At 38.7% G+C, this 576,716-nt stretch overlaps 2 protein-coding genes across 15 annotated transcripts; one reads left to right on the top strand and one right to left on the bottom strand.

Annotated features, from left to right (window-relative positions):
- The first annotated feature begins 267,362 nt into the window (after nucleotides 1–267,362).
- LOC149185855 (disease resistance protein RPV1-like) lies at nucleotides 267,363–271,724 on the top strand. Its single transcript, XM_089410821.1, has 4 exons — nucleotides 267,363–268,374; nucleotides 268,500–269,613; nucleotides 269,721–269,945; nucleotides 270,090–271,724. The coding sequence occupies exons 1-4, from the start codon at nucleotides 267,821–267,823 to the stop codon at nucleotides 271,512–271,514; spliced, it is 3,318 nt and encodes a 1,105-aa protein (XP_089266947.1). The 5' UTR covers nucleotides 267,363–267,820; the 3' UTR covers nucleotides 271,515–271,724.
- A 1,566-nt stretch (nucleotides 271,725–273,290) lies between these two features.
- On the bottom strand, nucleotides 273,291–279,129 carry LOC149185854 (E3 ubiquitin-protein ligase RZFP34-like). Of its 14 annotated transcripts, none has more exons than XR_016255673.1 (11): nucleotides 278,267–279,129; nucleotides 277,619–278,133; nucleotides 276,125–276,212; nucleotides 275,914–275,944; nucleotides 275,626–275,703; nucleotides 275,445–275,488; nucleotides 275,281–275,321; nucleotides 275,104–275,186; nucleotides 274,050–274,119; nucleotides 273,827–273,868; nucleotides 273,291–273,720 (listed from the first exon to the last, which is right to left on the bottom strand). XR_016255673.1 is itself a non-coding variant. In XM_089410818.1 (9 exons), the coding sequence occupies exons 1-8, from the start codon at nucleotides 278,275–278,277 to the stop codon at nucleotides 273,859–273,861; spliced, it is 402 nt and encodes a 133-aa protein (XP_089266944.1). In that variant the 5' UTR covers nucleotides 278,278–279,127; the 3' UTR covers nucleotides 273,291–273,720; nucleotides 273,827–273,858. The 14 variants fall into 14 exon arrangements, 3 of the variants coding, with proteins under 3 accessions (XP_089266944.1, XP_089266945.1, XP_089266943.1); XR_016255674.1 differs by having other exon boundaries at nucleotides 277,619–277,878; nucleotides 278,267–279,128; XR_016255668.1 differs by lacking the exon at nucleotides 277,619–278,133 and having other exon boundaries at nucleotides 274,003–274,119; nucleotides 275,914–275,973; nucleotides 278,267–279,127.
- Between the last annotated feature and the right edge of the window lie 297,587 nt (nucleotides 279,130–576,716).

The following is a 576,716-nucleotide window of genomic DNA, read 5'->3' as shown; positions in this document are numbered from 1 at the left end:
TATTTTCCTTGAGAAAGGAAAATCTCACTTGGCTTTTGCTAGAACTCTAGGCCTAGGAAGTAGTGCATCAATCCTAGGTCCTTCATCTCAAACTTGAAAGCCAACTCCCTCTTGCATTGATAGAGATGGTCTACACCTGTCAGAAAGAGATCATCTACATACAGGACAAAAATGAGAGGCATGTCCTTTTTAACTTTGAAGTATACGTTAGGATCAACATCGCTCCCTGTTAATACCAACTTCATATGATAGTTATCAATCCTCTCATACTATGCCCTAGGGGCTTGCTTCAACCCATAGAGGGCTTTCTTTAACCTACATTTGTGTGTCCTTCAATATTGTACTTTGGACCACTGAGATTGTTCCAAATAGACTTCCTTCTTAAGCGAGCCATGCAAGAAAGCAATTTTAACATCCATTTTATGTAGGCTCCATCCTTGAGTGGCAGCAAGAGCAATAATAGATCAAATAGTGGTAAATCAAGCAACTAGGGCAAATATCTCATCATAGTCCATTCCTTCCTTTTGAGAGAAGCCTCAAGCAACGAACCTAGTCTTGTATTTTTCAGCACTCCCATCAGCTCCATGCTTGATTTTGTAAATCCATTTAGAACTGACCATGAACTTGTCCTTGGTTCTAGGTACCACGTCTCAAACATCATTCTTCATGATATATTCATAATCCTCATTCATCACATCCTTCCAGAATTGGTGCTTTACGACTTCTTCGAATGAACATGGCTTAGTTTGAATAATAGTACTCATAACAGCTAAGTACCCTTTGATACCTTTTTGGCTTCTTACTTTCACGAAAAGTCCCTCTTGGAGTAGTGTATCTTTCATCATCTTCAAGATTATCTTTGAGCCACAAAGGTCTTTTCCTTGAGGTAGATGTATCATCGGGAGGTGGATCAATGGGATCCATCGGGCCTTCAACATTAGACATAAGCTCATCCATTGGAGGTTCATCCTGTTTTTATGTAGAATCATCATTATCCTTCCTTGGAATGAGGATATCTCTGGCTTTCCCAGGGGCAGTGTCTTCATCAAAGGTGACATCATGGCTTACTTCCACATCTCTTTGACTAGGCAAATAAATTCTATATTCCTTTGAATTTTCACTATAGCCAAAAATACCTTTCTTCCCAAATGCTTGTAACTTGTTTATTTTCTCTTTAGGAGCATGAAAATGTATGAGACAACAAAAAATTCTAAAATGAGGAACACAAGGTTCTTACCAATGAATATCTCCTCGAGATTCTTGAAATTCAGTGCTTGATGCAAGCTCCTATTTTGAACATACACAATAGTGTTGGCAACTTCTCCCCATAAGAACTTCGGTATACCTTGATCATGGAGCATGGCATGGGTGGATTCCATAATTGTTTGATTCCTCCTTCAACAACTCCATTTTTCTTAGGAGTGTATGGAACAATTGTCTCCCTCTTAATGCCAGCCTCTTTGCAAAATTCATTGAATTCATTTGATTCATATTCAGTTCCATTGTTGGTCCGCAATATTTTGATCTTCTTCCCGGTTTGATTTTCCACCAAGGATTTGAAAGAACAAAACCATTTGAACACTTCATCCTTCTTCTTCGAGAAATAGATCCATGTTTTGCGAGAGAAGTCATCCACAAAATTGCATAGTATAAGTATCCTCCCAATGATGTTACGGGAAACATACCAGATAGGTCAAAATGGACCAATTGAAGAATATCAGTAGTTTGGCTTTCACTTGAAGGGAATGGTCCCCTTGTAAGTTTCCAAACTGCATAACCCTCAGAAACTCCTTCATGATTCATGTTAAAATCAGGCATATTTGTGACCATCTTCCTTACCCCAGGTAAGGCTTTGTAATGTAAGTGAGCGAACCTTCGGTGCCATAGCTCAGATTGAAGAGAATCATCGCAAGTCAAGGATCCCAAAGGACTTCCTCCAACTTGATATAGACCATCAACCCTAAATCTAAGTTTGAATGCATCTCTAGGGTTCCTTTGCCAAATACATACCTTTCCATCAATGAATGCTACCTCGAAGCCTTTATCTTCCATCACAGAAATAGACACTAGGTTCTTCTTCAAATTAGGCACATACAATTCTTATTGTAGATGAATGGTTTGACCTTGATTCAAGTGAAGAGTAACAATACCTATCCTTTCATGGGGTAGGTGGCATTATCTCCAAGTATGATCTCCAAATAAGTCTTCTTTTCAATCAAATTTGAGAATGTTTCCTTGTACCTAGTGGAGTGTCTTGAGGCTCCATTATCAATCAACCAATGATCCAAGGTATTCGGAGGAGAGGAAATAGATAGAGAAAAAATATGATAAAAATCCTTTTGTTTTTCTACAACATTACATTGCTCATACCTGGAATTTCTCGTCCTTTTGGGAGGTCGACCATTTCCATATTGAGCAACAGGAGAATTTCTCATTCCTTTATTATTGAACCTGTTGTTACTTTGATTTCCATTACCTTTGAAATTGTTTTTATTGTTGTCATCCCTTGGAGAATTATTCTTGTGAGGACACTCTCTAGCATAGTGGTCGAACCTGTTGCCATTGTAGCACCTTCCCTTTCTTCCTTCTTTAAATCCTTTCTTGAATCCTTCACCTTGTCTTCTTCGACCAACACTATTTTTACTCTTAGCATAAGCAGAGAAAGAAGTCGGTTCATTTCCAGTTGAGGGATTGTCTCTCTCCACATCCTTGTCTCTAGCCAATTATTCATCGAAACTAGGAATCCTGTCATTGTTGAGAATGGTAGTGTTAAACACATCAGATGCTCTTGAAATACCTCCAAGTGCAATGAGAGTGAGCTCCCTGTCAGCAATAACTTCTCCAATAGATAGTAGATCATTCTTGATTTGTGTTATTCTCATAAAGTAGGATTGGATAGACTCCCCTTTATCCATCTTGATGTCCTTCAACTTGTTATTGAGAAAGAGTATTTGATTTTCATTGTTTAGTTTAAACATCCCAACCAGCTTATCCTACATCTCCATAGATGTTCCCAAATCAAAAGTATAAGAAACCAAATTCTTTTGAATGGAATCTATGATAATTCTCTTAGCTTTGACCTCACCTTTCTTGTACTTCATCTTTGCAGTAGCAGGTGCATTTGAAGGAGGCTTTACCAAAATTTTGTGCACATAGTCCATGGCATCATGCTTTTCCAAAGTCAATTCCAAAGTCATCTTCCAGGCATTATAGTAAAATTTGTCCTTGAACTCATCCTCAAAATTGAAGTAAGATGAAGAAGCCATTGAAACTTGTCCAATAAATCTCTCGGTGATTTATTTTCTCTCTCTTGCTTGGGGTTTGCCATCACCTAGGCTCTCATACCATGTTAAATTTTGTTAACAATAGCATGTTCTATGTTTAGCACAATTAATTCAATGTTCCTTTAGAATCTTGATGATAATTTCCAATTTAGTTTTCCAATAGCAATCACATTAACCATAAATCACATTGATGGTAACTATAGATAGATCATGAAATAAAATGCATAATACAAACCAAGACAAGAGGACACTAGATTTAGCGGATGCTAGGGAAAGACCCCAATGTGGGGAAAACCCTTTGATCAATTATTCTTGTTACTATATCAAATGTTCAACAGAGAGAGAGGAGACAAAAAGTGAAAGTTGACTTGCCAAATCAAATTCAAAACAGTCCTGTCAAATCTACAGTCATCTGCAGTCAAATTCAACCCTAACCAGAAAGTCAATGGTGGTCAAAAAAACAACAAAATGTCTCCTTTGAAGCTCGATCAAACTCATCTTGAACATGAAGTCAAAATCAGCCCAAAACAGTTTGAAAGTCAATAGTCAAAGTTAGTCAAACTTCTGCCCTGAAGTTTGCGGTCAACTTGCAATTTTTTGTTGCAGTCAAAGTGCCCAGAATGCCTTGGTTTCTATGCCAAGGTGTATGGCTTGCCCAAGCAAAAATTTGCGCAGAAAATTTGCCTGGAAAGTCAAAGTCAATGTTGGTCAAATTGCAGGAAAATTTGAAATTTTTGGCCCTGAAATTATGTTTGAAATTCATCCTCTTTTACCACATGTGTGAGTGAGAGAATATGCCTAATAGTTGCACGAACCAATGAGAGAAGGAGAGAGAAGAATGTGTGAGTGATGATGATGCCAAATGAGGGGAGAGGACACTTGTATTTATACAAGTCGTTGAGGGTGAAGAGCCATGTCTATTGGGCTTCATGAGCCTACATGATGATGTGGCCGCACTGAACAATTTTACACATGTGGGCATCAATTCAAAAACATTTTTTCTCCTTGTCGAAATTTGATGATCTTTAGGTCAATTTTGGTCCTCTCGAAAAGAGGAATTTAATGCAATAATAATCTCCATCAAATGAGTTGTCCAAAGTGGAATTTGGCCTTAGTTTCCAATTTTAACACATCTCCATCGAGAAGGCCATCAAGTGTCTTAAGGTATAAAGGATGCCATCATCAATGTCATAAAGGTTCTTATGTTAGGTGAGTTTTTGTTTTTCAAAACCCTAACTCTGCAAATTATGTGGGTATTGAATATCATTTTCCCCTAAGTCGCGATCTTGTGTGGGAAGGATTAATAATTTTAGAGGGCAATAGTTTGATTCCAAAAGAGGGTTTTGTAGAAATCAAACTTGCCTCAAGGTCTGGTGAAACAAAGGCAATATCTTTTGCTGCAGGGTTCTTCCTGCATCCACGATGAGGTTATTACCCCAAATATGGATAATTTTTCACTCTTTGTGAGACCTTTCTTAGGGGGTTCCTTCTTTATGTAGGTCAAAGCCACAAATCTTGTCTCCTTAGTTATAGCCATGATTCAGTTGAGGATGTGATTCCTTATAACAATATTTGACTCCTACATCGAGTAGGAAACTCCAAGATTTGAAATCCCTTTGCATGTATGACATAGGCAAGGATGCCTCGTTTTATCTAGTATCAAGATTAAGAGGTGGAGCAAAAGTTTGGGTTGTCTCCTCCTCTTAACCCAAATATTTTAAGGATGTTCTTATGCGAGGTATTTGTCCTCCATACTCTAAAAATCTCTTAGGACCTACATTCATTGTCGACCAGGTAGCAGAAACCCCATCTCTTGAAGTGTATAACATTATCTCCAGTTTCTTGGATGAACATTATGAATGGCAGGCAATCATATATTATTTTAATGGATTTTGGCCATTAGCATCTGCCAGTAGAAATGGGTCCACCAAAGCTAGTTTGAAAATATAGTTGTGTTTTTACTCAAAAGGGTCCTTTATTTTGCTTTTTAGAAATAAAGAGGACCAACAAAAGGTTTTCAATCAAGGACCCTAGTTTTGGGGTCGTTTTGGTCTCTTGTTTCAACCATAGTTCCCCGATTTTAATCCTCTTTCCATGAAGGATCTAACAACTCCAGTTTGGGTAAGGTTTCCTTAATTGCCCATTTATTTGACACATCCAAATATATTAGTCGTGGTGAGGAACTTATTAGGTCGCTTCATCAAAATAAAAGTTGAAAGGATTGTGAAAGGAACTTATTAGGTCACATTTGTTCACATGTGTCAAAGTGGACCTTAGTAAAAGGTTTCTTAATAACATATTTCTCAATCCAAAGGGTAAAGTTTATACAAATCTATTAGACTATGAAAACACTGCCTTATGATGTGGAATTTATCAACATTTCTTTTATCAACATCTCTACCATCTTCATAATGCTTTGTGTTTTTCCACACCGAGATGCTATGAAAAAGAGTTTTGGATAACAAGATCCAAAAGGTACACGATGATACAAAACTACTTTGAAGTTAAAAGTCAATGTGGATTTAGGAGGAATCGTACCGCTGTAGAATATGCCGTCAATCCTGAAAAATAAAATGACGTACACAACATTTTGTTGGAAAAGATTTCAAGCTTCCGATATGGGCGAATTAGGAGATCCATAATTGATTCGGCTGTGCTAATCTTATACCGAATGGTATATTTGCATTCATTCTATTACAAAGTAGTACACAAATAATACGACACTGTTCCAAGCAATTTACAAATAACACTCAACACAACAGAAACCCTAAATCTGCCACCGTTGTTGAAATCTGTTAAATCTAATCAATATTATTGTCAAAAATGAGGAAAGACAATAGGAAGGACCGTGAAGATATCCCTTTATTTCATAAATGGTTAAATAAATACATGCACCTCATACAAAAATGATATCTCTTCAAATTCCATACCATAATGTCGTATACATAAATGATATGATATTTATCAGAAGAAAATAATGGCCGCCTCCCTACGATTATAAAAAGCGAACCAAAACGCAGCCTAAAATCGGGAGGCGAAGAAGGGGATGAATGAGGCCATGAGAGCAGCGATTAAAGAGGGAAAGACGGCCATTGAAGCAGAGCCCGTCTGCATTGTCGGACTCGGCGATGGTGCAGATACATCTGCTGCTATTACTGCTCCCGCTCCTACCATTATCATCACAACAGCAAAGAGAGCTGCAGATGCGTAGTTACTGGTGCCTGCCATTCTTTCTCGAGGCACACAACACGCTTATTACTGCTAATTGATGCGGAAAAGCCGAAATTTTACGCAAAATCCCTGCGAATAAATCAAAATCTCAAACAGACGAACCCAAATGCGAAGCGGCAATCTTCTCTTTGAGATTCGAACACTCGACCAGGAGGAACCGAGGTGTGATATAACAGAACTTGCACAAAGTAAGGCTGGGGAGTCGCGTGTATTTATAATCGTCTGCGCCAGTTTTTTTAATAATATTATTCTTTAGGAACGTGGTATTTGTGGGTTGGCCGCAGCTAGGGAGACAGCATGGCAATACGTGGATGTGGACGAGATACGCGCTTTGTTTTGGCCATCTTTCGGTTGACCCTTTCACTCCACGTGGCAACAAATAATTTGGTAAAGGCATTGGTAAGGAAGAAAGTTCAGGCACGGCAGGTAAGGTATAGTCCATTCACATAAGGCCTTATGTCACATGGAAATTTTCAAACCCGTATTTTCAACGAAAATTTCATTTTAATATTTCGAACGTTCCTATTCTACATTCAAAGTTCGTTACATGGAATATTATAGTATTTAATTTAATTTGAATACTCGGAACATTCGTAGGAAAACTCAAGTTCCTGGATTTTAGTTCTAGAAAAATCTTGAATCTCCCCGAAAAGTATTGAAGAGTAACTAACAATTAAGCTACCATCAAATACCTTAATCTTGAAATCATTTTCGCGACTCATAAGCGAATATATAATTAAGTTCATTTATAAATAATATGTTTTAATAAATTTTAAAATTCATGTTTGGTATATTATTGCGAAAGTTACTGCCAATGCTATTTTGAATCAAATTTGTTGATTTAATGTGTATTCAATAATTAAGTCAACCAGGCCATTTTCAATCAAATTTGCTGATTTAATGTGTATTCAATAATTAAATCAACCAGTTAACTGTAATTAAATTTAAATGTTTTGATGTTATAATGTATTTTTTTTGTTCTATTAAATATTTTGAATTAGTTAAATTTCATAAATAAATAATAAAAAAAATTAATAAAAATTCTCTATTCTGATAAAATTTAATAAACAAAATTAAATTAAATAAAAAAATTAATAAAACATTTTGAGTTGGTATAACTATATAAAAATAAAATAATAATGAAAGAAAAAATAATAATATAAAAATAAAATAGAATAAAAAAATAAAATTATTTAATTAAAATAAAATAGTCAATTTATTCTTATGAAATATTTTGACTCACGGTTTTCACAATCAATGGTTTTTCTCATGGTATTCTTCTCTAATCTAACCTATAAAAAAAATTAATTAAGATAAATTAGTCAATTTACGTTTATGTAAACATTTTCACTGACAATTTTCAAAATCCATGGTTTTTTCTCATGGTATTCTTCTGTAATGTAGTCTATTTAAAGACATAAAATTTTAATAAATTTTCCACAAATAAAAATAACTAATTATCAATTCATTGTACCAAATTTGAATCTTTTTGTGTGAGCTATATATAAACACATAAAATTCACAAAGTGATTCAATGATTAGGACCTAAGTTGTCAATCTTACAAGTGGCTATTATTGTTAAACGTAATCCTTCCCATACACAACATGATACAAAGTTTTTAAAAAAAATCACGAAAATTTTGATAAAAGTTTTTCATTATAATTTCTTAATTTAAAAAACAAAATAAAAACAGAGTTAATTTCTGTTTTTTTTTAATTACATTTAAAATATTTTGTTAATAGAATGGTTTGTGTAAATAAAAGAAAATTCTCTTACCAAGAATAATTCTATTCTTGTATCAAAATGTGTTAGGCAAAGTTTCAAAAAAAAAAATTAGGAAATCTTGTTTCAATGATTTTGTTGATGTATCTATAATTTTTATGTTTGAAAATATTAGTTCAAAGCATACATAACACACAACAGAGTTATACTCAAAGACTTAGACGGCAATAGCAGAGAACAATTCACAGAGAAAGACAAATGGAGAAACAACAAGATTACTCAGTCAGAAACAGCGAAATAGATAAAACAATCACTGGAGAACAGAAATCACTTAGAATTACATAACAGGCTTGGGCCTTGGCTTGCTTTCCTTGGCCAGAGAAATTACAAATTTATAGAGGCAAAAGAAGGATCTAGAATCATGTATGTGATTCAGATGGAGATCTAGAAACTAATGGCGATGTAGAAGGATCTAGAATCCTGGAGATCTAGAAACTAATGGCGGTGTAGAAGGATCTAGAATCCTACATGAATTTGGCTTCACACTTAACATTCTCCCACTTGAAGCCAAATAAGAGTCATGAATCAAGTCACACCGAGTCCTACCATGCCTCTACATAACTCATGTTTATTTCGTGGTAGAATCTTAGTGAGCATATCAGCAAGGTTCCTATCTGTATGGATCTTTTCCAAGGATAATTGTTCTTCTTCCAACACATGTCGGATCCAATGGTACCTTAAGTCAATGTGCTTGGTTTTTGAATGAAATGTTGGGTTTTTCGCCTAGTGAATGGCACTCTTACTATCACAATATAACACATACTTGTCCTACTTTATTCCTATCTCTCCTAGGAATCGCGACATCCACAACCTCTCTTTACAAGCTTCTGTTGCAGTTATGTACTATGCTTCTGTTGTAGAGAGGGCTACTATTCTTTGTAACCTTGACACCCAGATACTGCTGCACCTGCAAATGTATACAAATAACCTATAGTGGACTTTCTGGTGTCCATATCTCCAGCCATATACACATCTGTAAATCCTTCAAGCACAATCTCATCATGACCAAAACATAAACAATAATGACTAGTACCCTTGAGATACCTCAAAATCCATTTTACTACTTGCCAATGTTGTTTGCCTGGATTGGCAAGAAACCTACTCACTACTCCCACTGAATATGCAATGTTTGGTCATGTGCATACCATGGCATACATCAAGCTGCCAACTGCTAAAGCATAAGGAATCTTACTCGTCTCTTCTTTCTCCTTGTCATCACTAGGACATAATTCAGTACTCAACTTGAAGTGGGCTACAAGCGGTGTACCAATTGGCTTGGCATCCTTCATATTAAACCTGTCAAGCACCTTCTTGATATATTTTTCTTGTGACAGCCACAACCTTTTGTTTTTCCTGTCACGCATAATCCGCATGCCCAATATCTGTTGTGCTGGTCCCAAATCCTTCATTGCAAATTTGATACCCAAATCTTTCTTTAACCTATTGATCGTATTCTTATCATGCCCAACAATCAACATGTCATCCACATATAACAATAATATGGTATACTTTCCTTGATCATACCTATTGATATAGACACAATGGTCAACTTCCAACCTTTGAAAACCATGTTGCAACATGAATGAATCAAATTTCTTGTACCATTGTCGAGGTGCCTGTTTCAACCCATAGAGACTCTTCTTCAACCTACAAACAAGGCCTTCTTTGCCTTTTTCTATGAAGCCTTCTCGCTGCTCCATATAAATTTCTTCCTCCAATTCACTATGAAGGAAACCAATTTTTACATCTAACTGTTCACATTCTAAGTCTAAAGCAGCAACTAGACCAAGAATGACTCTAATGGATGACATTTTAACAACAGGTGAGAAAATTTCAGTGAAGTCAATACCTTCTTTTTGGGCAAAACCTTTCACCACCAGCCTTGCTCTATACCTCTCCTTCTTTTCTTCACCTTCATGCTTAATCTTGTAAACCCATTTGTTTTGTAGAACCTTCCTACCTCTTGGCAGGTTTACCAACTCCCAAGTTTTATTTTCTAGCAAAGAATTCATTTCTTCTTCCATTGCTTTCTTCCATTCTTCATTGTGCTCAACTTTACAGACTTCTTGAAAACAATTAGGCTCACCTTCATCAGTCAAAAAAATATAGTTTGAAGGAGGATACCTTTTTGAAGGCTTATGAGGCCTAGAAGATCTGCGAACCAACTATGGTAGTGCATTATCAGGTTGAATCCCCTGTGAAGGTTCCTACAAGATTCCTTCTTCTTGTTGTTCATCATTTTCCACTTGTTGTTCTTCATGCTTCTGAATTTGCTGTTCATTTTCTTGTATTGGTGGTATGTTTTCCTACTGCTCTTCAAACCTGTCAATAACCTTCTTGACCTCCAACTCACCTGCAGTCCTCTTGAACATTTCTGACTCATTAAATATAACATCCCTGCTTCTAATAATGTTATGTTTGACTAGATCCCATAGACGATAACCAAAATCTTCATCCGCATATCCCAAAAAAATGCATTTCATAGATTTATCATCTAGCTTAGTTCTATTTTCTTTGGGAATATGTACAAATGCTTCACATCCAAGGATTTTCAAGTGAGAATAATTCCAATTCTTACCAGTCCAAACTTCTTTAGGAATACCGCCATCCAAGGCTATAGTTGGAGATCTATTTATGACGTAGCAAGCGGTCCTCACTGCTTCAGCCCAAAACTTCTTCTCCAAACCAGAATTGGACAATATACTTCGCACCTTTTCTATAATGGTGTGATTCATACTTTCTGTGACACCATTTTGTTGAGGAGTACCAAGCACAGCCTTCTCATGCTTTATGCCAAACCTGTTACAATATTCCTTAAATGCATTTGAGAAATATTCTCCACCATTATCTGTTCTTAAATACTTCAACAATTTGTTAGTCTCTCTTTCAACAACAACATGAAATTTTTGAAATATTCTGAACACTTCACTTTTACTTTTCATAGGATATACCTAAACCTTCCTCGATGCATCATCTATAAATGTTACAAAATATGATGCTCCTCCTAATGATTTGATGTTAACATGCCCAAACACATCTGAGTGTACCAATTCTAACACATTTTTCTTTTTGTCATGGCCACCTCTAAGGAATGAAACCCTTCTTTGTCTACCATATATACAATTCTCACAAAGATCAAGATTATAGGATTTCAAACCTGGCAATAAATTTTTACCAACAAGGATTTTTAATCCCTTCTCGCTCATGTGACCCAAGCGCTTATGCCACAGATCTGTTGAATTTCCTTCTTTTGTGACAGTAGCCAAATCTGATTTTCCTATCAGTGTCTTCAATGTGTATAATTTTCCTGTCTTGGGTCCTTTGGCCACGACCAATGCTCCTTTGCTAATTTTCCAGCCTCCTTTTCCAAAGCTTGTGGAATAGCCTTCATCATCCAGTCGTCCCATAGAGATTAAACTCATGTGCATTTCTCGTACATGCCTAACCTATTTCAACAATATATCTTGTCCATCTTTCATCTTGATCTGGACATCTCCCACTCCAACAATACTACAAAAATGATTATTCTCCAAATGCACTCTACCATAATCACCAGGATTATATGAAACAAAATTACCTTTGCATGGGGTTACATGGTAAGATGCCCCAGAGTCAAGGATCCAATCAAAGCTACTGCTAGCTGTATATACGCATGTATCCTCTACTAAAACAGTAAACAACACATCACCATCTATGGCTACAGCAGCAGTCTCACCTTCATTTGTGCTGGATGACTTGTGATTTGTATTAGATGGTCTCTGATCCTTTTGTCCTTTCTTCCAAAATCGACATTCTTTCTTCATGTGCCTGGGTTTGCCACAATGAAAGTATATGATCCTTCCTCTCCTTGATTTTTATCGGCCTCTCGACCTTGATCGCCCTTGCCGACCTCGATCCATTCTCCTACCATGATCAGCTAGAGCTAGAGCTTCTCCTCCCTCGTTTTCTGCAATTGACTTGCGTCGCAGTTCCTCATTCAATAAACTGCTGCTAAAATCATCAAACTTCAGGATCCCTGGAATTGTTGAAGTGATCATAGCTACAATTAAATTTTCCCAACTATCTGGCATAGAACACATTAGCAAAATAGCTCTAATTTCATCATCTAAAATGATTTTAACAGAGGCAAGCTGATTAGTAATAATATTAAATGCATTCAAGTGCTCAGCAACTGAAGCACCCTCCTTCATTTTGAGATTATAAATCTTCTTCATCAAGAACACTTTGTTTGATGTCGTGTTCTTCTCATATAGATCATGGAGCTTCTTCCATAATCCTTCTGCCGTCTTTTCTCCGGACACATTGAAATAAACATTCTTTGCTAAATATTGGCGGATTGTTGCAATCACCTTTCTATCTAGCTTATTCCACTCTTCATTTGTCATCGATGAGGGTTTCTTTTTTGTGCCCTCAATCGGAAAATACTAATCCTTTAAAATCAGTATATCCTCCATCTGTGATTTCCATAGGGAAAAATTAGCCCCGCTCAACTTCTCCATATTTGTAATTGTTGTCTCCATTTTCAATCAAATTCAGGCCCCAAAACACAAATAACTCCACTTAAAAATAAAACTTTAATTATTACTCTTTAAAATTTAGTAATAATGACCTTCCTCCTTTTAAAATACCCTTTTCAAAATTCCTGCTCCTTTTAAAATATACTTTTCAAAATTCCAACATATAATTATCTGTGTTTCATAATAAATATAAAAAACATATATAATGTCTTAACCTTTTCACATTTCACACATACCTATGTTGGTTTGAGAAAAAACTTGATGTATACTTGCAAGCTTGATGTTAAAAAAAACTTACGAACACCATGTTTCAACTCCAAACTCCACAGATCTCCACATTTCAAACTCCAGCAACACGTTTCAACATAGGTCCACGACCTTGTTTTTCTTGCAGCAACTGTCTTTTAGTTCCAACGTTCCTCAGCTATTTCCTGGATAGATCCCTTTCCTGGACTCTCTTCTTTGCAGGGATTTCCGATTTCCTAGACAAATCTGTAACATACCCCGGTAACCTCACATGTAAAAGTAGGGAGTTAGAATTTTTTATACAAATTACCCACAAGTAATTATCCAAATCACAACTCCACATTCCTCATTAACCATTAGATATAATGTTCATAAACGCATAAAGTAAAATGAAATAGAGGACAGTAAGTTTCATAACCATTGACAACCACTGTTGCAGTATATTAACATAAACTGTCTCATGAACCTTGCATCCATTTCATGATTTCCTTAACCATATTAATAATCACATACTTGGACATTATGATTATCACATCAAATAAAGAATCATCATCGTCAAGGATTCAACATCATCAAACTGACACAAAAGGCAATCACACCATTGAACACCGATATACCCTGGAAACCCCGTAGGATGAAAACCAGCAAACGTTTAATCTTATTATTAAACGCTGTTGAGGGTTTTCACCCCTCACTCAATGGATTATAAGAGATTCCATCCCTTATCCATTTCTATAAAATATTACAATGAACTATCATTAAAATGTCTCATAAATAGCTAAAAGCTATTACATTTTCCATGAAAATCTTTACCTACATATTGCCACATGCTACATCCTTGTGGCATGATTGTTCCATCTATGTACGATCCCGCAACTCATACTCATCTGCATGGACCATTAATTCTATACCTGCCACAATGTTAAATATAATCTTTTCCTGCCAACATTGATATCATGATTACAATTATAAATAATCATATTAACTAATATTTCCCTTCGCATAAGCACATATTCTTAGAGGGAAAAACACTAAGGCATTCCTTTGAAGGGACTAAATACAACATCAATTACAATCTCCTTACATGAAAATTTACATAAACTTTACCAAAAGAGCTAATCCTTTAGCTATTACTTTTGATGCCTGCAAACATGTAAAGCAAACTAACACAGCTTGATGTCTCTTCCTGCATGCATATGTATACCCTTTCTAATGAAAGCTAACACAAATCTCGTGTGCTTACACATCTCATTCAACAAGAAACTAAGATATTATTTACGTTAGCATAAAAGTAATCACATATCATTTTCCTAAAGAAATATGACTCAATAGTTCTTCTATCCATACAAAGAACATATCTCTATAACACAATGAATATTCTTTGTGCATCCAATAGCTTATCGTAATAGCCCTTCTATAATGTATGCAACACATATTCCCTTCTCTAGAATTCTACCATCATTTCATGTAAACAATTACATACTCTATGGGCTCCATTTTTGAACCTGTAACCTCTTACCAAGAAATACATGCTCTTAACCATTACGTCCTATCCTTGGGTTGTAAGAGTGCCCCACTTCTCTAGATACAAAAGTTATATGGCCTATACAACAAGTTTGGAAATGTATGGCCTAGGAAATGTTTTTATAAGTTCACCTTTGTACTGATGATAAAACTTGTTTTCATAAATGTAAGCAAGTCTTTTAAGAATTTGGAAAATATATTTGCTATCCAGCCTAATACATAAAATGGACTAGCGTGAATGTAATAGATTGTTTGGAGGCAATAGACTTTGTATTAGTTTCAAATTATGACAATAGTGAAAAACACGTGTATCATATTTGTCTGTGTCACCGAGGTAAAGATTTCCCCGGCTCAAGCAAACACAGGAACCCTTTTCCCAGATTCAAAAAATATCACTGTAACAAACGTATTGTGCTTTCCTAGTCTTAAGGTTCTGTAGCATTAGGTACAACACTGACTAATTTTCTCTTAAATGATGCAGAAGACAACCTACTATCACAGTCAACAAGGTTCCTACAGAACAACTACAAATCACCTGAGGATGGAACTTCAAAGCCTTTTCGCCCAATACAGAGCTAGGGCGAGTCCTAACGAGTGACAAACTCTAAATTCTGAGCCAATATTCCATTAGAGCAAACTGTGATTATATTATCCAGAAATCAATCAACACATCCATTAGCAGCGAAACCAATATCCAGGGTTAGGTGCAGCATTATTGTAAACGATGCGGGAGACAACCTTCTATTACTGTCAACAAGGTTACAACATAACAACACCACAATCAACTGCGGACGAACCAAAACGTCCTTTTGCCCATTACAGTGCTAGGGTGAGTACAAACGAGGGATAGACTCCAAATTTCGAGGTAATTCTCCATTAAATCAAAATCTCAGATTTGATTATTCCGAAATCAATTGGACTACTTAAAAACTAGTTAATCAACTTAACACATAACTCATTCATTAGCAGTATCATCAAAAACCAATGTCGGGTGAAACATTCAACCTAACCTGGTATTCTTAAATGATACAGAAGACAACCTCCTGTCACTGTCAACAGGGTTACGGCATAAATACCCTTTCGCCCAGTACAACATTAGAAAGAGACTTAAAAAGGACTAAAACTCCAAGTTTTTAAGCAGTGTTCCATTAAAGCAAAAGCCCAGATTCTATTATCTGGAATACCAACCAATCTGCTTAATAACCAGTTACTCAACTAACTAACCAACCCATTCGTTAGTAGTGAAATCAATAAATAAACTGGTGGAGAGAACAAAACAGAAAGAAGGATAATAGGCACCATTGCCACTGAAAAAAGACTGGTACTCGGCCCTCAACAAGAAAAAGCAAAGAGATCCTTCCAAAGCAGATCGTGTATAGATGATGATAGCCACCTGCTACAAAGAGCCCGAGACATGCGCTGAGTGCCACTACGCATGTAATCAAAGAAACCCTCATCTCCGGCACATCGCGATGCGATCTAGTAACCCTCCATTACTTGAGATTTTACACATATCAAGAATCAGTTTTGTAACTGATATGTAACTCTTAAAATTACTATACGTAACTGATTGATTTTACCTTGAGTTATTACGGTTGGGATATTACATACTCCCCCCCTTAACAAGAACATCATCCTCGGTGTTCATCTCTCGTTGGAACTTTAGATTTTACTCATGATATAACCATCTAAACCGCACAAAAGTGATCCTTCCTCTTTAAAATCAAAGATTTCATTCCAAGATATGACAATAAACAAAAATTGTAATGTCATAACATAAGAAAAATCAATAGTCATAAGCATTTATAACTGCAAACATATGCAAGTTCTAATTTCCATCATTTGGCCCTTATTCAAATTCATAATAAACAAAGACAAATCTCTAGATCAACTTGCCATTACTTACCAATTACTCTTGAAAATCATGAGCACTTTCACGTAAGCATTTTAATAGTGATTGAACAACCCATCAACCCTCCATGGTAATTAGTCCTGTAAGGTATGACTAGCAAATTTAGTCGCATTAGTCACAATATTCTAAGTCTAATGAAATACTTTTAACTATCAATCAATTGTGCAATGTTAGATGATTTTTAAATCACAATACTTTTACAAGTACATTAAAGAGCTCATCACTGCTCCACATGCACACTAAATTAATTCTCACTAAAGACATCCACAGAGTACTTATAAAAGTACCAAAAGAGAACCTAGCTCTCTAATCATCAAAACAGTCAATAACTGCACCAAGTAAAAATTGTCTTAGCCCCTACTAAGATGTTCACAAGATTAGTAAATCAAGAAAGGAATCAAATTTTCCAATAACTCCTTACTGAGAACTAAGCTCCTTTCGTGTTAAATGTGCATAACATATTTTACACAACTATATATAGAATTCATTTTTAACATAACATATAGCTGATTAGTTAATTTATTTAGCTATGAGAACCACAATAGGCTAAAGAATTCCCAACCCATGGGAACTGGTTTCCACAACCAAATCGAGTCATTTTCACATCCAGGCAATTTCTTTGATAGAGACCTTACCAAGTCTAACATGGAATTCCACTGGCCAACTAGCTCAAGAATTCTAATGACCACATAGGGTCCAATATAGGATTCATCTTGGCAGCGTCCTGCCTATTCCTCTGACAGTGTCCCATCTATGAGGAATTTTGGGCCTCCTCCAACAGGCTCCAAATCAACAGAGTTGCCTCAAGTTTTTTACCCTCTTCACCATCTTGGCCAACTCTTTTCCCTCATTGAGATAACTTATCTCTAGGGAGAGGAAATCCGAGCAGACAAGTACCATCAACCCCTCCGGGCAGGTAACTGCCATCAACCCAAGGCATTAAATCCGGGTAGAAAAGTACCATCAACCTCTCCGGGCAGGTAACTGCCATCAACCCAAGGCATTAAATCCAGGTAGACAAGTACCATCAACCCAAGGCATTCTAACATTTCCCAACTATCTGCAACTGTTTGGCATGTTAAATTTCTCTTTTATTACTCTTTCCCAAGGTAATATGCATAATGAACCATATGAACATTATCATTAACAAAATAAACATGCATGTACACCATGCATTTACATTTAACCCTCATCATGGGTCCACAACATCTAGATTGATGGGAAACATATCTATCATACATGTTGTATGCATTCAGATCTCCCAAATAACCCAATTCATGCATATCATATAACATTATTCTTTCTCATTTATGATTGCAATTCTCATTGCAACATTTTACGTGACAAGATTTTCTTGTTGCCATTAAGCTACCACTACTTAATCCCATCAGCAACGTTAGTTATACATATGCATCATTTAACAAGTATTCAATTTCCAAAAAATTTCATGCATACAATATTTTCATGTATAAAAGCATATGCAAATGTTCATTAATGTATAAATGTCAACAATAGTTGAGTTAACAATCTAAACATTTCCAATTTCCTATAGTCTATTGTCTTAATCCACACCGTCGTTAATGGAGTATTATCTTACGTTTACTATGGCCAGCATTAGCCATGCATCATTAATATAATTAAGCATAATCAAGGTGTTTTGACCAACCCTTGGTTCAACATGCATAACTAACTAATTAAACTACCCTTATCGGAAGCAATTCCTCTACTTATGCAATTAGAAGCATGATCCCCTAAGTGTCACACATGCACCAAAGTTACCACTTGATGTTAGATGCAACAACTATCTTAACACTACTATGTGACCATTTCAGAATAATGACTTCAAGGAGACATTACGAAAATCATTAACATCAACACACTTTAGTTATCATTTTCCAACTCCTTAAGCATGGTCAAAGGAATACTCACATGCACATCAAGCGCTATCTGGTCATCACCAGACTTAGCATCTTCTGCAAGATTCTGGCACTCAAAGCCTGCACTATCTGGTCATCACCAGACTTAGCGATTCTTTTTCCCTTCTCCGTCTGTCCCTACTGCACGGTTTTCTTCCTTCCCCTTGCTTCCTTTTCCTTTGGAAGCATCTACAGTTGGGGAAGGTAGTTAGGGTTTACTGGCAACTGCATTAACACAGGTAGTCTATTTATGAATAATTGTCACATGTAATTCTACCATGAATGGGTCCTAGAAATGTTACCCACTAAACATGCTTCTATAATTAACTTCACACTGGAATGCAACATGCATAAGAAATCTGTCATTCCCATAGTAGAGATAAATTCAACCATCATTAAATCGAGGCTCAAATGATTTTTATCTCACAACAAGTAATGATTAACATAAAACACATACCATGCTAGTGAATCTCAAAGAATTAGAGGGCAACATCATTAAATCTATTAAGACATAAGCATATACTATTCATCAAGCATTCTCATGGTGAATAAAATTAAGAACTCTTCTCATAAACAACTGGAACTATAGCACAGAGAGAGTAAGAGTCATCATACACACATTCCATGCATGTGACACCAATCAAACCATCACCTGTTTATGAATTGTAATAATCTTAAATCAATTAATGCATATAAGTTCTATTGGTTAGTCATACAACACTAACCAATCTCAACTACCAATCATCTTCATGCATCCATGACAAGACTTAATCAAAAATTAGTTATTATAGTCAAGTCTCATTACTCAACTCATTGTTTATTTTCAAGTCTAAAGGGGTTCTTAAAATGTCTTTTTAAAACACTATATCGTCAAATCCAAGGACATCCCCGTATTTTACATTCATGCATTGACTCATTAAATTTAGTTCATTGTAACTTCAATCATGTTCATTAAAGGCACCATTATTATTGTCATATTTGCAAAGCAAGAGTTGGTAGTTGATTGTCACTTTCCTTAATGAGTGTTCAATATTGTTCTTAAGTGTAATGAGTGTTCAATATTGTTCATAAGTGTGACACGAGTTTTATTGTCTTTTATCCTCATTAAGAATCCAATGTCATGAACATAGTTATGCAACAAACTTTATTACTTACTACGCAAAGCAGTTATAAACATGAATCACACATATCATGCCGAAAGTAGTGTACTACATAAATCAATATGTGAATGGTTAAACTCATACCTGAGTTAATGCCCACTAGTGGCGTACCTTAATTTCTTTTCCGCTTACCAATTCCCAAAGGTGCCAGTGCTACAACCTTTAGCTCTGATACCACTTGTAACATACCCCGGTAACCTCACATGTAAAAGCAGGGAGTTAGAATTTTTTATACAAATTACCCACAAGTAATTATCCAAATCACAACTCCACATTCCTCATTAACCATTAGATATAATGTTCATAAACGCATAAAGTAAAATGCAATAGAGGACAGTAAGTTTCATAACCATTGAGAACCACTGTTGCAGTATATTAACATAAACTGTCTCATGAACCTTGCATCCATTTCATGATTTCCTTAACCATATTAATAATCACATACTTGGACATTATGATTATCACATCAAATAAAGAATCATCATCATCAAGGATTCAACATCATCAAACTGACACATAAGGCAATCACACCATGGAACATCGATATACCCTGGAAACCCCGTAGGGTGAAAACCAGCAAATGTTTAATCTTATTATTAAACGCTCGTGAGGGTTTTCACCCCTCACTCAATGGATTATAAGGGATTCCATCCCTTATCCATTGTTATAAAATATTACAATGAAATATCATTAAAATGTCTCATAACTAGCTAAAGGCTATTACATTTTCCATGAAACCCTTTACCTACATATTGCCACATGCTACATCCTTGTGGCATGATTGTTCCATCTATGTATGATCCCGCAACTCGTACTCATCTGCATGGACCATTAATTCTATACCTGCCACAATGTTAAATATAATCTTTTCCTGCCAACATTGATATCATGATTACAATTATAAATAATCATATTAACTAATATTTCCCTTCGCATAAGCACATATTCTTAGAGGGCAAAACACTAAGGCATTCCTTTGAAGGGACTAACTACAACATCAGTTATAATCTCCTTACATGAAAATTTACATAAACTTTATCAAAAGAGCTAGTCCTTTAGCTATTACTTTTGATGCCTGCAAACATGTAAAGCAAACTAACACAACTTGTTGTCTCTTCCTGCATGCGTATGTATACCCTTTCTAATGAAAGCTAACACAAATCTCGTGTGCTTACACATCTCATTCAAAAAGAAACTAAGATAATAGTTACGTTAGCATAAAGTAATCACATATCATTTTCCTAAAGAAATATGACTCATTAGTTCTTCTATCCATACAAAGAACATATCTCTATAACACAATGAATATTCTTTGTGCCTCCAATAGCTTATCGTAATAGCCCTTCTTTAATGTATGCAACACATATTCCCTTCTCTAGAATTCGACCATCATTTCATGTAAACAATTACATACTCTACGGGCTCCATTTTTGAACCTGTAACCTCCTACCAGGAAATACATGCTCTTAACCATTACGCCCTATCCTTGGGTTGTAAAGTGCCCCACTTCTCTAGATACAAAAGTTATACGGCCTATACAACAAGTTTGCAAATGTATGACCTAGGAAATGTGTTTATAAGTTCACCTTTGTATTGATAATAAAACTTGTTTTCATAAATGTAAGCAAGTCTTTTAAGAATTTGGCAAATATATTTGCTGTCCAGCCTAATACATAAAAGGCACTAGCGTGAATGTAACAGATTGCTTAGAGGCAATAGACTTCGTATTAGTTTCAAATTATGAAAATAGTGAAAAACACATGTATCATATTTGTCTGTGTCACCGAGGTAAAGATTTCCCTGGCTCAAGCAAACACAGGAACCCTTTTCCTAGATTCAAAAATATCACTGTAACAAATGTATTGTGCTTTCCTAGTCTTAAGGTTCTGTAGCATTAGGTACAACACTGACTAATTTGCTCTTAAATGATGTAGAAGACAACCTACTATCGCAATCAAAAGGTTCCAACAGAACAACTACAAATCACCCGGGGATGGAACTTCAAAGCCTTTTCGCCCAATACAGAGCTAGGGCGAGTCCTAACGAGTGACAAACTCTAAATTCTGAGGCAATATTCCATTAAAGCAAACTGTGATTATATTATCCAGAAATCAACCAACACATCCATTAGCAGCAAAACCAATATCCAGGGCTAGGTGCAACACTATTGTAAATGATGCGGGAGACAACCTTCTATTAATGTCAACAAGGTTACAACATAACAACACCACAATCAACTGCGGACGAACCAAAACATCCTCTCACCCATTACAGTGCTAGGGCGAGTACAAACGAGGGATAGACTCCAAATTTTGAGGTAATTCTCCATTAAAGCAAAAGCTCAAATTTGATTATTCCGAAATCAATTGGACTACTTAAAAACTAGTTAATCAACTTAGCACATAACTCATTCATTAGCAGTATCCTCAAAAACCAGCGTCAAGTGCAACATTCAACCTAACCTGCTATTCTTAAACGATACAGAAGACAACCTCCTATCACTGTCAACAGGGATACAGCATAAATACCCTTTCACCTAGTATAGCATTAGAAAGAGACTTAAAAGGGACTAAAACTCCAAGTTTTTAAGCAGTGTTCCATTAAAGCAAAAGCCCAGATTCTATTATCTGGAATACCAACCGATCTGCTTAATAACCAGTTACTCAACTAACTAACCAACCCATTTGTTAGTAGTGAAATCAATAAATAAACTGGTGGAGAGAACAAAATAGAAATAAGGATAACAGGTACCATTTCCACTGAAAAAAGACTGGTACTCGGCCCTCAGCAAGAAAAAGCAAAGAGATCCTTCCAAAGTGGATCGTGTAGAGATGATGATAGCCACCTGCTACAAAGCGCCCGAGACATGCGCTGAGTGCCACTACGCATGTAATCGAAGAAACCCTCATCTCCGGCACATCGCGATGCGATTCAGTAACCCTCCATTACTTGAGTTTTTACACATATCAAGAATCAGTTTTGTAACTGATATGTAACTCTTAAAATTACTATACGTAACTGATTGATTTTACCTTGAGTTATTACGGTAGGGATATTACAAAATCCTTCAACAGCTCTAGAGGTAACAACCAACGTTTTAACGAATGCTACCAGAGTAAGGCGATGGCACTAAGCGGCTTGCATAGTGGATATTCGAACCTTTCTCAAAATACTAGTTGTTAGTTCAAAGCATACATAAAACACATCAGATTTATACTCAAAGACTTAGACGGCAATAGCAGAGAATAATTCACAGAGACGGACAAATGGAGAAACAACAAGATTACTCAGTCAGAAATAGCGGAATAGATAAAACAATCACTGGAGAACAGAAATCACTTAGCATTACATAACAGGCTTGGGCCTTGGCTTGCTTTCCTTGGCTAGAGAAATTACAAATTTATAGAGGCAGAAGAAGGATCTAGAATCCTGTATGTGATTCAGATGGAGATCTAGAAACTAATGGCAGTGTAGAAGGATCTAGAATCCTGCATGAATTTGGCTTCACACTTAACAGAAAAGACTTTACTTTTCTATAATTATTGTTGTCCTCCAGCATGACAATGTCTTATATGCAAATTTTTTAAAAAATTAGAGAAATTTTGATAAAAACATTTTCCATTATAATTTCTTAATTAAAAAATAAAAATAAAAAGAAGAGTTATTTTCTCCTTATCCCATTTCAATGATTTTGATTCATGTACCTATAGTCTTTATGTTGAAAAATCAAGCTTTAATTTTGTATCAAAGTGTATTCTAGGCAAAGTTAAAAAAAAATAGCAAATCTTATTTCAATGATTTTGATTTATATATCTACATTCCTTATGTTTGAAAATTTAGGCTTTAGTTTTGTATAATTATTGTTGTCCTCCAGATTTTTTTTATAGGCAACTAAGCATCAATTTGTTGTGCCAAATTTGAGATTTGAATCCTTTTGTGTGAGAGCTATATATAGACACAGAGGATTCACCAAGTGATTCAGGGATTAGGACCTTCAGTTGCGAATATCACTAGTGGCTATTATTGGTAAAGGTAAGTCTTCCCTTGCAAAGCACCAAATTAGGCTTTATTTCTATATCACATTGTCTTATAAGAAAAGTTTTTTAAAAAATTTAGGGATAATTTTGTTATTTTTTTCTTTATAATTTCTTAATTTAAAAATAAAAAACAAAAACAAGGGTTATTTTCTCTTGATTTTAATTTTCCTTTTTAAATTATATTTTAACTCTTTTGTGAATAGTTGGTGTAAATAAAGAAAAAAAATCTCTAACTAAAAATACTTCTACTTCTACGAAAGTGTATTAACTTCTTTATTTGAAGCTTTTGTGAATGGTTCTTATGTATGAAAAGTTTTCAAAAAAAAAATTACAGAATTCGAATTTAATGATTTTGATTTATTATGTATGAAAATTGATGCTTTATTTATGTATAATTATTTATTATGTAAACCCGCGTAGATCAAGCTTGAAGAGGTATCAAATCACTGGATGCAAACATTTTCTTAACTCTGAATCTATCAAGGTTGAAGAGGTATAAATCACTCGGTGCAAACATTTTCTCAAATTCAATCTTTAAACTTCGTTTTCGAATTAAAAAAAATAAAAATAAAAAATAAATAAAAAAATAAAAATAATAATAATAATAAATTATACCTTAAAATTTTTAATGCCTCTCTACATATATATATATATGATTTTAATATTTAATTATCAAGTAAACTTTAATTTTTAATTAAAAAAACAAAAAAATCAAACTATTAAAATAAAATTATAAATTTAAATATCTTCATATATGAAATTAAGTAAATTTCTTATTATTAAATAAAATTATAAATTTAAACATTTTCCTATGTGAAATTAAGTAAATTTCTTATTATTAAATAGAATTCATGTAATAGCCTAAAGACGGAAAAGCTAAATTGAATACTAGGTGAAATTAATCATATCTATGTGAATCTAAGGATTTGGCACTTGCCATTTCCTCATAAAGTCTCCGGTTGTTATTACTTGTTAACAATGAACTATGTTCTCTATAATTTACTTACTTTATTTTTTTTTTTATTTTTTTTTTAAGATTTAATTAATAAATATGTCTAACGATGTAAATTTTAAATATATTAAAGTTTTTTTTTTCTTTCATATATACATTATTTTTAATTTATGTGAAACATCTAAAAGAAAATCTTAAACACATGCAAAAGTTTATTAAGAATTGAGCTCTTGATATGATAGTGATTTGTGCATTGTTAAAGCCTATGCCATTATCAATGGCACCTATGTATGAGCCCTTTGTTCTTATATGTGGCACTGTCAAATAATTATGATTGGAAACTTTCCATGGTGAAAGAATGTAATTGCTCAAGATGAAAACCATAAATATTGGCAACTTTAGGGGTTTCAAGCTTGTTTTATAGAAAAACTAACAAGTTGTGCAAGAGCTTTGTTATCCAAGCCAATTATGACCCATAAATCCAATTTCAACATCACCTATTATATGTTTCATAGTAAAACTTTTGCATCTTTCTAATCCTGTTTTAAGTTAGTAGAAATTTGTCATTGGTTTGCTCTAGATTTCTTCATGCAACTAGCATGTTAGATCATTTTAACATATGTTTATTATTTGATGTGAATGCAGTGTGCATTGTGTATAAATGTAATGTATTTTGGAATTTGTGAATGGCAAGAAGGGATCAATATTGGACATGAGATGGTCTTAAATCTCTAACATATGCTCTATATTTTAATGCTTAAATGTTTTGAAATGTGACTTGAGAAGGGTTGTTACATTGTTGTTAGAGAATAGTATCTAGTGTGAAAATTATGTCAAAAAATTGCCAAAGTGTGTTGTTGCCATGTGATGTTCTTGCATATATTGGAATATCCTCAATATGTGGTAATTAACCAAGGTCAATAAGAAGGATATTGGAAAGGCTACCAAATGGGGTGCATTTATGGTGAAAATGCTTCACGAAAGTTTCCAGTGATTTCCTTTATAGATATCTCATCTCCTTTATTGGAAATCAAAGGGTTGCATGTATTTTTTATGTTTTTATGCTAAAGGTTGTGACATGAGTAAAATAATAAGGGATAGATTTTATTAGTTGTAGTTTCCAAGCATGCATGTTTAAAGAACCAACCAAATATATCCATCTCCCTTCGCCCCCCTGGGCCCTCTTGGTCTCTCGTTTCAACCACAGTTCCCCGATTTTAATCCTCTTTCCATGAAGGATCTAACAACTCCAGTTTGGGTAAGGTTTCCTTAATTGCCCATTTATTTGACACATCCAAATATATTAGTCGTGGTGAGGAACTTATTAGGTCGTTTCATCAAAATAAAAGTTGAAAGGATTGTGAAAGGAAGTCACATTTGTTCACATGTGTCAAAGTGGACCTTAGTAAAAAGTTTCCTAATAACATCTTTCTCAATTGAAAAAGTAAAGTTTATACAGAACCATTAGACTATGAAAACACTGCCTTATGATGTCGAATTTATTAACATCTCTTTTGTCAACATCTCCACCATCTTCCTAATGCTTTTTTTTACCCCTTTTATAAGGGGTTTTTGCACACGGAAATGCTATGAAAAAGAGTTTTGAATAACAAGATCCAAAAGCTACACGATGATACAAAACTACTCTGAATCCCAAGTAGAATAACTTTTAACTAACGTATAGCACCATTAGATTAGCCCTTTTAGCTAAGTTATTTGGTAAAATGATTTTCAAGCAAAAATTAGCATTGGGTTAGAAAGTTACTAAAGAAAGTTAAAAGTCAATGTGGATTTAGGACGAATCGTTCCACTGTAGAATATGCCGTCAATCCTGAAAAATAAAATGACGTACACAACATTTTGTTGGAAAAGATTTCAAGCTTCCGATGGGCGAATTAGGAGATCCATAAATTGATTCCGCTGTGCTAACCTTATGCCGAATGGTATATTTGCATTCATTCTATTACGAAGTAGTACACAAATAATACGATACTGTTCCAAGAAATTTACTCATAACACTCAACACAACAGAAACCCTAGATCTGCCAACGTGTTGAAATCTGTTAAATCTAATCAATATTATTGTCAAAAATGACGAAAGACAATAGGAAGGACCGTGAAGATATCCCTTTCTTTCATAAATGGTTAAATAAATACATGCACCTCATACAAAATGTTGTGGCTCGATTCCAGAAAAGAATAATGTCTATAAATTCCAGACCATAATGTTGTATACATAAAGAATATGATATTTATCAGAAGAAAATAATGGCCGCCTCCCTATGATTATAAATAGCGACCAAAACGCAGCCTAAAATCGGGAGGCGAAGAAGGGGATGAATGAGGCCATGAGAGCAGCGATTAAAGAGGGAACGACGGCCATTGAAGCAGAACCCGTCTCCATTGTCGGACTCGGCGATGGTGCAGATACATCTGCTGCTGTTACTGCTCCCGCTCCTACCATTATCATCACAACAGCAAAGAGAGCTGCAGATGCGTAGGTACTGGTGCCTGCCATTCTTTTTCGAGGCACACAACACGCCTATTACTTCTAATTGATGCAGAAAAGCCGGAATCTTAAGCAAAATCCCTGCGAATAAATCGAAATCTCAAACAGACGAACACAAATGCGAAGGGGCAATCTTCTCTCTTTGAGATTCGAACACTCGACCAGGAGGAACCGAGATGTGATATAACAGAACTTGCACAAAGTAAGGTTGGGGAGTCGCGTATATTTATAATCGTCTGCGCCAAATTTTTTTAATATTATTATGTTTTTAGGAACGCGTGATTTGTGGGTTGGCCACAGCTAGGGAGACAGCATGGCAATACGTGGGTGTGGACGGGATACGCGCTTTGTTTTGGCCATCTATCGGTTAACCCTTTCACTGCACGTGGCAACAAATAATTTGGTAAAGGCATTGGTAAAGAAGAAAGTTCGGGCACGGCATGCAAGGTATAGTCCATTCACATAACGCCTCATGTCAATACTTTTAAGTTGTGTAACACAAATACGTCGGTCCACGCTTTGATTGCTCTTCTTTCGGAAAATTGTGGCTTCATCACATGGAAACTTTCAAACCCGTATTTTCAACGAGAATTTCATTTTAATAATTCGAACGTTCCTACTCTGCATTCAAAGTTCCTGGAAATCTTCAAATTGCACATTCACAGAGAATATTATAGTATTTAATTTAATTTGAATACTCGGAACATTCGTAGAAAGACTCAAGTTCCTGGATTTTAATTCTAGAAAAATCTTGAATATCCCCGAAAAGTATTGAAGAGTAACTAACAATTAAGCTACCAGCAAATACCTCAATCTTGAAATCATTTTCGCGACTCATAAGCGAATATATAATTAAATTCATTTATAAATAATATGTTTTAATAAAAAAATTGGTATATTATTGCGAAAGTTACGGCCAATGCTATTTTCAATCAAATTTGTTGATTTGATGTGTATTCAATAATTAAACCAACCAGTTAACTGTAATTAAATTTAAATGTTTTGTTTTATAAAGCAATTAAAGTTTAAAATTAATAAAAACTCTTCATTCTCATAAAATTTAATAAACAAAATTAAATTAAATAAAAAAATTAATGATTATAATTATTAATAGAACATTTTGATTTGGTATAATTATATAAAAATAAAATAATAATAAAAAAAATAAAATTATTTAATCAAAATAAAATAAAATTCATTCTTACTAAATATTTTGACTTACAGTTTTCATAATCAATAGTTTTTCTTATACTATTTTTCTCTAATCTAACCTATAAAAGAAATATTTAATTAAGATAAATTAGTAATTTACGGTTATGTAAACATTTTGATTGACGGTTTTCAAAACCCATACTAAGTGAAATTAGTCATATCTATGTGAATCTAAGGATTTGGCACTTGCCATTTCCTCATAAAATTAAAGGAATTATCTGGTTGTTATTACTTGTTACCAATGAACTACATTCTTTATAATTTACTCTTCATAATATTATTATTTTATTTTATATTAAAGATTTAATTAATAATTATGTCTAAAGATGTAATAAAAATTTAAATTTTAAACATACCAAGGTTTTTTTTGGCTTTCTTTCACATATACATTATCCTTAATTCATGTGAACCATCTAAAAGAAAATCCTAAACACATGCAAAAGTTTATTAACATTATCCTTAATTCATGTGAACCATCCAAAAGAAAATCCTAAACACATGAAAAAGTTTATTAAAGATTGAGCTCTTGATATGATAGTGATTTGTGAATTGTGCATTGTTAAAGCCCATGCCATTATCAATGGCACCTATGTATGAGCCCTCTCTTCTTATATGTGGTACTGTCACATAATTATGATTAGAAACATTCCATGGTGAAAGAATGTAATTGCTCAAGATGAAAACCACAAATATTGACAACTTTAGGGGTTTCAAGCTTGTTTTATAGAAAAAGCTAATAAGTTGTGCAAGAGCTTTGTTATCCAAGCCAATTATGAACCATAAATCCAATTTCAACATCACCTATTATATGTTTCATAGCAAAACTTTTCCATCTTTCTAATCTTGTTTTAAGTTAGTAGATAATTGTCATTGGTTGCTCTAGATTTCTTCATGCAACTAGCATGGTAGATAACTTTAACATATGTTTATTATTTGATGTGACTGCACTGTGCATTATGTAAATGCAATGTATTTTGGAATTTGTGAATGACAAGAAGGGATCAATATTGGACATGAGATGGTCTTAAATCTCTAATATATGCTCTATATCTTAATGCTTAAATGTCTTGAAATGCGACTTGAGAAAGGTTGTTACATTATTGTTAGAGAATAGTATCTGGTGTGAAAATTATGTCAAAAATTTGCTAAAGTGTGTTTCCATGTGATGTTCTTGCATATATTGGAATATCCTCAACAAATGGTAATTAACCAAGGTCAATAAGAAGGATAATGGAAAGGCTACCAAATGGGGTGCATTTATGGTGAAAATGGTTCATGAAATTTTCCAGTGATTTCCTTTATAGATATCTCATCTCCTTTGATGGAAATTGAAGGGTTGCATGTATTTTTTATGTTTTTATGCTGTAGGTTGTGACATGAGTAAAAGGATAAGGGATAGGTTTTATTAGTTGTAGTTTCCAAGCATGCATGTTTAAAGCACCAATCAAATGTATCCATCTCCCTCTCTAACTCCATCTCTCTGCCCCTCCCCCCGTCCCTCTTATCCCTCTTCCTTCATCTCTGACCTTCTCTCTCTTTTCGCCCTCTAGCTCTATCACTATATCCCTCTCTATGCACTAATAATTGAAGGATAGGTGTGTCAATTTCGAAACAGGTTTCCAAAATTTTAATTTAATTATTAATAATAATTAGGTCGATGGTAGTGATTTAACCTTCATGGAATATTCTATATTATTCTTAGTAGTCGATCAAAGGTTGATATTTATTTAAAAAATAGTTATTCCGTTTCTACTATTTTAATTAAATTGATTAATTAAAAAGATGTCATATGAGAATGTTTCATATGAAGATGAGTTATGGTTTTTTGGCATGTGGTATTAGTAAGTCATAATATTGTAACAAAATCTATCTAGTAGTGTCGTCATATAATATTAAATGGTTGGTACATGTTGATACACATTAATCCATAATAAGCATCAAACCACTTACTTCATAATACATCTCATATTATAATGTACCATTCACTAATCCTTAAGTTGCAACCTTTGCTATTGTGAGCTTTTGCAACCCTAGTTGTAGCCATCCAAAATTTGTTCATCATGCTCCAAGTCTTTGTTAATGGTTGGATGGAAGATCATAATGCTTGCAAGTGTCTGCTCCCCACCTCGATGTTTTCGATTAAAGAATCGACCCTTCGATCCAATTAGAATTCCTATGTGGCTTCAAAGGATTGCCTCGGGCATCCGCCAGATCACCGAGGTTGCTCTTCCAGTAATCGCATATGATGGCTTGTCCTCACAAAATAATCTCCACTTGTAGCTTAGAGGGCGAAAAAGGGGTTTCGGCTCTCTTCTAAGGGTTTTTCCCACCGAGGTTGGCTAGAAGAAGACCAACAACATCGATCCTCACCACAACATGAGAGGACGCAAGATTCACCATGTGATTGTTGAGAAGAAACTGGAGGTGTGCAAGGTAGAGGCGCAAGAGAGGTACCCAATCAAATCCATGAGAGATTTATCACCGTAAATGGTGATATGAGAATCCCTCTTCAAGGTGTTTGAAATGCAGTGCTCTGCATGTGCCGTGTCCACCGAGAATGCCATCAAGTGGCTTGAGGTATAAAGAATGCCATCATCAATGTCGTGAAGGTTCTTAGGCTAGGCGAGTTTTCTGTTTTTCAAAACCATAACCCTACAAATCATGTGGGTATTGAATATCATTTTTACCTAAGTTGTGATCTTGTGTGGGAAGGATCAACAATTTTAGAGGGTGATAGTTTTCTTCCAAAAGAGGGTTTGTAGAAATAAGACATGTCTCAAGGTCTGGTAGAACAAAGGAAATATATTTTGTTGTAGGCTTCTTCCTGCATCCACGATGAGGTTATTACCCCAAATATGGATAATTTTCCTAACTTTGTGAGACCTTTCTCAGGGAGTTCCTTTTGTATGTAGATCAAAGACATAGATCTTGTCTCCTTAGTAGCATCTGCGCAGTAGAAATGGGTTCACCAAAGCTAGTTTGAAAATATAGTTGTGTTTTTGTTCAAAAGGGTCCTTTATTGTGCTTTTTAGAAATAAAGAGGACCAACAAAAGGTTTTCAATCAAGGACCCTAGTTTTGGGGTCGTTTGGGTCTCTCGTTTCAACCATAGTTCCCTGATTTTAATCCTCTTTCCATGAAGGATCTAACAACTCCCAGTTTGGGTAAAGTTTCCTTAATTGCCCATTTATTTGACACATCCAATATATTAGTCGTGGTGGGGAATTTATTAGGTCGCTTCATCAAAATAAAAGTTGAAAGGATTGTGAAAGGAAGTCACATTTGTTCACATGTGTCAAAGTGGACCTTAGTAAAAGGTTTCCTAATAACATCTTTCTCAATTGAAAGAGTAAAGTTTATACATAACCAAAACACTGCCTTATGATGAATAATTTATCAACATCTCTTTTGTCAACATCTCTACCATCTTCATAATGCTTTTTTTTTGGGTAAGGGGTTTTTCCACATCGAGATGCTATGAAAAAGAGTTTTGGAATACAAGATCCAAAAAGTACACGTTGATACAAGTAGGAATAACTTTTAACTAACTTATAGCACCATTAGATTAGCCCTTTTAGCTAAGTTATTTGGTAAAATGATTTTCAAGCAAAAATTAGCATTTGGTTAGGAAGTTAGAAAAGAAAGTTAAAAGTCGATGTGGATTTAGGAGGTATCGTTCCGCTGTAGAATATGTTGTCAATCCTGAGAAATAAAATGACGTACACAACATTTTGTTGGAAAAGATTTCAAGCTTCCAATGGGCGAATTAGGAGATCCATAAATTGATGCGGCTGTGCTAACCTTATACCGAATGGCATATTTGCATTCATTCTATTACAAAGTAGTACACAAATAATACGATACTGTTCAAAGAAATTTACAAATAACACTCTAACACAACAGATAAATCTGCCAACGTTGTGGAAATCTGTTAAATCTAATCAATATTATTGTCAAAAATGACGAAAGACAATAGGAAGGACCGTGAAGATGTCCCTTTATTTCATAAATGGTTAAATAAATACATGCACCTCATACAAAATGTTGTGGCTCGATTCCAGAAAAGAATAATCTCTTTAAATTCCAGACCATGATATTTATCAGAAGAAAATAATGGCCGCCTCCCTATGATTATAAAAAGCCACCAAAACGCAGCCTAAAATCGGGAGGCGAAGAAGGGGATGAATGAGGCCATGAGAGCAGCGATTAAAGAGGGAACGACGGCCATTGAAGCAGAGCCCGTCTCCATTGTCGGACTCGGCGATGGTGCAGATACATCTGCTGCTGCTGTTACTGCTCCCGCTCCTACCATTATCATCACAACAGCAAGCAGAACTGCAGATGTGTAGGTACTGGTGCCTGCCATTCTTTTTCGAGGCACACAACACGCCTATTACTTCTAATTGATGTGGAAAAGCCGAAATCTTAAGCAAAATCTCTGCGAATAAATCGAAATCTCAAACAGACGAACCCAAATGCGAAGCGGCGATCTTCTCTCTTTGAGATTCGAACACTCGACCAGGAGGAACCGAGATGTGATATAACAGAACTTGCACAAAGTAAGCCTGGGGAGTCGCGTATATTTATAGTCGTCTGCGCCAAATTTTTTTAATAATATTATTTTTTAGGAACGCGTGATTCGTGGGTTGGCCACAGCTAGGGAGACAGCATGGCAATACGTGGGTGTGGACGGGATACGCGCTTTGTTTTGGCCATCTATCGGTTAACCCTTTCACTGCACGTGGCAACAAATAATTTGGTAAAGGCATTGGTAAAGAAGAAAGTTCGGGCACGGCATGCAAGGTATAGTCCATTCACATAACGCCTCATGTCAATACTTTTAAGTTGTGTAACACAAATACGTCGGTCCACGCTTTGATTGCTCTTCTTTAGGAAAATTGTGGCCTCATCAAATGGAAATTTTCAAACCCTTGTTTTCAACGAAAATTTCATTTTAATATTTCGAACGTTCCTATTCTACATTCAAAGTTCGTTACATGGAAATTTTCAAATTGCACATTCACAAAGAATATTATAGTATTTAATTTAATTTGAATACTTGGAACATTCATAGAAAAACTCGAGTTGCTGGATTTTAGTTCTGGAAAAATCTTGAATCTCCCGAAAAGTATTGAAGAGTAACTAACAATTAAGCTACTATCAAATACCTCAATCTTGAAATCATTTTCGTGAATTATAAGGGAAAATGATTCGCAAAAATGTTTGGTCGGATAGATCAATGTTTGGTCTCAGCGAACATTAACCACCATCATCATCATAATTAAATTCATTTATAAATAATATGTTTTAATAAATTTTAAAATTTGTGTTTGGTATATTATTGCGAAAGTTACAGACAATGCTATTTTCAATCAAATTTGTTGATTTAATGTATATTCAATAATTAAATGAGTGATTAAATTTAAATAGTTTTGTTTTATAAAGTAATTAAAGTTTAAAATTAATATAAAAGATATGTTGTAATGTATTTTTTTTGTTCTATTAAACATTTTCACATAGTTAAATTTTATAAATAAATAAAAAAATAAATAATAAAAACTCTTCATTCTCATAAAATTTAATAAATTAAATAAAATAAAAAATCAATAGTTATAATTATTAATAAAACATTTTGACTAATTATATAAAAATAAAATAATAAAAGAAGAAATAATAATATAAAAATAAAATAGAATAAAAAAATAAAATTATTTAATTAAAATAAAATAGCCAATTTATTCTTATGGATTATTTTGACTCATAGTTTTCACAATTAATAGTTTTTCCTATGGTATTTTTCTCTAATCTAGCCTATAAAAAAATACTTAATTAAGATAAATTAGTCAATCTACCATTATGTAAACATAACTAATTATCAATTCATTGTACCAAATTTGAATCTTTTTGTGTGAGAGTTATATATAAACACATAAAATTCACAGAGTGATATAACGATTAGGACCTAGGTTGTCAATCTTACAGGTGGCTATTATTATTAAACGTAAACTTTCCCATACACAACATGATACAAAGTTTTAAAAAAAAATTAAGGAAAAATTTGATAAAAGTTTTTCATTATAATTTCTTAATTTAAAAAACAAAATTAAAAAAAAAAAAACAATTATTTTCTCTTTCTTTTATTTTAAATTACATTTAAAATCTTTTGCTAATAGAATGGTTTGTGTAAATAAAAGAAAATTTTCTTACTAAAAATACTTCTATTTTTATATATGTGTTATAGGAAAAGTTTTCAAAAAAATAAAATAAGAAATATTGTTGTTGAATTGAGGCTTCTGTGATCCATATAAGGTTTATGAGAGATTTTTCGGCGTAAATCACAAGATCTATCATTTGTCGATGCGTTTCGAACCAGCCAATGTGGTTCATCGTCAGGACAAGTTGAAGAACCAGATCCAACTTTGCATGTTAAATAGCATGAGTAGAGCCTCCAACGGCTACTTAGGCCAACCGCTAGAATGGACTAGGGTCCTAACCTCGAAAATAAATATATAAATACTATAAAAAAACATAACTTAATATGAAGTTAGTTGAAATATGGGACTAAATAAATATATAAATAATTTAATTTAAATGGTTGTTAAAAGGGATTAACAATTAAATAAATACATAGAAACTATAACTATAAGAATAGAATGTATAATTAACTATAAATAGAGTCATTAACAAAAATAAATAAGGAATAAAACCCATGAATAACTATTTAAAGAGTTTAAAATTGGCTTAAAAAAAATAAAAAATAAAAAATAATTAAAAATAAACATTAAAATAAAATAAAATACATTAGAATAAAAATATATAAATGCAAAAAAAAAATAAAAAATCAAAGAAACAAAAAAAATATATATAAATGCAAAATAAATAAATAAATAAATAAAAACCTAACTTATATACTTATATATATATATATATATATATATATCTATATATCTATATATATATATATATATATATATATATATATATATATATAAAACTCAATATTAGGTTAAAAAAATTTATTATAAACAGAAGAGACCAGAAACGAGGGGAGGGGAGGAGGAGGAGGGGCAGAAAAGAAGGAAACGACTAGGAAGAGAGAGCTGGGACCCAACATCTACTAATTTTCCAACCATCCTCTCTATTGAGATTGCTTGGCCTCTTTTCAATTTCCAGAGCTTCCCTAAATTTCCGATGATGGAACTGAGAAACCCTAGCAATGACACTAGCCTCTTCAATACAAACATGATGATTGGTTTTTTCCGCATGCTCAGCTAAAGCCGAAGACTTTGATCTCCTATGCTTAAGGTCAGCTGCGTGTTCACTAATCCTTTGATTGATGGAGCGGCCCGTCTCACCAATATAGGGGGTCCCACAGGAACAAGGGATAATATATACTCCTTTTTTCAATGATTTTGTTGATGTATCTATAACCTTTATGTTTGAAAAGACTTTACTTTTTTATTATGCCGTAAGGCGTTCCCATTTGAAAAGAACTCCCTTAGGTGCATCCGTGTCATAATTTATGCCATTGGATCTTTTTTTAGACGATTAGGTTGTAATTACCCATTGATTTAAATTGAATGGTGCGGCGGTTGCAACTCGGTAATTGGAGGGTGATGAATTGGTAACCGACTTCTTTATGAACCGTCAACCAACCTCAACAATTTATATCAGCGAGGCGCTATCTACGGAGCAGTTGTGGTTGATTGGGTTAAAGTTCTTGATTTCAAAACTGAGATATTAAGAGGCCACAACATGAATCTTGAATCTTGGTCTATTGGAGGATAAGATTTTGAGGTTATAAAAAATTGTATGGGTTTTGAGGGATTTGTTTGTTTTTTATACAAACAGATTCGGCTTTGTTTTCTTATACAAACAGATTTGGCAACTGATTAACCTATGGAATTTTATTTGTAGAGCGTCATATGAGTTTCTGAAGTAGAACACTAATTTTTAAATGGATTGTAAGTTATTTCTCACCAAAAACATCATCGCTTCAATCAACTTTAATTTTCTTGCTTGCATGCCATCTATTTAGTGAAATGTGAATCATTGATTGAGTAGGAGGTGCAAGCTTTACAGAGCAGTAGGTGTAATCTTTCCAGCTTGCGCATTTGTCAAGTTCTCGGGCCATTTCGCTGCCTAAATTTTCCACTCGTAATGGATTCTATGACGCCCTTCCCCGCTGAGAATTTGAGCACTATCACCACCAAAGAGGCGAAGCACCATGTGGTGATGCTCCCCTTCATGGCTCAAGGCCATATTATTCCCTTCCTATAGCTTGCCAAGCTCCGTTTCTTGGAAGCCTCAGCGCACCTAGAACCCCATTTGAGTGCCTCATTCACCACATCGCTCAAGAAGACAGCAGGCGCTTGCCACTATGCATCATCAATGACATGTTCTTGGGCTGGACGTTGGACGTAGGGAACACGTCGGTAATACCAAGAATCCAGTTCTACACTTCTGGGGCTTACATCACCTCTGTCTATTACTCTATCTACACTCATCTACCTTACACGAAGACCGACGCCAAGGAGTTTCTTCTGCTCGATATGCCGCATGTTACAATGGATCGATATTAGCTCCCTCTATATTTAAAAATGGCCATAGGATCTGATCCCTCGATCTTGTTCATGAATCACTAGATATCTCGCAATGTGCATAGTTGGGGGTCGATTTGTAATACGTTCGAAGAGCTTGAGCACAACAATCTCTGACACATGAGAAAAATCCACTGGCAGGCTGGTTTGGGCGGTCGGACCGATCCTACCCTCTTCATTTCTCTCTTCCTCTACTTCAAATACAACTGTTGATTCAGAATTTCTACTACGGGACAAGCAGGCAGAGGCAGAATAGGGAAGGGCATCTTTGTTATGGCTCAATTTCGAGACACCCTCCTCTGTGCTCTATGTTTCCTTTGGAACCCAAAATTTGATATTGTCGTCACACATGAAGGAGCTTGCTTTAGGGCAAGAGTCGAGTCAACAACCTTTCATTTGGGTCGTTGGGCCGCCGTTGGAGTTCCCATTTAATTCAGAGTTATTGGCTGAGTTTCTACCAGAGGGATTTGAAGAGCGAGTGAAGGAAAAGAAGCGAGGATTGCTTATCAAAAAGTGGGTGCCTCAGTTGCTGATCCTGTCACATCCTTCTACCAAAGGGTTCCTTAGTCACTGTGGCTGGAATATAAAAGCTATTGCTAGAAAAAATGTCAAGGAATGTGAAGGTTTGCAATTGGTTTTAAATGCATTTGGTGCAACGATGGCTTCCATGAACAATGAAGAGGACTAGCGTTGTGCTTTAACTTTTGTGAGAAATACATATCAAGATTTTGAAAGAAATATTGATACAAAACTAAGGTACAATTATAATGTTTTTTTCTAATGGATTGAAGACTTGTTTTCTCTACTATGCTACCTTTCTTGAGGATACAAAAATAAATGCAGAGACACTGGTGGGAATTTTGATGGCGGAAGGCGTGCTCACCAGTGGAGAGATGGAGAGACAACTTATTTAATGCATCTTGGGTACGAATAATTGGATCGACTCGTAAATAGGTGCTTGATCCAGTATGTTGTTGTATATGCATTAATGAATTGATTTAAATAGTTGAATTCAATAAAATTTTCATTGGCACAATGGCTAGAAATAATTGAAGTTACTAAAACAAAAACTAGAGAATTAAATATGACAATTGCTACCGATATAAGGGAATCAAATTTCCTTCACCTCATACATCCAATCAGAAGAGGAATGAACATTGTGTTGGCCAATTTGTTTCAGCTATCGAACAACCCAAAAATACTTCGGCTTTAAGAATTTTCCCTCTATGCTCTGTTCAGGATCTTCCTTTGTCATGGTCTCATATGTTTATCTCACACCGACACCAGACAAATAAATAATAGATTTTGCCTCCTACGATAACCAACTCAGATGAGGAAAAAAATTATGAAAAAAATGAATACTTACCCAAATGCCACATGTGAAATGAATTGATTCTTTGATGAATCAACATAATCTACTACAACGAATTTTCCCTTTGCTACAACTTCTATCTCTTTAATTGTTTCCCCTGTCGCTTAAACAACCACGATGTGCGCTTGGGCGTTTCTCATCCTGTTGCTCGAGGTTCTACCTAAAAAGGAAAGGCTTCTTTGCATCGCTTAATTTTATTATTCTCCAGCAACAGGATGAGAATCATTTCAACTAAGTCACGCCAGGGGAAAAAATTATGAAAAAAAATACTTACACCAATGGCACTTGGTGAAATGAGTTTTTTCTATTGCTTGAGGTTCTGAATAAAAAGGAAAGGCTCTTGCATCACTTAATTTTATTATTGTAAATTTATTATTAGTAAGTAATATATATTAAAAAAATAAATTAATTTTTTTAATATATAAGTATTTAATATTATAATTATAATTTTGTAATATAAATAATTTATATAAAATTTTATTTTAATTTTGTTATATAAAATAATTAAATATTTATTTTACACATTTAAAAAAATATTTTCTAAATATATAAAATTATATATATTAATTCTATATTTATAATTATTATTATTAATGAAAAAAGTATAGTAATTTTTTATGCATCAAATTTTATATATATATATGTGTGTGTGGGGGGGGGGAAACAATCCAAAAATTGTGATCGTTAATCTTTTTTGTTTAACAAATTTATTTAAGTTGCTAGTTTAGAGAAATAATAGTTGATTATATGTTAGGAAGACTACTAGTATCTTCATGTTCTATGATCTTGGATGAAAAATCTCAAAAAGTTTATGAAAGGTAAAAAGCTCAAAAGTTTATGAAAGGTAAAAATAGTTAATTTAGATGAAAATGGTGTGTCAAAAATAATGAGGTCAGAAACATATGTGTGCTTGAAAGAATGGTAGTCTAGTAAGAGATTGTGATAAGGTATAAAAGCAAGGACAATTATGATTATGATCCACAAAGAGACTTACAAGAAAAATCATAGAATATATTCCCCAGATTTCTAGAGCTAGAATGCTCATTAAAAAAATTGTTTTGGTAGTCTAGCAAGCGATCTTGATAAGGTATTTGGTAATAGGAAAGACAATTATGATCCACAAAGGAATTGTACACTTACAATAAAAAATATAGAATATATTCTCTAGATTTTCTAGAGCTTGAATGCTCATTCAAAAAATTGTTTGCCTCTTTCATTCAACTTGTCTAGGAAAATGATGATGCACTTCTAGATGTTCTCTTAGCATCTGTTGTTATTGCATTTATGTTATGTTTTGTTAGCATATGTTGCTCTTGAACTCATTCAAAAAATTGTTTGCCTCCTTCGATTCAAGTTGTCTAGGCAAATGATGATGCACTTCTAGATGTTTTGTTAGCATTTGTTGCTCTTGAATTTCTTGAATTTATGCCTTATGGCATTTCCATTGCAACATCTGGTGCAATTGCTAGTAATTATTGTTGTCCTCCGCATGACAGTGTCTTATATGCAATTTTTTTTTTTTTTTTTAATTAGAGAAATTTTGATAAAACATTTTCCATTATAATTCTTAATTTAAAAAAGTAAAAATAAAAAGAAGAGTTAATTTCTCCTTATCCAATTTCAATGATTTTGATTCATGTACCTATAGTCTTTATGTTTGAAAAATCAAGCTTTATTTTTGTATCAAAGTGTATTCTAGGCAAAGTTCAAAAAAAAAATAACAAATCTTATTTCAATGATTTTGATTTATATATCTACATTCCTTATGTTTGAAAATTTATGTTTTAGTTTTGTATAATTATTGTTGTCCTCCAGATTGTTTTATAGGCAACCAAGCATCAGTTTGTTGTGCCAAATTTGAGATTTCAATCCTTTTGTGTGAGAGCTATATATAGACATAGAAGATTCACGACGTGATCAGGGATTAGGACCTTCAGTTGCCAATGTCATTGGTGGCTATTATTGGTAAAGGTAAGTCTTCCATTGCAAAGCACCAAATTAGGCTTTATTTCTGTATCACACTGTCTTATAAGAAAAGTTTTTTAAAAAAATTAGGGATAATTTTGATTTTTTTTTCTTTATAATTTCTTAATTTAAAAATAGAAAACAAAAACAAGGGTTATTTTCTCTTTATTCTAATTTTTCTTTTTAAATTATATTTTAACTCTTTTGTGAATAGTTGGTGTAAATAAAAAAAAATTCTTAGACTAAAAGTACTTCTATTTCTATGAAAGTGTATTAACTTCTTTCTTTGAAGCTTTTGTGAATGGTTCTTATGTATGAAAAGTTTTCAAAAAAAGCACAGAATTCCATTTTAATGATTTTGATTTATTATGTATGAAAATTGATGCTTTATTTATGTATAATTATTTATTATGTAAACTAGCGTAGATCCATCTTAACTCTGACCTATTAAGCTTGGAGAGGTATCAAACATTTTCTCAAATTCAATCTTTAAACTTCTTTTTTGAATGCAAAACATTAAATAATAATAATAATAATAATGTACCTTAAAAAATTTATTGCCTCTCCGCAATCCTATATATATATATATATATATATGATTTTAATAATTTAATTATCAGTAAACTATAATTTTTAATTAAAAAAACAAAAAAAATCAAACTATTAAAATAAAATTATAAATTTAAACATTTTCATATATGAAATTAAGTAAATTTCTTATTATTAAATAAAATTCTTGTAATAGCCTAAAAACCTAAAAGCTAAATTGGATACTAAATTGGATACTAGGTGAAATTAATCATATCTATGTGAATCTAAGGATTTGGCACTTGCCATTTCCTCATAAATTCTTCTGTTGTTATTACTTGTTAACAATGAACTATGTTCTTTATAATTTACTTATTTACTTTTTTTCTTCTTTTATTTTTATTTTAAAGATTTAATTAATAATTATGTCTAAGGATGTAAATTTTAAATATACTAAAGTGATCCAGATTTAAACAGGAACACAATAAATTACAGAGATAACCATAAACACAGAGATGCAGTAGAAATAATACTTCATTTCATTAATGTAAAATACTGAAATATGCTTACAAACAACAATGGAAATAAACCAGCTAGGGCAATGGTAGCTTATAGAAGAGATGTGGCGGCTACATGCCTCTGAACTGTGTTACAATGAGGCTCGAAGGCCTATTTATTGTTGAGAAACAATGGAAAACCCTTAACATCCCAAAACCTAACCCTAGAAGATGAAACGCCAAATTGTGGGCCCCGTTTGGGTAAATTGGTACATCAATTTCCCGGGGTCATAACTTTGGCACCCGATCTCTGTTTGACGCGTACAATAGCTCGTTAGAAAGATCTATCTGAGAAATATAACTTTGGGAAGAGCAACATTAGTCCAAGGACCCATGTTGCTCCCAGATTTCCCAAAAAGCGTCGTTTAGGGCCTCAAAATGGCTCCGGAAGTTCAGGACCCGAAAAACTGCTAAAAATAGTAAATTGTGCTACAATTACGGAAACTGAAAAACTAAAAGAGACAGTTGTGGGGGTCCAAGTGGGATAGGTGGGTGGCCACCAACATCCACCTGGATCATTCCTGCCCCCTTAGGAAGCAATGGTCCCCATTGCGTTGAGTTCCTCCATCTGCTGAACTTGGTCCTTGGTGAGTTGTTTTGCAATCTCGGATGTGTCCAGTAATGGTGGGAAGCATGGTCGAGGGCAGTACACATTGAACACTTGGTGCAGGCGAAGGAATGGAGGAATGCTGTGCTCCAAAGCATTATTTCCCACAACCTTAGTAATGGTGTAAGGACCATGTCGGCGTGGTCGGAGCTTCTAATGGGCTCTTGTAAGGCGTTCTTTCTGCAGATGCAACCAGACTTTGTTGCCCACCTGAAGCTTGTGTGGTACCCCTGTGGGTGAGGAGAAGTTGTTCCTGTGTTCTATCATGACCGTATTCCTTTGCTGCTATTGCTGCATGGAGGAACCCTTTGCGGGGGTCATGGATGTGGTGACGATCTTCCCCTTACTTTGGGAGTGAATCAGACAGAAAATGAATTTCCTAGTCTGGGAGATGAGCTTGCTGCCTTTCTTGGCAGTGATCAAAGAGGTGGTGGTAGGTGGGGCTATCTCCGGTATCTTGTATAATGAATTATTCAAAGAAATAATGACAGTGCGAGGCCTTGACTCATACACGGCATGTCGCCTCCACAAGTATGGCTGGCCTAATAGTACATCACAAACATCCAGAGGTGTAACATCACACAATACCTCGTCTGTGAAGGGTTTGATGCTATAGGGAAGGCGGCATTGTTGGCGAACTTTGAGATCTCGTCCTTCATGAAGCCACCCGATACTGTACAACTGCGGGTGTGGTGTAGTTGGTAGGTCCAACCGCTTCACGACCTATGCTGAAATGAGGTTCTTTTGGCTGCCACTGTCGACAATGAATTCCAGCGGTGAACCCTTCACCCACATTTGTGAGTGGAAAAGACGCTCCCCTTCCTCTGGGTCTTCGGGTTCATTCTTCTAGATCTTGGCGGTGGAAATAGTGATGCTGGGCTCTGCATCAATGATCTACTTCCCTTTTCCATTCCCCTTGTCGGGTTCTGACTCAGGGTCGGAACATGCATCTGATTCGGAAGCCTTCAGTTCAGCCACGAGCGACTGCTTGGTCCGACACTCACTTGTGTTGTGAGTGGGGCTCTTATGGAACTCACACCACTTTCCTGTGTCCTTCTTCGGCTTTGTGGTGTTGTTATTTTCTTGTGGCTTTGACGGGTTGTCTTGGGTCACCCCGCCTTGGCTTTGTCCTTTGGTCTTCGGATTCACAAATCCAAAGTCTCTCTTCTTCTGTTTGAACTTTTGCTCGATTTTGACAGCGTATCGGTACGCTGTGCTGAGCGAGGAGATGTTCAGGAACTCCATCTCTTCCTGGATGTATCTGTGTAGGCAGCCACGGTATTTGAGTACCAGATGCAGCTCAGAATCTTTGATACCCAATTGTGTGCGAAGGGTATGAAAAATGTTTGTGAACTATAACACATCTTGGTCCCTTCCCTGCCATAGTGTGGTCCATTTGATGTATTTTTCCTCATAGCTTTTGACAGGGTAGTACTGCTCCTTGACGGCATCTCAGAATGAATCCCAAGTGGGTGCGGCTGAAAATAGTGAGCCCGTACTTTCATTCTTCTACTCGCAGTAGGTTTCCCACCAATCCTTGACGTGGGGGGTTGCTTTGAGAAGAGCGAAAACAATATTTTCCTGACTTGAAAATTCATGAAAAGAAAAATACCCATCTAGCAGATTTAACCATTTATCTATGGCATCTGCGTCTATTTGACCCTCGAAGATGGGGATTTCAAAACAACTTGTACCTTAAATGGTGTGGCGTTTCCAAAGTAGCTGTTGGAAGCCGATGCGTCGCCTCTGGGTAGCCACTGAAGGATTTGCGCAAAGTTGTCCATCATCACGTTCCTTTGTCGCTTGAGGGCTTCTTTGAGCAAGATTTTGATAGGATCTCCTACCCCCTCGTCTTTCTTCTCATCTGCCATGGGAGGTCGTCGGCATTTGCGAGGCTGGTCTTGCAAAGGTTCGACTAGTTCAAGCTCTAACTCCTGATATCTCGACCTCGTTGGGGACATGCAAAGAAAAACAGAGAAAAAGCAGATCGCTCTGATACCACTGATCTGGATTTAAACAGGAACGCAATAAATTACAGAGATAACCATAAACACAGAGATGCAGCGGAAATAATACTTCATTTCATTAATGTAAAATACTGAAATATGCTTACAAACAGCAATGGAAATAAACCAACTAGGGCGATGGTAGCTTATCTCTGAGAAGAGATGTGGTGGCTACATGCCTCTGAACTGTGTTACAATGAGGCTCAAAGGCCTATTTATTGTTGAGAAACAATGGAAAACCCTTAACATCCCAAAACCTAACCCTAGAAGATGAAACGCCAAATTGTGGGCCCCGTTTGGGTAAATTGGTACATCGATTTCCCGGGGTCGTAACTTTGGTACCCGATCTCCGTTTGACGCTTACAATAGCTCGTTAGAAAGATATATCTGAGAACTGTAACTTTGGGACCTATGTTGCTCCCAGATTTCCCAAAAAACGTCGTTTAGGGCCTCAAAACGGCTCCGAAAGTTTAGGACCCAAAAAACTGCTAAAAATAGTAAATTGTGCTACAATTACGGAAACTGAAAAACTGAAAGAGACAGTTGTGGGGGTCCAAGTGGGATAGGTGGGTGGCCACCAACATCCACATGGATCATAAAGTTTTTTTTTGCTTTCTTTCACATATACATTATTCTTAATTCATGTGAACCATCTAAAAGAAAATCTTAAACACATGCAAAAGTTTATTAAGGATTGAGCTCTTGATATGATAATGATTTGTGCATTGTTAAAGCCCATGCCATTATCAATGGCACCTATGTATGAGCCCTCTCTTCTTATATGTGGTACTATCACATAATTATGATTGGAAACTTTCCATGGTGAAAGAATGTAATTGCTCAAGATGAAAACCATAGTTATTGGCAACTTTAGGGGTTTCAAGCTTGTTTTATAGAAAAACTAACAAGTTGTGCAAGAGCTTTGTTATCCAAGCCAATTATGACCCATAAATCCAATTTCAACATCACCTATTATATGTTTCATAGCAAAACTTTTGCATTTTCTAATCCTGTTTTAAGTTAGTAGATAATTGTCATTGGTTTGATCTAGATTTCTTCATGCAACTAGCATGTTAGATAATTTTAACATATGTTTATTATTTGATGTGAATGTATTGTGCATTGTGTATAAATGTAATGTATTTTGGAATTTGTGAATGGCAAGAAGGGATCAATATTGGACATGAGAAGGTCTTAAATCTCTAACATATGCTCTATATTTTAATGCTTAAATGTTTTGAAATGTGACTTGAGAAGGGTTGTTACATTGTTGTTAGAGAATAGTATCTAATGTGAAAATTATGTCAAAAATTTGCCAAAGTGTGTTTCCATGTGATGTTCTTGCATATATTGGAATATCCTCAATAGGTGGTAATTAACCAAGGTCAATAAGAAGGATATTGGAAAGGCTACCAAATGGGGTGCATTTATGGTGAAAATGCTTCACGAAAGTTTCCAGTGATTTCCTTTATAGATATCTCATCTCCTTTATTGGAAATCGAAGGGTTGCATGTATTTTTTTATGTTTTTATGTTGAAGGTTGTGACATGAGTAAATGAATAAGGGATAGATTTTATTAGTTGTAGTTTCCAAGCATGCATGTTTAAAGAACCAATCAAATATATCCATCTCCCTCTCTAACTCCATCTCTCTCGCCCCCTCGGCCCTCTTATCCCTCTTCCTTCATCTCTCTCCTTCTCTCTCTCTCTTCACCCTCTAGCTCTGTCACTATATCCATCCCTATGCACTAATAATTGAAGGATAGGTATGTCTATTTTGAAATAAGGTTTCCAAAATTTTAATTTAATTATTAATAATAATTAGGTCGATGGTAGTGATTTAATCTTCATGGAATATTCTAGATTATTCTTAGTATTCGATCAAAGGTTGATATTTATTTCAAAAATAGCTATGCCCTTTCTACTATTTTAACTAAATTGATTAATTAAAAAGATGTCGTATGAGCATGTTTCATATGAAGATGAGTTATAGTTTTTTGGTATGTGGTATTAGTAAGTCATAATATTGTAACAAAGTCTATCTAGTAGTGTCGTCATATAATATTAAATGATTGGTAAATGTTGATACACATTAATCCATAATAAGCATCAAACCACTTACTTCATAATACATCTCACATTATAGTGTACCATTCACTAATCCTTAAGCTGCAACCCTTTCTATTGCGAGCTTTTGCAACCCTAGTTGTAGCCATCCAAAATTTGTTCATCATGCTCCAAGTCTTTGTCAAGGGTTGGATGGAAGATCATAATGCTTGCAAGTGTCTCCTCCCCACCTCGATGTTCTCGATTAAATAATCGACCCTTCGATTCAATTTGAATTCCTATGTGGCTTCAAAGGATTGCCTCAAGCATCTGCCAGATCATCAAGGTTTCTCTTCCAGTAACCGCATACGATGGTTTGTCCTCACAAATTAATATCCACCTGTAGCTTAGAGGGCGAAAAAGGGGTTTCATCTCTCTTCTAAGGGTTTTTTCCACTGACGCTGGCTAGAAGAAGACCAACAACCTCGATCCTCACCACAACATGAGAGGACGCAGGATTCACCATGTGTTTTTTGAGAAGAAACTGGAGGTGTGCAAGGTAGAGGCGAAAGAGAGGTACCCAATCAAACCCTGAGAGATTTATCAACGTAAATGGTTATATGAAAATCCCTCTTCAAGGTGTTTGGAATGCAGTGCTCTGCATGTGCTGCGTCCACCAAGAATTCCATCAAGTGGCTTGAGGTATAACGAATGCCAACATCTATGTCACAAAGGTTCTTGGGCTAGGTGAGTTTTCTGTTTTTCAAAACTCTAACCCTGCAAATCATGTCAGTATTGAATACCATTTTTACCTAAGTTGCGGTCTTGTGTGGGAAGGATCAATAATTTTAGAGGGTGATAGTTTGCTTCCAAATGAGGGTTTGCAGAAATAAGAAATGCCTCAAGGTATGGTAAAACAAAGGAAATATATTTTGCTGTAGGCTTCTTCCTGCATCCATGATGAGGTTATTACCCCAAATATGGATAATATTTCAAACTTTGTGAGACCTTTCTCAGGGAGTTCCTTTTGTATGTAGGTCAAAGCCATAGATCTTGTCTCCTCACTTATAGGCAGGATTCAATCGGGGATGGGATTCCTTATGACAATATTTAATTCCTACATCAAGATAAGAAACTCAAGGATTTGAAATTCCTTTTCATGTATGGCATAGCCAAGGATGCCTCGATTTATCTAATATCAAAATTAAGAGGTGGAGCAAAAGGTTGGGGTGTGTCCTCCTCCTCTCAAACCAAATCTTTTAAGGATGTTCTTATGCCAGGTGTTTCTCCTTCAAACTCTAAAAATCTGTCAAGACCTGCATTCATTGTGGATAAGGTAGCAAAAATCCCATCTCCTGAAGCATATAACATTATCTCCAACTTCTTGGATGAAAATTTTGAATGGTAGGAAATCATATATCATTTTAATGGATTTTGTCCATTAGCATATGCTTTTTAGGAATGGGTCCACCAAAACTGGTCTGAAAATATAGTTGTGTTTTTACTCAAAAGGATCCTTTATTGTGATTTTTAGAAATAAAGAGGACCAACAAAAGGTTTTCGATTAGGGACCCTGGTTTTGGGGTCGTTTTGGTCTCTCGTTTCAACCATGGTTCCCTGATTTTAATCCTCTTTCCATGAAGGATCTAAAAACTCCAATTTGGGTAAGGCTTCCTAACTTGCAAATTCATTTAACACGTCTAGGCATATTAGTTGTGGTGGGAAAGTTATTAGGTCGCTTCATCAAAATAGAAGTTGAAAGGATTGTGAAAGGAAGTCACATTTGTTCACATATGTGTCAAAGTGGACCTTAGTAAAGGGTATCCTAATAACATCATTCTCAATTGAAGGGGTAGGGTTATACACAACCATTAGTCTACTATGAAAACATTTCCTTCTAATGCAGGATTTGTCAACATCCCTACCATCTTCAAAATGCTTTCTTTTTTTCACAAGTGGCCTTTCCACACCCATATGCTAAGAATAAGAGTTGTGGATAGCAAGATCCAAAGGGTACAAAAGGATTCAAAACTACTTTGAATCCTAAGCAGGACAACACACAACAACATAAGACACCTACTTCCAATTCAACTCCTCCATATTAAGCTCAAGCACAGGTAGAGACATTGTCTCCCTCAACAAAGGAAGGCCATCCTTTGACAAAAAATGTAATAGACTCAGCCATACTTTTCTCTTTGTCAATGAGTGGACACAAGCACACCCACGAATCAGATCACTCAAATAATGAGAAGGAAACAACAAATATTGAAAATCTTTGTCAATGGAGTTGTCTCAAAGAAATGTCATCATTGTCTCATACACACCTATTCAGAATGGATTGATGTTTGCAAGGAAAAAAAGAAAAACCCATGATTAGTCTTGGGATGTAAGACCAAGAAAGTAATAAATGTATTGTCATACATTGAGATTTCTTGTGATGGTTAGAAGGTTGTAATTTTCTATTGAGGTAATACGAATAAATTTACAAAAGAAAAACACATCTCACATAGTTAAACTAGAAAAGAAAAAAAAAAACACAAAATTATCTAAATTACAACTTTATTTTAAATCATTATTATTGATTATGAAAAGAATTGGTACATAAGTTAAACATATATACATTTGAAAAAGCATGGAACAAGATTCTTATCCATGCATATTTACATTCACTTTATCATTAAAATTCTCAATCTATAAATAGGCTTTGTTAGAATACCATCAGCGAATACCATGGCTTATTAATCACACATGCCCAAAAAACTGTTACTCATTTCATATGACACTTTACATGGCATTTTTTTAATGAATCAAATAAATTAAAAAACAAAGAAAAAACAAAAAAGACAACTATTTTGGAGATCTCAACCTTTAATTTGTGTATATTACAAAAAAATATTGTAGAATATTTTATGGAGTTAAATCTCTACCATCTACCTGTCCGCATGGGGTAGCTCAAGTGGCAATGGCCGTGGAAATGAAGTCTCACCGAACCGGAGATCTTGGGTTTGATTCTTGTGCTACCCTCCCTGGAAATGGGGTGAATAACGGACATGTAAAAACTCGAAAATGAGAAGGTCCCACCTAAGCTTACAAAAAAAAAAATCTCTACCATCTACCTAATAATTATTGATAATTAAATAGAAATTCTGGAAACCTTATTCCAAAAATAAACTTACCTGATATTTCTATCTACCTAATAATTATTGATAATTAAGTCAAAATTCTAAAAACCCTATTTAAAATTAAACATAGATACCAACCTAACTTAACCTCTACCATGTCCGGTTAAATCAATTGATAACCTCAACTCATCATCATCTACCATATCCGGTTAAATCAATTGATAACCTCAACGCATTTAATCATCTATGTGAAGTCAAATAATTATTAAATTTAATTTCTGAAGTAAACCTGGTACACCAGTTACAAGCTCTCCCACACTCCACTCTGCTTCACTTGCTAAAAAAAACTTATTTTGGACAATGTGCAATCAATCCTGGAAAACCTTATGTTTGGAAAGATTTCAGTCTTCCAGTGAGGGAATTGAGAGATGCGTAAATTGATTCAGCCAATGCTTTGTTTAACTACGAAATATTAACTAAGTAATTAAAAAAACTTAACCAAACATTCATACAAGTTTGGAGGCAGGTCGTTGAGAGACAAGTTTGTTAACAAAACTTATGTTCAGTCCCATGTTTCAGGGAAAAGACACTATATTCAGACACTATATTCTATATGTCTATTGAGTTTTTAAAACTCTTATATTAAATAATAGATTGAGGGTCAGCTCTCTAATCCATACTTTAAAAAAAAAATACTATAAATTATTTATGTATTGAGTTTTTAAAACTAACTATTTATAGGAATTTTTTAGACCACATTTTAAATAATAATAATAATAGGTTAAAATATTAAATTATAATATTACACAAGAATTTTAGTAAAAAAATCAACTCTATGAATAATGTCATTGCCTCAGCAAAGGAATCTGTGAATCCATTTTCACAATCAAAAATATATTTTTTCTATATACATAATAAATGTTAATACAAACACACGCATAAACATATTATAAGCATAAATCCATTTTAATTATGGATCTATCAAGCCCCAAGAGGGATACAATCCCTCAAAGTGCAAACTTTTTTTTTGAGTCCAAAACTTGAGTAAAGGTTTGCACCTATAGCACTTTTTCTTGAGTGCAAAACTTGAGTAAAGGTTTGCACCTATAGAAATTTGAGCCCTCTCAGTCCTTGATTGATCCAGAATTAAGATGGATCTGCATTAATTCATATATTATTTCTTTTTATAATTAACAATAATAATAATAATAATTTAAAATAAAGTTATAGTTTAGTTAATTTTTACTATTTTTTTATTTTTATTTTAATAATTCCATATTTGTCATGAGATAAGTGTATTGATACTTATAAATATTTACCGATCATTTAACTTATATGATTTTTAATAGAAAATAAATTTGAAATTATTTAGATCTTAAATAAAAGTAAATATATAATATTTATATAATTTGATTAGCTATGATCATTTGATTTCACCATTTACATTTCCTAAAAATTTACTGTATCATTGTTTTACATAATTTGAAAAAAATTATCCTTAGCGTGTACTATTAAGTGGTTAACAATAAACTATTTCAAAATGCATGCCTATTTTAATTTACTTGTTACAATTTTTAAGTATATTTTTAATTTTTAAAATATATTCCCAATCTTTTATACCGGTAAGTTTTTTAAAATGTTAATCCATCTCAAAGATTTAATTAGTAATTATGTTTAAGATGAAACAACTTATTTAATTAGTAATTATGTTTTAAGATGCCATGGAAAAATCAAAATTTAAAGAAAGCAATGCTTTTTCTTTGCTTTCTAAATTTTACATATGAATTTTCCCTGTACTATTCATGTGAATATCCTTTGAAGATCTTTAGCTTTCTCAAGAATGGATTATAGTGATGGTTTAAGTCCTGAAAATGAATGTTTCAAAAACTTATGGTTAAAATCCACGCCATTCTGCGGGGCACTTACTTACAAAACCAAACTTAATTATATGTGGTATTGTCACATCAAGGATTGGTAACATTCCATGGTGGATCAATGTAGTTGCTCAATTAGGAAAGCATAAATGCAAACAATTGTAAGGGTTTTGAGTTTCTGTATAGAAAATGCTAATACTAATAAATTTCCCAAGAGCTTTGTTAGCCAATGATTGCAACTCATAAATATAATGTAAACGTCATACTTATTGTTTATTGAATAACATTTTTTTTGCATTTATCTAAACATCCGCTATGTTAATACATTGTTGTTTTGGGTTTGCACTATATTTCTTCATGTAATTTGAATGTTTCATCATTTTAACATGGGTTAATTATACGATGTGACCACGATATCATGTAGTTTGAAATTTATGTTTTTTTTACAACAAGAAGAGAACAATTTTAGACATGAGAAGGTCTTAAAGATGTAACTTACGCATTTTATTCTAATGTTTAATGTAACATTTTGAAATGTGATTTGTGAAGGGTTGTTATATTATTGTTAGAAAATAGGTACACTTAAGTGTGAAAATTGTGTCAAAACTTTTCCAAATTGTTTTACCATGTGATTTTCTTGCAGAATATCCTTTACACATGGTAATTTACCAAGATCAATAAAAAGCATAATAGAGATGCCACCAACTAGGGTTTATTTATGATAAGGAAATGTTTCATGAAAACACTTATCAATTTGAATAAATAGTTTTGTGTTAATGAAGTTCATCTCATTGATGAGATTGTTGCAATTGTGCTTCAATTCTTTTTGGAGAGTTGCCAATGACTGTCCTCTAAAGGTCTCAGTCCATTATAGGATTTTGAAGGTTTGTATGTATTATTGATACATATATGTTGAAGTTTGTGATGTTAGACTTACAAAAGTATGGTGAAGGATAGATTTTTTTCATAACTGTGGTTGCCAAGAGTGCATATTTAATGCACCAATAAGGTTTGGATTTCAGATTCTAGTGATACCCTTGATGGTTAGTTTTACTAGAAGAGTGTTTTATGTCTTGAAAAGTGAGAAGAACGTTAATAGTGATGCATTGCATTGGTGCAAGAGGAATATAGCAAAGGGGGAATTTGTTAGGATATTCTGACACATAGGAAATAGTTAAGCACAACTTGGTCTAGTATAGAGTTAGGTATAGAGTTAGGTAAAGTGTGTTTCTTTACTATGTACATTTTGTAACTTACAATCCGACGGTCACGATATGTAGTGATCCAATGGTTCATTCTCTCCTCGGTATTACCGACACTTGATCCGTGGCTTAACACCCGATTGGTCCATGATCTCTATTTAAAGAGCATGGAGGGTCATTTGTAGGTTAACCGTTGATGAGAGAAGCTTATGTAAATTTTCATTCTTTTATTAATAAATTGCCTGAAGTGGCCGCGTTGGCTCAGGCCGTGGACTGTTTCCCTCTTTGAGGGTTTTAACCACGTCAAAAGTACTGGTGTATTGATCTACGATTTGTTTGTGAGCGGTGAGCTTTGGTGTTCTGTCTGAGGAACTTACCCTGTAAATTCCTACATGGTATCAGAGCTATTTGAGGGTTGCGTCCTTTGGTGATCCAAATCTGAAGCCGATAGAGCTGCATCCGACTACCGTTTTCTAGATCCACTGTTTCTGACTGCTTTCGGGCCAAGAGGACTGCTCTGTTGTGTTGGGAGCATCTGTTCCAGTGAGGAACCCCTTTCGTTTCACGCAAAAAGGTTTCTGGTAGCCCTAGCTGCGTCATTTTTAAGATCTGGAGGTATACAATGTTTATTTGCAGTTTACAATTATTTTCTCTCTGTTTATTTCGGTTTTCAGTTTATTTAGCTTTTTCTATTACCAGATCTATACCTTTCATTTTTGCGTATGCTCTTTGCCCTGCGACTCTGTGCGATTTGGGCAAATCAGAAACAGAAAGGAAGGATTTTTCTCACGCGTATGCTCTTTTCCGCTGCGCCTTAGTGTGATCTCAGAAAATCAGAAACATTGAGGAAAATATTTAGTTTCAGGCTAAAGCTAACTTCGAGCTGCAAGGTTCGTTTTTGAAAATATTTAGTTTCTGGCTAAAGCTAACTTCGAGCCGCAAGGTTTGTTTTTTTGTATGTCTGTGTTGGGTTTTGTGTTTTTTTGTTTTGTAGGGAAAAAGGGCTTTCTCAAAGCAAGCACGCAACCCAAAGCATCAACCCCCCTATCTCTCTCTCTCAAAGCAAGCACGCAACCCAAAGCATCAACCCCCCCCTCTCTCTCTCCCTCTCTCCCTCTCTCTCTCTCTCTCTCTCAAACTTTTTGTATAGTTCACTTGGTACAAAGCTAATTTATGAGAGTAGAGGTCTTGGGTTCAAGTCTCCATTTTGTGGGGGTGGATTTTTCATTTCTGCACATTCCCGCACTTCATCGGCGACTTCATCAAATTTTCTTCAAAAAACCATAACTTCTTCATCCAGAAGTCGTTTTCAGAACCGTTTTTTTTTAAACAGCCCAATTTTTCGAGATCTTTCCATTGAAACACTTAGTTTCAGCATCTATAGCTTCAGTTTTTTTAAAAATGGAAAGTCCATGCCAAGTTATTCTTGACAGCACCAACTACTTCCAATGGTGGCCCTACATTGTGGATTTACTTAGAAGTAAAGGTCTTTACAGAATAGCCACAGGCCAAGAGACCAAACCGAAAGATGAAGACAAGGAAGCTAAATGGGAAAATAGGCAAGACCAAGCACGCGGGTTGATAGGGATTTCTATTTCTCCAGATCTTATATTCCATATTGCAGAACTTGATACTCTTGACGAAGCATTGAAACAGATTACTAAAGTTTTTGCAATTAAAAATGAACTTAAAGCCCATCAACTTGAAAATGAATTGCTTACATTGGACCCCAATAATTTTTCTTGCATTGAAGATTTTTTGTCCAAGTTCAAGACCCTTAGACTTCTCTTGGAAGGTGTTAAGGTTAAGAAAGAAGATAGTAGCCTTATCTACTCCATTCTTACTAAGTTGGGACCAGCCTATTCTGTGTTTGTTTCCACCTTCCATTCTACAAGAGAAGCCTTCATTTCTCAAGGACAAGCCTACAAGTCCCCTTCCTTTGATTCCTTTTGTGATTCTTTAATAAGAGAACAAGAAAAACTCTTACACCTTGGTCTTCTTCATCTTGGAAACTCTTCTAAGAAAGCGTTAGCTGCCCAGCAGCAACCAAATTCAGATAATCCTAAGAAGTCGTATCCTAAAAGGAATGGTCCTAAACCAAACAAGGGTCCTAAGCAATTTCCGCCTCAAAATGAAAAATCATTTCAACAAAATGATAAGACAAATAAAAACAAACGGAAGAAGACTGATAGACATTGCAGCTTTTATAATCGAGATGGCCACTGAGAATCCAAATGCTTTAAGAAGATGGAAGCCTTGGAAGCAGCAATGAAGAAGCATAACATCCATTTGGAGCAATCTTCAACTTCAACTTCATCTTCAGGAATGGCACTTTCTGCATGTGGTTGTCAAGCATCTCAGTCTGGCTATGCAATGAATGTAACTTCTTCTTCTCATTCTCATGAGTGGCTCATTGATTCTGGAGCTTCTTATCACGGCCAAAAAAAAAGCCATGTTTTCTTCTTTAAATGATTATAACACCAAAAATATATATGTTGATGATGATAGATCTCTTAGTGTTGTAGGGATTGGAACTGTTCATCTAGACAATGGTTAGTTTAATGATGTATTATGTGTTCCAACCTTATCCTGCAACCTTCTATCTGTATATTAGATAACCCATTCAGGTGAAGGTAAAATCGTTGAATTTTCACCTCACGATGTTGTAATTAAGGACCTAAGAGATCCTAGACAGATTTTAGCTACTGGCATTGCTGATGATTCTACAAGGTTGTATAAGTTTCACAACTTTGGGTCATCAAATCTTCCCTCAGTATTTGTTGCTCATAATGATGAAGTGAGCAAAATTTGGCATGAGCGATTTGGTCACTTAAACTATCGCTCTCTTCAGAATCTATGTAAAGAAAATATGGTGACAGGTCTTCCAATGGTATCTTGCAGAGATGGTGTTTGGCACGCCTCAGCCCCTTTACAGCTCGTGCATAGTGATTTATGTGGTCCACTTGCAGTTGCTTCATTCTCTGGCTACAAGTATTTCTTAACTTTCATTGATGATTTCTCCAGACACACTTGGGTATACTTCTTAAAACTCAAGAGTGAAGTATTTAACATGTTCTTGGCCTTTAAGGCCTTTGTTGAAAAACAATCTGGACATCAAATTCTTAAGCTAAGATCTGATAATGGCAGAGAATATGTTAAAAACACATTCATCAACTTTTGCACTGAGAATGGAATTCAAATCCAACATACTGTTCCATATACTCCACAACAAAATGGTGTAGCTGAAAGGAAGAATCGCACCTTAAAGGAAATGGCTAATTGTATGCTTCAATCTAAAGGACTTAGTCTTAATTATTAGGCAAAAGCAATTAATTGTGCAAATTACATAATGAATCGCACTCCTACTAAGGTTTTAAAGAATATCACTCCAGAAGAAGCATGGAGCTCAATCAAACCAGATGTAAGTCACTTTCGTGTTTTTGGAAGTGAAGCATGGGCCCATATTCCAGATGAGAAACATAAAGCTTTAGAACCTAAGAGTGCAAAATGTATTTTTGTTGGATATTCTAAAGATGTCAAAGGATATAGACTTATTCCACTTAAGTCCAAAAATGTTATCATTAGAAGAAATCTAAAGTTTGCTGAAAATATATCGGCCTGCGAGCCTAGTTCGGCGGATGTGCCACCTCTCCCTATCTCTTCTACTTTTGAAAATATTTCTTCTTCAGATGATGAAAGCGAGGATGAAAATCCTCCCCCACCTTCTTAGGATCCTCCTTCAACTCCTTAGCTTCCAAAATGGGTCCGTGCTACTCGAGATGCAGTAGGTGATCTTGCCGGTGATCCTACAGATCAGCGACGTACACGTTATCAGTTCGAGAGAGCCTCTTCTTTACTGGCTCAAGCTTCAGTGAATTATGATCCTGACACCTTTGCAGAATATTTAGGCCATCCAAATTGGGAAGCAGCTATGAATGAAGAATATCATTCATTATTGGCAAATGATACATGGGATCTTGTTCCTCTACCAAAGGGACGAAAACTTGTTAGATGCAAATGGGTCTACAGAACCAAGTATGGACCAGATGGGAAAGTTGATAAACATAAAGCTCGTCTTGTTGCTAAGGGTTTTTCACAAGTTGAAGGCAATGACTATACTGAAACCTTCTCCCCTGTTGCCAAAATGAACTCTATCCGCCTTGTTCTTTCCCTTGCTGCCTCTTTCAAATGGGAAGTCCATTAGATGGATGTTAAATCCGCCTTCTTGCATGGGGACTTGCATGAAGAAATATATATGGAACAACCTATTGTCTTTATACAAACAGAATCCAGCCTTGTATGTCAGCTTAAGAAATCCATTTATGGTCTCAAGCAAGCTCCTCGAGCTTGGTATTCCAAAATGGATAACTTTCTTTTAGAACATGGCTTTTCTAGGTGTCATTCTGACAATACTGTCTACACCAAGAAAGTGGGCAAGTCTCTTATAATTCTTGTCCTTTATGTTGATGATCTTATCCTGACTGGTAGTGATCCCAACCTTATAAACCATGTGAAGTCTAGCCTTAAAAGGAAGTTTGAAATGACAGACTTAGGACACTTACATTATTTTCTTGGTCTTCAAGTCTTGCAATCCAAGGAAGATATTTCCCTTTCCCAATCCAAGTATGCCTGTGATATTCTACGCCATTTTCACATGGAAGACTGTAAGCCAGCCCCTTCTCCCTTTCATTCTGGAGTCAAACTTTCAATCACTTGTACTTCTCCTGAAGTTGATGCTACCTTATACCGTCAACTTGTAGGAAAACTTTTGTATCTGACCCATACTCATCCTGAACTCTCCTTTGCTATTGGCCTTGTTGCTCGGTTTATGCAAAACCCATGTGAAAGTCATGGGAAAGTAGCTAAAAGAATACTTCGTTATGTTCGAGGTACAGTTCAGTTTGGGATTCATTACAGTGCCGAAGCATCTCCTCTATTGGTTGGTTTCACTGATTCCGATTGGGCTGGTGACCCTAATGATCGAAAGTCTACTGCAGGTTATGTGTTCACTCTTGGTTCAGGACCTGTTACATGGGCTTGCAAGAAACAAGGTGCCATTTCTCTTTCTTCAGCAGAAGCAGAGTATCGTGGTGTCGTAGAAGCTAGTAAGGAAGCCTTGTGGCTTCGTCAGATCCTGTCAGAGTTTGTCTTTCAGCAGCAACATCTGACTACACTTTGGTGTGATAATCAAAGTGCCATTCAACTATGCAAAGATCCAGTCCAACATCAGCTCAGCAAACACATTGAACTGCACATGCACTTCATCAGAAAGCTCATTCATGACCATGTTCTTGACGTGTGTTAACACTCAGGTTGTCCCTTGGCTCCTTAAGGGATACGGCCGAGGTAACCACAAACCAATCTTTGGACTGCAGGTCCTAGCCTACCTATAATCAGAGAGGGCTCTCTCTTTATGATTTAGCTTTGTTAATAATAATTTTAGGATATTTATATGATTCTTTGGGTTGTTTAAGTTTTGGTGGGATGATTGATGTTTTCAAGTAGGGAGGCATGCATAGTGTGAGAGGTTCAAACCATTGGGCATGGAGTCATGGAAATGGGCTGCTGGTGCGTTTTCTTGGTCACAAGAGGAATATAGAGCAAGATAGCTACACATGAAACAATCTTTTAAGTTAAAGGATGAAATGAAGGCTAAGGAATGAAAGGCAACTAAGAATCTCTCATTCAGCTTAACAGAGGGGAGGCGAGTGAACTATATCTAGGAGCAGTCAAGAATTCCTAAATAACAGTCACACATGAATGAAACAGAGCAAATACGAGCCATGAGGAATTCATATTTATGCCTGAATCAGAAGAAAACATATAGAAGTCACAGAAATTGAGCATAGAGTGCAGCCACGCAAATTCTAAACTAATCTTTCTTTCTGTAACTTAGATGGTGATATATGTATGATATATATATGAATCGAAAACAGAGGTAAGAAACACTTATTGGGCCATGTAGCAGCGCAAGAATTCTATATTTCACTCTTCAGCCATTAATAACACAACAGACAGTCCATCCTCCAAGCTTTTCAGCAGTCTTTGATTATAGAAATTCTCAAAACATACAGTGCGAGTCCAGCATGAGGATTATCAACCAACCAACCCTTTAAACAATGAATTAGGGTGGTTTATATAGGGAAAATATCTAAAATATCTATTACAATAGATCTTAAACAGATCTGAGGGAAATGAGTTCTTTAATCTAATCTTGTCGCGGAATTAATGCAGGAAGATATCTAAGTGCTGCGCTGGGGCAGCCGCCTCAAAAATGAGTCGAAATCTGTCCTTATGGCTCTGTGCTATTCATTTAGCCATAACTGTGCTTTGGGATTTGATCCCCTGCTCTTGAGTGGTTTTGATGTGCATTTAACTGTGATATGAGAGCCTTTAAATGGCTTCACCACTTCCTTTGACTTTGCTTGGGGGCCTTTAATGTTCACCTGCTTTGATCTGATACTCTTTGCCGCTTGCTGATACTCTTCAATTTAATCGAGGCTTCATCTTTCCTCTGATACTCTTTAACACTTGAATCGGGCTACTTTCTCTCGATCTGATATGCTTGAAACTGTCAAATCGCCCCTTTTCTGCCCTTTCAAGGCAAGAATGACTGCTGCAAATGATTTCCGTGGCCTCTGGAATGCTATCGGCGCTGGCCGATTTGAATAGGAATCATAAATGAAGAGTTTCTGCCAAACTGCGAGTTTTCAGGCCTGCTGGTAGCCGAGCGATATGAAGCTTTCCATTTTGGTCATTTTTTCTTAGCGATGTGCTATTAGTGCTAAGAGCTAATCGCGCATCGAAAACTGCCTCAGTTTTTCATTCCGGGCTCTCTTTACTGCGATTTGCGCCCTTCGCGCCTTCCTTTAGTGATGACGTCAGCATGATGTCAGTATGACATCAACATTGGGTCCCAGTACGGCAGTGACGTGGCAGGGTGATGTGGCAGTACGGCGGGGATTAAATCGACGATCGACAATCGGCGGGGACAGGGGGCAATTGCTTTTATATGTGCGGGGTGATGGGGGCGATTACCGATATCGGACAAACCGATAAGGCATGCGGCTGTGCGAAAATGGGAAATATTGTCGAAATGACAAGATCGCAATGCGATATGCTTTCGGGTGTGATAGCAATATCGCGTCGGCGGATGAGAGGGGGGATATATATACAGGTATAGAAACATTGCGACTGCTGATCGCGAAATCGCATCGGCGAAATGATATCGGGGAGTTGCAAAAGGGGGCCGATGAATGAATGCTGCGACCTCCGACAGTGATATTGCGTCGGAGGGGAGGAAAACTCATCGGAGGAGGGTTAATGCGATTGGGAAAGGCTTTTTTAAGGCTTTGGAAGGGTTCTTGAGGCCTCGGAAGGGGTCTGATAACCTAAAAGAGGGACTTCATGCCTTGGAAGGAGTCCAAAGACATTTTGAGGGAGTTTAAGAAGCAAAACTGAGGGTTCTTACTTAAGTTTCAGGCAAACTTAGTAATTCCCAAGCATATTTATGGTTATTGTTAGGATATTCCGACACATAGGAAATAGTTAAGTTCAACTTGGTCTAGTATAGAGTTAGGTATAGAGTTAGGTAAAGTGTGTTTCTTTACTGTTGTACATTTTGTAACTTACAATCCGACGGTCACGATATGTAGTGATCTGACGGTTCACTCTCTCCTCGGTATTACCGACACTTGATCCGTGGCTTGACACCCGATTGGTCCATGAGTTCTATTTAAAGCGCATGGAGGGTCATTGTTCGGGTAATCCGTGCATGAGAGAAGCTTATGTAAATTTTCATTCTTTGATTAATAAATTGCCTGTAGTAGCCACGTTGGCACAGGCCGTGGACTGTTTCCCTCTTTGAGGGTTTTAACCACGTCAAAAATACTGGTGTATTGATCTGTGATCTGGTTGTGAGCGGTGTCCTTTTGGTGTTCTTTCTGAGGAACTTACCCTGTAAATTCCCACATGGTATCGGAGCTATTTGAGGGCCGCGTCTGTTGGTGATCCAAATCTGAAGCCGGTAGAACTGCATTCGACTGCCGTTTCCTAGATCTGCTGTTTCTGACTGCTTTCGGGCCGAGAGGACTGCTCTGTTGTGTTCGGAGCATCTATTCCAGTGAGGAACCCCTTTCGTTTCATGCGAAAAGGTTTCTGGTAGCCCTAGCTGCGTCATTTTTAAGATCTGGAGGTATACACTCTTTATTTGCAGTTTACTGTTATTTTCTCTCTGCTTATTTCGGTTTCGGTTTATTTAGTTTTTTTTTAACCGGATCTATACCTTTCATTTCTGCGTATGCTCTTTGCCCTGCGACTCTGTGCGATCTGGGCAAATCAGAAACATAAAGGAAGGATTTTTCTCATGCGTATGCTCTTTTCCCTGCACCTTAGTGTGATCTAGTTGTGAGCGGTGTCCTTTTGGTGTTCTTTCTGAGGAACTTACCCTGTAAATTCTCACAGTTATATCTCAACCAGAGGAGGGGATATGTAAATAATGGGGTTTTTTACTATATATTTTTTTAGTATGGGAAGGGGAGATAAGGAGGGATTTACATAATAGAGTTAAGAGTTAATATAAATTTTGTGAAGAAAGCGCTAAGGATAGGAATCTTAGGCTTTAAAGGGGAAACCAGACCTGTATAAGAAATATAAGCATCCTTTAAGCAAAGCAGATCTTTACTTAGGCAATGCTATGACAAATGATGAAACTTAAGAGATTTCAAGCAGATCTTGACCTCTTTGGGGAGGTTAGTGAATGATTTGGGGAACAAGAAGAAGGGGGAGTTAGTCATGCCTCGCTTGAGCTACTCTAAGGGAAAATTGCCTTGCACTTGTGATTTGAAGTAAAATAACACTTTGAGATACCAGATTGATCACACTTATTCATTCTGCAACCTCAAAAACTACTTACCCAGCCTACTTACCTAATGTTTTTTCTTCTTTTTTGGTTTGGGTGCACTTAGACTTGCAGACCCTGATTATCTTCTTTTCTCTTGACTGTCCTCCTATCTACATCTACACTTATTTCATCCAGGGGCTCAGATTAAGCTGTTGAGCACCCCTGTTTCTCTACCTATCTACAAATCTGCCAAGATTAAGCTGTTTGGACTGATAATGATTCTCTATATTCTACAATAGGAAATTGAAACTTAGGGAGACCAAGATTAAGCTGTTTGGCCCTCCCTTAACTGAAAGCTCATAAAAAATGGATCAACTCATCAAAATGGAACACAACAATGGCATTTAGATTAGCACACTCTCATGGACACTTCTTTGGCCTCTGTAGCAAATATGGAACGTTGCAGCATGGAAAGTATGACATATTTGGTATGTAAAAATGTCGATCATGAAAGATGAATACCTGTTGCAACAGGAGGCTAACAACGTGCAATATTGTTCAACAGATGATCAAGTTGCAGACATCATTACAAAGGCTCTCATAGAGGTGAAGTTCACTAAACTTCGATTTATGGTTGGAGTTCAGGAAGTTGTCACTAAGGGGGGATAGGCTCTAATGCCTCCTTCCTTCTCCTATTGTGTCATATTTGTAAATCCTTCAATCCTATCCCAAGTTGTTCTTAAGGGGGGATGTTAGGATATTCTGACACATAGGAAATAGTTAAGTACAACTTGGTCTAGTATAGAGTTAGGTATAGAGTTAGGTAAAGTGTGTTTCTTTACTATGTACATTTTGTAACTTACAATCCGACTGTCACGATATGTAGTGATCCAACGGTTCATTCTCTCCTCGGTATTACCGACACTTGATCCATGGCTTAACACCCAATTGGTCCATGATCTCTATTTAAAGAGCATGGAGGGTCATTTGTAGGTTAACCGTTCATGAGAGAAGCTTATGTAAATTTTCATTCTTTTATTAATAAATTGCTTGAAGTGGCCGCGTTGGCTCAGGCCGTGGACTGTTTCCCTCTTTGAGGGTTTTAACCACGTCAAAAGTATTGGTGTATTGATCTGCGATCTGTTTGTGAGCAGTGTCCTTTGGTGTTCTGTCTGAGGAACTTACCCTGTAAATTCCTACAGAATTGAAACATGAACATGCACATTATCGTGGTTTAGTAGATCAAAGAATATAATTTGTATGGTTGTATCTTAGAAGTGCATAGAGAAAAAGTGTGGTTCCATTATGGTTGTTGTGAACATTCCCATAACCAAGCATGTTAAAGTCATATTTAAATGGTAATTTAACCCTCAACAACCACATAGGATTACAAAGGCCCCATTAACCCTCTCACCCTTGAAATGGAAAACATAATATTCTTGCAAGGATTGTTGGGATGTATTAGTTATGAACTTTTGCTAGCTTTGTTGTATGCATATGAGAGATATCAATTTCATATGAAATCTCAAGATAGTAGTATTTGTACTTTCATTATTTATCTCTACTAGAACTTTTTCAAATATAATATTTCCTAATTTTGGTTTAAAAAATATATATAGATTGTGTGTTAGAGATATTATCAAACAAATGTATTTGTGCACCAAAGTAATGATCAAGTAATTAAATTATGCATTGATGTGAGAGACACTCAAATCTCCATGGAAAAATAGTTAAGGGTACACAAATATATGAGTGCACTCAAATTGTTTCATGTATGGCCTATACATAGATCAAGCTAACATGCAAGGCTCAAAAATCGGTCCTCGATCCTTCCAAGCTTCATTAGTGCATCAACAACTAGAGGCACGCTCATGATTTTTTGTAAGTAAGAGAACTGTTCTATTATATGTAAATCATAAAAATACATAGTTATAGAGAAACAAGGAAGCTTCAAGTTATGGTTGTCTAAGGGAAACCAAAGAAAGTAGAAAAGATATTCAATTTTCCTACCCAATTATGTGTTTTACCAAAAAATAAAGAACCAAAATAGCTTGGCCATAGGGAAACTACGCCAAAATAGAGCTAAAGAATAGAGATGACTAGTTTGGAGATTGCAATACCACAGGTCTGTTAGTTTTTATAGCATGAGATGTGTTCTAGCCACAAGATTTGGTGGAGAGGCTAGAGCACATGTATTCTCCAATAACCAGAAATTGTTTCTGGAAATTCCACATAGAGACGACTTAATTAGATTTATTAATCAACTTTTAATATTTCCTAAATCTAAACTTAGGAAATATGATTAATTAATCATAATTAATTAGGTCATGGTGTGAATGCTTTAGAAATTCAGACGGATCGGTGGGGAAATAATATGGGCCATCGATTATGTTTTAATCTTGGCCACTGATGCTCCAACATAAGATTATAAGAAGAAGTCAATGCGTAGATGGAGAACACACCAATGCAACTGCCCAAGCAGATCTATTTTCTCAGTGGCTGCGATTCAATAGAGGAGATAGAGCCAAAGGGTGAGTAGCAAGTGAGAGAGAGGGTAGCAGCAGGAGTCCAGAAGGCATATTTATGAATTCAGGAAGAGGCAGCGTGAGGGAGAGCATATTCCACAAGAGAATTGCGTAGAGAGTGACGCAAAGGCACCAATGTATGGGCAGAGGATCCATCTCTTGGTCGAGAAGCTGTTGTGGAGAGTGAGAATTTTCTTTTATCTTAGTGTTTTTTCTTTCTCTACATTGTCAGAATCCTTGTACTCAGATTTGCTGCTGAAAATTAATAAGAAAACCCTCATCTACTGCACCGATTTTCCCACATTAGGTTTTTTCAAGGAAATTTGTCCAAAAATAACCATGTTAATATTTTCTATGTGTATGCTAGAATTTCTCTATTTCCAACATTTTATTTTCTATGGCAATTTATTGTGAAAATTGTAGTAGTAAACTTATTTGATATTTGTTATAGCAAATAAAGTGCATAATCTATTTGAAAGTTAGAAGAATATTTTTCAGTTATTGCAATAGATGAAATTTTCACATGGTATCAGAGTAGATATGATCATCCGTAGAGCTCAGTAGTAGAGAAAGGAAGGGTTTCACTTCTTAGCATGAGTAGCAATTCGAATCTCTAGAGGACATTGTAGTCTCTTAGCCAGGAAGCCGTAATTCTTGAGGAAGATCATCTTTTCTGAGAGAGAAAAAGAAAAAATTGATTTCTCTAGATCAAAAAATTCCAGACATAGAGGGAGCAACCTCATTTTTTTTGCAGAGCAGATCTCTAGCCAGACGCAATAATTTTTTCAACAATTTTCACAGCAGATTCGATGTCGGGAGGAAAGAGAAATAACACAAAAATTATGGACAAAATTAACAGTCAGGATGATTTAGATTTATCTTCCAGGTTGGAGGATGAATTTTCTTGTGTATCAAGATCAGCTTCACCTGGTGTCTGGTATATAGATAGTGGAGCTTCAACTCATATGACAGGAGTTAAAGAATATTTCTCTAACTATCAAGAAGAGCAGATGGACTTCCAGATCTCTATGGACAACATAACTAAATGTATTCCTGTAGGAAGAGACATCATAGAGTTTTAGAGGGAATCAAGAGCCAGCAACAGCGCTACTAATGTATTGCATGTGCCTAGATTTGGTAGGAACCTAATTTCGGTGTCCTAGTTGCAGGACAAGGGGTATGATGTACACTTCGTAGGGAAGAAAGTGTATGTCAAACACTCAAAATGGAAGAAGGTGAAACAAATTGTAGATCGAAGCAATAGGCTATACAGGTTGTAGTTTGATTCTCCAATGGCACTAATAAGCAATGACAGTAGCCGTGGAAATGAGTTGAACGAGTTGTGGCACAGGAGGATGGGACATTTACACCATGGAGCACTCAAAATGCTCAGAGAAATTGTAACAGGAGTTCCAGTTCTTAGTATGGAGCACGATGATGTATGTAGAGGATGCGTACTTGGATAGTACGTGAAGGAAACATTCCCGAGAAGTGACACAAGAGAAAATGGCATGTTAATATTGATACACTTAGATATTTGTGGTCCTATGTCCACTAGAGCTCTTAGTGGTTGCAAATACTTTGTCACCTTTATTGATGACCATTCTAGAAAGACCTTGATCTATTTCTTAAAGACCAAAGATTAGGTCTTTGATCAGTTTAAATAGTTTAAGGCACTCATAGAGAATGCGATAGGGAAGAAGCTCAAGGTGCTTCGCTCAGATAATGGTGGAGAATACATTGATAAAGATTTCATAGATTTTTGCATGAAGGAAGTCATCAAAAGATAATGGACAACTCCACATAACCATTAACATAATGGATTAGCAGAGAAAAAAAATAGAACAATAATTGGGGTTGCGAAGGCTATGTTGTATGATCAGGATATACTAATATTTATATGGGCAGATGCATGTAACACAACAATGTACATTCATAACATAACTTCTCATAGAGAATTGGGGAAGAAAACGTCTGAGGGAGTCTTCACAGGAAAGAAGCCTGAAGTGAGTCACTTAAGGATTTTTGGGAGTGTAACTTACTGCCACATGCCAGATGAAAAACACATTAAATTGGATCAGAATGCAGAGAAGGGGTTCCTAGCTGGGTATATTGAGACCTCTAAGGCATACAAGATTTACATTCCTAGCAGTAGGAAGATTGTAGTGAGATGAAATGTAAAGTTCATGGAGGAAAAAGTTTTTAGGAGAGCTTAAGAGATGCCTACAGGTAATCAGAATCAATCAGCAGAAGTTCCGTTAGTCTAGAAATAGGGACAACTAGTGGGACTAGTAGGAGCACAATCACAGGGATCAAGTAAAGTGACTAGTACCGGTATTTCCTGAGGGGTAGGAGATCTGGGGAGTTCTCAGAAAATGAAGTAGCAGGAACAGGAGGAGGAACTGATTGAACCTCCCACTACCAGTGGTAGAGTCAGCAGGGAAGTTCGTCAGACATTGAGAGATGCATAAGAGTTTATCGAAACTTCTAGGACGAATAAGAGATAGCGTAGGAAGCTTGATACATATCAAGCCTTGGTAGCGCAGGTTACATAACCCTCCAGCTTTCATGAAGCCTCACTACATCAGGTGTGGGTGGATGCAATGGCAGAAGAGTATATTTCTATCATTACAAATGATGTTTGGAAGGTAGTGTCGAGGTCATAAAATAGATCTGTTGTAGAATCCAGATGGATCTACAAGATCAAGTATGTTGCAGATGGTAGTGTAGAGAAGTATAAGGCTAGGCTTGTGGCAAAGGGGTATGCACAGAAAGAAGGAATAAACTATGAGGAGACCTTCGCCCCATTCGCCATATATAACTCTATAGGATCTGTTATATCCCTAGCATCTCAAATGGGATGGGAGATTCACGAGATAGACATCAATACAACATTCTTAAATGGGGTGATAGAAGAAGATGTGTATATAGAACAACTTGAAGGATTTGAAACTCATGAGAAGCGCACTCATGTGTACAGGTTGAAGAAAGACCTATACAAGCTCAAGCAGCCACCCATGGTGTGGTATGGTCGAATGGACAGTTACTTGCAGTAGTTATGATTTGTCAAGAGTGATACAGATCCCAACCTCTACTGTTTGATGGTAGAGGACAAGCCACTCATTTTGGTTTTGTGTGAGGATGATTTCTTTTCGACAGGAACATCAGGGCTCATAAAAGACTTCTAAAGGAACCTTGCAGTAGAATTCAACATGAAGGATAGGGGGTTGATGCATTATTTTTTAGGATTGGAAGTTTGGTAGAAGAATGGGGAGATCTTCCTTGGCCAAGGGAGATATGCTACAAATATTTTGAAGAGGTTCAGAATGCAAGATTGTCGGCCCATGACTATGCCCATGATCACCAATTGGAAGAATATAGATGCATCAAGGGGCAAGGAAGTCGACCCCACCTTGTATAGACAGCTCATTGGGTCTCTCATGTATCTGGTCAACACTAGGCTAGACATTTCTTTCACTGTCAATACCCTTAGCTAGTTCATGGTTGAGCCTTAAAGGGTACATTGGGTAGCAAAAAGACACATTATGAGGTATGTGCGCAGCACAGTTGGGTATGGGTTTAAATATACTCAAGAAGATGATGTCAAATGATGTCTATTCATAGATGTAGATTGGGCAAGTAGTTCAGTGGATAGAAAAAGTACCTTTGGGTATTGCTTCAGCGTTGGATCAGGGATGGTTTCTTGGTGTAGTAGGAAACATAAGTGTGTAGCACTGAACTCAAAATAAGCAGAATATATGGCAGCCAACACAACTACCTGTGAAGATATATGGCTTAGGAAGATACTCATGAGCATATCCAAGCAAACGATGCGAGAAACTAGTGTCTACTGTGATAATCAGAGTTGCATAAAACTCTATGAGAATCCAGTGTTTCATGACAGGTCAAAACACATAGATATCAAATGTCATTTCATTAGAGACAGTGTACAACATGGGGCGGTCCAGCTACAATATGTTCCCACAAGAGATCAGGTAGCAGACATACTCACAAAGGCTCTAGGGAGAGCTAAGTTCATCCAATTCAGGGAACAAATGGGTATTGTGGAGAACCCATTTCAGTAGCAAATACTGGGTACCTCAGATGGCTCTCAGTTGCAGCAACAACAACAAATGAGAGGGAGTTGTAGTGCAAAAGGAGTGTTGGCAGCAATTCAGTAGGGTCAAAATCAACACTGATGCATTATATATCAGAGTTGCACAATGGTTTGTGGGAAGTAGTAGCCAGACATTAGCAGCATGACAGGAGGTGGTGCAAAGATAGGGTGTTGCTTAAGTGGGTTGCAACGTTAGAACACATTCCTCGCTAAGAGAGAGTGTTAGTTTTTATAGAATCATATGTGTTCTAGCCACGAGATTTGGTGGAAAGGATAAAATACATGTATTATCCAATGCCCATAAATTGTTTCTGGAAATTCCACCTAGAGATGACTTAATTAGATTTATTAATCAGTTTTTAATATTTCCTAAGACTAAACTTAGGAAATATGACTAATTAATCATAATTAATTAAGTCAAGGTTTGAATGTTCTAGAAACTCACACAGATTGATAGGGAAATAATCCAGGCCATTGATTATGCTTTAATCTTGGTCATTGGTGCTCCAACAGAAGATTATAAGAAGAAGCTGATGGATAGATGGAGAACACACCAGTGCAGTTACTCAGTTGCCAAGAAGATTGATTTTCTCAATGGTTGTGATTCAATAGAGGATATCGAGCAAGAGGGTGAGTAGCAGGTGAGAGAGAGGGTAGCAACATGAGTCTGAAAGGAAGATTTCTGAATTCAAGAGGAGGCAACATGAGGGAGAGTGTATTCCACAAGAGCACTTCACATTCACTGCGCTGAGAGTAACGTAGAAGCACCAAATTATGGGCAAAGGGTCCATCTCTTGGTTGGGAAGCTGTTGTGGAGAGTCAAATTTCTTGTAAAATTTCTCTCAGTATTTTTTCTTTATCTAGATTGCCAAAATTCTTGTACTCAGATTTGCTGCTGAAAATTAATAAGAAAACCCTCATCTATTGCACTGGTTTTCCCACATTGGCTTTTTCCAGGGGCATTCGTACAAAATTAATTGTGTTAATATTTTCTATGTGTGTGCTAGAATTTCTCTATTTCTAGCATTTTATTTTTCGCAGTAATTCATTATGAAAATTGTAGTAGTAAACTTATTAGATATTTGTTGTAGAAAATAAACTGTATAATCTATTTGACAGTTAGAAGAATATTTTTTAGTTATTGCAATAGATGAAATTTTCAACTGTATAATCTATTTGACAGTTAGAAGAATATTTTTTAGTTATTGCAATAGATGAAATTTTCAACTGTATAATCTATTTGACAGTTAGAAGAATATTTTTTAGTTATTGCAATAGATGAAATTTTCACAAGGGTTAGTTCACTAGTCAAGAAATCAACCTCGCCTTAGGTAGAGGTTCTTTACTATGAAGTTTAAAAATATATTAATGACAAAACAAGCCATGACCAAAACAAAGATATATAAAACATAAGATGATGATGAAATTGGGTATTTTATTTTTTGGAGTTAAGACGATGTCCATAGGATTTTCCTAAGAGCATCCAGCTAAATCTAGAAGAACTCCACCATGCTTCTTTGATAACCAGGTATAGAGACTAACAAGTAGGTGATTTTTCTTCTCCAATTTGTCCATGTGCTTCTTGATCTCAAATATGTCTGTTTCTTAGGAGTGGAAATTGTGAGACATGAAGGTCTAGGTATGCTAATACAATTCTAGAGTCCTAGAAAATTTAGTGTCCAAGGTTTGATTGGTGCCAAGTTTAGGGACAAATTATTTAACTAAGAGATCAATTTCCACATCTTCTCAGTATTTCCTTTCCTATTTAATTTCCTCTTCTAATGATTGAAGCTATTTTTTTATAGTTAAATAGAAAGTGTGATGGAAGGAAATCACAATAGCCCTTGTTGTTGATTCTTCCCTAGCTTATTGAGCCAGAGCTTTACCATTGCGCACATAGTGAGGATCCATAACAATCAAAGACAACAAAGTATATAGAATAGGAAAAAAATAGAGGAAGCCACTGTAGAGACCAACACTGGTAAAATAGGGCATAAATATTTATAGTAGAGGTTCATAAATTGCCATCAAATTAGATAGGAGACAAAGAAAGATAAGCCACACATGTGTTGAATCAATGGTGCCACCTTCCATCGGATCGGAGGATGAGGGTTTCGCAGGCGAGAGTAACGCAAACGAGGGTTTCGTCAAAGGAAGGGAAGAAGGGTTGTTGAGTGCGGAAGCAGTGCACCAGGACAGATCTCGGGTGCGAGATTCAGAAGCATAAGAACTTGAGCAAGAAAAAGACGAAAACCTAAGGATTGGGGGATAAACAGAAACGCAGGATCTGAGGGAAAGAAATGGGAACGGAGCAGGGGAGGGGAGAGATCCCCTCCTTCAAAGCAGTGATAACGGGGGAAGCGAGAAAGGAACGACAAAAGGAAGGAGACAGAACAAATGAAGGAGAAACCTCAGCAGCGGGAGCGCAAAGGAGAACGGGAGCAACAAGCAATGTTCTGCAGAGGGTGACGAACAAACCCTGGTTTGTAATTCCACATAACAGATTAGAGAAATATAGAAGTTACATGAAGGATTATGCTTTGATCTATAAGTTTGTAGGATACTGGCTAGTAGAGAAAGACCTTCTTAGATGGATCCAGCAAAGGTGGAAACCAAAAGGACATGTGGAAGTAAAGTTGGGGGCGAAGGGATTTTTTACAGTTATATTTTCCAACTTAGAAGACAGGGAAAGGATCTTTGAGGAAGGACCCTACTTCATGAACAATGCTAGATTATTTATGAGGTAGTGGGTAGACTGTTACAACCCAGATAAGGAAAGAATGTTAGCATCCCCAGTATGGATCAGACTCTTTGGCCTACCAACAGAATTCTGGGAGCTAGAGATCCTTGAGGGTATAAGTAATGCAATAGGATTGTTTGTGAAAGTGGAAGAATCGACAAATAGGGGAAGATATACAACATATGCAAGAATATGCGCGTACATGAACATCACAGAGCCACTTCCAGATACAATAGAATTGGAATATCATGACGAGATCTGGCATCAAACAATTGACTACGAACACATTCCCTTTCGTTGCAGAAGATGCCATGAGTATGGCCATCTATACCGAGAATGCCCTATCACGCTAGCAGAAAAGGAAAAGGAAGCTGAAAATGAGAGGAGAAATGCAGCAAAGAAATCAGGAAAGGAGGAAGAGGACTTCAGAGAAGTGCAGAAGAAGAAAAAAAGAGGAATCAGCAAGACTCAGATGGGCAAACAAAAAGGAACACATAACATAGAATCCCAAAACAAGTTCCAAATACTGCAAGATGAAGAAGTAGAAACAGAGGAGAACGAGGAGGAGGAAATAGAAGGAATGGAAGTCATAAAGGAAAATGCAGACAAAGAGACAGATCAAATGGATAAAGATCAAGAGAGGACAGAGAGCCCAACAGAAAACCAAGAGGATCAACGAGGAATGGAAATAGATCCACAGAAAACAAAAGGAGAAGAAGAAGAACAAGTAATGACGAAGCTTCTGCAGGAGTGGAAGAGGCTCGATGAAAGATTTATTCCAGAGGATCAGAAACAGATGTACAAAGAAGCCTTTCAAAGATATAAAGAGAAAAAAGGAATAATGGAAGATAGAGAAGATGGGAAAATGGGGAAGCAGGAAACACAAAATCTAGGAATGAGCAGCATTGGCAAGGGAGGCAAAAAAAGAGGTAGAAGAACAATGAGTGAAACAATTCAAGAAGTTGGAGAGATGTTAGTAAATTCAGGAAGAGTGATACCTCTCTCAGAGGTATTCCAAACCCCCCCGAAACTTCTGCGATGATCATCACAAGCTGGAACATAAGAGGCCTCAATAGTAGAGGCAAACAGAGGTATTTAAATGAAAGACTGAAAAAAGAAAAACCCAGCATAATGATAGTACAAGAAACAAAAATAAGTACTGAGAAAATGAGAGACATTTTGAATAGAAACAAGAATAGATATGAAATGATGGGACAGGATGCGATTGGGAGCGCAGGAGGTCTGGTAATAATTTGGAACCCTGAAGAAATTCAATTAAGCAATTGGATAAGTTTTCCAAGAATTCTAACAGGGACAGCAAAGATAATAGGAACAATGGAGGAGATTATTATAACAGGGGTTTATGGACCCCATACCCAAGGAGAAAAGGAAAACTTTCTGCAAAATCTAAAAGCATTGAGAAGTCTAATCCCTGGAAGGCAGTGGATAGTAGGAGGGGATTTCAACCTGATTAAAAGCTCAGCGGAAAAAAGAGGAGGGCTAAGGAGAATGGATAAAGCAATGGAACAGTTTGGAGATTTGATAAGGGAGCAGAGACTGATTGATATTCAAACTATAAATGGAAACCATACTTGGAACAACCGGAGAGGGGGAGTTAATCAAATAGCATCTCAGCTTGATAGATTCTTAATTTCCGAACAAATAATGATGAAAGATGTTTTCATAGAAGCTACAATTCTTCCGGTAGCAGGATCGGATCATTGGCCGATAAAAATGGAAATAGATCTCAAGCAAAGACCAAACAACAAACCTTTTAGATTTGAAGCTTTTTGGTTAAGAAATGAGGGATTGTTAGAGAAACTTGAAGAATGGTGGAGGAAGAGTGAACAAAGAGGAAAAAACAAAATGCACACCTTTCAAGTCAAATTAAAGGAGATGAAAGATAAAATAAAGAAGTGGAATAAAGAAGAATTTGGAAATATACTGGAAGAGAAAAAGTGCCTGGAGCAGAGAATGGAAGAGCTGCAGCAGATGGATATCCTAGAAGGCACACAAGAAGATAGAATAAAGGAAGAAGGAATTATATTAAACTAGCTAGAAGAAAGAAGGAAACAAAAAGAGATCTTATGGAGACAGAAGTCAAGGGTTCAGTGGCTTAGAGAAGGGGAAAAGAATACTAAGTTCTTCCATAAAGCAATGATACAACATAGACAAAGAAACCGAATCTTCTCAATAAAAAATCAAGAAGGCCAGAGAGTCCTCCAGCATGAAGAAATCAAAAAAATTTTGGTCAATCACTTCAAAAACTTATTAAAGGAAACTCAGGATAATAGATTAGAAGCTATAACAAAGATAAGGAGGGAGATCCCTGAACTGGTAACCAGAGAACAGAATTTGGCTTTAATGAGGAAAGTTACAATGGAAGAAGTGGAGGATACAATCAGGAACATGAAAAGGAACAACGCCCCCGGGCCAGATGGGTATACGGTAGAATTTTACCAAGCAGGATGGCATTTCCTTGCTGAATAAGTTCTAGAAGTTGTGGAGGAAAATAGAATCAATCAAAGAATATGGCCAGGTATAAACTCAACCCTGCTGACTCTTATTCCTAAAACTACCCAAGCGGATCAAGCTGAAGGCTTTCGCCCCATAGCTTTATGTAACGTCATCTACAAGATAGTGGCATCAGTGGTGGCATAGAGGCTGAAATCAATTCTCCCAGGCATAATATCCCATAACAAACTGGGTTTGTAGAAGGAAGACAGATTCTGGATGGATTAGTGGTGGCCCAGGAAGTAATCCACACTTTGAAAATAAAGAAGGAAAAAGGAATGCTGATAAAATTAGACCTGTCAAAAACCTATGATAGGTTAAGTTGGAGATATCTAGAAACCATCCTTCAAGCATTTGGATTCTGCGACAGATGGGTGAAGTGGGTCTTAAGCATGATTTCCACACCGAATTTCTCCATCCTGCTAAATGGAGCCCCATCTGCTACTTTTAATGCTACAAGAGGACTCCGACAAGGGGACTCCCTATCCCCCTTTCTCTTCATAATAACAACAGAGGGATTAGGTAGATACTTCAAAAAAGAATTAAGAGAAAGGAAAATCCAAGGTCTGAGACTATGGGGCAATCAAACTACTGTCACCCACCAACAGTTCGTGGATGACATCATGATATACTGCAAAGCATCCTTGAATGAGGTGAGAAGGATAAAGATAATTTTAGAGGTATTCATGGAAGGTTCAGGTATGGAGGTAAATAATGAAAAATCAAGAACATTCTTTTTTAATACAGTGGAACCCATCAAAAATCATTTAACCAGGATCTTGGGTTATAGAAAAGGGGATCTCCCAACAAAGTACTTAGGAACTATGCTAGACTCCTCATCCCTCAAAATAGGAAACTGGAAATCCATCTTGGAAAAGATCATGAAAAGACTGGAAAATTGGTCCTTCCGTACTCTGAACCTGGCTGCAAGGGTCGTTTTGCTTAAATCTACCATTCAGGCGATCCCGATATATCCTTTATCAGTAATGGCAGCACCAAAAGGAATATACAATAAGCTGATAGAGATATACAAAAAATTCCTATGGGGAGGACCTAAGCAACAAAAGAAATGGGCTCTCTGTTCATGGGACAGCCTAACCAAACCAAAAGAAAAAGGAGGTCTAGGTCTAAGGGACCCATCGATCCTAAATCAAGTTCTAGCAGCCAAATTAAGATGGAGATGGATGCAAGGAGGGAAGGATTTGTGGAAAGAAATCTGGACAACAAAATATAATATGCCATCAACTCCTGAAGAAATATTAAGGAAACAAGAAACACCACGAGGATCAGATATATGGAACCTGACTAATCAAAGCAGAGAATTAGTTGATGGACATATTTTTTGGGAAATCAGAGGGGGTCAGAATGCGAGATTTTGGGAGGAAGCATGGCAACAAAGGGAGAAAATGTTGAACCTACAAGGAATGCAGGACATCTACAGAACAGGTATGGACAGAGATCTCACTAGGGTCAAAGATTATTGGATAGAAGAAAGAGGAAACAAAGAATGGAGGGAATGGAAATCAATGGAAGAATGGAACAGGAATGCAACGGAGGAACAAAAAACAATGTTCAGCAAGGAATTAGATTCCTGGAAAATAAAAAATAGAGGAGGCAGTGATATTCTACGATGGGGTAAAGAAACTAAAGGAACTTTTTGTGGAGCTGTAACAAGGGTCTTTTTCACCTCTAGTTATCTCACATTACAAGTCAATCCGGGAGCATTTTGTTATTGTAAAGGACATCTTAATTTGAGGCTATTTGTCAGGATAATGCTTCGTAGTATAGATCTAAAGAATACAAGAGTAAACAGATGCTAATGCTAAATTACTTTTGCATAAAGAAATCACACACGCAGCAACTTCGTCAGTCGAGGGTATGGAATTAGTAACCTATCCCCCTAGAAACTGATGAAGGAGTATGGATCATGATCTGGGAGCATTATAGCGTCTGCTGTATCTCACAACAGTCTCGAACCTCCTCTCATGCCACTTCAATAAACGCAAGCGAAAGTAACAACAATAAAACAGAATGAAATAGCAACTTCAGAAATGGAACAGCAATAAAAGGAACGGCAGTAAATGGAACGGCAGTAAATGGAACGGCAGTAAAGAAACTAAGTCTCGCGAGGTCAACACTTCCAATCCTTGGCACACACTTACATAAAAAGGAAAGCAATCATTTATACAGGTTTGCAGCTTAATCAAATGGAACAGAAAATTATTAAAGACAGGAAACGTCAATCATATATATATCAAATGGAACAGCAAATCATTAAAGACAGGAAACGTCAATCATATGTACACGATCTGCAATAGTCACCAACAAACCATTAACCCCAATCACCTGTAGCTGAAATATTCTACTTATGAATTCTGTAATTGATGCAAACAATTCGGATCAACAGTATGCGAAGAATCCTGAAAGTATGATATGAACTTGTTACAGAGATTTATAACAGGAAAGCTACAGATGAATAAATATGAAACAACATGCAACCATAACAGATTATGAGAAACAAACCACACAAAGCAGAATTGTAATGGTACAATCAGCCAGTGTCCGTTGGAGCCGGGCCCAAAGCTTCCAATGGCGCACTGCCGTAAACTACTTCAGACGCACGGAGAAATTAACGCCAAGATATTATATTAACGCATCAATGAGAGTACAAAACTAGGTCTCAGAGAGACTCAATAGTATGAGTTCAACTGACAATAAAATTCATGACAGAAAGTTAAAGATACCAAAAGTAATCCCCTAGTTTCCAATGCTACCCTCCTTTTATACAATTAACGGCGGAGTTCACCGGTCGACAAAACGATTGATCGTAGCGATCCCTCAGGATCGAAGATCCTGAGGGATTCGCTAAACTGTTAACGCTTTCCCTTACTCGGCCTGTATTTCCGAACTGGCAGTCCTTCATCTCGTTCCGGACTGATCTTCCTTGATTTACTCGACCTGGTCTGAACCTTATTTAGAATTGGAGGGACAGCCGTTATCTTCTCATCAAATCCTCGTTTTGCATTGCGCCTTCCTGCTTTTACCTTTTCCTGCGTAGAGAAGACAACTGTTAGTGATTGGATCATTTTAGACTCGTTCTCGTTGCATTTTCCCTACTTTATAATAAAGAAAAGATTACAACTATTGCTTAAAACATCACTAAATTATTTATTAAAACATACCTTCCCAATGCTCTACACACCCCCCGACTTACTCTGTTTCATGGCCTCATGAAAACGTTATAATTAACATGGAGAGCAGTAAGAGAATAGGCTGGAGAGGGTACTTCATGAGGGGGTCTGCAACCATGATAGGCAACCAGATTATCAAAGAAATAATGCAACTGATCTGCAGGCATATCATACAAGGCCTGGTACCCCGGTGCAGGGTGCCAGATAATTGGGCTACGGAACCGATATCCTAACCATGATGGTCCAGCTTGCAGAATGCACTGGCCATAAAAAGGCAATCGTTCAGCAGCCAGCTCAAAGTTCTCATATCTGAAGGGCTCCCTGAGCTGGATGCTTGGGGTGGAAATCCGATAACGGAATTTGGCAGCCTCCAAGGCGGAATCTTTAATAACCAGGAAGTATTCTAAGCTATTTCGGATCAACTCCTCATGCATGGGTCCTAGTAGTTTTATAACGCCAGGGTTTCTCATAAGGCTTTTATGTGATTGCCATAGGCGAACTGGATCTTGAGGCTCAGCCCTGACCCATAGATCTAGGCTGTGCTCCTGCCTCTGAAAGGCATTATAAGCCCTGAGCCATTTTAACTGGTTGACCCCGAATGAAACAAAGGCTTGCAGCTGTATATCCCCCACAAAGGGGCCAGGGTTTAGATCAGTTTCCTGCTCAAGCACCATATTGTGCAAATAAAATTCGCATAATAATCGTTGGACCTTAACCCCATAATGTTTGCAACAATCAATAAAATCATTAACAGTGTTAATCTGAATGGGGGCACCTGCCCTGACAGCTTTTATTTTCAATCTTAAGTATCTTTCAAGGAGGAATAAAGCATAATTCTTCGCGGGGGCCCTGCAAGTCAAAACATCATCATACAACGAACATACAGTGTCCAATTGTTTAATAACAGCATCTAGTCGACGTGTTACCTTAGCAACCTTTTCCTGTTCCTTCTGCCATCCTTCAAAAGCCTGACTCTCCGATTCACTCATGTTTCGCAGCTGCTGTTGCAGTTCTTCATGTTTTTCCAGAGGGATCCTTTGTTCCTCTAACTGCTCAGCCCTCTGCTGCAATTCTTCGTATTTTTCTCGAGGAATCCTCTGCTCAACTTCCTGCTGTAGCTCTTCATATTTTTCTCGAGGAATCCTCTGCTCAACCTCCTGTTGCAGCTCCTCATATTTCTCTCGAGGGATCATTTGTTCCCGTAGCTGTTCAGCCTCTTGTTGGGCCTGTCTTATCTCGCGGCGCAAGGCCTTGGTTTTTGGATCCCTTTCCCATAATTCCCTGGAGGCAGGAAGTTTCGCCTGGACCTTTACATTTCGTCGCTTAATTTTCCCTGAAGGTGGTGTCTCAGTGTGAACTGCTCTATTTTCCCCTTCCTTCTTGACATGTATAAAGGGGTACGGTGGTCCCTCTGTAACTGGGATGTCGCCTTGTGGCTCAGTTTTAATTGGAATGGCAGTTGGTTCTAATGGGCTGTTTGGAATATCAGCCTGCTCCTCTATGTCAATAGGAACGACATTCTGGTGCTCTGTTCCAGATGGAACAACATTTTGTTCCTCAGTATTAATTGGAACAGCTGCAGGTTTGCTAGCAGAGTATCGACCTACTAGATGTCTATAGGTGCTCTGTCTTCCTCTCTGAGATGACCCAGCTGTATTTGTCCTTCTTTTTCTTCTCACAGTCCTCTTTATTCTCAAACTGGCTTTCAGACTCCGAATTTTCTGCCGAAGCTGGGCTATAATATTCAGCAATTTCTGCTGTTTTCTTCTCAACTTCTTAATTTCTTTTGCCTCGGCTGTGGGCACATGGGCGGCCCTCAGTTCTGCTCCTCTTTCATCGAGGGTTTCTTCTATCATTCGGGGAACGTCCTGTTCCCGACAAACATTTTCATCCCCCCCGCCATCAGCGGGTGGATTTCCTTCTGGTGTTTTGGGAACAGCTTGTTCCTGATTGGTATTCAGATTTTCTTTGTCAATGACAGGGGGGTTTTCTTCCCCTGCCATCCCATCATGCAATTCGTCACGCGTCTCTTCCTCAGAAGGTCCTTCGGGAGGCTCTGCCGGACTGGAGGGTGAAGGATAACCTCTAAGGCTGGCCAAGATGGTGGCCAGCTCTTCTTCCTCCACAGGGTTTTGTGGATGGCTACCCCCCAATTGTTCCATCTCCTTCTCCCGAATTGGCTGCTCAGTAGCTGCCTCTGGATAGCTGGTCTCGGCCGCAGAGTCGTCATCCCTATCTCCTTCTTCAGCTCCTACTTCATTCTCTGTTTGTTCCAGGTTTTCCCCAGGTATTTGTTCTGGCGCTGGAGGGTCCTCTATTATTTCAATCGGCTGGCCTATGTTTGGCTGGATTTTTTCCAGCCTACCTCTTATCTTTGCCAACCGAACTGACTTTCTAGGCCTCCCGGGCTGTTCGGGTGTGCTGACCATCTGTTCCTCCACCTCCACCTTTCTGCGTTTTTCAACCTGTTCTTCTGTGCCAGAGGAATACCTTCGCTTTAAGGTAGCACGTCTTTCTGCGGCCAATTCCTTACGTTTTTCTGCATGTCTAGTTGCTTCAGGGGTGCATTTTTGTTTCCCTAGCTTTATGCGTTTCTTCGCTTGCTCGGTTGTGCCCGAGGGTTGCTTAGGTTTTGGCGATTCTCTGGGTTTTTTAGGTGTTTTGGAGGTGCTAGCGGGGTGCTTCGTCTTTGGGGATGGTGATGCTACTTCCCCTTCAATTGCTGTAATTAGTTCCCGCCAGCTAGTCTGCTGCCGAGCGAGACTGTATGTCACTATCAGGCGGATCAGCCCGTGGTGGCTAACCACTGCGTCTTCATGGTGTGCCTTTTTCAGGCTCCGAGAGGTATCATGCAACAATGAATTTAACAATGCAGGGAGATTCACAGCACATTTTCCTTTTAACACAGCTAAGAGCTTAAGGTGACGCGGCCTTACCACATCTTTTCGTCCTTCGCAGGTGATGTAGCTCTGTACTACCTTTGCCAGTTCGCTCCAAGGTTCTCCCAGTGTTGCCGGCAGCACTCCTTTTCCCTTCACTGTCAGCTCCTGCCCTTCATCTTGGAAGAGTTCTACGATCTTTTGCAGTCTTTCTTTCTTTGTCGTCCATATTGGACCTAAGTCTGGTAATCCGGTTACTTCCGCGATTATTTCCTTCGTGACTGCTATCTGCTTCCCACCTACCACTGAGTGTTCTTCCTGCAAATTCTGCAGGAATTCCATGGCCACTATTTCGTTTGATTTGCGCAGGCGGCCAAAATAAGTTAACCACCCTGCTTTTTCTAAGATCTTCCGAGCGGCTTCGGAGACTATGAGCTCGCTCGGCTCGCTTCTGATAGACTTTCCCCCCATGGTTCTGTTTCAGGGTCTAGATGGAACAGCAATGCAAAGAACGTAATTGCGGCAAAAAGAAAAGACACAGAGCATGCATGAATAATTGATCATAAATAACAACTTTTTCAAAAAATAGCATTGTCATGCCGTTAACGCATATCGTACCTCCGTATCATATCATTTCCGAATGATGTGTTAACACGTGGCCGGCGGAGTAATGAAGTCACCTCCCCCCCGCGCGAAATGATAGGCTGCCTCAGCCGTCAAATAGAAGAAGGCGGTCATCCCATCACCGAGTCATAATGGAACAGCTTATAAAGTTTTGCCATGTTTCAGATTAGACAAAGAAATACCGAGATCGATGCGACAGATAGATCGCGTTTAACATAAGCCTTCGTGATGTGATGCAGAACATAAGGATAGGACGTCTAGCACTCATGGAAAGTCTGAGATAGTCATAGTCAATACCTTTGCCATAATTGGTAATGATAAATGTTCATGTGACGTATCCATTAAGGTGTAAGATATAATTATTACGAGGATAGAAAGAAATATTTAATAAGATCCAAATTGGTGTATATGTTTTGACTCCGATACCATTAACAGAGCTCTGCTGCCGACCGGTGTTTATAACCGTGGCAGAGTTGTTTATTTCACCCCGGAACCATAGTCCTTTGTGTAGTTTTGAAGAGCAATTCTTGTCAACATGCAGGCCATCATGCTGGCTTGGTAACCAGATAACCATGACGCCATTCACCAGAGAGGCGCGAAACGTGGGCAGGCTGGCTCGTGATGAGACCCCCTGTTCCAAGGTTTGTTTATATAATGAACCTGTTGGACCATATCCCTGGTGTGGTGGCCATGATGGGAATGCCACTTCGCTTCCAATCTTATGATCATAGTAGGCTGGTTCTTTAATGAAACCCCCTATCCTGCATTTGACAAATAATTTCTTTTGGTTCTGCTGTTGCTTTTTTCTTTTTTGAGATGGACTTTTGCTCTTGTATAGTTACACATAAGGGTGGTTCAGCCCTCCTTAAGAGTGGGAATGGCGGAAGAAGTCTTGTTATCCCAATAGGAAAATATAAATTTTCTATTCTTATTTCCAAGTAATAATAAAGAAAATTGTAGGAACGTAACATGATGAAATTTTCCAACAGGGCAGAGGAGGTGAGACTTATGGCTGAAAGAATGATGAGTGTATGGTTCCCTCCTTTGTTGCATCAATACTAGGGCTGTTATAGATAGCGATCTATGATGTGCTGATCTTGATATATCATGCCTTTTATATTTGTTGCATAAATATATAGCTGCTACTTATGGCCTCGGGACAATGTTTTCTTCTTATAGAAAGGACGAGGGCATACTATTTCTTTCTTACAAGGGAGGGTGGGAGGGTTCTTTTGATGTAATGTCCTAAGATAACAAAAACACTTAAATGCTGCTTGCTAAAAAAAGAATTGAAAAAAAACACACAAATGTTGCTCCTTCTAAAAAGGGATAAAAAAATTCAAAAGTGTTGTTCCTTTTGAAAAGGAACAGCAAAAATTCAAAAGTGCTGTTCCTTTTTGGAAAGGAACAGCAAAAATTCAAAAAGTGTTGTTCCTTTTGGAAAGGAACAGCAAAACTCAAGGGTGCCGTTCCTTTTGAAAAGGAACAGCAAAAACACGCAAGTGCTGTTCCTTTTGAAAAGGAACAGCAAAACACGCAAGTGCTGTTCCTTTTGAAAAGGAACAGCAAAACACACAAGTGCTGTTCCTTTTGAAAAGGAACAGCAAAACACACAAGTGCTGTTCCTTTTGAAAATGAACAGCAAAACTCACAAGTGCTGTTCCTTTTGAAAAGGAACAGCAAAACACACAAGTGCTGTTCCTTTTGAAAAGGAACAACAAAACACACAAGTGTTGTTCCTTTTGAAAAGGAACAACAAAACTTACAAGTGCTGTTCCTTTTGAAAAGGAACAACAAAACACACACTCGCAACATATATACAAAATTTACAATCTTATATACAAAATGTGGTAATAAAGAATGAACTTCTTACCAATCTATAGGGGAGGAAGTTTTTGCTTCCTCTCCCATAATCTTGATGTTAGTATCTTGGCGTAACTGCTGGCAAAATGATTCCCGAGTGAGCGGTTTGCGATACAGACGAACTCGGTGGCCGTTTACCTTAAATGTATATCCAGATCCATCAATTGTAATCAAAGTAAGGGTCCCATTGTCATGGACTTTTTGAATCTCGTATGGTCCCAACCATCGAGTCTGAAGCTTCCCCGGGAAATCCTGAAATCTAGAATCATATAACAGAGCCCAGTCTCCTTCGTGAAATATCTTGTTTTTGATGAGCGCATCATGCCATTTGGCTCGCTGCTGCTGGATGAGTGCTGTATTCTGTAATGCAGCGAGCCTTGTTTTGTCCAACTCATTAATTTGCTGTAATCGATTTTTCTATGCTTCACTTAAATCCAATCCGACTTCTTGGGCAGTTCGTAGGGTTTGGATCTCAAATTCTATAGGAAAAATGGGTTGCTTTCCAAACACTAAGTGATATGGTGAATAGCTAGTGGTACTTCTCCATGTGGTTCGATAAGCCCACAGTGCCTCCGGTAGTCGGGCGGCCCAATCGCGGCGGTGTGAGGCAACAGTTTTTGTCAAAATTGACTCTATTATCTTATTACTGTTTTCGACTTGCCCATTTGCCTGCGGATGGTATGGGGTAGTAATTTTGTGATGGATGTGATGGTTATTGAGTGTTGCAGCTAATTTATGTCCCACAAATTGTGGTCCTCCATCTGTAACCACTTCCCTTGGAAGACCATAACGTACAAACAAATGGAACAAGAACTGAATTACCGACTCCTCTGTAGCTCTGGGTAATGCCTCCGCCTCAACCCATTTGGTAACATATTCAGTTGCCACCAAAATGTAGGTTTTTTGGTTTGATGGGGGGTTGATGGGTCCGACAAAGTCCAGAGCCCAGCGTTCGAAAGGTTCGATCACCAATTGAGGCCGCAAAGGCATTTCGTCTGCTGGGCCAGTTCGTCCTACACACTGACAACTATCACAGGCCTGGACAAATTTTTTGGCATCTTTGAAGATTGTAGGCCAGTAATATCCCGTTTGTAATACTTTGTGTGCTGTCCTTCGTTCAGCGAAATGTCCTCCACATGGCCCGTCATGGCAGGCTTTCAAGATATCAAAGATTTCGTCTTCTCGAATACATCTTCTGATTTCCATATCTGCGCCTGTGTGAAATAGATAGCCCCCAACCCACGAAAATCGATTGCTTTTCGCAACGATTTGTTTCCGTTCATTGGGAGTTAAATGTTTTGGAAGCTTACCTACTGCAAGATAATTAGCCACATCAGCGTACCAGGGAGTCTGAACAGCGACTGCAAATAAGTGTTCATCTGGGAATTGGTCCTCAACTGCTGCTGTTTCAACTGATTTTGGTATTCGTGAAAGAAAATCAGCTACAGGGTTCTCCTTCCCTGGTCGGTCTCTGATTGTAATGTTGAATTCCTGCAACAAGATCAACCACCTGGTTATTCTTCCATTTGTAACAGGCTTATTTGCTAAATACCTAATAGCAGAATGGTCTGTGTACAAAATAACGGGATAGCCTGTAATATAGTGTCTAAATTTATTAATAGCATGTATCACAGCTAAAAATTCTTTTTCGGTGACAGTGTAATTTAATTCAGCCGGAGCCAAATTTTTGCTGATGTAATAGATAGCGTATGGTCTTTTCTCTTCTTCTTGGCCCAACACTGCACCGATTACTGTGTCTGAGGCGTCGGTTGAAATTTGGAATGGTAAGTTCCAATTAGGTCCTCTGAGAACTGGAGCTGTAGATAGCAACTTCTTTAATTCTGTGAAGGCTCGATCACATTTTTCTGTCCACAAAAAATCAACATTTCCAGTTAATGCATGTAGAGGTGCGGCAATACGTGAGTAATGTTGTATAAATCGTCTATAATACCCAGAAAAACCAAGAAAACTGCGTACCTCTGTTTGATTAGTGGGGGTTGGGATAAGCATGAGTATTTGAATTTTAGCCGGGTCTACCTGAATGCCAGCTGCTGAGATGTAATGTCCCAGAATGAGTCCTTCTGTCATCATCATGTAACATTTTTCGTGACTCAAGCAAAGCCTGGTAGCGATGCAACGTTCTAGAACTTTTTCGAGAGTGTCCAAGGCTGGATCAAAGTCGTCTCCATATGGTGTAAAATCATCCATATAGACTTCCAATCCATCATTAATTAAATCTGCGAAGATGCTAAGAACAGCCCGTTGGAATGTGGCCGGAGCATTACATAATCCAAAGGGTAAGACTCGGTAGGCGAACGTTCCCCAGGGGCAAGTAAAGGTAGTCTTGTCCTGGTCTTCAGGGGCAATCTGAATCTGGTTATATCCGCTGAAGCCATCCAAGAAAGAAAAAAATTTCTTGCCTGCTAAGGTGTCCAATACCTGGTCTATGAAAGGGAGAGGGAAGTGATCTTTTTGTGTAGCTTTGTTTAATTCTCTGTAATCGACACAGATCCTCCATTTCCCGTTCTTTTTAGGTACGACCACAAGTGGGGAGACCCATTTGCTGTCAGAAATAGGATAAATAAAATTAACGTCTAATAATTTCTGCAGCTCATCTTTTACAACATCTTTTAAATGGGGATTGAGTCTTCTCTGTGGTTGGCGAACCGGTCTTGCATCTTTCTCGATATAGATACGATGTGTACATAGCTGGGGATCAATCCCCTTCATATCGGGATAGTCCCAAGCAAATGCCTCCTGATACTTTCGTAGGAGCTGGATGAGTTTGGTCTCTTGCTCAGGTGTCAGATTAGCGTTAATGTTTAAAGTTTTGCCCGGTTCAATTTGTATTACTTTGCTGTTAGCAACAGAGGTTACAGGTATATTTGGGTCATTGTCATCTTTTAAAGGATCTTCCTCTAATTCGTTATCAAATGCCGCTTTTATCATAAAGCATTGTGTATACGATGTGGATTCTGTTTGATTAATGAATTTATTGATGGCATCATCTTCCGTTTGATCTTTAAAATCTAGCGCTTCCTGAACTGTTAATGGTGGTCTAATATTATCAGTAATATATGAGGCAGGGCGCAGATTGGTCAGCGATATATGAGGTGTGATGCTTGGCTGGGCTGGCGGGTACAAGATTAAATTTTTGATATCCGGTCCTCTGGTTATGGTCATGTTTCCATGCCGGCATCCAATGTAGGCGTCAGCAGTAGCGAGCCATGGTCTACCTAGAATTAGCGGATGTCCATCTAGTCGGGTTTTTGGATTAATCACCAGAAAATCGGTCGGGTATTCCCAAGAGTCCACTGAAACCATGACATCATACAAGGTGCCTTCTGGCCTTATTACTGATCGGTCAGCTAGTTCTAGTAAAGTGGAAGTAGGCTCTACCGATGTGATTCCAAGCTTCTGGCAGGTTGATGTTGTCAGGATGTTAATCGCAGCCCCTAGATCTACTAAAACGTTGGTCAGGGTCTGCCCACAGACTTGAACAGTGACAATTGGGTTTCCAGGATCCTCATATTTAATTGGTGTTTCTTTCCTTGATAAGAGGTCGGATAAGGTGCCGACTACCTGGACTCTAGGGTTAGGGGTTATATTTCTTTTTGTTTTTCTGCTACACAGGTCTTTTATGGTTTTTGCATATATGGGGATATCCTATATAGCCTGAAGGAATGGAATTCTTATATACAAGTTTTGAAGTTCTCCCAGAATATCAAAATCTGGATATTGCATTTGTCTCGGAATGGCCAGTCGTTCTGGGAAAGGTGGAGAAAATGTAATTACTTGCTGATGAACCTGGTCTTTACTTACTTCTTCTTGTTGTGACGGCTGTTCTATCGGTAACTGGTTTTCAATATGAGCGGTTCTATGTCCCTCAGTTTCTATTATTCGCCCAGATCTCAACTGAAGATCATTGCACTCCTGCAGAGCAGATTCAATCTCGGAAGATTCTATAATTTGAAGAGATTGAACTGGTCGATTATTTGGGTTCGGGTTGGGTTGGGCTGGGAGCTGCGGTCTTAGGTTGGGCTGGGGATTTTGTTGCAAGGCTGGCAGAGTTGGTTGAAGGAGCAGAATTGATCCTGGTGTTTGATATGTCGATCTTGGCCAGTTGCTCTGCCAGGGTGAACTTTGCGAAGTGGAAGGGGTCCACTGCGGAGGATATGAATTATTTGGCCAATATGGCGGAGGATAAGGAAAGTTTGGCCAACCAGCTTGGTTCATCCAAGGGTTCGGAGTAGGAAACATTTGAGGCAGCCAATTTGAAAACGGGTGCTGAGACTGATTTTGCCACATATTCTGTTGCTGAGCATTAAATTGCGGAGATTGAAAAGAAGAGGAGGGATCTTGAAACATACCAGGTTGCCTAGGTTGCCATTGACGACGCTGGTTAATAAAGTATGCTGATTCTGGTTCCTCTTCTGCTTCTTTGTACACCGCCTTCAAACCAGGGAGCGAGGGACAGCTTTCAGTCGGATGGTCCTTGGTACAAATAGCACATATTTGAACTGTATCGAGCGGGCATTCTTTCTGGCTATGTTTCTTCCTGCACCGCGAGCAGAAAATTGCCAGATTCTGTTCCGCCTCCGCTTGCTTCTGTTTAGCCTGCACAATATCAAGCTGTGTAGTTAATGTCCCCATGATATCAGTTTTAAAATTCTCTAACAGATTTCCAAGTTCCACTCGTGATACTCCTTCTGTTGATGTTCGATTGTCTCTAGTGAAGCGATCATATTCTGCTGGTTTTATCCTTGTGCTGCCTCTTGAGCTCCTGATACACAGATCAATGATGTCAGCAAAATTTTCCTGATAAATGTCTCCTTTTCCCATAATATTCAGCGTTTCAATCCATTGCTCCTTCATACCTCTAATCAATGCAGTTTTCAACACGTTATCGGGCAGAGGTAACGATGCATATGGAGATCTCTGCAAGTTATATTGGAAACGTTCTACATATTCTTCTAAAGTTTCATTTGGTCTGGCTGACATTTGAAAGATTTCATCCTTTAGTTCTCTTGATCTACAGTAATCCTGATATTTTTTTAAGAAGGCCGCTTTCATTTCTTCCCAATTGTTTATGACTCCACCACCTAAACCCATGAACCATCTCAGAGCTGCTCCCTTCAAAGTAGAGGGAAACAGTTTTAGCTTCTGGGGATCAGTGGTGTAATCGTATCCCCTGCATAACACATCAAATTCGAATAGAAACGCATCAGGGTCTTCTGATGTGAGTCCATGAAACGTCGGGATATGTTGAAGCGGAATTGCCTTCATTGGTGCATTCGCAGCGGAATCTACTATGGGATATTGCAAAGTAGAGGTTTGGGTATTTGGCTGATTCTGCGCCATGGAATCAAATATATGCCAGTAATCTTCAGGAATTTCCAAGAGAGTATTCCTTGGTTGAGGAGGGGTAATCTTAGCAGGAACTGTTTTTACAGCACTCCCTTTATCAGGGATAATGATGGCCCCTACGGTCTGAGGTGAATGAATTCCCTCAACGAGGATTTTTGCAGCGCTTCCTTTATCTGGACTATTTAAAGGCTGGTTTGGTTCAATAGGAGATCTAGGTTCCTCGATTTCCCCTGTTTCTCCTTCTCCTTCGCAAAGGTTGCTAAAATTTCCTTCGTGCACTGGTCCAGGAGTCGAATTGTCAAATTCTTGAAAGTCCTGCTCCTCTGTCTGACTGTGCACCTCCGCAAAGGCTTCAGATGGTGATTCTGAGGCCTGAAGGGAACTAGCAGGTTGTTTAGAGTTTACTTTCCTATAACCTACTGATGGCGGAGATCCGACTTTCTTGTAAATTTCGTCTATAAAGGTCTTTCGTCCAAGGGTCGCCGACCCCTTGGCTTTTTCGGTTTTGGATGGAGGCTTTTGATTCTTTTCTGGCTTTTTCTGCTTAGTCATGCACTCCAATTAAATTACTAAATCAATTCTGCTAGGAAAGCGGACGGTGGAGCAGGGCTTTTACATGCTCCGCACGCAAGTTCTTACCTTCCATTTTTAAAATCCAGTTCTCCCCTAACAGATTCACACACTACCCTGTTAAAAAAACAAATGGCTATGCCCCTTCCCCGGCAACGGCGCCAAAATGTGGAGCTGTAACAAGGGTCTTTTTCACCTCTAGTTATCTCACATTACAAGTCAATCCGGGAGCGTTTTGTTATTGTAAAGGACATCTTAATTTGAGGCTATTTGTCAGGATAATGCTTCGTAGTATAGATCTAAAGAATACAAGAGTAAACGGATGCTAATGATAAATTACTTTTGCATAAAGAAATCACACACGCAGCAACTTCGTCGGTCGAGGGTATGGAATTAGTAACCTATCCCCCTAGAAACTGATGAAGGAGTATGGATCATGATCTGGGAGCATTATAGCGTCTGCTGTATCTCACAACAGTCTCGAATCTCCTCTCATGCCACTTCAATAAACGCAAGCGAAAGGAACAGCAATAAAACAGAATGAAATAGCAACTTCAGAAATGGAACAGCAATAAAAGGAACGACAGTAAATGGAACGGCAGTAAATGGAACGGCAGTAAAGAAACTAAGTCTCGCGAGGTCAACACTTCCAATCCTTGGCACACACTTACATAAAAAGGAAAGCAATCATTTATACAGGTTTGCAGCTTAATCAAATGGAACAGCAAATTATTAAAGACAGGAAACGTCAATCATATATATATCAAATGGAACAGCAAATCATTAAAGACAGGAAACGTCAATCATATGTACACGATCTGCAATAGTCACCAACAATCCATTAACCCCAATCACCTGTAGCTGAAATATTCTACTTATGAATTCTGTAATTGATGCAAACAATTCGGATCAACAGTATGCGAAGAATCCTGAAAGTATGATATGAACTTGTTACAGAGATTTATAACAGGAAAGCTACAGATGAATAAATATGAAACAACATGCAACCATAACAGATTATGAGAAACAAACCACACAAAGCAGAATTGTAATGGTACAATCAGCCAGTGTCCGTTGGAGCCGGGCCCAAAGCTTCCAATGGCGCACTGCCGTAAACTACTTCAGACGCACGGAGAAATTAACGCCAAGATATTATATTAACGCATCAATGAGAGTACAAAACTAGGTCTCAGAGAGACTCAATAGTCTGAGTTCAACTGACAATAAAATTCATGACAGAAAGTTAAAGATACCAAAAGTAATCCCCTAGTTTCCAATGCTACCCTCCTTTTATACAATTAACGGCGGAGTTCACCGGTCGACAAAACGATTGATCGTAGCGATCCCTCAGGATCTTCGATCCTGAGGGATCCGCTAAACTGTTAACGCTTTCCCTTACTCGGCCTGTATTTCCGAACTGGCAGTCCTTCATCTCGTTCCGGACTGATCTTCCTTGATTTACTCGACTTGGTCTGAACCTTATTTAGAATTGGAGGGACAGCCGTTATCTTCTCATCAAATCCTCGTTTTGCATTGCGCCTTCCTGCTTTTACCTTTTCCTGCATAGAGAAGACAACTGTTAGTGATTGGATCATTTTAGACTCGTTCTCGTTGCATTTTCCCTACTTTATAATAAAGAAAAGATTACAACTATTGCTTAAAACATCACTAAATTATTTATTAAAACATACCTTCCCAATGCTCTACACTTTTACCATTAAGGAAGCATATAATGTAAAAATCCAGCAAGAGCAGGGGGAAGATGAGCAGAAATGGAGGAAGCTATGGAAAAATAAATGGTGGCCGAAGATAAAGATGTTTGTATGGCTGGTAGGGAGGAAACGCATTCTAACTTGGGATCAAATACAAAAAAGAGGATTCTCAGGCCCATCAAGATGTTGCCTCTGTTATCAAGACGAAGAAGACCAGGAACACCTTCTCAATGGATGCAGCATGGCCCAGTTCCAATGGGATAAGACTAAAAATTTATTCTCGACAACTGAACGAAATCCACAGGATATAATACAAACTCTATGTAATTGGGGAGAAGGAAAGTTTAAAAGCCCGGTGGTAAGAAGAGTTTGGAACATGGCGGCAGGTTTCAATGTGTGGAATATTTGGAAAGAGAGAAATGGACGAATCTTCAAGGGGAAAATATCAAATCCGGAAGAAGTTTGGAAAAGAACCCTAAGACAAATCAGAGAATCAATCCTCGCAGAAAATTGGACAGAAGAAGATTGGAAGACCTCTGAGGAAGAAGCAGAAATCCTAAAAAGGCTGAACTTGGAACAAGGGATGATCTATCAACAAAAAGCAAAACAACACCAACCTATGCAAAGTCATGTAGTCTATCGCAAGCCACAGGAAGGGTTTATCAAGCTTAACTTTGACGGGGCAGCTAAGGGGAATCCAGGTCCAGCAGGATATGGAGGAATCTTTAGAAATAGACAAGGAGAGGTAGAATGGATCTATGCAGAACACAAAGGAACAATGAGTAATAACGAAGCAGAATTTATGGCAGCTTATCAGGGTCTCAAAATTGCTACAAGAAATGGATATAGGAAGATAGAGATCGAAGGTGATTCAGCCCTGGTCATAACCACCATAAGAAAATTAATACAAGGGAAACAATGGGAGCAGGTTGTTAAAAGCTAGAGAACAACGAGTATAGTCCAAGAAATTGAGGAAACATTGAAAGGTATCGAATACAAAATCACCTCGCATGTCAGGAGAGAAGGAAATAAGCCTGCGGATTGCCTGGCCAATTGGGGAAGTAAGGAATTATTGGCGAAAGTGGATGACAGCTGGACTAATCAAGCAGTGATGACAAGATGGGATGGCTTAAAACAGCTCATAGACAACGATAACCATGAAACAACATAGTGGTAATCAAAAAATCGTGAAGATCTGGAGAAGGAAAATAAGGCAGGTTTATTCGGCAGCGAAGACAGGACAGAAGGACGGTGGCCTCACCTCCCTGACATCAGCATTTAATGATAATTCAGAACAGCAGGTACGCAGCCCAAAACAAAAACCAGAAAACACCGAAGAAAGCATCATTCAAGGTGCAAGGGAGAAAGGAAGTGGAGGGCAAACCCATCATAATCGAAAAGGTGGCGAGAATTCTATAAGGTGGAACAGGAGAAGGATGACAGACAGCAAGAAGTCGAAGAAGGTGGCGAGGGAAGGAGAGACTTGGCAGAGGAACCAAAATCAACGCCTCAACCGAACCAAAATGGCTGAGAGCTGGGATAAGACAGTCCAGGCAGAGAGGGAGGCATTCGGCGATAGGCATTTCGAACGGGGTAGAGTAAAAATTGAAATTGAAAGCTCAGACGAAATGGAGAATAACCAGGGGGAAGGTTTCAGGAGCAGGACTTTTGAAACAGGTCAAAGCAGCAAAGGAACTAAGCGAGGCAGAAAGGATGGAAGAAGGAAAGCTCGCGAACAGAGAGGCAGAGGTAGACCCCGGCAACCAAACATCAGCGAGGAGGGGAATCAGCCGCAGGAAAGGCGAAAAAGGGGGAAGAAATCGATTCGCATGGCGGTGCATGAAGCAGAACAGGCATACAATCTGGAGACAAATATAGACATAAGGAAAATCATTGATGTTATGGAAGACAGAGTCTTGGAGGAACCGTCCGACCCGGAGATGGAAGAATGGACATCTCAGCTTCCTGACCCAGGGAACACCAGAGGCAGATTAACTCTTTACCGTCGAGCTCTTCACACATACTGGGTGTTGAAGCATCTCTTGGCAAAGGCCATGGAGCAAGTAGTGGCAGAGATGGTGGAAATGGCTCAGAAAGCGGCGGCAGTGAAGAAGGAGATGGCGAACGTTGAGGGGCTGCTGCGTTAACAGAACGAACAACTTAAGGAAATTCGAGAGATGCTGAAGGAGCTGGTGAAGACCAACGACAGCAATGATACCAGAAGGGGAAATGCGGAGAATTAAGAGGCTTGTTAACTGTCTTTTTTTGAATTTAGATGATATTGCTCTGGTTTTGGATATTAGTTTGCATGCCACAGTAGTAGTAGTAAAGTTAGGTCTTTTAGCAGATCTTGGAAAGGGTTTAATTTCCTGCAAAGTTTTTTTGACAGTATATAGAATGAAAAACAGTACTGAACATCTGATGAAGAGGAGCCAACAGATCCGGTTTCCCAGTTGGGTGGATTGAGGTTCCTAAGTTTGTATTTTTAAATTCGATGTAGATAATAGAAATGCAGTAGCTTACCAAAAAAAATGGTGCCACCTTCCATCACAAATATTGTGATTTCTAGATTTATCATGTTGAAATATCAACTCTATCCAAAACTAATTTCCTTGTCATCTCTAAATCAAGTTGTGAATGATAGCGTCCATATCTACATGAGGTGGGTTTTGTGTGCAATGACATGTGATCTTCATCAATGGGTTACATCTCACAGGAATGTTGAGCCTTCAATCACTCGATATGGGGAGGTATAATAATTTTTAGTGAACATCTAACAAATAGATCTAAAAGAGTAATCATGATGGGAAATCCAGTTAGGGTCAACTTCCATGCCTAAAGTTAGGACCCCTTCATTAGCCACATAATCTACCACTTTGTTGGGATATCATCGAATATTATTGGAATGTTTGGGAGGAGAGAGTGAATGGTTTCCATTATTTTATCCAACATGCAATGAATAGAAGCTTTACTAAGAAGGGATCCACTCTAAGGCTTTACGGGCATGTAGACGATGAGTTAGGAGTCCTCCTTGATAATGAGAATCGAGCAATTATGCTAAGAAACAACGCATAATCCAAAAGTTAGCATCCATATTTCTACAACATTATTTGGAGTGATTCCTAAGTTGCCAAAAAATATAAGTAGAATTTGATCATTAGAGTTTCTGAAGAACTCACCAAAGCATGTCAACCTATGGTTGCTTTCTGAGGCCCCATAAAATCTTAACTTGGGGAGGAGGGCTTAGGAAGGGGAAGGTGGGAGATGTTGATAGAAGAAGAGAGATGGAATTCCCAATTATAAAGGAGACAATTTTCTTGAGAAGTGAATTGAGGTCTTCCTCAAACCATTGGGAAATTTTAAGGGTTTCAGAAATACTTTTTCTAATTTTGTATGGAATCATGGTGACCATCCTTTCATAATCTTTAAATATTCCTTGATTCTATTCTTTTCAAATATTTTGGAGGGCAATACCGGGGAAAATAATCTATACTCTATTGAGAATAAGATTTTATAATGTTTTCTACGTACAAGAAGATATAGTAATCCAAATACTATCCCAATTTTTATACAATTGATGGAAAAGGCGGGCACCTTGGTCTCGTAAGGATGCACTAAAGGGAAACATGTCGAGAATATGTTCTAAAGTTCTTCTATCGATATGCACATAACAGAAAGAGTTTCATCAATGTATTGCCAATGTCATAAGGTGTCCCAAGTTAAAATCCTACCATGAGTTTTCAAACAAAGAAAAGTGGCTTCTTTGGGCTGAAATTGGCTTTCTAGATATTATACCAAATAGTGTTTGATGGGATTTTTTGATGCCCTGTTTCTTTAGCATAGACTTCGCCATATGGTGTTTGATGGGATTTTTCATGCCCTGTTGCTTTAGCATAGACTTCCTTGAGATTGAAAATGACTTTCGGTTTATATTCCTATTAACAAACATCTAAGTTAGAATTTGTTAAGCTCCTCATCAACATTGGTAAATCTTAAGCTCCTTAAGAGGGATTTGATATAGATACACAAACCAACTTTCCATTCACAGCTCATTTCGTGGGGGAACTCACTATTAATGGACAATGGTTCCATGCATTATTATAAGAGCATATTTTAAATACTAAAAGCACACAATGTCATAAATATGAGGTAGTTGCTACCAAGAATCTTGCGAGAAAAGATTAGTTTGACTATTATAGACTTCTCAAAAACTGTGATTCTAAATTAAAGATTTATTTTTGCCATACTATATTCCATATGATAAACCTGGTCCAATCTCTTTCTAGACAAATTAAATCTTGAGTGCTATATTTGCAATTCCACAAGTAAACTCCTAAAAATAAAATGCACAACATTATGTTGGCTAAGGTAGAATTCCCCGAAATACCCATTTGGACAATTTGCCGTCAATCTCTAAAAATAAAATAAAATAAAGAACACACCATTATGTTGAAAATATTTCAATCTTTTAGTAGAGGAAATGGAAGATCCATAAATTGATTCAGCCTATTCACGGCTTCTAAGCTACTAACATCGGAACCAAAAAACACGTTTGGATTAATTCTCATGCAAAATACTCTTCTCTCATCCACAAAATAATAACGTCCACAAAGTCCCTGCCATAATGTCATACACATAAAGGATATATATATATATCTATATATATATATATATATATATATATATATATATATATATATATATATATATATAGATATAGATATATAAAATAACACTGGCCGCCTCTCTTTGATCATTTAAAAAAAAATGGACCCAAGATTCATCAAAATCGAGAAGCCAAGAAGGGGATGAATGAGGCCATGAGGGCGGCAAATAAAGAGGGAGCGATGGCCATTGAAGCAGTGCTTCCATTAACGGGCTGGGAGATGGTGCAGTCACATCTGTTGCTGCTCTTCCCACCATTATGAACACAACGGCCAAAAGAGCTACAGATGCGTAGTTGCCTGTGCCTGCCATTCTCACTCACAATCACAACACGCCTGTTACTGTTGATTGATGCAAAAAAGATGAATCCTTATGCGCAGTTCCTGCTGAGCAAATCGTAATCTCAAATAGACCACCCCAAATTTGAAGAGTCAATCTTTCTTGTTTGAGATTCGAACACCCGACCAGAAAAGACAGAGAGATGTTGGATCACAAAAATTACACAATGTCAATGTTGAGAGTTGCGCCTATCAATAATCCTTTGTGCCCTTTTTGTTGAATAATATTAATTTGGTGGAACGTGTGATTTTTTTGTTGGCAACAGGTGGGGAGACAGCATGGCTATGCGTGGGTGTGGACGGGATACGCGCTTTGTTTTGGCTATCTTTCCGTAATTTTCGTTGACTCATCCCACCACATGTGGCAACAAATAATTTGATGGTGGCACTTTGCCGCATGTGAGGTAGGATCCATTCATCGACCACAGAGTTGAGGTTAACACAAATAGGGAAATGCTATTTCCAACCTTATAGCAAAGTTAATGCGGCCTGACATGGCCGCTCGATAGCCTGATATAACACGTCGTTTTTTTTCCCTAGTCATCACCGCGCGTGTGTTATATCTGGGTATCGAGCGGCCATGTCAGGCCACATTAACTTTGCTATAGGGTTGGATATAGGAGTTGCCAACACAAATAAGTGGGTGCACAAATTTGATTGCTTCGTCTCCGTCTCCGAGTTATGTCGGCGCTCAAAATCCCAGAAAAATATGTGTATACTAAAGAGGTTATTAGAAGGCAAATTGGAGCTCCGGAATGGGTCAATTTAGAGAGTCTGTGTATATGCATTAAAAGTGACATGCAACAGTGTTAGGTGGTAGTTTTTTTTCAATCTTAATGTGTATTGGTTTTGATGGACTAAGGAACTATTTGTGGGCAATACAAAGTCAAGGACGACATGTTGTATACTATAGACTGTTGTATTATTCAGATTTGATTTAATATAATGAAGATTAGGATTGTGCAATATTGTACAATTTTGTTAAAAAGTGTGTATATTTGTGAATATGTGATTTACTTCTTTATATTTGTGCAAAGTAGTTTATCGTTGAGATTCTTGGTTTGGTAGCGTCAGTGTTTTTAAGACTAACCTAGACCCAAGGTCATGGAAATTGACATGGTATTAGAGGGTTTTTGAGCTACATTAAAAGTAAGTAAATCAAAGCTATGAGAAGGGAAGTACAACGTGAGAGAGATTTGGTCACATTGTAAGTGAACAACAAGATTTGGTCACATTGTAAATGAACGATTCACTACAATGTAGATTTGGTCACATTGTAAGTGAACGGTTCACTACAATGTCGAGATTTGGTCACATTGTAAGTGAACGGTTCACTACAATGTCGAGATTTAGTCACATTGTAACTGAACAGTTCACTACAATGTCGAAGTTGGGTATGAAGACAGGTTGGAGAGTTTCTCCAACTATAGTCCTTAGGTAGGCAAGGATCAAGTTGGTCTTGCAGGTCAATAGGATCTCGGAGTTCGCCAAGAAAGAGATCAAGAAGCCAATCCACTGTAAAGAGCTGAAAATATTTGAACACCGTAAAGAGCTGGAAATATTTGAAGATTTGGATGTGAGGGTGAAATTGATCATCCAATATGGTGTGAAGGATGCTAAGAAAAAAAGAAAAAAAGACTTGTGGGTAACCAGATCCTACAAACCTACTTTAAATTCTAGTAGTAATAACTTTTTAAAAATAATATTTTTTTCAAAATCTAAGTAGAAATAACTTTTAACTAACTTATAGCACCATTAGATTAGCCCCTTTTAGCTAAAGTAATTAGCCCCTTTTAGCTAAAGTATTTGGTAGAATGATTTTGGAGCAAAAATTAGCATTGGGCTAGAAAGCTACAAAAGAAAGTTAAAAGTCAATGTGGATATAGGAGGTATAGTTGGCTGTAGAATGTCGTCAATCCCGAAAAATAAAATGAAGTACACAACATTTTGTTGGAAAAGATTTCAAGCGTTTGGGTCACTTAGGAGATCCATAAATTCATTCCGCATGTGCTAAACATTGTGCCGAATGGTATATTTGCATTCATTCTATTACAAAGTATTCTTCCAAGATAATACCATATTCTTCCAAGATATTTACAAATAATACCATATTCTTCCAAGATATTTACAAATAAATCGTTAATTTCCTTATAATGATCTTTAACTTTAAAACCATTTTAGCTTTCCCAAAGTAGGGTTTAAATGATAATGTTAATAGTTAATTATAATATATTTTCTCAATAAAGTGAAAAATTTCACAGTATCATAGAAGTTATTTTTAATATCTTTTTTATCAAGTTTGTAGATTTAATATACATTTAATAATCAAATCACCCCGTTAAATTAGAAAGATGATAAAAACAGTGTTCTTACTAAATAAAGCCAGTTAAATTAGAGATTATAAAAATAAGTATTATTTTCGCTTAGAATTTTAATTTAATTATATTAGGTGGATGGTCTTGATTTAATTTCCATGGGATATTTTAGAATATTTTTAGTAAGAGTCATAGATGGAAGGTTGAGATTTATCTCAAAAGTAATTATGTTATTTGAGGTTGATTAATTAAATTGATTGCATTCTCCAATTCAATATGGAAGAGATGTTGTAATGTCTTATGTGAGGGGTTTTGGCTCAAGTTTTGACAACCCATGGTTTTTCTAATGGCATGCTTATGTAAGAAGATATATATATATATATATATCTATATATATATATATATATATATATATATATATATATATACATATTATTGAGAGGTTAATGGCTCAATTTTCTCAATACCCTCTGGCTCCGTGATTGAGCCAACCAGAAGTGATCATTCTAGATTCATTGCAAATCCAGTGTTAATTGTGGATCTAGGCTAGTTAACTTAAAAGAATGTCAAATGAAAATGTGGCATATGAACATGAGTTATGGTTTTTCACGCATTTGATATGATATTAGTAAATCATGGTATTGTAAAAAAGTCTATTTACAAGTTAAGAATCTCCAACTAAAGTGAGATCAATTTCCATGATTAAAAATTTGGTTACATTTTTTTTAAATGTATATTTGTTTAATTGTGGACACTCTCCAACCTTGTATGGAAGAGATGATGCCATTTTTTGTATTGTAAACAATTTGTATTGGCCAAATTACATAACAACAAAAATGATAAAAAAAAATTAGCAAAAAAACATAAAATAAAATAAAAAGTAGCCCAAATTCTTCTTGAACATGGCTTTTTAATAATTATAATTTTAGCTATATAATCATAATGTTAAATAAATTAAGTTATAAAAATCTAACTTTTCACAACTTATAGATTTTCGGTTTTGACAACCCATGGTGTCTCCCATGGTATTCTTCTTTTTTATAAAATAATAATAATAATAATAATAATAATAATAATAATAATAAATAATTATAATCTTAACTATATAATTATAAAGTCAAATAAATTAAATTATTGGACTTAGGTTTTTTCATGGTATTTTTCATTACTTTAACCTATTTAATAATTATAATTATAATTATATAATCATAAGTTAAATAATTAAACTATAGAAATCTAACTTTTCACAACACATAACTTTTCTCATGGTTTTGACAACCCATGGTATTTTTCTTTAACTAGGGGACTCCAAGTTTTGACAACCCATGAATAGATTTGATAAACCATAATTTTTCCCATGCTATTCTTCTTTAATATAACATATTTCAAGGCATAAATTTTCAATGAATTTTACTTTTATTCAAAGAAATTATTTTTATTTTAAATATTGACTAAGTAATTAAAAAAACTTAAACTAAGCATTCATACAAGTTGGGAGGCAGGTCGTTGAGAGACAAGTTTGTTAACAAAGCTCATACATCAACCACATGTGTCAAAACTTGTACTTCACTCTCATGTTTCAGGGAAAAGACACTATATTCTATATGTGTATTGAGTTTTTAAAACTCTTATACTAAATAATAATTTTAGGGTCAGCCCTATGATCCATATGTAAAAAACACTATAACCTATATATGTATTGAGTTTTTAAAACCATATGTGTGGCTTTGTATAATAATAACTATTTATATGAATTCATTAGACCACATCTCAAATAATAATAATAGGTTAAAATATTAAATTATAATATTACACCAGAACCTTAGCAACAAATCAACTCTATGAATAATGTCATTGCCTGGGCAAACGAATCTGTGAATCCATTTTCATAATCAAAAATATATTTTTTCTATATACATAATAAGTGCCAATACAAACACACCCATAAACATATTATAAGCATAGATCCATTTTAATTATGGACCTATCAAGCCCCAAGAGGGATAAAATCTCTCAAAGTGCAAACTTTGTTTTGAATGCAAAATTTGAGTAAAGGTTTGCACCTATAGAAATTTGAGCCCTCTGAGTCCTTGATTGATCCATAATTAAAATGGATCTACATTAATTCATATATTAATTCTTTTTATAATTAACAATAATAATACTAACAACAACAATAATAATTTAAAATAAAGTTATATTTTAGTTAATTTTAAAGATTTGTTTTATTTTTATTTTAATAATTCCATATTTGTCATGAGATAAATGTATTGATAATTATAAGTATTTACCAATCATTTAATTTATATGATTTTTAATAGAAAATAAACTTGAAATTATTTAGATCTTAAATAAAATTAAATATATAATATTTATATAATTTAATCGGCTATAATTATTTGATTTAACCCTTTACATTTCCTAAAAATTTACTCCTATGTCATTGTTTCACATAATTTGAAAAAAAAATTAACAATAAACTATTTCAAAGTCCATGCCCATTTTAATTTACTTTACAATTTTTAAGTATATTTTTAACTTTTTAAATATATTCCCAATATTTTATACCTTTACTTGTAAGTTTTTTAAAATGTTAATCCATCTCAAAGATTTAATTAGTAATTATTGTGTTTAAGATGACACAATTTATTTAACTGGTAATTATGTTTTAAGATGCCATGTATAAATCAAAATTTAAAGAAAGCAAGGCTTTTTCTTTGCTTTCTAAATTTTACATATGAATTTTCCATGTATTATTCATGTGAATATCCTTAGAAGATCTTTAGCCTTTTTAAGAATAGATTATAGTGATGGTTCAAGTCCTGAAAATGAATGTTTCAAAAACTTATTATTGCTATTTGTAATGTACTATTGTAATTTAGGCATTGTTAAAATCCACGTCATTCACTTATTTACAAAACCAAACTCAGTTATCTATGGTATTGTCACGTACAAGGATTGGTAACATTCCATGGTGGATCAATGTAGTTGCTCAATTAAGAAAGCATAAATGCAAACAATTGTAAGGGTTTGAGTTTCTGTATAGAAAATGCTAATCCAAATAAATTTCCTTGGCTAACTCATAAATATGATGTCAGCGTCACCTATTCCTCTCCTTAACAGTCGAGCATGCTTACGCATCCTACTAATTTGGCCATTTTAGCTTGGTGGAGGTTTTTCAAGATTCCCCTCCTATTATAGCATTTTCAGGAGGCGGAGGTTTTCAGATCTGCCCATGTGAATATGGGCGGCACTTCCCTTTACATCTATCTAATCATCCTCTATTTTAGTACATTGTTATTTCCCTAGAGCTTTGTTAGCCAATAATTGCAACTCATGAATATGATGTCAACGTCACCTACTTTATATTAAATAACATATTTTTTCATCTATCTAATCATCCTCTATGTTAGTACATTGTTGTTTGGTTTGCTCTACCTTTCTTCATATGATTTGAATGTTTGATCATTTTAACGTGTTAATTATATGATGTGGCCAAAATATGATGTAGTTTGAAACTTGTGTTTTTTCTTACAATAATAAGAGAACAATTTTAGACATGAGAAAGTCTTAAATATGTAGCTTCTAATTTTTTGATGTAACATTCTGAAATGTGACTTGTGAAGGGTTATTACATTGTTGTTAGAAAATAAGTATATCTAAGTATGAAAATTGTGTCAAAACTTTGCCGAAGTGTTTTGCCATGTGATTTTATTGTATATATTGGAATATCCTTTACACATGGTAATTAACCAAGATCAATAAGAAGCATAATAGAGATGCCACCAAATAGGGTTTATTTATGATAAGGAAATGTTTCATGAAAACACTTATCAATTTGAATAAATAGTGTTGTGTTAATGAAGCTCATCTCATTGATGAGATTGTTGCAATTGTGCTTCAATTATTTTTGGAGAGTTGCCAACGACTGTCCTCTAGAGGTCTCACTCCATTATACGATTTTGAAGGTTTGTATGTATTATTGATACATATATGTTGAATTTTTTGATGTGAGCCTTAGAAAAGTATGGTGAAGGATAGATTTAATTAGTAATTATTGTGTTTAAGATGACACAATTTATTTAACTAGTAATTATGTTTTAAGATGCCATGTATAAATCAAAATTTAAAGAAAGCAAGGCTTTTTCTTTGCTTTCTAAATTTTACATATGAATTTTCCATGTATTATTCATGTGAATATCCTTAGAAGATCTTTAGCCTTTTTAAGAATAGATTATAGTGATGGTTCAAGTCCTGAAAAAGAATGTTTCAAAAACTTATTATTGTTATTTGTAATGTACTATTGTAATTTAGGCATTGTTAAAATCCACGTCATTCACTTATTTACAAAACCAAACTCAGTTATCTATGGTATTGTCACGTACAAGGATTGGTAACATTCCATGGTGGATCAATGTAGTTGCTCAATTAAGAAAGCATAAATGCAAACAATTGTAAGGGTTTGAGTTTCTGTATAGAAAATGCTAATCCTAATAAATTTCCTTGGCTAACTCATAAATATGATGTCAGCGTCACCTATTGTATATTGAATAACAATTTTTTTACATCTATCTAATCATCCTCTATTTTAGTACATTGTTATTTCCCTAGAGCTTTGTTAGCCAATAATTGCAACTCATGAATATGATGTCAACGTCACCTATTTTATATTAAATAACATATTTTTTCATCTATCTAATCATCCTCTATGTTAGTACATTGTTGTTTGGTTTGCTCTACCTTTCTTCATATGATTTGAATGTTTGATCATTTTAACATGTGTTAATTATATGATGTGGCCAAAATATGATGTAGTTTGAAACTTGTGTTTTTTCTTACAATAAGAAGAGAACAATTTTAGACATGAGAAAGTCTTAAATATGTAACTTCTAATTTTTTGATGTAACATTCTGAAATGTGACTTGTGAAGGGTTATTACATTGTTGTTAGAAAATAAGTATATCTAAGTATGAAAATTGTGTCAAAACTTTGCCGAAGTGTTTTGCCATGTGATTTTCTTGTATATATTGGAATATCCTTTACACATGGTAATTAACCAAGATCAATAAGAAGCATAATAGAGATGCCACCAAATAGGTTTTATTTATGATAAGGAAATGTTTCATGAAAACACTTATCAATTTGAATAAATAGTGTTGTGTTAATGAAGCTCATCTCATTGATGAGATTGTTGCAATTGTGCTTCAATTATTTTTTGAGAGTTGCCAACGACTGTCCTCTAGAGGTCTCACTCCATTATACGATTTTGAAGGTTTGCATGTATTATTGATACATATATGTTGAATTTTGTGATGTGAGCCTTAGAAAAGTATGGTGAAGGATAGATTTGTTGGTAATTGTAGTTGCCAAGAGTGCATATTTAATGCACCAATAAGGTTTAGATTTCAGATTCTAGTGATACCCTTGATGGTTACTTTTACTAGAGGAGTGTTTTATGTCTTGAGAAGTGAGAATAGCATTAATAGCGATGCATTGCATTAGTGGAAGAGGAATACAACAAAGGGGAATTGAAACATGAACATGCACACTATGGTGGTTTGGGAGATCAAAGCATATAATTTGTATGGTTGTATCTTAGAAGTGCATAGAGAAAACGTGTGGTTCCAATTATGGTTGTTGTGAACATTCCCATAACCAATCATGTTAAAGTCATATTTAAATGGTAATTTAACCCTCAACAACCACATAGGCTAACAAAGGCCCCATTAACCCTCTCACCATTGAAATGGAAAACGTAATATTCTTCCAAGGATGGCTCGGATGTATTAGCTATGGACTTTTGCATGCATATAAGAGATGTCAATTTCGTATGAAATCTCAAGATAGTAACATTTGTACTTTCATTATTTATCTCTATTACAACTTTTTCAAATATAATATTTCCCAATTTTGGTTTATATATATATATATATATATTGTGTTTTAGAGATATTATCAAACAAATGTACTTGTGCACCAAAGTAATGATCAAGTAATTAAATTATGCATTGGTTTGAGAGACACTCAAATCTCCATGGACAAATAGTTAAGGGTACGCAAATATATGAGTGCACTCAAATTGTTTCATGTATGGCCCATACATAGTTCAAGCTAACATGTAAGGCTCAAAAATTGGTCCTCGATCTTTCCAAGCATCATTAGTGCATTAACAACTAGAGGGACGCTCATGGTTTTTTGTAAGTAAGAGAATTATTATATTATATGTAAATCATAAAAATACATAGTTATAGAGAAACAAGGAAGCTTCAAGTTATGGTTGTCTTAGGGAAACCTAAGAAAGTAGAAAAGATATTCAATTTTCCTACCCAATTATGTGTTTTACCGAAAAAACAAAGAACCAAAATAGCTTGGCCATAGGGAAACTACGCCAAATTAGAGCTAAAGAATACAGATGACTAGTTTGGAGAATGCAAGACCACATGTTTGTTAGTTTTTATAGCATCAGATGTGTTCTAGCCATGAGATTTGGTGGAGAGGCTAGAATACATGTATTCTCCAATACCCAAAAATCATTTCTGGAAATTCCATATACAGACAACTTAATTAGATTTATTAATCAACTTTTAATATTTCCTAAATCTAAACTTAAGAAATATGATTAATTAATCAGAATTAATTAGGTCATGGTGTGAATGTTCTAGAAACTCACACGGATCGGCGGGGAAATAATATGGGCCATCGATTATGTTTTAATCTTGTCCATTGGTGCTCCAATATAAGATTATAAGAAGAAGTTGATGGGTAGATGGAGAACACACCAGTGCAGTTACTCAGTTGCCCAAGCAGATCGATTTTCTCAGTGGTTGTGATTCAGCAGAGGAGATAGAGCCAAAGGGTGAGTAGTAGGTGAGAGAGAGGGTAGCAGTAGGAGTCCATAAGGCATATTTCTAAATTTAGGAAGAGGCAGCGTGAGGGAGAGTGTATTCCACAAGAGAATTGCGCAGAGAATGATGCAAAGGCACCAACATATGGGTAGAGGATCCATCTCTTGGTCGGGAAGCTGTTGTGGAGAGTGAGAATTTTCTTTTCTCTCAATGTTTTTTCTTTCTCTAGATTGTCAAAATCTTTGTAGTCAGATTTGTTGCTGAAAATTAATAAGAAAACCCTCATCTGTTGCACTAGTTTTCCCACATTAGGTTTTTTAGGGGACATTTGTCTAAAAATAATTATGTTAATATTTTCTATGTGTGTGCTAGAATTTCTCTATTTCCAGCATTTTATTTTCCATGGTAATTTATTGTGAAAATTGCAGTAGTAAACTTATTTGATATTTGCTGTAGGAAATAAAGTGGACATTCAATTTGACAGTTAGAAGAATATTTTTCAGTTATTGCAATAGATGAAATTTTCACATGGTATGAGAGTAGATATGATCATTTGTAGAGCTCAGTACCATAGAAGGAAGGGTTTCACTTCTCAGCGTGAGTAGCAATTCAAATCTTGTTAGGCCCCTATACTACTAGTTAACCCCTTATTGTTATTAGTACAACCCCCTTATTATATTGTTGTACCCATGTAGTCCCCATATTGTTATTATTGTCCCCCATAGAAGCCCACTATTGTTATTATTGTGCCCTTACATTATTATTGTTATGTTGGCTCTGATTATATTATGACCCCTTCGACTCCTATATATAGAAAGGAGGTCTTGTCATTTGTATCATCCAAGAATTGTTCATTTGTGTAATGTAAAGGGGGTTGCCCCCTCGAAGAGGCTAAATTCTAAGGCGTTGATCTATCTTTTCTATATCTTTGTGAGCTGGTTTCATAACATTTGGTATCAGAGCAAGGGATGAATGGAAGAAGGATGAAGAAGTATGGCCACTCATTCAAAAGTTGTAGAATATTCCAATTCAAACAATATTGCCAGAACTTGAAGAGGAAGGAAAAATCAAATTGGAACTCGGAGCAGTCACATAAACAAGAACCCAACAACTATGAAATCGATCAATTTCAGAGTATCTCATTAAGTGGAAGAACTTACCCGTTGAATATTCCACATGGGAGGACAAGAATTTTATACAGAAGCATCAAGAACTACTCAAGCATTGAGGAAAACACTTTTTGAAGGAGAGGGGCATGTTAGGCCCCTATACTACTAGTGTAACCCCTTATTGTTATTAGTACAACCCCCTTATTATATTGTTGTACCCATGTAGTCCCCATATTGTTATTATTGTGCCCTATAGAAGCCCACTATTGTTATTATTGTGCCCTATAGAAGCCCACTATTATTATTATTGTGCCCTTACATTATATTGTTATGTCGGCTCTTAGACTCCTATATCTAGAAAGGAGGTATTGTCATTTGTATCATCCAAGAATTGTTCATTTGTGTAATGTAAAGGAGGTTGCCCCCTCGAAGAGGCTAAATTCTAAGGCGTTGATCTATCTTTTCTATAACTTTGTGAGCTGGTTTCATAACATTTGGTATCAGAGCAAGGGATGAATGGAAGAAGGACGAAGAAGTATGGCCACTCATTCAAAAGTTGCAGAATATTCCAATTCAAACAATATTGCCAGAACTTGAAGAGGAAGGAAAAATCAAATTGGAACCTGGAGCAGTCACATAAACAAGAACCTGGCAGCTATGAAATCGATCAATTTCAGAGTATCTCATTAAGTAGAAGAACTTACCCGCTGAATATTCCACATGGGAGGACAAGAATTTTATACAGAAGCATCAAGAACTACACAAGCATTGAGGACAACACTTTTTGAAGGAGAGGGGCATGTTAGGCCCCTATACTACTAGTGTAACCCCTTATTGTTATTAGTACAACCCCCTTATTACATTGTTGTACCCATGTAGTCCCCATATTGTTATTATTGTGCCCTATACAAGCCCACTATTGTTATTATTGTGCCCTTACATTATATTGTTATGTCAGCTCTGATTATATTACGACCCCTTAGACTTCTATATCTAGAAAGGAGGTCTTGTCATTTGTATCATCCCAGAATTGTTCATTTGTGTAAGGTAAAGGAGGTTGCCCCCTCGAAGAGGCTGAATTCTAAGGCATTGATCTATATTTTCTATATATTTGTGAGCTAGTTTCATAACAAATATCTAGAGGACATCGTAGTCTCTTAGCCAGGAAGTCGTAATTCTTGAGGAAAATCACCTTTTCTGAAAGAGAAAAAGAAAAACTGTTGGGTCCCTATAATACTAGTGATTACCCCATTACTATTGTAGTTATACCCCTTATTTATATTGTTGTGCCCCTATTACCCCCATGTTGTTATTTTTGTGCCCCATAGAATCCCTATATTGTTATTTTTGTGGCTTTATATTATTATTGTTAGGTCGGCTGGATTATATTGTGACTCCTTAGACTCCTATATATAGAAAGGAGGTTTTGTCATTTGTATCATGAAAGAATTGTTCATTTATGTAATGTAAATGAGGTTTCCCCTCGAAGAGGCTGAATTCTAAGGCGTTGCTCTATATTTTCTATCTTTTCTTGAGCTGGTTTCATAACATTTGGTATCAGAGCTTTGGATTCTAGGGTTTCATTGCTCCAAACAGGTCATCGTGGAATTTTCGCTATAACTTTTTTTTTTCTGCGACGTTTCAGAAGTTGCAAAAAAAACCCATTTGAGAAGAAATCGTGCTAAACCTTGGGTCCAAATTTCAGAGTTTTTTGCACGACATTTTTGGAGATATGATCTGAGGAATTTGGTCTTTTTGCAGACTCCTGAATTACATTCAAAACATGTGACCTGGGGAAAATCATCATAACTTTGTCTCTAGGGATCAGATTGAAATTTCGTTAGAATTTACAAAAAGAGGACGGAATGTAGTTTCTTGTATGTGTGGTTCAGATTCAAAGGTCGAAACAGTGACTCGTCACACGTCGTACAAGTTCGCTCTACTGAACTAGTTTAAAAGCAAGTCACTGTGGGAGATTTCACATAACTCTTCCTTGGAGAATCCAATTCGAGTCAGACCTATGGCATTGGAAAGAGGACGCAGAAGGCTACTATAGGTCACAATTTCAGAACTGGATGATCTGAAATTACAGAGATACACTAAATTCAATATCAGGCTTCTATAAAGTGAAAAAAGGTGTGTAGTTTTTTTTTAAATTTTTGTGTAAGCTTGGTTTAACGGAATTCAAAGGGCATAGTAAAGCATTATTATCGGTAAATGATGCCCCGAGGAAAGAAAATGCAAACACCTAGTAAGGAACCTAAAAGCTCGAGCATGACTCATGAAGAAGAGCAAGAAATGCTACATGATATATCAAAATTACAAGAACAAGTGCAACAAATGTCACGCTCGTAAAAACTAACAGAAGCTAAGATAAGTGGCATGGAATCTAAGATAAATGGAGTTGAATCTAAGATAAATGGTGTGGAATCTAAGATAAATGGCATGGAAGCTAAGATAGATGATTCGAAGGCAGATTTGAGGACAGATTTGAAGACAGATTTGACAAATTTTCTACAAGAAATACTTACTAATGGTGAAAAGGTTGTAAAGGAAACTCATGATGTGAACAAAAGTAATGTCAAGCACAAACAAATGATTCCACCGTACAGAAGTGCCAAATGGTAACCCAGACATTCATACATCAACATATAAACAACTCAGCTGTATATCACTCTAAGAATATGAGCAGAAATTAATCAAGAGATAAAAGTACCATTTATGACTGATTTCACTCACAAACTTCAAGCAATAACGATTTATCTCTACTTACTTCTAACATCTACTAAGAGTACAGAAGTGCAACATCAGTAGCCGACATTAAAATGCAAACATAAATAAATCTCGATCCATCCATTCATCAAAAACCCCCTCCGACGGTGCAAAAGTGCATGTTCTGAGGACAAGTTTTTTGACAAATTTCCGGACCCTTCTCCAAATGCCATGAGAAGGGTTAAATACTACTAACTAACTAATCTTAATTACACAAATTTAGGAAACGGCTTCAAATGACCTCCCTTTTACTAAAACAAATTTATTTCTAAAAATTGAATCTAATTTCTAACCGTTTCTGTATCTGCTCCTTAGTGCTGTAAGCAATGCAAGGTTCACCTAGAAAGAGTCGGCTGGTTGTCTTTTTCTTTTTCTCGAGCGATAAAAGTAGAAATAACAAAAGCTAGCACCTCTTTCTGACAAACTAGAAGATATTTTTGAAAATCTTCCGCTGGCTGGGTGTATTTGCTGTGTGTATACTTAGTATAACCCAGATTTCTTTCACACTGATTGTGCTGTTGCTATTTCGGTTTCTGGCCGTGCGAATGACTCAATGAGTTAGGGATTTCGTTGCCTGAACAATCTTCCGTATTGAAAATTGCTTCCGTTCTTTGTTCCAGGCTTTTCTGGAGCGTCCTCCCTCTTTAGCGTTTTTCTTTTTGCTTTACCCAGTCTGAGCTTCAGGATCTTTTGCAAACATGCTTCTTTTGTGCGCCTTTGACTCTGAGCCTTGGATAGTCTATTTTCATTAGTGTCTGTGGAGTGATACTCTGGAATCCGCGGCTCTGCTGCATGCGGCATCCATTTGCGAAGGCATCTCCTCTCTGTTCTTCAAGTATTGGCGCTTTCCCCTTTTCCTTAGATGTTTCCTGCATATAGATTTATATTAGTTGCTGCCTTACAGTTTACGCAAAGGAAAAGAGAAATGACAAAAAGATTGACATGAAAGCTTTAAGTTCTAATGAATGCATAATCATGACACTCATAATGACTTGACTCTTCGAAAAACGCAACACGATCATCTTTGGATACTCAGGCATGCAATCATTAATTTCCCTTAAGGTGCGCGCTCAAATTTTGGGTTAACAGGTCATGCCGAGGAAACTTTGCGATGAGTGGTTTCTGCGATTCGCATCGCAGCAATTAATAGTCTCATTCATCGCAGATCGCAGATCGCAAGATCGCAGTTTGTAAGATCGCAGATCGCAAATCGCAAGATCGCATTTTGTAAGATCGCAGATCGCAAATCACAAGATCGCATTTTTCATTTGATCACTGTGCGCTGCTTATGCGACGTTGCGATACGTGACGTCGCATATCGGCCATCGGCGATTCCTTAGGTTTTCTTTTAAGGGCGCTTTCAAAATATGCGATGCGATGAATGTCGCATCGCTTCATTGCAGCTTATTTATGCGCATAGGAAAACACTTCACTCTCTCTTTGCGATGCGATATAGCTTTTAGGGAGTTAAATACAAAAATTTTGACAAAAATATTTTTGGGATTTTTTGTTAAGGGTCCCCCTTTGCTTGATGTTATTGCTAATACCAAACAAAGAGGGGGGTTGTTGGTGACCACAACAATGGCGATTCACTGTGAAGAACCAGTTATCTCTGCTTTTCTATTGACATTTCCACTTCCGAAACAGAAAAATTTTCATATGTCTAAATTTTGTTATGGACAGATAGAGTAGATTACCCCTTATCCTGTCAATGATACTTTGTCTCAACCTTTCTTCTTTTTTTTTTTTTATTTGTCTGCTTCCTTAGGCTTAGTTCTTGCATTCATACCAGACATTACTCGGTCCTTTTTAAAGATAAAATAAGGTCTTCTCTGCGTACTGGCTTTAAAATATGCTCATTTGTCGTAGGTAGAGCCTCTGCTGCCCGCAAGCGTCCATAGCCTCTACAGGGTTACCATGTTATCCAGCAATGATCCTTTTTCCTACTTGGGGTTATTTACAACATTTCAGAGAAAAATCCTTTTTTGACACTTTTTCCTTTTTTATTCTCTAAAGAACAATGTCTTGGTTTGGTGGCCAAATTATGACACAGTCATTCACTTGATTTACACTTTTGTTGTACAAGCTGGCTCGTGATGAGACCCCTTGTCTTTTGATTGCAACAATCTTGAGTCGTTGCCCTGTTTTGATAGACAGTATTGGCAAAGTCAGCAAGTTATAATATCTGTGATCATGATAAGCCGGCTCGTGATGAGACCTCTTATTCTTTGAGATATAGTGTTTTCTCGGATTGTTTCTCTGAATGCTGCGGTTTCCTTTTGCAGGGAGGAAGTCATTGTTTTTCCTTAAGAAAGCTCTGGACGACAATAATAGAGTTTGAAAACAACAGCTTTACAGAGAATATTTATTTTATTATTGATGATACCTTTCATTGTGCTGACATAAAACAATTTTTTACCAAAGGTTGCTTTCATCAAAGTTTTGAGGGGTTGAAACTAATATCAAATTCAGGTTAAAGTTAACTCTATTTGTCAATAATAAAAATCAGATTTTTCGAAAAGTTTTGCTATTTGTACAAGTGAAATCAAAATCTGATAGAGAGTTGGTGTGCTCTTTCATGAATCCTTTTCAATGATCGTTTACAACTGGTTTTATTTATAAGAAAGAGAAAAAAACAAAATAAAAAAAACAAACTAAAACTATCCTACAAAAATAGAAGAATGATCTTCTATGGAAAATACATTTTAAGAATCTGTCCATTCACAGGCAAAGAATCTCTTCTACCTGCCAAATCCTGCAACACAAACGTCGATGGGCCTATGACTTCTACAATCTAAAAAGGACCAAGACACAGCTTTTGAAATTTCGTATGCTTGCCCTTTTCTTCATGAGCCTTATCCCATTTCAAAACTAAATCTCCCATCTGAAAGCTTTTTCTGGTCATTATGCTTGAGTCAAAAGAGGATTTTATTAGCGCTTGGTGGTGAGCATGGGTTTTCTTAGCTTGTTCTCATCGTTCTTCTAGTTTGATTATCTCCATTTGTCTCAATTGTAAAGAGGAAGTAGATACTTCATCGATGTGTTGTACTAAAGACAAGGAGGGAATGACTAAGTGAGTAGGAAGAACCACTTCCTTCCCATAAACTAAATTAAAGGGAGAAGTGCCGATCGAAGCTTTCTTCGTAATTCTATCTGCCCATAAAGCATTTACCAGTGCTTTGTGCCAATTATTTTGGTTTTGGTCGACTGTTCTTTTAATAATCCTGATTAGGTTTTTGTTTGTTGATTCAGCCAACCCATTACCTTGCGGATAGTAGTTGGCGGAATACTTCAGTTTGAACCCTCTTTTAAGTGCAAACTCAGTCATTGTATTTCCAGAAAAGTATGATGCATTATCAAACATTAAGGCTGTTGGCAATCCAAACCTAGTGATGATAAATTGATCTATGAATTCAATAATGTTTTCAGAATTAACTGTCTTGAGAGGAACTGCTTCTACCCATTTAGTAAAATAATCTGTTGCTGTGAGGATATACCTATTCTTCTTAGAAAAGTGAGGAACGATCTCACCTATTATGTCCAAGCCCCATTGGCTGAATGGTTGCTCGATGTTAACCGGCTGTAGTGGCATGGACGATTTCTTTTGTTTCCCTGCAGCAGTCTGGCAGATTTGGCATTTCCTTACGTAATTGTATGAGTCTTTGAACAGCGTGGGCCAATAATATCCTGCACGTAAGATCTTATGTGTAGTAGCTTCTCTAGCATAGTGTCCACCTGCTGGTCCATCGTGGAGTTCCTGCAAAACCTTTTCGGCTTCAGTTTTCTCAAGACACCTAAGAAGTACAGAATCGTAATTCCTTTTAAACAGAACATCATTTATGAGCTGGTATTGTTTAGCTTTCAATCTCAGAGCTCTTTTCTTGGTGTGATCCAGGTGTGATGGAGCATACCCGTTCTTAAGATAATAAATGGTGTCCGTATATAATGATTCTGCGTCGTTTAGGCTTACCTCATATGTATGTACCTCTTCAGATGAGTTCTCAGGAATTTGCGATGCTCCAGCTAACATCTTGCAGAAGCCTTGACCTCTTACGATGTTTGCTGGTTTGATCTCAAGATCGTATTCTTGTAAAGCGGTAATCCAATTTGCTCTCTTTTCGCCCACATCCTTCTGTACCAACAGGTTTCTTACCGCTGGAAACGGTACTACGACTTTGGTATGGGCTTTAAGTATGAAAGGTCTGAAATATTTGATCGCTTTGAAAACAGCATATGCCTGTTTCTCCACGTCTGAGTAATTAAGCTCAGCACCTTGTAAGTTCGAGCTAAAGAATGCGATTGGAGCTTCCGCCTTCTCTTGATTTATTTGAGTTAAAATCGCGGCATAAGATTTCTCTGAGGCAAAAGTGTATAAGATAAAAGATTCTGAAAATTTTGGGGTAGCTAAAGATAGAGCGTTGATGATAGCTTGTTTGATCAAGTTGAATGCTTCGTGCTCATCTTGACCCCATTTAAAATTTGAATTCTTTTTTATCATATTTTGTAAAGGAGAAATAATACGTGAAAAGTCCGGGACAAACCTTTTTACAAAATTGATTTGTCCAAGGAAAGATTGCATGGCCTTTTTGTTATGGGGTATGGATATTTCAGAAATTTCTATGATTCTGTCAGGTTCAATGTAAATACCAGATTTCGACACTATGAATCCGAGCAATTTCCCTTCACTTAATGCGAAAAAAGAGTTCTTTGGGTTAAGTGAAATCCCATACCTTAAACATCTTTGAAAGATTTGTTTCAACTCTTTGAGATGGTCGCTTCGCTTCTTGGAGTACACTGTTATATCATCCAGGTAAATCACTACCGATTTATTGACTAAACCTTTAAACGCAATGTCCATGGCTCTCTGAAAGGTAGCGCCGACATTGATCAGACCAAATGGCATCTTCTGATATGCGTATGTGCCCCATTTGGTTCGGAATGTGGTTTTCAACTGATCATCAGGATGTACCAGCACTTGATTGTATCCTGAAAATCCATCCAGGAAAGACATTAATTCTGAGCCCGCTACTGCCTGTAGTATTTGCTCCATAGGTGAGAGGGGAAAATTGTCTTTCTGACAGGCTTTGTTGAGATTCCGGAAATCAATACAGATTCTAATATCTCCGTTTTTATTTCTAACGGGCACCATATTGGATACCCATTTGGAATGCCTGACGGGGAAAATTATTCTGGCTCTCAACAACTTATTTAGCTCAGCCTTTATCTGATTTTCTAAGTTGGGGTGGATTTTTCTGAGCTTCTGCTGGACAGGTTTTTCATTGTCAATCATAGGGATAGTGTGTTGAATGATAGAAGTGTTGTATGTCTTCAGCTCATCGTAATTCCATGCAAAAACGTTTTTGTATTGTCTCAGAAGACGGATATATGCTGATTTTTCTTCAGGGGCTAGGCCGTGGCCCAGATTAACATTTTGCGGCTTCTGATCGATTCCTAGGTTCACTAATTCATAATTCAGAGTTGAAATGTAGAGTTTAGAATTGGCAGACCTTTTAAACCGACTTTTCAAATCATATAAATCTTCTAACTTAACCACCGATTTAGGTATAGCATTATCAGTGCTATTTTGTTGAATTTGGTGATCATGATGGTCTTCGTCAATTATTTGATTTGAGTAGGATCCTTCAAAAGTGAGGAAATTTACAATGTCAGGATCGTCGTTGAATACTCTCCAGTTGGTGATGTTGTCAGGGATGGATGGTCTAAAGATTAATTCTATTGAGAACCTATCGAGACTAAAATCTTCGGAGGGAATAAGTTTAGAGGCTACGTTAGCTAACAGGTCTGCGCTCGCATTTTGGAGTCTTGGGATTGACGAAATATTGAATGCTATGAAATGTGAAGTCAGATCTTGTACTAAAGATTGATAGTGCTTTAAATGACTTGACAGGCAATGTATGGTGTTACGTACCTGTTTGACGACAATTTCAGAATCTCCAAAGACTTGAAGATACTTAACATTCAACCCGATTGCTTTGTATAGGCCTTGCACCAAGGCTTCGTACTCCGCTGTATTGTTTGTGCAATCGAACTCAAGTCTGCATGTAAGCATGATCTTGTTTCCGTCTGGGCTAATCAGAACGCATCCTGCTCCTGCTCCCTCATTAGATCTAGAGCCATCAAAATATAATTTCCAAAACAAAGATGTATTTATAGAGTTATCTAAAAATTTAAAACACTTTGAATCATCAGTTTGGGAAAAATTTTCAACTTGGGACAAAACTGAATTTTCTAAGTAAGGTGAGGTGTGAGCATTGAAATTGCCGAGGAAAGAATCTACCGAGTAATTGCCTATAATACTGCTGTTGTATGCTATTGCTTCATTCTATCCTTCCAATTCAGTCACTATGTACTTTTGGTGCAACTCTCGTTCAACCTTTATTTGATTGGGTTTACCGTTGTAGGGTAACCACATGTGCGACCAGTCGGTTGAGAAATATCCGTGGATTTTTTCGGACCAATCCCTGCTAAGAATCAAACCATAGAATTCAGGGATATCAGCTACTAGAATGTCGATAACTAGCATACTTTCGGGGTAGATGACAATCTTATGGTCACCTGGTTAAGTTCACCAATCACTTCGACTTGAGATCGATCAAGTTGAACTATGCGCACTATGGATTTTTGTGGCTGAACATTCAATTTGGCACATATTGATTTGGGTAAAATATTTGTTGAAGCACTAGAATCGACCAAGCAATTGTGCACGTTTTTATTGAAAATTTCATAAGTGAGAAGAAAAGGAGGAGTATGAGATCTTGATCTTCCTCCAATCAAGGCAATGTCATTTGGATCAATCTTATTTATCATGTTGGTTGGAGGTCTTCCCATGTTGTGGGAAGCTACAGCTATAGGTAAAGATGTAGTAGGCACGGCATGTAATTCTTTCATCATTATTTTCTGTTGATGTTTCAATTTGCTCAATTCGTAAAGAGTGATATTAGCCCCAGTCTTTTTCATGTCATCGATAATGTTATACTCCATTTCATCCGACACTATCAGTGTTCTTGATGGAGGTGCTTGATCTGATTGGACTGGGCTAAATTGGGTCGCTCTAGCAGTTGTTTTCTTTGTTGCGACCTTATCTCTTGTTGCAAGGCTTGCGCCCTTCTGTTTAGGGGTAGTTTGGGGAGGATCAAGTTGATTTTTGCTTCGTGTGCTAACCCGAAATGCTTCTTGATCTTCTTCTTGTGGGAGGATGAAATCCCACATTCCTTGTAGTTCCACAACTTCTTCATCATCGGTCTGCCCTTCAGTGGTATTCTCTTCTTCTTCTTCTTCTTCAGATTCGACGTTTGAGACAGCATTGGGTGGTTTCATCTCCATGGGAGGATTTCTTTTAAAAGATCTGTAGGGCTTTTTTGAAGAAGTTTCTGCTACTTGTTTTCTTATGTCAATCATCTCATTGGACATGGCCTTTAACACTTTTTTTAATCCTTCCATATCGAAAGGATCTTTCGTTTGCTTCTTCTTGGTGTCTTCTTTGAAAGAGATTTTCTTAGATTTGCGTTCTTCTATTGCAGATCTCTTTTCTAGGGCAACTACGCGTTTTTCTACTGCTAACGCCTCAGTCAAGTTTTCAAATAAGGTCGTCTTGTTTGCCCTATCTACGAAGATAGCCAAGTTTGATGGTAAGGCCGTGATGCACCATTCACATCTTACTTCCTCGCTGGGTTGAGAAGCAGCGGGAATTTTGTTGAGGATCTTATTGGACCGTAAATTGAAATCTTTAATGGGTTCTCTAGCCTCAGCTTTAAGATTAGATAGGTCATTGATCAATGTCGCTGTTGATCTGTCATCGCCAAACTTGGTGAGGAATTGACTTTGAAAAATGTCCCAACTTGTGATGGACCCGGAAGGTAACGAAAAGTACCATGACCCGGCTGTTCCTTGCATTGTATAAGGAAAAAGCCGGACGACAACATCCTCGTTGGTAACTCCGTTGAGATTAACAGAAAGCATGAAATTATTGATATGCTCTTCAGCTAGCATGCCTGTTTCTGGATTGAATTTAGGTAGCCATTTCTCAGGATGGGCCGGTATTGGGCTCAGGGGTGGAGGCATTAAAACTGCCCCAGGATTGTTCCATGGAGACTGGGCCATCGTTGAGCCGCTAGTTAATGAAAGTGCAGAAGATGGTCCCTGATGCTGAGAAGATGAAGATATTATGATCTTTGATGATTGAAGAGGAAGGGTCGTGGAAGATGGATGAGTGATTTGGGATGAGGATGTGGGTGGTTGACTTCGTGGTGAGGGGGTTGAAATGGACGAAGTAGATGAAAGAGTCTCACGGTCAGACTCTGGTGGTGTTTTCCTTGCTCTTTTCCTAGTAGGGAGAGGGAGTTCACTTGGTTGAATACCAAATTTTTCACTCTTCAATCTGGTCAGGGGATGAGCAGGATTGTACTGCGAAGTCACGCTGCTGTGAGATTTATCAGACCTCTGAGAAAAAATAGAGAATCCCTGGAGTTTACGAATCAAAGTTTGAATTTCAGGGGGTTCAACGATAAGTTGGTCTGATATATTAGGGTAGGTAGCAGCGGAGGATACTCGAGCGACTTCTAACTCTGGGTTTAACCGTATTGGAGAAGTCGGGGGAGTTGATGAGGGTGATTTACTCTCAGAATGGTATTTGGATTTTGACTTAGTTGCCATTCATAGTTCGTGCCCTCCTTCTAGTGCCAAATATGTTGAGGGCCCTAAAATCGGGTCAACAACAAGGGGGATACCCACCCGGTCCGGAACCTGGTTGGCGGCTCCTTGCCCGTTTGGTGTAGCGGGTCCGACTGGGGATAATGGGACCAGCTTCCCAATTTAAAGGATGTGTGTGTGTGTGTAGATTTTGATGATGCTAATCTAGAGGTAATTTTAAGCTAATTTAATTCTAAACTCTAAACTGACTCTATGCTACTGTAATCTAACAAAAACAGCACATCTAATCTATACTAACCCGGGGTAGAATTCTTTCATCATGAGATCTAAAAAGATTTCATACAATAACTGGTAATAAAGATCATTCAGCTATCATAAGAATATAAATCAATTAAGATAAACCATTCTGCATAAGAAGTTAGGCAAAACAGTTGTGAACAGCATATCGCATGATAAGTCATTTATATGTCAAGCACAAACAAATGATTCCACCGTACAGAAGTGCCAAATGGTAACCCAGACATTCATACATCAACATATAAACAACTCAGCTGTATATCACTCTAAGAATATGAGAAGAAATTAATCAAGAGATAAAAGTACCATTTATGACTGATTTCACTCACAAACTTCAAGCAATAACGATTTATCTCTATTTACTTCTAACATCTACTAAGAGTACAGAAGTGCAACATCAGTAGCAGACATTAAAATGCAAACATAAATAAATCTCGATCCATCCATTCATCAAAAACCCCCTCCGAGGGTGCAAAAGTGCATGTTCTGAGGACAAGTTTTTTGACAAATTTCCGGACCCTTCTCCAAATGCCATGAGAAGGGTTAAATACTACTAACTAACTAATCTTAATTACACAAATTTAGGAAACGGCTTCAAATGACCGCCCTTTTACTAAAACAAATTTATTTCTAAAAATTGAATCTAATTTCTAATCGTTTCTGTATCTGCTCCTTAGTGCTGTAAGCAATGCAAGGTTCACCTGGAAAGAGTCGGTTGGTTGTCTTTTTCTTTTGCTCGAGCGATAAAAGTAGAAATAACAAAAGTTGGCACCTCTTTCTGACAAACTAGAAGATATTTTTGAAAATCTTCCGCTGCCTGGGTGTATTTGCTGTGTGTATACTTAGTATAACCCAGATTTCTTTCAAACTGATTGTGTTGTTGCTATTTCGGTTTCCGGCCGTGCGAATGACTCAATGAGTTAGGGATTTCGTTGCCTGAACAATCTTCCGTATTGAAAATTGCTTCCGTTCTTTGATCCACGCTTTTCTGGAGCGTCCTCCCTCTTTAGCGTTTTTCTTTTTGCTTTACCCAGTCTGAGCTTCAGGATCTTTTGCAAACATGCTGCTTTTGTGCGCCTTCGACTCTGAGTCTTGGATAGTCTATTTTCATCAGTGTCTGTGGAGTGATACTCTGGAATCCGCGGCTCTGCTGCATGCGGCATCCATTTGCGAAGGCATCTCCTCTCTGTTCTTCAAGTATTGGCGCTTTCCCCTTTTCCTTAGATGTTTCCTGCATATAGATTTATATTAGTTGCTGCCTTACAGTTTACGCAAAGGAAAAGAGAAATGACGAAAAGATTGACATGAAAGCTTTAAGTTCTAATGAATGCATAATCATGACACTCATAATGACTTGACTCTTCGAAAAACGCAACACGATCATCTTTGGATACTCAGGCGTGCAATCATTAATTTCCCTTAAGGTGCGCGCTCAAATTTTGGGTTAACAGGTCATGCCGAGGAAACTTTGCGATGAGTGGTTTCTGCGATTCGCATCGCAGCAATTAATAGTCTCATTCATCGCAGATCGCAGTTTGTAAGATCATAGATCGCAAATCGCAAGATCGCAGTTTGTAAGATCACAGATCGCAAATCGCAAGATCGCATTTTTCATTTGATCACTGTGTGCTGCTTATGCGACGTTGCGATACGCGACGTCGCATATCGGCCATCGGCGATTCCTTAGGTTTTCTTTTAAGGGCGCTTTCAAAATATGCGATGCGATGAATGTCGCATCGCTTCATTGCAGCTTATTTATGCGCATAGGAAAACGCTTCACTCTCTCTTTGCGATGCGATATAGCTTTTAGGGAGTTAAATACAAAAATTTTGACAAAAATATTTTTGGGATTTTTTGTTAAGGGTCCCCCTTTGCTTGATGTTATTGCTAATACCAAACAAAGAGGGGGGTTGTTGGTGACCACAACACATCCATAAAGCATCTGTGAGGATTTCTTGGGTTGACGGGGTATTATCGCAAGTTTGTTAAGAATTATGGGAGAATAGCAGCACCTCTAACAACATTATTGAAGAAAGATGCATTTTCATGGACTCCGGAAGCAACAAAGGCCTTTGAACATCTTAAAGAGGCAATGTGCCAAGCACTGGTCTTAGCTACACCGGACTTCACAAAAACCTTTATTGTGGAATGTGATGCTTCAGGAAATGGAATTGGTGCTGTTCTAATGCAAGATGAAAGACCCATTGCTTTTGAAAGTCGTCCAATCAAGGGAAAGTTTTTAAGCAAAGCTATTTATGAGAAGGAAATGTTGGCAATACTCCATGCACTTAAGAAATGGCGACCCTACCTAATGGGAAGACACTTCAAGGTAAAAACGGATCATGACAGCCTTAAATACTTTTTAGAACAAAGATTATCCTCTGAAGAGCAACAAAAGTGGGTCACAAAGATGTTGGGTTATGACTTTGAAATAATCTACAAAAAAGGGAAGCAAAATGTGGTGGCAGATGCACTCTCAAGAAAGGATGAGGATGTGGAAGCATTGTTGTGCGCCATTTCTATTATCCAACCAGATTGGATAAACGAAGCAAGGGAGGAATGGAAGAATGATGAAGAAGTGTGGGCACTTATTCGAAAGCTACAACAAGATTCCAGTACGTATGATACATTTAGCTGGAAAAATGATTCATTATGGTACAAAGATCGCTTATACCTCTGTAAGAATTCCCAGCTAAAACAAAAGATTCTTATGGAATTTCACACTTCTCCCTTAGGAGGGCACTCGGGATTTTTAAAAACTTACCACAGGGTTAAGAAGGAATTTTTTTGGGATGGCCTTAAATCAGATATTCAAAAGTTTGTGCTAGAATGTTTGGTTTGCCAACAAAATAAAGTTGAAACAATTAAGACACCGGGTCTATTACAACCTTTATCCATTCCAAGCCAACGTTGGGAGGAGGTTTCAATGGATTTTATCACAGGTTTACCCAAGCCTGAGGGAAAGAGTGTCATCATGGTGGTAGTTGACAGACTTACCAAGTATGCACATTTTTGTGCATTATCACATCCATTTAAAGCCAATACAGTTTCTACTGCATTTATGGAAACAATTCAAAAGCTACATGGAAACCCAAAGATTATTGTAAGTGAAAGAGATCCCATTTTCACTAGAAATTTTTGAACAAAATTATTTTCTTGTCTTGGTACTCAGTTAGCTCATAGCTCATCTTATCATCCTCAATCTGATGGGCAAACTGAGATAGTAAACAAATGTTTGGAAGGATATCTTCGTTGCTTTGTATCTGATAAACAGACACAATGGGTCAAATGGTTGCCTCTAGCTGAATGGTGGTATAACACTTCCTTCCATACAGCAACAAAAATGACCCCATTTATGGCACTTTATGGGTATCAACCACCATCCATCACATCATATTTAAGAGAAAATTCTAAGGTTCAGGCAGTGGAACATCACATCGAACATCAACAACAAGTCCTCCAACTCTTAAAGGATAACCTCGTGTTGGCACAAAATAGAATGAAACAACAGGCAGATCAACATCGCAGTGAAAGAAGTTTTGATGTAGGTGATTGGGTATTCCTCCGGCTACAACCGTATAAGCAAATTTCCCTAAAGCAAGCTAAGAAGGATAATAAATAATCACCAAAGTATTATGGTTCGTACAAGGTGTTGCACAAGATTGGTACTATGGCATACAAATTGGAGCTTCCTGTAGCTTCTCGATTGCACCCAATTTTCCATGTTTCATGTTTAAAGAAGGTTATAGGCGACAAGCTCCCAGTGCAAACAATATTGCGAGAACTTGATGAGGAAGGAAAAATTATATTGGAACCGGAAGCAGTCACAGAAACAAGAACTCGACAGCTATGAAATCGAGCAATTTCAGAGTATCTTATCAAGTGGAAGAACTTATCCGCTGAAGATTCCACATGGGAGGATGAGAATTTTATGCAGAAGTATCCAGAACTACTCAAGCGTTGAGGACAACACTTTTTTGAAGGAGAGGGGCATGTTGGGTCCCTATAATACTAGTGATTACCCCATTACTATTGTAGTTATACCCCTTATTTATATTGTTGTGCCCCTATTACCCCCATGTTGTTATTTCTGTGCCCCATAGAATCCCTCTATTGTTATTTTTGTGGCTTTATATTATTATTGTTAGGTTGGCTGGATTATATTGTGACTCCTTAGACTCCTATATATAGAAAGGAGGTTTTGTCATTTGTATCATGAAAGAATTGTTCATTTATGTAATGTAAAGGAGGTTTCCCCCTTGAAGAGGCTAAATTCTAAGGCGTTGATCTATCTTTTCTATCTTTTCTTGAGTTGGTTTCATAACAAAAACATGATTTCTCCAGATCAAAAAATTCCAGAGACAAAGGGAGAAACCTCATTTTTTTTGCAGAGTAGATCTCTAGCCAGACGCAATAATTTTTGCAGCAATTTTCTCAGTAGATTCGACGTTGGGAGGAAAGAGAAATAACACAGAAAATTATGGACAAAATTAACAGTTAGGATGATTCAGATTTATCTTCTAGGTTGGAGGATGAATTTTCTTGTGTATCAAGATCAGCTTCACCCGATGTATGGTATATAGATAGTGGAGCTTCATCTCATATGACAATAGTTAGAGAATATTTGTCTAGTTATCAAGAAGAGCATATGGACTTCTAGATCTCTATGGACAACAGAACTAAATGTACTCTTGTAGGGAGAGGCACCATAGAGTTTTAGAGGGAATCAGGAGCCAAAATTAGCATTACTAATGTATTGCATGTGCCTAGATTTCGTATGAACCTAATTTCAGTGTCCCAGTTGCAGGACAAGGGGTATGATGTACACTTCATAGGGAAGAAAGTATATGTCAAACACTCAAGATGGAAGAAGGTGAAACAAATTGTAGATCGAAGCAACAGGCTATACATGTTGTAGCTCGATTCTCCAACGACACTAATAAGCAGTGACAATAGCCGTGGAAATGAGTTGAACGAATTGTGGCACTGGAGGATGGGACATTTACACCATGGAGCACTCCAAATGCTCAGAGAAATTGTAACAGGAGTTCCAGTTCTTAGTATGGAGCACGGTGATGTATGTAGAGGATGCGTATTTAGATAGTATGCGAAGGCAACATTCCTGAGAAGAGATAGCAGAGCAAATGGCATGTTAATATTGATACACTTAGATATTTGTGGCCCTATGTCCACTAGAGCTCTTAGTGGTGGCGAATACTTCATCAACTTTATTGATGACCATTCCAGGAAGACTTGGACCTATTTCTTAAATACCAAAGATTAGGTCTTTGATTAGTTTAAAGAGTTTAAGGCACTCGTAGAGAATGCAACAAGGAATAAGATCAAGGTGCTTCGCTCAGATAACGGTGGATAATACATTGATAAAGATTTCACAGATTTCTGCGTAATGGAAGGCATCAAAATATAATGGACAACTCCACATAACCCTCAACATAATGGAGTAGCGGAGTGGAAAAATAGAACAATAATTGGGGCTGCGAAGGTTGTGTTGTATGATCATTATCTACCCATATTTATATGGGCAGAGGCATGTAACACAACAGTGTACATTCATAACATAACTTATCATAGAGCATTGGGGAAGAAAACACCTGAGGGAGTCTTCACAGGAAAGAATCTTGAAGTGAGTGACTTAAGGATTTTTGGGAGTGCAACTTACTGCCACATGCCAGATGAAAAACATAGTAAACTGGATCAGAATGGAGAGTAGGGGTTCCTAGCCAAGTATATCGAGACCTCAAAGGCATACAAGATCTACATTCCTAGCAGTAGGAAGATTGTAGGACAAAATGTAAAGTTCATGGAGGAAAAAGATTTTAGGAGAGCTCAAGATATGCCTGCAAGTGATTAGAATCAATTAGCAGAAGTTTTGTTAGTCCAGCAATAGGGACAACTAGTGGGACTAGCAGGAGGACAGTCATAGGGATCAAGTAAAGCGACTAGTACCAGTATTTTCTCAGGGGTAATAGATCCGGGGAGTTCTCAGCAAATGGAGTAGCAGGAACAGGAGGAGGAGCTGATTTAACCTCCCACCACAAGTGGTAGAGCCAACGGGGAAGTTCGTCAGACATTGAGAGATGCAGAATAGTTTATTGAAACTTCAAGGACAAATAAGAGATAGCGCAGGAACCCTGATAGATATCAAGCCTTGGTAGCTCTGGTTACATAACCCTGCAACTTTTAGGAAGCCTCACAACATCAGGTGTGGGTGGATGCAATGGCAGAAGAGTATAGTTCTATCATGACAAATGATGTTTGGAAGGTAGTGTTGAGGTCATAAAATAGATCATTTGTAGGTTCCAAATGGATCTACAACATCAAGTATGCTATAGATGGTAGTGTAGAGAAGTACAAGGCTAGGCTCGTGGCAAAGGGGTATGCACAGAAAGAAGGAATAAAATATGAGGAGACCTTCACCCCAGTTGCCAGATATACCTCTATAGGATCTGTTATATCCCTAGCATCTCAGATGGGATGGGAGATTCACCAGACATCAAGACAACATTCTTAAATGGGGTGATATAAGAAGAGGTGTATATAGAACACACTGAAGGCTTTGAAACCCATGAGAAGCGCACTCATGTGTACAGGTTGAAGAAAGACGTATAAAAGCTCAAGCATCCACCCATGGCGTGGTATGGTTGGATGGAGAGTTACTTGCATTCTAGACAGGCAGTGTAGAGAAGTACAAGGCTAGGTTCATGGCAAAGGGGTATGCACAGAAAGAAGTAATAAACTATGAGGAGACCTTCACCCCATTCACCAGATATACCTCTATATGATCTGTTATATCCCTAGCATCTCAGATGGGATGAGAGATTCACTAGATAGACATCAAGACGGCATTCTTAAACGGAGTGATAGAAGAAGAGGTGTGTATAGAACAACCTGAAGGCTTTCAAACTCATGAGAAGCACACTCATGTATACAGGTTGAAGAAAGACGTAAAGAAGCTCAAGACAACATTATTAAACAGGGTGATAGAAGAAGAGGTGTATATAGAACAACCTGAAGGCTTTGAAACTCATGAGAAGCGCACTCATGTGTACAGGTTGAAGAAAGACGAATACAAGCTCAAGCAGCCACCCATGTTGTGGTATGGTCGGATGGACATTTACTTGCATCTTGTCATCATGTACCATATTTGTATCTCATCTCATCTCTACTAAAAACTGATATGATTAATGAAGAAAAATCGATCAAGAGTGAGTCATAAGACATTACCACTCTCCACTAACAAAATTCAATCCAGAGGTAGAACATCAATCAGACTTGATCCTAGATCACTTTTTTGAACACCATGCATCCTAGACATAGGCAGTATGGCAGTACAAGATGCGTCCATCAGTAGTGTTATGGTCCCTTTCCACTTTTCCCAACTCATTAGCCATATGAGAGGTACTTCCCATGAGTCATGGACTACATGGTTAGGATATATGCTCGGGCATCAGTAGGAGAAGGTGAACCACTCATCCTGCTGATATTCCATAGGAGAAGGTGAACCACTCTTCCTATGCATATATCAATCGTAGGGGAAGGTGAATCACTCACCCTACACACATGTGCAATCAATCGTAGGGGAAGGTGAACCACTCACCCTACACACATGTCAACCATCATGGGGTATCATAGGGGAAGGTGAACCACTCACCTTGTATAAAACGCACCAATAGGGGAAGATGAACCACTCACCCTATGGTCTCTCATAGCTCCAAGAAGTACCTCAAGCCCCCAGGAGCTGCTAGAGCTCAATGTCCAACTCAAGCGGGACCCTCATGGGAGGGTCTTTCCATGACTCCAAGTCTCTCCCGGAAGGCTAAGAACTTGACCTTCCCTAAGGGCTTCATGAGGATGTTTGCGACCTGCTCATAAGTCATGATGTGTTAGAACCTTATTGCTCCCTATTATACCATATCCCGAATAAATTGTTACCTGATATCAATGTGCTTCGAGCAGTCATGGAACATATAATTCTTTGAAAGGTGAATCCCACTTTGGTTGTCACAGAAGATTGTGGTGGAATCCAACACATGCTAAAATAGATCACTGAAGAGCTTCCTTAACAAAACAACCTCACAACAGGCCATACTAGTTGCAATGTATTCGACCTTGGCAGTGCTTACAGAAATTTTTTTATGCTTCTTGCTTATCCAAGAAATTGAGGGAAACTCCAATGAGAAGCAACATCCAAATGTGCTTTTATGATCCACCACACTACCAACCCAGTCAACATCAGTATATCCATGTAGCCTCAAATTCTTGGCAGTGTATCTCAGTCCATAATTGATTGTGCCACGATATATCTTAGGAGATTCTTAGCAACAATCCAATGTATGTGATGATGCTCAACCATAAATTGACTCAACGTATTCACAACGAAGCATATGTCCAGATGAGAGTTTACCAAGAACATCATGGCCCCCACAAGTTGTCTATATTCAAAAGGATTTACTAATTTGGGCCTAGCAGCACTACCACATAACTTCTTGAGGTTGAGTTCCATCGGAGTAGAAACAGACATGCAATCCCCCATCCCACATCTCTTGAGCATCTTCACAATTTATTTTCCTTGAGAAAGGAAAACATCACTTGGCTTTTGCTAGAAATCTAGGCCTTGGAAGTAGTGCATCAATCCTAGGTCCTTCATCTTGAACTCAGAAGCCAACTCCCTCTTGCATTGATCAATGAGAGGGTCTACACCTGTCAGAAAGAGATCATATACATAACAGACCAAAATGAGAGGCATGTCCTTTTCAACCTTGAAGTATAGGTTAGGATCGACATCACTCCTTATAAATACCATCTTCATAAGATAGTTATCAATCCTCTCATACCAAGCCCTAGGGGCTTGCTTCAACCCATAGAGGGATTTCTTCAACCTACATATGTGTGTCATTTGATCTTGTACTTCGAACCACTAAGGTTGTTCCAAGTAGACTTCCTTCTTAAGCAAGACATGCAAGAAAGTAGTTTTAACGTCTATTTTATGTACGCTCCATCCTTGAGTGGCAACAAGAGAAATAATAGATCATATAGTAGTATATCAGGCAACTGGTGCAAATATCTCATCATAGTCCACTCCTTCCTTTTGAGAGAATCCTCAAGTGATGAACCTGGCCTTATATTTTTCAGCACTCCCATCAGCTCCATGCTTGATTTTAGAAATCCATTTAGAAGTGACCATGAACTTGTCCTTGGGTCTAGGTGTTAGGTAAACTTGACTAAGGATAGAGTCAAAGTTGACCAGGTTAAACAGTGATGGTTTTGGGGCAAATGGTATTGTGCACCCATGGTATTTTGCCCGTGGTATTATATGTAATGGAGCTTATAAAAGGATGGAAGGACTTCATTGTAAAGCAAGACTTTGAGGTGAGCGGTGAAGGCTCACTTGGTTGGATTGGCCAGGGTTTTGGCCAATGCTAATGAGATCTTATTAGGTTGGGTTTTTCCCTAGATTTGGGGTTTTCCCGCATAAACATTTGTGTTTATGTGTTTATGGTTGTTGTTGGTTATTTTTATATTTATTCCTCTCAGTATTTATTTATGTTATGTAGTAAATTTCTTAACAACTGGTATCAGAGCCAGATATTGGCTTCAAAGGGATTCTTTGATGCCAGGGGTTTATAGTGCTTGATGATATCAATGTAGCGTTTTTCCAAATCTGGGTTTGGAAAATAATGGTGGAACAATCGTACGTGGAAGAACCTTGAGGAGAATGTGCGGAAGATAGTGTCGTAACCGCCACGGATCGCAGTGCATTTGCGATATTTACCGGTTTGGAACATTCTGACGAATTGTTCAGGTTTCATGCAGCTTCAAAAATTATTCGTTTTCTGCTATGTGAGGCCACTGGTGCTGGAATCTACGAGGTTCTCATCAGGCTCGCAGTTGGAGCGGTTTGATAGAAGTTTTTTTAGAAAATCAAATTGAGAGAGGATGGATCAGAATCGCACAACAATTAAAAAAAAAAAATTAATGAAGTCAAAATTATTGCATGTAAATGGGCATACTGCTGTAAGACCTGGTAAGGCATGTGTACCCCTCGTGATCACTCGTAAAGTCTGTGTTAGACCTAGGTGATAGGGGGGATGTCAGGTTAACAATACCCCGAGTAAAAACTTTGAGGGGGCTAAGAGCTAGAGTGAGTGAGATTGTCTCACTTAGCAGGTTTGGCTCGAGTTAGTCAAGGAACCCCAAGTCAAGTTTAAGGGGGGAATATTGTTAGGTAAACTTGACTAAGGATAGAGTCAAAGTTGACCAGGTTAAACAGTGATGGTTTGGGGCACATGGTATTGTGCACCCATGGTATTTTGCCCGTGGTATTATATGTAATGGAGCTTATAAAAGGCTGGAAGGACTTCATTGTAAAGCAAGACCTGGAGGTGAGCGGTGAAGGCTCACTTGGTTGGATTGGCCAGGGTTTTGGCCAATACTAATGAGATCTTATTAGGTTGGGTTTTTCCCTAGATTTGGGGTTTTCCCGCATAAACATTTGTGTTTATGTGTTTATGGTTGTTGCTGGTTATTTTTATATTTATTCCTCTCGGTATTTATTTATGTTATGCAGTAAATTTCTTAACACTAGGCACCCTGCCCCAGACATTATTCTTCATGATAGATTCATATTCCTCATTCATCACATCCTTCCAGACTTTGTTCTTTATGAATTATTTGAATGAACATGGGTTAGTTTGAATAATAGTACTCATAGAAGCTAAGCACCCTTTATACATTTTTGGCTTCTTACTTTCACGAAATGTCCCTCTTGGAGCAGTGTATCTTTCAACATCTTTAAGAATATCTTTGAGCCACAAAGGTCTTTTCCTTGAGGTAGATGGATCATCAGGAGGTGGATCAATGGGATCCATTGGGCCTTCAACATCAGACATAGGCTCATCCATTGGAGGTTCATCCTATTTTTCTGTAGCATCATCATTATCCTTCCTTGGAATGAGGATATCTCTGGCTTTCCCAAGGGAAATATCTTCATCAAAGATGACATCATGGCTTACTTCCACTTCTCTTTAACCAGGCACATAGATTCTATATTCCTTTAAATTTTCACTATAGTCAACAAATATACCTTTCCTCCTAGATGCTTGCAACTTGTTTATTTTCTCTTTAGGCACATGAAAATGTACGTGAAAACAAAAAATTCTAAAATGAGAAACATCAGGGTTCTTACCAATGAAGATCTCCCTGGGAGTCTTGAAATTCAGTGCTTGATGCGGGCAACTATTTTGAACATACATGATATTGTTGGAAACTTCTCCCCATAAGAACTTTTGTATACCTTGATCATGGAGCATGGCATGGGTGGATTCCATAATTGTTCGATTCTTCCTTTCAGCAACTCCATTTTTCTTAGGAGTGTATGGAACATTTATCCCCCTCTTAATGCTAGCCTCTCTGCAAAATTCAGTGAATTAATTTGATTCATATTCGGTTCCATTGTCGGTCCTCAATATTTTGATCTTCTTCCCGGTTTGATTTTCCACCAAGGATTTGAAAGAACATAACCATTTGAACACTTCATCCTTATTCTTCAAGAAATATATACATGCTTTGCGAGAGAAGTCATCCAAAAAATTGAATAGTATAAGTATCCTCCCAATGATGTTACAGGAAACATACCAGATAGGTTAGAATGGACCAATTGAAGAATATCGGTAGTTTGGCTTTCACTTGAAGGGAATGGTCCCCTTGTAAGTTTCCCAACTGCATAACCCTCACAAACTCCTTCATGATTCATGTTAAAATCGGGCATAGTTGTGATCATCTTCCTTACCCCAGGTAAATTTGTAATGTAAGTGAGTGAACCTTCGGTGCCATAGCTCAAATTGAAGAGAATCATTGCAAGTCAAGGATCCCAAAGGACTTCCTCCAACTTGATAAAGACCATCAACCCTAATTCTAAGTGTGAATGCATCTTTAGGGTTTCTTTTCCAAATACATACCTTATCATCAATGAATTCTACCTCAAAGCCTTTATCTTCAATCACAGATATAAACACCAGGTTCTTCTTCAAATCAGGCACATACAATACTTCTTGTAGAGGAATGATTTGACATTGATTCAAGTGAAGAGTAACGATAGCTATCCTTTTCACGGGGTAGGTGACATTATCTCCAAATAAGTCTTCTTTTCAATCAAATTTGAGAATTCTTCCTTGTACCCAATGAAGTGTCTTGAGGCTCCAATATCAATCAACCAATGATCCAAGGTATTCGAAGGAGAGGCAATAGATAGAGAAAACTAAGATAAAATTCTTTTTGTTTTTCTACAACATTACTTTGCTCATACCTAGAATTTCTTGTCCTTTTGGGGGGTCAACCATTTCCATATTGAGAGACAGGAGCATTCATCTTTCCTTTATTATTGAACCTGTTGTTACTTTGATTTCCACCGCCCTTGAAATTGTTGTTGTTGTTATTGTCATCATCTCTTGGAGAATTATTCTTGTGAGGACACTCTCTAGCATAGTGGTTGAACCTGTTGCAATTGTAGCACCTTACTTTCTTCCTTACTTGAATCCTTGACCTTGTCTCCTTTGACCAACATTATTTTTCCTCTTAGCATGAGCAGAGAAAGCAGTCGGTCCATTTCCATTTGAGGGATTGTCTTTCTATGTCATCCTTGTCTCCTCTTGAGTGCATCTAGCCAATAATTCATCAAAACTAGGAATCCTGTCATTGTTGAGAATGGTAGTGTTAAACACATAAGATGCTCTTGAAATACCACCAAGTGCAATGAGAGTGAGCTCCCTGTCAGCTATATCTTATCCAATAGATAGTAGGTCATTCTTGATTTGTGTTATTATCATAAATTAAGATTGGATATACTCCCCTTTATCCATCTTGATGTCCTTGAACTTGTTATTGAGAAAGAGTATTTGATTTGCATTGTTTACTTTAAACATCCCAACCAGTTTATCATAAATCTCCTTAGATGTTTCCAAATCAGAAATATAGGAAACCAAATGCTTTTGAATGGAGTCTATGATAATTCTATTAGATTTGACATCATCTTCTTGTACTTCATCTTTGCAATAGTAGGTGCATTTGAAGGAGGCTTTACCAAACTTCCTTGCACATAGTCCATGGCATCATGCTTTTCCAAATTCAATTTCAAAGTCATCTTCCATGCATTAGAGTCAAATTTTTCCTTGAGCTCATCCTCAAATTTGAAGTAAGACGAAGAAGCCATTGAAACTTGTCCAATAAATTTCTTTTAGTGATTGCTTTTCTCTCTCTTGCTTGGGCTTTGTTATCACCTGGGCTCTGATACCATGTTAAATTTTGTTAACAATGATATGTTCTATGTTTAGCACAATTCATTCAATGTTCCTTTAGAAGCCTAATGATAATTTCCAATTTAGTTTTCCAATAGAAATCACATTAACTATAAATCACATTGACAATAATTGTAGATAGAATATAAAAGAAAATGCAGAAGACAAGCCAAGACAAGAGGACACCAGATTTAGCAGATGCTAGGGAAAAACCCCAATATGGGGAAAACCCTTTGATCAATTCTTCTTATTATTATATTAAATGTTCAACAAAGAGAGAGAGTACAAAAGTCAAATTTGACTTGCCAAATTGAATTCAAAATAGTCCTATCAAATTTGTAGTTGACTGTAGTCAAACTCAACTCTAACCAGAAAGTCAATGGTGGTCAAAACAACAACAAAATGTCTCCTTTGAAGCTCGGTCAAACTGAGCTTGAACAGGAGGTCAAAATTAGTCCAAAACAATTCGAAAGTGAACAATCAAATTTAGTCAAACTTTTTCCATGAAGTTTGCGGTCAACCTGCAACTTTTTGTTGTAGTCAAAGTGCCCAGAATGCCTTGGTTTCTATGCCAAGTTGTATGGCTTGACAACCAAAAATCTCCCGAGAAAATTGAAGTCAAAATTTGCTTAGAAAGTCAAAGTCAATGTTGGTCAAGCTATAGGAAAATCTGAAATTTTCGGCCCTGTAATTATGTTTGAAATTCATCCTCCTTTACCACATGTGTGAGTGAGAGAATATGCCTAATAGTTGTACAAGCCAATGTGGTGAGAGGACACTTGTATTTATACAAGTCATTGAGGGTGAAGAGACATGTCTATTGGGCTTGATGAGCCTACATGATGATGAGGCCGCGTTGAACAATTTTACACGTGTGGGCATAAATTCAAAAACATTTTTTTGCTTGTTGAAATTTGATGATCTTTAAGTTAGTTTTGGTCCTCTTGAAAAGATGAATTTAATGCAATAATCATCTCCATCAAATGAGTTGTCCAGAGTGGAATTTGGCCCTAGTTGCCAATTTTACTATGTCTCCACCGAGGAGGCCATCAAGTGTCTTGAGGTATAAATGATGCCATCATCAATGTCATAAAGGTTCTTATGTTAGGGGAGTTTTTGTTTTTCAAAACCTTAACTCAGCAATTCATGTGGGTATTGAATATCATTTTCCCCTAAGTCGCGATCTTGTGTGGGAAGGATCAATAATTTTAGAGGGAAATAGTTTGTTTCCAAAAGAGGGTTTGCAGAAATCAAACCTCCCTTAAAATATGGTAAAACAAAGGCAATATCTTTTGTTGCATGGTTCTTCTTGCATCCACGATGAGGTTATTACCCCAAATATGGACAATTTTTCAATCTTTGTGAGACCTTTCTAAGGGGGTTCCTTTTATATGTAGGTCAAAGCCAGAAATCTAGTCTCCTTAGTTATAGCCAGGATTCAGTTGAGGATCTCTTTAAGTGTATAACATTATCTCTACCTTCTTGGATGAACATTATGAATGGTAGGAAATCATATATTATTTTAATGGATTTTGGCCATTAGCATATGGTCTGTAGAAATGGGTTCACCAAAGCTAGTTTGAAAATATAGTTGTGTTTTTGCTCAAAAGGGTCCTTTATTGTGCTTTTTAGAAATAAAGAGGACCAACAAAATGTTTTCAATCAAGGACCCTAGTTTTGGGGTCATTTTGGTCTCTCGTTTCAACCATAGTTCCCCGATTTTAATCCTCTTTCCATGAAGGATCTAACAAATCCAATTTGGGTAAGGTTTCCTTAATTGCCCATTTATTTGACACATCCAAATACATTAGACGTGGTGGGGAACTTTTTTGTGTAAGTAAGCTTTATATTAACAAAAATATAGTACAAAATTCTGCAGAAGCAGATTACTGGCCGCTGAACTCCAGGCCTTGCCCCATGATATCAAAAGAGTCTAAAATGACAGAGGATTGGAAAAAACTATATAACTGATGACTGAGAGCATGCAAACCACGCAGAGCGGCAGTAAGCATGAGTGGACAGTAGACAAAGACAAAAGAAACCTGGAACGAAGACATAGAACCCGCCGAGAAGAGAAGAACATGGGAGGCCAGAAGGACTGCCGAATTAGAGGCGTTTGAACATTTCCAGAACCGGGTTGGGTTTTGCCATGTAGCTTTGCCCAGGCCTGGAAGAGGCACCCTGCTGGTCACCTGAAGGTTCAGTCTTCTGCTCGTCGGCTGGCTTGTTGTCTTTCCCAATGAATTGCTGCAGAATCTTGATCAGCACAGTGAGTTTCTTCGTTATGGTGTCGACCTGTTGTTGGATTGCACTCAGTTTGAACTCGCTGCTTTCCACCACGGCCATGTGATCATGCGCAATAGTTTCAGCAAACTGCTTGAGTTTACGCAGCTGATCCGCGTGCTCCCCCTGGACGTCCATGGCTTTGGCAAGGAGGGTCTTCATTCGCCAAGCTTCTGCCTGAGTTCTTACGAACTGAGTGGCCCGGGTGCTGGGAGTTCCCGGGTCCTGGATCCAGTCAACCTCGTTTTCGATTTGTTGATCAGAGAGTTTGATTTCCTCATCCTTGACCGTGGCCTCTAAATCAATAATTCTGCACTTGTTTCGCTGCGAGGTTCGCCTCTCGAACATCTCCCTGGTCTGCTGCAAATCTTTGTTGGCAGATTGATTGCGGCTAGTCTCCCCAGCCATAGTCCTGTTTTCTTGCCTAGCAGAATCTCGATCGTTAGTTGCAGAAAGAGGAGGGACGAGAATGCTATCCACAGAAACAATGTTTGTTGTTGGGTAATTGAGAGTGATTATATAATCAAAATTGGGGAGGTTTCCGGCGAGTGATCGGATAAATTTGTGCAACTTGCACGTCTGATCGCCATTATTGCGACGTGAAGGATTTTTGTTTGGGATTTGGGATAATTGAGCTCTCCGACGGTCGCCGCGCCCTGCATGCCCCAAAATGTGCCATGTGTCTCTGTTCATTGTAATGATTCGGCGGCTCATATCCCCCCAGATTATGGCTCTGCCCAAATCTTTGTCACCTGCTGCTTTCGTGGTTGCCCTCATCCTGTATGTCCTTCGCATGCTGCTTGGAGTAAATGGTATACGCCTAGTCAGCCTGTTCATGCCATTATGGAGAAGGTCTATTCGACCCTCCGGACGGGCTCCACTATCGTCACCATATCCAATTGTGAGAGCTGGATGCACTTGCTCTTTAACTGCGGGTTGTCGACCTGCTGCCAACAGCTGTCCCATATTTCGTTGGGGTGTTCAATCCCATGATTAGCCAAGTGGTCAGCGACCGCATTGGCATTACGCCTTACTGCTTGAAAGAGGAGTCCTTTCATTGCTCCGATCATTTTGGCAATGTTATCTGTGACTTTGGATAGTCGCCAATGTTTGGTTACTTTGCTAGCCGACGTTCCTCCTTGGATTCTCCTGGCTACATTAATGGCCACCTCTGAGTCTCCTTCAATTACTGCCTTGCCTGTTTGATTAATTTGGAGGATCCTCAACCCTTTTTCCAGCGCTGCAAACTCCATTTCATTATTGGTGCCTTCCCCCAGAGCTTTGCTGTAAATGTAGAGTATGTCTCCTTCATGATTTCGGATGACTCCTCCAATCCCTGCTTGGTCGGGATTGCCTCTCGAAGCACCGTCAAAGTTTAGTTTTAAAAACCCTTCCGGTGGTTGCCTCCAGCTCTTTGGATCTGTGTTGAAGTGTTGTTGTTGGCCGGATGAACCCTATTGAGGAGCATTGAGCAGGTTGAAGGCTTCCAGTATTCGTTGGTCCTCGGCCGAAGGATGATTGTCAGGAGCTGCCTTGCATTTCACTAGGATTAGTTGGCGCATGTTTTGGATTAAGATGCTATGCAGGTATTCTATGCTTCTATGCTCATCTTGAAAAATTTTGCGATTTCTTTCTTTCCAGAGGGTCCAAGTGATGAAGCCTGGTAGAATTTTCCATATGTTGTTGATTCTTGTGTTGTTGGAGTAATTGGTAGGCCAGTGCATGATGGTATTGTATATGGATTCCCTGTCTCTGTTTGTTTGCTTCAATGTAGTTTCCATTCTTTGCCATAATTGATCGGCCCAGCTGCAGGAGTTGAAAAGGTGGTTCATGGTTTCTTCTGCTTGTTTGCACATGGGGCAAATGGAGGGGCCTTCGAAACCTTTTCTGCGCAAGTTCTCCCACGTGAGGGTTTTCCTCCTCATGAGGAGCCATAAGAAGGTTTTTATTTTAGGCCAAAATGTGGCGTCCCAAACCTTGCTACTCCATTGAGTCGCGTCTAATTGCTCCGAGAGTTCAAGTTGCTCTCTGGCTTCTTTGAGAGTGAAGTTCCCGCTGCCTTTCATACCCCATCTCAGGATGTCGTTTTATGTGGTTTTCCTGATAGTGCGGTTATTTAGGCCTTTTAGGAGGTTTTTTGTGTTGTTATTTTCTTCAATTGGGTTCTCCTCATCCTGGACAGCCCATTCCCTCCATTCCTGGTCGCAGCTGTTAGGGTTCCAGTAGTGGTGGACTGTGAATTTTCCCCTGTTTTGGCAATCTGTTTTGAACTCTTCTAGCTCTGGTTGTTCCAGTTTTGGACGCTGCTGCCATGCATCTTCCGAAAGGAGGGCAGTTTCTCCGTTGCGGATCTCCCAAAAGCTATGGTCCTGAATTAAGTTGCGGTTTCTTCTGGCTAAGTTCCATATTGGAGAGCCCTCCGGAGTTTCTTGTATCCTGATTAGGTCCTGATTGTTGTAGTGGGGAGTGTATTTCTCCTTCCAGTGTCTGGACCACGGTAGGTTGATTTCCTTCAGCCAACGCCACCATAACTTGGCTCCACATGTCTTGTTGACGATATGGGGGTCAATTAAGTTTAAACCTCCAGCTGCTTTCGAGGTGCAAAGCTTGCTCCAGGCCACTAGTGCCCATTTTCTTTTTTCCGCATTACCACTCCATAGAAAGGATCGTTGGATGTTTCTAATCTTCTGCATGATGCCGCTAGGGGCCGACATTATGGAAAACAAATACTGTGGAATGGCCTGCAGAACAGCTTTGGTTAGGACAAGTCTCCCTGCTAGGTTAAGCGCCCTGTGAGTCCAATGCTTGCATTTTTTCTCCAGTTTTGCTAAGATGTTTTCCCAGTGAATTTTTTGCCAAGGCTTGGTGGTGAGAGGGGCTCCCATATACTTAGAAGGGAGAGAGCTTTTTCGAAACCCCAGGATATTGGAAAGATGGATCTGGATGGTAGGATGAGTGTTGAAGAAGAATATAGTCGATTTGGCCTAGTTTATCTCCATACCTGAAGCTTTACTGAAGAGATGGAGGATACTTTTGAAGGCTGTAGCCTCTTTGACAGTAGGAGAGCCATGTAACATTGTGTCGTCAACAAATTGCTGGTGCGTAGTGGCAGGAATGGAGGGGAAAGGGCGTAGGCCAGAAAGCTTTCTCTCCTTTCTTGCTTTGTGAATGAGCCTGCTGAGCCCTTCCATGAGGATTACAAAAAGGAAGGGAGAGAGAGGGTCTCCTTGACGAATACCACGGGAGGGGGAGAATGGAGCAGAGGGGGATCCGTTTACTAGGATGGAAAAGTTGGAAGACTTGATTAGAGCGAGGATCCATTTGATCCATTGCGAGTCAAAGCCGAAGGCCTTTAGAATGGCCTCCAAGTAATTCCAGTTTACTTTGTCAAATGCTTTTGAGAGGTCTAGTTGCATTAGCATACCTGGAAGTTTCCTTGTCTGCAGGGTGTGAATCATCTCCTGAGCTAAGAGGATATTGTCTAGAATCTGCCTGCCTTCCACATACCCTGATTGTTCTTCTGAGATAAGGTTAGGAAGAACAGGCTTAAGTCTATTTGCAATGACTTTAGAAATGATTTTGTATATCACATTGCAGAGGGCTATAGGCCGAAACTTGTTAGGGGAATTGGCTTCTTCTTCCTTGGGGATAAGCGCTATGAAAGTGGCGTTCAGGGATTTGAGAATAGAACCTGAGCGTCTTGAGTCTTCGACAATTTCCCAAACCTCTGTTTTGATGGTTGACCAGCAAGCTTTGTAGAAGTTGATTGTAAAGCCATCCGGTCCCGGTGCTTTATCCATTGGCATGCTTTTGACCGCTTCCTCCACTTCCTCCATTGAAACTTTTCTGAGCAGTGCAGAGTTTTGCTCTGAGGTTATGGTGCGTGGTATTGCTTTAGTTAGTTCCTCTATGGCCTCGGATCTATCTTCTTGCGTTTCCTTAGCTATGTGCTGAAAGTGCCTGGTGAGCAGCGTTGATATGTCCTTGTGGTTTTGAAGGATTTCCCCTGTTTCATTTTTGAGCCTAAGGATTTTGTTTGCTCCCCTGTAGTCCATAGTTGATCTGTGGAAGAATTTTGTATTTTGCTCTCCCTCCTTCAGCCAATGGATCCTTGATTTTTGTTTCCACAAAGTTTCTTCCTGTTGGCAGCGAAGTTGCCATTGCTGCATCAAAACCTTCTCCTGTTCTTTTGAGTCTTCTTTGTAGGTCCCGGAAGCCCATTCTGTATGAATTTGATTTAACTTTCCTTCAATAATGTTCTTTTCCTGGAAGATGTTTCCAAACTTTTCAGTGTTCCATTCTTTGATTCTGTGTTTGATGTGTTTTAGCTTGCTTTGAAACTTGAACATTTTGGTACCTGTTAGATCCAATGGTTCGTGCCACCATTCCTTCAGCAGATTTGGGAAGTCGGGATGAGTTTTTAACCAAAACTTTTCATTTCGGAATGGCTTGTTTCTGGGGGTGCCAAGAATGGCTGCTTCCAAAGCTATGGGCCAGTGATCCGATCCTCCACTAGGGAGGATATCAGAATCCACAGTGGCTCCTCCGAGTAGGATGCTTTCCGAAATCAGAAATCGATCTAGCCGGGAGGCGATCCTATTGTCTCCTCCTCTTCTATTATTCCATGTGTAGGAACCATTTTTGGGGAGGATGTCTACGAGCTTTTCAGCTTCTATAAAATCAACAAATAGCTCTGAATCTTTGTTGAGATTTCTGAGACCTCCCTTCTTCTCCAGCAGGGATGTTATCATGTTAAATTCTCCCCCCGTGATGATCTTAGAGGTGGGGTATCTTAACTTTAAATTCATAAGAGAATTAAGAAAAGAAAATTTGTCCTCTAGTCTTTGCGGGCTATAGACATTAATGCATAGGTAGGTGTCAGAGTTACCTGTTATTTGAACTTCAGTGGCAATAAACGAGCGTGCAACCTCCATTGAGATGATGTTTATTGCTCGGGTGTCCCAAAATGTAGCTATGCTTCCTTCCCATCCGTGACTGGCTACCCCTATATATTTGATTGGTTTACCAAGTCTCTTGCTGATGATCTCTATTTGGTTGGTGGCACATTTGGTCTCCTGGATGAACATGATATCTGGCTTTTCCTGTTGGAACTTTCTCTTGAGTAGTCTCTGCTTAGCTTGGCTATTTAGCCCTCTTGCATTCCATGAGATGACCTTCATTGGTAACTAAAAGAATCATTGGTAGGTCTGGAAGGCATGAAGAGCCTTCATTTTCCCAGAATTAATCATTAGAACCCCTAGGTCATGCAATACCTCTCCGCTGGTTCGTCTGCCTCTTCTTTTATTTGGCTTTCGGCCTGTAGGATTGAGAGCTATGAGTTTTGATTGCTTACTTGTACCTTTTGCGATGCCTAATCTTCTGTTTTGCCTTTCGATTTCCACTTTTTGTCTTTCTATGAAGAAATCACTGATTTTCCTGATTTCTTCTTCAGGTATGTTGTCTAGCCCTTGGGTTTTCCAGCTTTTTTCCAGAGCTGGTAGGTTGACTCCTTCTTTTTCTAGGATTGCATTGAGCTCTAGATCCTCGCTTCCCCCATCGCTGGTTAACATATCAGTGTCTTCATCATGTACCTCTTCGTGCTCTTGCATTTGCACTTCTGTTCTGAGTGTATTTTCCTCCCCATCCTGAATAGTATGTTCTGTCTTGTTGTCTGGTGCTTCAATGCGTTTTATGTCTCTGTTATTGCCTTCTGAGTCTGTGTCCGTTTCCAGGATGCTGAAGGTGTTAGTGATGATACCATGTCCTGTCTCTGCTCTGTGTGTCCGTTTCCTGTTGGCTCTCTGTCGTAGTTTTGGCCTTGTGAAAGCCTCTTTATTCTTTGTTGCTTGTTCTTGTTTGTGTTCTTCCCCTGTTTTGTTGAGAGGGCACTCTCTGACTAGGTGTCCGTGCTCATGGAACTTTCTGCAATGGAAGGGGATCTGTTCATAGTCGATGGCCTGATAGTAGTCTTCATCTCTGAATTCCAGCCACAGACCTTCATGCAGGGCCCCCGAGACGTCCATCTCAACACAAATGCACGCACAGGAGGTATATCTTCATTGCATTGTGGCTTTAGAAGCCTTGATGAAGGTTCCGAGCCGATTTCCAATCTGCTTGAGCGTTGCCAGTCCCCAATAGTCTATGGGTAGTGAAAATAACCTGATCCACACTGGAACTTGTGTGAATGTCTCTTGTTCAGGTACAAAGTTTGCCTTCCATGGCCTCATATAGAGTCCAGCGGAGGCAAAGAAGTAAGGGCCGCCGTCGAAGATTCTGTCCTTGTCTTCTAGGTTTGTGAAGACAACCGTGAAGAAGCCTTTAGCTCCAAGGTGGAGTTTAACGTCCCCTTTTGGCTTCCAGTGCTGTTTTATCCATTGGCAGAGAGTGCGTTCTGTTGGCCATAGTCCCATAAATTTGCAGATAACTGCGTGCTCCATCATGTGGTCTCTATAGGCCTGAATATCTGGATCTGAGAAGACTACTCGGAGGGTTTCCTTTTTCTTTGGTTTGCAAGCCCCTTGAGTTGGCTGTTTGGAGCCGGGGTTGTCTGTCTTTGCTTGCTCCTCTTCCGCTTGTGTTTGCGGCTCTTTACCATTTTCTTTCCCGCCTTCATTGTGGGCTGTTATTGGTACTGTGTTCCTTTGTTCTGCTTCCGGTCTTTTACCCTCTGTCTCCTGTTCATTATTGGCTTTGCCCTTCATCGGGGGGTGTTTTCCTGTCTCTTTCTGCAGTGGCTGTGTCCTTTCTCCTCTGCTGCCACTGCCATCCTTACGGTCTCCAGAGCCATTGATTTTAAACCCTTCTAACGTTTTCTGCTTTTGCATGACGACCTGCTTGAAGGTTGGGGTCCCAGTGGACCCCTCGTTTACCATTTGTCGGGTCAGTTCTCGACCTCTGTGGAGTAAATCTGCTAATCTGTCCCTTTGTGCTGCCAGAACTGTTGCTGAGGTAACAGGTTGCAGCTGCAAACCCTAGGTTGCTCCCGCCATTAACGCTTGCTCGTCCTCAGTGTTTATGTGACGTGGTGGGGAACTTATTAGGTCGCTTCATCAAAATAAAAGTTGAAAGGATTGTGAAAGGAAGTCAAATTTGTTCACATGTGTGAAAGTGGACCTTAGTAAAGGGTTTCCTAATAACATATTTCTCAATTGAAAGAGTAAAGTTTATACATAACCATTAGACTATGAAAACACTGCCTTATAATGTTGAATCTATCAACATCTCTACCATCTTCATAATGTTTTTTTTTTAATTTTTTATAAGGGGTTTTTGCACACGGAAATGCTATGAAAAAGAGTTTTGAATAACAAGATCCAAAAGGTACGCGATGATACAAAACTACTTTGAATCCCAAGTAGGAATAACTTTTAACTAACGTATAGCACCATTAGATTAGCCCTTTTAGCTAAGTTATTTGGTAAAATGATTTTCAAGCAAAAATTAGCATTGGGTTAGAAAGTTACTAAAGAAAGTTAAAAGTCAATGTGGATTTAGGAGGAATCGTTCCACTGTAGAATATGCCGTCAATCCTGAAAAATAAAATGACGTACACAACATTTTGTTGGAAAAGGTTTCCAGCTTCCGATATGGGCGAATTAGGAGATCCATAAATTGATTCCGCTGTGCTAACCTTATGTCGAATGGTATATTTGCATTCATTCTATTACGAAGTAGTACACAAATAACACGATACTGTTCCAAGAAATTTACAAATAACACTCAACACAACATAAACCCTAAATCTGCCAACATTGTTGAAATCTGCTAAATCTAATCAATATTATTGTCAAAAATGACGAAAGACAATAGGAAGGACCGTGAAGATATCCCTTTATTTCATAAATGGTTAAATAAATACATGCACCTCATACAAAATGTTGTGGCTCGAATCCAGAAAAGAATAATGTCTTTAAATTCCAGACCATAATGTTGTATACATAAAGAATATGATATTTATCAGAAGAAAATAATGGCCGCCTCCCTATGATTATAAATAACGACCAAAACGTAGCCTAAAATCGGGAGGCGAAGAAGGGGATGAATGAGGCCATGATAGCAACGATTAAAGAGGGAACGATGGCCATTGAAGCAGAACCCGTCTCCATTGTCGGACTCGGCGATGGTGCAGATACATCTGCTGCTGTTACTGCTCCCGCTCCTACCATTATCATCACAACAGCAAAGAGAGCTGCAAATGTGTAGGTACTGGTGCCTGCCATTCTTTTTTGAGGCACACAACACGCCTGTTACTTCTAAATGATGCAGAAAAGCAAAATCCCTGCGAATAAATCGAAATCTCAAACAGACGAACACAAATGCGAAGCGGCAATCTTCTCTCTTTGAGATTCGAACACTCGACCAGGAGGAACTGATGGCCCAGCCCTCCAACGTGGCGTAGGTTGGTTCAACTGTGTGGCATTTAATGTGATAAACGTTGGTAATAGCGCGAATGTACAGGCCCTCTCGATCTTTCGGAGAGTTAACTTACGGTACAGGTCATGAAACGCCACCTGCCGGTACTCCTTGTCAAGCCGCTCCCGCCTTTTGACAACCCTATTCTCGGTTATTGGTCATTTTCACCTGTTCACTGTGTTAGACTCTTGCTCTGCTCTGTTGAGGGTTATTTGCGCCTTCGGCTTCCTCGCTCTGGCGTTGAGTTTCGTTGGTGTTTCCGGCCTCCCGCTGTTCTGTGCGTTGGGTTCCTATGAGGGCGACAGCGCCGTCCGCTCCTGCACTGTAATTTGTTATATTGGTTGTTTCTTTAAATATTCTCTGTTGAATGGGTTCGTTTCTCGCACTGTTAATTTGTGGCTCCAACTGTGACAGGGTTCCCTTCAGTTCCGCGCTTCTGGCTCGTTGCGTTTCAACTTTGCCTCTGAGGTAAGCTCTGGTTCGATGCCAGACTCTGCTTCCGCATCTATTATAGACTCTGACCCTCTCGTTCCTTGTCTTCAGGCTATGGTTATCGGTTTGGTTTCGCAGTGCCGCCTTTTCAACTTCAGGTGAGAACCAATGTAGGTTGTGACTCGTTCGTTTGCTGGTTTTTATTTGTTTTCTTGCTTCAGCTTGTGCTAACCCGCATCCACCTCCGTTTTGCAGGTTGTTTAAGGTGGCTGGCCGCCGAGGGTTTGTGCTCTCTGCAATCTCTGGAAACAGCTCGAAACCCTCCCAACCTTATACAACGGGTAGGGTCTTTCCGGCGTTGATTCGTTTGTTAACTTATAGAGGGGTTTGAGGTTCTTGTTTGTAAATAATCGCAGTCACCTGAATGGTAGACGAACTGTGCTCCTCTCTGTCGTTTGTGGCTCTTATAACCTGTTCTGTTGTATCTATATTTTTTTTTAAAAGCTTCGTTTGTAAGGGAACTCGTTCTGGGTGAGCGTTATATGCTCAGAAAACTCTTTTGTGCGCCTTGGTTGTAATGGACTAATTAGATTAAACTACTTTGCTTTCAATTCCAGCATTTGCATTATTTGTAATTAGTATGAGGGTTTATATTTCGTTACCTGGTCGTTTGTCAGCGACTGTAGTTGCTCTCCTTTCTTTGCTGGAAGTAGTTTTCTATAGCAGCGCTTTACTCTTCTTGTTACTGCTTGCTGTCTTACTATTTCAAATGTAATTTAATCATATAGAAAATAACATCAATGTATGAACTAATTTAGCAGTGGTGCTTCAATTGGCAAGATAAAAATAATTTGTTTTATTACAGAGGACTGTATCTTCTCTTCACTCCGGAGGGATCCCTTCACTATCTTTTTTTCTCGTTTTTAACATCTGGAAGGCATAACTGCTTCCATTTCCGGTTGAACTGTCCAACCAGAATTTGTACAACTGCCCACCAGTTTCTTTTACCAAAATGCTAATTTACTGTTAATTATTTCCTAAACTAAAAACAATTCACAGTTTGTAATTTCTATGGTCTCTAACGACCTTCTGGGAAATGAAACAAATAATAAAGAAAAGTAAAACAAATGACAAGTCTAATAACCTGTCCAGCTATGCATGTAGTCTTTGCTTGTTCTTGTTCTCTCCACGAGACCGTCAACCACCTTCTGTCTCCTCGGAGCTGGATGCTCCTGCATAGGAACCGAGATGTGATATAACAGAACTTGCCCAAAGGTTGGGGAGTCGCGTATATTTATAATCGTCTGGGCCAATTTTTTTTAATATTATTATTTTTTAGGAACGCGTGATTTGTGGGTTGGCCACAGCCAGGGAGACAGCATGGCAATACGTGGGTGTGGACGAGATACGCGCTTTGTTTTGGCCATCTTTCAGTTGACCCTTTGACTCCACGTGGCAACAAATAATTTGGTAAAGGCAAATAAGTTCGGTCACGGCATGTAAGGTATAGTCCATTCACGTAAGGCCTTATGTCAATACTTTTAAGTTGTGTAACACAAATACGTCGGTCCACGCTTTGATTGCTCTTCTTTCGGAAAATTGTGGCTTCATTCGAAGTTCCTTACATGGAAATTTTCAAATTGCACATTCACAGAGAATATTATAGTATTTAATTTAATTTGAATACTCGGAACATTCGTAGAAAGACTCAAGTTCCTGGATTTTAATTCCAGAAAAATCTTGAATATCCCCGAAAAGTACTGAAGAGTAACTGACAATTAAGCTACCATCAAATACCTCAATCTTGAAATCATTTCGCGACTCATAAGCGAATATATAATTAAATTCATTTATAAATAATATGTTCTAATAAATTTTAAAATTCGTGTTTGGTATATTATTGCGAAAGTTATGGCCAATGCTATTTTCAATCAATTTGTTGATTTCATGTGTATTCAATAATTAAATCAACCTGTTAACTGTAATTAAATTTAAATGTTTTGTTTTATAAAGTAATTAAAATTAATATAAAAGAGATGGTGTAATGTATTTTTTTGTTTTATTAAATATTTTTATATAGTTAAATTTTATAAATAAATAACAAAAAAATTAATAAAAACTCTTCATTCTAATAAAATTTAATAAACAAAATTAAATTAAATAAAAAAATTAGTGATTATAATTATTAATAAACCATTTTGATTTGGTATAATTATATAAGAATAAAATAATAATAAAAAAATAAAATTATTTAAGCAAAATAAAATAAAATTTATTCTTACAAAATATATTGATTCACTGTTTTCATAATCAACAGTTTTTCTCATAGTATTTTTCTCTAATCTAACCTATAAAAAAATATTTAATTAAGATAAATTAGTCAATTTACGGTTATGTAAACATTTTGACTAACGGTTTTCAAAACCCATACTAAGTGAAATTAGTGAATCTAAGGATTTGGCACTTGCCATTTCCTCATAAAATTAAAGGAATTATTTGGTTGTTATTACGTGTTACCAATGAACTAAGTTCTTTATAATTTACTCTTCATAATATTATTATTTTATTTTATATTAAAGATTTAATTAATAATTATGTCTAAAGATGTAATATATGTTAATAAAAATTTATATTTTAAACATACCAAGGTTCTTTTTGACTTTCTTTCACATATACGATCCTTAATTCATGTGAACCATCTAAAAGAAAATCCTAAACACATGCAAACGTTTATTAACATTATCCTTAATTCATGTGAACCATCCAAAAGAAAATCCTAAACACATGCAAAAGTTTATTAAAGATTGAGCTCTTGATATGATAGTGATTTGTGCATTGTTAAAGCCCATGCCATTATCAATGGCACCTATGTATGAGCCCTCTCTTCTTATATGTGGTACCGTCACATAATTATGATTAGAAACATTCCATGGTGAAAGAATGTAATTGCTCAAGATGAAAACCACAAATATTGGCAACTTTAGGGGTTTCAAGCTTGTTTTATTAAAAAAGCTAATAAGTTGTGCAAGGGCTTTGTTATGCAAGCCAATTATGACCCATAAATCCAATTTCAACATCATATATTATATGTTTCATAGCAAAACTTTTGCATCTTTCTAATATAGTTTTAAGTTAGTAGATAATTGTCATTGGTTGCTCTAGATTTCTTCATGCAACTAGCATGGTAGATAACTTTAACATATGTTTATTATTTGATGTGACTGCACTGTGCATTATGTAAATGCAATGTATTTTGGAATTTGTGAATGACAAGAAGGGATCAATATTGGACATGAGATGGTCTTAAATCTCTAATATATGCTCTATATTTTAATGCTTAAATGTCTTGAAATGTGACTTGAGCAGGGTTGTTACATTATTGTTAGAGAATAGTATCTGGTGTGAAAATTATGTCAAAAATTTGCTAAAATGTGTTTCCATGTGATGTTCTTGCATATATTGGAATATCCTCAACAAATGGTAATTAACCAAGGTCAATAAGAAGGATAATGGAAAGGCTACCAAATGGGGTGCATTTATGGTGAAAATGGTTCATGAAAGTTTCCAGTGATTTCCTTTATAGATATCTCATCTCCTTTGATGGAAATCGAAGGGTTGCATGTATTTTTTATGTTTTTATGCTTAAGGTTGTGACATGAGTAAAAGGATAAGGGATAGATTTTATTAGTTGTAGTTTCCAAGCATGCATGTTTAAAGCACCAATCAAATGTATCCATCTCCCTCTCTAACTAGATCTCTCCCCCCCTCCCCCCGTCCATCTTATCCCTCTTCCTTCATCTCTGACCTTCTCTCTCTCTTCGCCCTCTAGCTCTATCACTATATCCCTCTCTATGTGCTAATAATTGAAGGATAGGTGTGTCAATTTCGAAACAGGGTTTCCAAAATTTTAATTTAATTATTAATAATAATTAGGTCGATGGTAGTGATTTAAACTTCATGGAATATTCTATATTATTCTTAGTAGTCGATCAAAGGTTGATATTTATTTAAAAAATAGTTATGCCCTTTCTACTATTTTAATTAAATTGATTAATTAAGAAGATGTCATATGAGCATGTTTCATATGAAGATGAGTTATGGTTTTTTGGCATGTGGTATTAGTAAGTCATAATATTGTAACAAAGTCTATCTAGTAGTCTGTCATATAATATTAAATGGTTGATAAATGTTGATACACATTAATCCATAATAAGCATCAAACCACTTAGTTCATAATACATCTCACATTATAATGTACCATTCACTAATCCTTAAGTTGCAACCCTTGCTATTGTGAACTTTTGCAGCACTAGCTGTAGCCATCCAAAATTTGTTCATCATGCTCCAAGTCTTTGTCAACAGTTGGATGGAAGATCATAATGCTTACAAGTGTCTGCACCCCACCTCAATGTTTTCGATTAAAGAATCGGCCCTTCGATCCAATTAGAATTCCTATGTGGCTTCAAAGGATTGCCTCGGGCATCCGCCAGATCATCGAGGTTGCTCTTCCAGTAACTGCATATGATGGCTTGTCCTCACAAATTAATCTCCACTTGTAGCTTAGAGGGCGAAAAAGGGGTTTCGGCTCTCTTCTAAAGGTTTTTTCCACCGAGGTTGGCTAGAAGAAGATCAACAACCTCGATCCTCACCACAACATGAGAGGACGCGGGATTCACCATGTGATTGTTGAGAAGAAACTGGAGGTGTGTAAGGTAGAGGCGCAAGAGAGGTACCCAATCAAATCCCTGAGAGATTTATCACCATAAATGGTTATATGAAAATCCCTCTTCAAGGTGTTTGGAATGCAGTGCTTTGCATGTGCCGTGTCCACCGAGAATGCCATCAAGTGGCTTGAGGTATAAAGGATGCCATCATCAATGTCGTGAAGGTTCTTAGGTGAATGTTGTGAGACCTTTCTCAGGGAGTTCCTTTTGTATGTAGATCAAAGCCATAGATCTTGTCTCATTAGTAGCATCTGCGCAGTAAACCCTAAATTGCCAACGTTGTTGAAATCTGTTAAATCTAATCAATATTATTGTCAAAAATGACGAAAGACAATAGGAAGGACCGTGAAGATATCCCTTTATTTCATAAATGGTTAAATAAATACATGCACCTCATACAAAATGTTGTGGCTCGATTCCAGAAAAGAATAATCTCTTTAAATTCCAAACCATGATATTTATCAGAAGAAAATAATGGCCGACTCCCTATGATTATAAAGAGCCACCAAAACGTAGCCTAAAATCGGGAGGCGTAGAAGGGGATGAATGAGGCCATGACAGCAGTGATTAAAGGTATAAGTATAGTCCATTCACATAAGGCCTCATGTCAATACTTCTGTGTAACACAAATATGTCGGTCCGCGCTTTGATTGCAGTTCATTAGGAAAATTGTGGCCTCATCACATGGAAATTTTCAAACCCTTATTTTCAACGAAAATTTCATTTTAACATTTTGAACGTTCCTATTCTACATTCAAAGTTCCTTACATGGAAATTTTCAAATTGCAGATTCACAAAGAATATTACAGTATTTAATTTAATTTGAATACTTGGAACATTCGTAGAAAAACTCGAGTTCCTCGATTTTAGTTCTAGAAAAATCCTGAATCTCCCGAAAAGTATTGAAGAGTAACTAACAAGATAGCTGTTGGAGGCTCTGCTCATACTATTTAGCATGCAAAGCTGGATCTGTTTCTTCAACTTGTCGTGACTATGAACCACACTGGTTGGTTCGAAACGCGTTGACAAATGTCTCTCTTTATGTGATTTACGCCGAAATTCTACTTATAACAATTAAGCTACTATCAAATACCTCAATCTTGAAATCATTTTCGCCAATTATAAGAGAAAATGATTCGCGAAAATGTTTGGTCCGATAGACCCATGTTTGGTCTGAGCGGACATTAACCATCATCATCATCATAATTAAATTCATTTATAAATAATATGTTTTAATAAATTTTAAAATTTGTGGTTGGTCTATTATTGCGAAAGTTAGGGACAATGCTATTTTCAATTAAATTTGTTGATTTAATGTATATTCAATAATTAAATCAGTGATTAAATTTAAATAGTTTTGTTTTATAAAGTAATTAAAGTTTAAAATTAATATACAAGATATGTTGTAATGTATTTTTTTTGGTTCTATTAAATATTTTCACATAGTTAAATTTTATAAATAAATAAAAAAATAAATAATAAAAACTCTTCATTCTCATAAAATTTAATAAATTAAGTTAAATAAAAAATTAATAGTTATAATTATTAATAAAACATTTTGACTAATTATATAAAAATAAAATAATAAAAGAAGAAATAATAATATAAAAATAAATTAGAATAAAAAAATAAAATTGTTTAATTAAAATAAAATAGCCAATTTATTCTTATGAAATATTTTGACTCAGTTTTCACAATTAATGGTTTTTCCTATGACATTTTTCTCTAATCTAGCCTATAAAAAAAATACTTAATTAAGATAAATTAGTCAATCTACGATTATGTAAACATAACTAATTATCAATTCATTGTACCAAATTTGAATCTTTTTGTGTGAGAGTTATATATAAACACATAAAATTCACAGAGTGATATAACGATTAGGACCTAGGTTGTCAATCTTACATGTGGCTATTATTGTTAAATGTAAACTTTCCCATACACAACATGATACAAATTTAAAAAAAAAAAATAAGGAAAAATTTGATAAAAGTTTTTCATTATAATTTCTTAATTTAAAAAAAAAAAAAAACAATTATTTTCTCTTTCTTTTATTTTAAATTACATTTAAAATCTTTTGCTAATAGAATGGTTTGTGTAAATAAAAGAAAATTCTCTTACTAAAAATACTTCTATTTTTGTATATGTGTTATAGGCAAAGTTTTCAAAAAAATAAAATAAGAAATCTTATTTCAATGATTTTGTTGATGTATCTATAACCTTTATGTTTGAAAAGACTTTACTTTTTTATTATGCCGTAAGGCATTCCCATTTGAAAAGAACTCACTTAGGTGCATCCGTGTCATAATTTATGCCATTGGATCTTTTGTTAGATGATTAGGTTGTAATTACCCGTTGATTTAAATTGAATGGCGCGGCGGTTGCAACTCGGTAATTGGAGGGTGATGAACTAGTAACCGACTTCTTTATGAACCGTCAACCAACCTCAACATTTTTTATCGACGAGGCGGTATCTACGGAGCAGTTGTGGTTGATTGGGTTAAAGTTCTTGATTTCAAAACTGAGATATTAAGAGGCCACAACATGAATCTTGAATCTTGGTCTATTGGAGGATAAGATTTTGAGGTTATAAAAAATTGTATGGGTTTTGAGGGATTTGTTTGTTTTTTATACAAACAGATTCGGCTTTGTTTTCTTATACAAATAGGTTTGGCAACTGATTAACCTATGGAATTTTATTTGTAGAGCGTCATATGAGTTTCTGAAGTAGAACATTGATTTTTAAATGGATTGTAAGTTATTTCTCACCAAAGACATCATCGCCTCAATCAACTTTAATTTTCTTGCTCGCACGCCATCTGTTTAGTGAAATGTGAATCATTGATTGAGTAGGAGGTGAAAGCTTTACAGAGCAGTAGGTGCAATCTTTCCAGCCTGTGCATTTGTCGAGTTCTCGGGCCATTTTGCTGCCTAAATTTTCCACTCGTAATGGATTTTATGACGCCCTTCCCCGTTGAGAATTTGAGCACTATCACCACCAAAGAGGCCAAGCACCATGTGGTGATGATCCCCTTCATGGCTCAGGGCCATATTATTCCCTTCCTATAGCTTGCCAAGCTTCGTTTCTTGGAAGCCTCAGCGCACTTGGAACCCCATTTGAGTGCCTCATTCACCACATCGCTCAAGAAGACGGCGGGCACCTTCCACTATGCATCATTAGCGACATGTTCTTGGGCTGGACGCTAGACGTAGGGAACATGTTGGTAATACCAAGAATCCAGTTCTCCACTTTTGGGGCTTACATCACCTCCGTCTATTACTCTATCTACACTCATCTACCTTACATGAAGACCGGCGCCAAGGAGTTTCTTCTGCCCGATATGCCACATGTTACAATGGATCGATCTTAGCTCCCTCTATATTTAAAAATGGCCATAGGATCTAATCCCTCGATCTTGTTCATGAATCACTAGATAATCTCGCAATGTGCATAGTTGGGGGTCAATCTGTAATACGTTCGAAGAGCTTGAGCATAGCAGTCTCTGACACATGAGAAAATCCACTGGCAGGCCGGTTTGGGCGGTCGGACCGATCCTACCCTCTTCATTTCTCTCTTCCTCTACTTCAAATACAATTGTTGATTCAGAATTTCTACTGCGGGGCAAGCAGGCAGAGGCAGAATAGGAAAGGGCATCTTTGTTATGGCTCAATTCCGAGACACCCTCCTCTGTGCTCTATGTTTCCTTTGGAACCCAAAATTCGATATTGTCGTCACACATGAAGGAGCTTGCTTTAGGGCTGGAGTCGAGTCAACAACCTTTCATTTGGGTCGTCGGGCCACTGTTGGAGGTCCCATTTAATTCAGAGTTATTGGCTGAGTTTCTACCAGAGGGATTTGAAGAGCGAGTGAAGGAAAGGAAGCGAGGATTGCTTATCAAAAAGTGGGCGCCTCAGTTGTTGATCTTGTCACATCCTTATACCAGAGGGTTCCTTAGTCACTATGGCTGGAATATAAAAGCTATTGCCAGAAAAAATGTCAAGGAATGTGAGGGTTTGCAATTGGTTGTAAATGCATTTGGTGCAACGATGGCTTCCATGAACAATGAAGAGGACTAGTGTTGTGATTTAACTTTTGTGAGAAATACAGATGAAGATTTTGAAAGAAATATTGATACAAAACTAAGGTAAAGTTATAATGTTTTTTTCTAATGAATTGAAGACTTGTTTTCTCTACTATGCTACCTTTCTTGAGGATACAAAAATAAATGCGGAGACACTAGTGGGAATTTTGATGACGGAAGGCGTGCTCACCAGTGGAGAGATGGAGGGACAACTTATTTAATGCATCTCGGGTACGAGTACTGGATCGACTCGTAAATAGGTGCTTGATCAATATGTTGTTGCATATGCATTAATGAATTGATTTAAATAGTTTAATTCAATAAACTTTTCGTTGGCACAATGGCTAGAAATAATTGAAGCTACTAATACAAAAACCAGAGAATTAAATATGACAATTGCTGCCGATATAAGGCAATGGAGCATCTTGCTGCAAATTAATATCATGTACAATTTCCCTTTTGGGTGGCAGATCTTTAGATTCTTGAAATAATATATCATATTGTGAAACAACTTTTTCTAAATCAACTTGCTGTTTAGCATCACCGACTTCAAATACATTGGTTTTATCAGGTTCCTTTTCCTTTACAACCATTATTAAAAATTTCTTACATGAATTTACAATCCTTTTCATCTGCCTTGAGTTTATGAGAGTATAATTATTCTTGAGTTTATGAGCTCTTACAATATATTCAATTCCATCTTTAACGAGTTGATACTTATTTTCAGCTCTATAGAATATGGATTTTCTATCATACAAGTAAGGACTTCCTAAAACAATCCCACATATATCCAAGGGAACAATATCTAACTCAACCTCATCCACAAATGCTGACCCAAAAGAAAACCTAAGTTTACATTGTCTAGTCACTTGTAGTTTTGCTTTATCACATACCCAACCTAATGGATATGGCTTCTTGTGAGGTGTGGTTAGCAGTCCCAATTTCTTTACAATTGCTTCAAAAATTAAATTTACTTGTGAGCCACTTTCAAATAAAGTATCAATCTTTTGATGCTTGGAAATAACTCTAATATGAAAAATCTCATGTCTTCTTCTCTCATTTTCTTCACTATCAATAGTTTGGGTAGAATTACTAGAATATGCTTCAGAATTTTTACCTTGTATACCTGCGGCTATGATTGTTGTTTCATCACCTGAGTCTGACCCCAAATATTTTTGTATGGCAGCAACAGTCTTCTTCTTCTTGCCATCAAAATTCTTGGGTTTCAGCTCCGGATGCAAAGACCAACAATGTTCATCATCATGTCCATCCTTCTTGCAATGAGTGCATGAAAGTTTGGCCTTTTATACAGCATTAGCCTTCCTCTCTTTCCATTTCTGTTTCCTTTTTTCCTTGTTCTTGCTTGCAGTGGGTTTTGATGATCCCCCAATCTTTGGGTTCACATTCTTGCCTCTAGCCTCTAGATGGGTAGCTTGAACAGATACCTCATCTATGCTAGTAGGGTTAAACATGAGAATGGTATGTCTCAAATAACTATGTAGACCACCTATATACTTCAGCAAGGTTTCAGGTGAGTCTAAAGAAATGCCTAGAATCAAAAATCTTTTTCTAAACTCTTGGGTGTAGCTTTGTACACTTTGCCCTTTTAATTGGTGAAGAGTTTTCCAACTCATCATACCTTGCTGCATATAAGCTAGTGGATAGAATTGTTTTTTAACTGTAGACACAAATTCAATCCAGGCAGAAAGAATTTTACCATGCTTCTTCAGCTTGTGTCCTACCTTCCCACCATACCAAGGCAGTTCCTCCAAGGTGTCGGCTGGCCAGCTGAATTTTACTCCTATCGGAGTCAATATTTTTCACCCTGCAATACACATCAATCTACCTAATCCAGTTATCTAACTTCTCTGCATTTAACTCTCCATCATATATTGGAAATTCAAATTTAACATCTAATTTAATCAAAGATGTTTTCTTCTTTTTACTTTTAGGGCTGTGAGGAGGTGTGGGTAGAGGAACCTCTTTTCCTTTCCCTTTGCCTTTAGAATGGCCATCTATAAGAGATTCTTTTGTTCCTTTGTCTTGTTTGGAAGTGGAAGAATCTTCATTTCGACCTTTCTTAAATTCTCTATACATTTCTTCTACCATGGCTCTCATGGTCATGAAACTGTCCATGAACTAAGTGTCTGATTCCAAGAGAATTTCTTTTGTCATTTTCCTCTTAGGATATACTCTACCAATTTCTAGGTTAGTTTCAACCAGTTCTCCTTATCCTAATTTGAGCTTTGACCTAGTTAACATTCACAAACAGTCCAGCACGGGTTTGTCTAACCTTAACAACCTAAAGCTCTGATACCACTCGATCTGTAAATGATATCTAAGACAAAAATAAGGTATTACAGACTTATGTGCATCGATGTGCCTATGTTATTTTGTGCAATGGATCGATCAGATTGTGAAATACATAGACTTTGAAGCAGTTAAAAACTAAAGTAGACAAACACATAAAAACACAACAAATTTAATAAGGAGTTCACCATATACTCCTGGGTTACATCTCCTAGTCCAGCCTTCAGTGGTGGCCTCTCTATTAAGTCTTCAAATAGAGTTTTTACAATAGTGAGCTCAGTTTGAGCCTCACACACAACAGATGCATTTATAAGAGCTTCACTTAAATCGCTCAAAATTCCTCTAAGTACATAAAATCCCTCATAACTCTCAATCTCTGTCCTAACTCTGTCTCACATTTGCTTGCAACGCTGCCTCCTTGTTGCACTCTCTATCTGTGGCTTTAAAGCCAACGTTGTCTATTCATTTCATGTTCCCGTCTCTCGGTCTCCCCAGCCTATACACACTTTTAATCCCTCTACCAGCGTTATACAATAATTTCTTAATGCATGGAGAGGAGGTGGCCACCCATTCTGTAGTGCCAGAGTGCTCGAGTCCCTTGAAATCCTTTGGATTCCCAAACACAGCCATTTTCTATCATGCACAAGGAAATATGTTCAAAATAGAGAAAATCCACCAAAACATGATATATCAGACTTCAAAAGTCCTTAACTGTGATTTATTCCCCTATCGGGTCTGCCCACAAGTCACTATCGCATATCGGAAGGGCCCATTCCTTTGTATTTTTAAAAGTATGTTAAACTACAAAAATACACTAAAACACTGTTGAATCCTGCATTCTGGACTTGAAATATGATTCAACATTGTTAATAAACCCTTTTGGGTCCCTGACATCGCTACTATCATTGTTATCGACCCCGTTCCATTGCACAGTTCCAATGCGATGCGACAATGCGATATATTGCAATTGCTCATCGCAATAACCCTTGGGCCATTGATCTGCGTGCTTGATCGACGGTCCAGATTAACTCTGCAAATCATCTTCGCATGCCTTATGTGGATCATGCCGATTCTGTTGATCGCTATTGCAAGTCTCATGTGGATATTTCCGATCTCTGCCGAAGGTCACCGCCGATTGCGATTGCCAATCCGATTTGGAGCGTTGATCACCCAGATTGGACGACTACTGTGTATTATTGTTTCCACCTCTGTTACTCTGTTCTTTTCATTAATTTCACGGGTTTTGCCTCCCGATAGTGTATTAAAAGGCTGCCTTATGTGATTTCTCCTTGGTTTTTTTGGCATGATTTTTGTAGTTTTGAAGACATAGAGAGTGTTTCTTGGATCCATTTGGATCACTTCAACCCATCCTTAAGGGCCAAAATTTGGAATGGGAAATTTTGCAGTGCGAGGTTGATTTCCTGTTGAGAACATTTAGAAAAGGATAAGGTAGATTTGATCTGGTTGCAATCCATCCCAGTGGCAGAGCTAAAGAGGCTCAGAGTCCCTGAGAAGGTGATGATGTCCTGAATCCCACCATCCAAGAATATGAGGATGTCGTCTACAAATAGTAGGTGGGTCAGAGAGCATTGATCTATGATTTTTAGTCCTTTGAGGTTCCCAGCATCCTTCTCTATGGCAATCCTTCTGTTGAGGCCTTCCATAACCAGGAGGAAAAGGAGGGGGAAAAGAGGGCATCCTTGTCTAAGTCCCCTCTCAGCCCGGAAGGAGTGGGAGGTAGAACCGTTGATAAGGATGGCAAAGGAGACTAAATTAATGCAACACATGATCCATCGGATGAAGGTCAGAGGGAAACCCAAGTGGGTAAGTATCATTTTGATATATAGCCAACTAACCTTATCAAATGCCTTGGAGAGGTCGATTTTGAGCATCATTCCTTTAATATTTTTCATCTTGATGGAGTGTAGAGCCTCTTGTGTAGTTCCAATGGCCTCATGAATTTGCCGGTTTTGTAGGAAGGAAAACTACTCTGGGAGATATGCTCCGATAGGATGGGTTTAATGCGGTTGGCTATGATCTTGGCGATGATCTTGTAGAGGCAATTGCAGAGGGATATAGGCCTGAAGTCATTAAAAGATGAGGGGGAGTCCGATTTGGGGATAAGGGCAATGAATGTGGAGTTGATGGGATCATGTAATCTGCCCTGGACTCGGCATTCTTCAACCACAGCTAGAAGGTCATGTCCAAGAGTGTCGAAAAAGGTAAGGTAAAATTCCACCGGCCAGCCATCCGGACCCAGGCTCCTATCTCTTTTGAACCATTTGAGGGTGCTTTCCAACTCCCCCAAAGTCACAGGTTTAGTGAGGTCCTCCAAGCTATCAGGCTCTACGAATCTAGGGAAATGCCCAGCAAGACGGATGATATCAGGTAGCGTAGCACCAGGAGGGGATTTGAACAACTGTTTGAAGTGCAGGATACCTAAGTTAAAGAGCTGCAAAATCGTGTTTCTGGCCTTCCTTCCATTTAAAAATTTATGGAAGAATTTTGTGTTTCCATCCCTTGCTTGTAGCCAAATGGCCCTACTCCTAAGTCTCCTCCCGAGCTAGAAGAATCTTAGCTCTCTGTGCTTCTATCTCCACTAGCTGCAATTTGGAATCTATGGTGTTATAACCCCTGCCCTGTTCGTCTGTGAGATTGGCAATCAAAGATTCTAACTCAGAGATGGCCCGATCCTCCTTGACATTCTTCTGCTTGGCCCAGTCAATCGAAAGTCGTTTAAGTTGGTATAGGTTATTGCAGAACCCGACGACCTTCCATCTCTCGGCAGGGAGGGGGTGTGAATTCCAGAAGTCTGTGACCATCTTGAGATAGTCAGGGTCCAATAGCCAGGACGAGTTGAACTTATATGGGCCCCGAGGCTTGGCTGAGGCATCCACTATTTCTAGGTAAATAGGTGAGTGATCTGATATGCCACCCGAGCCCACCCATTGTCTATAGTTGTTTAAAGTCATCAACAACTCTTCATGGATCAGGAAATGATCCAGTCTTCTTCCTAAGGCAGCCTCTCCAGTTCTTCTGTTATGCCAGGTTGGCATCTTCTTATTCATAGGGATGTCAATGAGGCCTTTCTGATCAAATATGGAGCTCAGCTGATCCGAGAGAGGATCGAGTTGAGAGTGGTGACCCCATGATTCTTCGTGGCCAATGGAGAAGTTAAGGTCACCTCCCAAAATAGTGGAAGGGTTGGTCAGTGGCCCATCCAGAAGATGATTCCAGAAATCTAGTCTATTTTGATAGGGAGCATAGATATTAATGATACAGATCTATTTGCCCAGAGCTGTAGTGAAGAGATCCATGCCAAGGAATCCGAGACCTCCCCAAGATGCGATCACTCTAATGGTCTGAGGATTTATCCCGAGGGCAAGGCCCCCAGATTTGCCAACTGCATCCATGGCTTGAAAATGCCATCTAGGTAGTATACTCAGGAGAATTTTAATAGTTTGGTCAGAGGACCCTAGAGTTTCTTGTAGGAATATAATATCATAGGGTTCGCATGATATGAGTCTCTTGAGAGCCAGTTTCTTTTGAGGGCTGGCCAAGCCTCTATAGTTGAAGGAGAGCCATTTCATCGGGAAACCATGGAGGGGGAGTCTGCTACTCTAAGCACCCATTCAATTGTGTTTTGACGGCCCTGGGCAACGTCAACCCCAACAATTTTGATAGCTTTGGCGAGTTTGGAGGGCCACCCTCTAGCAGGCTTATGGTTAGAGGGGGCGTGAATGATACCCAGTCCCAGGGACTTAGGTGTGGAAGGCCTGCAGGGCCGAAGGTTATAGGCATGAAGGCCCTTAGGAGATTGTTCAGATGAAGGGTGGTCGACTAGGCCTGATATCAGTGGAGGGGTAGTGGAGTAAATAGGCTGGGGTTGATTCAAGGAGCAATTAATGGGGTCTGAATTGAAGCAGGTGGAAGGAGGAAGTGATACCATAGAGAGAGATAAATGATCAAAATGAAAGATAGATGAGAAGGGAGTAGAGACAGTACCCGAAGATGGATCTACTTCTGTCGCAGATCTAGATCTGGTCTTGGGAGGAGATGGAGGTGGCATCTAGGAGGCACTAGAAGTTTGGACAATGTTCCCAACATCATACTTAGTGAGATCCGGATTTGGGGGATGCACATCCACCATCAGTTCTTCTAAATGCCTTTACGACGAGCCCATTACAGTCGGGACTGCTTTCAAGGTAGGAGGCAGTCCTTGTATAGGTTTCCAACCTTATGACAATGACGACATCGGAAAGGCAACCCCTCATAGTCCAGGTTTTGCCTACGTGCGTCATGTCGCTAGAGAAGGGTAATCTTCTCTTTAAGTCCTGCTCTAGTATCCATATGCACCAGAATTCAAGACATGGTCATGATCCCAGATTATTCAAAGGATTGGTCATGATCTAGGTAGGTTCCCAGGGCATCCCCAATTCTCTTGAAGATCGAGGGGGTCCAGTATTGTAGAGGAAGGCCCGACAGCTGAACCCATATTGGACCAGCTCCAAGTTGTTCATGCTCTAGATCAAACAAGGGGTCCCAACGCTTCAACAAAAATAGCATGAACTCGATATGCCAAAATCTGGAGAGGATCCAGTCTGTGTATTCCTCCCAGTGGAAATGAAGGGCGAACTAGCCCCTTGCCAAAACATGGATGATGGGGAGCTCTTTGAGGAGGGAGCCCCAGATTTCCTCAGTCCAGAGTTTCAGCCATTCTACAGAGTAATTCCTCCCTTGGACGTGCCCAACCAGAACCTTCTTGGTGGTGTTGTCCACTTCTCCCATCGTTAGGTCCTCTCCCAGGGCTAGCTTAATGTCTCTATCACCAGCCCTAAGGCACCTGCCCTTTTTTTGCTTGTCTGAGCGCCTGGCCATTGGGAAATCCTTCAGTAGTCCACGGATCCCTTGGTTAACTGTCTACAGGGTGGAGGGGGTGGATTTGGGGGTGGGAATGGGGGAGCTAAAACAGCCAGAGTGTATAGGAGTGTTAGGGTTAGGGTTAGGGACAGTAGGGTTGGTTGAGCTACTAGGGGGTAAGGGTTAGGGTTACGGGTTTCTGGTCACGAATCATGGATGGGAGCAAAGCCAAGAGGGGTAAAGACATGAGGTAGTTGAGGGAGAGGTGCGTCGAAGGATGGAGATGCTTGTAAACTGGAGCCAAGGAGATTCAATGTTGTCGGGGAGAGAGGTGGGCAATCCAGCCCAGGGTCATCTTCAAGATGAACAGTGGAGGTATGGGCAGCAGATGGATGAGTTCTACCGAGAGCGGAACAAGAGGATGAAAGAGGACACCTAGGAGTAGCCTAATGACCCGAGAGTGACATGGCACGATGTGTAGTTTTGTTGGTCTCAAGGGAATGAGGGACCGTTGATTTACCCACCCCCTCCATGCTAGGTGCATCCCATGACCAAAGGCACGCTGTCGGGAGAATGGCAGGTCCATCGATACCTTGCTTGAGAAACAAAAGATGTAATAGGAGGTGCGATGGTGCCGTTCCAAGATTAGAGAACCAACCAAACTAGACCATCAGCTGTCATGCAGCTGGGTCAGAACCGCCATGGGATGGGCACCGCCCATGGTGCAGTTAGGGTTCCGCTAATCCATCTAGGGTTCCTCCAAGTGCTCGAGTCTACAATCGTCCAACATTTTCTCTATCAACCCCATACCAACCATATGATTACTATTATAAACCCTATGAATAATATTATACCCTAGGAATATGAACCCTTGGATTAATAAACCCAATGGATTAGATTGACATTATAAACTCGAAAGATTAATACTACAAACCAAAGGGGTTACAAACCTAAGGGAATAATATTAAACCCAAGGGATTAATATTATAAATCCAAGGAATATAGACCCTTAATATATTAAATTATGATTGACCATCATTGACCATGGTTCCCTAGTGTTCATCATCACAAATAAGGAAAGGATATTTGGCTTTCACTTCGATCAATCATAATAGACGGTTTTGGGGAATCTTGTTTCAGGGCATCCTTCTTGGGTTTCCCTTTACCCTTTTTCTTTCCTTTTCATGATTTATCTATTGCGGTGAATAGGACAACATTTACCTCTAAGGTTTTACCAAGATCTTTGATTTGTTTACAGCATTGGGGGTTGCAGTGGCTAGAGTAGGTTTCGGATTCATAGAAGCAGCTAGGGTACTACCAAATTGTTGAGCCACAAAGCCATGACAAAATCAACATGTGTTGAGTCTGTGGGTTTGGAGGATGTAGGATCAGTCAAAGGTCAGGAAGAGTCAAGTAACAATTCGTATAATGTGTCATATTGTGAGTAAACAAGATCAAAATACTAGGCACAATGATGGCTTATTCCTCAGTTCCACAATCATCCATGGCTATGTCTCGAGTGATAGGGGCAATGACTGACTTAATGAACCATTTAGTTAAAAGAAAATCTGGAATTTCAAATTTGATGAGACGACGTCTACGACTCCATTCATGTATCTGGTTGGAGATATGAGTGGTAGTTGACTGCTTCAAAGAAGTCAAAAATATGTGTTTCAGTCTCGTACCCGATAGGCAATTGGAAGTAGGTGAGGAAAGCCATAGCTAAAGAATTGAAATCTTGAAAAGTAACTCAAGGGAGCTCAATGTACCACTTGGCTACAGGGCCCGCCAAAAGTTGCTAAGAATGGAGGTTTTGGATTATAAGGGGTGTAAGGTATCTGTTATGTACCAGATTAAGTATTCCAACCCTTATGAGGATTGTTTTCCCCCACTGTGGTGGGTTTTGACCATAAGGAGGTTGAAACGAGCCTAATGCAAGCTAGTAGAGACCATATGGAATGTATGGAGCCTATGGGGGGAACTAACCATATTGTTTCTAGAAGGGCATATGCCGCAACTGTAAGAATGCAGCCTATGGTTGCATTTGCTAGTAAGGTCCCTATTATGTTTAAAATGGAACCTACGGCTGCAACTATTTCTAAGGTCCCTGCTATGGTTGGAAAGGAACCTATGGTTTCGGTTGCTGGTAAGGTCCTTGTTGCGGTTGGAAAGGAACCTACAGCTGTCACTACTGGTAAGGTCCCTGTTGGGAATGGAAGGAAACCTGTGAATGCGAATGCTCGCAAGGTCCTTGTTTGGATTGGAAAGAAACCTGTAGCTGCAGCTACTGGTAATGTCCCTGTTGTGATTGAAAAGGAACTTTTGGCTACAGAAGAGGATTACCAGTTCTATGAGGATATGTTCCAGATGAAGGTTGGAAGGGGCTATATTGCCCAAATGAAGGCATGGGGCCATACTGCATTTGGGGCCTATCTTCTCATTGGGAGGAACTATGGGCTATTGGGAGCCAATAGAAACATATGGTTGTCGATATGAAGGTTGAGTCAAGGGTACTTAGTGATCTTGCAAGGACATACCCATGGAAATACCTAACACAGATGAACTGGTGTTCCACCTGGGTTAGAAATAATAATAGTGGGCTAACTTCCCCTGATGCGGGTGCATAGTTCGCATAGTTCCCATAGGAAGCAGGAGGTACGTAAGGAAGAGGTGGTTGCCCCTAGGTAGTGGAATAGATGAACCCATAGGCTTCCCACTCAGAGGGGGAGCTGCGATTATCGTGGGTATAGAAAAAGGAGAAGAAGGTCAAGAGGAGTCTACGTTTGACCTCCCATAGTTGTAGGCTAAACAGAGGTCTCCGTAGGTGCTGATACATTTGTAACTAATGATCTTGTTATGAAACCAGCTCACAAAAAGATAGAAAAGAGATATCCACGCCTTAGAATTCAGCCTCTTCGAGGGGGCAACCTCCTTTACATTACATAAATGAACAATTATTGGATGATACAAATGACAAAACCTCCTTTCTATATATAGGAGTCTAAGGAGTCACAATATAATCCAGCCGACCTAACAATAATAATATAAAGCCACAAAAATAACAATAGAGGGATTCTATGGGGCACAGAAATAACAATATGGGGGTAATAGGGGCACAACAATATAAATAGGGGGTATAACTACAATAGTAATGGGGTAATTACTAGTATTATAGGGACCCAACATGCCCCTCTCCTTCAAAAAAGTGTTGTCCTCAACGCTTGAGCAGTTCTGGATACTTCTGCATAAAATTCTCATCCTCCCATGTGGAATCTTCAGCGGATAAGTTCTTCCACTTGATAAGATACTCTGAAATTGATCGATTTCGTAGCTGTCGAGTTCTTGTTTCTGTGATTGCTTCCGGTTCCAATATAATTTTTCCTTCCTCATCAAGTTCTGGCAATATTGTTTGAATTGGGAGCTTGTCACCTATAACCTTCTTTAAACATGAAACATGGAAAACTGGGTGCAATCGAGAAGCTGCAGGAAGCTCCAATTTGTATGCCATAGTACCAATCTTTTCCAACACCTTGTACGGACCATAATACTTTGGTGATAATTTATTATCCTTCTTAGCTTGCTTTAGGGACATTTGCTTATATGGTTGTAGCCGTAGGAATACCCAATCACCTACATCAAAACTTCTTTCACTGCGATGTTGATCTGCCTGTTGTTTCATTCTATTTTGTGCCAACACGAGGTTATCCTTTAAGAGTTGGAGGACTTGTTTTTGATGTTCGATGTGATGTTCCACTGCCTGAACCTTAGAATTTTCTCTTAAATATGATGTGATGGATGGTGGTTGATACCCATAAAGTGCCATAAATGGGGTCATTTTTGTTGCTGTATGGAAGGAAGTGTTATACCACCATTCAGCCAGAGGCAACCATTTGACCCATTGTGTTTGTTTATCAGATACAAAGCAACGAAGATATCCTTCCAAACATTTGTTTACTATCTCAGTTTGCCCATCAGATTGAGGATGATAAGATGAGCTATGAGCTAACTGAGTACCAAGACAAGAAAATAATTCTGTCCAAAAATTTCCAGTGAAAATGGGATCTCTGTCACTTACAATAATCTTTGGGTTTCCATGTAGCTTTTGAACTGTTTCCATAAATGCAGTAGAAACTGTACTGGCTTTAAATGGATGTGATAATGCACAAAAGTGTGCATACTTGGTAAGTCTGTCAACTACCACCATGATGACACTCTTTCCCTCAGACTTGGGTAAACCTGTGATAAAATCCATTGAAACCTCCTCCCAACGTTGGCTTGGAATGGATAAAGGTTGTAATAGACCTGGTGTCTTAATTGTTTCAACTTTATTTTGTTGGCAAACCAAACATTCCGCCACAAACTTTTGAATATCTGATTTAAGGCCATCCCAAAAAAATTCCTTCTTAACCCTGTGGTAAGTTTTTAAAAATCCTGAGTGCCCTCCTAAGGGAGAAGTGTGCAATTCCATAAGAATCTTTTGTTTTAGCTGGGAATTCTTACAGAGGTATAAGCGATCTTTGTACCATAACGAATCATTTTTCCAGCTAAATGTATCAGAAGTACTGGAATCTTGTTGTAGCTTTCGAATAAGTGCCCACACTTCTTCGTCATTCTTCCATTCCTCCCTTGCTTCGTTTATCCAATCTGGTTGGATAATAGAAATGGCACACAACAATGCTTCCACATCCTCATCCTTTCTTGAGAGTGCATCTGCCACCACATTTTGCTTCCCTTTTTTGTAGATGATTTCAAAGTCATAACCCAACATCTTTGTGACCCACTTTTGTTGCTCTTCAGAGGATAATCTTTGTTCTAAAAAGTATTTAAGGCTATCATGATCCGTTTTTACCTTGAAGTGTCTTCCCATTAGGTAGGGTCGCCATTTCTTAAGTGCATGGAGTATTGCCAACATTTCCTTCTCATAAATAGCTTTGCTTAAAAACTTTCCCTTGATTGGACGACTTTCAAAAGCAATGGGTCTTTCATCTTGCATTAGAACAGCACCAATTCCATTTCCTGAAGCATCACATTCCACAATAAAGGTTTTTGTGAAGTCCGGTGTAGCTAAGACCGGTGCTTGGCACATTGCCTCTTTAAGATGTTCAAAGGCCTTTGTTGCTTCCGAAGTCCATGAAAATGAATCTTTCTTCAATAATGTTGTTAGAGGTGCTGCTATTCTCCCATAATTCTTAACAAACTTGCGATAATACCCTGTCAACCCAAGAAATCCTCGCAGATGCTTTATGGATGTGGGGATTTTCCATTCCTTAATGGCTTTAATTTTGCTAGGGTCTACCTTAACTCCTTCATGAGATACAATATGACCCAAATATTCCACCTCCTGGACTCCAAAGAAACATTTGGATCTTTTTGCATATAATTGTTTCTCCTCCAATAGTTGTAGCACCCTGTCAACATGTTCAACATGATCCTTCCAAGACTTGCTGTAGATTAGTATATCATCAAAAAATACTAACACAAATTTTCTAAGGAATGGTTTGAAAATTGAATTCATCAAACCTTGAAATGTTGAAGGTGCATTGGTAAGGCCAAAAGGCATGACCAAAAATTCATAATGACCCTCATGAGTTCTAAATGCCGTTTTCGGAATGTCTTCAATCTTCATTCTGATTTGATGATATCCCGAACGAAGATCCAACTTGGTGAAGTAAATTGATCCATGCAATTCATCCAGTAATTCATCAATAACAGGAATGGGGAACTTATCTTTAATAGTGAGCTTGTTGAGCTCCCTATAATCTGGACACATGCGCCATGATCCATCCTTCTTGTGCACCAATACTACTGGAGCTGAGAAAGAACTTTGACTCGGTTGAATTATACCAGCCTCTAGCATTTCTGCAACCATACGTTCAATTTCACTTTTTTGGACATAGGGATATCTGTACGGCCTGATGTTTGGAGGAACACTTCCTGGAATCAGATGAATAGCATGATCATGATCACGCATAGGTGGGAGACCTTTGGGAGTCTCAAATACCTTGGAATGATTGTCCAAGACTTTTTGGAGATCTGGAGAAATAGATGATTCCAATGTGGAAACATCTAGCGAACATAATTGTGCAATTACACCTCTTTGCTCCTTTTTTAGAAGCTTTGTCATGCCATTAGAGCTGATTATCTTTCCTGGTTTCCCTGCAATACCCCTTAATTCAACTTCCTTTCCTTCCACAGAAAATTTCATGAAAAGTTCTTGAAAATTAAAAGCTATTGTACCCAAGGATTGTAGCCATTGGACTCCTAGTACAACATCAGCACCTCCCATTGGAATGGAAAGCATTGGGCTAGTCAATACATATTCTCCCATGGATAGCTTGATATTATGGCACTTTCCAGAACAATTTATTGTTCCTCCATTTGCAATCATCACTTGACACTCTGGTGCTGGATATAGGAAGCAATTCAATTCTTTTGCTACCCTACAATGAATAAAATTGTGGGTGCTTCCTGAATCAATCAACACTATTACCTTTTTCTTCTTGATTTGTCCTTCTATCTTGATGGTTTGAGGAGTGGTAATTCCCGCCAATGCATTACAAGATATGGTCGGATTTATTTGTTCTTCATCTAGGCTTTGTTCCTGGAATATATCCTCTTCTTTTGACCTTTCTTGCTCCTTTTCTTCTTCCTCTTCACAATCTATGTAGAATAATTTCTTCTCAGCACACTTATGACCTTTTGTGTATTTGCTATCACAATTGTAACAAAGCCCTTTTGCTCTTTTTTCTTCCAATTGTTGTGGTGTCAACCTTGTAGGTTGTGGAAGACTATGGGCAACAACACTTCCGTCTTTATAGTTGTGAATGGTATGCTTCCTAGTTGCCATAATTTTGCTTTCCATTTTTCTTGCTAACCTGAATGCCTTCTCTAATGAATCAGGTTCCCAAAGGCGCACATCATGTTGGATATTATCCTTTAAAGACCCTATGAACACATCAATCCTATGCTCCTCTGGAATATCTTTTACCCTTATGTTCAATTTTTGGAACTCCTCAATGTGCTCCATTATTGAACCCTTTTGTTTGAGACTTATCAATTGGCTAAAAAAAGTGTTGCTTTTTGTATCCTCATAATGTGCTATCAATTCTTCCGTAAAAATTGCCCAAGTGATAAATTGTTTACGAGAACAAAGCCATTGATACCATACAAACTGATTTGGTTCCAAATATAAAGTTGCCATACGTACCTTTTGTGTGTTTTGCACATTATTGAGATCGAAGAATTGCTCCATCTGTAATATCCATGTGGCGGGATCCTTGCCATCAAACTTCCTCATATCGATTTTTGGAATATGGTGATTCTTCGATCCAACATTAGCGTCTATGGAATCATGATTAACATTTCTTTTGTTCTCATCATGAGTTTCCTTTACTACCTTTTCACCATTAGTGACCCTTTCTTGTAGCAACTTCTTCAATTCTTCCATGTCTGTCTTCAAATCTATCTTCAAATTTGCCATCGAATCCTCCATCTTAGCTTCCATGCCCTTTATCTTAGATTCCACGCCATTTATCTTAGCTTCTGTTAGCTTTTGTGAGCGTGACATTTGTTGCACTTGTTCTTGTAATTTTGATATATCATGTAGCATTTCTTCCTCTTCTTCATGAGTCATGCTAGAGCTTTCAGGTTCCTTACTAGGTGTTTGCATTTTCTTTCCTCGGGGCATCAGTTACCGATAATAATGCTTTACTATGCCCTTTGAATTCCGTTAAACCAAGCTTACAAAAATTAAAAAAAAAAAAACTACACACCTTTTTTCACTTTATAGAAGCCTGATATTGAATCTGATGTATCTCTGTAATTTCGAATCATCCAGTTCTGAAATTGCTACCTGTAGTAGCCTTCTGCGTCCTCTTTCCAATGCCACAAGTCTGAGCCAAATTGGATTCTCCAAGGAAGAGTTATGTGAAATCTCCCACAGTGACTTGCTTTTAGACTAGTTCAGTAGAGCGAACTTGTACGACGTGCCACGAGTCACTGTTTCAACCTTTGAATCTGAAACACACATACAAGAAACTACAGTTCGTCCTCTTTCTGTACCTTCTTACGAAATTTCAATCCGATCCCCAGAGAGAAAGTTATGACGATTTTCCCCAGGTCACCTGTTTTGAATGTAATTCAGGAGTCTGCAAAAAGACCAACTTCCTCAGATCATATCTCCGCAAATATCGCGCGAAAAGCTCTGAAATTCGGACCCAAGGTTCAGCGCGATTTCTTCTCAAATGGGTTTTTTTTGCGACTTCTGAAACGTCACAGAAAAAAGGTTATAGCGAAAATTCCACGATGACCTGTTTGGAGCAGCGAAACCCTAGAATCCAAAGCTCTGATACCAAATGTTATGAAACCAGCTCACAAAAAGATAGAAAAGAGAGATCCACGCCTTAGAATTCAGCCTCTTCGAGGGGGAAACCTCCTTTACATTACATAAATGAACAATTCTTGGATGATACAAATGACAAAACCTCCTTTCTATATATAGGAGTCTAAGGAGTCACAATATAATCTAGCCGACCTAACAATAATAATATAAAGCCACAAAAATAACAATAGAGAAATTGTTTTATGATCAATCACATCATTTTCAGCTAGAATACCGTCAGTAAAGCATCTTTTTTGCATATTTTTGTTATTTTTCTCTTTTTCATAACTTATCATCAATCCAAAGCGTCCTATCTCTTATTCATAACTATCTTTATATACTCTGCTCTCATTATAACCATAACTCTTGCTGTCCTATCATTGATTTGTGTACTCTACTTCATTTACTGTTGTATTGTTCATTCCCTTGTCTTGCCGTTAGCACAACACCTTTTATATGCTTTATGGTCATGGAATCCCTTTTCCAAATGGAGGAGGGAATGTATGCATTATGGGATTGCGTGCGATATGAGTACTACACTCTGCCATAACTTGTTGATTTGACGAAAGTTTTTCTGACTGAAAGTTTTGCATGCATCTTATCTATTTCTATTCAAAACTAACACTATGGATTCAAGAACATTGCATGCAAAATAGTGCTTTGTTTACAGGAGAACAACAAGTACGGGGTAGAACTCTATTCGCAGCATGAATACACTATTGCAACTAACAGAAGAGGCTCGAGCAACTCGCGAACGTGAACAATTCTTCAGACATGATGTGCTTACCTGGATTCCACCTTTTGCATCACTTTCAGCACCAACTCTGCCTACATCAGCTTCAACAACTGCCAGTCCATATATGTCATTCCACATTTTTGGAGGTAAAACTTGAGGTAAAATAGCATAATTTTCTGATTTATTACGAATTTAGAAGAATTTCATAAGAATCCATTTTGAGCATCATTTATCATCCGTCATTCCACATCTTTACCACTTTCCGTTTTTCAGCAGCATATCATTTTCGAGTATGGGGGAGTGTTCCTTTCATTCATTTCTTTCTTATGACCATGTTATTCATCTTCTTTATCATCCATTGCTATTCTTATTCACTCTCAACACCTCCCTTATTCCATGTTGTTTTACACCAAGCATAGAATTCAACAGTTGGTAGCAACCACCTCTATTTGTTTTCTAGCATCGCATGAGGGCATGCTAATTTTTCAGAGAGGGGGAGGAATTCCTACGCATGATGGATGTTTTCTACTTTCTTTCTTAAGGCATACAATTTTAGTGCAAAAATTGATTTCCATAATATTTTTAAACCATGAACTCAAGTCTTGTGATTTCTGGAAAACACAGATGTATCATTAATACAAACCCAGATAATTTCAAGATAAATTGGTTCATAAAATTTCGGAAATCATGCACTCTCACCTACAACCATTTGGTTTATATCTCATGATCCGTGCATCAAAACGATCTGATTTTTGGATCACAGAGACATTCATATATTATAAATTTACTTGCAACATTTTAACAAAATCTGATTTGTAGTTTTTGAGAAAATGGTTAATGAAGTTTGCTGTTATCTATATCATATTTTGCTGCAACTTCATACATATAGTTGAATGTCAATGTAAAAATTGTTATGCCTTCATCAAGATTGCTAAAATTGAATATTCATTAATTAAGGAAGCATTCATTTGTTCTCAAATTTTTATTGCTTGGTTAACACATGGGTTTTGTCTTGGGGTTGCATGAAGACATGCAATATATTCATGTTTTCGTTGCATGAGGACATGCAACATATTGAGTGTGGGGGTATGTTGGGTCGTTAATATGCCATTATTATTATCACTTTTGAACGCTTATTCCACCCATTTCTACCATTCTTCATCACGTCATTTATTATAATTTATTATTTAAAACCATTTTATAATGATTTATGCTATTATGAATGAATATTATTTATTCTCCTTTATTTCTAATAAATGGATTTTTATGCATGATTTTATCAATGAAAGTTTAATAAATTGGTTATAACATTATTCACCATTTTTAGCCTTCAAGATAATTTCCAGATTGAAGATTTGATCATTAAAAGTGCCAACTCAGAAATGCGCTGGAATAAGAAGTGACAGTTTTGCGGTTGAGCTTCTGAGCAAATGAAGATGAATCTGGAAAATCCGGAACATGGGTTTTGTCCAGAACGGACCCAATTAACTTTAGCAAAGAACAGCTTGCCCAAATTCGGCTTGTACTGAGAGAAATGCGAGGTTCTTTGAGCACAATTTTCTCAGATTTGTTGTTGCGGCCGTCCTCCAAATCTCAGCTGCAAAGCCAAATTTGTCTTGCTCTTGTTGAAAGCTGGATGGAAATATATCTTCTTGTTGATCAATTGGTCATAAACAATCCAATTTTGTAATAGAAATCATGTTTTACTTATCTTTATTGTAACTGCTCTCTGATCTCTCTTTATTTAAATCAGAACAGAGATCAGAGAGGGGGATGATTTGGGATTCGAATGATGGAAAAATGATGGAATTGAGGATTTAGAATTAAGAATTCATGATAGGATAGGAGGAAGAAAGGATTGTTTCAGGCTGTAAGTCTCAAAGCTGCTGCTGTTGTAATGATTTTACCATTTAATGATTAATACCTGATTTGGGAGTTGTTGTTCATTCTTTTCATCTGAAGTAGCCCAGCAGCATCCGCTGGCGGCTAAGGGCCCAGCCTCTGGTAGAGTACGCTGCTGCTATGTATCATATCTTTACAATTGCTACTGTGTGATGGTTTGATTTATTTCCTATTCTTTTGAATTGCATTATTTTACAGTTTCATGTTTTTATAGTGTGCTGTTAGAATATTTTATGGAATTGTTTTATTGCACAAGTTGAGATTGAATCGCGTGGCTGTTCTTTTCCATCATAACAGAGATTACTATTATTTTCAACTTATATTGTTATGCTGTTCATTTCAAATGTAAAGCTTCGTTGTTCATTTCAGATTGTTGGTTATTCGATTCCACTAATCAGAGTTTGCTGTTCAGATTTATTAAATATGATTCGTTGTTTAATTCTTTAATTATAAGTTTGTTGTCCATTTACTTCGCTGTTCAGTTTGGTTGATTAATTGCAAGAGTTTGCTTTTAAAGAGTTTTCCTAGTTTACTTTCAATGACAGCTTTAGTTCAATTTCGATTTCCTTTTGATTTCTTTAAAGCAGGACTGTCAACTGTAGAGAACATTGGTTATTACTTCCTCGTTCCCAGATTGATTGTCTTGTTCCGATTTGATTTCAATTGCATCAATATCCAGAGGAATGAGTTATTGCTACTGTATCCTCGATTGATGGTTGTTTGAGTGACTGATTTAGTTTAAGAACATTTCAGTTTCTTGCTATTCCATTTCTTAATTGTTGTTCCATTTCTTATCTGCCATTCCATTCCCTGTTATTTGCATTATCTTTGCTTTGGTGTGAAGAACGATCTGAAACTGTAGTGGGCATTGGAATTTGCTGTCTAGTCCCCAGATTGATGATCTGTTCCTTGAATCACCATTTTTACCATTTGATTTTGAGAGCAAATGATTTGGAGCAAAAGGAGAAAACTTCCCACAACCAGATTCAACCGTTCAAATTCGTCAAAGACCTCCAGGTAACTCTTATACTTAGCTTGCAATTGATTGTGACAGGTTTTAAGATTTTTTATTGATGTTTCACCATTGAACTTTTGTCAAAAATTTCCCTGTGGCGTATACGCGGGTTGGTAATATTGAACCCGTGTACACGCGGGCCCTATACACGACTGTGTGCACAGGGACCCGCGTATACGCTGCGAACCATTTTTACACAAAACTAACGGTTATAAATCAATTTTTCCTCAGGATGCCTGTCACGTGGCGTGAAAGAGAGCACGCAGCGGTAGATAATGAAGTTATGAACAGTCCAGAAGCATTAGATGCCCTACGGGGATGCGGTTTGCTTAAATTTTTCAAACTACCAAATATGAAATCGAACACGCGTCTGCTTGAGATGCTCATTGATTATTGGGACGTCGAGGAGGAAGCCTTTATGATCGATCAGATGCCGCTCAGGGTAGAAGTGGAGGATATCTATTTTATCACAGGCCTTTCCCAAAGGGGAGAGGTAGTACATTCCCGGGCAGGACATGGAGTAGCCTCACGATAGAGGACTATGTACATATATACTGCCCGAGACATCCCAAGAAGGTTGGGAGCCAGATTTCCATCACACATGTGGCGAGTTTGTCACTTAGGATAATTTTTTTCACCATAGCTCGAGTGAACGGATCATCCTCTATGCATCAGGCGTCACAGGTCATCATGAGCATGGCAGTTGACTGTCTCACTACTGTGTTCGACTGGTGTACTCTTCTGGCCAACATGAAGAGCCAACTCACTTCTATCAGGAGGGGAAAAACCAAGAACTTTGGATATGGGACTATCCTATGTACTTTCTTTTTCGAGAAGGTTCCTGCACTCCGCCCCAGGGTAGCAGTTTCCATCAGCACCCCACGCGATCCACGCATGGGCCGGTGGGCCGGTCTGATGAAACATCTGGGGGGTGGGGAGGTCCCAAGGACTGCCTTCGATGATGATTTCTTCACCTGGTGGGATCAGCAGATCATTGCCGTGGATGACTACCCCTATGCTGGGCTGGATTTCCGAGGAGATCCTAATCTAGTGTTACCACCGAATGCAGCATGGGGCGAGATTGGTAAGAATTTTTTGATTTTATGATTTTTTTGGATTTTTCAAATATACTGATGAATTTTGAAAAATATTTTTGATGAGATTCAAATGACTAATATGATGATCATATTCCAGACATTGGGCCGGTACGACCAGATGGGTTCCCACGGCATTGACGGTGCGACCTAGGAGCCGAAGAGGTGGCTGTTGATACAGAACAGACTCTAAACAACGTCCAGCGACACTTGGCGAGACTGAGCTGCCGAGTATCGATGGCTGCCATAGTGGACCTTCCTGAGGATATGTAGCGTCATGTGGTTGGCATGCCATGTGACTAGGTTTGCACTTTTTGGCGTGTGGCCAATGTGATAGTTACATACTTAGCCGCTCATCCTCAGCAAGGGCATTAGATATGCTGGACATGATTATGGGTGTTTGAGTCCCAATTTTGTATATTTTTGGACACACATATGTACACTTGAGACGCTTTATGATATATATATACAATTTGAATTTTTGATGCTTAATTTTATTGTGATGAATGGTTGATGTGCCAGTCTAATGCTTGATTAGCGATAGAATCAGCGAACCAATTATGAGATCTTGGAATGTGCAAATAATTAATATAAGTAAATGATCTTTGCAACAACCTCACCCTTAAATATTGGCGATATAAAGATGGATCCCATACCCGATAAATGTTATTTAATTGAGACACTATCAATTGAGAATCAAGATACACTACCAACGAGTCGATCCCATGAGAGGTTGCCTCGGATAATAAATTAATAACGGCAGTATACTCGGCCATATTGTTTGAAGTAGGACTGATACACACGGCTCTTGATTCCATCAATTGACCAGTTGGATAATAGAGTACCCAAGCTGCGGAAGCAAGATTCTGAGTGTGCCGACTAGCACCATCGGCGAACCCAAAATAGACCAATCACCCGTCAACACCTGCCACAGCAGACCAAAAAGTGCTGATATCAGAAAACTCTCGACGATATATGTACAAATATACATAAAGTACAAATAAGCCATTGCCTGGCCAAAACTAAGCAAAGTACTTCTTTAGGTAGAGCCCGTTTCGGGGCTCCGCCAGCTTGTTTCCCTCAAAATCGATTAACTCATACGACCCTTTTTCTAAAACTCATTTAATAATGAAAGTACTATACCACATAGGCTTAAATTTTCCTGCCCCTAAGGTTTCCTTATCTTTGTCATAGACCAAGACAAGGTCACCTTCGGAAAAGACTCGAGGACGGATAGATTTATCATGCTGCATTTTAACCCTTTTCTTATGAGCCTCATTCATCGTGGCAGCATCTCGACGCTGCTCATTGAGATGTTCCAAGTGAAGTAGGCGCTCTTAGAGATTCGAAGTCTCTGGCAGGAGCTCAACAGCCAATTTAAGAGATGGAATTTCACATTCAACGGGAAAGATAGATTCCATCCCATAAACCAACTGAAAAGTTGTAAAACCAGTAGCCGTCTTGACGGAGGTTCGGTATGCCCAAAGAGCCGAATACAACATAACGTGCCAATTGGACCGATTTTTATCGATTTTCCGTTGGAGTATCTTCTTAAGAGTTTTATTGACTGCCTCGACCTATCCATTGGCCTGAGGATAATGATAATGTACCTGTGATTTGCTGCTGAAGGCGGATTACAAGTCGTAAAATCAATACCCCACTTGGTAAAGGGATCGACGGTGACAACGAGAAAAAGAGGAGCTGGATGCGCGCACATTTTCCGAGTAAACATTTGACACGGGTGACAACTTTTGACCACTTCCACACAGTCTTTAAAGAGTGAAGGCCAAAAATAGCTGGCACATAAGATGCGCTGGGCTGTAGCAAGCCCTGATAGATGACCACCACAAGCTCCATTGTGGCAGTCATTGAGCACTGACTCTGCTTCCTCTAAGGTTAAACAGCGCTGAAGGATTGAATCAACCCCTCGACGGTATAATGTGTCACCGATGATAACATAGTTTTTAGCCAGGTGACATAATTTTTGACGTTCATCCTTGGAGAAAGTAGAGGGAAACTTCGAAGTCTGGAGATAGACAATGATATCTCCATACCAAGGGTCGAGTGAAGAGATGAGGAATAAATGTTCGTCGGGAAAAATTTCCTCATAAACAGTATCTTCTCCACAAGGTAGCTCAGAAATTAGCTTCGCGAAAACCATGGATTTCTTAGACTTGGCAGACAAGAACTCGAGATCGAATGCTTGCAAAATGACTATCCATCGATTATTTTTGCCCCCAATCACTCGCCTATGAGGACAAATTGAAATGGATTGACTGCCGCTAAGACAAAAGTTTTGCGTAGTAGGATATAATGACGGAGCCACTGGACAGTATGGACAGTTGCCAAGGGCAATTTCTCAACCAGAGAATAGCAAAGTTCATGACCTATTAAACCTCGGCTCAAATAATAAATCACATGCTCAGTGAGAGCATCGTCTTCCTGAACGAGAACCATACCAATGGTTGATTCTGCTGCAGCGAGATATAAAAGGAAGTCTCTACCATAATCCGATGGACTCAAAAGCGGGGCAGAGACTAATGCCTTTTTCAAAGCATCAAACGATTGCTGCGCAAAGTCGTCCCACACAAATGGAACTCCTTTCCGTAGCAAACGCATGAACCCTTTAGTGATCTCGGCATAGTTTGCTATAGACCGTCTTAAAAAATTAGCCTTCCCTTGAAGACTTTGAAGTTGTCGAATTGAGGACGGGGGAGGCAACTGAACTATTGCCTCAACCTTGAAGGGATCAACCCGAATCCCTTCATTGGACACGATGAACCCTAACAACCGACCGGACATAACCACGAAAACGCACTTGTTGGGATTCAATCGGATTTTATAAAAATGACATCGCTCGAAAACCAATCGAAGATGACTAGGGTGATCAGTTCTCTTTCGAGAACGAGCAGCGAGATCATCCAAGTAAGCCTCGATGACATGTTTGATGTCATGGAAAGCATATGACATGGCCCGCTGAAAAGTGGCTCCAACATTTTTAAGACCAAAAGGCATCTTTCTATATGCAAAGGTACCCCAGGGACATATAAAGGCTGTCTTATGTTGATCTTCAGGACGGATAGAAATTTGATTATAACCCGAAAAACCATCCATGAAGGAAAAAATCTCATTACCCGCACACTCGTCAATAATTTGATCAATGAATGGCGTGGGGTAATTATCTTTCGGACAGGCCTTATTTAAATCCCTAAAATCGATGCATACTCAGATTGTTCCTTGCTTTTTATCCATAGGGACTGGACTAGAAACCCAATCAGTAAGAGGAACAGGGTATATGAAACCCGCCTTTAGCAACTTCTCAACCTCAGCTTTGATAGCTGCCGCTTTCCTAGGGTTAACCGGCCGAAGCCTTTGACGAACTAGTTCGGCGTTCTCATACGTATTGATCTCATGCTAAACTATAGAAGGATCAATGCCAGGCATTTCCTCATAAGACCAAGCAAATACATCTCGAAATTCCTTGAAAAGGTCGGTGTAAATTTGAATTTCTTCAGGGGAACACTCAATTCCGATGAAGAGATTCTCGATGACGTTAGGGTCCCTAGAGATGTTTATAGGTATCGTTTTTTAAATTACCAACATATTGCCTTCGGCACGAACGTGTGCTGGAGCCAAAGGGTTTGACACCGTACAAACATCACTAGTACAGAGCTTGGAGAATCTAGATTCTACTTCCTGCAATGGAGGAAGAAAGTATGAACGATGGTGTAAGTCTTCCCAAGGTCGATCTATACCCATCATTGCTTCGAGGATTGCTTCTTCAGAAGGTAAAACTGAATCTAAGCAGTCCAAGGCAGAGGTAGAATCAAGGCTCCAAGCCGGGGCCACATCACCATCTAACTCCTCTTCGGAAAAAGGAGCAGAGTGGTTGTCTACAGAGTCTACGATAGACTGATATCTAAGTTCAGCTGCAAATATAGGGAATGCCATTCCATTTACTTGTCCTTCAACTAATGTGGTCGTAGGCGAAGTCAAGGTCCAAGGGTCTGAAAAATAACGAGTTCGAAAGAACTCTTGTCGAGGGGACTCCTTAGATGATGAAATGGCATTGATTTTAGCGAAAGGAGAGGGAAGATCAAAGGCACCCATCAATGAGGAATACATTCCCACTCTTAAATTCTCAGTAGGCGGGTGAGGGTTATCCACTAAAGGAACTGTAGAGTCAGAGCTTGCTTGAGGATCGACTGGACAATAATCCATTTGATCAACCTTAACGATTTTACCCTCATGAGGAAAGAAAATGACATGAAACAGAGTCGAAACAACGGCGTCCATTTCGTATACCCAGTTCCTTCCTAATAGGAGATTATAGTATAGGTTAGCATCTATGACTTCTACTTCAATATTGACAACCTTCCCCCCAACACATATAGGAAAGGTCGGGATAATCCCATGCGGCTTATGAGAATGACCATCAAATGCAGTCAAGACGGTGGGTGAATGTTATGAAACCAGCTCAAGAAAAGATAGAAAAGATAGATCAACGCCTTAGAATTCAGCCTCTTCAAGGGGGCAACCTCCTTTACATTACATAAATGAACAATTCTTGTATGATACAAATGACAAAACCTCCTTTCTATATATAGGAGTGTAAGGAGTCACAATATAATCCAGCCGACCTAACAATAATAATATAAAGCCACAAAAATAACAATCGAGGGATTCTATGGGGCACAGAAATAACAACATGGGGGTAATAGGGGCACAACAATATAAATAAGGGGTATAACTACAATAGTAATGGGGTAATCACTAGTATTATAGGGACCCAACATGCCCCTCTCCTTCAAAAAAGTGTTGTCCTCAACGCTTGAGTAGTTCTGGATATTTCTACATAAAATTCTCATCCTCCCATGTGGAATCTTCAGTGGATAAGTTCTTCCACTTGATAAGATACTCTGAAATTGATCGATTTCGTAGCTATCGAGTTCTTGTTTCTGTGACTGCTTCCAGTTCCAATATAATTTTTCCTTCCTCGTCAAGTTCTGGCAATATTGTTTGAACTGGGAGCTTGTCGCCTATAACCTTCTTTAAACATGAAACATGGAAAACTGGGTGCAATCGAGAAGCTACAGGAAGCTCCAATTTTTATTCCATAGTACCAATCTTTTGCAACACCTTGTACGGACCATAATACTTTGGTGATAATTTATTATCCTTCTTAGCTTGCTTTAGGGACATTTGCTTATATGGTTGTAGCCTTAGGAATACCCAATCACCTACATCAAAACTTCTTTCACTGCGATGTTGATCTGCCTGTTGTTTCATTCTATTTTGTGCCAACACGAGGTTATCCTTTAAGAGTTGGAGGACTTGTTGTTGATGTTCGATGTGATGTTCCACTGCCTGAACCTTAGAATTTTCTCTTAAATATGATGATATGGATGGTGGTTTATACCCATAAAGTGCCATAAATGGGGTCATTTTTGTTGCTGTATGGAAGGAAGTGTTATACCACCATTCAGCCAGAGGCAACCATTTGACCCATTGTGCCTGTTTATCAGATACAAAGCAACGAAGATATCCTTCCAAGCATTTGTTTACTATCTCAGTTTGACCATCAGATTGAGGATGATAAGATGAGCTATGAGCTAACTGAGTACCAAGACAAGAAAATAATTCTGTCCAAAAATTTCCAGTGAAAATAGGATCTCTGTCACTTACAATAATCTTTGGGTTTCCATGTAGCTTTTGAATTGTTTCCATAAATGCAGTAGAAACTGTACTGGCTTTAAATGGATGTGATAATGCACAAAAGTGTGCATACTTGGTAAGTCTGTCAACTACCACCATGATTACACTCTTTCCCTCAGACTTGGGTAAACCTGTGATAAAATCCATTGAAACCTCCTCCTAACGTTGGCATGGAATGGATAAAGGTTGTAATAGACTCGGTGTCTTAATTGTTTCAACTTTATTTTGTTGGCAAACCAAACATTCCGCCACAAACTTTTGAATATCTGATTTAAGGCCATCCCAAAAAAATTCCTTCTTAACCCTGTGGTAAGTTTTTAAAAATCCCGAGTGCCCTCCTAAGGGAGAAGTGTGCAATTCCATAAGAATCTTTTGTTTTAGCTGAGAATTCTTATAGAGGTATAAGCGATCTTTGTACCATAATGAATAATTTTGCCAGCTAAATGTATCAGACGTACTGGAATCTTGTTGTAGCTTTTGAATAAGTGCCCATACTTCTTCATCATTCTTCCATTCCTCCCTTGCTTCGTTTATCCAATCTGGTTGGATAATAGAAATGGCGCACAACAATGCTTCCACATCCTCACCCTTTCTTGAGAGTGCATCTGCCACCACATTTTGCTTCCCTTTCTTGTAGATGATTTCAAAGTCATAACCCAACATCTTTGTGACCCACTTTTGTTGCTCTTCAGAGGATAATCTTTGTTCTAAAAAGTATTTATGGCTATCATGATCCATTTTTACCTTGAAGTGTCTTCCCATTAGGTAGGGTCGCCATTTCTTAAGTGCATGGAGTATTGCCAACATTTCCTTCTCATAAATAGCTTTGCTTAAAAACTTTCCCTTGATTGGACGACTTTCAAAAGAAATGGGTCTTTCATTTTGCATTAGAACAACACCAATTCCATTTCCTGAAGCATCACATTCCACAATAAAGGTTTTTGTGAACCCGGTGTAGCTAAGACCCGTGCTTGGCACATTGCCTCTTTAAGATGTTCAAAGGCCTTTGTTGCTTGCGGAGTCCATGAAAATGCATCTTTCTTCAATAATGTTGTTAGAGGTGCTGCTATTCTCCCATAATTCTTAACAAACTTGCGATAATACCCTGTCAACCCAAGAAATCCTCGCAGATGCTTTATGGATGTGGGGATTTTCCATTCCTTAATGGCTTTAATTTTGCTAGGGTCTACCTTAACTCCTTCATGAGATACAATATGACCCAAATATTCCACCTCCTGGACTCCAAAGAAACATTTGGATCTTTTTGCATATAATTGTTTCTCCTCCAATAGTTGTAGCACCCTGTCAACATGATCCTTCCAAGACTTGTTGTAGATTAGTATATCATCAAAAAATACTAACACAAATTTTCTAAGGAATGGTTTGAAAATTGAATTCATCAAACCTTGAAATGTTGAAGGTGCATTGGTAAGGCCAAAAGGCATGACCAAAAATTCATAATGACCCTCATGAGTTCTAAATGCCATTTTCGGAATGTCTTCAATCTTCATTCTGATTTGATGATATCCTGAACGAAGATCCAACTTGGTGAAGTAAATTGATCCATGCAATTCATCCAGTAATTCATCAATGACAGGAATGGGGAACTTATCTTTAATAGTGAGCTTGTTGAGCTCCCTATAATCTGGACACATGCGCCATGATCCATCCTTCTTGTGCACCAATACTACTGGAGCAGAGAAAGAACTTTGACTTGGTTGAATTATACCAGCCTCTAGCATTTCTGCAACCATACGTTCAATTTCACTTTTTTGGACATAGGGATATCTGTACGGCCTGATGTTTGGAGGAACACTTCCTGGAATCAGATGAATAGCATGATCATGATCACGCATAGGTGGGAGACCTTTGGGAGTCTCAAATACCTTGGAATGATTTTCCAGGACTTTTTGGAGATCTGGAGAAATAGATGATTCCGATGTGGAAACATCTAGCGAACATAATTGTGCAATTACACCTCTTTGCTCCTTTTTTAGAAGCTTGGTCATACCATTAGAGCTGATTATCTTTCCTGGTTTCCCTGTAATACCCCTTAATTCAACTTCCTTTCCTTCCGTAGAAAATTTGATGAAAAGTTCTTGAAAATTAAAAGCTATTGTACCCAAGGATTGTAGCCATTGGACTCCTAGTACAACATCAGCACCTCCCATTGGAATGGAAAGCATTGGGCTAGTCAATACATATTCTCCCATGGATAGCTTGATATTATGGCACCTTCCAGAGCAATTTATTGTTCCTCCATTTGCAATCATCACTTGACACTCTGGTGCTGGATATAGGAAGCAATTCAATTCTTTTGCTACCCTACAATGAATAAAATTGTGGGTGCTTCCTGAATCAATCAACACTATTACCTTTTTCTTCTTGATTTGTCCTTCTATCTTGATGGTTTAAGGAGTGGTAATTCCCACCAATGCATTACAAGATATGGTTGGATTTATTTTTTCTTCATCTAGGCTTTGTTCCTGGAGTATTTCTTCTTCTTTTGACCTTTCTTGCTCCTTTTCTTCTTCCTCTTCACAATCTATGTAGAATAATTTCTTCTCAGCACACTTATGACCTTTAGTGTATTTGCTATCACAACTGTAACAAAGCCCTTTTGCTCTTTTTTCTTCCAATTGTTGTGGTGTCAACCTTATATGTTGTGGAAGACTAGGGGCAACAACACTTCCGTCTTTATAGTTGTGAGTGGTATGCTTCCTAGTTGCCATAATTTTGCTTTCCATTTTTCTTGCTAACCTAAATGCCTTCTCTAATGAATCAGGTTCCCAAAGGCGAACATCATGTTGAATATTGTCCTTTAAAGACCCTATGAACACATCAATCCTATGCTCCTCTGGAATATACTTTACCCTTATGTTCAATTTTTGGAACTCCTCAATGTGCTCCATTACCAAGGATAATTTTAGGGGCGAATGTTCGCCCTTTGGCGAAATTAAGGGGTTTTAAATTTTTAGTGGGCGAATATTTTGTATCATAGTACATTTTAACAAATCACCTCAAATAGCCCACCTTATTTTAAGGGAGAGGGTAAAAAAGGTAAATTTAGCCCTTGAAATTAGGACTTACAACCTTCCATTCGCCCATTTTCAAGAATAGGTTTTATTTAAGTGAATCCTATGGGCCAAATACCATATTTATAAAAGAAGTATGGTAAATTAATAAAAATATAAATAAATGAGAGGTATGGTAAATAAATAAAACATTTTTTATATTTACTCCATAAGTCACCTTATATACATGTAAGGGTGTAAACAAATAAAAATATAAGTAAAGTGGAGGTATGGTAAATAAATAAAACGTCTTTTTATACTTACTCAAAAGGTATGGTAAATAAATAAAAATATAAATAAACTAGACATATCATAAATAAATAAAACCTCTTTTTATATTTAGTCCATAAACCTCATTCTATTTAGAAGGCTCAAGAAAGAGGTTTTATTTAAGTAAATCCTATGGGCCAAATACCATATTTGTAAAAGAGGTATGTAAATTAATAAAAATATAAATAAACGAGAGGTATGGTAAACAAATAAAACATTTTTTTATATTTACCCCATAAATGGGTTATATTTAGGTGAAACCTATGGCCAAAATACTATGGGACAAATACCATGGACTAGATTGTTATTAATACCATGCAAAAAACCATTATTAACCCTAATATTAGAATTAATAAAAATAAAAATGGCACATGGTATTGACCCACGGTATTCACCAAAATGGCACATGGTATTGACCCATGGTATTCACTTGGAATGTAGCCTATTTAAATGGGGGAATTAAACCAACATGTAGCCTATGCTAAGATTCACTAGGACTTCACAAAGTTTTATTATTTAGTGAAAGACTCGCCAAGATCTTAAAAGATTTTATAATTGAGTAAAATATTCGCCATGCCTGGTGAGAGATTCGCCAAAAAATTATATATACATATTATATTATTGATAAAATCGCCTTCCATTTTTCCTATATACCATGGAGATTCGCCTATTTATTATATTTATAAACTTAGGGGGGGTTCTTAAAATTTTCCCTGTCCATTACTGAACCCTTTTGTTTGAGACTTATCAATTGGCTAAAAAAAGTGTTGCTTTTTGTATCTTCATAATGTGCTATCAATTCTTCCGTAAAAATTGCCCAAGTGATAAATTTTTTACGAGAGCAAAGCCATTGATACCATACAAACTGATTTGGTTCCAAATATACAGTTGCCATACGTACCTTTTGTGTGTTTTGCACATTATTGAGATCGAAGAACTGCTCCATCTGTAATATCCATGTGGCGGGATCCTTGCCATAAAACTTCCTCATATCGATTTTTGGAATATGGTGGGTCTTTGATCCAACATTAGAGTCTATGGAATCATGATTAACATTACTTTTGTTCACATCATGAGTTTCCTTTACAACCTTTTCACCATTAGTAAGTATTTCTTGTAGAAAATTTGTCAAATCTGTCTTCAAATCTGCCATGTCTGTCTTCAAATCTGTCTTCAAATCTGCCATGTTTGTCTTCAAATCTATCTTCAAATCATCCATCTTAGCTTCCATGCCCTTTATCTTAGACTCCACGCCATTTATCTTAGATTCCACACCATTTATCTTAGCTTATGTTAGCTTTTGTGAGCATGACATATGTTGCACTTGTTCTTGTAATTTTGATATATCATGTAGCATTTCTTCCTCTTCTTCATGAGTCATGCTAGAGCTTTCAGGTTCCTTACTAGGTGTTTGCATTTTCTTTCCTTGGGGCATCAGTTACCGATAATAATGCTTTACTATGCCCTTTGAATTCCGTTAAACAAAGCTTACACAAAAATTAAAAATAAACTACACACATTTTTTCACTTTATAGAAGCTTGATATTGAATCTGATGTATCTCTGTAATTTCAGATCATTCAATTCTGAAGTTGCAACCTGTTGTAGCTTTCTGCGTCCTCTTTCCAATGCCACAAGTCTGACCCAAATTGGATTCTCCAAGGAAGAGTTATGTGAAATCTCCCACAATGACTTGCTTTTAGACTAGTTCAGTAGAGCGAACTTGTACGACGTGCCACGAGTTACTGTTTCAACCTTTGGATCTGAAACTCACACACAAGAAACTACAGGCCGTCCTCTTTCTGTACCTTCTGATGAAATTTCAATCCGATTCCCAGATAGAAAGTTATGACTATTTTCCCCCGGTCACCTGTTTTGAATGTAATTCAGGAGTCTGCAAAAAGACCAACTTCCTCAGATCATATCTCCGCAAATATCGCATGAAAAGCTCTGAAATTCGGACCCAAGGTTCAGCACGATTTCTTCTCAAATGAGTTTTTTTTGCGACTTCTGAAACGTCACATACAAAACGTTATAGCGAAAATGCCACGATGACCTGTTTGGAGCAGCGAAACCCTAGAATCCAAAGCTCTGATACCAAATGTTATGAAACCAGCTCAAGAAAAGATAGAAAAGATAGATCAACGCCTTAGAATTCAGCCTCTTCGAGGGGGCAACCTCCTTTACATTACATAAATGAACAATTCTTGTATGATATAAATGACAAAACCTCCTTTCTATATATAGGAGTGTAAGGAGTCACAATATAATCCAGTCGACCTAACAATAATAATATAAAGCCACAAAAATAACAATAGAGGGATTCTATGGGGCACAGAAATAAAAACATGGGGGTAATAGGGGCACAACAATATAAATAAGGGGTATAACTACAATAGTAATGGGGTAATCACTAGTATTATAGGGACCCAACAGTGAAGGAACAGCCGAAGGTGATCCAATAGCCTTCCATCATGACATCGACATGACGAATGTGGAAGCTCCTTCATCGATAACGGTACGAAAAATGTTGATTTTTCAGTATGTAGACTTTATTTGGAAAGCCATATGATGAGGGAGTCGATTTTTGACATTTAACATGTCAAAAGTGAGCACTAAAGAATTAGCTAGATCGACTGCTCCAATTGCGGAAAGTAAATCACTTTGTTGAGCCGGACATGATTGGAGAACCTCTAAAGCGAACATGGCGCATGGACTCTGAGCCAGATCCTCCACAATGGAGTAATTCTGGGCGGCCCTGGCATTAGGATTAATAGTCGCGCGTTTAGCTGAACCTTTCGGTATCCGTGGTATAGTCTCAACAAGGGGTCGCTCAATATGAAGGTCAGTATTTCTGGGAACAGTCTTGTCCTTGGAAGTTTTGGTTTCACCATAATCACGTGACCGAGTAGTCACATTGACGTTAGAACCCATCATGAAAAAATTCGATGATTGTTCCCCTTCCTGGTTGCCCCCTGCGGAGGTACTAGGATTTGAACTCGTGCCAGCAAGAAGTTGTTGCCCTTGGGGAAAAGGGTTAGTTAACACAGCCTGAGAACTAGAAGTCCCTTGCTGTCCTAACAAGCGCTGAGTGTCTTCAATCTTAGGGCCGAGATGAGTTAAATGGTCTCCACTGCACAACTTGCATGGAAACTTAACTTTCTTTCTAGACTCATTTCTACCACCACCAACGTTGTTTCCGGACTTATTTGTTCCCATCCTGGTTCTTTTTCTTACCTCGTCCTTTCTTTTTCCCATTGGAATTTTGATTTACTTTGGGGTTATCATATTGGACGGCATTAATTGAAGAAGTTTGGGAAGTGGGGGGATTAGACAATGTGACTTGGTTGTTAGAAGCAGTTTGTAAGGACAACTGCTGCAATTGGTTCAACAAGTTCACGGTAGTTGTGTCTACTGACCCAACGATAACATCCACGTGCGGACCTGGCTTCGACTTAGCTACGTCAACCTTAGACCCAGGAGCATCTGGAAAGTATTTTTGTAGGATCCCAGACTGAGAGTAGATCAATTCTAATTGCTGGGCCCTAAAAATGGCATGCTCCTCATAATAGACCCCAGACATGGAGACATCCTTAGAGATCTCGGGTTGTAAAGATTTCAAAAACCCACTCAAGACGATACTCCGGAGGGATTTCGGCTTTAATGAGCCTCTTTCTTCGTCTCCATTCCTGAATATGGTCAGAAATGTGAGTTTCCTTATCCTGACGAAAAGTGGCCAGAAGTTCAGTTCTGGCATCATAGCGGATAGGCAACTGGAAATGATTTAAGAAAATATTGGCTAAGTCAACAAAAGATGTGAAGCTACCCCCTGGCAACTCTATATACCATTTGGCCACATTACCAGTCAAGGTGTGCTGAAAGAGTCTCAACATAATCGAGTCATCGATAAGGGAGTTAGATGAGCACCACAAATGGAATGTGGTTACATGGTTGCCTGGGTCCTCACCACTCTTCCCTTCGAATTTTGGAATGTACAAAGGGAGTTTGGTTGGGACCGAAGGCCAGGCCAGATTGTATTTGATTGGGTCATTTGTTAACTTAGTGAGATCTGGCAAGTTCAATGTTGCCAGAAACGGAAGCCTAGGAGGACCTTGGGGATTCCACCCAGACTGGGCAGAACTCCCAAAGTTCTGAAAAGATTGTCCTGGATTTTGGGAGGCACCAGGCTGCCCGAAGTAACCAGTAGAACCGGCTGAACCAAAAGGCAAGCCTTGTGATCCAGCAAAATTTGGAGTTTGACCAACTCCGGTCGCAAAACCTCCATAACTAGCAAAGTTTCCTCCTAAAGGATTGTAAGGAGTTGATAACCCCTAATAAGGATTCCAAGCCGAAGCTAGGGGAGGAATACTTTGAAACGAACTAACCGTGGAGTACGGCCTATTCCCATGTTGGCCGATAAACGGATTCCCAGTTCCCGCACCACTGACCCCAGGGTTAGTCCAACCTTGGAAAGGATTACTGCTTTGTCCTACAGAAGAAAAAGGCATGGATCCTATCGTCGGGTTGGAATGTGGTATATGACCACTTCCGAAAGGAAAACCCTGGAATGAAGCCGATCTGCCCATCATGGACGTAGCAGTACTAAATGGAACCAATGGAATACCCTATGAGTGGGTGCCAAATGGAAAGAATCCAGTACCAAAAGCATTGGTTTGGGCATTTCCACTCGTGGATGGAATGGAGGTAGACCCAACTAAAGATGTGCTAGCAAAAGATCCAAACAATGAAGTAGAGGAGATGGAAATCGTTCCTCCCCCTTGCACGGATGTTGGAGTTTGCATAGTTGTAGCACTTGTAGAAGCCATGCTTCCAGTAGTGGTGATCGATGGTAAGCGCGTAGCGTAACCTGGACTTGACGGTCTATGCGTCGGAGTCCCAACGTATTGTAATACATCTGGATGACTAGATGGTAGTGGAGAATTCGGAGCCGCTAACGACTCTGAGAGTTCTTCTACCTCTATGTTATTCTCCGCTTGAAAGAGAACTCGAGAAAGGACTTGAGTGTCCCTCTCTTGTTCAGAAGTGCCAGGCCTTGCTTGAACACTAATGCCCCCGAGAGGAGGATCAATTCCCGATGTGTCAACCGGCGTGGGACAGAACCCACCAGTAGTATTACCTCTGCGCCTTCTAGGAGAAGGCTCTAAACTTGGTGGTTAAAGACCATGAAGTCTTCGAGACCGTCTGGGAGATCGGTCAACCACTTTGAATTTTTTGTTATGATCTAACTAAAGACTCAAAAAATTGAAATCTAGCCTAACTAAGAGCACAGAGCACACACTATAAAGTCCCTAAAGATAATAGCCAGTCAAACAACTTCCAAGTATTTCCGCTCCAGGTGATTAGGACCAGACACCAAAATACAAGAAAGTGAAATAAGGGGCCTTCCGAAGATAGTCTGGGATGATGAGGGCCCAGTCCTATCAGCGAAGGTATCAGAGGAAGTTACGCTGACCTCCTAACAACAGCCTGCGCCGGTGCAAGCCCCCAAGCTTTGCAAGGGTTCCCTCCAGTAGTACTGTCGAGAGTGATGCAACGTCGACCTCAGGTGCCACGGGATTCCCCTCCGCAGCCACCTGTGTAGATCCCTAGGAGTAGCAACTATGGATACCAACTCGTCACAGAAGCCAGGCGGAACAGTCGTGAGGTAAGTTCGGACAAGTAGGAGAGGGGTATCTCTCTTCCCTGTCTTCAGAGACCCTCGTGCTTAACTCCCAGATCCGAAGCTTTCATAGTCTTCCTAAAGCTATTGGATTTTCTCTCGTTATTTAGACTCCTACATTTGACGTTTATATGGCCTTGGAGAGTTAACTCTCCACTCGCCTAATCCAAGGCCCTAAAATCCTAAACTTGTTGGTGTAACTGACTTAAACAAAAAGTTCTAGTGAATTTTAGTTAGCGCTTGATTTTAAAATAGGCTGTTCTTTAAGTCACAAGGTAACGGAAGTGAAACTAGTGGTGTTTTTTGATGCAAAAGAAATTAATAAAAACTTAACTACATGCACATGCACTTTTTCGTTTTTCGATGAAGAGCAATTTCTATAGGGTTCAGAGGAACTTCTAATAAAACAAATTTTTCTTTTCTTTTCGTTAATTCATGCTTCACACTCACAAAAGTTAACAACTCTATGTATGCCTAAAAAGGTATGCAAATCTATCCTAATGCAACAAATATATGCAGATGCAAGATTTAAAACTACTCTAAAAACAAAAAATGAAAGTTGCTTGCTTATCAATCTTTATCTTGCCACTTAAAATGTCTAGATGGAATATGAGATGCTACTATTCATTTCGTCTAAACACTAAAAACAAGTTCTAAGACAAACATAAAGCACTTTCACTCACTAAAAGGAAACCAAATGAAAACCAAGTTCAAGAAAGCAAAACTAAGTTTTTCAAAAATATTTTCTTCAAAAGTAACAACAAAAGAGTCTTTTCAAAAATGCTCTCAACAACATTGAAACTTGTGATTGAAGAATAGGCAATCAAACACTTTTGCAAGTTGACACCACACAACGGATGAAAACTCAACAAAAATAAATGTGCTTAAAAGTGCTCTTAACAATCAAAAGCAGCAATGAAAGCTTTGGCAATGAAAACCAAAAATATCAAAAAGACAAATTCCAAGAAAGTGTCAATCAACAACTTTCATGAAACAAAGAAGTGGATGGTCACAAAAAGCGGTTTTTGTCAAGCAAACAAAAAGTCACCAAAAGCAAGGTTAACACAAAGATTGAGATCAATCTTCCTACCCTGATGAATCAGAGCAGCCAAGATTCCTAGCAAGAAATCTTGCGTGCTTTAGCAAAAAACGATGACGCTTGCAATCAACGAAAAACAAGACCAATACTTCTTATACTCAGAGAGAATTCGGAACAAGATGCTCGTTGTAAAACAAATAACTGATACTGGAAAATGACTGTTTTAGACTGACTCAAACTACCAGACAGACCTTCAGAGACAAAAAGATTTACAAATCTTGAAAATTGCAAGATATAGGCAACTGTACTTATGTACAAAATGCGTGTATACGCTACTGTAACTAAGGAAACATGCATATACGCAGGTTCACTTAAAGCAACATGCGTACATACGCCTCTGTAACTAAGAAAAACAGCGTATATAAAAGGTTTCAAGAAAAATAAAAAACAAACTGAAGACACTGGCAAAACTTAAAGTTCTAGAACAGACCAGATAGAAACAACAAACAAACAGGCAGTTGAGCCCTGATTGGCTTGAAAAACACCCAAACTAGGAACAACAAGAGTGTTGTCCCTAGTGGAGTCCCCAATTTTGATTGAGAGAAATGTTCCCCTAGGGCTTTTTGGGTTGAAACCCTAGCAGACTGAAAGTTGTCTATTCAAAGAAGCACACATTCACACAGCCATTATGCTATTATAAGCAAATTCTATTGTAAAGGGTACGTACCTTAGGTCCTACGTTCGAGAAGGCCCTTAGGGTCCAAACCCTTCTTTGTTGTAGGGAAAAGTATCCGACTCGGATGACCCTAACCCACTCTAAGGGTGACAGTTCCTTAGCAACAACTGTAAAACAAACTACTGAAGGTTTACTTCTTTATGAAAGCAAAAGAGGATGGAGAAAGCACTAACCGTTGCCTTGCGCTTAATGTCAAATCCAAACTCTCCTCTTTGGCCGCTTGCTCCTAGCTCTTTGTCCTTCTGCTCGCCCAGCTGCAATGAGATCCTGCACAATGACAAAGAAGGAAACTACAAGAGGCATGCAATCATAACTGGTTCATGGATTAGTGTAAACCAAACATGCAATCATCACAATACATAATTGAAACAGGAGCACATAGAAGAACCTCAATAGCTTTTATTAATGAAGAAATAAAGGTTCTGAGAGGATTACAACCATTGCAGGCTCCAACCCAGCAACACCTCCCAGCAGAAAGAATTGCTCTTCTTCACCTCTCTCAAACAATCACCCAATAACTCAAGAATGAAACCAACAGCATATCATTACTTTGCACCAAATTCCAGCCTCATGAGCTCATAGGAGAGAGCTCAATATATAGATGAATTGAGAAAGGATGAGTCAGCTTGCAACTGATGTGTAGCTGCCTTGTGTCCTCTATCTCTTCAGTTAATCTTTAGTTGATCTTCAGTTCTTGAGTCCACTTGGTGAACCTTGCTTCCACTTGGAGAAACAAAGCCTCTGACTCATCACAAGGCGAAATACCTGATCCAAGTGTCATTTTTGGAAGATTCCAAAAGCAATGACTCACTGTGCCACATGTCCAAACTCGCCCAACGCAGGTGGGCTTTGTTCTGCCTGCTTTGCAACGCAGGTAAACCATGGAGCAGTTGTGTTTCAGCGCAGAAGCCTAGTGGAGCACCTGCTTTGATTTCAGGATTGCTTGTTTTTGAGTGTTTTCAGGTGGAGAACTGATCTGAGAGCTGTTGGTTTGCTGACCTTGTTCCTCTAGGGGTAGGAACATCATGTTTAGGGAACTTTGGATCCCTTGGATTATTGACAATTCATGCTTATTGCTGTAAGGCACAAAATTGTCTATAACAGATGCCCCCTAAAGTATGAGGTCGTTTATCGGGTGAAATGCTTTATTGAGAGGATCCGAAGTTCATTCAATCTGCTGAGAAGTGTCCTGTAATAAGATACAATACAATACATTATTTTTCATACATTTTTCATGATCTAGCTGAGGCGGGCATTCCCATGCTCAGCTTTATAAATACATTTTGGTACATAGAACAGACGATCGTCTGATGCTAGACTGATAATTCTCTGCCGAATTTATCATCCTTTGAAAAGGATGATCATCTGTTGCAATGATGTACATATCAAATGTCTTTATGTCCTGAATATATATCGCAGCCCGGATGGATGAAACTAGATCCGGGGTCTTCAAACTCTTCCGATCTTCACTCGATGTACAAGTCGATCCATGTGAGAATTTCTTGAAGTCGAACATGGAAAGACATCGCTTGATTACCGGTCAATGATGTAAACCGTTAACAAGCGCGAGAGGAATCACCGATAAGGATGATGACCCTCAAGGTACGACAGTACAATCTACATGGTGGGAATAAAGGACTTGGCGTCGACCACCATGCAAAATCTTCTGGTCGAAGGTCATTGACGTATACCTGTCGCCGGAAGTGAGAAACTTGCCATTGAGGCATGCAAGCTTCAAAGTACTGAGGGGGGTGTTCCTAGATCAACTCCTTGGATAATGAGCTGATGTCGACAAGGAGCGATCCGTCAAAGGAGGGCCTTAATGAATCCCACATCAGTGACACGGAACGGAGCTAGTGATTATGATGAGGTGAAAACGAACTGTGATGTATGATTCAGGGTGGCGGTCATGAAGTGGATGAAGGATAATGTATGGTAGTGGGTGGAACACGGTTGACTCTTTACAGAACCACATCTCTTGAACATATAACGACACTGATGTGATGGATTGGTAGCATTACCCCAATTGTGGACGGTGTGGCGAGGACCATGGTTCTGCGACCGGTGAATGAAACAACCCAACCCGATGCGGTACGGAGGACAAAGTGTCATGTTCAAGAGCGACTTGCTACCATTAATACTGTGAGGTTCTCCCAATTTTTCCCCAGTCATTGCTGACCAGTACCTCTTTATTTTTGTCAAGCTTGAGGAGGATAACATATGCTTGTTCTATAACCTGCCCTTCGGGCAAGCCCATCGCTATGTTTTAACGAGCCTAGCGATAGGGAAACTCGTTCTCGTCTAAAGACAAGTTTGTCGCTATTTAATCATTTTAACGAGTCTAACGACAAGGAAAACTCGGTCCTTTTCATTTTTAGAGAGTCTGAAAAGGTATGAAAAGTTAACTCCAAAATTCCTTTTTCGTCATCTAATCCCTTAAGTCCGAAAAAGTTTAAAACAATACAGAAGGGATGAATTTTCGGTTGCTTTAACGAGCCGAACAAACAAGCGCTCGATCTTTTTGTGCAATAATCCCTCAGGTCCAAAAAGATTAAAATCTAGAGGAGGGATAGCTCTCCGGTCGCTTTAACGAGCTGGAAAGCCAAAACTCGGCAAACTTTTCATTTTTTTTTACGAGTCAGTGAAAAGAGCTCAAAGAAGACTCATCTTTTGAGGAACGAGTGATGAACAGGGATAGCAGCAGATTCCAGGTACAGGTTGGAATTCTCCAATCACGGCAGTGTCACAAGGATGGCTAAGTGAAATCACTCTTCGCAGCTGTTCCTCAAAATGGGTAAACAAACATATGGAGGTGAACGATTGGCCAAATGAACAGATGGAGGTGATGGCATATAAACACGACCAAGGGCTTTTAATATGGCTTTCAAAGGTTACATTTCTCGAGGTTGTTTACCGGTTCATTTTTCTGGATGAGCTTGAACTGCTAGGGAAAGATTGCTCACAATTTACGTTTATTTTTTAACGAGCATGAACTTCTGCACAAAAACTGCTCGATGATTGCTTTTATTTTTTAACGAGCATGAACATTGCTAAAACTGCTCGAATATATGGTTTACTTTTGATCTTTACCATAATTAGCTTCTCTTTTTCATTGATAGCACTGCATTTTCAATTTGCTGCAACAAACTAGTTAGAAATGGGTAATATTTACCTGAAAATGAGATTAACTTACAACATTTACCTTGAATTACGAAAGAAAGCAAATAAAAAGGGTTTTACCTCTCATTTTACCATTTCATTTGCATTTTGCTTGTTGGAGCTTTGGAGGAGCCTCTTTCCCCTCGATTTTCACCAGCTGATTCCGGAGGATTCTGCGGACGATTTTCGGCGCCGTTTGGACCAGGTAGGAGCTAAACCTTAGCTCTTCATTTTCATGGTTTCATTTTCCTGTTTTATGCCTGTTTTGCTGCTCTATTGGGCCTCTGGGGTTTTGCCAGGGCGCCCTCTGATCAACGCAGGTACCCCATTCGAAACCTGCGTTGGGATCCAAGCTGCTTGAAGGCAGCTTGTCCCCCAACGCAGGTAGTACACTGGGCACCTGCTTTGGGGCATAAAAGCAACAATTTTTCACAGATTTTGATGAAATTTTCGCCAGTTTTTCATCAATTTCAGGAGCTGACTCATCCTCTTGTTTGTTTTGCAGGGATTCTTGAACAAGATGGCCCTAACATGGCGAGAACGAGAACACGAAGAAGAAGATATGATTGCCCTTCATGATCCTGTTACGGTGGGCGCATTGCGAGACTGTGGTTTACTGAAGTTTTTCCGTATCTCTAGCATGAGAGCACAGATTTCACTACTGCAGTATTTGCTTGATGCTTGGGATCCTGTTAACCAAGTATTCCAGATCAGGAACAAACCTATTCCATTGACTGTGACAGATATTTACTTCTTGACTGGCCTGTCAAGGCGGGGTGCCCCATTTCTTTATCAGGTACAGTTTGGGGGAATGATTCCATGAGAGATTATGTTCGCCAGTATTGCAGGGAGGGGTCCCAGCCGAGCAGAGACGGCAAGGTGGTTATCCGTGATGTTACTAGCAGGCCTCTCAGGTCCATTCTGTATACTCTTGGTAGGATGGCCGGTAGCGCATATTTACATGTCGCCAACAGGTCTCATATGCAGCACGCCTTGGAATGTCTCCAACCGAAAATCTTCAACTGGAGTGATGCAGTGCTTAGTCAGATGAAAAATCAATTGAACAAGGTGAAGGACGGGAAGCTGAAGAACTTTGGTTTTGGTTCAATTCTGACTACCTTCGCCTTGGAGAAGATCCCTCTGATGCAACCTCAGTACATTGATCTCGGAGTGCCTTCTCCTACCGAGCCACGTATGCAGCGATGGGTCGATCACATGTCCAGGCATGCCGGTCAATCCCAGATTTCTTTCAATGCTGCTTTCTTTAGGTGGTTCGATCACCAGGAGATGGCTTTTTCCGAGTACCCATATGTTGGTATGGACTTCCGGGGTGATTCGGATATGGTACTGCCAGACGGTGCTCAGTGGGATGCTACTGGTAAGAACTTCAACCATATTATCGTTCATTGTTTTCATTCATAATGTTCCTGTGCTTTATTCTTTCAAGACTTTAATTGAACTCATGTGCGCTTGCAGATGTCGGTCCTGTTCGTCCGGCATTTCGTCCGAGGCCACCTGTTACTGTTCCGGCAGAGGAACCTGCTCGGAGGGTTATTATCCGTGATCTTAGCGACACAGAGACCCTTACAGCTGTGCAGGGGCAGGTTGAGAACCTTACCCGTGGTCTTCCGGATGTACAGGTTGACGAGTTACCTTTACCGATGCAGCAGCATACTATCGGTGTACCTAGACGATGGACCCGTCTTCTGCGCATGATCGCACATACTGTGGCTTATTATCAGGAGCATCACTAGGCTAGGGTGCCCCCTAGCATTTTGAGTTTTTAGGTCATATGACCAATTTTGTCTTGGTTGCAGAACATCATGTATGAACTTTATGAACAGCTTATATATATATATTTTGATTTTCGAGTCTTATTCTGGTTGCTTTGGATGATTCATATGTACACTTTTTATGATGTGTCCTTTATAAATTTTGCAAATGTCTGTCTAACACATAGTTTGCCAATGAGTCTGTTAATGTGTTTAGATTTCTTGAAATATGTTGATATTGAATTGAATCAAATCGTCTTTCCAAGATCTTTACTCTTAGGAACATGCGATAAATAGCTGGATTACGAACAGAATATATACCATTGAGTTGTAGTACTACGAGCTGTGAGTCTAGCCTGACAATTAGTCGGCGTATGCCTTGTGCGATGGCATCAGAGAGTAGTTCTATCAACGCGCTATATTCAGCGATGTTATTCGTTGATTGCCCAATACATACACCTCTGAAACTTACTAACTCGCCATTTGGATTAAAAATGGCCCACGCTGCGGAGGATAGGTTTCGCGAACTACGACTTGCTCCGTCGGCATATCCAACACATGTCTCCATGAGGTTTGACATCTGCAACGAATGCAAAAGGGAATCACTCAACCAGAGTAAGAACTTTGGCGAAAACAAAATATAACAAAAGCACGCAGGTTACTATTTAAGCATAGTAACGCTTGAGGTACAGCCCGTTCCGGGGCTGTGCCAGTGGAATTCCGTCGTAATCTATTAACTCGTAGGCTCCTTTTGCTAATACTCTTTTAACAATATAGGGGCCCATCCATAAGGAATTGAATTTGCCTGCTCCTAATTTATCGGATTCTTGGTCATAAAGCAAGACCAAATCACCTTCTGAGAAGACACGGGGTTTGACATTTTTGTCGAACTGAGCCTTGACTCGTTTCTTATGGGCTTCGTTAGCCAAAGCGGCATCACGACGGCTTTCATCCAATTGGATTAATTCCATGAAATGAGCCTCTTCTTCCGAAGTTCCGGGGAGGAGATCAATTGCGAGTTTAAGCGACGAAATCTCACACTGGATTGGTAAGACTGCTTCTAGACCGTACACCAATTGAAAAGGTGTGAAACCGGTCGCGTTTCTTACCGAGGTTCGGTAGGCCCACAAGGCTGCATACAGGATTAGGTGCCATCTTCTTTTATGAACTCCGATCATCCTCTGCAACATACGCTTCAGGACCTTGTTGATTGCTTCAACTTGTCCGTTGGCTTGTGGATAATACGGAGTAGAGCTGTCGTGCGATAGCCCTAGTTTGGCAGCTAATTCGACCATCATGTGATTGCGGAAGTGCGATCCATGATCTGTAACTATAGCTTGGGGTACACCGAACCTGGCGACTACATGATTGAAAAAGAATAGGGCAGCTGTTTCACCAGTATTGTCCAATGTAGGCATCGCCTCGGCCCATTTGGTAAAATAGTCAACTGCGACTATAATATACCCATGCCCCCCGGTCGAGGTGGGGTTACATTGCATGAAATCGATGCCCCATTTGGCGAAAGGCCCAACTGCAACTATTGGTTGCAGCGGTGCGGGTGGTCTTCTAGTTTTGCTATCAAAGATTTGGCAGGAATGACAACTTCGGACTGCGATTATGCAATCTTTGAACATCGTTGGCCAAAAATATCCTGCTCTTAATATCTTTTGGGCTGTAGCGAAACCTGATTGATGCCCCCCACACGCGCCCGAATGACACTCATTCAGGGCTTTTTCGGCTTCTTCATGGGTGAGACACCTCCTCAGAACGGTATCGATACCCCGACGGTAAAGAGTATCACCGACGATTATGTAGTCTTTTGCTTGGTATCGTATACGTTTCTGTTCGAAGTGAGAGGTGTCAGGCCGAAACTTTTGGGTCTGGAGATAGATAATTATATCTCCATACCATTCATCGCTTGCAGATATCAGAAATAAAGTCTCGTCCACTATAGACTCCTTGGAAGTTTCGTCGTTGGACGATGACGGGAGATCGCATAATAATTCTGCGAATACTAGAGCTTTCTTTGACTTGGATTTCACAAATTCTAGATCAAACTCTTGAAGGATTGCTATCCATTTGGAATATTTGCCCCCCAGCAACTGTCGCGACAGTATATAAGTCATGGGGTTGCAATCTGACAGAATGGTAGTTTTCCTAAAGAGGATATAATGCCGAAATCTCTGTACCGCTTGAACAGCAGCGAGCGCTAGCTTTTCAACGTAAGAATATTTACTTTCTGTATCATTTAAGTTTTTACTTAAATAATATACAGGATGTTCAACTCCATCGACTTCTTGTACTAAAACCATCGCAATGGTTGTATCTGCTGCAGCTAGATACAGGTTAAAATCCGTAAGATAATCTGGGGCGTACATTAATGATGCTTTTACTAGGGACTCTTTCAAAGCGTCAAAGGAAGCTTGCGCAACCTGGTCCCAATCGAAGGGTACATCTTTTTTCAAAAGGCGTGTATAACCTTTAGCAAGTTCTGCGTAATTTGGAATGAACCTCCTCAGAAAGTTTGCTTTCCCTTGGAGTTTCTGAATCTGAAGCAAATTCGAAGGTGGAGGCAAATTAATGATTGCCTGAACCTTACAGGGGTCGAGACGAATCCCATCTTTAGAGACTACAAAGCCAAGTAAGCGACCGGAACCGACACAAAACACACATTTGTGAGGATTGAGTCTTATCTTGTAGTGTCGGCAACGGAAAAATATTGCTCTTAAATGCTGCGGATGATCAGTCCGCTTTTGCGAATGGGCCGGAAGATCGTCGAGATACGGTTGAACAATGCTCTTGATGTCATGGAAGGCGTAATTCATAGCCCTCTGAAAAGTTGCCCCTGCGTTCTTCAAGCCAAAGGGTAATTTTCGGTAAGCGAACGTGCCCCACGGACATATAAATGCAGTCTTCGACTGGTCCTGTGGGCGGATATTTATTTGATTATACCCCGAAAATCCATCCATAAAGGAAAAGATTTCACATCCGGCGCATTCATCAATTATCTGGTCGATGAAGGGTGTAGGGTAGTTGTCCTTCGGACAAGCTTGGTTTACATCCCTATAATCGACGCACACTCTTATCGTCCCTTGTTTCTTCATAACAGGGACAATATTCGATACCCAATCAGTTAGAGGAACCGGGTAGATGAATCCAGCATGGAGAAGTTTCTCAACTTCTGCTTTAATGGCAGCGGCTTTCTTAGGGTGCACCTGTCGAAGCCGTTGTCTTACTGGTTTGACATCAGGATACATTTTAATTTCATGTTCAACGATACTCGAGTCGATGCCTGACATTTCATCGTATGACCAAGCAAAGACATCTCTAAATTCACGAAAGAGAGCGTTATATATTTTCAGTTCTGAAGGGGAACAACCTTTGCCAATATGAATATTCTCTACAACATCAGGTTTTGTTGAGATATTTATGGCTATAGTCTCTTCGATATTTGATAAGTTTCGCTCGGAATCCACCGTGTTTACAGTATTTGTTAGGAATTCAAAGACTGAAGGGTGGTAAAGATCTTTCTGAGTATCTTCCTCGTATTCTGGAAGAAGGGAACGATGGTGGTGATCATTCCATGGTGCCCCCTCAATCATCATTGATTGTAAGATTCCTTCGTCAGTCCCATGTATTTTCGACCAAGGATCTAACGGGGTACCATATTCCCTAGATCTATCTACCCAAACGCTCGACGAGCATTGATTTGGGTTTGCCTCCCACGCATGAAACATTGATTGCTACAATATTTCAATGGGGTTTGGTGGCAAAACCATTGCATGATCCATAGCGACCCTGCCTTCTGTGACTTTCAAGGTGGATACCATATTGCATGTTGCTACAAATGGTACATTTCCTATGCAAATAGGAGGTGGTAGCGCGAAAGTTCCCATCATAGTGGGGTCTTTCAACAGACCTACTCCAATGTCTTGAATCGACCGGTCGTTGCCATGGATCATGGGAACGCTTCCTGTAACTTGTGAACCATTAGGGAGGAAGTTTTGTTGATCGACGACCGTAATCCCTCCTTCAAAGGGGAATGCGATCTTCCTAAAATAAGTCGACACAACAGCTTGCATGGCATAAATCCATGGCCTTCCCAGTAGGATGTTATAGTCAAGATTGTCATCGATGACTTCAACATCTATTTCTACTGTTTTGCCCCCTAGTTCAACCTTCAGGTTACTAAGGATACCGTAAGGGGTGTATATCCTCCCGTCGAATGCTTTTAACGTTGTCGATGATCGCGACAAGGTTGGAGATCCTAAAGTTTTCCAGCAACTCATCGACATAATACATGTCGATGCTCCCTCATCAATAATCGTTCTATGAACTGTTTTGTTGAGGGCTTTCACTTGGACGAGGAAAGCTAATTGAGCCGGCAACTGAGGATCATACCCTTTATGATCAAAGGATACCAGATTGGAATCTTTAGGATCCACCCCACCAATCGCTGATAACAATGCCTGCCTTTGGGATGGGCAATGCTGTAATACCTCAAGAGTCGACATAGCAGATGGCGATTGCGCCAAATCCTCTACTATGTTGTAATGCTGTGCCGCTCTGGCACGAGGATTGAATGTCGACTTGTGTATTACTCCCTTTTGTGGTTTTATTGTTAATTCATGTGTGATGGGGGGTACAACTTCTGCCAAAGTTGTCGTCGAACTGCTAGGTTGATCTGTCCCTTTATCGCTCGACACCTGCGGATTCCCATAATCTTTGCTCCTTGTCGAAATCAAAGCATCATTTTGCTGTTTCGAAATTGACAACATAAGTACTTGGGACGGGGAAGCGTTTCCACTATCAACCAGATTTTGACCTGGGTTAGGAAATTGATCACTTGACACAGGTGAGGTATGAGGTCTTTTAAAGAACCTCTTTAGCTCAGCTTTGAATGGGCAATCCTTAGTGTTGTGATCTTTGTCATCGCATATTTGACACGGACGTTTCCTATTCCCAGGAGGGTTTGAAGAATTTTTCTTAGGGGATGACCCACCTTGTTTATTCTTCCTCCCTTTGTTTTGATTCTTCTTGCTTCCTGGTTGATTGGTTTCTTTGCCCCTATCTGTCGATACGGCATTTACTTCCGAAGCAAGAACTTCTTCATGCGCATTTTGATTCGAATCCTTACGGGCCTTCTTTTGATTGGTCCTTTTCGGATTCGCGTTTGCCGTGCCAATCACGCCATCGCCGACATGAGAGTCACTGTTTGATTTAGGAGGAGGAGGGATTGAAAACTCTGGTCTAGGGGCGTCTGGTATTTTGTCATAGAGCGTGCCGGACTGAGTATATACTAAATCCAAGTATTGTGCACGAGCGATAACTTGCTCTTCTGTTACGACTCCTCCCTTTGCTACATCTTCCGTTATAGCTGGAAGTAATGACTTTATAAACCATTCAGCTAAAAGCTGATCAGGAACGTATGTTTTAACCATTCTTCGTCGACGTCGCCACTCATGTATATGATCTGATATATGAGTTGCGGTTGTCTATTTGAAGTTAGTCAATATCTCTGTTCCCGTTTCGTACCTTATTGGTAATTGAAAGTGGGTCAAGAATGTTGTGGCAAGGGAGCCAAAATTGTCGAACGAAGCTCTAGGCAATTCTATATACCATTTTGCCGCTGGACCTGTCAATGTCCTCTGAAAGAGGCGAAGCCTTATCGAATCGTCATTCAAAGTGTTCGACGAACACCATAGATGAAATGTCATCACATGATTCGACGGGTCTTCACCTGGATTTCCATTGAATTTAGGAATGTCGGACGAGAGTTTGTGTGGAATCACTGGCCACCAAGGGGCGTAAGCAATTGGATCGTTTGTTAACCGATGTAAATCAGGCAACTCTAAAGTCGCCACGAATGGTAACTGCTGGTTCAAGTTAGGTGAAGCGTAACCAGGATACGATGGAATCGCCTGAACAGTCGGTCTTTGCATACCAGCATAATGGAGTTGATGTTGGTATGATGAATACGGTTGATGGACTTGGCCACTATAAAGTGGTTGATTTTGACCATTTTGAATATATGGTTGTCCAGTATTCACAAATATTTGCTGTTCAGAACCTTGGTACACTTGTTGGAATTGCGGCTGTTGGTATTGCATTATCCACGGTTGCGACACCATGGGTTGTTGCGCTACACTAACCATTGGACCAAGATGTGGGGTAGTCGTACCCAACTGTACTTGTGTTGTCCCACCAGTAGGTGATTGTGGTTGGGTCGCAGGGTCAAGTGGCTGTTGCATGAGAACCTGAGCAATCTGAGGTTGACACACAACAGGCATTGTTTGGACTTGCAATACGGTCACAATAGCCGGTGTAGTTGGGATGTTTGTCACAGGTACACACTGTTGCATAGAATATACAACTCTCGGTGGCTGGGATAGCACAGGTACCCAACTACTCGTTGCAATTCCGCCATAACTTGAATAAGGTTGAGAGCTCCCGTATGGGTACTGCCCCCCATACGGTAGCAACCCAGAACTCAAGGCAACTGCCTGCCTTGGAGGACTGTATGGCCTAATTAGATTCCCAAAAGGGTCAATTTGATGAGCCTCACCATGAGAGTTGCCAGACATTACTCCGGAACAAACAGGAACAGACCATACTGTCGAGATAGTCTCTTGATGGACTCCTTCTAGCGACTGCGAGCTAGTTGGGACAGATGGTATGCCGGCGAACATTGTTGGATTTGCAGCAGGTAATTCTGCCGTCGCCGTGTCATTCGACACAGTCCTAGATGTTGACGGTTGTTCAGTCATTTTTAGTCTATCCAATTGATCACCTAGTGATTCTACAGGAACTTCCACTGGTGATGGACAAACTTCTGTTGTAGCAGGAAATAGAGTGACCCCTACTCCAAATTGAATTGGAGTGGATACTTGCGGTTCCTCTATAATTTCCTCTATCGCAATCAGACCAGGTGGAAGAGGAAGACCGTCAGGTCCGTAAAAGATTTCCGGTGCCGAAGAAGGGGTTGTATCGACCGCAACGGATGTTTGAGGAACAAAACTCTCTGGACCGGTTACAGATGGAACTGGTTCAGTCATACGAGTATTTGCCCCCAGACTAGGATCAGTATTACTATCCCTCTGTGGCGATTGAACTTCTTCTATTGAGGCAGGGTTTCCATAAATGTTTGGAGTGACCAGAATCTCAGATGTTGTTGGAACGCTTGTTCTAACTTTTAAAGGAGATTTTGAACTGGTTTGACGAGCTCGCTTTGTCCGGATTGTTTTCGATTCCGGAGACAAAGACGGTTGACTCGCAAGCCTCCGAGAACGACGGATATTCAATTGACTTTCTTCCACGATTGCGGATTACTCGATCAACTAAAATATAAAGGGGAAAATTTGTGTTTCCGATTTGAATGAATTTTATTAGACGCTTTTAAACATAACTTTGCTTTTTCATGTTTTAAGAGTCGAGAAAAAGCTAAAGATGACTCTAGTCGCCTTCGATGTATTAACGAGCCCGAAGTGACAAATGCTCGGTTGGACCTTTTCAGTTATAGAGTTTGAAAAGGGCCAAAAGAAACTGCTCTGGAGATCTAGGCAGAGGGTGTGCCAAACCTTTCGCGAAACCACAGAATACGTTTTACGGTACGGGTGGTCGATCTTCGTGAATGCTGTGTTCACTGCATCGCGATCAGTAGGGCGGCCGACACGGCTTCCTATGGATAAAGGATAATTGCCTATAGGGGTCTCCCAATATATACTCGACGGTACGTGGGAGCACAAGTCCGTATTAGTGCCACCGACTCTCAGGAGGAATCACCCACCTTCGTAGAGATCGACAGTCACTATGTTTAACGACGCCGGAACACGTCTCTACCTAGACCTCTAGATGTTTGCGTTATGTTTCAAATGCGTTGTTAGGTTCATTCAGTATATTTTAAGTTGATCTTTTTAAAGTTTGCCTTTCAAGGTTCACCACGAGATGTATATGACAAATTCCTAAATGCAGCCTAAGATGAGAAGCAAGCTTTTTTCAAATCTTTTTGACTGATGAAAATCTTAACTACTGAGAGAGAAAGAAGGCAAATTCTTTTCACACAGTTCATACAGCACAAACTAATGCACTTTCTCCTAAATCATCATGCAAACCTTTTTCAAATGCAAGATGCACAATGCATGTATTTTCTTTTCCCTTTCTTAATGTGGATGGATACAAAAAGAAAGTGGTTATATAACTTTGATTTCGATTTAAAGCGAAAGTAAACAAGCTTGTACAAAATCAAAAGACACCTTAAGATTCACTTGCTTAATCACTGGAAATACATGAAATCAAACCATACGAACGAAAGTAAAATGACTAACCAGCTATGGACAACAAACAAGCTAACTCTTTAGACCAGCAAAACGCCTAACACAGGTTCAGATCTAAGAGGCCAAAATCATGACTAGTTTACTTTTCGTTATGGGAAATTGTAAATGAGTAAGAAATACAAAGAACAAGTACAATTTCTCTATATAACAGAGGCAGAATGATGGCAAGTAATATTGGTTTCAAAACAGGCACAAGACTGACACCTAGCAGCAAAACTAAGTGAAAACAGGCAAGAGAAAGGAGGAAACCCCAAATGCACTAAGCAAATTTGGGTCAACGCAGGCTCTGCACAGTCAAACTGGCTCTCAGCGCAGGTAGCTAGTTCGGGACCTGAGTTGCAAAGCAGGTAGCCTGTGTACTACCTGCTTTGGAAAACGAGAGTTGCGTTTTTACAGTTTCCGGGTCATAATTTTCTCAAAAATGCACGGTTTTTGTTCAAATCAGAAGCAATCAGTCAAGCACAATCAAAGGGATGATTTAGAAGGTGCAAAGCTATCACTAAGAGCTTACAAGGATCTTTGTAGATCAGCTCTTCAAATCATGAATCTGCTCAGACAATGAGCAAGAGTAGCAGCCCCTCTACTTCGCTTTTGATATAGTCAAAAGCTTTTCGATTTGGTACTCTTTTCTTCAGGAGATGAATAGCAAAGATACTACAAACACAATCAAATGGATACGATCCCCAGCAGAGTCGCCAGTTTGTTGTAGGGAAAAGTATCCGACTCGGATGACCCTAACCCACTCTAAGGGTGACAGTTCCTTAGCAACAACTGTAAAACAAACTACTGAAGGTTTACTTCTTTATGAAAGCAAAAGAGGATGGAGAAAGCACTAACCGTTGCCTTGCGCTTAATGTCGAATCCAAACTCTCCTCTTTGGCTTCTTGCTCCTAGCTCTTTGTCCTTCTGCTCGCCCAGCTGCAATGAGATCCTGCACAATGACAAAGAAGGAAACTACAAGAGGCATGCAATCATAACTGGTTCATGGATTAGTGTAAACCAAACATGCAATCATCACAATACATAATTGAAACAAGAGCACATAGAAGAACCTCAATAGCTTTTATTAATGAAGAAATAAAGGTTCTGAGAGGATTACAACCATTGCAGGCTCCAACCCAGCAACACCTCCCAGCAGAAAGAATTGCTCTTCTTCACCTCTCGCAAACAATCACCCAATAACTCAAGAATGAAACCAACAGCATATCATTACTTTGCACCAAATTCCAGCCTCATGAGCTCATAGGAGAGAGCTCAATATATAGATGAATTGAGAAAGGATGAGTCAGCTTGCAACTGATGTGTAGCTGCCTTGTGTCCTCTCTCTCTTCAGTTAATCTTTAGTTGATCTTCAGTTCTTGAGTCCACTTGGTGAACCTTGCTTCCACTTGGAGAAACAAAGCCTCTGACTCATCACAAGGCGAAATACCTGATCCAAGTGTCATTTTTGGAAGATTCCAAAGCAATGACTCACTGTGCCACATGTCCAAACTCGCCCAACGCAGGTGGGCTTTGTTCTGCCTGCTTTGCAACGCAGGTACACCATGGAGCAGTTGTGTTTCAGCGCAGAAGCCTAGTGGAGCACCTGCTTTGATTTCAGGATTGCTTGTTTTTTAGTGTTTTCAGGTGGAGAACTGATCTGAGAGCTGTTGGTTTGCTGACCTTGTTCCTCTAGGGGTAGGAACATCATGTTTAGGGAACTTTGGATCCCTTGGATTATTGACAATTCATGCTTATTGCTGTAAGGCACAAAATTGTCTATAACATTCTTGGAGTTCCCTTCTTTTCTTTTGCCCTGAGTCACCTTCAGCAGGCTCCAAACAAAGCTTCCTTCCGGATCCGTTCCAGCCTCAAGCCTCTAACAAACTCCTTCCATGACTCGCTCCATGATGTCACAAGTAATGGATGAACATCAACACACAAGGAAACAAGAGTTTCCTGTACAAATGGGGGAAGTGCAAAAGGCACAAGGGACTTCAGACCTGGTCAAGGGAAAAATCTCAGCATAATAACCTTTCTCTCTCTTCTCTCCTCCCTTAGGCCTTCCTTTTGAGGTCTTTTTATACCTCTACCAAAGTAGTTTTTTAGTTGTGAGTTGGTTGGGAACAGTTGGGCCACGGGCACTAATAGGTGATCAACAGGTAAAACCCGCGATCTTCGCTCGAAAATAAGGAATTTTATATTTTTTTAAGTGTTTTAATACATATACGCGGGTTGGGTATACACAGACCCACATATACACGCGTTTAACTCAGGGAAATGTCGCGTATAAGGGATAAAACACTGTTTTTTAAATTTTAGGACCAGGTCTGGAAGGAGGGGTTGCCCTAGGCCATGAGTATAGCATCACAAACCATAAGAGTGAGATTTGGAGCTATAACATCTCCTTATTACAGGTTCATGGATATATTCAGAAGGAAAAGATCATTGTGTCTATAAATCCTAGTTGCAAGCAAAATTTTATAAATGTTAATTTGGCAAAAAGATTGCAAATTCCAGCTAAACAAATGGAGCACACACAGGTTAATAATGAGCAGGTGCAAGTTTATAAAGATTTGAAGATTTCTATGGACAAGTATGTATTGCATTCTGATTTTTATGCTTCAGATATGGCTAATGTGGATGTTGTTTTGGGATACCCTTGGATGGAATCTATGGGTACTATCAATATTAATGTGTAGAAGAAATTCCTGAAGCTCTGGTATAAAAAGAAGAAAATTACATTATAGGATATTTCCATCAATAAATAGGTAGAGTCCATGAAGGCTGAAGCAGAAGATGTTCTAGGGACTGACACATCAGATGATGAGCCCTTGAGGGTCGACAACCAAACACAAACATCAAACCAGGTATGAGAAAATCAGGTAGAGTCCAAGGAGGCTGAAGCAGAAAATGTTATAGGTACGGATACATCAAATGAGGAATCCGTGGTTGAAGTAATATTGGAAGATAAGAAACAACAACAGACACCACACCATGTACCAGATACCAATCAGGCTCCATTAGGTGGTGAATTAAAGAAAGATACAATGTTGGTTAAAACTTCAGCATATCGCCACCCACATCATCCCGTAAGAAAATAACCCACAAGATCGCAACGAATCAGCAACAAGGACAACAACCCTTGCATGACAGATAGTGAGGGGCAAGGATCCATCCACAACAATTCAACACAGAAGAGCTGCCAGGGTCAACTTCCACCCCAAGTGAGCGAGGCACCAGCTAGATTGAGGGTTCACCTTTCTCTTAGATGGCTAGTGTTAGAAAATTATATATTATGGAGCAATGGAACACATAAAATATTGCAGAAATATAAACACAGAAAATGCACAAAACAAGAGAGACACAGATATACGTGGTTCACCCAGTTTGGGCTACGTCCACCCCGAACAGCCAGTCCTTCCTTTCTATTATCCAGAAAAATGAAGAGACACAACCTACAACAAATCTGTTGTAATATCCTCTGTTTTCTCTCACAGTCTCACCTCTCTGTCTTTTTCTCACATAATACACATCTATTTCACAACCTCAAATACAATACCCTCATACAAAGAGAGGGGTTTCCTTCTAGGGTAAAAAACCCTAAACTAAACATAAGTTCTACCGTCAAATCATCCGCCTAATGAACGGCCCAGATTGACTAGAAATTACTATACTTTTACAAGGCAATTTTACATTTGTTTTTAGCTTCAGGGGCGCTGCCCCCGAGCCCCCACCGGGGGACCGCTGGCCCCCAGACCCCCCAGCCGGGGGGGATCGGCCCCCCCGGACCCCTGCGGGGGGGACAAGTCCCCCCCGCACCCCCCCGCGTGGAGGGGTGTACAAGACTTCCTGGGGTATACATTCGGCTGAAACAAAGACCTTTGAACAATCATGCTCCACACACAACAATCTCCCACTTGGAGAATGATTGTAGCAACTCCACTGCTTCTTCATTTGCTAGACAATGACTCCTCTTTGGACCTGGCTATTTTTCATCTTCATCATCATCCTTGAAGACCAATTGAAACTGAGCATGTTCTCAGCTTCTCCCTGGTTACAACTTTTGTTAGCATATCTGCAGGATTCTTGCTAGTGTGTATCTTTTCCAGCTTCAACTCTCCATCTTCCAACACTAATCGTATGAAATGGTATTTGAGTTGTATGTGTTTAGTCCTGGAATGAAATGCTGAGTTCTTTGCAAGATGAATGGCACTTTGACTATCACTGTATAACGTGCCCATATCATGCTCCTTACCCAATTCACCCATAAACCTTTGTAACCAAATCATTTCTTTACTAGCCTCTGTAGCAGCAACATACTCTGCTTCTGTTGTTGAAAGTGCAACAACACTTTGGATTTTTGAAACCCAACTGACAGCTGTTCCTCCAACAGTAAATACATATCCTGTAGTGCTCCTCCTGTTATCTCTGTCACCTGCCATATCTGCATCAACATATCCTTGTAGGGAGATGTTTGAACCACCAAAGCATAATGCTTTATTTGTGGTACCTTTCAAATATCTGGGAATCCATTTCACTGCCATCCAATGTTCCTTTCCTGGATTGTTCATGTAGCTGCTTACAACTCCCACTGCATGTGCAATATCAGGCCTTGTGCAGACCATTGCATACATTAAGCTTCCAACTGCTGATGCATATGGAACTTTAGACATATAATCCATGTCTTCTTGGGTCTTTGGGCACATTTCCTTGCTAAGTTTGAAATGGCTAGCAAAAGGTGTACTAACTGGTTTTGCATTGTGCATGTTAAATCTTTTCAACACCTTTTGTATGTACTCATTCTGAGACAATGTTAATTTACGAATTTTCTTGTCTCTAGTTATTCTCATGCCAAGGATTTGTTTTGCAGCTCCCAAATCCTTCATTGCAAATGAATTTGCCAATTTTCTTTTGAGCACATTTATTTCCTGCATGTTAGATCCTGCAACAAGCATGTCATCTACATACAATAACAATATAATATAGCTGCCATCATTTTGCTTTTTCAAATAAACACAATGATCAGAGTGACATCTAGTATAACCTTGTTCAGACATAAACTTGTCAAATTTTAGATACCACTGACTTGGAGCCTGTTTTAAGCCATACAAGCTCTTCTTCAACCTGCACACTATTTTCTCCTTACCTTTCACCTCATATCCTTGTGGCTGCTGCATATATATCTCTTCCTCCAAATCCCCATGGAGAAAGGCTGTCTTTACATCTAACTTCTCAAGATGCAAATCTTCAGCTGCTACAAGACTTAAAATGGTTCTGATTGAAGTCATTTTAACAACAGGAGAAAATATTTCATCAAAATCAATACCTTTCTTCTGTGCAAACCTTTTCACCACAAGTCTAGCTTTATACCTCTGTTTTCCTCCATCCTCTTCCTTCAGCCTGTAAACCCATTTATTCTTCAATGTAGTTTTTCCTACAAGCAATCTGACTAAATCCCAAGTCTGGTTATGCATTAAGGAGTCCATCTCTTCTTCCATGGCTACCTCCCACTTCTTCCTGCTTTCAACCTGCATTTCTTCTTCATAACATTCGGGTTCACCGAAATCAGTCAACAATAAATAATATAATGAAGGAGAGTATCGTTCAGGGGGTCTACTTATCCTAGTATATCTTCTAACACCACTTTCAGGTGTTTGGGGTGCCTGTTGTTGTTGTGGTGGTTGTTGTTGTTGTGGTTGTTGATTATTATTATTTTCAGGCACCTTTCCTTTCTCAGTGATTTCATCAAGAACTGCGTATTCCTTGTTTTTCTTTTCCTATTTCTTTTCCTGCAACTGATTCTTATACAAGACCTTTTCATTGAATATTACATCTCTGCTCCTAATGATTTTGTGATTTTCGTAATCATATAAGCGATAACCAAAATCATTAACACCATATCCAATAAAGGTACATTTCTTTGACTTTGCCTCAAGCTTTGTTCTATTTTCTTTATCAATATGGACAAAGGCCTCACAACCAAAAGGCTTTAAAAAGGAGTAGTTTACCTTTTTACCTGTCCATGCTTCCTCCACACCACCATCCAAGGAACTTGAAGGCCCTCTGTTTATTAGATAAACAACAATATCTACAACATCTTCCCAAAACTGTAAAGGCAATCCTGCATGCAATCTCATGCACCTTGCACGCTCCATGATTGTTCTGTTCATCCTTTCTGACACACCATTTTCTTGTGGTGTTCTTGGAACTGTCTTCTCACTGGGAATTCCATGTTCTGAACAGTACCTATCAAACTCTTTACTCCAATATTCACCTCCATTGTCTGATGTAAGACACTTCAATTTCTTTCCTGTCTCAATCTCAACCAAAGCTTTCCATTTCTTGAAAGTATCAAATACATCAGATTTATTCTTAATACAATAAATCCAAGTTTTTTTAGTTGCATCATCAATAAAAGCAACATAATAACGAGAGCCACCCGAGAGATGATACCTGAGTAGGTCCCCATACATCTGTATGCACAAGCTCTAATTTTTCATTCTTCTTTTCTTTCCCAACTCTGAGAAATCTGACTCTCTTCTGTTTTCCATAAATGAAATTCTCACAGAAGTCCAAATCAACATTCTTCAAACCCGGCAACAAATTCCTTGAGTGAAGAATCTTCATCCCCTTTTCACTCATGTGTCCGAGCCTATGATGCCATAATGCTGCATCTGCTCCTTTGGAAGTTAAAGCATTAACAAAGTTAGAAATACCATTGCATAAATACAATGTACCAACCTTTTCACCTTTTGCTATTACCAAGGCTCCTTTGGTGACCTTCCAAGCTTTATCTGTGAAAGTTGTCACACGACCTTCACCACCTAACTGCCCTGTTGAAATCAGATTTTTCTTTAGATCTGGAACATGCCTTACCTCCTTTAATATCCATTGGTTTCCATTATGCTGTTTTACAAGAACCTTACCCATTCCAATGATTTTACAGGGTTTATCATCACCCAGACGAACTTGTCCAAAATCTCCTTGAACATAGTCATGAATCTACCACCCAGGAATCAGTAATATTTTCGAAAGAAAGAATCAAAGCATCTTGTAACACCTCACCTGTCAAATTTTCTTCATAATTGTTTTCTTGTTGTGCATCTCCTTCTTTTCCCTTCCGAGATCTACAATCTTTCTTTAGGTGTCCTTTCTTTCCACATTTCCAGCACACTATCCCTGATCTGGACTTGGATCTGCCTTTCCTTGATTTACTGCGATATCCTGAGCTCTTTCCTCTTTCCATTTTTCTTCCTCTAGACTCTGCACTCAAAGCATTTCCCGATGTCTAACCGGAGCTTTTCCATTGCATTTCCTCTCTAAGGATAGGGCCGACAACATCATCAAACTTTAAAGTACTAGATCCAGAAACGGAGTTACTAATGGCCATTACCAAACCATTCCAACTTTCGGTAATGAGCACAAGAATAATAGAGCTCTAACTTCATCATCAAAGTTTACCCCTACAGAACTTAACTGACTTGTAACTACATTAAAATCATTTAAATGGTTTGCAACAGATCCACCTTCCGACATATTCATATTAAATAACTGTTTCATAAGAAATACCTTGTTTGAGGCCGAGGGTTTTTCATATAGTTTCAACAACATCTGCATCAAACCCTCTGTCATGGTTTCCTTCGAAATGTTGAAGGCGACTGACACAGCAAGGCACAACCGTATTGTTCCGAGTGCCTTTCTATCGAGAAGGTTCCATTCTTCATCTTTCATACCCGTCGGCATTTTTGTTTTTCCGCCCAATGGTAGGTATAGATCTTTCTGATACAGATAATCTTCCATCTTCATCTTCCACAGCGAGAAGTTTTGGCCGTTAAATTTCTCGACCCTAAACTTACCATCTTCCGCCATTGCTCCCACTCGAACCAAGAACCATTCTTTCCTGCGAGTTTATCAGCCAAATAGACCTTCGGCTCTGATACCAGTTGTTGGAAAATTATATATTACAGAGCAATGGAACACATAAAATATTGCAGAAATATAAACACAAAAAACGCAAAAAACAAGAGAGACACACATATACGTGGTTCACCCAGTTTGGGCTACGTCCACCCCGAACAGCCAATCCTTCCTTTCTATTATCCAGCAAAATGAAGAGACACAACCTACAGCAAATCCGCTGTAATATCCTCTGTTTTCTCTCACAGTCTCACCTCTCTGTCTCTCGCTCACAGAATACACATCTATTTCACAGCCTCAAATACAATACCCTCATACAAAGAGAGGGGTTGCCTTCTAGGGAAAAAAACCCTAAACTAAACATAAGTTCTACTGTCAGATCATCTGCCTAATGAACGACCCAGATTGACTATAAATTACTATACTTTTACAAGGCAATTTTACATTTGTTTTTAGCTTCGGGGACGCTGCCCCCGAGCCCCCACCGGGGGACCGCTGGCCCCCGGACCCCCCAGCCGGGGGGGATCGGCCCCCCCCCAGACCCCCGCGGGGGGGACAAGTCCCCCCCGTGTGGAGAGGTGTACAAGACTTCCTGGGGTATACATCCGGCTAAAACAAAGACCTTTGAACAATCATGCTCCAAACACAACAACTAGATGCACGTGCATGGTACCAGTGGACTACTCTTTCGAGTAGATCTTATTATTTGTATTCTTCTTATGTTTCAAGGATGAAACATGTTTAAGGGGGGTGGAATGTAGTATTCCTAGGGAGAATAGTATGGAGTACAAAGGGAGGTACCCAAGGGAATAATGTAATAATGGGATGGGCCATAGTAATAAATAAAGTGGTTAACCTGTATCATGTAAGGGACCACAAGTAGTTAGCAATATTGTAATAAGCCCATTGTATTATATAGATGGTATTGAGGGAACCATGGTAATGACCCATGGTATTGTATGTATGAGGCCTACATAGAAGCTAGATAGTCCTCATTGAGAGATGTGAAGGAATATTGTATGGACAAGCATATGGCTTGTGGAGTGTTCTCCTTCCTTAAGGAGTGAATGTATGGTGTTGCCCTACCTCAAGGGTTTGATAAATAAAGAAGCATTTCTATCTATATTCAGATCTCGTTTTTTTTGGTGATTATTTACAGTTATTGGGTATATTGGTATCATTTCATATATTTGTAGGTCGAACTGATGTCATCTTGTCATGAGTGAATTGCAGATGTAGGTACCTTATCATACCATGGAAAGATGATGGAGAAAGAGGTGAAGAAGGGAGACATGCTAAAGACATATTTATAGATGAATAATCAAGCTGATCAACACACAAAAGGGAAACAAGCAAGCCCCTTATAAGCCTGTAATAATACGCAACTTGAAAGGATCACACAAGCATAAAAGACATCACAAGCTAATATGTGAAATAGTTCACAATTTAACAGTCATGGAATTATACAACAACACACATTCAACAAGATTCATACCAATGCAAACGAAATAGTTCATAAGCATAAGCGTAAGTGAAATAACATACATCACAAATACAATAATAATAGTCCTACTATATTTACAACATATGCATGAAAACATGTCGGCTCAGAGCTTTTATTAAGTGAAAGTTCCATTCATACATACACCATAGATGAACCACTAGTTTCAATAGTGGAACGTGAAGCCAACATCTCCTACTCCTCCAAAGAAAGATACTCGCTCTATGCTATGGAGAAGCCAAGGCTCTCACAAAAATCCCAAGCTCCTAATTCTAACCCTAATTCTAGCCAAAATCTTGGCTCCCCAAAATCCATTTACATGAGTTATGAGGTTATATTTATAAAAATAGGGTGTGACTCTTCAACTCCCCTTTGTGACTCTTAGACTTCCCTCCTAACTCTTCAACTTCTTTACAAAATAACTTTTCAATTACATCATGACTCTTCACATTCCACAATTGACACTTGGAATTTCACCTACAATTTAATTACAAATAATATTACAATTACTCGTACCCATATGAGACAATATTGGGTAGAGCCCACTAGACAACCTTATAAGAAAAAACACTATCATGTTTGAATTTGGGGAAAATCTAGCTCAACAACTTCCACTTGATGTCTTTCGATCACGTATCAGTGCCAAGATTGGTATTGTGCGATGGAACCCTAAATTGTGCAATGGTGTCTTGTTGGAAGCAGAATCTTGCCTCCATGGAATCCAGGTACAATGATTTGGAACCCGTTTGAGCTTTCTTTCTCTAATAAATGCACACGATCACCCTTTCTCTAATAAATGCACGCGATGCGAGGTCATCCAAAAAATAATTCCTACGCTCTTGTATGATATTCTTCTGGAGTTCATCGTATAACATATTGTACATGTCCACAACCAGATCATCATTAAGAGGAACAACTTCCTCTTCCATGCTTGGAGCTAACTTTGCTGCTGGAGGGGTTGGAGACTAAATGATGACCTACTATGTGCTAGGCATCATGTCAACATCTTGATTCTGTGGCTTTGGTTCCTCCTCCATGTCTATGATATCAATAAATTCTTCAATCTATTGAGCAAGCTCCTGGTCCTGCATCCTTCTACTCTCCTCCTTTGGTTTTCGATTCTATTCTTTCTCTTCAGCTTGTTTCTGTGTTGTTTCTTTTGCTATTACGCTTCACCTTTCTTCTTCCTCTTGCTTCTTCTTTTCTTATTGTTCTTGATTATGATTTTCTTCCTCCAATCTCTTCTGCTCTTCCCTCTTCCCTCATTCTTCTTCCTGCATCCTCTGTTTCCTCCTTGCCTTTATTGCTAAAGTCACTTTCATAATAGCTAGATCCGCTTTCATCTTGCTGCTTCGTTCTCCCCCTAGATTGTATGCAACCTTCCTCTTTCCCTTGTCATGCGTGGGGTTTCTCCATTCTACTGGTACTGCTTCCAGAGTAGCTTCATTCTGTGGAGTCACCCATGAATTTATTGCAAAACTGACCGGATCATGGGACTTGAAGGGATTATAACAATTCTTCCATGGATCCTCCTTTGGCCAGTGAAATGTCCCGCTTAGCCACTGAAATGGATTCTCGCATAGTGGTCTTTGAAAATACCATCGGTGATCCCAATTGGATCATAAATACTGTCAAAGAACCATGATTGTATCAGGACCGGACAAATCTCTAAAGAATTCCAAAACAGCGATAAAAAACACCCCTAAACCAGTGGCAATGGCAGCTAGCGTGGAACGACGAGGACCTCAGTCAAAGCGCATTGATCGAGGCCCTTGGAGATTGCGCAGGAGGTCAAAGTAGCCCCTAGGAGCCCCGAATCGGGAAAAGGAGGTGGATTTTGATGTACGCATCGCTGGGCAAACAGGACCAAAATGGGGGAAGCCCGAAGCACTCAGACGCATGGCGAGCTAGAGAACCACGGACGGAAAAGGCAAAAGCGCTAAACGTACAAAGGCGGGACCCACACTCTGGAAACCAGTGGTATTGATCGGGGTGCCCTCAAATGGTAAGAGGTTTTGGACGAGAGCAGAGTGATTCCATACATCGATCGATGCGTGGCAAGTGGAGGTGAGAGAAAACCGTCATTGATTGCGTGTTAAAGGTCAAGCAAGTCAACCGTGTGGGACGTGCATATGAAGTTGGATCTGAGGGACCCAGATCGGACGGCTGAGATTGAGCCCGATGGAGGAAGCGGAATTGACGAAGGAATATGCTGCGATTTGTAAGGATTTGGAATCCATTTGACCGCCACATTGGAGGAAAGAATTCATCCATGACATAACTGAAGAAATGAACCGACGAAGCAGGCTGGCGCCATTTAGAGGCGGACACGTGGTTCCTCCCTGAGCGTTCATGCTGATGCCGAATAGGGAACTCCAAGCACAACTGCAGAAGGTGAATCAATAGAGGCAGAAGAGGAACTGAACATGCATGGGAAATGAATGGCTAAAACCTATGAACAGAGACATAATACACAAGTCAAGTCGGAAAGTCCGAGAGACGAAAGAAAAAAGATAGAGAGACCAGAATCCCGAGAGGAGGATGGAATACACAGAGAAAGAAGACAGTGAAGCAAAAGCAGAAAGAGACAGAGGGCCTAGCTGACCAGTGGCAGCGTCGAGCACCAGAGCTTGAGAGATTCAAGCCATCCCATAGAGGAATCTGTCCGGGCTTAGCACCACAATTGGCTCTTTCCACTGTATACTAGAACGTCATAGAGCTGGTAGGAAGAAGAAGAGTCTATGTACTCCAGTGGCTTGGGGAATCCAAGAACCACCCTGCTAAGCAAACCTGATTCAAGCGAACTCACATTGAGTCCCTGCATTGTAAATCTTTGTTTAAAGACACAATAAAACAAGGCCACCACTGAAAGCTGGATTGGAGATGTAGCCCTGGAGAATAGGGTGAACTCCTTATTAAAATTCTTGTGTCTTTGTGTTTGCTTACTGTATTTCTTTGTTGTCTTTCCATTTAAATGTATGTGTATTGGCAATCTGATCGAACTGTTGCTTAAATAACACAGAACACACACCAGCACATGAGTCTGTAATACCTGTTGTTTAATAAATCTTTAATTGATGTCACTCATAGGGTGATTATCAGATCAAGTGGTATTAGAGCTTTAGGCTGTAAGGGTAGACAAGCTTGTGTTGTTTTAGCTGTGAATGCTCACTAGATCAAAGCTGAAATTAGGAGAAGGATAGTTGGTGGAAACTAATCCTGAAATTGGGAGAGTCTATTCTCAGAAGACAATGTCAGAGGAAGGTTCTATGGGGCCAAACCCTCACTTCATAGAGAGTTTCCTAGCTATAAAGTCTATGGTAAAAGAAATGTAAGGACTTTAGAAAGCATAAGCATGAAGATTCATGAGGTTCTAAACAAGATAAAGAAGAAGATGAGTCTCATTCCCATGACCACTCCAAAGGAAAGGGGAAAGAGGAAAACTTTCTCACACCTCCTAATAGCCCTTTGCGTAATAAGAAAGCATCTTTGATTAAACTAGATGTTAAATTTGATTTTCCTATATATGATGGAGAGCTAAATGCTAAAAAGTTGGACAATTGGATTAGACAAATTGATGTGTATTGCAGGGTATATAACATAGACTCAGACAAGAGTAAGATTCAGCTAGCAAGCCTACGCCTAGGAGGCATTGCCTTGGTTTGGTGGGAAGGCAAAACCCAAGCTGATACGAAAAGACATGGTAAGACCATCTCTGTCTGGAGTGAATTTGTTGCTACAATTAAAAAGCAGTTCTATCCATTGGCCTACATGCAACAAGCCAGGATGAGTTGGTAAACTCTTCGGCAGTTGAAAGGGAAAAGTGTGCGAGGGTATACTCAAGAGTTCAGAAAGAGAGCATTGATGTTGGGTATCTCATTAGACTCACCAGAGACTCTTTTGAAGTACATTGGTGGTCTACACAGCTACATGAGGCATACCATCCTCATGTTTAATCCCACTAGTATAGATGAGGTATCTGTACAAGCTACTCATCTAGAAGCTAGAGGAAAGAATGGAAATTCAGAAGTTGGGGGACCATCTCAACCCACTGTAAGCAAGAGAAAGGAGAAAAGAAAGTAGAAGTGGAAAGCAAGGAAGGATAACACTGCATAGAAAGGCAAATCTTCATGCACTCACTATAAAAAGGAGGGGCATGATGATGCGCACTGTTGGATTTTGCATCCAGAGCTGAGACCTAAGAAGTCCGAGGGCAAGAAGAAGAAGACTGTTGTAGCTATTCAGAAAGATTTGGGGTCAGACTCGGGAGATGAAACAATCATTTCAGCCATAGGTATAAAAGGTAATAATATTGAAGCATCTACTAGTAATTCTGCTCAACCTGTTATTGATGAAGAACATGAGAGAAAAAGACATGAACCTTTCCATATTCGAGTTATTTCCAAAAATCAAAAGATTGATACTTTGTTTGATAGTGGCTCACAAGTAAATCTAGTTTCTGAAGCAATTGTAAAGAAATTGGGATTATCAATTACACCTCATAAGAAACCATACCCATTAGGATGGTTGAATGATAAAGCACAGCTACAAGTGACTAGACAGTGCAAACTCAAGTTTTCTTTTGGGTCAGAATTTGTAGATGAGGTTGAGTTAGACATAATTCCTTTGGATATATGTGGAATTATTTTAGGAAGTCCTTACTTGTATGATAGAAGGGCTATTTTCTATAGAGCTGAGAACAAGTATCTACTTGTTAAAGATGGAATCGAATACTTCGTAAGAGCTCATAAGCTAAGAATAATTATACTCTCATAAACTTAGGACAGATGAAAAGAATGATAAATTCATGAAAATAGATCTTATGGGTGGTTGTAAAGGAAAAGAAACCTGATAAAACCAATGTATTTGAGGGCTGTAATGCTGATCAGCAAGTTGATATAGAAAAGATTGTTTCAAAGTATGATGTCTTGTTTCAAAAACCTAAAAGTCTGCAACCCAAAAAGGGAATAGTACATGATATTATTTTGTAGCAATATTTTCCATTGCCTAACATTGGGATGTACAGGTTGTCTGCTTTAGAGAATGCTGAAGTCAAGAAGCAGGTGCAGGAGTTGCTCGAGAAAGGGTTCATCAGGCCTAGCACATCACCATGTGGGTCACCAATCGTTTTGGTAAGAATGAAATATGGCTCATGGAGAATGTGTATTGACTACCAAGCACTGAATAAGATAACAATCAAGAACCATTATCCCCTTCCTCGCATAGATGATATTTTAGATCAATTAAAGGAAGTTGTTTATTTCACCAAGCTGGATTTGCAGAGTGGATACCATCAGGTTAGAGTTGCAGATCAAGATGCATGGAAGACTACTTTCAAAACAAAGTAGGGATTGTATGAATGGCTGGTTATGTGTTTTGGGTTAACTAATGCTCCTGCTACTTTCATGAGATTAATGAATGATGTACTCAGACCTTTTCTTGATGATTTTGTTATTGTGTATCTGGATGACATTCTGATTTTTAGTAAAACGTGGGAAGAACATTTAAAGCATGTTAAGCAGACATTAGATGTTTTGAAACGAAAAAAACTTTATGTTATACTCTCCAAATGTGAATTTGGCAAAACATCTCTAAACTACTTGGGTCATATAGTAGGGGGAGGTGAATTGAAAATAGATCCCTCTAAAGTGGTAGTCATTGTGAACTGGCCTAAACCCAAGTCTGCTACAGAAGTGAGAAGCTTCTTAGGAGCAACACAATATTGGAGGAAGTTCATTTTTAAATTTTCCTCAATTACAGCTCCCTTACATGCTTTAACAAGATTGAACAAGGTGTTTCAGTGGGGAGGCAAATATCAAAAAGCCTTCGACACCTTGAAAGAAAAGATTAGTACAACACCTGTACTAGCACTACAAGATCTACAAAGACCATTTGAGATCCAAACTGATGCCAGTGACTATGCCATGGGAGCAGTGTTGACACAACACGGTAAACCCATATGTTATCATTCTGAGACTTTTAATCCTGCATTAGTTAACTATCCTACATATGATAAAGAATTGTATGCATTAGTTCAGAGTGTGAAAAAGTGGAAACATTACTTAATGGGCAAAGAGACGGTAATACATACTAATCATCAACCACTTCAATACCTACACTCCCAAACTAAGTTGCAGCAATCAAGAAATTACAGATGGATGGGTTTTCTACAACAGTCTCATTTAGTCATCAGATACAAAAAGGGCATACATAACAAGGTTGCAGACATGTTATCTAGACCTATTATAAATGCATCTACCATACTTAAGAATAATTCTGTGCTACATGAAAGGTACATAGAACAATATGCTCAGGATATGGACTTTAAATATGTATATGTAACTTTGAGTCAAGGGAAAAGAGTAGAACAATTGGACTATCATGTGAAGGACCGACTCTTATACCATTGTGGGAAACTCTGCATTCCACAAACTGAGAGAGTAAAGATAATTAGGGAAGCACACACTTCTCTGATATCAGGTCACTTCAGGGTAAGTAAAACAGTTGCACAACTGCAAAGATTCTGCTATTGGCCGAAAATGAATGAGACAGTTTATAGATATGTAAGAGGGTGTGCCATGTCTGCCAAAAGCAAGCCCAACGATAGAAAACTAGGCTTGTACACTCCATTGCCAGTTCCTTTTCACCCTTGGGAAAGTGTTTCCATGGATTTTGTTGGAGGACTGCCTAAATCTAGGAAAGGTAATGATTATTTATATGCTTTTGTGGATAGGTTCAGCAAAATGTGTATCTTGATACCTTGTGGTAAACAAATTAAAACTGAACAAACTGCAAAATTGTTCTTTGAACATGTATGGGTTCATTTTGGATTACCCACTTCCATTATATCTGATCGAGACACCCGATTTGTGGGGAAGTTTTGGTCGAGTCTGTGGGAACTGATGGACACCAAATTAAAGAAAAGCACAGCTTTTCATCCACAAACAGATGGCCAGACAGAAGTAGTTAACAGGACAGTGATCCAGTTACTGAGGGGATATTGCAACAAACATCCTAAGCTTTGGGATGAACACTTGTGTTATGTGTAGCATGCTTACAATAGAGCCAAACACTCTTCTACACAAAGATCTCCTTTTGAGACCTGTTTTGGTTTCACACCAAGGTCTCCTTTGGATTTTGTCTTTGGTAAAGATACCATGGTTGATGGACACAGTGATGTGGACAAGGCAACTAGGTTCATTGAACAGATCCAGGAGATCCACCAGGCAGTATAGGAATAGCTGGAAAAGAGCTAGGCCAAGTACAAGGCTAGGCATGATAAGCATCGGATGGAGCATAGTTTTCAAGTTGGGGACCAAGTCTGGCTGTATATCAGCAAGGACAGGATGCAAGGTGAAGGTAAAAAGCTAAAACCTATCAGGTATGGACCCTTTAGGATACTTGAGAAGATTGGTGAAAATGCTTTTCGCCTTGATCTACTAGCTTACATGCACATCTACTCAGTCATAAATGCAGATTGCTTGAGATTGTTTGAACCTTCAATGATTGAGGACCCTGAAGAGCAGATTCAATTGCCTTCTGTTGATGACCTACTACCTAAATATCCTAATGAATTGCATGAAGACACAGTGCTGGATAGGAAGGTAAGGACGACGTGTAGTGGAGATGTGGAATACCTCAGGATTAGGCTCAGAGGTTCAAAGTCGAGCAGTGTGAAGTGGATTGAGATTGGACAAGTGAGAAAGCAATACCCTCACTTAGCTGATGTTTGAAAACTAAATTTTGGTGGTCCAAAAGCTTTTTCAGTGGGAAGGCCTCCGAATTGGATCATAAAGACTCTCAAAGAACCATTATTGTATCAGGACAGGAAAAATCTCTAAATAATTCCAAAACAGCGATCAAAAACACCCCTGAACCAGTGGCAATGGCAGCCAGCGTGGAACGACAAGACCTCGGTCAAAGTGTGCTGACCGAGGCCCATGGAGACTGCGCAAGAGGTCAAAGTAACCCCTGGGAGCCCCGGATCGAGAAATGAGGTGGATTTTGATGCGTGATTAGCGCTCGCGCATCGCTGGGCAAACAAGATCGAAATGGGGGAAGCCCGAAGCTCTCGGACGCACGGCGAGCCAGAGAACCACGGGCGGAAAAGGCAAAAGCGCTAAACATACAAAGGTGGGACCCGCACTCTGGAAACCAGTGGTATTGAGCAGGTCACCCTCAAACAGTAAGAGGTTTTGGACGAGAGCGGAGCGATTCCATACATCGATCGACGCGTGGCAAGCGGAGGTGAGAGAAAACTGTCGTTGATCGCGCGTTAAAGGTTGAACAAGTCAACCGCGTGGGATGTGCATATGACGTTGGATCTGGGGGACCCAGATTGGACGGTTGAGATTGCACCCGATGGAGGAAGTGGAATCGATGAAGGAATACGCCGCAATTTGTAAGGATTTGGAATCTGTTTGACGACCACAGTGGAGGAAAGACTTCATCCACGACATAACTGAAGAAACGAACCGATGAAGCAGGCTGGCGCCATTTAGAGGAGGACACGTGGCCACTCCCTAAGCGTTCATGCTGACGCCAAACAGGGAACTCCAAGTGCAGCTGCAGAAGGTGAATCGACAGAGGTGGAAGAGGAACCGAACAGGCATGGGAAACGAATGGCTAAAAGCTATGAATGGAGATAGAATACACAAGTCAAGTCAGAAAATCCGAGAGACGAAAGAAAAAAGACAGAGAGACCAGAATCCCGAGAGGAGGACGAATACATAGAGAAAGAAGACAGTGAAGCAAAAGCAGAAAGAGACAGAGGGCCGAGCTGACCAGCGGCAACGTTGAGCACCAGAGCTTGAGAGATTTGAGCCATCCCATAGAGGAATCTGTATGGACTGAGCACCACAATTGGCTCTTTCCACTGTAGACCAGAACGTCACAGAGCTAGTTGGAAGAAGAAGAGTCTATGTACTCCAGTGGCTTGGGGAATCCAAGAACCACCCTGCCAAGCAAACCTGCTTCAGGAGAACTCACATTGAGTCCCTGCATTGTAATTCTCTGCTTAAAGACACAATAAAACAAGGCCACCACTGAAAGCTGGACTAGAGATGTAGCCCTGGAGAATAGGGTGAACTCCTTATTAAAATTCTTGTGTCTTTGTGTTTGCTTACTGTATTTCTCTATTGTCTTTCCATTTAAATGTCTGTGTATTGGCAATCTGATCGATCCGTTGCTTAAATAACACAGAACACACACCAGCACATGAGTCTGTAATACCTTTTGTTTAATAAATCTTTAACTGATGTCACTCATAGGGTGATTATCAGATCAATGGGAATCGTATGAATTAAAGTCTCGAGTACCGAATGCAAACTTATCTATCGCCTTTCCTTCAAAATCCGTGACTTACAATTTCTTGATCTCGTACAATCCAATTTTTATAGGAAGAGTTGGCCAAGGTGCTTTCTTATTCCTGTGAAAAGCTACTGAAAACCCTGTGGAGAGATGATATGAAAATTCTTGCATGACAAGCTTATCGGTGGCATACCTTGGTAAAATATGTGGTGACTTCTGTCCACCAAACACTCTAAGGAAGGTGTCATCCAGTGAGGCAAACCAATCTGCGATCTCTGGTACTACTTCCATTGCCCCACGTGACATGCAAGGTGCTTCTTCCTCAAAGATCACCTTATATAGCCGAATGAGGAAGTGGTCAGTTATCTTCTCCATAACTCCTCTGTGGATGCAATCCGAGAAAATATTACAATATATGTCCACGACAGGGTCCCGTGGTGTCCAAGTCCAATCTATGCCAGGGAATGAATTGTGTGCACATATTGCATCCGGTAAATATGAAGACATGTAGAATCTTGTTTTCCCACCCTTGGGAGGATTTTAGGCATTCACTACATGCATACTTAAATGTTGAGCCAAAAAGTATGACCAGTTGAATGACCTCCCCTCATTCACCACCTGGTTCAAAAGATTTCCCACCCTTTAGGAAATCTCTCCATGCTCTACTGACCGTAAATTCCACAAGCTAGGATAACCAAGAGCTAATAGGGCCTCATGAGATACTTTGTCTTGTATGTGTTGGTGGGTGTGTCAAAAATTTGATGGCTCTTTCACCCATCCCTTAACAATGTCCCTCATGCTCACATAGTTGTTGGTGGCATAGAAGTATGAATACATGAGTGTTTCTGGCTTGGGAAAATGGTACATAAGATGGTAATCCGGTGCCAGAAAAGTAGCAAGATTCTATCCGCTGGCATTGCTCAAATTCATAGTCTTCACATCAATATGTGAAACAATCTACCTGATAACATCTACACATGGGAAGGTTGGATATTTGCATGCAACCTTGTGTAGTCCAGATCGCTGAACACTGACATATACCTACCAGTCCTCTAGATCTGCTTTGAACCTCTTTGCTGAAAAAACTTCATTCACTTTCTGCCTTGTAAGATATGATTCCTTTTCCACAAATAGTTGAGTGTCTGAATACACTGACAAGTTTATTGGCATACTCTCAACTGCTTCCCTAGTAATTTGTTGCCTTGAAGAAGGGGAAGCAGGAGAAGGAGAAGCTAATACGGTTTCTTCAATATGCTGCAGTGAAAATGGTGATTCTCCTGTGAGAACAATTCTAGAAGGCCCTTTAGAATTCCGAACTTATGAGGACTCTTCTTCCTCATTAGTTGTTGTCTTTCTTCTTTTCATGACCTTGAAAGTTTTTTGTTGTAAATCTGATCCTAATGGTGACTAAGTTTTCCTTGGTCATTTTAATTCTTTCTCTATGGTCTTTGGAGTCTCTAACACTATCTGAATGGATATTTCTTCCCCGACTTCCTGTAAAATATTTTCCTCCCATTCTTCTTTATTGGAAAATTTCTCAATCTCTAGTTTAGCCACATGAACATAAGGTGTTGATTTCTATGCAACTCTAACTATTGATATAATCTGCAGTGGGTCATAAGACCAACTGAAACTCAACTTGAACTTCATCTGTTTCAATAAATTATCTACCTCTCTCCCTGCAGCTCTTGTGTTGGTTATGAATGGGCCAAACTGTGCTTTCAATTTAAATTGATCTTTTTGTTTTCTAGAAACAAAATGAACATCTTCTACATTCATCATTTGTCTAATATATTCAAGAGAAAAAATTCTCATTGGGAGGAAGATAGGAAACTTGTATGGTTGTAGCTCACATCCATAAATCCTAATTTCTATAAAATTATGGTATAAATACCAGTCTCCAACCTTTAACTATTCACTAAGATGTAAAATTATTTTAATTTTAGTAGAAGTCCTAGGAACAACGTCAACATTTAATAAACAATTTTCTACATACAAGAATTGATTGAAAAAATCACTAAAGGAGAAATCTTCAAAAGTATTTCTGACTAGTGAAGTCTAGTGAATAACTGACTGTGGGATGCCTGTAATATCCATCTTCTGCAAAGGAAACTTGAATATTTTTTATTGATGATATAGGAATAGGTAGATTAAAATTGATTGATGCTTCAAAGAACCTTCAACATTGAACTTAAAAAACTACTCATGAATAATGTCTTAAAGGATCTAACTGTAATTGAACACATCTGAAGGCTTTTTACCAGAGGAAAATACTGATAACAATCCTAAAATTACTTCCTCGACCCATTGGTCACTGGGGTATCCTAATAGACAAGAAACTAAGGAAATGACCTTCCTAGACATCTCAAGGAACATGGCATTAGAATAGGGAGGATTGGTCCTAGGTAATTCAAAATTCTCAGGAATAAAAGATTAAAAAATATGAGCTCTTTTAGAAAATGAAAGTTTTTGGTAAATCTCCATTAATGCATCATTAGAAAACATAAGTAGGGATTCTTGAGAATTCAATTGAAGGGATTGGAAAATTGACTCAGGGGTTACATAAAACAATGTTTCATTATTTTGAGCAATGATAGATCTCTGACTTGGGAGATAGTGAGCTTCACACCAGGTAGTGAAATATGTAAAATGGTAGGTATGAGGGAAGACAAATTAAGGTAATAGGGATTCCTAGAATGAAAATTCATCACTAGCATCCTGGTATTTTTGAAAGGCCTAATTGTGCAGTTCATAGAGGTCAAACTCGCAATTGGTCTCTACTGTTTTAAATTTAGTGTCAACTAAAGGTAATTCATCTAAATTTATTACAGAAGGAATCATTGGACTGTCAACAAATACTTTGGATTTTCCTTTATGAGAACCCATTAAAGAAAACATAATTGTTGGGGATTAGTAGAATAGTTACCTGGAAATAGGATGATCGTAAGCTGGAAAATTGATGTCGTTCACTTGCAGATTCGAGTTGGAAATATTGACTATAAGAATAATGCAACAAAGAAGGTAATTTGCAAAAGGGACAGGCCTTAAATCAAATGCTGATAATAGGAAAAATTGGCTAATGGTAAATGGCGAGGGGGAATTAAATATTTTGAACGTTGGCAGGAAATTAATGCATAATGGTTATCTGATAAATCTATCAGGGAGATGGTAATGGTTAAATGTAGTGAAGGTTCTAGCGATAGGAGAAATTGGCAGGAGCAATAGCGGAAGGTTTGAGTGGAATAATGGTGGTTTATCGGGGGGGTTGTTTATGGTTTTTGGCAGGGGGTACTGCAATGGATGTGGGGCTACCACCTACCCGAAGGCGGGATCGGGAAAATCACTTTGGAACCCCCCCCCTCCATTAATTGTCGACAATGTTGGGGGTCTCGCAAATGATCGGGGGTCGTTGATCTGGGCGGGCCCGATCTCATCCATTCAAATGTAAACAATATTTAAATGTTATCCGAAAAATCGATCAAATCAATTTATTACATATAAATAATCCTTTTAAAAATACTAATGATTATTTAAAATAAAATAATAAAATAAAAATGATGCGTCATTTGAATGTGAACACAATACTAGGGATATTATTTTATTATTTTATTTTTTATCCCTTTCTTATTCTTTCTTTCTTTTGATTTTTTTTTTTAATTTCTCTTTCCTTTTCATCTCTTTATATATATATATAGATATATATTATTTTTGAAAATAAAAGAAAAAATACAAAATATTACAAGGGTAAAAATAAGTTATAACATTGTGCACAAGCAAAGGTTCCTTGCAGCTTCAGAAGTCTTTCTTCTTCTATCCCCGTCATGACAACTGAGTGATCTGATGCTTTTTTGGCCTCAACCTTGCCATCAAACATATGAATGGAGCGTCCTTGCTGGCGGATGTGGACCAAAGACAACAAGTTTCTCCTCAACTCTGGGAGATATAGAGCATCATGTAGAAGAAAGTTTGGAAGACCAGGCAATTTGAGCATGATGGTGTCAAGTGCTTGAGTTTTGACTTGTCTACAAATATAGTGCTCCATCAACATTGTAAGTGAATTATTCAAAGAAATATCTCCTGAAATTCATGTGGCAAGTTGCTCCTGAATCAAGCAACCAATCATATTTCCATGAAGCAAGTGAAGCATTGAATAAGTCTTTGGTTACTCCAATGTTGCAATGTGCCACACCATAATGGGCGGACTCGGGTGCCTTACCTTTCCCTTTGTCAGTTGCTTTACCTTTCCCTTCATTTCTTTCCTGCTCAATTCGGTCCCAAGGAAACTTACAAGTGGAAGCTTCATGTCCATCTCTATTGCATCGTATGCAATGAAGATCAAACTTTTCTCCTTGGAATTGTCTGCCCCCCCTTCCTCTAAAATTCCTCCTTCCTCTTCGTCTTCAGCCCCCTCTTCCTATAGAAGAATCTTGTGCACGATTCTTCTCCTTTGTGCCAGGCATACAATTTCTTTAGTAGAATGATGAGTTGTCTTCTTCCCAAAGGCCTTCTCTCTCTCAGCAAACTTCTTCTCAAGGGAGTAAAAGGTAATCTCCTTAAGGTTTCCACTTGCTTTCAATGACTCAAGATAATGTGAACAAGTTGGATATAGTGCCTTGACATAAGCTATGAGAGGAATATCTATCTCAACACCAGTGGATTTTATATCATCCATAATGGATCTTACTTCTAATTCTAAGGCAACAAGGTCATCATTTTTCAATTCAAGACTAAACAACCTAATCACCAATTGAACAACTTCAAGTTTAGAGTGTGAGTCATACAATTCCTTCAACTTATTTAAGGGTTCAAAAGCATTTGAAAATGGAGAGATATGGCGACTCACCTCTTCATTTACTGATGCTATAATCAAGGCATAGGCCTTGTTGTTCTTGTTTTCCCAAATGGCAAGCTCCTTGCCTGAAGTGGGTTTTTCAAGTGAATTGTCTCCTACACCTTCATAGACTCCTTTCCAAAACTCATTGAAAATGAGAGTGTTTTTATCTTCTGGGACCACTCAGGATAGTTCTCCTTACTAGTGACAACCACTCCCACAACAGATATGAGTGAATGCATTCTTAAAAAATGACTATGTGCTTCAAAATAATTACAGTAATTGCAAGTATTTGTAAAATAATTTGTTTTCTTAAAAAAAAATCAATTAAGAGTGTAGGCTCTCAATATACTTCCATCATATACCTTATGTAGACCATATATGTAATTTGATTATATGAAGCTTAACCATACCATATATGTCTTATTTAAAAAAAACAATGCATTTATAAAAGAGCCAATGCACTTTCAAATAACGCACTTCATACCATACATGTGGAGTATTAAACAAATAAAACACATGGTCATACGGCTATACCTTGACCGGTCAGGAACAAGATTGCACCAAGCCACAATTACATTGCACTATGGAGGAAACCTCTTTGTGGAATATTACCACAGTTGACCAACACTCACAAAACATTCAACTCAGCTCCAGGAAGTATACCGACAGTCATTGTTGTCACCAATTCTCTTTGTGCAGTTAATGGGAGACTGTGCATATTTTAATGGGAGACATATGTTGTTGCAGCGGTCTTGGACACACAAGATTTTAACACACAATATGTTGCTCCTACATACAATTTAAACAAAGCAGAGACCAATTTTTTAATGGACTAGCTATCGCATGTTTCATGGATTTAATGCATTCAACTAGGTTCTGGTAGAGGGACAAAGGATCGGTGTAAGCTTCACTTGGAGATGAGGGGATAAGCATACCACACGAGTTTTTTTATAAAAAAATTCCACACAGACACAATACTGCCACCAACTTCAAAATATTTTCCTCATTCAATCAACTATAACTTTTTTGCACTCAATCAAATATTTTCCGCATATACGACATTCATCAATCATCAAACTTTTCAAGTTCTTAAAAGACTTACCACACGCTAGACACCACATAATTTGAACTACAATCACACCATTAAACACAACACCTCCAGGAAGGCACACCAGTCTTCACACTAGGTTGCAAATCAATGCCTCAATGCAAAAATACAACCTTTTCAATAGTAGGATAGAATACGACATGCAATCTCTACCAATGCATTCAACAACAATGCATGGGATTTTGCAGGGATATGACAGAGGCGTTAGTTTGCAAAAGATGCAGAACAAAGGCAGAAAGGAAGCCAAAAATGGTGTTGGATCTGATACCATGTCAGGCCAGGAGGTAACTCCTCAAATCAAATTGTGTTATTGCATTAAGATGGATCATAGATATATACATGGAGAGAGAGACTCTTGGGTTTCATCTCCTAGTGTCTCTTCGTCTTCTAATTCTCCTTATTTTCTATTTACAATATTTACATGGATTTACCTAATCCCAAAGATTAGGTGTCAACATAACAGAAGGTCTATGATGATACAAAACAAAGGAGGACTGAGATGAAACCCCTTATCATCCTCTTAAGACATGAACATATAAATACATCTTGAAGAAACATCTAATTCAATACTATCATAGTAGTTTCTTATTTGAAGTGTAATTTGTGTTCTCCATGGTATCTTGAAGGAAATAAATGGTCTTAGATTAATCAATTGGGCAAAGGCCAAGCTACTTACTGAGATATGCCTTTCATTTATTGCAATACATTGTGTATAACTAAAATTGAAGGTATTGTAAATTTGAAGATTGTAGAGGAATTGGATTTGCTTAGCTCTATGAGTTGTAATCTTAAAGATAATGGGATAGGAAATATATAAAAAAAAATGATCAAATAAGAAAAATTAAGAAATCAAATATTAAAGCATGCATATCATGATTAATATGTTGTAATGTACAATCACTTAAAAAAGGTATTGATGACGAGTTAGAAGAACCACAAACAAGCAATCGCCATCTGATTAAAATGCCTTCTACAGAAAATTGTCTAAATTGTTTGTAAAAGAATCATGGATCCAAAAATCATGGACACAAATCAAATGTATATTCAAAATCTAATTGTGTAAACCCCAATGATGAAATATATACCCAAAGTATAATTGTATAAACACTAATACTTAATCATAAAATTGTGCCAAATCTATGTGAAAAAATTATATATCCAAACTCTAATGATATATATCTAAGCTCTAATTATATAAACACAAATCAAGTTTATATATATATATATATATATATAATATTGAATTTGTAATATTAGGGTTTATCACATTAATATTAATATTGGGATTTGTTGTAGCGGCTACAACCATCCTCCAAAATTTTGCCTTAGCTTTGTTTTGAAGCCTCCCTACCAACCATCCTTTGCAGCATGTCTTGCACTACCCAGGTACTTGTGGTTTCAGTTGAGTTTCTTTAGCTTATCATCTTGTGTTCGCTAACTTGTTTCCCTTTCACCCGCAAGTTGACCTCCCGTGACTTGGTCTTCAACTGATTCTTGTGCTGACTTGGAGAATTGCGCAGCACTGGAGGGAAACCAACCTTTCTCTTCAGAATTGTGCAGTGCATCAAGGCATCCAACTGCTCTCCAAAATTGCGTAGAGCATGCAGGCTACCTTCCCCTTGAAAATTGCACAGAGCATGTAGGCTACCTTCCCCTTGAAAATTGCGCAGAGCAGCCCATCACCAAGCTTGCTCTCATAATTTGCACAGCTCTAGATGGAAGCCTTGGCTTTAGTCCAGAAATTGCGTAGAGCTTGAGGGATAGCCAGAGCCACTCAACCCATAAATTGTGCATAAGTCATCCTGAGACTTGTTGTCTGTTGCATGTGCTCACAGGTTGACGGGTTCCCTCTAGGACTGTGCAATCTTATTGTTGCAGCTAGATCTTCAAGGAGCTATTGCTCCATGATCTCATGCCTAATTGAGATCACCAAACAACAAAATATAATGGCTAATGCAATCTAATAATGGCCCCTCAATCCAAATTGTCATGCATGCAGAAAGCAGTCAGATCTATGCTATAGATAAGAGATCACACCTGGAATCCTCGCATGTCAGGGAAAGGTTTTGAGTTCGATGCAAATCTTGCGCTCCACTTGAGTGATCCAACACATCTGCATGAGATCTCTATCCCTGCACACAAACACAACTAGACAAGGAAAACAGTTGATCTTCCTCGGAATATTGTTAGATCAAAAGCAATAGATACGATCATATAATATACTGAACACAAATTCATGTAAGGAAGGGAACACAAATTTTTATTAACCATATAAATGGAACTACATCAAATGTATACCATCAACACAAAGAAAATCCTCTCCTCCAACTTGCAGTATGGCCTCCTCTCCCTAGGCAGCAGAGCTCTCGCACTGTCGTTTTTGGTCCTCCCCCCTATTCCCTCTTGGTGAGATTATAAAGGCTCATTCCATCCTCCAGGAGAATGTATCTAGACACCTAGGGGATTGAGAAGTTAGGAAACTTCTACAATAATGGACCCCTAGCCAACTCATACACAAGTGGGTCAAGTTGATCTCCTTGGGAATGAAAAACTCTAGAAACCTTTTGCACAATTATGAGATTTTTATCAATTATCTCAATTATGAAATAAATATTATCTCACAATTATTATATTTTGGCAAAATAAATATGAGAAATTGCTTAATTATCTAATTTAACCCTTTTAACATGGGATAAATCTCACATAAGTAAAAGAAAAGGTGAAAAGGGGATGCATTTAAGCCAAACACTGAGGTAAGTTGATATTGGGTTTCTCTCACTATAAAGGAGTGGAAAATAGGGTTATAACAGATGCCCCCTAATGCATGAGGTCAGAAGAGAAACTGATGGCCAAAATGCATTACAATAATACTCAATTCCCAAAATGGGAGGAAGGAGCCAAGACTACGAAGTTGGATTGGAGGAACTCAAGTGTTGAAGGCTCAACTTTGCTGAAAACATCCCCGAGGTGGGCATACCCATGCTCGGTCATAAGAAAGTATTGAACATGGCCTCCATAAAATACACTACAGATCCATGACATGATATGTGTTTGGTCAATTTAGTGATGTCTAAATTGCAACTTTTAAATGTCAACCCGGGGCTCGTAAGCTGATGAAGTGATGTGTACTGTATGTACTTAGGCAACTGTTTCTTAAGTTTTTGTCATTTTTAACTTTTTAAGTTTGTTTCCAAATATATTTCTCCTACAATGATGTGATGGAAATGAAATGAAGTGAGTGAAGTGTGTGTGAATGTGATGAGTTCTAAATGATTTCTTAAAATTTAAAAGTATTCTACAAGAAAGCTTTGAACAACAACTGAAATGAAATCAACTCTTAAAGGAAAATGAAGGCATCAAATAAAAGACTAATGACATTGGTCCAGTATCTATGCTGCTGCAAGAAAATGAAGATGAAATCTATGTCAAGTCTAGCTAAAACTAAGTAATATGAAACTGAAGTAAATCTACATAAAAGAAAGACTAGTCACAAATACTTTAACTTCTTCTTAACCTCTTGTCTTTTAACTGAATATATCATGTGAGAAACAGTCAAAAATAAGCCAAGCAATTGTGAGTTCTTAAGCAACTAAACCAAGCTGTGTTAGTGATATTTTGGTCCTCAATAAAGATATTGAATTATAGAGAAGAAACCATCAATAGGTAAACAACTTGATGTCTAAAAGTAGTAAGAAACTATGCAACTTAAAGAAATGATAATCAAAGAAATAAAGGCTGCAAAACAAAGAAAGTCAACAACATAGACAAGATGATCACAAGTGTCACTAGCTGTGAAAAAGAAAGAAAAGAAACTGTCCTGGGCACGCCTAAGCAATCTGCAAAACACACTGATCAGTCATGGAAAAGTGCAGAAATATAAATGAGCAGAATTCAACGTTTATATACAGCTATTGTACATGATCGAAACACAGCAATCAAAGGCATTCTGTACAACTATTATACATAAAATGATAAAAAGAAATGCAGGAAATTAAAAGCACTGTACAGGCCTTAAGTAAACAGGGGCCCTCTGCCTACTCCAGCCAGCTCAAAAGATCAGTTACACGCTTAAATGGAGAACAGTCTTCTCATATATTATGTATCAAAATAGAAAGTACAGTGGGGTTCAAAATTACATATCAGCAGCTAACTATCCAGCGTTCAGAGACGCTTTATTTATAGCAGAGAAAACAAAACTAACTTAACACAATCTACACTATTCTATCAGCTGTGTAAAAACACGTAATCTGGCAGCGTCCTCGGATTTAGGCAACGGTCGTGGTGGGCATTAAATATTCTGTTGGATTTGTGTTTCCCATCATCTTCGTGGCTGAGGAAGAGGCCAGCTGTTCTTCACGTGCTCTAAAACCGAACACGCAGAGCCGTGCCACCGCCAATGACCTTTGTTGACCGTAGTTTCCCCCTCGTTGACTATGGGTTTTTATGACTGGTTTGGCTGAGCTGGAAGGACACACACCATGTCCTTGGTTCCACGAACTTGCCCATGTGGCTCTTCTGCCCGGAGGACACCTGGAACATGCCGTTTAATAAAACAGCTGTGGAATCCGGGGTTGGCTGCGGAAACCGGGATCAGCTGCGGAAACCCTGTGTGAGCTGCGGAAAGTGCAGCACTGAACCAAAATTCTAATCCAACAACACAGTCATTAGCATAATTAACAAACCATGTAAAAAGTCCTAAAATACAATGATTTAAGCAATTTGATGGAGGGAATGAGTGACAAAAGGAGGAAATGAATAGGAAAAGGAGGCTGAGAGGATGTGTAAAGAAGTGCAGGTTTGAGGCTCAACATACCCCCACTGTGAAGGTGTTGCATGTCCTCATGCAACCAAAACTTTGTCATTGTTTTTTTCAGTCCATGTGCTCAGATGCTTCTGCCAAAACATCCAGCCTTCTTCTCTTTCTCCTTGCTGCCAAAATTGTCCTTGGTTTTCTGACTAAACACTTGAATTTCAAATTGATCAAGGCTCTGCTCAGCTTCTTACATTTTCTCTTCAATTTTCTGTTCTTCTTCTACCAAAGTCCTAAGTGAAGCATGGTATTGTCATGGACAATTTTGTCCACCTTGCTTTGTTCTTTCAATGCTTCGTTTTCTTGTTTAATATGCCGGTTCAAGACTTCTAGTTCAAACACCTCTTGTTTTAAAGACTGGACCTGTTCCTCAAGAGGCAATATAGTGCTTGGACCTGCAACTGATTGCTCCAAGGTCTCCAAATAATTGTATGCCTCCTACTGGTCAAGGTCAGTTTCAGGTGTTCTTCTTGGCCTAAACTCGAATTCTTGAGGACTGTTTTCTCTTTCTTGCTGGAAGGGACTTTCCTCTCGTGGAGGACTTGGCTCAATAACTAGTTGAATTGGAGTCTTTTCAGGTGTGCCTTCTCCCAAATCAATGAAATGTGACTGTTTTTCTTTAGTCACACTCATTCTTTCTTTAATTCTACTGCTTCTTCTCACTTGTGCACTAGTGCTCTTTGGCTGGACACTCTGTTTTTCTTTTTGTTTCTTCTTTGAGAGGGCAGTAGCTTGGAGTTGTAATAGTCTATCAGCCAAGGTTTGATAGTCTTCTTCTATTGAAGGTTCAGGTGATGGATATGATTCTTGAACAATTGTTTTCCCTTTATCCTTCTTCTGTTTCTTGGTTTTATCTCTTTCTACCTCTTCTTCTTGAGTAGTCTCCTGAGTTTCTACAATAGGAGGATCTTGGGCTGCAACATCTCTTTTCATTCTCCTACTTCTTTTTGGGACTCTAGGAGAGCTGCTAGCGGAAGCTTCAGTTACCTCTTGAAAATGATTCCTGACCAAAAACTTTTCCCATGTATCATTGTTGTTTTTCAATTGGTCCTCTATGAGAATTCTAATGAACCCGTGATGATACAAGTGAGGTTCAATATGGCCTATATTCTTTTGGACAGTGGAACTCATTTTCGTTAGGCTTCTTAACAGAAAATAGGGTAAATTGATGGCATGGCCTTCCATGAAGTTCATCATGATTCTGGCATGGTACATATACATAGTGCCAAAGCGGCCCTCACATGTAACAAATTTTTGAACAAGTAATAACAATGCAGTCCATTCTTCTTTAATTACATGTACAGGAATCCCTTTGGTGAATATTGAAGCGTACATACCTGGGTTCTTAAGCATATCTTTCCATCCCTGATCTTCCACCACTCTGTTCTTGAACCATCGTTCTCCTAGCTGAGGTAAACCGGTTGCTGTGGCTATGGTATTCTCTGTTACTGTGAACTTCAGGTCTCCCACTTCCATGGTATTTCCATTGAATGATCGAGCAAATGCCTTCGTTACCTCCTTATCATATCCTCTGAATTTTTGAATGAACTTCAACCATTTTGCCTTCTTTAATGCTTCCTTTGTCTGCGGGTATCCTTCTAGATACTTTGAACCTTCAGGTTCAGCTCTAAGGAGTTTCCCCATCTTCGGCTCTCAACTTCGGCTGAAGCTTTGACTGTGTATGGATGCTCAAGGAGGATGCTCACGGGAAAAATAGATGGACTACGGCTGTAAGTGGAATAGCCGCAATGTAATGCAAGGCAATACGGGTTTGAAACGGAACTGTGGAGTTTGAAACAGAGCTGCGGGGTTTGAAACAGAGCTGTGGGGTTTGAAACAGAGCCGTGGAGTTTGCAGCGAAAATGAGAGTGGAAATGGTGTGAGTGCGAGGGAGTAAAAGACAAACACGAGAATGAGTTCAAATGCGTGCGGAAATGGGGTGATAAGAGAATGGAATAACGGCCAAATCCCTTGGAGTCGGGCGGCTTACGCACACGTTTCAGTATTGGCTGCGAAGATCGTGGTGGAGAAGAGACGTAGTACGATAGGTCTCTTCTTCCTTGTACGGCTAATTAATGAAAGCGCAGTCTCGATTTGAGTTTAAACTAAGAGTGATTATGAGACCGTTAGGAGGGTATGAGGTGGATGAAGGATTATCGTGGAGGAGAAGTGGGATGATCTTGCCGAATCATTGCATTTAGTGGCTCTGTCCACGATTTAATAATTATGCATAAAATGACTTTTAAATGGTTGTTTGGAAAAAAATTTGATCATACCTTCATAGATTTGCCTTTTGTTGATTAAGGTTGCTGACCCCTTATTGCTTTCTTATCTTGCAGGTGCCTCCCATCCTTGTTGCCCTTGGTGATGTTGATACCTCTGACTGTGATTTTTTTGAAAACAGAGTACTGCTGCTGTAGAGACAGAGTGATGTTGGTTGCGGAAACTGGTGCGAGCTGCGGAAACAGTTCTCAGCTACGGAAACTGAAACAACACCCTTCTGTCTATACCAAAAAGTAGTTAGAGAAGACTTAACTAAATGAAATAGTCCTGAGAGGGACTTTATTGGTGAAAATGAAATGAGATGAATGAAATGGAATGAAAATGAAGTGAAATGGAGATGGAGATGGAAGTGAAGTGGATGAACTGAAATGGCGAATGAGATGGAAAGAGAGAGAGACTTTTTATTTGGAAAATATAAAGTGTCAGGTACCCCTGATTTTCACCTTATATTTTCTGTATAAGACTGCCAATTCAAGATTGGTTTTCAGGCTTATACAAAAGATTTTTTTTTTCTTTTTTTTTCTTTTTTTTTTTTTTTTTTTTTTTTTTTTTTTTTTTTTTTTCTTTTTTTTTTTCAACTGAAAGAAACAAAGACTAGGCTGATGGAGGAGAAGAATTCTTCTCCACCAGCCTCATTGCAGAATATTCTTGGAACATTTTAACAAATTCCTCCTTTGAGAGTGGCTTGTGATAGACTTTCAATCGGTGGCCATTCACAATGAGAGGAGTCTGAAACTCATCAATGGTCTTTACTCGAACTGCTCCATTGTTAAAGACTTCATCAATCTCATATGGTCCAAGCCAATGAGTTTGAAATTTTCCTTTGAAGTCCTTAAACTTGGAATCAAACAATAGTGCCCAATCTCCCTTCTGAAACTTTTTCTCTTTGATGTGTCGATCATGCCACTTAGTTCTTTGGTGCTGAACTAGATCAGTCCTTAAAATTGCATCTTGTCTTATCTCATCTAGCTCATTCAACTGCTCCATTCTGTGCTTCTGGGCTTCTGATAGATTCATCCCCAATTGAACTGCCATCTTGAAGGTCTTGACTTGAAACTCAATGGGGAGCAGGACTTCTTTCCCATAAACAAGTTCATAGGGAGAATGTCCTGTTATGTTCCTCCATGTAGTTCTATAGGCCCATAAGGCTTCAGGAAGCCTTTCTGCCCAATCTCTTCTATGAAGATGAACAGTTTTGGTGATGATGCTCTCAAGAACTTTATTTGTGGATTCCACTTGACCATTTTCTTGCGGATGGTATGGAGTAGATTTTCTATGCTTGATTTTGTATTCTTCCATCAGCTTCTCCATCAAGTTAGATGTAAATTGGCTTCCCTGATCTGTCACAATTTCTCTTGGGACACCAAAACGAGTAAAAATATCCTCAAAAAGAAATTGAACAACTGAATTTTCAGTGGCAGAAGGCAATGCCTTTGCTTCTACCCATTTAGTAACATAATCAGTACAAACCAATATATACTTCTTTTGCTTAGATGGTGGGTTAATGGGTCTAATGAAATCTAAAGCCCATTTTTCAAAGGGTTCGATGCATACCTGTGGCTGTAATGGCATTTCATTTGAAGGAGTTGGTCTCCCAACTCTTTGGTAGCTGTCACACCTTTTGACATATTGTTTTGCATCTTTGAAGAGAGAAGGCCAATAATATCCTAAAGAAAGGATTTTATAGGCCGTCCTCTTGTCAGCAAAGTGTCCGCCGCACGGTTCATCATGACATGCCTTAAGGATGTCAGGCATTTCATCTTCCCGAACACATCTTCTGATCACACAATCTTTTGAACAATTCATTAGAAATCCATGAATACTTTGAACTTTCCTGAATGATTTTCCTTTTCTCATTAGGAAATAAGTGTGGAGGTAGCTTCCCTGTAACCAAATAATTAGCAATGTCTGCATACCAAGGAGTTTTAGTAGTTACTGCAAACAAGTATTCATCTGGAAACTTATCCTCTACAGGAGAATCTTCATTAGTATTTTGGATTCTAGACAAGAAATCAGCTACTGTATTTTGTTTCCCTGGTCTATCTAACACAGTAATATTGAATTCTTGTAAAAGTAAAAGCAATCTTGTAACTCTGCCATTAGTAACAGGTTTATTCATGAGATATCTAATTGCAGAATGATCAGTATGGACAAAAGTTTCATAGCCGGTTATATAATGTCTAAACTTGTTGATTGCATGAACAACGGCTAAGAACTCTTTTTCAGTCACAGTATAAGTTAACTCAGTGGGAGTCAAATTTTTACTGGTGTAGTAAATGGCATAAGGAACTAAATCCTTTTGACCCAACACAACTCCTAGAGCTGTATCTGAAGCATCTGTAGAAATATGGAAAGGAAGTTTCCAATTTGGCCCTCTCAGAATGGGTGCTTCAGATATCCTTGTTTTTAAAGCTTCAAATGCAGATTGGCATTCAGGATCCCATTTGAATTCACAGTCTTTTGTAAGTAATTTGAAGAGCGGAGATGCTATCTTGGTGAAGTTTTCAATAAATCTTCTATAATATCCAGTAAACCCAAGAAAACTTCTAACATCTTTCTGACAATTTGGAATAGGTAATTTGGAGATGACTTCCACTTTTGATCTATCAACCTTAATCCCATCTCCCGAAATATGATGTCCTAAAACAATCCCTTCAGTAAACATCATGAAGCATTTTTCATGACTTAATGAAAGATTTGTTTCTTTACATCTTATAAGGACTTTTTCCAAATTTTCTAATGCTTCTTCAAATGAGTTACCATAAACTGTAAAATCATCCATATAGACCTCTACACAATCATGAATTAGATCAGAAAAGATTCCTAATACTGCCCTTTGAAATGTTGCGGGTGCATTACATAATCCAAAAGGAAGTACTCGGTAAGCAAAAGTCCCCCATGGACAGGTAAATGTGGTTTTGTCCTGATCTTCAGGTGCTACCTGAATCTGATTGTAACCACTAAAACCATCCAGAAATGAGAAATACTTTTTACCTGCTAAAGTATCTAATACTTGATCAATAAAGGGCAAAGGAAAGTGATCCTTCAAAGTTGCTTTGTTTAATTCCCTATAATCAATGCAAACCCTCCATTTACCATTCTTTTTAGGTACTATAACCAAAGGGGAAACCCATCGGCTATCTGAAATGAGGTAAATGAAGTTTACATTAAGTAACTTTTGGAGCTCTTCTTTCACTATTTCCCTAAGGTTTGGATTCATCCTTCTTTGAGGTTGTCTGATTGGTCTACTGTTTTCCTCAATGTAGATGTGATGAATGCAAGTCTTAGGATCAATACCTTTCATATCGGTATACTCCCATGCAAATGCAGTAGAATTCTTTTGCAAGACTTTGGTTAGCTCTTCCTGTTGTGATTTTTCCAAGTTTTTGTTGATATTCAGTGTTTTTCCTGGAAAAATCTCAATGGCAGAACTACCAAACTCTTCCATAGAGAAAAGAGACATTTGTCTAGATGATAGACACTCTATGTCAGAATCCAACTGAAATTGTGTGGAGTCATATTCTGAAGATGGTTCAAAATTTTCTAATGTATTCAGAATTTGACTATCTTCACTAATCTTAGAAATGGTAAAGACAGGTTGTATAGTATCTTCATCATCAACCCACTCATTATCTCCTATTTCTGTGATTGCTTTTGCTGGAGGATACAGATTGAACTTCTTTGTCGAATTACCATCAGAAATGTACATATCCCCAGACCTACAACTTATGAAAGCATCAGCTGTGGCTAGCCAAGGTCTTCCTAAAATAAGAGGATGTCCTCCTAGATTACTCTTGGGAGTTAAAATCATGAAATCCACTGGATATTCCCAAGAATCTAAGGAGACAGGAATGTCTTCTAATACACCATCTGGTTTAATAATTGATCGATCTGCAAGTTGCAATAAAGTAGGTGTAAAAAGAAGATTAGGAAGTTTTAGCTGTTCCATAGTCTGTCTACTCATAATGTTAATAGCAGCCCCTAAATCAATCAAAGTATTTGGTATTTCTACCCCATTGATATGTGTTTTTACAATTGGACTACCGGGATCTACATATTTCTGCATAGTAATCTTTCCCATCATGATGTCTGCAATTTTTCCTACCATGTGGATCCTTCTGGTATCTCTTGGTTTCCTTCCTGGTCTTTTAAGGCTCAACTCCTTTATTGTTTTTGCTAGAATAGGAATTTCCTTAATGGCTTGTAACAAGGGAATCTTGATACATACATTCTTCAATTCATCTAGGAAATTATAGTCAGGCAACCAAATTTGTTTTTCCACTCCTTTGTCAATTTGTAATCTTTCAGGAAAAGGAGGTGTGGATAAAGATGTAGGTTGCTCAACTATGGGAGTTGTGGGGGTTGATTCTTTTTCTTTTTCTTTTTGAGTGTTTGGGTTTTGAAGAGATGCTTCAGAACCCTTATTGGCTTCAAGAGACTCTTCCTCAGAAATGCTTTGCTGTTGAGCATTTATAGAAGGTTTATCTAGAACTCTACCTGATCTGAGTTGTACTTCATTAAGAGGAACAATCATATAGGTAGGGAATGGTTGACCTTCCATCATGTAAGCATTTTGAGGGTTTTTATTATTGGGGTTTGGCAATGGCTGAGAAGGAAGTTGATTTGACTTCTGTTGGAATGGAAGCAAGAGTTGAGAATTTTGATTCTGTTGAGAAGGTTGTTGTTGTTGAGGAAATGGCAATGATAGTTGTGGACTTTGATTTGGAAGTTGTGGAGCTTGTTGGTTTTGAAAAGATGGAGGATATTGATAGAATTGAGCAAATCTCCCATAAGGATTTTGCATACCTTGTACCCATGATTGAAAAGAATTTTGAGGTTGGGGCCAAGGTTGTTGCCAAGGATTCCAATTTGGTGGGGGTTGAAAATTCATAGAGTTGTTAAACCCTTGATTTTGTTGCCCTTGCCAAGGTCTCCTTGCAACAAAACAGAGAGATTCAAGTGTACTTGGATCTTCTTGAAAAACAGCTTTGAGCCCAGGGATTGAAGGACAATCCTTGGTCTCATGGTTCTCTGAACAGATTACACATGTTTCTACAACTTTTGCATCCAAGGGGCATTCCCTTAGAGCATGTTTCTTTCTACACTTTGGGCAAAAGATGGCCAAAGCCTCAGCTTCTGCTTTCTGCTTATTGTGAATCTTAAGGGTGTCTAGTTGTTCACTAAGACTCCCTAAGATATCAGTTTTGAATTCATCAAGCATACTGCCAATCTCAGCCCTACTTACTGATCCAGTTGCAGATTTGTTTGCTCTGAGGAGAGAAGGATCTCTAGGCCCTTTTTGAGTTTTGGATTTCCCCCTTGAGAGATGGACACATAATTCTGCTATATCAGAAAGTGGAAGTTGAGATATATCTCCCTTCCCCATCATATTCAAAAGATCTATCCATTCATCTCTAATGGCTTTTAGTAAAAGGGCTTTCAAGGTCTCCTCATCCAAGTTACTCATTTTTTCTCTTTTCAGATTATATTGAAATCTTTCAATCAATTCCTCCAAGTTTTCATCTTCCTTTTGCACCATTTTAAATACCTCATCCTTGTGATTGGTGGGCATACAATAGTCCAGGTACCTATCCAAAAATGTTTGTTTCATATCATTCCAAGACCTAATGGATTGAGTGAGTAATCCCATGAACCATTTCAAAGCTTGTCCTTTCAATGTTGAAGGAAACAGTTTGAGTTTTTGAGAGTCATCCAGATAATCATAAGTTCGACATACGACTTCAAACTCAAATAGAAATGTTTCAGGGTCCTCATTCCTTAACCCATGGAAATTTGGGAGGACAGATGGTGAGATGTTCTTCATGGTGGCTCGGGAGTCCTCATCGACTATAGGAAACCCAAATGAGTTATCTCCATCCCTATTTCCTCCAATGTTACCTCTACCTCCTCCATTGTTTCCTCCTCCTCCTCTACCTCTACCTCTACCAAATCCAGGTGCTCCTTCCTCTGTCATGGTAGTTTCCCCAGAGACTTCAGAGTCTTCTGGTTCTTCTACTAAGGGTGTATGAGAAGGAATTTCTCCCTCTTCTTCAGATGATTCTACTTCTTCAATTACAATTTGTCCTCCTATGGAAGGAAGAAAAGGGTCTCTTTCAGATTCGATGGATGGTGTGGGAGAGTCAACTATTGCCTCTTGAATTCCAGGAATCCTAGGGCTAGGAGTGTCAGTTGGAGATGAGGGAGGTGTCTCTTGTCTATTCCTTGAAGTAGATGGACTTGTAAAAATCGAACTCTTAGCTCTAGCTAAAAACCTTCCCCTAGAATCTCTAGCTCTATGCATGTCATTTTTTATTTTCCTTCAAGTCAGGGTAATAATTCTCTTTCTGATCTTCCAGGTCACTCTAGGTGCAAGAAGAGAGCATACTCAAGAAACTATTAAACCAATAAATTTCTCTTTTCTGATCCTCCAGATCACCCTAGGTGCAAGAGGAGAGCATACTTTGAGAGGTTATTAATTTTCCTTCCTTGAAATTTTTCTTGTTTTTTTTTTAAGAATTGGCTGCCTAATTTTCACTTCCCCGGCAACGGCGCCAAAATGTTTGGTCAATTTAGTGATGTCTAAATTGCAACTTTTAAATGTCAACCCGGGGCTCGTAAGCTGATGAAGTGATGTGTACTGTATGTACTTAGGCAACTGTTTCTTAAGTTTTTGTCGTTTTTAACTTTTTAAGTTTGTTTCCAAATATATTTCTCCTACAATGATGTGATGGAAATGAAATGAAGTGAGTGAAGTGTGTGTGATTGTGATGAGTTCTAAATGATTTCTTAAAACTTAAAAGTATTCTACAAGAAAGCTTTGAACAACAACTGAAATGAAATCAACTCTTAAAGGAAAATGAAGGCATCAAATAAAAGACTAATGACATTGGTCCAGTATCTATGCTGCTGCAAGAAAATGAAGATGAAATCTATGTCAAGTCTAGCTAAAACTAAGTAATATGAAACTGAAGTAAATCTACATAAAAGAAAGACTAGTCACAAATACTTTAACTTCTTCTTAACCTCTTGTCTTTTAACTGAATATATCATGTGAGAAACAGTCAAAAATAAGCCAAGCAATTGTGAGTTCTTAAGCAACTAAACCAAGCTGTGTTAGTGATATTTTGGTCCTCAATAAAGATATTGAATTATAGAGAAGAAACCATCAATAGGTAAACAACTTGATGTCTAAAAGTAGTAAGAAACTATGCAACTTAAAGAAATGATAATCAAAGAAATAAAGGCTGCAAAACAAAGAAATTCAGCAACATAGACAAGATTATCACAAGTGTCACTAGTTGTGAAAAAGAAAGAAAAGAAACTGTCCCGGGCACGCCTAAGCAATATGCAAAACACACTGATCAGTCATGGAAAAGTGCAGAAATATAAATGAGCAAAATTCAACGTTTATATATAGCTATTGTACATGATCGAAGCACAGCAATCAAAGGCATTCTGTACAACTATTATACATAAAATGATAAAAAGAAATGCAGGAAATTAAAAGCATTGTACAGGCCTTAAGTAAACAGGGGCCCTCTGCCTACTCCAGCCAGCTCAAAGATCAATTACACGCTCAAATGGAGAACAATCTTCTCATATATTATGTATCAAAATAGAAAGTACAGTGGGGTTCAAAATTACATATCAGTAGCTAACTATCCAGCGTTCAGAGACGCTTTATTTATAGCAGAGAAAACAAAACTAACTTAACACAATCTACGCTATTCTATCAGCTGTGTAAAAACACGTAATCTGGCAGCGTCCTCGGATTTAGGCAACGGTCGTGGTGGGCATTAAATCTTCTGTTGGATTTGTGTTTCCCATCATCTTCGTGGCTGAGGAAGAGGCCAGCTGTTCTTCACGTGCTCTAAAACTGAACACGCAGAGCCGTGCCACCGCCAATGACCTTTGTTGACCGTAGTTGCCCCCTCGTTGACCATGGGTTTTTATGACTGGTTTGGCTGAGCTGGAAGGACACACACCATGTCCTTGGTTCCACGAACTTGCCCATGTGGCTCTTCTGCCCGGAGGACACCTGGAACATGCCGTTTAATAAAACAGCTACGGAATCCGGGGTTGGCTGCGGAAACCGGGATCAGCTGCGGAAACCCTGTGTGAGCTGCGGAAAGTGCAGCACTGAACCAAAATTCTAATCCAACAACACAGTCATTAGCATAATTAACAAACCATGTAAAAAGTCCTAAAATACAATGATTTAAGCAATTTGATGGAGGGAATGAGTGACAAAAGGAGGAAATGAATAGGAAAAGGAGGCTGAGAGGATGTGTAAAGAAGTGCAGGTTTGAGGCTCAACAATATGCTAAAACATGGCCATGAAGACATACACAATGGATCCATGTGGTTCATCAGATAAAGCATAGCCACTAACAAATACAATCGTGGATCTATGTCACAATATACATCAGTAGGACTATGGACACATGATAGACAGAGAAGTGTCTCAAGATAGCCCTCAAAGTACATAAATGATACATAACTCCAATGCAACCTGGGAAGGATTCCATATAAGAGTGAGATGTCTCTAACCCGGGGTCTTCAACATAACCTCGATGGTACGAATATACACCATGCGGATAGATGAGCTGAAGTTGAGCATGGTAGAAACTGCCTGATTACCAGTCAATGAGGTAAACCAGTAACAGACACGGGGCAATCCACCAATGAGGAAAATGGATCCCAAGGTACCTAGTACAATCCACTAAGTGTGAATAGATGAGTTGATGTCGAAAACTAGTGAACTCGATCAATCATGAGACAATGATGAAAACCCATTTTTGATCACGAGGAAGCCTGCCACTGAGGTCTACAAGCTCCAAGGTACTACTAATTCCTAGATCAAGCTCTTGGATAATGAGTTGAAGTCGACAAGAGAAGATCCATTGAAGGAGGGCCTTAATGTATCCCCCATCAATCGACACGGAACAAACCAAGATGATGTGATGAATAGATGAAGTCATGAAGTAGTGAAGTACAATTGACACAAGGATGGCCGACTCAAAAAGGGAAACATGCTACTATAGATGGCCAAAACAGGTTGAGATTTCCCTTGAACACATAGCAGCACAAAACAAGAATGACTTGGCAGCATGACTAATGATCACCAGGTGATATCATGAAACGATGTAGGAGGCATTGAAGCATGCTCCATATGACTAGAAGAGTAACTAGTCAGAGAAGTAAAGAGACTCATATGGAGGGTACGGCTTCTGGGCAAGCTAAAACCCAACAGTAAGATAATGGGACAGACAAGTGTCGTGTTCAAGGGTGACACAACTAATTCTTCCACTTTGATGACTAATGGAAAAATATGTTCCCCCCTTCTATTTTTTATAAGTTCCTTTTTCGTAAAGTTCTCCCCCAAGCCCGAAAAAGAGATACAAGTATATAAGGGGGAACCTCCTAGCCACAATAGACTAGGGTATTCCTTTTTCGTAACTAGTCTATCCCAGTCTAGAAAAGGGTTAAACTTATACTGGGTAGATGACACTTTTGATACTTTAATGAGCGTGAAGTAGACAAGTTCACTCGACAATATTTTCTAAATTAAGGAGTCTGAAAAGAGCTTAATGGAAACTCCTCTTGGAGGAACGAGTGGTATAGAGGGTAGCAATTGGTTCTGGTAATGATGGAACTGCTCATGACATAAAGAGGACAAGAGGTGAGATAATAGGACCACTCACTGTAGTGGTTCCTCCAAGAAAGGGTAAACACCAAGTGAAAGCGGGTGGTAGCCCAAGCAGATGATGATGATGGAAGAGAGAAACCAAAGCTCATCATGCAAAAGTAAACTGATAAAAAATGGCAATCACAAGGGAGAAAAATGGTGGAATCCTCTTGGGGTAAACCCAGAAATATGACGAAGAAGAGGACATGAGGATCAGATTCTAGTTCATGGAGGGTCAGAAGGAGGAATTCCAAGAAGGAGTAAAAAATGTCTGCATGGACACCACCTTGGCAAAAAGGTGCTAACTAGGGTATCCATGACTAGGTAAGATCTACCACCAAGTTATGACATGCATAAAGGAAGTGGCGAAAGTCACAACTTGACGAGGTTACACCTAAGGCATAAATATGGCACTCACGGTCAAAATGCAATGGTGATAGTTGTGGGTTTCAACCCCGTATAGAAATTACCTGTATACGAATTCTAAAACACAGAAAATAAACAATGCGAGATCATAACACATAAAACACATATACACAGAGATTTTCCCCTGGATCCCAAAACCGGGACTACCAGCTTGATTTTTCATTATGTTCCTTTCAATGTTACAATACACATTTATACATGCCGAAGCATCCAATACCATGGACCGAAAACCATCGCGTCCAATACCATGGACCAAAAACCATCGCGTCCAATACCATGGAATGAAAACCATCGCGTCCAAAAAAACATGTGTGAAAATCATGCACAGAACCATAGATGGGTTCGCCCAACCTAACATAGGGTCCAAAACCAAAATTTTCCGAGGCGCTGCCCCGGACCCCATAAAGTGGGGTTACGGGGGCGCTTCAAACCCCCTGTTAACTACGTGGAAAGAATATAACACAACCCAACATTCTCCCACTTGTTGTTTTCTTTCCACAGGGGGCCACAAGAGAGCTTAGTCATTTTTCCAGCCTTGAAATGCCCATTGTCTCTCTACACCAAGAGAACTTCTCAGAGCTCACGGAGTTTGTCAATGCATCTGCAGTGTTCTTCAAAGTGTCCACATTTACCAGCAACACCTTTTTGTCTTCTATCATATCCCTCACAAAGTGATATTGAACATCAATGTGCTTTGTCTTTGAATGATATGAGGGTTCTTTTCCAAGAAAATTGCACTTTGGCTGTCACAGTCTATCCTTATAGCTTCTTGTACTAACCCCATACTTGAACACAATCTCTGCAACCAAACTGCTTCCTTGCTTGCATGAGTGGCTGCCATGTATTCTGCCTCTGTAGTCGATAGTGTCACTATAGATTGTTTCTTACTCATCCAACTGATTGCACCTCCAAATAGGTTAAACACATACCCACTTGTAGATATTCTCTGATCCAGACCTCCAGTCTAGTCTGCATCAACAAAGACACAAATATCCAACACTTTGTCCAATCCTGGTCTTCCTTGGTAGCACAAACCATAATCATTAGTGCCACACAAATACCTAAAAACCTGCTTCACTGCTGTCCAATGCTCCTTTCCTGGTTTTGACATAAACCTGCTCAATACTCCCACTGCATGTGTAATGTCTGGTCTAGTACATACCATTGCATACATCAGGCTACAACTGCACTTGCATATGAAACACGGGACATGTCCTCTTCCTCTTCTTGTGTCTTGGGACATTGTTCAGCAAATAACCTCACACCTATAGGAATAGGAACCTTCATCAGTTTACTATCCTGCATATTAAACCTCTGCAGTATTGTCTCGACATACTTCCTCTGGTTTAACCAGAGCTTCCTCTTTGCCCAAATCTTTTAATTTCCATGCCCAAAATATAGTTTGCAGTGCCGAGATCTTTCATGTTGAATTTGGAGGACAATTGGGTCTTCAAATCCTAGATAATTTCTTTTTTCATTTCCAACCAACAACATATCATCCACATACAAGACCAAATAAATAACACGGTCACCAATTAATTTAAAATACACACAATGATCTGCTTTGCTTCTGATGAAGCCAAGTCCCCGTATAAATGTATCAAATTTCTAATACCACATCCTTGGTGACTATTTTAACCAATACAAAGACTTCTTTAACTTGCATACCAGTTCTTTCTTACCCTTCGCTGCAAATCCTTCAGGTTGCTTCATGTAGATTTCCTCTTCTAGATCCCCGTGAAGAAATGTTGTCTTCACATCCATTTGTTCTACCTCAAAATCAAAAGCAGCAGCAACAAATAAAAGTAATCTAATAGAAGTTACCTTGGCAATAGGAGAAAATATATCACCAAAATCAATTCTCAGCACCTGGGAATAACCTTTTGCTACCAACCGAGCTTTATAAGTCTCCACTTTTCCTTCTGCATTTGTCTTCTTTTTGAACACCCATTTGTTGCCAATGGGTTTCCTTCCAGCTGGCAACTCCACCAGATCCCAAGCCTCATTTTTGTGCAAAGATTCCATTTCATCAACCATGGCCTCTTTTTAGAGTTTTCCATCCTCTGAATCCACTACTTCCTTCATAGTTCTAGGATCATCATCAGTAACAGACAAAGCAAAATTTGAACAGAAAGTAGATGGACTATACCTTTCTCGCTACCTTCTTTCTCAAACTGATCTTCTCACAGCCGGAGTTTGTGGCTCTTCATCTTCTAATTCCTCCTCTGCTGTAGAGTCTGATTCTTCCTCCTTTAGCTCAAACTCTATCTTCTCAGGTTCCTTTCATTGGAGTTCATGTTTAATAACATCTTTCACCTCTCTGAACACCACATCTCAATTGTACACAACCTTCCATGTGACTGGGTTCCAAAGCTTATAACCCTTTAAACCATCCTTATACCCAATAAAGATGCACTTTTTAGATTTACTATCCAACTTGGTTCGTTTATATTTTAGAACATGTACATATGCATCACATCCAAATACCCTCAGATGTGAAAGATAGGGTTTCTTACCAGTGCATACCTCTTGTGGAGTCTTATCCTCCAACACTGATGAAGGTGACCTATTGACCAGGTAACATGCAGTATCCACCGCCTCTGCCCAGAATTCTTGTCCTAACCCGAAACCATTGAGCATGCTTCTTGCCCTTTCCATCAATGTCTTATTCATTCTTTCTGCAACTCCATTTTGCTGAGGTGTATATGGATTAGTCTTCTACCATGCTATACCACACTTCTTACAGAATTCTTCAAATTCCTTATTGCAAAACTCTCCACCGTTATCTGTCCTCAGCACATTTATCTTCTTCTCTGTCTGGTTTTCCACCAGAGCCTCAAATTCTTTAAGCCTGTCAAATACTTTAGATTTCTTCTTAAGGAAATATATCCATGTATTCCTTGAGAAGTCATCTATAAATGATACATAGTACACAGACTTACCCAGTGATGGAACCTTCATAGGTCCAAACACATCACTGTGCACAAGTTCTAATATTTGTTTCGCCCTCTTACTACCAGAGGGGAAACTCACTCGATTCTACTTCCCATATACACAATTTTCACAGAAATCAAAATCCAGAGAGCTATTACTCATACCTTCTACCATACCTTTACCATGAAGTATCTGAAGGCCCTTTTCTCCAAAATGTCCAAGCCTTTGATGTCACAGCATGGTCTTCTCTCCAGAGACCACAAGATTTTCTGCTATACTTTCAGGAACCAAAGAACTATTGCACCCACCAATAATAGTGCTACCTTGTAGCTTATGCAGAGTTCCAATCCGAACTCCCCACATCAATACCAGTGCTCCCCGAACCATATTGCAGGTATCCTTCTCGAACACTATTTTTACACATGCATCATCTAGCTTTCTAACAGAAATCAGATTTCTGGCTAATGCATGAATATGTAGAACACCTGGAAGCGTTCTAACCCTTCCACCTTGCAACTTCAACTTTAATTTTCCGCGACCAACGATTCTATCCTTCCTGTCATCCCCCAAGAATACATCACCACCATCATATTTCTCATACTTGCAGAACCACTCTCTATGGGGAGTGAAGTGAAAGGATGCACCTGAGTCAATCAACCATGCCTCATGATCTACATGTGTATTTGAAGAAGCCAAGTACACATCCCCACCTTCATCTGAGGTGGTTTTTGCCTCTGCAGAAGGAGCCTCATCAGATCCGTTTCCTTTGTCAGAAGCTTTAGATTTACAGTCCCTTTTGTAGTGACCTTCCTTTCCACATTTCCAGCACACCACCTTTACAGGTTTTCCTGGAGATTTAGATCTCCCTTTAGATTTAGATCTCCCACTCAATGACTTATTTTTGTTTATGTTCTGGGTCCGCCCTCGTATAGACATGGCATCACCATTTTGGCTCTCCATATTTTTCTGTCTCATCTCCTTCGTCAGCAAGGATGAGACTATTTCATCAAAATGCAAGGCAGTTGCATTGCTACCTATTGCAATAACCAGACTATTCCACGAATCTGGTCAAGAACACAACAAACTAATGCACTTATATTCATCTAAAATTTTAATATCAACAGATGCTAATAGACATACCACAGTATTAAATGCATTCAGATGCTCTGTCACTGAGTCTCCATCTTTCATCCTCAGGTTATACAGCTTTTTCCGCAAGAACAGTTTATTCACCAGAGACTTAGATTGGTACAAAGTCCCTAACTTGTCCCACAAAGCCTTCACTGTAGCTTCCCCTGATACATTCAGCAATACTGAATCTGAGACACATAATCGTATTGTGCTCTTTGCCTTCCGATCCAACTTCTTCCATTCTTCATCAGACACTCCCGTTGGTTTAGTACCCGAATCTACCGTGATCCACTGGTCTTTATCCACCAACAAATCCTCCATCTTGAGTTTCCACAACTCAAAACTCTGACCATTAAATTTCTCGATCTCTATCTTTCCACTACTTGCCATCTTCTTTCACCACCAAAATCAATCTCGTAGATCTCACACTGAACAGGGTCTACCATAGGCCCGAGGGAAACCCCTCAACAACAAAGGCGTCCCCTTGAAGCCAAAATAGCTTTCAAATGTAGGTTTTAACCCCGTACAGAAATTACCTGCATATGAATTCTAAAACACAAAAAATAAACAATGCGAGATCATAACGCATAAAACACATATACACAGAGATTTTCCCCTGGATCCCAAAACCGGGACTACCAGCTTGATTTTTCATTATGTTCCTTTCAATGTTACAATACATATTTATACATGCAGAAGCATCCAATACCATGGACTGAAAATCATCGCGTCTAAAAAAACATGTGTGAAAATCATGCACAAAACCATAGGTGGGTCCGCCCAACCTAACATAGGGTCCAAAACCAAAATTTTCTGGGGCGCTGACTCGGACCCCATAAAGTGGGGTTACAGGTGCCCTTCAAACCCCCTGTTAACTACATGGAAAGAATATAACACAACCCAACAATAGTGATATATGATCTACCCCTATATGCCAAGCTCAAGAGAAACACACCTAAGGTCCAATGGATGTTGCAATAGAAGCACCACCTTGTCCTATAAAAACCATCCAGAAAGACTAGACCCATGGTTAAATCACATAATGAAAGACATAAACATGAATGAGATAAAAACAGGACCATGTATTTTTTGGTTTGTTTTTTGAATTTTATAAGTTTTTGGAATTTTGGCATAAATAAGGAATAGAAAATACTCGCATTACACACCAAACCAAAACGGGTAAAGAGTCACATTTCTATGTACAATATGTACAAGCACAACACAGTCCAGTAGGTCACGCCAAAGTGTGCCCACAACTGGGCACAGGCCAAGGTTTTCCATACGTGAACTCATGGAAGGTAAATATACCATATGTCTCACCAATGTGGGGCCATGCCAAAGGAAATCAAACTGCCCAATCCAGAAAGGTTGACATAAAGGGGGTATAAGATGCTTATCAAAAGGTGGAAAGGAGGGGGAAATTCAGTGGCAAGTTCAACATTAGAATCCCAAGACTTGACTCGGCTCATGGGTGGAAACTCCAAGGAACTCCAGGAAGGTGCCCCCTAAGTCGATTCAAGATTTAAGTTACTAGGCTCTACTCGTTCTTCATCGGGGAGACTAGAGGTAGAAAGAGGCATAACCTACCTATGATTATCAGTGGGTAGATCCATGACCACCAAGTTGACTAACCGAGGAGGCTCATCATCAAGGGAGTCATGCGGAACAAGAAGAGGGGCGGCCTGTGTGGGCAAAAGAACCTGATCATATTCCATATTGGGATGGAGTTTCTGACCAGCGTCAGGAGGTACTGACAGAATTTCCAAAGAGTCAATCTCTTCCACAATAGGTGGCAGAGGGTGCTAATTAGCTTGTTCAACTTCCATAGAATCAGGCAGCACCACCCAAGGATCAGGAGGTCTATGGGGTCCACGGGTGCCGGAAGAGATCATATGCATAGGAGTTGTGGTAGAAGTAGAAGGAGTGTTGGGCGGAGGGAGTTGAGGAAGGACTCCCATAAGGGATGAGATTTTAAATAATCCCATGCCAACACTCTCATACTGACCAAGGTTATCTCTCACAAGTGGTACAAAATTTCCAGTGGTGGAAATATGAGCTGATGGCATGCAAAAGTCAAGTTGATTGATAGTGACAATTTTGCCTTAATGAGGAAAGCAAAGTACACGAAAAACAGATGAGACGACTGCAGTCATTTCATAAAACCAACTACGGCCAAGTCATAATCTAATGTGGTGTCAACAACCTTGACATCAAAATGGATAGTTTCCCTCCTAACTCAATGGAAAAATTTGGAAGAACTCCCTTTGGAACAAAGTTGTGTCCATCAAAAGCTTGGAGAGTCGTGTTGGACGTGGTGAGTGTTAGAGAGCCAATAGCCTTCCATCATGATGCTTACATGACACATGTGGAAGATCCCTCATCCACCAAAGTGTGATGAATATTCCTATGGGAAACACACACGATGATTTGGAAAGAAATCTGATGGGAAAGTCGAGGAGCGACTTTATTAGCGTTAAAAGCGACGAGACTAGATTCAGATAGGTCAACTCCACCAATGGCAGACAACAAGGCTTTGCGCTGCTGAGGACAACTTTGCAATACCTCCATGGCAAACATGGCACAAGGAGCCTGGGCTAGATCTTCAACAATATTGTAGTGTTGAGCAGCCCTGGTAGAAGGATTGTGTGTTGTCTTTCGAAGAACACCCTTGGGAGGGCGATAGACGGGTTCCACAGGCTTATCTAGAGTGAGAGGTCCAGTGGAGGGTAGTGGATTTGATGAGTCCTTAGATGGGGGACTCGAATAAGGAACATCATTAGACTTGGCTCACATGGTCGTATTAAGATCTTCCTTGCACATGAAGACGGATTAATTATGAGAAGATGACCCCTTGTTTCCCCTTTGCGGAGGGCGAGAAGGTTGAGCAACCATCTATTGTTGGGGTTGTGTAGGGAATGGATGGGTTAAAATAGCAAGCTATTGAGTAGAAGGTGGTGAAAGAAGCATATGGACCTCATCCATTCAAGGGCATTCGTGAGTAAGATGGTCACCTTGACAAATTTTACAAGGGAACTTGACATTACAATGAAGTTCACTAGTGCCCCCTCCCTGACTCTGAGGGTTGGATTGAGACTCCTAAGCATTTTGATTCTTTTGTTTATTTCACTTATTATTCTTCTTACCACTAGATTGTTGATTTTTCTTCGGTTGAGTGGAATTCACCGTGAGAACATTAGTGGACAGCTCAGGAGCGATTGCTTTAGCAGAGCCAGACGCACTTGTTGGGGCTTGAGATGTAACAATCAATTGCCCAAGTTGGGTGGCAAGTTGGCTCATGGAATCGAAAATAGACCCAATCACACCATCAGCATGTGGGTCAGGAACATGTTTTGGAGGGTCAACAGAAAGCCTAGGGGCGTTAGGCAACACTTCATAAAGCGTACCCAACTGTGAATAGATAAGATCCAACTATTGGGCAGCTAAAATAGCTTGTTCCTCAGTAAGGGCTCGAAACATAGACACATCCTTGGAAATTTGAGGTCAGAGAGATCGAATGAACCATTTACATAAGATCTCATCAGGTAACTTGGTTCTCACCAACCTCTTGCGATGGTGCCACTCATGAATATGATCAGAGATTAATGTAGCATCATCTTGTTTGAAATTATACAAGAGGTTAGAGTCGATATCATACTAAGTAGGTAACTGGAAATGTGTCAGGAAAGTTTGAGCAAGGGAGACAAAGTCACTGTAGGATGCGGTATCTAACTTAATGTACCACTTTGTGGCATCCCTAGTCAACGCAAGTTGGAATAAGTGAAGTTTAACAGAATCATCCACTAAATAATTAGATGAATACCACAAATGATAAGTGGTAATGTGCATGGATGGATTCTCCCCAGGCTTTCCTTCAAACTTGGGAATATCGGATGGTAATTTGGCGAGCATAGGTGGCCACCAAGGATCATGATGTATGAGGTCATTAGTCAGTTTCACCAAATCCGGTAAATCAAGAGAAGATAAGAAAGGATTTTGGAGCTGACTAAATGGGTCATAGGAGGGAGAGGCCCCTAACCAACCATGTGGTCCCCCCATATGAGGAGTGGAAAGATGCACCTGCTGGTGAAGAAAAGGGTTCCCCCCATCATAGGACTGATGCAGGACAACATGACTGGTAAATGGAGGTTTCCCCCCAGGGTAAGTACCGCTAGAGAGCAAATGACCCCTAAAAGCATGGATGTTGATGGGGTTGTACCCAGGTATGGGAAAAGGACCACTATGTGCAGTAGGACCGACATAAGGAGGATACCCTGTGTGAGAAACGGTACTAGCAACAGGGTTGCCCCTAGGTAAACTAGCCCCCCAGTAGAAGTACTGGTAGGTGGTGCCCCTCCAAAAAGAGAACTGTACCAAGCCTGTGACATAATAGAAGTGGCGTTGCCCCCAAGATGACCAAGGACAACGGATGATCCTCCCCACATATTATTGGACGTAACCATGCCTAACTGAGGGATAAGAACAGTTAGTTGGGAAAAATGCAGGGTAAAGATTCCTTAACCTACCAGCTGACTAGTCTGGGGTGTCATGGTCGACATAGGAGATGGTGTGGACATGGAAACGTTCGAGAAATTTGCAGGATTCATAGAAGAAACTGGTGGAATGCCCCAAGAAGAAGTAAGAGGTGTGGATGGAGGAGTGGGTATAGCCACACTAAGAGGTGGAAATGATGTCATGGTAGCTGATACTGCTGATGCAGAAGGTAAGGACATCCCAGACTCTGCCATAGCGTAAAGTACAGAAAAAGGCACGTGAATCTAGGTAGGTGTGGAACTGTCAGGGTTCAATCACAATAAATCAGGTCCCAATGGATCAGTCAAATGTGGGTTGGCAGGAGCATCAGAGTCGTCTGCCAAAATCTTGATAGAAACCAAATCAGTACTAGAAGGACCAGGTATAAAATCCACGACAATGTGGTGGTCTAAGTCTTGAGAACCAATGGGTACTCTCTATGTAGGGGTAACAAGTCCACCTCGTTCAGGAGGAAAACCATGAATACGACATGACCGTCGATGAACAAATTCAGCCAGGGTGGTAACTTATGATTTGAGTACAATTATGTTAGTACAAACACCCTAAGGCTAAAACTACTGAGTCAGACCAAAGAGCACACACTAGAAACATCCTAGAAGATAGCACATGCAAACCAAAATACAAAGAAGTTGGCGGTGGAACAGTTATACTAGCGACCTGCTTCCTAGTCCTTTTATCTACGAACTCGGTGCAAGTGCCCTTATTTTCCATGGGGCACCCTCTGAGAGGACTGAGAGAGTATGACTAATATCTGTCCCAGGTACAGAGAAGATGAACCCGACCCTGGACCAGTGTATAATCCCTAAGAAGATAGGTCACTATGGTCACCATGTACAATAACACGACCTGGGGGGCTAGTCGCAGGACAAATCCACACACAAGGGCAGGAAAATTAACCCCAAAAGGAGCTAAGACCGAAATCCCCTTGAGAGTTTCCTCCCAATTTGTCCCCAAGTGAGATGACACTGTTTGTATGCATGGAGATTCTGCTATACTGCGCCACCCAAAACTAAGCGAAAGGGGTTGTGCCAATTCGCCTAGCCCAAGTGTTACCTCATGCTTGACCCTTTTGTGAGGAGGGCTTCCCAGACTGCACTATTGCAAATGGATTTAACTCCCTACTGCAAGATGCTAAGTTAATTTTGTAGTCTTGGAGTAGTTAACTCACACTACTATCTCCAAGACCCTAGCCCAAGCTAGTGTTGGTGTACTACCAGTGAAAATAAAAGACGAATTTAGTTAATTTTATTATCACGTTGATTTTAGTCATTGTTGTTTACACAAGTGGGATGTGGCGTGAAACTAAGATGGTGTGAATGAATCTTAGTTAGTCACCCTAGTGCAACTATATGCAATTTTCAATTTTCAATTCGATGAATGCTAACTACAGGAGGGTAAGATCCTTCTAACACACCAGTGGCTATTATGATGCACCTCTAAATCTTCTTGAAAGCAAATTATCCCAAATTTTGTGAATTAATGACCTAAAACAAACTAGGAAGGCAAACCAAAACAACCTGAAAAGAACGCAAAGCACTCTAGAAGCGTCACAACTAGGAAAAACAAAGCCCAATCAAAGAAACACACTGAAAGAAATCAAATTGAAAGCAAAAAGTGAAGAAGGGGGGGAAATGTCATCAAGCTAGGGCTATAGTATAATGGCTTAAGAAAGACCTATGTTCTACAAGGGTCAAAACTAGACCCTAGATATAGGAAGGCCTAAAAAATATCATATGAGAGTGATACAAATCAATGAAAACACACTCAAAAGAAATTTCCTAGATGACAATTGCACAACCAATCACAACACCACTAATTGTGACGAACACAAACAAGAGAAAGAATAGGTAACTTAAAAACAAGTGACCAAGCCACACAAAGGTAAAGAAAGACCAAAGTGGGATATCAAAGAGATCTAAGTAGTTACCAAAAGCAGCCAAACAGATCTGAAACAAAGATCCAAAGATGAGAACACTAGTCCTCAACCAAAGAACACAAAGAATTCTTTAAGAGAAACCTTGAAGAACATAAGCAATGGATGATCCCAACCAATAAATAAGAAATGGCTCATATCTGATAGAGATTAGCAGCGAATAGAAACAAAAATAAATAGATCCAACAAATAGTATCAAGTTTTGAAGAACACACCTGAAAAATCAAGAAAATAAGCTGAAAGAAAACCCAAAAATTGGGGAAAACGGATAGAAAACAGGCTGATTTTTCAACTAGCCATATCTTCCTCATACAGAGTCTTCTGTTTCAGATGGATTTTTTTTAGGTAAAAAATCAAGAGGATTACAAATATGTCATTATTTTCACTTAATTATGTATAGAAAAGAACATAAATGAATAGAAAAAATCAGTTGCATGCGAGGGCGGAAGAAAAACAAACTGCCCAATTTTCAATTGGCCATAACTTCCTCATACGGAGTTCGTTTTTTGTGATTTTTTTTAGGGGGGTAAAAATCTAAGAGGAATTCAGATCTGTGGTTATTTAAATCAAATTATATATAGAACATTCAAGAATTTGATTTCAATTCTCGGATTTGTTATTCCCTCATATAAAAAACAAAAATAAAACTCTAGATCTAAGATCAGCTTAGATCTGAAGCAAGTAAAATGAAAGGAGATCAAAATGAATCCAAAAGATTATAGAGAACTCAATGGGAACAAGAGAAAACCAAAAAACATAAAGAAGAAGAGGAGATCTCAAACAAAGAGGGAAAAATAAAAATGCTCTCATTGAAAGCACCAATTCTGTTGCAGCTAGATCTGCAAGGAGCTATTACTCTGTGATCTCATGCCCGATTAAAATCACTAGACAACAAATATAATGGCTAACATGATCTAATAATGGCCCCTCAATCCAAATGGTCATGCATGCAGCAAGCAGTCAGATCTATGTTATAGATAAGAGATCACACCTGGAATCCTTGCATGTCGGGGAAGGGTTTTGAGTTCGATGCAGATCTTGCGCTCCACTTGAGCGATCCAACATGTATGCACGAGATCTTTATCCATGCACACAAACACAACTAAACAAGGAAAATAGTTGATCTTCCTCGGAAGATTGTTAGATCAAAAGCAATAGATACTATCATATAATATACTGAACACAAATTCATGTAAGGAAGGGAACACAAATTTTTATTAACCATATAAATGGAACTACATCAAATGTATACCATCAACACTCCTCCAACTTGTAGTATGGCCTCCTCTCCCAAGGCGGCAGAGCTCTCGCACTGTTGTTTTTGGTCCTCCCCCCTATTCCCTCTTGGTGAGATTATAAAGGCTCATTCCATCCTCCAGGAGAATGTATCTAGACACCTAGGGGATTGAGAAGTTAGGAAACTTCTACAATAATGGGCCCCTAGCCAACTCATACACAAGTGGGTCAATTTGATCTCCTTGGGAATGACAAACTCTAGAAACCTTTTGCACAATTATGAGTTTTTTCTCAATTATCTCAATTATGAAATAAATATTATATCATAATTATAATATTTTGGCAAAATAATTATGAGAAATTGCTTAATTATGTAATTTAACCCTTTTAACATGGGATAAATCTCACATAAGTAAAAGAAAAGGTGAAAAGGGGATGCATTTAAGCCAAACAACTGAGGTAAGTTGATATTGGGTTTCTCTCACTATAATGGAGTGGAAAATAGGGTTATAACACTTGCCTTGCATGCGTGGGTAGCTTTTTCCTAAAAAAGAAAAAAGCATCCTTAGATTTTAGGGATCTATTTTTAACAGCTGGAGGTTACATGCAAAAGTCATTTTAGAAACCTCCCGCCAAGTGTCACTTTTTCCTAGAATTATGGCATGCATGTCATAAGCCTCGATCTTGTCAAAACTATTTATTCGATGCTTTAAAACTCATTATTCACTTCAATCTTCGAGCTCTGGCATTCCCAATGCATTTAGGAACCTTCGACACACTTATTGCACATTTTTCTGGGTTAGTCTACTTTTCATGTCTTTTGCTGCTTTTCTGTCACTTTTTGTATTTCGGTTTGTGTGAGTGTTGTTTTCTTGGTTTTTTTGAATGCTTGTTGTTGTTTTAATGCATGTTAGTTTGTATAAGCATTTTTTCAAGTTTTTCATTGCATTTCCTTGTTGTCGCATGCATAACATTGTTTCTGCACTTATGGTCGTTGTTGCGGCGACTCGCTTCACACACCTCATTGTTTTCCCATTTTACTGAATCCTGCACTCACTGATTGCATGCATGTTCATTCACTCATTCTTGCACCCAACTTCACACATGCATTCAGTCCTTACTATTTTCAGTCGCCCGTTGGTAGGTTTGAGCTGCCTTGGCCCGGACCTTGCCTTGCCCGGCTTGCACTGCGTGCTCCCAGAAATTACGCAGAGCCTGCCTCACATTGGCATGCCAGGATGTTCTCTACACAATTCTGAGAGGTAGTGCCTCAAGTGACTCCTGGTGTTACGCAATGCAATTTTCCTGGGTTCTAGTCATCAGTAGGCCAAGTTGGATTGTGCTCTTCGCAGTTTCAGAATTCAGTCAGCTCACTAACAGTCGAAATTGTGCTCTACACAGTTCTGGAAGTCAACTCACTAACAGACAGGACTGTGCTCTACACAGTTCTGGCAGTCAGTCTCCCATCCTCCTAGAGAAAATTGTGCAAATTTTCCAGTCAGTCACCCAGGTGTGTTGCATGTTAGCCCTCAAGTTGCTTTTGGTTTTCATGACAGTTTGCTTGCCATGAGTGTTTCTCTATCTCCAGGTATCATAGGTGTTCATCAGTCTCTCAGCAATACAAGTACAATGGCTTCCAAGAGAGAAGGGTCAAAGGACACGGTTGAGAGCACAACTAGAGATGTGGTCGAGCAAGTGTCTATGAGCTTGCCCATCTACGAAGACACTAAGTTGTTCATAGACAAGGAGATCAAGATCAAATGGCAAGACATCAATGACATCTTTTCAGGCACCTTTGAGGAGAATTTGGAGGACCGCAGAGTCTATGTCAACATACACAAGTCTGGCTTGTATCGGGTTGCATGTGGTATCCCGCATTTCCATGCGCAGACATGATCCATTGGATTGTATCGCAAACTGATCCAGAGGCAATGGTGTTGAGCAGTGCCAGTGGAAAAAAACTTGCTATCTTCAGGGAAGAGAACTTTCAGGAGATGTATCACTTTCTGTAGCTAGTGAACACAATGGATGCACCCTTCACCAATCCCAACAACATTGCAAACTCAAGAGACATCTTGAAGAGTTGGGTGAGATATCCATCTAAGTTTAGGATAACACCCAACCAGGTATACAAGACAAATATACTACGAAAGGCTTATCAGTTCTTGGTCATCTTTTCATGTCGCTTATACGACCAAGAAAGTACAGAGACATTCCCACAAATTTGGGTGATTGTGTTGGATCAACTGGCGAATGAAGCAAGACCTTTCAATTGGTCCGATATGTTGGCTCTCCAACTGAAGGGGCAAGTAATAGATGCCTGGAATCCACCCAAGTGTCAGCAAGCAAAGCTATTTATGTTCGCCTACATTCTTGATGCCTATTAGCAATTCCCTGGCTTGGGTTTGGCATGGACACCTTCAGAAACCTCTGTGCACACCTATTGCAGGTTGTTCTCCGAGTGCAGCTTCTGTGGAGTTATACTATAGCTATTAGACCACTTCGTCACCCCAGTGTATAGGATGATCTTTGAGCAGGATCCGCCTTGCATGTCACAGGCAACGATGGAGGCATTGGTTAACATAACAGATTGGTATGCCTCACCCCTTAGCACCTTCATCCAGATGTACATCGCGGAGAAGGCTCTGCATGTTTTACCAAAGTTTTCCATGGAAAAGTTGGCCATGCAAGAGGTTGCATACCACATCTTGAGAGGGTTGTCAGCAAAACTTCACATGAAGAAGAAGACATCTTGGCCCGATCTTCCTTTGCGGATCATGTTGTATGAGATCTAGAATCTCAAGCATGCTGAGGCCGAGACGGAGGAATTCAAGAAGTTCACCTTCGACACCATAAGTTTCAATCCATATGACTCGCATCGCTTAGTGGAAGACTATTGTGCGAGAGTGTATCATCCATGGATCCACAGGGCATTCCATTAGCCTAAGGGAGACCCATGGAGATACTGCTATAACTCCTCAAGGCTCAATGAACCAGTCAGAGTGGCTGTAGAATGGTTAGCAGTGCACAAGGTAGCAACATCAGCAACAACAGAGGGCACCAGAATTGTGCATGACAAAGGCAAGAGAAAGGTTGCCGACAGTGCAAAGGCGGAGCAAAGCTGCAAGTTCAAAGCATATCCACTTGTATTAGGAGAAAATTTGGAGCAAAGATGTGACAGTGCATGTTGGGCATGGAATCCCCCCAAGGCATGTTTTGGGGCTCAAATCCCAAGTTTTGATCCAATATTATTGTAAAGACTCCGCGAATTGTGGGCGTGGAGCATGAAATGTATGATAGAGTCACAGGGTTGTATGCCCTAGTTTTGTAATGTAATGTCAGCCTGCCCATGGTCTGCGGACCATGGGATTGTATAAATAGAGCGAGGCTCTAAATGTAAAAGAAGGCAATGGAGATAGCAGAGTAGTAGAGAGAAGAAAGAGTCTAAGTGACTAAGTGTGTCTTTGGGTCGTAGAGTAGGAGAAGGCTCTCCAGCTGAGTGCGTAGAGGCCTAATAGTCTGCAGTTGAGTGTGCGAACCCCTGCAGCTGAGTGCGCAAGGCAGAGTCAAGTCTGTAACCAAAGAAGAGATTAATAAAGAGAAGTTTTATCATAATTTTGTGTATTTTTTCTTGGGTTAATGCATGTTTTATGTAAATTGCAAATATACTGGTTATTTACTGTGCGCACCTATATGAACGATTTATGTTGTTAAGTATAAGTAGGGCTGTGCGAAGGCAGCATCTTAGGCTGCGAGTTACGGGAAATTGCATGTAGCGACGTGCGCGCAGGGTCGAACCGCGGACCACTTGTACTCATTAGACATCTCTAAGGTTCGGAAACCTGGTTCTAGCACCCTTCCATACTATTTCAGGTGAGACCTCAGTTCGCGCTCCGTGGACTGTTGTCAAAAGGGCTATTAGTACCAAGATTTGTTTGGCTAAATCACCTCTGAACCTGGGTTAGGCCCCAACAAGCCATGAAATGGTTCCATTGCCAGGACCAAGATCTGCATAAGAGATGTCTGATGTCGCTCACTGGAATATGACAAAGAAAGAAATTGAAGAGGGGCTGGATAAAAAGATTCACGAGTCCGCAGCGCAGGAAAACAGGAATCTGCGATATCGAAGGAATAGTGGTTAGAGCACTACTTATATACGGAAATTCACGAAATTTTCTTTACATATTTCCCCTCTGAGTTGTACGAGTGGATCGTGAAGCTAGCAGACAATCAGGGAAGGTGTAGGCTCGACAAACCTATTTTGTGGACTCTAGAGTTGCTGCACATACTAGAAGCATTAGGAGATAAGATTGTGCACGCTGTGGACCATTAGCTCGATCGAATTATAGTAGGGTTTATGACCGAGTTCGCGGTAGATACTTCAATTAGATACAGCGAGGCAGAATGACGCTTCCTCAATGGACCACGAGGTAAGTACATTAAATATTTGAACACTTGGATTAAAATGCTACTATGTGAAAAGCAGGTTAAGCAAATAAATCGGTGTTTAGGGCTACGCGAAGTGGGAGGATCTATAGAAATTAAGGTAGCGAAGAATTAAAGACTAGTCCCTTGATTTCACCTTTGCAGGAGAGCGAGGAGGAGCTCACGAAAGTTTCACCAAGAAGTGCGATTAGTCTGATAAGATAGCGAATTCCACGCATACCACCCCCACCCACACCACCACCAGTTTCACCATCCTCACCCCCATCTTCACCCACACCACCTCCGCCACCACCATAGTTCAATATGGCGAGCACAATAAAGTTGTGGTTTTCAAAGGAGTAGGGAATGAAGACCCAGACCAATTTTGGTTTGTGGTAAAGGTTGTATGGGAAGCACAAGGAGTCACGAATGATAATATAAAGAAGGCAACACTGGTCAATGCTTTGCAAGATTGCGCACTGACGTGGTACATTAAGCATTCCAATGACAATCCAAACGCAGGAATCGCGGATATCCAAGCTACGCTAAACAGAGAATTTAGCAGGCCAAAATCAAAGACACAGTTGATTATCGGATTTAAGGAAATCGCGATGCTTCCAGGTGAAACCCCCTAACAGTTGGATCAAAGATTGAAGTGTATGATTCGTGAATCCAACATGACCTTGACAGATGGGCAACACCGCGCATGGTTTGTAGCATCGCTAACGCTGCATCTAAGGAATGCGTTATCACAACAGAAGCTATCAACTCAGGCCGAGGCCTTGGAGATCGCAATGAGACCCCAATACAAGATCCTAATTTGGGAGTCCAACAAATCCATGCGTAGTTGAAGAACTTGTGTCTTGAGATGCATAGCCTAAAACAAGACAGGATAGCTCGCCCAGAAGCACGCGAGGAGGTATGCTGCATAAAGTGCAAAGTCCAGGGACATGACAAGGACCATTGTCCAGTCTTCGCGAACTACCTAGCGGAAAGGGAAGGCCAAAGTGCCCAAGGACCTGGATGAAACTAAGAGTTCACTCCAGACCCCGCTCCTCCCAGACGGCATTGTGTTTGAAGGCACGCACCTGGGCTGCATGCCAACCATGAAGTTTGAAGATTGGGACCTTGCTAACCACGAGAAGTTCCCTCACCATGAGACTGGGAACCTCATGAAGCAAAACACCACGGGGATGGTGACAATGTTAGAGCCATGGAAGTGGCTGCGCGGAGTGGAAAAGGTCGGGTTGCTGAACTTACTATGGTTGTCGCATTTCCACCGTGCGCCAATAACCATTTTCGTCATCAGGAAGCTACTCTGCCTAGTGCATGATGGGTATCTATGGCTGGAGGAGCCTATCCCCATCATGGAAGACCTAATTCACCACATTTCCCAGCTCCCCTACAAAGGAAAGGACCCCGCGACCATATCAGAAAGAAAGGGTAGTGATTTGGCCCTCGCGGAGGCCATGAAGATGAAGTACAAGCTGGAGAAGAAGAAGAGGGGCTACGCCATCTCTAGCATCAAGGACAAAGCGGTACGTGTGGCAACCCAAATCCTGGCCGACAAAGTTATGCGAAAGTGTCGCGCAGACGAGGTACCTGCACCGGTGATCGCACTAGCCGAGCAGTGCGCAGAGGGGGTCCAGTTTAACTGGTTCGAATTCCTCTGCACAAAATTTTTGGAAAATTGTCACGAAGCCCAAGAGCAAGGTAAAACCTTCCACTATGCATGGTTTTTGCTATCCATAGTGCTCGTAGCGGGGGAATTGCCGAAGGATAGTCAATTCCCCATAATTGATAGAGAATTATCGGAGGCCCCGAAGTACGCTTCGCTCTAGGCCATGAAGGATGCAAAAAGGATACGCGACAACAAGATCTTTTGGGTGCTCATGGAGATGAACATCTGGATGTGGATCAACTGGAAGCCACGCTTGTCACCCACGGTGTACAACAGTCTGCAAATTTTTGCAGACTTTAAGGCTGATATGCACAACATCTTTATCAGGGCACGCAAGGATCTGGAAAAGCAGTGGATGAAGCTACCTTTTGTAGCCACTGACAACGCCATTTTCACTGTCTTGGAGGCATGGCCCCTGGAATGGCGTGCCCCAGATCTTGCAGAACTCGAGAGGGTGGCAACGCAGAAGAAGAAGGACGATGCCAAGCTGTGCGTCACACAATTGGCCGATAAAAGGCAGAAGGAAACAACAGCAGCTGAGGTACGGGCAGCGCGGGAAGCGGCACAGAAAGCCGCCGAGCAGAAAAGGCTGCAGAAGTAGCAGTAGCAGCACAGGAGGCAGAGGAAGCAACCGCGAAGGTGGACGAGGGCCAAACAACGGTCTCGAAGGGGCAAGAGGCAAAGGAAGCAGAAATAGTAGAAGGGAGTGTAGAGCAAGGGACCGTGCCCACACAGTTGAAGCGCCCATACACGACAGAATGAGCAGGGTCAAGGAAGAAGGTCAAGGCCTCGAAATTGGCCATTGACCCGATCACCCTAACTGAGGGCGATGTCACCAATGAGGCCCTTCAGGATTTTATGCAGGACCACCAGACTGCGTTGGGGGCCCTCAGAGCACTGTTGCAGGAGTTACAGGTGCGTCCCCCTCAAGTGGGTACCCTTTCAACCCACCTCGTAGCAGGATCCTCAATAGCAAAGCAGATGTTGCGCGCATGGATGGCAAACACAATAGTGTTGCCCGAAGGGGCCCTAGTGACAGCGAAAGAGGCCGATAGATTTTCGGTTAGCATAATGAAAGGCCTTGGCCTTAATCTGGTTGCCCTTCTATGTGAGACACTATATCTGTTACAGGAGGGGATAACGGCAGAGCTGCGCACTAGGGAGAGTTGCGCGATCCAAGTCCTCAGCGAGAAAAAGATAAACATGGAACAAGTCAGCTTGCAGCGCGACGAATTGGTGTCATAAAATCAACACTTGGTGCAGGTGGTAGAAGACGCTTGCCAAAGCGTCCTGGAGTTGGCCATCCCAGCAGATCTACTAGTGGAGGTGTGGATCCACAGGTTAGTGACAGGAGTACGTGAGGCCAGGGAAGAAACGACCAAGGTTCAGTTGGAGCTGAATCTTTAGATCACCAAGCTGCGGTTAAAGGCACAACCATCCACTCCCCCGGAAGTTAGAGAATAGCGCGTTGGCGCTATCTCAGCGGGATTGGAGGAAATGGGAGGTGTTGTGCGAGACTGCACCAGCATGTTGGAAGAAGCACTTGAGGTTCTCACGACTCTACAAGAGGACCCCAACATCTAGCACTTGGAAATAGAAGCGCGAGAACTCCAATAGCAATATGACAGTGTCTGAGGAACTGCGCAGACAGTGGTCCTCACCCAGCGTCTTGCGAGGATGCAGCGGGCTAAGGCACTAAAGGAGCAGGTGGACGCGGCTCGACATAAGGAGGCAGTTCTAAAAGTGCATGTCCAGCCTTGGATCGACGAGGCTTTCACTATCATGACAACCATCGAAGGAAAGCTCATGCATATACAGGGGATGTACGCACTGATGCAGAGAAGCACTCCGGACACAGAGGTCTCAGAACAGCGGATGCAACAGATCTAGCAAGCAGCATCTCAGTGCGCTGCTGACCTCAACACAGTTCGCGAATAGTTGGAAGGACTCCGTGTAAAGATCGCCACGATGACAGAGTGACTCGAGGGCGAGTCACGATGTTTGTGTTGGGGGTCTGTTGGGCATGGAATCCCCCCAAGGCATGTTTTGGGGCTCAAAGCCCAAGTTTTGACCTGATATTATTGTAAAGACTATGGGAATTGCGGGCGTGGAGCGCAAAATGTATGATAGAGTCACAGGGTTGTCTGCCCTAGTTTTGTAATGTAATGTTGGCCTGCCCATGGTCCGCGGACCATGGGATTGTATAAATAGAGCGAGGCTCTAAGTGTAAAAGAAGGCAATGGAGATAGCGGAGTAGTAGAGAGAAGAAAGAGTCTAAGTGACTAAGTGTGTCTTTGAGTCGTAGAGTAGGAGAAGGCTCTGCAGTTGAGTGCGTAGAGGCCTAGTAGTCCACAGCTGAGTGTGCAGACTTGTGCAGCTGAGTGCGCAGGGCAGAGTCGAGTCTGTAACCGAAAAAGAGATTAATAAAGATAATTTTTATCTTAATTCTGTGTATTTTTTATGGGGTTAATGCATGTTTTATGTAAATTACAAATATACTGGTTATTTACTGCGCGCACCTGTATGAACGATTTATGTTGTTAAGTATAACTTAAAGCACACAAGTAGGCTAAAATGATCAACTAACATTGGAATACTAGTAAGGACTGGGGTAATAACAACGTTCAACCCCCGAGTAGGGCTGCGCGAAGGAAACATCTTAGGCTGCGAGGTACGGGAAAGTGCATGTAGCGACGTGCGTGCAGGGTCGAACCGCGGACCACTTGAACTCATCAAACATCTCCAGGGTGTGGAAACCTGGTTCTAGCACCCTCCCATACTACTTTGGGTGAGACCTCAGTCTATGCTCTGCGGACTATTGCCAAAAGGGCTAGTAGTACTAGGATTTGTTTGGATAAATCACTCCGAACCTGGGTCAGGCCCCAACAAGCCAACAAAAGGATTGCACAAAGACAGAGGGAGGAAGCAGAGAGGAAGTTGTAGGAGTTGAAGAAACAACTAAGGGAAGAACAAGAGCTATGCAAAAGAGAGAAGGAAATGCAACAGGAACAAGAACAATAGGAGGCGCAACATGCACACATTGATGAAACTGCGCGAATATAGGTTATTCATTCATCAGAACAACTGACAAATAGCAAACAGGGTGGGAAGTCACAGGAGCAGGACTTTTTTTAGGAGATTGTACAGATGTTGGAACAGATGGACACGGATGTGGTTCAACCAGAGAAAGATCAGGATATGGACCTCGTTCCCAAGGACCAAGAGGTCAATCCACCGGCTTCACCAGATTCGGGAGCAGAGCAAGTCCTAAGTGATCAAGGAGACACTGAAATCCTTGAGGACAATTCATAAGTAGATGTGCACAACATATCCTTCGATGAGTCACAACACAAAGTTGTGCAGTCGCACAGAGTGCCCACTCCAGATGTCCATGTATCTCCTGCGCATTTTCAGGAATGAGTGATCATGTTTGATGTGCGCAAACATCCATCCGCATTGGCTGATGCTACAAAGGAATATGCCAAAGCCACTAGCTAAATTGTGAGATTCTTGATAGCTGAGAACGAGCGCATGGCTAAGGAGTTGCAAGCGGCCAAGAAGAAAGAAAAGCAAGCTACAACATCCACCAGAGTAGAGTTGAAGAAAGCAATACTTGATGACGTATTGTCTCTCGTGACAATCATGCAGAAGTTGTACTTCAAGTTCGTCACCTTGCATAAGTCAGTTGTCCATCTTAATGGTTGGTAGCAGCGCTGTGCTAGGAGAGCATGCATCTTGACAGACATACACACTGTTGTCGATCACATGCAGATATGGACAATGAGGTACAAGGGAGCCCCATTGTTCTTGCCAAAGATGATGAAGACAAATGCAATGGAGTTGAAGGCACACATCTAGAGTCAGATACAAAACTATGAGGAACTCCCACAGCTCATCACCAGCTTACAAGCTTCACATGCACGAGTGTTCAGGAGCATGGATGTCATTGTGCGCACCCATGCGATCCCATCCTTTGACACACTCACCGAGGCAAAAGCGAAGAACCAAGTCCGATTGGAGCTGGACATGTACTTCGAGCAATTGATGTGCATAGCCACCAGTGCGGATTTGTAGATGAGCGCAGACACTATGCACCAGTGTGTCGCTGGTCTGGTTGCACTCAAGACCATGATGTGCATGCTATATGACGAGTTGGAAGAGAAGAAGTTGCAGGATTTGAAGCAACAACTAAGGGAAGAACAAGAGCCGCGTAGAAGAGAAAAGGAAGCGCAACATGAACAGGAACAACAGGAGGTGCAACATGCACACATTGATGAAACTGAGCCAATACAGGGTATTCATTCATCAAAACAACTGGCAGATCGCAAATAGGGTGAGCAGTCGCAGGAGCAGGACTTTGTTTAAGAGATTGAACATATGTTAGAACAGATGGACATGGATGTGGTTCAGCCAGAGCAAGATCAGGATATGGACCTCATGCCCAAGGACCAAGAGGTCACTCCACTGGCTTCACCAGATCCGGGAGCAGAGCAAGTCCCAAGTGATCAAGGAGACACTGAAATCCTTGAGGACAATCCGGAAGCAGATGTGCACAACATATCATTCGACGAGTCACAACACAGAGTTGTGCAGTCGTGCAAAGTGCCCACTCCGAATGTCCATGTATCTCCTGCGCATTTTCAGGAATGAGTGATCGTGTCTGATGTGCGCAAATATCCAGCTACATTGGCTGATGCTATAAAGACATATGCCAAAGCCACTAGATCAAGTGTGAGATTCTTGATAGCTGAGAACAAGCGCATGGCTAAGGAGTTGCAAGCGGCCAAGAAGAAAGAAAAGCAAGCTACAACATCTGCCAGAGCAGAGTTGAAGAAAGAAATACTTGATGACGTATCGTTTCTTGAGATAATCATGCGGAAGTTGTACTTCAAGTTCGTCACCGTGCATAAGTCAGTTGTCCATCTTAATGGTTGGTAGCAGCACTGTGCTAGGAGAGCACACATCTTGATAGTCATACACACTGTTTTTGATCACATGGAGATATGGACAATGAGGTATAAGGGAGCTCCGTTGTACTTGGCCAAAGATGATGAAGCCAAAGGCAGTGGAGTTGAAGGCACACATCTAGAGTCAGATATGGAACTATGAGGAACTCCCATAGCTCATCACCAGCTTATAGGCTTCACATGCATGAGTTTTCAGGAGCATGGATGTCATTGTGCGCACCCATGTGATCCCATCCATTGACACACTCACCGAGGCAAAAGCAAAGAAGCAAGTCCGACTGGAGATGGACATGTACTTCGAGCAGTTGATGTGCATAGCCACCAATGCAGATTTGCAGATGAGCGTGGAAAAAATGCACCAGTATGTCGCTAGTCCGGTTGCACTCAAGGCCATGATGCGCATGCTATATGACAAGTTCGAAAGAGGTGCCAAATCAGTGTACCCGGATGCAACAGAGGCAAGAGTTCGCTTTTAGAAGGATGTCACCACAGAGTACACGGACACCATAACAAACTACCAAGCTTGGCATCAGTTCGCCACCATCGATCACCAAGAGGATGTCGACGAGTTAGTATTCCCACAACTGTGTGAGTCTTAGTGATGTTTTGCATGGCTTACTCAAGGCCATTTTTGTCTCACATGGGTACATGTGCAGATTTTATTGTAAACATGTTGTAAAGTGAAAGACCAAGTGTCAATAGTAGAATGTAAACAGTCATGTGTAAGTTGAAGAGTCATGAGGGTAGGCTAAGAGTCACAAAGGGGAATGTGAAGGGTCACCCCACCCTTTGCTATATATAGAACCTCATAACTCATTGTACGGGATTTTGGGAACTAAGCTTCTGATAGGTATAACTTAGAGAAAGCTTGGAGTGTATTGTAACGAGCCTTGGCTTCTGCACAGTGCAGAGCAAGTACATCTCTTTGGAGGAGCAGACATCAGTGACTGTAATGTTCCACTATTGGGGCTAGTGGTTGTCATGGTTGTATGTATGATTGAATCTTTCACTCTTTTAATATAACAGAGCCAACACGTTTCATGCATATATTGTTATTGTAGTTCAGCTATCCTGGTTACTCTAATGATGTATGTACTTGTAATTTACGCATGTATGTATGGACTATTTCGTATGTGTTTATATGAATCTTATCGAAGCGTCTTGTTGGTATAACTCATCACTTTGGATTGTCGGCTATCCTGCTTTCCATATCGTGATGTCTTTCAGCTTGTGTGTTCCCTTTCAAGTTGCGTGCTATCACATGCTTCTAAGGGGCGCACTCTTCTCCCCTTCCGTGTGTTAGAGCCTTTCATGCACATTCCTTGACTTGCTGCAAGGTCACACCCCTTGCTTCGAACAAGGACATCTTACTTACCTCTGCCCGCAACCTCAGTCAAGGCAATACCGTACTACCCACTGCTAGGACTCCTACTCCAAACGTTCTGAGGCCTAGTTGGGACTTCTTACCCAGGAGATCCCTTCACATGTTGGCAGGTCCAACATCATCAACAGGATTATAATATTAATATATAAGGTTTATAATATTAGGTTTCAATGTTAATTGAAAACTTACTCACTTAGTTGAACACTTATATTTACTTATATTAAAACCCTATACTAAAACCCTAATACTAAACTCATTACTAAAACTTTAATATTAAAATTCAATATTTTAATATTATAAAACCTAATTATTACTTATATAATTATTATAATTATATAATAATTAGTATTAATGTTAAATCCTTACCATACATCTAATAATTATTAATGTGATATGATATACACTTATTTGCATATATCAACCAAATTTAATAATGCGGTTGTGGATGTAATTAATATAAAATGAAATGATATTTTAAGGTCCATGAGACTAAAAATAGTCTATGAGACCATTAGATCCCTGTTTTTCGCTTTTTACAATTCAATCCTTTTCCGATTCAAATTGATGATGAGCTGACCCAACCTTCCAACAATCCCCTCGCTAAAAAGACAATGCCAAGCATGTTATCATAACTTTCTCTAATATCTTTGAATGCATCACATTCCAAAATGAAATGTTTTTCCTGATTCCACAACCCTAGTAAGTTGGTCCTTAATTGAGCAAGAACCTTTGCCCTCCACGAAATGCTAGCTCCAATAAACTCTTTTTCTTGTAGATCACATGTAGGGTTGAATTCCTCAATGTAATATTTCTTCTTTCTACCCAACTCTTTTCCCCATACCTTTTTACAAAACTTCTCCATATATATTTATAATATATCAACCATATTTATTAATGTGATTGTGTTAATTATATAAATACCAATTATTAAAATATATCCAAACTATAATTATATATCATAAAATTATATCAAATCTATGTAAAACAATAATATATCTAAACTTAAATAATAATAATAATAATAATAATATTTAAAATATTAAATCAAATTCAACACGATGTATATCTAATATTTTTTTTTATTTTTTTTATAAATATTGGAAATGAAATTTATCCGACAATTATGCTGGTAAGACCATTAAGTTAAAAAAAATTAACAATTTAATGATTGATTAAAGCAGTGAAGGATGTGAAGTTGTCGTAACATTTATTTGAAATCCATGGCTAGTGTTGTCTATGGAAATAGAAAATTTAAGTCCGGCTATGCCAATGGTTTCCATTAAGAGAATGGGATAACATCAACCGCCAACTGTCGTGGACAGTGAATCGAACACAAAATATCTCGTCGCAGTCAAAAAAGATGAATGGTCTATCCAAAGCATTTGGTCGACGGGGAAACGCGTAAAATGCGGAATGGCTACACCACGAAATTACCACGCACTTGCTTTTTATGTCGGTGGATGCCACCTGTTTTGGTCGGAGACTTAACGTCTCATCACAAAGAATCATATCATGGGTTGGTGGATGCAAGCTGGTTTGCATAAACGATTGGGTCCCGGTCCAACTGAAGGAATCATATCTTTGGTAAAGCAGATTTGCGCAAGGAAATGAACGCAGGCCTTCCAAACGCTTTATGCGTACAGGAACTGATAGATGGCAATGGTCAATAATGCCGTGACACGACGAAGGGGAAATTGCCAGGAAACTTGATGCTTGCTGTGACAGGACGAAGGGAAAATTGGCCCGAAATATTAAATCAAATTCAACACGGTGTATATCAAATGCAACGAATCATATCATGGGTTGGTGGATGCAAGCTTGTTTGCATAAACTATTGGGTCCCAACTGAAGGAATCTTATCTTTGGTAAAGCAAATTTGCGCAAGGAAATGAACGCAGGCCTTCCAAACGCTTTATGCGTACAGGAACTGATAGATGGCAATGGTCAATAATGCTGTGACACGACGAAGGGGAAATTGCCAGGAAACTTGATGCTTGCTGTGACGGAACGAAGGGAAAATTGGCCCGAAACTTCATGCTTCCAAATTCCACCGTTCAGATTACGATTAAACTTCAATATATATCGCCACTTGGTTTGCTCAAGGAAATGAGAAGCTCAGTAATCAACCACATTCCAGAGCTGTTTTGTTTTCAATCGTGTGCCCAAACATTGGGGTGTTGATACACACAAGAATAGCAAAGGCGCAGCTGGTAAGTTGCTTGCCCTCCAGAATCTTTCTGACGCAAATATTGAGTCTCACCGCACTTTCTGTTATTCTGTATCCAATGGCAAACGTTAACTTTACCCCCGCCCGTGACGGAACATCCTCCGCATCCACCTCCCAGGGCAATACCAACAGCTATGTGTATGAAGTGTTTCTAAATCACCGCGGTCCTGATGTCAAGGAAGGACTCGCTACCGATATCTACAATCGCCTTAAAAAACTCGGATTATCAGTTTTTCTGGACCAGAAAGAACTGCAAAGAGGAGAGAAGTTGGATGCCCAAATCGAAGGGGCTATTCGAACAGCCTCTGTTCATGTAGCGATATTCTCTCCAAATTATGCTCAATCTAGATGGTGTCTCGATGAACTCGTACTGATGAGGGAACAGATGTTGAAGTCGGGGTCAACAATAATTCCGGTTTTCTACAAAGTCGAGCCCGCAGATCTTCGGTGGACGCGGGGCGGAGATCGAGTTTATGCTAGAGATTTGGGCGTGCTTGAAAGGAAGAGAGCATTTGATTCTCAAGAACCACGGTACGACCCCAAGACCATAGAAAAATGGAGGAATGCTCTTTCTGCTGTGGCGGATATAGTCGGTTTTGAGCTGAAGGACAAGTAAGACCCTCCAACTCTCCCTGTTATTTGAGTTTTGTACTTTGCTGGCTTCATAAGTATATCACAGATTATTTATGTAGATATTTCTTATTCGTCAGTTGACTGTGATTGTGAATATTATTCAGGGAAGAGTGGCAGCTCGTCCATGAGGTCGTCCAACAAGTTCTGAAAAAGGTTCGCAAACCACCTTTGGACGTCGCTAAATATCCTACTGGCCTCAATCAAAAAATAAAAGATGTGGACAGAACATTGTCACTGCAGCGGCAAAGCGAGAAGGCTACAATTTTGGGAATTGTAGGTTTTGGCGGGGTCGGGAAAACTACCCTCGCTAAACAATTCTTCAACCGAAAGAGATCAAATTACGATCGATCTTGCTTCTTATTTGATGTCAGATCCACATCTTTACCTTCCTTGCAGAGTAGCCTTCTCAAGGATCTGTTTCAATGCACTGCACAAATAAACACCGTTGCTGAAGGCATAGGGAAGATAAACAGCGTTGCTGAAGACATAGGGAAGCTCAAAAGTGTTCCTGAACGGACTCTTATCATTTTAGATGATATTGATCATATTGATCAACTGGATGCATTATGTGCACCCGTTATAGATACTATTCATGTAGGTAGCTTAATTTTAATTACATCTCGCAATAAGGATGTACTTATAAGCGCAGGTATTGGAGAGTCATCCATTTACACACTGAAAGGTCTCAATGTAGAGCACTCGCAAGAGCTCTTTTGCTGGCATGCCTTCGGTCAACCCAGTCCTGTTGTAGGATTTGAAAAAGTGGTTGAGGAGTTTTTGAATGTCTGCAATGGTTTGCCCCTGTCGCTTAAAGTGCTTGGGGCGCTTCTTCGTGGAAAAGACGATTTGAAGCATTGGAATGCGCAATTGCGCAAAACCTCCAAAGTACTTCCCGAAGATATACGGAGCACACTTAGAATTAGCTATGATGCTCTAGATGAGGAGGAAAAGCAAATATTTTTAGATATCGCCTGTTTCTTTATAGGGGAAGACAGGGATACCGCTATAAGAGTATGGGATGGATCCAACTGGGAAGGGTTGCTGGGTCTTTGGAAGCTGGAAAACAGATGCCTCGTGGAGGTGGACGGTGAAAACTGTCTCAGAATGCATGACCACCTTCGAGACCTAGGCAGAGATATAGCTGAAGATCCAGAATATCCCCGTCGTCTTTGGCATTTCACAGAGAATCTTCTTCATAATATGTCTGGTCAATCATTTGTAAGTATTCTGAAGCTTTCGACGGACTTTCAAAATAGCTTCGTGTTATCAAAATTGTCTGTCAATTTTTAAATCTTAAAACTAACAGCTGGGGGTGAACAATTCAGGTGCGTGGAGTTAGCAGGTCCAACCGAAGCATGTTGCAGCTGCTTGGGACTGAAAGTGACTCTGTTGAACGAATATTCAGCAGTGAACAGTTACCACAGTTAGTATATCTGCACTGGAAGAACTGTCGGAAGTTCTTTTTACCTCCCTCGATTCCATTAAAGAATTTAAGAGTGTTACATATAGAGGGGCGACGACTGAAAAGACTCTGGCAACATGAATTTCAGGTAGTCATTTGTTTTCTTAACAGATCTATTTACCTTTTTTAATAGTGTATGAATTGTTGTACTAGCGTGTTGTTATCGTATGACACAATGCGAAAAAGCTGTAGAGGCTCAAACTCACTTTAATAATGCATGTGAACATTGCAGGCACCTCTGCAATTGAGGGAGTTGCATATCTGGACTCCAGGACTCCAAAGTCTTCACTTGAGGTTCGGCCAACTAAAGAGTCTCCCAGACTCGGTGGGAAACCTGACAGGCCTCCAACGTCTTGACTTGACAAACTGCTTCGATCTGCAGGCGCTCCCAGACTCGGTGGGCAAGCTGACGGGCCTCCAACGTCTTGACTTGAGCACGTGCAGCAGTCTGCAGACGCTCCCAGACTCGGTGGGAAACCTGACGGGCCTCCAACGTCTTGACTTGAGCACGTGCTACAGTCTGCAGACGCTCCCAGACTCGGTGGGAAACCTGACGGGCCTCCAACGTCTTGACTTGAGCACGTGCTACAGTCTACAGACACTCCCAGACTCGGTGGGAAACCTGACGGGCCTCCAACGTCTTGACTTGAGCAGCTGTTACAGTGTGCAGACGCTCCCAGACTCGGTGGGAAACCTGACGGGCCTCCAACGTCTTGACTTGAGCAGGTGCTGCGGTCTGCATACGCTCTCAGACTCGGTGGGAAACCTGACGGGCCTCCAACGTCTTGACTTGACAGACTGCCACGGTCTGCTGACGCTCCCAGACTGGGTGGGAAACCTGACGGGCCTCCAAAGTCTTGACTTGAGAAACTGCAAGAGTCTGCTTACGCTCCCAGACTCGGTGGGAAACTTGACGGGCCTCCAAAGTCTTGACTTGAGCTACTGCGGCAGTCTGCAGACACTCCCAGACTCAGTGGGGAACCTGTCGGGCCTCCAAAGTCTTGACTTGAGCTGGTGCTGCAGTCTGCAGACACTCCCAGACTCAGTGGGGAACCTGTCGGGCCTCCAAAGTCTTGACTTGAGCGGATGCTCCAGTCTGCAAACGCTTCGAGACTGGGTGGGAAACCTGACGGGCCTCCAACGTCTTCACTTGCAAAAGTGCTGCAGTCTGCAGACGCTCCCAGACTCGGTGGGAAACCTGACGGGCCTCCAACATCTTGACTTGAAAAGGTGCTACAGACTGCAGACGCTCCCAGACTCGGTGGGAAACCTGACGGGTCTCCAACGTCTTGACTTGACAGACTGCTGCAGACTGCAGACGCTCCCAGACTCGGTGGGAAACCTGACGGGTCTCCAACATCTTGACTTGACAGACTGCTGCAGACTGCAGACGCTCCCAGACTCGGTGGGAAACCTGACGGGTCTCCAACGTCTTGACTTGACAGACTGCTACAGAATGCAGAGGTTTCTCCAACGTTTTGACTTGACAGACTGCTGCAGACTGCAGACGCTCCCAGACTCGGTGGGAAACCTGATGTCTCCAATGTCGGTTGCGAACTTAACTGCCCTCCGCGAAGAGTGGAGTTCTTTGCAGATGCTTGATGCCGAGCAACTAAGCGAACTCGCAGGCGAATTCGAAGGCGAACTATCAGATTAAGATTGTTTTCAAATATTTCATTTATTAATGTTAAGATGGTTCATAAGTAGTTCAAACGTCGACATAAAATCTGATAAGTGATTTTATTGGAATTGTTTTGTATAAGATTACAAACTAGCAATTGTCCCAAAAGGTACAAAGAGAGGCCGATAGGATTATTAAATTAGAATTGTTGAATTTCTCTAGAAGAGATGTTGGTTCAAGCCTAATGGATGAGCAATTTGAGCTAGCTAAAGGCCTTCTAATTACACTATTGTTTGGGTCTTGAAGTCTGGATGAGCAATAAAAATGCTTAAAACATAAGATGAAGTTTGTAAAGTAAACACAAGATTTGAGATCTTAAGTCATTGCTAGAATTAAGACGACATATAATTCACAATATTAAAACAATCAAAATGCATCCACCTCAAATACAAATAAAACATCACCTTTGCAAAATAATACCACCAGTAAACAATTCAGGCAGGATTGCTTAAATGTTTAAAAATGTATTAATTTGTGTATTAAGGATTAAAAGCAAATCACAGTTACCAATATGATTATAACAATTAGAGGAAAAATTATTAAATCCCAACAATGAATAACTATTATCTCTTACCACATTTAGGCTTTTCAGTTCTATTAAATACTATGGAAACATATTAATTAATTTAATAGTTTCCACTGTGTGATGGTATACTAACGACAAGGTAATTCCATCATAGAATATAAGACATAGGATCTTCCAAACAAATTTAAAAAGGTCGGTAATACAATTACAAAATATTCAAGTCAGTATCATCCCCTTTGTTAAGATCACTTTCTTTCTCAGATAGTACTCCCTTTGTGAGGATACAGTCTCCATCTTCATTCTAAACCATTACTAATTTTCTGTAAGTAAGATAGGTATCAGATTCAATTGCAAATCAAAAACTTTCTGGGTAGATTACATGATGCTCACAATTTTAGGAGTATGGGAATAAAATATATACAGGGCTGATGGATGAAAGTTAGATTTTGGAATGATAGGGCTTGGAATAAGTGAGAAAGAATCCTTCCAAGGGCTTCATCGCGATAATGGGAAGACGGTTTATAAACATACATTTCCGTTTTCTTGACATAACATCTGTAAAGGATGTGACAGGAAACTTCTCCCTCATTCCCCTATGTCAACATAGTTGCAAAAGGATGTGACAGGAAACTTCTCCCTCATTCCCCTATGTCAACATAGTTGCAAGCAGTGAGATATTCAACAGACAATTACACTTCATGATCCGCCTTTGCTGCTTAACAATAGAATAACTCTTAGTGAGACCATTTCATTAATTTATCTTAAGACCATGGGGATATTTGAATAATAAATCAGGGAATTTAGAGATATTGTTTAACAAGTTTCGGAATCCAATTTAATACAAAATTTAAATAGCAAACTTGAACTACTTTTGTAATTAGAAGCCAGGCTTTTCGGAAGATATAGCAGCAATTCTTTACAATTGCTAATAGTAACTTAATAGAAATAATTGCATTTAAGCAAATAACGAGAATATCTTGTGCGGGCTTTTTTGCATTTAAGCAAATAACGAGAATATCTTGTGCGGACTAAAAAGCAGGAAGGAATTTTGGTTACACATATATTATCATAGAAATCTCAAGTTGTTTAAGTGTTCATGTATGAGTTTACCATGCCCTGTTCTTAATAAATTGAATTGGATATTCACGCTTTCTGTGTCATGAGGCATAAAAAGAACCCATAAACTCAACCTGAGTAAATGTGAGATATAGGATCTTCCAAACAAATTTAAAAAGGTCGGTAATACCATTTATGGACCAATTGATAACTTGTGTTTTTTACAATTTCATTCCCCTATGTCAACATAGTTGCAAGCAGCGAGATATGTCAACTGTGTTATGATGTTAACAGCCGTAGAGTAGTGCCGCAAAAACTGAGCGGTTACAATGAATTCTTACAGTATGCCACTGCATAGCAATTTGCAGTACAGCTGTTTTTCATGCCACATAATCAGTGCTAAGGCAACCTTACGAGTGGTAAAGAGGGATACATGAATCTGAACATTTGAGAATATAAAAGATGAGATCTACATGAACTTGCAGAAGGACCTCCCCTGGTCTGCCGGGTGTTATAAGAATTGCAACTTTGACACTTGTGTGCAACAATGTGAATAATTACTTCAGAAGTTACTCCACAGTCATTGCATAAGATCCAAACCTGCTCAAATGACCGACGAGAAAGTGGTGAGGTATTTTCTCCCACGCCACTAATGGGCTCTAAAATATGCCTCCAAATTATACCACATTAACATCAGACAACTTACCATTTTGTTCTGGTAAGCTTCAGGCATTGGAGTCAAAGAAACCTACATGACAAAAAAAAATATCAGAATCCACTCAAGAAACTTAAAAAATCAATTGCCATTGGACGAAAGAAAATTTCAAATATGAGAAATCAAAATTAGCAAAAACACATATAATAAGCTACTCTTTATACAACCCATTGCAAGTTGACTTCAAGATGTTCATCTTGTCGACAATATCTACCTCTCGGTCAAGTTTCCCCCACAATTTAGACATATCACAGACAAATTTGGAGCACACTGGACAAGCAAATCTGCAAAGGACAAACAAACATGTTAGAATGGCAAGAAATTTGAAATAAAATTAAAGCTGCTACAAGCTGTGACCACAGATTGCTGAAGAAGGTACCATCAATGGGCATATCAGTGCAAGTATATCTTGTATTGTGTAATAGTATAGGTAGACTGGAAACAAGAGGTTGTGAGCCAGGGCACAAAACAGGCCACATATGAAACTTACTGAAGTGTACCTACAGGATAACGCTTTAGGACAGTATTGTGTGTAAAGACATAGGTGGACAAGAAGGGGATTATTGATCGTGTGGAATAAAATCTCAATACAGGGATATGACTATTCCAGAATTCTGATAGACATGAGCAAAGCTAATTGATCATTAAGCGAAGTCAACTGATTTTTGATGGACATGAGCAAAGTCAACTATTTAACTTTTATCATATCAAGCATATCAGGTATTCTACTATAATAAGATATCTTGCCATCACATATATAACAACTACAAGTCAGACATGGTACACAAGGCAGGACACTGAAACCACTGATGTTGTTTGTATCAGAGCAAGAGAAAAATAACATAAATGCACCCAGTATAGCTAGGTAATCCGAAGCTAGCTCTAGAAGTGGGTACGGATATCAACTGATGAGAAACAAAATCTTGTGAGTAAGAATGCTTATCATAGCAGAAATCATTGTAATCTGGTAAGGGTTCTCATTTCTTTATGGGGTAATGTAAAAGAGTAGTTCTTATGGAAGAGTTCAGATATTTCTTAGGTCAATTTATAAAATTTCATAAGACCAACGAGGAGAGTAAAATCTTCAATTGCACCTGAACATGCGTAGAACAGTCAGTAAAGCCAGGTTAAGGTTGGGGTGATCCATGTGTGCGTGTCTTTGTGGTACATTGAATCACGAGGGTTCATATATCTAAATAACTTTAGTCTAAATTATGCTATAAAAAGAAAACTACAATTACTACGCTAAACAGATAAGTGTGACCTACCTCAAAACACACAGGGCAGTTGTGGTGCATTGCTTTTTCCACACAAGGGTGGCAATCCTTCAAGCGGATAGAGTGGCAACATCCTAGAAAAAGGTACATGAGCAAATAAATCATTCTCGCACTACAATGAAACAAGGGAAGAAGCGGTGATAATTTGAGAAGTCATAAAGAACATACCACATTTATAACAGTGGAAGAAATTATCGTTGCTGCCAGTTCTGAAAACCAGCACAAGTAGCTAAAGTCAAAGGCAAGAAATACATCTAATACATTTCACAATAGCATGAAAGATTACTTTACAAGAGAGCAAGAAACATCAAAGGAAAAAGAGAAAAGCATACCTGCAAATTCCACATCCGTCACAGTGGTATTGCTGTTTTGAGTCCTGGAAACCAAAGTGGCAAGTACAATTAGAACCAAAAGTGTATACATCCAAACCATCTTTTTATAATTTTGTAAGAGTGAAACTCTCTGTTTTCCTAAACCAGAACTATTAAACCTGAAAAGGCATTAAAAACGTACCTCATCATCAAAGAAATTGCATTTTTCACAGAAGTACTTTCCCATACAAACACCACAAGTAACGCAGGTTTGTTGAACCTACAAAATGACAGTGCATAATCATTTTTAAAATAACTCAAGAAGCATTATAGTGTTTACCTCTAAATTTTCTGCACATTATTAAAATTAAAAAGGCTCAGCTCTTTCAAATCTACCTTCAGAAAATTACAAAGAATACATATTGTTCAGAGCATTAAGACAAACATCATAATGAATAACATCTAACTGGAAAACAAGATAGAACCTTACCTTTCGAACTTCATGGCGCGGTACATTATGTCTGTCATGTGGATGGACATCCATTGAATTCTGTTCAGATATGAGATCAGACCATACTATACCCTCAAAAATGAAATTAGAAGAGACGTAATTTTATAGTTCTATTTTAACAAGTATATAAACCAAACACAACCGTTGAACTTGAAATAGCTACGAAAGAAGTAAAGAAAAAGAAGCATACTTTGGCCTCATTATGACAATTCCTACAGTCAAAGACTTCATTACAAGACGGAGCCCTTATTTGGCATCTCCGGCGGTAGTGTGAACATCTGCCATCAATTATCAGTATCAAGAAAAGACACATCAGTAAAATCATCCTTGTAAGACACATTTTTCACCACTTTGTAAGATGCATGGAGATACCAATAAGAAAATATCAAAATTATATATAATAAATAAAAGGCATAAATGTTACATTAAACAATAGTGTATTGAACATCTCCATTCTATTTCAAGGAAGAAATACCAAATACAGTATGGGTATGCATGTCAAACAATGTAGATGCTCACTACCTTAAATATTTATGTTAAGGACAACAAATGACCAGGATGAATTCCTTGACAGTTAAAAACAGAAATTTCATAGCCCCACGTTAATGAATGCTATTTTTGCACACTTCAATTCCCTGAGATTCATTGTCTTAGTAGAAAGTAAATTAAGCTGAAGAAAATAGAGAGACACACAGAAATACTCTTCTCATGTTAGCAATACAAAGAGGTCACTTTAGCACAACCTCTTTTCTTGTTCTATGAGATGAGATAGGTTTGCTTATGGCCAAAGGGATAAATAGAACAAATATGTGGGATACCATAGCCCCGCATAATATGTAATGGTTTTTCAGCTCTAAAGAAAATAAAGTTAAGAATTGAAATTAGTTCCACATAAAGAACACATGCACCAACTATAGGTTTCCAACGTTAGCCGTCTCTTGAATGACTGTGCCAACATCAGATCGCTGTTGAATGGAAAGATTGCACATGCCCACATCATCAAATGTGGGTTTCAAGAGCATTTCTTCTTACAAAACAATTTGATAAACATGTACATAAAATGCAGGGATTTGGATACTGCACGCCAAGTGTTTGGCAATATAGCTGAACGAGATGTCATCTCGTGGACTTCGTTGATCACGGGTTACGCTCAGAATGGGCATTGCCTCAATGTGCACTAAATTATTCAACCCAATGTGTGTATATACGCCTCTTGGTTTTTTCAATCCCATTTCTTCTTTACAACTGAGCAACGCGGTGCCCTCCGTTATTGTTCCATTGCTCTAGCAAGAAAACCTGATCAAGGGCAGGCTCTTCCTTTTCACAAACCCCAGGATGATATTATACAAATGCATAATAGTCATATGATAAATAAAAATCCTCAAATCCACCCCTCCACTGTATTTGCAATGAGACCTAGCATTCGCTCGAGCCGCAATTCATGCCAAATCTGCTTATTTAATCATTATCTTCAAATCTTTTGGTTAAAATTAAGTAGAATGTTGCAACCAGGGATCTCCTATCATATCTCTCGATGAATGGACTGCAGAGATAATCCTCTGCCACAATGTAAATGACCTGCCTAAAATATGGAGGATTCTAAACAGAATTAAGCAGAATTTGCAGATCTAGTAATTCTCAACACAGTAAATCACGAACCAGAACCCATCTCAAACAGTTATACCTATTTCTCTGTTCCAGTCAAACACACGCAAACATGTATGTGTTCATGCACCAGGCTGTGGCCAAGAGGCAACTTCGAGCAGTTGTCGTGAGGATGAACCAGGTTCAAATTCCAGTTTCCTCGCTCCCCCTGCCTGATGGATAGCTATGTGTAGTATTTATTGTAGCTCTGCTGCAATGATGATCCGACGCCTAGCTGCCGATATTGTACTGGTTGTTGCTATTGTTGCTTAGCCTCAGGGCTGTTGGTCTATTTGTGGCCTGGCCGCCGCAGTGAAAGAGGTTTCAGACCAACCAATCATGACCTGTTTCCAATGGGTGTACTACACACACAAGGCTGTGAACTATTGTCCAGTCCACACACTCACCAGATCTATAAACCACCCTGCGCTATCAAACTTTACTATTTATTTTCAGGTGTGTGTGTGTGAGTTGTGGGATTGGACCTATTTTAAAATCCTAGATCTGTGGCCAAGAATTTCTGTTTTCAAGTTCCAAGAGAAAGATGGCAAAGCCCTGCAAGCGGAAGAGTATCCGAAAAATGCACCTTCAACCAAAAACTGATCTATAATAATAACGAGGCCTGAGATTCCAGACTAACTAAATAGACGTAAAATTATTAAAAAAATGATAGAAATGAAATCCTTACCTTTGGGCCATTGTGCAAGGACGCTTTCCTTCAAGGTGGCAACAGTGGTGGCAGATAAATATCTTCTGGGACCAACGTCTGTACCATCATGGAGCCTGAACTTGACCTCCAAATACTCTTCCCCTGACATTTCTCAAAATACCCAGATCCTGGTTCAGAAAACCCTCTAAAAGCAGCTTAAAACCCTCAGTTTGGGAACCCTTGTGACACCTTAAAGGGTAACCCAGAAAAACGCTATTACAGGTTTGGGTTTCCTCAAAATAAAAAACTATGATAACATCTCTCGCAGATACCCTTCATAAAACACAGCTTCAATCTGCAAACTCCACCATTTGTAACACCCAAAAACTCTTCTGTTTGAAAAAACTTGAAATCAAGGTCTTGGCAATATTGACGTTCCTGGAAGCAAAACAATTCTAACCCAGAACTACAAAAAATGGAAAGACCTGTCAAACACTAAATACAGCCTGATCCTACAAATAATTGAGGCAATGATGCATCTTGCCTGACTATTTATTGATCATTACAGCGGCTCTAAGCCGTGTCATTGCCTCAATGTGCACTAAATTATTCAACCCAATGTGTGTATATACGCCTCTTGGTTTTTTCAATCCCATTTCTTCTTTACAACTGAGCAACGCGGTGCCTGAAAGGCTTGCTGCACGAACTGAGCATACATGGCCCTTGACATCCTCACAGAGACATCTACCATCTCCTTATTGCACAAAAACTTCTCCATCCGAGACGCCGCCCTCATGGAATCCACGTCCCGTTCATAAAAGGCCTCCACCGCCTTAGAAATCAAGTGCTCATCGTGCTTCAGGTTTCGTGCTTCAAAACCTGAGCCATGCTCAGAGAAACTCGAACCCTGATAAATGTACAAGCCAGGTGTCAACATCCGAAAGAAAAAGACGACGAAGGGACGACTGTCCACGTGTCAGCACGAGAGCCAAAGGAACGACGAAAGTCTGTTCCAAAGGAAGGCCTATCGGCCTAAATATCATTATTTTAAGTTATTAAATTAGCCTGGTAAAACTTAATGAAAAAGTTAAATGTAAATTAACATTCGAAATCTTTTACCAATAACGAATATTGATTCTGTTAAGTTAAATTAAATTAAATTTTAACAAAAAATTACATTAAAATTTAATAGTATTATTATAAATAGTATTATTATATTTATAAATGGATTAGATTAATATTTAATTGTACCAAAAAAAATAATTTATTATTAAAAATCCATCTAATAATAAAAACTTGGTCCATAATTTACATATAAATATTAATATTTTTTCAATTACTTATTAATAAATTTAATTAAAAATATATATTTTTAACTCGAAAGATTTTCTTTATTTTTTAATTTTTTTCTTTATAGCTCTAAACTCTTTATTTTTTAAAAAATTTATTTAGATTTATATTTTAATTTTCAATCTTTGAATCTCTCACTTTATATTTAAGTATTTATCATTTTAACAAATTTCCATTTTAATATATACATTTTTCAAATGTATAAAAACATAAAATCAAAAGTTTTGATATTTTTTAATTCTTTATCTCTATAACTCTAAACTTTTTATTATTCTAAAAAAAATTAAATAAAAACTTATATTTATATTTTAATTTTCCATCTTTGAAGCTCTAAATTTATATTTAAGTATTTATCATTTTAACAAATTTCCATTTTAATATATACATTTTTGAAATGTATAAAGACATAAAATCAAAAGCTTTCAATATGGATATTTATTTTTCTATTTAAAATGTTTAAATTAATTTTTTTTTAAACATCTATTTCTGTAGAATTTCTTTATTGGTGAATTACAATTTATTTATTTTAAGTTTTATTTTAATTTTTAATTTTTTTATTTATAAATATTTTTTTAATGTATATTTATATTTTTCGTTATTAATCTATCTTGAGCATAAATAATGTAAAAAACTTTATAATATTATATAAAGTTTTTCTTTTTAAATGTTTTAATTAAAATTTTTGTATAGTTTATATTAAGTATGGTATTTGCAATCTATTAAAATTAGTGTAATTTTAAAATTTTTAAATATATAAATATATGTATATGTAATTAAATAGATATCTATGAGGTGTAGATTAATTAGTTTGTGTGGGCTTTAGTTTCTATTAACTAATTAGTTCAAATTTTATTGGGAGAAGTTGACCTTGAAAACCACCTGCTAGAGATAAAAATGTCCCAATAAGTAATATTGATGGTCAATTTATATTTTATTTGGAAAAATAAACTCATTATGTGTGTTGTATTATATTGAAAAATATTTAACAAAAATTGATTTTATATTTAACAATTAAATTAGTGAGAGCTAGATTTTCATGTAGGCATCTTCACTCTTTGTGGAATAAAAACTACATGTAGTTTTTCATATATATATATACCCACTCTCCAAGTTGTAAGTGGGAGAGATATTACTCATAACTCAAAAAGAGTTTAAGATTTGAGCTTAGTGGAGAGGAACAATTTTTCCTTTGAATCATTATTATACCAAATGATATATATATATATAACCAACTTTACAATGTTACAAAATTTTAATGTAACCATCTCTCTTCATCACCACATTTGAGTAAAAAAAATTACTTCTTTGTAGACTTGATTTTTTGGGTTTCTATACTCATTTCCATTCAAATTAAATCGCATTAAGTGGGTCAAAGTTTACGCACAACTCCCTGGTCATGCTTACATTGGGTCCATTTAAGGAATTACTTCAATAACACAAAGTTGTGACTCCTACCTTTGAATGATTGATCTAAAGAACTCTTTTGAAAGTTCTTTTGGATAGAAAGGAAATAGGCCATTGGGTTGTTTTTAAGGATCACTAATTGGGCACTTTTGAAATATTTGCCTAATGGAAGGAAATAGGTCATTGAGCTATTTAAAATATTTCCTGTAAGGATATTTGAAAGATCAATCCAATGTAAGGAACACTACGAGAATTTTGAGGTCTAAAATGGGTCTCCTAAAGAAATTATAAAATAATAGTAAAATTAATAAAATAATATTAGATTACATCATCAAATTTTAGAGAGAAAAAAGAAAAAAACTATTTTTTCAACTCGTATTTTCGACTTATATCCCTAGGGGTTTACTCAAATTTTGAGGAGAAACACTCATTGGATGCATAATTTGATTCCTCATTCAAGGAGTACCCATGTTCCATACTTTCGATGGACTCTGCTACACAAAAAATGAGAAATACATTAAAAACGTGATTGCAATCACGATTGTTCATGTATTTCTCATTTTTCGTGTAGCAAGGTCCATCAAAAGTATGCAACTTGGGTACTCCTTGGATGAGGAATTAAATTTTGCATCCAACGAGTACTCCTGCTCAAAATTTGAGAAAAACCTTAGGGAGATAAGTTGAAAATACGAGTTGAAAAAAATAGTTTTATTAGTTTATTATTTTTTAATCTTTTTATTTTTTACTCCAAAAATGGTGAATCATCCCCCATGGTTGACATCATCATATTGAATCCTATTGGTTGTTATAAAGTTTATTTTGGTTGTACATTTTTCTTAGGAGGTCCATTTTAGACTTCAAAATTCCTTAAATGAAAGGTCACTAGGTCATTTGAAAGATTGTCCATCAAACACTTTTGAAAGAGATGTGAAGAAAAGGACCATGAGGCCATTTTGAAAAATCATCCATTGGGCATTTTCTAAAGGTCTACAAAATGCAAGGAAATAAACCATCACACCATTTCAAAAGATTATGTATTAGGTGCTTTATAAATATCCTTATGATGGAGGCAATGGACTGCCAAGCCATTTTGAAAGATCCCTTGTTAGATGATTTCAAAATCTCTCCTTGACACAAGAAAATAGGTCATTTGGTTGTTTTGAAATATTGGTCATTAAAAATGCTTTTGAAAACTTGGCCCTCTACATTGAGCCTCTTTGAAGATGTGGTCAGGCCATTTTGAAAGATGGAACAAGCCATCAAGCCTACTTTGAAAAATTATATCACCTGATTTCAATGTATCACTCAATTGGATTAAATAAGGTAATAGGCTCCTAAAAAACAAAGGTCATTGGCCTTATTTGAAGTGAGTACTTCGAATTTCAATATAAAGAGGCTTATAGTGCTTATTTGAAGAACACCTTCAACGGAAACAAAATGACCCCAAAGTTGGTGAAAAGGCTTTAGACAATATTCACAATTAAAAAGTTTGAAGGCATATTCAATGTAATGTGCTCCATATTGGAATTTGACATGTAACCATGCATATAAGCACAAATGATTTGAATTGGATATGGCCATAACCATAGAACTTCCAATGTGTACCTTATATCTAGAACAAATAAACTATAAGACAACTTCAAATATAAAAAAACATGCAATGACTTCGTGGGGAACCTGATGGGCCTTCGAAGTCTTGGCTTGGGCATGTCATCCACTCTGTAGACGATCCCAAACTTAGTCTAGAACCTGACAGGCCTCCAACGTCTCCAATGTCTTCAACGTCTTGACTTGGGCATGTGCTCCACTCTATACATACTCCTAGGCTTAGTCTAGATCCTGACATGCCTCCAACGTCTTCAATTGGGTTGGTGCTCCACTTTGAAAATTCTCCTAGAATTTTTTGGGAACTTGAGGAGCCTTCATAGATCCTAACATACCTCCTACGTCTTCAATTGGGTTGGTGCTCCACTTTGAAAATTCTCCTAGAATTTTTTGGGGAACTTGAGGAGCCTTCAATGTCTTGAATTGGTTCGGTGATCCACTTTGAAGACACTCCCAAACTCAATCAGGAGCTTGACATGCCTCCAAACACTTGAATTGGATGGGAACTCCACTTTGTACATGTAACGATTGTGGTGAAAATTCCATGTAATAAAAGTTAATAAAGGAAAAAATAATAAACATGGTTGATGTGACACTTATTTCAAGTTGAATGTTGGGTAAGGCATCCTAGTGGGTGTTCATTTGATTGTTTATGGCTAAGGAAATTGGCAAAGGCAATTGCTAAGGATTTGGAAAGGGAAAATGGCATTTTTGGCACACTTATTTATGAAAATAATGGAAATTAGGAGAAAAGGGAGGTGAAAGGTCACATGTTGCATGTGAGAAGGAAATTGAAGGAAAATAATGGAAAATGAAGAAAATAAAGGCGTCATTCATAAAAAGGCTTATGAGAATCAGTTAGTAACTTTTTGTCAGTTGAGTTTTGGAGCTCTCTGATTATTCTCTCTCTCTATCTATCTCTCTCTCTCTCTCTCTCACACTCTTGGACACTTAGAGTTTTCTTGGAGCATTTTTGGCATTGGAGCAAGAAAGGAAAAGAAGTCAAGAGGAAGTAAAGATTAAGCAGGGAAAGGCAAGATCAAGCAGCTACAATAGGCTTCATTGCAGGTATCGACTTGAATGTGTATTTTCCTTGTTAGACTTGGCATGCATGACATTTCATGTGGTTCTTTTCTATCATGGCATGGGTTTTGTCAGGTGTAACAATGTTTTTTATACTAGCCTTTCCATTTCCGAATAGCCATGGTGTGATGGAGTTCTCATGTTTTGGTTGAGTTGGATTACTAGGTGGATTTGAAGTTGAGTGGTGTGGATCTCCGAATGATAGAGAACATGCCCTAGTGGTCCTTGAACCAGACTGTGGATCATGGTAAATCCACTGGCCTAGTGACCCTCGAGCCAGACTGTGGGTTGCGATAAAGCCAGGATTATGTTGCCTCGGTGGGTCTAGGAATCCTTTCCGTTTAATGACAAGATATACGGTAAACCCAAGAGGTGGTTTTCTCTTCGTTGGGCCTAGTAATATTAGGTTTTGATATGCAGTAAAGCCTAGAGAGTGGGTCTCGGTTTAGGGCCTAGTAATCCGGGTTTGGATTGCGGTAAAGCTTGAGAGACTAGGAGATAGGAAAATTCCTCACGGTGTAGGTGGATAAATCCGGTGGCATCCATGCTTGTTTGGCCTAGTGACTAGGTGGAGTTCATGGTAAAAGCCTATTATGATGTGTTCATTGTGTTGGCCTAGTGATACGAAATGCATTATAGTAAAGCCTAGTTTCTATTGATGAGGGTGAGGTGGTTTAGCCTCGGTATGACCTGGTTGGTTCTTTTGGTTTGATTCCCATATTCATGCTTGGAATATGGCACGGGGGTGAATGGTTGAAGAGAGATTTGGCTCAACCATTCTATGGTCGGGTGGATCGTGGTAGTCCCATCTTCGGTTGGTTTATTGCATTCATTAATGAGAAATTCATTCCCTTGATTTTCATGTGTAAATGTATTGATGTATATGTGGATTCTATGGTTGATATGTTTATGATATTTTTGTCCCTATTATGTTGGGTATATGTATGTTTTATGACAACAACTATGTATGGCTCTCAACATGATTTTACTTGTAAATGAATGGATAATGTATCTAAGGCCTAATAGATGATAATTCAACAAATGACATGAGGGAACAATGGTTCATAGCGATTCTCAGATAAGTATGAGATCCATACACTTAATTCTGTTGTTTACACCTGTAGGTTACATGTTGATGATATGTTTGGCGAAATGCCTTTCATAGCTAGGAGGGGCCTGGTTAAGGTCTTGTTCAACTTATTTCTTTGGCATCATTGTTTTCCTGTAATTTTAATGATTTTAAGCTATCACTCCATTTTGGGTAGTGACCTGGGATTCGGACCTGAAAAAGTGGCTTAAATCCTGGGGTCGCTAGCAAAAAACTAACAATTTTAGTCTCTAATCGCTAGCAGGCAAGCTTTTGTGAGCAACTTTGGGTTTCTAGACACTCTTTTGCCCATAGCATGGGAGTGACTAAGGCCTAAGATGTCCATAACAGTAGTGGGACCTAGTGAAAACCTGTCTGAGTGGATGAATTGTCTCCTGAGGATTCTAAAGCTCATGTTGGATGACTATGTGTGATGTTTTCATTGATTCCACTTCCTTAAGGTCACATAGGAGGTCGAATCCAATCATAGTAGCCTCTCGTCTCATGTTTACCCCAATTGGCTAGTTACTTGGGTAAATGTGGGAGGAGGGTGTTACAGAGTGGTATCGGAGCATGGTTCACCCCTCAGACTGGATGAGCGGTGTGCATTGGTCATGTATGCATGCCAATTGCATGTGTGTCTCTTACACTTACATTCCATGTGCTTGTTATATTTTCTTGATGATTGATTATGGTCAAAGTAAGGTTGTCATGGAGAATTTGATGATTTATTTTGTGGAATGCATCGTCATGAGTATATGACTGGTTACATATTGTTAGATGTCGCTTACATGTTGATTGTATGTCACCTACTTACATCCTTGTATGTCAGGTGCATTCTTGAATGTTTTGATTACATGTGTCAGCCTTGTAGGTTGATTACAAGAATTGATCGCTTATGCTCGACTACATGGATTTATGCATATGTGTAGTTGATTATGCATTTCTTATGCATGTTGATGGTTGCATGTGGCAATGTGTACAATGGAGTAATGGTTGTTGTCATGCATGAGGTCATAACATGCATTGTTGATATGGCCTTGCATTGATGACTGGACCCTAGCTAGAATGATATTTATGTGTTAATGCACTTACTTGTTATATGGCTATATGATGTTATGATTATGTTATACATGTATCATGCTGATTTGTTGATCTAACAGATGAGGTATCCTCCCCGAATTATGCTAAGGTGCGTTGATTTATTGTGATTTGGTTTATCTGACATATTATGCATTGTAGGAAAAATATCAAATGGCTAGCAAGGTGGTAGACTACATAGAATCTCCCTATGCATCAGATGAGTAGCTTGGTGTGGAGCACACTTCTGATTTGGCAGATACACTGAGAAGCTTGAAGGAAGAGATAAGGAGTTGTAAGGAAGATAATGATCGGATTATATAGGCACAAAGGAAAAAAATATAGGTTAATGCTATACTTCTTCAAAGTTTGTTAGAATTGCAGTGATAAGGGTTACTTCAGATCATCCATGGACATGAGGATAGAACTAATGGGGCATATGGCAGTAGGTCTCCTGGTAGACATAGGTTAGATAGATTTGATATAGTGAGAGATGGAAGATTATTGGACACTCTGGATAGAAGGGGCGATGAGTACATGTACTATTCTAGTTCTGGTTCTGATAGACATCATGATCGTCATTGCTATCATCCTTATAGGAGGAATGATAGGGGATACTTACTAGATGAATTTAAGAAAGAAAAACCACCTACTTTTGATGGATATGTGAAGAAGTCGGAAGATGCAAAGGCTTGGATAATTGGGATGAACAAATTCTTTGAGTTTCATGAGTACAAAGATAACATGAAGGCCAGAGAAGCGATCTTCAGCTGGAAAGGTAAAACAAACATCTGGTGGGAAGATGTTAAGTGGGTTAGAGACATCATGACAGAAGAATTGAGTTGGCGAGAGTTCAAGAGGCTTTTCAGGAAGAAGTACTTGTCAGAGAGGTACTACGAAAGTAAGGCCAAAGAATTCTATGAGCTAAAGATGGGATCAATGACAGATGAAGAGTACATGACCAAGTTTCTGGAGCTATTGAGGTATGTACCGTATCTTACTGATGAGAAGGCTAAAGTTCAGTGATTTGTTAGTGGTTTTCCATTAGCATTTAGAGATCGGATTGAGTATGATGAGCCTCGGTCACTTGAGGAATTTATTAGGAAATTGAAGCATTGCTATGAACAATCAAATCATAAGAATGAATCTCAGCAAGGATGGAAGGGAAAAGACAAAGGTAAAGGTAAATGGCAGCCTAAGAGGACAAGGCTACCGCATGTAGATGAGAAAGAGAATGTGGCACCGAAAAATAAGTTTAATGCAACTAGACATGGACATGGGTCACAACAGCAAAAGCATAGAGGTGAGGGCACTGGTCGGTTGGAGTATATGACATGTAGCAAGGAACAAATTAAGAGATATTGTCCAAAAAATTAGGGTGGTAGGCCTAAGATATATAGTGCACAGGAGGCGGAAACTGTTTGGGATGTTGGTTTGAGTATTCCACATATCTATACAATAGTTGACAACAGGTAGGCAGGAAAACATGCATCTATCATTGAGATGGACGATAAGATTTGTGATCAATTTATTTCTATTTTGATTGACCCTGGATCTAATTATAGCTATGTTAGCCCTGAATTGGTGCATAAGTGTGGTTTGAATAAGGACTTGCATGCAGAGTCTTGGTTAGTGCAGTTGGCTACAGGTACAAAGAAGCGAGTTCATCATTGGGTAAAATCTTGTGCATTTGATTTGAATGGTATGCCTACTGTAACACATATAAAAGTATTACCATTGGGATCATATAGTATATTGTTGGAAATGGATTAGTTGTATCTTCATAGAACCAAGGTAGACTGTTATGACAAAGCCATTGAGTGTGTTGATGACAATGGGGAACCAAGAGTTTTGCAGGGCAAGAAGAAAGCCACAATAGTTAGGATGGTGACAGCTATGCAAGAAAAGCGTAGCTGTAGGAAAGGGTGTAAGTTATTCATAGTGCACATTTCTAGTGATAAAGGTAAGGAATTTGGGGATATGTATGTGTTGAGAAAGTACCCAGTTTTACAATAGTTCAAGGATGTATTTCCTAAGGACATTACAAAGTTTCCACTTCACAGGGAGGTATAAATTCCTATTGAGTTAGTGCCAGGGGTAGCTCTAGCATCAAAACAACCTTACAAGATGAGCATCTCTGAGTTGGTTGAGTTGAATTTGCAATTGAAGGAAATTTTGGACAAGGGATACATTAGGCCAAGTGTATCACCATGGGGTGCACCAGTATTGTTTGTAAGGAAGAAAGATGGTATTATCATATTATGCATTGACTGCAAACAGTTGAACAAAGTGACTATCAAGAGCAGGTACCATTTTTCAAGGATTGATGACTTGTTCGATCAGCTAAAGGGGGCAACAATGTTCTCCAAGATCGACTTGAGATCAGGATACGGTCAGGTATGCATAAAAGAGGATGACATTTACAAGACTGCATTTAGAACGCATTACAAGTTTGTTGTCATTCCATTTGGATTAATTAATGCTCTAGCTACATTTATGTGCTTGATTAATATTGTGTTGCATCCATATTTGGATAAGTTTGTTATTGTGTTCATTGATGATATAATAGTATATTCTAAAAATGAGGAAGAGCATGCCAAGTATTTAGCAACAGTGTTGAGGTTGTTGAGAGAGAATCAGTTGTATGCTAAGCTTAGCAAGTGCAATTTCTTTCAGACTCTGGTGCACTACTTGGGGCATGTTGTCTCCAAGGAAGGCTTTGCAGTAGATCCAGAGAAGATAAGGGCCATCATAGAGTGGGTAGCTCCTAAGAGTGTGGATGAGGTGAGATATTTCATGGATCTGGAAAGATATTATAGGAGGTTCGTTAATGAATTCTCGTAGATTTCTTATCCTATCACATCATTGCAAAGGAAAGGTAAGAAGTTTGAATGGACAGAGGAGTGTGAGGCTAGCTTTGAGCAGCTTAAGCAGTTGTTGACACATGCATCAGTGCTATAGATTTCATATCCAGACAAAGAGTTTGTGGTATGCATAGATGCTTGCAAGAGAGGACTTGGTGGATTCCTTATGTAGGATGGACAGGTGATGTGTTATGAGTCCCAAAAACTAAATGAGCATGAGCAGAACTACCCAACACATGATCTTGAGTTAGTAGCGATCATACATGCATTGAATATGTGGAGGCACTATCTTCTTGGCAGGAGGTTTGTACTTATGAGTGACAACATTGGGTTGAGGTATTTGTTTGACCAATCGAATTTGAACTCCAGGCAGGCTAGATGGTTGGCCACGATCAGTGAGCTTGATTTTGAGATTAGGTACATCAAAGGTAAAGAGAACATGGTGGCAGATGCTCTCAGTAGGTGGGTACAGGTAAATCACTTGGCAGATATGAGCTCATATGGGACAAATCTATAGGATAGGATCTTGCAGGAAAGTCAGCATGATGTTAGGTATATGGAGATTGTGCACAGGTTGCAATAGGGTACTGGTAGAGGTACAAGTGGTAGTACACATACAAGTACAGGTGCAGGTATAGGTACAGGTAGTGGTACAGGTGTAGGTATAGGTACAGGTATAGGTACTGGTAGTGGTACAGGTGTAGGTATAGGTACAGGTGTAGGTATAGGTACAGGTAGTGGTATAGGTATAGGTACAGGTGCATGTGTATAGGGTATGGATTATTGTCTTACAATGAATGGATTCATCAGATTCAGAGACAGGATATATGTGTCAGATAGCAGTGAGCTCAAGAAGGTGATCTTGAGAGAGTTTCATGTGAAACCTTATTCAGGTCACCCAGGTTATCAAAAGACATTGACTACAGTGAAAAAATTCTATTATTGGATGAATCTGAAGAGAGATGTAGTAGAGTTCATGGCTAGATGTTTTGATTGTCAGGGAGTGAAAGCAGAATGTAAACATCAATATGGACTTCTACAACTGATTGCGATTCCAGAGTGTAAATGGGAGGTCATTTCCATGGACTTCATTACAATTTTTCCGAAGACAGTGAGACAGCATGATTCCATCATGGTTATTATGGATAGGTTGACGAAGGTTGCACACTTCATTCTAGTGAAGTATACATTCTTAGCTAACAATGTAGCATAGGTATTTATCAGAGATGTGGTTAGATTGCATGGTGTTCCAAAGAGGATTGTGTCAGGCAGGGATGCAAAGTTCACTTCCAAGTTTTGGAAGGAGTTATTTGCAGGTTTGGGTATAGAGTTGGCCTTTAGTACAACTTATCATTCACAAACAGATGGACAGACAGAGAGGGTTGAATGGATATTGGAGGACATGTTGAGGATGTATGTGATGCATCAACAATGAAATTGGGAGGAGTATCTTCCTTTGATAGAGTTCACATACAACAACAATTATCAGGGTTCATTGAGGATGATTCCTTTTGAGGCATTGTATGGGTAGAGTTGTAACACTCCTATCAGTTGGAGTGATCCGATTAGCAGGGGATTGATTGGACCAAATATGCTGGTAGACATGGAATGGGAAATGCAGGTGATCAAGAAGAAACTGAAGGCAACATAGGATAGGCAGAAGAGTTATATGCAGATAGGAACATGTTGTTTAAGGAGTTTTAGGTTGGGGAATGGGTGTACTTGTGCATCAAACCGAAGAAGAGCTCCTTGTAGATTGGATCATGTGCCAAGTTGACACCATAGTTTTATGGACCCTTCAATATCATTGAGAGGATTGGGCTAGTAGCCTATAACCTTGCACTGCCTCCAATAGTGAAAGTCCATGATTTTTTCCATGTATCTTTGCTTAAGAAGAATTTTAAGGATGTTGATCATGTGATTGACCGGTCTGTATTGGAGATGGAACTAGATGGAGAATTCTAGCCATAGCTTTAGTGTATATTGCAAAAAAATTTGTTCATGCTTAGGAACTGAGAAATTAAGCAAGTTAAAGTGAAATGGAAGCACTTTGGGCCCAATGAAGCTACATGGGAGATGGCAGATCAGATGCAGGCTATGTATCCTTCCTTGTTTTCCGGTTGAGGCAAAGCAATTTTGGCTTAATGTTTTGGTGTGATTTTGGTATATGTTCCGGTATATGTTTTGATGATTTTGCTATATGCACATATGTATATGGATGTAAATACTTCCATGAGCTAAGTTATAAAGCTCCAATTAGCGGTATGGGTGTCATGTTATTACGATGTCATGTTATTATGTTGTCATGATGGTTTTATTTCAGCAGGGTGATCATTGTAAATATTGCATCGAGCTATGTTATAAAGTTCCATGGGTAGTATGTTTTCTTTTAAGCTGTTTTGCTAAGGTCTTGGTGTGGTATAACACTGAGGATGGTGTTCCCCAAGGGGGAGGGTTTTGTAACAAATCTGTTGAAAAGTCCATGTAATAAAAGTTAATAAAGGAAAAAATAATAACCATGACTGATGGGACACTTATTCCAAGTTGAATGTTGGGCAAGACATCCTAGTGGGTTTTCATTTGATTGTTTATGGCTAAGGAAATTGGAAAAGGCAATGGCTAAGGCTTTGGAATGACAATATGGCATTTTTGGCACATTTATTTATGAAAATAATGGAAATTAGGAGAAAAGGGAGGTGAAAGGTCACAGGTTGCATCACTAGTACAAAATGGGAGATTAGTGACTACGCGACTAAAAAAGTTAGTCACCACAATTATTTCAAGTGAATTACTATTAAATTTGAGCAATTTTAAGTGACTGAACTAAAAATGACTAACTTAAATGACTAATTTAGTCTAGGGATAAGATATATGACTAGATATTAAGTGACTCAACTAAAAATGACTAACTTAAATGACTAATTTAGTCTAGGACTAAAATATATGACTAGATAATAAGCCACATAATTAAAAATTAATCTACGGGTCAGACATGCAGGATTACCTTGGGTCATAGGAGAGGACTTCAATATGATTAGATCTCTCTTGGAGAAAAAATGGGGAACAAGAGCTCTAAATAAAGATTCCTTAGCCTTCCAAATCTTTGCAGAAAACATGAAGCTTGTTGATATTGAGACAAACAATGGCCTTTGTACATGGAACAATAAAAGAGGAGGGGATTCCCAGGTAGCCTCCAAGTTAGATAGATTCATGATCTTGGAGGATCTCATGCTTCTTGACAAGGAAATAATAGCAGGAATTCTTCCTTTTGGAGGCTCAGATCACTGGCCAGTACAAATGGAGATAAAGGGCATAGGTACCCCAAGAAATAGACCTTTCAGATTTGAAAATATTTGGCTTTCTCACCCAAAATTCATTAGCAACATTGAAAAATGGTGGGAGGAGGATTTGCAGACTCAGGGATCATCCATGTTCCTGCTTCACAAAAGATTAAAGCACATTAAGCTGAGTCTAAAAGCCTGGAACAAGAATGAATTTGGTAATATTTTTGCAGAAAAGAAATCTGTGGAAAATAAAATTCTGGAGCTTAACCAAGCTTTGATCAAGGAAGGCTTTGATAAGAACAAAAATGATCAAGTAGAAAAACATCATCAAGAATGGGAAAAGTTGTCTAAACAAGAGGAATATTTTTGGAAACAAAAGTCAAGAGTTCAATGGCTAAAAGAAGGAGAGCATAATACTAAATTTTTCCATAGATCCACCATAGAAAATAGGACTCACAACAGAATATCTTCGATCAAGGACGAGGATGGGCAGACTCATCAATCCCATGAGGAGATAGAAGCAATGTTAGTTAAGCACTTTCGAGATATTGCCCAGGAAAACACTTTAGTAAGGGATCCTTTCATCAAGGACCTCACTAAACTTATCCCTAAGTTGGTATCCAGAGAGGATAACTGTAATCTCAACAGACCTATAACTGAAAAGGAGGTCAGTGAGGTCCTCAAGGAAATGAAAAATTGCAAGGCTCCAGGTCTGGATGGATTCAATGTGGATTTCTTCAAAGCCTGTTGGAATATTGTCAAAAAGGATATTTTAAGGGTAGTGGAAGATTCCAGGCTAAACAGAACTATTTTGAAAGCTCTCAATACTTCCTTTATCTCCCTAATTCCAAAATAGGAAAATGCCCAAACGCCAGAGAGGTATAGGCCCATCGCTTTATGCAATGTAGTTTACAAGATAATTGGTGGGCTCCAGTATTATAGCAATAATGCTACAACTCCTGGAGCTTCCTTCTCTAATTTTATCAACCCGGTAGTTCGTACAAACTTGGAAGTGACGGTGCTGTATGCACAAGTACTAGCTCTTGTCGCAGCTGTCACTTGGTCAGCTGGCACAAGTCCGCTAGGGCTCAAGCCAAATTCTATGTGTTCTCAGAAGAAGCTTTTTAAGTGATGAACGAAAGCTATCTCAAAGGAAATTAACCTACTTTGCAAGAATGAACTGAAAGCCAACAAAAACATGGAAATCCTAGTAAACCCTAATTTTACCAACTTAATCCTTATGATGCAATGGTGGGAATGCAACTTCTAAAAGTGATGCCATTACTTCTATTGGGATGAGATGCATGTGGTTAAACTAATTTCATCTGAAGAGAACATGTTTTTGTGTTTTTGCTCAAGTTGTTGGAGTTATTATGACTGTGCTTCTTACTGGGTTTTGACTGTGCAGGAGTAGATAAAGGGGAGGAAGGCTTGGAAGAGGTCAGGAATGCTCATAGAGGGTCTAAGAGATCCCTAGCATCATTCCACAGAAGTTCACAAGGTTCAGATGCCTGGAAACCGTGTTTGCAAGCTTCTACAGGATGTCTGCAGGGGATTCTACAGGAAGTTCAGGATTTCTACAGGAAGTCTGCTAACTTCTACAGGATGTTCTGCAATAGGAATTTTGGGTGATGGAGGATTGAATGAGCTGTATGGGTGGATAGGTAGGATGAGAGGGGAGCTTGTGATGGCTTATGGACAGAGAGATGAGATGGAGAGGGGGTGTGTAAAGCTGGTTGGTCGATAGAAGGGTGGAGGCAATGGAAGGCCAAAAAGATAAAACAACGTGGATAATAGAAGAGTGGGGAGGCAAATGATCGAACTGGGAGGTAAGGAGATGGCTTAGGCACGGATCAGAAGGATAAGGAAATGATAGAGTGGTGCTGCGCAGTGTAAATGAAACAAATCACCTGTATCTTGCAAAAAACTGAAATGTCATCAACCTACTCTAACTGTTTTATTAGAAACCAAAGAACAACAATGTAGTCTAGAGAGAAATCGTGCATGGTGCTGAAACAAAGAGTTATTGCTCAAGATCTAAATGCATGGACACTTCTACCAATGGAAATATTACTTTAAGGCTTGCATGAACATGTAAAATTGCGTTTTTTTGGTGGTTGGCACGGTCTACACTCCCAATCTCTAAACAGAGGTGGAAGTGAGTGTACAATCAACCTTTTCTTGGAACTCCGATGAATTCTAATCCTCCTACTCTAATCTAAACTCCTGAAAGCACTTTATCCATAAAACTAACCTACTTAATCACATCAAGAAATTCGAATCAGCAAACTGTGTTTTCCAAGTGCATGTAAAGGACAAGAAATATGATGCTGAAGAAAAGACAAGTAACAATACAAAGAAAGGAGGCCTATTGCTCTCAGGTTGGGCCAAAACCTGAGAGCTATAGCTCCTCTAAGAACTCAGAATTGAACTCAAATCTGCCTGCATTTTATTAAAAGATCATAATCATAAGTCTAACAACATGCCAAAAATGGCTTACAAAGAGAAAAACAGAGCTATAGCTCGTGATTCCAAATCTGCAACAAAGGTTCAAAAGTTCCCATCGAAGGCTACAGCCTCAAGATTTATACATTATGAGGGCCAAGCTGGCCTCCTAAATTAGTGGGGCTTGGCTGTCCAACTAAAAGTAAACTGTTGTTCCTATAGAATCCGTTGGCTGCCTTCTAGCTCGGTGGTGATAACTGTTGGAGCTCGGAGTTGGGGTGGAGATCACGAGGAAGGTCATTCAAGGATGTGGACAACCTTCCTACAAAACCGCAATGCCACCTGGGCTGTCTCCTTGCCTTCATCTGCGTGGTTTTGCTCCATTTAATGTCAAAAACCCTGAAATAAACATGTATTAGCCACATAGGCATAATGACTGCCCTCCTTCCTACAAATAACATGAATATACTAAGAAATGATGCATAAGTGATAAAAAATGAAGGGTTGAGCAAGGTAAGTAGGCCAAATGAGCCCAAAATGTTACCAAAATTTGGGGCTCATCATCACCCCCCAGCTAAAATATTTGCTCATCCTTGAGCAGCTAGTCCAACTCTTCATCCTTCATTGCCTTTACTGCCACCCTTACATCCCAAGCCTCTGTAGTAGTGTCCTCCTTGCTGATATGAAACCCAGCCTTTCTGTTCACCTCTTCCCACTGTTCATTATCATCCTTCTCTATGCTGCCCTCCATTAATCCTAGCAGCAGTGGTGGGCTTAGTTTGAGGCCAATCCAGCTGGCCTGGAGGTTTTGCATGGATTTCTTATAGAGGGCTACCCGTACTAGAGCTTCCCTCATCCGAGTTGGGGTATGATACTCTCAGATTTTCAGACTGTGGGCCAATGTATTCCATCTGCGGGTGCATGCTTAGACAGCGTTGTCTCCTAACAGTCTCTCCATGTCCTCAAAATGAGCTATGGCTTGGGCCTGTTGATCCATATATCTCAATGAAGCTTGAGGGTCAGTGGACAAATGTTGGTGTGCCGAGATTAGTGCAACTGGATCCCCTGGTTCTGGTCTGATGAGCAATGGCTCATTCAGCTCTCGGTTCATGACCGTTTTGGCTTTTGCTGCTCTTTTGTCCTCATGGTTTAGCCATGAGGCAAATGCCATTAATTGCATATCTCCCAAGGCCATATTGGGATCCCATGAAACTACATTAGGCAGGGCCAAATTATGGAGGTAGAACTCCGCTAATTTGGCCTTATCCTCTGATGAGCTGGTGCTGCATACTTCAGTGAATTGCTGCGGGTCTTGGAGCTGAGAGATACCTCTTTGCGCCAAGGTATTGATTTGAAATTGCAGCCATTGGTCTTTCAAGTACAGGCCATAGGATTTGGCCGGCTGCCTGCATTGTATAGCATCCATGGCCCAACTGGCCATGCAGGCCAATTGTGCCTCTTTCTGCTGCAACTGTTGTCTGAGAGCTTGCACCTCAATTTGTGCTTGCTGTTCTGCTTCCTGTAGATGTGTGGTTGGCTCTCCAAGACCGGTGTTCAGTTCCTTTTTGCCTTGCTGCTCTGCTGTGGTGTCCTTGGAGGATGTACCTGTCCCTGTCCTTAGCTCCTGTAGCTGCAATCTCAGCTTTTGGTTTTCTTCCTGTAGGAACACTTGTTGGCAATTTGCCACGTGTTTAGCCATGGACAATTCACTTCTGGCCTCCTTGAGCTGCTCCTGCAAGGGACCTATGTCCGCCACACCCTTTGACTTGGCTATTTTCATCCACGTGTGTGTACGAACTCTTTCTTCCTCCAATGCAAAAAACAGTGGCACAGTAATTTTCTGAGGTATAATTTTGCCAGCCTCTAAAAAGTTGTAATATGAACTCAGACTTGGTTGAGGGCTGGGCTCTGGTATATGCTCTTTCTCTACTTCTTTTGGTGGCTCTACTTCACCCTCCCTCGGTGGTGATGAGGGTGCTTCTCCTTCCATTCTCTCGGTTTCTTTAAGCCTGGCTAAGGTTTCCTGTAGAGCATCCTCAGCATCCTGTAGCCGAGCTTTTGTAGTCAATTGGTCTAACCTTTCTTTCCAAGTAGTTTTCTTCGGGCTCCCCCTCTCATAGGTGACTGATATCCTCGAGGGGGACCTCTCCTTGGGCGAAGTAGGGGCATCTTCGATAATGATTGGGCTGCTGGACGGAGGCTGTGGCTTGCCCGTCTTTATTCTCACACTTCTTCTAGCTTTAAAATATAGAGGGGTCTCCCTCTTTCTCTTCTCCTTTGGCTTAGGAGGTGTGCTAAGGGCGGCCAGCACAGCTGCTGCCTCCCTTGCAAGAATGTCAGCTTTCTTCTCCTTGGGTTTCACTTTTTCAGGGCTTCCTGTAGAAGACCCTGTTTTAGTTAATTTCGGGCTTCCTGTAGAAGACCCTTTTTCAGTTGATTTCGGGCTTCCTGTAGAAGCCGGTTTCGGTTTTCCTGTAGAAACAGGTGTCACCGCTTTGGTTTGTTTTGCTGCATGAGTTTTACTTTTTGACTTGGTTGCGGTTGCTGTCGAGGCACTTTTGCTGATGTGGACCTTCTCAGCCTTGTCCAATCTGCTTTGCAATCTCTTCTCTCTGGCTGTCAACATGGGCGTGTCATCCTTCTCTTCGGCACCCTTTTTCTCTTGTTTCCTCTTTTGCTCTTTCTTCTGCTCCGTGGTCGTGGTCTTCTGGCTTTTGTCTTTCTTCCCTGCGGGCACTGACTCTTTCTCCTCACTGCTAGATGAACCAAGCTCTTTGGTCAGCATCTTTATGTCACCATCCTTGGTCAAATTTCTGAAGGCTTCCCATGAGAGAGGAACCTTGTATGTGTGGAGCGCATCCTCCACGAGGAGTTTAATGAGTCCATGGTGGGCTACCTGGTCTGGTGTGCCTTCTTTCAACTTGGTGGCACACTCAATCAGAGACTGTAGTAGAAAGTAGGGGAGACTGAGTTTGTTTTCTACAGGTAGGTCCATCTGATGCCTTAATTCCGTGAGTAACCGAAAGTGGTACCCATATACAATGCTAAACCGACCTTCGCAGGTGATGTACTTCATAATCTGCAGGCTAACTTTACTCCACGGTGGCAGTAAGCTGGTTCTACGAACCCCATTTTTATCTTCTGAGAATTCCTCCTCTGGTGGAAAGAATTCTTTCTTAGCCTGTTGGCCCAATTTTCTTTCTTCTTTATCCCATGGTAATCCCATTGGGAGCTCAATAACTCGGCTGATAAATTGTGGGGTGAGTCTGAGACTCAAACCCCTGAAGTTGACGGTGGCCAATGTTTTGGATTTCAGCCTGAGAGCTTGCAAAAACTCCTCTGCCACCTCGTCGTCATAGCCCTGCAATTTGTCACAGAATGATATCCATTGCGCTCGCATGAAGAGCTCCACCACCTCAGGATTTTCTCTTAGCTTTGAGGAGTCGGTTGGTTCCCTTCTGATGAACCCACCCGGCATGGTGAAAAACCTGTGACGTTAACTGGAGGTGGCGGGTGCGGAAGAAAATTGGCTAACTGGGACAGAGCGTAGAATTACGCCTCTGCCATGCATACAATTCACAAAGCTTATCTCCTGATGACCTTAACACGGCTTAACTATAATTCACATCCTGTAGGACGACAATTCATGCAAGAGCAGACAATATTTGCAAAATTTTCTTACGACCAGACTGTAGACGTCGATTCTGCCACCCTCAAAACCAATTGCATGGAAGGTTCAGGCTTACCTTGTTAATCCGCCACCTTTTGACATGAGGAACCCAATTTCCTGTAGAAACAGCTTTCCTGTAGAAGCAGCGCGCGAATTCCGGAGGATACTGCAGTGGGTCTGTGCTCTCTGTGCTGCTTAATAGGTGTTCGACCGGCCAAAGACTTGGAGTGTCGAGCTGCAGAGAGATACGGATGATCACTCGACTTTCAAACGGTGAATGATGAATGCGTGGGGTGGCAATCTAGCCGATTAGATTTGAATTCGGCGGAATCCGTGGCACGGGGGTGAGCTGTCCCTGCCGGACCGTTGGACGACGTCACTCCATCATTCGTCTGCGAGTTCCCTTACTGCCGCATCATTCCCCGCAGACCCGCCGCCGTCACTTCTGTTAAAACTCGTTTTCCCGACTGGATGGCTCTCACGTGTGCACTGCCCGTTCCTTTTTTCCACGACCACCGTTCAAACATCCAACTAGACCACTGACTGGTCAACGTGGCCAGTCGAATGGCCATATGACCGCTCAACCCATTCACTTTACACTTCGCAAACATTCCAAAGTAAAATTCATGCAATTCGACGAAAGAAAGGGCGAGGCACTTACCTGTGCGGCCGCGACACAATTCTTCAGGCTTTTGGACGATGATGAGTCGATTTGTTTGCTGCTGCGTGATTGTACAGGTTCGGAGGTTCCTCTTTACAGGCCGCTGATGATGAATTTGATGCTTCGGCTGCATGCGCCCGCGTGATCTTTGCATGTTGCAGGCGATGGAATGGTGTGCACTCTAGTTGGCTTAACTGCTACGGGACTCCTACAGGATGTCCTGTAGCAGTTTTTCCTCCTCGGGTGCATGCTGCACGGTGAAGACGGTGGCCCCACGATCATGCTCACAGGGCTCTTAGATAGCTGGGATGGGTATGGCACGGCATCTCAGCGTTTTTTCATAAAAAAAAAATTGCTTTCTCTTGAATCTCAATGATCTGCCTTGATTGTGCAGGTTCCTTCATTGCATGTCGACAGAGGTGGTAGAAGAGGGTGACAGCAGTGTGTAAGGGTGAAAATGGTAGCTTGCATGCGTCCATACCGAACCTTGGTCGTTAGATCTCCTCATATAATGAATTCTGGGCCGTCCCGAACTTCTACAGGAAGTTTCCTATAGAAATACAGAACTTCCTGTAGAAAGTTTGCACCTTCCTGTAGAAAGTCTGCATCTTCCTGTAGAAGACTTAAGTTGTGATGAAATCGTGCCCATACCTTGGAGAAGATGAGCATTCTTGGAGGAGGTGCTGGTGAGGTCTCCTGGTAGCATGATAAGGATCCTTGACTTTGAGTTGAGAGACCTCCTCTCCTTCATAGAACACCTGCAACCTGCATGCATTTCCACATTATAAACTTGCTGTCCCTGTCTTTTTTGCTTATTGTTTTTTTTTTTTTTTTTTTTTTTTGAAAGATAGCAGGGGCGCCTCAATGAGGTTTTCACCCTTGCCATCTGCCTTAAGCGCCTCAGAGAGGTTTTCACTCAAGGATCTTTTTTCAAATCTCTTTTTTCTTTTTTTTTTGAAAGACAATAGGGGCGCCTCAATGAGGTTTTCACCCCTACCACCTGCCTTGGGAGCCTCAGAAAGGTTTTCCCCCAAGGATCTTTATTATTATTATTATTTTCTTTTTTTTTGGATCTTTCAGGGTATGCCCAAAGCAGAGGCAGAACCCTTCTCTATGGCCAACACTGATTTCTCCATAGTTTTGATGAACTCTTGTCTTGAGAGAGGTTTCCTGTAGATCTTCAGTCGATGCCCATTGACAAGCATGGGGATGGACTCCTCATCAATGGTCCGAATAAGAACAGATCCATTGTCATGACATTTTTCTACTGCATATGGTCCCAACCATCTGGTTCTCAGCTTCCCCTTGAAATCTTTGTGCCTGGAGTCATACAATAGTGCCCAATCTCCTGGCTGGAATTGCTTGTCATTGAGGTGTTGGTCATGCCACACCTTTCTCTGAAGTTGAACCACTTCTGAGTGAAGGAGGGCCTGCATTCGGTGCTCGTCCAGTCCATTCAGCTGCAATAACCTTTCTTGTTGTGCATGGCTGAGATCTAGGTCCAGCTGAGCTGCCATCCTCAAAGTGTTGTATTCAAATTCAGTAGACAACAAAGCTTTCTTCCCATAGACCAGCTCATAAGGTGTGAAGCCGGTGGTGGTCTTCCAGGTGGTGTTGTAAGCCCATGTGGCCTCAACCAGGCGATCTGCCCAATCTTTCCTACTGCTGCTCACCACCTTAGTCAAAATCCCTTCCAATGCTCTGTTGGTGACTTCCACTTGCCCATTTTCCTGAGGATGATAGGGGGTGGAAGTCCTATGCTTGATTTTGTGATGAGCTAGTAGGTTTTCAATTAAGTTGGATGTGAACTGGCTCCCTTGATCGGTGACTAGCTCTCTTGGGTAGCCAAACTTGTAGAAGATGTTCTCTCTTAAGAACTCAGCCACCTTTTCTTCTGTTGCTGCTTTGATTGCTTTAGTCTCTGCCCACTTTGTCAGATAGTCGGTGCACACAATGATGTAAGACCTTTGCCTCGAAGGAGGGTTGATGGGACCCACAAAGTCCATACCCCACTTCTCAAATGGCTCAAGAGTCACTTGAGGTTGGAGAGGCATCTCATCCCTTTGAGTCGGTTTCCCCATTCTTTGGCATCGGTCACATTGGCTGATATATCTTCTGACATCTTGATGAAGAGTGGGCCAATAGTAGCCTGCCTGCAGGATTTTGAAGACAGTCCTCTTTGCTGCAAAATGTCCTCCACAAGGCCCATCATGACAGGTGAGGAGGATATCAAAGACTTCCTCCTCCCTTACACAACGCCTTAAGATCTGATCAGGGCCAAGCTTGAATAGGTTGCCCCCGATCCAAGTGAATGAGGCACTTTTTCTGATGATTCTGCTCTTCTCTCTTGAAGATAGGTGCGGAGGGAACTGTGCTGAAACAAGGTAGTTTGCTATATCAGAAAACCACGGAGAGAGTACTGAGATAGCAAACAGATGTTCATCGGGCATCTGGTCATCCACTGTTCCATCCTCATCTGCAGACAAATCCAATCTAGATAAAAAGTCAGCAACAACATTTTCTTTACCTGGTTTGTCAACAATGGTCAAATCAAACTGCTGCAACAAAAGTAACCATCTAATAATACAAGCATTCACATCGGGTTTATTCATTAAATATCTAATTGCAGCATGATCAGTATGTACAAATGTTTGATAGCCAGTGATATAATGTTGGAACTTGTTCAGTGCATGGACCACAGCCAAGAATTCTTTCTCGGTTACAGTGTAATTCAGTTCTTCTTTGGATAAGTTTTTGCTGACAAAGTAAATGGCATACGGAAGTTTTTGTTCCACTTGTCCTAAGGCTGCCCCTATGGCTTTGTTCGAGGCATCAATGTGGATGTGGAAAGGTAGGGCCCAGTTGGGACCTCTCAAGATTGGGGCAGACACCAACTTGTCCTTTAATTCATTCAAAGCCCTCTGACAATCGTCAGTCCATTTAAACTCCACATCTTTTGCCAACAAACCAAACAATGGTGAGGCTAGCTTGCTAAAGTCTTTAATGAATCTCCTGTAATACCCCGCTAATCCTAAGAAACTCCGAACATCCCTTACCTTTTGGGGAGGTGGAACCTTCTTGATGAGAGCAATTTTGTTAGGATCCACCTGTAACCCTTGGCAGGAAATGGTGTGGCCTAACACGGTCCCTTCAGTCATCAGGAATTCACATTTTTCAGGACTAAGGGACAGGTTCATCTCAATGCATTTGGTTAGGACTTTTCCCAGATTGGACAATGCTTCCTTGAAGTTGGACCCATAAGGAGTGAAGTCATCCATATAGATTTCCACCGCATCATGGACCAACTCAGAAAAGATGCTCAAGACGACTCTCTGGAAGGTAGCAGGAACATTGCATAGCCCAAAGGGAAGAACTCGGTAGGCAAAGGTACCCCAAGGACAAGTGAAGGTGGCCTTATCTTGGTCTTCCAGGCTGATTTGGATTTGATTGTACCCGCTAAACCCGTCCAGGAAAGAGAAAAACTTCTTTCCTGCCAGTCCATCCAACACTTGATCTATGAAAGGTAGAGGGAAATGGTCTTTCTTGGTAGCTTTGTTCAGTTCTCGGTAGTCCACACAGATTCTCCACTTCCCATTTTTCTTGGGAACCAACACTAGAGGGGACACCCATTCACTATCTAAGATGGGGTAAATGAATCCGGCATCCAATAGTTTTTGCAATTCTTCCTTGACAATGTCCTTAAGGGCTGGATTCATTCTCCTCTGGGGTTGCCTAACCAGTTTACAATCCTCTTTGATGTAAATGTGATGGGTACAGACCGAAGGATGGACTCCTTTCATCTCCTTATAGCTCCAAGCAAAAGCATCTAGATGGCTGGCCAACAGACTACACAGCTCCTTTTCCTGGGAAGGAGATAGGGAGGAGCTGATCTTTAACGTTCTCTCAGGGCCGAACTCCACATTCTTGACTCTGGGAGTGACAGGGTTGGTTGCACAAAGGTCCACTAAGGTGCTAGCTTGGGCATCCTCCACCAATTCCTCTAAGGTCAGTGCACTAGGAGGTGGATTCTGGATCAAGGTCTCAATCAAATCATCCTCGGTTTGGGGGTCTCCCCTAGTGGTGTCTAGGGTACACAAAGGTGCTGAGTACACCTCATCTTCTTCTCCTTCTTCTAACCAAAGTGGTAAGTCATGCTCTAATGAGGGTTGGGCAGGAGGGTATAGGACTAGCTGCTTGGACATAGGACCATTTTTGATGGTCATGTTTCCTGCACGGCAACTTATGTAAGCATCTGCAGTGGCTAACCAAGGCCTTCCCAAAATGAGAGGATATCCAGTGAGCTTTGCCTTTGGTTGCAGAACCAAGAAATCTGCAGGGTATTCCCAAGAGTCGACAGAGACCAAGACATCCTCCACAATCCCTTCGGGAGTCACGGTGGAGCGATCTGCTAGTTGCAGGACTGTCGAGGTCTTCCTCAGGGAACCCTGAAGATTGAGTTTGAGCATGGTATCCCTGGTCATCACATTAATGGCAGCCCCCAGGTCAATCAAGGTGTGAGGTATGATGGTGCCATTGATGTGGACATCTACTACAGGACTCCCAGGATCTAGATACTTTGGGCAAATGACTTGTCCTAACATAAGGTCAGACAGCTGTCCTAAGACATTGATGGTTGAAGCATCTCTCTTTCGCCTGCCTGGGTGTTTGAAACACTTCTCCTTAACTAGTTTGTTGTATATTGGCACATCCTTGATGGCTTGGAGAAGTGGTATTTTCACACACAACTGCTTGAGCTCTCCCAGAAGCTCATCCTCCTCTGGGTTGGGTTGTGTGGGGGCTGTTAGTCTCTCAGGAAAGGGTGGAATAGCCTTTGGTTCACTTTCCTGTTTGTCTTCCTCGTCCTCTGGGGGAGGAGGTTGGCGATCCAAAAGAGTCTTTCCAGATCGAAGATTGATCTCCTGGATCTCCACAGCATAGGTAGGGCATGATGTTTCCCCAGTGTATACCAGTTGGGCCTGTCTATTGTTGGGGTTCGGGTTTGGTTGAGCAGGCATTTGAGGTTGCCTTGGAGGAGAAGGAGGTAATGGTTGAGTTTGAACTGGTGGTGGAGGCAAAATGGCGGGAGTAGTGTTGTACTGGGGTCTCCACCCCGACTGAGGTGCATTCCACTGAGGCTGTGGCTGGGCATGTGAGTGATATGAATGAGTAGTGGGTTGAGTAGGGTACTGAGGTGGATAAGACCATAGAGGAGGCATAGACCAGGAAGGATGAGCAAGGGGACCCCAGGAAGGCATAGGAGTAGATTGGTTGGGGCTGTAATAAGCTTGGGGTGCCCCTTGCATCCCCTGCTGGTAAGGTCTAGGTCCTTGTGGCCTCCTTTGGTTCAGGAAATAGAGAGGTTCAGTGGGGTTTCTGTCCCTTGGTACATGGCTTTAAGCCCAGGTAAGGTTGGACATTGATTTGTGGGATGGTCCTCCTCACAAACGAAACATACTTCAACCGAGTGCAATGGGCACTCGTTCTTAGGGTGTCTCCTTGTACATCTAGGGCAGAAGATAGCCAAGGCCCTCTCAACTTCTTCCTTCTTCTGCTGGATCCTGAATGTGTCAAGTTTCATGGCAATGGTCTGTCTCACCTCACTCTTGAGATCTTCTAATTGATTTACAAACTCATGTTTGGAGAAAGGAATACTAGCTGAGAGGAGGTTTCCTCTACCTCGTTTCCGGGCTGCCCTAGAGTGGTTCCTAAACACAATCTTGATGTCCTCATAAGGCAGATGGTAAATATCTCCTCCAGCTAACATGTGAAGGGTATCTAAGAGGTCTTCAGGGACTCCTCGGAGCAGGACCAACTTGAGGGATTCAGGGTCAAGTGTGCACCTGGCCCGTTTATAGCTAAGTTGGAACCTTTCCTCATAATCCTCTAAGGACTCATCATTTCCCATGGTCATCCGAAAGATTTCCCCCTTGGTTTCCTTGGACCTACAGTAGTCCCGGTATTTAGTGTTGAAAGCCTGCTGCATCTGAGCCCAAGTGGTGATACTGTTCCCAGGTAAGCCCATGAACTAGCGTAATGCTGCATCCTTAAGAGTTGAAGGGAAGAGTTTCAGCTTCTGCTCATCTTCAGTATAGTCATAGGTTCGACAAAGGACATCAAACTCAAACAGGAAGGTATCAGGATCTTCAGTAGTCAGTCCATGGAAGTGAGGTAAAGCGGAGGGGCTAATGTTCTTCATTTTCATGTCTCCATTGGTCTCTCGGATGGGGAAGGCACCTTCTATTCTCTCATCTTCTCCTCTATTGTTAGCCATAGCTTCAGATGGAATGGTCTCTAATTCTTCTTCTGCTATAGGATCTTCGTATATCTCAGGAGGTTCACCTATAGGTTCTTCTGGATCACTGTCACCAAAGAAGAGAGAAGGGTGACTCAGTGATGTAGTGGGGGTGTTGGGTAAGAATTTGCCTGTTTTATCTCGATTCCTACGAGGCATGAAATGGAAAGACTTTTTTGATTGCTTTTTTTTTTTCCTTTGGTACCTGCAAAAACTGAAACAGATTGATCTACAACTAACTATCTTGCTGAAATGAAAATCCAGAATTGAAATGAAAGCAGGAAAGAACTAGTCTACTTTGCTCAAATGAAATTGCAGGAATGGAAATGCTAGTCTACGCTTGCAGAATTGAAATGCTAATCTATGCTTGCAAAAATGAAATTGCGGAATTGAAATGTTAATCTAGGAAAGCAGGAAATTTCTATGCTACTTTTGCAGAATGGAAATGAAATAAACTACTTGGCAGAAGGCGAGAGTAGGAAAATAGAAGAAAAGCAACAATTACTAATACTCTGACGCTTCCCCGGCAACGGCGCCAAAAAGATGGTGGGCTCCAGTATTGTAGCAATAATGCTACAACTCCTGGAGCTTCCTTCTCTAATTTTATCAACTCGGTAGTTCGTACAAACTTGGAAGCGACGGTGCTGTATGCACAAGTACTAGCTCTTGTCGCAGCTGTCACTTGGTCAGCTGGCACAAGTCCGCTAGGGCTCAAGCCAACTTCTATGTGTTCTCAGAAGAAGCTTTTTAAGTGATGAACGAAAGCTATCTCAAAGGAAATTAACCTACTTTGCAAGAATGAACTGAAAGCCAACAAAAACATGGAAATCCTAGTAAACCCTAATTTTACCGACTTAATCCTTATGATGCAATGGTGGGAATGCAACTTCTAAAAGTGATGCCATTACTTCTATTGGGATGAGATGCATGTGGTTAAACTACTTTCATCTGAAGAGAACATGTTTTTGTGTTTTTGCTCAAGTTATTGGAGTTATTATGACTGTCCTTCTTACTGGGTTTTGACTGTGCAGGAGTAGATAAAGGGGAGGAAGGCTTGGAAGAGGTCAGGAAGGCTCATAGAGGGTCTAAGGGATCCCTAGAATCATTCCACAGAAGTTCACAAGGTTCAGATGCCTGGCAACCGTGTTTGCAAGCTTCTACAGGATGTCTGCAGGGGATTCTACAGGAAGTTCAGGATTTCTACAGGAAGTCTGCTAACTTCTACAGGATGTTTTACAATAGGATTTTTGGGTGATGGAGGAGCGAATGAGCTGTATGGGTGGATAGGTAGGATGAGAGGGGAGCTTGTGATGGATTATGGACAGAGAGATGAGATGGAGAGGGGGTGTGTAAAGCTGGTTGGTCGATAGAAGGGTGGAGGCAATGGAAGGCCGAAAAGATAAAACAACGTGGATAATAGAAGAGTGGGGAGGCAAATGATCGAACTGGGAGGTAAGGAGATGGCTTAGGCACATCTCAGAAGGATAAGGGAATGATAGAGTGGTGTCGCGCAGTGTAAATGAAACAAATCACCTGTATCTTGCACAAAATCGAAATGTCATCAACCTACTCTAACTGTTTTATTAGAAACCAAAGAACAACAATGTAGTCTAGAGAGAAATCGTGCATGGTGCTGAAACAAAGAGTTATTGCTCAAGATCTAAATGCATGGACACTTCTACCAATGGAAATATTACTTTAAGGCTTGCATGAACATGTAAAACTGCGTTTTTTTGGTGGTTGGCACGGTCTACACTCCCAATCTCTAAACATAGGTGGAAGTGAGTGTACAATCAACCTTTTCTTGGAACTCCGATGAATTCTAATCCTCCTGCTCTAATCTAAACTCCTGAAAGCACTTTATCCATAAAACTAACCTACTTAATCACATCAAGAAATTTGAATCAGCAAACTGTGTTTTCCAAGTGCATGTAAAGGACAAGAAATATGATGCTGAAGAAAAGACAAGTAACAATACAAAGAAAGGAGGCCTATTGCTCTCAGGTTGGGCCCAAACCTGAGAGCTATAGCTCCTCTAAGAACTCAGAATTGAACTCAAATCTGCTTGCCTTTTATTAAAAGATCATAATCATAAGTCTAACAACATGCCAAAAATGGCTTACAAAGAGCAAAACAGAGCTATAGCTCGTGATTCCAAATCTGCAACAAAGGTTCAAAAGTTCCCATCGAAGGCTACAGCCTCAAGATTTATACATTATGAGGGCCAAGCTGGCCTCCTAAATTAGTGGGGCTTGGCTGTCCAACTAAAAGTAAACTGTTGTTCCTGTAGAATCCGTTGGCTGCCTTCTAGCTCGGTGGTGATAACTGTTGGAGCTCGGAGTTGGGGTGGAGATCACGAGGAAGGTCATTCAAGGATGTGGACAACCTTCCTACAAAACCGCAATGCCACCTGGGCTGTCTCCTTGCCTTCATCTGTGTGGTTTTGCTCCATTTAATGTCAAAAAACCTGAAATAAACATGTATTAGCCACATAGGCATAATGACTGCCCTCCTTCCTACAAATAACATGAATATACTAAGAAATGATGCATAAGTGATAAAAAATGAAGGGTTGAGCAAGGTAAGTAGGCCAAATGAGCCCAAAATGTTACCAAAATTTGGGGCTCATCAATAATTTCCAAGGTGGTGGCTGACAGACTCAAACCTTTGCTACCTACGCTTGTTTCAGGGAACAATCAGGTTATGTGGAAGGCAGAAAAATTCTAGATAACATCATTCAAGGTCACGACGTGGTCCACTCATTAACTACTAAAAGGAAAGCGGGTATGATCATGAAAATGGACATAGCCAAAGCATATGATAAAGTGAACTGGACTTATATCAAGAAAGTTCTTATCGCGTTTGGTTTTTATCATAACTGGGTCAGATGGGTCATGGCCCTGGTGACTTCCTCCAGCTTTTCAATTTTAGTTAATGGCTCTCCCTCTCAAATTTTTCTTCCTTCTAGAGGACTCAGAAAAGGAGATCCACTCTCCCCTTTTCTCTTCATCCTCATGATGGAAGGGCTGGGGCGGTCCATTAAGCATGCTATAGCAACGAGAAAAATTCAAGGTCTCCAACTTGCGGAGAATGGTCAAGTTCTGACTCATCAACAATTTGTAGATGATACCATGTTACAGGGAATTCCCACAGTCAAGGAAGCACTAGCTTACAAACAAATTTTGAATGACTTTGCTAAGGCTTCAGGTATGGAAGTTAATCTTTCCAAATCAAAAATATTTTTCTTTAACCCCCATATAGCCATTCAGAGAAATGTCTCCAGAATTCTTGGCTTTCAAAGAGAATCCCTCCCCTCTAAGTATTTGGGAGTTCCTCTAACGGCTAAACCTTTGAACAAGAACATATGGGAACCGTTAATTATTAAGATGCAAGATAAGGTCAGGAAATGGGCAATCAGGTCCTTAAATTTGGCTGGTAGATTGGTTCTTACAAAGGCAATGCTCCAAGCTATCCCAGTCTTTATGCTATCAGCTCTCCCAACTCCAAAAGGAGTATTACAGAAATTTAGAAATATCCAAAGAGACTTTCTTTGGGGCAAAGAGGAAACAAGGAAAAAATGGGCTTTAGTCTCATGGGAGAAGATTTGTATACCCAAGAACCAAGGAGGCCTAAGATTGGATGATCTAGAGATTCTCAGTAAGGTTCTAGGAGCCAAACTTTGGTGGCAGTGGGTCAAGGATCCTAAGGCTCAATGGGCAAGCATCTAGAAAGAAAAATATGCCAGTGCTTGGCTTTCTTCTGATATCATAAGAATGTATGGAAACATGAAAGGCTCTCCCATATGGAACATGGCCTAGGAGAACAGAGATGTGGTTAAAAAAAATAGTTTTTGGGAAATTAGAGAGGGATATCTAACACTATTCTGGGAGGAAAAATGGCAACAAGAACCAACACTATTGAAAGAGGAATTTTTGGGCCTCAAGCATGAGATAGACAACCAAGGATTAGTGAAGGTAAAGGAATTTTGGGAGCATTCTCACAATACTGGAAAATGGACAACCTGGAGGAAAATAGATGGTAGAGAGGACAGAACCCTCAACAGTAGAGCAGAGACCCTTAAGAGGATATTGGATTAGAGGATGATTTTAGTTACTGAAGGGCAGGATCAACTAAAATGGGGTAACAACAAAGAGGGCAACTTTAATATTAAGGAAGCAAAAGATGTTCTCCTTGGGCTAGAATCCTAAGCTTCAGACAGAACTTAGCAGAAGCTATGGAGGCACAGAGGCTGGATGAACATCAAACTCTTTATGTGGCTGGTTCACCACAGGAAAATCTTAACCTGGGATAATATTAGAAAGAGGGGTATGCTGGGTCCCTCCATATGCCAGCTCTGTGAGGCTCAAGAGGAGACTATGGAACATCTTCTCAATAGCTACATTTTCACCTCTAGGTTATGGGATATTTTTGCCACCATCTTCAAGCAGTCCAATAGAGACAAAGAAAGTATCACTAACACCCTAAACAATTGGAGGAATAATTTTTCAGATTATGAAGTTCTTAACTCTGCTTGGGCTCTTTTGCCAAGTTTTATTATATGGAATGTGTGGAAAGAAAGAAACAAAAGAATCTTCAAAGAAGAGAAGAATTCCTCTCTTCACCTGTTGGAACAAATCTTGAAACAACTTAAGGAGACAGTCAGCACCACAATAAGGGATCTCCCCAAAAATCCACCCTCAGAAGTAGAGTTAACAATTCTCAGGCAGTTAGGCATGTAGGGGCTCATTCCACAAGGTCTAGACAGGAAAATAATTATGATGGAAATGGTTAAAGAATTCTGGAATCCTCCCTTGGAAGGTTTTTTGAAGTATAACATCGATGGTGCTTCAAAGGGTAACCCGAGATTGGAAGGCTTTGGAGGAGTTCTTCGGGATGAATCCGGAAGCATCATCTCCCTCTTCCATGGTCATTTAGGAAAAGCCACCAAAAACATGGTAGAGTTAATGGCCTTGAAGCAATGCTTAGAATTTCTGAAATAGGACAATTGCCAAAATGTGATAATAGAAGCTAATTCAGAGCCAGTCATCAACGCGGCCAAGAGAATCAGTCATGGAACAGGGCTGGAAAAAGTTACAAAACATTGGAGGTTAATACGGGTTCTCCATAAAATTCAGGGACATCTTCAGGGACTATGGACACTTATATTCATCCATGTGCATAGAAAGGCCAACAAATTGGTGGACATTCTATCCAACCAAGGTGTTAGCTGCAAGGATAACAAAATTTCGATGGATTGGCTCGCACTGTCGCAAAGCAACCTAAGAGATCTTTGCCATATCCAGACAAAAGAGGACAAAGAAGTGTATAGGAGCAAAACTAAGGAAGCCAATTTGAAATGAGCAGATCTCTACAAGAATCACAATGTTGGTCAGACAGGTCTATGGTGGAAGATTGGCTAGGATCGGCCTTAGCAGCCATGGTAATCATTACCTTGAAAACCCCCGAAGTCTGGCGCAAGGTTTTCTTAGTAAGGAGAGAGGTTGAAAGTAAGAATCGACAACGTCCGTTTTGGCAGCAACATTTCTCAATTATCCAATGGCGGGAGATAAAACCTCTTCCCGAGTGGTTTCGAAGTGATCGCACCGCTTTCAAGCCGAAGGTGGCTTTGAAAATTTGGCAGCGATGCCATACAACTCATGACACGTGGATGAGGGCGGGGTCTGAAAACCACCCTCATCGCACACTAATGCTCGATCACTTCAGCCATGCGATATTAAGCTCCGTCGTTCGATTTAGCAAGGCCAATCAACGATCTGGATTAAGTGAGTGGTTTGAAGGGGTCCAAAGGTTAACCATCTTGCTTCTTCATGAGGTGATATATATCTCTGACGTCAGATTAAAAGAGAAGATTGAATGGCAACAATTAAGATGCAGGTTAGGGGTTTTTTGTTGGCACGGCTATATGTGGGGAGGGCTCAAGTGCCCTGTGATTCCCGTTACTTATCCTTGTTTGCTCAAAAGGGTTGGGCGGGTACTTTTTGGGGTTTGAGGGCTGGGATTTAGTCAGGCATTTGCCTATTTTGCCTTAAACCACTCAGTATGGTGGAATTGTGTATATATTGTAAATTATGTTTGATTTAATGAAATAGAAGGCACGACTCTTGCTTTAGCGAAAAAAAGACTACTATAGTCCAAGAATAAAAGTATGACCAACTAACAAGTGGTATAAACCAATAGGTTTACATGGGGTTTAGTCCATGCTTGGTCGCAGTTTTAAACCTTATGGGGAGGGGTTGAGGAGTGGAAGCCACTTTGGGGGAATTAAACTTCCCAACAGTGTCCAGGCTTGACTAAAGCCTCACACAATCCTGGTGATAAGCATCCCATTTTGCGTATACTGAGCTTCTTACAACCAATAAGTAGGTTGAACCCAGCCTAGGCGTTACCTAATTACCAAAAAAAATAAAAATGTTTGATTACTTAAAAAACTAGAATATCATTATGCTCAAAAGCATAAGATACATGGAGGTTTACCTATGCTCCCAGACTTTAACGTATGAAGAAAGGATGAGAGGACAAGAAGGGCTTATCAACAACAAAATTTAAAAATCAATATGGTACCTAATGTAAATTTTGTTTTTGTTAACAAGTTACTCGAAATTTTATGCATTACTAAATAATTTTGATCCATCTGAACTCTGGATTTACCAAATATTTAGAAGGATCAAATCTCTTTTCACTCTAAATAAAATTTACACCTCAAGAAATTAGATCCTTCTTAGCACTTAGTAGATCTTGAGTTAAAAAAGATATAAACTACTATAGAAAAAAATATTTCCAATTTCAACTATTATATTATGTTTGACATCCAAACTCTCTACCTTTATGACATTATACCCTGTAATCTAAAAAAAATACTATGTAATGAAGGTTTTCAATTATATTACATTATTCTGTGAATTAAACATTTTAAAATATTATTTTAAAATGATTTTTTACAAAATAAAACTTTTTCATATTTAGGTGCCATGTAGTTGAAATATGAAATTGAGTCAATGCATAGAGAAACCATAAGCGTGCTAACTCTAAAATGTTTATTGAGCTTTGGAGCAAGGGGAAAATGAAGATGCAGTGAATTTAACGAGATGTGCATAGGGTTTTTGCTTCTTTCTGTTGTTGTTTCAGGGTGTTTGGTGAAACTAATGAAAATGCTTTGACCGGATTTAGTGTTGGGGAAACTGTTGTTTTGGTTTTCTTGTGCTTGAGATGATCTGTATTTGATCTGGTTTGAATAAATTGGTTAGAATCTTGACATGATTTGGTGAAATTAGTGGAAATATTGAGACTATTTGATGGAATTAGTTGAAATGTTGGTCGATTACTTGATCTTTTGGTGTTGTTGATGGTTAATCTACTCTGCAACGGATTTGATGTGGGAAGTGCATTTATTTCTAAGGAATTGGTTTGCAACTACTGAGACTTTCTGGTTTACTTCGATAAAATATTGGACAAAATTTCAGCATTGTTTCTCTGACTTCGAATCAGTAGGAATTTTGAGATTAAAAAGGCTTCCGCACTTGCATATTCTTTATCGTTTTCTTTCTGGCTTCCCTTAGCCATGCTTTCCCCTTGGATTTGGTCAATATGCAAGCAAATTCGGTATCATTGCTCTATGATTGATTTATAAAAAATATTATTACTAGTTAATTTAAACTGAGATAAAGGTAAGTGGTCTTTGGTACGGAAAATGGTCAAGGATAATTGATGAGCTACAGGTATAATTCGATAAAATTTTCAGGAGGAATGCATCGCATTTAAATCCAGTCCACACATTGAGCGAGGTGATGGCACAGGTGGAGAAATGGCAGATTAGTTCTTGAACACACTTTGTTCGTAGTTAGGTCTTGTTCAGGTACTGTGAAGAATCAAACCATTTCTCCTTCGTTTGTTTTCTTGCACTAAAAACTAATGATATAGGAAAGGGTTTCTATGTTGGAGATCCGGTGTCATGATCATCCTTGTAAATGAATTTATTGCAGCAGTTTTGTCGTCATTTGTTTTATAAATTGAAAATGGTAAAGAATTATTTGGATGTGAAGTAGGGGTATAGACTGACCTCATGGGTGCACTTGCTTTGTGAGGTGACAAAAGGGGGAAATGGAGGACATTGGAAAAGCACATGGCCACAATAATATTTCCAGAGATCCTGACAGTTTAAAAGTCGAACTTGCAAGATCATAGTGAAAAATCGTTCTTCCTCAAAGCTGGAACGACCCAACATCACAACAAATAAAAAATACATTTGAATGTTTTTGCCTCAACAAGCAAACATTTCACTTATAATAATTTTTTCTTTCCAAATATTGAATTCTATAGACCTGCAATTTTTAAATTTATTTGTCTAAACAGAGTTTTAGGTACTATACAAGTGCCATAAACTATACATTGTTCAATTCTTTTCCTAGTCTAATCTCATAAAGGAGAGTGACTTGCACATTTATCCTAAGGATTTCACCTCCACATCCACTGTTATTTGGTTTTTTTCTTCGATGAAAAATGATTATTTAGGGTTCAATAGTCTTGGTGGTCATCTCATTCCTTTATGGTATTTGGCTTAAAGGACCCTAGAAGATTTGATAGTTCTCCTTTGTTATGATTTATAATATCTACTTCGAGTTGCATTTACAAGTTTAGTGTCACTTTCTAACCAATTATCATGAATTCTTGGGAACAGAGTTTGAATGATGGGGGAGAGGAACAGTAGTAATCATGAACACAAATGTTGGGAATGTCACAATGGAAATTCTTCAGTCATTGATTATATGCAAGGGCACCGCTTTAAACTCTGACATGGTAAGTATAAACAACTTTTGTTTCAATCTTCTATCATCATTCAATGTCTTCTTTGAATATTGAAAATAGATTGATTATAAGGACCAACTTTACAATAAACAATGAATGTTGAGTTAGACAAATAGCCATTTTTTATGGTTTAACAAGAATACTTTTTTGATGAATTCTTCCTCCTGCACTCTTGCATTTAATGTTATTTCTAGGATCAAATATCTAATTATCAATGGGTAGGGAACTTTGTTAGGATTCAAGTTTTTTGGCTTATTTTTCTCTATTAGAAGTGCTTCCCAAAACACACCCCAAGGCACTGCACTAAATAACACATACTTCCATTGATTTATATTCTAGATCTGAGGAATATCTATTCCACAATTTGCATGCAGGGCTTCAATCTGGTTGCATCTCTTTTGAGCATGCCATTTGAACAAGGCAGAGCACAACGAGAATGGAATGCACAAGGGACTGTCTAGAGTGTAGCCAACGCAGTGTGGACTGTCATTAAAAAATATGGGCGCATAGACCTCCTTGCCAATAACATTGATGTTTAATGTGTGGAGCCCTTTTTTGAGTTGCCATTGGCTCTCCTCCGGTCCACTTTCAGGACCAAGGGCCAACAACTATCAAAAGGCCGAAATCAATTTTTCCTAAATCGCATTTTGTAGATATGAAACACCCCACTTTAGCTTTAAATTGAGATGCTAGCTTACTACCCAACCAGGCTCCAATGGGATGAAGTTTGCTCGGTTTTTTGTTTTAGATTTTGGAGTTTGTTGGGTTTAGCCAGGTTGGAAGTTTTATGCGTTCAATTTCAAACATGAGGAACTAGTGCCAAAAATTGCATCGTAACTAGAAGAATTACATAAATGAAAAAACGAGCATTCATTTCAATCTTGGTTTCCCATTTAGTTTTGAGGTTTTTATTGATTTTAGAATTAACTTCTCAATAGTTGATGAATTGTGGCGGGGTTGATAAAGTTAGGGGTAGCAGTTGTTCTCTTTGTTGATTGTTTGCATCATATTAACACTAGATTGCATTACCAAGATTATAGCACCACTGGAACATGTGCTATGTGAAAGGCACTGATAACTTAATTCTAATGTGAAGATACAGAAAACAAATCATTGTTCCCTCTCTTACCTAGATTGTAAAGAAAAATTGAACATAATAATATATGTCTAGTTAATAAACATGTTTCCTGCTATAGAGATTAGGTGAAATCTACTACATTGATTGGAGCTATAACAATAGTGATTTTCATGATGATGATCCCAAATCTAGCTCACGTAGCAGTAATGATATAAGCTTTGAGAGGCCAATCGTAGATGGGGATTCTGAATGTTGAAATTCTAAGGGACAATGGTTGCCTAATGCTGGGGGGGGGTTGCAAACAGTGCTTGATTTACTCTTGACAGTTAGAGAGATAAAAGTGTGCTCTACATGCAAAACTTGTTTTCTTAAAGCTACCTCGGTGGCTTCCAAAATGTATATAGTTGATCCCTAGCCAAGGACACGAATTGTACCATGTTGAAACTCAAGTGCTTGCGTTCCATAACAATCCAACCAAATTCTTGGAGTATTAATGACTCTAGTTCCCTTTTCAAAAGAGCTCCCAATCATCATTCTTTTAACATGAAAACAAATGATTTCCCTTAAAGAGACATGGGTGCCCCATACTCAAGTTATGGTCCCATACTAATGAATACAACAAGGGAATATCTTAACAAATAGCTTCACCTCCAGGCTTTCTGCTGCCAAGAAAAATACCCAGAATGGACCTTTTCCTATTGCAACAAGTCTCTTTACCAATTTCCATTCACTTCTTGGGGAAGAGATAATCAAACATATTTAACAATCACAAATAATGGTTTCCCTTGGAATATGTGCAAGAAATTTAGAGATTGTCTAAAATAGACTATTACAAAATGAATCAAGAGTGGGGACAAGTGGCTATCATGAGTCATGGCTACTTGGAGATGGGGGTGTTGATGCTCAGTACTTTAATATTCTCCTTATTTATCCTAGAAATCTGCAGCCCTTTTTTTTATTGAGGGCATACGATTTTGTACAAGACTGGGCTGCCTGCAGAGGCTTAGCCTTACCTTACGTCGTTGGATTTCTTGTCCTCTTATATAAATAGGGGAAGGAGAGGGACCTCTTATACATTGTTTTGACCATATTATCTTTGAGATGGGTAGCACGTCGGACTTGCTCCTTCTCTTGAGACCCTTCATCACCTTATCTCCATGTCCTAGAGTACCAGGTCTTAGAGTAGTGAACAATTATACTAGGGATAATATTTGATCTAAAGGAGGTAAGAAAACTATGATTGTTAAAAACCCTAAAGGATCATAAAGCATTGTTATTTTAACTCATGTGAGAGAAGAACACTAGATTAGAGGTGAGGAAACATCTTGAACACTTATGGAAGACCCCCCTAAAAAAACAAAGGGTGATGGTGTGTTACAAGTGGTATTAGAGCTCCTAGGTTCAACGCTCAGACCTAATGGGCTCTATTGAAAAATTGAGTATGATTACATGTCATTGGTGTTATGTTATCTTAGCCTCTATAGGGTTTTGTATGGAGAACATCATAGTGCACAGGAATGTGAATAAATTTTTGGATCTGTGTATATTTATAACAGTAGCTTGAGAGATATAGCTTTGATAAAAGTTGCTAGGCTTTGGGAAACTCCATTGTCCTTTGAAATATTATCACTTTGTTGGGGAATAGGTTTCTCAGTTATTCTGTGTATTATTTCATTCTTCAGAATCTAGGGAAGTAATCTTAGACCAACCTACAGATGTTAGGGAAAATCTCCTCTTGGCTTGCAAAGCTACAAGAAAGAGCAGATGAATGACCCATAGTTACTATTCAACAATCCATCACTCCACTACCTTATGTAAACCTTGTAAACAACAAAGTTGAAGGAGTGCAGATCTTGCAGTTGTTCTGTATCCATTATGGTTATGTATGACAAAGTTAATCTAGGTGATCTCATCCCGTTTGACTAACTCATCATCCGACCATTTGGTAGAATGTTGTGTGTGAGGATATGCAGGCATCACTGAAGATTGTTTTCCTTTGTTGCACAATGCACAATAAAGGTTCTGCTCCATTTTTCTTAAGTTTATGCTTCAACTCTGTAGAAAAGTCTAGATTTCAGGGTACCATTTTCATAGATCTTAATATTGGTGTAATTGAGTTGAGATTCGAGCTATTTATCCACTAGAGTAGTAAGTTAGGTTACAATTTCTATTGTTGTTGAAAACTTCTGGTAAACTGTGTATTTTAAAGTTTCTATTGTGTCAATTGAGCTTTAGAATTTAAAGTTCTTATGAAAGCTGCCCTGAAATCAACAGCCTTTTGGAAAGGGTCAAACTTATATTTATCTAAGATCTCAAAAAAATTAGGGGGAGTTGTTCCATCAAAGTCACCTGGCACTTTCATCCAATCCTAATTACATAGTCGGTGATGGGAGGACTTTCCCTCGATAGGAGACTTGGTGTATGGCTTATGACATAACCAACTATTGATTTCTCACTACTAAATCAACATCCCATTGGCAAGTAAACCTATATAGGAATTCCCCTTTGTCCTTTCTCATTTTTAGTAGGCTGTAAAGTAGCAGGGCACCATAACTCCTATCAAAAATTGGGAAAATTATTTTAGCGAAGTTGGCACTATGGATATGTTTTACAATAATAGTTGCATATTTTCAACAAAGTTGAATCAAATTGACAAACAAGAACATGGACAAAGAAAAGAAATCAACATAAATTTTGGGCCAATAAGTGTATATCTCTATATTAATGAGTAGGAATAGGTGGCTGGACTCAGATTTTATTTTCTTTCGCATCCATAAATAGGGAGAACACTATTGATAGCACACTATCAAATTCAGAGAACTGTTTGGGCTAATAAGCAGTTGCGGCTCACATAGGACTTGCACTTGCCCATTCCACTTGCTCCACATTATCATGGGTCTGCGGCAACATGATGTAGCAAGCCCAATAGGGTTTGAAACTAGTCATCAACTATAGAAGAACCCGGATGAAATTTTTTAGCTATTGCATTTTCCGAAGGCAGGTAAGGAGGCAAAGAAAGTAAGGGTGGTTGAGCTTTGAGGGGTCCTTGACTTTAGCAATGTGTTAGTTTGCCTATAGATCAGAAGGCATTCTCCTTTAGGATCCAATGCATCATATCCAACAGGTTATGTTCACTTGGTTACTGTGCAGTAGTGTTTTCTGTGGATGGTTGAAGTGAATTAATTATGCACACTAGAGTAGGCACATTACTTTTGTAGGAATCTTGTGGCTGATGTATACATGCATGCTCAGATCCATTCTATCTTGAGTGAGGTGTTGTTTCAAACTTTGACAGAGTCATATTTAGCATGTCTCTGAGTTTAGTTAGGCACTGGAATTCCATTTTTAGAAGTGTCGTTTCAGTTCTTTTTCAGTCTTTTGGGCATTGTTTCCATCTCTAGGAAAAGTGCATGGAAGAGAATGTAGTTAGATTTAGATTAGGGCACACTTTCCTAGGTAAGGAAGCACTCTATTATGGGTAATATTCTCTTGCAAGTTGGGTGCACTCTTTCCAGGTATCTAGAGTTAGTGTTTTTGCATCTTGTAGAGAAGACGCACCACAACAATGATGGAATTTCCTTGTAAACCAAAGCCTTATTTATCTATAAAAGAATGACAGGGTGTTTCACTAGAGTAGTGAAACAGTGAGGGTTATGAACAATTGCTTTATAATTCTTTTTTGCAAGTAATGGAAAATTATGTGATTGAGTTCCTGCACATTTTGTTTGTTGTCCATTATTCCCAGAACAATATTTTACAGATTTAGTTCTCTACTGTGTTCTAATTTTTCGTATTATGCGGTGTCTGTACCTTTGAATATACAAATCAGAATTTTGAGTTTATACAATCTACTATTTTGAGAACTGTTTAGATGGTTTTCAGATTTGTAGCTCTATAGTTTGGTTCATAGAATTACAAATTTGTGTATTATGTATTCAAATTTAATAAAATGGAGGTGTATAGAATTTTATCTTGACTATTTTTTCTTTCTTGTCTTTTTTAAGGGTGTAAGTTCCTTTTTGATATTGTATATTAATCCAATGGATGATAAAAAATACATGCCTGTCTACTACTCTTGTACTAGGGAAACTAAACAAGTATTTTGGTCCAAGAGAACATAGCTTCCAGAATTTTGTTATAGCTGAACTTTGATTTATTTAATTTAGATGCTAAACTAAAATAAATAGCTTCCAAATTGTTCTCATAATCAGAGTTTGTTCTATCCATCATAACTATACTAGTTTAGATATCATTTATACTATGAAATAGAAGTATATCAAAAAAGAAAATACTGTGCATGCCTAATCATATATTGTGACATCACTAGCCTTCTTTGGTTTATCCTCTTCTCGAGACTTTTTGAGCCTAGATTAGCTACTTATTTTGTGAGTTGAGTGACCTTGTTGTCCAAATTCTACACCTGTAGCTGTATGGAATCTATAGACATCAAAATCTCTTGCTGCAGTTTGATCCTTTCAACTAGGACCTTACACATCATTGTTTTTATTTGTCAGTATATGTCAACTTCTTACACGTATATGTTAAACATTGCCTCTGCTAGTTCCTATATATGGAATACAGTTCCAATGACCTTATCATCCTATAAAAATATCTACGTTGGCCTCCTATATATGTTTATCTCCCTCTGATCTATTTGAGCACTGCTACCTTGACTTTGGTACAAATTATCATTATCAATCTATGTAATGCATGCCCAAACTTGAACCTGCTCAATTCCATCTGTCCTCGCCACTTAATGCCATTTATTAGGGATTGTGGTCATGCTTCATCTGTCCTGGGGTAGTCTGGATGGCACCCCATTTGGTGATAGTTTTATCTTGACTTTGAGATGATATTTGTCTAACATTGTTCAGGTGGCATAGAACTTGCCTCATTGAATCATCAATTGTCTATGGATCTCATGCAATGGTTTCTCAATTTTGTCCAGTTGGGACATCTCAGCTTTTGACATAGAGCTGGAGCTGTTGGGACATCTCAATGTATGACTTAATGCTGGAGCTATTATGTTGAGGACTTGGAGGGTTCTTGTTATGGCCTTGGGAGGCCTCAGGTGCACCATTTCGATAATTAGTGTTTTGCTAAACCATGTAGGCAAAGACAATGAAAGGATGTCTGGATAATCTATTTCTTTGTCCTTTCATGATTGTTTTAAAATGGCTCTCCAGTATTCTTTTCTAATCTGAAGGAGTTTGGGTGATGTGATTAGATGGGCATTTGCAGTGAGCCTTCAGCATGAGAGATAAACCAAATCTAAGACTTGTGTTGTTGCTGCAATGGGGGAATGAATTTTCCATGATTTCCTTCTCAGTGAAATGGTTGGTGCAAAATGTTCTTTTTTCAAGTGAGGTTCAGTAAGATCCTAGGGATCCATCTGGAACTCAAACTTGGCACCCAAACTTGCCTTAAGGATATATATGCTAATGTTATCATAAAAAGTTGTAGATAGTGTGGTCCTTTGCTATCTGAAGTGTTGATTTATAATATTATTGCTGCCTATTGTCTCTTGTACCTCATCCGTGTCCCCCTTATAATATTTTTTCGATCTGGAGCCCTATGGGTTGGAGTTTCAAACTTCAAAGGATCACTCTACCCAACGTCGTGTCTTGAAAGTGATCTTAATACCTTCAGGACACACGGATCTGAGCATTGAAGATATTTACATTTTTGTACTTGAATTATTTGAATGTACTCATTTCTTGTTGGTTCCACCTCACCTTTGAATATACCTATCATAATGTCACTTGTAGCAATATGGAGCTTCCTTTTCCAGTCCTCTCTGCCTATTTGGTAGTTAGTTTCCAATTCTAGGAGTCCTTTCCCTTAGATTGAATATCCATATTTCTTAACCAATTTTCTGATTACCTAACAAATTATCCTGCTTCATTTTGATCTCAACAAACTCATATGAGCCCATTAGAACTTCTGAGGATGCAGAGTGCAAATGCACTGATTAGAGAAGAAAGTGTAGAAGATATTTCTTGAAACACGGGACAGTTAATTGCAGAAGAAGAGAAGGAAATGGGAGGTGTAAGATGACAACCATATTGTGATTACATTCGTGTAGCAGGAAGGGCATTACTCTTCCTCTGCATTGTACTATCAAAATGAACTTTTACTATTGTCCAAATATCATCAAACTATTGGCTTGCATCAACAATCCTAAATCCAAATATTGATGGTGCTCTTTTTGATAGGAACATATGCAAATGTTTCATTATGTAGTGGAGCTTTTGTCTATGCAAGGGCTCAGTTTGTTGTGTTGTTTAGCTTGCGAGCTTCAAAGGCCTTTTTCCCTGGAATGATCAATTCAATATTCATTGTTCAGGGCGCCCATGGCCTTTTTTGATACCACGCCTATGGGAAGAGTTCTAATCCGGGTGAGAAAATATTCCCCTGGATGTTTATGTTCAAGCAATTTCAAATTTAGGGCTTGAAACATTTTACTTGATTTTAACCAAAAGCATTATTGTTTTTGTAGGCATCTTCAAAGATGTGTTTGATAGATGTAGGCACACAACCAACTATAGAAAATTCAGACAAAAGCACCTTTCTAGCACACATGGCAATCAAATGTCTAATTGAAATGCTTGTTAAGGCACTGAATGAAGTACGCGCTCTTGATTATTCAAAAATACCTATTGAAAATGGATTGCATCTCTACTGTGGTAAAACTTAGTTATGAAGACTACCTTCAACAAAGACTTTTACAAGGCTAAAAACAAAGAAATGTGCAGTCTAGATTTAATGAGGAAAATTGCCCAAATGAAAGATGGTTGAAGGCTCACAAACGAAAATATTTACTTTGTCAAATTTATGTCAACCGAAGCAAACCTTGAAGTATCTTTATCAAAGGGTGGTCTTGAATTTCCATGGTGTGAGGGGCTAGACCTGTTTGTTATTATTTTGGAGCTGACCTTTTTGTCATTATTCTGCAGCCAACTTCTTTGGTCATTATGTGGGGCTGACCTATGCATACTTAGAATAATACATATTTATATATACTGGTGGAAGCTGCCATAGGTATTATTCTTTGAATGAGTACAATGATGTTCCTATTGTAGATTTCTAACAGGTTGGTTGCAGTGCCTAGAATAGTTTTGTCTTATCTCCAGTGAATTAACCTATGCATGGTGTGATATTTCTAGCAAAGGGTGGATCATGCATTGAATGAAATAAAAATAAATGCATAGTTAGGTGTGGAGTTGTTTTTTTAGTACTTAGGAGGTGCAGGGCAGGATATATGTAGGGATATGCATGTACCCAAACACAACATTCAACTATAAATAGCGGGATGTGGTTACCTTGTTTGGAAAGAGGCACAACCCATAACTAATCAGTAACATTTGGTGAAGTAATCATGAAACTTAACAAGCAATGAAAACGCTATATTGAGGATGACTTATGCAAGATGTTGTGAGCTGATGTTTCATTACAATTCATTTTTCTAGAGCCATGCATGTGTTTTCAGTTGAATTTCTAATTCACATGGGGAGGAAGGTGTATCTTCTACTCATTAACATATCTGTATATGAATTATATGAACAAGCTATTTTTTGGGTAGTCTAAGTGGTAGTAAATCATGTGTTTTGGGGCAACATGAAATTGTAAATACACAACTCTCATTTGGGATTAATCCTTATGTGATTACCTTTCATTCTTAATAAAGTATTTTGCTTGATGGCACCTGTCAAGTGTTTCACTCTCTTGTACTTGTGTTTATTTCTGTCTATCTCAGTTGTTCTTGGGCTCACTCTCTCTTTAAGGATGCATCCATCTTGGCAATTTCTCTTCAAGAGTTGTGCTGCCCAAGTGCTAGTGTATGTTCCTCTTTATTATGGAATTTGGATTTTGTGTTGGTTCTGATCTATTATTTTTCTATCTCTTGTGAATATCAACAAATTTTCTTTTATCTAATTTCAGTATTTAACATTTTTATGTAGAATTTTACATCTTTAATTCCTCGTGTGTGTAATTTTTATTTATTTATTTTCTAGGTAATATATCCTAGGTAAAACCTTGGGGCACTTACCCTCATTCCAAGGATATATATATATATATATATATATACACACATGTTGGAAATAATACTGAGAGGGGGGGGTGAATCAGTATTATCATATTAATAAAACTTTTTCATTTCCATAATCAGATTCATATATGCTACTTCCATAACTTCTTATGATTAAGTTAATCGATCTTCAATGAGTGCATTAGAACATTATCAACCATATTATCAGTTAACAGATGCAGTAACATAAAGTAGATCATCACACATAAGGCACACACATGAACACAATGATGTAAGGTGGAAACCCAATGCGGGAGAAAAACCACCTGCTGCAAGTCATCTCCATCTTCTTCTTAATAAGAAATTTCTTTTACAATATTTGTACTGGTGCAGCCTTATACCAGTACGGGAGCTACAACCCCCTTTGCTCTTGTACTAGCCGATCCATTTACTAGTACGCAGGCTACTACCTGCTACAATGCTCCAAAGATTTCCTTTAGCTCTTGTACTAGCTTAGATACTAGTACGTAGGCGCCGGCCTACAATCTTCTCTCCTTCAAGTACCACGTTTCATCAATTTTCATACTGGATACACTGAAGCACAACCCATAAACTGAAAGGCCACATTTCATCCAATTTTCATACTGGACCCAACAACAACATTGAAGCTCAAACAACACCCAATCAACTGAAGTAACCAGATCAACAATAATAGGACCAAACCCAGAACACAACAATGATAAACAAAGATTTTAAGAGAAGGAAGCACCCTGCTCAACTGCTAGCCTGAGTCCGGACTCACCCTGCTCAACTGCTAGCCTGAGTCCCAGACTCACCCTGCTCAACTACTGGCCTGAGTCCCTGGACGCACCCTGCTCAACTGCTAGCCTGCGTCCCTCGCACTGAGTCTACTGAACTGCCTGCGTCCCGGCGCACCTGAACCCTTCTGCGCCTGCGTTCGGCGCACCTGAAACTCTTCGCTCCTGCGTCCCAGACGCACCTGAACCCTTACTGCACCTGCGTCCCTCCGGGCATAGATGATTTCAAGACTTTAGAAGTAACCCAGACAATCAGATCCACAGATCTGAACATGCGCCAAGAGATCTCGGTCCATTAATAGATTCGTCTTCATTAGATCTAGACCAGATCTCACCTCATAAGATATTCAACAAAAGACATACATAAACCAAATGATCTCCTTTGCTTTATATAGGCAAGCTCCTCCCCAAAACATGGAACAATACCACGAGCCGACACCATAGAAACACAAAACCGTCGGCTAGATACCACACAAGAAACCCCCACGTGCTTTTTATTGCCTTGAAATGTGTGCACTGGGTGGACGCACCCCCTGAACGGCTGGCCTGCGTCCCTGGACGCAGTTTTTGCATGGTGTACCTGCGGGTACGCACCTTCTGAACTGGCTTCCTGCGTCCTTCATAATTTTTCAATAAAATGAGAGCTGATCATCAACTTCTGCTGCTGACTTGAAGAATAGTGAACTACCACCTGAATGGGTTGCCATCAAGGACAACACTTTAGCCATAATGCCAACAATCTCCCCCTTTGGACTTGATGGAAAAGCTTACTAAGAACTTGCCATTTGATTCCTTTGAGCTGTCCTGCATCTATGTATTATGTTACATCTGATATCTCTTCTGAATGTATATAAGTGAGATGGTCTTCTATGAGGGGGGGTTGCCATCAAGTACAACACATGCATCATAATGCCAACAATCTCCCCCTTTGGACTTGATGGCAACAACACCAGATCACTCTCCCCCTTTGACATCAAGGGCAAAGGGGTATGCTCCCCCTAAGAACATGCTCCCTTTGACTATAAACCAGATCTGCTGAAGTCTCTGAATGAGCTCCCCCTTTGAATATGACATGGTGCTCCAATCTGATAATGGTCTTTCTGAGAACAAGCTGAGATGTCTGCTCTGCTATATAGTGCTGTTCATGCTCAAGCTCCCCCTGACTGTAAGCAAGGTCTGCAAAAAGATGTTCTACAAGAAGAACATGACTCTATAAAATACATACATCCATCACCCATCACAATAAGGATCATCCATCCAACCAAGTGGGAATACATTAGAAATATGAAAACCAAATACATTACATCTTCATCCTATGCATAGTGGGGGGACATAGGCCGTTACATGACCTGAAGAGATGACGATAATAGATAGACTATTACAACATGAGTTTTGCTACTACCTTCCAAACATCTAAAGATCATGACAAACAACAGCACTGTATAATCTGCTCCATAGTATCTGTCAACATCAACTCATAACCATCCAGATCTACATGAATCAAGAGCCATCAAATGAAAGCATCAGCATCAATCAACATATGTATGAATAATCATCCCTGTATCCAGCCAACAATCCTCATCCATTTGTGCCAAGAAAGAAATCATGCATCTTGCTCATGTCAACATCATCATGAAATGCATATGAGTAACTCATCATCATCATGTCTCCAACAATGCGACTTTGAATAATCATCCACGAAATCAGCCAACCTCATCCATATATGTGCCAAGGATAATAAAGACTTCATGCAAGCATCATTAGAGAATCAACCATACATCTGATCATGTGACCAACTCATAATAGCAAGATGAATCATAAACAATGTCACCAAGGACCATAATGCCAACAATGAATTTAGGACATATGCTCCCCCTGAACCAGTGCCATCTGTTAAATCTGATCATGCATATCAAGAAGAATCAGCCAATAAATGCTTTGAGACAGGTACGCACTTCATCTTCTGCTGCGCTGCGTCCTGTTGCTGCAGGGACGCACCCAAAACACTATCGCGCCGCGTACTTTTACTCAGGGACGCACCCAAAATTACTATTGCGCCGTGTCCTTTTGCTTCAGGGACGCACCTGATCCTCAGTCGCTCTGCGTCCCCGCGCAGATCTTCAGTTACTGAAGTGCGTCCTGGACGCACCTGGACCTGGTCTGGCCTGCGTCCGCACGCAGGTCTCCTGTTACTGCACTGCGTCCTGTACTTTCAGCTTCCTCAGATTCTGGTATGTCTGTACATTGTACTGTGCCATCCTTTTTTGACTGTACTTCCTTTTTCCTCCATATCTTCAAGCGTGATGATGACATTTTCTCCTTTTGATATGGTGCCCAAACTTTGTTCCTGCATTCCTTGGCTATATGTCCAAGCTTGTTACATGCATAACATCTTACATGTTTCATATTCCTCCTGTAACAATTAGTAGCTTTGTGACCAAACATATTGCAAGCAAAGCAATATCCATAAAAGTACCTTGATTGAGATGACCTTTCTGCATAATGGTCTTGAACTCTTCTTCTTCTACATCTAGCTGCAACATGTCCAAGATTATGACATACATAACATTCAACATTATTCATAGGAGGAGTAAAGGATTTTCTTTGAGGAATCTCTTTCCTTGGTTGATGATGAGATTGATCTTTCACTTCTTCGTTGATCACTTTAGATTTCCTTTTAGAGTTTCTTGCCTCACCTTGTGAACTAGATTCACCTTCAACAGATTCATGGAAACCAAGACCAGTCTTTATAGCAGGGGACCTTTGACTACTAAGAATATCATCCAATACTTTAGAGCTATCTTGAAATCGTAAAAGCTTATCCTTTTCTTCTAGTTTACTTTTCAAGATATTTACCTCAACCTGAAGCTGTTCTTCCTTTTCAAGAGATTTCTCTTTCAAAACTTCTTCAGCGTTCCTTCCTTCTTCCATTTGTTCCCTTAGTTTGAGAATTTCTTTTTCTTGTTCTTCATACAGATCCTGCTGCATTTGACGAACTCGGAAGGCACATTCCAGTTGAGATTTTAAGCTGGTGACTTCGTTTTCTTGTTTTGCAATAGTTTGGAGTAGATCTGTATTCTGCTTCTTTGATTCTTCAAGATCTCCTTTTAGTGAGAGGATTGTAGCTTCAAGATTTTCATAGTAGCTAGATCTATCTTTGAGTTTCTTGATGGTTGTGCTTCTTTCGTTGACTTCTTTTCTTAATGATGTCACTTCATGCTGCAATTTTTGACATTGGTCTTCCTTGTCCTTGAGTAGCTTTCTTACCTTGTTTCCTTCTTCTAGTTGTGCCCTTAGTTTGGTAGCTTCTTCTTTGAAATCACATTCCTTTTTGTTTAATAGATCTTGTTGATCTCTAATTTTGTCTGTCAGCCTTTTAAATTCTGCCTCTATTTGATATCTTTCTTGTTCACCCATAAGAGCAAATTCAGTAGTTTCGCTATCACTTTCATCTCTTTCACAAGGAAATATAGCTGGAACATCAGAGGATAACACATTCATACCTGATAATGACTCTGAATCTGATTCTGAATCTGAAGAGCTTCTTATGCCTAATCCCCAATCGATTCTTCCACTGTCATAGTTCTTCTGAGATGATTTCTTTTTCTTATTAGCTTTCTTCTTAAGCTTCTTTCCCATTGTTCCACGGATCTCCTTCAAGCGATCAAGCTTCTATCAAAGGACCCCCTCTGATACCAATTGTTGGAAATAATACTGAGAGGGGGGGGTGAATCAGTATTATCATATTAATAAAACTTTTTCATTTCCATAATCAGATTCATATATGCTACTTCCACAACTTCTTATGATTAAGTTAATCGATCTTCAATGAGTGCATTAGAACATTATCAACCATATTATCAGTTAACAGATGCAGTAACATAAAGTAGATCATCACACATAAGGCACACACATGAACACAATGATGTAAGGTGGAAACCCAATGCGGGAGAAAAACCACCTGCTGCAAGTCATCTCCATCTTCTTCTTAATAAGAAAATTCTTTTACAATATTTGTACTGGTGCAGCCTTATACCAGTATGGGAGCTACAACCCCCTTTGCTCTTGTACTAGCCGATCCATTTACTAGTACGCAGGCTACTACCTGCTACAATGCTCCAAAGATTTCCTTTAGCTCTTGTACTAGCTTAGTTACTAGTACGTAGGCGCCGGCCTACAATCTTCTCTCCTTCAAGTACCTCGTTTCATCAATTTTCATACTGGATACACTGAAGCACAACCCATAAACTGAAAGGCCACATTTCATCCAATTTTCATACTGGACCCAACAACAACATTGAAGCTCAAACAACACCCAATCAACTGAAGTAACCAGATCAACAATAATAGGACCAAACCCAGAACACAACAATGATAAACAAAGATTTTAAGAGAAGGAAGCACCCTGCTCAACTGCTAGCCTGAGTCCGGACTCACCCTGCTCAACTGCTAGCCTGAGTCCCGGACTCACCCTGCTCAACTGCTGGCCTGAGTCCCTGGACGCACCCTGCTCAACTGCTAGCCTGCGTCCCTCGCACTGAGTCTACTGAACTGCCTGCGTCCCGGCGCACCTGAACCCTTCTGCGCCTGCGTCCGGCGCACCTGAAACTCTTCGCTCCTGCGTCCCAGACGCACCTGAACCCTTACTGCACCTGCGTCCCTCCGGGCATAGATGATTTCAAGACTTTAGAAGTAACCCAGACAATCAGATCCACAGATCTGAACATGCGCCAAGAGATCTCGGTCCATTAATAGATTCGTCTTCATTAGATCTAGACTAGATCTCACCTCATAAGATATTCAACAAAAGACATACATAAACCAAATGATCTCCTTTGCTTTATATAGGCAAGCTCCTCCCCAAAACATGGAACAATACCACGAGCCGACACCATAGAAACACAAAACCGTCGGCTAGATACCACACAAGAAACCCCCACGTGCTTTTTACTGCCTTGAAATGTGTGCACTGGGTGGACGCACCCCCTGAACGGCTGGCCTGCGTCCCTGGACGCAGTTTCTGCATGGTGTACCTGCGGGTACGCACCTTCTGAACTGGCTTCCTGCGTCCTTCATAATTTTTCAATAAAATGAGAGCTGATCATCAACTTCTGCTGCTGACTTGAAGAATAGTGAACTACCACCTGAATGGGTTGCCATCAAGGACAACACTTTAGCCATAATGCCAACAATCTCCCCCTTTGGACTTGATGGCAAAGCTTACTAAGAACTTGCCATTTGATTCCTTTGAGCTGTCCTGCATCTATGTATTATGTTACATCTGATATCTCTTCTGAATGTATATAAGTGAGATGGTCTTCTATGAGGGGGGGTTGCCATCAAGTACAACACATGCATCATAATGCCAACAACACACACACACACACACACACACACACACACACACACATATATATATATATATATAGATATATATATATTAGGTAATATATCCTGGGCAAAACCTGGGGGCACTTACCCTCATTCCCAACATGGTCAGCAGGGTAATCCCTATGTTTCTTAGAAACCAAAGCCAGGTCAACAACAGGGCTCAAATTTGTTACAACAATACATATTATGAGCTCAACAGGTCACTTACGGGAATAGAAAGTGGGGGGAAGGATAATTTTCCATCACAACAACTTGGGCTAGACCCAATTGACAATTAGTAATATATGAGAGAGAGAGAGAGAGAGCCCTCTTCACCCTTGGAAACTGGGGGTAACTTCCAGATGTGTCCAAAAGTTGTCAACCCAGCTCCCCATCATCAAAACTTGGTGTAACATAGGGATCATTTACGTCATGCTTGACAAGGTTTGTTGTTGGATGCCACTTGCAATTTTTGTTATCTGAAATTTGTTTAATTTAACTTGCATCAGGAAAAAATATTGGTTGTCAATGCCATTTAACATTAATTAAGGAAAGAATTCTAATTTCATTCCCGCATTATTTGAATGTTTTTTTTCTTACTCTATTTCTTATGATGAAGTGCTCTATTGTGAAGCTTGATATTTATTTTAACAATTCGTGCTTTGACCTTGACATTTATGGAAATTACAGGGGTGAGAGATCTCTGTGTGGACTACTTTCACTTGTACAACCACCTCAGGAAATTGATATAATAGGAAATAGAATGGTGTCTAGAAGCTGGCGAAATTATGAGGAAGAAGAATACTTGTGGGAAGATATGAGCCCAAGATTGGAAAATCATGGAAGAGGAAGTGATAACTCAAGGAAAGATGATTTTTTTCTTGGTGACCCAAAGAAGTGGTCAAGCTTAGAGAGAGAGACTCCTAACAATGATTGGCATATGCATGGACCGTTGTCTCATGTGGATAGACCTATTATGAGTGAGAAGGAGAGACGACCTCCTAGAAGGGTATGCTTCCTTTCTCCCTGCTCTCTTTTTTGATCTAATTAGTTTGATGACAAATTATTACCCATTTTCTTTTTTCATTGTTGCTTTTTTAGTGTTTTCCTTAGCATGTAAAGATAAAGGATTTATGATAATGATATTTTTCTTAATGTAGGAGTCTAAAGAGAACCATCCATCTTCTCTTCTATAATCAGGTATTTTGTCTTGAAATATCAGAGATACTTCCACTGAGACATCATCTTTGTTGCAAAGTAGTCAAGATCCATTAGAACATTGACCTGTAATGGGTCGGCCTCCTCACTAGTCACATCAAAATAATAGCCCAACTTCACAATCAAGGTTGAGAATACTTCAAGTTTTTGTTCCTGGGGACAACAATTCAAGTTCGATTTGCATTGAATCGATAACCATTCTTTGTTGTCAGAAACTAGAGTTTTTCAAATTAATCAGGGAGTAGTTTAGCTTCCATTGGGTATGGATAATGCTGGTCCTATTTCCCCATTCCCACTTGAGGATGAAATATGTTGAAATTTGGGCAGACTAAGGAATCAAAACCAGATTGCATGATCATAGCTTTGGTAAGGCCTTGCGCAAGAGGGAATTTTTTTTAATGAATCATAATTTGCTTGAAATTGTAAAAGTTTAGCTTATCTTTCTGTTTCTCAAAGTGTGAAGTATTGATATTCTGCAAGGATTTTGTAATTTTCATTAATATTTTAAAGATTCTGTCTTTTTTATAGAAAAGTGCAGGCAAAATAATTTGATACTATAGACATTTGGGCCAATATTTGTTTTGAATTGGCTAATTTTTTGGGATGAATTTGTAAAAGCTAGCCAAATGGTGAATATTAACCCCTGAAATTTTCTCAGGGAAGTCAATCCAATAAGGTCATGATTAACCCTTTCTAATGGAGGGTCAATCTTTAAGTCAGTTAAGGACCTGGTTGTGTTAGTCTTATTGAGTTGAGTTGGTCCTTTCAAGCAGGTGGTAAGGTCTTAACTCCGTCTTACTAGGGGTTTGGTTGTTTATTTCAGATGGCTTTGAAGATCCTAACCCGATGTTACTGGGTTGAACCCTTTGCCGCAGTATCTCAAGCAGTGAAGACCTTTTTAGGACCTTATTAGTTCAATGTGAAGAGGAAGTAAAACTTAAGGTTTTAGGAGAAGTGAGGGTGTATCTTCTACAGTCACTTTCTCGACCTTTCCTGATTTGGGAGATGAGTCTTTTGACTCTCCCTTTATCTACCATAGATGCGTAGATTTTTGAAAGAAGGAAAGATCATGGCTAACTTAGAAATACTTTGAGCCTGAAATTTCAGTAGAAGAACATGCCCATATCCTAGGTTAGAAATACCCCAGGAAGCACACTTCTTGGGGTTCAACTAGTTGAAATACTGGCCCAAATTTTGAAAGTGTCATGGCTCACCAATCTAGGCAGTTTCCTTCTAAGATTGGATCATTGTTCATAAGTGGTCAAAATCCTTTTTATAAGTGCACAAATTCCATGTTGTAGTATGGATTCCTGTGCAGGGTTGTTGTATAGTCATGATGAGGGTGTATCTGAGGAGAATGAGGGTGCAATTCACTAAGTTGTCTGGCATACTGCACTGCAGTTATGTAGGAGAAAGATTGAGAGGGCACATGCATGCCTCCAGCATGCATGCATCAGTCTCATCCACTTCCAGTTTTATAATTATTGTGCCAAATTTAGCATTCCAATTTTATAATAGATGTTTTTCTTCTTTTGGAGTTTTACTTCCAGATTTAGAAATAGGCTTTTCAATGAGATTTTTTTTTGTAAAGTTAGCTCAAGCGCATGAGCTAGAGAAACTTCCAGTTAAAGGAGGGCACACTTCCCTAGATAGAATTAGGTTGGGGTTTTGATTTTGGTGCCGAAAGGAATGGGCTACTTTTGTCTCCTCATCTAGCCTTCCTCATATATAAAGAAGGTGGGGTGGAGGTGAATATTTTTGCAAATTTTGTGAGTGTGAGATTGAATTATGTGCTAGTGACTAGCGGGGTATTTTTTGAGCTTTATTAGTGTACTGGTTTTCCAGATTTAATGAAAGGTAGGTTGCAGGTTTGTCTTATATTTTTAGTATGATGTGTTAGGAGTTTAGTGTATTCAAAATTGATAGTTTTGATGGTCTGAAATTTTTTCTGCTTTAGCTGTTATGTTTTTCAAAGTGAAAAATCTCCCTGCCATTCTCTAAATTTTGTTTTTCATGGTATCAGACAATCTCTAGGTCAGCAGGTATAGAAATTCCATTAGGAATGGTACCAAAATATTGGGAAAATTTTGGATCTTCCCTTGGCTCTGATACCCTGAGCTTTGAATTCCTGTCACCTGTGACACCATCATCGAACAATGTTTCATTCTCACAAAGGAAACAATCACAAAGACTTGCTTCTCTGTCTCCTATCACCACATGCCAAGTTCTTAATGAATCATAATTTTCTCGTAAGTGTATAAAGTTTAGCTTATCTTTATGTTTCTAAAAGTGTGAAGTATTGATATTTGGCAAGGATTTTGTAATTTTCATTAATATTTTAAAGATTCTATCTATTTTATAGAAAAATGTTGGCAAAATAATTTGATACTATAGACATTTGGGCCAATATTTGTTTTGAATTGGAAAAATTTTTGGGATGAATTTGTAAAAGCTAGCCAAATGGTGAATATTAACCCCTGAAATATTCTCAGGGAAGTCAATCCAATAAGGTCATGATTACCCTTTCTAATGGAGGGTCAATCTTTGAGTCAGTTAAGGCCTTGGTTGTGCCAGTCTTATTGAGTTGAGTTGATCCTTTCAAGCAGGTGGTAAGGTCTTAACTTCGTCTTACTAGGGGTTTGGTTGTTTATTTTAGATGGCTTTGAAGATCCTAACCCGATGTTACTAGGTTGAACCCTTTGCAGCAATAGCTTAAGCAATGAAGACCTTTTTAGGACCTTATTAGTTCGATGTGAAGAGGAAGTAAAACTTAAGGTTTTAGGAGAAGTGAGGGTGTATCGTCTACAGTCTTTTTCTCGACCTTTCCTAATATGGGAGATGAGTCTTTTGACTCTCCCTTTATCTACCATAGATGCGTAGATTTTTGAAAGAAGGAAAGATCATGACTGACTTAGAAATACATTGAGCTTGAAATTTCAGTAGAAGAATATTCCCCTAGGTTAGAAATAATACTTTGAACCTGAAATTTCACTAGAAGAACATGCCTATATCCTAGGTTAGAAATACCCCAGGAAGCACACTTCTTGGGGTTCAACTAGTTGAAATACTGGCCCAAATTTTGAAAGTGTCATGGGCCACCAATCTAGGCAGTTTCCTTCTAAGATTGGATTGTTCATAAGTGGTCAAAATCCTTTTTATAAGTGCACAAATTCCGTGTTGTAGTATGGATTCCTATGCAATGTTGTTGTACAATCATGATGAGGGTGTATATGAGGAGAATGAGGGTGCAATTCACTAAGTTGTCTGGCATAATGCGTTGTAGATATGTAGGAGAAAGATTGAGAGGGCACATGCATGCCTCCAGCATGCATGCATCAGTCTCATCCACTTCCAGTTTTATAATTACTGTGCCAGACTTAGCATTCCAATTTTATAATAGATGCTTTTCTTCTTTTGGAGTTTGACTTCCAGATTTAGAAATAGGCCTTTCAATGAGCTTTTTTTAAAAGTTAGCTCAAGCGTATGAGCTAGAGAAACTTCTAGTTAAAGGAGGGCACACTTCCCTGGATAGAATTAGGTTGGGGTTTTTCTTTTGGTGCCCACAAGGATGGGCTACTTTTGTCTCCTCCTCTAGCCTTCCTTATCTGTAAAGAAGGTGGGGTGGAGGTGAATATTTTTGCAAATTTTGTGAGTGTGAGATTGAATTATGTGCTAGTGACTAGCGAGGTATTTTTGAGCTTTAGTAGTGTATTGGTTTTCCAGATTTAATGAATGGTAGGTTGCAGGTTTGAGAGTTCAACTTTGTACTTTCTGTCCTATATTTTGAGTATGATGTGTTAGGAGTTTAATGTATTCAAAATTGATAGTTTTGATAGTTTGAAGGTTTTTCTTTTATAGTCTCTTACCTCCGAGGATTTTTTTTAACATCCACAAGGGTTTGAACATCAATATTGTCACTTTGAATATTTTTTGAGACCTTTTTCAGCCTCTAGGACATCATTTCATTTCCATATTTCATTACTTGCCAACTTTGATCATTGCAGGTGTTTTTCAACAATATTTTTGAGGATTTATACATATGATTTTGGCATTGGATCTGATATACCAACCCTGTTTTATTGGCAGAAATTGAACAAACTTTTAGAAGGCTTTCTATTGTAATTTTAAGGCAAACAATTGTCAGGTTTTGAAGTTGGGTTTACATTGTAATTTCTTAGAGGAAACTACACTATTTTTTACCCTTACTGTGAGCCTAAAGACCCATTCTTTTACCTATTGCGAGAGGCCTCTAAGGTCTGAGGTCACTTGATTATTTGCAAAAATATTCTAAAGGATTTCAATCCTTGAAAACTTAACATTTAATTAAAATTTAACTCAAGTCTGAGTTCATCTCTGGAGCTGGTAGTAGGTTCTCTCCTGGGTGTCTCTAGCTTGTTTCATCCCTGGCTGTGAGAGTCTCTAGATCACTGATATAAAGATATTTTGCAAAGATCTAATATCTGTTTTGTAGGAATAATCATCATTGACATTTTGAGCATCTTGTAAGGCTGATATTCAACATATTTAACAAAAGAAAGTTGCACTAGAATGATCTCTGCTATGAATGTCATCACTTTGTTGAAAGAGAAAAAGCAGTTGAGGTCACATCCTTGGAGAAATTCTGAGCTATATTAAAGAGGATACAATATACCTGCTGACCTAAAAACAATTTTCTTTGAGGGAATCTTTATTATCCAGTGTGAATTTATTTAGCTACTAATCTTTGGTTGTTGTAGGAAGGTCTTCACTGGTTTCAAGCCATCACTCTTGCAGAGATTCATTACTCATTCTTGAGCTGGGATTTCAGATTTTCAGAGGCTCTTGTCTCCTAAACAGTGAGCAAGCTTGGTTGTCAAATCATCTCTATTTGGAGAGTGTGAGCTAAGGAGGATCTGATCTACTCTTTTGAAGTGTTTTTCAAACTGTAATCATAGGTGGACCTATTTGATTCTTGAGGAGACCTTTGTAAAGATACCTCTTATTGTAAAGCTCATTGGGAGAAGAAGAGCCTTTCGGTCTGTCAAAAGGATTCTTTTTCTTTGTAATTCTCATTAATAAAAAGTAAATTTTTCATCTTGGGGAGCTTGGTGTTGAACAAAAGTGTAACTAGGTTCCATATTTGTAAATGTAATTTTGATCTTTGTACTTGTCAAGAAAAAGAAATATTATTTTTGTAAATTATTCGAATGAGTTTCTTGCTCATTCATAGGTCTAGGAAAGTCAAAGGATCAAAGTCATGTTAAATATCTCTTCTTGAGCATGAATATGGGTCAACCTAGTGTCAAGTAGCCCTCCAAGACAAGCACCATCCTCTAGTGAAGAAGACTACAAGCAAAACGATGAAGAGAACAATTAAGTCGGCCTCAAAATGAATATTATCATCAAGTCGACTCACATATGGAGACACATCTCTTTGGTGGACATGTCGGCTCAAATACAGGGGCAAACCACTATATATACCCAGTTAGGGTCTGCACAAAAAAAGAGAAGACATAATTTCAGATTCCTCTATAACTTCAGAGGTGCAGGAAGGTACAATCTCGGTGATGATTACAGTCAAGAATCTTAGACAGGTCTACAATATCATATGGTTACAAGAAGGTACAGAATCTCGGTGATAAGTACAGTGATCTCACTGCAATCTTGGCCTAGTTACAGGGTCATTGTAATACAATCTCGGTATAGTTGCAGTTGACCTCGGTGCAAGGAGAACATGGCTACAATCTCAGTGAAAATCATAGTACAGAAAAAGATACAATCATAATCTCGACATTCCTGATAGAGAAAGGATCTCAGTGTAGTATATATATCCTAGACACAACATGTCCTCAACATTACTATGAGCATGATAACAGTCATGATCCTAACGAAGATGAAGATTTTGGTATATCTATATATATTCCTCTAAGTGGAGATCTCATTGATGTTATAAGATTCTCGATGAAGGAAAAGCAGTGGCACATCAAGTTCTCAATGAAGGTGTAGCATTGGCACAATAGTGATGAAGGTCTAAATGAAGGAGCAGTCATGGTGCATCAGTGATCTAGATAAAGGAGCAGTCATGGTATAGTAATGATGATGATGATCTCATCAGTGACAAGGAAGAGGATTGGTGTATTGGTCTTGGAGTGGCCTAGTAGGTCAAGGGCCATGGTCTTGGTATTTGTCAATTGGAATCTCAATAAGAAGAATTTTGTGCCGGTTTTCCTCTCCAAGAGGGAGAGGTTTTGGCCCTGGCATAATGCCAACATATTGTGTTCTTGTTTCTTTGTTTTGATAGCTATTTGATGAACTAAAGAAGATACACTCTAATAATAATAAGTGAAGATTGGAATAAGAATAAAATTGAAAACACCTCACAAATAGTTATCATGCTAAAAATAATCACACACTCTCTCCATCTCAAATTTTGGGTTTAGTCTAGATCCCTCAAACTGTTTTCTTCTAGTTTAGTGTATTCAAAATTGATATTTTTGATAGTGATGATATTTTTCTTGTAAATTTTGACAAAGTCTAGCAATACCATCTATATGATTTTATTTTTCTCATTTTCTTCTAAAGTGTGCTTAGATCATGAAGAAACTTGTTGTCCATGAGAATGAATATATTTATGAGGATGAAGATTTCCGGTCTGGAATCTTGTCTTTCATGAACTATTTTGACTTTTACAAATGTATTTCTACTTTCCTTTTGTATATTATGCCTTCAAATGTACTTGACGTTACATAAGATGTCTAACAACATATGATATTATTGGTAAGAGTCATCATTAAGATGGAGGATTCAAGTTAGGATTTATTTTTCTTTGGAATTGACATCAACTTTTAAAGAAACATGACATCCTCCACAGATCCTTCATTTCCATCAACAATGTGGCTAGCACCATTTTTTATTACATGTGGACATACATGTTCTAACATTTTGGTTGCTTCAACAACATAAACTTTCCTTGCACCATCTTGTGCATACTAGATTACCAAATTACCACTTCCTGCGCCTATATAAAAAACAATCTTGCCTTCAAAGTGGTGCTTGTTCTCAAATATAGTTGTTTAATAAGCATACATCCTCACATGTCACATTTGAGAAAAGAGTTGTAGGGAATCTCCACAATTCCCTCACTGCCCATGTCTTTCCTTGTACCAAATCACTAACATTCGTGCATAGCCTTTACTAAATAGAAGAGCTTTTCTCTCTTAGAACATCTCATAATTATAATTAACAATTGCCTCAATATGTTGTTTATCAACAAAATTTGCCTCATGAGAAGGTGTCTCATCTCGAGGAGAAATTTTCTCATCAGCAGGCCATTTTGAGGGAATTTATAAAGAAGATGATAGAATAAATTTCAGAGAGATAGTTAAAGATGACTTCATATTTCCCCAGTTTTGTAGGTGAGCTAGGTAATGAGGCACTAATAGATCCAATATCAAAGGAATAATTACAAAAATTTATGCATTGTTTCCAAAAGGATAAAAACCCTTAGCCACTTTACAAGACAATATAATTCTTTTAGGGGTTCTATGACTTCCTTCAGACATACCAACTAAGAATTGTTGACAAATTAAAATACACAGGCATGATTTGGGAGCTTTCAATTCAACACTTCAGGCTTTAATTGTTAGCCTCACTCTCATGTGATGAAAACAATTATAAGTCCAAAACAATTAAATTAATTAAAATCAAGAAAGTTGGATTTAATCCTACTTTTATACATTGAGTTTGTTCCTCATGGTTAGGAGTCAGTTTAGGCCTAGTTGGTTGAGAGATTCTTTCCAACTAGTTAGGATCCTAGATTAGTGTTTGGTTGAGATATTTTCTCAACCATACTGTCCAAGATAGACATACTATCTTGAGACAAACTTCCTCGTGTATTTATTTGTACTATTATCATTATTTGTACATTGCATTATGAGAGGAATACAGTAAGGCTGAGGCCTTTTCCACCATTTCTATTTCTCTGGTATTTTTTCATGTGTGTTAATTTTGTTTAATATTCTACATGTGGTATCAGAGCTAAAAAGATATACGGAGCATGCAACCTATTGTGTGAATTCCTTTTGTGTGTGGGAGGAATGCTAGAGCACGGAGGTGTATGAAACTCTGTGTATGAACAAAGCAGCATGTGAGTGAGGATATTGTAGCATGGTGTGGCCAGTTCAATATGCTGTTGCATGGACACATTGTGTGTGGAGCTTGGAGTCATGTGCAATTACTAGTGGAAAAATGCTGGAGGAAATCAAATGAACAATTTAATGATTGCATAGGAAATGGCGTGTGAATTGGTCAGGCTGTAGAGACAAAAATTTGAGAGATTGCTGATCCAACCACCAGATCAGGACATTTTCGCGGTTGTGTTTCTTAACATGGGAATTTGCCTGACCTTCCAGCATCCAATTCAACGAGCGGATACTTGGACCTATTCTTGAAGATCTGAGGTACACCGGTCAAGTTTGAAGATGCTTGTAGCGCACAGACCTTGTAGCGATATGCAAGAAGCGAATCCCAAGGGAGACAGTTACATTGATATGCAAGAATTTAAAAATCGCAGAAAATGATGAAGACGACGTTGGTTGTAATGGAGGACGTGCTTGATCCTTCCGAAGAATTTCCAGTAAACAGTCAAAGAGGTGGTGCTTTCAGTGAAGAATTTCATGTGCCATAGTAGCTTTCGATCGAATTTTGTGAATGCATGTTATTTTTTCAAATAACTCCATAAACCTGAATTAACTTTTTAACTCACTTTATGAAAGCGACTCATTAAAATTATTTTAAATGGGAATTTAAAATATTTTTTTAAAGTTTATAAATAGAGTGAGAAAGTGTATAGCATTGTAATAAACATGTCTAAAGTGAAAGGAAGGTTCGAGACCCATATTTAGTTTATGTTTCTAAAGTAAAAGGAAGGTGAAATTTTTAAAAGTGGAGAGATAAGTGTGCATTTTTTTTAGTGTGGAGTGACAAGTGGGATTTTTATAAAGTAAGGGTTTATTTCCTTGTAATGGAGTGATAAGGTGTATTTGTTAAGGAGGTCATTTTAATATTTTGTTGAAGAAAGTGGGTGAGTCAGTTTTGAAGACAATTTGCTTCCAAGCAGTTTTGAAAATTTTCAAGGAGTTTTGGAATTTTGAGAAGTTTCAATGACGACGTTGTAAAGATAAAAGGTTGATGTACTTCAATATTTAATAAAAACATATTTTTTGTGGTGTTGATGTGTCCTAGATCTGCCTAAAATTGAATAAGGGGATCTTAGGTACACCTTGTGTAGTGATTGATTATGCATGTTTTGTGTCTAGTTTTGACACTACAATTATCTTATCTAACACACACAAGGAGTCTAAAGCAAGTGAATGAAACAAGCACATTAATCAAAGCACTTGAAATTAAGAAGCTGCAATGAGCATTCAATCAAGCACAAACAATCACATGCATTTGCGCAACTACAACACATAATCAAAGTTGGCAACATCAACATTCTACATCAACAAGCAAATTCATGCAAGGAAATCAAGTTAATGCAACTACAAACTCATGCATTTCAAAAGACTACATCAACATTCAATGACAATTGGTCATTGTGTAACTTGAAAAATCATAATTTGTAAGTTAACTTGTAAACAAATTCAAATGAAATTGAGTTGAATTGTAAAGGTGCATTTTCGGTCAAAACCGACACCCAACTTGTGAATTTATAGGAGGTAAAGTAAGTCAATTCTCCTCAAATGAGTCAATTAAGTGAGTCAATTCTCTTCAAGTGAGTCAATATCATTTGAACTTGTCATTGTAAACATTGGGTGCATTTTCGGTGGTATCCGACACCCTCATCCTAGTACAAAATTCAAGCAAGCGTGCATTCATTTGTTAACAGAAATTTCAAGCAAGCGTCAAGCCGATTGAAGCATTCACAAAGTTCAAGTGAGCATGAGTTCAACCATTCCATTGATAAACTAAATTAGGCACATAAGGTCAAGAATTCAAGCAAGCAAGATCTTCAAATCTCGCAAGTGTTACAAGCAACCATCAAGCAAAATCAAGCAAGAAAGTGAGTGAGTACAAGCGAGCATGTCAAAACTCATAATGGGTAAAGGAGGAAAACGTCTTCAAAGTGCAGAACTGGAGATTAAAGATTTGCAAGATTGCAATCATGAGTTACAGAACAAAATTGAAATACTGGAATGGAAGTTGAAGCAAAGTCAAACCTTAATCAATCAAATGACCAGTACATTAGAAGCAGTGAAAGACTTTCAAATTGAGCTCGAAGTGAAAGAAAAACTCATTCATGCACTTCAAATTAAGTTAAGTGAAAAGAAAGATTTACTTGATGCAAAATGTGTAGAGAAGACAGATGCAAGTTGTGACACAGAAGACCTCATCACAACAACAAATGAAAGTTGTGATACAAGTGATCTTATTCAACATATTAATGAAGGTTGCAACACAGATGATCTAATCAAGCAATTTGATATAAGTTGTGACACAGATGAACTAATCAATCAGGTTGATATAAGTTGTGACACAAGTGATCTCAACTAACTAGTTGTACTGCTTAATGATGCAAAAAGTAGTACCAAAGATCAAATTGATCAGTTTGATGCAACATGTCAAACCGATGAACTGTTAATGATTGATGCCTTGTTAGGCCCCTATACTACTAGTGTAACCCCTTATTGTTATTAGTACAACCCACTTATTATATTGATGTACCCATGTAGTGCCCATATTGTTACTATTGTGCCCCATAGAAGCCCATTATTGTTATTATTGTGCCCTTACATTATTATTGTTATGTCGACTCTGATTATGTTATGACCCCTTAGACTCCTATATATAGAAAGGAGGTATTTTCATTTGTATCATCCCAGAATTGTTCACTTATGTAATGTAAAGGAGGTTTCCCCCTCGAAGAGGCTGAATTCTAAGGCGTGTATCTCTCTTTTCCATCTTTTTGAGCTGGTTTCATAACATATGGTATCAGAGCTTTGGATTCTAGGGTTTCGTTGCTCCAAACAGGTCATCGTGGCATTTTCGCTATAACTTTTTTTCCGCGACGTTTCAGAATCTAATAAAAAAACCCATTTGAGAAGAAATAACGCTGAATCTTGGGTCAGAATTGCAGAGCGTTTTGCACTATATTTGCAAAGATATGATCTTAGGAAGTTGGTCTTTTTGTAGACTCCTGAATTACATTCCAAACAGGTGACCTGGGAAAAATCGTCATAACTTTCTCTCTGAGCATCGGATTGAAATTTCATGAGAAGTTACAGAAAGAGAACATATTTTAGTTTGTTTTTATATCTTTTTCAGATCCAAAGGGTGAAACAGTGACTCGTGGCACGTTGTACAAGTTCTCTCTACTGAACTAGTCTATAATCAGGTCATCTTGGAAGATTGTGCATAACTCTTCCTTGGAGAATCCAACTTGGATCAGACTGGTGGCATTGGAAAGAGGACATAGAGGGCTCCTATAGGTTACAATTTCAGAACTTAAAGATCCAAAAGTACAGAGTTACAGTCGTTTCAAGATCGAGCTCCTAAAATCAAGAAAAAGCAAGATGAGGAAGTTTGATGGCAAGGATCCGGTAAATTGGATACTTCAGATGGAGCAATATTTTGATCTACATGGTGTACCACTGTTACAAAAGGTATGCATTGCATCTTCATATTTAGAACCAGATCAATTTTTATGGTATGAAGGGCTTTGTTCTCGTAAACAACTTGTTATGTGGTCAATTTTCACGGAGGAAATGATAGCACATTATGAGGATACAAAGAGCAACACCTTCTTTAGAGAAACACCACAACAATTGGAAAGAGTAAAAGGGCTTTGTGACATAGTGGAAAGCAAAATTACGGAAACTAGGAAGCATACCCCTCACAACTATAAAGATGGAAGTGTTGTTCTCCTAGCCTTCCACAACCTACAAGGGTTACACCACAACAATTGGAAGAGAAAAGAGAAAAAGGGCTTTGTTACAATTGTGATAGCAAATGCACTAAAGGTCATAAGTGTGCTGAGAAGAAATTATTTTACATAGAATATGAAGAGGAGGAAGAAAAGGATCAAGAAACATCAAAATAAGAAGATATACGCCAAGACCCCACCCCAGAGAAAGAAGAAATGAATCAGACCATATCTTGTAAAGCATTGGCAAGAATTACCACTCCTCAAACTCTCAAGATAGAAGGACATATCAAGAATAAAAAGGTGCAAGAAGTGAAAGATCACATCGAGAAGGAAGAAATGAATCCAACCATATCTTGTAATTCATTGCTTGGAATTACCACTCCTCAAACTATCAAGATAGAAGGGCATATCAAGAAGAAAAATGTTCAAGAAGTGAAAGATCACATCGAGCATCAAGAAATGAATTTGACCATATCTTGTAAAGGATTGGAAGAAATTACCCCTCAAACTCTAGAGATAGAAGGACATATCAAGAAGAAAAAGGTTCAAGCAGTGAAAGATCACATCGAGCATCAACAACAAGTTCTCCAACTTTTAAAGGATAAGGCCACTTCCGTGCAAAATCAAATGATGCAACAGGTAGATCAACATCGTAGTGAAAAATGTTTTGATGTAGGTGATTGGGTATTTTTACTACTACATCTCAAGCAAGCTATTTATGAGAGGGAAATGTTGGCAATACTACATGCACTTAAAAAATGGCGACCTTACCGAATGGGAAGACTCTTCAAGGATAAGGATGTGGAAGCATTCCTTTGTGCTATTTCTATTATCCAACCAGATTGGATAAACGAAGCAAGGGATGAATGGAAGAAGGACGAAGAAGTATGGCCACTTATTCAAAAATGCAAAAGATCCCAATTCAAACAATATTGCCAGAAATTGAAGAGGAAGGAAAAATCATATTGGAACCTGGAGCAGTCACAGAAACAAGAACCCGACAGCTACGAAATCGATCAATTTCAGAGTATCTCATCAGGTGGAAGAACTTACCCACTGAATATTCCAAATGCGAGAACAAGAATTTTATACAAAAGCATCAAGAACTACTCAAGCATTGAGGACAACGCTTTTTGAAGGAGAGGGGCATGTTAGGCCCCTATACTACTAGTGTAACCCTTTATTGTTATTAGTACAACCCACTTATTATATTGATGTACCCATGTAGTGCCCATATTGTTAATATTGTGCCCCATAGAAGCCCACTATTTTTATTATTGTGCCCTTACATTATTATTGTTATGTCGACTCTGATTATGTTATGACCCCTTAGACTCCTATATATAGAAAGGAGGTCTTTTCATTTGTCTTGCTAACCTGAATGCCTTCTCTAATGAATCAGGTTCCCAAAGGCGAACATCATGTTGGATATTATCCTTTAAAGACCCTATGAACACATCAATCCTATGCTCCTCTGGAATATCTTTTACCCTTATGTTCAATTTTTGGAATTCCTCAATGTGATCCATTATTGAACCCTTTTGTTTGAGACTTAACAATTGGCTAAAAAAAGTGTTGCGAGCTAGTTTCATAACATGCCCAGTGTGACATAGAAGGTTTAATAAATCAAGGACAAAATGTTAGAAGAAGCAACAAACATGAAGAAAAACAACAGGATTGTATTTCCAAGAAAGTGATCAAACCTTGGGAAGAAATCTCCTTCAACAAAGACCATCATGGCCTAGGATAAAACAAAGAAAACACTTTGTTCCATATTTATCAAATCCAGTTTAGTTTGTAAGTGCTGGTTTTCTCGACAATGATCAGAATATGGTTAAGTATAACCATTGTAAATGAAATGGCCATATGGAGAGTAAATCCTTTGACCTCCATCCTTGTCACCATTGTGGCAATAAAAATCATTCATTCGAAAGATGCTACAAGCGAAATCAACCACCTAGAGTGAAAATCAATTACTCATGGATTGATCCTTGGAAGTGGTCATCTATAGTCAAATAGATATCTATGTGTTACCGAAGGATTCAGTCTCACACGAAGACAAATTATACATTAAAATGAAGATGGTGAAACTCTCCTACATCTCAAGGGGGGGAGTTCCAAAATCAAATGTCGATTGTCTCTCCTTTCAGCTGACAAAGGGGGGAAATGATAATAATGGAATTGAAGGTTGTCAGACTAAAAGTTTTGACAACATCAATAAGAAGTAGTAACATCAAGTAGCTAGTGGGAAGTCTTCATCTTCCTCAAAGTAGCCAGTGAGTAGTTTTCAACAAACAACAGTGAGCAGTTTCAACATCAGCAAATTCGCTAGTGGGCTTTCTCAATATTTTGTCAGTGGATAAGAAAATTCACCAGTGGGCGTCATCAACATTTTGTCAGTGGAAAAAGGATGTTGATTGAAAGCAAAGGACATATGGATCCTTTTGCAGCTTGGCACCTAATGGAGTTTTCAAGAGATGTATCAGACTTGTAGCTGATTCAAGTTCTCTTTAGATTGGAGTTTTTTCAGCATCCATCTTTGGCAGTTTTTCAGGCAGCATTTTTGAGGATCAACGGTTTCAGCATGAGAACTTGGAAGATGGTTCCTAGTTCTTATTTTGGACTTATCATTTGGGGGGGGAATGTTAGCCTCACTCTCATGTGATGAAAACAATTATAAGTCCAAAACAATTAAATTAATTAAAATCAAGAAAGTTGGATTTAATTCTACCTTTCTAGATTGAGTTTGTTCCTCATGGTTAGGAGTCAATTTAGGCCTAGTTGGTTGAGACTAGTTAGGCTCCTAGATTAGTGTTTGGTTGAGATATTTGCTCAACTATAGTGTCTAAGATAGACCTACTATCTTGAGACAAACTTCCTCATGTATTTATTTGTACTATTATCATTATTTGTACATTGCATTATGAGAGGAATACAATAAGGCTGAGGCCTTTTCCACCATTTCTATGTCTCTGGTATTTTTTCATGTGTGTTAATTTTGTTTAATATTCTACATTAATCCCAAAAATTAGGCAAGAATGAAACTTTTGATGATTTCAGACCCATATCACTATGTAATTGCATCTACAAAATCATTGCAAAAATGATTACATGTAGGTTCAAAAGTCACTAAGCTGATTCCATGTCCTTAGAACAATTTGGCATCCTTCCTGGGAAACAAATCCATTACGAAATATGAGTAGCCCAAGAATAAATTTATAACTTCAAACCAAGAAATTACAAACAATGTTAGTGAGTTTATATTTCCAAGGCACATGATATAACAATCTGGCTTTATTTAGGGCTACTCATCCATATAGGGTTCAATGTGCACTTGGTTAACTAATGAATTTCCTTTCCTCAATATCTTTGCAATTCTAATTAATGGCTCAGCTTATTCTTCTATCATGTGTTATGAAACCAACTCACAAAAAGATAGAAAAGATAGTTGAATGCCTTAGAATTCAGCCTCTTCGAGGGGGCAACCTCCTTTACATTACACAAATGAACAATTCTTGGATTCTACAAATGACAAAACCTCCTTTCTATATACAGGAGTCTAAGGGGTCACAATATAACCAAGCTGACCTAACAATAATAATAAAAAGGCACAAAAATAACAATAGAGGGATTCTATGGGGCACAGTAATAACAATATGGGGACAATAGGGGCACAAAAATATTAATAACGGATACAACTACAATAGTAATGGGGGCATCACTAGTATTATAAGGACCTAACATGACCCTCTCCTTCAAAAAAGTGTTGTCCTCAACGCTTGAGTAGTTCTGGATGCTTCTGTATAAAATTCTCATCCTCCCATGTGGAATCTTCAGCGGATAAGTTCTTCCACTTGATGAGATACTCTGAAATGGATTGATTTCCTAGCTATCGAGTTCTTGTTTCTATGACTGCTTCCGGTTCCAATATAATTTTTCCTTCCTGATCAAGTTTTGGCAATATTGTTTGAACTTGGATCTTGTCACCTATAACCTTCTTTAAACATGAAACATGGAAAACTGGGTGCACTCGAGAAGTTGTAGGAAGCTCCAATTTGTATGCCATAGTACCAATCTTTTGCGACACCTTGTACGGACCATAATACTTTGGTGACAATTTATTATACTTCTTAGCTTGCTTGAGGGACATTTTTTTATATGGTTGTAGCCGTAGGAATACCTAGTCACCTACATCAAAACTTATTTCACTGCGATGTTGATCTGCTTGTTGTTTCACTCTATTCTGCGCCAACATGAGGTTATCCTTTAAGAGTTGGAGAACTTGTTGTTGATGCTCGATGTGATGTTCCACTGCTTGAACCTTGGAATTTTCTCTTAAATATGATGTGATGGATGGTGGCTGATATCCATAAAATGCCATAAATGCGGTCATTTTTGTTACAGTATGGAAGGAAGTGTTATACCACCATTCAGCCAGAGGCAACCATTTGACCCGTTGTGTCTGTTTATTAGATACAAAGCAACAAAGATATCCTTCCAAACATTTGTTTACTATCTCAGTTTGCCCATCAGATTGAGGATGATAATATGAGCTATGAGCTAACTGAGTACCAAGACAAGAAAATAATTCTATCCAAAAAGTTCCAGTAAAAATGGGATCTCTGTCACTTACAATAATCTTTGGGTTTCCATGTAGCTTTTGAATTGTTTCCATAAATGCCGTAGAAACTGTATTGGCTTTAAATGGATGTGATAATGCACAAAAGTGTGCATACTTGGTAAGTCTGTCAATTACCACCATTATGACACTCTTTCCCTTAGACTCGGGTAAGCCTATGATAAAATCCATTGAAACCTCCTTCGAACGTTGGCTTGGAATGGATGAAGGTTGTAATAGACATGGTGTCTTAATTGTTTTAGCTTTATTTTGTTGGCATACCAAACATTCTGCCACAAACTTTTGAATATCCAATTTAAGGCCATCCCATCCTTCTTAACCCTGTGGTAAGTTTTTAAAAATCCTGAGTGCCCTCCTAAGGGATAAGCGTGCAATTCCAGAAGAATCTTTTGTTTGAGTTGGGAATTCTTACAGAGGTATAAGCGATCTTTGTTCCATAATGAATCATTTTTCCAGCTAAATGTATCAGATGTACTGGAATCTTGTTGTAACTTTCAAATAAGTTGCCACACTTTTTCGTCATTCTTCCATTCCTCCCTTACTTCGTTTATCCAATCTGGTTGGATAATAGAAATGACACACAACAATGCTTCCACATCATCATCCTTTCTTGAGAGTGCATCTGCCACAAAATTTTGCTTCCCTTTTTTGTATATGATTTCAAATTCATAACCCAACATCTTTGTGACCCATTTTTGTTGTTCTTTAGAGGATAATCTTTGTTATAAAAAGTATTTAAGGCTATCATGATCCATTTTTACCTTGAAGTGTCTTCCCATTAGGTAGGGTCGCCATTTCTTAAGTGCATGTAGTATTTCCAACATTTCCTTCTCATAAATAGCTTTGTGTAAATACTTTCCCTTGATTGGATGACTTTCGAAAGCAATGGGTCTTTCATCTTGCTTTAAAACAACACCAATTCCATTTTCGGAAGCATCACATTCCACAATAAAGGTTTTTGTGAAGTCTCGTGTAGCTAAGACTGGTGCTTGGTACATTGCCTCTTTAAGATGTTCAAAGGCCTTTGTTGCTTCTGGAGTCTATGAAAATGCATCTTTCTTTAACAATGTTGTGAGAGGTGCTGCTATTTTCCCATAATTCTTAAAAAACTTGCGATAATACCCTGTCAACCCGAGAAATCCTCGCAAATTCTTTATGGATGTGGAGATTTCTCATTCCTTAATGGCTTTAATTTTGCTAGGGTCTACCTTATCTCCTTCATGAGATACAATATGACCTAGATATTCCACCTCTTGTACTCCAAAGAAACATTTGGATCTTTTTGCATATAATTGTTTCTCCGCCAATAGTTGTAGCACCCCATCAACATGTTCAACATGATCCTTCCAAGACTTGCTGTAGATTAGTGTATCATAAAAAAATACTAACACAAATCTTCTAAGGAAGGGTTTGAAAATGGAATTCATCAAACCTTGAAATGTAGAAGGTGCATTGGTAAGGCCAAAAGACATGACCAAAAACTCATAGTGACCCTCATGAGTTCTGAATGCTGTTTTCGAAATGTCTTAAGTCTTCATTCTGATTTGATGATATCCTGAACGAAGATCTAACTTGGTGAAGTAAATTGATCCATGCAGTTCATCCAAAAATTCATCAATGACAGGAATGGGAAACTTATCTTTAATAGTGAGCTTGTTGAGCTCCCTATAATCTAGACACATGCGCCATGATCCATCCTTCTTGTGCACCAATACTGCTGGAGTAGAGAACGAACTTTGGCTAGGTTGAATTATACCAGCCTCAATCATTTATGCAACCATACGTTCAATTTCACTCTTTTTGGCATAGGAATATCTGTACGGCCTGATGTTTGTAGGAACACTTCCTGGAATCAAATGAATAGCATGATCATGATCACAAATAGGTGGGAGACCTTTGGGAGTCTCAAATACCTTGGAATGATTATCCAAGACTTTCTGGAGATATGGAGAAATAGATTATTTCGATGTGGAAACATCTAGCGAACATAATTGTGCAATTACACCTCGTTGTTCCTTTTTTAGAAGCTTTGTCATATCGTTAGGGCTTATTATCTTTCCTAGTTTCCCTACAATACCCCTTAATTCATCTTCCTTTCCTTCAGCATAAAATTTCATGAAAAATTCTTGAAAGCTAAAAGCTATTGTACTGAAGGATTGTAGGCATTGGACTCCCAGTACAACATCAGCACCTCCCATTGGAATGGAAAGCATTGGGCTATTCAATACATATTCTCCCATGGATAGCTTGATATTATGGCATTTTCCAGAGAAATTTATCGTTCCTCCATTTGCAACCATCACTTGACACTCTGATGCTGGATATAGGAAGCAATTCAATTCTTTTGCTATCTTACAATGAATAAAATTGTGGATACTTCCTGAATCAATCAACACTATTACCTTTTTCTTCTTGATATGTCATTCTATCTTTATGTTTTGAGGAGTGGTAGTTCCAGCCAATGCATTACAAGATATGGTCGGATCCATTTCTTCTTTTTCTAGGCTTTGTTCCTGGAGTATATCCTCTTCTTTTGACATTTCTTGTTCCTTTTCTTCTTCCTCTTCACAATCTATGTAGAATAATTTCTTCTCGGCACACTTATGAACTTTAGTGTATTTGTTATCACAACTGTAACAAAGCCCTTTTGCTCTTTTTTCTTCCAATTTTTGTGGTGTCAACCTTATAGGTTGTGGAAGGCTAGGGGCAATAACACTTCCATCTTTATAGTTGTGAGTGGTAGGCTTCCTGGTTGCCATAATTTTGCTTTCCATTTTTCTTGCTAACCTAAATGTCTTCTCTAATGAATCAGGTTCCCAAAGGCGGACGTCATGTTGGATATTATCCTTTAAAGTCCCTATGAACACATCAATTTTATGCTCCTCTATAATTTTTTTACCCTTATGTTCAATTTTTGGAACTCCTCAATGTGCTCCATCATTGAACCCTTTTGTTTGAGACTTATCAATTGGCTAAAAAAAGTGTTGTTTTTTGTATCCTCATAATGTGCTGTCATTTCTTCTGCAAAAATTGCCCAAGTGATAATTTGTTTATGAGAGAAAAGCCATTGATACCATACAAACTGATTTGGTTCCAAATATAAAGTTGCAATACGTACCTTTTGTGTGTTTTGCCCATTATTGAGATCGAAAAATTGCTCCATCTGTAGTATCCATGTTGCGGGATCCTTGCCATCGAAATTCCTCATATCGATTTTTGGAATATGGTGGGTCTTCGATCCAACATTAGAGTCTATGAAATCATGATTAACATTTCTTTTGTTCTCATCATGATTTTCTTTTACTACCCTTTCACCATTAGTGACCATTTCTTGTAGCAACTTATTCAAATTTATCTTCAATTCTTCCATCTTATCATCCATGCCATCCATTTTAGCATCCATGCCATTCATCTTAGCTTCCATGCCATCCATCTTAGCTTCTACGTATTTCTTTAAACAATCCATCTTAGCTTCTACGCCTTTCTTTAAACCATCCATCTTAGCTTCTACATATTTCTGTAAACCATCCATCTTAGATTTTGTTACATTTGTGCAAGTGACATTTGTTGCACTTGGTCTCGTAATTTTGATATATCGTGTTGCATTTCTTCCTCTTCTTCATGAGTCATGCTAGAAATTTCAGGTTGCTTACTAGGTGTTTGCATTTTCTTTCCTCGGGGCATCAATTACCGATAATAATGCTTTACTATTCCCTTTGAATTCCTTCAATCTAATTTTTCAAACCAAGCTTATGCAAAAATTTTAAGAAAAACTACACACATTTTTGGACTTTGTAGGAGCTCAATATTGAATCTGATGTATCTTTGTAATTTCATATCATCCAGTTCTGAAATTGCAATCTGTGGTAGCCCTCTGTGTCCTCTTTCCAATGGCACCACTCTAATCAAATTTAGATTCTCCAAGGCAGAGTTATGCACAATCTCCTAAGATGACCTAATTATAGACCTTTCCAGAAGAGCGAACTTGTATGAAGTGCCACATGTCACTGTTTTGACCTTAGTATCTGAAAAATATACACAAGAAACTACAGTCTGTCCTCTTTCTGTAACTTCTTACTAAATTTCAATTTGATGCTCGAAACAAAAGTTATGATGATTTTCCCAAGGTCACCTATTTGGAATTTAATTCAGGAGTCTGCAAAAAGGCCAACTTCCTCAGATAATATCCCCACAAATATAGTGCAAAAAGCTCTGAAATTCGGGCCTAAGGTTCAGCACGATTTCATCTCAAATGGGTTTTTTGTTTCGCTTCTGAAACATCGCAGAAAAAAGTTATAGAGAAAATGCCACGATGACCTATTTGAAGCAGCGAAACCCTAGAATCCAAAGCTCTGATACCAAATGTTATGGAACCAGCTCACAAAAAGATAGAAAAGATAGTTGAACACCTTAGAATCCAACCTCTTCGAGGGGGAAACCTCCTTTACATTACACAAATTAACAATTCTTGGATTCTACAAATGACAAAACCTCCTTTCTATATATAGGAGTTTAAGGGGTCACAATATAACCAAGCCGACCTAACAATAATAATATAAAAGCACAAAAATAACAATAGAGGGACTATATGGGGCACAATAATAACAATATGGGGACAATAGGGGCACAACAATATTAATAAGGGAAACAACTACAATAGTAATGGGGGCATCACTAGTATTATAAGGACCTAACATCATGCCTACACAAGACCATGGGTAGGTATGACTAATGGATCCTCTACTATTTTTTATTGTAGAGTAGGTGGTCTCAACAGAGCTATAACATAGTAAAAAAGAACTATAAGCTTGAAAACTATACAAATAGGAAGAGCCCTAAACCTAACATATTTACTGTTTGTTGATTATGTTTTGTTTTTGGGTGATAGGACCAAGGTAGATGCAATTAAGTTGAAGGAACCTACCCTTGAAGAACCGAAATTCATACCTTAAAAACTACCAACAATTGAGGAGCTACAAGAATCAACACCATCTTTTATTTGAATCTAAATAGTCTTGTTGAATTAAGGCTTCTGTGATCCATAACAGGTTTATGAGAAGAGTCTTCAATGAAAATCACATCATAATTCATGAGTCTTATTATCTTTGAGTATTTCCCTAATCACAATGACGAGTAGATGCTCCTCATGGATTATTTATTTCATTCTATCTATTAGTAAAATCCACAAAATGTATCCCTACATTTGAATCTTGGGAAAAAACATATGATTGTGATCATTTAAATTATCCATATCTCTTGGAGCCCAAAAATCCATTTGCTTTTTATAAGCTTTATCTATAACCTCAAAAGAAACCCTATTATAAGCTGAAGGACCATTATGTCCTCTTGAGTCTTGACAAAGTATGATGGAATGAAATTGGGTGAGGACTAGATCTAGGTTTACCATGTCAGAACCTAAGTTCATTAAGATGACGACCTTGGTTTGAAGATATCCACCATACAAACTAGGACCACCCATACTTATCATTTCCATCTCTTTTTCATCATCAATACTAACATACTGAGGACATGTAACTCTTGGAGACCCATGGTAGTCAATGCAATGTAATTTATTAGAATACATGCCACGTCCACAAGTTTTTATATTTAATCACTGCATCCAATGTGTCCATTTCTTATTATGAGATTTACCACATTCAAAAATGCAACCATTCACATTATTTTGAATAAGTCTACAAAGGTCAACATATTTTTTTTTTCACATTTATAATTTCCCTCACATTTGTTGGTTCTTGAAGCTCAATCACTTTCATAACAAAAAATGATAAAGTCAAGCAGCAAAAATGGTCTACTCCGTTTTCATCTGCTGATATTAAAATGAAGTTTTATTAGAGGCACTGTTTGCTTGTTCTTTTTGGTTAGAAAAGGTTTTGCTCTTGGTTTTATGTCACTTTCAATTTATCATATGTAGCATGTTGAGAAATGGGAAAGAATAATGTACGACATTTATCTTGCATAAATTGATGCTAAATGAAAGGATACAAAGTTTAACCAAGCTACATTTCACTTTGGTAAAGGTGGAAGAACATCCTAAAAATTTGCATAAGAATACACCATATACAAACTTTGAACATAAGTAATATATGAATTTTTCTTTTGCTGATATGTTTTTTTCTACCCAAGATATCACAACAAGAAAAATATTGATATTGTAGAAATTATTTGAGGACCTCATTGATGTCAATTTTTTTGATGTCCTATTTGATTGATACATTCGCATACATTAGGAAGGCTTTAAATATGAATTAATATGTTCCTCAAACAAATCAGATTCAAATTTTATAGATATAAAAAAGATTAAAAAAAAATGTCAATGCCTTCGTTTGATTGTTACTTGACTTTGTTGTGGGTAGGTTATAGGAAATGTGATTGGAAAAAGGATGGGGAGACAATGCAGAGCATGTATTGGATATGATTCATTTGTTGTTAGAGATCCTTTAGGCACCTGAGCCACCGACTTTGGAAATGTTTCTAGTAGGGATTCCTATGGTTTTTAATGTTGTGATTATTTCACCTCATGATTATTTTGGGCAAACAAATGTTTTAGGAATGCCAAACACGACATCGGTGGACAAGTAAACATATTTTTATAATTGTAGTGTCCATTCCATGATATCCTCTTTTTATTGTTTGATTGTATTTTGGACGTTTCTTTTGATTTTGTTTTGTCTTTTAACTATGAGATTGAAAATATGTGGTATCGTGTCCATTTAAACAACAACCAAAGCTTGAAGATGAAATTAGTATTACACAATATTGATTGGAATCCTTGTAGCTAGTTTGTGTTAAAATATTTTCATGGCTACTAGAAAAGTTTTACTTTCATGTTGTTATTTGAGCACATGTTGTTTATATATTTGACCAAGTTCATGCATTAGAAAATGAAATTTTGTTGCAAATAAAATGACTAGGATTAAAAATCACACCTCAGGTTATTTGTTTTCACAAGTTATCTACAACTTGAGATTTTTAGCATGTAAGTTAGTTGACATGATTGTGCTTAAGATTTCCTTGAAGGTTTAATACCAAGTTACTAGGGTGTTCTTTTTTATGCTGACATTTTATTTGTTTTTTTTTATACAGGGAATTTGGCCACATTATAGTGGCCACTATTGCCCAACTAAAGAAAACTTATTCGAGTTTCTTACTTGTATGGGGAAAAATGGCTTTGACATTGCTGATGTCAATGAATATGTCGTATAAACTCTTTATAGTCTACTTTAGTTTATAATTTAGTGTTCATTGTCTTTCGTGTCTTACACTTTGTATTGTATCTTCTTTTGTTTTCAGAAAAAAAACTTAATATTGATGGTAAGAAGCAGGAATTGAAGAAAGAGGAGAGAAATAACACTGGAGCGACAAATGGAAAGAGAGAGAGAGAAGAGAACTGGTCTAGTGATACCCTTAGAGCCAATATCCCGCATAAGAAACACACATAGAGATTGATGGTCAAGTCTTCAGAGTTGGTGAATTCACCTGCAATGCCTTGACAACACAACGATAAAGTTTTGAAATGATGAAATATAATTTCTTGTGTAAATTGTAGTCCAACCAATGTTAAGTTGGAAACTTATATTGTAATACTTTAACATTTCATATACTATAATTTATGTGGTTGAAATCATTTATAGTTGTCCTTGATATTGTTTAGTATTGTAATTGACATATGCAATTTTGCGTTTTCATATTAGATGAAAATGCACATTGTATGACATTTTTTAAATCATACTAATTAATTTAAGTCAATTAATAATGAACACATAAAATCAATCCGAAACTACTAAATTAGTAGTTTATATTGATTAATGATGAACACAAATAAAATGAATATACGACTAAATTAGTCATTTATAATGATTATTAATTAAAGTAAATGAAATAAATATAAACTACTAAATTAGTTGTTTATATAATGAATATGAAACTACCAAAAAAAGATAACCGACTACTGCAAATGATAAATTTGTGATTACAAATGATGACTAAATTTTGCATATATATGACTATTAGTAGCTAATTTACAGTATCTTATAACACGACCAAAATGTATTCATATTTCTTTGGTCATTAATTGGTTTCAAACGATAACTAAATTTTGCATATATATGACTATCAGTAGCTAATTTAGAGTATCTTATAACACGACCAACATTTTGGTCATTAAATTGTTTTCTTGGATGATCATATAGTAATATTTTTTTGTATATTTGGTCATTAATTGTGGCAATTAATGACTAAATTAATGACCAAATTAATGATTAAATATACTACTAGATGATAAAATCGAGACAACTAATTAATGACTTAGATAAAAAGGACTAAAAATTGGTTGTGTTATAAGATACTGTAAATTATCTACTACTGGTCAGCGACTGAAAAATGGTCATTTATATACAATTTTAGTCGTTTTTTAGTAATTAATTAGCCATTTTGTACTAGTGCATGTGAGGAGAAAATTGAAGGAAAATGATAGAAAATGAAGAAAATAGAGGCCTCATTCATAAAAAGGCTTCTGAGGATCAATTGGTAACCTTTTTTCAATTGTGTTTTGGAGCTCTCTCATTATTCTCTCTCTCTCTCTCACTCTTGGACTCTTAGAGTTTTCTTGGAGCAATTGTGGCATTGGAGCAAGAAAGGAAAAGAAGGCAAGAGGAAGCAAAGATCAAGCAGGGAAAGGCAGGATCAAGCAACTACAACTGGCTTCATTGCAGGTATCGAATTTCATGTGTATTTTCCTTGTTAGATTTGGCATGCATGGCATTGCATGTGGTTATTTTTTATCATGGCATGAGTTTTTCCAGGTGTAACAATGTTTTTCATCATAGCCTTTCCATTTCTGGATAGCCATGGTGTGATGGGGTTCTCATGTTTTGGTTGAGTTGGATTTCGGATGGATTCGAAGTTGAGTGGGGTGGATCTCCAAATGATAGAGCACATGGCCTAGTGGTCCCTGAACTAGACTATGGATCACGGTAAAGTCACTGGCCTAGTGACCCCTGAGCCAGACCATGGGTTGTGGTAAATCCAAGATTGTGTTGCCTTCGTGGGCCTAGGAATCCTTGTTGGTGAATGGAAAGATATACGTTAAAGCCAAGAGGTGGTTTGCTCTTCGTTGGGCCTAGTAATCTTGGGTTTGGGATATGCAGTAAATATTGGAGAGTGAGTTTTGGTTTAGGGCATTGTGATCTGGGTTTGGATTGCGGTAAATCCTAAGAGACTAGGAGACAGGAAAATTCCTCATGGTGTAGGTGGTAAAATCCAGTGGCATCTGTTATCACTCCAATATTTCTCTAGAGTTGATTAGAAAGAAATGATTGGAGGTAACCACAAACCTACTTTGGAGATTAGGATCTAGCCTTCCTAATGCTCAAAGAGGGCTCTCTCTTTATGTTTTAACTTTGTTTAGTTATTTGATTTTAGGCTAGTTATGATTGTACTTGGGTTTTGATTTGGATTTGGTGGTGGGATCACTTACTTAGATGAAAAGAGAGGTGTCTTTTACCATTGGGCTATGGGGTCAAATGTCAAGCAAACATGACTGGATCAAGTTCTAAAAACAATGTCTACAGGGCAAGATAGCAGAGTTACTTCAGATCTCAAGGCTGGATGGTGAAGTGTTTTTATATCATATCCAAGGAGAAATTAAGGGTTCCTTAGGCTGGATTACGAAGAAAGTGAAAGAGGTCAACTGGGATGGTAGAGCAATTAAGGATTCTCAGATCTAGATATCAAAAGAAAACATGGAAATGATCAACTCTTCGAAACAGAGTGTACTTAAACAAATTTTGAGATAAAGTTCCAGTTAATTCATTCAACTTTAGATAACATTCAAGTTTTTGAAAAGCATAAGAAAATAACGAATTTGATAAAGAAAATACTTCACTGTAATAGCTCAACACATGAATCCTGTAATGCAATCTCTTTATTACTTGGTCCAGTCTGCTGACTTGAAAAATTGGTACAATAACCCTTAGATTTATGATATAAATAAATCTACAAATGTATAGCAATCCACTCTCAATACTTCTAATTATGAAGTATTTATACAAAAATAATTTACAAAATATCCCAAATTGTCTTGGGAAATAATCTAGGAGAAAGAAATATCTTCATGCAAGAAGATAGAGACAAATGTTCAAATGATGTATGCTATCCTTGTTTATTAGGCTGTGTTGTCTTTATGCTTTGATATTTTCCCTTTTATTCTGAATGCTCTTTTTACTCTGACCTTTCAACTGATACACTTTTACCTGATACTCTTTCATCTGGCTGGCTTGTCATTATCCTTTTACTGTGCTTTTTCACCCTTACTGTACATTTTTACATTGTGTATTTCTACAGTAAGTCATTCAATTTCTCCCATGTTTCTGCATCTGGTAATTGGATATTTATCATTTTCCTATAAATTTCATACACTTCTGTGTACTTGGAAAAAGTGGGCTTATTCACAAATAGTGTTTTACCTCATGCTAGAGGTAAAACAAGTTCTCAAAAGTCTGGTATAGGAACTTTCCAGTAGGCATCCCCTTCATAAATGAAGTATTTACCTGATCTCTGGCCACTTCTCTAATTATTTTGTTGTAGTCCTCTTGTGGCATTAATTTATCATTTATTACTATGGGATTTGGCAAACCCTTTTGCCTCAAAACTTCAATTTAACCATAAATCTATCAATAGCTAGTTGCATGGTTTGGTACTTATCTTCTAGGTTTAGCATTAAGTTTATTTTGGTGAGGACCATTTTTACTTCTAATATTGAACCTGTCCTATCAAGTATCTCCAGCTCATGCAATTCATGCTTATTTTTGGAGTTAAGGAAGTGAATGATCCTAGTGGCTTCCTCTGGCATGTCTCCCAGTTCTGTTTTCACTCTTTGTATGGCTTCTGTAGCCTACTTCACTAAGTCAATTTGTTCAAAAATAACTTGAATGGATGGCCAAATATCATTGACAGAGTCAATGATATTGGTCCATAATTGTTCCTTAGCTTGGCCAAGGGGTTCCTCCAAAGTCAATTCCTTCTCCAAGCTTTTTATTCTCTCATTCATCTTGGTTTCTTTCTGCACTCCTTCTTTGTGCATAATCTGTTGAAGCTTATAGTCAGTCTCTAGACTGGTTACCTTTTCCTTGAGCTTGTTCATTTCAGTGGTCTGAATGGACATGTCTTCCATTTCCTTGACCAATCTACTAGCCTCATCACCTGGCTGAGCTGCTGTTGTTGACCTTGTTGCTGATGTAGATGTTGTAGACATTGGTAGTGTTGTAGCCATTAGAGCTGTAGGAGCTAAGGATGCTACCAAAGTGGAAGATACTGCTATAGTAATGATCCGAACTTAAACAGGAACGCCCTTATTTTTCTTCTGGCATTCAAGTTTTCAGATCTTGGGGGTCTCTCCCCCCAAGATCCATTTCAATCTTTTAGATCTTGGGGGCCTCCTCCCAAGATCCGGATCAAGTAACTGTTGGGATAACAGTGGTAGGGGAAACCTCCATACTATCTTGTTTTAACTGTATCAAGCTATCTAACTCCTTTTCCATTTCCTTTAGTTAATCATTCAATTGTAGCACTAGGTCCATCATCTCCTCCTAATGTGTCTGGCTCTCCAGGACCTCTTGTGTTTGTGGGTGCTCTGAATGAGGAAGTTTCAGTTGTTTTTTGAGAGTTGCAATGTCCTCATTCTTCTTCTTGATCAATTTCTCAACAGCCTTGATTTTATTGGGATCATGTCCTAGCTCAATTAGCAAGCCCTCCAATGACTTGATCCTGTTGTCCTTACCGTGTGAGGAGGCCTTTCCTAATTTGTTGAGTTGTAATGTTATCTAACGAACTCTGCAACTTATGTGCAACCATGGCCTTTCCTTTCAAGGTGGAGTAAATCATCTCTCCTACCTGCTTGTGGAATTCAATGTGGTCAATGGGATGAACATCCTTGGCCAACACCTCAAAGTCTGTTTTTCCGTAGTCAGCTGATGTCTTTGGCTGCTGGGCAGTTGGTTGCATGAAGGACACCTACATTTTTCCTGCTTTGATGTCAAAACCTGACATCTACCTTCTTTTGTTTTCTGGTGTGTGCTTGAAGTATTGAACATATGTTTCAGCCTTCAACTTCTCATTTCTCAACTTGATCTCCTTGTATCTGTCCTTGATATCCTTTTCTTTATCTATTGGTCTGGTGAAAGAAGAAACCTCAACACCGAGTTGTCTCTCAATCAGTTGAGTGTTAGATGTTGAGGGCTGCTGTGTTTCTCTTGAAGCTGTTGTACCTTTGCTTCTTTCCACCATTGTATCAGTGTCAGTTATTTCCACTGATTCAATGGTGTCCTCCTATTCAGTTACAGGATTCAGCTTGGGCCTCTTCCTGTAACTGATCTCGAACTGCTCATCAGTGGTTTCCATAGAAGAACTGGAACCCTCCTCCCTGTTTCTCTTTGGGTTTCTCTCCTCATTTGCAGGAGTCTGTAAAATAGGAGGAATGTTCATTGGTTCTCCTAGTTCTGGAACCTGCAGGAAGGAACTTTCATCAATCTGTCTCTCTACATTAATCAATGTATTCTCTACATCCACTACAGTGTTATCCATGTCAATTAGAGTGTTTTCCAACCATTCTGATTGGTTGGAAAACCTCTCAATGTCTGGTCTGGGATGATGGATGAAAGGTCCCAATTTGACCTTGATCCTCAGTTTATTTATGACTCCATGAGGGTCATACTGCCACATAAAACTGTTTTTGAACTTCATTTGTTGTAGAATCTTATCTGCCTCTGGTCCAGCTTCCCTGGTGTTACAAATGAAGGGGCCCAATTGATTTTTCATTTTGAATTGAGTTTTCTTCCTAGCTGCTAGGAAGTTGACTTCATCAAAATTGATAATCTGCCTAAAATATTCTAGTGCAAATATCCTCATGGGGAGGTATTTGGGCAGTTTGTAAGGGGAAAGTTGGCATCCATAAATTCTTATCTCTGTGTGGTTCTGGTACAGATACCAGTCTCCCACCTTACTGTTCTTGGCCAACTGTAACACCCTTTTGATCTCTTGGTTGATTCTAGGCTGAGGGCTACTGGTTAGCATATTCATGACTGGATGGACAAATGAATCAATGAAGTCCTTATAAGTGAATGTAGTGGAGTACTTTTGGATCAAGGGTGTCCAATAAATAACTGATATTTTATTTCCCTTGGTATCCAACTTCTGAATGCTGACAGGGAATTTATCTGATTGATAATACAAGAACATATGAAATAATATAGAAGAGTACTTGAAGACTCTTTCAGTAGGTAATCTGGTGAACTGTTCATGCATCCTTCCTGCAATGAATTGATCATAGTTGTAAATAATAGCAGGAGGCTTGCCTGGGCTAAATATGGAAAGGGAGGCCAGGACAACCTCATCCACATGCTCATCTGTGGTGTATCTTAAGATGCAAGAGAGCATAGTAATAATTTGTCTGCCTATCTTATAAAAAATAGTGGCAGCATAAGGGGGACTCTCTGTGGGAGTATGACATTCCTCAATGGTGAAAGTTTGGAAAATTTGGGCTATTCTGGGCAGGTATAACTTGGTATAAAAGTCCAACAATTTTCCAATAGACAATGGGGTCTCATTAGGGCTTGGTTGGACCTGCAGCATTTGGTTAATGGATTCCGCAGTGATGGTAAACAATACTTTCTGGTTAGAGGTGACAATGCTCCTTTAGCGAGGAATATAGCAAGCATGACAAAAGTGGAAAATGTCTGGGAATGGATGTACTTCTAGAAACAAATATTTGGGCAAATTAGATTCCCAAAGGTGGATGTCATCGTTCTGGTTTAAGAATCTATCCTTACTCAAGCAGTGGAGCTTTAGAAGGTAGGTAGGGGAGGTTGTGTCCTTTATTTGGAAATCTCTGTCTGCTAATGCAAGGTGGTCGATGTCTAGGTGAGGGGTTTGTAGAGGTCTCACATCCAAAGAGGTTTGGGAAGCCATAATTGGGTGTACAGATATGAATTAGGCTTTGAGGGGTTTTAGGAGTGAGTTTAGCAGTTCTGGTACAGTGAGAGGGTAGTTACAGTCTGCAAAAGAAGGGTTTTGGGGTATAAATAGGTTTCTTTTCAATTCAAGGAATTTTCTTTAATTAATTCGATTAATTAATCTTCCAATTAGACTATACACTTTCAAATTCAAGGACCATTTTGGTTTTCCCAAGAATACCTGGAAATCGATGGTCTGGCTTGCAAACTGGGTTCAGTGGCGATTGTAGAGGGTACAGTGGCTTCAACTGTGAACTGGTTGCTTCAATTAGGTGTCCGGAGCTTCTTTAGGTGGTAGACAATGGTCAATTTGGTCGCAGAGGTCTCAGGGTGTTGCAATGGCTAAGCAGCAGTTGCAGTGAAAAATGAGCGAAAAGAGTGAATTGAAGCTTTTCTGGCCTTTTAAAAATTAACAGTCACATTTTGGCACGGAAATTATGAATGAACAATGGGCACTTTTCGGCTTTGGCGGGGAGGTGGTTTTCTGGGCCATCGCACCAATTTTGGAAGGCGGGTGGTATTTTTGTGAGCACGCGATCTCACCTAGTTCCACAATGTAGTAGAATACGATTTAGGCAAAACCGCGAATCTCGCTTGCTCTCGGGCTGTTATCAGCTAGATAATGAACCTGCGTGATATGGATGCGCATCGTCAGATCTAGGGGTAGGAGATTGGATGGCTGTCACGTGGTTAAGATGCACAGAGGGAATTGGGAAAGGGATTTGCGGGGCCCGGGGTTTAATTACACAGAAATGTAATTAATTAACTAATAAGGTCGGGATTTTTAACATAAGCAGCGGGTTAATAAAGTGGGACCAGGGGTTATGTGGCGAGGTTTTTTAACCGCACCAAGGGTTGGTGGGTTAAAAGAGGTTTGTCGGGGAAATATGAAATGGGGGGTTTAATTAGATAAAGCGGGGGGAGAAAAACTTAGGATAAAGGGGTTTTTGTGGGTTTTGAAGGGAAATAGGGAAATTAATAAGGGGGGAAGGTAATATTTGCAATGGGGAATGGGTTTCACACTAGGGAAAAGGGGTTTTGGGTAGGGGATGATTTTTGAAAGGTAATTACTAGGGAAATGTGTGAAACCAAGGGGTAAGGGTCAAAATGAGGGAAAAAAAGGGATTTATAAGTGATGAAGGGGTAATGGGGAAATTAGCAAATAAGCATGGGGGGTGAAATGAGGGGAAGTTAGTTAAACCAGCTTGTGAATATCCTTTCTTTCTCATGAATCCTCCTGCACATGAAACATAGGATTAAGCATGATAAATGTGCTCTTTGACTTAGCAACCTTGTGCATTTGCAACCTTTCTTCTACCTACCCTTTATTTATCCTAACATTTTTTCTTCTTTTTATTGGGTGCATTTGAGCTTGTTGACCCTTTATTTCGTTTTCTTTTGACAAGCAAACCATCTAATTCTAACCTTATAACTTCCAATGGCTCAGATTAAACTGATGAGCTCATTTTTATTCTCTACCTAACTACTGATCTGCCAAGGTTAAACAGTTTAGCTGATTCTCTATCTATCAACAAAAAATTTATAGCATGAATAAGTCAAGATTAAGCTATTTGACCATCATGGATTGTGGCATTTCTGACAAGATGCACACAACCTTATTTTACAAAGTAAAGTAAAAAGTAGTGCCATTTGAATTTGCACACTTTCATGATCTGTTTTATTTATTATTGGGGTTCATATTTTTCACTTTTTTTTTCACTTTTTCTTTCTTTTTGTCCTTTGATTATTCTTTTAGGTCATACCCTCTTTACATTTTTTAATTTTTAATATGGAAAACATTTTGCAGAAAGAAAAAGTATGTACAATATTACAAGACTAACCAAAGCCAATTCAAAATTATGAATCCTATTATTATAGGACCCTAACAACATCCATCCTTGTTTGGCCTAGTGATTGGGTGGAGATCATGGTAAATCTTGTTATGATCTGTTCATTGTGCTGGCCTAGTGATCTATGATGGATTATGGTAAAGCCTGGTTTCTATTGATGAGGCTAAGGTGGCTTAGCCTTGGTATGCCCTGATTGGTTCTTTTGGTTTGAGCCCCACAATCATGCTTGGAATATGGCACGAGGGTGAATGGGTGGAATGTGGTAGTCCCATATTGAGTTGGTTTATTACATTCATTAATGAAAAATTCATTCACTTGATTTTCATGTGTAAATGTATTGATGTATATGTGGATTCTATGGCTGATATGTTTATGATATTTCTGTCCCTATTATGCTGGTTAAATGTATGTTTTATGACAACATCTATGTATGGCTCTCAACATGTTTTTACTTGTAAATGAATGGATAATGTATTTATGGCCTAATAGATGATAATGCAGCAAATGACATGAGGGAACAATGGTTCATAGCGATTCTCAGATAAGTATGAGATCCCTACACTTAATTCTATTGTTTACACCTGTAGGTTACATGTTGAGGATATGTTTGATGAAATGTCTGTCATGGCTAGTAGGGGTTTGGTTAAGGTATTGTTCAACTTATTGCTTTGGAATCATTATTTCCCTGTAATTTTACTGATTTTAAGCTATCACTCCATTTTGGGCAGTGACCTGGGCTCTCGGCCTGAAAAGGCAGCTTAAATCCCAGGGTTGTTGGCATATAACTGGCAATTTTAGTCTTTGGCAACTGGAAAGAAAGCCTATGCAAGCAAATTTAGGTTTCTGGACACTTTATTACCCATATCATGGGAGTGACTGAGGCCTAAGATGTCCAGAACATCAGTGGGACCCAGGGACAAGCTGTCTGAGTGACTGACTTGTATCTTGAGGATTCTGAAGCTGATGATGGATGATTGTGTGTGATGTTTCCATTGATTCCACTTCGTTAAGGTCACATAGGAGGTTGAATCCAATCATAGTAGCCTCTTGTCTCATGTTTACCCCGGTTGGCTAGTTACTTGTGTAGATGTGGGAGGAGGGTGTTACAGTAGATGCTCCCATACTTGGTGGGGAACCTAACAAGACCCCCAAAGTCTTGACTTGGACATGTGATATTTTATGCAAATGGTCCTAGATTTGGTAGGGAACCTGGTAGACATCCAACATCTTGACTTGGGTAGGTGTTTCACTTTGCAAATGCTCGTAGTCTTGGTTGAGAACCTGACAAGCATCTAACGTCTTGAATTGGGTGCGAGCTCCTTTTTGCAAACACTCTTAGATTTGATTAGGAACCTGGTGGGCCTTCAATGTCTTGACTTGGGTGGGTGCTCCACTATGCATATGATTCTAGACTTGGTTAGGAATCTAACAGACTTGGAACATCTTGACTTGGGTAGGTACTCCACTTTACATACTCTCCTAGGCTTAGTCGAGTACTCAGTGGCCCTCCAACTTCTTGACTTGCAAATGTGCTCCACTCTACAGACACTCCTCGACTCAGTTACAGACTTGGCGGTCCTCCAACATGATGACTTGATTTGGTGCCCCAGTCTGCAATTGCTCCCAAATAGGGTTGGGAACCTTACGAGTCTTCAAAGTATTTCCTTGTATGGGTGCTCCAATCTATAGATATTATCATACTCGATCAGGATGAACATATCAATGAAATTAATCAATGTAGGATGAACTCATCGACCTAGGATGAAGAGATTGGGACAAATGATCAACTTATTCATTCAGAGAAAGTAGCAATTGTTATTCCACCGATTTCACTTTTCGTTTCACAGTCCAACGAGCCCATAAAATCATTCCATGGTGAATCATAAATACCAGAGTAACATAAGAAGGAAAAAGAAAGCGCAGTAAATGACAACAATATATTTAGCACCTTGAAGGGTTATAATTTTGCATCAATAAATATCCTAGTAACTAATAAAAATCAGAATGTCAATATGAGCCAAATAGAACATGATTGGGAAATCATAATCACACAATTTGAGTTTGAGCCTCCATTTTGTCACACTAAAAGTGAAAAGGATACCATCATATTTTCTATACAAAGCTACAACAAATAGCAACATGCAATACATTGGTCATTTATGATTAGCTACAATTTCAGTTTTTCCTTATCAATGAGAATTTAAAAATAACTGCATTTTGATAATGTTGTGCCTTTGGCTCTACAAAGTGTATGGATATTCTATGCAATCCTATCATAACTTAATTTTCTGACAACCAGCGACCTTGCAAATACTTGTCCATGGACTAATTTTTATACTTTGTACACAATACATGTGTTCTTTATCAACATACAAAAATAATAGGAAAAATGAAACTTTATTCATGGACAATCACACATTTCCAATGCAACAATTAATTCAATTCAAAGATCAACTAAATCCACTATTGTTTAGTTGGCATCCAAGTGCGAGTAATTATTTTTTTTCTTAATCAAAGTATGAAAATGAGAAAGGATTAGATAAATATTTTTTATAAAATTTATTTTTTTATTGCCAGATGTGCACTTTAGCTTAGTATGATAGAGATGTTGTAATGCCATGTCTTGTTTTGTTTAACATTGTTAATCAAATTATATATAAATAAATATATATATATATATATATATATATATATATATATATATAAATTAAAATTAAATTAAAGTACAATAGTGAATTTACCATCCACACTACGTGAAAACATTTTTGCTCGATTAACATAAAATAAAATTAATAAAAAAATAGGATTTAAATAAAGATAACTTCATGGTATTGAATCATGGTATGAGAACCCATGGTATTGACCCATAGTATTCATGTGGAATATAGCCTATTTAAATTAGGGAATTAAACTAGTCTAGATTAATCTTAACTCTAGATCTACCAAGATATATTTTCATTCTAAAAGATGTTTGCATCTCAAGGGATTTGATCCCTCTCGGAGCTTGGTAGATCCAGAGTTAAGATGGATCTAGACTGGTAAATTTAAAACTAGCAATTGCACATAAAGGTGCAAAGATACACCGAATGAATAGAAGATTTAGAAGACCCTCTAACCAAGAATAGAGCCCATTACTAAATGGATCCTCACTACACTTGCTCGCAACCCCTAATAAACCATAAGAATTGTTAATAGAGAAAAAAAAATACATATATGTCTATGGATTTAGATTAAAAAACTATCAAAAAAACTGTCAAACAGAGAAAAAAATCCATATATGTCTACGAAATGAAATAGAAAGGGGCAAATACTTGTGGAATTTATGCCACGCAAGGAGGGATTTTGTCTGGTGAATGTATAGTTTGGATAACTCTACCTAAACACTTTACTCGTGTGCGGTAAGTTACATATTTCGCTTTAACTTTTTCGAATATTCATCCCTTTCCCCAAAAATTCAGTGCCATGTACTTCCATCCAATAACTAAAATGTAGGTTGTCATATTTTGTCACATGCCATATCATAGGTGGCATGTATATCCATCCAATAATTAAAACACAGGTTGTTAGAGATTTTCGGACTAACACTGTGTAATGAGTGTAATGGATTGATCACACTCACTACACAGTGTTAGTCTGGAAATCTCTAACAATATAATTCACTATGAAAGTTTCCAATCACTCAAAACACAGGTTGTCGTATGTCATCACATGCCTAGAAATGCTACTACTGCACATATTTTGTATCCATTATTCCATCACAAAAAGTGACTTTTCAAGAAAAAAATAAATCCCATAGAGAAACATTGAGTGCCTGACTTTTATGCAAAAAAATTTAACATTTTATTGAGAGGATATTACTTTTTATAACAATAAATTAATTAATCTCCTTATGTGTAGACTTCCACACTTGACTTATCGACTTGCCAAAAATCTATATTTTATAACAACATTGAAAATAAAAAAGTAACCTGTTAATTTTTATTTTAGTGAATTTCCTGTATCTCCTTATGTGTAGGCTTCCACATTTGACTTATCGACTCTCCGTGTAAAACAAAGTGTTCTTTTATCTATTTGATAAAAGAAACATTATGTTGGTAGAGGCACACTATACCTGACCTGGCTTGGAGATTTGGTTATAGATTGGTGATGACAATAAGATTTATTTAATCCCATAAATAAGCCATGACACATCATTTTGATTTATATTTCATATAAATTTTATAAAATAATTAAAAAGAAATATTTACACATGTATGGATAATTAAAAATATAAAATATGCACATAATTTTATGATATTTTCAACCTTGTCCATTTCAACCCATCCACCTTTATTCTCTATTAGCAAATTGGTCCTTTTTTGGTTGGTTGGTTTCGTTTGGTCGAGATCCTACCTCAAACCACATCATTTTGTTGAACATTCTACTTAAATGTGGCCCAACCATTGATTGGAATGACTAGAAAATCACTTTGTTGAACATTCTACTTAAATGTGGCCCAACCATTGATTGGAATGACTGGAAAATCACTTTGTTGAACATTCTACTTAAATGTGGCCCAACCATTGATTGGAATGACTGGAAAATCACTTTGTTGAACATTCTAATGTGGCCCAACCATTGATTGGAATGACTGGAAAAAGGATGGTATAGTTTTCGATATTCTATTCAAATCTGGTTGATGCCACGAGATTAAAAAGTTTGAATAATTTCTCACCATCAAAGCTCACGGAAGTCGCCATATCTTGACTTTCTTAGACGGATAATTATTTAGTGAGTATTTTGTTCATACACGGTGGATTGTTTGCGGTGTTGTGTGCACAGCCCTTTCTCTTGTGAACCCTCTCGCTTTAAATATCATTCGTGTTTTGCATATTGAGGTTTCTGGGTGAGAAGATCATTCATGGCGATTTGAAAAGCCTCTGCATTTGAATTTTATGTATTATGGGAAATCATAAAGCATGTGCAAGCTCAAACTCCACATGGTGGAAGAGCAGAAGCCCCTGAGATCATCACAAATAAAGGGCCTCAGCACAAGTACGAACGACATCGGTGGCGCCAGCCTCTTCTCCACTGCACTGCCAATTCGCTCGCCTCTTCTCCACTGCACTGCCAATTCGCTCGTCGGTGTTAGGGACTCCCTCCTCGAAAACCCCATTTTCTACTTATACAAAGAAATTGCAGATGCCACCACAAAATTAGGTGTCCACATACATTTATTTTTGTTGACATAGGTTAATTGTATTAGTGTGACATAGAGTCGATTTTGATTGTTATTATTATAATTTTTAAATGGTCACTACTGTTATAATTTTTATGTGCTTACATATGGAAGATTTTGATTCCTACCACTATAACCTCTAGGTGGCCACCAGTGCTATAACTTTTATGTGCCTACATATGGCCCTTCCCTAGACATGGGCCAATAAAAAAGATTTAAACTTTAAATCTCATAATTTACATAACACTTCATATAACACTATGATCACCTCTATGTGCCTACATATGCTCTCTTTGGTAGACATAGGCCAATAGGAAGGATTTAAACCTTAAATCTCATAATTTACATAACACTTCATATAACACTATGATCACCAATTGAACTACCCCTTAATCTAATCTTTTTTTTTTAATTGTGTCAATGCTCTCCAACCTAGTATGGTAGAGATTTTGTAATGTAATGTACTGTTTAACATTTTGACTTGGTCAAATTACATAAAAATAAAAATAAAATAAAATTATAATTGTATTATTAATTTATAATTAAATCAGGCTAGATTTATCTTAATTCTAGATCTATCAGGTGTCGAGAGATTAAATTTCTTGAGATACAAATCACTTTTAAACTAAAAAGAGATTTGATTCCTCTAAAAACTTGGTAAATCTAAAATTAAAATAAATCTAAATTAATATTTATATTCTAAAATTATATTATATAAATATAAATATTAAATTATATTTACATCAAATAAAATAAATCATTCTAGTTTTTCATTATTTGCCTTTTTAACCATTCACTTTTAAGTTAATATTAATATTTATTAATTTCAATTCCTTTTTCTTAGGCACTATGTTGTACTTTGGGTTCATTTTTGTTTAATCATAATATCTCCTTTTTTATACCCTTTAGATTAATATAGACACCCCGACACCGCTAGGTGCAACTAAGCTTTAAAAATAAGATCTATGAGTGATTAGCTCACAATTGTGTCATTTAGTTGTAACATTCCTTTAATTTCCAGTTGGCCGTACATTTTTCCAAACCTGAAATTGAAACTAATATCAGAAATTATTTCATGTCCACAAGATTCCTATTCCAAGGGACGAGTTCCCTTCTCTGATGCCAACTCCCATATGCCTGTTGATGAGCCAGATGCCTCTCGATGAAATATAAATCCCAACGTGAGAAAAAATTGTCATCCTCTTGATAATGATGATGGGTAGTGGGTGATGACTGTCATTATCATGAATGACTAATGATGCGGTGACGAGGGCTTGGCGACGGTTGTCAATCCTCACAATTAAACAACAATGCAACGTTCAAAGCCTCGGGAGTCTTGAAAGCACAAAAGCAATTGCTAAATTTCTATAAATTAAATTTTTTAATATTCATAAATAAAATAATTTATTTATATTAATATCTAAAATAATATTAAATTGAAAAAAATATTTATTATAATTCAAACCAATTTTTTTACACTCATCCATTCTACTGTACCCCATAAACTTTGCCTAAAACCCTTAGAACTTATCATATTACTCGTTAATATTCATCTATTCTACCATAATCTTGGCCTAAAACCCTTAAAACTTACCATAATATTGGCCTAAAACCCTTAAAACTCATCATATTACTAGTTATTATAATCTTGGCCTAAAACCCTTAAAACTCATCATATTACTTGTTAATACTCATCCATTCTATCATAATCTTGGCCTAAAACCCTTAAAACTCATCATATTACTAGTTACCATAATCTTAACCTAAAACCCTTAAAACTCATCATATTACTAGTTAACAAATAGAACTTTAGAAATCAGATATAGTTTTTGGAAGAGATCCTTCTCTATATTCAATTCAATCAATTTTTTTTATATAACTAAATATTTTTAGATTTTTTCCATCAACTTTGCCTAAAACCTTTAGAACACATCATATTACTAATTAACACTCATACATTCTACCATAATATTTGCCTAAAACCTTGAAAACTCATCATATTACTATTACTAGTTAACAAATAGAACTTTAAAAATAAGATATAGTTTTTGGAAGACATCCTCCCCTATATTCAATTTAATAAAAAAAAATTGCATAACTAAATATTTTTAGATAGTTTATTTATTTTTTTATTAAATATTTTATGAATATGAAAATGATATTTTTAAAAATTTCAATTTTATTTCAATAATTTTATTGGTGCCTAAATTTAATATTACATTTTTTTACAAAGATTTAATTATTTGTATAAATAAAACTATATGTTGCAAATATTTTTGTTAATAAATATGTGATGATATGAAATCCACATAAGATGGTTATGAGTATAAAAATTCATTTAATTATATTAGAAGTGATCTGGAGAATGCAACAAAATATAGATATAAACATAAACACAGAGATGCAGCAAGAATAAAACTTCACTTCATTAATATCAAAGAATTGAAATATGCTTACATATATAATGGAAACTAGTTCAGATGATGGTAGTTTATCTTTGAGAAGAGATGTGGTGACTACATGCCTCTAAACTATGTTACAATGAGGCTCGAAGGCTTATTTATTATTGATAAACAATGGAAAACCCTAAACATCCAAAAACCTAACCATGGGAGATGAACCACCAAAAATATGGGTCCCGTTTTGGTAAATTGATATATGAACTTCCTGGGGTCGTAACTTTGACATACGATCTTCGTTTGATGCACACAATGCCTCGTTAGAAAGATATATCATAGGACTACAAATTTTGAATGCAAACATGAGTCTTTCAATCATGTTTGCCTGTTTTCCCCAAAAAAAATGTTGTTTAGGACCTCAAAACGGCTCCAAAAGTTCAAGACCCGAAACATTGCCAAAAATAGTAAACAGTGCTACAATTAAGGAACTGAAAAACTAAAAGATACGGTGGTGGGGGTCCAAGTGGAATAGGCGGGTGGTCACAATATCCACTTGGATCAGTCTTCCCCCCTTAGGAAGCAATGATACCCATTGCGTTGAGTGCCTCTATTTGATGGGGAAACTTCTGCTGAACTTGGTCCCTAGTGAGCCACTTTCCTTGGTGCAAGAGTTGGTCATCTTTGACAACCCAATATAGTTGGGTCTTCTATTGGTGAGTGTTCTTGATCTGTGTGTCTATGATCCGATCAGTTGTGGCATGTTCCATGCAGTCTGGGTTTAACTCTGTAGGTGTGAGATGTTTTGCAATGTCTGATGTGTCCAGTAATGGTGGAAAGTATGGTCGAAGGCAGTCTACATTGAACACTGGGTGGAGGCCAAGGAATGGGGGAATGTTGAGCTCAAAAGAATTGTCTCCCACAACCTTGGTAATGGTGTAAGGCCCATATCGAAGTGGTCTCAGCTTCCGATGGGCTCTGATAAGGCATTCTTTCTGCAAATGCAACCAAACTTTTTCACCCACCTAAAACTTGTGTGGCACCCAATGTTGATCATGTCGTTGCTTATACTTGGCATTTGACTTCTCCAAGATGTCGTGAAACTAATGGCGGATGTGTTGGATGCTTTCAATAATCTGGTTGCTTTATCAACGTTGGACAATACATGTGTGGATTTTTTCTATGTAGTCGCATGAGGCATGGCAACATCAATCAGACACAATGGTTGAAATCCTACACCCACTTGAAAGGGATTGCGACTAGTCTAGCTATGGAGATCTCTTTTATAACTGTGTTGCACATAAGGAAGACTCTCATCTTAGGTTCATGGATGCTGGGAGTTGTACATGCAGAGTATGTGCACTATCATCCTATTGAAGACCTCTGTCTGGCCATCAGTCTGGGGATGGAATGCAGTCGACTTGGTGAGATTGGTGTCCAATAGTGTCCAGAGGCTTGATCAGAATGTGCTCAGGAACCTACTATCTCGATCTGATATAATGGTCTGCGTGATCCCAAAATGTACCCACACTCATTCAAAGAAGAGTTTGGCAGTTTCCTCTGTTGTGATACTCTTCTTGCAGGCCGCCAATATAGTCATCTTAATTTTTTTTTCCACGACCACAAATACACAGTCATTACCATGCTTGGTATAAGGGAGGTCAGACATCCATGGAGATGGATTCCCAAGGCTGGCTAGAAGTAGGAAGAGGAGTGTACATGCCTTGCTTCTTGATGGTTGGTTTGGCGATGGAACAGGCAGTGCAAAATCTGATATATTTCCCAACATCTAGTTGGAGTTTTGGCCAATAAAAGTACTTTTGTAGTACAACCACAATTTTCTCTACACCAAAGTGTCTTGCGACCCGAATGTAGTGTGCCTCCCAAATCAGCATGGCACGCTCGCTTGAAGGAACACAAAGGTGTCCGAGGTAGCATAATAATGCGTCTTGGAGGTGGAAATCATGAACTTCCTTGCCATCTACTAGCATCTAGTATGTGGAGGTGAAGTCTGGATCATTTTTGTATAGTTGTGGCCATCCAGAGGTCTTGTGGCCACTAGAGTTCAGAACAGTAGTTTGTGCTGCAACTGGGGGCCGACTGGGGCAGTCTGCAACATGATTGGTGCTTCCATTTTTGTATTTAATGTTCAAGTGGAATTGTTGCAGATATGTAGACCACTTCTGATGGCGATCATTCTGAAACTTCCCTTGTGTCTGTATAAACTGAAGAGGTCGATGATCAGTGTGGATGACTATCTCCTTCCCTAGAATGTAATGCTTCCATTGTCGGCAAGCCTGCGTGATGGAATACATATTTTTATCATAGTTGGGGTACTTTTGAATTGTATCAAAAAGTGTTTCACTATTATAGACCATTGGATGCCCGTGTTGGGTGAGGACTGCACCAATAACATAGTCGGAGGTGTCTGTCTCAATTTCAAATGGTTGTTGCAGGTCTGGAAATGTGAGTACTAGTGCAGAGCAGAGGAGGCGCTTCAACTCAACGAATGCCTTATGTTGGGACTCGGACCATGAAAACTTTACTTTCGCTTCATCCTTGGTAATCTGACTCAAAGGCCAAGTGATATGGGAGAATCCCAACATGAACCTTCGATAAAAATTTGCAAGGCCCAAAAGGTTGCGAAGCTCTGTTAGAGTGGTCGGGGCTGGTCAATCTCAAATGACTTGGATCTTAGTCAGATCCACATGCATGCCACACTCGTCTATGATGTAACCTAGATATTGGACTTGGCTCATGAAAAAGGTGCATTTCTCCATGTTAGCACATAGTTTGTGATGGCGAAGGGTTTGAAGGACCTATTGAATGTGTTGCAAGTGTTCTTCCCAACTCTTTTTGAAGATGAGGATGTCGTCCAAATAAACAACCACGAATGAGTTGGTGAAGGGACGCAAGATGTCATCCATTAGCCTCATAAAAGTAGCAGGGGAATTTGTCAACCTGAAGGGCATAACCAACCATTCAAAAAGGACTTCCTTGGATTTGAAGACGGTATTCCATACATCTATGGGCTCTATTGGAACCTGGTGATAGCTAGACTTCACATCGATCTTGATGAAATACTTGGCCCCCTTGAGTTGGTCCAGAAGGTCATCAATCCATGGGATTGGATACCTATTCTTGACATTGATTTTGTTTAGTGCTCAATAATCAATGTAGAGCCTCCAGGTCCCATCCTTCTTCTGTACAAGTACAATCAGGCTCCCACAAGGTGAGGAACTTGGTCAGATGTTCCCTTTTTGTAGCAACTCCTAGATTTTCCGCTTGATCTCTTCATTTTCTAAAATGGACCGGTGATATATCTGCACGTTGGGTAGAGGTGCTCTGGGAGTCAAATCAGTTGAATGCTTGACCTGATAGTGTAAGGGTACCCCTGTGGGTGAGGAGAAGATGTCCTGTATTCTTCCATGACCGTATCCACTTGCTTATGCTTCGTAGAGGAACCCTTCCTGGGGGCCATGGATGTGGCTACGATCTTCCCCTTACTTTGAGAGTGAATCAGAAAGAAAAAAAAATTCCCAGTCTAGGAGATGATTTTACTGAATTTCTTAGCAGAGATCAAAGATGGTGGTAGGCAAGGATACCTCCAGTATCCTGTATAACTTATTACCCAAGGAAATAATAATAGTGTGAGGCATTGACTCATATACAACATGACGCTTCCACAAGTATGGTTGTCCTAATAATACATCACAAAATTCAAGAGTACCAACATCACACAATACCTCATCCATGAAGGGCTTGTTGTTGTATGGAATGTGACACTGCTGGCGGGCGAGAAGATCTCTTCCTTGGTGAAGCCACCTGATGGTGAACCACTGTGGGTGTGGTGTGTTTGGTAGGCCCACCCGCTTCATGACCTCTACTGAAATGAGGTTCTTTTGGCTCCTATTGTCGACAATGAATTGCAACGATGAACCCTTCACCCACATTTGTGAGTGGAAGAGACGCTCCCCCTCCTCTAGATCTTCAGGCTAAATCTTCTAGATCTTGGTGGTGGGAATAGTGGCACTGGGCTCCGCATCAATAATCTGCTTCCCTTTATCATTCCCCTTGTTGGGTTTTGACTCAGATTCAGAACATGCATCTAATTCTGAAGCCTTCAACTCAGCCAGTAGTGACTGCTTGGTTCGACACTCACTTGTGTTGTGAGTGGGGATCTTATGGAGCTCACACCAGTTCCCAGTGTCCTTCTTTGTCTTTGTGGTGTTGTTCTTTGCTTTCATCTTTGACGGTTTGTATTGGGTCACCCTGCCTTGGCTTTGTCCTTTGTTCTGTGGTTCGGGGGCCCCTTTCCCATGCTTCAGATTTGCAGATCCAAAGTCTCGCTTCTTATATTTTAACTTATGCTCGACCTTGACAGTGTATCTGTAGGTGGCGCCAAGTGAGGAGATGTTTAGAAACTCCATCTTGTCTTGGATGTATTTGTGTAGAAAACCGCAGTACTTGAATAAAAGATGCTGCTCAGAATCCTTGATATCCAACTTCGTGCAAAGGGTATGAAAAATATTTGTGAACTCTGGCACGTCTTGGTCCCTTCCTTATCATAATGTGGTTCAATTTATGTATTTATCTTCATAGCTCCCGACAGGGTAATACTACTCCTTGATGACATCTTGGAAAGAGTTCCAAGTGGGTGCGGCTTAAAACAATGTGGGTTCCCTCTCATCCTTCTGCTCACAGTAGGTTTCCCACCAGTCCTTGACGTGGGGGGCAGATTTGAGGAGTGCAAAAGTAATATGTTCCCTACTGGAAAAAGCATGAACCAAAAAATACCCTTCCAATAGATTTAACCATCTATCTATGGTGTATGTATCTATCTGGCCTTCAAATATGGGAATATCAAAGTTGACTTATACCTTGAAGGGAGTGGTGCCTCCAGAGTGGCTGCCAAATGAAGATGCGTCACCTGTGGGCATCCACCGAAGGATCTGGGCAAATTTGTCCATCATCGCGTTCCTCTGTCGCTCGAGGGCTTCTTCGAGCAATATTTTGAAGGGATCTCATGCTACCTCATATTTATTTTCTTCTACCATGGGAGGTCATCGGGGTTTGCGAGGCTGGTATTGCAAAGGTTCAACCAGTTCAAGCCCTAACTCCTTATACCCTGACCTCATTGGGGACATGCAAAGAAAAATAGAGAAAGAGCAGACCGCTCTGATACCACTGATCCAGACTTATGCAGGAACACAAAAAAATATAGATATAAACATAAACACAAATATGCAGCAGGAATAAAAATTCATTTCATTAAGATCAAATAACTGAAATATGCTTACATACATAATGGAAACTAGCTCAAGCGATGGTAGCTTATCTCTAAGAAGAGATGTGGCGGCTACATACCTCTGAAATGTGTTACAATGAGGCTCGAAGGCCTATTTATTATTGAGAAACAATGGAAAACCCTAAACATCCAAAAACCTAACCCTAGGAGATGATGTGCGAAAACTACGGGTCCCATTTGGGTAAATTGGTACAACAACTTCCCGGGGTCGTAACTTTGGCATACGATCTCCATTTGACTCGCACAATACCTTGTTAGAAATATCTATTCGAGGACTAAATCTGTCGAATGCAAACATCAATGAAAGATTCATGTTTGCTCATTTTTCCCAAAAAATGTCATTTAGGGCCTCAAAATGGCTTTGGAAGTTCAGGACCCGAAAAACTACCAAAAATAGTAAATTGTGCTACAATTAAGGAAACTGAAAAAATGAAAGAAACAATGTTGGGGGTCCAAGTGGAATAGGTGGGTGGCCACCAATATCCACCTGGTTCAGGAAGACTCTTGGTTATTAGATAATGGTCATTTCTTCAAATTATCTTAATGATTATGAAAAACTTATTAACGTTGATTCAGGATACATAATTATTAAAAACTTATTAACCATGATTCATGATACACATGATGTAGTGTTAATAAAATTTCATCATATAATATATTTTATAAATAAAAATGAAAATAAATTGCATAAAATAATATTAGTTTAAATTCATAATACAATTTTATTATTATGAACTATGTAATTTTAATTGCAAAACCTACTTTAAAAAGGCATACAATGATAATAATAAATGTTAACAAAAATCTTGGGGGAGGCAGGAGTGGGAGGGGTTATCCTACGTCTCGATGGAGAAATTGAGAAAAAATTTGCATGTAGGTTGGATTTTTCCTCAAACAACCAGACATAAGAACTTGATCTATGGCAAGGGCTGAAGATTGCAGTGACCGAAGGAATCCATCAATTAAGTGTATTTGAAGATTTTCTCATCACTATTAAAAAATGATATAAAATGAATAACCACAAGGAAAATGACTCAAGGCCAACCTTACAAAGAATTCAATTACTTATGGAAAAATTTGAAGCCTTGGAGTTCTACCATATCAAGCGTGAATATAACATATTGGCAAACACCCAAGCTAACATAGGGGTTAATCTGGAATAAAGATATTTGCTAGAGGCACATGGTAGAATAATCAAATGTCATATTCCATGACCATAATTAATTCAAGGATCTCGATTTGGATGAAGGCCATTAAGGAGGAATTAACGTCTGACAGACAACATAATTACGACAATAACTCCAAGGTACATATGTTCTTCGATGAATGTTCCTACAGGTTGTTGGATCCTTTATCCAATAAGTGGGGAAGTGCGAGGTGCAAGGATAACCATAGAGACAAGTGGCATGGCATCGGAAAGGTCTTAAAGTCATCCAACAGAGTAGGATTTTCTAGTACCATCACTGAGGAGGATTGATCTTTCTCCATCGTGTGTTTTTACAGTCCAACCCAAGCAACAATAAAAAATTAGTTATCTGTAGAGCAATAAAATGAGGGTGGCATTAAATATGAAGGGACTCTTCCCTCGCTAATTTGGATCCAAGTTTGGTTATAAAAGGATGGTTGTGTAGGCTTCAAGTGAAGTGGCTCTCCATTCGGCTCCTCTGTATTGATGGTATGGCCTCTTCTTCAAGAAATGGTGTTGGTGGCCCTCCATATAAGAAAGAGCGGGCATTAAAGTAGAATTTTGAGGAGATTATTTCCAGGATTGGTGGGCATATTATCTATGAGGCTCGTTCCCATTTTGCTTTGGTCACGGGCCAACTTGGAAGCTTAAAAAAGGATGTTGAAAATGTTTAGGCAACAGTGGAGCTAATTGCAACTAAGATAGAAAACTTGGACTTCAAAGTGGACAATTCAGAGGTTTGAGTGGAGTTCGCAGTCATCGATGTTTTGAAGGAAGCCTTTGGCCTCAGTGATCATGCTGAGAAAGACATGGAGATTGGCGGAGGTGGGGCTCTCCCTCCCTTGTTCCTCGACCAACAAGAGCTGCAACAGGTGTAGGGTTAGCATGTGCTAGTGGATTCAACACAATAGGAGGAAGAAGATAAGGAGGGCATGGAAGGATATGACAAGAACAACGAGGAGAGATTTGTGTTGTTAACTTCATATCTATAGTTATAATATGTTAGGTTGATTTGTTAGGGTTAATGTGGTTTTTTGGAGAAATTATAATAAAAATGTTGTAGTCAATCTGGAAAATATATCTCAAAATATCCAATGACAATGGTCATAGAGATTTTGGAGGACCATGGAAATTCTAATGCTTCTTAATGTAATGGCGTTGGCTACATTGTAGTTTGATTAATAGAAAGTTAATCATTCCTTTAAAAAAATATGTTAATCAAAATTCTTAGATATAATAATTTCTAAATAACTTTTGTTATATACTTTAAAAAAAATTATTGTTGAAATAATTGAAAATAGGAACATAGGAATACAAGAAACTTGTTACATGTTTTCTAGTCATAATTTTACATCATCAAATGTTTAAAATATGTTTCAAAAGGTGTTCTTTTGTTGTGATTCGCATGGGGACTATAGTCAACATGACTACTATGGTGAATCAGACTAACCAAAATCATCATGGTGTATCTATAGGTGACCTGTAGTAAACCATAATCAATTATATTGAACCATACTAGATGACCACATTTGACTATGGAGGCCTACAGTGGATGGTCAGGGTTAACCATAGTCAAACCATTTCAATGGTCACCATAATTGAAAGTCATGGTCAACTATAGAAAAATAGTAGTTCTACCATATCAAGCATGCATATAACATATTGGAAAACACCCAAGCTAACATAGGGGTTAATCTGGAATAAAGATATTTGTTGGAGGCACATGGCAGAATAATCAAATGTCATATTCCATGACCATAATTAATTCAAGGATCTCGATTTGGATGAAGGCCATTAAGGAGGAATTAACGTCTGACAGACAACATAATTACGACAATAACTCCAAGGTACATATGTTCTTCGATGAATGTTCCTACAGGTTGTTGGATCCTTTATCCAATAAGTGGGGAAGTGCGAGGTGCAAGGATAACCATAGAGACAGGTGGTATGGCATCAGAAAGGTCTTAAAGTCATCCAACAGAGTAGGATTTGCTAGTACCATCACTGAGGAGGATTGATCTTTCTCCATCGTGTGTTTTTACAGTCCAACCCAAGCAACAATAAAAAATCAGTTATCTACAGAGCAATAAAATGAGGGTGGCATTAAATATGAAGGGACTCTTCCCTCGCTAATTTGGATCCAAGTTTGGTTATAAAAGGATGGTTGTGTAGGCTTCAAGTGAAGTGGCTCTCCATTCAGCTCCTTTGTATTGATGGTATGGCCTCTTCTTCAAGAAATGGTGTTGGTGGCCCTCCATATAAGAAAGAGCGGGCATTAAAGTAGAATTTTGAGGAGATTATTTCTAGGATTGGTGGGCATATTATCTATGAGGCTCGTTCCCATTTCACTCTGGTCACGGGCCAACTTGGAAGCTTAAAAAAGGATGTTGAAAATGTTCAGGCAACAGTGGAGCTAATTGCAACCAAGATAGAAAACTTGGACTTCAAAGTGGACAATTCAGAGGTTTGAGTGGAGTTCACAGTCATCGATGTTTTGAAGGAAGCCTTTGGCCTCAGTGATCATGCTAAGAAAGACATGGAGATTGGTAGTGGTGGGGCTCTCCCTCCCTTGTTCCTCGACCAACAAGAGCTACAACAGGTGTAGGGTTAGCATGTGCTAGTGGATTCAACACAATAGGAGGAAGAAGATAAGGAGGGAATGGAAGGATACGACAAGAAAAATGAGGAGAGATTTGTGTAGTTAACTTCATATCTATAGTTATAATATGTTAGGTCGATTTGTTAGGGTTAATGTGGTTTTTTGGAGAAATTATAATAAAAATGTTGTAGTCAATCTGGAAAATATATCTCAAAATATCCAATGACAATGGTCATAGAGATTTTGGAGGACCATGGAAATTCTAATGCTTCTTAATGTAATGGTGTTGGCTACATTGTAGTTTGATTAATAGAAAGTTAATCGTTCCTTTAAAAAAATATGTTAATCAAAAGTCTTAGGTATAATAATTTCTAAATAACTTTTGTTATATACTTAAAAAAAAATTATTGTTGAAATAATTGAAAATAGGAACATAGGAATACAAGAAACTTGTTACATGTTTTCTATTCATAATTTTACATCATCAAATGTTTAAAATACGTTTCAAAAGGTGTTCTTTGGTTGTGATTCACATGGGTACTATAGTCAACATGACTACCATGGTGAACCATAATAACCAGAAGCATCATGGTGTATCTATAGGTGACCTGTAGTAAACCATAGTGAACTATATTGAACCATACTAGATGACCACAGTTGACTATGGAGGCCTACAGTGGATGGTCAGGGTTAACCATAGTCAAACCATGGTTAACCATCAAATAACAACATTTCAATGGTAACCATAATTGAAATTCATGGTCAATTATAGAAAAATCGTAGTCAAAATATGGTCAACTATGGTCAAATCATTTTCAAAGCATGTTAAACTATAGTCTGTCATATTCAATTGTGGTGGCACATAGACAAACCATGGTAAAATGTTGGTCAATCATCGTTAAACCATGTTCAACCATAGTCAAGCATGATCAACCATAGTCAAACCATGGTCAACCATAGTCATACAACTGTTAACCATAGTCATTTATAGTCAAAACATAAATATTGATGTTTAAACATGGTGAACATGGAGAACTATAATCAATTGTGGTCAACCACTGTCAAACAATTGTTAAACATAATTATTCATAGTCAAAATTAACATAGTTAATGTTGTTTAAATAGGGTAAACATGGAAAACCATAGTCAACCATGGTTAACCATAGTTAAAGAATCATTAACCATAGTCAAAACATAATCAGTGATTAACTATAGTCACACATGGTCAACCATAGTCTAACATTAGTCAACCATATTCAATTATAGTCAACCATGATTGACCAAAGTCAAACATTTTCAACCTTAGTCAACTAAGGTCATCCTTGGTTTGTCAATGTCGAATCTCCGAATTTTTCTCCTTTTGGAAATCCATTTTGCCTTTTTCCACCCATTTTGTTACACATTTCCACTTCATTCCATCTCATCTATGAATTAAAGGTCATCCAGGTCATGCAAGTTACATTAGAAAGGTAATCACCCATCAACAGTTCAAAATCTATGTTTTCTTTATGAAATTAGTTTAAACTATACTATAGCTATCGAATTGTGCACTTTCTACAACCAACTTGAATTTTCGTAGCCAAATCCTAAGTTCTACAGGTTCACACATGTTACAGGATAACCAAAACACATGATCAGTTTCCAAATGTTACCTACATGGATGTCCACCTACTATTCGCATATGGAAGCTCACAAAATAAGTGTGGCTCATTGGTCAAACTTGTGGTCAACATGGATATGGAATACTTGTTTCGCAGAGAGTATCAAGAGACTGACTCTACAATCAAGTGAGCGTGACAATAACGAGCGAGTGAGATCTGAATACCTTAATTAGAGTTGATGATGTGTCAATAAATTCCTTCCCATGATTCGCTCCTTCAGTAGCGAATCGTGAGAAGTGTTTTATAAAATTATATATTATAGAGCAATGGAACACATAAAATATTGCAAAAACACAAACATTGAAAACTCATAAAACAAGAGAGACACAGATATACGTGGTTCGCCTAATTTGTGCTACGCCCATGGAGAAACAAGCAATCCTTCCTTTTATGTTATCCAACAAAATGAAGAGATACAACCTACAACATATCCGTTGCAATTTCCTCTTCCCTCTCACACAATCCCCTCTTTCTTTCTCACACAGAATAATCATAAACAACTGCAATACAATTCCCTCATATAAATTGAGGGTTTCCTTCTAGGGAAAAAACCCTAAATTATCATAACTTCTACCATCAGATCATCTGCTTACTGAACGACCCAGATTGACTATGAAATAATAATATTTTACTAGGAAAATTTTCATTTATATTTAGCTTTGGGGGCCCACTGGCCCCCAAACCCTCCAGACAGGGGAGACATGTTCCCCCACGTGGAGGGGTTTACAGTGTTCCTGGGGTATACATCTAGGTGAAACAAAGTCCTATGAATCAGGAAGATAATCAGACTCCACACCCAATAATATCCCACTTGGAGACTGATTATAGCAACTCCATCATTGCTTCACTTACTGGAAAATGCTTCCACTTTGGACCTGATTGTTTCTCATCTTCATCATCATACTTCAATACTAATTGAAATTGAGCAGGATCTCGGTTTCTCCCTGATTACAACTTTTTTTAACATATCTGCAGGATTCTAGTTAGTTTGTATCTTTTCTAGCTTCAATTATCCATCTTCCAACACTGACCGTATGAAATGGTACTTGAGATGTATATGTTTAGTATTGGAATGAAAATATGATTTATTTGCAACGTGAATGGCACTCTAGCTATCACTGTATAACCTTCCCATCTCCTGCTTCTTTCTCAGTTCATCCATAAACCTTTGTAACCAAATCATTTTTTTACTAGCCTTTGTAGCAACAACATACTCTGCTTCCGTTGTTGAAAGTGCAACAATGTTTTGCAATTTTGAAACCCAACTGACAGTTGTTCCACCTATAGTAAACAAATACCCTATGGTTATTCTCTTATTATCTCTATCACCTACCATAGCTGCATCAACATATCACTGTCGAACAATGTTTGAACAATCGAAGCATAATTCTTGATTTGTGGTACCTCTCAAATACCTAAGAATCCACTTCACTGCCATCAAATTCACTTTTCCTGGATTGTTCATATACCTGCTTACAACTCCCACTACATGTGAAATATCAAGTCTTGTGCAGACCATTGCATACATTAAGCTTCCAACTGTTGATGTATATAGAACTTTACACATATAATCCATCTCTTCCTAGGTCTTAGGACACATCTCCTTACTTAGTTTGAAATGGCTAGCCAAAGGTGTACTAATTGTTTTTCATTCTGCATATTAAATCTTCCCAACACCTTTTCTATGTACTCACTTTGAGACAATGTTAATTTTCGATTTTTCTTGTCTCTTGTTATTCTCATACCAAGGACTTGTTTTGTTGCACCCAAATCCTTCATTGCAAATGAATTTGCCAATTTTCTCTTGAGCACATTTATTTCTTGCATGTTAGACCCCACAACAAGAATTTCATCTATATACAATAGCAATATAATATAGCTGCCATCATTTTGATTTTTAAGATAAACACAATGGTCAGGGTGACATCTAGTATAACCTTGTTCAGACATAAACCTGTCAAATTTTAGATACCACTGCCTTGGGGCATGTTTTAAGCCATACAAGCTCTTCTTCAATTTTCACACTAATTTCTCCTTCCCTTTGACCTCATACCATGTGATTGCTACATATATATTTCTTCCTCCAAATACCCATGGAGAAAGGTTGTCTTTAAATCTAACTACTCAAGATGCAAATCTTCTGCTACCACTAGAATTAAAATAGTCCTGATTGAAGTCATTTTATCATCATGAGAAAAATTCCATCAAAGTACATACCTTTCTTTTGTGCAAACCCCTTCACCACAAGTCTAGCCTTATACCTTTGTTTTCCTTCATCTTCTTCCTTCAACCTATAAACCCATTTATTATATAATGTTGTTTTACCTGTAGGAAAATTGACTAAGTCCCAAGTCTGGTTATGCATCAAGGAGTCCATCTCTTCTTCCATGGCTTTCTCCCACTTCTTCCTAGTTTCTACCCACATTTTTTTGGACCCTATATTAGGTTGGGCGGACCTATCTATGGTTTTGTGCATGGTTTTTCGCACATGGTTTTGGACATGATGGTTTTCGGTCCATGGTATTAGATGCTTTGGCATGTATAAATATGTATTGTAACATTGAAAGGAACATAATGAAAAAACAATCTGGTAGTCCCAATTTTGGGATCCAGGGGAAAATCTCTGTGTATATGTGTTTTATGTGTTATGCTCTCGCATTGTTTATTTTATGTGTTTTAGAATTCGTATGCAGGTAATTTCTGTACGGGGTTAAAACCTACATTTGGTATTAGAGTTGTTTTGGCTTCAAGGGGAAGCATTTGTTGCTGAGGGGTTTCGCTCAGGCCTGTGTTAGACCCTATTCAGTAGGAGACCTGCGGGATCGATTTTGGTGGTGAAAGAAGATGGCGAGCAATGGAAAGATAGAGATTGAGAAATTTAATGGTCAGAGTTTTGAGTTGTGGAAACTCAAGATGGAGGATTTGTTGGTGGATAAAGATCAATGGATTTCGGTAGATCCGGGTACTAAACCAATGGGAGTGTCTGATGAAGAATGAAAGAAGTTGGATTGGAAGGCAAAGAGCACAATACGATTATGTGTCTCAGATTTAGTATTGCTGAATGTATCAGGGGAAGCTACATCAAAGGCTTTGTGGGACAAGTTAGGGACTTTGTACCAATCTAAGTCTCCGATGAATAAACTGTTCCTACGGAAAAAGCTGTATAACCTGAGGATGAAAGATGAAGACTCAGTGACAAAGCATCTGAATGCATTTAATACTATGGTAAGTCAGTTATTATCTGTTGATATTAAAATTTCAGATGAAGATAAGTGCATCAGTTTGTTGTGTTCTCTACTAGATTTGAGAGATAGTCTAGTTATTGCAATATGTAGCAATGCAACTACCTTGCAGTTTGATGAAATAGTCTCATCCTTGCTAACACAGGAGATGAGACAGAAAAATATGGAGAGCCAGAATGGTGATGCCTTGTCTGTACAAGGACGGTCCCATAATAGAAAAAAAAATAAGTCATCGAGTGGGAGATCTAAATCTAGAGGTAGATCTAAATCTCCAGGAAAGCATGTAAAGATGAAGTGCTATAAATGCAGAAGGAATGGCACTACAAAGGGGACTGTAAATCTAAAGCTCCTGACAAAGGAAAGGGATCTGATGATGCTCCTTCTGTAGAGGCGAAAACCACCTTAGATGAAGGTGGGGATGTGTACTTGGCTTCTTCAAGTACACATGTAGATCATGAGGTATGGTTGATTAACTCAGGTGCATCCTTTCACTTCACTCCCCATAGAGAGTGGTTCTACGAGTATGAGAAATACGATGGTGGTGATGTATTCTTAAGGGATGATAGGAAGGATAGAATCATTGGTTGCGGAGAAGTAAAGTTGAAGTTTCAAGGTGGAAGGGTTAGAACACTTCTAGTGTTTTGCATATTCTTGCATTGACCAAAAATATGATTTCTGTAAGCAAGCTAGATGATGCAGGTGTAAAAATAGTGTTTGAGTAGGATACCTACAAGATGGTTCGGGAAGCACTGGTATTGATGCGGGGAGTTCAGACTGGAACTCTGTACAAGCTGCAAGGTAGCATTGTTGTTGATGGGTGCAATAGCTATGTGGTTCCTGAAAGTGGAGCAGAAAATCTAGTGGTCTCTGGAGAGAAGACCATGTTGTGACATCAAAGGCTTGGACATATTGGAGAGAAGGGCCTTCGAATATTTCATGGTAAAGTTATGGTAGAAGGTATGAGTAATAGCTCCCTGGATTTTGATTTCTATGAAAATTGTGTATATGGGAAGCAAAATCAGGTGAGTTTCCCCTCTAGTGATAAGAGGGCGAAACATATATTAGAGCTTGTGCACAGTGATGTGTTTGGACCTGTGAAAGTTCCATCACTGGGTAAGTCTATGTACTATGTATCATTTATAGATGACTTCTCAAGGAATACATGGATATATTTCCTTAAGAAGAAATATGAAGTCTTTGACAGGTTTAAAGAATTTAAGGCTCTAGTGGGAAACCAAACAGAGAAGAAGATAAAAGTGTTGAGAACAGATAATGGTGGAGAGTTTTGTAGTAAGGAATTTGAGGAATTCTATAAGAAGTGTGGTATAGCATGGCAGAAGAATACTTCATACACACCTGAGAAAAATGGAGTTGCAGAAAGAATGAACAAGACGTTGATGGAAAGGGCAAGAAGCATGCTCAGTGGTGTCAAGTTAGGACATGAATTCTGGGCAAAGGCAGTGGAGACAACATGTTACCCGGTCAATAAATCACCTTCATCAGTGTTGGAGGATAAGACTCCACAAGAGGTATGGACTGGTAAGAAACCCTCTCTTTCACATCTTAGGGTATTTGGATGTGAGACATATGTGCATGTTCCAAAGGAGAAAAGAACCAAGTTGGATTGTAAATTTGAAAAGTGCATCTTTATTGGGTATAAGGATGGTTTAAAGGGTTATAAGCTTTGGAACCTAGTAACAAGGAAGGTTGTGTAGAGCCGATATGTGGTGTTCAGAGAGGTGAAAGATGTTATTAAACATGAAGTCCAACCAAAGGAACTTGAGAAGATAGAGTTTGAGCTTAAGGAGGAAGAATTAGACTCTACAACAAAGGAGGAATCAGAAGATGAAGAGCCACAAACTCTAGGTGTGAGAAGATCAGTTCAAGAAAGAAGGTAGCTAGAAAGGTATAGTCCATCTGATTTCTATTCAAATTTTGCTTTATCTATTACTGATGATGGTCCCAGAACTGTGAAGGAAGTAGTAGACTTAGAGGATGACAAACTCTAGGAATAGGCCATGGTTGATGAAATAACATCTTTGCAAAAAAATGAGGCATGGGATTTGGTGGAGTTGAAGGTTGAAAGGAAACACATTGGAAGCAAATGGGTGTTCAAGAAGAAGACAAATGTAGAAGGAATGGTGGAGAAATACAAAGCTTGGTTGGTAGCAAAAGGTTATTCCCAGGTACCAGGAACTAATTTTGGTCATATTTTTTCTCTTATTGCCAAGGTAGCTTCTATTAGATTACTTTTATCTGTTGCCGCTGCTTTTGATTTTGAAGTAGAACAGATGGATGTGAAGACAACTTTTCTTCACAGGGATCTGGAAGAGGAGATCTACATGAAGCAACCTGAAGGATTTATGATGAAGGGTAAGAAATAACTAGTATGCAAGTTAAATAAGTCTCTGTATGGGTTAAAACAATCACCAAGGATGTGGTATCATAAATTTGATACATTTATACGGGGACTTGGCTTCACCAGAAGCAAAGTAGATCACTGTGTGTATTTTAAAATAATTGGTGATCGTAATATTTATTTGGTCTTGTATGTGGATGATATGTTGCTGGTTGGAAATGACAAAGAAATTATCCAGGATTTGAAGACCCAATTGTCCTCCAAATTTGACATGAAAGATCTTGGTGCTGCAAACTATATTTTGGGCATGAAAATTAAAAGAGATCAGGCAAAGAGGAAGCTCTGGTTAAACTAGAGGAAGTATGTCGAGACAATATTGCAGAGGTTTAATATGCAGGATAGTAAACCAGTGCAGGTTCCTATTCCTGTAGGTGTAAAGTTATCTGCCGAACAATGTCCCAAGACACAAGAAGAGGAAGAGGACATGTCTCGTGTTCCACATGCAAGTGCAGTCGGTAGCCTATTGTATGTGATGGTATGTACTAAACCATACATTTCACATGCAGTGGGAGTATTGAGCAGGTTTATGTCAAAACCAGGAAAGGAACATTAGACAACAGTAAAGTGGGTTTTCAGGTATTTGCATGGCACTAGTGATTATGGTTTGTGCTACCAAGGAAGACCAGGTTTGGACAGAGTTTTGGATATCTGTGGCTTTGTTGATGCAGACTGGGCTGGAGATCTAGATCAAAGAAGATCTACAAGTGGGTATGTGTTTAACCTATTTGGAGGCACAGTCAGCTGGATGAGTAAGAACAATTTGTAGTGGCATTATCAACTACAGAGGCAGAATACATGGCAGCCCCTCATGCAAGCAAGGAAGCAGTTTGGTTGCAGAGATTGTGTTCAAGTATGGGGTTAGTACATGGAGCTATAAGGATAGACTGTGACAGCCAAAGTGCAATTTTCTTGGCAAAGAACCCCACTTATCATTCAAAGACAAAGCACATTGATGTTTAGTATCACTTTGTGAGGGATATGATAGAAGGAAAAAAGGTGTTGCTGGTAAAGGTGGACATTTTGAAGAATACTGCAGATGTATTAACAAAATATGTGAGCTTTGAGAAGTTCTCTTGGTGTAGAGAAACAATGGGCATTTTAGGGCTGCATAAATGACTAAAATCTCCTATGGCCCCATGTGGAAAGAAAACAACAAGTGGGAGATTTTTGGATTGTGTTATATTCTTTCCATGACTAGCCTACGAAGTCAGCTGGGGGATTAGAGGGGGGGCAGAGCCCCCTTTTCATTGCGCCGATTACGCAATAGGGGGGTTTGAGGGAGGAGGGTAGCCCCCTTCTATGGGGTTCGGGGCAGTGCCCCAGGGAAATTTTTTTTGGGCCCTATATTAGGTTGGCTGGACCTACCTATGGTTTTGTAGATAGTTTTTCGCACATGGTTTTGGACGCGATGGTTTTCGGTCCATGGTATTGGATGCTTCAGCATGTATAAATATGTATTGTAACATTGAAAGGAACATAATGAAAAATCAATATAGTAGTCCCGGTTTAGGGATCCTGGGGAAAATCTCTGTGTATATGTGTTTTACATGTTATTCTCTCGTATTGTTTATTTTCTTTGTTTTAGAATTCGTATGCAGGTAATTTCTATACGGGGTTAAAACCTACATGTTTTTTCATATCTTTTTGGTTCACCAGAATCAGTAAGCAATACATAATATAATTCAAGAGAGTATCGTTCATGGGGTTTACTTATCCTTGCAGATCTTCTAACTCCACTTTTAGGTGTTTGATGTGCCTGTTGCTGTTGTGGTTGTTATTGTTGTTGTGGTTGTTGATCATTATATTTTTCAGACACCTTTATTTTTCCTGTGATCTCATCAAGCACTGTGTATTCTTTGTTTTCCTTTTCTTGTTTCTTTCCCTCCATCTGATCCTTATATAAGAACTTTTCATTGAATATGACATCTCTTCTTCTAATGATTTTATGATTTTCATAATCATATAAGCGATAACCAAAAACATTAACACCATATCCAATAAAGGTACATTTATTTGATTTTTCCTCAATCTTTGCTCTATTTTCTTTATTAATGTGGACAAAGGCTTCACAACCGAAAGTCTTTAAAAATGAGTAGTGTCACTTCTCAATATATCCCATCGCAACTGCTGACTAGAGCAAAGAGTGAAAAACTTGGAATCCCACTAGTTGAATTCCCTCTACCAAATCGTAAAAGGGCTAGGAAGACACCATCAGAATCTAGCAACGAGATTCTTTCATCATCATCATCCATTCCATCCATATCATTGCAAGGTCACACACCCGCTTCCCAACTCTAGATCGTGATTCACACAGGTACAGGAGCTACACCATCCTCTACCCGATCACCTTCACCCACTGCTTCACTCTCTTCTACTAATATCCCAACAATGGCACATAATCAACCTCAACCAAGGCCATGGACCAACCCAGGAGCTGTTAGAATGCCTGCACCGTTGACCCAATTGCCAGCACATCCAGAAAAATGGTTACCTAAATTTAATCCTGATAACGGCCTGTTAGTGGAAGAACATATAAATAATTTCATGTTGTCCATTAATTTGAATGTTGTAAGATTATTCCCATATACTCTACAAGGAGCAGCTGGCTTATGGTACTTTTCGTTACCATCAAGCTCAATTAATAGCTGGGATGCTTTTCAAGAGCAATTTCTAACTAAATTTGGAGATGATAGGTCTACAACAACTTTGATAAACGACCTCTCCAATTTGAAAGCTGAACCAAAAGAACCCATTAAGGACTTCAACTCACGTTTCAATAAGTTATTGAATAAAATACCTACAACATCCAAGCCTAGCGAGGAGGTCCGAAATGAATGGTACATTTCTGCTCTACCTTCAAACACAGTCATCTTCATTGATAGAGCTGCCAAACCAATGTTAGCAGAAAATATGAAAGAAGCAATAGCTGTTAAAAAACGTATCTTGTCCACAAAAAATAAAAACGCATTAGAGGAAAGAAAATCCGAGAAAGTAACTTTTAGAGATGAATCAAAGAAGAAAGTAACCAAAGTGTTAGGCCCCTATACTACTAGTGTAACCGCTTATTGTTGTTAGTACAACCCACTTATTATATTGATGTACCCATGTAGTGCCCATATTGTTACTATTGTGCCACATAGAAGCCCACTATTGTTATTATCGTGCCCTTATATTATTATTGTTATGTCGGCTCTGATTATGTTATGACCCCTTAAACTCCTATATATAGAAAGGAGGTATTTTCATTTGTATCATCTAAGAATTGTTCATTCATGTAATTTAAAGGAGGTTGCCCCCTCGAAGAGGCTGAATTCTAAGGTGTGGATCTATCTTTTCTATCTTTTTCTTGAGCTGGTTCATAACATTTGGTATGAGAGCTTTGGATTCTAGGGTTTCGCTGCTCCAAACAGGTCATCATGGTATTTTCGCTATAACTTTTTTTTTTGTGATGTTTCAGAAGCTAAAAAGAAACCCATTTGAGAAGACATCGCGCTGAATCTTGGGTCTGAATTTTAGAGCTTTTTGCACTATATTTGCGGAGATATGATCTGAGAAACTTGGTCTTTTTTCAAAATCCTGAATTACATTCCAAACAGGTGACCTGGGGAAAATCGTCATAACTTTCTCTTTGAGTATCAGATTGAAATTTCATAAGAAGTTACAGAAAGAGGACGGACAATAGTTTCTTGTATATATTTTTCAGAGCCAAAGGTTGAAACAAGGACACGTGGCATGTTATACAAGTTCGCTCTACTGAATTAGTCTATAAGCAGGTCACTATGGGAGATTTCACATAACTCGTTCTTGGAGAATCCAATTTGGATCAGACTAGTGACATTGGAAAGAGAACGCAGAGGGCTATTACAGATCACAATTTTAGAACTTAAAGATCCGAAAGTACAGAGTTATAATCGTTTCAAGATCGAGCTCCTAAAATCAAGAAAAAGAAAGATGAGGAAGTTTGATGGCAAGGATCCGGTAAATTGGATACTTCAGATGGAGCAATATTTTGATCTACATGGTGTACCACTATTAAAAAATGTATGTATTTCATCTTCATATTTAGAACCGAATCAATTTTTATGGTATGAAGGGCTTTGTTCTCATAAACAACTTGTTACGTGGTCAATTTTCACGGAGGAAATGATAGCACATTATGAGGATACAAAGAGAAACAACTTCTTTAGAGCAACACCATAACAATTGGAAAGAGTAAAAGGGATTTGTGACATAGTGGAAAGCAAAATTATGGAAACCAGGAAGCATACCCCTCACAACTATAAAGATGGAAGTGTTGTTTCTCCTAGCCCTCCACAACCTACAAGGGTTACACCACAACAATTGGAAGAAAAAAGAGAAAAAGGGCTTTGTTACAATTGTGATAGAAAATGCACTAAAGGTCATAAGTGTGTTGAGAAGGAATTATTTTACATAGAATATGAAGAGGAGGAAGAAAAGGATCAAGAAACATCAAAAGCAGAGGAAATACGCCAGGACCCCACCCCAAAGAAAGAAGAAATGGATCAGACGATATCTTGTAAAACATTGGCAAGAATTACCACTCCTCAAACTTTGAAGATAGAAGGACATATCAAGAAGAAAAAGGTGCAAGAAGTGAAAGATCACATTGAGAAAGAAGAAATGAATCCAACCATATCTTGTAATTCATTAGACGAAATTACCACTCCTCAAACTATCAAGATAGAAGGACATATCAAGAAGAAAAATGTTCAAGAAGTGAAAGATCACATTGAGCATCAAGAAATGAATCCGACCATATCTTGTAAAGGATTGGAAGAAATTACCACTCCTCAAACTCTAGAGATAGAAGGACATATCAAGAAGAAAAAGTTTCAAGCAGAGAAAGATCACATCGAGCATCAACAACAAGTTCTCCAACTTTTAAAGGATAATGCCACTTCGGTGCAAAATCAAATGAAACAACAGGTAGATCAACATCGTAGTGAAAAATGTTTTGATGTAGGTGATAGGGTATTTTTACTGCTACATCTCAAGCAAGCTATTTATGAGAAGGAAATGTTTGCAATACTACATGCACTTAAAAATGGTGACCTTGCCAAATGGGAAGACTCTTCAAGGATGAGGATGTGGAAGCATTGTTTTGTGCTATTTCTGTTATCCAACTAGATTGGATAAGCGAAGCAAGGGATGAACGGAATAAGGACGAAGAAGTATGGCCACTTATTCAAAAGTTGCAAAAGATCCCAATTCAAACAATATTGCCAGAAATTGAAGAGGAAGGAAAAATCATATTGGAACCTGGAGTAGTCACAGAAACAAGAACACGGGTAGCTACAAAATCTATCAATTTCAGAGTATCTCATCAAGTGGAAGAACTTACCCGCTAAAGATTCCACATGGGAGGACAAGAATTTTATACATAAGCATCAAGAACTACTAAAGCTTTGAGGACAATGCTTTTTCAAGGAGAGGGGCATGTTAGACCCCTATACTACTAGTGTAACCGCTTATTGTTATTAGTACAACCCACTTATTATATTGATGTACCCATGTAGTGCCCATATTGTTACTATTGTGCCACATAGAAGCCCACTATTGTTATTATTGTGCCCTTACATTATTATTGTTATGTCGGCTCTGATTATGTTATGACCCCTTAAACTCATATATATAGAAATGAGGTCTTTTCATTTGTATCATCCAAAAATTGTTCATTTATGTAATGTAAAGGAAGTTGCCCCCTCGAAGAGGCTGAATTCTAAGGCGTGGATCTATCTTTTCAATCTTTTTCTTGAGCTGGTTCATAACACAAAGACCCATATGACATGGAAGGCCTGCAAAAAGTTCTTAAAACTATGTCCAATGAAATGGTAGATATTAAAAAGCAGGTAGCTGAAACTTCATCGAAAAAACCATTTAGGAATTTTAAAAGAAATCAGCCAACTGATCCTAAACCCCCAAATGCTATATCAAATGCAGAATCTGATTTAGATGATGATGAAGAAGAAGATATTGTTTTATCAGCTGAAGAAACAGAGGAAGAAGAAATAGTTGAATGTCATGGAATGTGGGATTTTATTCTACCCAACTCTGATAACGAAAGTGAACAGGAAGCCCTACCAGTAAACACCAGAAGTAAGAGTATCATAGAACCTAATCAGTCAAATCAAAAGAAGAAAAACTCAAATCCTATTGCTAAAGAGAAAACTCCCGCAAAGAAAACTCCAATTTCATCTCCCCAAACAAAACCATCTTCATCCAATCCTCCATCATCATCAAAAACTCTAGTAGTTACAGATTCTATGGATTATAACATAGTTGAAGATATGAAGAAGACTCGAGAAAACATTTCTCTGCATGAACTTAGCAAGCTAAAACATCAAAAAAAGTTGTCACATAAGGAATTAAATGCAGTACCTTCTTCTCCTCTTCCAACTAGTGTATTATCCAAGGCTGCCAGAGGATTGGGTAGGCCACCATATGATAAGGTTGTTGGAAATACTGAGACGAGGGGTGAATCAATATTTCTTTTCCCCACTATTGTTTTACCAGTTAAAACATATATATTCAAAACACAAAATGAACAACAAGAATGAATGCTTTTATTAATATAAACTATGTAGTAAAATAAATACAATATATAGATGGTCACAATCAATTGCCAAGCTCCAACCTCTAGAGCACCAACTCTATTTTGCCAAGACACCAATCTTGGACTTAAGAGAACAAACTTTTTTTCCAAGACACCAATCTTGCTCTTAGGAGCACTAACTCCCAAGGACTTCAATCCTTCCTATTTCTGAGGCATCAACCCCAAGGACTCCAATCCAATCTCACTTCTAAGGCACCAGCCTCAAGGACTCCTATCCTTCTCACTTTTGAGGCACCAACCCCAAGGACTCTTATCCTTCTCACTTTTGAGGCACCAACCCCAAGGACTCCAATCCTTCTGTTCTCAGAACTCTTCTTTGCTAAGTTCTGTCTATTTACAGCTTCACTGTAGTCTCCAAACTATAGTATCAATGACAACCAGGTCTTCTTATGGATGAGTCTTCACAGCTCTGCACACTGCCCACGCATAGTCTCCAATAGCCTTCATTCTCTCTGATAATTTCTTCACACAGCTCTAGTCAGTCTATTGTTAGTTGCACTAAGTTCTGCATAAAGAACAACTTCTTGCTCAAGTTTATGTTTTCTACTAGCTGTTTCTCCCCTTTAACTGTCTGTTGTCTTGTTAGCCCTGTTGCTCTCTTTCTGTTCTGCTGGATCCTCTCGCTGCCTCTGTCTCCTCTAGCTTTTTTCCACAGCATTCAACAGCCTTCAACAGCATTCACCGCTGCTACTTCTGCTATCTCTATGGCCTCCGCTGCTTCTGCTGCCTCTACAACCTCTGCTGCTTCTGCAGCCTCTACAGCCTTCGCTTCTTTTACTACCTCACACTCTGGTTCTTCACCACACCAACAACATCACTACAGCCTTCTGTTTTTACTGTTTTTATACATTCCATGTGCCTCTGTCCATTCATTTCCTCTTACATGCTGGCTCTTTGGCTTCCTCCTTAGTCGCTATCGTTTCCTCTGACTCGCTTGAACTTCTATGTTTGCTTGACACTTCGGCTTCCCATTCCTTTGCTTCTTCTATCTATACAAGTGTTCCAATATTCGCAGGACGCGTTGTATCAATGGCAAGCACTGAGTCAACGCAGAGGACCATATTCATAAGACTGTAACAGCGTTGCTTTGCCACTGATTGTGGGCATACACAGGGATGGCATTATTTAACGGACAACCACGTCCTTATCACAATCATAATCGCCATGATTTGCTCTCCCGCACTATCGGGAATGTTCCTTACATTATTTTTGCCTCCACACCTTAGAATCGGAGCCACCCTTTTATCGCCGCTTTTATGTCTATCGGAAGCCACCACCCATCTGTGTTATTAATTATCTTGGGCTTTAAAGCCCACGGCTACACATATACAAATATATGGCCAACACTATAAAACCCCGCGGCCACATATATTTTAATACACGGGAAAATAACATAATTCCTATTCTCATTCAACAGATGCAGATCTCAAATTTTATGCACCCGCCTTTATAATTATCGGCGGGTCCGGCTTTCGGTACTCGCAATAAAAATCTTAACCCCATTCCCCAACGCGGTGCAGACCCGACACACCTTATGCTCCCTTTTATATGGATTTTGGATCCGCCATATCGGCGGATTCGTATTGGCAGATTAGCGATGTAATGGGTCTGCGGACCCGACACTCCTTTGGGTTCTGTCTTATAATATTTCGGCTCCATTTATGGGCGTATAGTCCTAAGCCTTTGCAAATCCGATATACTTTAATGACCTGTTCTATAATGATTTCGGGTCCGGATGATTTCGGCGATCTCTTTAAACGCTGCTCCGAAGTGATACAAGGCCTCCGCGGATGCGATGTTAATATATATTCCCTTTAAAGCTTCCATCGGGTCCGCCACCACTTATCACAATCGGAGGATTGGGGTGGACGGCCCTATATACATTGTGACATACAGCGGATGCGATATTATTATAAACCAGTTTTAATGCCACCATCGGGTCCATTGTAATCGGGTCCATTGCAATATGCCATCGGGTCACTTAGCTGAAACCCCGATGCGCCGATATGGCGAAATGTATATATATATATATGCCATCGGGTCCATATGTGCCAAAACACATTTAACTTGTGTTGTTTCCGCCAAAAAGGAAAAAAAAGGCCTTTGATTATTGTAAATGCATATATGTAGATTTTGGGCGTTCAAACACTCCCGATAACGTTAATACCTGCATATGTGGGTTTTCATTGCCCGAACAACTCGCGATAGTATTAATGAAGGCATATATGGGTTTTGATCGCTTGAATAGCTCCCGATAATGTTGATGCATGCATATATGACTCTGTTTGCTTCATTTGCTCCTCCGATGGCTCCTCTTGCTCCGATATGCTCCGATAGCTCCTCTTCTTTGGCATATATATGGCATATTTATATATGTGGCTCCTCCTATAGCTCCTCTTTGCTCCAATGTGGCTCCTCTGGCTTGGCAGTGTCTTTCAAAGACCTCCTTGCATATACGAATACCTCTCTTGCTCTGATATCCTATAATATGCTTTGGTATTCCTCCTTCGGTAACTCCTCTTGCTTATGGCTTGGCTATCCTGATGGCCTTGCTCCTATCTCTTCATGAATCTGCTTTGCATCCCTTTGGCTTCATGTCATCCTCTAGTATCTAGAATATCGCCATATTGACATCAATGACAACCTAGGTCAACAATCTCCCCCTTTGTTATTGATGGCAATATTCTTCTTCTCTCCCCCTTTGACATCAATGGCAAAGGAGTGCTCTGGGACTCCCCCTATCAACTACTTTTGTTCTTCATGAATGGTAGATCTTCAGAGGTCTGTGACTCCCCCTTTCATAGTGCTCTTCTTCTTTTTACTCAAGATAGAAGGATTGATGTTTTATCATCAATTAACATATTATCCCTTCTTCATGTCTCAAAATTGCTTTATCATGGCTTCAACAATGCTTAAGGATGCTCTACTTTAATGATTTCATTTAGATTGCAAACGGCCATACACCAAGTGTCCAAGTCCAAGCTTTCATGCTTCAATCCATATTGATGTCTCCATAGGCAGAATTGAGAGACCTTCATAGTCCGAATCAAGAGAAAATGCCCTTGAGATTGTCTTTCTTGCTGTCTTTCTTCATACCTGAGTTCCTTTGTGTCTTTGTGCTTCTTCTTAAGTTACTGCCATCTAGTATTCAATCATCATTGCATTTGGACAAAAATGTGAGGGGTTGTGCCTTACTATTGCTATATTTTTTAAGTAATCTGTATTAGCTTAAGTTATGCTTGAGTACACAACATTCTCCTTCCTACGAGCCATATTTTCCTTGTATTCTTGTACATATCTCAGCTAGTTATTTCCTCTTAGCAGATTTAGATATCCAATCAGTGACTGACTTTTAAATACAATTGCTGATCTGCATCTTTTTGCAATGCTTCAGTTTGTTATATGCTGCCAGCTGCTCTTACTTCAAACTCCATTCCAGATATATCTATTTGTTTGAAGACTACCTCTATCAGTGTCCATAATTTATCTGTTCTCACATTTAATTCCTGAGTTAATACATAAACTTCTATAATAACAGCACCATGGTTGTTTGCCCTATTTCTTTAACAACAGTCCAAAGAATGCAGCAAGGATTTCATAAGGGCCCTTTCACTAATAGCTTCAGCAATAATGATCAAGAATTACAGGCTCCCCCTAACTGTATGCATCATCTCTTTTGGCAGAGTCTTCTCATAAATTGCTTAGATTGGCTGGAGAGCTCAAGAGACTTTCAAACTGTATTTCCTTTCTTCTCCATACTTGTGTAACTTTCTTATTTTGCATGGTTCTAGCTTGTGTAAGAGCCCATGTTAAGTTACAATCACATGCCATATGACCAATGTTATGACACTTGAAGCATTCTACATTGTTCATGAATAAGAATTCATGATTTCTTCCTGCAAAATTGTTTCTTGGAGGTTGTCGGAGACTATAGCATCTATCTCTATGAGATGGTTGGGGACCATAACATCTATCTTTATGATATGCTTTACAGTCTTTTGCCATGTGACCAAAGTTTGAACAAGAATAACAATAACTAAAAAATGAACTTTGGTACGTGGCAGATGGAGGTTTCTTTGATGTACTTCTGAAGCCTTTCTGCCTTGAGATCCTTTGATGATAACCATTGCCTCTCGCATCTTTGTCATCATCTACATTTCTTCTTGGAGCTGGTTTTCTTCTTGGAGCAGGATTTGTTCTATTGTAGCCTTGATTTTTCTCCTTGCCTTCGCTGGAGCTGGGAGCATTACCATTTATTTCTATCTTCTTCATATCTCTTTTGTTTGAAGCATTTTCATTCTTGTTTAAGGATTCACCTGCATACCCGAGACCTGATTTATCAGATGGACTTCTATGATATCTGAGCATGTCATCCAAGGCCTGAGAGCTCTTCAAGATTTTGTCCATCCCTTCAACCTTTTTCCTGAGGAGGACAATCTCTTCTTCCAATCTTTCACATTCATTATTCTTCTTTGCAAGTTGTTTCTTAGTTTCTTCCTTGCTACGAGTAGCTTCAGATGCTACTATTTTAAGGGATATGATATCTGACTTCATTTTGAAGATTTCTTCCTTCTTTTCTTGATTGCTCTCCATTTCCTTCTCAGCTCCTTGTGCCTGTTTCCTGGATTCTTGTAATTGAGACTTAAGGGAGGAAACCTCTACCTTGTACTGATCAATTTCTTCTTCAAGTTAGCTTGACAAGATATCTTCTAAGTTCTTGCTTCTTTGCTTTATGATATTCCTTCTTAAGCTTGGCAAGCTCTTCATCCCTTTGTTGTACTTGAAGCTTGATGAGATCAACTTTCTTCCTTGTTTGATCTTGGTCACCAACTAGAGCTATCTTCTTAAGTTTCTCATTTTCCTTTTTCAAATTGTTAATCTCTTCCATGGCAATCATAAGTTGAGTGAGGAGTTCTTCTACAAAGTCTTTTTCATTCTCTTCATCTTCTAAGTCTGCTTTAGCCTTGACATCATCATTCTCATGTTCAGCTTCTATGATGGGTTCTGGATTTCTTTCTAGATTTCCATCATCTTCTTGATTGATGGTCATGGTCAATGCTCCTTTGGAGTGAAGGTCATGAAGTTTGTCCCATATATCCTTTGCTGATGAATATTTTCCTAGATTGTTCTTTATAGAATCAGGTAACCCATTCAAGATTGCCTTCATTGCTTTTGCATTGTACTCCTTGGATTCTCTATCCATCTTGCTATCAAAAATCACTGATTTAAAGATTTCAATGCCTTGAGTTTGTAGGAAATTCCTCATTCTTGCTTCCCATATATTAAAGTTCCCATTGAGCCTTAGAGCCTCCTCAAATTGATTTTCTTCTGTTTTAGTAGTAGAGGGAGACACATCCTTAGGAGGATTGGAGACTTTCTTCCTTGACTTCGCCATTTGTGTTCTAAGAGTCAACCTTCAAGCTGTTAAGCTTTGAATGAAGACACCTAGCTCTGATACCAATTGTTGGAAATACTGGGGGGGGGGGTGAATCAGTATTTCTTTTTCCCACTATTTTTTTACTAGTTAAAACATATATATTCAAAACACAAAATGAATAGCAAGAATGAATGCTTTTATTAATATAAACTATGTAGTAAAATAAATACAATATATAGATGGTCACAATCAATTGCCAAGCTCCAACTTGGACTTTGGTGAGGCTCCAACCTCTAGGGCACCAACTCTATTTTGCTAAGACACCAATCTTGGACTTAAGAGAACAAACGTTTTTTCCAAGACACCAATCTTGGTCTTAGGAGCACTAACTCCCAAGGACTTCAATCCTTCCTATTTTTGAGGCATCAACCCCAAGGAATCCAATCCAATCTCACTTCTGAGGCACCAGCCTCAAGGACTCCTATCCTTCTCACTTTTGAGGCACCAACCCCAAGGACTCCTATCCTTCTCACTTTTGAGGCACCAACCCCAAGGACTCCAATCCTTCTGTTCTCAGAACTCTTCTCTGCTGAGTTCTTTCTATTTACAGCTTCACTGTAGTCTCCAAACTACAGTATCAATGACAACCATGTCTTCTTATGGATGAGTCTTCACAGCTCTGCACACTGCCCACGCATAGTCTCCAATAGCCTTCATGCTCTCTGATAATGTCTTCACACAGCTCTAGTCAGCCTATTGTTAGCTGCACTAAGTTCTGCATAAAGAAAAACTTCTTGCTCAAGTTTATGTTTTCTACTAGCTGCTTCTCCCCTTCGACTGTCTGCTGTCTTGTTAGCCCTGCTGCTCTCTTTTTGTTCTGCTGGATCCTCTCGCTGCCTCTGTCTCCTCTAGCTTATTTCCACAGCGTTCAACAGCCTTCAACAACATTCACCGTTGCTGCTTCTGCTATCTCTATGGCCTCCGCTACTTCTGCTTCCTCTACAACCTCTTCTGCTTCTACAGCCTCTACAGCCTTCGCTGCTTTTACTACCTCACACTATGGTTCTTCACCACACCAATAGCATCACTACAGCCTTCTGTTTTTACTGTTTTTATACATTCCTTGTGCCTCTGTCCATTCATTTCCTCTTACATGCTGGCTCTTTGGCTTCCTCCTCAGTCGCTATCGTTTCCTCTGACTCGCTTGAACTTGTATGTTTGCTTGACACTTCGGCTTCCCATTCCTTTGCTTCTTCTGTCTATACAAGTGTTCCAATATTCGCAGGACGCGTTGTATCAATGGCAAGCACTGAGTCAATGCAGAGGACCATATTCATAAGACTGTAATAGCGTTTCTTTGCTACTGATTGTGGGCATACACAGGGATGGCATTATTTAATGGACAACCACGTCCTTATCACAATCATAATTGCCATGATTTGTTCTCCCGCATTATCGGGACTGTTCCTTATAGTATTTTTGCCTCCACACTTTAGAATCAGAGCCACCCTTTTATCGCTGCTTTTATGTCTATCGGAAGCCACCACCCATCCGCGTTATTAATTATCTTGGGCTTTAAAGCCTGCGGCTACACATATACAAATATATGGCCAACACTATAAAACCCCGCGACCACATATATCTTAATACACAGAAAAATAACATAATTCTTGTTCTCATTCAACAGACGCGGATCTCAAATTTTATGCACCCGCCTTTATAATTATCGGCGGGTCCGGCTTTCGGCGCTCGCAATAAAACTCTTAACCCCATTCCCCGACGCGGTGCGGACCCGACACACCTTATGCTCCCTTTTATATGGATTTTGGATCCGTCATATCGGCGGATTCGTATCGGCAGATTAGCGATGTAATGGGTCTGCGGACTCGACGCTCCTTTGGGTTCTGTCTTATAATATTTTGGCTCCATTTATGGGCGTACAGTCCTAAGCCTTTGCGGACCCGATATCCTTTAACGACCTGTTCTATAATGATTTCGGGTCCGGATGATTTCAGGATCTCGTTAAACGCTGCTCCGAAGTGATACAAGGCCTTCGCGGATGCGATGTTAATATATATCCCCTTTAAAGCTTCCATCAGGTCCGCCACCACTTATCGCAATCAGAGGATTGGGGTGGACGACCCTATATACATTACGACATACAGCGAATGCGATATTATTATAAACCAGTTTTAATGCCACCATCGGGTCCATTGCAATATGCCATCAGGTCACTTAGCCGAAACCCTGATGCGACGATATGGCGAAATATATATATATATATATATATATATATATATATATATATATATATATATATATATATATGCCATCGGGTCCATATGTGCTGAAACACATTTAACTTGTGTTGTTTCTGCCAAAAAGGAAAAAAAAGGCCTTTGATTATTGTAAATGCATATATGTAGATTTTGGGCGTTCAAACACTCCCGATAACGTTAATACCTGCATATGTGGGTTTTCATTGCCCGAACAACTTCCGATAGTATTAATGAAGGCATATATGGGTTTTGATCGCGCGAATAGCTCCCGATAATGTTGATGTATGCATATATTACTCTGTTTGCTTCATTTGCTCCTCCGATGGCTCCTCTTGCTCCGATATGCTCTGATAGCTCCTCTTCTTTGGCATATATATGGCATATATATATGTGGCTCCTCCTATAGCTCCTCTTTGCTCCAATGTGGCTCCTCTGGTTTGGCAGTGTCTTTCAAAGACCTCCTTGCATATACGAATACCTCTCTTGCTCTGATATCCTGTAATATGCTTTGATATTCCTCCTTTGGTAACTCCTCTTGCTTATGGCTCGGCTATCCTGATGGCCTTGCTCCTGTGTCTTCATGAATCTACTCTGCATCCCTTTGGCTTCATGTCATCCTCTAGTATCTAGAATATTGCCATATTGACATCAATGACAACCTAGGTCAACAAAGGTAGATTCTACTAATGCCGTTTTAATTGGAGATAGATCAAATTCTCATACCCCTTCTTTTCTCTTAACTTATGAGATCTACAGTAGAAATTTGCATAGCTGCTTGATTGATTCAGGGGCTTCATCAAATATAATGCCAACATCAGTTTGCTCCAAATTAAATACTGAACCCCAGAAGTCCGCAATTCATATTGTCCAATTAGATCGAACTAAGGTTCAAGTTTTAGGAGAAATAAGTTCAGTCGCTATTAGACTATCTACTGATCCAAGGGTTTTTCAAATAATTGACATATTGATTGCTGACATCCCTATGTTTTATGGTTTAATTCTTAGCAGAGATTGGTTTGAAAAACTTCATGGTTATATTTTAACTGATTGGTCTCACATGTGGCTTCCTTATAATGGGAAGCCAAATCAAATCAGAATTGACCATGAAAAACACTTGACCCACATAGTAATAGAATTTGAAGAAGATAATGAACCAGTAGCCTTCAATAATAATATTCTTGGAAACTTTTCAGCTTAATCATTTTTTGGGAACTTCAATGCTTAGCAATCACCTTTTTCAGTTAGTAATGTCACATTGCAAGTTGAGAATTTTTCATAGACCGATACTTCTAAATGTGTTAATATTGTAGATAAACTTGTAGATAAGCCTTTATTTTGGTCCTTGTATTTTGATGGATCTAAATCTAATGACGGTGCAGGAGCAAGATGTATTTTAGTCAGTCCTGAAGGAGAAAAGACAATGTTATCATGTAGGTTAGAATTTGAGTGTACCAATAATACTACAGAATATGAAGCATTGGTTCAAGGTCTATATAAAGCAATAGGCCTGAATGTCCAATATCTGAAAGTATTTGGTGATTCTGAAATTGTCATTAAACAAGTGAGAAATACTATTCACTGTCTTTCAGGACATCTGAAACATTATCAATCACTTGTTCAAGATATTATATCTCATTTTCTGGCATTTGATATCTCTCCTATTCCCAGATCATAGAATGCAGCATCAAATCTCCTGGCTAACGTAGCTTCTAAGCTCCTTCCATATGAGGATTATAGTATATATAGATTTTCTATTGAGTTAATTTTTAGACCATCCATCCCAGATAATGTCACCAATTGGCGTGTGTTCAATCATGATGAGGATATCTTAAATTTCTTGACATCTGAAGGATCTTATGATGACCAAATCATTGATGAAAGCAATCATGATCTTCAATTAAAGCAGAAACTCAATGAAAATCCTATTCCTAAATCTATGGTTAAATTGGAAGATCTTTATGATATTAAGGATAGATTCAAAAAGGTCACTAATTCAAAGCTTCAAAGTTCAACTTTAAGGTTTGAATTAGTAAACCTTGGTACCGATGCCAAACCACAAAATGTCAATCTAGGACTTGGACTTTCACTTAATGAAAGATTTGCTTTCATCCGATTATTGAAAAAATATAAAAATGTTTTTGCTTGGAATTATGAGGATCTGAAGACTTATGATACCTCTATTATTCAACATACAATTCCAATGATTTCTGATGAGAAACCTGTACAACAGAAATTAAGGAAAATTCACCCTAATCTTGAGAGTCAAATCAAAGCAGAGTTGAATAAACTCCTTAAATCCAAAATAATTTTTCTTGTCAGACATTCAAAATGGGTCTCAAATTTGGTACCTGTCAGGAAAAATAATGGTGATATTAGGATTTGCATAGATTTTAGAAATCTCAACAAAGCATGTCAAAAGGATAATTTCCCATTACCAACAATGGAGCAGATACTACAATCAGTAGCTGGCTCAGAATTAATGTCTTTTCTTGATGGTTTTTCAGGATATAATCAGATCCTGGTACATCTAGATGATAGATTAAAGACTACATTCAGAACCAAATGGGGAACATATGCTTATCAAAAAATGCCTTTTGGTTTGATAAATGTTGGAGCTACTTTCCAATGAGCCATGGATATAGCTTTCAAAGGTTTGATCAATAAAACGGTCGTTGTTTACTTGGATGACATAACTATCTATTTTAAGAAAAAGAGCAACCATTTACATGATTTAAAGAAAATCTTTGAACGTTGCAAAAAGTATGGGATCTCCCTAAATCCTAAAAAATCATTCTTTGCTCTTAATGAAGGTAAACTCTTAGGGTTTATTGTATCCAAAAATGGCATATACATTGATCCTGATAGGATAAAGGAGATTTTTGATATCCCTTTACCACATAATAAGAAATCTATGCAATCCTTCTTGGGATAGATAAATTTTTTAAAAAGATTTGTTCCTGATTTTTTTCATATTGTTCTACCCTTGCAATCCACGATTAAGAAAAATTCAGTTTTCAAATGGGGACATAATGAAAGAGAAGCTTTTGACTCAATCAAACAAGCAATCATTAATTCTCCAACATTGAATACTCCAAATTTTTCTAGTCATTTTATTTTGTATACTTTGGCCACTCAATCATCTTATGCTATTGTTTTAACACAAATCAATGATCAGCAGGTGGAAGCACCCATATCTTTCTTTAGTTCCAATTTGTAGGGTGCTGAGCTTAATTATTCAGAAGTTGAGAAACAAGCATTCGTTGTATTTAAGTCTGTTAAACATTTTAGACCTTTTCTCCTGAAAACACATACAAAAGTGATAGTCCCATTCTCTGCAGTGAGGCAATTGCTAATTCAAAGAGAGGTAGGAGAGAAAAGAGCTAACTGGGTAACAACTTTACAAGAATATGAAATTGATATTAAACCAATGAAAATTGTTAGAGGACAAGGTTTTTGCAGGTTGCTGGCAGGAGCTTCCAATATACTAGATCATGAAGATTCAGGTAGTACTGCACAAGTGAATGAGATAAGTATGATTGATTCTGAATCTCAATATGCTGATCCGATTTTTTACTTGAAAAATGGATATGCCCCCCCTGAATTCAGCTACAAAAACAAACGTGCCCTAAGGTTAAAAGCCAAACACTATGAAATCATTGATGATGTGTTATTCAAAAGAAACTATGATTATGTTATGTTAAGATGCCTTGAAAAATCTGAAGCACAAACGGTTTTACAGGAACTCCATGATGGCCCAACTGGTCGACACTTTGGAGGAGACACTACAACATGCGGGGTATTATTGGCCAACTTTGTTCAAAGATACCCATGACTATGTGAGGAAATGTAAAGTATGCCAAACTGCTAGTGGGAGACAAAGGAAACCAGCCTTTTCTTTACAACCAGTTAATATTGAGCAACCATTTGAGTAGTGGGGGCTTGATATTATAGGAGAGATTGTTCCTCATTCTTCCAAGCAACACATATACATCCTTACAGCCATGGACTACTTCACTAAGTGGGTAGAAGCAATTCCACTAAAGGTAGCAAATTCTAATGCGATTATTGAATTTATTGATCATTTCATCATCACCAGGTTTGGTTTACCTAATGCGCTTATCTTTGAAAATGCATCTTATTTTTCTGGAAATAGTATAGTCGAATTTGCTCTTAAGAGAGGTTTTAAGTTAAAATACTCTGCAAATTACTATCCCCAAGGAAATGGCTTAGCAGAGTCAACTAACAAAAATCTCATAAGGATTATTAAAAGAACTGTTGATCAAAGCCAAAAGAATTGGCATAAATCTTTAATATTTGCACTATGGGCAGATCGTATAACTCAGAAGGCCTCAATAGGTACTTCTCCTTTTAACTTAGTGTATGGGAAAGAAGTTGTTATTCCACCAAATCTAGCCCTCCCATCACTAGCCCTAGTACAATTCATTGAAGAAACTCCTTCTTCCTCTATTCAATTAAGGTTTGATCAAATTCTTAAATTAGATGAGGAAAGAGAAAAATCCAAGATTACTCATGCTAAACATCAGCAAGTCATTAAATCCTCTTTTGATGCAAGTTCAGTCGACTCAAAAACATTACAGATTGGTGATCTCGTTTTGAAATGGGACAAAGCACATGAAAAGGTAAGCATACCAAATTTTAGAAGATGTGGCTCGGACTTGTTAGCACTCAGAATGAACCTTAAGGCTGAGAAAAGGCAATTCCGAGGTAATCACAGACCAAGCTTCAATCTGGCATCTAGCCCTGCCAGACCAGAGAGGGCTCTCTCTTTGCCAACACAACGTAGCTGCAATAAATGAAATCTTAGGCTAGCTATGGAGTGTGGGAATTTTTTTGAAAAGTTTTGGGTTGAAACAGCAAGAGGAAGGACAATTGGGCTATGGGGTCGATGCCAGTTTCTGCTGGCAAACTTGGGCAATGTAAGTGCCATGTTCAGCCAGATAAATATTGTGAATGTGAGAAGAATAGGGGAGAAAGCCCGCTGCCATGCAAGCATCAAACAAGGGATGGGTCTACAACAACAAATTTAGGTGAAAGAGAATCATGAGGTTGCTCAACAGAGCATCTAGCAAATGATGAATTCTGCAAAGACAACCATTACATCTAATAACAAAATCATCATGAAAGGAGCATCATAGGGGATGAATTCCTAACACATCTCTTACATAATGCTGTAACAAGGCAGAAAAAACAAAAGATGTAAGTGAGTTACATGAAAAACATACTGAACAATAACACCGTGATGGATCCCAGGTCTAAAGGGCAGAAAACTGCTTTATTAAAATGATATTTAGGAAAAATTTACACAATGCCAAGCAACCTATCTACCGCTAAAATCAAACCTCTACACTATGAAATTCATAAAATATATACATTTTCTCATTCCTGTACTAAGGGAATTGAGCTCAACCATGTTCTTCAAAATATAATTAGTTACATTAAACTTGGACCGAATTTCTGAAAATAGGTGTTGAAGATGAACTCATATCTCCTAAACCATAGAACCTGTTACAAAAATGAAAGAGGTTTTTGTAGATAAGGTCATGTGGGAGAAATAAATCTCTCAAATTTTTGAAATTCGTTTCTAGTTGCTCGAAATATGTGCCACAAAATCATCTCTAAAATAGAAAATCATTAAAAGTTTAAATCTGTGAAAATAAGCTGTAAAGATCTAGTCACATATCCAAATTCACGACACCTGTGAATATAATGAAAGAGGTTTTTGTTATATGGCTCATGGTTAACAAAAACCTCTTTTGGTTTCTCAAAATTACTTTCTATCTGTTGTAAAATGGCACCGTACTAAAATGATTAAAACAGTAAAATAACTGCAAAATTTGTTTTGTTTTAATGTAGGCTTCAAATGTCACTACATATCCCACATAGTAATACCTGTGCATAAACTGAAGGAGGTTTTTGTTATTTGGTATGTGATGGACAAAATCCTCTTTCACTTTTGTAAAATTCCTGTCCAAACTGATTTTGTTGTAAACTTGTCCCTGTGTGCAGCAACTAACCTCAAAACATGCATAACCAAGAATCAATCATTCATTTCGATCATATCTTCTGATCCAGGAGCCGGTTATGGGAGTGTGATATACCGTTGGAAATATTTTTCCAAGATCCTTTTGATGAACATACTTAGGATATGATTTGCATTGAAATTCATGTGCAAAACATCTCTGAAAACCAGAAATAGTAAGAGCCCATTTTGATCCTTGGTAACAGGCTGCGAAGACTGGAACTAACAGGACCATTCCAGTTTGTCGAAAAGATAGGCTCATAAAAATTTCTACTACAAGACTTAACAGGAAAGAGAGATTCTCTTCCTGTGAATGGGCTTATCCTAAAGAAATTCTTTCCCTAAGGAGGTAACCCCTTCTTATATGTACATATTTTTATGCAAATTTTGAGTTCTTTCAGAAATAATGTTGTAAATAGTATACCATTGGATTTTTACTATTGAAATCTCGTTGAAAATATATTGTGAATATCTGCTTTTAAAAAGTAGAAACTTTCAAGGAAATGATTACAGTTTTGGAAACTAGATAAACATCATAAAACTCTGAGATGTTCTTTGAAATTGTGAAATCTTTCAAACCTAGAAAACATAGTAAATCATTTTGTGTTTTATCAGTTGAGAAAGGTTATTTAAAAAAAGGAAAAAGTAAATACTTTCTACAACTAAGCATCTACATCTCTATAATTTTCATCCAATAACTCTTAAGGAGTCAAAGATTCACCCCATCCACTAGGTTTATGATTTTTTAGAGTGTAATTCTAAAATATATATGATATAAAAGATAAGAGGTCTCATTACGAGCCTGCTTACCATGATCATAAGGAACTAATTAAACTGACATTACCAATACTGCATACCAAAATAGGGTAATGGCTTATAATCATAAGACAAGGGGTCTCATCATGAGCCAGCTTGTTCAGTTCAATTACAACCAGTGAATGGCATTGTCATCTTCTGGCTCCCAAACCAGGGCAATGCCTTTTATCCGGAAAAGAAAAAGAAAAAATAAAAAAATAAAAAATGAAAATATATATAGAAATATCTTTCTGAATTTATCTTTAAAAGATTATACTCTTAGATGGATGGGATAATGAATAATTGATGGTTAAAAGGTAACCCTGTCGAGACTATAGACGTTTGCTGGTAGCAGTGGCACTACCTGTGACAAAAGAGTAAATTCAAAAAGCTAAGTTGTAGGAGCCCCCTACTTTATCTTTAACAACCAATCAAGACTTGAAGAAACCAAAAATGTTTTGATTTATAATAAGGGTTTGGAAAAGAGATTGCAAAATTGATCAATTTTTCTTATTCAGAGTAATTTTGTTTATCTAACTAATTTCAAAATAGTTTCCTTTTCCTCAATTGTTTGTACTTGAGAAAGTGTTAGAAATTTCATCATTTTATTCAGAGATAACTGGTTCTTTTAGTGAATCGCCAATTGTTGTGCTATACAACAACCCCCCATTTCAAATTTTTCTTAATCTTATTCTAAGATGCTAAATAGGAAATAGGGTCCCTTTAGTTTGTAAAAAAGCAATAAAACCTTTACATAGAAATAAATTTCTTTGTTTCTTGCTTTTTAAATAAAAGTGCTTCAAAAAACCCTCTAAAAACAACACACATCGCAAATCGCAATCGCTTAAGGTTAAGGGACATTCAATCCGAATAATCGTGTTGCGATGCAAAAGTCTCAATCGTAGAGCCTCTTAAGCAAACCATTGACAAACATGCGATGCGATAAAACTATCGCATATCGCATATCACAAATTCCAAAGAATATGTTTTAGCGGTCCATTGAAACTTTGCGATGTGATATGATTCTCGCATTTCGCATACCCCGAAAACCAAAGGAAGCTAGCCCCGAAAACTTGTGATGCGATATACATTGATCACATATCGCGATCCCAACAGAGACAAGTGTTACTTACCTCAGGGATGCGCGATGCGATGTCAAAATATAATAAAGTGGTTCAATAATAATAAAGGGAAAACACCATTCGGGCGAGTTAAATGAGGAATTACCCAACTCTATATGCCAGGTCATTACTTATCGTAATCGCGGAAATTCAAAAGACTCTTGGAACATGACACCTATAACTCCCGACTTGCAATATGTGATCACTCTTTACATATTAAAATAATATATTGAAATCGCTCATCACAAAACCGGAAAGTTCATGGCACACATTCTAATAAGACCTTTGGAAATCTGCGATGCGATCCATTCATTGAGCATTAAAGTTTCACGTCGTTGGTTACGACAAAGCATTAAGAACAGTTATGACCACGGTCCTTCAAGATTTCATCCTTCGTGTTAATATCAAGTTATAATATGAAATATTTCGCATCAAATGCTCCTGTTCTAATTTTCGTCTGTACTTCTTTCAATACTATCTTTACAAGCATTTAGCTTCTCTGAAAGTTTTATCCTATCACTGTCCTCTGTTGCATTTTCGCAGTTTGAATCTGGGAGTATGCAGCCAGCCAAAATGTCAAAGAAAGCTCGAAAGACGAAAGCTCCCCCTGCAGTGGCGGAAGGACAAGAAAAAATTGTATTGATCTCAGATACCACATGTCAATATTGTGGGAAAATTGCATGGGAAGGCATATATGATATGTTAGAAATGGAAAAGCCAAAGGTAACTGAGGGACATGCAACAACTGATGGACCTGCAGAGTCAGAAAACACACTTGGTGATTTAGCTGACTCTTTTCTTCATCGAATAGCGGCCCACCCAAAGATTTTGCCATATAATGACATGGTAAAATGGGTAATTGAAAGCATCAATATAACGGACAGGACACTCTTCACAGCTGACAGAAGAATGTTTGGATCCTTCAAGCTTGAAGACTTGAAGAAAATGTATCATTTTCCAAAGCCTCAGAAGTACTACAATAAGGCATTCCTTGAAGCTTTCTCGAAGGAAAATCAAATAGAGTCTGACCCCATCAGGCAATGGAGGCATTTCCCTAACAAACACAAGCACGAATCATCCGGTATGTATTCTGTGGACTCCCTAGCATCTCCATATTGTTATGTTGCCGCAATGATGTGTAGATTATTTGGAAGCTCCAATTCTGCTAAGTTTTCCATTGAAATGGTTTCGTTAATAGAAGCAGCATTGAACTCTTTTGTAATGGATTGGGCTACTATCCTATCAGACAAAATGGCCATTCAAATACTTGATTATAGGAAAAATAGGTTTGTTACCACCCGAGTTGTTCCCCCATTTTATATGAGTGCCTACATAGTCGATACCATTTGTTTCAATTCCGATTTTCCCATCATGGGATGGAAATGGACTATCCAGGACCCAAGCCCTATCCATGTTTACCATAAATGCCTGTGGCAGAAACAATATAAGAAGCATTTCTACAAAATTTGTCATGGCTTCATCCTACCCATTCATCAAGCCATTTTTAATAGACCAGCTCCTTGGTTGTCCGAGGAGGCTAGTATTGATTTAACTTCAATTGGCAGTTGGTTTGGGGAAGAACTGTTCACATACATTAGGGTTTTTGGTAGCATTACCGACCCACATGTCCTTCCTCTATATGTCCCAGATAAACTATTGGCTAGGGAAATAGCTTATCAGACAGTTGAAAAAGGGCTTACGAAAAATCTCAAAGATGCCAAGAAACAGTTATGGCTTGCCTTTCCTATTCGATGCCGCATCTATTCATTGCATGACTATAAACATGCTCAAATTGAAGCCGAGAAAACAAAGGGTTTGAACCTAGCTGTTATTCCCAAAAGACAGTATGACCCGAATAAAGTTTCTTTTAATTTTACTACTCAGGTAAAGGTTAAACAATTCATCCATGAGAAAGATGAATTCGATGACTTATTTACATCAGCAGAGACATTCACACAAGTGAGCCACATGGAAAAAATCAAGCTGGGATCAGAAAAAATGGACCAATTCATCCAATACAGGATGCAAAGGCTTCAGACAGTACCACTGGACCTATTGAATATTGCACCGTTCATCCAGCAAATGGAGCAAAGCATGGAGTAGGATATAGAGAAAACTTCTGGTGCATCCGAGACAAGCGAGAAGGCAAGTGAACAGATGGACACAGATGTTCACATTGATCTGATATTGATCAAAGAATGGGAACAGTTTGATCAACAGATTAAAGGACAAAGTGATACCCAAAATGTTATCGCAACGGGATCCCCTTTAAGACAACAACCCATAATTCATGATCCTGTGATTGAAACACCATCCAATAAGGACTCAACTCCAAAAGAAATTGAGGTAATCCTTGAGTATCCTTCATCAGAGATTACACTGAGCATAGAAGAAATTCCATCATTGGATGTGTTTTATAGCCCTAAACACAGAGCTGTAGTCAAAATGCAATGGAAAAATAGAAAGATAGACCAAGCATCAGCAACAGTTCCTGGAAAGACTTAGAGGTCAATCCCTCTGAGGACTTGACCAAATTATCTCAGTTTGTAGGAGCGTATACAACTGCCATGATAGATAAAGCAACCGAAGTCAATCAATTGGTCAAGGAAAAAGATCAAAAGATTAAACAACTTGAAGAACAGTTAAGGGTAGAAAAACAGAGGATTGATCAGTAGGCTATTGAAAGGCAACAACAGTTATCTCAGGAGTTTGAACAGCTAAAACTGGCACATCATGAAGAGATTAAATCTAAGGATGAGCAAATAAAGTAGCTACAACTCTCAATGGAGCAATTCAAAGACAATCCCAAAGTTGAAGAGTTTATAAAGGAAGCCTTAGAAATAAATAATTTCCTATCTCAACAGCTAACCCAACTCTGCCAAAAGATATCTCTCATTCATCCACTATGTATCAAAACCAACACACTGATAGATCAAGCAGTCAATTCCAGGTTGGAATTCGAGGATGCAGATGACAAAATCATAGGTTATATCTCTTGGAAAAACAAAGAAAAGGGAAGGGCTACTAAATTTCCAGTGATTGAAGAATCTCATAAAGAGATATTATTTTTAGAATGGGAGACACAACTGATCAAAGCAGAAAGAGAAACTTCAAGGGCTAGGGCGGTGAGGAATAATATCATTGAGATGATAAATGATAACTTACACAACACCAATTTAATTTTTGAGTGTTCCCCAAAAAATCTTCCAAAAGCAAAAGTATTGGAAAAACAATGGAAGCAAGATTTGAATACCAGAGAGGAGCAACTCAAAAAATTAGAAAGCCTCAATTGGGATACATATTGGTTCTATTTAGTCAAACCGCATAGCCAACAAATGACAATCAAATGTCTTGTTGATGCAGCAGATCGCATGATGCTAGAACTCTCGGATGCGGTATACACAGGTCAGTTGCATGCCAGGATGAGTCATCCACCAGAGATCCAAACTATGCTCGAGATTTGTAACTTGAAGCCACAGGAGGAATGATAGATGCAATGCATCTTTTCAAGAGCTATCACAATTCTATTTTTAACATGAAATCCCATATTTTGAGAAAGGTTGTTCCAACCACTTTAAGCACTTTTTACGAACAATTTGTTTTTATTTTTACTATAAATACCCTTTCATGTCATTTGAGAAAGGGTCCTAAAATTGTATTAAAATTAGATTTAAGAAGATAGCATTTCTGCACTTCTTAATTTACTTTTGTAGAAGACAAGGATCAAGGTTCAAACTTGTTGTAAAGGGGATTTCAAGAGGACTTGCATTTCTGTATCTTTTTGAAGTTTTCAGAATAAGAAGAGCAAACCAGACTGTTACTTTCGTAAGAGGATTCAAATACATATGGTACTTTTATCAATGTCTCTTTGTTTCATGTTATGCAATTAAACAGTCTTTTGATTCGATATTGTTGTTATATGTGAATTTTTCATACAATTCTGCATTATATCACTTTTGAATAATTTGGAATTGATATTTTTAAGCACATATGCTGACAATTGATGTTATTATGATATGTGATATGTCTTATATCACTTTGTTTAAAGTGATCATCATTCATGCTTAACTTTCTGTAGCCAAGTGATTGAGACATCCAAGCTTGTTTGGGTTTTGTGATCTCTTGACCGGTTTTGGCAAGATCGCGGTAGCCTACGGGTGGAGGTGGTTTAATCTCTAGGAAGCCCTAGTTGTTTATGCCTTGAGATCCCACATTCATGCTTAGAATATGGCACAGGGGTGATTGACTGAAAGAAATATTTGGTTCAGCACAATTTATGGGTGGGTGGTACATGGAATTTCTTGACTTAGTTGTCTTTTCAATCAGTTAATAAGAGTTATTTTCTTATTGTATTCTATGTTTTTAACTCCCTCCTCCCACATCTACCCAAGAAATTGGCCAGTCAGGGTAAACATGTGATGAGAGAGGCTACTATAAGGGATTAAAATTCATTGGTGACCTTAAGGAAATGGAACTGATGGAACATATCAAACAAACCCATTCACATCAGCAACAACACCCTCATGTGGCATGTCAGCCACTCAGACATCCTGTCCATGAGTCCCACTGATGATTTAAGAATTTTAACCCCTAGTCGCTCTCATTCTATAGGCATGAAAGTGTCCAACAACCCAAATTTGATCTCATAGGCCTATGTGCTAGTGACCCCGAGATTTGAGCCACTTTTCTAGCCCAAAATCCTAGCCTCTGCCCAGAACTTTCTACAACCTTTAGAATTAATCAAATACATGATAACAATGTTGATAAATCAAAAATCAACCTCAGGACTAGGCCTGAGCATCCCCAACCGGGACCGACATTCTGTCAAACACTTGGAATCAATGCAACCTACAGGTCTAGGATACAAGACATCACATAAATGACAGAAAGAACTTATGAAACATAACCAGAAGGATCACCTCCTTCTCCATTGAACTATTATATCATCAATTAGGTATTTCATCCATCCATTTAACAATTACAAGTAAATACATGAAATAACCATGACATGAACCAATCATTTAACCATGCTTATAAATAGCATAAAACCATATAAATATCATAGATATGAAAACCATTAAATCCACATATAAACCAGTGAGAAAACAAGAGAACTTAGCTTTTATTAATCATAGGAAAATCCGACCAGGTTCGGGACTTCCACATACCACCAGACTGTAGACATGGCTGAACCAAATCTCTCTTTCAACCAGTCACCCCCGTGCCATATTCCAAGCATGAATGTGGGATCTCATAGAACAACCAATCCAAGAATAACCAAGGGAATCCAAAGGTTAAACCACCTCCACCCTCACCAAACCGTGATCACACCAAAACTGGTGCTCCAATCACAACTGAACCGAACTTGGAATGCCATCTGAAATCCATCACTATCCTTGAGGAATTTTCTGTCTCCTTTACTCTCAGGCTTTACCAAAATTCAATCCCGGATCAATAGGCTCTAAACTGAGACCAGTTACTCAAGATTTACCGCAATCCAAACCCGGATCACTAGGCCCTAAATCAAGACTTCTCCCTAAAGTTTTACTGTATATCCCACCAAAACCGGTTGAGGGATTCATAGACCTTAGGGAATGAAACTTGAGACAACCTCTGCCCCGGATTTCAAAATCCATCTAGAAAACCAAAGCTCAAAAACCAAAATAAACATGCAAACACCATGGAATTCGGAAAAAGGGAAGGCTAGGCTAGAAACCACTATCATAACCTGGAAAAACCATGCCACCGACATTAAGAGAACCATAAACCAACATGCAAAGCCATGCATGTCCAAACCAGCTAGGAAATCACACATGCAAAAGCCTGGTTACAAGCAAGTATTCCTGCTGAAGTTGCTTGATCCTTGCTTTCCTTCTTTTCCCTTTGCTTGCTTTTCCTTCCTTGATCCAGAGCTAGAGTGCTCCAAGAAATCACTAAGTGACCAAGAGTGAGAGAGAGTGAGAGAGAGAGAGAGAGTAATGAGAGAGCTCCAAACTTGAACTAACAAAAGTTTACACTGACCAAGTTTGACCCAAGAGCCTACACTAACTAAGAGCTTGAAGTTGCTTGATCCTCATAAGCCTTTTTATCAATGAGGCCTCCAATTTCTTCATTTTCCATTATTTTCCTTCATTTTCCTCCTCACATGCAACCTGTGACCTTTCACTTTACTTTTCTCCAAATTTCTCTTGTTTTCATAAATAAATGTGCCAAAAATGTCTTTTTTTCTTTTAATGCCTTTGCCTTTTCCTTTCCAATTTTCTTAGCCATAAATACACATCTAGTGATGCCCAATAGGATATCTTTTCCCAACATTCAGCTTGGAATACATGTCCTTTACCCGTGGTCTTATTTTTGCCTTTATTAACTTTTATTACATGAAATTTTCACTAGGGTTGTTACAATGATCATATATACTTGATATTATGATGATTCAATGGTTATTATGTCATGGTTAATAATCTGTTTATATGTTGGTTATAAGCATGGATATGTAATGTGATCTAGCTATGGATTCGTTCAAGATTTGATAAGTATTGATGGTTAATGAAAGCATGGGATAACAAGTGTTATTGCAGATATTATGATAGGGCATTAGACCTTCTTGGTGATTCTTAGATAAGTTTTAGACTTCTATGATCAGATATGTATTCATGACCTGTAGTTTACATGTTCATTATATGTTTGATGAAATGAATATCATGGTTAGGTCTAGTTAGGTCAAGTTCTTGCACAAGTTTTGAATGTTTAGCAACACCCTTATGTTATTTATCATTTTGAGAAGTCTCGGGCAATTCTAGGCAGGGGTCTAGAGGTTGGCTTAGAATTGTAGCTCAAATCTCGAGACCACAGGCATTGAACTGAGTAATTTAGGTCACAACTGCATGGAGCGCTTTTGGGTGCGGTCGGAGGCCTTCAATTGCATGTAGGCAATGTCAAGGGTGTGGTTGGGAGTCTAGGTCACTGAAACAAAGTTCCAACTCAAGAATTGACTACCTGAGGTGTTCCTTCAGCTCCTTGGTGATATGTAGTCCCTGTAGGATGTCAGGTTGTGGATAATAAGTCTCAGTTGTAGGGCCCACTTCCTTAACTGGAGCTACGAGGTTGGGTCATGTAATAGTGACACTTTGTTTCACATTTACTCGGAGGGGTTGTAAAAGTAGGTAAATATGAGAGGAGGCATTACAGTCATGTTGCTTAAGGATATGAGTTTTATTTTCTAGAAGGCCCATGAATCAGAGGATTCGTTCAATAAGTTCTATGTGCTTCTTATTCATTCATGTGTAGACAATAGACATGCATCAAGTACCATTCAAAAGAAATTTCTAGTTGGCTAATGCCAATGAACATATAGTGGGAGGACATGATGGAGGGGTGGTGATATATAAAATGAATCTACTTAGACTATTGGATTAGAAAGGAATCAAAGGTCATTGTTATGTCACGATATATTTTGACTGATTATTAGCATAACACAATGAGAAGCTAAAACAAAATGGGGTGGATGACACCAATAGATGTGAGTGCATTAGAGGATAACCACATTAACCATTTGACAATAGTGATGATATTCGGGTAAAAGCATGAAGATGAGTTACACTTTTGGGCCAAATGTGGTGATGAAATTTCAAGTTTTTCCTCTTTTATCGGATTGCAACCCTCAAAATTCATATAAGCATTGTGAATTTTGATTCGGAGGAAAAAGATAATATGTGAAGAATTGTGTTGTTGTCTTAATGATATTTTTGAAAAAAAAATAGTGTCGTATAATCTCTCAAATTTCCATTAAATGCAATATATGTACTTGCAAATTTTAGCAAAACTTAAGAGGTATGTGTGTGTTCACATAACATAACTTAGCCTAAAATGTATAATTTAAAAAAAATTATATATGAGCATGATCTACACGAGAGAAAATAACTAAGTTTTCCGTATTAATTTTTTTTTTTAAAGCAAAATTATATTTTTTATTATTTTTTGAAGTTGGCAAAGTAATATTTCAATTACATTTTGGTGACATGTGTGTTCATGTAAGATTTTTTTCAACTCTTTAAATAAATTGAAAAATGAAGAATACCATTTTGAAGAGGACTCAAGATAGTAGTATTTTTTGAAATTTTTTAGTTGTGTATGTTTTATGTTATTTTATTATTTTTTCATTCAGGCCCTTTGAAAGTGTTCAAAAAATTTTCAAGCATTATGTTTAAAAGTAATTAGATAAAAAATATCATATGAATTCCAAAATGTCAAACTCATGTGCCATTGGATAGAGGGTTCCTTCCCGAATCCAACATGATCAACTCTGCTACTTAAGGACAATTTTTTGCTTGGAGTTCGCTAGGGTACAAAATGGTGTTGCATAGAAATATGTAGAAGAGGAGCTAAAACTCTATTTTTTAGGCCCTGAATAGCTAGATTGAGCGCCTATCATAATTATCTTAAAAAAAGAAAAAAAAAAAGAACAAAACCTCTCCATACAAATGATAAAATTTATTTATTCCACAAAAATATTTTTTTATAGATATTCAAATATATTTACAACTGTAATTTTCCTTAATTATACATTCAAATTTTATTTTATTTTAACAAGAAAAATAAAACAATTATAATAATATAATTATAACTTTCTATAATACTTTGCTTTTTCAATTTTGAAATTCTTAAAAATGATAATTTCTTTATTCTTTTGATTTTAAATATAATATGTTTTTATACTTAATCATTTTAGAAAAAAATTTAAGTAGAAATTTTCAATAAAAATAAATCAAATTATAATAAATATATAAAAAAGAACAACAAACTAAACTAAACTAAATTTTATAATATTATTATTTTATAAATAATTTCATACGCACATTTAAATTCAGTTAAATTAGTCAAATAATGTTTTAAAATTTATGATTTCTTTATGTTTTTATTATTTTAAAATATATATTGCAAACCTACGTGAGGAGTAAAAAATTCTATATATACTTCGCACTTTTAAATTTAGATTACTCAAATTCAAATTAATCAAATAATGTTTTAAAATTTATGATTTCCTTATGTTTTTATTATTTTAAAAATTTATATTGCAAACCTATGTGAGGAGTAAGAAATTCTATATATACTTCACACTTGTGCAAACTGAGCCTTAAAACTCGATCAAGCTCCTAACCTGGGGTTACAAAATAGCTCGATAGAGAGTTAATTTAATGCTCGATCGAGCCATTTGTTAGCGCCAGAGGAGCTCGACTGAGCGAAAATTGCTCGAACGAGCATCATTGTTTCACCAAAACACGCCCTTTCGCCAAAAAGTGTAACCCAACTCCATGCTTTCACCCATTCATCCACTATAGCCTAGATAAATTCTATATCTTCCATACTTGCAAACATAGATGACCATTAGCCTCTCCCTTTTAGAATAACTCATGAAAAGCTAATAAAAAAATAGTTTATCTATACTTAAATATATAACTAGCAATTTCCCCTAAAGATGCAAAGATACACCGGAGGAATAGAAGATTTGGGAAGATCATCTTGCTAAGAATAGAACCCATTTATGCATGCTCATAACAAACTTTTAGAATTAGAAATCAGCTACATAATTTCAAAAAGTCTCTTAATAACACAAATACTCATAAATTTTTATTTATATGATATGGTCTATTAAATTCCATGCAATTCCCCATTTGAACAAAGCAACTTGCATTTTAAAATTACAACCAACATACAACATTTTACCTTTTTACTTATTTGAAAATTTTATGAAGTCACATTTATGAATTAATTTAATATATAAAAGTGAACTTATATATATATATATATATAATAATTTTAAAAAATTAAATTTATATAAATAAATTAATTAATTTCAAACTTTACATATATATAATTATCAAATTTATTAACAATTCCATAAAAATATAATATATATATTTTATATAATTAAACTTCATTCAAGAGAGATCTATATCAGGCCATTTTTCCTGAACTGGGATTATAACTAACATGTAACAGAAACTCAAGTTTCTTGAGCTATAAACTCCCACTCAACCAATTAGATCAAAGTCTTAACAGAATAACAAAACATGAAATATTACAAAGCACATGCTATATAACAGCCCTGCTCTTGACTACCAGCTTGTAGATAAATACATATATTTATGCAATTACACTATTATTTCTTTATGATTTAGCACATCTCAATTTAATAAGATAATGTAGTTAATATTAAAAGTTGATATAAAAGCATAAACCATTGATGACATATTTCCTTAAACCACATTCTCATTTAGTGATGTTATGTTACAGAGTTTGCATGTGAAGAATACAAATCCCTCAATTCTAATAATACCTACTTGGTTTCACCAACCTTAATCACATGCCAATGCCAGTCGCCTAAATCTTTCAAGGAGATTTCTCAAAAAAACCTTGCAATGCATCCTTCAGATTTCGTGGGCAATGCATGAGTTAGGACGAGTAACTCATTAGATTCTTGATTGTTCTTAATGGAAATAATCAGCACTAGAAACAAATTTTGAATTGTAAAACAAATACAGAGTTTTTGAATATCACACTGCGAGGAACGCAGACCCCACCAAAAAAAAAACTGCATGGGATCTTTATATTATTTTCAAGAGTGTCATTGAATTCTCGATGCTAATAGTAACGGTTTCACGGGGTCAGGGTTCGGCGGCCTGGTTTTTCTCTTTTTCCTGTGGCCACCGTTGATGGGGACGCTTCTTAGGATTCTCCTTGGTCCAATAGCAATGATAGGCCTTGCAGAAATGGCAGCGCTGGAAGAGATCCTACTTCTCAAATTCATTGACGGATTATGGCCAGCACGTAGCGTGCCTCCTTACTGTTTGGTCAAATCAACCGAGAAAACAACGACAGGAAAACAAAAACGTGGAAAACAACGACAGTTGTTTACTTGAACGAACAGTGGAAAACAAAAACGTAGAAGAATGTCGATAGTGAGATATTTCAAAATGGAACACTTTCGGTGTAAACATATAAGATGATTGTCTCTAAGGATTGTAATAATGATCATCTCATACGAAAAAAAGATGTAAATTTAGAAAAAACTAAATATAATCATATATCATCCTCAATTGAATCACAATATTTAAACACTTCTAACATTCATTCACGTTCAATTCTAAAGAATGGCCCAAATAAATTTCTTAAACATACATATCTCTAAGACAACATAAAAGGTTGCCTCTCCCATACTTCAACGAAAAAATCTCTCTATTTTTAACCGTCCATAATTATTTTGTTGTTCAATCCGCACATCAGATTTTAATCAAAGCTCAAGCATTTACCTCTGGTATAGCATTGCATGTTATTAAAAAAAAATGCTTGAATTTAAAAAATAAATAAATTATGTCAAATAGGCAAACATACAATATATATCTAATTTGAAAACACTACATAAGAAATAGATTTGATATTCTTACTACTATTCCCATAATTTCACGAAAATAATCTCTATAATTTCACATTTCACATTCCATTGTGGTGTTCAATGACTACCATCTCTCTCTTAAGATCTTCGTCAATGAACCTATAAAATTTTAACCTTCAAGATTGAAGGTAAGAATAACGTATGGTAGGTCAAGTCTTTCATAAATTTGCATTTGCATGGTGTGAGTAACCCATCCCCTGACTCTGGCATAATAACAATCATATCACTAGTTATATACAAAGATAACATTGCTAGAATGGAAACATACATAGAAGGAATAGTACAAGCCTCAAACATGGTTTGATTCATCATGCGACTATTCAATACATAAAATGAAAAGTAAGTGTCTCAAACATATTCTAAGTCGATATTCCTATTATTTCCCTAGGATTAAGAGGAGATTTAATAAGATGTTCATGATGCTCTTTCGAAGAGACCCTAGTGTAGAATGCATGATGCCAAACCTCCTCTATTGCATCCCAATTTCTAATAATACTAGACTTGAATATATTTCTATTATTTATTCATGGAACCAATGAACATGTTTACAATGTTTTGATTAGTCTAATTCTTCATTTACATATTTGGATCACAAAATGTGTCACATAGGTGGTTTAACTAAGAATTACAAGTTTATACAACAAGCCAAAACTACTTATTCGAGTTGTTTCTCTTACTTTTACCCATACCCATATCAACAAGGGAAATTGTTTCCTTAGGGGCTTTCTCATAATGATGACTTTCGACCATGTTAATCATTTTTTGGAACAATAGGGGTGTGATTTCATTTTGGGAGAGTTGGTTTAGCCTTGTGTTGCTATACAATAATTCTCAAGCTCAACCACCATGTGAGATAAGAGGGACACAAAGTTGGCCTTTCTAAACCCATACAACTTTGTGGGTACTACCACTTTTCGTTGTGATAAGATCTTTTTTGCCTTCATCTTGTGAGCCTTAGCATCAACATCCTTATAGGAAATGAATATCCAATACTTTTGAGGTTAACACAAACATATCTCTAACATAATGTTTTGTTTTGGCAGGAAAACCCCTTCGCAAGTATTGGATATTTTTTAATCTTCATCCACCATTGTTGTTAACATGTTGTTGATTTTGTTGCATGAGGCTACCAATAAAGTGATTACATTTTCTATACTGCTCCAAATATTATATCTCTTAATATTCAATCTTACCCACCCCCTCATATAGTGAGTTTTTTTACACTTTCTTGTATGACATGTTAATGTTGTACTCAGAAAGGTGACAAGTATATTTTAGAGAAGCCATTTTATAGTTCAAGCAAAATATGAAATATACCACTCAATGAATGCCACTCACTCAAAAAGGGGAATGGGATTGGGGAATTGAGGTCGTCATTGGTTATATATTCCATAAGGAATGAACCATTGGACACCATGCAATCATGTTATGCTTAGGGCTTCCTACATTGAATTTACACATTTCCATTCTTTTGCCCCCTTTTGTAACACCCTCCTCCCACATCTACCCAAGCAACCGACCAACCGGGGTGAACATATAACGAGAAGTTAATATGATATGATTCGACCTCCAAAGTCACGTTAAGGAAGTGGAACCGATGGAAACACGCCATACAAACCTTCAACATCAACAATAGGACCCCTAGGAACCATCCCAACCTTTCTTTTAACCAACCCCTGAGTCCCAGTGAGGTTTTAGACCACTTGACCTCTGGACGCTCCCATTCTATGGGCATGCTAGCGTTTAGAGATCTCTGGATGCTTCCACAAACCTAGATGTTTGCGTCTAGGGACTATTTCCAGCAGACCTGTGCCAGAGTCCGGGGAATTTAAGGCACTTTTCAAGCCTAGAATTCCAACCACTGCCTAGAACTTGTTGTAACTTCTGAAATCCATTAAACACATGATGAAAAGACTAATAAACCAAAAAATAACTCCAGGATTAGGCCTGACCATCCCCAACGGGGAATGGTATTCTGTCAAACACTTGGCATCAATGCAATCTACAGGTGTAAACAATAGATCTAAGCATAGGGGTTTCATACTTATCTAAGATTCACTATGAAGCATTGTTTCCTTATCACATTAGCTGTAGTTTCATCCATTAGGCCATAGATACATTGCTCATTCATATACAAGTAAAACCATAATGGGAGCCATACATAGCCATTGTCATAATACACATTCATAACCAACATAATAACAACAAAAATACCAAGGAAACAATAGCCATATAATCCAAATATAAACCAATATAATACTCATGAGATAACAAGGAGAAATAACCTCATATTAATGATGCAAAATCCAACCCAGTATGGGACTACCATGTTCCACCTGACCGTAGAATGGCTCATCCAAATCTCTCTTCAGCCATTCACCCTCGTTCGATATTCCAATCATGAATGTGGGATCTCATAGAACACATCAATCCAAAACCATCTAGGTCTTCCAGAGGCCATCCACCTCAACCCATCAAACAATGATTCCACCTCACGATTGGACATCACAAAACCATCATCATATTGAGCTCTATCCAAGCCTTCCAGGGCTTTTAGAGAGTTTTTCCAACCAATGCTTCCAGGACTAGTAACTCAACCCACAACTTTTACTGGGATTCCAAAGCGTTTTTTCGACTAGGGCTTCCAAGACTAGTAAAACCCACCAAGGGCTTCCAGAGCATTTGTCCAACCAAGGCTTCCACGACTAGTAACTCAACCCAAGATGTTACATGGCTTCTAGAGCGTTTGTCTAACCAGGGCTTCCAGGACTAATAATTCAACCCAAGCTAAGGAAACATGAGAACCAACCAAAACGAAACAATGAAATAAAACCACAATCTCCATGACTATCCAGGAAATGACAAGGCTAGGAAATCCACTGTCAATCTCGACCATCCTTCATGCCAATAAAAGATCACAACCAACAAACCACATGCATATGCCACGCATGCTAAAACTAGTGAGGAAAACATACATGCAATTTGGTACCTGCAAGAAAAACCCATTGTAGCTACTGGTCCCGATGTCCTCTTGCACTTTCCTACTCTGCCTTTGCCTTCTTGCTCCAAAACTCCAAATATGCCACACTCTCCAAGAGTGCTCCAAGAAAAATCTAAGTGTCCAAGAGTATGAGAGAGAGAGAGAATAAAAAGAGAACTCCATAATTGAACTGACATAAGCTTACACTGACCAAGCCTACCCATTGATCCTCAGAAGCCTTTTTATGAATGAGGCCTCTATTTTCTTCATTTTCCATTATTTTCCTTCATTTTCCTCCTCACATGCAACCTGTGACCTTTCACCTCCCTTTTCTCCTAAATTTCCTTTATTTTCATAAATAATTGTGCCAAAAATGCCATTTTTCCTTTCCAAAGCCTTAGCCATTGCCTTTGCCAATTTCCTTAGCCATTAACAACCAAATCAACACACACACTAGGATTTCATTCCCAACATTCAACTTGGAATAAGTGTCCCATCAACAATGGTTATTATTTTTTCCTTTATTAACTTTTATTACATGGAACTTTCACCAAGGTTGTTACAAAACCCTCCACCTTGGGGGAACACCCTCCTCGGTGTTCAATGACACCTATAACCAACAATACCATTGAAACAAAACATACTTCCCATGGAGCTTTATAACATAGCTCGTTGCAATATTTACAATGACCATCTGCTAAAACATGACAAACATACCATTTACTGGAGCTTTATAACACATCTCATTATGGTATTTACAATCCACATATACTTATACACATTTTCTTCAACCAACAAAAAAACATATTGTCTGTGGAACTTTATAAATATAGCTCGATACAATATTTACAATAATACACACATATACACATATGCACATTTTCTCAACCAACAAATAAAAGGATATGATGCCTGCATCTACAACAAGGGAATCCAGAAGCTCACACCTCCACCCTCAAGGTAATACCAAGATTCACCTCCTTCCCAGGAAGTCCAGAATCCACTGTCAAATTCAAAACTGCATCCAATGTCTAGCGCTACAATCCTGCGCCACTTGTCCTCTCAGAGAATAGTTACTGACTCATTGTTCTAGGGCGAACTCCTAATGTGCATATGATTCCATTTGGAAATGCTAATGACCAAAATAAATATATCCCCGACCTTCCCTTCTTTGCTACACAGTCCCTTGGAAAATCTGGTCACCCCCTTCCGTGCAGTCACACACCTTACAAGTTTTGTTGGCACCCGCATTCCGGGTAGTCCATCCCTCGGCAAGGCTTCCTCACATCGGAAGACACAAAAACCAAGGCATATCCTTGCCTCAAACCATCACAGTGGTCATAGCATGCTCATGGAAATCAATGGACACTATTGGGTACCATTGTCCCACAATGGCCCTGCTCCTGAATGCTTTACCAACATACTGATGCATGTTCCAATTTCTTTCATTGTTGTTAATTCTTGCAGTCGATTTTAACCATCCAACAGGGCATTTGTGTGCTTCCTATACCAAGCACATAACTTCCATTAGATTTAAAATAAATTGAAATAACTTCAAATCATACCTCATTAGTGGCCTGTCAACAAGGTACACTTGCAATTTTTTTGCTTCCTGTCACAACAAGTCAAACTAGCATCTTTGACCAAATCATCATGTATAAACATATCACATCAGTTTAGCTCAAAACACAACCATCATAGATCAAAATCATACATCGCATGTAACCATGATAAACCAGAATCATAGATCACATGTAATCATCATAGGATAGAATCATAAATCTCATGCATAATAAAATTGAAATAAAATATTGATATTTATCCTTTAATCAATCCTTAGCTTCTACATTTGTCCTTATTCCGTATGCACTTCGGATTGGTTTCCACACCTGACAAACACCCAGTGCTTTCTCCTCAACCATGTGCACATACGCATAGTGTGCATCACACACATACAACCACACACAACATACAACACCTTGCAATGCATGCACCTACACCTAACATACAACACATACACCTACATCCAGTGTACAACACAACACAATACATGCGCCTACACCCAGTGTACACCACCACACAATACATACACCTACACCTAGTGTACAACACAACACAATACATGCACCTACACCCAGTGTACACCACCACATAATACATGTACTACATAGAGTACAACACAATGAGTACACATGTCACAATACCACAACTACACCATGCACATACATAGTAACGCATGTACACAACACAACATGTACGACATGCACATAATACCACATTTAGATCGGTACCACATGTACAACATGTACACAGTACCTCCTGCACAATATGTACACAACATCACATGTACATGGAACCACCTGCACAACGTGTACACAACACCACATGTACACAGCATCACATGCACGACATGTACACAACATCACATGCACATAGCACCACATATACAACATGTACATGACACCACATGCTCACATCACCACTTGTACAATCATGCACACAATGCCACTTGTACAATCATGCACACCACACCATATGTACAACATGCACACAAAACCATATGTACATAGTACTGCATATACAACATGTACATAACACCCTATGTACACAACACTGCTTATCCAACATGTACATAGCACCATCTATATGCAGCACTACATATGCAACATTCACACAACACTATCTGTACCACCCTGTACATAACATTGCATAAACAACATGTACACATGTTATATATGCACAACATCACATGTGAACAACATCACAAATGCAACATATACAACATATGCACAACAATAGTACCACACATCCAAAACCACACTGTCTCTACGAAGCAACCTTTCTTCCAATGTCTCTCTGTCATCCATGCTTATCCTAACATGCCTGCAAAGCACATTGTTTTCATTCCACTGATGTATCCTTCAGCATTACATGTCATAACATAAACATAGGCATAATACAAGCATAAAATATCAATTCATATCCACGTGATACTTACTTTGTATATTCGTCATGCCTACTCTTCCCACTTGATTCTCGTAACACCAGGAACCTCGTCATGTCATTCACCTGCATAAGCAATCATTCTTCCACAAGAATGATCCCTAACAACCCCATCGGGCAGTGACATAGATACATAGATACATATACATAAACATTAACATAAAGCAATAATGATCCATGATGACCTTGTTAGACATGACATACATACATACATACATGTATACATATATAAACATCATCATAACCATGATCACAACATAATTACCAGATAACATAAGGTCAAGGTTAAGAGAACTGCCTTTATCCATGCACATCATGCACAACATTGAGAACAACCATTCCCAACATAGCCAAGGAATCTTACATATCAAGTCCTTTTACTTTACCCTTTCTGGTTACCTTTCTCATGTTTGTACTGCCACCATCCATTTACCACAATGGACCTAACCAATCCAACCAATTGTGATATTCTTACCTTCAATTTCTCTTACACATTCACCATGCTTCGTCTAGCTCTCACATTACTTGTTGGGCTTCATTTAGCTTCTCCCGAGGTCCATTAAATTTCCTCTTTTCCCAAACAATTCCCAAGAATCTCAAAACAATAAAGGAAATACCGAGAAGAAAACAAGAAGATAATCATGGAAAACCAACAACAATATGACACCACAAACAAAGTGGCATGGCTATGCCTAAGACTCAAACAAACCGCAATCAAGCACAACAAATCACCAAAAGACCAAAAGCAAAAGACTGAAAATAGATGTCATGACTCAATCCCCATGGTTCCCAGTGCTTCCAAGGGAAATCTCAACCTGAGCCTTCTTCAAGATTTCATGGCATCCTCTTTTCCATGCAATCCCTTGTATCATACTAACATCAACACATAAATGTCAGTGTATAAATAAATATAACAATATACCAGTTAGCTTACCTTGTCATGCCAAGAACCTTTCCTTGTAGCTGAACACATTTGTACCATGTCTCAAGGGACTTTGATTCCCTTGATAGATCCACCTGTAACTAGAGACTAGTTAATATACCTGTCAAATACATGTTCATGAATATAGCACATTACCCACATAATTTCAGATGAAATCAAGGTTAAGAAGACTTCTGGTATGCAAAGCACTCATTTGTTTGGAATTAGGATTTCCAAACATAGCCAAAGGAATTCTTGCCCAATTCATTTCTTTTAATTTCTTACTTTATTGTAAGGACTCTGGACACCACATATCTCCCACAATGGTATGATATTGTCCACTTTGGGCCTAAGCCCTCATGGATTTGTTCTCGGGCTTTACCCCAAAAGGCCTCATACCAATGGAGATATTTGTCCATCCTTATATACCCATGATCCTTCCCACTTCTAGTCAATGTGGGACTTTGTTCGTATACCCAACAATCCTCCCCTCGAACAAAGGACCATCGAGCCTCCCCTCAAATGATTATCCATCCGCAGGATTCTCCCCTCTCTACTAACCAGGATTCTTCACTCCAATGCGTTGGAAGCACATGCCTTACATGGTAGCACCACCTGTCTTGAGAGCTTGCTCTAACCAAGCTCATCCACAGGCTTACCGGGGCTCACCACCTTCGTTCGGCATTCCAAGGATTTGGCTAACTTCGAATCTGGCTCCGATACCACTTGTAAGGACTCTGGACACCACATATCTCCACAATGGTATGATATTTTCCACTTTGGGCCTAAGCCCTCATGAATTTGTTCTTGGGCTTTACCCCAAAAGGCATCATACCAATGGAGGTATTTGTCCATCCTTATACACCCATGATCCTTCCCACTTCTAGTCAATGTGGGACTTTGTTCGTATACCCAACATTTATTGCAATTGGGTCTTAGTATGCACTATCACATCACCCAACTATTAGTTATATAAACACATCAACTATTACCTTGTCAAGCTAATACCAAGCATGTTTCCATGCAACTTCTCACACATGTCAATCACATGTTCCAAATATAAAGACAATCATATCTATCAATTTGAAAACCTTTACCAAATCTAACAACCATGCCATAATTCATAGTCAACTCATAGTCATTAGACATAATGCTACAACTGTCATCTATTATACTCAAGTTCATTTCAATTGTCTCAACACATATGTGTTAGTATAACCATCTTAAAACAAGATCATTTCAACAAGAAATCCTATAGACACATACTCATATCATTCAAGTAATCAAACATTCAGGAAATAGATAGATGACATAATAGACACCAAACACTCAAACACCAAATAAACAACATAATCAAACATTCATGCACAAAATAGACAACATAAGCAAGCTCATACCTTATTGTATCTCAAGGGAGGCTATCTTTTCTGCACAAACAATCCAGATTAGCATGAATCAACTCAAACATAAATAATGTCATGATATCCATAATAGTGACTAGCTAACATGTTCACATCATAAACTCATAAACAATTATCATTCATACATAATAATCACATCTGTACAGTCAGTCTAGATTAGTATGACATAATATCACATCATATTAACTCATACTTGAATGTCATAACCCTAACCATTTTCATAGGCCAATCCAACTTAGTATGATACATATAACAACAAGATCTTAAGGTAATAACCCTAATCATTAAGTTATCTAAGCTAAAACAACAATAGCAATGCATAACACCACAGGTTACTATCATTCATGACTATCTGACACGTGCATATAACTACACTAATCAACTAGCATCTATCATGTATGTAACCATAAAATCAAAGGAATGAAAGGCGTACACATAACCATAATGCATATAACAATCCTTAACCTAGATACTTGCATGCCCAACATACAAACTTGTATGACAAAATTCTCTTGCCTCGAGGTCCAATGCTGCAACTTCACTTTAATGGTCTACATCTCCTACTCTATCTCAGCCAACACATTAGCATCATAACATACCAATATCATCATGATGACCTAATTTCATGCAATGACCTCACAATGCATGTTTGACCCATTATACATGCATAACTATAACCATGACAATGCATGCCTATAGACACCGACATGCATGACAATGCATACACAACCATACATTCATGGCGACACATCCCACAACAACACCATCAACCTGTGTATGGTGACATCACTACAACCATTATCAACACCATGTAAATGCAACAAGCACATGGACTACAAGCACAAGAAACACATATGCAACCAACATGAATGCATGACCAACAGACAACCCATCTAGTCCGAGAGGTGAACCATGCTTTGATACCACTCTGTAACACCCTCCTCCTGCATCTACCCTAGCAACTGGCCAACCGGGGTAAACATGTGACAAGAAGTTACTATGATATGATTAGACCTACTAAGTCATTTTAAGGAAGTGGAACCGACGAATAAACACCATACATACCTTCAACATCAGTAATAGGACCCCTAGGAACCATCCCAACCTTTATGCTAACCAACCCTTGGGTCCCACTGACGTTTTAGACCTCTTCACCTATGTATGCTCCCATTCTATGGGCATGCCAACATCTAGAGAGCTCTGAATGCTCTCACAAGCCTACATGCCTACGTGCAGGGACTATTTCCAGTAGACCTGTGCCAGAGTCTAGGGAATTTAAGGCACTTTTCAAGCCTAGAATTCAGCCATTGCCCATAACTTGTTTGTAACACCCTCCTCCCACATATACCCAAGTAACCATGCCAACCAGGGTAAACATGAGGTGAGAGGATACTATGATCATATTCGACCTCCTATGTGACCTTAAGGAGGTGGAATCGATGGAACATCACATACAATCATCCAACATCAACAACATAACTCTTAGTAGACATGTCAGCCACTCAAACAGCTTGTCCCTGGGTCCCACTATTGTTCTAGATCTCTTAGGCCATAGTCACTCTCATGCAATGGGAAAGGGGTGACCATCAACCTAAGTCGCTCTCATAGGCTTGCCTGCCAACAAAAAGAGACCAAAATTGCCAGTTCTATGCCAGTAACCCTCGGATTTAAGCCACTTTTTTAGGCCTAGAGCCCAGGCCACTACCGAGAATGGAGTGATAGCTTGAAATCAGTAGAAGTACAGGGAAAAAATGATGCAAAAGCAATAAGTCAAACAAGACCTTTATCAGACCCCTACTAGCCATGCCAGGCATTTCGTCAAACATATCATCAACATGTAACCTACAGGTGTAAACAACATAATTAAGTGTACGGATCTCATACTTATCTGAGAATCACTATGAACCATTATTCCCTCATGTCATTTGTTGCATTATCATCTATTAGGCCATAGATACACTATCCATTCATTTACCAGTAAAAACATGCTGAGAGCCATACATATCTGTTGTCATAAAATATACATATAACCAACATAATAGGAACATAATTACCATAAACATATCAGGCTTCAAAATCCGCATATGCATCAATACATTTGCACATGGAAATCAAGGGAGTGAATTTCTCATTAATGAATGCAATAAACCAACTGGAGATGGGACTACCACGTTCCACCCGACCATAGAATGGCTGAGCCAAATCTCTCTTCAACCATTCACCCTTGTGCCATATTCCAAGCATGAATGTGGGACTCAAACCAAAAGAACCAACCAGGGCATACTGAGTCTAAACCACCTCACCCTCATTACTAAAAAACCAGGATTTACCATAATCCATCCAAGATCACTAGGCCAACACAATGAACACATCATAATAGGCTTTACCGTGATCTCTACCCGATCACTAGGTCAAGCAAGCATGGATTCCATCGGGTTTCTCCACCTACACTGTGAGGAATTTTCCTGTCTCCTAGTCTCTTAGGCTTTACCACAATCCACACCTGGATCAGTAGGCCCTAAATCGAGACCCACTCTCTAGGCTTTATGACATATCTTGGGATTTCTAGGCCCAACAGATAGAAAACCAACTCTTGGCTTTACCATATATCCTGCCATTCATCAGCAAGGATTTCTAGGCCCACCAAGGCAACACAATCCTAGATTTACTGAAACCCACAATCTGGCTCAAGGGTCACTAGGCTAGTGGCTTCACCGTGATCCACAGTCTAGTTCAGGGACCACTAGGCCATATGCTCTCTCATTCGGAGATCCACCTCACTCAGATTCAAATCCATCTGGCAATCCAGTTCAACCAAAACATGAGAACCCCATCACACCATGGTTATCCGGAAATGGGAAGGCTAGGATGAAAACACTGTTACACTTGGAAAAACTCATGCCATGATAGAAAAGAACCACATGCAATACCATGCATGCGAAATCTAGCAAGGAAAATACACATGCAAGTCGATACCTGCAATGAAGCCAGTTGTAACTGCTTGATCTTGGCTTTCCTTGCTTGATCTTTGCTTCCTCTTGCCTTCTTTTCCTTTCTTGCTCCAATTCCAAAATGCTCCAAGAGAACTCTAAGTGTCCAAGAGTATGAGAGAGAGAGAATAATGAGAGAGATCCAAAACTCAACTGGCAAAAGGTTACACTAACCAAGCTTTCCTATTGAAGCCTTTTTATCAACGAGGCCTTTATTTTCTTCATTTTCCATTACTTTCCTTCAATTTACTCCTCACATGCAACTTGTGACCTTTCACCTTCCCTTTCTCCTAATTTCCTTTATTATCATAAATAATTGTGCCAAAATTCCATTTTTCCTTTCCAAAGCCTTAACCATTGCATTTTCCAATTTCATTAGCCATAAACAACCAAATGAACACCCACTAGGATGTTTTTCCCAACATTCAACTTGGAATACGTGTCCCATCAACTGTGGTATTTACATATTTTTACATGGATTTTTACCAGGGTTGTTACAAACCCCCCCCCCTTGGGGGAACACCATCCTCGGTGTTCAATGACACCTATAACCAAAAAGACCATTGAAAACAAAAACTTACTACCCATGAAACTCTATAACATAGCTCGTTGCAGTATTTACAATGACCATTTTATAAAACATAACAACATGACTGGATAACAACCATACTGCATACTAGAGCTTTATAACAGAGCTCATTACGGTATTTACAATGATATACACATATAGACATATACACATTTGCTCAAATAGAAAATAAAATGGATATGATGTTTGCATCTACAACAAGGGAATCTATAGGCTCACAACTCCACCCTCAAGGTAATACCAGGAGTCACCTCCTTCCTAGGAAGTCCACAATCCACTGCCACAGTCAAAGTTGCATCCAATGTCCAACGCTAAAATCCCACGCTACTTGTCCTCTTAGTGAACAGTTACCAGCTCATTTTTCCAGGGCGCACTCCCAATGTGCATATGATTCCATCTAGCAATGCTAATGACCAAAACAAATCTATCCCCGACCTTCCCTTCTCTGCTACACAGTCCCTCGAGAAATCTAGTCAATCCCTTCTATGTAGTCACTCACCTTCCAAGTTCCCTAACATCCCCTATCCTGGGTGATCCATACCTTGGCAAGGCTTCCTCGCATTAGAAGATCAAACAATTAAGGCATATACCTACCTCAAAACTATCATACTGGTCATAGCATGCTCATGGAAATCAATGGACACTATTGGGTACCAGTGTCCCACAATGGCCCTGCTCCTGAAGTACTCTACAAGCATACTACTACATGTTCCAATTTCTTTCACTGTTGCTACCCGTTCTTGTAGTCAATTTCAACCACCCAACTGGGCATGTTCATGCATTCCTGTTCCAAGCACATAACTTCCATTAGATTAAAATAAAATGGAAATAACCTCAAATCATACCTCATTTGTAGTTGGTCAATAAGGTACACTTATATTAGATATCATTTTTGGGATTCAACTGCGTTAAGTAAGTCATTCAAACGTATGACCATTTCCATGAGAGGTAGTCGTAACTGGCTAATTTCTCATGATTTTTGAATAGTTCACTTAGCACTCATTGCATTGTTTACTTCCTGTCACAACAAGTCAAACTAATTGTTTTATCAAAGCATCATGCATAACATATCACATCAGGTTAGCTCGAAACACAACCATCATAGATCAAAATCATAAATCACATGTAACCATCATAAACCAGAATCATAGATCACATGTAATCATCATATACCATAATCATAAATCACATGCATAATAAAGCTAAATTGTAACAACCCTGGTGAAAATTCCATGTAATAAATGTTAAAAACAATAACCATGGATGAATGGGACACTTATTCCAAGCTGAATGTTGGGAAATACATCCTAAGGGATGTTCATTTGGTTGTTTATGGCTAAGGAAATTTCCAAAGGCAATGGCTAAGGCATTAAAAGACATTTTGGCACATTTATTTATGAAAATAATGGAAATTAGGAGAAAAATGAGGTGAAAGGTCACAGGTTGCATGTGAGGAAGAAAATGAATAAAATAGAGGTCTCATTCATAAAAAGGCTTCTAAGGATCAATTGGTAACCTTTTTTTTAGTTCAGTGTGGGAGCTCTCTCTCATTATTCTCTCTCATACTCTTGGATACTTAGAGTTTTCTTGGAGCACTTTTGGAGGGTGTGGCATACTTGTATTTTTGGAGAAAGAAGGCAAAGGAAGAGTAGGAAACCACAAGAAGGAATCTACATCAACAACTACATCAGATTTTCTTGCAGGTACCGAGTTGCATGTATGATTTCTTCACTAGTTTTGGCATGCATGGCATATGCATGTGGTTTCTTGGTTGTAATTTGTCATTGGCATGGAGGTTGCTTAGTTGTCATTTCCTGGATAGCCATGGTGATTGTGGGTTTAATTTCATGATTTTTTTGTGGTTGGTTCTCATGATTCCTTAGCTTGGGTTGAGTTATTAGTTCCTAGAAGCCCTGGTTGGACAAATCCAAGCCCTGTAACATCTTGGGTTGAGTTACTAGTCCTAGAAGCCTTGGTTGAAAGAACACTCTAGAATCCCTTGGTGGGTTGAGTTACTAGTCTTGGAAGCCTTTGTTGGACAAACGCTTTGGAAGCCCGGTGGCAACTGTGGGTTGAGTTACTAGTCCTAGAAGCCTTGGTTGGAACAAACGCTCTAGAAGCCCTGGAAGGCTTTGATGGAGACCAATTTAATGATGGTTTTGTGATGGTTGAACTTGAGGTGGAATCACTATTTGATGGGTTGAGTTGGATGGCCTCTGGAAGCCATGAATGAGTTTTGATTGATGTGTTCTATGAGATCCCACATCCATGCTTGGAATATGGCACGAGGGTGAATAGACAAAGAGAGATTTGTCTTAGCCATTCTACAGTCGGGTGGAATGTGGTAGTGCCATCTTCGGTTGGTTCATTGCATACATTAATGAGAAATTAATTCCCTTGATTTTCATGTGTAAAGGTACTGATGTATTTATGGATTTTATGGATGATATGTTTATTGTATTTATGTTCCTATTACGTTGGTTATATGCACATTTTATGACAGCAACTATGTATGGCTCTCAGCATGTTTTTACTTGTATGTGAATGGATAATGTGCCTATGACCTAATAGATGATAATGAAGCAAATGGCATGAAGGAACAATGGTTCATAGTGATTCTCAAATAAGTACGAGATCCCTACACTTAATTATGTTGTTTACACCTGTAAGTTACATGTCGATGATATGTTTGACGAAATGCCTATCATGCCTAGTAGGGATCCAGTCAAGGTCTTGAACAAGTATTTGCTTTAGTACTTTCATTTCCATGTTACTTTATTGATTTGAAGAGATGGATCAATTATGGGAAGTGTCCTAGGCTCTGAGCCTGAAAAAGTAGCTTAAATCTCGAGGTCGCTGGCACAACACTAACCATTTTGATCCACAAATGTTGGTAGGTAGGCATGTGAGAGCGACTTTAGGTAGTTGGTCACTACCTTTCCAATAGCATGAGAGTGACTATGGCCCAAGATACCTAAAGCAACAATGGGACCAAGGAACAGGTTATCTGAGTGGATGACTTTTCCTTTGAGGGTTCTGTTGATGACGGATTTCTGTATGGTGTGTTTATGTCGGTTTCACTTCCTTAATGTGACTTAGGAGGTCGAATCTTATCATAGTGGCCTCTCGTTGCATGTTTACCCTGACTATCCGGTTTCTTGGGTATATGTGCTTAGAGGGTGTTACATAAATAAAATGATGATACTTATCCTTTCATTAATCCTTAGCTTCTACCTTTTTCATTATTTCATACACACTCCAAATTGGTTGCCACAATCGACAAAAACCCAGTGCCTTCTCCTCAACCATGTGCACATACACATAGTGTGCATCACAACTGCACAATCCACACACGACATACAACACCATGCAATACATGCATCCACACCTAACATACAACACATACACCTACACCCAGTGCCCAACACAATACATACACCTAGACCCAGTGCATAACACAACACAATACATACTCTTACATCCGGTGTACGACACGACACAACACGTATACGTACACAATGTACATTACAAGACATACATCTGCACATACCACATGAGACACCACAAAATGCATACACATACACCTGATATACAACATAACTCATACGTCTATACCCGATGTACAAAACCACACAATACATGTACCCACACATAGTACAACACAACGAATACACATGTCATAATACTGTGACTACACAATGCACATAATTAGTACCACATGCCTGCAACACAACATGTACGACATGCACTCAATTCCACAAGTATGCCAGTGCCACATGTACTAAGCACCACTTGCACAACGTGTGCACAACATCACATGTACACGGCACCACCTGCACAACGTGTACACAATGCCATATGTACACTGCACCACTGTACAACATGTACACAATACCACATGTACACATTACCACACGCACGACAAGTACGCGACACCACATGTACATAGCGCCACATGCACGACATGTACACAACACCACCTACACATAGCACCACTTGTACAACATGTACAAAGCACCACATGTGCACAACACCACATGTGCACAACACCACTTGTAAAATCATTCACCCAACACCATATGTACATAGCACCATCTATACCCAACAGTGAATATGCAACAAGTACAACATATACAACCTATGCACAAAAATAGTACCTCACATCCAAAAGCACACTGTCTCTACTAAGAAACCTTGCTTCCATTGTCTTATCCATGCTTTATCCTAACATGTCACAGACCACACTGCTTTCATTTCACTGATGTATCCTTCCACATTACTTGTCATAACATAAACATAGGCATAATACAAGCATACAATATAAATTCATATTCACATGATACTGACCTCATATATTTGTCATGACTACTCTTCCCACTTGATTCCTCATAGCCAAGAACTTATTCATGTCATTTTCTTGCATAAGAAATCATTCTGCCACAAGAACGATTCTTGATGATTTGTCGGACAGTTACATAGATATATGGATACATACATAGATATACGTAAACATTAGAATAAACAATCATGATACTGTCAAACAATGATATACATACATACATACATACATGTATACATATAAACATCAGCATAATCATGATCACAACAAAATTACCATATATTATAAGGTCAAGGTTAAGAAATCTCCCTTTACATGTGCAACATATGCAAAACATTGAGAACAATAGTTCCCAACATAGCCAAGTGTTGAAGCCCCGACAATCGGGTCGACAACAAGGGGGATACCCACCTGGTCCGGACCTTGGTTGGCAGCTCCTTATCCGTTTGGTATAGCGGGTCCGATTGGGGATAATGGGACCAGTTTCCCAATTTAAGGTTGTGTGTGTGTGCAGAGTTGGATGATGCTGATCTAAGAGTACTTAAAGCTAATTTAATTCAAACTTTTAAACTAACTCTATGCTATTGTAATCTAATGAGAAACAACACATCTAATCTACGCTAACCCGGGGTGTATTTCTTCTATTATTGTTATAGCTCCAAATCTCACTCTTATGATTTGTGATGCTGTACTTATGGCCTAGGGCAACCCCTCCTTCCAGACTTGGTCCTAAAATTTAAAAAACAGTGTTTTATTCCTTATACGCGACATTGCCCTGAGTTAAACGCGTGTATACGCGGGTCTATGTATATCCAACCCGCGTGTATGTATTAAAACACTTAAAAAAATATAAAATTCCTTCTTTTCGGGCAGAGATCGCGGGTTTTACCTGCTGATCACCTGTTAGTGCCCGTGGCCCAACTATTCCCAACCAATGCCTAACTAAAAAACTACTTTGGAGATGGTATAAAAAGACCTCAAAGGGAAGGCCTAGGGGAGGAGAGAATAGAGAGAAAGGTTATTATGCTGAGATTTTCCCCTTGACCAGGTATGAAGTCCCTTGTGCCTTCTGCACTTCCCCCATTTTGTACAGGAAACCTTTGTTTCCTTGTGTGTTGATGTTCATCCACCATTTATGACATCATGGAGAGAGTCATGGAAGGAGATTTGTTAGAGGCTTGAGGCTGGAACGAATCCGGAAGGAAGCTTTGCTTGGAGCCTGCTAAAGGTGACTCAGGTGAACATATTCCTTTTTATGTACTTTATTTGTCTATAATAAAAGAAACACATGTCTTGGTTCCCGAATTGAATCCTCTTTATGTTAATGATATTCATGTTTTGAATTCATGTGTAAATGGTTGTTTGGATTTCATAACTAACTACCGTTCTTTGTAACATGAAGATGGTTTCTTTATAAGTTTTTGTCCATGTACTACTGTGTTCTTTGAATTGTTTGTTTTGCAGGACAAAAGAGAAGAAGGGAACTCCAAGAAGGGTTTGGACCCTAAAGGCCTTCTCAAACGTAGGACGAAAGGTACGTACCCTGATCATAGAATTTGCTTATAATAGCATAATGGCTGCATGAATGTATGTTTCTTTGAATAGACAACTTTCAGTCTGCTAGGGTTTCACCCAAAAAGCCCTAGGGGAGTTTCTCCCTCTACCAGAATTGGCGACTCCACTGGGGACAACACTCTTGTTGTTCCTAGTTTGGGTGTTTTTCAAGCCAATCAGGGCTCAGCTGCCTTGTCTGCTTGCTGTTACTGTTTGGTCTGTACTTGAACTTTAAGCTTTGCCAGTTTCTTCAGTTTGTCTTTTTTATTTTTCTTGAAGCTTTTCATATACGCTGTTTTTCTTAGATACAGAAGCGTATATACGCTTGTTTCTTTGAGTGAACCCGCGTATACGCAGGTTTCCTCAAACACAGTCGCGTATACACGCAATCTGTACTACAATACAGTCGCGTATATATTCTAATTTTCAAGATTTGTAAATCTTTTTGGCCTCTAAAGGTTTGTCTGGTGGTATGAGTCAGTCTGAAACAGTCATTTTCTAGTATCAGTTATTTGTTTTACAGCGAGCATCTCGTTCTGAATTCTCTCCGATTATAAGGAGTGTTGGTTTGGCTTTTTGTTGATTGCAAGCGTCATCATTTTTGCTAAGGCACGCAAGATTTCTGCCTAGGAATCTTGGCTGCTCTGTTTCATCAGGGTAGGAAGATTGAATTAAATCTTTGTGTTAATCTTGCTTTTGATGACTTTTTTGTTTGCTTGACAAAATCGTTTTTGTGACCATCTGCTTCTTTGTTTCATGAAAGTTGTTGTTTGACACTTTCTTGGAATTTGTCTTTTTGATCTTTGTTGGTTTTCATTGCCAAGGCTTTCATTACTGCTTTTGATTGTTAAGAGCGATTTCAAACACATTTATTTTTGTTGGGTTTTCATCCATTAAGTGGTGATTGATTCGCAAAAGTGTTTAATTGCCTATTCTTCAATCACAAGTTTCTGTGTTGTTGAGAGCATTTTTTGAAAAGACTTTTTGTTTGTTGCTTTGAAGAAAATCTTTTGAAAATCTTAGTTTTTCTTTCTTGAACTTGTTTTTCATTTGGTTTCCTTTTAGAGAAGTGAAAGTGCTTTATGTTTGTCTTAGAACTTGTTTTTAGTGTTTAGACGAAATGAATGGAAACATCTCATATTCCATCTAGGCATCTTAAGTGGCAAGATAACGTTTGATAAACAAGCAACTTTCATTTTTGTTTTTAGAGTAGTTTTGAATCTTGCATCCACATATAGTTGTTGCATTAGGATAGATTTGCATCCCCTTTTAGGCATATATAGCTTTGTTAACTTTTGGGAGTGTGAAGTGTGCATTAACGAAAAGAAAAGGAAAATTTGTTTTATTGGAAGTACCTCTGAACCCTGTAGAAATTGCTTTTCATCGAAAAACGAAAAAGTGCATGCGCATGTAGTTAAGTTTTTATTAATTTCTTTTGCGTCAAAAAACACCACTAGTTTCACTTCCGTTACCTTGTGACTTAAAGAACAACCTAATAAAATCAAGCGCTAACTAAAATTCACTAGAACTTTTTGTTTTAGTCAGTTACACCAACAAGATTAGGATTTTAGGGCCTTGGATTAGGCGAGTGGAGAGTTAACTCTCCAAGGCCATATAAATGTCAAACGTAGGAGTCTGAATAATGAGAGAAAATCCAATAGCGTTAGGAAGACCGGGAAAGCTCCGGATCTGGGAGTTAAGCACGAGGGTCTATGAAGACAGGGAAGAGAGATACCCCCTCTCCTACTTGTCCGAACTTACCTCACGACTGTTCCGCCTGGCTTCTGCGACGAGTTGGTATCCATAGTTGCTTCTCCTAGGGAACTACACAGGTGGCTGCGGAGGGGAATCCCGTGGCACCTGAGGTCGACGTTGCATCACTCTCGACAATACTACTGGAGGGCACCCTTGCGAAGCTTGGGGGCTTGCACCGGCGCAGGCTGTTGTTAGGAGGTCAGCGTAACTTCCTCTGATACCTTCGCTGATAGGACTGGGCCCTCATCATCCCAGACTATCTTCGGAAGGCCCCTTATTTCACTTTCTCGTATTTTGGTGTCTGGTCTTAATCACCCGGAGCGGAAATACTTGGAAGTTGTTTGACTGGCTGTATCTTTAGGGACTTTATAGTGTGTGCTCTATGCTCCTAGTTAGCCTAGCTTTCAATTTTTTGAGTCTTTAGTTAGATCATAACAAAAAATTCAAAGTGGCTGACCGATCTCCAAGACGGTCTCGAAGACTTCGCGGTCTCTCGCCACCAAGTTTAGAGCCTTCTCCTAGAAGGCGCAGAGGCAATACTACTGGTGGGCTCCGTCCCACGCCAGTTGACGCATCGGGGATTGATCCTCCTCTCGGGGACATTAGCAGCTAAGCAAGGCCTGGCACTTCTGAGCAAGAGAGAGACACTCTAGTCCTTTCTCGAGTTCACTTTCAAGCGGAGGATAACATAGAGGTAGAAGAACTTTCAGAGTCATTAGTGGCTCCAAATTCTCCACTACCATCTAGTCATCCAGACGTATTACAATACGTCGGGACTCCGACGCATAGACCGTCAAGTCCAGGTTACGCTACGTGCTTACCATCGATGACCACTACTGGAAGCATGGCTTCTACGAGTGCTACGACTATGCAAACCCCAACATTGGTGCAAGGGGGAGGAACCATTTCCATCCCCTCCGCTTCCTTGTTCGGATCTTTTGCTAGCACATCTTTAGTTGGGTCTACCTCCATTTCGTCCACGAGTGGAAATGCCAAAACCAATGCTTTTGGTACTGGACTCTTCCCTTTTGGCACCCAATCACAGGGTATTTCATCGGTTCCATTTAGTGCCGCTACGTCCATGATGGGCGGATCGGCTTCATTCCAGGGTTTTCCTTTCGGAAGTGGTCATATACCACATTCCAACATGACGGTAGGATCCATGCCTTTTTCTTCTATAGGACAAAGCAGCAATCCTTTCCAAGGTTGGAATAACCCTGGGGTTAGTAGTGCGGGAACTGGGAATTCGTTTAACGGCCAACAAGGGAATAGGTCGTACTCCACGGTTAGCATGTTTCAAAGTATTCCTCCCCTTGCTTCGGCTTGGAATCCGTATCAGGGGTTATCAACTCCCTACAATCCTTTAAGAGGAAACTTTGTTGGTTATGGAGGTTATACGGCCGGAGTTGGTCAAACTCTGAATTTTGCTGGACCACAAAGCTTGCGTTTTGGTTCAGCCGGTTCTACTGGTCACCTCGGGCAGCCTGGTGCCTCCCAAATTCCAGGACAATCTTTTCAGAGCTTTGGGAGTTCTGCCCAGTCTGGGTGGAATCCCCAAGGTCCTCCTAGGCTTCCGTTTCTGGCAACGTTAAACTTGCCAGATCTCACTAAGTTAACAAATGACCCAATCAGGTACAATCCGGCCTGGCCTCCGGTCCCAACCAAACTCCCTTCGGACATTCCAAAATTCGAAGGGAAGAGTGGTGAAGACCCAGGCGACCATGTAACCACATTCCATTTGTGGTGCTCATCTAACTCCCTTATCGATGACTCGATTAGGTTGAGACTCTTTCAGCGCATCTTGACTGGTAATGCGGCCAAATGGTATATAGAGTTGCCAGTGGGCAGCTTTACATCATTCGCTGACTTAGCCTATATTTTCTTAAATCACTTCCAGTTGCCTGTCCGCTATGATGTCGGAACTGAACTTCTGGCCACCTTTCGTCAGGATAAGGCAACCCACATTTATGATCATATTCAGGAATGGAGACGGAGAAAGAGGCTCATTAAAGCCGAAATCCCTCCAGAGTACCGTCTCGAGTGGTTTTGGAAGTCTTTACAACCTGAGATCTCCAAGGATGTCTCCATGTCTGGGGTCTATTCTGAGGAGCAAGCCATTTTTAGGGCCCAGCAATTAGAATTGATCTACTCTCAGTCTGGGATCCTACAAAAGTACTTGCCAGATGCTCCTGGATCTAAGGTTGATGTAGCTAAGTCGAAGCCAGGTCCGCACGTGGATGGTATCGTCAGGTCAATAGACACAACTACCGTGAACTTGTTGAATCAATTGCAGCAGTTGTCCTTGCAAACTGCTTCTAACAACCAAGTCACATCCTCTAATCCCCCCGCTTCCCAAACTTCTTCAATAAATGCCGTCCAATCTGATAATCCCAAAGGAAATCAAAATTCCAATGGGAAAAAGAAAGGACGAGGTAAGAAAAAGAACCAGGATGGGAAGCCTGATGCAAATAAATCCGGCAACAATGCTGGTGGTGGTAGAAATGAGTCGAGAAAGAAAGTCAAGTTTCCATGCAAGTTGTGCAATGGAGACCATCTAACTCATCTCTTCCCTAAGATTGAAGACACTCAGTGCTTGTTAGGACAGCAAGGGACTTCTAGTTCTCAAGCTGTGTTAACCAACCCGTTTCCCCAAGGGCAGCAACTTTTTGCTGGCGCGAATTTAAATCCTGGTACCTCCGCAGGGGGCAACCAGGAAGGGGACAAGTCATCAAATGTGTTCATGATGGGTGCTCACGCTAATGTGACCACACGGTCACGCGATTATGGTGAAGGTGAAACTTCCAAGGGTAAATCAGTTCCCGAAACTAACAACCCGCTTCATATTGAGCGACCTTCTGTCGAGACTATACCTCAGGTACCGAAAGGTTCCGCAAAACGCGCGACTATCAACCCTAATATTAGGGCAGCCCAGAATTACTCCATTGTTGAGGATCTGGCCCAGAGTCCATGTGTTATGTCTGCGTTAGAGGTTCTCCAGTCATGTCCTGCTCAATGAGGTGCCTTGCTATCGGCAATGGGGGCAGTAGATCCAAGTAATTCCTTAGCTCTCACTTTTGATATGAATAATGTCAAAAAGAGACTTCCTCATCACATGGCTTTTCAGATAAAGTCTACCTACCAGAAAACGAATATTTTTCGGACGGTTGTAGATGAGGGAGCTTCCACGTGTGTCATGTCTATGTCATGCTGGAGGGCCATTGGATCATCGTTGGTTGTTCCGTCACCTACCCTATTGACAGCATTTGATGGTCATTCTCGTAGGCCATACGGGATTATCCCGGCCTTTCCTGTATGTGTTGGAGGAAAGGTCGTTATTATTGAAGTAGAGGTCATAGATGGTAACCTAGACTATAATCTCCTATTAGGAAGGAACTGGGTATACGAGATGGATGCCGTGGTTTCGACTGTGTTTCGTGTCATTTGCTTTCCTCATGAGGGGAAAATCGTTAAGGTTGACCAATTGGACTATTGTCCAGTTGATCCTCAAGCAAACTCTGACTCTACTATTCCTTTAGTGGGTAACCCCCGTCCACCTACCGAGAGTCTAGGAGTCGGGATGTACTCTTCATTGATGGGTACGTTTAATCTTCCCCCTCCTACAGCTGGTATAGATACAATTTCATCCTCCAGGGATCCTTTACGGAGAGAGTTTGTCCAAACTCCTTATTCTTCGAATCCTGGAACCTTAGCTTCATCTGTGACCACATCAGGTGACGACGAGGTGGGTGGAATAGAATCTCTTATATCTGTAGTAGAGCTTAGATATGAATCTATAGATAACTCTGCAGATAACTATTCTACTTCTTCCTCAGGGAAGGAGATAGATGGTGATGTGGCTCATTTTCGGACCCTTGATTCCACCTCTGCATCGGATTGCTCGGATATTGTTTTTCCATCGGATGAAGTGGTATTCGAAGCAATGACGGCCGTAGATCGACCTTTGGAAGATTTACATCATCGGTTACACTTTCATTCCCCTGTGCATGAAGTCAAATCTCGATCCTCTAGTTCGACTAGTGATGTTTGTACGGTCCCTTTGGCTCCAACACATTCATTTTCCGAAGAGAGTATATTGATTGGTTCGATCATCGTACCTATAAACATCCCTAGGAGTAAGTTGGCGGAGCCCCCTGACGGGCTCTACCTCAGGAAGTGCTTTGCTTAGCTTTGGCCAGGCAATGGCTTCTTTGTATTTTATGTATATTTGTACATATATCATCGAGAGTTTTCTGATATCAGCACTTTTTGGTCTGCTTTGGCAGGTGTTGATGGATGATTTGGTTTATTTTGGGTTCGCCGATGGTGCTAGTTGGCACACTCGGAATCTTGCTTCCGCAGCTTGGGTACTCTATTATCCAACTGGTCAGTTGATGGTATCAAGAGGCGTGTGCATCGGTCCTGGTTCAAATAATATGGCCGAGTATACTGCTGTTATTAATTTATTATCCGAGGCAATCTCTCATGAGATCGACTCGTTGGTAGTTTATCTTGATTCTCAATTGATAGTGTCTCAATTAAATAACATTTATCGGGTACGGGATCCATCTTTATATCGCCAGTATTTAAGGGTGAGGTTGTTGCAAAGATCATTTACTTATATTAATTATTTGCATATTCCAAGATCTCATAATTGGTTAGCTGATTCTATCGCTAATCAAGCATTAGACTGGAATATTAATCATTCATCACAATAAAATCATCCATCAAAAAGTCAAACTGTATCTATATATATATATATATATATATCGTAAAGCGTCTCGAGTGTACATATGTGTGTCCAAAAATATACAAAATTGGGACTCAAATGCCCATAATCATGTCTGGCATATCTAATGCCTCGGCTCAGGATGAGCGTCTAAGTATGTCACTATAGCAGTGGCCACACGCAGAAAGATGCGAACCCAGTCACGTGGCATGCCAACCACATGACGCTGCATATCCGGAAGAAGGTCCTCTATAACGGCCATCGGTACTCGGCAGCTCAGTCTTGCCAATTGTCGTTGGACGTTGTTTAGAGTACATTCTGTATCAGTAGCCGCCTCTTCGGCTCCTCGGCCACGCCGTCCATGCCGCGGGAATCCATCTGGTCGTACAGGCCCAATGTCTGGAACATGATCATCATATCAGTCATTTGAATCTCATCAAAAAATATTTTTCAAAATTTATCATTATATTTGAAAAATCCAAAAAAATCAAAAAATCAAAAAAATCTTACCGATCTCGCCCCATGCTGCATTTGGTGGCAACACTAAATCAGGATCTCCTCGGAAATCCAGTCCAGCATAGGGGTATTCGTCCACGGCGATGATTTGTTGATCCCACCAGGTGAAGAAGTCATCGTCAAATGCAGTCCTTGGGACCTCCCCACCCCCCAGACGTTTCATCAGATCAGCCCACCGGCCCATGCGTGGATCGCGTGGGGTGCTGATGGAAACTACTACCCTGGGGCGGAGTGCGGGAACCTTCTCGAAAAAGAAAGTGCACAAGATGCTTCCATAGCCAAAGTTCTTAGTTTGACCCCTCCTGATAGAAGTGAGCTGGCTCTTCATGTTGGCCAGAAGAGGAGTATACCAGTCAAACACAGTAGTAAGACAGTGAACTGCCACGCTCATGTTTTGCCGTGACGCCTGATGCAGAGAGGATGATCCGTTCACCCGAGCCATGGTAAACAGGATTATCCTAAGTGACAAACTTGCCACATGTGTAATGGAAATCTAGCTCCCAACCTTTTTGGGATGTCTAGGGCAGTATATCTGTACATAGTCCTCTATAGAGAGGGCACTCCGTGACCTGCCCCGGGACTGTACTACCTCTCCCCTTCGGGAAAGGCCCGTGATAAAATAGATGTCCTCCACTTCTACCCTGAGTGGCATCTGATTGATCATAAAAGCTTCCTCATCGACATCCCAATAATCAATAAGCATCTCGAGCAATCGCGTGTTCGCTTTCATATTTGGCAATTTGAAAAATTTAAGCAAACCGCATCCCCGGAGCGCATCCAATGCTTCTGGACTGTTCATAACTTCATTGTCTACCGCTGCATGTTCTCTTTCACGCCATGTGATAGGCATCCTGAGAGAAAATTGAGTTTAAACCGTTAGTTTTTTGTTTAAAATGATTCGCGGCGTATACGCGAGTTCCTTTGTACACAGTCGCGTGTAGGGCTCGCGTATACGCGGGTTCAATATTACCAACCCGCGTATACGCCGCGAGCGAATTTTTGACAAAAGTTTAACGGTGAAACCTCAATCATAAATCTTAAAAACTATCACAATCAATTGCAAGCTAAGTATAAGGGTTACCTGGAGGTATTCGACGAATTTGAACGGTTGAATCTGGCTGTGGGAAGATTGCTCCTTTTGCTCCAAATCTTTTGCTCTCAAACTCAAATGGTAAAAATGGTGAGTCCAAAATGCTTTTTATAAGTTTTGAAAATGCAAAATTTTTTCAAAATTTTATTTTGTTTGGCCTCATGTGACTTTTAACTTGGGAGCTTGGAATGTCGAGATTGGTTTGTTTTTCAGGACATTTTGGACGTTTTTCGACAGTTCGAGACGGTTCCATGACTGCTGACCCGTCATGGCAGGTATCGTGTTTTCACTGGCATATAGGTTAGGGACACCATTTCTCCGTTGCATTATGCATACTAGCCTCCATTTGACCGATACATCTGCCATAGGGTCGATCCCATCGTGTTATGATTCGCAAGCCATTTTCACTCGCCGATTCTTTAAATCATGACACGATGGTAGAGCCATCCTCTACATGGGCATCCTTGTTAGCACCTCACTGACATTTGTTGCCCATGCTGCTCCGATTTGAGTAGGCTCGGGAGTCCTCTGTAGTCCTGCCATGACTTATGCGTTGAAGACTCATTCCTCTAGCTTCTCCGCTTTGTTCTGGCCTTATACCCTAGAGGCTTCTTTCTGTTGAGTTGTACTACTGCATTGCATGTTGACCACTTGCACCTTTTGGCCTAAAGCCGGCTTCACTTAGACTCGTGTTTAAGCCAACTTTTGACCATGACGTCTGCAAAATCAACCTTGCATACCTTTGACTTCTGTAGCTTGACGCACCTTGACCCGTGGAAGGAGCATACCTTTTAGTGTCATTGACCAGTGTTCACCTCCCTGCATTGAGCATAGGAACGTTCCTGTCCCTGGAACTAGATCATCTGTTTCACCGAAACTCACTCTTTCCACTGTACCATAGCATTCTTTTATTCTTTTTCCGGCTTAAGAGAAAAAGACAAAAAAATTCAATATTCCAAAAAGAGCGGGAACGGGACATTATTTCCATTTATTGTTGGCAGCTAGAGTCAGTCGTGTCGCCCTTGAACAAAGCACTCAAAACAAAGTCTCCTACGTATGGGTGGGATTTAGTTTGACTTAGGTACGCCATAACCTTGTTATTGAGTCAGTTCTCCCCCGATTGGTTATCTCTTCCAATCATATGGAGGGTTCGTTCGTGCCTCCTGCATGGCGAACTTATACAGGGTCATCATATGCTACCACACAGTCACATTGAGTCGTGCTTTTGTTCAAGGGAAGTTAGCCTGAGTCGGCCTCTCTGCGGTGTCTCTTGACTCATTTTTCAGTCGGCCATCCTTGGTTGTCAGTGTCGTCTCTATCATCACATCAGTTATATTGGTCCTTTACTCATGCCGGTTTGAGAAGGTCCCCATTGACTTCTTGCTGGCGGGTCTTTTCCTTATCGACAACGACACCTTGCTCTGAGGACAGGCCTAGAGCCGCACCCTGGCCCTATTTTCATTATTGATAGGTCACCTTGTGCTCAGCATCGATCAGTATCATGGGTCTTTGACTGAGTGGTTTCCCTTGTGTTCGACGTCAGCTTACATTATCACACATTGGGATTCATGCAGTACCTTGGTTTCCATTTGACCCTATTGGTGGATACCTCGCCTTTGTGTTGATTTTCATTATTGGTTGGTTCAGAGGGTTTCTGCCGTGCGCTAGCCACATCTTGTGTACGCCGGAAACATACTTCGGTTGGGTTACTACATCTTTTTCGTCTGATTCCTTCCACATTATTGGCCTACGGGTTACACTCGCGCTAGATTGATGGATGATGCCTTAATGCCTTCCTTCTAGCGGATCTTTCCCTATCGACTTCGACTCATTGCTCTGGGGCAAAGATCTAGAGTCCATTTGGCAGTACCTTGGGGTTTGCAGTCATTAGTGGCAGATCCTTCGCTATCGACAGTGGGAAACCATCATTGTCTCCTGATCGATAGATTCTTACAGGTGTTCGACTCCAGCCCATCTATTCACACTTGTTAGATTGTACTGGGTACCTTGACACTCATTATCATTATTGGTGAGTAGTCTCGTGTTTGTTAATGGTATACATCAATGACCAGTAATCAAACGATTTCTCACATGGTCGACTCCAGATCATTTATTCCCATGGTGTAGAAATGTACCACGACGGTCGGTGAAGACCTCAGGTTGTATCAGCATTCATTGGTTCACTTGACAGTTTCTCCTGTTGCTGCTAGTTGATACCACTCCACTTTATATGTTGCAGCCAGTCATGGTGACATTCTATATGCTGGCACCTGAGTTTGCAGTGTAGTACCATCCTATTCCATCATGTTCAGTTGGTACCTTTTGGGATCAGTCCTTGATATCAGTGATCCATTGCATCTTTCAGCATCATTGATAGTCTTATATGTGATATTCAGACATGTACTTGTTCATCATGATCAGATGATCCATTATGTATTTTTCAGTTATTTATACTTGTATACTTAGTGGATCCGCTTGTACTTGATATGCGGACATTCTTTACTTTCTCTGAGTATGGGTATGCCCGCCTCGGATAGTGTTTCTTTCTGATCTCCTTTGGGAGCTTGGCAGGCTGAATTCTGGTGAAGTCCTCCTCGGTTTTTGACAGACTTCATTTCCATGTACTCGCATAATATATTTCGGCCATCATGTACCCCTTCTGACCTCATATATTAGGGGGAATCTGTTATAGCTCCAAATCTCACTCTTATGATTTATGATGCTGTACTTATGGCCTAGGGCAACCCCTCCTTCCAGACCTGGTCCTAAAATTTAAAAAACAGTGTTTTATTCCTTATGCGCGACATTGCCCTGAGTTAAACGCGTGTATACGCGGGTCTGTGTATATCCAACCCGCGTGTATGTATTAAAACACTTAAAAAAATATAAAATTCCTTCTTTTCGGGCGGAGATCGCGGGTTTTACCTGCTGATCACCTGTTAGTGCCCGTGGCCCAACTGTTCCCAACCAACTCCTAACTAAAAAACTACTTTGGAGATGGTATAAAAAGACCTCAAAGGGAAGGCCTAGGGGAGGAGAGAATAGAGAGAAAGGTTATTATGCTGAGATTTTCCCCTTGACCAGGTCTAAAGTCCCTTGTGCCTTCTGCACTTCCCCCATTTTGTACAGGAAACATTTGTTTCCTTGTGTGTTGATGTTCATCCACCATTTATGACATCATGGAGAGAGTCATGGAAGGAGATTTGTTAGAGGCTTGAGGCTGGAACGAATCCGGAAGGAAGCTTTGCTTGGAGCCTGCTGAAGGTGACTCAGGTGAACATATTCCTTTTTATGTACTTTATTTGTCTATAATAAAAGAAACACATGTCTTGGTTCCTGAATTAAATCCTCTTTATGTTAATGATATTCATGTTTTGAATTCATGTGTAAATGGTTGTTTGGATTTCATAACTAACTACCTTTCTTTGTAACATGAAGATGGTTTCTTTATAAGTTTTTGTCCATGTACTGCTGTGTTCTTTGAATTGTTTTTTTTGCAGGACAAAAGAGAAGAAGGGAACTCTGAGAAGGGTTTGGACCCTAAAGGCATTCTCAAACGTAGGACTAAAGGTATGTACCCTTATCATAGAATTTGCTTATAATAGCATAATGGCTGCATGAATGTATGTTTCTTTGAATAGAAAACTTTCAGTCTGCTAGGGTTTCACCCAAAAAGCCCTAGGGGAGTTTCTCCCTCTACCAATTATGTGATCTAAAGAGATTTCAAACAATAACTGGTAATAAATATCATTCAGCTATCATAAGAATAAAAATCAATTAAGATAAACCACTTTGCATAAAAAAGTTAGGCAAAACAGTTGTGAACAACATATCGCATAATGAGTTATTCATATATCAAACATAAATAAATGACTCCACCATACAAAAGTGTCAAATGGTAACTCACACATTCATGCAGTAACATATAAACAACTAAAAACTCTATATCACTTTAAGAATATAAACAGAAACGGTCAAGAGATAAAAGTACCATTTATGACTGGTTCCACTCATAAGCTTCAAGCAACAATGATTTATCTCTCCTTGCTCTAACATCTACTAAGAGTACAGAAGTGCAACATCAGTAGCAGATATCAAATGCAAACATTAATAAACCTTGATCCATCCATTCATCAAAACCCCCTCCGAGGGTGCACAAGTGCATGTTCTGAGGACAAGTTTTTTGACAAATTTCTGGACCCTTCTCCAAATGCCTGAGAAGGGTTTAAATACTGCTAACTAATTAACTTAATTACATAAATTTAGGATACGTTTTCAAATGACCGCCCTTCTGCTAAAGCAAAACTATTTCTAAAAATTGAATCTAATTCCTAACCATTTCTGTATTTGCTCCTTAGTGCTGCAAGCATGCAACATTCGCCTATGAAGAGTCGGCTGGTCGCCTTCTGCTTTCGTTTGAGCTACGAAAATAGAAATAACACACGGTGGCACCACTTTCTGGTAAACTAGAAGATATTTTCGAGAATCTTCCTCTGGCTGGGTGTATTCACTGCGTGTATACTTGGTAATAACCCAAATTTCTCTCAAACTGATTATGCTTTTGCTATTTCGGTTTCCGGCCTTGCGAATGACTGAACAAGTTAGGGACTTTGCTCTTTGAACAATTTTCTTAGCGATGCGCGATTAGTGCTAGGCACTAATCACACATCGAAAACTGCCTCCGTTCTTTGTTCCAGGCTTTTCTGGTGCGTTTTCCTTCTTTAGCGCCTTTTTTCCTTTACCGGGCATAAGCTTCAGGATCTTTTGTAAACATGCTGCTTTTGTGCGCTTTTGACTCTGAGTGTTGGATGGCCTATTGACATCAGCATCTGTTGAGGGATACTCTGGAATCTATGGTCTTGTTGCATGCGGCATCCGTTTATGAAGGCATCTCTTCTCTGTTCTCCGAGCATTGATGCTTTCCCCTTTTCCTTAGATGTTTCCTGCACATTGCTTCATGTTATTTCCTGTCTTACAGTTTACGCAAAGGAAAAGAGTAATGATAATAAAGATTGACATGAAAGCTTTAAGCTCTTATGAATGTATAAAATCATGACACCCATAGCAAACTGACTCTTCGAAAAACACAAAACTGTCCTTCTTTAATACTTTGGCGTACATTCATTAATTTCTTTTAAGGCACGTGCCCAATTTTGGTTTACGGACAACTTTCCTTGAATACTGCGCCGAGGAAAATTTTCGATGGGTGATTTCTGCGAATCGCATTGCAGCATCACGGATCACGTTGTCAAGATGTGTCATCGTAGAAATTCATGATCACATTTATCACAAATCGCATTTATCGCAGCATCGCGGCATCGTAGATCGCGCTTAGTCATTCAATCATTGTGTGCTGCTTACGCGATGTTGCGATATGCGACGTCGCATATCGGCCGTCGGAGATTTCTTAAGATTTTTCATTTAAGAGCACTTCATAATGTATGCGATGCGATGAATTTCGCGTCGCTTCTTCGCAGTTTATTACGCTCATAAGAAAATGTTTTATTCTCTTCTCGCGATGCGATACAGTTTTAAGGAGTTGAATACAAAAATTTTCATAAAATGTTTTTTTGGATTCTTTATTAAGGGTCCCCATTTGCTTGGTGTTATTGCTAATACCAAACAAAGAGGGGGGTTGTTGGTGGCCACAACAATGGCGATTCACTGGGAAGAACCAGTTATCTCTGCTTTTCTATTGAATTTTAACTTCCAAAGCAGAAAAATTTTCATAAGTCTAAATTTTGTTATGGACAGATAGAGTACATTATGCCTTATCCTATCAATGATATTTTGTTTCAACCTTTTTATATTCCAATTGTTTGCTTCCTCAGGCTTTGTCCTTGTATTTACATCAGCCATTACTTGGTCTTTTAAAGATAAAATAAGGTCTTCTCTGTGTGCTGGCTTTTAAAATATGCTCATTTGTCGTAGGTAGAGCCTCTGCTGCCAGCAGGCGTCCATAGCCTCGACAGGGTTACCTGTTACCCAGCAATGATCCTTTATCCTGCTTAAGGCTATTTACAACTTTTCAGAGAAAAACCCATTTTGACACTTTTTTCCTTTTTTATTCTCTAAAGAACAATGTCTTGGTTTGGTGGCCAAATTATGACACAGTCATTCACTTGATTTACACTTTTGCTGAACAAGCTGGCTCGTGATGAGACCCCTTGTCTTTTGATTGCAACAATCATGAGTCGTTGCCCTGTTTTAGTGGACAGTATTGGCAAAATCAGCAAGTTATAATATTTGTGATCATGATAAGCCGGCTCGTGATGAGACCTCCTATTCTTTGAGATATAGTGTTTTCTCGGATTGTTCCTCTGAATGCTGCGATTTTCTTTAGCAGGGAGGAAATCATTGTTTTTCCTTAAGAAAGCTCTGGATGACAATAATAGAGTTTGAAAACAACAGTTTTACAGAGAATCTTTATTTTATTATTGATACCTTTCATTGTGCTGATATAAAACAATTTTTTGCCAAAGGTTGCTTTCATCAAATTTTTTGAAGTTGAAACTAGTATCATATCTAGGCTAAAGTTTTTTTTAAACTCTATCTGTCAATAATAAAGATCAGATTTTTCGAAAAATTTTACTATTTGTACAAGCGAAAAAAATCAAAATCTGCTAGAGAATTGGTGTCTTTTTCGTGAACCCCTGTAGTAACCATCTACAACTGGTTTTATTTATAAGAAAGAAAAGAAAAACTAAAACTATCCTACAAAATAGAAGAATAATCTTCTATGGAAAATATATTTTAAGGATCTGTCCATTAACAGGCAAAGAATCCCTTCTACCTGCTAAATCCTGCAACACAAACGTTGATGGGCCTATGACTTCTACAATCTGAAAAGGACCAAGCCACATCTTCTGAAATTTTGTATGTTTGCCCTTTACTTCATGAACCTTATCCCATTTCAAAACCAGATCTCCCATCTGAAAATTTTTCCTGGTCATTATGCTTGAATCAAAAGAGGATTTTATTAGCGCTTGGTGATGAGCATGGGTTTTCTTAGCTTGTTCTCATCGTTCTTCTAATTTAATTATTTCCATTTGTCTTAATTGTAAGGAGGAAGTAGATACTTCATCGATGTATTGTACTAAAGACAAGGAGGGGATCACGTAGTGAGTTGGGAGAACCACTTCCTTCCCATAAACTAAATTAAAGGGAGAAGTGCTGATTGAAGCTTTCTTCGTTATTCTATCTGCCCATAAAGCATTTACCAAAGTTTTGTGTCAATTCTTCTGGTTCTGGTCAACTGTTCTTTTAATAATCCTGATTAGGTTTTTATTTGTTGACTCAGCCAATCCATTACCTTGCGGATAGTAGTTGGACGAATATTTCAGTTTGAACCCTCTTTTAAGTGCAAACTCAGTCATTGCATTCCCAGAAAAGTATGAGGCATTATCAAACATTAAAGCCGTTGGCAATCCAAACCTAATGATTATAAATTGATCTATGAATTCAATGATGTTTTCAGAATTAGCTGTCTTGAGAGGAACTGCTTCTACCCATTTAGTAAAATAATCTGTTGTCGTGAGGATGTATCTATGCTGCTTAGAAGAGTGAGGAATGATCTCACCTATTATGTCCAAGCCCCACTGACTGAATGGTTGCTCGATGTTTACCGGCTGTAGTGGCATGGACGGTTTCTTTTGTCTCCCTGCAGTAGTTTGGCAGACTTGGCATTTCCTCACGTAACTGTGTGAGTCTTTGAACAGCGTGGGCCAATAATATCCTGCACGTAAGATTTTATGTGCAGTAGCATCTCCAGCATAGTGTCCGCCTGCTGGTCCATCGTGGAGTTCCTGCAAAACCTTTTCGGCTTCAGTTTTCTCAAGACACCTAAGAAGAACAAAATCGTAATTCTTTTTAAACAGAACATCATTTATGAGCTGATATTGTTTAGATTTCAATCTCAGAGCTCTTTTCTTAGTGTGATCTAGGTGTGATGGAGCATACCCGTTCTTAAGATAATAAATTGTGTCAGCATATAATGATTCTGCATCGTTTAGGCTTACCTCATACATTTGTACCTCTTCAGATGAATTTTTACGAATTTGCGATGCTCCAGCCAACAATTTGCAGAAGCCTTGACCTCTTACAATGCTTGCTGGTTTGATCTGAAGGTCGTATTCTTGTAAAGCAGTGATCCAATTTTCTCTTTTTTCACCCACATCCTTCTGTACTAGAAGATTTCTTACCGCTGGAAATGATACTATGACCTTAGTATGGGTTTTAAGTAAGAAAGGTCTGAAATATTTGAACGCTTTGAAAACAGCATATGCCTGTTTCTCCACGTCTGAATAGTTGAGTTCAACACCTTGTAAATTCGAGCTAAAAAATGCGATTGGAGCTTCCACTTTCTCTTGATTTTCTTGAGTTAGAATCGCAACATATGATTTCTCTGAGGCAAATGTGTATAAGATAAAAGATTCTGAAAAACTCGGGGTTGCTAAAGATGGAGCGTTAATGATAGCTTGTTTGATCAGGTTGAATGCTTCATGCTCATCTTGACCCCATTTAAAATTTGAATTCTTTTTTATCATGGTTTGCAAAGGAGAAACAATTCATGAAAACTCTGGGACAAATCTCTTCACAAAATTGATTTGACCAAGGAAAGATTGCATGGCTTTTTTATTATGAGGTAGGGATATTTCAGAAATTTCTTTGATTCTGTCAGGCTCAATGTGAATACCAGATTTTGACACTATGAATCCTAGAAGTTTTCCTTCACTTAATGCAAAAAAAGATTTCTTTGGGTTAAGTGAAATCCCATACCTTAAACATCGTTGAAAGATTTGTTTCAAGTCTTTGAGATGGTCGCTTCGCTTCTTGGAGTACACTGTTATATCATCAAAATAAATTACTACAGATTTATTAACTAAACCCTTGAATGTGATGCCCATGGCTCTCTGAAATGTAGCGCCGGCATTGATCAAACCAAATGGCATCTTCCGATATGCGTATGTGCCCCATTTAGTTCGGAATGTGGTTTTTAACTGATCATCGGGATGTACCAACACTTGATTGTATCCTAAAAATCCATCCAAAAAAGACATTAGTTCTGAGCCTGCTACTGCCTGTAATATCTGCTCCATAGGTGGGAGGGGAAAATTGTCTTTTTGACAGGCTTTATTGAGATTCTGAAAATCGATGCAGATTCTAATATCTTCGTTTTTATTTCTAAAGCGTACCATATTGGAGACCCATTTGGAATGTCTGACGGGGAAAATTATTCTGGCTTTTAATAACTTATTTAGCTCAGTTTTTATCTGATTTTCTAAATTGGGGTGGATTTTTCTGAGTTTCTGTTGGACGGGTTTTTCGTTGTCAATCATAGGGATAGTATGTTGAATGATAGAAGTGTCGTATGTCTTCAGCTCATCGTAATTCCAGGCAAAAACATTTTTGTATTGTCTCAAAAGACGAATATACGCTAGTTTTTCTTCAGGGGCTAGGCCGTGGCCTAGATTAACGTTTTGTGGTTTATCATCGGTTCCTAGGTTTACTAATTCGTAGTTCAGAGTTGAACTGTAGAGCTTAGAATTGGTAGACCTTTTAAACCGACTTTTCAAATCGTATAAGTCTTCCAACTTAACCACCAATTTAGGTATAGCATTATCAGTGCTATCTTGTTGTATTTGTCGATCGTGATGGTCTTCGTCAATTATTTGATTGGAGTAGGATCCTTCAGAAGTGAGGAAATTTACAATATCAGGATCGTCATTGAATACTCTCCAATTTGTAATGTTTTCAGGGATGGACGGTCTAAAGATTAATTCTATTGAGAATCTATCTGGACTAAAATAATCGGAGGGAATAAGTCTAGAGGCTACGTTAGCTAAAAGGTCTGCGCTCGCGTTTTTGAGTCTTGGGATTGACGAAATATTGAATGCTATGAAATGCTCAGTCAGATCTTGTACTAAAGATTGATAGTGTTTCAAATGACCTGATAGGCAATGTATGGTGTTACATACCTGTTTGATGACAATCTCAGAGTCTCCGAAGACTTGAAGATACTTGATGTTCAATCCGATTGCTTTGTATAGGCCTTGCACCAAGGCCTCATATTCCGTTGTATTGTTTCTGCAATCGAATTCAAGTCTGCACGTAAGCATGGTCTTATTTCCTTCTGGACTAATCAGAACGCATCCTGCTCCTGCTCCTTCATTAGATTTAGAGCCATCAAAATATAATTTCCAAAACAAATATGTATTTACAGGTTTATCTACAAAATTAACACACTTTGAATTATCAGTTTGGGAAAAAATTTCGACTTGGGACAAAACTGAATTTTCTAAGTAAGGTGATGTATGAGCATTGAAATTGCCGAGGAAAGAATCTACCGAGTAATTGCCTATGATACTGTTGTTATATGCTATTGCTTCATTTTCTCCCTCCAATTCCGTTACTATGTACTTCTAGTGTAACTCTTGTTCAACCTTTATTTGATTTGGTTTACCATTGTAGGGTAACCACATGTGCAACCAGTCGATTGAGAAGTATCCATGGAGTTTTTCGGACCAATTCCTGCTAAGAATCAAGCCATAGAATTCTGGGATATCAGCTACTAGAATGTCAATAACCTGACATACCTTCGGGTTGGACGACAATCTTATGGTTACTTGATTAAGTTCACCAATCACTTCGACTTGAGATCGATCAAGCTGAACTATGCGCACTGCAGATTTTTGTGGTTGAAAATTCAACTTGGCACATATTGATCTGGGTAAAATAATCGCTGAAGCACCAGAATCTACCAAACAATTGTGCACATTTTTATTGAAAATTTCATAAGTGAGAAGAAAAGGGGGAGTGTGAGACCTTGATCTTCCTCCAATCAAGGCGATGTCATTTGGATCAATCTTATTGATCGTGTTGGTTGGAGGTCTTCCCATGTTGTGGGAAGCTACAGCTGTAGGCAAAGATGTAGTAGGCACGACATGTAATTCTTTCATCATTATATTCTGTTGATGTTTCAATTTGCTCAATTCATAAAGAGTAATATTAGCCCTAGTCTTTTTCATGTCATCAATAATATTATATTCCATTTCATCCGACACTATCAGTGTTCTTGATGGAGTTCTTTGATCTGGTTGGACTGGGCTAGATTGAGTCGCTTTAGCGGTTGTTTTCTTTGTTGCGACTTTATCTTTTGCTGTAGGGCTTGCGCCCTTCTGCTTAGGGGTAGTTTGGGGAGGATCAAGTTGATTTTTGCTTCGTGTGCTAAACGTAAATGCTTTTTGATCTTCTTCTTGTGGGAGGATGAAATCCCACATTCCTTGTAGTTCCACAACTTCTTCGTCATCGGTCTGCCCTTCAGTGGTACTCTCTTCTTCTTCCTCTTCTTCGGATTCGACATTTGAGATAGCGTTGGGTGGTTTCACATCCATTGAAGGGCCTCTTTTAAAAGCTCTGTAGGGCTTTTTTGAAGAAGTTCTACTTGTTTTTTTATGTCAATCATCTCATTGGACATGGTCTTTAATACTTTTTGCAATCCTTCCAAATCGAAAGGGTCTTTCGTTTTTTTCTTCTTGGAGTCTTCCTTGAAGGTGACATTTTTAGATTTGCGTTCCTCTATCGCAGATCTCTTTTCCAGGGCTACTACGCGTTTCTCTACTACTATCGCCTCTGTCAGGTTTTCAACTAAGGTTGTTTTATTTGCCCTATCCATGAAGATTGCTAAGTTTGATGGTAAGGTCGTAATATACCATTCACATCGTACTTCTTCGCTGGGTTGGAAAGCAGTGGGAATTTTGTTGAGGATCTTATTGAACCGTAAATTGAAATCTTTGATGGGTTCTCTAGCCTCGACTTTAAGATTAGATAGGTCATTGATTAACGTTGCCGTTGATCTGTCATCACCAAACTTGGTAAGGAATTGACTTTGAAAAATGTCCCAACTTGTGATAGACCCGGAGGGTAATGAAAAGTACCATGACCCGGCTGTTCCTTGCATTGTATAGGGAAAAAGCCGGACAACAGCATCCTCGTTGGTAACTCTATTGAGATTGACAGAAAGCATGAAATTGTTAATGTTCTCTTCAGCTAGCATGCCTGCTTCTGGATTGAATTTGGGTAGCCATTTCTCAGGATGGGCCGGTATTTGGCTCAGGGGTGGAGGCATTAAAACTGCCCCAGGATTGTTCCATGGATACTGGGCCATCGTTGAGCTGCTAGTAAATGAAAGTGCAGAGGATGATCCCTGAGGTTGGGAAGATGAAGATATTATGATCTTAGATGATTGAAGAAGAGGGGTTGTGGAAGATGGATGGGTGGTTTGAAATGAAGATGTGGGTGGCTGACTTCGTGGTGAGGGAGTTGAAATGGACGATGTAGATGAAAGAGTCTCACTGTCAGACTCTTGTGGTGTTTTCCTTGCTCTTTTCCTAGTGGGGAGAGGGAATTCAGTTGGCTGGATGCCAAATTTTTCACTCTTTAATCTGGTCAGGGGATGAGCAGGATTGTACTGTGAAGTCACGCTGCTTTGAGATTTATCAGACCTCTGTGTAGAAATAGAAAATCCCTGGAGTTTGCGAATCAGAGTTTGAACTTCAGGGGGTTCAATGGTAGATTGGTCTGAAATATTAGGGTATGTAGTAGCGGTTAATACTCGAGTGACTTCTGACTCTGGATTTAAACGTACTGGGGAAGTCGGGGGAGTTGATGAGGGTGATTTACTCTCAGAATGGTATTTAGATTTTGATTTAGGTGCCATTCATAGTTCGGGCCCTCCTTCTAGTGCCAAATATGTTGAAGCCCCGAAAATCGGGTCGACAACAAGGGGGATACCCACCCGGTCCGGACCTTGGTTGGCAGCTCCTTATCCGTTTGGTATAGCGGGTCTGACTGGGGATAATGGGACCAGTTTCCCAATTTAAGGGTGTGTGTGTGTGTGCAGAGTTGGATGATGCTGATCTAAGAGTACTTAAAGCTAATTTAATTCAAACTTTTAAACTAACTCTATGCTATTGTAATCTAATGAGAAACAACACATCTAATCTACGCTAACCCGGGGTGTATTTCTTCTATTATGCGATCTAAAGAGATTTCAAACAATAACTAGTAATAAAGATCATTCAGCTATCATAAGAATAGAAATCAATTAAGATAAACCACTTTGCATAAAAAGTTAGGCAAAAGAGTTGTGAACAACATATCACATAATGAGTTATTCATATATCAAACATAAATAAATGACTCCACCGTACAAAAGTGCCAAATGGTAACTCACACATTCATGCAGTAACATATAAACAACTAAAAACTGTATATCACTTTAAGAATATAAACATAAATGGTCAAGAGATAAAAGTACCATTTATGACTGGTTCCACTCATAAGCTTCAAGCAACAATGATTTATCTCTCCTTGCTCTAACATCTACTAAGAGTACAGAAGTGCAACATCAGTAGCAGATATCAAATGCAAACATTAATAAACCTTGATCCATCCATTCATCAAAACCCCCTCCAAGGGTGCAAAAGTGCATGTTCTCAGGACAAGTTTTTTGACAAATTTCTGGACCCTTCTCCAAATTCCTGAGAAGGGTTTAAATACTGCTAACTAATTATCTTAATTACATAAATTTAGGATACGGTTTTAAATGGCCGCCCTTCTGCTAAAGAAAAACTATTTCTAAAAATTGAATCTAATTCCTAACCATTTCTGTATTTGCTCCTTAGTGCTGCAAGCATGCAACATTCGCCTGGGAAGAGTCGGCTGGTCGCCTTCTGCTTTCGTTTGAGCTACGAAAATAGAAATAACACGCGCTGGCACCACTTTCTGGTAAACTAGAAGATATTTTCGAGAATCTTCCTCTGGCTGGGTGTATTCACTGCTTGTATACTTGGTAATAACCCAAATTTCTCTCAAACTGATTCTGCATTTGCTATTTGGGTTTCGGCCTTGCGAATGACTGAACAAGTTAGGGACTTTTCTCTCTGAACAATTTTCTTAGCGATGCGCGATTAGCGCTAGGCGCTAATCGCGCATCGAAAACTGCCTCCGTTCTTTGTCCTGGGCTTTTCTGGTGCGTTTTCCTTCTTTAGCGCCTTTTTTCCTTTACTGGGCATAAGCTTCAGGATCTTTTGTAAACATGCTGCTTTTGTGCGCTTTTGACTCTGAGCGTTGGAGGGCCTATTGACATCAGCATCTGTTGAGTGATACTCTGGAATCTGTGGTCCTATTGCATGCGGCATCCGTTTATGAAGGCATCTCTTCTCTGTTCTCCAAGCATTGATGCTTTCCCCTTTTCCTTAGATGTTTCCTGCACATTGCTTCATGATATTTCCTGTCTTACAGTTTATGCAAAGGAAAAGAGTAATGATAATAAGATTGACATGAAAGCTTTAAGCTCTTATGAATGTATAAAATCATGACACCAATAGCGAACTGACTCTTCGAAAAACACAAAACTGTCCTTCTTGAATACTTTGGCGTACATTCATTAATTTCTTTTAAGGCGCGCGCCCAATTTTGGTTTACGGACAGCTTTCCTTGAATACTGCGCCGAGGAAAATTTGCGATGAGTGATTTCTGCGATGAGTGATTTCTGCGAATCGCATCGCAACATCACGGATCGCGTCATCAAGATGTGTCATCACAAAAATTCATGATCGCATTTATCGCAAATCGTATTTATCGTAGATCGCAGCATCGCGGCATCGCAGATCGCGCTTAGTCATTCAATCATTGTGTGCTGCTTACGCGATGTTGCGATATGCGACATCGCATATCGGCCGTCGGAGATTTCTTAAGATTTTTCATTTAAGAGCACTTCATAATGTATGCGATGCGATGAATTTCGCGTCGCTTCTTCGCAGTTTATTACGCTCATAAGAAAATTTTTTATTCTCCTCTCGCGATGTGATACAGTTTTAAGGAGTTGAATACAAAAATTTTCATAAAATGTTTTTTTGGATTTTTTATTAAGGGTCCCCATTTTCTTGGTGTTATTGCTAATACCAAAAAAAGAGGGGGGTTGTTGGTGGCCACAACACCAAGGCATATGACACCTCAAATATGTTTACTTTACCTTTTCCTGTTACCTTTCTCATGACTATACTGCCAGCATCCATCTACACCAATGGACCCAACCAGTCCAACCGACTGTCATAGTCTTACCTTCCGTTGTGCTTACTCATGCACCGAGCTTCATCTAGGTTTTACCTTTTGGGTACCATACAACTCTCCCCGAGCTCCATTAACTTTCCTCTTTCCCAACCAATTATCAAGACTCAAAACAATAAAGGAAAGACCGAGAAGAAAAGAAGAGGAAAACCATGGAAAACCAACAACAATATGACACCACAAACAAAGTTACATGATCATGCACTAGACATAACAAAACTGAAAATAAAGCGCAAGAAAATCACAAAATTCCAGAAGCACAAGGCTAACAATAGACACCATGACTCAATCCCCATGGTTCCCAGTGACTTCAAAGGAAAGCTCAACTTGAGCCTTCTTGAAGATTTCATGGCAGTCTCTTGCCATGCAATCCCATGCATCATACTTCCATCAACACATAATGTCAATGCATAACTAAACATCACAATACACTAGTTACCTTACCTTGTTGTTCCAAACACGTTGCTTGCAACTGAACACATCCACGCCATCTCTCAAGGGACTCCAATTCCCTTGATAGATCCACCTATAACTAGAGACTAGCTAATATACCTGTCAAATACATGTTCATGAATATAGCATAGGGTTTCCAAACATAGCCAAAGGAATTATTGCCCAATTCCTTTCTTTGACCTTTTTCTTGCTACAATTGAGTGTTACTATGCACTGTCACATCATCGACTATTAGTGAGATAAACACATCAACTATTACCTTGTCAGGATAATACCAACATGCTTCCTGCAACTACTCACACATGTCAACCACATGTTCCAAATATGAAGACAATCATATCTATCAATTTGAAATCAACATTTAGCAAGACTAACAATCATGTCATAATCCATAGTCAACTCATAGTCATTAGACATAATGCTACAACTATCACCTACTTACACGCAAGTACATATCAATTGTCTTGACACATATGTATTAGTACAATCATCTTAAAAAAAGATCATTTCTTCATGCAACCCTATAAACTCATACTCATATCATGCAATTAATCAAACATTCAAGCAAGCTATGAACACACCATGTCAGCTAAATAAACTATATGACATAATCAAACAGTCAAGTACCAAATATATGACATAAGCAAACTCATACCTTGATGTATCTCAGGGGAGGCGATCTTGTCTACACAATCAATCCTGGTTAGCATGATACAACTTCACAACATATCAACTCAAACATAAATCATGATATCCATAACAGTAACTAACTAACATGTTCACATCATAAGCTCATAAGCATTTATCGTTCATGCATAACAATCACATATGTATGATCAGTCTAGATTAGTACGACACCATATCACAAATATGTCGGCTCATACTTGGATATCACAACCATAACCATCTACATAGGTAAAACCAGGTTAACGCAATACATATAACATCAATATCTTCAATGCAATGAACATAACCATCACGCATATGGCCAATCCAAATTACAACATCAAGATCTTAATAAAATAACCCTCATCATCAAGTTAATAGCATATAACAACAATAAGCTATATATCATGCTCATCAACAACATATAACCTAATCATCAAGTTATCTAACACAAAACAACAATAACAATGCATACAACTACAGGTTACTATCATTCTTGACTATTCGACATATGTGCATATAACTACACTAATAAACTAACATCTATCATGAATGTAATCATAACATCAAAAGACATGTACATAAACCTAATTCATATAATAATCCTTAACTTACATACCTGCATACCAACATACAATACCTGTATGATGATCTTCTCTTACCCCAAAGTCTAATGCGACAACCTCATTATGATGATTTGCATCTCCTGTTCTATCTCAGCCAACACATTAGCATCATAATAACCAATAGCACCACGATGACCTAAATTTGCATACAATGACTTCACAAGGAATTTTTGACCTACTATTCATGCATAACTATAACCAAGACCATACATGCATAACGACTGCATATAGACATATAACACATGAGTACAAAACCATATACACATCCTTCTAGCTAGAGTCCAGTCGTCAATGCATGACCATATCAACTTCACAAACTATGACCTCATGCATGAAACCAACCACTACTCCACTGTATACATTGCCACATGCAACCATCAACATGCATAAGAAATGCATAATCAATTACACATACACATGAACGCATGTAGTCGAGCATAAGCGATCAATACTTGTAACCAACCTACAAGACTGATACATGTAATCAAACATATAAGAATGCAACCTAACATACAAGGATGTAATCAAGTAGCATATAACAACATGTAAGTGACATATAACAATATGTAACCAGTCATATACTCATGACGATGCATTCCACAAAATCAACATCAAGTTCCTCATGACAACCTTACTACAACCATGATCAACATTATGCAATGCAACAAGCACATGGAATGCAAGTGTAAGAGACACACATGCAACTAGCATGCATGCATGGCCAACACACACCGCCCATCCAGTTCGAGAGTTGAACCATGCTTTGATACCACTCTGTAACACCCTCCTCCCACATATACCCAAGTAATCATGCCAATTGGGGTAAACATGAGACGAGAGGCTACTATGATTAGATTCGACCTCCTATGTGACCTTAAGGAAGTGAAATCGATGGAACATCACACACAATCATCCAACATCAGCAACAGAACCCTCAAGAGACATGTCAGGCACTTAGACATCTTGTCCCTAGGTCCCACTGTTGTTCTGGATCTCTTAGGCCATTGTCACTCCATGCTATGGGCAAGGGAGTGAGCAGTAACCTAAAGTCGCTCTCACAGGCTTGCCTGCTAGTGACCAGAGACCAAAATTGCCAGTTATGTGCCAGCAACCCCGGGATTTAAGCCACTTTTTCAGGTCCAGAGGCTTGGCCACTGCCCAAAATCGAGTGATAGCTTGAAATCAATAAAAGGATGCAAAGGCAATAAGTCGAACAAGACCTTTATCAAACCCCTATTAGCCATGCCAAGAATTTTGTTAAACGTATCATCAACATGTAACCTATAGGTGTAAATAACGTAATTAGGTGTAGGGATCTCGTACTTATCTGAGAATCGCTATGAACCATTGTTCCCTCATGTCATTTGTTGCATTATCATCTATTAGGCCATAGATACACTATCCATTCATTTACAAGTAAAAACATGCTGAGAGCCATACATAGTTGTTGTCATAAAATATACATATAACCACCATAATAGGAACAGAATTACCATAAACATATCAGCCATCAAAATCCACATATACATCAATAATTTTTCACATGGAAATCAAGGGAATGAATTTCTCATTAATGAATGCAATAAACCAATCAGAGATGGGACTACCACATTCCACCCGACCATAGAATGGCTGAGCCAAATCTCTCTTCATCCATTCACCCCTGTGCCATATTCCAAGCATGAATGTGGGACTCAAACCAAAAGAACCAACCAGGGCATACCAATGCTAAACCACCTCACCCTCATTAACAGAAACCAGGCTTTACTGTAATCCATCCTAGATCACTAGGCCAACACAACAAACACATCATAATAGGCCTTACTGTGATCTCCACCCGATCACTAGGCCAAACAAGAATGGATGCCACCAGGTTTCTCCACCTACACCATGAGGAATTTTCCTGTCTCCTAGTCTCTTAGGCTTTATTGCAATCCAAACATGTATCACTAGGCCCTAAACCGAGACCCACTCTCCAAGCTTTACCGCATATCCCAAACCCGGGATTACTAGGCCCAAAGGAGAGAAAGCCACCTCTTGGCTTTATCGTATATCTTTCCATTCACCACAATGATTCCTAGGCCCACCGAGGCAACATAATCCTTGCTTTACCGCAAGGCACAGTTTGGCTCAAGGGTCACTAGGTCAGTGGCTTTACTGTGATCCACAGTCCAGTTTAGGGACCACTAGACCATGTGCTCTATCATTCAGAGATCCACCTCACTCAGCTTCGAATCCATTCGGTAATCCAGCTCAACCAAAACATGAGAACCCCATCACACCATGGCTATCCAGAAATGGAAAGGCTAGGTTGAAAACATTGTTACACTTGGAAAAACCCATGCCATGATAGAAAAGAACCACATGCAATGCCATGCATGCCAAATCTAGCAAGGAAAATACACATGCAAGTCGATACCTACAATGAAGCCTGTTGTAGCTGCTTGATCATGCCTTTCCCTGCTCGATCTTTACTTCCTCTTTCCTTCTTTGCCTTTCTTGCTCCAATGCCAAAATGCTCCAAGAGAACTCTAAGTGTCCAAGAGTATGAGAGAGAGAGAGAATAATGAGAGAGCTCCAAAACTCAACTGACAAAAGGTTACATTGACCAAGCTTGCCCACTGATCCTCAAAAGCCTTTTTATCAATGAGGCCTCTATTTTCTTCATTTTCCATTATTTTCCTTCAATTTCCTCCTCACATGCAACCTGTGACATTTCACCTTCCTTTTCTCCTAATTTCCTTTATGTTCATAAATAATTGTGCCAAAATTCCACTTTGCCTTTCCAAAGCCTTAGCCATTGCCTTTGCCAATTTCCTTAGCCATAAAAGACCAAATGAACACCCACTAGGATGTTTTTCCCAACATTCAACTTGGAATACGTGTCCCATCAACCATGGGATTTATATATTTTTACATGGATTTTTACCAGGGCTGTTACATTGTTGTAACTTCCGGAATCCATTAAACACATGATGACAAGACTAATAAACCAAAAACTAAATCTAGGACTAGGCCTGACCATCCCCAACCGGGACTGACATTCTGTCAAACACTTGGCATCAATGCAATCTAAAGGTGTAAATGTTGGGTCCCTATAATACTAGTGATTACCTCATTACTATTGTAGTTATACCCCTTATTAATATTGTTGTGCCCCTATTGACCCCATTTTGTTATTACTGTGCCCCATAGAATCCCTCTATTGTTATTTTTGTGGCTTTATATTATTATTGTTAGGTCGGCTGGATTATATTGTGACTCCTTAGACTCCTATATATAGAAAGGAGGTTTTGTCATTTGAATCATCCAAGAATTGCTCATTTATGTAATGTAAAGGAGGTTTCCCCCTTGAAGAGGCTAAATTCTAAGGCGTTGATCTATCTTTTCTATCTTTTCTTGAGCTGGTTTCATAACATTTGGTATTAGAGCTTTGGATTCTAGGGTTTCGCTACTCCAAACAGGTCTTCATGGCATTTTCGTTATAACTTTTTTTCTACGATGTTTCAGAAGTTGAAAAAAAAAACCCATTTTAGAAGAAATCGTGCTAAACCTTGGATCCAAATTTCAAAGCTTTTCGCGCTATATTTGCGGAGATATGATCTAAGGAAGTTGGTCTTTTTGCAGACTCCTGAATTACATTCCAAACAGGTGACCTGGGGAAAATCGTCATAACTTTCTCTCTCGAGATCAGATTGAAATTTTGTAAGAAGGTACAAAAATAGGACGAACTGTAGTTTTTTTTATGTATTTTTCAGATCCAAAGGTCGAAACAGTGACTCGTGGCACGTCGTACAAGTTTGCTCTACTGAACTAGTCTATAATCAAGTCACTATGGGCGATTTCGCATAACTCTTCCTTGGAGAATCCAATTTGGGTCAGACTTGTGGCATTGGAAAGAGGACATAAAGGGCTACTGCAGGTCACAAATTTAGAACTAGATGATTGGAAAGTACAGAGATACATCAGAGGTAATATCGAGCTCCTACAAAGTGAAAAAAAGGTGTGTAGTTTTTTTAAATTTTTGCATAAGATTGGTTTGAAAAATTAGTTTGAAGGAATTCAAAGGGCATAGTAAAGCATTATTATTGGTAATTGATGCCCCGAGGAAAGAAAATTCAAACACCTAGTAGGCAACCTGAAAGCTCTAGCATGACCCATGAAGAAGAGGAAGAAATGCAACATGATATATCAAAATTACGAGACCAAGTGCAACAATTGTCACTTGCACAAAAAAGAACAGAATCTAAGATGGATGGTTTAAAGAAAGATGTAGAAGCTAATATGGATGGTTTAAAGAAAGGTGTAGAAGCTAAGATGGACGATTTGAAGATAGATCTGAAGACAGACATGGACGAATTGAAGATAAATATGAATAAGTTGCTACAAGAAATGGTCACTAAGGGTGAAAGGGTACTAAAGGAAACTCATGATGAGAACAAAAAAATGTTAATCATGATTCCATAGACTCTAATGTTGGATCGAAGACTCACCATATTCCAAAAATCGATATGAGGAAGTTTGATGGCAAGGATCCCGCCACATGGATATTACAGATGGAGCAATTCTTCGATCTCAATAATGTGCAAAACACACAAAAGGTACGTATGGAAACTTTATATTTGGAACCAAATCAGTTTGTATGGTATCAATGGCTTTGCTCTCGTAAACAATTTATCACTTGGGCAATTTTTACGGAAGAATTGATAGCACATTATGAGAATACAAAAAGCAACACTTTTTTTAGCCAATTGATAAGTCTCAAACAAAAGGGTTCAATAATGGAGCACATTGAGGAGTTCCAAAAATTGAACATAAGGGTAAAAGATATTCCAGAGGAGCATAGGATTGATGTGTTCATAGGGTCTTTAAAGGATAATATCCAACATGATGTTCGCCTTTGGGAACCTGATTCATTAGAGAAGGCATTCAGGTTAGCAAGAAAAATGGAAAGCAAAATTATGGCAACCAGGAAGCATACCACTCACAACTATAAAGACGGAAGTGTTGTTGCCCCTAGTCTTCCACAACCTATAAGGTTGACACCACAACAATTGGAAGAAAAAAGAGCAAAAGGGCTTTGTTACAGTTGTGATAGCAAATACACTAAAGGTCATAAGTGTGCTGAGAAGAAATTATTCTACATAGATTGTGAAGAGGAAGAAGAAAAGGAGCAAGAAAGGTCAAAAGAAGAGGATATACTCCAGGAACAAAGCCTAGATGAAGAAAAAATAAATCCGACCATATCTTGTAATGCATTGGTGGGAATTACCACTCCTCAAACCATCAAGATAGAAGGACAAATCAAGAAGAAAAAGGTAATAGTGTTGATTGATTCAGGAAGCACCCACAATTTTATTCATTGTAAGGTAGCAAAAGAATTGAATTGCTTCCTATATCCAGCACCAGAGTGTCAAGTGATGATTGCAAATGGAGGAACAATAAATTGCTCTGGAAAGTGCCATAATATCAAGCTATCCATGGGAGAATATGTATTGACTAGCCCAATGCTTTCCATTCCAATGGGAGGTGTTGATGTTGTACTAGGAGTCCAATGGCTACAATAGCTTTTAATTTTCAAGAACTTTTCATCAAATTTTCTACGGAAGGAAAGGAAGTTGAATTAAGGGGTATTGCAGGGAAACCAAGAAAGATAATCAGCTCTAATGGTATGACAAAGCTTCTAAAAAAGGAGCAAAGAGGTGTAATTGCACAATTATGTTCGCTAGATGTTTCCACATTGGAATCATCTATTTCTCCAGATCTCCAAAAAGTCCTGGACAATCATTCCAAGGTATTTGAGACTCCCAAAGGTCTCCCACCTATGCGTGATCATGATCATGCTATTCATCTGATTCCAGGAAGTGTTCCTCCAAACATCAGGCCGTACAGATATCCCTATGTCCAAAAGAGTGAAATTGAACGTATGGTTGCAGAAATGCTAGAGGCTGGTATAATTCAACCGAGTCAAAGTTCTTTCTCTACTCCAGTAGTATTGGTGCACAAGAAGGATGGATCATGGCGCATGTGTCCGGATTATAGGGAGCTCAACAAGCTCACTATTAAAGATAAGTTCCCCATTCCTGTCATTGATGAATTACTGGATGAATTGCATGGATCAATTTACTTCACCAAGTTGGATCTTCGTTCAGGATATCATCAAATCAGAATGAAGACTGAAGACATTCCGAAAACGGCATTTAGAACTCATGAGGGTCATTATGAATTTTTGGTCATGCCTTTTGGCCTTACCAATGCACCTTCAACATTTCAAGGTTTGATGAATTCAATTTTCAAACCATTCCTTAGAAAATTTGTGTTAGTATTTTTTGATGATATACTAATCTACAGCAAGTCTTGGAAGGATCATGTTGAACATGTTGACAGGGTGCTACAACTATTGGAGGAGAAACAATTATATGCAAAAAGATCCAAATGTTTCTTTGGAGTCCAGGAGGTGGAATATTTGGGTCATATTGTATCTCATGAAGGAGTTAAGGTAGACCCTAGCAAAATTAAAGCCATTAAGGAATGGAAAATCCCCACATCCATAAAGCATCTGCGAGGATTTCTTGGGTTGACAGGGTATTATCGCAAGTTTGTTAAGAATTATGGGAGAATAGCAGCACCTCTAACAACATTATTGAAGAAAGATGCATTTTCATGGACTCCGGAAGCAACAAAGGCCTTTGAACATCTTAAAGAGGCAATGTGCCAAGCACCGGTCTTAGCTACACCGGACTTCACAAAAACCTTTATTGTGGAATGTGATGCTTCAGGAAATGGAATTGGTGCTGTTCTAATGCAAGATGAAAGACCCATTGCTTTTGAAAGTCGTCCAATCAAGGGAAAGTTTTTAAGCAAAGCTATTTATGAGAAGGAAATGTTGGCAATACTCCATGCACTTAAGAAATGGCGACCCTACCTAATGGGAAGACACTTCAAGGTAAAAACGGATCATGATAGCCTTAAATACTTTTTATCCTCTGAAGAGCAACAAAAGTGGGTCACAAAGATGTTGGGTTATGACTTTGAAATCATCTACAAAAAAGGGAAGCAAAATGTGGTGGCAGATGCACTCTCAAGAAAGGATGAGGATGTGGAAGCATTGTTGTGCGCCATTTCTATTATCCAACCAGATTGGATAAACGAAGCAAGGGAGGAATGGAAGAATGATGAAGAAGTGTGGGCACTTATTCGAAAGTTACAACAAGATTCCAGTACGTCTGATACATTTAGCTGGCAAAATGATTCGTTATGGTACAAAGATCGCTTATACCTCTGTAAGAATTCCCAGCTAAAACAAAAGATTCTTATGGAATTGCACACTTCTCCCTTAGGAGGGCACTCAGGATTTTTAAAAACTTACCACAGGGTTAAGAAGGAATTTTTTTGGGATGGCCTTAAATCAGATATTCAAAAGTTTGTGGCAGAATGTTTGGTTTGCCAACAAAATAAAGTTGAAACAATTAAGACACCGGGTCTATTACAACCTTTATCCATTCCAAGCCAACGTTGGGAGGAGGTTTCAATGGATTTTATCACAGGTTTACCCAAGTCTGAGGGAAAGAGTGTCATCATGGTGGTAGTTGACAGACTTACCAAGTATGCACACTTTTGTGCATTATCACATCCATTTAAAGCCAGTACAGTTTCTACTGCATTTATGGAAACAATTCAAAAGCTACATGGAAACCCAAAGATTATTGTAAGTGACAGAGATCCCATTTTCACTGGAAATTTTTGGACATAATTATTTTCTTGTCTTGGTACTCAGTTAGCTCATAGCTCATCTTATCATCCTCAATCTGATGGGCAAACTGAGATAGTAAACAAATGTTTGGAAGGATATCTTCGTTGCTTTGTATCTGATAAACAGACACAATGGGTCAAATGGTTGCCTCTGGCTGAATGGTGGTATAACACTTCCTTCCATACAGCAACAAAAATGACCCCATTTATGGCACTTTATGGGTATCAACCACCATCCATCACATCATATTTAAGAGAAAATTCTAAGGTTCAGGCAGTGGAACATCACATCGAACATCAACAACAAGTCCTCCAACTCTTAAAGGATAACCTCGTGTTGGCACAGAATAGAATGAAACAACAGGCAGATCAACATCGCAGTGAAAGAAGTTTTGATGTAGGTGATTGGGTATTCCTACGGCTACAACCATATAAGAAAATGTCCCTCAAGCAAGCTAAGAAGGATAATAAATTATCACCAAAGTATTATGGTCCGTACAAGGTGTTGCAAAAGATTGGTACTATGGCATACAAATTGGAGCTTCCTGCAGCTTCTCGATTGCACCCAGTTTTCCATGTTTCATGTTTAAAGAAGGTTATAGGCGACAAGCTCCCAGTTCAAACAATATTGCCAGAACTTGACGAGGAAGGAAAAATTATATTGGAACCGGAAGCAGTCACAGAAACAAGAACTCGACAGCTACGAAATCGATCAATTTCAGAGTATCTTATCAAGTGGAAGAACTTATCCGCTGAAGATTCCACATGGGAGGATGAGAATTTTATGCAGAAGTATCCAGAACTACTCAAGCGTTGAGGACAACACTTTTTTGAAGGAGAGGGGCATGTTGGGTCCCTATAATACTAGTGATTACCCCATTACTATTGTAGTTATACCCCTTATTAATATTTTTGTGCCCCTATTGCCCCCATATTGTTATTACTGTGCCCCATAGAATCCCTCTATTGTTATTTTTGTGGCTTTATATTATTATTGTTAGGTCGGCTGGATTATATTGTGACTCCTTAGACTCCTATATATAGAAAGGAGGTTTTGTCATTTGAATCATCCAAGAATTGTTCATTTATGTAATGTAAAGGAGGTTGCCCCCTCGAAGAGGCTGAATTCTAAGGCGTTGATCTATCTTTTCTATCTTTTCTTGAGCTGGTTTCATAACAGTAAACAACAGATCTAAGCATAGGGGTTTCATACTTATCTGAGATTCACTATGAAGCTTTGTTTCCTTATCACATTCGTTGTAGTTTTATCCATTAAGCCATAAATACATTGTTCATTCATATACAAGTAAAAACATGATGGGAGCCATACATAGCCATTGTCATAATACACATTCATAACCAACATAATAACAAAAGAAATACCAAGGAAACAACAACCATATAATCCAAATATAAACTAGTATAATACTCATGATATAACAAGGAGAAATAACCTCATATTAATGATGCAAAATCCAACTCGGTATGGGACTACCACGTTCCACTCGACCGTAGAATGGTTGAGCCAAATATCTCTTTAACCATTCACCCCCATGCCATATTCCAAGCATGAATGTGGGATCTCATAGAACACATCAATCCAAAACCATCCAGGGATTCTAGAGGCCATCCACCTCAACCCATCAAACAATGATTCCATGTCATGGTTGTACATCACAAAACCATCATTAGATTGGTCTCTATTGAATCCTTCTAGGACTTCCAGAGTGTTTGTTCAACCAAGGCTTCTAGGACTAGTAACTCAACCCACATATTTTAAGAGGCTTCCAGAGCATTTTTCCACCTAGGGATTAAAGGACTAGTAACTCAACCCACCAAGGGCTTCTAGAGCATTTTTCCAACCAAGGCTTCCAGGACTAGTAACTCAACCCAAGATGTTACAGGGCTTCCAGAGTGTTTGTCCAACCAGGGCTTCCAGGACTAATAACTCAACCCAAGCTAAGGAAACATGAGAACCAACCAAAATAAAACAATGAAATAAACCCACAATCTCCATGGTTATCCAGGAAATAGCAAGGCTAGGCAATCCACTGTCAATCCCGACCATCCTCCATGCCAATGACATATCATAACTAGAAAACTACATGCATATGCCACACATGCCAAAAATAGTGAGGAAAACATACATTCATCTCGGTACCTATAAGCAAACCCATTGTAGCTACTAATCCTGATGTCCTCTTGCACTTTCCTGCTCTTCCTTTGCCTTCTTGCTCCAAAACTCCAAATATGCCACACTCTCCAAGAGTGCTCCAAGAAAACTCTAAGTGTCCAAGAGTATGAGAGAGAGAGAGAATAGAGAGAGAACTCCAGAACTGAACTGACATAAGCTTACACTGACCAAGCCTACCCACTGATCCTCAGAAGCCTTTTTATGAATGAGGCCTCTATTTTCTTCATTTTGCATTATTTTCCTTCATTTTCCTCCTCACATGCAACTTGTGACCTTTCACCTCCCTTTTCTCCTAATTTCCTTTATTTTCATAAATAAATGTGCCAAAAATGCCATTTTTCCTTTCCAAAGCCTTAGCCATTGCCTTTGTCAATTTCCTTAGCCATTAACAACCAAATCAACACCCACACTAGGATGTCTTACCCTACATTCAACTTGGAATAAGTGTCCCATCAATCATGTTTATTATTTTTGCCTTTATTAACTTTTATTACATGGAATTTTCACCAGGGTTGTTACACCTTCCACCATTATTAAGCTAGGGCATGATATTTTCATAAATCTAGAGCATATTAGGGCCATTATGTTGTCACTTCTTTCACATATGGCATTCACCACTATGACATCATCTTCAACATGGAGAGAATCTAAGAAATATACCATTGTTTCTAGAGAAATGTATATTGCTATTCTTATCTTTATTATTCGACATGGTGTTTGTAGATTGGCAATTTTTCCTAGACTCTTAAGATTCATTGACTACTCCAACTCTCACTACCTTGCTCCATAATGCAACCAAAGCCTACTTAGGGTATTAGTGTTGGGTGTCTCAAGCTGACACATAAGGCTTGGTTTAGTTAGGTCAAGTTAACAATGTTCTTCTTGTTAATTTTCAAATTATTATTTAACCATGCTAAAACATGTGGATGACTCTTTTAAATTAAATTGCAAAAACCATTAAAGATATTATATGTTGTTGATATCAACAATGTTGCTAGGGTAGCTTTGAGTGATCCGAATTGGATCCTAGAACACACTCTAAGTTTTCATGAACTCTTAAAATTATGCCAAAGTTTCAAAGTCTTATAAAGATCAAGCTTATCAGAGATATCCTCGAAACAGTTGCAATCTGTGAACAGTGCGGAGCAACGAGGACCCTCGGTCAAGCGCGCAGACCGTTGGCCCATGGTAACGCACGCTGCCACAAATTAGCAAAACCATAGGTCAATTTAAGAAACGGGGGTAGTTTCTTATATCGCAGGGCAAACGCCTCAAAGAAGGAAAAGCCTCAAGCACCCAGACCCAAAATAATTATAAAACATGGAAAATAATGCCTCGGTTTCGATGGAGTGGGATTCCACAAAACCGGTAGAATATCGGAAGGGCTTTGAGCGTAAGCGGTTTCAACCGAGTTTTGCCCGATGCCATACAGTGAGTGCCATGCATCCGACGGAAGAGAGAGAAAACTACTCACATCGGACAGGTAACCATCGTGCTACTTAGCCGCCCGATATGAGCGTTGACAGTAGGATCTGGGACCCCTAGATTAATTGCGGAGACGCATTCCAATGGATGACCGGATTCGACTAGGTCAATAGGCATAATTGTAAAGGATTTGAAGTCTGATATGGATGATGCGTTGGCAGAGATTCGTATTTCGTGGGCATTCTTGGAGTTAATGGACAAAACAGTCATTCAAACATTTCCAGTGAACCTAACACACTTATCTGTTATAGAATAGGTGGCCACCTCCCTGTGAGGCATTATACAATGATGATTACGCCGAAAAGATGGATTCAGATGGACATAGGTAGGGAAACCAGAAAGCCGGGAAGTGAAAACGAACAGTCAGAAAGCAGATTGGTGTTAAAGCCACGAACAGATAGAACCAGAGAGAGTTAGTTAGACACAGAAAGCTAAGAGCAGAAAGAAGGAGTCGAGATGACCTGTAGTAGCAAAGGCAGCATCGAGCCAGACAGAGCCAGAGAGAGTCAGAGAGTCTGTGTACTCCAGAGAAGGCTTGAGAGGTTCAAGCGAACTCCTTTGTAAATGCCTGTCATGTATGAGTCTTATATTAGGCTCATACTACTGTGACCAATAGAGGTCGAGTTTCAGTAAGTAGAGTCTATGTACTCTAGAGACTTGGGGGATCCAAGTATAGTCTTGTTGATTCATATCTGCCGTGTGAGACTCAAATTGAGCTCACTGTTGTAAAAACTCTACTTTTGAAAACATAATAGAGAGGCCACCACTGAAGGCTAGACCAAGAGACGTAGCCCAGGAGAAATGAGTTAACTCCTTATTAAACTTGTTGTGTTTACATGTTTGCCTATTATGTTTTCTCTAACTGCTTCAGTGTTTGTGTATTTCGCAATCTTATCTATCCATTGCATAAAATAACATAGGCACATCCATGCACATGAGTTTATAATACCTTAATTGTTTGTCTTAGATCAATTACAGATCAAGTGGTATCATAGCTCTAGGTTGCTAAGGTTAGACAAGCTTGTGCTGGATTTTTTTTGTTGAATGCTAACTAGATCAAAGCTTAAATTAGGAGAAGGAGAGTTGGTTGAAACTAACCCAGAAATTGGAAGAGTCTATCCTAAGAGGAAAATGGCCGAAGAAAGTCCCTTGGAATCAGACCCCCAGTTCATGGATAGTTTCATAACCATGAAAGCCATGGTAGAGGAAATGTATAGAGAATTTAAGAAAGCTAGAGATGAAGATTCATTAAACTCCAAACAAGATAAAGGAGCAGAAGAATCTCTCCTCAATGACCATTCTAAAGGAAAATGGAAAGAAGAAAAGCTTCCCACACATCCTAATAGCCCTGAAAATAAGAAGAAGACATCTTTGATTAAATTAGATGTTAAATTTGATTTGTTGATATATGATGGAGAGTTGAATGCAGAGAAGATGGATAATTGGATTAGATAGATTGATGTGTATTGTAGGGTGCAGAGAATTGATTCAGACAGTAGTAAGATTTAGCTGGCTAGCCTACACCTTGGAGGCACTGCCTTGGTGGGAAGGCAGGACACAAGCTGACATGAAGAAGCATGGTAAATTTCTTTCTCTCTAGAGTGAATTTCTTTCTGCAATTAAAAAACAGTTCTATCCACTAGCTTATATGCAGCAAGCCATGATGAGTTGGCAAACTCTTCAACAATTGAAAGGGCAAAGTGTACAAAGTTACACCCAAAAATTTAGGAAAAGAGCTTTGATTCTAGGAATTTCCTTAGACTCACCTGAAACTTTGCTGAAGTATATAGGTGGTCTACACAGATATTTAAAGCATACCATTCTCATGTTTAATCCTACTAGCATAGATGAGGTATCTGTTCAGGCTACACATCTAGAGGCTAGAGGTAAGAATGTGAACCTAGAAGTTGGGGGATCATCAAAACCCACTGCAAGCAAGAATAAGGAAAAGAGAAAGTAGAAGTGGAAAGAGAGGAAGGCAAATGCTATACAAAAGACCAAACCTTCGTGCACTCACTGCAAGAAGGATGGGCATGATGATGAACACTGTTGGATTCTGCATCCAGAGCTGAAACCCAAGAAGTATGATGGCAAAAATAAGAAGACTACTGTAGCTATTCAAAAAGATTTGGGGTCAGACACAGGGGATGAAACAACAATCACAGCCACAAGTCTAAAAGGTAAAAATTCTGAAGCATCTACTAGTAATTCTGCACAATCTACTGATAATGAAGAAAATTAGAGGAAAAGACATGAGCTTTTTCATATTAGAGTTATTTCCAAGCATCAAAAGGTTGATACTTTGTTTGATAGTGGCTCACAAGTAAATTTAATTTCTGAAGCAATTGTAAAGAAGTTTGGATTACTAACCACACCTCACAAGAAACCATATCCATTAGGTTGGTTATGTGATAAAGCAAAGCTACAAGTGACTAGACAATGTAAACTTAGGTTTTCTTTTGGGTCAGCATTTGTAGATGAGGTTGAGTTAGATATTGTTCCCTTGGATATATGTGGAATTGTTTTAGAACGTCCTTACTTCTATGATAGAAAAGCTATTTTCTATAGGGTAGAAAACAAGTATTAGCTCGTTAAAGATGGAATTGAATATATTGTAAGAGCTCATAAACTCAAGGATAATTATACTCTCATAAACTCAGGGTAGATGAAATGAATTGTAAATTCATGCAAACAATTTTTACTAATGGTTGTAAAGGAAACGAAACCTGATAAAACCAATGTATTTGAGAGCTATAATGCTAAACAATAAGCTAATTTAGAAAAAGTTGTTTTGGAATATGATATACTATTTCAAGAACCTAAAGGTCTGCCACCCAAAAAGGAAATAATAAATGATATTAATTTGCAGCAAGATGGTCCATTTCCTAACATCGGAATGTACAGGTTGTCCACTTTGGAGAATGCAGAAATCAATAAGCAGGTACAGGAGCTGCTCGAGAAAGGGTTCATAAGACCTAGCACATCACCATGTGGATCTCCAATTGTATTGGTGAGAAAGAAAGATGGCTCATGCAAAATGTGCATTAATTACGGAGCACTGAATAAGATAACGATCAAAAATCACTATCCCCTTCCTTGCATAGATAATCTACTAGATCAATTGAAAGAAGCTGTTTACTTTTCCAAGTTGGACTTGCATAGTGGCTACCATCAAGTCAGAGTTGCAGAACAAGATGCATGGAAGACTGCTTTCAAGACAAAGCAGGGATTGTATGAGTGGTTAGTTATGCCTTTTGGCTTAACTAATGCTCCTGCTACTTTCATGAGAGTAATGAATGATGTACTCAGACATTTTATTGATGATTTTTTCATTTATATTTAGATGACATTCTTATATTTAGTAAAACATGGGAAGAACATTTGAAGCATGTAAATCAGACACTAGATGTTTCGAAAAAAGAGAATCTTTATGTTAAGCTATCAAAATGTGAATTTGGAAAAAACATCTTTGAATTATTTGGGTCATATTGTATGGGGTGGTGAATTGAAGATAGATCCCTCTAAGGTTTTAGTCATTGTAAACTGGCCTAAACCCAAATCTTGTAGCAATTCCCATTGTAGATCACCTGATAATGCAATATACTAAGGCAAAATACTTGATCTACTTCTATAACCAATTATGCGGAAGCTTAACCGAATTGAGAAATACCAATTGAACACATATAACTGATAAGAAGAAATCAATCACACATAACACAGAAGAAATAACCAGTGCAAAGCCTCAGCCTAAAACCCCAACTCTGTATTACCATACAAGTGGAAATATAGCCAGTATTACAAAAAGAATCAGATCAAAAGCTATCCTGCTCTCTCTGCAATACCTCTGCTGCTCATAGACAATCAAAGGCCTCTCTCAAACCTTCTCCTCTGCCCTCCAAGCCTCCTATTTCTTTGCGCAATTTTGATTGGGGTTCAGTGCAACCACTTGTGTGAATTGGCCTCTTCACACACTCACTAACCTCTGATCCAACTACACAGTCCTGAAGGAGATAAATCCTCATCATGGATGAGCTTCCTTTATAGGAAAAATATTCATCCAAATGATAGTACATTGTCCCTTCTCTAATATCAATTGGGTCTCTATCTGAACTAACATGCATGAGTTATTCATGAGAGAATCTTCAGTTATCTGAAGTGCAGCAGTTATATGAAAGCATGCATTAACTAACTGAACTTAATTTAAACAAACTATTTAAATCAAATATAACTGGACTTAACTTAGTTAACTGAGCCAACTAATTACTACTCAAATTAGAACTCATCCTTATCTCTTTAACTGATGGATAAATTCCTCAATTAATAGATAAAATGTTTCATGTCCTCATATAGACTTCATGTTTGATTTTTCCCAACTAATTAACTCATGGTGAATTAATTAATTTATTTTCAAACAGTTGTTAAGTTCAAATTTGAATTTTACTTCCTATTTTAGTCCAGGGACTGACTAAAAATAGGAATCCATCCTGAACTGCTAAAAATAACAATTCTATTTTTAGCACTTCCATTTTTCATTCCCTCTTGCCCAATCCAACACTGGTACCCAAACTGCTATTTTTAGTAGTGCTATTTTTAGCACTTCTATTTTTAACATTTCTTGTTGCCATTTTTCAACACTCCCTCTCAACAAGAAAGGCTTACACTCAAACCCGATCATGTACGTCTGGAATGTACTGCGTGCAACACTTCTACCAAGTGTGGTTGCTCCAGCAACTCTCGGAACAAAAAAACTCCCATTGACCTCTCTATTGAGCTAGAAACATACTATGATGCTGAAGCTCTACCTGTTGCTGACAAGTGCTCCCTCTCTGACCTCTGAGATACTGCAACACTCCATGCATCTCGCACGTTGGACACCTCTCTGTGACATCCTGCACTGGTGCAACACTCTTGTGCCTCTCGCATTGCTGTAGCCTGCTAGCTCTACACAGTCTTGGGACTCCTGCACTGTAGCTCTCTCTGCCGCTCCATCTGCATCTGTCTCTACCCAATCAGCCAATCCTGCTACTCCTCATCAGGGCTCCTATAGCAAAGTCGAATCAAATAGGTTGGGTACCTCAAATATCCTACCCCTCCTCTAGCCTTCTTGGGACGATCACTCCACATCGCCCCACCTCCTACCTGGAGGTATGGATGCATGTGATCCGTCTACCCACCTGGCTCGAAGTTTCCCCCTACTAAAGGTCTCTGCATGAGTAGATGTCTCTAATTTTTCTCCTCTCATCTTCTCTAGTTGTGGCTACTCCACAACCTTCTGAATCTACTTCACCAATTGTGTCTCCTCCACAATTGTCTGAGAATTCTTCTGTGGCTACATGCTGAGAGGTAATTTACTCTTCCTCTCAACCACCAAGTATTTAACATTTGCCTTGCTCGTCAAGGCTTTGCATGCATCTTGTACCTCAAGTGCATACAGGTTCTTGGCTAGCACACCAATCTGTTTCCACTTTCCCGTCGTCACAAAATTTTCTAGAAAAATAGATGATTTTAAATCAGCAATATCTCCCTCATCTGAACTTTGATTCAAGAGATTTTTTTTTTTGAATTTGGGTCTTTTTCCGCAAGGAATCCAAATCTGCTATTTGTTTTTGAAAATTTTGTACAAAAATTTTCAGATCCGCTCTGCAAAATCTTGGCCCAAAACTTAAAACTTCGAAATCTCCTCTCAGTATACTGTTATCTCCTTTGATCACCTTTGCTCCGATACCATGTAGAAATTCCCACTATAGATCACCTGATAATGCAATATACTAAAGCAAAATACTTTATCTACTTCTACAACCAATTATGTGGAAGCTTAATTGAATTGAGCAAGATCAATTGAACACATATAACTGATAAGAAGAAATCAATCACACATAACATAGAAGAAATAACCAGGGGAAAGCTTCAGCCTAAAACCCCAACTTTGTATTATCATACAAGTGGAAATATAACCAGTATTAGAAAAATAATTAGCTCAAAATCTATCCTGCTCTCTCTACAATACCTCTGCTGCTCATAGGCAGTCAAGGCCTCTCTCAAACCTTTTCGTCTGCCCTCCAAGCCTCTTATTTCTTTGCGCAATTTTGATTGGGGTCCAGTGCAGCCACTTGTGTGAATTGGCCTCTTCACACACTCACTAACCCCTGATCCAACTATGCAGTCCTGAAGGAGATAAATCCTCATCATGGATGAGCTTCCTTTATAGGAAAAATATTCATCCAGCTGATTGTACACTATCCCTTCTCTGATCTCAATTGGGTCTGATTGAATTGACATGCATGAGTTATTCATGAGAGAATCTTTAGTTATCTGAAGTGCAACAATTATATGCAAGCATGCATTAAATAACTGAACTTACTTAATTTAAACAAACTGTTTAAATCAAATATAATTAGACTTGACTCAGTTAACTGAGCCAACTAATTATTACTCAAATTAGAACTCATCCTTATCTCTTTAACTGATGGATAAATTCCCCAATTAATAGATAAACTATTTCATGTCCTCATATAGACTTCATGTTTGATTTTTCCCAACCAATTAACTCATGGTGAAATAATTAATTTATTTTCAAATAGCTATTAAGTTCAAATTTGAATTTTACTTCCTATTTTAGTCCAGGGACTGACTAAAAATAGGAATCCATCCTGAACTGCTAAAAATAACAATTCTATTTTTAGCACTTCCATTTTTCATTCCCTGTTGCCCAATCCAGCACTAGTACCCAAACTACTATTTTTATCACTTCTATTTTTAGCATTTCTTGTTGCCATTTTTCAACAAATCTGCTACTGAAGTTAGAAGCTTCCCCGGAGCAGCACAATATTGGAGAAAGTTTATTTCTAACTTTTCCTTGATTGCAGCTCCCTTACATGCTTTAACAGGATTGAACAAGGTGTTTCAATGGGGAGGTAAACAGCAGAAAGCCTTCAACACCTTAAAAGAAAAGATTATTACAACACTAGTACTAGCATTCCCTGATCTTCAAAGATCATTTGAGATTTAAACCGATGCTAGTGACTATGCCATGGGAGCAGTGTTGATGTAGCATAGTAAACCCATATGTTATCATTTTGAGACATTTAATTCTGCAGTAGTTAATTATCCCACATATGATAAGGAATTATATGCATTAGTACAGAGTGTGAAAAAGTGGAAACATTATCTAATGGGAAAAGAGACAGTTATACATACTGATCATCAACTTCAATATTTACTCTCACAATCTAAGTTGCAGCAATCAAGACACTATAGGTGGATGGGCTTTCCATAATAGTTTCATCTTGCCATCAGATATAAAAAGGGCATACACAATAAAGTTGCAGATATGTTGTCCAGACCAATTATAAATGCATCTACTATACTTAAGCATAACTTAGTATTGCATGAAAGCTACATGGAACAATATGCTTAAGATATAGATTTTAAAGATGTATATGTAACTTTAAGTCATGGCAAACAAGTAGAAGAATTGGATTATCATGTTAAGGACCAACTCTTGTATCATTTTGGAAAGTTATGCATTCCACAAACTAAAAGAGTAAAGATAATTTGAGAAGCACACACTTCTCTAATATCAGGTCACTTTGGTGTAAGTAAAACAGTTGCACAACTACAAAGATTTTGTTATTGGCCAAAAATGCATGAAACAGTTTCTAGATATGTAAGAGGGTGTACCATGTATGCTAAAAGAAAGCCCAACAATAGAAAACTAGGCTTGTACACTCCACTACCAGTTCCTTCTCATCCTTTGGAAAGTGTTTCTATGGACTTTGTTGGGGGACTACCTAAATCTAGAAAAGGTCATGACTATTTATATGTTATTGTGGAAAGGTTAAGAAAAATGTGTATTTTAATACCTTGTAACAAACAGATTACAATTGAACAAACAGCAAAGTTGTTCTTTCAGCATGTATGGGTTCATTTTGGATTACCCACTTCCATTATATCTGATCGATATTCCCGATTTGTTGGGAAATTTTGGTCGAGTCTGTGGGAATTGATGGACACCAGACTAAAGAAGAGCACAACCTGTCATCCACAAACAGATGGCCAAACAGAAGTCGTCAACAGGACAGTGATCTAGTTGCTCAGAGGTTATTGTAGTAAGCATCCCAAGCTTTGGGATGAACATTTTTGTTATGTGCAACATGCTTACAACTGGGCTAAACATTCTTTTACACAGAGATCTCCTTTTGAGACCTATTTTGGTTTCACATCAAGGTCTCCCTTGGATTTTGTCTTTGGTAAAGACATAACAGTTGATGGACACAGTGATGTGGACAAGGCAACCAAGTTCATTGAACAAATCCAAGAGATTCACCAAGCAGTACAGGAACAGCTGGAAAAGAGCCAATCCAGGTATAAGGCAAGGCATGATAAGCATTGGATTGAGCATATTTTCCAAGTTGGTGATCAAGTCTGGTTGTATATGAGCAAATATAGAATGCAAGGTGAAGGTAAGAAGTTGAAGCCAATAAGGTATGGACCTTTTAGGATACTTGAGAAAATTGGTGAAAATGCTTTTCAACTTGATTTTCCAGCTTACATGCACATCTATTCTGTAGTTAATGCAAAAAGCCTGAGACTATTTGAACCTTCATTGATTGAAGATCCCGAAGAGCAGACCGAATTGCCTTCTATTGATGATTTGTTGCCTGAATATATTAATGAATCACAACAAGATACAGTTCTAGACAGGAAGGTAAGGACAACACGCAGAGGGTATGTTGAGTACCTCAGGATTGGGCTCAAAGGTTCAAAACCAAGCAGTGCAAGATGGATAGAAATTGGGCAAGCGAGGAATTTATACCCTCACTTGATTGATGCTTAAAATCCAACTTTTGGTGGTCCAAAAGTTTTTTCAGTGGGAAGGCTGTGATCCGAATTAGATCCTAGAACACACTCTCAGTTTTCATGAACTCTTAAAATTATGCCAAAGTTTCAAAGTCTTATAAAGATCAAGCTTATTAGAGATATCCTCGAAACAGTTGCAATTTGTGAACAACGCAGAGCAATGAGAACCCTCAGTCAAGCGCACAGACCATCGGCCCATGGTAACGTGCGCTACCACAAATTAGCAAAATCAGAGGTCAATTTAAGAAACGGGGGTAGTTTCTGATATGTGATTAGCGTCAAGGCAAACCCCTCAAAGAAAGAAAAGCCCCGAGCGCCCACACCCGAAATAATTATAAAATGCAGAAAATAATGCCTCGGTTCCAATGGAGCGGGATTCCGCAAAATCGGAAAAATATCGGAAGGGCTTTGAGTGGTAAGCGGTTTCAACCAAGTTCCACCCGATGCCATAAAATGAGTGCCACGCATCTGACGGAAGAGAGAGAAAACCGCTCACATTGAATGGGTAACCATCGTGCTACTTAGTCACCTAATATGAGCGATGCCCGTAGGATCTAGAACCCCCAGATCAACGACGGACACGTGTTCCAATGGATGACCAGATTCGATGGGGTCAACAGGAAGAATTGTAAAGGATTTGAAGTCTGATATGGACGATGTGTTGGTGGAGATTCGTATTTCACGGGCATTCTTGGAGTTAACGGACAAAACTATCATTCAAACATTTCCAGTGAATCTGACACACTGATCCATTATAGAATAGATGGCCACCTCCCTGTGACGCGTTATACAATGATGATTACACCAAATAGAGGGATTCAGATGGATAGAGGTAGGGAAACCAGAAAGCTGGGAAGCGGAAATGAACAGTCAGAAAGCACATTGGTGTTAAAGCCACGAACAGACAGAGCCGGAGAGAGTTAGTTAGACACAGAAAGCTAAGAGCAGAAAGAAGGAGTCGCACTGACCTGCAGAAGCAAAGGCATCATCGAGCCAGACAAAGCCAGAGAGAGTTAGAGAGTCTGTGTACTCCAGAGAAAGCTTGAGAGATTCAAGAGAATTCCTCTGTAAATTCCTATCATGTATGAGTCTCAGATTGGGCTCATACCACTGTGACCAATAGAGGTCGTGTTTCAGTAAGTAGAGTCTATGTACTCCAGAGACTTGGGGGGATCCAAGTACAGTTTTGTTGATTCATATCTGTTGTGTGAGACTCAAATTGAGCTCATTGTTGTAAAAAATATGCTTTTGAAAACATAATAGAGAGGCCACCACTAAAGGCTGGACCAAGAGACGTAGCCCAGGAGCATTAGGTGAACTCCTTATTAAACTTGTTGTGTTTACACGTTTTCTTGTTATGTTTTCTCTAACTGCTTCAGTGTCTATGTATTTCACAATCTTATCTACCCGTTGCATAAAATAACATAGGCACATCCATGCACATGAGTCTGTAATACCTTAATTGTTTGTCTTAGATCAATTACAGATCATTGAGGTACAAGTCTTCAATGACGAACTCAGTTGTAACAACACAATCTCAATTAAGATTTGAGAGAGATATATTGACTTGTTTTTCTTAGGGTTGTAAATGGGAATAAATATTTGGGGATGATGGAACAATACATGGATGAAAATAGGTCACTGATGGTACAACCACTTAGCCTAACTCCTCATGATACTTTGCTTTACTCTCTTCTATGTTCCTCATTGGATAAGTTGGTGCGAATTAAAGGATTGGGTAAAATTATGTGTGGTTTGTGTGTTGTAGCCAATGCTTCCAAAATCAAAGATTTCATTCCTTATGTAGGGTGGTCAAATTTGTAGGACATTAGAGAGCACAAAAAAGTGCACAAAGAATTTAATGCATTATGGAAGGAGATTACTAATGAAAAAATTGAGAGGGGGAAGGAAAATGAGTGTGGAAAATGGGAATGATTTTGTAAACATGATGCTTGACATCTTTGAGAAGGCCAATGCCATGGACAAAAAATTAAGTAGCAAGGACATGTTGGTTTCTATAATTAGCACTTCAATAAATAATTTGGGTAGGGAAACAATAGAGACATTGACAAATCTACTATGATAAAAGATAGTGTAGGAAGAGCTTGAGTGGATGATTCACAAACACGACCTAAATTCATGTGATCTTTCAAGTGTTGAGTACATATAATGGATAATGAAACTTTGAGATTGCATTTGTTGATTCAACTACTGCTTCCCTAAATAAATGGATACTTGCATTATGGTAGGATACATCATTCATGAGATTGATTCTTGTGGTAGTGGCATCCCAACTAATAGTCATTCTAGGATTATAGAGAAGAATTTCCAGTTGTTAGGGGCCCTCGCAAAAGATTGATACATGATCAAATCACCAAAAGTACATATAAATTAGCATAAGAGTAGAGTATCAAAACATCGATAACTTTGAAGGAGATGACAAGCTAGTGGATGGACATGTATAGGGGTTAATGGAATTCATATGTGTGCACTTAATAGAAGGCATATAACAATACACATGGAAGGAGGAAAGAGATGAAACCCATTATCATTCTTCTAAAACATGAACATATCAAATGCATCTTGAATAAACATCTCATTCAAAACTATCATGGTAGTTTCTAATTTGAAGTGTAACTTGTGTTGTCCATGACATCTTGAAGCAAATGAACGGCCTTGATTAATGAATTGAGTAAAAGCTAAGCTACTTGCCGAGGTATGCCCTTCATTTATTGCAATCCACTATTTATAATTACACTTGAAAGCATTGTAATATTGGTTATTGTAATGAAATTGCATTTTCTTACCTCTATGAGTTGTAATCTTAGATATGATTAGATACAAAATATATACAAGTTTTATCTAATAATAAAAATTAAAGAATCAAACAATTAGAGAATCCATACCATGATTAACATGTGATAGCATACAATCACTTTCTAACATGTGGTAGCATACAATCACATTCAAAAGATAACAAGCTTCAAAGAATCACTGACAAACAATTCCCATATCCTTAAAAATAGCTTCACATAAAATTGTGTAAATTCTTTATAAAAAAATCATATTTTTGAACTCAAATAATAAAAACACAAATCAAAAATATATTCAAACTCTAATTATATAAATACCAACCACCAAAAATATATCCAAACAATAATTATACTAATACCTAATATTAAAATTGTGTTAAACACATACATACATATATATATATATATATATAATATTTTTAAAAATTGAAATTTACCTCAAAATTAATCTTTAAAACACTATTTTAAGTAGAACAATTTTTCAACAATTTGATAATTGATTATGAGATTTGTACAACTATCATAATGTATTAACATTAAAAAGAAGATTTCAACAATGTGAAATTGTCATAACATTTATTTGAAATTGATGCGTACGGTTGCCTATGAAAAATTGTAAGAACCCTGCTTACCTACTTTGATTTTTTTTCAAATTTTATATTGTTGTAACATTTACATCCATTGATGGACAATTTTCCGAATGTGGACGGAGAGTTGCAATGAGGGTTTCGATGATAGTTAGGGTTTGAGGCTGAACCGCCGTGAGCAGATCGGAAGTGAAGACCAGGCGCAACGGAGGCTTGCCCCTCTTGTGCTTGACCAAATCAGCGATTGCAGATACGGGCGAAGGGTAGGAGGTAGAAAATAGAGGGCTCTGAAGGAGAATGTTGGGCTCCAAAATTGTCATACAAATATCACTAATTTTTCACCTATGCTTCCATTATATCACTCACTATTCACCACCTTGTCACTCCATTTTCCCTATTATTCACCATTAATGGGTCTCATTTATATTTTCCAAATATTATTTATTTGTAAGCATTTTTGAGAGAAATTCTTGATTAAATATTAGAAAATAATATATTTTACTTTATATATAGAAAGTGGGTTGTTTTTGTGACATGTGTAGGTGCCACGGAAGCTTCCAAGACACCTTTATGTGGCCTTGAAGGATCAAATTCGAATTTGAAGAGATAAACCTCATGGAGAAGATCAAGGATAAAATGAGGTTATGTGTCTAGATGGTTGAGAGATTTATGGAACTAAAAGAGAGATTAGTGGATGATCATTTTGAGTTTGTTACTCATCCCATTGTATAAATAGGAGTACAATCTCCTCCATTTATAATCTTAGGATGTTGAAATTTTTGTAATATTAGAATCTTGAAGTTTTTGTAATCTTAGAGTTGGTTTGTAATGGAGATTTTGGAATAAAGGATCATACTTCAATTTTGCTTCTACATTTGAGTCTCCATTGAAGTGGTGTGCTTGTGGAGTTATGGAGGGCCCCCATGGCCTCACTTGCATGCTTATTTGCTTATTTTAGGTATAATTTGTTTTATGTTTTTTTTGTTTGATTTTAGCTTTCAAGTTTTATTAAATGTTCTAATATTGGAAGGATCTTATTTGAAAGTGTTTTTGTAAAAGAACCATAAGATCTCATACAATGATTAGATCTAGGTTTACTTCATTTTAGTTTTTTTTTTTTTTTGTAAGCTACGGCATTTCTATTATCTACATCAAAATTAGAAGTACAACCATAGGAACCTCAATCCGCCCAACTGGGAAACCGGATCTGTTGGCTCCAATTCATCAGACAGTCAATAAAGTTTTTCATGCTGAAAAATGTCAAAAAACTTTGAAGGACATTAAGCCCTATCTCTCCAGGTTTATCCAAAAAACTATTATGTCCCATTACTGCTAACAGATCTAGATTAACTACTACTGCTAAGGCATACAAACTCATATTCAAAAACCAAGCAGTATCATTCTACATTCAAAAGAAAACAGATAACAGGCCTCTCAATTCGCCGCATTTCCTCTTCCGGATTTGCTGTTGTCGTTGGTCTTCCCCAGCTCCTTCAGCATCTCTTGGATTTCCTTGAGTTGCTTGTTCTATTGTCGCAGCAGCCCTTCCACGTTCGCCACCTCCTTTTTCGTTGCCGCCGTTTCCTGCGCCATTTCCACCATCTTGGTCGCGACTTGCTCCATGGCTTTTGCTAAGAGGTGCTTCAGCACCCAGTAAGTGTGAAGCGTGCGGCGGTACAGGGTTAATCTGTCCCACGTGTTACCAGGGTCCGGTAGCTACGAGGCCCATTCATCCATCTCCGGGTCGGACGGTTCCTCTAATACCCTGTCCTCCATGGCATCAATGATTTTCCTTATGTCCAAATTTGTCTCCAAGTTGTAAGCCTGTTCAGCTTCATGCACCGCCATGCTAATTGATTTCTTTCCCCTTTTCCGTCTTCTTTGCGCTTGATTACCCTCCTCGTTGATGGTTGGTTGTCGGGGTCGACCTCTTCCTCTATGTTCATGCGTCTTCCATCTCCCACGTTTCCTGCCTCGTTTAATTCCTTTGTTGCTTTGCCCTGTTTCGAAATGCTTGCCCTTGAAGCCTCCCCCTGGCTATGCTCCATTCTGTCTGAGCTTTCTATTTCAATTTTGACGCAGCCCCGTTCAAAGTGCCTGTCGCCTACTGCCTCCCTCTCTGCCTGGACTGTCTTATCCCTTCTCTCAGCCATTTTGGTGCGGTTGAGGCGTTGATTATGATTCCTCTGCCAAATCTCCCCTTCTCTCGCCACCTTCTTCGAATTCTTGTTGCCTGTCATTCTCCTCCTGTTCTGCCTTATAAGCTTCTCGCCACCTTTTCGCTTATGATGGGTTTGCTCTCCACTTCTTATCTCCCTTACGCTTTGAATGATGGTTCCTGCGGTGATGTCTGGTTTTCGCTTTGGGCCGCGTCCCTGCTGATCTGAATGATCATTAAATGCTGATGACAGGGATTTAAGGCCGCCATCCTTCTGTCCTATCTTCGTTGCCACATGAGCCTGCCTTATTCTCCTTCTCCTGCTCCATGCGAAATTTTTATTACCATTATGCTGAGTCATGGTTATCGTTGTTTATGAGCTGTTTTAAGCCGTCCCATCTTGCCATCGCTGCTTGATTGGACCAGCTGTCATCCACTTTCGCCAATGATTCTTTACTTCCCCAATTGGCCAAGCAATCCGCGGGCTTATTTCCTTCTCTTCTTACATGAGAGGTGATCTTGTATTCAATCCCTTTCATAGTTTCCTCGATTTCTTGGACTATACTCGTTGTCCTCCAGCTTTTAACTACCTTCTCCCACTGTTTCCCTTGGATTAATTTCCTTATGGTACTGATGACCAGGGCTGAATCCCCTTCGATTTTGATCTTCCTATATCCATTCCTTATGGCGATTTTGAGCCCCTGATACACTGCCATAAATTCCGCTTCGTTATTAGTCATTGTTCCTCCGTGTTCTGCATAGATCCATTCTACCTCTCCTTGTCTGTTTCTGAAGACTCCTCCAAATCCAGCTGGACCTGGGTTCCCCTTTGCTGCCCCGTCGAAATTGAGTTTGATAAACCCTTCCGGAGGTTTTTGATAGATTGAGTGACTTTGGCCTGCTATAGGTTGGTGCTGCTTCGCTTTTTGATGATAGATCATCCCTTGATCCAAATTCAGCCTTTTTAGGATTTCAGTTTCTGCTTCAGATGTCTTCCAATCTTCTTCTGCCCAATTTTCCGCTAGGATTGATTCTCTGATTTGTCTTAGGGTTCTTTTCCAGACTTCTTCCGGGTCTGAAGATTTCCCCTTAAAGATTCTACTATTTCTCTCTTTCCAAAGATTCCATACGTTGAAGCCTGTTGTCAAGCTCCAGGCTCTTCTTACAATCTTGCTTTTAAACTTCCCTTCTCCCCAATCACATAGGGTTTGAATTATATCCTGTGGATTTCGTTCCGTGGTCGAGAATAAGTTTCTCGTCTTTTCCCATTGGAATTGGGCCGCGCTGCATCCATTGAGAAGGTGTTCCTGGTCTTCTTCGTCTAGATGACAAAGGCTGCATCTTGAAGGACCTGAGAAGCCTCTTTTTTGAATTCGATCCCATGTTAAGATGCGTTTCCTTCCTACCAGCCAAACGAACATTTTGATCTTCGGCCACCATTTATTTCTCCATATCTTCCTCCACTTCTGCTCTTCGGCCTCCCCCTGCTCTTGCTGTATCTTTACTTTATAGGCTTCCCTTATGGTGAACGCTCCTTTTGTTTCCTTGCCCCATCGAAGGATGTCGCTGCCTCCTCTCTTTTTTATTTTCCTGGAATCTAATTCTTTACTAAATATAATTTTTTGATCCTCTGTTGCATCCCTATTCCATTCATCCATAGGTTTCCATTCCCTCCATTCTACATTCCCTCTTTCTTCTGTCCAATAATCTTTAACCCTAATGAGGTCTCTGTCCATACCTGTTCTGTAGATTTCTTGCATTCCTTGTAGATCTAACATTTTCTCCCTCTGTTGCCAGGCTTCCTCCCAAAATCTCGCGATCTGGCCTCCTCTGATTTCCCAAAAAATATGCCCATCAATTAATTCCCTGTTTTGGATGGTTAGGTTCCATATGTCTGATCCTCGAGGTGCTTCTTGCTTCCTTAGTATTTCTTCCGGAGTGACTGGCATATTATATTTTGATGTCCAGATCTCTTTCCACAGGTCCTGCCCCCCTTGCATCCATCTCCATCTTAACTTAGCTGCTAGCACTTGATTTAGGGTCCAAGGGTCTCTCAGACCGAGACCTCCTTTTTCTTTTGGTTTGGTTAGGCTGTCCCAAGAACAGAGGGCCCATTTCTTTTGTTGCTTGGGTCCTCCCCACAGAAATTTTCTGTAAATCTCTACCAGCTTATTGCATATTCCTTTTGGAGCTGCCATCACTGATAAGGGGTATATCGGGATCGCCTGAATGGTGGATTTAAGCAAAACAACCCTTGCTGCCAAGTTCAGGGTACGAAAAGTCCAATTTTCTAGTCTTTTCATGATCTTTTCCAGGGTGTTCTTCCAGTTTCCTATTTTGAGGGATGAGGAGTCTAGCATCGTTCCTAAGTACTTTGTAGGGAGATCCCCTTTCCTGTAACCCAAGATCCTGGTTAAATGGTTTTTAATGGGCTCCACCGTATTAAAGAAGAAAGTTCTTGATTTTTCATTGTTTACCTCCATGCCTGAGCCTTCCATAAATACCTCTAAAATTTTCTTTATTCTTCTCACCTCCTTCATGGATGCTTTGCAATATATCATGATATCATCCACGAACTGTTGGTGGGTGACTATAGTTTGATTACCCCATAGTCTCAAGCCTTGGATTTTCCTTTCTCTTAATTCTTTTTTGAAGTATCTACCTAATCCTTCTGCTGCTATTATGAAGAGGAAGGGGGATAGGGGGTCCCCTTGTCTAAGTCCTCTTGTAGCATTAAATGTCTTTGATGGCGCTCCATTCAGCAAGATAGAGAAATTCGGGGTGGAGATCATGCTTAAGACCCATTTCACCCATCTATCACAGAATCCAAATGCTTTGAGGATAGTTTCAAGATAATTCCAGCTTAACCTATCATAAGCTTTTGATAGGTCTAATTTTATCAGCATTCCTTTTTCTTTCTTCATTTTCAAAGTGTGGATTACTTCCTGGGCCACCACTAACCCATCCAGGATCTGTCTTCCTTCTACGAACCCAATTTTCTCTGGGGAGATTATGCTTGGTAGAATCGATTTCAGCCTTTGAGCCACCACTGATGCTACTATCTTGTAAATAACGTTGCATAAGGCTATAGGGCGAAAGCCTTCGGCCTGATCCGTTTGATTAGTTTTAGGAATCAGGGTCAGCAGGGTTGAGTTTATTCCTGGCCATATTCTTTGATTTATTCTAGCTTCCTCCACCACTTCTAAGACTTCCTCAGCGAGAAAATGCCACCCTGCTTGAAAGAATTCTACTGTATACCCATCCGGCCCGGGAGCTTTATTCCTTTTCATGTTCCTGACTATATCCTCCACTTCTTCCATCGTAACTTTCCTCATTAGGGCCAAATTCTGATCTCTGGTTACCAGTTTTGGGATCTCCCTACTTATCTTAGTTATGGCTTCTGATCTATTATCGTGAGATTCCTTTAATAGATTCTTGAAATGATTGACCAGTACTTTTTCAATTTCTTCGTGCTGGAGGACTCTCTGACCTTCTTGATTTTTTATTGAGAAGATTCAGTTTCTTTGTCTATGCTGTACCATCGCTTTATGGAAGAACTTAGTATTCTTTTCACCTTCTCTGAGCCATTGAACCCTTGACTTTTGTCTCCATAAAATCTCTTCTTGTTTCCTTCTTTCTTCTAGCTGGTTCAATATAATTCCTTCTTCCTTTGTTCTTTCTTCCTGAATACCTTCTAGGATATCTATCTGCTGCAGCTCTTCCATTCTCTGCTCCAGTCTCTTTTTTTCTTCTAGAATGTTACCAAATTCTTCTTTATTCCATTTTTTTAATTTATCCTTCATCTCCTTCAGTTTGAGTTGAAAGGTGTGCATCTTATTTCTTCCTCTCTGATCACTCGTCCTCCACCATTCTTCAAGTTTCTCTACCAGTCCTTCATTTCTTAACCAGAAGGCTTCGAATCTGAAGGGTTTGTTGGGAGGTCTTTGCTTTAGATCTATTTCCATTTTAATCGGCCAATGGTCCGATCCTGTTACCGGTAGAATTGTGGCTTCTATGAATACATCTTTCATCATTATTTGTTCGGAGATTAAGAATCTGTCAAGTCGAGATGCGATTTGATTAACTCCCCCTCTGCGGTTATTCCAAGTGTGGTTTCCATTAATGGTTTGAATATCGATCAGTCTCTGCTCCCTTATCAAATCTCCGAACTGTTCCATTGCTTTATCCATTCTCCTTAGTCCTCCTCTTTTTTCCGCTGAGGTTTTAATCAGATTGAAATCCCCTCCTACAATCCATTGTTTCTCTGGGATTAGACTTCTCAATGCTTTTAGATTTTGCAAAAAGTGTTCCTTTTCTCCTTGGATATGCGGCCCATATACTCCTGTTATTATAACCTCCTCCGTAGTTCCTATTATCCTTGCTGTCCCTGTTAGTATTCTTGGGAAGCTTATCCAATTGCTAAATTGAATTTCTTCAGGGTTCCAAATTATTACCAGGCCTCCTGCGCTCCCGATCGCATCCTGTCCCATCATTTCATATCTGTTCTTGTTTCTGTTCAGGAGGTCTCTCATTTTCTCAGTACTTATTTTTGTTTCCTGTACTATCATTATGCTAGGCTTTTCTTTTTTCAGTCTGTCATTCAAATACCTCTGTTTGCCTCTGCTATTGAGGCCTCTTATGTTCCAGCTTGTAATTATCATCGTAACAGTTTCGGAGGGGATTGGAATACCTCTGAGAGAGGTATCACTCTTCCTGAATTAACTAGCATCTCTCCAACTTCTTGAATTGTTTCACTCATTGTTCTTCTACCTCTTTTTTTGCCTCCCTTGCCAATACTGCTCACTCCTATATTTTGTGCTTCCTGCTTCGCCATTTTCCCATCTTCTCTATCTTCCATTATTCCCTTTTTCTCTTTATATCTTTGGAAAGCTTCTTTATATCTCTGTTTCTGCTCCTCTGGGATAAATCTTTCATCGAGCCTCTTCCATTCCTGCAGAAGCTTCGCCATAACTTGTTCCTCTTCTTCCCCTTTTGTTTTTTGTGGGTCTATTTCCATTTCTCTTTGATCCTCTTGGCTTTCTCTTGGGCTTTCTGCCCTCTCTTGATCCTTATTCATTTGCTCTATCTCTTTGTCTTCATTTTCTTTCATTGCTTCCATTCCTTCTAATTCCTCTTCCTCATTTGTCTCTATTTCTGCTTCGTCCTCCTGTAGAATTTGAAACTTGTTTTGGGATTCTGTGCTATGGGCTCCTTTTTGCTTCCCCGTCTGTGTCTTGCTGTTTCCTCTCTTTTTCTTCCTTTGCACTTCTCTGAAGTCCTCTTCCTCTTCTCCTGTATTCCTTGTTGCATTTCTTCTCTCGTTTTCTGCTTCTCTTTCCTTTTCTGCTATTGTAATGGGACATTCTCGATATAGATGGCCATACTCATGGCATCTTCTGCAACGAAATGGGATATGTTCATAATCAATTGATTGGTGCCAGATCTCATCATGATATTCCAATTCTATTGTGTCTGGAAGCGGCTCTGTGATGTTCATGTATGCGCATATTCTAGCATATGTTGTATATCTTCCCCTCTTCGTCGACTCTGCCACTTTCACAAACGATCCTATTGCATTTCCTATGCCCTTAAGGATCTCTGGGTCCCAGAATTCTACTTCATTTTAGCTTTTAAGTTCTTATTAGATGATCTAATTTTTGGAAGAGATCTTGTAGAATATGTTCTTGTAAGAGAATCATGGATCTCAAACAATTGTTAGATCTAAGTTTGATTAGTTATTAAAAGAGATCTTAATGAATATGTTCTTGTAAGGGGACTTTAAGATCTTGGACAAATTAGGAACCTTTCTAGATCTATATATTTTAGATAACCACTTCTAAGTTTACCTTCCTGGGTTGACATTAAATTAAGCTCTAATTGACATCATCAATTGGAACCAAACAGAGAAATGGCAGCTGAAGCGGGGAGGGGAGATATCCCCTCCTACAAAAACAGAACAGCAGGGGAGTCAAGCAGAAACGGAGTGAATAGCGGGTTAAGGAAAAACAACAGAGATACTCTGATAATGGGAGCCCGATGGCAAGTAAGATTAAGTGGCAAATGTCTCCCAAGGGCATCGAAAAAACCCAGGTTCGTAATTTGTAAGTTCGTAGGGTTTTGGCCATCTGAGAAGGATTTGTCCAAATGGATACAGCAGAGATGGAAACCTAAGGGGCATATAGATCTGAAATTGGGGGCAAAGGGTTTTTTCACAGTTATATTCTCTAATCTGGAGGATAAGGAAAGGATTTTTGAGGGAGGACCCTACTTCATGAACAATGCTGGTTTATTCATGCGGCACTGGGAAGATTGCTATAACCCAGACAAGGAGAAAATGTTAGCAGCACCTATTTGGATCAGACTTTTCGGACTACCAATGGAGTTTTGGGACCCAGAGATCCTAGAAGGAATAGGTAATGCAATCGGGACATTTGTTAAAGTAGCTGAGACCACCAAAAGAGGGAGATACACATCTTATGCAAGGATATGCGTATATATGAATATAACAGAGTGGCTTCCGGAGTTTATCAAGTTAGAATACCATGATGAGGTTTAGCAGCAACCAGTAGATTACGAACAAATCCCATTTTGCTGTAGAAGATGCCATGAATATGGCCACCTCTTCAGACAATGCCCCTTAAACACTGCAGAGGAATCAACTGAAAAGAAAGAAGAAGAGAAGAAGGCAACAGAGGTAACCGAAGAAAGGAAGAGGGATTTAAAGAAGTGCCCACCAGAAGAAAATCTGTAAAAGGATTGCCCCTGCTGCAACCACCCATCAAAACAATGCCATTGGAAAATCAAAATAAGTTTAAGGCCCTTCAGGAAGAGGAAATGGGGATGGAAAAGGAAGATAGTGATGAAGAACCTATGGAACTATCAAAAGAAACAAAAGAATAGGACACAATCCAGGGAAACATGGAACAAGGAGGGGTAGAGGAGAACACGGACCTACTAAATGACCAAACCCAAATGGAGGTAGATCCTCAAAAAGACAGAGGAGGCGAAGAGGAGCGAATAATGAGGAGACTGTTACAGGAATGGAGGTTTTTAGATGAAAGATTTATACCAGAAGAGCAAAAGCATTTATATAAAGAGATGTTCCAAAAATACAAGGAGAAGGTAGGAGTACTTTCAACAAGTCAACCAGAACAACTAGGAGCGCAAGGAACTCAGAATATTGGAATGGGCAGTACTGGCAAAGGAGGAAGGAAACGAGGTAGGCATCCAATGAGCGAGACCATCCAAGTGGTAGGGGATACACTGGTTAATTCAGGAAGAGTTATACCTCTCTTAGAGGTATTTCAACAACCATCAAAAATATTAAAATGATAATCACAAGCTGGAATATCAGAGGTCTCAATAGCAGGGGAAAACAAAGATATCTGAGGGATAGGCTGAAAAAAGACAAACCTAGTATAATGATAATTCAAGAAACCAAGATTAGTACTCAGAAAATGGAAGAAATAATGAGAATATTTAATACTCGCTATGAGATAATGGGTCAGGATGCGGCAGGCAGTGCAAGAGGGCTAGCAATCCTATGGAATCCTAAGGAAGTTCAATTCGAAAACTGGGTAAGCTTCCCTCGAATCCTTTCAGGAACCTTTAGAATGATAGGTTCATCGGAATGGATAATCCTTACAGGGGTATATGGTCCACATTTATCAAATGAGCACAAAAGCTTTCTTCAAAATATGAAAACAATTCGAAGGCTATTCCCGGAGATGCCATGGATTGCAGGTGGGGACTTTAACATGATTACAACCATAGTGGAAAAAAGAGGAGGATCGAGAAGAATAGACCAAGACATGGAAGCTTTTGGCGACATGATATCAGAGCAAAGATTGGTTGATATCCCTACAATAAATGGGATCCATACATGGAACAATAGAAGAGGGGGAAAAAATCAAATTGCATCGAGACTGGATAGATTTTTAATATCAGAACAAATTATAAATAGAGATATATTCATTGAAACAATGATCCTTCCAGCAATGGGCTCAGACCACTGGCCAATCAGGCTAGAAATTGACCTTAAAGCGAGCCCAAAAAGGCGCCCTTTCAGGTTTGAAGCATTTTGGCTTAGGAATCAGCAGTTCATGCCAAAGGTGGAGGAGTGGTGGACCTAGAGCCGACAAAAAGGACGAAGCAAGATGCAAACTTTCCAGCTAAAACTAAAAGAACTCAGGGAAAAAATAAAAAAATGGAACAAAGAGGAATTTGGGAATATATTCATAGAGTAGCAATGTTTAGAACAAAAAATGAAAGTGTTGCAACAAGAAATTATAACAGAAGGCAGAAGCGAGGAAAGAAGTAGAGAGGAGGGCATAGTGATAAGCCAAATTGAGGAACGTAGAAAACAGGAAGAGATATTATGGAAGCAAAAGTCTCGCATAAACTGGCTTCGTGAAGGAGAAAGGAATACGAAGTTCTTCCACCAAGCCATGATCCAGCACCGACAAAGGAATAGAATATTTTCCATCAAAAATGAGGAAGGACAACGTATAACCCAGCATGAAGAAATGGAACAGGCTCTAGTTGGACACTTTAAAGATATCCTTACTGAACCTCAAGTGAATAGAGAAGAAGCTATAGGAAGGATATGCAACGAAATCCCAAGAATGATCACTAGGGACCAGAATTTAGCTCTGATGAGGGCAGCAACCCTAGAGGAAGTGGAGGAAATCGTGAAAGGGATGAAAAGAAACAAAGCTCCAGGACTAGATGGATTTATAGTGGAATTTTACCAAGTAGGCTGGCATTTCCTAGGGCATGACATCCTGGAGGTGGTAGAGGAATCATGTAGACACCAGAAGGTATGGCCTGGCCTAAACTCAACTCTTTTATCTCTTATTCCAAAATCTGCTCATTCGGAAACAGCCCAAGGTTTCCGCCCTATTGCTCTTTGTAATGTAATATATAAGATTATTGCAACTCTAATGGCTAAGAGATTGAAACCAATTCTATCTAGTATAATCTCCCCGGAACAAACTGGGTTTGTGGAAGGGAGACAAATTCTAGACGGCTTGGTGGTATCTCAGGAAGTGATTCATTCTCTGAAACAAAAAAAGGAAATGGGCATGATGATAAAGTTGGATCTCTCAAAGGCGTATGACTGTCTAAATTGGAATTACCTCAAAACAATTTTAATGGCATTTGGCTTTTGCAATAGATGGGTAAACTGGATCTATGATATGATATCCACCCCTAATTTCTCCATTCTCTTAAATGGATCACCAACCTCGACTTTCAATGCCTCAAGAGGATTGCACCAAGGGGATCCTTTATCCCCATTCTTGTTCATCATAGCAGTGGAAGGATTGGGACGATATTTCAAAAAAGAACCGAGGGAGAGAAAAATCAAAGGATCGAGGCCATGGGAAACAACTTACCAATTACTCACCAGAAGTTCGTTGATGACATTATTCTTTTTTTTGTTGTCTCTCTAAGAGAAGTTAAAAGGGTTAAACGGATTCTTGACCTCCTTATGGAAGCAATAGGCACAAAAATTAACAAGGATAAATCATGCACATTCCTCTTCAATACACTAGAAGCGGTCAAAGCCCACCTGACCAGAGTTTTGGGTTTCCGTTCTGGAGAATTACCTACAGAATACTTGGGAAATCTACTAGCTTTAAATCCTCTGAGGATAGCAAATTGGCAGCAAACCATTGAGAAACTAAAGAACATATTGGCTAACTGGTCCTTCCGATCTCTGAACATAGCGGGAAGACTAGTGCTTCTTAAATTGATTCTTCAAGCAATTCCTATCTACCCTCTCTCAGAAATGGCGGTCCCTAAAGGAGTATGCACAAAAATGACGGATATATTCAGAAAATTCATATGGGGAGGACCAAAGCAACAAAATAAATGGGCTCTAATATCATGGAAGGGCCTAACAAAAAATAAAGAAGAAGGGGGACTAGGTCTCAGAGACCCGTATATTTTGAACCAAGTTCTAGGAGCGAAGCTGTGGTGGAGATGGATGAGAGGTGGAGAAGATTTATGGAAAAATATATGGACCCAAAAATACAATATGCCCACAATTACTGAAGGCATTCTTAGACTGGAGGAAGTTCCAAGAGGATCCACAATATGGGACCTGGCTAGTCAAAACAGAGACATCATAGGCAAACATGCATTCTGGGAAATAAGGAATGGAAGTATAGCTAAATTTTGGGAGGAAGCCTGGCAGCAAAGAGAAAGAATGATAGAGATACAAGACCTACAAAATACATACCAGAAGGCTAGAGCGGAGGGGTTAAATTATGTCAGTGAATACTGGAAAGAAGAAAGGCAAGATGAAACCTAGCGAGCTTGGAAGAAACCGAAAGAATGGGACCGAAATATTAATCCTGAACAGAAAGCTATGATTGTAAAGGAAATGGAATCAAAAAGAATTAAAATTAGAACAGGGTCGGATATACTTCGATGGGGTAGATCCACAAAGGGAACCTTTACGATAAAGGAAGCCTATTATCTAACAACCCGACAGGAGCAAGAAGAAGATACACTCGTGTGGAAAAAAATATGGCAGAACAATTGGTGGCCAAAGGTAACCTTTTTCACCTGATTAGTAGGAAAATGACTAATCTTGACTTGGGATCAGATACAGAAGCATGGATTCCATGGACCTCCTAGATGTAGCCTCTGCAAATAGGACAAAGAAACGCAGGAACATCTCTTAAACTCATGCCCTGTTGCCCAGCAGCAATGGGAAGAAATCAGGAACCTTTTTGGGAAGACAAACAGGGATCCTCATGACATTAAACAAACCATTTACCAATGGGGGAAAGGTCAATTCTCAAGCCCTATGGTCAAGAGAGCTTGGAGTCTAGCAATGGGATTTAATATATGGCTAATATGGAAAGAGATAAACCAAATAATATTTCAAGACAAAGAAAATCCTCCAGAGATGATTTGGAAAAGAACCCAAAAAATTATAAGGGAGACTATCCTAGCGGAAGCCTGGGAACAAGAAGACTGGAAAACAACTCCAGAAGAAGGTCGAATCTTAACTAGTCTAAAACTAGAACAAGGCATGATTTATCCTCAAAAGCAAAAAAATCAGAGCATTCACAACCAAAGCCCAACCAAGTTCAAATGTCCTCGCGAAGACTTCATCAAACTAAATTTTGATGGGGCATCTAAAGGAAACCCGGGGCCAGCAGGGTTCGGAGGCATTTTTAGAGATAGTCAAGGACGGACTAGATGGGTTTATGCTGATCGGGGAGGTATAATGAGCAATAACGAAGCTGAATTAATGGTAGTCTACCAAGGCATCAGAATAGCAATCCGAAATGGGTATACCAAGTTGGAAATTGAGGGAGACTCGAACCTAGTAATAGAGATGCTCAGGAAATTGAATAACGGGAAGGATTGGGAACAGGTAGCGAAGAGTTGGAGGACAGACGGACTAATTCAGGACCTGGCAGAAATAATGAAACACATTGACTATAGGATCATCAACCATGTTAGAAGGGATGGTAACAAAGCAGCGGATTTCCTAGCTAACTGGGGTTGTAATGAGCAAGATGGGAAGGTAGACAGCATATGGCCAACTCATTTGGAAAAGACACGATGGGAGACCCTCAATTTAATCATTACCCAGGATAATAATGAGATTACAGCTTCAAGATAAAGGTTACAGATGGCCCCCGATCAGGGTGGACAAGGTGGCGATGTGTGGGAATATGATGAAGGTGGGAAGGTGGCAATGCAGGCCACCACTCAATATAATTATTCCATAGGTTGTTGAGACGACCTGCAGGCAAGGTAGAAACCCAAGGCATGGAGATAATAGAGTAGTGGAGGAAGAAGGAGGAAGGAACGGCGGCGAACGGATGATGGGCGTCAGGTAAGTGGCAGAGAATTAATAAGAACAGGCAAGGGAAAAGCCGAAAACAGTGTGATGCTAAGGAAGGAGATGAAGGGAGCTAGAAACTAGCCAGTAATCTCTATAACCCATCTCAAAAAAGGGTATGTATCCGTAAAACCATCCAGTGCTTTCATTGCAATCTCTAGAAAAATTAAGGAGAAAGGAAGAGGGTTAGCTGCTGCAAAAGATAGACGAAGGGAAAGGGACGTGAAATTATTCCCTGTCACCACCAGGCAGAAGACAACAGTAGGAAGAATGAGAAAGGCTGGAGTCGAAGTTAGCAAGGTAGGAAGCCGGACAGGTCAGGACAAAGGCATGCAAGGATCACAGTTAGATACTGAGTAGGGACAACCGGAGACAGAAAAACAAATGGCTTGGGAGGAAGAGAAGACCCCTAAGTACAAAGACCAATCTCATTCTAGGAAAGGAGAGGCGGGGAAGGTCAAAATGTCTGAGAAAGAGTAGCAAGGGGAGGGAACAAATTTGGATAAGAAAGCCAAGGAGCCTGGAAGAGAGGAACTCACAGGGAACGCATCCTTCGATGTTGGGCAGGGGAGTCAGGCAACTACCAGGAACAAACCAGCTCGCCCAGGTCGCGGAAGAGGGTGCAGGGGCAGAGGGAGAGCCCGAAAATCTAGCAAACAATATTTTAGAACCCCCTCGCCAGTATGTCAGAGACGAGGTCGGAAAACTATGAAACATATGGTGCAGGAGGCAGAAAAAGCCTACAACGAAGGAACAGATGCCGATATCTGCAGGCTCATTCAAGAATTAGAAACAAATGCAATGCAGGAAGACTCAGAACCGAAGATGGAAGATTGGGGCAACCTGATCCCTGACCCGGGCAATACCAGGGGACGCCTATCCTTATACAAGCAGGCCTTACATGTATATTGGGTGTTGAAGCGATTACTGGCAAAGGCAATGGAGCAGGTTGCAGTGGAAATGGCAGAGATGGCTCAGGGCATACCAAATTTAAGGCGAGAAATGAAAAATCTCCAAATTACTTTGCTCATGCAGGACAGTAAGCTGGAGGAAATTCAACAACAGCTGAAGAAGCTAGCTCCAGCGACAAGAGACGAAGATACTCAACCTGAAATCATGGTAGATTAATCCTTCTAGTTGTTCCAATGGTTTTCCTTGTTAGTTCTCTGAGAACAAGCTCTCCCTTTTTTTGTTTTAGTTGCTAATGTCGATAGGAAACCAGATTAGTAATTTTGGTAGTGAAGTTTGCCTGGCATGGATATGCAGACTTTGTCTTTTTTGTTATTGGTCGGCTTATAAAGATTTAAGGTGGCCAACAGACCCGGTTTCCCTTCTGGGCGCGTTGAGGCCACCAAATTCTTGTACTTATTTCAACATGGTTAAATAGAAAAACAAAGGTCCTTCTTTAGCTTACAAAAAGAACATTTACGTCCATTGATGCCATTGCCAGTTGTTCCCCATGAAGAGAGTGAGACAAAATATCTTGTCGCAGTATATGGGGATATGCTTAAAATTTGGATGCTAATTTTGAAGTTTGATAATCTTTACTTGAATTTATAAAAAAAAATTATCAGATTTTTTTCAAAAATAACTAAAATCTTCATAATTTTCAGGAAAAAAACATAAATTTTTAAATATAACTATTTTTTATGTTGGTTTGTCAGGAGATTGAATGGATAGAATTTATATATGTAGTTAAAATTTTAATTTAAATAATAAAAGTGATGATTTTTTTGAATTCCTACCAAAAATTTCACAAAATCTAGACCACTTGAAAAATGCATATCTTATATGGGTGGATGCAAGTTGTTTTGCATAAAGAATGGGTCTCGACTCCCAAGTAAAGGAATCTTATTTGTGGTAAAGCAAGATTCCATAAGGAAATCAACGCAGGTCTTCCAAACTAATGGTCAATAAAAATCTGGACCATTTGAAAAACGCATATCTTATATGGGTCGATGTAAATTGTTTTGCATAAAGAATGGGTCTCGACTCCCAAGTAAAGGAATCTTCTCTGTGCTAAAGCAGGTTTCCGCAAGGAAATCAATGAAGGTCTTCCGCAAGAAAACAAGGTAGATGGCATTGTACAAGAAGCTGGTTCTTTCACTTTCTTTTGTTTTTTTGAGATGCATTTGTTTTCTAATTTATATTTTGTTTTTTGGTTTATCTTTTGTTTTGGTTTTTAGTTTAGTTTATCTTTCTTTTTTATTTTGTTATTTTTTGGTGTTGGTTCTTAGTGATTTCCTTTCTGCGTCTTTGGTTCGGATAAAGGTCTTCCAAACTAAAGTCAATAATGTTGTGATAGAACTGATAGTCAATAATGCAGGACGAAGGAAAAACTGGAAGGAAACTTCATGCTTCCACCGTTCAGATTACCAGATTATGATATTAGTTCACTATTTATTGCCACTTGGTTTTCTCACAGCAAATAAGAAGCTCAAGTAATCAACTACAAATCATAGCTGTTTTGTTTTCAATCGTGTCTTGATACCAGAAAAGTTGCAGCTTGTAGCTTCTCTGCTCTCCTCAATCGTTCAGAGGCAAATATTGAAGTTGAGCGTCGATTCTCAATCTCTGTAAAATATATTCGATCTTGCTTCTTTGTTTTTCTTTATCCAATGGCACCCGTTAACTTTACCGTTGAAACTGTAATTTCACCTGCCCGCATTTAATTCCAGAAACCAGGCAGACTTCCCCGCACTGCCTTTACGAATCAGCGGTATTTCTTGAGGGGGCAGCGATCACATCCAGCTGCTGACACGTGCCTGGAGCCACTGTTCCAAAACAGCCATTCCCCAGCAGGTAAAGTTCGTGTGATTGGGACCTCCGGGGGATTGCAGTCAACCATCGGATTAAATCAACAGTCGTGTACAAGCCTGTAGCATAAGGATTTAACGTGAAGTGAAAGTTTTGTTGACCGCCATTTTTGTCCGTAAAGAAATTAAATGAAATTAATATGAAATGTCCTATGGTCAGTAAATGTTGGTAAATGTTTTAATTTTAATGTTTTTTATTTCACGAGTGTAATTTTTTTTGGTAGATGTAAAAACAAAAGGTCAACTCCTATTTCGTAATGAATCGTAATGTAACAAGCGTAGAAGTGTGAAAGTGAAAAGAAAGGTTTTTTTTGTTTTATTATTTGAAATGCGTTCTCCAGCAAGGTGAATGTAATGAAAGAGGGCAATACGCACCAAAAGTGTGCGAATGAAAAGAGTTTGTTTTGTTGAAAAACACACAGCAGTGCGAATGAAATTTTTCTTCATTTGTTGAGAAACGAAAGTGGAATCTGCAGCAGCGCGGAAAGTTTTTTTTTGTTGGTTGAAAATGAAATGTAATGCGCTCCAGCAAATGTATTAAAATTGTTTTTTTTACACAGCAATGTAAAGAATGAAGGAACAGAGCAGTTAATTTTTATGAGACAGAGTAATTTTTTTTTTTGTGCATCTGAAGCAGTGTTTGTGAAATCCCTCTGTGAGAGGAAGAAATTTGTAACAACAGTTGTATTTGATTAAAGAATAAAAGTTTTTTTTTATCTGTGGAAAAACTTTGTTCTCCAGCAAACAATTTTTTTTGCTTCCCTGTGCAAAAAACAAAGTATTATTCTCTGGGTTAAAATAGAGCATTTTTTCTCTGTTCAGTAGCTTTTGTTTGAAATTACCAGAAATTTCCAACATGGCATCGAAGCTTGTCCAGGCTCTTTGAAGGTGTCAAAGAAGCTGAAGGAAGGGTTTCTTGCTGCAGCAGCTTCTCCAGCAGAGTGAAGACTCAGTCAAAAAAAATCCAAGGTATTTCTCAAGCTAATTTTTGTGTTACTGTTGAGGACAGCCAGTGATTTTAAACACAGTCAAGTATTTTGAAGAGTGCAAGAATGGCTGGAGCCAGCACTAGCATGGGTATCTTTAATACTTAGCTCCCACAGTTTAATGGGAAAAACTATGACTATTGGGCAATAACCATGAAAGCTTTGCTTGCCTCACAAGATTTATGGGAATTTGTTGAGGATGGTTTTGAAGAACCAGCAGATGAAAATGAGTTTAATAGGTTAACTCAGGTAGAGAAAGATTTGTTGAAGAGCTATAAGAAGAAGGATTCTAAAGCCCTCTGCTTTTTGTATCAAGCAGTGCATGAGAGTGTGTTTCCAGGGATAGCACTAGCAAAGACATCCAAAGAAGCATGGCAAACTCTCAAGACAGCCTATCAAGGCATGGAGAAAGTGAAGACAACAAAACTACAGTTGCTGAGGAGATTTTGAAAATATTTGCATGAAGGAGTCAGATAATATTGACTCATTCTTCACACATGTGATTGGTCTGGTCACACAGATAAGGTCTCATGGAGAGACTCTTCAAGAAAGGAGGATTGTGGAGAAACTGTTGAGAGTCCTACCCTCAAAGTTCGATGTGATTGTCACCACCATAGAAGAGACAAAGGATCTCACAAACTTCTCAATTGATGAACTACATGCATCACTGATAACACATGAGCAGAGATTGAGTAGGAATGAAAACTCATCTCTAGAGCATGCCTTTAAGACCCAAATGTCCTTTGGAAGAGGAAGAGGTCAAGGCAGAGGAAACAAGAGAGGAAGAGGCAGAAGCCAAAACAAAGGTGGAAGAAACAGTTCAGCAAATGTTCAAGGAAGAAGCAACAATCAAAATCAGAACCAAGGCCAAGGCAGCACCCAACAAAGTGGACAACATCATGCTCAAGGACAAAGGTATGAAAAATCCACTGTCCAATGTTATTATTGTAAAAAATATGGGCATTATGCAAATGAATGTAGGAAGAAGAAACATGACATGAATAACAGAACTAGTGAAAATTTCACTAAAGAAAATATCAGCCAAAACAATTTGTTTTTAGTTTGTAATATGGTTGAAGAAAAGAGTGAAGATATATGGTTTCTAGACTCTGGTTGCAGCAACCATATGACAGGAAACATAGCCCTGTTTTCTATGCTAGATCAGAGTGTGAAGTCACAAGTCACATTAGGGACTGATAATAAAGTTTCTGTTATGGGAAAAGGAGAAGTAAAAGTTTTAACAAAGAAAGGTGAAAAGAAAACCATAACAGATGTTTATTATGTTCCTGGAATGAAATGTAATCTCTTAAGTATTGGACAGCTTGTTCAAAAGGGTTACAATGTTTTCTTTGTGAATGATGTATGCACCATCATGGATAGAGAACCTAGCAAACAATGTATTGCTGAAGTGAAGATGACAAGGAACAGGATGTTCCCTCTCAGAATGAAGGCAGGTTTAAAAAATAAAGAAGTAATAGCAGCAGTTACGCAAGAGGCTTTCCAAAGCGAGCCAAAAGATGAAATTTGGTTGTGGCACTTGAGATTTGGACATCTCAACTTTGGAGGTCTTAATTTGTTGAGTAGAAAAGGAATGGTAAGAGGATTACCATTGATAGAGAAACCAGACAGCCTTTGTGAAGGTTGCATCTTGGAGAAACAACACAGAGAAAGTTTTCCATCAGAGAAAAACATAAGGGCAAAAGCACCCTTAGAAATTGTCCACTCAGATTTATGTGGACCGATGCAAACTCCATCACTTGCAGGAAGCCACTACATATTAACATTCATTGATGATTTTACAAGAAAAACTTGGGTTTATTTCTTGAAGAACAAAAGTGAAGTGTTTGAAAGATTTTGCAATTTCAAGGCACTTGTGGAAAGCCAAAGCGGGCTACATATCAAAGTTCTGAGAACTGATAGAGGAGGTGAGTATATCTCCAAGGAATTTCTACGTTTTTGTAGAGAAAATGGAATTCATAAGTAGTTTACAGCTAGGTACACCCCGCAGCAAAATGGAGTTGCTGAAAGGAAGAATAGGACAATCATGGATATGGCGAGGAGCATGTTAAAGGCAAAGCATTTTCCAAATGATTATTGGGCTAAAGTTTTACATTGTACAGCGTACATTTTGAATAGATGCCCTACAAAAGCAGTCATGAACAGAGTTCCGGAAGAAGCATGGAGTGGGAGAAAGAAATGAGTCACCCACATGAAAGTTTTTGGATGTGTGGCCTATGCACACATTCCGGATCAGCTAAGGAAGAAGTTGGACAGCAAAGGGGAGAAATGTATTTTCATTGGATACAGTGAGGAATCCAAAGCTTACAGGTTGTATAACCCATCCACCAAGAAGCTCATTGTGAGTAGAGATGTTCAGTTCATTGAGGAGGAAGCTTGGGATGGAAGCATAGAGAAAATAATGAATGTTAAAAGCTCTTTGTCACATGATGAACATGATGAGGAGATGGCTGAAATACATCCCCAAATAGCAGCGCCAACATAAGGACAGCAAGGGACATCCTTGAGGAGAAATGAAAGTACTTCTACAAGCACACCACAAGGAGGAAATTCAAGTGCTTCTTCAAGCACTTGCACACCAAATGAAAGAGGTAAGAAGTTCAGAAATTTAAGTGATATTTATGAGTAAGAGGCAGCAAATGAAGGTATGAATTCTTTGTTTGCATTATATTGTCATGTTGATGATCCTGTTCATTTCGAAGAAGCAATTAAGGATAAGAAATGGATAGAAGCTATGGATGAGGAGATCAATGCCATAGAAAGAAACAAGACATGGGATTTAGTTGAACTACCAAAAGGAAAAGAAGTCATTGGAGTTAAATGGGTTTACAAGACCAAGAGTAATGCTGAAGGAAAAATAGAAAGACACAAGGCAAGATTGGTTGTCAAAGGATATAAGCAGCAGTATGGGAGAGATTATGAGGAAACTTTTGCACCGATTGCTAGAATGGAAACCGTGAGAGCAGTGCTGTCCATAGCAGCACAAAACAAGTGGAAAGTTTACCAAATGGACGTGAAGTCAGCATTCCTAAATGGAGTGTTAATGGAAGAGGTTTACATTGAACAACCTCCAGGCTATGAAAAGAAAGGCCAAGAACACAAAGTGTGCAGATTGAAGAAAGCTCTTTATGGGCTGAAGCAAGCACCAAGAGCATGGTACAGTAGGATAGATTCCTATCTACTAGAAAATGGATTTGAAAAGTGTGAGGGAGAACCCACCCTCTACATCATAGAAAAGGATGGTAAATTACTAATTGTTGTGTTGTATGTTGATGATGTTATTTTCACAGGCAATGATGTTTATCTTATTGAAAATTTCAAAACAGTCATGAAAGAAGAATTTGAAATGACTGACATGGGTTTGCTGAGATACTTCTTAGGAATAGAAGTAGAACAAAATGGAAATGGGATTTTTATCTCACAAGCAAAATATGTTAATGAAGTGTTGGAAAGATTTAATATGCAGGAGAGCAAGGCAGCAATCACTCCCACAGTGATGGGATTAAAACTCAGCAAAGAGGACAACAGCAAGGATTTTGATCCTAGCTTGTACAAGAGCATAGTTGGCAGCCTCATGTATTTGACTGCAACTAGGCCGGATATAATGTATTTTGTTAGTTTAATTTCCAGATTCATGGAGAGGCCAAAAGAAGCACATTGGCAGGCAGCAAAAAGGATTTTGAGGTATGTTAAAGGTACAAAAAGGTATGGCATTTTATATCCTACTTTAGAATGTTCAGATTTAATTGGATACACTGATAGTGATTGGGCTGGAAGTGTAGATGATCGGAAAAGCACATCCGGTTATGTTTTTCACATGGGTTCAGGAGCCATTTCATGGGCTTCTAAAAAACAGCCTATTGTAGCATTGTCTACAGCAGAGGTAGAATATGTGGCAGCTACAGCAGCAGCATGTCAAGTAGTTTGGATGAGAAGGATGTTAAGGAGTTTATGCCAAGAGCAAACAAAAGGAACTATGATTTTTTGTGACAACAGTTCAGCGATTGCATTGTCCAAGAATGTTGTGTTTCATAAGAGAACGAAACACATTGACACAAAGTTTCACTACATCAGGGAATTGGTGAACAATGGAGAAATTATTTTAGAACACTACAGAACTCAAGAGCAGGTTGCAGACATTCTGACCAAAACATTGGGACAGAAAAGCTTTGAATTTTTGAGGAAATGTCTGGGTATGACTGATAACCCAGCAGTTGAAATTAAAGGGGAGTGTTGAAACTGTAATTTCACCTGCCCGCATTTAATTCTGGAAACCAGGCAGACTTCCCCTTATTGCCTTTACGAATCAGCGGTATTTCTCGAGGGGGCAGCGATCACATCCAGCTGCTGACACGTGCCCGAAGCCACTGTTCCAAAACAACCATTCCCCGGCAGGTAAAGTTCATGTGATTGGGACCTTCGGGGGATTGCAGTCAACCGTCAGATTAAATCAACGGTCGTGTACAAGCCTGCAGCATAAGGATTTAACGTGAAGTGAAAGTTTTGTTGACCGCCATTTTTGTCCATAAAGCAATTAAATGAAATTAATATGAAATGTCCTGTGGTCAGTAAATGTTGGTAAATGTTTTAATTTTAATGTTTTTTATTTCACGAGTGTAATTTTTTTTGGTAGATGTAAAAACAAAAGGTCAACTCCTATTTTGTAATGAATGGTAATGTAACAAGCGCAGAAGCGTGAAAGTGCAAAGAAAGGTTTTTTTTTGTTTTGTTATTGAAATGCATTCTCCAGCAGTGTGAATGTAATGAAAGAGGGCAATACGCACCAGAAGTGTGCGAATGAAAAGAGTTTGTTTTGTTGAAAAACGCACAGCAGTGCGAATGTAATTGTTCTTCGTTTGTTGAGAAACGAAAGTGGAATCCGCAGCAGCGCGGAAAGTTTTTTTTTGTTGGTTGAAAATGAAATGTAATGCGCTCCAGCAAATGTATTGAAATTTTTTTTTACACAGTAGTGTAAAGAATGAAGGAACAGAGCAGTTAATTTTTATGAGACAGAGTAATTTTTTTTTGTGCATCTGAAGCAGTGTTTGTGAAATCCCTCTGTGAGAGGAAGAAATTTGTAACAACAATTGTCTTTGATTAATGAATACAAGTTTTTTTATGTGTGGAAAAACTTTGTTCTCCAGCAAACATTTTTTTTGCTTCCCTGTGCCAAAAACAGAGTATTATTCTCTGGGTTAAAACAGAGCATTTTTTCTCTATTCAGTAGATTTTGTTTGAAATTACCAGAAATTTCCAACATTTACATCCTTTGCATCCACCTCCCAGGGCAATACCAACAGCTATGTGTATGAAGTGTTTCTAAATCACCGTGGCCCTGATGTCAAGAAAGGACTCGCTACCCATATCTACCATCGCCTTAAAGATCTTGGATTAGCAGTTTTTCTAGACCAGAAAGAATTGCAAGGAGGAGAGAAGTTGGATCCTCAAATTGAAGGGGCTATTCGAACAACCTCTGTTCATGTAGCGATATTCTCTCCAAATTATGCTCAATCTAGATGGCGTCTCGATGAACTCGTACAGATGTTGGAGGCGGGGTCCACAATAATTCTGGTCTTCTACAAAGTCGATCGCACAGATCTCCGATGGACGCGTGGAGTTTATGCCCGTCATCTGGGTGTGCTTGAAAGGAAGAGAGAATTTGATTCTCAGGAACCACAGTACGAACCCAAGACCATAGAAAAATGGAGGAATGCTCTTTCTGCAGTGGCAGATATAATCGGTTTTGCCTCCAACTCTCCCTATTATTTTAGTTCTGTACTTTGATGGCTTCACAAGTATATCACATATTATTTATATAGAGTTTTTTTATTCGTGAGTTGACTGTGATGTTTTTTTATGTAGATGGAAGAGTGGCAGCTTGTCCATGACATCGTTGAACAAGTTCTGAAAAAAGTTCGCAGACCACTTCTGAATGTCGCTAAATATCCTACTGGCCTCTATGAAAAAATAAAAGATGTGGACAGAACATTGTCACTGCAGCGGCAAAGCAAGAAGGCTACAATTTTGGGAATTGTAGGTTTTGGCGGGGTCGGGAAAACTACCCTCGCTAAACAATTCTTCAACCGAGAGAGATCAAATTACGATCGATCTTGCTTCTTATTTGATGTCAGATCCAAATCTTTACCTTCCCTGCAGAGTAGCCTTCTTAAGGATCTGATTCAATGGAATGCACAAATAAATAGCGTCGCTGAAGTCATAGAGAGGCTCAAAAGAGTTTCTCAACGGGCTCTTATCATTTTAGATGATATTGATCATATGGATCAAATGGATGCATTATGTGCACCGGTTAAAGATACTATTGATGTAGGTAGCTTAATTTTAATTACATCTCGTAATAAGGATGTGCTTAGAAGCTCCGGTATTGGTGAGTCATCCATTTACACACTGAAAGGCATCAATCCAGAGCAATCGCAAGAGCTCTTTTGCTGGCATGCCTTCGGTCAACCCCGTCCTGTTGTAGGATTTGAAGAAGTTGTTAAGAAGTTTTTGAATGTTTGCAATGGTTTGCCCCTGTCGCTTAAAGTGCTTGGGGCGCTTCTTCGTGGAAAAGATGATTTGAAGCATTGGAATGCGCAATTGCGCAAAACCTCTGTTATCACAAAATCGTGTACTAAGGGCTGCTACTTAGCAAGATCTCATGCAACTATTTCAAACCAGGCTTTAGACTAAGGCTTAGCCTCCTTAGTCAGAGAGGGCTCTCTCACAGATTTTTGATATGGATCAATGACAAGAAAAGATGGCTAACTCTTCAAACAGTACATAAAAGTAAGCTGGTTGGAACAACAAAATTACATCTTTGCAAGGTGTGAAAAAATCATCAATGGAAGCCATCCTCCGAAAATGTAGCAGCATGTTCCCAAATCTGTAGCTCAATCATCTTGAGCCTAACCAACAAAAGACAACTGTCAAAGATCAAGAAAGGAATCAGGCATACGAGGAGATGAAGTTAGAGTTTTAGTGTGATTAGAACTCTTTGTAATTACAGCTCAATACTTTATGTATTTAATGAGTTTGTTTAAAAATAGATAAGGGTAGTTAATGATAGGTCATCGAGCTCCCCTCATGCTGGAGGAGGAGACTCAAGGTAGTTTTAGTTTTGTTTTCTTATATATAGGAGAAACTCTGATGTAAGTGGGGTTGGAGATTTATACAAAAAACAGAGTTTTTATATTGGCTAATGTAAAAGACTTTTGACAGTAATAGAAAGATTACTTTTTCTTCCCAAGATTCATCTTGTGTTCAAAGGCTCAGAATATATGTGGTTTTGTCTTTATCCTTTTTGTTTTACAGCTCAATAGACATGCAATCACTCTGAATTCACCTAGTGCTCAGACTTCCTGTGTATGTTTATGAGTTGAGGTTCTTTTTGAGAAATGTTTTGAGTGTTTAAACATTATATGCCTTGGCTTCCATGATTGAGTAGTTAATAGTTTACTGCAGAGGTGTTTGACTCCATGAGCCCAATGGAAGAAATGTTATTTTGTTGTTCCAACCAGCTTATTTTCATGTACTGTTTGAAGAGTTAGCCATCTTTTCTTGTTATCAATCCATATCAAAAAATCTGTGAGAGAGCCCTCTCTGACTAAGGAGGCTAAGCCTTAGTCTAAAGCCTGGTTTGAAATAGTTGCATGAGATCTTGCTAAGTAGCAGCCCTTAGTACACGATTTTGTGATAACAACCTCCAAAGTACTTCCAGAACATATACGTAGCACACTTAGAATTAGCTATGATGCTCTAGATAAGGAGGAACAACAAATATTTTTAGATATTGCCTGTTTCTTTATAGGAGAAGACAGGGATACCGCTATAAGAGTATGGGATGGATCCAACTGGGAAGGGTTGCTGGGTCTTTGGAAGCTGGAAAACAGATGCTTGGTGGAGGTGGACAGTACGAACCGTCTCAGAATGCATGACCACCTTCGAGACCTCGGCAGAGATATAGCTGAAAATCCAGAATATCCCCGTCGTCTTTGGCATTTCACAGAGAATCTTCTTCATAATATGTCTGGTCAATCATTTGTAAGTATTCTGAAGCTTTCGACGGACTTTCAAAATAGCTTCGTGTTATCAAAATTGTCTATCAATTTTTAAATCTTAAAACTAACAGCTGGGGGTGAACAATTCAGGTGCGTGGAATTAGCATGGTTCACGGAAATGGCCCTAAACAATCTTTTGAAAACCTTGCCGGCAGATGCAACCTAAGCAGGTTGCAGCTGCTTAGGACTGAAAGTGACTCTGTTGAACGAATATTCAGCAGTGAACAGTTACCACCGCTAGTATATCTGCACTGGAAGAACTGTCCGAAGTCCTCTTTAGCTCCCTCGATTCCATTAAATAATTTAAGAGTGTTACATATAGAGGGGGATCAACTGGAAACACTCTGGCAACATGAATTTCAGGTAGTCATTTGTTTTCTTAACCGATGAATTTTCAGGTGATGAATTTCAAGTGATCATTAGTATTATTATATTTATAAATTTATTAGATTGATATTTAATTGTACCAAAAAAATTGAATTTATTATTAAAAACCCATCTAATAATAAAATTTCAGCCCATAATTTATTTATGTAAATTTTAGTATTTTTTCAATTATTTATTAATAAATTTAATTAAAAATATTAAAAAATATATTTTTAACTCGAAATATTTTCTTTATTTTTTAATTCTTTATTTCTATAACTCTAAACTCTTTATTATTTTAAAAATATTAAAAATAAAAATTTATATTTATATTTTAATTTTCAATCTTTGAAGCTCTCAATTTATATTTAAGTACTTATCATTTTAACAAATTTCCATTTTAATATATACATTTTTCAAATGTATAAAGACATAAAATCAAAAGCTTTAGATATTTTTCAATTCTTTATCTCTATAACTCTAAACTCTTTATTATTTAAAAAAATTTAAATAAAAATTTATATTTATATCTTAATTTTCAATCTTTGAAGCTCTCAATTTATATTTAAGTATTTATCATTTTAACAAATTTCCATTTTATTACGTCGTAAGGTTTTTCCCTCTGAAATGAACTCTCCTTTTTATCTACATGTCACCCTCAGATGATATGTTAGACAATTGAGAAAGGCTGAACCGTTTGATCACAAAAAAGCAGTTACGAATTTGTTGATGCTCTCTCTGTAAATCTATAATGGCAGGCCTGGTCGTTTCACCGTTGGATTCCAAGGGTCAACTACTTACCCCAATGTTCCTAAAACCCCAACTTACAAACCAAAGCCTTCCATCGGCATGGAGACAAGTCAGAATGATGGGAAGCAGTCCTCGCACGTTTCCTGGAAGAGTGACCAAATGATTCCTGGCAAAGTGACCAAATGGCAGTGGAAGAGATTGCAAGAGGAGAAATCTAATCAACTCCTCAAAGCCCACCTCCTGAGAGAACGCCAACATTACCAAATGCGAAAGCGATCAGATCTCAGAGCAGCCACGGCCAATCTTGAAAATCCCTCGGAAAAAGTCCGCCAAAGCCCCTACTTTGTTTGCTGTTACAACTGATAAGCAACTCCATGCCTTGGCCGACAGGTTTCAGAAGCCTGAGGGAATTGATCTCTGGACCGAGAAAGATGAACTGGAAAGCCTCGCTTTCGATGAAAAGCTCTAACATTGAAAAATTGTTTGGATCTAGGAATCTATGCCTTCTCTTTATTTTTTCCTTCATCTGATTCCAATGACAATGATTTTTCCTGAATAATATAATATGCCCTCCACCCCATTTGTCTTAGTTAATTAAACGTGTTACATTTCACTTTCTTTTGATAGTATTGTGAATTTGTCAATATGATCTACAGGGCTTCTTGTGATTCCAGAAATTTTTGAAAGATTCGATGTTGTCTCAGTGGATGGAAATGAGTGGTTGTATTTTCTCTTGGAGGAAGTGAATAGTTTAGCAGAATATCTTCTCCAGCAACATAAAGAAGCCAAGCAGTTGACATTGGAAGCTTCTATTAGTCGAAGACTGCGCTTGACTAGGGACTCCTCATAAAAATGAGGAATCCAAAAGCATTTTCGTCAATCCTTCTAATTTGTAAACCTCCATGATTGTGTAGAATATGGCTTGGTTTGGCCCAGAGACACAAGACAATAGCAGAGCTTCACTACCCTTCTCAATTTTCTCCTGGTGGAAAAAGTTTGGTATCTTTTATTTATAGAGATAGAAAATTGCCCTTTCTGTAATTATGAAGGAATTACAATTGCTCCTTTCTAGTTACTTAGCATCAGGAAGAGAAAAAAATGCAAGTAACAATGATTTTAGAGTCTGTCTTTCAGTGTAGTGACTAATAATCCCATAATGTGGCTTCTCAAGTCATAAAAATTGATGATAAAACTTCACATTTTCTATTGTCTTGTTTTGAGCCTTGGTTTGATTAGCTTTTGTAGACTAATTGGACATAACTGCTACAGCTAAATTTTATATGTATACAAATATCTCTAACATTTATTTTTTTCAAAATTTCTATGGGTTGATAGAAGGAACAATGAATATGACAAACTGCCATTTTTGTTTTATATTCTCTGAGACAAAGAGTAGTGTGAATGTTATATAAGGACACTCCATGAAAGGGAACAAAGGCAGGGACTCTCTCGCATGCAATTCTTTATAATCATTATGATAATCAGTTTTGCTTACTATGTATTGTCGGGATACCTATCCACAATCTTGAGGATTTTTTCATGGATTTGCTGGATAAGTCCACACAGTGTCACATCACACCAAATTGGTTCAGGTCTTCACAGTTTGGGTATAGGGGCTGCAACACTTGATTGGGCGGGAGTTTCATCATATCTTGGAAGTCCACTTGTCACCCCTTTGTTTTCCATAGTTAACATTGGCATTGGCTTTTTCCTATTTATTTATGTTTCCATTCCACTGTCATATTGGAAATTTGATATCTATAATGCAAGGAGGCTTCCAATTTTCTCAAGTCAACTATTCACATACACTAGTCAAAAATACAATACAACGCAGATTATCACACCAAAGTTTGACTTGAACATTGAGGCTTATGATAAATACAAAAAACTGTATCTTAGCACAATTTTTGCTTTCTACACTCAATTTGGTTTTGCAAGGATTGTTGCAACACTTGCCCATGTTATACTCTTCAATGGAAGGTGAGCTTTCTCGTAACCTTTTATTTGCTTTCCTAATACCATGCCATATTTGATGAACATTATTAGCATAAATTGCATCACTTTGATCTTGGTTTGTCAACTCAGAGGATTAAGCAATGGCGTGTGTGTGTCTATATATATCAAAACATAGTACATGCATCATATACTATATAATCATTTTCTCATCTCCATGTACTATGATTTTTGTTACATATTTTTTTTTCATTCACTCTAGAGTTGCTTGGATTCATTCAATGACATGCCCACCAAAATAAACTTACCAAACATTTTTACATGCAGTGAAACCTTTAAGCAAAGAAGATCTTCTATAAATACTGATAAACTTGATGTCCATGCATATTGCAATGATGTACCACAGTGGTGATTTCTTATCCTATTGGAAGGAAGCATGGCTCTGTCACTTATTCTTTCAATTATATGGAAGGATGATATTCAGCTTCCATGGTGGGCAATGCTACGGCATGTGGGCTTGATGCATATTAAGTCTTCCCATTGGAGTGATTCAGGCAACTACTAATCAGGTCTGAAACTTTCCCATACTTTCTTGTTAAGTAGTAAAATTTCTTATATTCAATCTGCTTAATGCTAGAGTAATAAGAAAGAGATGTCTCTGTGTATGACACTGCCATGGTACCTGTTTTATATTTTGATCAATTTAAACATGCTCATATGGATATTATCATTGATTAACCCTTTCTTTTGGAATATGTATGCTACATTTCATCTATAAAATATAAAAAGGTACATCAACAATGATTCGGCATGTAGTCAAGGTGAAATTACCCAGATTTAGCCTTCATACTAAGCAAGGAGAGCTAGCAAGTCCACCTTGACTCTGATTTCAAGAGATTGATATTTTTTCTCATGTTGCCAATTCTAGCTGAAACCTGTATAAACAACTCTGATTGGAAATTGTAACTTCACCCAAATGGAATTGATCAGTTGTCCCTGAAAGGTTGCATAACTCAACCTTTCCATTAAAAGGATATGCCCATTAATGATATTACATACTATATTTTTATACCTGCCTATCAGACCATCCACACGTTATATATTTCTTCCTCCCAATTGAACCATCCATTTCCCCAGAAAATCCCTATGAATAGGGGCAACAAAATGAATTTTGTACTCACCAGAAAACCATGCTACTTCCAGAGATCAAAAAAAAATTCTAAAACTGAAAGAAAATGAGCTTATGTTGTTTCCTTTTTCATTTCTGAAACGTGTTACATTTCACTTTCTTCCAATAGCGTTGTGAATTTGTCAATATGATCTGCAGGGCTTCTTGTGATTCCAAACATTTTCAAAAGATTCGATGTTGTTCCAGTGGATGGAAATGAGTAGTTGTATTTTCTCTTGGAGGAAGTGAATGGTTTAGCAGAATATCTTCTCCAGCAACATAAAGAAGCCAAGCGGCTGACATTGGAAGCTTCTATTAGTCGAAGACTGCTCTTGACTAGGGACTCCTCATAAAAATGACTAAGCCAAAAGAATTTTCGTCAATCCTTTCTAATTTGTAAACCTCCATGATTGTCTAAAATATGGCCTGGTTTGGCCCAGAGACACAAGACAACAGTAGAGCTTCGCTACCCTTCTCAGTTTTCTCCTGGTGGAAAACGTTTGGGATCTTTAATTTATAGGGATAGAAAATTGCCCTTTTTGTAATTATGAAGGAATTACAATTGCTCCTTTCTAGTTACTTAGCATCAGGAAGAGAAAAAAAGGCAAGTAACACTGATTTTAGAGTTTGTCTTTCAGTGTAGTGACTAATAATCCCATACTGTGGCTTCTCAAGTCATAAAAATTGATGATAAAACTTCACATTTTCTATTGTCTTGTTTTGAGCCTTAGTTTGATTAGCTATTGTAGACTAACTGGACATAACTGCTACAACTAAATTTTATATGTATACAAATATCTTTGACATTTATTTTTTTCAAAATTTCTATGGGTTGATAGAAGGAACAATGAATATGATAAATTGCCATCGTTGTTTTATATTCTCTGAGACAAATAGTAGTTCGAATGTTGTATAAGGACACTCCATGAAAGGGAACAAAGGCAGGGACTCTCTCGCATGAAATTCTTTATAATATTTATGATAATCAGTTTTTCTTACTATGTATTGTCGGGATACCTATTCACAATCTTGAGCTTTTCTTCATGGATTGTTGGATAAGTCCACACAGTGTCACATCACACCAAATTGGTTCAGGTCTTCACGGTTTGGGTATAGGGGCTGCAACACTTGATTGGGCGGGAGTTTCATCATATCTTGGAAGTCCACTTGTCACCCCTTGGTTTTCCATAGTTAACATTGGCATTGGCTTTTTCCTATTTATTTATGTTTCCATTCCACTGTCATATTGGAAACTTGATATCTATAATGCAAGGAGACTTGCAATTTTCTCAAGTCAACTATTCACAAACACTGGTCAGAAATACAATACAACGCAGATTATCACACCAGAGTTTGACTTGAACATTGAGGTTTATAATAAATACAACAAACTGTATTTTAACACAATTTTTACTTTCTCCACTGGATTTGGTTTTGCAAGGATTGTTGCAACACTTGCCCATGTTATACTCTTCAATGGAAGGTGAGCTTTCTCGTAACCTTTTATTTGTTTTCCTAATACCATGCCATATTTGATGAACATTATTAGCAGAAATTGCATCACTTTGATCTTGGTTTGTCAACTCAGAGGATTAAGCAATGGCGTGTGTGTGTCTATATATATCAAAACATAGTACATGCATCATATACTACATAATCATTTTCTCATCTCCATGTATTATGCTTTTTGTTACATTTTTTTTTTCATTCACTCTGGAATTTCTTGGATTGATTCAATGACACGGAAACCAAAATAAACTTACCAAACATTTTTACATGCAGTGAAACCCTTAAGCAAAGTAGATCTTCTATAAATACTGATAAACTTGATGTCCATGCATATTGCAATGATGTACCACAGTGGCGGTTTCTTATCCTACTGGAAGGAAGCATGGCTCTGTCACTTATTCTTTCAATTATATGGAAGGATGATATTCATCTTCCATGGTGGGGAATGCTACGACATGTGGGCTTGCATGCATATTAAGTCTTCCCATTGGAGTGATTCAGGCAACTACTAATCAGGTCCAAAACTTTCCCATACTTTCTTGTTAAGTAGTAAAATTTCTTATATTCAATCTGCTTAATGCCAGAGTAATAAGCAAGAGATGTCTTTGTGTATGACGCTGCCATGGTACCTATTTTGTATTTTGAACATGCTCGTATGGATATCATCACTGATTAACCCTTTCTTTTGGAATATGCATGCTACATTTCATCTCTAAAATATAAAAAGGTACATCAACAAAGATTCGACACAGAGTCAAGGTGCAATTACCCAGATTTAGCCTCCATACTAAGCAAGGAGAGCTAGCAAGCCCACCTTGACTCTGATTTCAAGAGATCGATATATTTTCTCAAGTTGCCAGTTCTAGTTGAAATCTGTATAAACAGCTCTGATTGGAAATTGTAACTTCACCCAAATGGAATTGATTAGTTGTCCCTGAAAGGTTGCATAACTCAACCTTTCCATTAAAAGGATATGCCCATTAATGATATTACATATTATATTTTTATACCTGCCTATCAGACCATCCACACATTATATATTTCTTCCTCCCAATTAAACCATCCATTTGCCCACAAAATCCCTATGAATAGGGGCAACAAAATGAATTTTGTACTCACCAAAAAACCATGCTACTTCCAGAGATCAATAAAAATTTCTAAAACTGAAAGAAAATGAGCTTATGTTGTTTCCTCTTTCATTTCTGAAACGTGTTACATTTCACTTCCTTCTGATAGTGTTGTGAATTTGTCAATATGATCTGCAGGGATTCTTGTGATTCCAGACACTTTTGAAAGATTCGATGTTGTTTCAGTGGATGGAAATGAGTGGTTGTATTTTCTCTTGGAGGAAGTGAATGGTTTAGTAGAATATCATCTCCAGCAACGTAAAGAAGCCAAGCGGTTGACATTAGAAGCTTCTATTAGTCGAAGACTGCTCTTGACTAGGGACTCCTCATAAAAATGAGGAAGCCAAAAGCATTTTCATCAATCCTTCTAATTTGTAAACCTCCATGATTGTCTAGAATATGGCTTGGTTTGGCCCAAAGACACAAGACAACAGTAGAGCTTCGCTACCCTTCTCAATTTTCTCCTGGTGGAAAATGTTTGGGATCTTTTATTTATAGGGATAGGAAATTGCCCTTTTTGTAATTGTGAAGGAATTACAATTGCTCCTTTCTATTTACTTAGCATCAGGAAGAGAAAAAAAGGCAAGTAACACTAATTTTAGAGTTTGTCTTTCAGTGTAGTGACCAATAATCCCATAATGTGGCTTCTCAAGTCATAAAAATTGATGATAAAACTTCACATTTTCTATTGTCTTATTTTGAGCCTTGGTTTGATTAGCTATTGTAGACTAAATGGACATAACTTCTACAGCTAAATTTTATATGTATACAAATATCTCTGACATTTATTTTTTTCAAAATTTCTATAGGTTGATAGAAGGAACAATGAATATGACAAACTGCCATTGTTGTTTTATATTCTCTGAGACAAAGAGTAGTGTGAATGTTATATAAGGACACTCCATGAAAGGGAACAAAGGCAGGGACTCTATCGCATCCAATTCTTTATAATTTTTATGATAATCAGTTTTTCTTACTATGTATTGTCGGGATATCTATTCACAATCTTGAGGATTTTTTCATGGATTTGCTTGATAAGTCCACACAGTGTCACATCACACCAAATTGGTTCAGGTCTTCACGGTTTGGGTATAGGGGCTGCAACACTTGATTGGGCGGGAGTTTCATCATATCTTGGAAGTCCACTTGTCACCCCTTGGTTTTCCATAGTTAACATTGGCATTGGCTTTTTCCTATTTATTTATGTTTCCATTCCACTGTCATATTGGAAACTTGATATCTATAATGCAAGGAGGCTTCCAATTTTCTCAAGTCAACTATTCACATACACTGGTCAAAAATAAAATACAATGCAGATTATCACACCAGAGTTTGACTTGAACATTGAGGCTTATGATAAATACAACAAACTATATCTTAGCACAATTTTTTCTTTCTCCAGTCGATTTGGTTTTGCAAGGATTGTTGCAACACGTGCCCATATTATACTCTTCAATGGAAGGTGAGCTTTCTTGTAACCTTTTATTTGTTTTCCTAATACCATGCCATATTTGATGAACATTATTAGCATAAATTACATCACTTTGATCTTGGTTTGTCAACTCAGAGGATTAAGTAATGGCGTGTGTGTGTCTATATATATCAAAACATAGTACATGCATCATATACTATATAATCATTTTCTCATCTCCATGTATTATGCTTTTTGTTACATTTTTTTTTTTCATTCACTCTAGAGTTGCTTGGATTCATTCAATGACATGCCCACCAAAATAAACTTACCAAACATTTTTACATGCAGTGAAATCCTTAAGCAAAGCAGATCTTCTATAAATACTGATAAACTTGATGTCCATGCATATTGCAATGATGTACCACATTGGTGATTTCTTATCCTATTGGAAGTAAGCATGGCTCTATCACTTATTCTTTCAATTATATGGACGGATGATATTCAACTTCCATGGTGGGAAATGCTATGGCATGTGGGCTTGCATGCATATTAAGTCTTCCCATTGGAGTGATTTAGGCAACTACTAATCAGGTCCAAAACTTTCCCATACTTTCTTGTTAAGTAGTAAAATTTCTTATATTCAATCTGCTTAATGCCAGAGTAATAAGCAAGATATGTCTCTGTGTATGACGCTGCCATGGTACCTGTTTTATATTTTGGTTAATTTAAACATGCTTGTATGGATATCATCACTGATTAACCCTTTCTTTTGGAATATGCATGCTACATTTCATCTCTAAAATATAAAAAGGTACATCAACAATGATTCGACATGGAGTCAAGGTGCAATTACCTAGATTTAGCCTCCATACTAAGCAAGGAGAGCTAGCAAGTCCACCTTGACTTTGATTTCAAGAGATCGATATCTTTTCTCAAGTTTCCAATTCTTGCTGAAATCTGTATAAACAGCTCTGATCACATGGGGCCTAGTTGGTCGACATAACTGCTACAGCGAAATTTTATATGTATACAAATATCTCTGAAATTTATTTTTTTCAAAATTTATATAGGTTGATAGAAGGAACAATGAATATGAAAAAATGCCATTGTTGTTTTATGTTCTCTAAGACAAAGAGTAGTGCGAATGTTGTATAAGGACACTCCATGAAAGGGAACAAAGGCAGGAACTCTCTTGCATGCAATTCTTTATAATCTTTATGATAGTCAGTTTTGCTTAGTATGTATTGTCAGGATAACTATTCACAATCTTATGATTTTTTTCATAGATTTGTTGGATAAGTCCACATAGTGTCACATCACACCAAATTGGTTCAGGTCTTCATGGTTTGGGTATAGGGGTTGCAACACTTGATTGGGCGAGAGTTTCATCATATCTTGGAAGTCCACTTGTCACTTGGTTTTCCATAGTTAACATTGGCATTGGCTTTTTCCCATTTATTTATGTTTTCATTCCACTGTCATATTGGAAATTTGATATCTATAATGCAAGGAGGCTTCCAATTTTGTCAAGTCAACTATTCACAGACACTGGACAGAAATACAATACAACATAGATTATCACACCAGAATTTGACTTGAACATTGAGGCTTATGATAAATACAACAAACTGTATCTTAGCACAATTTTTTCTTTCTCCACTGGATTTGGTTTTGCAAGGATTGTTGCAACACTTGCCCATATTATACTCTTCAATGGAAGGTGAGCTTTCTCATAACCTTTTATTTGTTTTCCTAATACCATGCCATATTTGATGAACATTATTAGTAGAAATTCCATCACTTTGATCTTGGTTTGTCAACTCAGAGGATTAAGCAATGGTGTGTGTGTGTCTATGTATATCAAAACATAGTACATGCATCACATACTATATAATCATTTTCTCATCTCCATGTATTATGCTTTTTGTTACATATTTTTTTTCATTCACTCTGGAGTTGCTTGGATTCATTCAATGACATTCCCACCAAAATAAACTTACCAAACATTTTTACATGCAGTGAAATCCTTAAGCAAAGCAAATCTTCTATAAACACTGATAAACTTTATGTCCATGCGTGCTTGACGAGATATTGCAATGATGTACCACAGTGGTGGTTTCTTATCCTACTGGAAGGAAGCATGGCTCTGTCACTTAGTCTTTCAATTATATGGAAAGATGATATTCAACTTCCATGGTAGGGAATGCTACGACATGTGGGCTTGCATGCATATTAAGTCTTCCCATTGGAGTGATTCAGACAACTACTAATCAGATCCAAAACTTTCCCATACTTTCTTGTTAAGTAGTAAAATTTCTTATATTCAATATGCTTAATGCCAGAGTAATAAGCAAGAGATGTCTCTGTGTACGATGCTGCCATGGTACCTATTTTATATTTTGATTAATTTAAACATGCTTGTATGGATATCATCACTGATTAACCCTTTCTTTTGGAATATGCATGTTACATTTCATCTCTAAAATATAAAAAGGTACATAAACAATGATTCGGCATGGAGTCAAGGTGCAATTACCTAGATTTAGCCTCCATACTAAACAGGGAGAGCTAGCAAGTCCACCTTGACCCTGATTTCAAGAGATCGATATCTTTTCTCAAGTCAGAACTTGAATTTGAAAGGAAAGCACGGAAGTCTTTTGAAGCAAAGAAAACATATTTGAAGATGGCATTAAACCAAACAAGGGTATTTTCCCACAAGGAACATGGAAAGAATCATGCACTAAAGAGGCAGAGAGACGTAGCAGGGAGCATTGACAATCTGTAGTTGCATGCATATTTTGTAGCTTTGTTATTTTCAATGTTAAAATATATGCATTAGCTGTTTTTAGGCTAATAGAGCTATGGGATACTGGTGGGCTCCAGTATTGCAGCAATAATGCTGCAACTCCTGGGACTCCCTTCTTTACTTTTATCAACCCGGTAGTTCGTAACAAACTTGGAAGCGACGGTGTTGTATGCACAAGTACTAGCTCTTGCCGTAGCTGTCACTTGGTCAGCTGGCATAAGTCCGCTAGGGGCTTAAGCCAACTTCTATGAGCTCTTAGAAGAAGATTTTTAACTGATCGATGGAAGCTAACTCAAAGGAAGCTGATCTACTTGCAGAAAGAAACTGAAAGCCAAAAAGTAACATAAACCCTAGCAAACCCTAATTCTACCAGCTAGTCCTACTGATGCAAAGGAGAGAATGCAAACTATTAAAAGAGATGCCATTACTTCTATGAAGGTAAAACGCACATGTCTAGGCTACCTCTATCTGAAGGAAACATCTTTTTGTATTTTTGAATAAGTTATCAGAATTATCATGCATGTGTTTTAAGTGGCTTTTTACTGTGCAAGGGTGGATCAAGGAAGAGAAATGCTTGGAAAAGGTTGGGAAGGTTCAGAGAGGGTCTAAGGAGTCCCTAACACTCTTCCGGAGAGTTTCACAAAGTTTGGCTATCCAACAACCTCATTTGTGAGCTTCTACAGGAAGTCTGCAGGGGTTCTACAGGATGTTTCAGGGATTTCTACAGGATGTTCAGAAATTTCTACAGGATGTTTTAAAATTGGATTTTGGAGGATGGGTGAGTGAGAGAAGATGCATGAATGGATAGGGAGGTAGGGTAGGGGCCTGAAATGACCCAGGGACTGATGGATGGAGTGATGAGAGGGTGTGGAAAGCTGACTTGACTTAAAGAAGGCTAAGACAATGGAGGAGCAAGAAGGTAGGGTTACGTGGGCAGAAGAACAGTTGTGAGATGAGGAACCTAACTAGGAGATGGAGCAGCTAGCCTGGACGAAGCTTAGGTGGATGAGAGAGAGGTGGAGATGCCCTGCACGGTGTACACTTAACCGAATCAACCAAGTCCTGCACACAATCGAAATTTTAGCTAATCTATTCTAACTGTAAATGAACAGCAGTTTTATTTATAAAGAGAACCATGTACAGCACTTAAGCAAAGAAACATTTCAAAAGGTCTGACGCATGACTAACTTCTACAAATGAAAACACTACACCAAAGATTGCATGGTCAAGCAAACTAGTGTGTTTGTTGGGCAGCATTGTTTCTGCAATTCCAGCCCCTGATCCAATAAGGGAGAGGTGAAACTTAGAGTGTTGTCAACCCTTTTTCTTGGAGCTTTATCTGTTATTACCCTACCAATCTACTCTACACATCTGAAGCAATCCTATTTATCAACAGTGACCTATTTAACCAACACAACTAAATCTTGCTCAACAGAAACACGTTTCAAATGAATAAAAGGAAAATCACGATGCATAAAGAAAAGATAACAATACAAAGAAGGAGGCCCTAGGCTCTCAGGTTGGGCCCAACCCCGAGAGCTATGGCTCCTACAGAAAACTCAGAGCTGATATCAAATCTGACTGCTTCGCATTATAAAAAAATAATCATAAGTCAAGAGTTATGCCAACAATGGCTACAAGAGAACAAAATGGAGCTAGCAGCACTATAGTGCAAAGTAGGCAAGAGTTTCCAAAAGTCCCTCACGAAGGCTGAGGCCTTAACATTTATACACCACGAGGCCCTAGCTGGCATCCTAAATCTATGGGACTTGGCTGCCCAAACTGTGAGGGAACAACTCCTTCCAAAAATCTGTTTGGCTGCCTTCTAGATCCGGTTTTGGTGGCCTTTGGAGCTCAGATTTGGGGGTGAAGATCCCGAGGGAGGCTATTTAATGCCATAGACCACCCCCCTATGAATCCTCAACCCAAGCTTGGCTGTCTCCTAACCCATGACTGCTCGATTTTGCTCCAACATATGTCAAAAAACCTGAAATGAGCACGTGTTAGCCACCTAGGAAGAGTGACTACCCTTATTCGTACAAATGACATAAACATACTAAAAAATAATGCATAAGTTATGAAAAATGAAGGATTGAACAAGGATAATTAGGCCAAATGAACCCAAAATGTTACCAAATTTGGGGCTCATCATCACCCCCCTGCTAAAATGATTGCTCATCCCTGAGCAACTAGTCCAGCTCCTCGTCTTTCATTGCTTTAATCGCCAGTCTCACATCCCAAGCTTCTGAAGTAGTATCCTCCTCACTGTCATGGAACCTGGCCTTCCTTTCCACCTCTTCCCACTGCTTATGATCTTCTTTTTTTGTGCTTCCTTCTACCAATCCCAAAAGCAAAGGTGCGCTTAGCTTGAGGCCGATCCAACTCGCCTGGAGGTTCTGCATGGACTTCTTGTAGAGAGGCACCCGTGTCAGGGCCTCCCTCATTCTGGTTGGAGTGTGATATTCCCTAATTTTGAGGTTGTGGGACAATGTGCTCCACCTACGGGTGCAAGCATGAACACAATTGTCCCCTAATAATCGCTCCATATCCTCGAAGTGTGCTATAGCCTGAGCCTGCTGATCCATGTATTTTAATAAAGCCTGAGAGTTGGTTGCTAGGTGCTGGTGGGCTAATATCAATGCGGTGGGGTCCCCTGGCTCTACTCTAATCAGCAGTGGTTCATGTAACTCTCGGTTCATAACATCTTTGACCTCTGCCGCTCTCTTTTCTTCGTGGTTTAACCATGAGGTTAGTGCCATCAGCTGCATATCTCCCATGACTGTGTTGGGGTCCCATGAAGTTACATTTGGAAGGGCCAAATTATGGAGGTAGAACTCTGATAGTGTTAGCTACCTATACCAATAGGTTTCATATTTCATGATTGGCAAAGAAAGTTCCAAATATGCTCTGCTTTGGTAATACAAAGATCCCATATTTCCAAGACAATGTGTGTATATATCTTGATGTTGACTAAATTTTGATGGATGGTCCAACAGCCTAATCTGGATCATGCCATGTTTTAATTTTCTGTTGTAGAATAGAGAAAGAAGTATGTCCAAACTGTTTAATCTTGGCAGACCAGTAGCTTAGGTAGAGAAGTAAGGTTCCCAATTGCTTAATCTGGGACCTTGGAAGCAATAAGGGTAGTTCTAGATAGAAAATCAAAAGAAAAAGCCAAGAGAAAAGAAAAGGCACATAAGGGTCTGCAAGTCTAAGTGCACCCTCCAAGAAGAAACAAAAAATGTTAGGCAAGTAGAAGGGTAGGCAGATGGGGTTGCAGAAATGGCATTTCTTTCAAATGAATCTTGCTGGTCTAACACAAAGCAAACATCAGTGCATAGAGAAGCTCCTCTTCTCCATCATGTTGCAGCAAAGCAAAGGAGCATGACTAACTTCCTTTTTCCCCCTTTCACATTCATTACTAACATCCCTTCTTCAGTTGTGTTCATGAAAGAATTTAAGGTTTTATGTTGGTTCTTATTCCTTTAAAAAGCCACATTTCTTGTCTAAAATTCTTTTCATTTTGATCTACTCCCTAAGCTAAGTTGTTTTCATATAAAATTAGTGATTTCATCCCTCATTCACTTCTTCCATTCATATTAACCCCTAACTTCTTATTATCTAAATCCCCTATGTTACCCTTTCCCTATTATTATAAACACTATGGTGTATAAACCCCAAGCATTCTATAAATATCCCTTCCCCTTGGCATTATAGCCATATGTTCACTATCAGGGATTAAATTGACATCTGGTCAGTTTAAGAACCCAAAGCCTTACCCCTCTTTCCCCTTCAGAAGTTTTCTAATCCATTAAACCCTTCATTTGCAAAAGAACCTTGTAAATAAACCCATTTTCACCCCTAACCCGCTCATTTGCAAAATTACATGAAAAAACCCACTTTTCCCATTTTACCCAAAGTTTGGCGCAAAAGCGCGTTTTCATAAAAAACATTGAAAAACAATACAAATCCGCCAAAATTCTAAAGTCCCCGCCGGGCGCAATTTCCAAAGAATATATTATTTTAATCCCCGCCCGCTGTCGTATTGTCCTGGCATCTCAATGATCCATCAAACATCGGATCTAGCCTTTTTCATCGGACGGCCCACATGAATATCGGAGCGGCCCCGACGTCCGTAGGTTAGCTTCCGATATTTTTCAGAGGGTGACGTCAGGCCTCAGCCACGCGTCACCCCCAAATCGTATCGGAGCGCCCTCTGACAATCCAGCTTCCGTATAGAAGGCAGTGCGATATCAAACCGCTTACCGTTTCCGGTTTCCATTAACCCGCCTTACCAACGTCATTACCACGTCACTTCTATGTCACCGCCGCGTCAACGCCCACGTCCGCCACTGCTCTGACCTGTCCGCCACCTCATCATCCCCGTGGACCACTCTTAAGCCACCACGCCACCTGATGACGTCATGCTGACGTCATCCGACCTTGACCCCACCTGATGACGTCATGCTGACGTCATCCAAAAAAAGCGCCAATGTTCCAAAAAATCCATATTTTGGCCAAAAAACCGTGTTTTTCGCACTTTTTGCAAAAACGACTATTTGCTCCTCTGCATGTAATTTACGACCAAATAAGCGTCAACCTGCTGAATTCAACCCAAGGACCGCTGCCGCACCAAATTCACCTGCATTTGCAAACTTTGCCAAGCAATTCACCAGGTATTTATCAAATTTACCTCTGCGCCTGGTTTTATCCTGCATTGTCCAAAGAATAGCTTAAAGAGTGAAAAAACGCACAGTCTACCGGTAAAATCCCCTGTGGCTAGCCTCTATTTTCAGTTGTAAAGTCGAAATTCGTCTGCAGAGCCTTGTTTACCCGAGTTTTCACAAAACATACTGTAAGTTCGCGCATTCGCGAGCTGAGAACCTAAGCTGCACCAATTCACCATAAGGAGAGTTTTTTAAGGCCAAGCATTTGCCCTATCAGTGCTTTGTGCAGTAGTTCAATTGCTGCCATTGCCATTTTATCCTCTGTTCCTCAGTAAATCCCCTCTCTTTTCAAGAAATACTCCTTTGTGTTGCTCTGCACAGTAACACCAGTTCATACCAACAGAATCCTAAAGTAACCATGGATGCACCAGTAGCTCCTGTAGCCCTGAACATTGCCCCATTAAATGCCCCTCAGAGGGAATTGGAATGGAAACCATTAGCAGACCTGGATTATCAGATATCAGAAGAAATGCTAATGCACAACAAGTTCCACATTCACTTGCTGAATGAGTTAAAGATTAAACATGAGTGTGGAACAGATGTATTGGGCATTTGGGATTCTTTCCTCCCTATCTTCAAGCTCCCTCAGGTCAAACAGTTCCCTGACCTAATCCACCTATGTGCTGACTGCTATGATGCCACTCAGAGGGCTGTGATTGACCCTTCAGGTTCAGTTGTTTTCTATGTCACCCCTGAAGCCATCAGAGAGATGCTGCACTTCAAAACTGAGAAGAAATTAGTTCCTCTATCACTGATGGATCTGATTAAGCAAGGAGCTAAATTGACAGAGGCTCAGATCACCAAACTAAATCAGTTGTACATTGGGTCTGACACCGTGAAGTACCCTCCCATTTCTCATGTTTACCTCAACCAATTGGGCAGAGACCTTGTAGACATGATCAGTCCCATTCTGGGCTATAATTCTATTGAGTTTGTTGATGAAACTGTGCTGGTGATGATGCTCATGTTTGCCCCTGGCAAGTCTCCAATCTGCTATGACTATGCCACCTACATATCTGACAAAATACATGAGCAACTAATGAACTTGTCAAGAGAAAGGGTGTTCAGATACACCTCCTACATCTACCACCTAATTTTGTATTATCAACATGAGAAATTTCACTTTGCTATGAAGAGAGTGGATGCACAAGGAAATCCAAGGTCAGTGGTTTATTGGTCCTCTGTCTTCCACCACAGATCTTGCTCTCCATACACTTACTGTGAGTTTATAGACCTCTTCATCCACCCAGCAATGTCTTTGCTTATGAGCTCACCTCCTCCAAGACTAACTGATGAGATGCAGAGAGTCCTTCAGTTATCTAAGGTATACAGCATTGGGGATTGGTATTATTACCAAAACCACACAGTCATCAGGATATATGGGTGTGAGTTGCCCCCATACAGATTGCCCAAATATGTGCCCATGAGATTGTTTGCCCTTGAATACTTCAGGCAGTTTGGGAATGTTGATGTGCTACACTTTTCAGGCAAAGGCAAGAAAGCACAGCTCAAAGTAAGAAACCAATTAGGCCACTTCATCTACAACAAAAGGGAGGAAGGTTGGCAAGAAGCAGACATAATGCTAGAGTCCCTTGGCCCACAGACCAGTTTCCTTTGGAAACCTTATGACCCCAATCACTTCATAACTTTAAGAAGGGTCAAATATAGGCTGTCCGGTTATGACCATGTAAGGTTGCCTCACATAGAAAAGTATGCAAAGCAAATTAAGTGGAGGAGAGGAACCTTAGAAGAGGCTGCCACATAAGAAGAATTAAATCAAAGAGCAGTTAAAAATCTCCAAAAGATGGCTGACTTGGAGCTTTGTTCACAGGTATTTGCTCTTCCAAGCACTCTAGTGGGAGCAACTGCCTCATCCTCCACAGCGCATCAGCAAGCAGCCAGAACTACTGATCAAACCTCTAGCAAAGGCAAAGAGAAAGAAATGGAGCCAGAGCAGCCACCTAATGAAGAGGTGCAGCATGAAGAGGTACAGCAGCAGGAAATGCAGCAACAACAACAGGTACAGCAGCAACAAGAGGGGCAGCAAGAAAAGGAGAAATCAGGGCAGCAAGAAAATACATCACAGGCCCCAATTTCCACTGAGCAGCAGCCACAACAAATTGTGCCTCCTAGGCAGGAGACAACAGTGGAGGCCTCAGTCCTTCAAACCCCACAGAAAGAAGACATAAGTAGAAAGAGGGACAGAGAGACTCCCCTCACAACATCAACAACTCAAGGGGAGAAAAGACACAGAATGAATCCCCTCTCTGAGGAGGAAATGCCTATAGGGAAATCTTTGGGCATGGGCCCACCAAGTATGGAAGCCTCAACAAGTTCCTTCCAGCAGGAACAAGAGAGAATAGCGGGAGGAGAAGTCAGCTCCTCAAGCCAGCAGAGAGAAGGTGAACTGGGCATCAAACAGCAGTTCATTGACATAAAGAGGAGGAATGAGCCAATAAAATACAGCTATATAATCATTTGTTGAAAATGGCTCCCACTAACCAGCAAAGACTAATGTCTGCATATGATGTCCATGAAGGAAAAATGATCATGAGCCACTTCATGCCAACTGCATTGTAACCACAGTCCCCTGCAGACTACTTAAGGACCAATCTTGAGGTCCTTGCCAAGGACATCCACCCGATGGATTAGATTGAACTACATAAGCAAACGGGTGAGATGGTGTATGCCTCCTTGGCAGACAAGACTTTGGTGAACTACAGGCTAGAAAATAGCCTAAACAACACAACTGCCCAACTTGAGTTGGAGAGAGCATCCTCTCAAGCAAAGGACAACAGGATCAGAGCCTTAGAAGATATAATCATAGAAATTGGGCATGATCCTAAGGACATCAAGGGAATACAAGCATTATTGAAATTGAGGGATGCAGACATGGCAGCATTGAGGAAAATGATCAAAATCCCAGCAACTATTCACCCTCAAACTGAAGAAGTTGCCCAGCTGAGACATGACCAAGATGCATCAGCTTTGCTGGTCTCATTATACAAACAGTTGATCCTAACACAGGAGAAATTAGGAGAATCAGAGGCTGCACAGGCTGCACTGCAGGCAGCATTACAACAAAAAGAAGGAGGACAAACATCTCAGCCTCCTCCAGAGATAATCAACCTGGAGGAACCTCCTAAGACTACTGCACCATCTACATCAACGCCAGCACCAACAACTGAGCAGGCTCCAAGCCTGGATATGCAGAAGCTAAGGAGTGAAATCCAAGCCCTGGAAGCCCAAATGACAGAACTAAATGAGGCCAGGGAGAATTTAGCCAAGTTGAATGAAAAATATGATAAATCCAAGCAGACTGTGGCTGAGAAAGGAAGAGAGATAAAGGCTCTCAAAGAGAGGATAAAGGAGCTGGAGAAGGAGCTCACACTTGACAAAGTGACAGCTGAGCTCAAGACAGTCCTATGGGCCAACATTGGCCAATCCATAACTGATCAATGGCAATATATTGAGACTATTCATGAGCAAATAGAGCTCATAGGGAAAGCACATAGAGAAATCCAGAGAGCAAAGGCATCTCTAGGCAATATGCCTGAGGTTGCCAACAGAATGATTAATGTGCTTAATAACAGAACAAGTGCTCAGCTGGCGACAATGGGAATTACAAGCAGAACCGAGACCATCCAGCTGATAAAGAGGGTCCTGACATTGAAAAGCCTGGTACAGACATTGGAAAGAAGAAGCCAGGACATGCAGACAGAGGTTAATAAGTTTATGGACAGATTTGCAGCATTACAAAGCAGAGGTCTTCCTGGCTTACTGAACAGCGCAGGAAGGCTACTTTCACATGAGCAGTATGCCAAGAGGGTCAACACATTCGCCACTAATCAGATCACTGAAAGGCCCAGTACCTCTGAAGAAACAGGACCAGCAACAGGACAAAGTCTCTACAACAGGGTAGAGAACTTATTTTTCATCATGAATGAGATCAAACATTTGTTTGATGTGCCTCCAAATTTCTATAAATACACAGAGGCAGATGAGACTTTAGAGGCAATTCTGAGACATCAATTGCCCACACAGGAATGGTGGACTAAGACCATACAGATCATATTATAGACAAGAAGCCATTCACTAAGTTTTTCATCAAAAAATATAAGTTATCATGCACAGGAAAATTTTGATAAAATCAGCATGTATGAAGAAGAATGGGCTGAGCCAACTCAGCAAAACTATCCGGCCACTAAAGCAGCACTGACAGTCACAGGATGACAGGGCCGAAAAGCTACAGGAGGACAGAGCTACAAAGACACGTCATTCATCATTTATAACAGAGCGTTCAACCGACTCAGTGGCCTCCAAAGGCCAAAAAGTCTTCTGACAGAATTGAAGAGCATTTATGTTGTATTCAAAGCTGTAATAACTTCTTATCTGTTGTTCTGTACAAGTTGGTGAAGATATTTATTTCTCAGATGACTCAACGCTTCAGATATTTTTGTATCACCGTTTGTATATATTCCCCCCTCGCATAAGTTTGCAGGGGTTGTTGTTGATTTCTCTTCCAGATTTCTTATGCTGTAAACTTTCAGAGAATTAATACAAAGCTGATGGAATTTCCAAAGCTCTGCGTTATTTGATGCATTGTGGTGTTTAGCTGAATGTTACAGGATTCCTGCGTATTTCATGGCTCAATAAGTTTTCTTTAAACTCTTCGTTATGTGTTTTGTCATCTTCTCATAGCTCATTCATGTTCTGTGTTTCACAGTTAATGGCAAGGAAAAAGAATAGTTCTAGGATTTAATCACAGATTACCCTGAACTCAATCTATGCTATTATAAATGTTTTCTTCAGTTACAGTAATAAAGGTGTAATTCTTAATTGCTGCACCTCTACACTATATCTTTCACAGTGATTATTGTTTCAGGAAATTCAAGTCTGCTTCCTGTGCAGTATATCTCTTTCTCACACTCCCAGCTTAGTGGAAAATTCTTAATTGCTTTCCACTGGTTAAACACACTTCACCATCACAATCTCAAGTTTGTTTCATGAAGTATTTAAATGGCCCTGTAATTTCAGCAACTCAACTCAATATTTCAAACAACCTGTAGCCACAGACTCCATAGCCCAATGGATTAGAACTATCTGAAGGTTTCACATTAGGTACAGAAAGATATCCCTCAACCAAAACATAAAACCAAACCCTGAACTCATAACTAGCCTAAAATCTTCACAAAGACATAGACAAACCTTAAAGAGAGAGCCCTCTCTGATTACAGTTTGGCTAGAAGCTGTAATCCAAAGATTGGTTAGTGGTTACCCCGGCCGTATTCCCTTGGGAGTCAAAGGGAACAACCTGGGTGTTAACAGATTTCTTGGCCTTGTCCTCTGTTGACATGTTGTTACATAAATCTGTGAACTGTTGGGGGTCTTGGATTTGGGAGATACCCCTCTGTGCCAATGCATTAATTTGGAATTGCAGCCACTGGTCCCGTAGGTATAGGCCATAAGGTTTGGTCGGCTGCCTACATTGCAGAGCGTCCATAGCCCAACTGGCCATGCAGGCCAGTTGTGCCTCCTTTTCTTGCACCTGCTGTTTTAGAGCTTGTATCTCTATGTTTGCATGCAATTCTTTTTCCTGTAGTTGTTGGTTTAGTTCCTCAAGATCAGCTTGCATTCCTTTTTTGCCTTGAGGTTCTGCTGTGGTGTCCTCTGATGCTGTGCCCCTTTCCTTCCTCTGTCCTTGTAGCTGCAGTTTGAGCTTCTCATTCTCTTCCTGTAGAAATACTCACTAGTAGTTTCCCACATGTTTTGCCATAGCCAATTCTCTTCTTGCCTCCTTGAGTTGTTCCTCCAAGGGGCCTATATCTGCTACTCCTTTAGACTTATCTATTCTCATCCATGTGTGGGTCCTCACTCTTTCTTCCTCCAGTGCAAAGAAAAGCGGCATTGTGAATTTCTGTGGAATGATTTTCCAGGCCTACAAAAAGTTATAATAAGAGCCCAAGCTGGGCTGGGGGCTAGGTTCCATAATGTGCTCTACCTCTTCTTCCCTTTGTGGTGATTTGGCTGCCTCCCCCTCCATTCTTTTGGTCTCCTTGAGCCTGGCCAATGTTTCCTGTAGAACAGCTTCAGCATCCTGTAGAGGGGTTTTTCAAGCTAACCTTTCCATTCTCTCCCTCCAGGTAGTTGTCTTCAGGCTCCCCCGCTCATAAGTGACTGATACTTTGGAGGGGGACTTCTCCTTTGGTGAGGTAGGGGTGTCTTCAATGGTAATTGGGTCTTTGTATGGAGGTTGGGGCCTGCCGGTTTTAATTCTTACACTCCTCCTTGCTTTGAAATACAAAGGAGTATCCCTCTTTCGTTTTTCCTTTGGCTTGGGAGGGGTACTTAGGGTGGCCAGCACAGCTGCTGCCTCCCTAGCAAGAATTTAGATCGTTTTCTCCTTTTGTTTTCCTTTCTCGGGACTTCCTGTAGAAAGCCCTGTAGTGGCTGATTTCTGGCTTCCTGTAGAAACAAACGACACCGTTTTAGCCTGCTTGGCTGAGGGTGCTTTTTCTTTTAACTTCGTTGAGGCTGCCTTAGAGGCGCCCTCGCTGACGTGGACTTTTTCAGTCCTTTCCACCCTGCTCTGTAGTCTTTTCTCCCTGGGTGTTGGTGTGGTTTTGTCACCCCCTGTTTTGGCAGCTTGGTTTTTCTCTTGTTTTCCCTTCTGTTCTTTCTTTGGTGTTTTGCCTGGGGTTTCTTGGCCTTTACCTTTCTTCTCTGGTTGAGTGTGTTCCTTCTCCTCGCTGCTGGAGGAGGTGAGCTCCTCAACCAAAATTCGGATGTCATCATCCTTAGTTAGATTTTGAAAAGCTTCCCAGGAGAGAGGGACGGTGTACGTGTGGAGTGCATCTTCCACAAGGAGCTTGATGAGCCCATGATGGGCTATCTGGTCTGGCGTTCCCTCTCTCAGTTTGGTGGCACACTCAGTCATGGATTGCATGAGGAAGTAAGGAATGCTCAACTTTTGCTCTGAGGGTAGGTCCATTTGGTGCCTGAGTTCTGTGAGCAACCGGAAATGATAGCCATACATGATGCTAAATCGCCCCTCGCACGTAATATACTTCATAATCTAGAGGCTGACCTCACTCCAGAACGGCTACAGGCTGGTTCTTCGAACTCCATTCTTTTCCTCTGAGAATTGTTCCTCTGGCAAGAAGAACTCCTTCTTAGCTTTCTGACCCAGTTTTCTCTCCTCCTTATCCCAGGGTACCCCCATCGGTAGATCAGTTACTCTGCTAATGAACTGTGGGGTGAGTCTGAGGGTCAATCCTCTGATGTTGACAACGGCCAATGTCTTTGACTTTGGTTTCAAGGACCGTAGGAATTCTTCTGCAACCTCGTCATCGTGACCTTGAAGCTTGTCACAGAATGACATCCATTGCACACGGGAAAACAAGTCCACCACCTCAAGGGTTTCCCGTAACTTATTTGAGTCTGTAGGCTCTTTTCTAATGAACCCTCCCGGCATGGTAGAAACTTGCTTTGTTGTCCTGAGCTTGCCTGCTCATATACAGAAGTGGATCTTCGGGATTTTCTTAGACAGAGTGCGGAGCTATGTCTCTGTTATGCACACAGTTTATAAAATTCACAACTTCCTACGAGTGAGCCTTGACAGTGGCTCAATTATAGATCAAACCCTCGAGAAAATCCCACATACATACTACGACGACAATTCTCATGCAGCGATAAGAAAACGGCTTGTAAATTCATGCACAGACTTCAATTCACGGTTTCCTACCCCTTCAACACGTCGACTTCACCATATTTTGAATCAATTGCATGGGAGAACTGTGTTCAGGCTTACCTTATTCTAGGATTGCCACCTTTGACGTGAACAGTCCAAATTCCTCCGTAATGTTGGGCTTCCTGTAGCGCAGCTTCCTGTAGAAGTTGTGCACGGATTCTAGGGAGCGCTTCAGTGATTCTGGACCTTCTGTGCAGTAACAAGACGTTGGAATAGGCCGAGAACTCGGGTTAACAGCCTTCAGAGAATTTAGGATGCGTACTCTGCTGCAAAACGGTTGAGAATAAATGACTGCAGTGCACCATAAGTGATTCAACCGGCTGATTTGAATTTCTGCGGAATTCGTGGGGCATGGGTGAGCTGTCCCCGTCGGTCCGTTGACCGACATTACCGTTATCATTCTGCTGCATGTATCCCTGACCGTCGAATCCTTCCCTGTGTATCTACCGCCGCCATTCCTGTTAGATCGCTGCTTCTCTCCGACTGGACGCTTCCCATGTGTCCATTTCCTGTCTTTTCGACATAACCAAAGCCTTTCGGATCCGACGAGGCCGTCAGACTGGTTGTGCTGGCCAGTTGAATGGCTACCCGACTTTTTCAATCCATTCATTTCCATAGTTATGCAAATTTTAGAGTATAGCTTATGTAATTTGACGAAACAATTTTACGAAACAGGGTGAGGCACTTACCTGTGCGGCCGTGGACGTGATTTTTCTCAGGCTTCAGGACGAGGGATGATGGATCCGCTTGCTGCTACTTTGTGCACAGGCACGGGAGCTCCTCTTCATTGACTGCTGCTGGTTGTGAGACCGGTTTCCTGGCTGTGAATGTTGCATGCGCCGACTTCATGAGCTGCAGGTTCCTCCATGGTATGTGCTCTAGCCGGATCAACTGCTACAAGATTCCTGTAGGACATCCTGTAGTCATTTCTCCTCCTGGGGTGCATGCCAAAATAATTGAGTCACGTTCACAGGTGTAGGGTCCTTATATTTCCTTGACAGGTAAAGCGTTGAGCCTCTGCATGCTTTATTTCCCACCTAAAAATATTTTTTTGAGAAACCAACGTTCTGGTATGACTGTGCAGGTATTTCAATCATATGACAGTAATGGTAGTGAAAGGAGGCAACAACAGTGGGGGATGGAGAAGAAAAAGTGGTTGCATGCCTCTTCATCAGACTTCGAGCTTCAAATTCTTCTTCATAGTTGGCCCTGGCCCGTCCAAAGGCTCTACAGGATGTTTCCTGTAGAAATACAGAACTTCCTGTAGAAAGTCCTGTAGCTTCCTGTAGAAGGCTAAACTATGACCAGATTACGCCCGAACCTTGGAAGAGATGAGTGTTTATGGAGGGAGTGCTTGTGAGGTCGCCTGGTAGCATGGTAGGGACCCTTGTCCTTGAGTTGAGAGGCCTCCTTTTTGCATGAAATACCTGCAACCTGCATCAATTTCCAAAGATTAAGCCTGTTTTTCTGTTTTTGCCTCCTTCTTTTTCTTTTTTTTCTCTTCTTTTTCTATTTTTTTTTCTCTTCTTCTTTTTTTTTTTTTAAGAGACAACAGGGGTGAATCAATGAGGTTTTCACCCCTACTATCTGCCTTGGGCGCCTCAGAGAGGTTTTCACCCAAGGGTCTTTTTATTCCAATTCTTTTTCAGAGAGACAACAGGGGCGCCTCAATGAGGTTTTCACCCCTACCATCTGCCTTGGGTGCCTCAGAAAGGTTTTCACCCAAGGATCTTTCTTATTATATTTATATATATATATATATATATATATATATATATATATATATATATATATATATATATTATGATGCTCATAGTATGCCCAAAATAGAGGCAGAACCCTTCTCTATGACCAGCACTGATTTTTCCACAGTTTTGATGAACTCTTGCCTCGAAAGAGGTTTCCTTTAGATCTTTAGTCGATGCCCATTGACGAGCATGGGGATGGCTTCCTCATCAATGGTCTGAATAAGGACAAAACCATTGTCATTACACTTCTCCACTTCATATGGTCCTAGCCATCTTGTCCTCAGCTTCCCCTTGAAATCCTTATGTCTAGAATCATATAGCAGTGCCAAATCTCCCGGCTGGAATTGTTTGTCATTGAGATGTCGGTCATGCCATATCTTGCTCTGAAGTTGAACCACTTCTGAGTGGAGAAGGGCCTGCATTCGGTGTTCATCTAGCCCATTCAGCTGCAATAACCTTTCTTGTTGGGCATGGCTGAGATCTAGGTCCAGCTGAGCTACCATCCTCAATGTGTTGTACTCGAACTCAATTGATAGCAAAGCTCTCTTCCCATAGACCAGCTCATAAGGTGTGAAGTCGGTTGTGGTCTTCCAAGCGGTGTTGTAAGCCCAAGTGGCCTCAACCAGGCAATCTGCCCAATCCTTTCTGCTGTTGCTCACCACCTTAGTCAAAATCCCTTCTAATGCTCTATTGGTGACTTCCACCTGCCCATTTGCTTGAGGATGATAGGGGGTGGAAGTCCTATGCTTGATCTTGTGATGAGCGAGCAAGTCTTCAATTAAGTTGGAGGTGAATTGGCTTCCTTGATCGGTGACTAACTCTCTTGGGTAGCCAAATTTGTAGAAGATGTTTTCTCTTAGAAACTCAGCCACCTTTTCTTCTGTCGCTGCTTTGATTGCCTTGGTTTCCGCCCACTTCTCCAGATAGTCTATGCACACAATGATGTAAGACCTTTGCCTTGAAGGAGGATTGATAGGACCCACAAAATCCATACCCCACTTCTCAAATGGCTCAAGAGTGACTTGAGGTTGGAGAGGCATTTCGTCCCTTAGAGTCAGCTTCCCCATCCTTTGGCATCTGTCACATTGGCTGATATATCTTTCGACATCTTGATGAAGCGTGGCCCAATAGTAGCCTACCTATAGAATTTTGAAGGTAGTCCTTGGCTGCAAAATGTCCTCCACAAGGCCCATCATGACAGGTTAGGAGGATGTCAAAGACTTCCTCCTCCCTTACACAATGCCTTAAGATCTGATCGGGGCCAAGTTTGAACAAGTTGCCCTCGATCGAAGTGAATGAGGCACTTTTCCTCACAATTCTGCTTTTCTCTTTTGAGGATAGATGCGGAGGGAACTGTGCTGAGACCAGATAATTTTCTATATCAGTAAACCATGGAGAGAGTACTGAGATAGCAAACAGATGTTCATCTGGCATCTGGTCATCCACTATTCCATCTTCACCTGCAGGTAAATCCAATCTAGACAAGAAGTCAGCAACAACATTTTCTTTACCTAGTTTGTCAACGATAGTCAAATCAAACTGCTGCAACAAAAGTAACCATCTAATAATACGAGCATTCACATCCGGTTTATTCATTAAATATCTAATTGCAGCATGATCAGTATGTACAAATGTTTGATAGCCAGTGATGTAGTGTCGGAACTTGTTCAGGGCATGGACCACGGCCAAGAACTCTTTCTCAGTTACAATATAATTCATTTCTGCCTTGGATAAGTTTTTGCTGACAAAGTATATGGCATATGGGAGTTTTTGTTCAACCTGTCCTAAGGCTGCCCTATGGCTTTGTTCGAGGCGTCAGTGTGGATGTGGAAAGGTAGGGCCCAGTTTGGACCTCTCAATATCGGGGCGAACACCAACTTATCCTTTAATTCATTCAGAGCCCTTTGACAGTCATCTATCCATTTGAACTCAAAATCTTTTGCTAAGAGGCCAAACAGTGGCGAGGCTAGCTTACTGAAGTCTTTAATGAATCTTCTATAATATCCTGTTAAGCCTAAGAAACTCCGAACATCTCTTACCTTATGAGGAGGTGGAACCTTTTTGATGAGAGCAATTTTATTAGGATCCACCTGCAATCCTTGGCGAGAAATGGTATGTCCTAGCACAGTCCCTTCAGTCATCAGGAATTCACATTTTTCAGGACTAAGGGACAGGTTCATCTCAATGCACTTGGTTAGAACTTTTCCCAGATTGGACAATGCTTCCTGGAAGTTTGACCCATAAGGAGTGAAGTCATCCATATAGATTTCCACCGAATCATGGACCAGCTCAGAAAAGATGCTCAATACTGCTCTTTGGAAAGTGGCAGGAGCGTTGCATACCCCAAAGGGAAGGACTCGGTAAGAAAAGGTACCCCAAGGACAAGTGAAGGTGGTCTTATCTTGGTCTTCCGGGCTGATTTGGATCTAGTTATACCCACTTAACCCATCTATGAAAGAGAAAAACTTCTTTCCCGCCAGTCCATCCAACACTTGATCTATGAAAGGCAGAGGGAAGTGGTCTTTCTTGGTGGCTTTGTTAAGTTCTCGGTAGTCCACACAGATTCTCCACTTTCCATTTTTCTTGGGTACCAACACCAGAGGGGACACCCACTCGCTATCCGAGATGGGGTAGATGAACCCTGCATCCAACAATTTTTGCAATTCTTCTTTGACAATGTCCTTAAGGGCTGGATTCATTCTCCTCTAAGGTTGGCTGACTGGTTTACAATCTTCTTTAATGTAGATGTGATGGGTACAGACCGAAGGATGGACTCCTTTCATTTCCTTATAGCTCCAAGCAAAAGCATCTAGATGACTGGCCAGCAGACTATACAACTGCTTTTCCTGGGAAGGAGATAGGGAGGAGCTGATCTTTAACATTCTCTCGGGGCCAAACTCCACATTTTTAACTCTGGGAGAGATTGGATCAGTCACACAAAGGTCCACTAAGGTGCTGGCTTGAGTATCCTCCACCAATTTCTCTAAGGGCAATGCACTCGAGGCAGATTCTGAATCAAGGTCTCAATCAAATCATCCTCAGTTTGAGGACCTCCCGTGGTGGTTTCTAAGGTGCACAAGGGTGCAGAGTACACCTCATCCTCTTATCCTTCTTCCAACCAAAGTGGTAAGTCATGCTCTAATAGAGGTTGGGCAGGAGGGTATAGGACTAGCTGCTTGGACATAGTACCATTTTTGATGGTCATGTTTCCTGCTCGGCAGCTTATGTAAGCATCCGCAGTGGCTAACCAAGGCCTTCCCAAAATAAGGGGGTATCCAGTAAGCTTTGCCTTTGGTTGAAGAACCAAGAAGTCCGCAGGATACTCCCAAGAGTCAACAGAGACCAAGACATCCTACACAATCCCTTCGGGAGTCACGGTGGAGCGATCTGCCAACTGCAGGACCGTCGAGGTCTTCCTTAAGGAACCCTGAAGGTTGAGTTTCAGCATGGTATCCCTGGTCATCACATTAATGGCAGCCCCTAAATCAATCAAAGTGTGGGGTATGATGGTGCCATTGATGTGGACATCAACTACAGGACTCCCAGGATCCAAATACTTTGGACAGATTACTTGCCCCAACATAAGATCAGACAATTGTCCTATGACATTGATGGTTGAGGCATCTCTTTTTCGCCTACCTGGGTGCCTGAAACACTTTTCCTTAACCAATTTGTTGTATATCGGTACATCTTTGATGGCTTGGAGAAGTCGTATTTTCACACACAACTATTTGAGTTCTCCTAGAAGCTCATTCTCTTCTGGGTCGGGTTGTGTGGTTATTGTTAGTCTCTCAGGAAAGGGTGGAGTGGCCTTGGGTTCACTTTCCTGTTTATCTTCCTCGTCCTCTGGGGGAGGAGGTTGGCGATCCGGAAGAGTCTTCCCGGACCGCAAGTTGATCTCCTGGATCTCCACAACATAGGTAGGGCATGTTGTTTCCCCAGTATATACCTACTAGGCCTGTCGGTTGTTGGGATTCAGGTTCGGTTGAGCAGGAATTTGGGGTTGTCTTGGAGGAGCAGGAGGTAATGGTTGTGGTTGAGCTGGTGGTGGAGGCAAAATGGCGGGAGGAGTGTTGTACTGGGGCCTCCACCCCGGTTGAGATGTATTCCACTGAGGCTGTGGCTGGACATGTGAGTGAAACGAATGAGTAGTGGGCTGAGTATGGTATTGAGGTGGGTAAGACCATGGAGGAGGCACAGACCAGGAAGGATGAGTAGGGGGGCCCTAAGAAGGCATAGGAGCAGATTGGTTGGGGCTATAATAAGCTTGGGATGTCCCTTGCATCCCCTGCTGGTAAGGTCTAGGTCCATGCGGCCTCCTTTGGTTGAGGAAGTAGAGAGGTTTAGTGGGTGCCTCAGTTCCTTGGTATATGGCCTTAAATCCAGGTAAGGTTGGGCATTGGTTCGTGGGGTGGTCCTCCTCACAAATGAAACATACCTCTACCGAGTGTAATGGACACTCGTTCTGAGGGTGCTTCCTTGTACACCTAGGACAGAAGATGGCCAAAGCCCTCTCAGCTTCCTTTTTCTTTTGCTAGATTCAGAATATATCAAGTTGCATGGCAATGGTCTGTCTCACCTCACTTTTGAGGTCCTCCAGTTGATTAACAAACTCATGCTTGGAGAAAGTAGTAGTAGCCGAAAGTGGGTTTCCCCTGCCTCTTTTCCGGGCTGCCCTAGAGTGGTTTCTAAACACAGTCTTTATATCCTCATAAGGTAGTTGGTAAATATCTCCTCCAACTAGCAGGTGAAGGGTATCTAGAAGCTCTTCAGGGACTCCTCGGAGTAGGACCACCTTGAGAGATTCAGGGTCAAGTGTGCACCTGGCCCGTTTATAGCTAAGTTGGAACCTTTCCTCATAATCTTCTAAAGACTCATCATTTCCCATGGTCATCCGAAAGATTTCTCCCTTGGCTTCCTTGGACCTACAGTAGTCCCGGTATTTGGTATTGAAAGCTTGCTACATCTAAGCCCAAGTGGTGATATTGTTTCCAAGTAAGCCCATGAACCAGCGTAATGCTGCATCCTTGAGGGTAGAGGGAAACAGTTTCAATTTTTGCTCATCTTCTGTATAGTCATAGGTTCGACAAAGGATAACAAACTCAAACAGGAAGGTATCAGGGTCTTCAGTAGTCAATCCATGGAAGTGAGGTAAAGCGAAGGGGCTTATGTTTTTCATTTTCATGTCTCCATTGGTCTCTCGGATGGGAAAGGCACCTTCTATTCTCTCATCTTCTCTTCTACCGTTTCGGTTTTCAGCCATGGCTTCAGATGGAGTGTTCTCTAACTCTTATTCTGTTATAGGATCTTCGTATATCTCAGGAGGCTCACCTATAGGTTCTTCTGGATCACTGTCACCAAAGAAGAGAGAAGGGTGACTCAGTGAAGTGGTGGGGGTGTTGGGTAAGAATTTGCCGGTTTTATCTCTGTTCCTACGAGGCATGAAATGGAAAGGCTTTTGATTGCTTTTTGCTTTTTTTCTTCTTGCACCTGCAAAAACTAAAATAGATTGAACTGCAACTAGCTATCATGTTGAAATGAGAATGCGAAATTGAAATGAAAGCAGGAAAGGACTAATCTATGTTGCTCAAATGAAATTGCAGGAATGAAATGCTACTCTACGCTTGCATAATTTATATGCTAATCTATGAAAGCATGAAATATCTACTTTACTTTTGCGGAAATGAAATTGCAGAATGGAAATGAAATAAACTATTTAGCAGAAGGCGAGTGTAGGAAAATAGAAGAAAAGCAACAATCACCAATACTCTGACGCTTCCCCGGCAACGGCACCAAAAAGATGGTGGGCTCCAATATTGCAGCAATAATGCTGCAACTCCTGGGACTCCCTTCTTTACTTTTATCAACCCGATAGTTCGTAACAAACTTGGAAGCGACGGTTTTGTATGCACAAGTACTAGCTCTTGCTGCAGCTGTCACTTGGTCAGCTGGCACAAGCCCGCTAGGGGCTTAAGCCAACTTCTATGAGCTCTTAGAAGAAGCTTTTTAACTAATGGATGGAAGCTAACTCAAAGGAAGCTGATCTACTTGCAGAAAGAAACTGAAAGCCAAAAAGTAACATAAACCCTAGCAAACCCTAATTCTACCAGCTAGTCCTACTGATGCAAAGGAGAGAATGCAAACTATTAAAAGAGATGCCATTACTTCTATGAAGGTAAAATGCACATGTCTAGGCTACCTCTATCTGAAGGAAACATCTTTTTGTATTTTTGAATAAGTTATCAGAATTATCATGCATGTGCTTTAACTGGCTTTTTACTGTGCAGGGGTGGATCAAGGAAGAGAAATGCTTAGAAAAGGTTGGGAAGGTTCAGAGAGGGTCTAAGGAGTCCCTAACACTCTTCCGGAGAGTTTCACAAAGTTTGGCTATCCAGCAACCTCATTTGTGAGCTTCTACAAGAAGTCTGCAGGGGTTCTACAGGATGTTTCAGGGATTTCTACACGATGTTCAGAAATTTCTACAGGATGTTTTAAAATTAGATTTTGGAGGATGGGTGAGTGAGAGAAGATGCATGAATGGATAGGGAGGTATGTTAGGGGCCTGAAATGACCCAAGGACTGATGGATGGAGTGATGAGAGGGTGTGGAAAGCTGACTTGACTTAAATAAGGCTAAGACAATGGAGGAGCAAGAAGGTAGGGTTACGTGGGCAGAAGAACAGTTGTGAGGCGAGGAACCTAACTAGGAGATAGAGCAGCTGGCTTGGACAAAGCTTAGGTGGATGAGAGAGAGGTGGAGATGCCCTGCACGGTGTACACTTAACTGAATCAACCAAGTCCTGCACACAATCGAAATTTTAGCTAATCTATTCTAACTGTAAATGAACAGCAATTCTATTTATAAAGAGAACCATGTACAACACTTAAGCAAAGAAACATTTCAAATCGTCTGAACGCATGACTAACTTCTACAAATGAAAACACTAAACCAAAGATTGCATGGTCAGCAAACTAGTGTGTTTGTTGGGCAGCACTGTTTCTGCAATTCCAGCCCCTGATCCAATAAGGGAGAGGTGAAACTGAGAGTGTTTTCAACCCTTTTTCTTGGAGCTTTATCTGTTATTACCCTACCAATCTACTCTACACATCTAAAGCAATCCTATTTATCAACAGTGACCTATTTAACCAACACAACTAAATCTTGCTCAACAGAAACACGTTTCAAATGCATAAAAGGAAAATCACAATGCATAAAGAAAAGATAACAATACAAAGAAGGAGGCCCTAGGCTCTCAGGTTGGGCCCAACCCTGAGAGCTATGGCTCCTACAAAAAACTCAGAGCTGATATCAAATCTGACTGCTTCTCATTATAAAAAAAATAATCATAAGTCAAGAGTTATGCCAACAATGGCTACAAGAGAACAAAATGGAGCTAGCAGCACTGTAGTGCAAAGTATGCAAGATTTTCCAAAAGTCCCTCACGAAGGCTGAGGCCCTAACATTTATACACCACGAGGCCCTAGCTGGCCTCCTAAATCTATGGGACTTGGCTGCCCAAACTGTGAGTGAACAGCTCCTTCCAAAAATTTGTTTGGCCGCCTTCTAGATCCGGTTTTGGTGGCCTTTGGAGCTCGGAGTTGGGGGTGAAGATCCCGAGGGAGGCTATTTAATGCCATAGACAACCCCCTACGAATCCTCAACCCAAGCTTGGCTGTCTCCTAGCCCATTACTGCTCGGTTTTGCTCCAACATATGTCAAAAAACCTGAAATGAGCACGTGTTAGCCACCTAGGAAGACTGACTACCCTTATTTGTACAAATGACATAAACATACTAACAAATAATGCATAAGTTATGAAAAATGAAGGATTGAACAAGGATAATTAGGCCAAATGAGCCCAAAATGTTACCAAATTTGGGGCTCATCAGATACCTCTTAATTTTCATTTTGCAGTGCGTAGTGCGTCCATGGCTGGGACTTAAGATGCTTGAACTGAATGAACTTGTTATAGCTCAGCTTAAAGTGAGAGGTCCAACTTTTCCTGATGTAACAAAGGGTGTTCTTGTGCCACAGGTGAGCTACCTTGGGATAAAACTTGTGCATCTATGGATTCATTTTTTCTTTTTATTGCACTGGTTATGATAAAATGTTTATGCAATAAATCTATAGTGGAAGTTAGTCTAAACATTCATAATACATGGGAGGATTTTACTTGGATGGTTGCTAATAAGGTCTTTGTGTTCTATTTCCTAATTCCATTCTTGCATTAATAATTGAATTTTAACTCAGTTTACCTCTGTCTAATGTTGTTTTTTGCATATGGCAATTCAAAGGAGCGTATACTATATTTGATACCTTTCTGGCCTACCAAATTGATGGTACAAATTATGTTTTACATTTAAACATATGTTTTTGATTGAAACATCATAGGTGACTCCTAGATCACCTTCTTATCGAGCTGGATTCCGTCTTGGAGATGTCGTCATTCAATTTGATGGGAAACCAACTAAAAGCATCAAGGAGGTGAGTTGGAGCATGTTTTTTATAATCAGCAACACACAACAATAGAGAAATGTCATGATTTCTAATTTCTTATATAAATGGGCTACAACAGATTGTTGAGATAATGGGTGACAAAGTTGGAATGGATTTCAAAGTAATTTTGAAGCGATCAAATAATATACAATTGACCTTGACTATAGTGCCAGAGGAAGCCAGCCCAAATCTATTTTGAGTACGGAGGGTAATATGCATTTTCTTTGCATTAATTGGATTGGGTTTTTGTGAAGCAATTCATCATCTGCTAGGCCACACCCAAGGATTCCCTTGATTGTAATAATGGCATCCAGGAACATATAAAGCCCGCACGAGAGAAAACCAAATAAAGTGCAGGACCTTACCTCACTTAGAAGGCATTGAATTCTTTGAGCTCAGGTGAAATACCGAGTAAAGCTTTTCAGGATAAAATGAAGCTGGCACATGAACTTATCTTAGAAGGTTAGAGTTTCCATGACCAATCTATGAAAAATTGCAATTCACATGTACAAACCTCTGTTTGAATGCAAGGCCTCTCTTCAATCTCATTATTTCAACTGTATTATAGAAATTTCATAAGTTATTGATCCAGACAGACCTTCCAATTCATGGAGTTATCTTTGAGCTTTTATCTTTTCATAGCCTTATAAATTACTTATAAAAGAGGTTGTTGCATCCATAAAATTGTCCCATCTGGTCAACAGTGACCAACCCAACATATCTATGGAATTCCACAGGAATACCCAAACAAGGTCTACACATGCTTGGAGGGAAATGTGCAAGTAATACAAAAATTCATAAAACACAATACCCAATAAGCCCACTAAACCACTGAATGCATCTTGAATCAACCTCATATACCCAATATGGAACTCGTAAATCACTTAAATAAATAATTTTGGCTGCCTTGCTGATCGGAAGGATTTTTGCTTACATAGAGTAGGTCAATTTGATCATTTAACCTATAATGATAGAACAGGTCTCTTTGTTGTTTATTTTGGCTCAGGTGGAAATATAATTTTCTTATTTCTTTTAAAATTTTACTGTGTTGGTCTTAATATGTGTTTCCCACAAGTGTATTTAAAAATGAAAATCAGGAAAATAGAAACAATTGTGAAATTGGAAAATGGAAGATTGGAAAGCCAAAAAACCAGGATTTTGGAGAGTTGGAAAGCCAAGAAAATAGCGTAAAAGGATTAAAATAGATTATTACTCATTTTGTAAATATATTTTTATTTTCTAAGAGTTTACATAAATAAAAGCTATTAGCTCACGACAATAATTTGACAGGGTATAGCACTCCTTGTGGTAAGCAAGAAACAGACAACCATGTTCCATTACTTTTAGTCTATGCATTCCATCAGGATTTTAACCAAGAAATTATGTATTATTAAAAGGAATTAACCAATCCATTTTCTCAACAAAAACAAGAAATATGCCCTTTTCTAATTGCCAAATTCACATGTACAAACCTCTGTTTGAATGCAAGGCCTCTCTTCAATCTCATTCTTTCAACTTTATTATAGAAATTGCTTGAATGTAGACAATGTCGTATGCCAGCATGCATTAGTGTGACAGAAAATAGCAGGTAAGAAGAAACCTGACAGGTACAGGTAACAGTTTTCTGAACAGTATGATGGAAGTGAAAAGACCCTACTTCAGATACAGGTTATAAACTTCATAGTTTCCTGAATTCTGGGTCACTCCTAACTTATTGTTGAACTCCACCTGCAAATGAGATAAAATATCTCACACTATCCATCACACACTCCCTCTGTATGATAAAAGTGATCTCAATATCAATTTCCATACATGAATTGGTGGATTTCATTTCATTTCATAGTGTATGTAGAGGACAGAGGAAACAGATTGAGGTTCTTTGTCAACTCGCAGAAGCTTGCAGAGAGAAAGAAAACATTGCCAAACAATTGGATGAAGTATCTAGGGAAAGGAATGACGCACTCCATCAAAATGAAGAAACTTGGGAAGAAAATAAAGGGATTGCCAAACAATTAGCTGAGGTTTTGAGATTGAATGAAAATGCAGTTAAGCAGAAAGATGCAAGACTTTTGGAGGCTCTGTCAGAACTTGAATTTGAAAGGAAAGCACGGAAGTCTGCTGAAGCAAAGAAAACATATTTGAAGATGGCATTAAACCAAATGAGGGTATTTTCCCACAAGGAACTTGGAAAGAATCATGCACTAAAGAGGCAGAGAGACGTAGTAGGGAGCATTGACAGTTTGTAGTTGCATGCATATTTTGTAGCTTTGCTATTTTCAATGTTAAAATATATGCATTAGCTGTGTTTAGGCTAATAGAGCTATGGGATACCTCTTAATTTTCATTTTGCAGTGCGTAGTGTGTCCATGGCTGGGACTTAAGATGCTTGAACTGAACGAACTTGTTATAGCTCAGCTTAAAGAGAGAGGTCTAGCTTTTCTTGATGTAACAGAGGGTGTTCTTGTGCCACAAGTGAGCTACCTTGGGATAAAACTTGTGCATCTATGGATTCATTTTTTCTTTTTATTGCACTGGTTATGATAAAATGTTTATGCAATAAATCTATAGTGGAAGTTAGTCTAAACATTCATAATACATGGGAGTATTTTACCTTGATAGTTGCTAATAAGATCTTTGTGTTCTATTTCTTAATTCCATTCTTGCATTAATAATTCAATTTTAACTCACTTTACCTCTGTCTAATGTTGTTTTTTGCATATGGCAATTCAAAGGAGCATATACTATATTTGATACCTTTCTGGCCTACCAAATTGATGGTACAAATTATGTTTTACATTTAAACATATGTTTTTGATTGAAACATCATAGGTGACTCCTGGATCACCTGCTTATCGAGCTGGATTCCGTCCTGGAGATGTCGTCATTCAGTTTGATGGGAAACCAACTAAAAGCATCAAGGAGGTGAGTTGGAGCATGTTTTTTATAATCAGCAGCACACAACAATAGAGAAATGTCATGATTTCTAATTTCTTATATAAATGGGCTACAACAGATTGTTGAGATAATGGGTGACAAAGTTGGAATGGATTTTCATTCCCGATTTACTACATTTGGGTCCCCCAGATTCATCTGGGTAATGTGGGGTTGTTCAGACCCGATTTACTACACTTAGGTACCCCTAGATTATTTAAGGTGATGTGGTGGGTGTTGTTTCATACCTGATTCACTACATTTGGGTACCCACAGATTCTTGCCGTACGTGAGTGGGTATATGTACCCTGGCACAAAGTGGCAAGCAATTCATTGTTCTAAGGTTCCAAGAAGCGTTCCTGCTTGTGTAGCATTGATTGAAGAAGGGGTTTATACAATTGATGGAAGCAGGGGGTTTTGATACAAGGGGAGGTTGTTTTAGTGTTTAAGGGGATTGTTTTGTTTTACGGAGAAAAAATTGGTGTCTGTGAGTAGTTTTGGGGCAGAATTGAAGGATGTTTTGTATACTTGGTGTCCTGGTACTGGAGTAGAATGATATTGGGGAAGGTTTTCTGTCATTTTTCTGATTGTCAGTGTTGATTAGACACAAGCCTGAGACATTATGGAGTGATTTTAGGCCTTGCCAACAATAAGTTTGGAAAATACCCGTTTGAATTGAGGGAGTAGTCAGGACTCAGGAGCTTTGAGGATTTTTTATCCTGGTTTTGCAGCCAATTTTGTCTTTATAAAACACTCATTTCAGGTTTATCTTAGGATCAGTATATGCTCACTACATCCAGGGAGGTTTAGACCAGGCTTGTAGTGTGAGGTTTTCTTTATTGCAGTATATCTGTCACCAGTTCCAAGGACTCCTACACTTTTTGTGGAAGAGTGTACCCGAAGTTGTAAGGGATTGTGCATGTGAATGGTGTACAAGGAATTTTTGGGTTTGAACGTCATTTTATTTTTCAATTGAAGAGAGTGTGCTAAGAAAGTTCAAGAACAAGGATTGAGGGGTGACTCCTCAGTAGCATCAAGGAAAAGAGGAGAGAAAAGATGATGCTTCATCTTATGCCCGATTACCCATCAGATTCATCACCCACCAGAGTCTGGCCCGAAGACAAGCACAGGTTCTACAATGCTCCTGGGATCTCAATAGGTTTTAATCCAAAGGGGTCCTCAGATTCAGAGGGGACCAAAAGCCCAATTTATCCATTGGATTTGAAGACATGGAGCTATTCAAATTTTCTAGCGTTTGCCATTGCCCATTTTCTCAGGGCTTGCTATCTTTGCAAATGACAATTAAACCATGGAAAGACATCTACATGTACAGGTTTGTTATAATGATCACACGATTGCTTTAAACCTCTGAGAATCGATTGAATTGATTAAAATTTCCCATTCTTAAGAGTTAGTCACATTCTCTGTTTGTTGATTATTGCAGGGGTGACATGGCATTCTGCAGCGAGGAATGCCGCTACCAACAGATTTTGATGGATGATGAAATTCCTTTAACGACAGAATTTTGATGGTTGAATGAATGGAAGCATTTGCTGCTTCTCCATCTTCATCGAGTGCTGCTTCATAAGATCAGAGGCATGAGAATTTTCCATCATCAGAGTGGCAAAAAGAGGCATTTCAGTTGGTCTGAAATTCCTGTTCAGCCCACTTGGGTCATACAAAAACTTGGTACGGTTATTCCTAGTGGGTGCAATTCTTAGCACAATTTTTGCTTTCTCCACTGGATTTGGTTTTGTAAGGATTGTTGCAACACTTGCCCATGTTATACTCTTCAATGGAAGGTGAGCTTTCTCGTAACCTTTTATTTGTTTTCCTAATACCATGCCATATTTGATGAACATTATTAGCAGAAATTGCATCACTTTGATCTTGGTTTGTCAACTCAGAGGATTAAACAATGGCGTGTGTGTGTATATATATCAAAACATAGTACATGCATCATATACTATATAATCATTTTCTCATCTCCATGTATTATGCTTTTTGTTACATTTTTTTTTTCATTCACTCTGGAGTTGCTTGGTTTCATTCAATGACATGCCCACCAAAATAAACTTACCAAACATTTTTACATTCAGTGAAATCCTTAAGCAAAGCAGATATTCTATAAATACTGATAAATTTGATGTCCATGCATATTGCAATGATGTACCATAGTGGTGTTTTCTTATCCTACTGGAAGGAAGCATTGCTCTGTCACTTATTCTGTCAATTATATGGAAGGATGATATTCAGTTTCCATGGTGGGGAATGCTACGGCATGTGGGCTTGCATGCATATTAAGTCTTCCCATTGGAGTGATTCAGGCAACTACTAATCAGGTCCAAAACTTTCCCATACTTTCTTGTTAAGCAGTAAAATTTCTTATATTCATTCTGCTTAATGGCAAAGTAATAAGCAAGAGATGTCTCTGTGTACGATGCTACCATGGTACCTGTTTTATATTCTGATTAATTTAAACATGCTTGTACGGATATCATCACTGATTAACCCTTTCTTTTGGAATATGCATGTTACATTTCATCTCTAAAATATAAAAAGCTACATCAACAATGATTCAGCATGGAGTCAAGGTGTAATTACCCAGATTTAGCCTCCACACTAAGCAAGGAGAGCTAGCAAGTCCACCTTGACTCTGATTTCAAGAGATCGATATCTTTTCTCAAGTTGCCAATTCTAGCTGAAATCTGTATAAACAGCTCTAATTGGAAATTGTAACTTCACCCAAATGGAATTGATCAGTTGTCCCTGAAAGGTTGCATAACTCAACTTTTCCATTAAAAGGATATGCCCATTAATGATATTACATACTATATTTTTCTACTTGCCTATCAGAGCATCCACACGTTATATATTTCTTCCTCCCAATTGAACTATCGATTTCCCCAGAAAATCCCTATGAATATGGGCAAAAAAATGAATTTTGTACTCACCAGAAAACCATGCTACTTCCAGAGTTCAATAAAATTTTCTAAAACTGAAAGAAAATGAGCTTATGTTGTTTCCTTTTTCGTTTCTGAACAAAATTGATATTGGAAAAGATGCAGTTATCTTGCCTTCCAAGAGTACGTAAAAGGAAATCAGTACATCAAAACCTCTCCCATGCCTACCCATGCCAGTAAAGCAAGTGTGAGCTTATGCTTTTTTTGATGCCCCATTGGGTTGTAATAGAGCTGGTTATTTGAAGTGAACTAGACTCATGCTGAAATTTATTTGCTATTGTTGTGAAAACAACAACCAGGTTACAATGTTGTTGTGGAATTTATTATTGGGTACTTATTGCCTGGAAAACCAATTGCCAATATCCTTTTCAAGACTTATGGAAGGATTAGTATAGTACATGCTCTTTCTTTTCTTGCAGACTTGAAGCTTGGGCACTAAGTGAAGATTCCTCCACGTTGCATGTATGTTGCTCAGGTGTGGCTCTTATAGTTTTTAGTTTTCACTTCTTCTATAGTGTTCAATATTATAAAATAATTTATAAACCATAAGTATTATTTTTTCATGGGGTTCAATTTTTTATTAACTATATTTGAGTCCAGGGGCTAACTTGTGGATGTACATAGCTTGTGGGCACAATAGTTGCAGGTACAATCAACTCTGCATTACATGGTGGATGCTGACAGGTATAGAGAATATTTGTGATGTGGACTCTCTGCCTCCTAAAAACCCTTGGACGTGTCCAAAGGATAGAGTAGCCTTTGATGCATCAGTCACATGGGGCCTAGTTGGTCTAAAATGCCTGTTCAGCCCACTTGGGTCGCACAAAAACTAGGTATGGTTATTCCTAGTGGGTGCAATTCTCCCTATGATAGTGTGGAGTTTAAGTAAGTTATTCCCCAAGGCAGAATGGTTGAAATTGATCAGCATACCAGTGCTTTTGGGTGGTTTTTCATTCAAATTTGGCTATAGTTAGATCACCTAACATATCACATTTTTTTCATTTATGTTCTTCTTCTATATGCGCTACCGACTTACGGTGTTTCCTCTGCAGCATCTGGTGCAAATGCTAGTATATACATTTTTCAAATGTATAAAGACATAAAATCAAAAGATTTCGATATGGATATTTATTTTTCTATTTAAAATGTTTAAATTAATTTTTTTTTTAAAACATATATTTCTGTAGAATTTCTTTATTGGTGAATTACAATTTATGTATTTTAAGTTTTATTTTAATTTTTTATTTTTTATTTATAATTATTTTTTAATGTATATTTATATTTTTCATTATTAATCTATCTTGAGCATAAATAATGTAAAAAACTTTATAATATTATATAAAGTTTTTCTTTTTAAATTTTTTAATTAAAATTTTTGTATAATTTATATTAAGTATGGTATTTTCAATCTATTAAAATTAGTGTAATTTTAAATTTTATATGTATTTATATATGTATATGTAATTAATTAAATAGATATTTATGAGGTGTAGATTAATTAGTTTGTGTGGGCTTTAGTTTCTATTAAATGATTAGTTCAAATTTTATTGGGAGAAGTTGACCCTGAAAACCACCTGCTAGAGATAAAAATGTCCCAATTAGTAATATTGATGGTGCATTTATATTTATTTGGAAAAATAAACTCATTATGTGTGTTGTATTATATTGAAAAATATTTAACAAAAACTGATTTTATATTTAACAATTAAATTAGTGAGAGCTAGATTTTCATGTAGGCATCTTCACTCTTTGTAGAATAGAAACTACATGTAATTTTTCATATATATATATATATATACCCACTCTCCAAGTTGTAAGTGGGAGAGATATTACTCATAACTCAAAAAGAGTTTAAGGTTTGAGCTTAGTGGAGAGGATAACAATTTGTCTTTTGAAACCAAATTGAATATAAAAATAATCTAGATATATATATATATATATATTTCCAACTTTACAATGTTACAAAATTTTAATGTAACCATCTCTCTTCATCACCACATTTGAGTAATAGTAAAAAAAATTCACTTCTTTGTAGACTTGATTTTTTGGGTTTCTATACTCATTTCCATTCAAATTAAATCGCATTATGTGGGTCAAAGTTTACGCACAACTCCCTTGTCATGCTTACATTGGGCCCATTTGAGGTATTACTTCAATAACACAAAGTTGTGACTCCTCCCTTTGAATGATTGATCCAAAGAACTCTTTTGAAAGTTCCTTTGGATAGAAAGGAAATAGGCCATTGGGTTGTTTTTAAGGATCACTAATTGGGCACTTTCGAAATATTTGCCTAATGGAAGGAAATAGGTCATTGAGCTATTTTAAAATATTTCCTGTAAGGATATTTGAAAGATCAACCCAATGTAAGGAACACTACGAGAATTTTGAGGTCTAAAATGGGCCTCCTAAAGAAATTATAAAATAATAGTAGAATTAATAAAATAATATTAGATTACATCATCAAATTTTAGAGAGAAAAAAAGAAAAAAAATTGTTTTTTCAACTCGTATTTTCGACTTATATCCCTAGGGGTTTACTCAAATTTCGAGGAGAAACACTCGTTGGATGCATAATTTGATTCCTCATTCAAGGAGTACCCATGTTCCATACTTTCGATGGACTCTGCTACACAAAAAATGAGAAATACATTAAAAACGTGATTGCAATCACAATTGTTCATGTATTTCTCATTTTTCATGTAGCAAGGTCCATCAAAAGTATGCAACCTGGGTACTCCTTGGATGATGAATTAAATTTTGCATCCAACGAAACAATTGTGATTGCAATCACGTTTTTAATGTATTTCTCATTTTTTGTGTAGCAGAGTCCATCGAAAGTATGGAACATGGGTACTCCTTGGATGATGAATTAAATTTTGCATCCAACGAGTACTCCTGCTCAAAATTTGAGAAAACCCTTAGGGAGATAAGTTGAAAATACGAGTTGAAAAAAATAGTTTTATTAGTTTATTATTTTTTACTCCAAAAATGGTGAATCATCCCCCATGGTTGACATCATTATATTGAATCCTATTGGTTGTTATAAAGTTTATTTTGGTTGTACATTTTTCTTAGGAGGTCCATTTTAGACCTCAAAATTCCCTTAATGAAAGGTCACTAGGTCATTTGAAAGATTGTCCATCAAACACTTTTGAAAGAGATGTGAAGAAAAGGACCATGAGGCCATTTTGAAAAATCATCCATTGGGCATTTTCTAAAGGTCTACAAAATGCAAGGAAATAAACCATCACACCATTTCAAAAGATTATGTATTAGGTGCTTTATAAATATCCTCATGATGGAGGAAATGGACCACCAAGCCATTTTGAAAGATCCCTCGTTAGATGCTTTCAAAATCTCTCCTTGACACAAGGAAATAGGTCATTTGGTTGTTTTGAAATATTGCTCATTAAATGCTTTTGAAAACTTGGCCCTCTACATTGAGCCTCTTTGAAGATGTGATCAGGCCATTTTGAAAGATGGAACAAGCCATCAAGCCTACTTTGAAAAATTATATCACCTGATTTCAATGTATCACTCAATTGGATTAAATAAGGTAATAGGCTCCTAAAAAACAAAGGTCATTGGCCTTATTTGAAGTGAGTACTTCGAATTTCAATATAAAGAGGCTTATAGTGCTTATTTGAAGAACACCTTCAACAGAAACAAAATGACCCCAAAGTTGGTGAAAAGGCTTTAGACAATATTCAAAATTAAAAAGTTTGAAGGCATATTCAATGTAATGTGCTCCATATTGGCATTTGACATGTAACCATGCATATAAGCACAAATGATTTGAATTGGATATGGCCATAACCATAGAACTTCCAATGTGTACCTTATATCTAGAACAAATAAACTATAAGACAACTTCAAATATAAAAAAACATGCAATGACTTCGTGGGGAACCTGATGGGCCTTCAAAGTCTTGGCTTGGGCATGTCATCCACTCTATAGACGATCCCAAACTTAGTCTAGAACCTGACAGGCCTCCAACGTCTCCAATGTCTTCAACGTCTTGACTTGGGCATGTGCTCCACTCTATAGATGCTCCCAGACTTAGTCTAGATCCTGACATGCCTCCAACATCTTCAATTGGGTTGGTGCTCCACTTTGAAAATTCTCCTAGAATTTTTTGGGAACTTGAGGAGCCTTCATAGATCCTGACATGCCTCCAACATCTTCAATTGGGTTGGTGCTCCACTTTGAAAATTCTCCTAGAATTTTTGGGGAACTTGAGGAGCCTTCAATGTCTTGAATTGGTTCAGTGATCCACTTTGAAGACACTCCCAAACTCAATCAAGAGCTTGACATGCCTCCAAACACTTGAATTGGATGGGAACTCCACTTTGTAGATGTAACAGTCGTGGTGAAAATTCCATGTAATAAAAGTTAATAAAGGAAAAAATAATAAACATGGTTGATGGGACACTTATTCCAAGTTGAATGTTGGGCAAGGCATCCTAGTGGGTGTTCATTTGATTGTTTATGGCTAAGGAAATTGGCAAAGGCAATGGCTAAGGATTTGGAAAGGGAAAATGGCATTTTTGGCACATTTATTTATGAAAATAATGGAAATTAGGAGAAAAGGGAGGTGAAAGGTCACATGTTGCATGTGAGGAGGAAATTGAAGGAAAATAATGGAAAATGAAGAAAATAAAGGCCTCATTCATAAAAAGGCTTATGAGAATCAGTTGGTAACTTTTTGTCAGTTGAGTTTTGGAGCTCTCTCATTATTCTCTCTCTCTCACTCTTGGACACTTAGAGTTTTCTTGGAGCAATTTTGGCATTGGAGCAAGAAAGGAAAAGAAGGCAAGAGGAAGCAAAGATTAAGCAGGGAAAGGCAGGATCAAGCAACTACAACAGGCTTCATTGCAGGTATCGACTTGCATGTGTATTTTCCTTGCTAGACTTGGCATGCATGACATTGCATGTGGTTATTTTCTATCATGGCATGGGTTTTGTCAGGTGTAACAATGTTTTTCAGCCTAGCCTTTCCATTTCCGAATAGCCATGGTGTGATGGGGTTCTCATGTTTTGGTTGAGCTGGATTACTGGATGGATTCGAAGTTGAGTGGGGTGGATCTCCGAATGATAGAGAACATGGCCTAGTGGTCCTTGAACCAGACTGTGGATCATGGTAAATCCATGTCTAGTCAATTTAATGTCTTAAATTGCTCTACATAAATTATCAATCCGGGTATCGTAAACTGATGAAGTGTGGTGCACTATATGTGCTTAGTTAACCTTTCTCTTACTTCGTTGTTTTATAGTTTATGTTGTTTTTTTGGGGTTTTGTTCTTGTTGGTTTTCTAAAGTGTTTAATGCAAATGGAAATCCTATTCTAAGGTCTTAAGAATACTTTTAAAGGACAAGTATGGATAAAGATTTCAAGACAAGGCCTATGTCCCTAATGGTAATTTCCAAAACTTAGCACTTCAAAAGAACTTAAAACATGTTATTGATGGAGTTAGTATTTAAACAAAAGTGTAAATATACAACTAGTTCAATCAAAATAAAATGCAATAACCAAATAATGAGCTAATGACTATGAGACCCAGTATCCTTGCTGCTTCAGCAAAAGGACAAGATGATTCTATCACGTCATTAGTTCATTAAAAGGCTATGTGCATCACTAATCTACAATCAACTTGAAAGAAATTTATGTACAGCTAATATACATGAGAAAAATGTAAAACAACAGTAATCAAAACAACTTGTTATGTACAGCTAATATACATGAGAAAAATGTAAAACAACAGTAATCAAAAAGCTTTGTTATGTACAGCTAATATACATGGTGAAATAAAATGCAAAATTAAATGACAACTATACAAGGCAGGCGCCCTCTACCACCTATGAAATCAAAAGCAAAATTAAACACACTTGCATGAATTAAAATTGCATGAATGAAAAATCTAATCTACCTTACATTCTACAAAGCAATATTTACAAAATGAAATCTACTCTACCTTACATCCTAATATGCTCCATGACATCTACTTCACATCTCCTTCCATGTTAAGAACATCAAAGCTTTATTCAATTTCTTCAAAAGTACAAAGTACAACAAAGTTCTCCAAAGCTTTCAAAAGCCATCAAGGAAGAACTACAAACTTAAGAACTAGGGACTAAAAAGACTAACAAATGAAGGAGAGAGATCTCCTATTTATACAAAAAGATGAGAGCCATCTCATTAATGATAGTCCATGAATCTCTCCCTCTACCTCTAGAGTCCTAATCAAAATAGGAACTGATAAGACACATGTCTTTTTAGAGTTACAATACAATTAGGAGATGTGACACATATCCTCATGATACCATGATTCTTTCCAACCAAATTCGAATTTGGCCTTAGAGTGCCACATAAGGGTCTTCTAGAAGCCTCCTTTCAACCTACACATGTCAACAATCTCAACCCAATTGTTAGGTATAAGCATATGCACATTATTTTCTAATGTTTAACCACAAATTCACTTAAAAGGCTTAGAAATAATAAAGATTGGAAAAACATAAAGGTGGCCCAATGATAATGAAAGTGGGATGAATGTGGTGACATAGTAGTGAAATGGAGGTGAAATGGAGGTGATATAATGGACATAATAGTGAAAGTATAATGGAAATGAATGACATTTTCAAGACTTAACATACCCCCCAACTGAAGCTATTGCATGTCCTCATGCAATGTATATTACATTAACTCTTTTGATCCTTGAGCTTTGGCTTAACTTTGCATGATATCATTTGATAACTTCATATTTCTGCAAAGTGTTTCACTTGAATTGCAACACGGTTGGTTCTTGTGTTACAACCATTTTTTTTTTTTTTGTTGCCTTCTATTTTGATCTTTGAACTTTGCATAATGATATTTTGATTATTGTTGCAAAGTATATCTTTATTGGATTGCATGATGGTTGGTTCTTGTGTGACAACCATGATTTTGTTTGTATCCAATTTATCCTTTAAGCACTTTTTCAAAAGCCATTGTATGCTCATAATAGCAATGTAATAATTAATATATGTTGGAAGTATGTGAGCTCCTGAATATGATATGGACATGGCAAGATATGAATATGAATGTATTCCCCCCTCCAACTGATGGTATTGGAAATTTTATGAAATGAGGAAGAGAAATGTTTTTCCAACAATTATCATTCTAGCTTTTTATGGAATTCTATGGTCAAAAGTTAGAAAATGACGTACCTTCACTTATCCTTTGGAATGGATGAGTTGTATGTGTGGTGGCTGAAAACTTCTGATCATATTCTTCTTCAAGTGGCTGAACAAGAGGAGTTATGGATAGAGAGATAAGATGACTTTTTATTGTTTCTACTAAAACTTGCTGAATCTGCTCCAAAATGATGAAAATAATAGTCTTCATGTCTTCAAAATTCATTGGCACAATTCTTACTATGTGAAAAGATGTTCTGATGTCGAACATAGTAGGAAATTGTTGGCTTAGTGGCCATTAATGGATGCCACTAGTCAACACGAGAACTCTCACCATTGATGACAATGAGAGTCAAGATGCCCAAACACATCTTGCTAGGTACGAATGAATTTGCTGATGTCGAGTCACCTAGAAGATCTAACGAACAAGGGACATTAATGTATTCTCATTGTTTGTCAGCATGAGGACTTTCCATTAAGGCATGCAAGCCTCAAGGTGTTTTTACAAAGAAATTATAATTCCTTTCCTCAGGCACGCGGAATTGAATCACGCATTCAAACTATCAGTTAATCAATTCAAATCCAGTTTTTTTTTCACGCGGCGGCAAAAAAGAGGCTCCAAAGAACCAAAGATTTCTCCCAGACCGCCACAAATTTCTTCAAACGGTTTCTGGGTTATCTAATTAACCCACCTGGCAAAAAAACCCATGTTTTATTTTTTTAAAATTCGTCTCCATTTGGGAAAATCGAGTGTTTTAAATTTGACGTTTTTCTGTTGTTTACGCATTTTTCCTGAGTTAATTTTTCTTTCTATACTGTTCTGCGTTCGGCCTGTGAAATTTTGGAATTAGTGGTAAGACAGTACGCCATTGTTTGATGGTGGTAGTTTCACACTGTTGATCCTTATCAGAGATCTATGTGGGAGACAAGAAATTCCAATCCAACCACAGGAAAGACACACCAATAAAGAACACACTATTTGAAGATTCACGAAGCCATTTCATAAAGAAGAGTGAGGAATCGCTGAAAAAAACATGACTGAGTGCATTCAAGAATGGATTTTCCAGGAATTGGGTGGTCTCCCTTGTTATGATCATTAGATTTCTGCTGATTTTTGTCTACACAACAAACAAACCAAAAAAACGCATGCACAGGGATAAACAGTACGCAATGTTGTTGCATACCGCTGCTCTCTCTCTAATTTCAGAGCCTACACAGAGATGAAAGAATTGATTTGATGCTGTTGTTTACAAGAGACATGAAAACAACTAAAGGAGACGTAATGCTTTTGCAGGTTCGTTTTAAGGCCAAAGCTTGATCAGGGAGGCAGATTTTTTTAATGAAGCCACAGCGAAAACTAGGAATGGAGATAGCCATAGATTGTTTTTTTTTTCTTTTTTTTTCTCTGAAATTGTGAATTTTTATATTGCTTAGTCATACCTGCATTTTCGTTTTATTGCACTAACATCTTGACTGTAAATTTGAAAAACAGAGTGGTGGCTGCGGAAACTGATTACAACTGCGGAAACTGATTCCAGCTGTGGAAACTTGGCACAGCAACCATTTAGCTAAATAGAGATAGTTAGGCAATCTGAATGGAAATGATCATGGGGGGAAAAAATCTTTTATTGATGAAATGGATGGCATGGAGTGAAAATGGAAATGAAATGAAGTTTTTTTTTTTTTTTTTCTTAAATCAATTGAAGTGATGAAGTTTATTTTGTCTCCTATTTTTTTTTAACAATTCTTTTTTTACATAATAATTCTTTTTCTGATCCTCCAGATCACACAAAGTGCAAGAGGAGAGCATACTCAAGAATTATTAACTTTTTTTTTTTTTACATAACAATCATTTTTCTAATCCTCCAGATCACACAAAGTGCAGGAGGAGAGCATACTCAAGAATTGTTAATTTTTTTTTCAGATGTAAGAAATAAGATCTCCTAATTACACTTCCCCGGCAACGGCGCCAAAATGTCTAGTCAATTTAATGTCTTAAATTGCTCTACATAAATTACCAATCCGGGTATCGTAAACTGATGAAGTGTGGTGCACTATATGTGCTTAGTTAACCTTTCTCTTACTTCGTTGTTTTATAGTTTATGTTGTTTTTTTGGGGTTTTGTTCTTGTTGGTTTTCTAAAGTGTTTAATGCAAATGGAAATCCTATTCTAAGGTCTTAAGAATACTTTTAAAGGACAAGTATGGATAAAGATTTCAAGACAAGGCCTATGTCCCTAATGGTAATTTCCAAAACTTAGCACTTCAAAAGAACTTAAAACATGTTATTGATAGAGTTAGTATTTAAACAAAAGTGTAAATATACAACTAGTTCAATCAAAATAAAATGCAATAACCAAATAATGAGCTAATGACTATGAGACCCAGTATCCTTGCTGCTTCAACAAAAGGACAAGATGATTCTATCACGTCATTAGTCCATTAAAAGGCTATGTGCATCACTAATCTACAATCAACTTGAAAGCAATTTATGTACAACTAATATACATGAGAAAAATGTAAAACAACAGTAATCAAAACAACTTGTTATGTACAGCTAATATACATGAGAAAAATGTAAAACAACAGTAATCAAAAAGCTTTGTTATGTACAGCTAATATACATGGTGAAATAAAATGCAAAATTAAATGACAACTATACAAGGCAGGCGCCCTCTACCACCTATGAAGTCAAAGCAAAATTAAACACACTTGCATGAATTAAAATTGCATGAATGAAAAATCTAATCTACCTTACATTCTACAAAGCAATATTTACAAAATGAAATCTACTCTACCTTACATTCTACAAAGCAATATTTACAAAATGAAATCTACTCTACCTTACATCCTAATATGCTCCATGACATCTACTTCACATCTCCTTCCATGTTGAGAACATCAAAGCTTTATTCAATTTCCTCAAAAGTACAAAGTACAACAAAGTTCTCCAAAGCTTTCAAAAGCCATCAAGGAAGAACTACAAACTTAAGAACTAGGGACTAAAAAGACTAACAAATGAAGGAGAGAGATCTCCTATTTATACAAAAAGATGAGAGCCATCTCATTAATGAAAGTCCATGAATCTCTCCCTCTACCTCTAGAGTCCTAATCAAAATAGGAACTGATAAGCCACATGTCTTTTTAGAGTTACAATACAATTAGGAGATGTGACACATATCCTCATGATACCATGATTCTTTCCAACCAAATTCGAATTTGGCTTAGAGTGCCACATAAGGGTCTTCTAGAAGCCTCCTTTCAACCTACACATGTCAACAATCTCAACCCAATTGTTAAGTATAAGCATATGCACATTATTTTCTAATGTTTAACCACAAATTCACTTAAAAGGCTTAGAAATAATAAAGATTGGAAAAACATAAAGGTGGCCCAATGATAATGAAAGTGGGATGAATGTGGTGACATAGTAGTGAAATGGAGGTGAAATGGAGGTGATATAATGGACATAATAGTGAAAGTATAATGGAAATGAATGACATTTTCAAGACTCAACAATCCACTAGCCTAGTGACCCCTGAGCCAGACTGTGGGTTGCGATAAAGCCAGGATTATGTTGCCTCAGTGGGTCTAGGAATCCTTTCTGGTGAATGGCAGGATATACGATAAAGCCAAGAGGTGGTTTGCTCTCTGTTGGGCCTAGTAATCTTGGGTTTGGGATATGCGGTAAAGCCTGGAGAGTGGGTCTCAGTTTAGGGCCTAGCAATCCGGGTTTGGATTGCGGTAAAGCTTGAGAGACTAGGAGACAGGAAAATTCCTCACGGTGTAGGTGGATAAATCCGGTGGCATCCATGCTTGTTTGGCCTAGTGACCAGGTGGAGTTCACGGTAAAGCCTATTATGATGTGTTCATTGTGTTGGCCTAGTGATACGAAATGCATTACAGTAAAGCCTGGTTTCTATTGATGAGGGTGAGATGGTTTAGCCTCGGTATGACTTGGTTGGTTCTTTTGGTTTGATTCCCATATTCATGATTGGAATATGGCACAGGGGTGAATGGTTGAAGAGAGATTTGGCTCAACCATTCTATGGTCCGGTGGATTGTGGTAGTCCCATCTTCGATTAGTTTATTGCATTCGTTAATGAGAAATTCATTCCCTTGATTTTCATATGTAAATGTATTGATGTATATGTGGATTGTATGGTTGATATGTTTATGATATTTTTGTCCCTATTATGTTGGGTATATGTATGTTTTATGATAACATCTATGTATGGCTCTCAACATGATTTTACTTGTAAATGAATGGATAATGTATCTAAGGCCTAATAGATGATAATTCAACAAATGACATGAGGGAACAATGGTTCATAGTGATTCTCAGATAAGTATGAGATCCATACACTTAATTCTGTTGTTTACACCTGTAGGTTACATGTTGATGATATGTTTGGCGAAATTCCTGTCATAGCTAGTAGGGGTCTGGTTAAGGTCTTGTTCAACTTATTTCTTTGGCATCATTGTTTTCCTGTACTTTTAATGATTTTAAGCTATCACTCCATTTTGGGTAGTGACCTGGGCTCTGGGCCTGAAAAAGTGGCTTAAATCCCAGGGTCGCTGGCACAAAACTGACAATTTTAGTCTCTAGTCGCTGGCAGGCAAGCCTGTGTGAGCGACTTTGGGTTTCTCGACACTCTTTTTCCCATAGCATGGGAGCGACTGAGGCCTAAGATGTCCATAACAGTAGTGGGACCTAGTGACAACCTGTCTGAGTGGATGACTTGTCTCCTGAGGATTCTAAAGCTGATGTTGGATGACTATGTGTGATGTTTTCATTGATTCCACTTCCTTAAGGTCACATAGGAGGTCGAATCCAATCATAGTAGCCTCTCGTCTCATGTTTACCCCAATTGGCTAGTTACTTGGGTAAATGTGGGAGGAGGGTGTTACAGAGTGGTATCGGAGCATGGTTCACCCCTCGGACTGGATGAGCGGTGTGCGTTGGTCATGCATGCATGCCAGTTGCATGTGTGTCTCTTACACTTGCATTCCATGTGCTTGTTATATTTTCTTAATGATTGATTATGGTCAAAGTAAGGTTGTCATGGAGAATTTGATGATTTATTTTGTGGAATGCATCGTCATGAGTATATGACTGGTTACATATTGTTAGATGTCGCTTACATGTTGATTCTATGTCACCTACTTACATCCTTGTATGTCAGGTGCATTCTTGAATGTTTTGATTACATGTGTCAGCCTTGTAGGTTGATTACAAGAATTGATTGCTTATGCTTGACTACATGGATTTATGCGTATGTGTAGTTGATTATGCATTGCTTATGCATGTTGATGGTTGCATGTGGCAATGTGTACAATGGAGTAATGGTTGTTGTCATGCATGAGGTCATAACATGCATTGTTGATATGGCCTTGCATTGATGACTGGACCCTAGCTAGAATGATATTTATGTGTTAATGCACTTACTTGTTATATGGCTATATGATGTTATGATTATGTTATACATGTATCACGTTGATTTTTTGATCAAACAGACGAGGTGTCCCCCTCGAATTATGCTAAGGTGCATTGATTTATTGTGATTTGGTTTATCTGACATATTATGCATTGGAGGAAACAGATCAAATGGATAGCAAGGTGGCAGGCTACATAGAATCTCCTTATGCATCAGATGAGCAGTGTGGTGTGGAGCACACTTCTGATTTGGCAGATACACTGAGAAGCTTGAAGGAAGAGATAAGGAGTTGTAAGGAAGATAATGACCAGATCATACAGGCACAAAGGAAACAAACATAGGTTAATGCTATACTTCTTCAAAGTTTGTCAGACTTGCAGTGATAAGGGTTACTTCAGATCATCCATGGACATGAGGATAGAACTAATGGGGCATATGGCAGTAGGTCTCCTGGTAGACACAGGTCAGATAGATTTGATACAGTGAGAGATGGAAGATTATTGGACACTCTGGATAGAAGGGGCGATGAGTACATGTACTATTCTAGTTCTGGTTCTGATAGACATCATGATCGTCATCGCTATCATCCTTATAAGAGGAATGATAGGGGATACTTACTAGATGAATTTAAGAAAGAAAAACCACCTACTTTTGATGGATATGTGAAGAAGTCGGAAGATGCAAAGGCTTGGATAATTGGGATGAACAAATTCTTTGAGTTTCATGAGTACAAAGATAACATGAAGGCCAGAGAAGCGATCTTCAGCTAGAAAGGTAAAACAAACATCTAGTGGGAAGATGTTAAGTGGGTCAGAGACATCATGACAAAAGAATTGAGTTGGTAGGAGTTCAAGAGATTTTTCATGAAGAAGTACTTGTCAGAGAGGTACTACGAAAGTAAGGCCAAAGAATTCTATGAGCTAAAGATGGGATCAATGACAGATGAAAAGTACACGACCAAGTTTCTGGAGCTATTGAGGTATGTACCATATGTTACTGATGAGAAGGCTAAAGTTCAATGATTTGTTAGTGTTTTTCCATTAGAATTTAGAGATCGGATCGAGTATGATGAGCCTTGGTCACTTGAGGAATTTATTAGGAAATTGAAGCATTGCTATGAACAATCAAATCGTAAGAATGAATCTCAGCAAGGATGGAAGGGAAAAGACAAAGGTAAAGGTAAATGGCAGCCTAAGAGGACAATGCTACCGCATGCAGATGAGAAAGAGAATGTGGCACCACAAAATAAGTTTAATGCAGCTAGACATGGACATGGGTCACAACAACAAAAGCATAGAGGTGAGGGCACTGGTCGGTTGGAGTATATGACATGTAGCAAGGAACAAATTAAGAGATATTGTCCACAAAATTAGGGTGGTAGGCCTAAGATATACAGTGCACAGGAGGCGGAAACTGTTGGGGATGTTGGTCAGAGTATTCCACGTATCTATACAACAGTTGACAACAGGTAGGCAGAAAAACATGCATCTATCATTGAGATGGACGGTAAGATTTGTGATCAATTTATTTCTATTTTGATTGACCCTGGATCTAATTATAGCTATGTTAGTCCTGACTTGGTGCATAAGTGTGGTTTGAGTAAGGACTTGCATGCAGAGTCTTGGTTAGTGTAGTTGGCTACAGGTACAAAGAAGTGAGTTCATCATTGGGTAAGAGCTTGTGCATTTGATTTGAATGGTATGCCTACTGCAACACATCTAAATGTATTACCGTTGGGATCATATAGTATGTTGTTGGGAATGGATTAGTTGTATCTTCATAGAACCAAGGTAGACTGTTATGACAAAGCCATTGAGTGTGTTGATGACAATGGGGAACCAAGAGTCTTGCAGGGCAAGAAGAAAGCCACATCAGTTAGGATGGTGACAACTATGCAAGAAAAGCGTAGCCATAGGAAAGGGTGTAAGTTATTCACAGTGCACATTTCTAGTGATAAGGGTAAGGAAGTTGGGGATATGGATGTGTTGAGAAAGTACCCAGTTTTACAATAGTTCAAGGATGTATTTCCTGAGGACATTACAGAGTTTCCACTTCACAGGGAGGTATAAATTTCTATTGAGTTAGTGCCAGGGGTAGCTCTAGCATCAAAATAACCTTACAAGATGAGCACATCTGAGTTGGTTGAGTTGAAGTTGCAATTGAAGGAAATTTTGGACAAGGGATACATTAGGCCAAGTGTATCACCATGGGGTGCACCGGTATTGTTTGTAAGGAAGAAAGATGGTACTATCAGATTATGCATTGACTGCAGGCAGTTGAACAAAGTGACTATCAAGAGCAGGTACCCTTTGTCGAGGATTGATGACTTGTTCGATCAGCTGAAGGGAGCAGCAATGTTCTCCAAGATCGACTTGAGATCGGGATACCGTCAGGTACGCATAAAAGAGGATGACATTTACAAGACTGCGTTCAGGACGCATTACAAGTTTGTTGTCATTCCATTTGGCTTAACTAATGCTCTAGCTACATTTATGTGCTTGATTAATAGTGTGTTGCATCCATATTTGGATAAGTTTGTTATTGTGTTCATTGATGATATACTGGTATATTCTAAAAATGAGGAAGAGCATGCCGAGTATTTAGCAGCAGTGTTGAGGTTGTTGAGAGAGAATCAGTTGTATGCTAAGCTCAGCAAGTGCAATTTCTTTCAGACTCTGGTGCACTACTTGGGGCATGTTGTCTCCAAGGAAGGCTTTGCAGTAGATCCATAGAAGATAAGGGCCATCATAGAGTGGGTAGCTCCTAAGAGTGTGGATGAGGTGAGATATTTCATGGGTCTGGCAGGATATTACAAGAGGTTCATCAAGAACTTCTCATAGATTTCTTATCCTATCACATCATTGCAAAGGAAAGGTAAGAAGTTTGAATGGACAGAGGAGTGTGAGGCTAGCTTTGAGCAACTTAAGCAGTTGTTGACACATGCACCAGTGCTATAGATTTCATATCTAGACAAAGAGTTTGTGGTATGCACAGATGCTTGCAAGAGAGGACTTGGTGGATTCCTTATGTAGGATGGACAGGTGATGTGTTATGAGTCTCGAAAACTAAATGAGCATGAGCAGAACTACCCAACACATGATCTTGAGTTAGTAGCAATCATACATGCATTGAATATGTGGAGGCACTATCTTCTTGGCAGGAGGTTTGTACTTATGAGTGACAACATTAGGTTGAGGTATTTGTTTGACCAATCGAATTTGAACTCCAGGCAGGCTAGAAGGTTGGCCACAATCAGTGAGTTTGATTTCAAGATTAGGTACATCAAAGGTAAACAGAACATGGTGGCAGATTATCTCAGTAGGTGGGTACAAGTAAATCACTTGGCAGATATGAGCTCATATGGGACAAATCTATAGGATAGGATCTTGCAAGAAAGTCAACATGATGTCAGGTATATGGAGATTGTGCACAGGTTGCAATAGGGTACTGGTAGAGGTACAAGTGGTAGTAAACGTACAGGTATAGGTGTAGGTATAGGTGCAAGTAGTTGTACAGGTGCAAGTATAGGTACAGGTAGCGGTATAGGTATAGGTACAGCTGCATGTGTACAGGGTATGGATTATTGTCTTACAACGAATGGATTCATCAGATTCAGAGACAGGATATATGTGTCAGATAACAGTGAGCTCAAGAAGGTGATCTTGAGAGAGTTTCATGCGAAACCTTATTCAGGTCACCCAGGTTATCAAAAGACATTGACTACAGTGAAAAAATTCTATTATTGGATGAATCTGAAGAGAGATGTAGCAAAGTTCATGGCTAGATGTTTTGATTGTCAGCGAGTGAAAGTAGAATGTAAACATCCAGATGGACTTCTACAATTGATTGTGATTCCAGAGTGTAAATGGGAGGTCATTTCCATGGACTTCATTACAATTTTTCCGAAGACAGTGAGACAACATGATTCCATCATGGTTATTATGGATAGGTTGACGAAGGTTGCACACTTCATTCCAGTGAAGTATACATTCTCAGCTAGCGATGTAGCATAGGTATTCATCAGAGATGTGGTTAGATTGCATGGTGTTCCAAAGAGGATTGTGTCAGACAGGGATGCAAAGTTCACTTCCAAGTTTTGGAAGGAGTTATTTGTAGGTTTGGGCATAGAGTTGGCCTTTAGTACAACTTATCATTTGCAGACAGATGGACAGACAAAGAGGGTCGACTGGATATTGGAGGACATGTTGAGGATGTATGTGATGCATCAACAATGAAAGTGGGAGGAGTATCTTCCTTTGGTAGAGTTCGCATACAACAACAATTATCAGGGTTCATTGAGGATGAGTCCTTTTGAGGCATTGTATGGGTAGAGTTGTAACACTCCTATCAGTTGGAGTGATCCGATTAGCAGGGTATTGATTGGACCAAATATGTTGGTAGACATGGAATGGGAAATGCAGGTGATCAAGAAGAATCTAAAGGCAACATAGGATAGGCAGAAGAGTTATGCAGATAGGAACATGTTGTTCAAGGAGTTTTAGGTTGGGGAATAGGTGTACTTGCGCATCAAACCGAAGAAGAGCTCCTTGCAGATTGGATCATGTGCCAAGCTAACACCATAGTTTTGTGGACCCTTCAATATCATTGAGAGGATTGGGCTAGTAGCCTATAACCTTGCACTGCCTCCGATAGTGAAAGTCCATGATTTTTTCCATGTATCTTTGCTTAAGAAGTATGTTAAGGATGTTGATCATGTGATTGACCGGTCTGTATTGTAGATGGAACCAAATGGAGAATTCCAGCCATAGCTTTAGTGTATATTGCAAAAAAAGGTGTTCATGCTCAAGAACTGAGCAATCAAGCAAGTTAAAGTGCAATGGAAGCACTTTGGGCCCAATGAAGCTACATGGGAGATGGTAGATCAGATGCAGCTTATGTATCCTTCCTTGTTTTCCGGTTGAGGCAAAACAATTTTGGCTTAATGTTTTGGTGTGATTTTGGTATATGTTTTGGTATATGTTTTGATGATTTTGCTATATGCACATATGTATATGGATGTAAATACTGCCATGAGCTAAGTTATAAAGCTCCAATTAGTGGTATGGGTGTCATGTTATTACGATGTCATGTTATTATGTTGTCATGATGGTTTTCTTTCAGCAGGGTGATCATTGTAAATATTGCATCGAGCTATGTTATAAAGTTCCATGGGTAGTATGTTTTCTTTTCAGTGGTTTTGCTAAGGTCTTGGTGTGGTATAACACCGAGGATGGTGTTCCCCAAGGGGGAGGGTTCTGTAACAACTCTGGTGAAAATTCCATGTAATAAAAGTTAATAAAGGAAAAAATAATAACCATGACTGATGGGACACTTATTCCAAGTTGAATGTTGGGCAAGACATCCTAGTGGGTTTTCATTTGATTGTTTATGGCTAAGGAAATTGGAAAAGGCAATGGATAAGGCTTTGGAATGACAATATGGCATTTTTGGCACATTTATTTATGAAAATAATGGAAATTAGGAGAAAAGGGAGGTGAAAGGTCACAGGTTGCATCACTAGTACAAAATGGGAGATTAGTGACTATACGACTAAAAAAGTTAGTCACCACAATTATTTCAAGTGAATTACTATTAAATTTGAGAAATTTTAAGTGACTGAACTAAAAGTGACTAACTTAAATGACTAATTTAGTCTAGGGATAAGATATATGACTAGATATTAAGTGACTCAACTAAAAATGACTAACTTAAATGACTAATTTAGTCCAGGACTAAAATATATGACTAGATAATAAGCGACATAATTAAAAATTAAAAATGATTAATGTAAATGACTACTATAGTCCAAGAATAAAAATATGACCAACTAACAAGTGGTATAGACCAGTAGGTTTACATGGGGTTTAGTCCCCGCTTGGTCACAGTTTTAAACCTCATGGGGAGGGGCTGAGGAGTGGAAGCCACTTTGGGGGAATTAAACTTCCCAACGGTGTCCAGGCTTGACTAAAGCCTCGCACAATCCTGGTGATAAGCATCCCATTCTGGGTGTACCGATCTTCTTACAACCAATAAGTAGGCTGACCCCAGCCTAGGCGTTACCTAGTTACCAAAAAAAAAATGTTTGATTACTTAAAAAACTAGAATATCATCATGCTCAAAAGCATAAGATACATGGAGGTTTATCTATGCTCCCAGACCTTAATGTGTGAAGAAAGGATGAGAGGACAAGAAGGGCTTATCAACAACAAAATTTAAAAATTAATCTGGTACCTGATGTAAATTTTGTTTTTGTTAACAAGTTACTAGAAATTTTATGCATTACTAAATAATTTTGATCCATCTTAGCCTAGATCCATCTTAACTCTGGATTTACCAAATATTTAGAAGGATCAAATCTCTTTTCACTCTAAATAAAATTTACACCTCAAGAAATTAGATCCTTCTTAGCACTTAGTAGATCTTGAGTTAAAAAAGATATAAACTACTATAGAAAAAAATATTCCCAATTTCAACTATTATAATATGTTTGACATCCAAACTCTCTACCTTTATGACATTATACCTTGTAATGTAAAAAAAATACTATATAATGAAGGTTTTCAATTACATTACATATATATTCATTCTGTTAATTAAACATTTTAAAATATTATTTTAAAATGATTTTTTACAAAATAAAACTTTTTCATATTTAGGCGCCATGTAGTTGAAATATGAAATTGAGTCAATGCATAGAGAAAGCATAAGCGTGCTAACTCTAAAATGTTTATTAATCTTTGGAGCAAGGGGAAAATGAAGATGCAGTGAATTTAACAAGATGTGCATAGGGTTTTTGCTTCTTTCTGTTGTTGTTTCAGGGTGTTTGGTGAAACTAATGAAAATGCTTTGACCGGATTCAGTGTTGGGGAAACTATTGTTTTGGTTTTCTTGTGCTTGAGATGATCTGTATTTGATCTGGTTTGAATAAAATTGTTAGAACCTTGACATGATTTGGTGAAATTAGTGGAAATATTGAGACTATTTGATGGAATTAGTTGAAATTTTGGTTAATTACTTGATCTTTTGGTGTTGTTGATGGTTAATCTACTCTACAACGGATTTGATATGGGAAGTGAATTTATTTCTAAGGAACTGGTCTGCAACTATTGATACTTTCTAGTTTACTTCGATAAAATATTGGAAAAAATTTCAGCATTGTTTCTCTAACTTCGAATCAGTAGGAATTTTGAGATTAAAAAGGCTTCCACACTTGCATATTCTTTATCGTTTTCTTTCTGGCTTCCCTTAGCCATGCTTTCCCCTTGGATTTGGTCAATATGCAAGCAAATTCGGTATCATTGCTCTATGATTGATTTATAAAAAATATTATTACTAGTTAATTTAAACTGAGATAAAGGTAAGTGGTCTTTGGTACGGAAAATGGTCAAGGATAATTGATGAGCTACAGGTATAATTCGATAATTTTTTTAGGAGGAATGCATCACATTTAAATCTAGTCCACACATTGATTGAGGTGATGGTACATGTGGAGAAATGGCAGATTAGTTCTTGAACACACTTTGTTCGTAGTTAGGTCTTGTTCAGGTACTATGAAGAATCAAACCATTTCTCCTTCGTTTGTTTTCTTGCACTAAAAACTAATGATATAGGAAAGGGTTTCTATGTTGGAGATTTGGTGTCATGATCATCCTTGTAAATGAATTTGCTACAGCAGTTTTGTCGTCATTTGTTTTATAAATTGAAAGTGGTAAAGAATTATTTGGATGTGAAGTAGGGGTATAGACTGACCTCATGGGTGCACTTGCTTTGTGAGGTGACAAAAGGGGGAAATGGAGGACATTGGAAAAGCACACTTTCTAGAGATCCTGATAGTTTAAAAGTGGAACTTGCAAGATCATAGTGAAAAATCGTTCTTCCTCAAAGATGGAACGACCCAACATCACAACAAATAAAAAATACATTTGAATGTTTTTGCCTCAACAAGCAAACATTTCACTTATAATAATTTTTTCTTTCCAAATATTGAATTCTATAGACCTACACTTTTTAAATTTCTTTGTCTAAACAGAGTTTTAGGTACTATACAAGTGCCATAAACCATACATTGTTCAATTCTTTGCCTAGTCTAATCTCATAAAGGAGAGTGACTTGCACATTTATCCTAAGGATTTCACCTCCACATCCAATGTTATTTGGTTTTTTTCTTCGACGCAAAATGATTCTTTAAGGTTCAATAGTCCTGGTGGTCATCTCGTTCCTTTGTGGTCTTTGGCTTGAAGGACCCTAGAAGATTTGATAGTTCTCCTTTGTTATGATTTATAATATCTACTTCGAGTTGCATTTACAAGTTTAGTGTCACTTTCTAACCAATTATCATGAATTCCTGGGAACAGAGTTTGAATGATTGGGGAGAGGAACAATAGTAATCATGAACACAAATGTTGGGAATGTTGCAATGGAAATTCTTCAGTCACTGATTATATGCAAGGGCACCACTTTAAACTCTGACATGGTAAGTAAAAACAACTTTTGTTTCAATCTTCTATCATCGTTCAATGTCTTCTTTGAATATTGAAAATAGATTGATTATAAGGACCAACTTTACAATAAACAATGAATGTTGAGTTAGACAAATAGCCATTTTTTATGGTTTAACAAGAATATTTTTTTGGTGAATTCTTCCTCTTGCACTCTTGCATTTAATGTTATTTCTAGGATCAAATCTCTAATTATTAATGGGTAGGGAACCTTGTTAGGATTCAAGTTTTTTGGCTTATTTTTCTCTGTTAGAAGTGCTTCCCAAAACACACCCCGAGGCACTACACTAAATAACACATACTTCCATTGATTTATATTCCAGATGTGAGGAATATCTATTCCACAATTTGCATGCAGGGCTTCAATCTGGTTGCATCTCTTTTGAGCATGCCATTTGAACAAGGCAAAGCACAACGAGAATGGAATTCTGGTAAATAATTGAACACTCTGTCAATCTCACTAGTGAATCAAGGCCCTGTTAACTCTGTTAGGAATTTTATATACCAGATCCAGCTATCAGTAACACCATTTGAGGGCATCAATGAAGAGTAGTAAGGGGATAACAAACTCCTCCCTGGATTGCGATTCAAATCTACATAGCACTAAAAAACCAGACCTAAATCTTTTCTCTCCATGGCAGAGCAACCCAATGTGATGATAGTCACAAGATGCACAATTGGAGGTATTAACTACATGTTGGCCCTTGGGTTGCTTAGCATCCTAGTGTGCACTTGTTGGATGGTGATGAACACTCAGACTAGAGTGTAGCTAATGCAGTGTGGACTGTGATTAACAAATATGGGCACATAGACCTCCTTGCCAATAACATTGGTGTTTAATGTGTCAAGCCCTTTTTCGAGTTGCCATTGGCTCTCCTCCAGTCCACTTTCAGGACCAAGGGCCAACAACTATCAAAAGGCCGAAATCAATTTTCCCTAGACCGCATTTTGTAGATATGAAACACCCCACTTTAGCTTTAAATTGAGACGCTAGTTTACTACCCAACCAGGCTCCAATGGGATGAAGTTTTCTCGGTTTGTTGTTTTAGATTTTGGACTCTGTTGGGGTTAGCCGGGTTGGAAGTTTTATGCGTTCAATTTCAAACACGAGGAACTAGTGCCAGAAATTGCATCGTAACTAGAAGAATTACATAAATGAACAAACGAGCATTCATTTCAAGCTTGGTTTCCCATTTAGTTTTGAGGTTTTTATTGATTGTAGAATTGACTTCTCAATAGTTGATGAATTGTGGCGGGGTTGATAAAGTTAGGGGTAGAAATTGTTCTCTTTGTTAATTGTTTGCATCATATTAACACTAGATTGCATTACCAAGATTATAGCACCACTAGAACATGTGCTATGTGAAAGGCATTGATAACTTAATTCTAATGTGAAGATATAGAAAACAAATCATTGTTCCCTCTCTTACCTAGATTGTAAAGCAAAATTGAACAGAATAATATATGTCTGGTTAATAAACATGTTTCCTACTATAAAGATTAGGTGAAATCTACTACATTGATTGGAGTTGTAACAATAGTGATTTTCATGATGATGATCCCAAATCTAGCTCATGTAGCAGTAATGATATAAGCTTTGAGAGGCCAACCATAGATGGGGATTCTGAATGCTCAAATTCTAAGGGACAATGGTTGCCTGATGCTGAGGGGAGGGTTGCAAACAATGCCTGATTTACTCTTGACAGTCAGAGAGATAAAAGTGTGCTCTACATGCAAAACTTGTTTTCTTAAAGCTACCTCGGTGGCTTCCAAAATGTATACAATTGATCCCTAGCCAAGGACACGAATTGTACCATGTTGAAAATCAAGTGCTTGTGTTCCATAACAATCCAACCAAATTCTTGGAGTAGTAATGACTCTAGGTCCCTTTTCCAAAGAGCTCCCAATCATCATTCTTTTAACATGAAAACAAATGATTTCCCTTAAAGAGACATGGGTGCCCCATACTCAAGGTATGGTCCCATACTAATGAATACAACAAGGGAATATCTTAACAAATAGCTTCACCTCCAGGCTTTCTGCTGCCAAGAAAAATACCCAGAATGGACCTTTTCCTATTGCAACGAGTCTCTTTACAAATTTCCATTCACTTCTTGGGGAAGAGCTAATCAAACATATTTAACAATCACAAATAATGGTTTCCCTTGGAATATGTGCAAGAAATTCAGAGATTGTCTACAACAGACTATTACAGAATGAATCTAGAGTGAGGACAAGTGGCTATCATGAGTCATGGCTACTCGGAGATGGGGGTGTTGATGCTCAGTACTTTAATATTCTCCTTATTTATCCTAGAAATCTGCAGCCCTTTTTTTTATTGAGGGCATACGATTTTGTACAAGATTGGGCTGCCTGCAGAGGCTTAGCCTTACCTTACGTCATTGGATTTCTTGTCCTCTTATATAAATAGGGGAAGGAGAGGGACCTCTTATACATTGTTTTGACCATATTATCTTAGAGATGGGTAGCACGTTGGACCTGCTCCTTCTCTTGACACTCTTCATCACCTTATCTCCATGTCCTGGAGTACTAGGTCTTAGAGTAGTGCACAATTATACTAGGGATAATATTTGATCTAAAGGAGGTAAGAAAACTTGTGATTGTGACAAACCCTAAAGGATCAGAAAGCATTGTTATTTTAACTCATGTGAGAGAAGAACACTAGATTAGAGGTGAGGAAACATCTTGAACACTTATGGAAGATCCCCCTAAAAAAAACAAAGGGTGATGGTGTGTTACAAGTGGTATTAGAGCTCCTAGGTTCAACGCTTAGACCTAATGGGCTCTATTGAAAAATTGAGTATGATTACATGTCATTGGTGTTATGTTATCTTAGCCTCTATAGGGTTTTGTATGGAGAACATCACAGTGCACAGGAATGTGAATAAATTTTTGGATTTGCGTATATTTATAACAGTATCTTGAGAGATATAACTTTGATAAAAGTTGCTAGGCTTTGGGAAACTCAACTGTCCTTTGAAATATTATCACTT

The sequence above is a fragment of the Pinus tabuliformis genome, chromosome 3_1, assembly GCF_031772625.1.
Source record: "Pinus tabuliformis cultivar Carrire ecotype Pingquan chromosome 3_1, CPIR1, whole genome shotgun sequence".
Taxonomy (NCBI): Eukaryota; Viridiplantae; Streptophyta; class Pinopsida; order Pinales; family Pinaceae; genus Pinus; species Pinus tabuliformis.
The sequence above is the reverse complement of the archived record's forward strand: the minus strand, read 5'-3'. Positions and strand labels throughout refer to the sequence as shown.

What these genes read in the sequence shown, in the direction of transcription:
- LOC149185854 (XM_089410817.1), bottom strand. An exon ending in CGCGCCATGAAGTTCGAAAG is followed by an intron (nt 275,704 to 275,913) that starts GTAAGGTTCTAT and finishes GTCATTTTGTAG; the next exon opens with GTTCAACAAACCTGCGTTAC. An exon ending in ACTGCCCTGTGTGTTTTGAG is followed by an intron (nt 274,120 to 275,103) that starts GTAGGTCACACT and finishes TGTCCTTTGCAG; the next exon opens with ATTTGCTTGTCCAGTGTGCT.
- LOC149185855 (XM_089410821.1), top strand. Translation starts at nt 267,821, where the DNA reads ATGGCAAACGTTAACTTTACCCCCGCCCGTGACGGAACATCCTCCGCA. An exon ending in ATATGTCTGGTCAATCATTT is followed by an intron (nt 269,614 to 269,720) that starts GTAAGTATTCTG and finishes TGAACAATTCAG; the next exon opens with GTGCGTGGAGTTAGCAGGTC. An exon ending in TCTGGCAACATGAATTTCAG is followed by an intron (nt 269,946 to 270,089) that starts GTAGTCATTTGT and finishes TGAACATTGCAG; the next exon opens with GCACCTCTGCAATTGAGGGA.